The sequence below is a fragment of the Melopsittacus undulatus genome, chromosome 10 (genome assembly GCF_012275295.1).
Source record: "Melopsittacus undulatus isolate bMelUnd1 chromosome 10, bMelUnd1.mat.Z, whole genome shotgun sequence".
Lineage (NCBI taxonomy): Eukaryota > Metazoa > Chordata > Aves > Psittaciformes > Psittaculidae > Melopsittacus > Melopsittacus undulatus.
Window position 1 is genome coordinate 31,386,178 of NC_047536.1, and position 481,692 is coordinate 31,867,869.

General features: G+C 45.4%; 16 protein-coding genes and 1 non-coding gene across 45 annotated transcripts; 10 read left to right on the forward strand and 7 right to left on the reverse strand.

The window, feature by feature from the left end:
- Positions 1 to 9,662: 9,662 nt before the first annotated feature.
- RALGAPB (Ral GTPase activating protein non-catalytic subunit beta) lies at positions 9,663 to 65,510 on the reverse strand. The gene is made up of 30 exons (XM_034066760.1): positions 65,399 to 65,510; positions 59,468 to 59,677; positions 58,589 to 58,791; positions 54,790 to 54,953; positions 53,968 to 54,154; positions 51,584 to 51,715; positions 50,267 to 50,445; positions 48,420 to 48,568; positions 48,090 to 48,306; positions 42,577 to 42,778; positions 41,027 to 41,194; positions 39,842 to 39,956; positions 39,453 to 39,600; positions 37,859 to 37,923; positions 37,543 to 37,675; positions 35,491 to 35,624; positions 34,843 to 35,025; positions 32,686 to 32,837; positions 31,253 to 31,440; positions 28,762 to 28,868; positions 27,207 to 27,359; positions 26,387 to 26,596; positions 25,458 to 25,616; positions 22,628 to 22,793; positions 19,496 to 19,618; positions 18,689 to 18,825; positions 17,836 to 17,944; positions 16,107 to 16,185; positions 15,456 to 15,604; positions 9,663 to 13,726 (listed from the first exon to the last, which is right to left on the reverse strand). Exons 2-30 carry the CDS (start codon positions 59,648 to 59,650, stop codon positions 13,533 to 13,535), a joined length of 4,488 nt encoding a protein of 1,495 aa, XP_033922651.1. The 5' UTR covers positions 59,651 to 59,677; positions 65,399 to 65,510; the 3' UTR covers positions 9,663 to 13,532.
- A 5,150-nt stretch (positions 65,511 to 70,660) lies between these two features.
- NDRG3 (NDRG family member 3) lies at positions 70,661 to 117,561 on the forward strand. Of its 2 annotated transcripts, none has more exons than XM_031046997.2 (17): positions 70,661 to 70,912; positions 72,285 to 72,372; positions 92,526 to 92,631; positions 95,288 to 95,323; positions 106,792 to 106,897; positions 107,541 to 107,661; positions 108,182 to 108,244; positions 108,572 to 108,632; positions 110,116 to 110,202; positions 110,735 to 110,791; positions 111,783 to 111,886; positions 112,270 to 112,335; positions 112,864 to 112,915; positions 113,818 to 113,865; positions 114,533 to 114,568; positions 114,660 to 114,711; positions 117,045 to 117,561. In XM_031046997.2, the coding sequence occupies exons 3-17, from the start codon at positions 92,575 to 92,577 to the stop codon at positions 117,221 to 117,223; spliced, it is 1,125 nt and encodes a 374-aa protein (XP_030902857.1). In that variant the 5' UTR covers positions 70,661 to 70,912; positions 72,285 to 72,372; positions 92,526 to 92,574; the 3' UTR covers positions 117,224 to 117,561. The 2 variants fall into 2 exon arrangements, with proteins under 2 accessions (XP_030902857.1, XP_005146821.1); XM_005146764.3 differs by lacking the exon at positions 70,661 to 70,912 and adding an exon at positions 71,179 to 71,252.
- A 3,871-nt stretch (positions 117,562 to 121,432) lies between these two features.
- On the forward strand, positions 121,433 to 123,887 carry SLA2 (Src like adaptor 2). The gene is made up of 6 exons (XM_034067005.1): positions 121,433 to 121,710; positions 121,795 to 121,881; positions 122,003 to 122,106; positions 123,278 to 123,427; positions 123,546 to 123,672; positions 123,752 to 123,887. The coding sequence occupies exons 1-6, from the start codon at positions 121,433 to 121,435 to the stop codon at positions 123,885 to 123,887; spliced, it is 882 nt and encodes a 293-aa protein (XP_033922896.1).
- A 2,332-nt stretch (positions 123,888 to 126,219) lies between these two features.
- On the reverse strand, positions 126,220 to 176,999 carry PHF20 (PHD finger protein 20). 5 transcript variants are annotated; one of them, XM_034066722.1, is made up of 22 exons: positions 176,872 to 176,999; positions 174,734 to 174,772; positions 173,668 to 173,713; positions 170,785 to 170,839; positions 169,046 to 169,174; positions 165,719 to 165,833; positions 161,214 to 161,385; positions 160,921 to 161,005; positions 160,108 to 160,187; positions 158,646 to 159,033; positions 158,135 to 158,242; positions 157,093 to 157,269; positions 156,153 to 156,323; positions 150,759 to 151,037; positions 141,581 to 141,679; positions 139,726 to 139,887; positions 137,349 to 137,518; positions 134,228 to 134,327; positions 132,521 to 132,716; positions 130,827 to 131,226; positions 129,770 to 129,953; positions 126,220 to 128,973 (listed from the first exon to the last, which is right to left on the reverse strand). In XM_034066722.1, exons 6-22 carry the CDS (start codon positions 165,799 to 165,801, stop codon positions 128,831 to 128,833), a joined length of 2,997 nt encoding a protein of 998 aa, XP_033922613.1. In that variant the 5' UTR covers positions 165,802 to 165,833; positions 169,046 to 169,174; positions 170,785 to 170,839; positions 173,668 to 173,713; positions 174,734 to 174,772; positions 176,872 to 176,999; the 3' UTR covers positions 126,220 to 128,830. The 5 variants fall into 5 exon arrangements, with proteins under 5 accessions (XP_033922613.1, XP_033922615.1, XP_033922614.1 ...); XM_034066724.1 differs by lacking the exon at positions 173,668 to 173,713; XM_034066723.1 differs by lacking the exon at positions 169,046 to 169,174.
- A 3,541-nt stretch (positions 177,000 to 180,540) lies between these two features.
- On the reverse strand, positions 180,541 to 224,910 carry LOC101877998 (rho GTPase-activating protein 39-like). Of its 4 annotated transcripts, none has more exons than XM_034066710.1 (10): positions 224,797 to 224,910; positions 202,401 to 202,799; positions 194,812 to 196,138; positions 191,298 to 191,844; positions 190,703 to 190,792; positions 186,299 to 186,372; positions 184,748 to 184,947; positions 184,144 to 184,235; positions 183,443 to 183,612; positions 180,541 to 183,042 (listed from the first exon to the last, which is right to left on the reverse strand). In XM_034066710.1, exons 1-10 carry the CDS (start codon positions 224,805 to 224,807, stop codon positions 182,848 to 182,850), a joined length of 3,105 nt encoding a protein of 1,034 aa, XP_033922601.1. In that variant the 5' UTR covers positions 224,808 to 224,910; the 3' UTR covers positions 180,541 to 182,847. The 4 variants fall into 4 exon arrangements, with proteins under 4 accessions (XP_033922601.1, XP_030902820.2, XP_030902819.2 ...); XM_031046960.2 differs by lacking the exon at positions 224,797 to 224,910 and adding an exon at positions 223,931 to 224,057; XM_031046959.2 differs by lacking the exon at positions 224,797 to 224,910 and adding an exon at positions 203,068 to 203,102 and having other exon boundaries at positions 194,833 to 196,138.
- A 6,843-nt stretch (positions 224,911 to 231,753) lies between these two features.
- On the forward strand, positions 231,754 to 231,825 carry TRNAE-UUC (transfer RNA glutamic acid (anticodon UUC)). The gene has a single exon. It is a non-coding gene; the product is annotated as a tRNA-Glu (tRNA).
- Positions 231,826 to 233,424: 1,599 nt separating this feature from the next.
- RBM39 (RNA binding motif protein 39) lies at positions 233,425 to 260,094 on the forward strand. 9 transcript variants are annotated; one of them, XM_034067211.1, is made up of 19 exons: positions 233,435 to 233,741; positions 236,950 to 237,012; positions 237,235 to 237,307; positions 238,259 to 238,504; positions 238,883 to 238,936; positions 241,431 to 241,622; positions 245,025 to 245,090; positions 245,186 to 245,239; positions 246,277 to 246,394; positions 247,004 to 247,156; positions 247,666 to 247,803; positions 249,295 to 249,360; positions 250,191 to 250,395; positions 250,588 to 250,665; positions 256,140 to 256,172; positions 256,945 to 257,020; positions 257,187 to 257,292; positions 258,930 to 259,008; positions 259,091 to 260,094. In XM_034067211.1, the coding sequence occupies exons 5-19, from the start codon at positions 238,908 to 238,910 to the stop codon at positions 259,189 to 259,191; spliced, it is 1,494 nt and encodes a 497-aa protein (XP_033923102.1). In that variant the 5' UTR covers positions 233,435 to 233,741; positions 236,950 to 237,012; positions 237,235 to 237,307; positions 238,259 to 238,504; positions 238,883 to 238,907; the 3' UTR covers positions 259,192 to 260,094. The 9 variants fall into 9 exon arrangements, 7 of the variants coding, with proteins under 7 accessions (XP_033923099.1, XP_033923101.1, XP_033923102.1 ...); XM_034067214.1 differs by having other exon boundaries at positions 238,358 to 238,504; XM_034067213.1 differs by lacking the exon at positions 238,259 to 238,504.
- Positions 260,095 to 261,601: 1,507 nt separating this feature from the next.
- ROMO1 (reactive oxygen species modulator 1) lies at positions 261,602 to 263,508 on the reverse strand. Of its 2 annotated transcripts, none has more exons than XM_034066812.1 (3): positions 263,466 to 263,508; positions 263,021 to 263,151; positions 261,602 to 261,963 (listed from the first exon to the last, which is right to left on the reverse strand). In XM_034066812.1, the coding sequence occupies exons 2-3, from the start codon at positions 263,149 to 263,151 to the stop codon at positions 261,855 to 261,857; spliced, it is 240 nt and encodes a 79-aa protein (XP_033922703.1). In that variant the 5' UTR covers positions 263,466 to 263,508; the 3' UTR covers positions 261,602 to 261,854. The 2 variants fall into 2 exon arrangements, with proteins under 2 accessions (XP_033922703.1, XP_033922702.1); XM_034066811.1 differs by having other exon boundaries at positions 263,450 to 263,508.
- A 28-nt stretch (positions 263,509 to 263,536) lies between these two features.
- Positions 263,537 to 275,436, forward strand: NFS1 (NFS1 cysteine desulfurase). Its single transcript, XM_034066813.1, has 13 exons — positions 263,537 to 263,642; positions 263,774 to 263,841; positions 264,391 to 264,507; positions 265,079 to 265,162; positions 265,829 to 265,981; positions 266,983 to 267,076; positions 268,175 to 268,309; positions 269,688 to 269,845; positions 271,179 to 271,284; positions 271,448 to 271,529; positions 272,862 to 272,945; positions 273,071 to 273,160; positions 273,759 to 275,436. Exons 1-13 carry the CDS (start codon positions 263,558 to 263,560, stop codon positions 273,820 to 273,822), a joined length of 1,320 nt encoding a protein of 439 aa, XP_033922704.1. The 5' UTR covers positions 263,537 to 263,557; the 3' UTR covers positions 273,823 to 275,436.
- A 2,137-nt stretch (positions 275,437 to 277,573) lies between these two features.
- On the forward strand, positions 277,574 to 315,995 carry LOC101880811 (RNA-binding protein 12). 6 transcript variants are annotated; one of them, XM_034066594.1, is made up of 18 exons: positions 277,574 to 277,701; positions 280,296 to 280,378; positions 285,095 to 287,747; positions 304,101 to 304,229; positions 304,764 to 304,943; positions 305,687 to 305,761; positions 305,962 to 306,033; positions 306,364 to 306,447; positions 306,912 to 307,001; positions 310,509 to 310,604; positions 311,597 to 311,683; positions 311,782 to 311,841; positions 312,228 to 312,361; positions 312,980 to 313,034; positions 313,113 to 313,164; positions 313,678 to 313,811; positions 313,986 to 314,222; positions 314,889 to 315,995. In XM_034066594.1, exons 3-18 carry the CDS (start codon positions 285,117 to 285,119, stop codon positions 315,003 to 315,005), a joined length of 4,233 nt encoding a protein of 1,410 aa, XP_033922485.1. In that variant the 5' UTR covers positions 277,574 to 277,701; positions 280,296 to 280,378; positions 285,095 to 285,116; the 3' UTR covers positions 315,006 to 315,995. The 6 variants fall into 6 exon arrangements, with proteins under 6 accessions (XP_033922485.1, XP_033922481.1, XP_033922484.1 ...); XM_034066590.1 differs by lacking the exon at positions 285,095 to 287,747; XM_034066593.1 differs by lacking the exon at positions 285,095 to 287,747 and having other exon boundaries at positions 280,328 to 280,378.
- A 1,996-nt stretch (positions 315,996 to 317,991) lies between these two features.
- Positions 317,992 to 346,407, forward strand: LOC101878338 (fer-1-like protein 4). The gene is made up of 45 exons (XM_034066595.1): positions 317,992 to 318,070; positions 318,153 to 318,208; positions 319,211 to 319,299; positions 321,072 to 321,171; positions 321,518 to 321,609; positions 322,171 to 322,212; positions 322,315 to 322,482; positions 322,736 to 322,796; positions 323,524 to 323,655; positions 323,779 to 323,841; positions 323,971 to 324,055; positions 324,286 to 324,445; positions 324,608 to 324,791; positions 325,420 to 325,606; positions 326,349 to 326,713; positions 327,229 to 327,337; positions 328,015 to 328,213; positions 328,852 to 328,972; positions 329,592 to 329,692; positions 329,957 to 330,044; positions 331,052 to 331,168; positions 331,957 to 332,109; positions 332,339 to 332,522; positions 333,027 to 333,151; positions 333,529 to 333,663; positions 334,318 to 334,491; positions 334,685 to 334,801; positions 334,972 to 335,133; positions 335,447 to 335,606; positions 336,647 to 336,735; positions 337,072 to 337,203; positions 337,503 to 337,551; positions 338,057 to 338,163; positions 338,313 to 338,444; positions 338,929 to 339,039; positions 339,430 to 339,557; positions 340,038 to 340,208; positions 340,544 to 340,698; positions 341,303 to 341,481; positions 342,376 to 342,461; positions 343,263 to 343,361; positions 343,575 to 343,816; positions 344,458 to 344,738; positions 345,359 to 345,459; positions 345,921 to 346,407. The coding sequence occupies exons 1-45, from the start codon at positions 317,992 to 317,994 to the stop codon at positions 346,099 to 346,101; spliced, it is 6,051 nt and encodes a 2,016-aa protein (XP_033922486.1). The 3' UTR covers positions 346,102 to 346,407.
- Positions 346,408 to 348,878: 2,471 nt separating this feature from the next.
- TAF4 (TATA-box binding protein associated factor 4) lies at positions 348,879 to 385,699 on the reverse strand. Its single transcript, XM_005146772.3, has 16 exons — positions 385,380 to 385,699; positions 382,393 to 383,481; positions 364,816 to 364,982; positions 364,164 to 364,283; positions 362,545 to 362,664; positions 362,086 to 362,208; positions 361,104 to 361,193; positions 360,143 to 360,394; positions 358,663 to 358,807; positions 358,180 to 358,294; positions 357,385 to 357,554; positions 356,832 to 356,962; positions 356,078 to 356,203; positions 354,447 to 354,503; positions 354,246 to 354,365; positions 348,879 to 350,419 (listed from the first exon to the last, which is right to left on the reverse strand). Exons 1-16 carry the CDS (start codon positions 385,693 to 385,695, stop codon positions 350,252 to 350,254), a joined length of 3,309 nt encoding a protein of 1,102 aa, XP_005146829.1. The 5' UTR covers positions 385,696 to 385,699; the 3' UTR covers positions 348,879 to 350,251.
- Positions 385,700 to 402,224: 16,525 nt separating this feature from the next.
- LSM14B (LSM family member 14B) lies at positions 402,225 to 413,951 on the forward strand. 7 transcript variants are annotated; one of them, XM_034066847.1, is made up of 10 exons: positions 402,225 to 402,425; positions 406,387 to 406,550; positions 406,901 to 407,036; positions 407,491 to 407,607; positions 409,376 to 409,546; positions 409,666 to 409,746; positions 410,747 to 410,908; positions 411,078 to 411,231; positions 412,106 to 412,316; positions 412,636 to 413,951. In XM_034066847.1, exons 1-9 carry the CDS (start codon positions 402,305 to 402,307, stop codon positions 412,275 to 412,277), a joined length of 1,278 nt encoding a protein of 425 aa, XP_033922738.1. In that variant the 5' UTR covers positions 402,225 to 402,304; the 3' UTR covers positions 412,278 to 412,316; positions 412,636 to 413,951. The 7 variants fall into 7 exon arrangements, with proteins under 7 accessions (XP_033922738.1, XP_033922740.1, XP_033922739.1 ...); XM_034066849.1 differs by having other exon boundaries at positions 412,927 to 413,951; XM_034066848.1 differs by having other exon boundaries at positions 412,106 to 412,283.
- A 1,293-nt stretch (positions 413,952 to 415,244) lies between these two features.
- Positions 415,245 to 420,334, reverse strand: PSMA7 (proteasome 20S subunit alpha 7). Its single transcript, XM_005146773.4, has 7 exons — positions 420,166 to 420,334; positions 418,575 to 418,701; positions 417,917 to 418,041; positions 416,830 to 416,952; positions 416,316 to 416,435; positions 415,740 to 415,802; positions 415,245 to 415,480 (listed from the first exon to the last, which is right to left on the reverse strand). Exons 1-7 carry the CDS (start codon positions 420,259 to 420,261, stop codon positions 415,388 to 415,390), a joined length of 747 nt encoding a protein of 248 aa, XP_005146830.1. The 5' UTR covers positions 420,262 to 420,334; the 3' UTR covers positions 415,245 to 415,387.
- A 480-nt stretch (positions 420,335 to 420,814) lies between these two features.
- Positions 420,815 to 438,100, forward strand: SS18L1 (SS18L1 subunit of BAF chromatin remodeling complex). Its single transcript, XM_005146775.3, has 11 exons — positions 420,815 to 420,939; positions 424,457 to 424,533; positions 425,845 to 425,929; positions 426,791 to 426,935; positions 430,538 to 430,735; positions 431,673 to 431,837; positions 432,758 to 432,859; positions 433,230 to 433,322; positions 434,573 to 434,692; positions 435,616 to 435,743; positions 435,946 to 438,100. The coding sequence occupies exons 1-11, from the start codon at positions 420,871 to 420,873 to the stop codon at positions 435,970 to 435,972; spliced, it is 1,209 nt and encodes a 402-aa protein (XP_005146832.1). The 5' UTR covers positions 420,815 to 420,870; the 3' UTR covers positions 435,973 to 438,100.
- A 935-nt stretch (positions 438,101 to 439,035) lies between these two features.
- On the forward strand, positions 439,036 to 445,246 carry MTG2 (mitochondrial ribosome associated GTPase 2). Its single transcript, XM_013128460.3, has 6 exons — positions 439,036 to 439,268; positions 440,643 to 440,790; positions 441,367 to 441,482; positions 442,125 to 442,343; positions 443,574 to 443,712; positions 444,108 to 445,246. The coding sequence occupies exons 1-6, from the start codon at positions 439,092 to 439,094 to the stop codon at positions 444,500 to 444,502; spliced, it is 1,194 nt and encodes a 397-aa protein (XP_012983914.2). The 5' UTR covers positions 439,036 to 439,091; the 3' UTR covers positions 444,503 to 445,246.
- A 14,623-nt stretch (positions 445,247 to 459,869) lies between these two features.
- Positions 459,870 to 462,198, reverse strand: HRH3 (histamine receptor H3). Its single transcript, XM_034066574.1, has 3 exons — positions 461,985 to 462,198; positions 461,592 to 461,758; positions 459,870 to 460,715 (listed from the first exon to the last, which is right to left on the reverse strand). Exons 1-3 carry the CDS (start codon positions 462,196 to 462,198, stop codon positions 459,870 to 459,872), a joined length of 1,227 nt encoding a protein of 408 aa, XP_033922465.1.
- Between the last annotated feature and the right edge of the window lie 19,494 nt (positions 462,199 to 481,692).

Below are 481,692 nucleotides of genomic sequence, written 5' to 3' on the forward strand. Positions count from 1 at the left end.
GACAGCTGTTAGATCAGCTTCTAGGGAACTCTTTACCAGAAGGAACTGGCCCAGCTTTCCTGTATTCAAAGGCCTTATGTCCATCTTGGTCATCTGTCACTGATGCTTTAGACTGAGATACACAGCCCCCTGTGAGAGCACATCTTTGAGAGCAAAACTTACTGTGTCTGTCTCTGCCCTAGAACAACCCCCCATAAATTGATTCAGGAATGTCACTGAAGTGATTCTGATTGTCTCTGCCTGAAGCAAAGTTCAATTGCTTTGGGAAATGCTTTGGCTAAACCCATCCCTGCCTGCAGCAGCTATCTCATGCCTGAGAAGGGGATATTCTCTAACACTGAGCATCTGAAGGCTGTAGAATCACACCAGCAGTAAAAGCATCTCTTATGCTTCCAAAGGTCTTTTGGAAGGATGTAATGGTGGGCAGTGGCACCCAATCAACCCAGGCAAGGGGGACATGGATGTCCAGCCAGCAGGTCCCACAGGGACAGAGGTGTCAGCCCAGCCCTGCCATGCTGCAAAGCAGGTGAGAAGCAGAGCTCAGCTGCTGAGTGTCTCTGGTGGCAGGAAACCAGAAAGGAGCTGGAGCTGCTGGTGATGAGCAGGGAACCCCTTTGGAACCCCGATTTCTGCTGGCTCCCATCCGGATCCATTGCAGCAGGAAGGAGAGGGAGTTACCCTGATGCAGCAGCACACGTCCTTCCCTTCTTGGCTGTTGAAGCACACCTATGCCCCTGTGAAATACAGAGCCTGCAGGCAGCTGGAGGGGAAGGAACAGACTTGTGAAGGCCTTGCTCAGGCTGGGAGCGTGCATGGGTAATTAAGCAGGGCTAGCATCTAGGCAGAATTCAGTGCCTTCAAGACCAGTTTGGCAGGTCAGGTTAAAGCTGACTTCCCAGTGCAAGCTGTGAAGAGCGGCTCTGAACCCAGGTGAGTGCTTGGACACCTCTGCTCAGGCCCATGGGCTCTGCAGGTCCCCCAGCTCCAGGAGTCTTCACACTCCCATTATCAGGTGCTCTTTGTTGGAGCAAACAGCAGGGAGGTGCTGGGGTCCTCTGTGGGCAGCTGAAGCAGTGTCTGAACCCTGCACTGGATCAGAGATGCCCCAGCCCGGATGCTTCTCAGCCCTGGCTCTACTTGCTCCCTGCAGAGCTCTCCTGCCCACATTCCTGCTGCCGGGCTGTGGCAGGAGCAGCCAGCCTCCAGCCTGCTCAGGGGATGCCATGGATCTGCATTTCCTCAGCCTTGGTCTAGGGAGTCTGTAAGGCGTCAGCTGGAAACTCCCTGCTCAGGGTTTCCTTGGATGTGGCTATTTGAGGAAACTCCCCTGCCCTCAGGAGCTTCTATCGGATAAATTACAATTGCTGTTGTAAATCTTCCTGTGGGACTATTTGGGATTATTAAGGGGTTTCCTGGGCTTTGCTGCCACAGATGATTGATGGCAGAGGAGACGGGGGGCTCCCAGGAATTGGTGATTTCCTGGACAGTCCCCCCTGCCATCATGCTTCCCTGGTGCTGCGCTGCTCTGCACGCCCATCACTCACTGGCCCTGCAGTGAGCCCTCTGCTTTGTGCTGCTGTAAACCTGGGCACTGTCCCACACTGCATCCTGCTCATGGTGCGAGCGTGAGTCTGTGATGGATGATGGAGCAAGGACCTGGGAGCCTGAGGGAGGCTGGGGGCAGCCCACCTGCTCCCATAGACTTGTACAGGGCACAAATCACACACAAAACTTCATGTCTATGGAGCCTTAATCTTCCTTTACTGCTGCTCTTCAGGGCTGGGAAGAAAAGGAGTGAAGAGGCAGCTGTGATGTGCTGCATCCTTGTGCCCTACTCCTGCATCAGCACCCATGACCCTCACCATGCAGACCCCATGTGTCACTGCCGTAACAAGCCATGCTGGCAGGAGCTGTTAATCTCCATCCAGTCAGACCTAACCCAGGGGCACCCTGAGGGGAGCAGCTTTAGCTGCGAAGAGAAGCCTTTGCCAGCAGCAGTTTCCCATTGCTCCCAGTGAAACCCCCAGGATTCACTTTCTGCTCCAGTTTTGTGGCTCCTGTTCTTCAGGGCTGCAGCTCCCAAGGGCTTCTAATCACTCCTGCAGTTAATGACAGGGAATGGTGCTTAACGTGCTGCTGCTCCTTAGCCAGGTCCCTGAACCTGCCTCCCCTGTGAGCCCTGCTCATCCTGTGCACGCAGCTAAAGCAGAGCCAGCAGCCGTGTTGGAGGCAACAGAAATCACTTCCCTAATTCAGGTTACACAGCCCCCAGCTCTTCACACGCCTGACTCCAGGTGATTTTGCTTCCAGCCAGGTGCCCTCGCTAGGCTCCTCTTTCCCCAGGCTGAGCACCCAGCAGGATGTGGTGTCTGCTGCCCACAGGAGCTTCACTGGCTTCTCCTTACCCCAGAGTTCATTCCTGTGACTTCTCCAGCCCTGACTTCACTGTCACTTCCCAAGGGAAGCTGGTTTGGTCTCCAGCCCCCAGCACCTCCCTGTGTGGCTCTGTGGGATGATGCCTTTGTGGTCCCTACAGACCCCTTCATCCCTTTGGGTCTGTAGGGGTTATTCTTGCCCAGTTGTTCTGCCTTTCCCTCCTCACATGAAGCCAGCCTGGCCCATGCTTTAAGGGTTTTCCATGTGCGTGCACCCAGAAATGGTGCTCCTGTTTGCAGGAACCTTTGGGAACAGCTCATGCCAATGCCACACTGCCAGCAATCCCAGAAACCCCACCATGGAGACACCCCCACGGCCGGGAAGAGTTTTCCTGGTGCCTACCTTGAATTTCCCTGTGATAACTTAACCCTGCTTCTCCTTGTGTTATCCAGCACAGGCAGATGAATCCTTTCCCGGTTACAGGAATCATTTACATTCCTGCCGCAGCCCCTCCGCTCTTTCCTACCAACTGAGCAGTCTCCTATTGTGCTGGTTTTTCTTGCTGGTCATGTTTTCCAGGTCTCTGACATCCTTCCCTGGATCCACTCCAACCAGCCCAAAGGGCAATGTCCACAAGTAGCTGCCTTCTGCAGCCGCTGCTTCCTGGTGCTGTGGAGTCAGGCAGAGCCAGCTCCAGCATCTCCGAAGCCCTCCTGGTTGCTCATCCTGGTGTCATGTTTGCTCCTTTAGTGCTCTGCTGGGATTTATTAGAATATCAGGTCTTTCCCCCCCAAAATCACTTCTTGTTCCCTGTTTCTTGTGCCTACGATGTCCTGGTGGTGCTGGGATGCTGCTGCCTTGGGCTGTGCTGTTCCCCAAGGCTGTTTATCTATTCTGTCACTGAGGGTGGCATGGGGGGAGAGCTCAGGGTTAGGAATCTGCCTTCCAACAATCCCACTCTTCCTATCTTCCTATTTTGGCTGCAAGTCCCGTATCCCATTATGTTACCTGCTGGCAGCTGCAGTGTGGAGGCGGAACCGAGTTGGGACCAGCACTCATTTTACAGCAGGGCTCGGGTGAATATGAGCTGCAGCGTGCTTCTGGGCTGCCTTTGGGAACCTGTGCCAAAGGCCCTACAAACAAACACCCTGTGTGTGTATGGAGGCAGTGAATGCCCCCAGCACTTCAGCGTCCCCATCAAGGGCTTCCCCTTCCCACCCCCAAGCATCAGCCCCAGCTTTGCCTCTCCCCTTCCTTTGCATGTGCTCTCATTGCCTTGCTCGTCCAATCCTATTTATTTTCCCTTTGGCCTCCTTGATTTTGCATTCCAGGCTCATGCATTTACATGGAAACCTGCCTGCCTGCTTCCCACTGCTCCCCAGCCTCCTGGTCCAAGGCTCGTAGTTTGGAGGGAGCATGCGATGCTCTCTGCCTTGCTATGGCTGTTGTGGTGTCCTGGTTTCAGCTGGGATAGAGCAGACCCATTGCTGGTGAGATGTGGGTGGCAGAAACAGGCAATAACAGGGGGTGGGAAAGGGCTGGAGCATGGGACATGATGGGCACAGCACCAGGACAAGACCCAACACCTGGGGAATGTGATCTAAGGACAAGACCATCCCCATGGGGGTGGTCAGCCCCTGACCACCTGAATGAAGTCTCAAGCACCGTGCTCTAACTGGCCCTGCTTGGAGCACTGTGTTGGACCAGGCATCCCTGGATGTCCCATTTCTCAGCCTCAAGCTCAGGGTCTTTCCCTCTGCAAGACAAGGAGCTCCTTCATGTCTCATGCACATTCATCCCTCTTATTTCCCACTTTCCTCTGCATCCATGCCCTGGAGGGTGGAAGCAAAGCCAGAGCCTCCTCTTCTACTAATCTCTTCCCACAGAGCAATCACTTTGATGCCTTGGGAGTGTTTGCTGGGCAGTCTGGCTGTCCCTGCTGTCCTGGTTCCACACCAACCACTCCCGTAGGGGTATCCTCCATCACCACAATGTCCTGGGCTTTGGATGAGCTCATGGAAAGCCCCTCTCTGTGCAGCCACCAGAGCAGGTTCCCCCCTGGACTGCAAACCCAATGTATCCAACCCTCCCAGACAAAGCAACACATTCCTCCTTAATCCCCTGCCTGTCTTTCCAGAACAAGCTGCATCCTCCCATATTAATATTCCAGTCATGTGGCTGAGCCCACCAAGCCTTTGTTATGCCAATTAAATCATAATCTTGATCACGCACGGAGACTTCCAGCTCCTTTTGTTTGTCCTTCCTGAGTGCCCCGGCAGGGCAGGATGGAGCTGGGCTGACCCCTGGGCTGCTCCGGGCCCTGGGGCTGGGAATGCCACTTCCAGGGCTGCTTCGGGCTGCAGCCGTGGGGCTGGACACGGGTCCGTGTGTGGATGGGAGCTGGGGACCCTCTGAGCATCGTGTGGATGCTGCCGGCCACTGCCTGTCCCTGCACAGGCATCACAGCAAGGGGACAGCAAGGGAATAGGAACCCCCAGGCCCTTTGTGCTGGCTGCAGAGTCAGTAATGGTGTATATAATAATATATACATGTGTAGATATGTGTGTGTGCATGTATATATGTGTGCATACATATGTATGTGTCTATATGTGTGTGTACATGTGTATATATGCTTGTGTGCATGTGTATATATGTATGTGTATATGTGTGTGTACATATGTATATGCATGTGTATATGTGTGTACATGTGTATATGTGTGTGTGTTCATGTGTATATGAGGGTGTACATGTGTATGTGTGTGTGTACATGTGTATATGAGGGTGTACATGTGTGTGTGTGTGTGTATATGTGTATATATGTGTGTACATATGTATATATGTGTGTATATGTGCGTGTGTACATGTGTATATGTGTGTATATGTGTATATATATGTGTATGTGTGTATATGTGTATATGTGTGTGTACATGTGTATATATATGTGTGTCTATGTGTGTGTATACCTATGTGTGTGATAGGAGCACCCATGTCAGTCTGCAGCAGACCCCATCACAGCACCAGAGCAGGGAGAAGCCGGTTCAGGTTATTCCAGCCTCAAGGCAACACTTGGGCCCTTGAAGTGTCCGGTGTAAACCCAAGCTCTGGACACGGTCCCCTGGGGTGTGAGCCCTCATCCCGGGGGTCTGTGCTTCACTGTCAGCACTGGCCTGGACACACAACCTCCTATCCCTGCCCGGAGCTGCCCCAGGCAGTGGGATGCTCTCTGCACCATGCGGTGTGTGCTGTGGATGGAAGGAGCAGTGAGTCTGCATGACCAGAGGCAAACCACGGCAGCAGAGCCCAGGGAAATCAATAGTGTGAAGGAAAATTAGCTCATTAAACAGCCATCAATGCAAATGCGAGGAGCACTCCTCCTCCCTCCATCCCTACCACTGCTGCTGGATGCAGGCAGGGACAAGCCCAGCGGATGGGACCTCCAGAGGCCTGTGTGTCACCCCAGGGACCTGTGAGACAGGGTCTCTGCTGAAAGTGGAGATAATAAGGAATATAATAAGGGAAATGATAAGGGAATTTCAGGTCTCCCATTGTAGGGCAGCAACGCTGTTGCTGGAGCCAAATGATGGGGAAGCTTCCACCCAAGGCAAGAGCTCATTTTCATTTTCCTTGATGCAATGTCTGTTGGAGATGCCATAGCAATTGTTAAGGAATTAAAGCAATTTGAGTCCTTATCGCTCCGTGACAAACCAGCACAGTCCTTTAGCAGAAATTAACAGCACTGGGTACTCCCAGTTCTCCACATGGGCAGAGGTTGAGCTCTAAACCCCCCACCACGCATCCCTCTCCTGCCTGAACGCTGCCTGTCCTCATGCTGGGCAAGGTTTGGTGTCTGCAGTCACTGGTGCCTGATGTGGGACCATCAACTGATGGGGAAACTGAGGCAGGAGGAGTCAGGGCTGTCACCTCCTGCCCAATGCTCCCGTGGAGGGGCCGAGGTGCTGGCAGCATCTCCCTGCCGTGCCTGATAGAGCCCTCCCGAGCCCATCCTGATGCTCTGGGCTGGGAGAACACGGACACAGCCACGAGGAGGATTCATTGAGCATCAGCCACTGATGAAGAGAACGAACCCCAGAGCCATGAGGGTGTCCGTGGGCACCAGTTCATTCCTGAGCCTGGTGCTGGTGCGAAGGAAGGGCCTCACTCACCCTGGCTGGGAGACCTCTGATGTGGGGATGCTGATGCGGTGCCGGGGGGACAGGGTTTGTTCAGACCCAAAGCAGATCGGTTGTGCGGGAGGAGGAGAGCAGGGATGGGCACGGCAAAAGCAAACAAGAACAACTTCACACACACATGGTTTGGGGGCAAAAGTGCAGGTTTCCGGCAGGACCGGTCAGGCAGGTGGGAGGAACCAGGGGATGAGGAGCCACCACCAGCACCTTCCCAGCAAGGGGAATGAGAAGGGGGATGTGGGGTGCGAGTGTGCTTTGGGGAGCCCCTGGTGTTTGGGACCCAAACATCAGCCTGGTGCTGCAGCACACAGGATGCTCGGTGACACCGTGAGGTGGCCAAAGCCGAGCTCGGGATCATAGGGAATATCCTGAGCAATGGAGGGCCCTGGGGAAGGGGACAATGGGGGCAGCTCCACTGCCCTGTCCCATCATACAGGAGCCTTCAGCAGGGTCCATGGATGCTCCCAGCTTCTCTGCATCCCATCCTTCCCCCCCAGCTGCCATTCGAACAAAGAGACAAAACAAACCTAATTTGGCCCATAACCGTGTTTCCTTCATGGGGAAGGAAGAGTCCTGCAGTCAATGAGCAGCCGAATCCCCACGGGCTCTTGCTGCCGAGGACGAGCGGAGCCATCGCTCTGCTAACAAGTGTATTAGCTAATGAAAACAGTATTTAAAATAATCACAATATTTCTTTATTTGTATGTAAAGATGACATAATAAAAGATAATGAGCAGCGTGTGAAGCTGCTTCTACTACTCAATTTTCTCAGTTTAGCTAATTAATTATCTTAGTAAAATGCATCATTATGGCTAATTTTAGCAAATCGAGCAGCTGCAAGGTCAGAGTGGGAACAATTTCAATTTGTAATTGGAAGAAACAGGAAAGTGAGTCAGATAATCTTTCATTAGATAATACTAATAATGAATCACACGAGCGTCTATATGAAGTACTTTAAGAGGCTGAAAATACACCAAATCATTGACTAATGGCAGCAAATGTGCTTCCATTGGGGGCTGGTGGGGGGACACGGGGGCATCCCAGGGGCTGGGCTGCGGGGGAGCCGCCTCCCATGGGTCAGCCTCTGGGGGGCTGCTGGCAGCAGAGCACCCCAGGGCTCACCATAGGGGGTGGGAGCTGTGGGATACCCCAGTGGGTAACTGGTGATGGATGCTGATGGGGATGCTGGAGGTGGGCACAGTGGGATGGGTGCTGGTTCTGGGGGAGTCAGAGCCCAGTATGGGCAGGGAGCACAGGGCCCACATGCCAGCCCTGTACCCCCAACCCCTCTGGGTCACCCTGGCTGCTGCGGGAGCAGTTTTACCACCCAAAGCAGCCCATTCCCCTCCCTGAGCAAGCAGAGGTGATGGTGCTGATGCACCGCAGCTCCGGGCAGCCCCGGGAGCCTTCCCCTCTGCCATGGGATGAACCAGCCCATCCCTGCCTTTCCCATAGCCCTCTGTAAGAACACCCGGTGCGAGCCCCAGAGCTGTGGTGCTTCACCTCCTCCCATCACCCCCTGCCTGGGTTAACGCAGAGCTGAGCCTGTGTGAGGGGCAGGTTGGTTTAACCCAGCACATGTAACAACACAGATGGTGCTACCGCTCTGCAGGAAGCAGGTTTAGACCTCACGTGTGTCCGGGTGAGTCTCCATGGAGCTCTTCTTGGCCACTGCTGTGCCCATGGCTTCCGGAGCAGCGCTGGGAATGAGGGGTCCCCCCCAATGCAAAGCCACAGTCACCCCAGCTGAAAGCCAGGGCTGAGCCCTCGGGATGCTGCTGGTTGCTGCAGCAGCACACTGCCCTCCTCTATGGTGCTGTGATGGGAGCCGTCGTCACAGCCATTGAATGCCCTGGCAGTGGTCCCAGTGTCACTGGTGCAGCTCCGGGACAGTCCAGCAGCATTTACATGGCCCAGGGATGTCCCATCAGCATCTGCCAGGCCTGGGGACACTCCATTGACACCCACAGCTCAGTGCACAGCAAATGCACAGCCTGAGGGACCCCCCTTCAGCACCCACCACCCAAAGGGGTGCACTGGAGTGCACCAGCAGCCACAGCTCAGCCCAGCTCCACCTTCAGCCTCTTCCCCCCCTCCCGACAGACACAAATTCACTGCCAGCAGCCAAACAACATTTCCTTATTTTCAAGCAGTGACTAAATCACATTTCACCCTGGAAAATTGTTTGTAATGCAATTTGGTTCCATTTGTGGTCAGAATGAGCCCTGCTGCATGGAGAATGGGGGTGCTGGGCATCAGCGCCTGGGGTTGCTCCTGCTTCCACTCAGCAAGTTTATAGGTATGGAGCTGATGAAGAGGATGGTGACGGGCATGGGGACAGCTCCTGCACGCCCCATGGCAGAGCTCCACACACCCAGGATGGGCAGGACACAGTGCGGGATGGCTCTGGGGTGCTGCTCCTCCTACCTCCATCCCTGCATTGGTTACTCCTGTTTTTACAGCCTCCCAAACGATGCCCTGGTGCACAGCAGCAGCTTGGGACTGTTCAGTGCCTCAGCATCAAACACCTTCAGTGCACGGGAGGAGCTCTCACTGGAAACAGAGCCAAAGAGGTGCTTGGAGCTGCCCCAAGGGAGCCCAAGGAGGCACCTGAGCTGCCTTTGAGCTCCTGGGCTTGCAGCTGCAGGTTGGTCCCCACCGTGCACAAACCAGCTCCCGGTGCCATGCACCCCATTGATGGAAAGGCGCTTTCAACCCATGGCCTCATCACTGAGAAGTCAAACTCTTTATCCACAGCCTCCAACACTCAGCACTGCATGGAACCACCCGGCTTTATCCCAGCCAATTCCCGGTGCTGCTGCAGGACATCAGCAGGGCCTCACCGCACTTCAGAACCAACACATTGAGCACTTCACACCGCAGGAGCATCCGGTCTCCCTTTAAAGCTGCATTTCCACGTTTTCCTTCCCCACACCATTGAGATGCAATGAAACCCAAGCTGGAGCCTGTTACCATAGCTCCTGGGTAGCAGAGGATGCACGATTCCACTCCATCCCTCTATTTCCAGGGGAAACATCTCTATTGGGCAACCATTTCAACCAAAGGCATTGGAAATACTAACAATTGACAACTGCAGCATTACTAGATAAGAACCTTTAAAATTTATTGGACTAATTGTGTTACATTCAGTATTTGATGTGTTTCTCCTGGACAAAGAATTGGCATAAATACAAACAAGCCTTTGTGTGCCTTCCCTAAACAAAGAAGAGATAAAGTACTAGAGACAAGGGAACATAGTTCACATCTTCCTATTTACACTTTGCCTTTACTTTACAACTTAGCGCCAGGAATATTTACAGAAAAATACAAGAAGAACAAAAAGATCCCATCTTGGCAACATACAGAAATCCATACAAATTGTACGTGGTTTGAAGCACGCAGTATCGGGTGTTCTCGTCTCCAATTGCTCCTGCTAAAATCCATGTGGAAAAGGTGTGTGTTTGCCTTCAAAGACACTTCTCAGTTACACAGCCATTAAATCACAACAGGGTTGGGTCTGCTTGAGTGAAGTTTGGTTCTTGTGTCTTTCCGGGCATGAGAACCTCACAGGAAAGAAATGGAGTCACCTATGGAGCCCTCAGCACATGCAGTGAGGGGCTGCTCCTTCCTGAAGCCCCATGCACACGCTGCTGTCCACATGGGCACCATCCCTTCCCACCTCCCATCTGCTCTAAGATTTAATGCCTTGGTTAGAAGTACCTTTAAGAAAAAGGCTTTTCTTTACAGAAGAGGCTCTAACAAGGTACTAAAATGTCTGAATTTCCACACTACCAAGTGACAGTGGTGTCCCCCCCCTTCCTGCACCATTAAAAGGATGCTGTCAGTTAAAGCAGGATTATGAACCCAACCAGGAAGCCCTTATGCAAAGAAAAAGACTCCGTTTAGTTCTTATGCAACGTTTGAACTCAGCTGTTGCAGCAAATGCAGGCTAACATCAAACTATGCAAGAAGCAAGTGGTCAATACCTGTCACCTCCAGCAAAGAGGAACACAAACCCAAGCCCTGCGAGCTGTCAAGGTGAAAACTCAGTACAACACCTTGTGATAAATGACCCCAAATCTGGATTCCTGACTAGCATGTTCTTGGAATCACAACTGAAATACATCTCATTTGCTCTAATCCTATTGAGGAAAGTACTCAAGGCTGTACCCTGGATTAGCTGAAGCCATGGGAGTTTGGCCACAGGCTTCAACAGGACAAGGACTTCATTCCCAGATGGGTGTTTGTTATGGAGTCTCCATGCACAGGGGAGGGAGGGAGGCTCCTTGCGGACACCCTCCACCAGCACAAGTCTGCCCAGGGTGCTCCTGCTATAACCAGCATCCAAACCAAGTGGGATGGCAGCACACATCTGTGATCACAACATCCTTACACTAAACTGCAGCCTTCTTGAAGGTTCCACTTTCCAGACAGCAAATCCCAAGGCTCAGGGCCAGGTCACACCACTGGTGTGTAACGTGTTCACCAGCTGGTTTACAAATCAGACCAATGGTTCCTAGTACCTGCTCCACCATGGAGGGACCACACAAGCTGAAGTTACCTTCCTCCAACGCTGCTCTCAGGGTTGTTACAGCACAAGTGGGTGCCACATCCATGCTTTAAATGAACACAGGAACAAACCCAAGACTATCCTTGGCCTTTATAAAGGTAAATTTCCAGGCAGCCCATGTGGCTATCTCAGACTTTGTGGAAAACAGCCAGGGAATCCTCACACGCACACATCTTTACAGCACTGACTGCACCCAAGTGCCTGAAAGAAGCATCTTTTGTGGCCCACTACATAGACCAATGACCTTGAATATAACATACACTTACCTATGGTAGGTGGGATTTGTGTTACATTATTGAAGATGTGCAGATGTTTGATTGCTCAGTATGTTTGTTACACATGCACTGGTCATGCCTTTTAAATCAGTGGACTAAAGTGTGTTTGGCCATTCATTAGATCCAATAGGTACATAGAAAATGTGGATAAATTTGGTGTCCATGCATTAAACGGACACTGGCAAGAGTCTGGCAGAGGAAAGAAGCTGTCAGTTTCCCTTCACAGCTTTGCCACTACACCCAAGCACTGCCTTGCAGCCCCTCCTGCCATCTGGGCATCACACAAGTGAGAGCATCCCTCACACTTACTGCTGCTGTGGGTTTCTTTATGTGGTTTCCTCCTTCCACTCGTGATGCATCTGGATCGAAATCCAGACCTCCTGAGTTGAGAAGCCAATGGGCTTGGGCCATGCAACAAACACACATCTGCTAAACCTAATCCCCCCTTGGTTAACATCCTTAAAGTCCTTTCATGTGTATTTTTAGGGGCCTGTATTAACTCTCTGTGAAAAACCACACGGAGAGAGAGGAGCAGGGGATGTCCCTGGCAGGTAAGCTGTAACCAAACAATTGAGCCTATTTCAGGTCTGAATTGCTGCAAAATAACTCTGAAATATGAAAACTGACTGACAGGTATTACTGCAACACATTAAAAAGCTACTAAACCACTTCTGATGTGAGGAGTTCCCCAAGTTCCTGCTCACATTCCTACTCTTCCATTACCTGCTTACTGGAAGGGAAAGGACACGTGCTGCTGCCAGTGATCACAACCTGCATCTACCCGGTGTGCCAGTGATGATTCATCACTGCAACACAAGTCAGGATGTGTGCCGGGAGCCTGGAAGCGCTCCCGAGGCTGCCAGCACCTACTGCAGCTTTTAGGTTCCCAATATTAAATCCTGCAGTTGCAAACACCTTTTCCCAGCACATCCTTCAAGTCCTGAGCTCATGAAATCCATGGTCTGACAGTGAGAGCTTCTGAGAGGTGAAAGGGAAGCACCGCTGTGGAGCATGAGAAAGCACAGTCGATCCAAACCAGTTTCACATTCTGACTCCAAAGGGGCTTTCATGGAATTGCAAAATTAATGGGGAAAAAGAATACTTGGATTTTTTTTGGACTTGTTTTAGTCTGTTTAACAAGAGCTTCTGAAAAGTGTTGTAGAAGCTGCGAAAACTGCTTATGCTATAAATAAAGCAGGCAGGAGGCAGCCCCAGAATCTCAGATTTCAATCCAATGGAAGGAAAGCAAGGGATGTTTATGCTTTTTATGGACATGGTGAGTAGGTGATACAGACACTTGGAAATAAATTAAGTAATTGCATAAAACAATTGAAATAATCAAGCTAATAAAATTAAATATGACATTTTGCAACAGACTTGAAAGCCACAAACCCCTTGTTTCTGTAACCAAGAGCTGTTATCTAGTAACAGCTTACAGGTAATACCAGGTGTTGTTTGTTGTCAGCATGACAAACCTCGTGGGTAGATGGACTCTCTCCCAGCCATGGAGGGAACTGCATCTTGGCTATTTATCCATGACCTGGTGTTTCCAAGCAATTTTCCTCCTCTTGTTTTTGGTACACAAAGTGGTTACAAGCAGTGACGGATCTTCTGTTGAGCTCTGAAGGGGGGCTGAAAATGTCTTTTAAGTTCTTGCAGGAAAATAGAATGCTCTGAAACTGCCTCTCTCCCCTCAGAGGAGAGATCCTGCTCCCTTCTCCTGTAAGATGTGGGTGTAACGAGATGTCTGAAGGCAGGTTTGTTTGTATTTTGTTTTCTATCCTTATATGCAGAGATGGCTTTGTTCTGATTGTTTTCCTCTCACAGAATGAGACACAGTTCCTAATTAGTCTGGAATAGATGACTGGGTGAAGGGATTATGCTGCTATAGCATCCAGGAAGACTGGAATTAAGTAATCTTCTGAGGGTAGGTGAATTAAGTCAATATCCCAACTGCAATGTTCTGGATTCATTTCTCATTCCTCCCACATGGTATCTGCTGACTTGTGCTAGAATCTCGTTTCCTGAATTCCGGAGGGCTGAGGAAATTTGTTGTTGTTATTTAACCGTTTTCATTACTGTAGCCACCAAGCTCTGATCTAATTGTCCTGGAAGGATAATGACCTAGGGGTTGCAGTTCTTGAGCCCAACCTCCTGGAAAAGCGAGGTATAAAACTCCGGCTCCAGCTGCCTGTTGCGGTATTTATTGACAATGTCTGCTATTTTCTGTTTTCGGCGGACGTGGGGGGGGTTGTAGGAGTCACTTTCCAGCCTCTTCCTCCGACAAATGTTTATTACTGTTTGCCTCACTAAAAAACCTGGAAAAGAAACAACGTTTGAATCAAGTTTAAACAAATTCAAGTCTATTCCCCTTTGCTGGCTTCGCTGCTAAGGACAGCTTTGGGTTCTATCCCATCTCGAAACCCAGGGGAGATGCTCAGCGTTACCAAGTCAAGAACTTTCTCAATGAGTTGTTGGGAACAGACAACCAATGGTCCCCAGGCCTTTAAGGACATTTTACTGTGGAAAAAATGAGTAAGAAAGGGACTAAGTCAGTGATACCCTGAACTGCCTGGAGGAAGAGGAGGAGGAAGAGGAGGAGGATGATTTCTCTGCTTTGCCAGAGCCAAGCAACTCTGTATTAGCACACTCAAGACCAAGAGGGGAGAGAATCCTGAGCAGCTAACACAAGAATCACAGTGCTACCACCCCAGCCATGCTACATGAGAACATGCAGAGCTCAGGTAACGGCAGGGGAACTTTCAGGATGGCCAAAGCACCCACCAGTGCTTTCTCCACTAGGAACTGGAAAGCCTTCCCCTTGGAACAGGGGATGAGGGAGGCCTTGATACATCGTGGTTGGAAACAGGTTTCCCCTCGCTGCTTTGCCACTGTTGTTACCCCTCTAACTTATGCTGCTGTATATGGTAGGGAGAAGATGGTTGGGAACCAAAGCAGTAACCCTTGGTCAAAGACAACAGTGGACTTTGTCCTATTTTATTCTGAAATGGATATGCCTCCAGTGAAGTAAATGTCCATTAACCCCTTTGCTGTTTGACAAGCACATTCCTACAAGCAGAGATAGTGTCTTCCTTATCTGGGGGACTTGATCCTAACTGCACACCAGCCACATCTGCTGAACTTGGAGACAAGATAAACTTCATTATATTGACAGTCCTCAAGCAGATGAAAAATCAGCCCAGCTCTAGGAAAACACACCTGATTCTTTTTCAGTACAGGCCATTGTCATCAGCTGAACTCACAAATGGTATTTAAAGGCCGAGTTTGGCTTCAGTTTCCTCAACACTGCCCTAAGCATGCAAAACCCAGAACCTGAAAGTCACCACCAACAGATCCCTACGATGTTAATTTCACAGTGATGTACCAGCATCCTAATGTTTGCTTATTCATTTTGCTGCCTTGTGAATTGCTCCCACTGGAGTAAGACTTCCAGTTACAGAAGCTGTAGTAGCACAGATACCAAGATAGTCCATTAATCCATCCAGGAGCACAGGAAAAGGCAGACAGCACACACAGACCCCTGTTCACATATGCCTGCACAGGAGGTTAAGTATTTTATTGAACACATTAGAAAATGCTAACTGCTGTGGCTTTTAATCACGTCTAACACAGCATGTCAGCACAGCACAAATTCAGCAGTGCCCTCTGGCAGGCACTAGCACCAGCACCAGCACCTCAGCTCTTACTGCTAAACATTAGGGTCACATTTCTGCTCTCTCTTATCTAGATAACAGGTATTTACCTTTTCCTTCCACTATTACTAGTTCCAGCCCCTCACTTCTCTCCAACAATTAACTGGAGCCCTGCTATGGTGCCAGCAAAGTGCTGACCACCTGCTCCCTCTGCTGTTCCTGCTACCAAAACATACTTTTGCTGCTGTAAAAAGCAGGTTTTTATCTTGTTTTCCTATGCCCACTGCTTCTCCAAGGAAAGATTCCAGACCAGGTGCTTAGCAGATACATTATTATTATTATTAAAAAGAAAAATATATCAAAACACAAGTGTTCCTAAAAATCTTTAGCTTACCAAGAGCTCTCCTACTGACGATCATTCCATCCACCAACGGGATAACCATATTGAATTTCCCAGTTGCTCCTTGTAGTTTTATCCTGAATAAGCCAGTGTTTAAAGGATGGATGAAGATCACAGGAACTTCCTTCTCAGGAATGGTAGACCTTAAGGAAAAAGCCACAACTGTCACATCAGTTTTATAGCACTGTTTCAATTAATCTAGAGATGAAAAACAAGCACTTTAAGTGTTAAAAATAATGTTAAAAAGAGTGTTAATGAATCAGCTGTTCTGTTTCTATGGTCTTCTGTCACCATAGAATGAGCGTCTTTGCAGACAGGGCTTTAAGCCTCATGCACACATAGCATTAACTGCCTCACAAGGGAGCAGATCAGGAGGAAGGCTCATCATAGACTAAGATATGAACTACACATCTTCTGTTCCTTAATTTAGGTTTAAATTGCAGTGATATGAAAAGCTCCTTATTTTTTCAGGAAAAAGAGAAATCCACTGAGGAAACTCATCTGTCTTTAACACAGAGTTAAAGCCTAGGGTTTTCAGGACAGCTGAAGAAAGCAAATGATCTCAGCCATGACTTCTTCTAAAGTGCAGCCTAAACTGTTGTCCACAAGAACCAAGGAAAACCATCAGAACAAGAGCACTCTTACCTTAGGGAAGTGCTACTGTTGGCTGTAGTTTCCACACCAGTGCTCGTCTCAGACACCAGATCAGGGAGGGGGAAGTTTTCTGTAAGAAGAGGATGCACTGAATAAAGTTTATCTACTCCTGGTTTTGGGGTGTCTTGCTTTGGTTTTTTATAAAGATCATTTATTATCAGTCAAAACCATGCAGTCCTGAAGCATTTACAGCATGGATGCTCTTGCACTGCTAGCAATGCAAAGCCTGGTTTTAAGATTAAGAATTCATGGAGTGTATAGATACACCTCAGTCACTCTGCACCCAACAGAGAGGTAACACATGGCCCAGACCCTCAATTCTCTCAATCCCAAAGGTCAGGTCTCTAGAGGAACAGTGAAAGCAGGAAGGAGATGAAGTACTTCAATCACAGAAAGGGCTTTCAAGTTATTATGCACAGCATCTTCACCTATGCACAAGCAATCAGCCTCAGGAAGAGTGCTGGGAATTCCCAATGATACTGCTGCTCACACCTCAGCTCCAACAAATGTGGTATTTTTCCTCAAATCCAAGCTCTTAGATCCTCATAACCTATAACTCTGCTGCCATGCATTTCGTAACAAGTGACTGGATAATGAATGTGCAGGAGGAGGAAGTAAGAACCCAGATCCCTGGAAATGGACATCAAAATTCCCATGACCTTGTTTAGGGGCAGGAAATGAGAGATGCTGACAGTCATTCATAAAAGTACAGTTCAAACAGAAGGACAATGCTGACACCTCTTCCAGCAGAAAGAGTATATGGCCTGAAAACACCTTGTGCTATCGGAGCTGGACTCTATGAGTAGACAAAAGCTGGAACTAGCATGGAGGGCCACAGAAGTACTTTGAGACAGAGGAACAAGGAGGGCAGGCAGCTGGCATAGGGGTGACAGCCTAGACTACAGAGTGACAGCTTTTCCATGTCCAGATTCAAAGATGTACCAGAAAGCGCAAAGCAAAAGCCAAGAACACAAGAAGCATAAGGCAAAGCCTGTGGGGTAGGAGCCACTTTCAAGAACTCCCCCTACAAATCCAACTGCCATTCTTACTGAGGCTCACGAACTCATTTCTTCACCTTCAGGCTCAGAGCTTTGGGAGATTCCTACAGCTGCTGAAGGAAGCATCCAAGCAGAAACATGCATGTGTAGCACAGCTGCTGCCTCTGCAGTGAGCTGGCTTTAGCTGACACCCAAGAAAGAAGTGGGTCAGGGACACCAGTTTGGCAACTGAAATGGCTGAGGGACTCCTGAAGCTAAGGGTACACACTCTGAGCCAATGTCTGGATAAGAAAATGATGCTGCAGGACTTGATGTCTGCCTCCTCATCCAGGTAAAGCTCTGAGGGAAGTGCTGTGGTCATCTTGATAATTTACACTGACACTTCATAGGAAGCTCCTCTCCTCCTGGTTGTTTTCCTCTGGAAGAAGATGGCAGCTGAGAGGAACTCAAATCCAGGGGTGCACACTTTCTTTGTGCATTCAGCTTAAAGTGCATGACAGCATTTCACATGAGCTAAAACAATCTCCAGACCTGCATGCCACTGATTCATGTACTCCCAAGGACCACCGCTCAAATATCAAAGAACTCTTTTAGAAGACACTCTTTGTGTCAGCTACAGACATCAGTAAGGATTTAGCACTTCACAGAGGAACAGAACAGAGTTTTTTCCTCTGGTTCTTGTTCTGTCATTACTTTAGCAAACAATAAGAACTTCTACGCACCTATATCATCGTAACGTTCCACCCAGACCACATACACTTTGGTTTCAGGTCCCATTGGTGGAATGGTCCGGCCCTGAGGCACCCTCTTGGATCTGGAAGTAGGACTGAGCTGTTTTGAACACAAGGGAAGAGCAGCATTTGCAAATATGAATCCAGTTGTGCACCCAACAAGCATTTCCACTGATGCTCTGCAGTCTTCCAGGTCTCACACAAATATAACCTCAACCAACTGCTGAGATGGGGCAGCTCCTGTAGAACTACCCACAGCAATCTGGGTCTCCACAACATAAATTAATATACTGTATCTTAAAAAAACTGCCTGAAGTTTTTGTTACTGTTCTCAAAAGATCTTAAACCAGTTCCTGAAGATACATTCAATATGAGAAATAAGTACCTGAAATCCTTTGCTAACACCAAGAGCAGTTCATGGTTTTCTGCTTTGCTACCATACAAAAGCAATTTCACATCTGATACTTCAGGCGGAATTGGCACATACCATTTTAAACTGGGTAGGTACAAAAAGCATCCATGTCTATTCATTCTAAATTTCCAAGCATGGATGAATTACTCTGTAAATACTGCACAGATTTTTTCCTGCATGGATTTCAGCATTTCAGTATGTAGAATATTACTATTTAGCATACATAAGTTTCATAATTAATGCAATCTTGCAACCCCCTACTGCAGGTGCAAATTCTGGCAGGATCAAAGCAGATGTCAAAGATTAATAGCTAGGAATGAGTAGCTCCAAATGGTAGGAAACCAAATCATTTACTACCAGAAAATGCTGCAGCACTGCCAGTGGGAGAAAGAAAAAAGCCACTTTTCTTTTTCAGTGCAAGTTTTTGCTTACCCGCTGGGAGGGATTAAGATTGTCTGTATGATTGGGGAAGAGTTCAAGTGTCAGAGACTGCTGCTTCAATATTCCTGGCAGTAGATCCATGTTGGAGTCACTTTCTTGGTCAGAAACACTGCTTTCCAGTGAATCAGCTGTAAGCCAGAAGAAAAAAGGGGGGTTTGTCTTTTCTTCTGCCAAAAAACTTAAGCTGTCATCATATGTAAGGTTTTGAACCTAAAAGTCTTATAAGGTTTTTGAAAGTAAACATACATAGATTTACAGTCAAGTCAATATAGCACTCAAAAGCAGGAAGAAGAGTCAGCAATGGACAACTGCCAGGTATTCCAGAAACAGACTGCAATTAAAGCACTCCCTATGGATTTAGAACTGTTCCATCCATTTCCTAGGGAACAGAGTCTCCTCCTTCCATGGCTATCATTTCCTCACAGCCCTTTTATTCCAGGGAGTGGGCAAAAGACGTGAAAGCTCTTGCTCACTGTCATGGGTTCATGTGCTGCAGGAGCACATCATCAGCATGGGAGAGGAAAAAGGAAATAAGCATCACCAGCTGATGGTAACCCCTGTGTCCAAACTAATGCACCCAGGAGCACAGCAATACTGAGGCTTAGACTGAGAAAAAGGGCACAGAAGAGATGCCACTTTAGGAAGGAGTATGAGGATTAGAATGCTGTAATTTAAACATCAGTAGCTTTCTGACAAGCCGCCAGGCACAGCATCAGTTAATTTAGGTTCTCCTTCTGAAAAAGCTCTCTAACAAAAAACGTTTTAGTTTTGCAAGCAGCATGTACAAAGTGGTCTTACTTAGGGACTCCACTGGGGATGGGACAACAAAAGCTATTTCTGTCAGGGCATCCGCATAATACAGCACCTTCTTCTGCCCGTTGAAGATACTTGCCCCAACATCTTCTGAAATAATGAGATCATCTGAAATGGACATAAAAGGAAAGTTTAATCAAAAGGAAGCTCCACCTCTTTATACACTGCCTCAGAAAGAGCCTTCAAAGATAAGGTGCAAACAATGAGAAGAAATCAGGCAAATCTCATTTTAAAATGAGAAGATTTTGCAGCCCAATCTCATAGGTTTTAACCTTTCTCAGATAAGTTTCTATTATCTCAAAGGAAATGGCATTTTGGGTTGGGAGAGGATTTAATCTCAAATCATTTCCATTGTACTACATACCCTATTTCCCTTGGATTGAGTAGTCTAGTAAACATGTCTGCCACAAGAATTTATCTAGTAGCTATTTCTAACCATTCCCTCCAGCAGACATTCAGTTAGTCATTACATTTCCAAAGGGTTCTAACATTTCTAACTTCACTCTGATGCTATTCAAGCCAGTTTCTACAGTGTCTCCTCTGCGCCTGTTCTTCTGCCAAGGAGAGTTAGCAAGAGGCTCTCTTGAATCAAACCCAATATAAGAAAGTTCCCTGTTCTCAGCTCCCATTTATTCCCTCACTGCAGTTAGTCAGTACATCAGGCTTCCACAGCAGAGGAAGACATCCCAGCGCCCTTTTCCTTTCCCAAACCACCTCCAGAAAGACTAGCAAGGACTTTGAATTATTTCCTTGTTCAGTTTACAGAAGGTTCCTGGGATAGCTGCCTCAGCAAAACCAATGGAGCAATGAATTCAGCACACTGACAGAGAGGTGGTCAGAGGCACACAGGAGCCTCCAAGCCATGCTTCACTGTCAGGGAAGTGCTCCTGCATCTCTAGCCCATAGCCCTCAGGGAGCAGCACCACAACCTGAACCCAACTGTTGAAGAGCTGCTTTGCTTTTGGGAGTGTGCAGGGAAAAAACCCCAAAGCATTTTCCTGTGAATTGATTTTAATGATGTCTCATGCTTCATGGGAAGCTATTCTAGAATCACAGAATCATTTAGGCTGGAAAAGACTTTTAAGTTCACAGAGTCCAACTGTAAACCCAGTACTGCCAAGTCCACCACTAAAACGGGTCCTTATGTGCCACATCTACACATCTTTAAAACACCTCCAGAGATGGTGACTCCACCACCTCCCTGGGCAGCCTGTTCCAGTGATTGACAGCCCTTTCAGGGCTAAATCTCCTCTGGCACAATTTGAGGCCATTTCCTCTTGTCCTATTGCTTGTTACTTGGAAAAAGAGACTTAATATCGCACTACAACCTCTTTTCACGTAGTTGAGAGCGACACGGTCTCCCCTGAGCCCCCGCTTCTCCAGACTGAACCCCCTGAGTCTCTCAGCTATTCCTCATCAGACTTGTGCTCCAGACCCTTCACCACCTTTGTTGCCCTTCTCTGGACCCACTTTAGCACCTCTATGTCTTTCTTGTGGTGAAGAACACAGAATTGAACACAGGATTCAAGCCACAGCCTCACCAGCTCCAAGTACAAAAGATAATCACTGCCCTGGTGCTGCCCAGACTATTGCTGATACCAGCCAGGCTGTAAACTCATGAATGGGTTTTTAATCAGAGCCACTCACAAACAGAAAATCCATTTAACAAAATAAGTATCTTCAATCACAGCAAAGACTGGAGGAAAACCAAAGCAATCTTTACAAGCTTGTCCAAGTCTACGTCAAATCTACCATTTGAGTTTTTAAGCCATTGCTTGCTAAAGCTACGACTCCACTCATGGATTTTTCCAGCAGCAGAACCAGGCTAGAAGTGTTTCTCCCTCCCACCCCTGAGTGCTTTTTCTGTTCCTTCTGTTGATTTAATTCAACTTATTTGGTGGTCTGAGACCTAAGCCAAAAGGCTGAAAAAACATCCAAATTATGAAGCCCACATCAAACCAAGTTACCTCACCTGGACACTGCCTTCCACACAGCTTCACTGACAGAGCCAACTGCTAAGGGAAGGGAGAGGGTTTTGCCTTCAAGTAAAGCACAGTCTGATCCTGTCTTCAAATGAAAATCAAACCAAGACCTGGCCATTTTGTAATCTCCCTTGAATTGTTCAAGGAAAGCCATGACTCTCAACATCTCCCTGACATTTTAAGCCTTCAACCATTTGTAGTTTTATTTTACAAATGAATAAAGAAGCCTTTAGTTGCTCAGTTACAGATGAAGAGCATTTCTAAGGCACAAAGAAGGGAAAGCAAAGTTGCTTAAGCAAATGCAGTAGTAACGGTGTTGTATCTGAAGGAAATGCCAGATCAAAGACACTGGACAAGCTGGACCATCCTGCTCAAAGCCCACAGCAGAAGGCTGAGGCTGTGAAGATCACCAAGGAAAGGGTCCAGCCCTTTGGAGTAGTGACCATGAAGCACACTGAAACCAACCCAGACACTGCCAATCTCAGGTGATCCAATTCAGTTGTTCAAGGCAGAAACTAACTCAACCTCCAGCCTGGGATAGCAATTCACCACCCTGAGGATCATTTTGGTTGACAGAATGGGGAGAGGGAGTATATGACAAGGCCAGAAGAGAAGCTGCTCTAGTGGAAAAAAGCAGAGCAAATTAAGCAGGACAGCAGAGCTGTGTGTGGGCTCCAACTACTGTGACCTACAAACAGCAGCTTGCTTTTATTACTCCCTAGCAAGCATGATTATAAGGCTAACTTATTACTTATTACTACATCTTATTTTAATCTACTTATAGAACACTAAAAACCACACAATATTTCAAGTCTACTTGTCAATATGCAGCACAATCTGTAACTGATTTCACATGAATACTGGGTAACATATTAAAGACTCACCAAGTCTGCTAAAAACATAGCTCAGAGATACTTCTTGCTGAAGCTACTTCCTCCCAGTAACAGACACACATTAGTTTTGCTCACTTTGACTTGAAGTTTAAATATTTACAAATTCCTTTCTAGTAAGCACTGGCATTTCTCTAATAAAAACATGCAAGTGCTTAGATAGAATTTCTTGCTCCTGAACACCTAAATTAGCTGTCTACTAAAGAAGCCTGAACTTCTTAATTTAACCATTTATTATGTCTTACCTTGTTCAGGTCCCTCTTCATCACTGCAGCTATTGATTGACCAGCTTGTTGAGACATGGCCAGTCCATCCAGGGTGCTTCCCCACATCAACAGACCAGCCAAGAGACAGCAAGAACTCCAGGAAATGTGGCTGAACAATTCTGGAAGACTCCATGTTCTTCAGGATCTGAAACAACCACCAGCACCGTGGTAAATACAGGAGACTTCAGGAAGCAGCTCTCTTCTCCCCCCATGTTTTAAATCAAGATTTAATGTCACCAACATGGTTTTGCTGAAAAACAGCTCTTCAGCAAGCCTGGAACCACAGGACACTACTCCTGCTGCCCAGCATCCTCCCATCCTGCTTGGCAATGTCCTATTCTATCGGCCTGTCTCTCTGCCATCACTGTCAAAGCCTGTAAAATGGTTACTCAAACTGCTAGAAATGGCAATTTGGAGATTTATCCACTCATTAGGGATAAGCCACAAAACTGTTCAGCACAGAATGTAACATGAGAATTTTCTGGTCGATTTTCTCTACAAAACTGAGGGAAAATTTGAGGAGAAAGGTGTTTTATCACTACTCACCTGTACATGACATCCAGCAATTCAGACTGTGGCCCTTAAGTTACAAAACGGATTTCAGCAGGATCAAGCAAGTACTTTAATCAAATGTCACTGTTCTGTGCTGTTCGCTTTAAACCTTAATCCTAATTCTTAAAAAGATCTGGGATGTTTCCACATCCAAAGGTAATTTTTATCCACTAAGTTGAGACCTTCACCGACTGGCACACGGGGAGACATGGATGGTTTGTGATTTGGTCTACCAGAACCACTGTGGAACAGACAATGCCATGCAGTGCATCCACCCTCTCCAGCTATGTGAGAATCTATTCTGTGGCAGGAGCATCTTTGGTTTTGGTTTGTCCATCCACACAGTCCTGGCACCCCACCCTAGTGCCTTGTACAGCATTCAGCAGTGGCTATACATACTGCAATACTGCGTTGCAATGTTACGATTATTCTCATCACTAAGCTCATTGGAGCTGTATCTCAATTCATTCTGAAGCACAGCTAAATGCAGTTTAGAAGACAACTTCAGAAAACAGGCAAGCTCAGGCTTTATACAACTGTATGGTTTTATATCTAAGCCCATTCAACAAAAGAATTTACAGCAAAGCAAGGACAAGGGGGGATTTGCAAAGGACATTTAATGATGTGAAGTAAAATGATGTAAAAAGTGTGCAGGCAGCTTCATTGCCCTGTATAAATAAATGCCATGAAAACCTTCTCAAGCGTAAAAACCTACCACTACAGAAAAATATTTGGAGCTAATGCAATAAATGGGAGGCTAGATGCCACTATTCCAGGCTTTGCAGCATCAGATAAAACACAGCTGACACCGCTCCTTGTGAAAGGACAGCAGGTCACCTCAGAACAGAATGAAGTCCTGAGCTGAAGTGGCATGAACTCACAGAGAGAGACAGATGAGTAGGACCAGGGAGCCAGCCCTGCTAGAAGCACAAACCATGTCACAACTTGGCTTCGATCTCCTCCTCCCTTGATTGTTAGTATCAAAAGCAATGCAGGACAGAAATAAACCACAGGTCTTTTCAAGGACTGGAGCAGTATCAGTATTTCACTTAGCCCTGATCCATAGAGACAAGTACTTTGACTGCCACTGCGACCTTGCACAACCTGAAAGGCTTACAAATCACAGCAAGATGTCCAGGGATCTTGAAGCAGGAGGGACACCTTCATACTTTGTCTAAATACATCCAGAATCTCCCAGACACAACATTTCATTAAATCTACATGGCAAACCCCATGCTAATTGGGTTTCCAAAGGCTGGCAAGTTCTGCAGGACTAAGTAACCACATATGTCTAAATCCATAATAGCATATAAGCATCAGATGGGAAAAAAGCATTCTGCTAGCTCAGCAAGAGCACATTTCAGCTGGAAGGCAAAACTTCTATACCTTGTTTGGTAGCTGACTTTGGAGATGGAAAGACTGGATACTGGCTACTCTGAACTTCAACTTGAAAACTCACAAAGAGCACGATCCTGGTTTCAAGAACTAGTGTATTCCACACAAAAGTAGAAGATGCTGCAATGTTCTGTCAACTCTGCATTCACAGAGACACGAGGAGATGGCACAATAATTTATTATGGAAGCTATGCTTCTACTCTTTGCTATGAGAATTATGAATGGAATGAGAAGGTACTACAGAAACAGCCTTTTCTGATGAGCCCATAAGCTGTTTCAAGGAGTTTCTAGGTCATAGTCTAAAGAAGAGACTATTTAGGTTTGCACAAATCAACCTGATTAACCTGATTGCATTGGAATACAAATAGTGTAATGTAAAGACTTGCAAAGCAGCTGCACTTTCTTCCTTGGAGAAGCTTTTCATTCCTTTAACGAGTGTTTAACATTAGAATCAAACTGGACAAAACCAGGACACTGCACATTGCTGAGAACAAACTGCAACCTGCCCTGCAAGCTGAGCCAATTTGAAATGCATTTCTGATATGAATCTTTGAACTCTACAAATACTGGCAACAAGGACAGAACAGATAAAAACACGATGAATATTTTAATATATGAAATATGTATTTTATATATATTTTTAATTATATAAAAGAGTTGTTACCACAACCCTAAGATGTTGGTAACATACCTCAACCTATAGATGAAAGGAGTATACAGTGATTTGTTATAGTTCACACTGTAACTAAACACAGTGCTCATAACCCCTCGGTCTGATACTCTACTCTAGTCATTAGCAGAACTTGAGAAATACTAGAAACAAGACAATAAGGGCTATTTGGAACTCTATGCCTTCGCTTACCTCCTGGCTTGTTTTCTGGCCTGCCTTCATGTAGAAAATGAAAACAGTATCAAAAGGACGACATGGCAGCAAATCCAAGTAGCCAAGGTCATCAAAAAAACCAGGAAGAGCTGAGTCAAGTGCAATCAGGTGAGGAGGTAGACGACTGTTAGCAGGTTCCTATCCAACAGACAGAGTTCAACAGCTTAAAAAACCCATCTTTCCTAACTGGAAAAGTTCTTTATGATTTCTGTATGAATTCAGTAAAACATAAAAAAACAACTTCCATTTCTAAGAGCAAAATCATACACAAAGCTCTGACGTATTATAATCCTGTTACCTTGAGTAACACCATAGTTTGACAACTTGTTGCATTCTACTCTTCTCATTAAATGAAAATGGTATTTTGCCAGTGAAACAGACATAACATTTTGCTCAAAAGGAGTGCTAGATACCACAACAGAAGCAGCAGATACTTTCAAACTATCACAACTACACAAAATCACATATGTAGCTACATATTTATTAACTTATACACCAAAAATCTGCAAAATATTAAACACTTTTAGACATAATTTTTGCAAAAGCTCCATTGTCTGCTTTTGTTGATGGTATTCTGGAAGAAAATGCAACAACTAAAAGGGAGAATCCACATATGAGAGGCAGAATTTCAAATTGAAAATATGGATCTTCTCTACAAACTGTTATTTTAACTTTAAAAAGAAAGCTCTACAACCTCCATGCACTCCCAAGTGTTTATGTATGATTAAACCATTTCAAGCATAACCATCTCTGGAGCAGAACTTTTAAGGCAGTCGTATTTCAGAAAGTCTTAAAGTACCAACCCAAAACCTAATTCAATCTTACGGAATGATTTAAAGCACGAGCATAGGAATGGGATAGCTTTTGTACTGAGGGTGTTTGCACAACGCTAAGAAGTATCAGGTCACCTTCAATGCCTCTAGCGAGAGAAACCCAAAGTGAGAGAGGAAGAGGCGTGCTGTCTGGAACTCCTGTGCCGGTGGCGGGGGCTTACACTCCGTGATGGGATCAGGAAAGCTCTTCTTCCGCCACTCCTCTTCACTCTTCTGATCTATGGAAGTCTCAAAAACAATCTGCTGGGCCATGCCGTTCCTTAGCTTCTCGTGGCGCTCTTCGAGCTGGAAAACATTGTGTGACATACTGATTCCACCAAGATCCACTAAAACAATAGCTCCATCACTCAGGAACTGGCAAGCAGCAGCTGCAACTCCACTACCAGGATGTTTACTACAGCTCTATCAACAAGACCTCGCCATGTTACAAAGTGAACATCTAAACACCCTCTTTGCATGGGGCCACTGTTGTAAGTTTCCATGCCCAGTATCAGCTACAGCTTCTCCCTTTTAAGTGAACAGAAACTAAAACACATTTGTCACAGTGAAGATTTATTTTTCAGACACACACACTCCCTTTCCTCCCAGGATCTCAAAAAAGGCCTTTTCATTTCCCCAGAAGAGGCAACAATAACCAAGTCATTGCTTCCCAGCAAAAGCAGGATATTAAGATCAGTAGTAAGACATGTTGAGCAGTGCCTCCCAAAACCACATCCAAGGCACTGTCATCCGCCTGGAAAAGTGCACATATTAGTCTGCAGAGATTATTATTCCATTAATATTAAATTAGTCAAGCTAAAGAGTAAAACTATTTACAGTAAGACATTAGTGCATGATTCATGGACAAAAAAAAACCCCAACCCAAGTACAAAATTAGAGACTAACAATGACTTACTTCCTCATTCACAATTTCATGTAAATCAGGGATGCTCAAGTCAGCTTTCACAAATGGAATCTTGTCCACTTCTTCAGGAAAAGGGCGGTGCTTCACACTGTACTTCAACCCAACATCATTTTTAGGAGCTGGTCGAGGCTCTGGTACAAAAGTCTGACAAAAAAGGGGAGAGTTTTTACACTGAAGGCATCGTAACACTAGACAATACTTCATTGCAATAGATGGAAAACACTCCATCCCACCTCACCACCAGAAGGTACACAAATGCATTAGTGAGAGGTATCATTAAAAAACATTGAGTACTTTAAACTAATAGACTTGTATTAAAGACATGGCTGTAAATTTTCAAAGAGACACAGCTCTACCCATTTTGGTGGCTGCACTCCTGGAATCTATGAACCCTGCTTACCATCTAACCCCTAAGCAGCTGCAAATCCCAATGAAAATGGCAAGTTTACATGGCAACATCTTATTTTCAGCCCATTATAACTGTATTGAGTGAAATCTACCAACTGTTTGAGAAGCCTCCATTTAAACCCTGCTGACTATGATGATCACAGCAAGTCAAACTGAGAAGTCCTGGAAGAGAACAGCAGCAGTGCTGTGAGTCAGGAGGGAGACGCACTGCCAGAATATCAAAAGGGCTTGCATAACATATCATAATGGAATTCTGACACTGCTGCTGTGTTTTCTAAACTGTTAGTGCGCAATTCAAAACTTGGAGCTGCCAACAAAAGATCTAGGTGCACAAGGTGCAGGCAAATAAGACCTTTAATTACATCTTGTGTGCTGTTCTATGAGTTTTTTTACTACCAGTTACACTTCTAAAGGGCAAAACTGTTAACATTAAGAGTTAGAGAATCACTTCAGGGTGGAAAAGTTCCCTCAGAACTGGTAAGGAGGCCAGGACACGGCTTCTCCTGTGGTGGGGGAGGCCACACACTTGGACTGACACTATCTGGTGAAATGGCTCAGCTCCAGTGACAGCACAGCTCCAAAGGCATCATGCGGAGAGTCTTCCTGAAGGCTGCTCTCAAGAGACCAGATTCAGCTACATGACAGCTGAGACGGATGGGTCCCAATGTCAGCTACATTATTATTTCCTTCATTTTACTGAGAGGCATGTGAAGAATTTGAAGATTTGGAGCAGTTCACAAACAGACAGAAATGCAGCATCTCATTCTATACTTCCTGGCTTCACTTCTCTGCTGCAAGGGCTTGACCTGACATCCTAAAATCAGCATCAGCACTCATGCTTACACATTAAATACACTGTCCATTGCCCCATCACCTCAGAAGATGCTCTCAGAAGAAACAAGGAGAATGCCCCCTCCCCTTAAACAAGTCTAAGAGGCAACAGCACTTTCACAGCCTGTATTTAGTATTAATCACAAGTGGTAAAGAGTCACCAGAGATGTGTCACATTACCTACAGCTAAAGGCCCCGTGGCTCAGCCTTAATGTATAATCACCAGCTCTGTGGGGCTGTCTCACATTAGTGGAATTTCTGCTGAACATCTCTAAGTTAAAGATTTCTTTACGGCTTTGATAGAGACCTTTTGATTTGCTTTAGCTCCTCTTGGTAAGAGACAGAGTTGCTGGGCCCATGCAAATCTTCCAGATGTCCCACGGATCAAAACCGTGACAGAAGGGAAAGAGTCATCTGCAAATCACATGGGTTAAGAGAATAATACATCATCATAAATTGCAAACAGTTCACTATGCAGTAATTTAACCAGAAAGAAAACGAAAGCATGACAATAGAGGTTTTGTTTTCAAGGTAACTCCTCCATGACCCTGATGACAATTCCTGGTGAGGAGCAAGCGATCTTTCTCTCTGGAGCAGGGAAGTCCTAGTCTACTCTGTGGTCTGTTCAGTAGTTGCCGGCTCAGGTTCACCATTAACTTTCATCCAAATTCATGAAGATCACTTTTCTGCCCAAATTATCCCCAGGAATGAAAACAGATTGCCCAGCCACTGCATGTTTAGATAAGAAAAATGACCATATGGAGACATGGTTTCCATGATACTTCCATGGCTTTCTGTAAAGATCCCACAAAAATACAATCATTTTCACAAGGGCCTGTAGGCTCTAAACTGAAAGAGGGCAGATTTAGATTGAATCTTAGGCAGAAGCACTTCCCTGTGAGGGTGCTGAGGCACTGGCACAGGGTGCCCAGAGAAGCTGCGGCTGCCCCATCCCTGGCAGTGTTCAAGGCCACACTGGACTGGGCTTGGAGCAACCTGCTCTAGTGGAAGGTGTTTCTGCCCATGGCAGGGGGTTGGAAACTGCAAATCAGTCTCTGATTCTACAAAATAGCAGCAATAAGCACAGTATAAGGACAAGAGAATGGTCAAACTAAGACCCAGGAAGACTTTTGACTTCACATTATGGAAAATTTTTCACAAGGAATAGGGAGAATACAAAGAAGTTGTCCTCATGGGTTTTCAAGACCTACTTGGACAATGTCAAGTCACTCTGTCCTGGTCTGAATTCAGTATTAACTTTGTTTAGAGCAGGAAGCTGGACTGCAGAGCCCCGAGGTACTGCCTTTCAACTTGCACAGTGATGGTTTTAACATTGCAGGGATTTCAGTCTTCCTTCAAGACTTAAAGGCCACTGATATTTACCACTTTAGAAGAGGGATCATTATACCTCTAGAGCTCCTCTCTTTAAAATTACGTATCTTTTGTGCACATAAACCACCAAATGACACCATCAGATATATATTCCTTCCCCAGTATTTCATGGGAAGTCCAGGGTGCAGCACAGCAACATAAACATACATAGAAACAAACTAAGCCAGCTTCCCACAGTCATTCACTTCTGTGGACTTCCCTAAAAGTGGCGTGTCCCTCTTGTGCAATACTGCATTTAATCTTGTCATTCAAAGGGGATTTATAAGCAAGTTATGCACAGCAAGAAAACATAATTTAATCAGAGATTCTAATAGCTTTACAGGATTCTCAGTAATGAATTTAGCAGGGGCAGAGTGAGAATTGCTCAGATGTTCAAGTACGCTCTAATCCATTCTAGTCAGGAACATGCTTGCTCAAACCCAGACTGTGGGTGGATGTGCAGCACCAGCTCCCAGCATCAGCATTTTCTGCAAGATCTATTTAGTGATTTGCAGTGAGGCTGGAGCACTCTGGACCACAACTCGAAGTAACTTGGCCAGTTCATGAAGTTCTGTGCAATCCATTTTCAAGACTAGTATCTAGACTCCAACCTGTCCACAGATAAGGAAAAGGTATCTGTGGCAGAGCAGCAGATCTAGCCTACCCTGGTCTTCAACTGAGGTCGCATATGAGAGTTTTCATCTATTCTGTTAGAAACTGCCATGATATGTGAAGACTTACATGGCAGATCAGTTATTCAGCTCAAAGCATCATGTAATTTAATACCAGATTCTTATATAAATTCTTGTTGGTCAAAGCACATAAAGCTGACATGAATTAGGTTCATATGTGAAAGCCAATACGCTGTGACAGATCTCCTTTACAGTAGGTGTCATTGATGGAACAGAATGGTACACGTGAAAGTTGTAACAGCTCTGAAGCAACTAAAACCATTTGAGCTGAAAGCACCCACAAATATTTATTAACAGAAGACCTAAAGCAAGCAAAAGCACCTATGCAACATAAAGATGTCACATCAATCATTTGTTGAGCACTTCTCCCTGTCAAGCCTCCTATATTCTTTCTATTTTCATTCTTTTGTGAACAAGGATGTTTTCAAACTGTAATGCTATTACTTTAGACCATCAGCAATAATTTAGATGTCAGTCAGCTGCAAGTATCTGACCTAACTGGATGAAAGGCACACACAACTGCATGAATAATTTGGATGGGTTTGTGCATGTTTGACTATTGGTGACATTAAAGTTATTCCCACCGCTTCATCCCAGAACAACACTCTGCTCAATCATGCACCCACAGAGCACATTAAGTCCCTGAAATGCAAGAACAACACTCGAACTGCCTTTGTTTCGCAGCTCTGTACAATTTTAACCAGAGGAAGGAGGAAATGGGAAGTACTAACTTACTCTGTTCATTCCCTAGAGGCTGCTCCAACATCGCCAGGATGACACTGTTATCCAGAACAAAGTATCGGAAGCTATGCTTGTTTATGGTAGGTAGACGAGAGTATTTAATTAGTGTGGTTTCATTTACCAAGCTGCAAGGAGAAGCAGGGCCACTGGGAGAAGGAAATGCTCCAAGTAACTGCATAATACTGCAAGTGAGAAAAAAGTTATGACAGATTAAGAAGATGAACAGTTCCACCAAGGCACAGGCCTTCACTCATGCTCTGTATTTATGTCTTGACACAGCAGTTATGCTACCAGGGTAAACCTGCCCTCTCCCATCAGCTTGTTTTGAAACAGACCTAGTCACTTCAGAAAAACATACATGAAAGCCTAGAAGAAATACTATTAGAAGCCAAAAATCTCTGTGGCAGGAACCAATAATGAGAGTTGTTCAGTGTCAGGCTGGAGATCCTAGGATTTATTTCAGGTCTACTCTTAACACTACCACCCAGACCAGAAGTAAGTTTACTGAAGTCCTCCCCTCCCACTTTTCCACTTGGCCCTGAGAAGATAGTTTTATCTCTCCAAATGAAGAGAGGCACTTTCAGGCAACAACACAGGTTTGTCCACAAGTTCTGATGAATGCTTGATATTTACTTTAGTAAAAGAACTGCAATTTTAATGAGTAAAGTTTATCATCATTTTATTGCAAAGCAGAGCAAGAAAGAAAGCAGCTATTGCCTTTTGCAAAACATATTCATCCTACCCATCCTCAATCTGTCCTGTCCACAGTCATGCTATTCATCCAGTAAAACAGTGCTTTTCAACTTCTCCAGAGCAAATCCCAACTTTCCTCTCTGTGCTTCCCCTTCCCAGCCCACACATTATCTATTACTGCATTTCCTACAGAACCTCTCAAATATATTAAGCAAGCCCAGTGGTGTGGGCAGACTGATAGCCCTTCCTGCACCAGCTTACATCTACTGCATGTGCTATTCTCTGCTGCATTACACACGGGACAGTGTCTAACACTTTCACAATGAGTGTGGGCATGGCACTTCTCAGGCAGAGAAGGGGAAGGAGAGATTGAAAGACAGGATTGTTAGGTCAAATGGGATAGCGAGGAAACTGCTGTCTGAAGAGAGGACTGGCTGAGAACAAAACACTATGGCTGCAGGAAGGAGGGGTTTTGCTCTCCAAGAAAGAGAACAGGCAGAAGAGGAAGACAGCAATCACAGGGATATTTTTCCTGTTGGACACCTGTAACAGGAGGAGGAAGCCAGCTAAGGCTGAGCACAGAACCCTGCCCAAAGGGCAATACAGACAGAGCTTTTGGCTCACTGTTCAAATGCTCTTGCTCCATCAGAGATCTCACCAGCTGGGAACTCCTGATTAAAACACTTGGGACAAGACAACACTAAACAGTAAACATGCTCTGACAAATTACATACCACGTTAGTGTAGCTTCAGCAGCATCCTTCACTCTCATGGATGCGGGATTTGGCTCCTTATCTCCTTTGTATTTGACTTCTTGTTCACTGTTTTTGGATTTACTTCCCGAAATGCCCAGCTCCACAATCTCCAGTACCTCTTTTAAACAATCCTAAAACACAAGAGGAACCACCTTAAAGAATAAGCACTCTCACAGATGTCTCCAAGACCTCAGTGAAACAGTGATACATCATCTATTAAAATAAAGCACTGCTGGGAATATGAACAAATAAACGCAGAAGATTATACTAACAGACAGTGTTGGAATAAGATCACATTTGCTCTAAGAGTACTTTCTCTATGTACAGATGTCTACTTATGTTTGTATTCTAATGGTATAAAGTGCTCTGAATGAATATATACACAAATATATTCCATTACAAATGTACAAAATTGCCAAGAGGACTATTAAGAGTGCAATTGAAAAATGGAAGCATATTGAAGAGATAATAAATACATTTCTAAGACTCTGCAGAACTTCTAATTAAGTTCTAAGCACATCAAGAATGAACTCATCAGGAAAATTCCACTAAATCCTTTTCCAAATCTCTCAATTGTCAACAGCTTTCATAAGATATATCATGGGATCTAATTCAGCAGAAGAACAGTAACAATATTCTTAATGGACATAGCAAAGCTTCAACAGATCTATTGCAGGAGATGCCAGCACTCAGCAGAACTGAAGGTATGACTCAAATGTTGCTCATCACACAAAGCCATTTGCTGAAACTATCTGGACTGCTACAGCAAAGGTTCAAATCCCATGGCTTGAGCTGCAGAACAAGGAAACTGCTCTCATGAATCAGTAACCAGCTGAAATCTGAGCACAAGGAAGCGGCCAGGTTTTACAACCAGAGACCAGGCAGGGTTCTGTGCCTTGTCCTTGCATTCAGAGCTGATGTATAAAAAGAGGTGAAGACGAAGTTTTCTGACATAGCAAAATTAACCAGTGTTGAGATGCAAAGACTGGCCATGAAGAATTACAGAAGGAGTTTAGAGTGTTGGCTAGTAAAATAGCAGGTGAAATTCAAAGCAAATATAAAGTGAGGCACTGGGAAAATTGCAATTCTAATACTTGCAAATGCAACGAAATCTGACTATCATGATTCAGGAATGAGCATCTAAGTGTCTGGAATATATCACACACCGTATGTAACATTATGTCAATATGCCATGACAATTAGAATAAATAACCTAATGAAAGAAAATAAAGCTTTATGCAACTGAATAACCTCATGCTGTGCTACATCCTGTCCTAGTCACCTACTGCAATTCCAGCATCCCAAAATGCCTACAGAAAGCATATCTGTTGTCCTGCTCATGGATTTTCAATTCTCATTTATAAAAATATATATATTTTATACATACTATAGAATATATAAACAAAATAAGGATATACAAAGTATATATTCTATATAAAACTGTATTGATAATACATACAGATATAAATGATATGTAAAAGTCTAGCAAGATCACTGAGCTGTCTCCGCAAGGAGACCAGCAATGAGATTTCTTTCAAATTACATTATTTTTTTTCCACAGCAGGACAGAAGGCTGTTGGAAGCATGCAACTTTCTCTGCCTGCTCTTTTCAAGCTTCCCAAGGAAATTCCATCTTGGATTGAGCTGTGCCTTGCTCAGTTTCTACAGAACTGTTTTTTGGTGAAACACACTATGATTATCAGAATAGAAGTATCAAAGGAATTCCAGTAAGTGTAGAAGCTGCTTTAGTTGGCTAAAAGCTCAGAAATGAGAGGAGACATGGCTTTTAGTGAAGGTTATCTGCAGCAGGTAGCTACTCTATATGTACATCACTAGTTCTCATATTTCTCTCTTCAGTTTCTGGTTTTTTTTTCAGGTTTCTTCTGCTCTTTTTTCAGCTTCAAAAAGCAAGAAGAAAGACCAAGACCTTCTTAGAAACAGAAAAGGTCATTTTAAAGCCAAAAACATTCCTGATGACTAAAGAACAGAGATCAAAATTGAAAACTATTTTGCACAGAAACTAGTTTTGAAACTCCTACTATACTTAGGAAAACTAAGAAATTCACATGGAAGTATCAAGACCAGACAGGCATTACAATCTGGAGTGTTGGAGATATGCACACCAGAGGTTTGTACCTTCTCATCCAGCATGTCCGGGTGCTCAGTGAGCCAGACGCAGAGGCACTGGAAAGCTGCGACTATCATGGAATGAAGGTCGCGGGAGTGGAGCGGGGCTGGGCGGCTGCACTGGTACACAATGTAGCTGCACACTGAACTGATGGCTCTCTTCCGATCAGAGGAATCCACTGCCACTTTCACCTGCATAAAGCAAGGAGAGGATGAGGATTCCTGCACAAAACAATATTGGAACAGAAGTAGTTTTTAAAAGCACGTGTGCAGATAAAGCTCTTGAAGGTGACACCTTCCTATTAGAAACACACTATTATTTTCTAAGCTTAGAAAACTATTTCCAAGACGAGATGAAAGGGGAAACACTTACCAAAAGGGCAATTAAGGTGCTTAATATCCTGACACATGTATTGAACAGACCACCCTGAGCTTCCTTTCAAGGCAGCAGTCATTTACAGGACACACATCATTTGAGCCACAGGCATTCACATTAGGAAGATATGAAGTACAAAAGGAATACTGCTTTTCTTGTGTCCAAATAGAACATCTGCTGACTAACTCAGACACAGACAACTGGTGGCATAACTTTCACCTGAACAGGACTATGATCACCCTTGGAGAAGGGGCCAGAGTACACAAGGCTTCACCTCTCACCTTTGCCAGCCCAGACAGAAGCTCCAGTGCAGCCAGTGAGATACTCATGTCCTGCCTCCACTGGGAGTTGAGTCTTTGAGTTACCAGGTGAATACTGCGTATCAGTAGTCCAGCAGCTGTATCTGTATTAAGAGCTAGGATATAACCCCAGTACCACGTACCACAGGGAGGGAAAATAACTAAGCATTAGTGACAGTAAGCAAAGCACAGGCACAAGCTAAAGCAGCCACAATACACACAAAATTATACACAGCCCAGAATCTAGAATTGGGTCGATTGCTTTTGCATGGGATAACTCCCTTGTATGTGCCACCAGACATTATACAAATACATCCAGACTAGCTTAGCCCAATTTTTACTTTAAAAATACATTTTTGATAATCCCAGCACTCTGCTGCCCTTCAGGTTTTGCTGTTGTATTTAAATTGCTGTGATGTCTTGCAGTCTCAGAAAAATTTAGGCAGTGGTAATGTACATTAAATATTAATACTTGTATATTTAGGCCACAATAATGAACTAAGAGTGCATGTAACTTCAGCTATCTACGCCAGAAGTTACCCACTCTTTCTATACCTAGTGTTTATCAAAAGTCGTATTAGTTTGATAAACACAGATAATGAAAGAATCAGTCCTGGAGAAAAAAGAAGAAGATCTAATTATTTCTAGACTTTAATTTTGGTTTTGGTTATCAGTTGTTCCCATTTCTATTAGGAATATAAATACTACACATAAAGCAATACACTGAAGTAGGCAAATTAATTTCATAAACAAAAACTGCTAAATGACTAGTTAAAGAGACATGAGAACTGTGACAGCTGAGGTACATCCTTCCCCAAACTTAAATCATCAGATACAACACCGAAGAGCTAAGTACAGTGTTACACTAGTAACAAGTGTCTGCTACAGTTAAACAGTAAAAATAGACCATCTCATTTTCAATTTTCTCTTGTTTGAAGCATCCAGCAGAAGCAATTTAATTCTTTTTATACATTTCTTATATCCTTACCTTTGCACATGGGAAATTTAAGAAAATCCAATAAGATAAATGTATTACAGGCACATCTTTCAAGTTATGTCATGGTTTAAAGACTTCATAAGTCAGATATATTTTTAACCTTACAAATAGGTATTTTTATAAGCGCTTGTCAATGAAAGCCCATATGAACTAAACACAATTTAAATGGTGTGCTGAAAACTAGTACTTTAATCATTTCAAACAAATCCTGTCGGAAAAGCACCAACATGTTTATATGAATCCCTAGAATACCCTGAAGTCTTCCCTGCCAATCTCCTTCCTCTCAGTTATACAGCTAAAGAAAACAACAAAACCATTTTTGGTTGGCAAGAACAGAGCTGGCAGCCTAGGTTCCAACAGAATAAAGGTGATCTGTTCTCCCATTTACTTGGTCAACATCAGTTAAACTGCTGAAGACCAAAGGAGCACATGAAATTCCAGGATCTCAACATTTGGCCAGCTTACCACACAGATTTATAACATGGATGTTATTACAAAGATTCAAAAATGCACAGTACAAGACATAGCAAACTGAAGTTAATAATTGAATTCTCTTGTTATAACAAATGACGTAACACAAGCATTTTGCTTACTTGCTCTAGAAAAACTGGAGCCCCTCAAATGCTCTTTAAATATAGTTTATGAAAAGGTGTTGCAAAAGTCAGGTCAGCATTTAGAATGCTACCAAAATGACTGAAACATGTTATTTATACTTGGTGTACATTCATCCCATTGCTGTTCATGAAAACTAAATGTCTTGAAAACATAAGCTTAAGTAAAGCAGTTTGCCAACACCTTTTTCATAAGCTTTTACATTCTTATTTTAAAAGTGTTAACCAAGTCCTTTAGTAGGATTAAAAACCAATCACTTAAAGGGCACATACGAGCACAAACTGGCAATAAACAAAGGGTTTCTTCACCATGGGTTCATACCACCCATGCATGTTAATGTATTAGCCAGAACTAAGAACAAGAAAAACCCCCAAACATCACCCTGGCATGTAAGGACAGGGTGTTTTCAGAAGAACTCTTCTTACCATAATCCCTCAGAAGGGCTTGTGCTGGTCTCTCACTATCTGGTGTTGTGGGCTCCGTACTGCCTCCACTTGCAGTGCTAATGCCACTGTTAGTACGACTGTGGCTTTTGAAGACGTTATTTTCACCACCATTCTGCAAATTGAAAGCCAGTTTTGAGCTATGAGCAGATTTTTCTGAGGAGATTTCCTACACCAGAGGATGTTCTCAGGTACAATGGAAAAAAATGGTGATCAAAGCTCAAGATGCTGAGAACATCACAACAACAGATAAAGAAACACATTCTTTTGGTTACTTCAATAAACAGAAAATACTTACTGTTTCCATCTGACAGCCAATGGCTTCTAACAGTGCTGAATCTTGAACAATATTCAACATTGCACCTAAAGAATCAGATATAAGATCACTAAAAACTGCAGTAGAATATTAGCTTCTAAAATGTACAAAGTGCTGCAGAACTAACACACAGGACTGCTATTCTGGTTCATAAAAACTCTGTGTAAGGGCTTTATAAAACACGGGATTTGCTTCAGGCTTAGGCATTTGAAGCAGATGAGAGCTGAGACAGAATGCTTTCAGCTACTTTACAAATGCTTTGAACATAGGTTTTTCAAGTTCCTCAGTTCAGAAGGATTTTAGTTCCACAGAAGGGTTGATATCATTCCTTCACTGATATTATTCCTTGTCTCCTATCAGACTGTGCTCATGTAAAAACTCAGGTTACATTTAAGGATATTTACTGATTCTGTGAATGAAACAACTGCATTTGATAGAGAACCAAGTGCTGAAGTGAGCTGTGTAGTGCAAAGCCACCTCCAGGGTTATACAGTACTGGCCTTGGCTAAGTTCTTGCCTGGCACCAAGGGACCACCCCAGTTTGGCCACTAGGATCACTCTGAAACTACAGATACCCTCATCCCTTCACCAGCACTGGTCCCAAAGCATTCTTCCAGCTATTCCCCTCTAGCCTTCTGCTAGTAAAAGAACTACTTCAGCCACTGCAAGGAAACTTCCCAAAAGTCTTTGCAGGCTGGATTTGTTTCCCTTCACTTCTTTGACCATGCCATTTTCTTGCCCTCCCCTATTAATCGGCAGGCTCTTCATGTCCCAGAACAAGGCAGACATCTCCCACTGCAGTGCAAATCTGGTTCTTTTTTAACCAGACAAAAGGAAAGTGGTATTGTAACTATCAAAGGACAAGAACAGCACTACACGGAAAAATACACTTCTAAAGAGAGAAAAATAAGGGGAGAAGAATAAAAGGCAAGGATATTTTTACTTGTCTGAAAATATATTTAGTTTGACAGATTCTGCACTATTCAAGTTTTCAGCTTCTACTTTCTGAGTATTCAGAATAATGATAATACACTCATGACCTCAGTGAAAAGTTTGTTGCCAAACCACAATGCCTCTCCAGATTCTGTGCCAAAGCTGCTCTCTGAGGATTTACACAGTGCTAAACAAATGTCATCTCTATTTTGCCAGTGCTGGACCGCTGGTCACACAGTAGTACAGCTCGTTTCCAGCACAAGCATGCCAAAACTTAAAACATTCCCTGTAACTCATTAGTCAAGAATATTTCTCAGTATTAAAACTTTTCCTGTTTCTATTCTTAGTTATAACTGACTTTTCCTGCTAGAACGTCCTTCACTTCCATCTCTATTTTTCAAGGACTATTCCACACCTGTAAAGAAAGATTGAACAATCTCTTTTGTTAAATCTTAAAGATTTAACAAAATTCTGAGGCTTTCCAAGATGATTTCCTAGTTTGAGGGAGATTACACAGATGACAACCTGCCAGGAATTTCACTTTTCTTGCAAAGCAACACATTACTAATAACCCATATTATTCCAGGACAGATTAAGACAGACACTTCTCTAACACAGTTAATAAATAAGGAATTGTAATAACCTAGAATCATTTGAGTGTTGTTGGAATCTGTTTCTGTTTGCAAAGCTCCTATAAGTATATTCACAAGCCTCAGCTTCAAGGAAAGGAAGGTTACTGGCTTATCATATGTCGAGCTGTCATCATTGCTGAATTTCCCTTCCAGGACAACCTGAGGGTAAAAACACACTTATTTCAGTATCTATTAGAGATCACACACACCAGCATGCTGTCGGTTTCAAAACCCAGCGTTGGCAGCACACTTGTAATAGTCTTACTGCTACAGACTTGCTGGAGAGAGTTTTAACTGCTAAAGAGAACACTAAATACAAGCCACAGGTCATCCAAATCCCACCCCAAAACAACCAGGAAAACAAAAATGGAAATGCAACACAAAGTGGTAAGTTTCCTACCTCGGACTTTATGGTTCCAAAATGATGAGGGAGAGGCAACAGAGACAGCAAGATGTTAATGGAAGCTCTTCTTAGCTCTGTGGGGTTTACATAGATTTTAAACTTTGAGAGTTCTCTGCAAATCAAAGCATTGCACAGTTAATCAACTTTTCACAGGAACCTGCAGCCAAAACTAATTAAGTTAAAATTAAACACACAGCCACCTTGTGGTCTTAAATAATTTGCAGTAAATAATGTAGCTGTTTCTTTCTAGGCTCAGGGTTCTTATTTCTTTTTCAAGCAGCAGCAGTAACACAATGAATTCATGAAGGAACATTCACTTGCTAAGGATTTTGTACACCAGCAGTGAGCTGATGAAAATACCATTTGTATACTGCATCTTCAAAGCAGGAAGTCTTAGTCATGACCCTCCACTGGCTTTTTACAACTCCAATCCACCAGAGATCCTCAGAATATGCTCACATGCATTCTGCATAGAACACAAACTGCTTAGCAAATAGCTTTTTTCGGTAGCCACCAGCAAATTCTACTTATAAGACCTATCCAAAAGAAGCAGTGGCTCAGATTTAAACCCAGAAGATAAATATTTTAAGCATGAGTTCAAAATTAAATGCAGTACTAAGACACAAAACATATGCTGAAGAAGGCATGCACAGAGTAGTATTAAACTACTTAGCAAAACATCCAGAAATCTATACAGCTCTGCAAATGATGTTATATCTTCTCATTTAAAAACCTACTCCAATTTCGTCAGCCAGTCTAAATCATCAATTTTTCTATTTAATGATGTGTAAGATTACCCTCTTAAATGAATTCACTGCAGCAACAGGCACTAATGAATGTCCTATGAAATTTTACTTAAAAATCAGTAGCTTTTCAATATTATTTGAGCTAAATCATTCCTTTTCCCTATTCTTACAGCTACTGCTTTCCAGAACGGAATATCTAGCTAACACAACTCACATATTTCATTTAAAATAAGCACTACTATTGTTTTACAGAAAATTGCATTACACAAAATAGCAAATTAGAGCTTATGAAGTGTGTTATTATCATCATCAAATACAAACACACTATGGGGCCCACACTGCAGAGCTCCTTCAATGAGAGCTACTGACAGAAACCCCTGGAGATAAAGCACTTCCCCACATTTCTGATGGTATTTATATGGAAATAGCAATTTACCTGTCAGGTAAAATAGTTTCAAGAGCCGAAATGAAATAAGGAACCACGACATCAATCCCTTTCAGGTCACAGCAGAACAAAGGAGGGGAGTTTAGAATAACACTGGCAAGAACGGGGTGGCAAACGAAATCTGCTATCTGCAAACCCTGAATTAAAAGCATGTAAAATCTGACAAAGAAAGATAAGATTAAATTATTTGCACATAAAAAGCATCAGCATCCCACACGAACAAGAATGTGCAGCCACTATTTGATCTTTTCTATATAGAATGGTTCGAAATCAGATCTAGGAAATGTTTCTGGGAGCATTCCCCCAAGATACTTCAGCAAAGGCAAACATATTAACCAGCTAAACAAAAAACCCTCACAAATCACATGTATTACATGTGAAAAGCCAGAGCAGCACAGTTTTACTGAAAGCTTTGACATGTTGCAACACAGACTGGGAGCTGTGCAAATACAGCCCAGACAGTCACTAACAGCACTTGGACCACATGCTCTCCCACTGCTCCCATCCCCATGTAAAATCAAGGTCTCATGCCCATCCTTAATTCCCCAGCACATGAAAAATAGGGGAAATCTTTGGTAGGGGGAACAGGAAAGGACACACTGATCAACAGCTTGGGAAATGAGACCAACATAACCATCATAACCAGGTCAAATGAAAACACTGGGGGCAGGAACCTAGTTGGACATCACCCTGGAGCAGTTAGTTTCTTTTATGGTTTCTTACTAGAGAATCCTTATATCCCCTTTAATCTGTTCTTTTTAAAAGGCTTGCAAACACAGAGGAATCTGACTGAATGGGTAAGAGAAACACAGACTATCTAGACACAAAACACTACAACATGCAAGAAATAACACAGTTCAGTCTTCCAGGAAGTCTTGATGCCACCTGGGACACTGTGTACCTGGACAGCTGGAAAGTCAAGATTTGAAGCTGAGTCTATGCCTTTCTATTACACTTTTTAATGTAAATTTGAAAAAAAAAGTACACTATGATGGGCAAGATTACCTTATTTTATGAGAAATAAGACTGAAAACAGAGGTAGTTCAGAGCCCAACTGTTTGAAATAGTGGAATATTAGTGCATTTCTATATTTGAAGAAAAAAACCCACTACAACAAACAAATTTCATCCCAGTGTTGTGTTGACAAGGTAGGAGCCTTCATGGTCTAATAAAGTGTACATCTTGTGTCTGCACACTGATTTTATCCATCTGAACAGAATCCAGTGACAAATTACAGAAAAACAAGAATACAAAAAGCATAAAAGGATCAAAAAGACAACACATTCCTTACAGTTGGGAGGCACTTTAAAGGACTTCCCTTCAACTGGAACTGGAAGAAAACCCAATGAAGACCAGCACCATGAGAAGACAAAAAAATCACTACTTGGTCTAGCTAGGGATCCCCACCTACAGCACCTCAAGGCTAACCAGGTTTATGAATTGGCAACCCAGAATTTAGTCAGTAACTGAACACTAGTCACTGTGAATTAATTTGCACCATAATGTTATACCAACAAAGCAACTGGAAGACAGGTTAGTACCGGGATAAGTAAGCTGGTAATATTTCCTCCCCAGTCTTCTTGCTACAAAATATCCTACACAGTGTCCCGCATGCCTCTGCCCTTCCTGCTTCATAGTTGTCTGGGAATTCACTTGCATCAAACATGGGGTTGGAAGCCATTGTGTCTGTGGACATTTGCGATCCCTTCCGGCGGAACTCCACGCTAGCTTGGGTTGCTATAGCTGGGAAGAGAAAAAACAGCGTTTCACTGTGTGTGTTAATGTAGAGACAAGGCTCATGGGATCCTGGACACAAAGATCAAGTCAAATTTAGTGGTTATCATGAAGCTGTTAGTTCACTGCATTTGAGTCAGTGCCTCTGTTTAGAAAGTATTTGTGAGCATAATTAACTTTTTTCTTTGTGAGGATGACAACTGATCCTTGTATTCTAGAGCCTGTTCCAACTTCCTGCTGGGAAGAGCATGCTTCTATGCAAGATTAGCTTCCTACCCTCTCTGGAGGACAAGGATCTTCCCTCACCTAGTTCTCATCTCCAGAAAACTGAAGTACCACCTTGCCCTGCTGTTTTAACACATCAAAAAACTTTCAGATGGTGACACTGTAACTTCCAAGTAAGTGCTTAATTTTCAGCTAGCAAAGTTACCTCTCATGCTGCTCTGAATATCAAACTGCTTTGATCCAGTTTTGTTTTACAAACGTTTGTTACAAATAAATTATAGGGACCCATATCAATGGGTGTCAGCAAACTGTTCTCTCTCCTGATTTGGTCCCTTTCCTTGCATAACTACTGAACCAGCCAAATGAATCTGAGGTTAGGCAGTCTCCAAATGGCACATTAAAACTTCGACCTGTTAGTTTATGGATAGGGGTTTTGTTTGTTTGCTTTTAAAGGAAACATCCTAATGACAGGTGTATACTCTTTATTTTTTTTGCCTTTAAATTCATAGTTTAACCTACTGTAACTTTACAAATTTTCATGACATAAGTAGCAAATAAGCACAAATCTTTATGTATCTTCCCATGAGCCATTTTTTGTCCTGAATAAGCTACGCAGCAATATATTGTAGTTGGAAAAAAACACTACATGCACAATGCATACAAATCAAACACTAGGTCTGTAAAATAAGCTTTAAGTAAAAAAAACATGGTTAGTGCAAAGTCCTGAAACTCATGACATGATCACAGACTAAAGTACAGAAAAGATGGGACTGATTCAGGCAGATTAATTTGCTTTTGCCAACAATCCTCCCCATTCAAAAACACACACAAAAAAAAATTACTTGTCTTTTTCCAAGTAAAAGTGCAAAAGCTACAAGAGACAATGGGAATGAATTTACAAATAAAACATGGGATAATGGGAAAAGAAAAGCATGACCGCAATTAAGGAAAAGCTACTGGTTCCTACTTACAAGATTTATAAGAAAGAAGAATTTGGATAAAAGATGCTGCAAGATAATAGAAATAAAATGGAAACAAATCAAAGGACAGCAGTAGTTATAAAATACTTTTAAGATGGTGAAATCGTAATATAAGTTAAGAAGCTTTTAGCTTTTTTAAAAAATAGATTAAAAGCTTTATGATACAGCAAGCTCGTTAAACACACAGGAAATTGGCATTCAGGTCCAAAATTATGGTTTTGAAAGTACCATGCAAAACAATGAACAAAAAGTTACAAAATACTAATAAGATTCAGAGCTGTTCACACCAATGTACATCAATTCCTCAAACAGATGCATTAAACCCTTCCCAGCTCAAGCACACTTCCCTATGCTGCACTGTACCTGGTGTTCACACCAAGCTACCCTAAGAGTCTGTGACTTGGGGTACAATGTCTTGCAGGGGGAAGGTTACTTACCTGCAGTCTCCTCACAGCAATACTCCTACTTCCAAACCATGAGTTCCTGAAGGTATTCCAGCTCTGGCTTCCCTAAACCACGCTGCTATCAGCCAGTATACCTGAGCATGCCTCCCCTGACCACCAGCTAAATTAACACCTTCCAAAGCAGAAATAAAAGGCAAAGCACTACCAGAAATACCAACACTTCAAAAACAGTCTCCGGAGAAAGAGGCAAGACTCCAGTAGCCAGGGACCAGGAGAGAATGTCACCACCTCGTAAGAGTGGCAGCTGTGAATGTGCAGGGTCAGATCAAGACCTATGACCAAGCCCCTCAGCGATGCTCAAAGATGCTCCTAATCAGGGCTTCTTGTAGTTTGCTCCTAGAGCTCCAGAAACATTCTTTGGGATGTTTAGTATGAATGAGAGTAGGGACAGAAAACATGAGGATAAAACTATACCCACTGCCAACAGCACCAGCAACCAGCCTAGGCCAGGCTCCCTCAGCTGCTATAAACCACACAGCTGGCAGGCTCATGACCAACTGCTTTTGGTACAAGGATTAAGAGTGAGGCCACCTGATTGGAAGCCTCAGTTCCTGAAACGCAAAGCAGGGTCAAGTAGAGCCCCAGTCTGGTTACTCTTCCAGCCATCCAGGTATTTTTCATCTCAGAGCTACAAAAAGCTGCACATTTTTTTCCACCAGTTGTTTTTCTTAACTTCCTTCCTGGAAGTTAAAGAGTCCAAGAAGTGAGATACGTGAGGCTCCAACACAAGGAGAAAAGCAAGAGCAGAGAGGTAATAATTCACATCTGCCTTGATTAGCTGCTCCTTACTTCCTAAAGCTCATCAAAAAGACTTGTGTCTTAAGATGGGAGAAGGATGATGCACCAGTCCCTGTGAATCAGCAGGGTTTATTTCAAAGAATTGAACTAAATTCTGAACTAGAACGTGAGATTGCAGCTTGTCTGCAGCATTACTTGTTAAGCAATCACATGTGGCTCATGAATGCTTCTTTATAAATCATGTCATATGAGACATAACAGAAGAGGAATAAGAAACACACATTAGAAAAAGCAGCATTCTGGAAAGACATCCCAGGGCAGGAGATGACCAAGGAGCAATCTATATCAAGATATTTCACCTCTTTTTCAAAGTGGTCCTCAGTCCTCCAGCCACAGAACAGAGAAATCATACCAGAGAGCTCTGAGAGAAGATATTCTGAACTGCATGGCATTGAAACAAACTGAACATTAGAAGGGTTTAAAGCTGTTGAGATCTTACACAGCTGCAGTCCTACAACAGAAAAATTGTGTGTGGGCCAGTATAAGACAATACTACAGAGCAAAGCTGATTTTAAGTGCAGACACTTCCCAGTCATAAAATATTAAAAGCAGCCATAAAAAAAAGTAGTGCTTCCTGAAGCTAATGCAAAAATTATCAACAGCAGTATTAAACATGGTGAAGACTATTCAAGCTATTGGCAAGAAGTGTTACTGTACCAGGCTACAAAGGGTAGCAGATGGCCCGTGATATATGCAGGTACAGCCAACCTGCTGCCAAAAAGAAGCAGCTTTATTTTTGGCCTCTTTCCTAAAGGTTAGGGACTGTGGCAGCTAACTGTCCTTCTCTGCTGCCCTCTTTCTGCAAGCCACATCTACACTGGGCACAAATGCAGATCTGGTTATTACTGATGGGCCCCACTTGCGTGACGCAGGGGGACCAGAGCAGATAACCCTCATCATTCAGCCTTATTCAGGTTTCATGAATTAAACTCAAAGAAGCTTTTCAGTTTGGACTTAAACCTGATTTAAAAGACACATACTTCAAGTCAACAGAAACTGCAGGAGCCCTTTACAAATCTTACTTCATTTTCCTAGAGCAGAGACTGTGCAAAAGGATTTATCCAAAAGGATAAATCAGACAATCAGATTTTGGTGCCTCTGGAAACTCTGCAGAGAGTTTCAGCAATATGGGTTTATCTTCAATTTGCTCTCCTGACAGCCTGCCATAGCATTCTGTCACCAGTACTTTACACAGTGGGAAGAACACTTTTGCCCTTCTGGGATGCCACACAAGACTCTACTAAATTCCCTAAATTAAATCTATCTTCCAAACAGCTAGAAAAGCAGGACATAAGAGTTTTCTGGATCTCCAACAACATCATTCCCTCAGATCCGCTGCAGCTAACAAATGGCAGAACTTGTGACAAAGACCGGTCTCATCAGGGACAAATCTGAAGAGGATGGAGGAGGATGATAATCAAGTCATTCCTCAATAGGTGTTTCTAGCTTTCAGGAAGCTAGTAAGTTCTTCTCTAGCAACATGACCATTTTCTGACCACTGTTAGGCATACATGACTAAAGGCCCTGGAACCCCTTCAAGGAAGTCAATCATTTTGATTTAGAATAACTGTACTTCTGCTAGAATCACACCATCTCTGTTTACAGCTGACACCATCACGTAAGCAGCATCTCAGCTGAGACCCTTTTCAGGTTAAACACTTCAATAAAATAGCTCAAGATAGAGGTTATGTCAAAATTAAAATGATCCAGTCAAATCTGAAAGGCATTAATCCAGAAACACATTAGGACCACGTGCAACTGAACATAGCATCAAATGATGCCTGACTCCTTCCCAAGTGCAGCTATTGCTCTAATAACGTGTCGGAGGCCTTTTACAGAGGGACTTGAAACTTCTACCAAAGAAATCTACAACTGAACACTTCCAAAAACCACATGCTCCATATCTAAAAATACCTTTAACAGATTTCAAATCTTAAATCCATCACCTCCACACAGGGATTTGTGACACAGCAGACAAGAAAGATCATCAGTTTAACTGCTGCGGTCATGTCCCACTGTGAACTCAACTTGCTACAACAAACATCTTCCCCCTATTTCTCTAAGGCCAGCAAGCTCCTGATAGATACATCTCTTGGAACTGCTTAGCAGACATTCAAAACACTACATGAAGAACAGGAAAAATGCAAGGAGTGAAAAAGTTTATCCTTTTCTGATTATCGTCACCAAAAGGAAGAATGCTAAACCCTTCTTTGACCAGACCACTACTTCTGCTATCATGTTTCAAAACATCTAACCTCTAAAGCTGACTTTGGTCACAAATAAATGTGACCAAATGGAGACACAAATAAATGTAGCAGTCATGGACTGAAGAAAACCAAGGTACCAAGTCATATATGGGAACACGGAGCAGTTGCCACTGAAAAGCAGCAGCTTCACCTGCTACTTTAAGGATTTCTGTTTTCCTAACACTCCCCAACACCCAGAAACACCACTTTGTGCAGTATCTGGAGTGATGTTTGACAGTTTTTCAAGTATTAAAGACTCACTATAAAAGCTGCTATTACTCAGACATACTCAAGCAGATTTCAAATTAGGCAGTGGGCTCTTACCACATCATTTCCTTTACTTAATAAAATTTCCCCACTAGCATGCTCAGAAATGCATTGTTAGAGTAAGAGTGTTTAATAGCAAAACGTGGTTTGTTTATAGATTTTAAAGCCCCCAAACACCTGTTTCAGCTAATAACAGGTACTGGCTCAGCTGGGGCAGGTTAACCACAATACAGCACTTCAGATGGTTTTGGCTTGGATTATGCATATGTTAATCTTGCAGGTAGGAAATGTCAGTAAAACAAGGGAAATAAGTGTATGTCTATTTTTCAGTGATATTTACCAGTCATGCTGCTGTCTCTGTTTATTCCATTATGAAGTTTACAGTGAACAAATGCTGCATCAAATAACCACGATCCAAAGAGGTTCAAGATGCTGTTAACCTTTGGCCTGCGAGGAGCTGGTAGGGGCCGTGGCTCAGAACTTGTCTGGTTTGGGCTAGACAGTGGAGAAGTAGAGGAGGGTTGATGCTGCACTTTTGAAGTATGTGCAGTAGTTACCTATTTGAAAAGAAGAACACACAGATCAGCTCCTAGAAGCAAGGAAACCACTTCCTCTAACAGAAAAACTATCAGAAGGGGCAGCTACTTAAATACAGAAAAGGGAGTCTTACAGTGCTGGTTTTCATCGTTGCTTTATTCACAGTCACTGCCCGATGCCTTCGGTTGTGGGGTGGAGTGGTGTTGATAGCAGTGTTCTGGGGCATGCTCAGCCTATTCACTGGCGTGGGTGGTGCACTATCAGACCGGGGTCGTGAAATGCCTGTGGATCAAGAAATAAAGCAGGTTTTAAGCAAGGATTCTGTAGGCTTATAGGCAGCAGCCCAGTTAGTAAGCATCTGAGCCTTCTGTAAATCAACAAGCTTTCCTCCCTGCCCCCCAAACCAGCAGCAATACAAAAAACATTTTTCCCCTTTTACTATTAGCAGAAATAAATGCACACAGAAAAGAAAACTCTGCTTACATGTGATAAGGAAATGACTAAAAAGCCACCAAAGAAGGTGGTTACTACACCTTAAGAAGGTCAGAAGTGGGACATGGTAGGACCAAGTCTAAAAGCAGACAAGAGGGGAAGGTGCAAGGTTTATTTGCCAAAGCCAACTTAAGAACTTGCTCCTGCCAAAATCCAGGTGCCTCTCACCTTCGATCTTTCCCAATGAAAGATCCCATGTTCTGTTCCAATTCCCCTCTAAGACTTCTGACCCTTTAAAGCCATCCTAGCTCACTAAATTAAGCTGAAACCCATCCATCACATAAGTGTTCGACTGTTCAGCAAGCAGCTCAGCTTGCCAAATCAGCAGAAAACTAAGTCAGTACAAGACATGGGGTAAGAAAGCAAAGCAAGTTGTCATTTTGCTGTCAGGACATTAGATCAGTCTTTACCCAGCCTCAGGCAAACACTCATGGTGTATAAAGCTGCTCTTCCCAGTCAGAATCAGAAGCAAAATCTTAAGTGACAAATACCACTTCTTCCCATTGTAATGAATACCATCACCCTCACACCCCATTTGAAAAATGACATGTGGAATTGCAGTGTGCTTGAAGATTTGACACAGATTCTTTTGACCATGTTACTTAAGGCAGCCAAGTACTTTTCATAACATGATAGAATAACTCCTGCTAAACCAGTAGTGTTGCACAGCCAGTTTTCCTTCTGAACACAGTTAACATGTCTGCTCAAGTCTTCTGAAGTCTCACATCAGCTCACACTTATGGCAGATGACTATATTTGTTTGCATTCATTTAAAGAAGCAGTAGAAGACAGGGAGCTCTTCAGAGTTTACAATAGCACATTTTTCTCTGAAGAACTTTAGTGAGCCTGAAGCATACTAAGAACAATGCTTTAGATTTCAGATGCTATATCATGTTACTTAAAACTTATCAGCCAATGCTTAGATCTACTTCACCTTTCAGTCAAATTTGAGCTACTCACTTAACCAGCAGACAAAGAAACACAGCTTTTCCTCTCAGCATTACTAGTCACTCACTAATCACAAACTAAGTGAAACTGGCACTTGTAGTATAAAGATCTGAAGATGACAGTCAAAATTCAGTACCTTAAAAAAACAGGCACTGCACTCTGCTATTGCTACAAAGTTCATAAACAAAGTGATCAGTACTCACAAGAAGCTAAAAGCCTAACACTTGCATTGGTGATTAGACAAAGAGAAAGAAGCTTTTCTCGGGGAAGAGATGGTTGGCTTTACTTTAGACTTCAGATTTATTTATTTGTTTTGCATTTGAAACTATGGCCATCTAAAACTGTGGATTCAAATGTTATTACTCTGTATACAGATGGCCATTTGAAAGTGAACTGAGGTCTCTTCCCTACATATTCCAGGATATACTTGCAAATAATAAATTGTTATGGCTGTATTTATAGAGAAGACATTTAGAAGAGATATAACATCATGATTAAGTTACTATTCCTAGCTATCCACAGGTAGGACAAAAGCATTACCTAGGAATGCATCCACTAAACAGCTGATCCCACGCATGGCACGGAAGAATATTTGAGGCAGATGTTTAAGGCAGGGGTACTGATTCAGTTCTTGAGTCATCCCACTCACATTCAGAAACTGCTCCTGAAATTTGGGGGTAGAGCTAATAATGGCTGGGTTACTCAAATCCACAGGATTACTGTACACAAAAAGAATAAAATATGTTTTAGTCAGTTTAAGATCAGCTGTTAGGGTTTTAAAAACACTTAAAGACACAACAGTTTAAGGCATTTAAACAAGAACAACACGAAACAGCATCAAATATCAACATACTTTTAGCTGCGACTCCATCACAGGAAGTCAATTTTCACTTTCTGGGTTAGCAGTACTTTATTGTCTTCATTTCAAATGTTACAAAATACATGTAAGAATGTTATTAAGATCCAATGAACCAGAGCATACACTTAGAATAGTACAGTCTTACAACAGTATAATCCCACTGTTGCAGTAATATTATTTATGTTTTTTGAACCCAGTTTAAGAGGCTCTTGCACTGTTAAAATTCTCCTCAAATTATTATTAGCAATGAATTTGCTATTGACCAGTGACAAGAAAGGGAATGGGACGTAAAGTCTGAGCCATTTTTCCTGACTGATGCAAATCCTGTAACAGCAATTCCAGATTTGAAGTGTACAGCACTTGTGACCTTACTATCACAAATGAAGAAAAAGAACAAATTTGATAAGAATTAGATTTTAAATTCTAATGTTTCTCCAGCTTTAATTAGTAGAAGTTTTATGTACATAGTTTAATATTCCAGCTATTCAGAACATGAATCCCAAGAATTATAAAACCAAGCATGCCACTTGGTTCTGCTGTGTATTTAAGGGAGAGTAACATGCATGTTGAAATTAACTGCATAGCTTTCTTCATAAACCAGATACACCCTTTGTAAAAATAATCTTTTGTAGGTTATATTTAACACTCTAGAGAATAAATTGGAGCAGTTTATATATCTAGGAGCTATTGTTCTGCTTTTCCTGTTTGCTGTCTCAGAGAAACAAAATTGTATTGAAGCCTTGTTTTTCAGATCCTTCAAAATGCCAATAGCTAAAAGCTTTCTAGCTAAATGAACCAGTTTACATTCTAAAAGAGTCGAAGAGTTCAAAGTTGAACAGCATAACCTTGCCCTGAACTGCTACAGGGCACTGGTATAACAAGGTTCTCACACTTTGTGTGCTCAATCTCAGCAATCTCCAAAGAAATCTTTCATTTGTCATGCAAACATACAGAGATGATGCAAGAACATGAACAATGGACGGCTGTAATTACAATACCTCAGCATATGTAAAAAGCGAAACCAAGTTTGTGCAACGCACTCATTATCCATTTCAGGAGGAATCAGACCAGCATCTTCATCGGGAATTTTAAACGGAGGAAATGAAGGTCCATATGTAAAACGCAGCAATCTAGAAAGCAAGTCAGGCAGATCTGTCATTCAGTTAATACTCCTCAAATCAGCAGTGCATTTGAGCCTCAAAGGAATCAGAGATCCCCAGGTGCGCCCAAAAGCAACAATGCAACATCCCAAGTTTTCCTAGAGCTCCTCACTCTATACAATCATTTAGTCCTCTTACAGCTTTGCAGGGTACATGCCTTGAAGCCTGCCCAAAGGTCCAACAAAATCGAAGAGTTGTGGAAACCTAACACCTCAGCTCTCCCATCTGATTAGCCAGGGGGTTACTGGTTAACACAGGCACACACATAACTGACAAGATGCTGCCTAAGAAGGGAGCAGGGAATAAGAAAATGAAGAAGAAATTTAACCCTTTATCATTAAGGATTTTTAGTTAAAGTGTCCTATAACACGAAGTCACATTAGGTAAGAGGTTTAAATTCCAGGTTACTGATGAGTTACAATTTACACCATGAGAAACACTCAGTGCTGTTCTACAAACAGCATAGGATTTGCAATCCAGAGAGTAGCAAGCTCTTCAAGAAAGACATACTGTGTTTTGCAGAAGCTGACAGTAGTCTCTAAAAGGATGGAAGAGATCCGAGACACTTTTCCAATATCCTAGCATTCCCAGAAATTAGTTTTTACCTTTCCCTAAGCAAAACTCATTTGTAGGCTGCCCAAAGGTCCAAACAAATCAAAAAGCTACGAGTATAAAACATCACTGAACTTAAAGTTAACCTCAGAGGAGTTCAGTTTTCTTTGTATTAGGTGTAAACCAGTATTACTGAACAGCAGACTACAGTATCACAGAAAACCTGCAGGTTACTATGCATCAACAGAACGAAGCCTGTTAGTCAACAGTGGAGGCTAACGTGTGGGCACAGTGCATGGAGCAGAACACCAACGCACGTTTTGAGACTGAGCTGTTCTTTTCAGACCAGTGAATCATAAGGTATTTTCTGTTATGCAACGTTGCATCTAGTGAGCTAAAAATAGCGACAGAAATAGCGTGGGAAATACACAGGACTTGCATTGCAGCTTCATTTCCCACAGGTTTAACCAGGCAGCCCCATAACCTAGAAAAATCTCTCCACACTTGGAATTTTGACTGGTAATTCAAAAGCAAAAGTTTCCAAGAGTTAAAATAAACCCTTGCAGAAAAGCACAGGATTGTGTTTTTCACAGTGCAGCGATTTTCATACACCTTTGAATTTTTATAGAACTGGTTACTGATGTCTCAGGATTGCTGGAAAGAAGAGACCCAGACCCCTGCTCCTCACCAACTAATTTAGGTCTTTCCTCTGAGAGGCTGAGATTTGTCCCACAAAGACTTCATACAAGGGGAAATGGCCTCAAGTTGCACCAGGGGAGGTTTAGATTGGGCATCAGGAAAAAATCCTCAAGCATTGGAACAGGCTGCCCAAGGAATGGTGGAGTCACCATCAACATTTAAAAGTGCAGATATGGCACTTAGGACATGGTGCACTTGGCAGTGCTGGGTTTATGGTTGGACTTGGTGCTCTTAAAGGTCTTTTCCAAGCTAAACGATTCCATGATCCTCACTGTTCCCATGCCCAGCGAGGTCTGGTCCAGCTCTCCTCCAATACTCTCTGGAGAAGAATGCCACTGCTCAAAGGAGAACCTGCATCACATTCCTACTGCCAGGACACAAGCGCCAGGCAGCTATAGCACAGCATCAGCTCCACAGGGGAGGAGAGGCAGAGTCCAAGAGCAAAACACAGCAACATGCAGTAGTAACAAGCACCCAACAGTTTTGGTGGTGACTGTCATTAAATATACAGGCTATAACGTGACACTAATATTCCTGACTCATTCTTCATGGGACATAATGAAGAGTCACAGTGATGGAGATTAGTAAACATAATGTAAAGTGCTAAATATCTGAGAGATGAGGAGATTACACAGTGACAGAGAAGATCTCACTGAGATCTTCACTTGCAGAATGAAGATACACATACAAGTCAAAACAGGGCTTTGAGCAACCTTGTCTAATGGAGGATGTCCCTGTCCATGGCAGCAGGGTTGGAACTAGATGAGCTTTACGGTCCCTTCCAATCCAAACCATTCTATGGTTCTAAGAACAGTAAAAGCCAGGGATACTAGACACAAGATCTCTCACTATGTTTTGCTCATTCACTTCTGGATTGCTGGTGTTCCACAAATAAGCAACTCCAGAGAAAAAAACATGTATAAACATTATAATCCGAGTACATGTGTGTATGTCCTTGGGATTTCTCCTACCTGGAAGTAAGGGCACAGATGACCTTGCTCCATTGCTCCACTACTGCAGGGTGATGTCGCCAGTTGGCCACCATCTCTTTGGCAGTTTTCCAGTAAGGTGGTGTTGGAAAGCACCGTGTACAAGCCAGTAACCACACCTCAAACAATACGCCGATTAATTTTTCAGCCAGATTCTCAGCAATGCCACCTTATAACAGACACAAAGCACACCTTCAATGAGTATGCAATCTAAATAACCTCAAATATCTTTCCAGGAAGGTTTCTGTTTGAGTGTGTAAAGATGCTTAAGCTTTGACTTTTCACTTAAGAATGATTCCCAATTGCTTCCTATAGCCAATTCACCTTTTTACAAGACCAAACATTATATACAATGTGCAGGCAAATACATGTGTCACTAAGGGACACTGGCAATTCCCTGATCTTAGTCTGTCTTCCACTGCATTCTATCTATACTTATGTCTTTAATTAACAGATATAAACTGACAATATGATTTTCCAAGTAGGCAGGCTAAACAGCAAGACACATGAGAATTTCAGTGAAACAAGGAGGGAACAACCATCTGAAACCATTCACCAAGAACTGCTCTTGTACAAAGTCGCTGTTCTGCAACAATACATTTAGGAAAACTTAGCTCCAAACCATTCAGTCTTTTCCGATAAAGCTTTACTTCAGAGTAGTGTAGCCAAAGCAGGAATGAGCATGGTGCTTTGCTGGCTACTAAGAGCTTTTAGCAGGTTTCACCCCATCCCCCTGGCAGCTCAATATCAAGCACAGACAAATGTTTTTCCAGCAACTGAACCAAATGGAAGTTGAACATGAACCTTGCACAGTTGGAGCTGCTAGAAGGGTGTCATTGATCTGAAGAAGAAATAATAACAAAACCTCCCAGGTTTCTCTTGCCATAATTGTCGATTCATGAGCCAGTTTCTGGACAGCTTTCAAAACCTGCAAGCACAATCTGATCTGACTAGATCCTGGGTCTGGCCTGCAAGAGAAGAAAACAACACTTGAGTCTCTAAACAAGAACTATAAAGTGATATGTACAATAATGTGAACTTTGAGCAATTACAAGAGGAAACATCAATATTATTGAACAAGAGCCAAGAACATGAGCTAATATGCTTCTATGCACCTTAACTCTGTCTCTAAGCATCTTAACTCTGCCTTAATGAGTACAAGATGTACCATAACATTCTTCTCTAAATGGCACAGAACTTGCCACCATTACCACCATTAAGATGAACACACCCCATTATCTCAAGGGAATTTATCTTAGGCCAAACAATGAGAATGTAAGACATCACTGTTACATACATAATTCAGAAGGAAAGTGGCAAAATTAGGAGAAACGTTATTAGCAGATTAATTTAAATTCTTCCTAGTTTTCCTTTTGCTTCTACATGTAGATGCAACTCTTACCCCCAGTTCCTTGGATTTAGGGGGAAAAAAAGAGTACCTAGAAGAGGGTCATTAAATAGGAAAGTCAGACTAAAGGAAGAGGCGGTAAGTAAGGAAGAAAAGGAACAAGCTGATATTATCGAGGTCTTCCTTATAGTAACAACCAGCTCCACACTGCCATTGCTGAGTCACTCAACAAGGAGTGCTGCAGAAGCAGCCCAAAGCAGCACATTCTTTTCCCATCAGTTAGGACAAGGCAGAAGGGGTACAAAACAGTAACTTTAAACATTCCGGACAGGATCTGAGGACAGCAATGAACAAAGCTGAGGAAGCCTAAAGGCTGAAAGGGTGAAAGAAGAGATTTCAAATTACAGCGTGCAATATACACAAGCTGCATTTCAACTGGTGCACCGTTTCATCCCTCCTACCACTTACAGAAGGGATGACAAAAGAAACCATAAAAATATTACCTTCCACTGGACTACTAAGTAGTATTTCCAGATTATTCCAAACACTTTCAGTGTGATATAACCCACAAGTCACGTTGCATGGCAAGTATCTCAAGAACATGCTGATCCGCTAGAGATCTGCTTTTCATACCCAGTAAGATTATTGTCAGATGCCTTTTAAAAATACTATAAACTATTATCTGGATAGACTAAATGTTGCATTACAGTACTGGAAACAAGATTACGAAGACTCTAGATAATATCTAATGCCAAACTGCAGACTAGTCACAGTTCAGGACTTAAGTGAGTTGCCTGATGCTGGTGCTAGATCCTAACAGTTTCTGTAGAACAAAGCTTGAGACCAGTAAGCCCTGCTTTGGTCATAGCACTATTTTTATCCTGAGCAACAACAAAACAGATACTCTAATTGAAAGGTATCTTTAGTATTGACAGACTTGAAGGTTCAAAGCCTGTTTCAAGGCTTGTTTCCCTAATAATATAGGGAATCTATAAAAAGCGGGTTTACACATAGGAGCTCTATATGCAAGATGACCAGTGGGATACCTTGAGCTGATCAGGCAACTCTAAAGTCCCTCTACATCTACCAGCTCCTGCTGTCCATAAAGCCAACTGAATGGCAAACTCTGCTTGCAGCATTTTTCAGATTCATGTCTAGATTTCTCAGAGCTTGGCCTTTAGGTTTCCACACTCCTTTGTGACAAGAATTGTTCTCACAAGAATTGTTCTCACCATTTCATAAGAGATGCAGAAGTTACTACAAGAAAAGCATCTATTACACTTGGACAGTCACACATTGCATGGTCTCTCAATCAATTCCAGACATTTTAGTTGCACGGAAGACCCTTGTATCTACATCTCAGTCTCCTGGGGAGGGGAAGAGGGAGAGAGTTCCCATGTTTTCTTTCTGTGCTTCCAATAGTTTGTGGCACCAAAACCTTAGCTCACGGCAGTAACTACTACTGCTTCAGTAATCTGCAAGGCTTACAGAGTATCATAGGGTTGTTAGAGACAGAAAGCCTAAGGTTTGCCTGGGGACTGCTCAAATATATCAAGAGAAAAGTGTTCATTCCATTGGGTTGGGCAGGTCAGTGCAGGAAGGAAGGATGCAAGTCTCTAGTCTCTCGAGGAGATAGAGAAAAGGCAGCTTGACTCTTCCATCTTTCACTGTTCTTATTTCTTGGCACCACACCATTTCAAGGACTGTGCATATAAACATATGCTACAGCCAAGCACTCAAACTGGAATGTTTTATACACACCTGCTTTGTATTTAGTGTATACATCTTCCTGAGATGCTATTTAAGTCGAACTGCCCACTTGAGGCTGCTGCATTTCACACCTCAACTCTACATCTGAAACCCTCACCTCAACTCTGGGACACCACTTTTAGGCAGCCAAACCAGCAGCTACACCGTTTCCTGGAAACCAGGATGAGGAAGGAAGCTATTTTAATCACAACCCTCCATAGGACATAGGCTTATAATAAAGGCTTAGTATTTTCAACACAAGAACAAAAGAGTCTTCCAAGACATAGCTCAACGCGTGTTGCTACAAGAGCTCCTGCGTAGGTGTTCTACAGGAGCCCATCAGCACCAACAACCTGTATCAGCTAGGTAAAACCAGAAATTATTCTTCTCTTCCCCTCCCCAGGCACATAAGAATTTGCTTTCACTCAACCAAGGTGCGCACAACCCAGTTCTGCATTTAATTTCCATTACAGAATGTATTCCTGTTGCTGGAGTGAATTCTGAGCACAGCTCCCTGAAGGACAAAAAGTTCAAGTTTTCAGCAATGAAGAAAGTGTTTCAGATACATCTTTTGACAGAAAAACAACAGAACAGTTATACTGGGGGAGGGAGGAAGAGGAGTGGAGTGTTTAAAATAATCATTTTCCAGCCCTCCCTGTTTCTGGATGCTAATTATTTTACTCAAGAGCCATCCTGTGCAGTCTACCACCCTTCACTGAGCTCCATTAATGAAGCCGAGAGATAGAGGTGAAATGGCAGCTTGTCCCAACAGAAATGTGACCACTGAACTGCCTGCTACCAGGGCCCCTGATGAGAAGGCAGTCAGGGGATCATAGCAACAACTATTTCATGGACTAGTGAAGAATTCATTCTTTACTGTGCCAAGTGAATAAAGGTTCCCAGACAGTAGACTCTATTCTGCATGTATTAAAGTTTAGAAACAACTTCCTGCAGAAGTCTAACCCAGAAGCATGCTTTACTCAGGTTTGTGCTGTAGTCCTGACCATCCTTTAATAGGAATTAAAATGCCCTTTTCTCTACAAATCAAGAGCAGTGACAACTAAGGTTAGGTGGTACACTCTGAAGCAAGTAATACAGAGCAATGAAATCCTTGCCTGAATTTGTATCAGTTATTAACAAAGCCTTCAAGTGATCTAAGCGCAGCTGAGCACTTTGAAGTCCACCTGCAGTGATACATTACTGATAGTGACAAAAGCAGGTGATCTGGTACTTACAGACATACAATAAACATTGATCTGAAGTAGTTTCAGATAGCTAATACTTAAGTACTGTTTCAAAGGGCACCAATAAATAATTTCCTCTTACTTATCCAATATGTGTGTTCAACAGCAGCAAGTACACTTATCAAACGATATACGAAGTATGATGTTTGAGCACCTTGACAATGTAACTTTGTCCAAGACCTAAAAGCATGTGAATCTCAACATTACCATCCAAGGATGTCGAATTCCTGAGCTTCCCAAGTGTCCCAGCCCTAACACTCACCTTGGTACAAAGAGATTTTGGAGATGCTTGAGAATGCTTTGAACATAAAGGTTTGGTTCCTTAATAACTGGTAAAGGAATGGAGTCCTTAGGTAATACAAGAGCCATAATCCAATCTGTATATACATCGACGCAGTATTTCACAGTATCGCCATCCAGAGGGAGGGTCAGGCCATAACAAACCACCTCCATAGTCCATTTTACCTAAAGAAACAAAGCAGAAGTAATTATTAAAGATAAATAATAGCAGGTAAACAATGGTCAAGAGCACACTGGTTCTACCTCAACAATGCAACAGTAGCTATGTGGTATAGGCAATTCTATTTAACATATATTGCAAGAAAACACCAAGTCATTAATTTGTGTATCATGACATCAAAAAGATTAAGAATACACAGCAAATCACTCTAAACCTTGAATCTCAGTCTAACCTGTAGGGAGAACTCTTCAGAACACACAAGAGCTGATGCAATGAAAGATTTACAAATTCCAGTACACACTTGTGCTATTCAAAGACCTTTTAAGAAGTCACATACTGTTGCTTCAAAAATGAAAGTAAGTAGAAAGGCTTCATGTATGTTAACTGCTAAATCCCTTGTTCATTTTTTTTTCCTAGTTTGGTGGGGTTTGGGTTGGTTTTTATTGTTTTAGCCTGAACTTCCTGGTTCACTAGTGTTTATCTGAGCTACTAGGTCATGAAGGACACTGTTGCTATGATCTAGCCGTTAATAGAAGCCTTATTTAGATTATTAACCTAAAAATACAGCATACTTCATACAACTTGAGACTACTACAGAGAAAAATAAGGGAGGGTACAGAAAATCATTATGCTGCCACTCTAGCATGAAGGAAACTCTACTCTGTAAGGAAATGCACTTACTTCTTTGTCTGTTTTTAGTAAACTCTCACTTCCAACAGATGATGTAATTAAAGCTTGCCCAAGAGGACGCACCACTGCGTTTGCCACTTCTCTCCCCACGTTTTCAGGATAGCTGTGAAGTACACTGGTATTCCCCTGATCATTTTGAATGACAAGATGCAAGGATCTCCACTCTGAGTACATAGTGCCTCTATGCTACAACCCAAACACCTGAGGGGCAAGGAAAGAAAAGAACACATAATTAGTACAAATGTCTATAACATGAGTTACCAAAACTGAGGCTGTTTGCCATGATATCAGAGCCTTGGGTGACATGGTTTAGTATGAGTTGTCCCTGCCCATGGCAAGGGGGTTGGAACTAGATGGTCTTAAGGTCCTTTCCAACCCTAACTATTCTATGATCCTATGATATGGACCCTTATAAATTCAAGATGCATGTGTCCGTGTCACACATTTGAAGACCTGGAAGAGACTCCAATAGCTGGCTTTCAACCTCAGTATGTTGTGGTGGGTTTTGTTTTGTTTTTAAATACAGTTGTGAGCTTGGGTTTTGGGTATTTGAAGAAAAAGATAACAGTAAGTTTCAGTTGGGGAATCTAAGTGAAACTGCCTGCAGCAGCAGCAGGCTTTTGTAGCCATTCACAGCAACATTAAAACTGCCACTTGAACAGCCTAAGCCATGGAACTGGGACCAAACTCTCTCTCTTTTCCTCCTCTTCCACCAGCACCAGCAGTGTTTCACCAGCTATCTGAGCCAGTTGACCACGTGAATAATAACACAAGGAAAACAGGGTTGGCACAGGGGAAAAGCAAGGAGTGTTCAACAGTCACAGCTTGGATCAGCTCAAGCTGTCACAAATGGCACCCCGTGGACCGTTTGCCAACTGCACTTTGGCGGCACATTTTGGAAGCCAGTTACTTATACAGGAAATATTTTCAATGCCTCCCTTAGACATTCCTTGGCCCAAAACCAAACAAGAACCCAGGCCTGGAAATACACCTTCCTAGAGAAAAGCCACCATTTAAGCAAGCCTGTGTATTTTGCCAATTCCATGAGTGTTTATTTGCACCCAAAATCCACGTAAAAAGCCTGGCGATTCCCTTCGAAGCAGGAGGGAAAGCGAGGCAGCAAGATCTTGGCTTTCCAAACTACGTCCTTCCTGGTTTGAGGCCGCAATCACGTGTGCTTATCTGACAGCAGATTAATCAGAGCAGCCACAGCCTGCAGGAAGCATATCCTCTCCATCCTTGAGGCACTTTCCCTCTTCTGGGGGCCATGGCAGGGGGAATGCGTGTGCCACTGTGGTCAAAACCCTTAGCTTAGAGGAAAACAATTCCAGGACACTATCTCTTGGGACACAGAGAAGTCACAACAACAACAAAACAAACCACCACCAAACAAAAACCCCAAAATAAGCATGACCCACAATCATTAGTGATGTAGGTCACTAATTCAATGAGTCAGTCACTGCTTAACTTCATGATACAGGCTTCCTTAGAGGTATCTTTTCCTTTTATAGCCTATACTCATGGGGCCTCCGTATCTTCCCTTTCTGTCCCATCAGAACACTGCCTTAGTCTCCAGCTTGTGTTTGGAGTGGAGAAAGGAGAGACAGAAGTGAAGTATCATCCACTTTGTAAGCCTCCCCTTTCCCTCACAAACCCGCAGCACTGCCTGTACCCCCAGAGCAGCATGCCCCTTCCCCTGCCCTGGCATCACTGCTCACCGCACAGGAAGGGCACAGGCATTCTCCATCCTCCCATTTGACACTCAGGTTCCTTGCAGAAGCACATAACACCATTCGAGGAGTGCTGGTTTAAATAAACCGATTTCAGCTGATAAAGTAGCATGTACTTTCCATCACCACGCTCCAGCTGAAGGACTCGCAGCTCACAGGAACTTTATCAGTGTGCTGATAACTGCAAGCACACGTAGTGTGCCTGCCCTTACACCAGAATAGGGTTCCCAGAAGCATGGAACTGTTGCACAGCACAAACTGTAGGCAGCTCCTGTGTGGGAGCTTTCTTGCCCAGAAGATAGAAGTCACCAGAGAGGATAAAGATTGACAAATACTACTGTATTTTGGAAAACTCAAATTACACTGGGGCAAGGGAAAGGGAACTTGTCTTCATGCAGTTCCCTGCCATGCTGAAGCAAAGATGAGAGATCTTTAGGGTAATCCTTTAGTGTAACCTTCCACACTTCTGAGCAGAGCAGCATTTGTAACATACAGGATAGATATAATATGCCATGTTTAAGAGAGGTTTAGCAGCAGGACAGGGTAACCAAATCCTCTGGTGCCTCATACATCCAGCCTGCTGCCTGACCTTCATACATAAATTTAATGATCAAATCTGTATCTTATTCAAGACTTCCTTTGGTCTTGCCAGAAATCTTCTGTTAGTTTTATCAATATGCAAGGAATATTGAAACAAGTAATAGTTCCAGATATAAAATCCTTTTGTGGCACGATTTCCTGGGGTATTGATTTATTTGCCCTATACATTTAGCAGTAAGAAGCTTTTATTTGCAAGGACTAGAAGTCACTTTTCATTTAATACTCTACTTCAACTGCCATTTGAATTGGAAATTGCTGCCATCTGTTCAGACTGGGGATAGCTAAACCCGTCTACTATTCAGCATCTTAAAATTGGACGTAAGTTGCAAAAGGCTGGTAAGTCCCCCCACACCACAGTATCTGTTACGATGTGTTTCAACAGATACAACACACTGACAGTTCTGTAACTTGCTTTAGACAAAAGGCACCTAATGCTCTGTAGAAGCAGGGCTCAATCCCTCAGAAGAGGCTGTTGCTGATCACAAACTACTTACACAGCAATAGCAAATTGAAGAAGAAAATGCAGCTGTCACATCAGGCAAACAGCATTCCCTGATTTTTACTTCTGTCTTTGCAATGCTCCTGCATTCATGCAGCTGAATGTTCCCATTTCACTTAAGCGTAAGTCTTACTGAGGTTCATATCACTAAGGACCCCAGAATGATAAGCAATCTAATCAAGAGGAGGGGTGGGAAGAAGAATAAATGCAACCCTGAAGTTTACCAAGCAGCAGTTTTACACACGCTCAGCTTTGGACAGGGGTCCTGTGCCTGTTCCTGGAGGTTGCACTATATAAAACATCCCAAGGTTCTCACAGACAGACCTGGAAGGAAATTGTTAGCATTTAAATTGGCAGGACAGCTGAGAGATGTGAAGTTTAAATATTTACCACCTACTATGAGCAGAATTCCAACATTCCTCAGTGTGGCAAATAATTTGGATTTCAACATACTCCCTCCCAGATCCATTTCAGCTTAAGAATTGCAGCAGCTATAACCATGTAAGCCACTGAAAACGGGTGTTTCAGCATTTAAGACCAAAGATCCTCAGTTCATAAACACTGTAGAAGTCGGTGAGCACAAAAGAACTAGCTAATGAGCCCATAAAACTCAAAAAAAGGATATTTAAGTTCTGTTTCAAGTCCCCAAAGACTTCATATGAACAACTGCAGACAAAATATTTAAACTCTTGGATCAGTAAAGATAGACAGTGAGAATTCCCTAACTACATAATAGACCCACATTCTGCAGTTACTCTCACAGAACAAGCAGAAGCTCAGAGCCTAAAGCAGAGATGGGGGGTTGGAGTATGGGCAGGAGAGAGGTCAGGGAACCAGCACTGGTGTCCAAAGCAGCTCCTCAGAAAGCTGTGCTCAGTGAGGGCAGTGCTGGGGGCAAATGTGAACATTGAGCCCTTCGTGCTCAGCAGCTTCACACATTAAATGAAATGTTTGCCTACAGTGCAAAGGGATTTCAGGACCAGAGACAAGCTGTCCTGAAAGTGAATGCTTCTTGGAGAAGCTGAAACAGTTACAAAGAAAGTAGATGCAAAAACCACCAGCAGAGAGGTGCACAAGGAAGGTGGAAGACTTAACAGAGCCTAACCAGAGAAACCTCAATGAAGGATTGACACCATAAACCTCAGAGATACTAATATACTTCAAGTATTTCACATGTATCTGTCTTTAACACAATCCCTGCTACACCAGTAGTACTGACATCTGCTCTCTACAGGCAACAGCCACGGTCAGAAAGCACCTTCCACAATGCACCTTCCCTGGATCACATACCAAAGACATTCAAGAGCTATTTTTTCAGACACCCTGAGTATGGACAATTGCTACATACCCACCTGGACACTGCTGTCCCTCTGCCCTCCAAGTTTATGCTGGAGAGAACAACTCCAGTCCTGCCAAGACTAACTCAGCACCTCTCATATTAAGCCCAGCAGGACTGAAGCAGCACAGACCCCTCCAGGCAGCTCACCTCTGGAGCCCATCCAACGGGTAGGCGCAGCCCTAGGCACACATTGTGTGTAAAGGACAGCAGCAGAGCAGAGAGCAGGTAAACAGTAAAAAAGGCAAAGGCCAAACAGAAAATCCAGCTTTCTGCTGATGTTTCTAAGTCAGGATTTGGTTAAAGAATAAACGGAGATGAATGTCAGGACTGCTATTAAATGAAAAAAAAGTCTAGATTCAAGGCAGAAAGAAATCAGGAACAGAAAAAACAGGAGCTCATGTCATCCTTTCCCAGGCCATGCAGCCCCAGTGTTACTGAGAACTGAATCACAGCTCCCCTTGCCCAGGGAAGGTGAACTTGTCTGATGTTGCCACCTAACTAGAGAAGTTAATATGTGATTACAGGGAAGTCTGGATAGCAAATGTAAGGTGCCATAGAAGTCTTGGGGCTTGGGTCCCACCTTCCCCAGCACTCCTACTCACTGACTTCAGAGTCATGCTGGTTCTGAGGGCACCACTGGACACCAGCATTCCCAAAGCAGGAAGCTGGGCACCTGCCACAGACAGAGCAGCTGCTGAACACTTACACACTGCAGTATCTGAAGACTCACAGAGCCACCAGAAAGCAAAAAGCACCGGTTAATTTTGTATGTTTTGGGTATTACTCTGCTTTCAAGCTTCATTACTCTGCCATCAGCACTACTTTGCTTCTCTCCATCACTCTCATCTCTGAAAGCAGGTTTGAGAAAATTGCCTTCCAGGCAGGGGACCTGAGAATTTACTGAGTTTTCTCATCCCTCACTTGTGCCAAAACCCACACAATGAACTCCCCGGCAGAACAGTGCATTTCCTTGACCCAAAGTGGGAATAGCTTTTATTCTACGGTTTATTTACACTGGCACTTCTTCCTCAGTCTAGGTCCTTGTGCAACTCCACAAACTGCACAACCAGGAAGGGACCTCTTGAAGCTACAGTCCCTTACACCTGGGGTGCAGAACCTTGCTCTGCTTTTGCTGATCTTCCCCAGTTTCCAAAGGAAATCTGATCTATTGCCCGCGGACCCTGAAGATCAAACGGACGAGCAATCAGCAAGGGAAAGCAAAGGCAGGCCTACAGCCAGGAACGCAAGGCACCACCGGATGAGTCCTAAGAAAGTCTGCAAGGGAACAGTGACACAAACTTTTACCTCCCTCCGGCCCGCACTCCCGCAGGCGAGGGCCAGCCTGCGGGGGAAGGAAGGAGCCCACCGGCCCCCGGTGACACCGCACGCTTGTGTCGGGGACCCGAAACGCAGCTCGAAACCCGTCCCCGCAGCCGGGACCCGAACCGAGAAGGACCCCAAGACTGCGGGTGGGCGCCAGGGGTCCCCCGGCTCACTCCCCCCCGCCCTGCGGCGGCTCCGCCACACCGGCCGGGACCCCCCGCAGGAGCCGCTCCGCGGCGACCCCCAGGACTGAGCGCGGCCCCAGCCCGCTCTGTCCCGTCCCGTCCCGCAGGCCCGGCCCCGCGGCGGGCAGCGCAGAGGCCGGCGCGGTGGAGACTCCCGGGCGGCGCCCCACAGCCACAGGCCCCGCCGCCGGCAGGAGCGGGCCGGGCGCGGGCAGCGCCGCGGCGGCAGGGCCCGGGCAGCCGTACCTGCGCCGAAGGGCCCGGCGGGCATGTCGGGGCAGGGCCGGCCGCTCCGCCCTCAGGCCGCCGGCTCCATGGTGCCCGCGGCGGCCGAGGCGACACAGGGGGGACGCCGCTCCGCGCTGCCCCGGCTCCTCTTGGCCCCGCTCCCCGCGGCCGCTTCCGGCAGCGCCACAAAGCGCACGGCGGGCGGCGGGGCCCCGCGGCGCTCTGCGCATGCGTGCAGCTAGCGGCAACACTGCTTCAGCATGGGCACGCAACCCCGCGCCGGGAGCGCCGAATAAGTCGCGGAGGAAGACTCTGCGCATGCGCGGGAGGGGCGCGCCTGCCCCGCTCTCCCTCTTAAAGGGACCGTGTCCGCCCTGCCCGCGGTTCTTCATTGTGCCACCCTTTACCTCTGCGCTTACTACTGTGGTTTTCAGAACCACTGAGAACGGCCTCGGAGCTGCTGCCTCCCCAGCTCTGTGCCGTTTGCCCTGCTTGGGTTCTCAATGTCTTCTCACAGGGTTCACACCCGTCTCCATTGTCATGTTATCTGTATTTCTCTATAACGAAAGTTAAGATCGCTGTCTTTTCCTTCCCTACACACGCTGGGTTCCCTCTCCAAAGCCAAGCCACAGCACGACTGCCCCCGGAATGTGCTGGAAGATCCCTGTTCCCATTGATCCTGACAGAGGATCAAGGTGACCCATGCAAGCTCTGCCCCAGTGGCATAGCTGTGTGTGCCACAAGGGAAGCTTGGTCTGGACCCCTGCCACAGGATGAGCTGCACCAGCAAATTGTACTGGAGGAGCCTGTAGGCAGCTTCTACTTGGCATCTGGCAATGACGCCACCGGCCTGTCCTTGTCCTTATCTTGAAGTGAAGCAGCATGTTTCCATTAAACAGCCTCTGCCCAACTGCAGAAATGATGAATGGAGTTGTTTACCCTACAAGACCCTGAAGACCACAAGAGCAGGTGCTTAAGCCTATTTCTGCTATCCTCTTTTCCATCTTGTGTTCCAGCAAGGGCTATTATAATTGATTCCTCACAGAGCCGGAGCATGTTTCTTTCACAGGGGCTGTACCCAGCACCTGCACCAGGGCAATGAGCACAAGCCTGAGTCAGGACAAAGATCATGCAGGCTACACGGTGGCTGCCATATAAAAAGCTATGTATATATACCAACCTATTTCTACACATGCAAAACTGTAAAAATAAGTTAAAACATATTACACAGATACACATTCACTTTTATATATATATTTTTTTATTTGCAGAACATAAATATATATAAAAGTGTATCCAGGAAAAGATTGTTTAATAAGAAGTGAACTTAGTAATTAAAGTTTAATTGCAAATAGAAAGTAATAAGAAGCGAAGGCAAGCTCAGGGACCATGGTTTGCACAGTCCTAACCCCCTGGAGTGCAAAAAACCCACACACTGCTGGGGCTTGGGGCTGCCCAAGAGGTGCCCACCCAACCCCAACCATGCAAAGGAGAGGCCAAGCCTGTGTCTGGCACAGAGGCTCCCATGCATGGCTCCAGGCCAGCCAGTGGCCAGCCTCTATTACTGGGGTAGCCTTTGGCATTTGTGCTATGTAAAACACAGGAAGGCCACCCATAGAAATGGAAAGTCAGGTCTAAATGCCAGAAGGATGTATGTGGGTACAATAACTCCCAAGGGACACTGGGCAAAGATCACATGCACTTGGAGAAAAGAGGGCTGGGCCAGGCGATTAGAGACAGAAAACTGTGGTTGCTATCAGATGGGGGTTCCCTTTGCCTGCAGCTGCCAGTTGAGCTTAAAACCACTTGTACTCACCACTTAGCAATATCAGCTTGTGCTAGCCGTGTTTTCTTATCCTTTGGCCAATGATTTTATGACATGCTTTCAAAACACAAGCCTGGCTGACCTGGTAGAAGACAGCAGTACTCAGTAAAGAGTCCTCATCCATGTTTGGAACCACAGCTCTCAAAGAAAGGACAATGTCAGAGAAAGGCCACTGGCATTCAAAGAACAAAAAGAAAAGGCTTGTTTTAAATTTTAAATTTAAGGCTTTTTTGCATTCTAGAGAATGACACATGTCCACTAATTGGGCTCTTAACTCTGGTCTACTAGTTACATTCTTGATGGGGATCTCCAGCCTCTCTGCTTTGCTAGCAAAGCACTTTTCCCTCCATAAAACCATCATGACTCATCACTATTTTACCGTACTTTTCCCACATTTCCATCAATTACATTCTTTGATGTAGCTTCTATGCATTTGCCTGATAGAGACATTAAACTCTGTGGTCTGTAGTTCCCCAAATCACTTTAAAAAAGTGGAATCACATTGTGGTGTCCCACTCTTCTCATGTCAAGGGCATTTTGCTTTCTGGTTACATAAGCAGGTAGATGACTAATTTCTTGTTTAGTCTACAACACGGGGGGAGGAGGGGTATGATGTAGAGCTAGCAATTTTTTCTTACGTGCAATTTGTCTTAAGATTTCTTCTACTTCAGTTTGAAACAGATTTTCTGGCTGACTCATTCTCCATCAAGAAAAATTGCAGCCAGGGAATAGCCTGAAGCTGCTCTGTAGTAAACAGCAATGCAAAGGCTTCAGCTGGCTTCTTGAACACACCTCAGATTTTCTCTTAGTGTCAACCTCCACGCATTTGAATGGCGAACAGAGAGAGATGGGGGTCATCCTGACCTTGGGACTCATGGAGAAGTGTCCAGCCTCCCAGGGTCTGCCTCTCCCCCTGCCTGCTTCCCAGTCAGCTCCCAGTCCTGGGAGTAACAGGACCGCTTCTGCCCTGCTTGATGAGGCAATACATTTGTCACATAGGTGTTCTGTAGACAAGCCAGCATTGTGCTGGGGCTGAGCAGCACAAAACTGTCTGAGCTTCAGTAGCTCTGTTTTATATATAAGCCAGAGCTCTGTTTTATAAGCATCAGAGGATGTTTATAAAAGGATGAGCCTTACTACATGGCACCATGCTTACAGGCTCTCTTCTATAAATCATATTTTAATTTGCTAATTATTTCACACACATTGAGCATACTTAAGTCCAAAGCTCAAGCCCAAACTACTTAGTCTCCAGGACCATACATTCCGTTAATTTTATATCCATATTACATCAGTTCACTATTTATATGTATGTCTATAAGTAACACATAATGAGATATCCTATATAACATACCTGTGATCATAACCATTTATGGACATATACACGTATAGCTTTTCTTTGCATATTTTGACTACTTCCTTACCCTGCTCTTCTGCATTGAGATAATACCCCAGGTGTCTTGTGAAGATTTTCTTCCATCCTTTATTGTAACCCTTGTGGTGTTGTCCCACTTAGAGCTTGTTCAGAAAAAAACTGTGAAAAAATGCTGTCCATCCATTATATTATCCCCTTTCCCATTATTTCCTCTGCACACCTCTGATACATAGCTATGCTTTCAGACATGCTAAGCATTCATTGCTTTAGTTACCATTAATACTTACTAGGAAGTGAATGCAGAGAAAGTAAATGCTAAACAAGTAAATATTTAATGAAGAAAAGACATGGGTTCATCAAAGAAAAAGGCATTTGATGTGATCTGTTTTCTAGCCTTGAAGATACGGAGCCACCCCTATTTGCACACAAAGAGCCAGCACTCCCAGCTTGGGCAGAAACAGGGTTTGTGCTGAAAATCAGAAGTCTTCCCCATTCAGTGGAGCTGCTGAAGAGGTGTATGGCCCTTTCATGTCTGTGCTCCTTGACCATAAATCACCCAGATGCAGCAAAGCAGCTTTCTGCCTTGAGAAAACAGAGCAACCACCCTCTGCTTTGCACAGTAAGCAGTGCTGCCCCACTTAATGTTGTCAGTAAATGCTCAATACAATGGACGTGCAGTGATGATGTGGAAAGTGTTTTTCTACATACCACTGAAATAAGAGCGTTCCTTTCAATTCTTCCACTGTCGTGAAAGCCACAGAGAGCATGAGTGAATAACTGACTGTGATACAAAGAAATGAGGTTTGCAGAAAACAACTTTACAACCCTGACCTCAAAGCATTATTACAGTGTTCTGTCTTGCAGAGAAGCAGCAGCCTTTTGCAGGAACTCTTCAAGGGCTCCTTTTGATGCTGGCACACCATGCAGTGAGGTTATCGGATGTGAGCCCCAATACACATCGGAAACATATGCTCTTACATCATGTTGTTTTGCACAACTTACCTCATAAGCTTGCCATTCTCCATGATCACTGGCCTTGCAGTGCAGCATGCTTCTTCATTTCCCATCTGTGACTGAAGATAAGCAATCATGACTTCTGTAGCCTAGGAAAATGCTTGGCAATTGCAGTCAGGAGGAGAGCCCATCCTGCTGAGGCATTGCTGCTGGCAGTTTCTATGGGAGATCAGGATCTGATGCTGTAACAGCTCTGCCCTCTGGATCCAGACAGCTTTGCTCTCTGCATTAAAAGGCATGAGAAGTCATGCTGGCCCAATGGATTTGAATGAACCTGGTGAGGGCAGTGTATGCAGAGATGTAGTTATGTTTGTGCCCTGCTGAGCTCTTGAATACTGTAATGGAAGAGAGAGGTGCCTGCTAAGGGCCAGCCCCAGGCTCTTTACCTGATTCCTGCTGTCCCTTCCACTGTGTTCAGTGGAAACAAACCATCCATCACCTGGGACAGCCCTCAACGATTCAGATGGGTCTCCTGTGGTAAAAACAATGAATTAGGCTCCCTTTATCTTGCACTGCAGCTGTATATGCTGTATGCTCCTTACTATGCAGTCACAAGAGCTGACAGAGGGAGAAATGTTACATTCTGAACTGCTTGCAGTATCAGCCCATGCACAGCAAACCCTCTAGCTCAATCAGATGCCTCGATGCATCCATCTGCGGGGCTGGGATGACCCCAGCAGCAGTATACTCTGGTGCCACCCTTTCCTGCTGGGAACACGCTCGGTTGCGGATGACCTGCACACTGCCTCAGCTTTACCTCCTCTCCTCCGCTGCTATTCAGTAACAGCCTTGTATTAGTTAAGAAACGAGTCGGACCAGCGGGTGGCGCCAGAAACCAGAATATGGATTATGGGTGGGAAACACCTGGGTGCCATCGTGTTTGGGGCAGGGCCTTACCTTAGGTAAGGTGAGAGGCGCTGGGGGTGCCACACTATCCTAGCAACAGTCTTTCTATTTGGCGACTCCCCGGGGAGGGGGGAACTGCAGCAGGAGGTAGAGAACAGCGCACACCCCGCTTACGGGGGAGAAACGCCAGGCGATGACCGGAGCGTGCTGGCTGCTTGGGATGCCTTCCCTCACAGAGCACGGCCCCGGAGCCACACAAGGACACAGGGGTAACAGTGACCTTGGGGAGGGCTCACCCAACAGCCACACTGCCAGAGCTGCCAGTGGGGGAATAAGCAAACGTGGTCTAGCAAGAATTTAGTCTTACCTCTGGAAGGGCAGGAGAGAGGACACTAACAAAACCAACACAGAAGTGGTGGAGGCTTTGCAGCTGCTTCGAGCATCGCCACAGCACACCCGTCCCCTAACCGTGGTAAGCCCCCCTCATATTCCTGACCCGTAAACTGGGGCATGCGGTTGGGGTTTAGGGGTCACTATGACAACAAGGGGACCGAGGTAGAGAGCCCACCACAATTAAATCCAGGCGACCGGTTCCACCTCCTGCCTGGGCGGGCAGCGTAGGCCCAGAGCTTAACACTGAGGGCGGTGCAAACAACCAACCCCCAAGATGGCGCCCGCCCCGCCCGCCATCTTGTTTGTAGTCCCGACCCCCCCCTCAGCGCCCCGCGCAGGCGTGGTCCCGCGGCGCAGCGCGCAGGCGCGGAGTGCCCGCATGCCGCGGGGCCGGAGCTGCGGTCGCACCTGCCGCTCAGGTGAGTCCCTTCGCGTGCGTGGCCCGCACCGCCCTCGCGCCGTTGTTACCGGCCGCTGCGGCACTGAGGCAGTTGGGACCCGCTGGGAGGGCCGGGCTCAGCGGTTTGTACCGTCTGCCCCTCAGAGCCCTCAGCCCCGCGGCCGTTACTGCTGCTGCTCCGTGAGCCTGGGGCCGCCGGTAAACGGTTACCTCAGAGGGACGGGGGGTGTGTGTTCAACCGGGGGGGTCCTGCTGAGGCTGCCGCAGCCCGCGGGGGCCCCGCCGAGAGGCCGCCGCTGAGGAGCCGCCGTTCTGAGGCGCCGGAGGAGAGCACCGCTCCCTCCCGGAGCCGGGTTTAGCAGATAATCCCTCGTCATAGCGGGCTGCGTTGGGGAAAAGGAGAAACGCCTCAAACTGCCCTTGGCTTTATTGCGGATATGGTGTTTTTTTCCATGTAAATAATAGACGGGAGCGCTTCAGGCTTTCTGCTTGCTCTCACCTGCAGCTTTTCATTTTAGGATGCAGATCTTGGGATTCTCAGTTATATTATTACCTTTGGGCAATGAAAACAAGGGATTTTTTCTGTCATTCGGTGCAGTGTTGTCAATGTGTGAATGGGAGTGAAATAGCTTACAAAAATGGTTTTTATTGACTTGCATCATTGCTTTAGGTCAATGTCCCCATCTTTTTTTGCTGTTTAATGTAAGTCTTGGGGGGTAATTAAAGCATTGTAATAAAGTCAGATGACTCTTACCTTAAACCCCATTGCTATAAAGTCTGGTGTGAACAACACGGTGTTAGAAGCAGAGCGATGTGGCGCAGCACTCTGCTGGCTTCCTGTGTGTTTCCAGAGAATAGGGAAGGTCAGGAGATTACATCTGGGAAACACACGGGAGCTTTTGTGTTGAATACTGTGATGAGAAGGTGGGGGTTACAGGTGGGGAAGGATCCACTTCTGCTTCCTGGGTCAGGCACACTCATGAGTCTCCCATGTTCAGATGAGAGGATTTGGGTGTTCCTTACTTCAACTTCTGCCTTTCCTTTTCTGCAGAAACAAGAGGACAGCAGTCTTCCAAATAGTGGAGCCTGTAACTGCATCTGGCACCAGTGTTATCAGTCTATGGTGAAAAGTAAAAAAGGTAAAGTCTTAAGAAGTTGATTTGATGTCAGTGTAAAGCTTTCCTAGCACATTGAATTGGGGATAGACTCCCAAAGAAGCAAGGTGATCACTAGGATTCATTTGGATTGTTGGACTGGGATTGTGGAGAGGGCTCAGGATTGTGAACAACTCTTCTAATTTTACTTTGTTTGGGATTTTGAAATTTAGCTTGTGTGTGGCACGCGAGGCACTGAAACTTGTCTTGAGGGCAGAAACTTGGTGTGGGCTGTGCTTGGCTGGTATTGAAATGTTTTCAAGTGGAGGAGCTGGAAATGTTACAAAATTAAACAATTGCTGGAAGCAGTGTTTTTGGAGGCTGTAATTATATTCCTAGCTACTCATTTTGTATCTAAGGGTAAAAACTAATTGAAATGGACAGACCTACTTAACTTGTGTTTTCCTAATCTCATCAGCTTCAGAAATGCCCTAGTGTTTGTTTGCAGCTCATGTTTCACACTGGTCATACATGACATGATCTTTAGTGCTTTTCATTGGAAAGCATAAGTGTAGTGGAACACTTAGACTTCAGAGGCTTTGTTACATACAACATATAGTTTGGCTCCTTAAAGGTATACTAGGAAATTTTCTGAAAGATACTTCTAGAATAGTTTTCTTCAACATTCCTGATAGAGAAATCAAGGTAAACATTATAACAAAGTAGTAATATATAGGTATTTCAGTAGGAAGCTCAAAAGGTTATGGTCATAATATATTCTAAGCACAAAAATAATAAGTAGCAGAAAGCAAATCAACTTTAAAACTTCTGGGAGGTTTTCATGTGTAACAGAGTAGGGATTCTGATTTTTAACTACTTAATTGTCACCCTCACAAATAACAGCTCAGCTGGATTGCTACCACTGTTGCTTCCTGGAAGAAAAGGTGCAGCCAACCCAACCTCTCAGTGAGTTCTATTTCTGTAGGCAGTGCTGACACCATACCCCTCCATTATCAGGGTTTATCTTGTGTTCATCGTCTGCCAGCTGGGTCTTGGGTATAAATAAATATGCCTCTGCTGCTTATGGCTCTTAATCCTCGGGTTGGGCAGTTGTGTGGTACTGGTTAAGATTATTTGTGTCTGTAATTATTACAGCCTGGTTCAATTTGCAGTAGTTAAAGGAGACAGAAGAATGTTTTGCTACTGTTCTTTGTGTAATGTTGAAGACAATGTTCCTGATGTGTGTTTTGATGCATCCCAATGGTCTCGTTTTCATATGAATGTGGTTTGGGAGGAATAATAAAATTTAGTACTACTTTTCCCTGGGAATTTTCAGTGTTCTGGCCACCTCAGGTCACTTATTAAGCAAAGTAGTTGTAATTTCACCCTGATACGGGTAGGGCTGCGTGACTGCGCCTTCTGCTGTGCAAATCAGAGCTGATGAGAGATTTTAATAATCTCATTTGGTTTTAGTTCTGCTCTTGTAAATTCTGAATTGTAAATGGGATTTGCTGGAGTTTTAATAATATGTTCTTATGGATCAGTCACCTTTTTCTATCTGGTCATATCCCTTAGCTTCTGATGGGACTGACGTAGCACCATTTAATGGAGTAATCAAATCGATGCTGAGGGAAGCACGGGAAGGAATAGCTTTGTTTTCATTTGGCTATTGGCCTTACCAGACTTGGATGCATTTCCTTGTTTACAATGGGTTTTAGTTCGCCAAGGGGTGTTCCTTACTTTACATAGTGTAAATACCATAGAGGTTATAAATGTGACGCTTTATTTTAAGGTAACCTTTACTATTCAGTTGTGTATAAACCAGACTCTCTTTGTAATTACCATATGGATTAAAAACGTGAAACTGGGCCATTTTAGTTTTTTTGCTCCCCCATAAGATCTGGAATTGTGGCTTTTCTCTGTGTGTTTGAGCAGAGGATACAGGCAATCTGCTGTTTCCTTTTCATCTGCATTTTGGTGATGAAGCTGTGTGTAACATCTTAAGCTGACCTAATGTCTGGTTGGCATGCAAAAGGGCTGGTTCTCTTCCTGCTGTCTTGTGCCACCCTCAGCATTTGCTGGATGTTTTCCTGAACCAGTTTGCTAAATAAGCAGGGCATTTGTCCAGCCCCTCTGTGTTCCCATCTCTCCAAAAGATCAGCTTTTGCCAGGTAAGTAAGTTCAGTGAGTTCAAAGAGGGCTGAGAATACCAGAGATGTCATTGATTTTTCCCGTATAAGAGTAGCTATAGAATCAGGTGGAACCATCAAGTCCACTGTTATTCCCTGACACTGACCAAAAAGAGAAAAGCATAAGGTCAGGGCAGATTACATAAACCCTTGTCTGGGATCTCTGTTGTCTCTCATCAGCTGTAGGACGTCAAAAGATTAAATGTTGGTTGCATTTATTTTAATAGTTAATGTGTTTTTCTTCTGTGAACTTGCCTGTGTCTCCAGTCCACATCCCAGGGTAGACCTTCCAGAGCACAAAATAATGTTGTAGGTGTTTAACAACCTCTGCTTGCTTGCTTTTTCAACTTGACAGCTGCCAGCTTCATTTCAGCTCTTTTTGTATGGCTTGGAAAAGGTGAACAACTGATCTCTATTTACCTTTTCCATGCAACTGATGATTGTATAGCCTTCTGTCATAGGTCACTGCAGTAATCTCTGTTTCCAGGCAAAACAACCTCAGTCTAAATCAACTATTCCTCATTATTTATCTTTCCAAACCTTGTTTCCTTTTTAAATATATTTCCCCCTTCCATTGTGTGCTGTGGACATGAAGGAACAGAAGCTTCATCTAGGATTTAAGCTGCAGACATTCTATAGCTTTATGTGGTAGTTAAATCACTGATCATTTCCTTACATTAGGTTTATTTTTTATGTGAATAGCTGTGAGCTGATGCTTTTATCAGTGTCATGACTCCAGCAAGACTTTCTGAATGTTAATGATCAGCTTGGAGCACATCATTCTCTATGTGAAATGAGGATTGTTTTTCTTCAGGCTGCTGCTTTATTTGCACTGAATTTCATCTATTATTCTCCGATTATTCAGCCTCAGGTATTCAGTCAGTCCTTCTGTTTACTATCGAATAGCTCATATTCTCAGGAGACTTTTGCTCCATTCCTTGCCCCTTGTTCCAGGTTATTTATGAATACAGTGTATAGCAGAGCACTGCAAAAGGCTTCCAGCAGTCTCCCTCCCTGGGAAACTTGACTATTTATGCCTACCGTCTGCTGTGCTTGCAGGTAGCTTAGTCCAGATGAGGGTTTCTCCATTCATCCCTTGGCTGCAGTGTTGCCCATGTTCAGCAGCTTTAGTGCTGCCCTGTATTGCGGTTCAGTCCCTGCTGTGAAGGTGGTCTGTGGACTCCCTGTTCACAGAGAGCTTCTTCCCATCCCCACAGCACTGGCTGCTGCTCCCCTTAGCGCTCCTGCTGCTGTGCAGTGAATCCTGCCTGGAGACAGATCTGGCTGGAAATGAACTGGCAAAGCATAAAGTAATGCTGATTTGGTGTTGCTGTACTGATAGTACATACATACAAATGTGTGGATTTAATTAGAATCTGTTCAGTTAGGTAAGTGCATATTTCTGCTTGCTGCTGATTGAAATTGTGACCTTACAGGCTCAACTGCAGTCTAGACTGAAGGCAGTGTGTCTGTGCACAGCACTTTTTATTTCAAATTGGCATGGATTTGATGCTGTAGATAGATCAGTATGACCTGGTGTAGGAATTGCGCTTGGGTACTGATTCCATTGATTTTTGTGACAGCTTCTTGGACGCTTTCCCTGTACTGAGGCAGAAAAACAATCTGCCTGTGGATTAATATCTGGAATTCGTTAAACAAAGACAGTGAATAAGAAGGTGTTGGTTTTCTTTAGTGCGTTTATGTAAGTTATTAGGGATCCAGTATTTTTATCCTATATATGGACTTCATTCTAATAGGAACAGTGGCATCATAAATACTTCAGAACTATGTAACTGGAAATTCACAGATTTTGCTGCTGATGCCCTTGCAGTGCTTTGTAAAAGCAGAATTATTTATATACATTTAAGTTTCCGAAATACAGTGGAAGTCTTTAATGAAATACCTGTTTACTAAATAGGCTTTTCAGGTCTGTTCTTGGAAATACATGTTCAAATTCAGCAGTTGTATTGTCATCCATAGTAAGTTTTCTGCTGAGGGTTTTTTTGGATTGTCTTTGTGTGGAGAACTGAAGTTAGATGCTTCTGTTTTTAGCAGCTTCTTTTGGCTGTGGTAGACTCAAAATGTATTGTTTAGCCAGTAAGATGTGTTCTTTTTCAGTTTGTGTGGGTGTTTCTACCTTTGCAGAGACGAAAACAAAAGCTTGATTTGTGTAAATATATGGTTATATGACTTAGATTGGTGCATGTTCTCCAGAAAAGGAGGTTTCTGTGCTTTACTTTCCAGAGAGTAGAAGATGGGGCCTTGAGGGGTGGTTTGTCTGCTTTTCTCTGCTGCCAGTTTGAGTGCTGCCTGGTTTGTCTCTGCCATGGCTGGAGAATTAATACAACAGCAAGCACACACTCATCAGCTGATAAAGAGGCATTTTGAATGGTTGTATAGTAATCTGCCTTTGCTATTTTGCTTTTGTATTTCATTCTGATGTGGCTTTCATCAAGGAAATGGTCCTTGTTACAAATTTTTTCCTTCAACTTGGATGAAAAGGTTACCAAATTTATTTTGTATGGTTATCAGGAAAGCCAAGGAAAATGGTTTCTCATTTTGCAGTGCAGTTGAGCTTTATCCGTGGCAGACAGGGAGAAAGGCACAGGGCTTGGTGAAAACCTGCATATGGATTAGCTCAACCACAGAACAAAATTATACTTTCCTGACATTAAAATGTTGGGAAATGTTTAAAGATTGGAAGCACTCTTTAAAAAAGGAAAAAAAATCAGTAATAAAGCTCATGTGCCTAAATAGTTTTGGTTACTTCTAACAGTAAATGGTGGAACACCCAGCAGGTTCCATCCGGTTCATGTTTGACACATAAATCACATAATTTACCTCCCAGTTTCCTTCTCACAAAGGTGAGCCCAGTCGTGTTGCTGTGAGATGTCAGTGCATGGGGAGTCTGGCAATACCTTTGAGTTGGGAGCTCAAGTGTGGGACCGCAGGTCTATGGGACCACAGGTTTGCTGGTGTGCAGCAAGGACACTGCTTTGAAAGGAACATTTTACCAGTAGAACACCTATAGAAAGTAAATTGCTGTGGCTGCTGTTGGAAGAAACAGAAGAGGGTTGTTTAGAAGATACTCTGTAAAGATGTCTCCTTGGTGAACCCATGTGGTTCCCTGTGTCATGCTATGCTGGGTTGTGACATCTGCTGGTCTACAGCTGCTGCTTTGTCACTTGGTGGTGTTGGGTACCATACTTGTTCCTACTGCTGTATCATCCAACTGAGGAGTCAGCACAGAGCAATGTAGGACTGTCAAGTGTCGTTTCTCTTTCCTTATATTAAGCCCAGCCTGGGAACTTTGCAGTACGTGGGGTCGTGTTATGAGAGAGTGAAGGTTTAAAAAGTTCTCTTAAAGATTCTTAAAGTTCTTTTGACCACACTGAGTAGAACCACTGCAGCAGCAGGGTGGTACCCAGATGTTTGTTACCCTTTGGTAGCTTAATTTGTGCATCTGTAACTGGTTTTAAATGGTGTTGGAGCTCAGGGCAGTTCCTCCCCTGGACTTGGTTATGGGGCTGACTACATGAGGTGAAAGATGAGGCAAGTTGACTGGCATTTGTGATTCCAGGGGATCACAAGGGGTTTTTTTAACTTCTACTAAAATGCCATGAGCAACACGAAGTTGATGTCCTGCTGCTAATCAAGCTGCAGGAAACACCTAGTGCTTGTGTGATTTCTTTTGCTCACTAAGACAATTTATCTCATCTCTTCAGCAGCATTCCAAATCTTAAAAAATATAAACCATTGGCATTTCTCCTAGTTTCTGCACCCAAAAGGGTTATTTATGTGCCTTTGCTGAGCATGATGCTTGCAGTTGGATTTGCCGAGCATGATTCTTGCTGTTGGAGTGAATGGGCTTAAAGCCAGGTTGATTTTGTTGTCCTTTAGCTCAGGTTATTAATTGTACTTGAATATGTGTTTGTCTGGGTGTGTTGCTCGTGGCAAGAGGATATGATCCCAGACTGCTTTGTGCAAGTAATTGCTGACTAATTTTCCTGTGGACGAGCTCTAACGGAGGGAGCAGCCTCAGATGTGTCATTCTTGCTCAGAGGTGTTCCTTGCCTTCGGAATGATTGACTTTACTGCAGCACTCCCTGCACTCAGCCAGAGCTCCAGGCTTCCACCCCAAACCTGCGAGGAAGTCAGATACCTTTGCTGATATGATTTCCTTGGGGAGTAGCCTGGTTATGAATTTAAGTGGTGGCATGCTGCAGAGCAATAGGTGGTGGAGGTGCCAGGATAACAAACATCCTTTTCCCACTCTCCTTCCACCCCCTAGTAAATTCTTCCTCTGAAATAACCATATTTCGGGTAGTGAATAGAAGACCTTTGTTTCTAATAAGATTGCTCTTACTGGGTGGGGATGCTGCAGCCTTTCTGCCCCCTCTCCAGCCTGAGACATTTATACCAACACAGTGATAGAGGCTTCTGGCACGTTCTTACCTAATGCTTTTTCCTGGTTGGTTTGTTTTTCCTGTTCACGCATGTTGAATATGGATTGACAACCATATTCATTGATGTGTATGCCCATGTTGTCTTCGTCAATTCTTTGCAAATGCATAGGAATGTTGGCAATGATTCCCAAATTTGGGGTAGCCTGCCAGCTGCTGTTACGGAGGATTATTGGCTTCATAACTCCCTTATCCGGGTATTTCAGCAGTCCTTTGAAATCTGGGAGGCAATGGCATCAGTGCCAGGGCTGACTGGGCACTGTGTATAGAAGCTTCACTACTATAATGAGACCATCAAGCCCTTCTGATAGTGATTCAGCTTACACTGTGAGAAATAGCTTTTATTGTTATGCCTGGCAGTAATTGCCTAAATGAAGTGTTTTCAAGGGTAATTCTAGGCCACTGTAATTATATGTATGCTGCCACTCTCACCAGTGTGAAAATGTCTTTAAAACAATTTGCAGATCTCACCAGTTGGTTACTCAGGAGGGGGGTCCTCTGCCTGTTCCACATGAATACATTCCACGTTTGGTGGTGTTTTTAGGTGTTAGAAAATGGTATTTACTCACACATCACAGTTTCTTGGCAGCAAAGTGACCCCTAAAGAGTCCTAAGAAGTCTGTCATCTTGTTGGGTTTTTTTCTTAATAAACTGTGGTATCCCAATGGCAGCAGAATTCCTGGAGGACAGTTAAACCCTGAGAGTGAAGACAGGTACCTGTAGGAGTGTGAGGTGGAGCAGAAGATGCCTTTGGAAGGGACAGTGAGCTGCGTGCTCACAGCCAAGCTGCAAACAGAATCCTCAGCTCCAGTGCCAGCAGTGTTGTGCTGCCATACTTCCCACAGGAGCAGTGTGTGCAGCGATGCTGCAGCGCAGAGCCCGAGCTGCCCTTCTCATCTACCTTCAGAAACTGCTTTTGCTTGGAAACAAAGCTTCACTTTCTTTTCCTCATTTAAATGGTTTGTTGCAAACCAAACACCTTCAAACGCCAGATTTCAAACAATGTTGCACAGGGTTTCTCAGACAGATGAAGGAGGCATTTACCAAGCATTAGATTGTTTTAACTTGTTAGTAGTAGAAGGATAGTGGAGGGTTTTCCTTTGGCTTTTCACAAGATAACTGCTTTTTCCCCCCTTGACTATAATTGCTTCATTCTTCTTTATTAAAGACAGCAGTTTCTTAACAATGAAAGCAATAAAACAGATAAGCTTTTGCTCTCTTAAAAAGGAGAAAATAAGAAATACAGTTCATTGTGTGGTATAGTAACCTTTGAAGAAATTTGTAGTAGAAGAGGAATGTGAATTTAAGACTTTACATAAAGGCAGGAGAAATACTGTCAATAACTCATTTTCCTAGAACAAGAACTGTTTAGGCAGAAATACTATTCAGCCTTCTAGGGAGGTTTCCAGAATATAAATCTCTGTATTTTCTCTGACTGGTGGCTAGGAGTTGTTGCGGGGGAAAGATTGAAGTGGCTTGAAATATATGCACCAGAAAGCTCAATTTGTTACCTAAGCATTAATTGCTTGATCTGAGAAGTGTTGTGATGCAGGGATCTTGCCTTTCTGTAGCTTGATTTCTTTGATGTGATGTGTTCATGTTTTCTCAGATCTCCGGGCTTCAAATGTCATTCCTGACTGTGGATTGATTGTAAACTTGGCATTTATGCTGCTATTTTTATCATGTCTCCACATTAAAAATTAACTGCTTCTGTAGAAACCATCATCAGTCACCTTGTTGGCCTAAAAATGGTTTAAGCAGGTACAGTCTTGGTATTGTCAAAGCTTTCAGTAAGGAAAGGCTCATGGAGTTTAAATCCTGATCTTGAAACATTGCCTTTAGTGAAATCTGAAGTATTTTTATCCTCTCATAAATCACTAGACTTACATTTCTTTTCAAGAGAACCCCAGGTCTTCCTAGCAGTAGTGACTCCAAATTGCTTTCATAGTCTGGGGCCTTAGCTTTCCAGACTGGCACTCGCCTTTCCATAAATCAAGGGACTTGTTCTGCACTGTTGGCTTCTGCATCCCTGCAGCACAATTCAAGCATCCATGTGAATAAAAGATCCAGGGAAAGCTGAGGTGCAGCACTCCCAGGGGCTGGTCCATAGCTCCCAAGGGCAGTTGCAGCAGGAGATCACTTTCTTTTCCTGGCCAAACAGACAAGGGCTGCAGTGATTTCTGTGCAGCTATTAGAAAGTTCCATCCTTTTTTGTCTGGCATATGTGTAGACATATCATTTTAAGGGATGAACGGTCACATCTCACAAATGACAGCAGCTTCCTCTTTTAGAGGTATCTACAAGGCCATCACAGTCTTGTAAGGAGCTTGGTTGAGCAATACTGTATTGTTTTTCTCTCTCATGCACTGGTTAAAGAGAAATGAGTTTTATTACTGGTGATTGGGTAATAAAAAGTAGAAAACAGCTTTCATGATTCAGTCTGTCTGCAGGGCAGCAGTGGTGAGGGGGGGTCTCTGTTTCACTCCATACTGGCTGCAGAGTCATTACACAGGGGGGTTGGCCTTGGATCTCTTACCTCTTCCCCTCCTTCTCACCAGACTACAGCTTCATTTGAAGGAAAACCAAAACATTTCAGCTCTACCCGAGGTGAATATTTAACAGGAGGAGTGTATCAGGTGCCAGTGTACTGGGCTGCAGTGGAAAGTTTCGGTCCCTTCATTAAATGGAAAGTTACTCAGTGCTGACTCAGTAGATGCCAAGGGAAATGGCACCGCTCAGTCCCAGCATGTGTGGCTTGATGAAGGTATTATACAGAGGAATTTATTATCCTGTGCTAGGCAAGAGGGTCAGAGAAGACCAAAACTGATCTCTACTGACTTTAGTGAAGAAGCGTTACCTGAGGAGTCCAGGAAAATCAGCAGTACAGCCTAAAAATAGACTAGGATGAACTACCGAAACTAAATCAGATCAACACGCTGTGTTGGAAAGCAGCAAACACCTGAGCCTGCAGTGATTTCCCCCTGCATCTTCATTTTGATTGAAGATCTTAAACAAGTAAGAGGAGTAGAGGACTTCTCCACTGCTGCAGTGGATGGACCCTCTTTCTTTGCAGCTCCCAAGCACTAACCTAGAGTAGCTCATACACAAATGATGAATATGTATGTAAAAAGCCTAATTTAAAAAAAAATAAAAATTTAGGTCAATATGAAGTCAAGGGGAAGCACCTGAGCAGCTTAGATTTAAAATGATGTAATACAAAATTGGTTTTAAACAAAATTCCCAATTCTGGGAGTGGTGTGGGAAGCAGGGCATTATGTAGACGGTTGCCTGCACGTTTATGAAGGTATGTGGCAGTTTTAAGGAACATTTCTAAAGAGAAGCTCTGATATATCTGCCTGAGGAAGAGTGAAAAATGATCCTATAGAGCAGCAAAATCTGAAGACATAATCTATACTGGAGCTCATTATCAGCATAGTTATACTGACAAATCCTTTGCCTATCAGAGAACTAGACAAGAGAAAGGTGATGTGAGAGAGCAAAGGTGTGGGGTAAGGAGACATCAGTTTCGGACTTTGCACCTTGGAAAGGAGGCACTTGGAGGACAAAAGGAAGTAATAAAGCTTTATGAAAACATGACAGGAGGTGAGTGAAGAATAACCAGCATTTCTGAAAGCATGAGGACTGTTGAAACATCCCATAAAAACTCAACTGTAAATTGGACAGGAGGAGGATTTATTTTATACCGTGTTTTCACATTAGCCGTTTCCAGGGAGTGATGTAGAGGCCAAATGCAAAGAGAAATCAAAGGCAGAAAAATAAATTGAAGTGACAATGGGTTTTTTATTGATGAAAAAAAACATAATTATGATAGTAAATAGAGTACTTAACTTTGAGGAAACGTGGAAAAATCCTTCAGCACTGAGTGATAAAACAGCATTTTGAATTCAGTGCAGTGGAGTCATGCACATGGAGAAGAGCCCCCACTTGCAAGCTCTGAATTGGCTTCCCAGTCATAGATGAACCTTGGGGTTATAATAGGCAGTTTTATCAAAATACTCAGTATTTGGAAAAGCAAATTGAAGGTTAGATGCTTGTGGAAAAATAGTAATCAAACAAGGAAAGATACTGCTGTGCAAAGCCACAGCGTTGTGAATGCTGCGTCAGTGCTGGTCTCATCACTTTTAAGGATCCAGTGAAACCAGGATTGATCCTGAAATGGTTGAGAAGAATGATCAAAGGTGTAAAATGAGTTCCTTGTAAAGAATGAGAAATAGATCAAAACTCTTCAGTTTCAAAAAGATTTTTGAAGAGGATATGATGGAAGCAGATGAAGTGTTAGCAGTATGGCGTGTGTATGAACATTATTTACCGTGTCTTCTGATAAAAGGACTAAGACCATGAAATGAATGTAGTGGGTAGCAGGCTCAAGACAAAGTGAGATGTTTATAAAGTGGGAGCAGGACCTTTTCCTTTCTCTTCGGTATTGAGGTTTTAGTCTGTTGGCACAATTCCCTGGATTTAAGCTGATTTATTCTGCAGTTAACACTAAATCAGAATGCTGTTCACAGGGCTTTGCAAGCTTAGCTCTAGAGCTCTGCTCATAAGAGAAATCCTTTTGAATGTTGGAGTAGGGATATGGAGCCTGGCAGGCTGAAACAGCCCCTCTGATCGTTCTTCATTGAGCAAAATCAGTGCAGCTTCTCATAGCTGGATGGAAACACCCAGTGAAGTCAAATACAGTTTGTACATACCACAACATACAGCCCAGCCTTGTAGCTGGTATTTTGGGCTTGTTATTGGAGTATTAGAACTTCTGTGACAGCAAGAGTTTATGTTTTCTCTTTGTCTGACAGTGAGTTGGGACGGTGACATATTAGTTGTGATGGGTAGTTCCAGCTTCTGCTACTACAGAAATAATACGACAATAAAACATCAGCCAGTGGCAGCAATGTTATTTTGGAATTGCTCCACAGGATTTAGAAAAGGACAGACTGAAGGAGAAGCTTTTGGATCCATGAAAACTAGGTATGGTTCTAATGTACAAGTGTTATTTACCTGTGCTTTGTCATGTTCACATGTTTGTGTTGACAAAATTAATTTCTTGCCATTTTAAGCCAGTTTGGAGCATCTTGCTGGATGTTGCTTAATTGCAAAGAGAAATTATCACGTAAACCCATTGACTGTTCAGGTGAATTGTGCTTTGGGTTGTGTTTCGGTTTAGCATCTGCTCCTGACGTGGAGAAGGGCTTCTGATCACAAAAGCTTGTCATTGTTTCCAGCTAGTTAAATAAAAGGTGCTACCTCAATCTGCAAATCTGTGAGATATCTGGAGGTTGGAAGAGTAGGGAGAGGAGTGATGGGCTCTGCTGATGGTGCCTAAATGAGCTGTCTGGTGTAAGGTGTGCTGAGTCTCTGGCTCCCAGGAGATGCTGTGGTCTGCCTGGGGATGCCACCTCTGAGCAGCCTGAGGCTGACTCAGGCTCTTCAGATAGTGGTGAGGGAATGCTCTGCGTAAGGTGGGTTATTATCATTTTACTCCTAAGGTATTATGTATGACGCACAGTAATTGGATTACTGGTGCTTGGCAGATAACTCTGTTACGCTCTGTGCGTGCTCTTGGGCCTCTCCACCAGCCAGCTGAAACTCATTAGTTTTGCTGTGGAGGAGGCTCAAAAGAGAAGCTATACTTGGCTTCCGTGACAGTGGCTTAAACTATTATGATCTTCTTTATAATTGGGTTTGGCACCTGTTAGTACCATAATTCACCTGACTAATACTGTCTTAATTATGTCTTACAGTACCATTACCCTTCTTCAGAACATTTTAAATCTCCTCTGAGGGTTTTTGTAGAATTCATGGCTACAAAACTAATACTGGGCATGGGGTAGATAGATATATCTGTTTTCCCAAAGGATAGGACAATGAAGCTTGGGGAGGGAGGGGCAAAAAAAGTGATACTGGAATGAATAGAATCAACCCAGAACTAGGGCTCTCATTCGATTGCTGAAATGACTGCATGAGCAGTGTCTTTAAACTAAATTCTGCTTAAAGGTTAATGTGGGAGAAATACGCATGTAATGTTGCAGGAAGGAAATAACCAGGTAAAGAGATGTGACCATTTCTCTCCAGGTGGGTGTTAGCAAGCTAAGCTTTATCATTAGAAAAGGTATTGTTAGCAGGCTTTTGTAGGGTTGGGGCTGGTGTGCTAACGGTGGTTTGCATTGGGAATGTCCTTCCCTGGACAACACACACTGACTTCTGTAAGGTTGTGTCTGCTCAGAGCTGTTAAGATGGGTTGTCAGAAGGAGTTTGTCTTTGATTCAGCCTCCGCTTTGTCTTACTTTATATTTTTACCTTTTTGCCACATTGGGATGAGAGAGCATCCTGTGTATTGTAGGTAAAGTTGTTAATAACTTTTGTGGCTGTCAAGGAAGGAGAGAGGCACCAAACTAAATGTCATGGGTACGGCTTCCTTCACAGTTACTCTGCAGAATAAATAACCTCTGTGTTTGGAAAGAACATCAGCATTTCAAAGCACTGGGGAGAGGCTCTGACAGGACCTGAGACACTGATGATCATCTGAAGCCTGGGAGCAAAGGGGAATACCAGTAGGTGCTAGGGAGCAGCAGCAGAATAGGCATTTGCTCTTGAACTGTATCAAACCAGATCTTGCACCATACAGTTCTCCATGTGTTCTTATTCTGGAAAGCATTGAGTATTTTTTAGGTGTGGGGATCAATTTTAATATTAAACCTGTTATTTTGACATGTTAATGTCTGCCCAAAAAATCTATTGGGAGATGATCCATCCACTTCTTTAATGTGAAGTGTCTTGACTTGATTCCTGATTAATTATTAAACAGTTTTAGAAAGGGAATTTTTAAATAGTGTTGATGTGTGGCTGTAAGTCACTGCTTCTGGATTTTAATTTTTCTTTTCATGCTGGTCTGTGATATTTTCAGGTCAAAAATCTCTTTGTTTATATGTCTGTTTTCTATTTACAATCTCTCTTCTGTGCCACCTTCACCTGCAGAAGAGGCTGGGAACAGACTTCTCAGAAATGCCCCCTTTTACTTACTCGAGGAATTAGGCTTAGACTTTGGTGTAGTCAGTTCATCCTCCACTGCCGCCTTGGTGTGGTGTGTTCCTTCATCTCACACTGGTTTCTAGAGGATGAAGTCAGGAATGAATCTAATGTTAATTAATTAGGTTAATCTGTTGTAACCAAGTCTTTCTAAATGTGGAGGGGTTAAACATGAAACTCATGATGGTTCAACTTCATTCAGAACTGGAGTACTGAAAGTAAATCACTTGCATTGAAAGCTTCAGCTACCCAATAATTAGGTCATAGATTCCACCTTAGTCATCTGACAAATGTAAAATTTGGGAAGGTGTATTTGGTAGAGTGCCATCCTTCTCTGGCCTCCAGCTACCCTTCAGGAAGGCATTCCTAATTTGATGGAAAATGCCACTTTCCTTCCAAAGATATTTTAGATATCTGCTTTATATGGAGTTTTATAATTGACTTCAAGCAGAAATTGTTCTCGTGAACAGTGATTTGAAATCAGTTACTTGTTGCCAGAAATCAGACCTAGAGAGTTCCATGAGGCTGTGCTGCGATTTAACCACTGCTCCACTGGCCTGTCAAGGGTAACAAATGAGTAGCTGTAAGTGGCGATGATCAACAGAGCTCAGCATCAGAAAGAGCTCCTTTATTTTGGGTAGAATGCCACTTGGTCATCAGCGCTGATGAAACAGCTGTGGTTCTGTGCCCCCTCCTGCACTCTTCTGTGACCACAGCTGCTCAGAGCTGTGCTGCTGTGCCAAGCATGGGCGTCTCAGGTGGCCTCTGAGCCCCTTCTGCTGATCTGACTTGCATGATGCTCATCAACCTGGTGCAAGGGTAGGAGAGGAAGGAATTTCTGTCTGGCGTAGGGAAGATGGATGGGGCATCCCTCTGGCAGCAACCCATGATGATACTAAATGAATAATGAAATTACATCCTGAATTGATTCTGAGTTGCCCTATATCCGTTACTGGTTTTAGCTGCATTAATTTGAGCTGCCTCCTTCACTGGCCAGCTGCCTGAGAAAGGGCATAAAATTCATCCTGACACATACAAGGATGATTTCTTGCTCGGGAGTTACTTCACAGACTGGAAATGATGGAAAGGACAGCACTACAGCAGTCGTGATGGTTTTGAAATAATGACACTGATACTTAAGAAGGGATTGTCAGATGATGCAGATGGGCAATGAGCCAAACTGAAAGAGCTTGTTCTGGGAAGCTCCAAGGAGCAGTGCTGCTTGGGGCAGGGAAAGGTGTATTTAATTAATGAGGAAGAAGAAAGGGGGGGAAAGCATAAAATAAATAATTTATCAGCTTGTTTTTCACACAGTGTATGTGTTCTTCAAATTTACATCAACCCTGTGATTGCCTCTTTAGCAAGAGATCTGCAGTTAGCAGATTAATGAAACAGCATTTCGAGGCTTAAATCTGTCTTGTGTACATCTATTCTTATACTCAGTAGACATAATTATTTAATATTAAACTATGTATTTGCCATAATAAAACTTAAAATATCTCTTGCATGTTTGGTGGTTAACTCAAAATTGGAGATGTTGAAATATTTGATCAGCTTTTCCCTGCAAATATACAATTTTCTGATGACCAAAATCTATTTATTCAAGCTTGAACGAAAAAGAAAAATTTGGTTTTTCTCTGCAAAGTCATTAGTAGAAGTGATTTAGCTGTATATATATATATATATATATACAGCACAATAAAAGTTACCCGAATGAGCTGACACCAGAAGCATTTGTGTTGTCTTAGGTGCTGAGGAGCAGGATGCATTAATTCTTCCTGAGCTTTGCATGTGTCTGTGAGTGATTTCTGTATCCCCCAGTAAGGGGGTTTATCAGGGCTGCCCTCCATTGCACTGCACATGCCAAGCGAGGTAACCAAAACCACATGGGGTAATTCCTTCACTGCTGAATGTATGTTGCTACGTCAGGTCTAGGCTGTATGATTTATACTGAACGTTGTATATTGTATTTTTATATATTAATTTATATTAATATAGATTATATTAATATATTATTGCTTTATATAATATATTGCATTTATGTTTACTTATATGAGTAAACATAAAGCATTTAAGGCAGTTTTATCTTTAAAATGAGTGACTCTGCAAATCTTTAAGTATTTGATCTGAATATTTTTCTCCCATCCCAATAGCACTTGACACAAATGAGTTAAAGAAGATCAATCACAACTGCATTACAAGATAGGAAGACTGAGGGCTGACTAAATGTTTGTTTAGCTACACCATAACTTAAATGGTGGTTCCTCCCACACAGCAGAAGGCTCAGCTGGGTGTAAAGGTTATATTTATCAATGCAATTTATTATTTGGTAGCCAGTGAAAAAGCAGCTTTTTCAGTAAGATAAATAAAATGCAAAATCAGCATTGAATTTCAGTAAATTGAAATGTACTGCTTGATGATAAAAATCAGTGCTAAAATCACATTTAAACAGATTTCCAATCCATCTTGCTCTGGAACGCTTTATTTCACTCAGTGGGATACATATTACATTTGATTATTATTTTTCACTTAAAATGTAGAAACACAGAGTCAATTAGTAGGAAGTGTGGTTGAAACAAAGCAGAAACAAGCTTGAAAATTAAACTGCAGAGGGAACTGCTTTTCCTGGTGGAAAGCAGTCGGATTGAATCACAAGCTGCCTAAGAGTAAGTTGCTGTTGAAGAGACTGATTTCCCAACTTGTGTTGGATCAGAGGAATTGAGCTCAACTACACCCATGCCTGGGTGGGACATCCTGAACTATGGGTGTTGTGGAACAGGCAGCTCAATAGAGCATCTTTGAACAGCTCTATTTGAACGTGTCCTTCACCATAAAACTGGTGAAAATGGTTCTGTGGCTTCATTTGAATAGCTGATGCTGGATAATGCCAGTATTGCCTCAGAGTGGTGCCACCCTGAGAAAGGGACATGGAAAAATGATGTGAATAACATGATTGATGATAATAGCCACTGCTTATTTCATTGGCAGTGGGGAGAGCAGCTTATCAAGGGAAGTGTTACAAAGCTAGTTGAAAGAGATACGATGACCAGAAAAAGCTCTGTTGGAGACAATAATTGGCATAATTTCCAGAGGAGAAATTTCTCATTCCAGTATCCCCATTCTAAAACATCCTGACTGTACTGTACAGGGGAGTTCAGCAGGCTTCAGTGTTTTCATGATTCCAGGTAATTCAAAACTTATATTTCTCTTGCATTCTTGTTTAATCAGCCTTATAGTTGATTCCTGTTAATTCAAATGGTGACCAAGGATGATGTCATGCTGGCTGAGCTCAGTTATGCATGGGGCAGCATGACCCTTGCTGTAATGAGAATTGGACTCCTCCAAAATTAATGGAAAGCTGGGCACAGGCCTTTTCCTCACAAAACCATTGTTAAATGTAAGTCTTGTTTAAATGCCTTAGAAAGTATGTTCAGCAGCTGGCATTTCTGTCCTGGGGGTAACCCAGATTTAAAGGAGGTAGAAGCGTGCTGTGTAACAATGCTGTTGTCACTTGTGTGCGGTCGTTGGCACTGTGCTGGTTAAGCAGAACGTAATTTCTCTCTGCAGGCTCATAGTTTGTCTTGGAGGTGGAGAACCATGTGGTGCATTCCCAAAAATACATGAGCTGGAACAGAGAGGGAGTAACCTAGGAAAATATTTTGAAAGTGAATTTGGACTCTGCCTATTTTGCTGAAAGTTTACCTTGTCAGCCAGTGTTTCAGAGCCTGTGCAAGTGGTTGGGAAGCACACTCCTGTCACAAAGGAAGCACACTCCTGGCTTACAAAGGACTGAGGAGCAACATAACAGGAGTGCCCAAGTGTCTCAAAGTCTATACATGAAACTTGATTTAGTTCAGATCTACATGCTGAGATTGTGGTCTCAGACTGAGGAGCCCCAACAGGCAGCTTGTCTTCAGGTGTGTCTGTGCCAGAGAAGCGGAGGAAGCACAGGAAGCAGGAATCCCCTTCTGTAGAAAGCAAAAAGCTGCAGTGAAGAGCTCCACACCACACACAGCTCCATACATTCAGCTGCAAACCTGAGGACCGTGGGTAGTATGCTTTGGTTCTCGCACTGCCTGCAAATTCTGAGTTTATTCTCTTCTTCCTTTGCACATCCAAGAGCAGTGTTTCTTCTTTCCATCCCCTGAGAAGGGGGTGGCTGTGTCAGGGAGCAGCTGTGGAAACCTAACCCACATTGTCGTGACTGTAAGTCCCTAGAGAGGAGGCTGCTTCAGCCAGCTCTGCTAGGCTGCCAGAGGGATGTACATTTAGGTAGATTTAATGCCGTGTTTTGCATCATAGCTACTGTCTTGTGTAATTTCCTCTCAATGCAGTTACCATACAAAGCAGGAGTATAACGGGCTATAGAGTTAACAGATTAGAAGCTGTTATCTAATTGAGATGAATGAACAAGAATTGTCAGCCTCTGAATACAACATTTTGCTGCTATGTTCCTTAACAACATGAAGATATTGCAATTCCATAATAAACCAGAATGTTTCAAAGAGGTACCCAGAGAGCTGGATTCAAGATCCAGCTCTTGCAGCTTGTAACCCTGGGGGGAGCAGCACTGCTAGAGCTCTGCTAACTACAAACCAGGACCCGAGCACCCACCGAACGTGCAGTTCTCGCTGCTGGCTTGGTGCTGTACTACTCGTGCTCTTGGCTTGCTGAACTTACTTTCACACACATTCTTTTTTTTATATCTTGAAATAATGTAAATTGAGAGCATCCTTATCTTGGAGTAAGCATGTGAGCTTATATATTCCAGATCTTATTTATAGGTAGGTGGTTTCTTTCTGAGGCTGACCTGCCTTGGGGTTTTTCTGCAGCTTTCTGTGTCCTACCCTGATTTCTAGTCTGTTAATGATTCACCAAATGTCATTCCTAGTATTACTGGTTTTCAAAGAGCATAGAGCCTACTCCAGCCTTCAGGAAGCTTTTGGAAAGGGATAGATGGTTTAAATTGGGTATTTGAGTATATTTATAGCCATCTATAAATGGAGGCAGGAGGAATACTTGCAAAGCATGTGGTCTTGGGACATTTAAAGTAAAATGCATGATTTATACACAGATCATTCCAGGCAAGCCTTTTGCTTTCCTGTAGCCTGTCTTCTATGGAGCTCTTCTGTGTGCTATGAATATTTATGTTGCTTTGTTGTGGTATTTTAAACTTGATTTCAGTCTCTGAAGTGACAGGTTTGGTTCTCTAAAGCACCAGAGGAGTGGAGGGAGAGAACTGATTGTTTCCTGGGCAGCCATGTCTGCAGATCTTTAACATTGTTGGAGCAGAGGGTAGCTCAGCTCACCAATACATCCCTTCCCTTTGCCTCTGCATTTAAAGAGGTGATTTACTTGGTGTCTCTGCTACAAATCATTCTCTTTGGAGAAATTCTTGTGGCCTTTTTGACAAGTCCCCTTTGCCATGTTTCAGACTGAAAGCCACATTGCTGTTTGCATTGCAGTGTGCTTAGGTGAAGTTGTGCTCAATAATCGTACAGAGTAAGTCAGACCTAGTGCTGTAATAACAAGTTACCCAGATGTGGCTCAGGGCAGTCACATTCAGCTTGCTAAGATAAGCAAGAAGGGAAGAGAATAGTGCATGCATCTGCCTGCAGAATATCCTCTGAATGGATTGAAATGAAATCCTGAGTCTGTGACAGTAATTTTCTGGAGAGTTCATAAGTGGATTGGGAAGAGCTGGTTCAGCAATCTAAAAAAAGCTGCTTGTGAGCACTGATGGGGACCCCCTGTACCTTCTCCTTCAAAAACCTTCAAAAGGCTTTGAGATTCTAGGAAAGCGGAAAAGCCTCAGATTTGCTGGATGAGCAGGTTGGAATCAGTACGTTTAGAGAAGCAATCCACCATCTGGCCATCTGTGGCTGTGCACGTTTATTCTCAGCCTGATTTTGCTCTCAGTGCAGCAGTTTTCAGTGATTTCCTGGCTCCTCTAAGTACTAGGTCACCTGTGACCCCTCAGAGCTCTTGCTCCAGCAGCCTGGGTGAGGATCTGCTCCATGACAGTCTCCCAGGTTGGTTGTGCTGCAGGCTCACTGCAGAGCACATCTCATGCTCTTCCTGCATGCTCCTCTGCCTGCAGTTTCCCCAGCTCCATGGGCTCAGTTGGTGTAAAGGAAGCTGTTCTGTTCTCGCTCAAGGAAGTTTCACCTGATTCTGAGCCCGGCATCCAAACCAGCAGCTTTCCTTGTTGCTGCCCAGCTTTAACAAAGGAACAATACACAGTACAGGTGTAATACAGACATTTGTTGTCTTACTCCCTAGAGACCTCACTTCCCCTGAAACAGTATTTGCAATAGAAATGGACCAGGAAGATCAGCCATGGCTTTTTGTCTTCTACAGTTACACAGGCTTTGTGGTGCACTGAGAACCAGATTCTTTCAGACTTTCCGGCTTCAGCTTGAGCATATACAAGTCTCATGAAAGATCTTTAAGTTTGGTTTGGCCAGCAAATCTTGTTTCTAACAATATGCCTTTGTTTCAGAATCACCCGTTTGCTGCTCTGAGGATTAGTTGGCTCCACTTACACCACCATGGATGAACTGCAGGATGTTCAGTTGACAGAGATCAAACCACTCCTGAATGATAAGGTAATGCTTTGGCTGTAGTCTGGCTGACTTTGTGTCCGTCAAAGAGCCTTGATTGCCAGAATCTCTTTACATCTTGAAGTAGCCTAGGTACTGACTTAAGTGCTTCCCCACTCTGGTAATCCACCACCACATACTCTTCCAAAGTCTCAGGGCAAGACAGACCACCACAATTCATGTGAGTCTGGAGTCCTGGCTGAACAGTATGTCATTGTCATGCCTGTACTGAAGGTTTACAAAGACAGGGTGGAAACTGGAAAGGTGATACCATTGCTGACCTCTGCTAAGTTCCTGCTTGTTAGAGAAACCTTGGACTGTATCCCTTTTTTTTTTTGTTTTTTCTTTCTCTTTTTTTTGTTTAAAATAATTTGTCTGAAATTATCCTCTTGTGTTTTGACCTCCAAAACAACCTTGTCTCTGTGGATTTAGTAATGGGAGAGCCATTTCCTTTTAATACCTGTAGAGCCTAGCTAGGGCAGGCCAGATTCATGCAATACTGAGACTTGGGAAAATCGCTCTATTGTGGCAGCTGTTTAAGGCTGTCACTCTTGTCTTCTGTGGGCTGGAGAACAAGCATCTGGGCTTTAGGACAGCCTTAGCTTCACTGGATTCTGCCACAGACTGTTGCTCTGAGTGCCAAAGTTGTTATGGGCCATCCCAACAAGACCTAGAATCTTGCATCTGCAAGTTGTGCTTGTAAGCAATGTGGTTTGGTGACTTTCCATAGCTCACAGCCAAGTTTGGCATGTGAAGCGGTTCTCAGTGCTTTGCTGTTTAATGACTGACATGAAGGACTAGCTTGTGCTGCCAAAGGGTCACAGCACTTTGTCCATTCGCTTGGGAAAGACTGTGCTGTCTAATGCAGTTAGTGTTTGTTCATTTCTTTAGTGTGCCACCATATCTGTTTAGTGTCTGTGAAGTGTAGAAATCCAGCAGAGATCTGCAGTCCAGCTGCCTGTTCTTACAGCATAGTGCTGACTGCCAGGCTTCCACTGTAGCTTAAACATCATCTTTGAAATGTTTCCAGGGAGAATGAGTTTTGATGAACAGAATCAGTGTAGACCAGCAGAAAGTGCCTTGGAAACTGTGTGTGATTTCAAAATGAGAAATCAGGGTTTACAGAAGACAAGCTTTCTAAAAGCAATGCTCATGATTCTTCGAGGACCTTTCATGTTTGAGTTCAAGAGGGTAGATTTCCCTCGCTCCGGTGAGCTGACCTAAGCAGGAGGTATTAAAGTATGCTAAAACAAAGTGGGTTTCACTTTGTAAGTTTTCAGTCTCTCTGTGAAGTATTGCCTGGTCAGCCCCATCAGGTCCTTGCCATGATGCCATCTGCATGGCCACTTCTGTTATCTAACAGCTGGGACAGTTCTGGTTTAAGTGCAGAGTGCTCACCTGACCAGACCAGTGGTGTTAACCAGACACAGAAGGGCACATGCCAAGTGATATCTGGTTTCCTTGACTCAGTTTTGGAATTACAGGAAGGATCTCAGTAGGGAAAAAAGTAAGTAGGGTGGCTCCAGAACCATCCTCTGCACTGCATGGGAAGAGAAGTGTGCAGTGGCTCTCCTTTTAGGTTTGTTTTAGTAAAAGGAATGCCTCAGGGAGTTACCATCTCTGGGATTTGGTCTTTGTTAATTCTTTCAAGCTTGAAATAATACACGTGTACTTTTTATACCTAGTTTATGGACCATGTGGATGTGGTGCTATAACACTGTTCTCTGCAGTGTCCAGAAAGTACCAAGCTGACAGTTCACCAAGATTTTCACTGACCACTGGAGATGTAGTAGTTTGAGCCAGTGTGGATTAATGGCCAGAAATAGTACAGTAAAACTCTTAAGATACTAAGGGCTTAGGTGCTCGGCCAGAAGAAATGTTTGGGGTGTGTTTTTCTTGTATGTATCTGGTCCTAGGTGTAATTTCAGCACTAAGGTGCTGTACCTAAAACACAAAAGTTAGGATGCTGTTCCAGGTTATTTGCTCAGCCTTTTGCAGCATTTGACAGCACTCAGCAGTGTTACCTACACTGTGGTCAGAGAAAGTGCTAACAAAGCATATGAGCATACAGACAAGTTAGAAGTAACTACTTCGAACTTGCAGTATGCCAAGTGTGGGATGCATCTGCTGTGCTTACCTGTGTGTGTGGTGTCACCCTCTGGAAAAGTCAGTTTTGGATTGCTGAGCTAAGTTCCCATGTGCTCTGGTCTCAGTAACTCATGGGTCACTGTTTGCCCTGCATCAACACCGTGCAATTACTGCTGGGGAGCTGACTGCATAGCCTGTTTCCTTGAGCTCATGACATGAGATCCTAGTGGTAGTCCTTTCAAGGGTACCAGGACCAGACAAAATCCAGCCTTGTAACCAGCTTGACTTTGGTCAGGGTCCTTCCTGTATGTTCCTGTCCCTTCTCTAATACAGTCAACTTACCTGTGTCCACAGGTACTCTCCTTACCTGCAGCCTTGGGAGAGCCCCCAGCAACCTTGCTGCGTAGTAATGGGCAGAACTTGCCTGGAGTTCCTCTGTGTGGGTCTCACATTGAGCTGCTGTGGTGACTGCAGTTGGGCTGGACTGTACTAAAGAAGGGGTCTCTGAGGGGAGCTTTGATGGTGTTGGGGGTGTTCTGGGGTCCTGTGCTGAACTCTTGTTTTTTGTTAACAGAATGCGGCTCGCAACTTCCAAGACTTCGACTGTCAGGTAAGACACATGGGTAGACTCCCCATAGTCCATCAGTAATGCTGAGAGAGAGATGAAAAAGCTCTGTATATTAATTTTAGCTCCTGTTAAGGTTTAATCAATAAAAACATTAATATATCCAGTTGGCAGAAGTTTGCCTTCACCCTTTCATGCAGCACACATTGTTCTGAGCTCAGAGAGATGTAGACCTGTCCTGCTCTGCCAAGGTTCCGTGACATCTTGCAGGATGGCTGGTCTCCTGAAAAGCAGTTTCTTGGAAAAATGCAATATGCTGAAGAGCTGCAGCTCTGTCACATCCCATCTGCTTCACAGGCTAGGAAAGGAGGAGCTTGTGTGCTCTATTTGTGTTGAGAGGGGATGGAAGTCAGCAAGCTGCCCCAGATACAGCACCCTGCTTTGTGGGGCACCACCATTCATGGTCACTGTCTGGGAGGTAATTCACCTGAGAGAGCAGTGTGGAGATGAGCCTGATCACTCCGATTGTATAGGAATAATCCTTTTAGAGAAGCACTGCACCACCAGCATCTGAGACAGAGGACACATTCTTTGTTAGGCAGAGCACAGCACTGGGATTACGTGGTGTTTCGTGGGACGCAAGCTCATTTACCATGCTGGATTACCTTGCTGACCGCCCTCAGCATGTTGATATGCAGCCAGCAGCTCTTCTTTCTCTTTACCCAATCACAGTCAGGTTGAAGATTCTTTTTTTTCAGCTGTAAGAGTCTGCTGTGTCTGGAGTGTTCTGCTTAGCACCGGACAGGCTCCCACTGCTGTATTACACCAGTGGTATGGCCAGGGGTAGAACTGCCAACATCACATGATAGCTTTTAATAAAGGTCTGTTGATGTATGGGATTCCAGAAGGCTTTCCACAGGCTTGTGTGGAACAGAAGTGTAATAAATACAGTCCTTAGAAGATAGTTTGTGCTTTTTCCATCTCTTGATAATCAGACACTGGAAGTACAGCGCATCTGGGCAGCACGTGTCATTGTACTGCTTTAGCTTGATTCATTGCGAGTTTTAGTATTATTTTAAAGCCTCTAAATGTAAAAATTACTAATCTTAGCATGTTATAACTTTAGTCTTAGAAGTGGCAACAGTGTTAGGCAGTGATTTTTTTGTTTTAATTAAGGTAGATGGTGGGTTTAAAACACTTCCCTGTATTGTCTTGTCTCCAGCTGTCATTCTGCATCTTCTCCATCTCTTCTAGAGGTGCAGTGTGCTCCCGTGTCAGATGGGTGGTGGGTAAAGATAGGTGAAATGCTTCTGAGCAGGAGCATTACATAGCACAGGCACCGCCTGCTGAGGCCTGTTATGATTGGAAAGGATATGGATGCAGTGCCTGACACATCAGCCTTCACTGCAGATTGTCTAAAGACCCACCAAAGCTCTTGGCTTGCCATGCCCTGCCTGTCTGTGAGCAGTATGGTATGTGAAGCCAGAGCAGGAGGATAGGAAGGAATCTCTCTAACAGAGGTGTGCATCGCTGCTGCCCTTTCACCCTACCCTTTCCCTCAACAAGCAAAGCCCCTCTGTGCCCTTCTTTAAAAATTGCCCCAAATCTGAAGCTGTGTGAGCCCCACAGAAATGTGGTGTTGCCACCACCGACTCAGCTGTGCTTGGCATGTCCTCATGCTGTTGTCTGCCTGCGCTGAGCTGCGGGAAGAGCTGGGGAGCCCTGCAGCCAGGGAGAGGGGCTCTGGGGAGCACTGGGCCAGGGAAGGACGTGCTTGTTGCTTCTCTGTGCTTCGATTTAGATCAGCGATGAGCTGGTGGCCATGGCAACAGTTGGGCAGGAGACAAGATGTTCCTTCTGGGAGCCCTCTTGGTAATTCGTTTGGAAGAATTTTTTTTAGCAAGAAGTTAACACTGTCTCTTGTGACTGTAAATATTGTCCTGGCCTCAGCTCACTCCAGCATCTCCCCTACAAGGTGTGGTTTCAGGGCACGTGTGGCTCAGCCCCCTCCTCCTCCCTGTAAAACACCCCCCAAGGGCTGCATGAAGTCTTTGAAATCTGTGAGAGAGGAATAGGTGGTGTGTCAGGTCCTTGGATTTTCTGCTGCAGGAACAATACCGGGAGCAGTGCTTAAACTTGGAGGGTGAGCTCTTGTAGTGTCCTGTGAAGAGTTACTGCTGCCTTTTAATCCAGCAAAGCACATCTGGCTGCCGCATTCAGGCCTGGGGGAAACTGGTGTGATTTTATTTACCAGCCTTGGAGAAGGGAGAATTAAAAGTGAAGAAGTTTGCTAGGGCTCTTAGAAGAACAGAGAAACTTAAAAGCTCTTAGCACTTAGGAGGGGGATGAATTTGTCTGGAGGCCCAAACTGGCCCCACATTCATGAAGGCTGGTAACTGGAAGCTGGTTTAGCTTCCAGTGGCAGAACCATCTGCAAGGGACCTGGTGGGTTAGGGGCTTTATGGGATGGATTATCTTACACAATGTAGTATTTCTATGGCAGCATGGCATCAGCGATGTGAAACCTGCATTTCAGACCTTTTTATTTTTGTAATAGTCCAAAAAAAACCTGTTTTAAATGAAGATAAAGCTGTGGCTTTGCACGGGCTGACCACATCCTGGGCTGTGCTTGCAAGGCTGCAAGGTGAGGGAAGCAGGTGCCCTCTGTCAGCACCAGTGGCAGCCCTGTTGACAGTGCAGGTCTGGTTGGAGCTGCTCAGTACAGACACTGATGTACTGCAGTGAGTCTTGTGTTATCTCAGCCTGTGTTATCCTGTGCCCTTGCCCACGAGGTGATGTGCTATAGGTCCGTCCTGACTCCTTCCAGGACTGACCGGTGCTCCTGCAGAGCTCTGTCTTGCATGAACCAGAGCAGTAATGCAGCCAGCCTCAGTGTTTGTCCATCCTGCACTGTCTCTAGACTTCCTTCTGGCTGTATGCTGGAGTTTCAACATACTTTTCTGCAGGTGATCCATGCTTAGGGCTGAGAGAAGTGTTTAGTTCAATCCCAGCTCACAAGCATGTCATTAGCACTGTCACTGACTGTGTGTAGTGCCAGGCACATGGGTTAGGCACACTGTTTCCTGTCAAACTTTGGCATGTGTTACTTTCAAGGTAATATGTATCTAAGGTCTGTAAGATCTTTCCTTGGGGGGAAATGGGTGATGCTGTTGTGAATTTCTGTTGATTTCCTGGTGTTTGGTTTTAGTTTGTAATAACTTGCCAGGATCAGATGTCAGCTAAGTCAATAGAGCAAGTGTCCTTTTCCTTCTGAAATTGGTTACTCTGGGTGAATGTGGTGTGGAGATGCTTTCAGCTCTTCTGATACAGCTGACTTTGAGATACAGGTGCCCTGGCTTTCTTGAACTGCTCATCTACAAGCAACCACAATTAACCCTGGCAAATAACAGCTTGCCTGGGCATCAGTAAACAACCCCCACATAATCTGATAACCATTTGCAGTGGAGATAAAAGGAAGCACTAGCATGCTGGCTTAGGGGTCTTTATCAATATGAATCTAGGTTATTCTCAGAAATAACATGTATTAACCTAAATCTGAGATCTACATTTCACTTGAAAGCTCTAGGAACCCTAATGAAAGCTAAGCTTAGCTTCTTTTCATGTTCGTGGGCAGATGGTGAATTAAAAGCTCTGTATTGCTGATGGACAGATGGTGTGGTGACCAGTGCAGTTAATAGAGCTGTGCTTGTGCTTTTGTTACTGTCTGCTGAGCCTTCTTCAGCTGCTTTGAGAAGTAGGTGTTCTGTGTTAGCCTGAATCTCTCTCCTTTTCCAGGTGATTTGCCTTAAATACCAATGAAGGAATGTACTGATGTATTTGTAAAGCTATTAAAATGAATCTGCATTGCTTCAGTCTGACATAAGCTAGCATTTGAACGGGGACTGTAGCTAGTTCTTTTCCTCTGCTGCCTCCCATCCACATGAATAAAGTGTTCTGCTCTCCAGCACACACTGTGCAGAAAAGGACCTGGACCTGGCGTGTGGAGATGGGACTGGGATTTGGCAGAGTATTTGCAGAAAGCTCACAGGGAATGGAATATGTAGGGATAAGTGAGTCCAGGACATGTGGAGTTTAGCTGAATCAAGAAAGACAAGCCGTAAGTAAACTCATGGGGAAGAGAAATTAAAGCTTCTCTGTAAAACAACGTGCTGTGTGTTGCTGGAGTTCAATGAAAATGTTGAGTTTGGTGTTGCCCAGAATGAAACACAGCAAAATGTTAACAACAGACTCCAGCGAGGCTTTAGTAAAGTTTGTTCATCCTTGCCCTATCTCTGCTTTATTTTGCTTGCTGGGCACTAGGAGATGCCATTCTGCTAGTGAGGGGTTGCTGCAATACCCCATCATGTACGTTTTCTGATGTCATAGACATTGAATCAAAACTGTTCATTTTTGAATGGCATCATTAAAGCCAGCTTGTGATTGCTACACAGTGGTGCTGAATGCAAGATGTTGGTGCCTTGAAAAAGGGTTCGCTTTCCCTGTATGAATAACAGGGAGTTATTCTTGCCAGCACTGAAGCATTCTGTCTAGGATATTGAGGACGATTGTTCTTCTGATTTATACAATGACTTCTTTTGTTCTCTTGTTCAAAGTGCTGGAGTGAATTTTGTTACAACACAGAAGATGTTTTGATCTAGAAAGCAAGCTTTTTCAATGCCTTCTAAATTAGGAGCTGCCCCCAGTCTTACTAAAACTAGTGTCACCACTAAAGTGCTGGCTTTGGCTTCTGCTGAAATCACAGCAACAAATACTGTAAAGCTAAAAATCAGTAAGATTCTATTTTACCTAGGATTTTTTTTTTTCATTACTCTTATTTCTTGGGAGGTTTTTCCTGTGATTTATCTCAGCACTGTCTTTCCATCTCAAACCAGTTTCTGTACAGCTGCAGTGCTGAGTTCTATACAGCAAGCAGGGCTTGCACCGAAACCTGATTCTTATTTTTAAACACGAGCACAATCCTGCCATGGGGTTTACTGAAACATTACTGTTGCTTTCTGGATGCTCGTGACAACAGTGTGCTAAAGAGGCTGATTATGCAGATGTGGTATTTGAAGTTCCTGTGCTTTTTTTGTTCTTGTCAGGGAGTTGTTACAGCAAAGCAAATGCATGTGCTTTAGGTTGAGAAAGGGATTTGCCTCTTTCCTGCCTTGAGAAAAATGAATGGTGCCTCTCCACTACCAGTGACTGATCTGTTTCCATCAGTTACACAACACCATTAATGGTATTTCAGAGCAGGTACTGGGTAATTGCAATGCTAGTTGCATTGCAGCCAGACTCTGTTATGGTTTTTAGGGACACTGAAGGTTTGGAGACACAGGACATGGCCCTGCTTTCTCTTCTTCAGGAGGTTTGAAGATGTTCGTGGTCTTCAGTAAGATACTGAAATGCAGTTTGACACAGCATGTCATAGGTGGACTGTCCTAGGCTGGAAACACGGCCCCTGGCTTAGCTTCCAGGTTGCCTTTAGGGGTTAAGGTGATCTGAGGTCCAGCAGTCACACCAGATGTTTTTAGACTTGCCTGTGTATTAGCACATTCAAATGTTCCTTGAGTAGGATTCAGGTTTACAGAAGCTGTGTGCCTGCAGGTTGTGGCACCTCGAGCCCGCTGTGCAGGGGGTGGAGGAGTGCTAGAGGCATCAGCCTGTTCTGTTTGCAGCCCAGGAGGAAGGCAGCAGCTTGATTCTCTGCTGATTCAAAATAGTGGTGCAGAGTGCTGGGAGAAAACCAGCTCACTGCCAGACTTGGGCAGATGAAAGCTGATGTCATCTTGGGCAGATGAGAGCTCATCTCATCAGGAGTTTAATTCATCCTGCACTATTTATAGATCTAGGCAGGCCCAATTTCCTGCATTACCTCAGAGAGAGGGGATTTACCCTCAGAGCAGGAGTAAGAAGCACCACATTTTCCTAAATCTATGCTGTGTGCCTTGCTCATGATATTGGACGCTTTACTGGGTGCAAGAAAGTTGTGGCTTTCACTGCTGCTTGGAATACAGGCAGGGCAGCAGCTGGAGGAATACATCTTACTCCATCTCTGGCATGTTGGTGTTGTCATTGATTGCTTGTTGGGCTCATTATAGTGTCATTGCAGAAGTTTGTGATGTGGGAGCAGAAGCCCGAGCTCTCAGCTGTACTGCTGTTGTAGGTCACTTGACTTGAGTACAGTTGACTGCAGAGGCAGGATCTGTTCTCCAGCAGAACGTGTGTTTTGGCAGTGATTGACACAGGGTTGCAGGTACTATACCAGGTCTGTCCTTCAGCATCACGTGCCTTTGGAGGAGAAACACATAAATGGGGGTAGCCCTGCATCACCTTTGTCTCCTGGTGCTTTTGCTGTTTGTGTAACCAGATGACATACATCATTCTTCTGCTCCTCTTGATTCTCACCCAGCATTTCTCTAATTTAAGCCTTAATCCCATTACACAAAGTACTAGAAACCATTGCCTGCTTGCATAGAACATATTTGGTTTTCTATTAATAAATTTCTGCTCTGTATGGAAATGAATAATTTAGTTCAAGATGTTGCTTTAAATCTGATTTAGGCTTGCTGCCCACGCAGCCGTCTCCTTCAGCTCTACTATATCCAGAATAGCTTTGCACAGAGAGGAGGTGGTTAAGCACTTACCTACCAACTGCCTTAAGGTCGGTGGTACTGCCATGGTAAGAGTTACCAGATGGAGATGTTGATGTTTTACACTCTTACAATATTTTTCCTTAGCTTATAGGCATAGTTTGTGGTGTTGTTTTAGTTATATGTAGAAATTTGAGGGAAAAGAGCAAGACAATGGAATCTCTACTTTAATCTCTCTGTGGTTAACAGCTGTAACAGGTTGCCTAAGGAGCATGCTGCAGTTGTTTTCTACCTTTGCAACGACTGGCAAAGATGACATGAAGTAAATAATCCTGTAGCTACACTATCACTGAAAAAGAGGAAAACCTGATCTGGGTAATCTGTCTCTGCTCCACTTCACAGCAAAGCAGCAGTTGGCAGTTTTCTTTGCCTTAGGTGAACCTGAGTGTCCTTAAGCTGAAAGGCTTTTGGGCTTGTTTCTGGCCCTCTGCTAGTTACAGACATTCAACAAGCTTGAGCAGGGCGCAAGGAGTAAGCACCTTGCTGCTCAGTGTTCTGCCAGATTTGAATGTGAAAGCTGAATAATTGCAGGGATTTCACAGATGTGTTCTTTATTTACAGTCTCCAAATTAAATCAACTCTCAGTTCTTCTCCAGGGAATTAATCTTGAACGTTGAGCAGCTTCACATTGGGACTAAAACTCATCTGGTAATACCAGAAAAGAAGCTTAGTAAATTAGTTGTGAAAAGCACTGTTAGTATGAATTCTCATCATTAATCATTCCCACTGTGAAACAAATGGCTTACTACAGACTTTAATAACTTTTGAAACCTAAGCTCTCAATCACACTCTGATGTAGAGCAGAGGGAGCATGGCTGGAATTGGCAGTCCAGCACCCTGGTACCTCTGTTTGCTGCCTGGGTGTCTCTGGAGCTCAGGGGACCCCTGCATCTGCTCTTGGATGCCTCATTCCTTCACTCAGACCTGTTAATATGGAACACTTTTGGTGATACCTGTCAGTGGCACTGTCATTGCTTCCCTTCCTGGCCACAGCATGGCAGTCAGAGATGATTCTCCCTGCTTTGAACCCTTTGCCATCAAGGTGTGCATCTACTTCTTTCCATAATCAGTCCCCCCATACAATTAGACTCTGGCAGCCACAGCTGGGGGTGTATTTTCCTCCTCAGTTTAAGAATCAAAGATGTTAAGGCTGGGAGACAGGACAGGGGTAGGAAGCTTCAGCTGCTCTCTGACCATTGCACAGGGACATGAGACCAATACTCCATTTTAGCTGCAAACTTCCATGGAGCAACACATTAGGGAGCCCAAAGGAGGAGAAGCCACTGATGTGATTCTGAGATGGGCAGAGAAACATGTTCAAAAAGAGCTGTTCTGTGACGGGAATCATAATGTGCTCCTTCAGAAAAGAAAAATATATGGAAAACTTCACTGGTTTTGCGTTCAAAATTCAAAACAAGAACTGCACAGAAATGGAGAAGCTTATTGAAAATCAGCTAAGCAGAGAGGAAATGCCCACCATCTATCACTGGAGACAAGAGGAATGGTGCGGGGAAGCCAGCATGACTAAACAGAAGGGCATGGAGGCTGTGGAGAACAAAAACGTGTTTTTCAAAGAGCTGCAGAAGATGGGGAAGGTTATAAACTGCACATGGAATAGATGAACAGAGCAGGCAAAGGGAGGTTTGAGAGGTGACTTGCAAAGGGGTTTAAAAAAACAACAGTCGTGTTTCAGAGCTATCAGAACCACATGAGGCAGTTTGGAGAGCTCCTGACTGCTCAGGCTCTGAAGGGAGGGTCAGGGAGGATGCAGCCAGAGCAGAGGAACTGAATTGGCTTTTTCTGCACCCAGGCTTGTCACAGAGCTGCTCACAGAGGTCACAGTGGTGAATGCTCCTTGTGAGGAGTCGGCAGAGACCCTGCCTTAAACTGCAGTGCCTGTTGAGAGGCCATAAAGTAGATAAAATATATGCCTTTAAAGCAAGTGCCAGGACTGGATGCATCAACACAGGAGTTTTAAATGAGTTTAAGGATGAAATAGTTGAGTTATGAAGTGAGAGGTTACGCTCCTCGGCTGAAGCTGCCATGGTGCCCTGAGGGCTGCAGTGCTTCACATGATTTCCAAAATAGATCCCAGAGGAGTTCTGGGAATTCACTGGCCACCTGGACCAGACAGACTGATAAAACCAGCAAGAAATATCGTGGATGAATCACACTGATAAATATTGGGAAAGGGTCAGCATGGTTTTTGGAGCGGGAAGGAGTCTTCTGCAGAGCTGCTGGAATTCTTTGGAGGAGTCACTAACCATATAAATAAGGGCAATTCAGTTGATGCAGCCTGCTTGGATTTCCAAAAGGCAAAACCCCTTACCAAAAGGAGATCCTAAGATATATGTCTTAAGGGATTCAGATGGCCATGCAGTCAGAGGAGAGGTCCTTTCGTGCATGAAATACTGGTTAAAAGGAAAAAACCTCAGACAAACAGCAGCTACTTTCACAGCTGTTTGAGATCAGTAGAGGAGCACCTCAGGGATCTGTGTTAGGCCCTGTTCTGCTTAAATCTGCTCTTAAATGATCTGGACTAAGAGATGGAAGGTTCAATGGAAAACTTTATCTGCCTTTGGTTAAACATAGAGTGTGATGTACATTGAGCAAAACCATCCTACAGTGGAATATTAAAGTGCAGGCTCAGGGTTGATGGTCACCCAGAGGCATAAGACCTTAATGTGAGAGATGAGTGAAAATGTCAGCATGGGGCTCATAGCTTTCAACAAAGCAAATCAATTCTTGTTTATCAGGAGCAGAGAACAAAGTGACCTCATTGTGCTACTGTGAAAACACACAGTGCACCCATGTGTGATTGATGTGCCACCAGCCCCTTGTCTGAGAGAGGACAGAGCATGGTGGGGCACTTCTGGAGACCAGTAGCATGGTCAGAACACAGCTGCTGTGCCAGGGCCAGCTGGATGGTCCAGAGCACATCTGCCCAGAAAGGGGCATGTGAAGAGGAACTGCAGCAAGCTGTTAGGTCACCACATCTGGAGGGTATGGAAGTGGGGTCAGTTGTTCTCCATCTTCCCAAACCAAGGACTGGGAGATCTCCTGCAAAACCAGCAGATATCAGATGGGAAAAGAAGTGATTCTTCACCCTGCAGGTTGTTAAGCTTTGGCTTTCCTGGTCACGGGGTGAGGCAGGTGCCAGAGGCACAGGAAGCAGGAGGTGACTGCCGAGTTCTCAGATGAGAAGGTCAAAGTGCAGACCATACCTCCAGTTCAGGAAGTCCCTTTTGACCTATGGATTGTTGGAGGTTGAGAAGATGAAGGTTACAAAATGCAAGTGTTGGAGAAAGTATCACTGCATGCTTGCTCTCTTTGATTTTCCCTATGCCTTAAAGTGAGTCCAGGGGGGCTGGCTGGACCATACCAGCTCCATACCTCCTGATCCTCCTCCATCAGCAAGCTCCTCACCCATGCCCTGAGGGAGCTGCTAGTGTGAAGCAATGCTTCCCAGCTTGAGTTGATCAGTAGCTGCTGCCTGCACAGGACTCAGGTCTCTGTTCCATCTCCGCAGCAGCACACTGCTGTTGGCATGCGTGTCACAAGCTTTGTGCCTGCGGGCTGCAGAGCAGAGGTTGCCTCTGCTGTCGAGTTCTGATTTACAGCAGGGTGTCTGCAGCTGCTGGTTATTTTTTTGCCTACTGTACGAATAAGGGCAGAAGATAAAATCTCGTCAGAGAAACCTCTGATAAAGTTTCCACTCCCTAGGTGAAAAAAATTTTACCCAGCTTTACAAAACAACTGTAGGTCACCATCTTCTCTCATGTTCATCTCCTTTAGTTTGCAGACTACACATTTGTTATGATCCGGCTGTCTCCTGGCCACATCTTTTTTGCCTGCCTTCTGCTGTCACTGCTCATTATGGACCAGATCAGTGTTCAGGCCCTAGCTGGAGTTAGGCAGCTGCAAGGTACCAAAATCCTTGAATCACCATTCAGGCTACACTGCTGCAGTGTGCCAAAGCTGGCCTGAACAGAGACCAGCACCAAAGCATGCCAGCGTCTGAGCAATGAAGATGACAAACATACTGTCCAACACTGCATTTCTACAGGAGCAGTGGACAAATGGGTGAGAATACGCAGAATTGTGGTTAGGTGACTGGGTGGCACAGGCAGGATGCCTCACTGGGTGGCTGGAGGGGAGGAATGTCTGCAGGAAGGACGTGAGGAATGAATGTTTAGCAAGGGCAGAGGGTGTTCTGTCACTGAGCACTCTGGCACCTGTTGTAAGAGGGTTATTCCACTCCATGCTAATGATGCAATTAAATAATAACTGGGTTTTGGCCAGTTCAAGTAGTAGTTGTATCTTACAAGTGTGGAGACTGTTGTTGCCATCCTAAACGTGATATCAAGCTCTATATTAAGCATCTGCCTCATGCTGTCCTTTGGCTTTGGTATGTAGAAGAGAACTGCTTCGGAGAAAAGCGTGTGACAGGGAAGTCATGTGTGCAGTAACTGTGTACTCTGAAAAGGGTTTTGTCCTTTGCAGTCATAGGTCAGGATAGAAGCCCTGAAGCTACAGGGCAAGGTTGCAGGGAAAATAAAGTTCACTAGGAAAATGGACATAGTGTTTATTACCTGTAGGGAAGCTGGGTGTAAAACTCAATCTTACCATCTCTAGGTAGTCTTGAAAAGGAGATCATTGCAGCATTGCAATGTCTAGCTAAAGAAGTGGGTGAAAGAGAGATCTGACAGGGCTGCAGACTGCAAGAGCTTTGCTGAGCTACCAGCTGCGGGTAGGAGAACACTGTTAGAGTGTGGATGTGACCCATACTGCTGGCCCTCAGGGTTCCCTGTAGCACAGGCTGCACATGTAACACAGAGATTCCTTCTTCTCTCTCTGCAGGAACATGACATTGAGACAGCTTTTGGAGTGGTCCATGTCACCATGCGGGGCATGCCCAAGGGGAACAGACCTGTCATCCTCACATACCATGACATTGGCCTCAACCGTAAGCCCTTGTGTTCCCAGGACCCTGAAAAAGTGGTTGGTTGTGGTGGTTGCTTTTGAGTGTGGGGATCAGCAGGACTGGCTTGGAGCTGAGATGAGACAGGTCATTCCAGGATAAAAAGATAAAGGTCCTCAGGAGAGGAAACATGTGGCACTCCCCTGTCCTTTCCAACAGCCCTTGAAAGGTAGGGCCAAGGTGGAAATAGGTCCACCCACCCCACTATAGTGCTCTGGCTGACTTGTTGCACTGTGTGACACAAGGCGTCTGTTCCCTGGATGCTGGGCAGATAAACAAGTCCCTTCGACAAGGCTGCAGAAGTTGCTCTTTCCACCCAGCATGTACTGTTACGTTCACCCCAGAGCTCCTCACTATGTATTGTGAGTACCCAAGTGCTGCTAGGCCCTGTTTTCCAGGGCATGCATGCTGGGGTGTCATTTATCTGCTTGTCCTCCAGTGGTGGCATTACTTTGCTAGGACTGGGTGCTGTGTTGTGGTCAGGGGCACAGCAGTGTGTGTCACCTAGCACCCATTGCCCCACAGACTCAGCAGCAGGGTTGGGCTCATGCAGGTGTGTGGTGCTGTGGTGTTTGGAGGGTGGACTGCAATAAAACTTCAGGAAATGTCTCATTTCCTTTTGTTGTAGACAAATCCTGTTTTAACGCATTCTTTAACTTTGAAGACATGCAAGAGATCACTCAGCATTTTGCTGTGTGCCACGTGGATGCACCAGGCCAGCAGGAAGGAGCCCCACCATTCCCTTCTGGGTAAGAGCTCTGCAGGGACTCTTGTTGTTCCAGACATGGTCTGGATTGCAGTCTGGACTGAGGTAGCACCCAGTTTAAGCCAACCAGACTGCCAGGATGAGGGCAGTGGGAGGCAGCTTCCAGGAGCAGAGGAAATGAGGAGATGAGGAGGCTTCTCAAGGGACATTCAGAGAGCCTTGCTAATACTGGTGCACAGGTAAAGCCCTCACTAGTGGTGAGTGCTGGTACCAGCTTTTTGACTTGAGCACCAGCCCAGCACACTGCAGTCTGGCTGCCATTCCATGCTCCATCTGTCCATCCTCCCACAGAAGTCTGACTGGCCAAAAAACCACAGTTCTATGTTGGTCTTGCTAAGAGGGATGGGATCCATGCAGTTGGCTGGAATACACGGTATCATTGCAAAATAATCACTTAGCCTGTCAGATGTTGCTTGTTTTTTCTACCTTGGCTAGAAATGGATGGTGACCTCTCTCAAGCTGTATTTGGAGTTCCTTTGACTTTAGTCTCTCTTGGTTTTCAGGTACCAGTATCCCAGCATGGATGAACTGGCTGAAATGCTGCCTGCTGTTATGACACACCTAAAGTAAGTCTCTGAAAGGAAACAGGGTGAGCCAGCTGGATGCAGCCATTCCAGCACTTATTTCTATCCCTGCTTGCAACATCTGATATGCTCACCGAGTTGTCCCAAGAGGTCTGAGCAACTCCTAACCTGTGTAACCCTGTCTGGTTCTTATGCTGGGAACACTGTCTGCCACATGACACAATTTATGGCTGCTACATCATTGCTGGATCGCTTTGAAAATGAACCATAAGTGAACAGTTGGATGCAGAGAGGGGAGAGGCTTTGCCTCTAGGGATGCTTTGCTGTGAGCTTGTTAGCCTTGCTGATTGGGAAATGCCTGTATTTCAGCCTGAAAAGCTTCATTGGGATTGGACTGGGAGCTGGTGCTTACATCCTCAGCAGGTGTGCAGTAAGTATCTCTTCATTTCCTTGTGATTTCTATGAGCTGTGGTCTTCCTCTGCTCAAACAGACCATTTGTGGGGCAGGGGCAAGGTAGCAGGCAGTAATTACAGTAGGCCTGCAGGGAGCCATGTGAGAGCTGCTTTGCATCCAGATGGTTAAATTGGAGCAGCCAAGATTACTCTGAACCTATGCCAGACATGGGGAGATTGTAATGTGATGTCCTTGAGTCAGCAGAGCCCATCCTAGCTGCTAGGAATATCCAGTCTCATGTCTCCACAAAGATTGCTGCATTGCTGTCTGCTGTCTCTAGTGTTTGTGACACCAAACAATTGATTTGGTGATGTGCTGTGAGCACTGAGGAGGAATGTACTTTTTCACTGTAAGTAGATTTTACACTCCCCTTTTGACAAGAGAGTGCTAGCTTTATCTGGGTACTTACTTGTACATTCCTCTCTAGGGGAGTGTTTATAACCACTTGAAATCATTGGAGGTAGTTCAGCAGCCCAGGAATTTGTCTGAGTCTTTCAGAGACAGTGTTAAAAAAGACAAATACAGAAATTTGATGTTCTCAGTGAGAACACTCAGTGTTGCTGAGTGCAGAGTTGCCCGTTATTTAGGCCATTATTGTTTCTTAAAGCCACTTCACCATGCAGCTGCTCTTCTACCAAAAGTTCTCTGCTTCCCATTTCCCCCAGTCAGGGTTCAGCCTGAGGTGGTGTGAGGCACTGGTGGTTGCTGTTCCTTGCTTTTGATATCTTGTATAGTTTTCAGTCTTGCTGAAGAGAAGATAACACAGATAAGCCTTTGTCCTCAGCTCAGTTAAGTGCAAGAAAGCCTTTATCATGCAACCTGGATTGCAGGCCATTTCCTGCAAGGACAGTGTTTCCTTCTGTTCAACCTGTGCTAATCTGTACCATGGAGCAGAAGAGCTGGTGCAACATTTCAGCCTTGGAGTGAGCCTAGAGCTCAAAGTTCCCTGGCTGTGTTAGAGTGCTGGGTTTGTGTTTGCAGATCTCAAGGTATTTTGTACCCGTGCTCCCTATACACCCCCAACATAAACTGCAGGGTGCTGGGGAGCAGCAGAAGGATGTGCCCTCCAGGCACAGGTGTGTGCCCAGGTCCTTCCTGGAGGTCCTGGTCCTTTCCTGGAGGAAGAGTCACTACTGACAGCCCTGTAATGCACAGGAGCCTGAGCAGGACCTACAGCTGCACCAGATGCATGGGTCACCAGATGCCTTAGGCTGCAGGTCAGGTATGTGTGAGCAAACAGCCCCTCAGTGCCAGCAACTGAATGAGTGAGGTCTAGTTGGGAGCTAGCTTTGGACCAGGCTCTGAAAAGACCACTGGCTGCCCAGCACAGGAAGAACTCCCCATTCAGCTTTCATTTAACTGTCTTTCTTTTGCAAGAAGCTTTCTAGCTGCTGTGCCTGCCATTGCCCCATGTGTGAGCTGAATGACCTGAGTGTGCCTGTGCTCTCTCTCCCCTCAGCTCAGCCACCCAGACCTGGTGGAGGGACTTATTCTTATTAATGTTGATCCATGTGCAAAGGGCTGGATTGACTGGGCAGCATCCAAGGTGAGATTCTCCTTCCCCTGCACGTATCCCCTCCACAATGCTTAATGAAGAGTGTGTAGAGTAAGCAGAAAAAGGACAGAGTACAGGAATGTGTTTGTTTCCAGCAAAAACTGTACAATCCCATTTCTGTCCCTGCTGCATTCCCAGTCTGGGTGTAGTACAGCCTCAACTGTAGGAGTAGGGGTGGGTGCAAATGAGAAATCCTGGTAAACTGCTTAGAGATGAGTGGCTGTTGGGCACTTGGCTCTTGTCTGGGTTAGTACTCATGCTTGTAGGCTTTGGCTGAGGTTGAATGGATCTCTTAATTATTCTGTTATTCTGGCCACTTGCAGTTATTTAGGGTTCCAAGTTTCTGTAGGGCTTGTGTGGGCACAGGCTCCTTTAGAGTCTTGCACACCCATCCCATTTACTTCTTATATTGCTTGAATTATTTCTTTGTCATTTTCCTTCCTCTGAGAAGCTGCTTTGAAGTTTGTAATGAAACTGCATTTTCCAGTTACTGTTCCTCCTTCTCATTCATGGTCACTTCCAGTTTTCAGGCTGGACAACCAACATAGTGGATATTGTCTTGGCGCATCATTTTGGCCATGTAAGTACCCAGCAGGTGTTAATGTTGCCTGTACAACTGTATATGGGACTATAACTTCTCTATGTACCTGCTCTGAAATAGCTATTTGGTCTCTGAGATAAGGGTCACCACAGATAGTACTGTCCTCTCTGTATGTTAAGCTTGCATCAGGGCTTTGCCCATTGCAGGTGAATGCATATCCCCATGCTTGGCCTGTGTGTTCCCAGACATGTTAAGGCAGTAGTATCCCACACACACTAGTGCTAGAACTGCAGAAACAAGTAGGAGCCAGTTCTCTGAAGCCAGCACAGAAGTGTTTGGGCTGTGGGTAGAGCACAGATCAGCTGGGAGTTGACAGAGGGGTATTGTATGTGTTCAGATGTTGAACTGCTGCATTCCACTCTTCAGTTTCAGCAGGGGCAAACCAGCCCCTCCTAAAAACTTTGGATACAGAAATGCCTTCTGTTTGGGATTTGCTGGCTTCCAACCAGCAGGCTTACTGGACAGCTGAAAGGGTCTGTGCATCACGCACACTATATACGACACGCAGCAGATCAGTCCCTGACCTGAAGCCCTGCTGCATCAACACACATCAGTGCTGGTGGGAGTCACGTAGCTTCCTCCTGCTTAAAGCACATCCTCTCTTCCTGCTTTCAGGCCCTTCATTATATGTAATGCTTCCTTGCATTCCGTATTCTCTCTGTCTCTCTCTGGCTCTCATTGGAACGCAGTTTCTTCATAGAACTGTGTGTTGGGATTAAATTTTCCTTCAGTCCCAGTCTTGTGGCCTACCTGTAGTCACCTGCCAAAGTATGGCACATAACAGTCGTGTCACAGAAACTCTTCGTGTCTCCTACTAATGCAGTCTGGAGTCGCTGCCCTTATGTTATTGTCCACAGGGAAATTATGTGCATGGAGGCAGTTTAATGCTTCAGAATTTTTATGAGTATCATTTCTTTACTTGTGAAAAAGGTGATGTTCCCTGACTTCAAATTCTTCTGCCTTTGTACAGGAGGAGCTGCAGGCAAATCTAGATTTGATCCAGACATACAGGCTTCATATCGCACAGGACATTAACCAAGATAACCTTCAGCTGTTCCTCACCTCATACAACAGGTACAGTTACTTTTTTGCTTTCTAGATCACTCCCACAGCTTTCCTGCTTCTGTATGTTTTATTCTGTTGGATACTATGTCATATGAACCTTTGTCCTAAGCTTAGCATTCAGCCATTATCCTGCACCAAGCTCAGCCCTCATGCCTGAATGACCTTTTCATATACCTCAGTAGATCATCTCTCTAGGCATACAGCAAGCTTGCCATGAGAGTATGGATCCTGTTTTCTGGCAGTGCTTGCTGGGGCCCCTGCTCTTAGTCAGACACAGGGAGTGATAACCTGCTGCCTGGGCGCTGGGGCCAGCACTCCTGCTTGGATTTTGTGTGCTCCCACAACAACCAGGTTCCTCTGCTGCGTTGATGGTGAATTATTTTGTCTTTCAGTCGCAGAGACCTGGAAATTGAGAGACCAGTTCTTGGCATGAATGAAAACACTGCAAAAACACTCAAGTAAGTTGCTCTGAGTCAGCCTGTTTCAGGTACTTACTGTGCAGTCCTCTCAGCAGAAAAGGTGTTACTGCTTCTCAGCAAGAACCCCTCAAGCCCAGACACAGCAAAGACTGTCCAAGCCCTTTCATTAAGAATACACTTTGTTTCTGCAGAAGGCAGAGTCAGGGAAGTAAGTGTATCCACCAGCAGTCGCTGTGTTTCCCAAGCTGTTAGTTTGGCTGTTTTGCATGGAAACTTAGGGAGGCAGGTTGTTCTTTGGCACCACTGACTGCTTTCCCCCACCTTGCTGAAGAAATCACATGTGTGCAACAGAACTGGCAGTTGGTGTGCATGGAGAGGGCAGTGGGGGTGTACGTGCAAGCCCTGGAGGATGTTTTGGTGCAATAAAATGTCATGTTGTGGTGGCAGACAGGGACTTTGCCTGAGCATTGTTGAACTTTCATGAGGCTGTTGGTTCACAGAGTTCAAACTTCTCAGCAATCCCTTTGGAGCACTGGGAGTAACATCTTTGTTTTGGTTTTTGACCAGGTGCCCTGCCTTGCTGGTGGTTGGTGACAGCTCACCTGCTGTGGACGCAGTGGTATGTACACACGAACTCTTTCCTGTCATGTCATGAGCCCTAAAAATCACTTGGAAAACTTGCCTCACCCAGCAGTGCTTTCACCATGCCCAGAACTAGGCACAGAAAGTGGCTTCTTGTCTCAGGTGCTTTTCTAGTCCTCCAGCTATTGAGATGTATCAGTTATTAGTGGGAGTCCTTGTACCCTATCATCTTGCTCAACAAGTGATGGAGAGAATACCTTTCAGCAGTCCCTGAGCTCTGCCAGGCTGCTGCCTAGAGTCACGAATTACTGTTCTATTGCTGTTGTACTGAGGCTACCTGGGGTTTAAAAATAAGCAGTGTGACTGCAATTCCTGTGGTGGGAGTCTGCAAAAGTATGTCTTCATAGGGAAGGCAGCACTTAGAGGCATCTCCTTCCTGTTGTTCTCTGTAGGCATCTATAACCCACTTCCCTCCCAGCACAGTTATAAGTGAGGCATGGAACATTGCAGTGTGGTTGTGGTGGATGTTGCTCCTCCCCTTCAGATGGTGATCATGGGGAGACCAGGGGGTTGTGACCAAAAGCAGTTGTCTTAAGGAACTGTGAAAGAATGCAATCTCCTGAAGCAGTAGCTTGGACCCAGGAGTTGTGCATGGAGAACTGCTGCAGGGCTTTTCTGGTCATGGCCTGTTCCCTTTTCATCAGTCTGCTCTGGAAGTCTGAGACTTTCTGCAAGTTTTGAATTTGCTACTGTACTACCCCTGAGGATTCTCACCACTTCCCAGCCACAGCAGGTGAAGTTCTCAGTCCTTCCTGGCTCTAGAGAAGCTCTCACTGCTGAAGACAGCCACTGCTTCTTGTTCAGCTGCCCCACATGTTATATCTCACTCCTCGAGTTTTCTGTGTGATGTCATGTCCCTACTTCCTCCTTTTATTTTAGGTTGAATGCAATTCACGTCTTGACCCAACCAAAACTACCTTTCTGAAGGTAAGTGCTGCTCCAGAATCCATTCCAGCTCCATAAAGACAGTACTTTTGCTGAGGCCACTTCCACTTAGGTGCCTTCCATACATTTGGCTTTAAGAAGTTTGTGGACAGTCATTCAGGGCTGTGTTTCTCCTGTGTGGAGCCAGACTTGGGAGAGGAGAGTTTATCAGGGTGTCCCTGAATCCCTGTTTTATGACCACTTCTCTGTTATATCCAACCAGCAGGGAAGACCTGCTGAGAGATAGCAGAAGTGCCCTGCCTGCTCTCTGCCAGCAGCAGCATCACTTCTAGCTTTATTCCAATCCTTCCCATCCTCACCTGTGTCTGTGTAGTGTGCCCGACAACTGCTGCATAGAAGTGCAAAGTGACAGGTTTGGGAAGAGTGGCAGGAGCTGGAATGGTCAAGGGTTACTCCTGGACCTAGAGTATGGCTTGAGATCACTTGGTAATGCGGCTTCCAAGGCGCTGGGTTCCTTCAGCAACAGGCTCTCAGGAGGTGCATCATTGGTCCCTGTTATAGCTTTAGAGAGCAAATGACACAAGTGTGGCTCATGTGGCAATGCAGCCTCATGCCATTGCCCTGGTGGGGTGGGCAGTGCTGTCTGGGTCTGGGGTTGTGCTCCTGGGGTAGGAAGGACAGTTCAACCTCCCTTTGTTTCCTGTTGCAGATGGCTGACTGCGGGGGCCTGCCCCAGGTGGTTCAGGTGAGAAACACCTCTCAGCTCTCCCTCAGCATCTGGGCTGACAGAGCCCCTTGCTCTGCTCACACTAAAGCTGCACTTTCTGTTTTCACAGCCTGGCAAGCTGACTGAAGCCTTCAAGTACTTTGTGCAGGGAATGGGCTACAGTAAGTGGCAAACACAATTTTCTGGTTTGGAGCAGGGCTGTTGTGAAGGGAACTCAGCCTTCCTGGTCCATCTGAGCCCATTGGCATCTGTGTTTCCACCCATCAGTTAGTGTGGTTGCCAGGAGATCCATCCACAGTGGAAAATCAACTAGGGTGCTAACAAGCCTTTGCAAACTAATGTTGTCCCTGATGTGTTTAATCCACACTGCAGCTGGAATAGTGACTCCTTTTTAGTTTCTGCTGTTGGTAAAACCTTGTGTTTGTCTTTGTGCCAGTCCAGAAAAACGTGATCCCAAGAACAGTAAATCTCCTGAAATCTGTGTGTACCTTCCCCAGAGGCAGCACAGCCTCACAGTTGTGATGGGTACATGAGAGTCCTTCCCTTTCTTCTCAAACATGCCTATTTCTTTCAGACTCCCACAAGGGGTAAATGATATCTCTGAGTGAAACCCTCCAGTGGCAGAACAGAGCTGAGTGACTTCTGAGACACCTGGAAGCCCAGAGGGAGCTGTGCTTTGGTCCAGTGCATGCCCTGCTCTATGGCTTCCTCCTAGTGCTTGGAGGCAAAAGGCATCTCCTGAGTGTGTCAGGCTGACAGCAGCTCAGCTCCACTGCTCTTGGTACTCCAGAAACTGGAGACTTCAGGAGAAGGGTTTCTCAGTGCACCAAAGCACCTGTGTCTCCATTGTGGGCACCTTGGCATAGCTCTGCCTTGCCTGCCAGGGTCGGGTCTAGGAGTTCCCTTCTGCAGATGCTGAACCTTCAAAAGCTGGAAGTATGGGAGGCATCAGTTAATGTGCCTCATTTCCACTAAGGATGGCCACTGTGGCAGCTGTGACACTCTGCATGGTCTCCACATGGCAAGGAGTTCTTTGCCACGTCATGGGTATCAGGGCTCAGCAGAAGCTGTCCTTTTCCTTAGAGCTACATGTAGCTGACATGAATGTAGTGGGACAATCATATTCTCCAAGGCTGGCCAGAAGGGCCTGGTCCTGCAGAGGAGGGTACCATGTGGGGAGGCTCTCTCAGCCTCACTGAGAGAGCATTTCAGTGCTCATACCTCCTGTGTTCCTGGCGTTAGTAAAGTCAGTAAGTGCTGTCTTTAGAGCAAGGACTTCAGCAGCACTTCGGGGGTGAGATCTCTTGCAATAGGACTGGGTAATTTTATGCTTCCAGAATTAGTAGCTAGTCCCAAGATGGTTTTTCCCAGCTTTGGTGGGCAAGACTGTGTTGGCACTGCTGAGCTTAGCCTCCCCTCTCAAGAGAGTGAAGCAAATCAGAAACTTGCTGTTTCTAGAAATGCACAAGTCAGTTCCTCAACAGCTACTCTTGTGCCTTCTGCACACTGGCTAAAACCATTGCCTGGGTTGACACTGAGGGTGGAAGGTGATGCTTTGCAGGAGGCTTTTAGCAGAAACCTGATGCTGTCAGGAAAGACATGAATTTCTGTTCCGTATCTGGAGTTACAGAGTACACCCCAGCTTCCCCACCATAGGAAAATGATGTCTCTGTTGAGCAGTTGTGGTGTGTGCAGCAGGGAGGTCACCAGGTGCATGGCAGTTTCCAGCTTAAGACATTGAAGAGATCTGGCCCTGATGGATTTGGAGTCACTTGGCACCTCCCCGAGATGCTCATTAGCTGCTGTTTCCACAGATCCTGGGAGCTTTCAGTGCAGTGTGTTAGCTGGGAATGGAAGGGAAGGTAGCTGGGGGTCCCAGGAGCATTGCAGCTGCTAGTCACACACCACAACTAATTGGCTCTTTCCTGTATTCATCCCTTCCCTTGTCTCATGTTGTTTCCAGTCCCTTATGTGCAGCTCAGCCACCTAAGCACTGAGTCAGGTACCTTCAACTGCGCATCGCCTCGGCCCAAGTCTGTGTACTGAGTTGAATGATTCTTCGGGTGCATTGCTGTGTCTCGGCATGTCCTGCTGCGGGCTGGGCTGGTCATTGTACAGTGTGTGTGCTGGTTTTTCACCTTTCATTTGTATTTTGTTGATTGTTGCATGACTTCAGCTCTGTGGTTTTCTGGAGTGACGAGACTGACTTTCAAAAGGTCATCTGTACAACAGCTGCCTTGGTCTGCACAGACACTCGCCATGACTGCACTTGCAAATGATCAGCTACACTTTAGGCATTTGCTCACCTTGGACCTTTTGAAATTGGGCCTTAAATATGTTGCTTTAGACATTAATTTATGGCAGTGAAGAGTGAGTTTTCTTCCTGAGGGTATAGTTCTTTTTGTGCTTACCCAGTGGCACATATCTGAGTGACTGTTACACTGCTCTACAAACTTCCTCCTTTTCTGAGTCCCACACTTGTTGTCTCTTGCAGTGCCAGCAGCCAGCATGACCAGGCTGATACGCTCCCGTACCCACTCCTCCTCTAGCCTGGGCTCTGCCGATAGCATCCGCAGCCGGTCTCACGCTAGCAACCATGGTGAAGACAGTGCTGGAACTCCAGAAGGAATTGACCTCCAGGAGGCACCTCAAACCATGGAAGTATCCTGTTAGGCAGGAGCCCCTCTTCTGGATTCAGACAACTCCACTCTCCCCCACTGAACCCACTCAGAATCTAGCATTTCACCAACATGGCATTAACTGTTCTAACTTGTGCATGCCCATCTGAGCTGCCACCTCCTTGGTAGTCTGTACTTGGCATTACTTTGGTCCTTTCTGTATGCCCTTGGCATCAGAGCCTCTTTAAAACTCATTCACATTCCTCAGTCTTAGTAAGTCCCGTTACTGTACATGCTGGTCCCATCTCCTGTCTGTGCTGTGTATCAATCCAGATGACAGCCATTGTCTCCCCTGTTCATTTAAATATAATTTCTGTGGCTTTGTGAGGTTTAGAATTGCTTTCTAGTTGTGCTTCTGCTAAAGGACCCTTGTGGTGCAGCTGATATGGCATCTGTGGGACATGGGAAAGCAAGACCATGATGATGTGGAACTCCAGGCACAGGAGCAGGTGAACCTCTTTGGCAGAGCTGTGCCTGGAGTGTAAAACCCATCAGAGGTCTTTGTGTTCCCAGGACTCTCGGCATGCCAGGCAGCCATGGGGAAAACAAAGGTCAGAAATACTGTCTTGGTCTCATCTCTGTGTGTGTGTTAGGAAGGAGCAGAGTTGATTTCTCACCTGAGCCTCCTGAAAGGGCAAAGCAATTAACAAGTAAACTTACACTAACCGAGGTGCACTATTAACCGAGTACAAGGGATTACACTGCAGCAGCCCTGGCTCCAGACCACCTCTGCTGACCCCCCAGGGTCAGATGCAGTCAACACCTATTCTGCTATTCTGCCCTGGCATCTTCAACATCAAGTAGGTTGTGAAGGGGCCAGCAGTGCCCCATGCCAGATCCAGGAATCTCCTGCACTGCCAGCTCTGCTTCCCACTGCTGCCAGCCCAAGCAGGGTGTCTGCACAGGGTGTTAGCTGAGATTCAGGAAATACTTGTGGATGTCAATGACCAGCAGGCACACATCTGTGTGAGTCAGGTCAGAAGGATGAGCAGGGAACACCTCTGTGCAGGTGCTGTTCACTGTCCTGCTGGAGTTCACAATTCTGCTGCCTTTTTACGTCTGGCTGGGTCATAAGGAGTGAGAGGCAAATGCCTGCTGCGTTCCAGGGTCTTGCTGTTAATGGGAGATAAGGGAAGAGTGGTCAGGCTACTACCAGGGCTCAATAGATGAGCAAAACACCCTTTCTTAACTGTTGAGCAGGCCTGACTCACTGGGAGCCAGCTCCTCCGAGGGTCACGCTCACGTTCTGCTCCATTTCAGGTAGGGAATGGGACTGGGAGGCTCTGCCTGAGGGGGACTTTGTACCAGTTATTAAATAAAGCTATAACTGAGTTTCATTGTTACCTGGTGTGCTCGTGGTGTTTCTCCTGGCACAGCCTGAGGCCGCTGGTGTGAGAGGCAAACTCTTGCCCATGGAAGGGGCAGCGCTTGGAGAGGTGGCCATGCAGGAGTGTGCCCTGGAGAGCTGCCTTCTGCAGAAATGCAAGAAGAAGCTTCCAGCTTTGACAGAGTGGAGGCAAAACAGTCCAAGAATGGCCTCCAAACAAAGGGGAACACAAGCACCTGCCTTCCCTGATGAAGAGAGCTCTGCAGCGGCGTGTGTCATAGGTAGGACACAAAGTGAAGCTGTCAGCCCTGTGCCAGGGCAGTTGTGACACGAGGAGGCTGAGGGCCATGAGGTCTGTTTGCACATCCTCCCCCTGCACCCCAGCCAGCTGCGGGTGTTAACCGGTTCTTCTGCTCTGGAGAGCCAGGTTTTGCTTTGGGGCTTCAGGTTTGTCGTGGCAGCTGTCACAGAAAGCCAGCAGGGACTGGCAGGGACCAGCTGCTGCTCACGGGTTAGTCGAAGTCTTGGTGTCGTGCCCACAGGGTGCACTGCTGCAGCCTTGTGCTTTGCTTTGGGAAGACCTTCAGGAAGGTCATTGCAGGGAGTGAGACAAAGGGGTTTGTGAATAGCAAACTGAATGGGGAGAAATGAGACGGTTGTGTTACTGAGCGAGTAGGGAAGTGATAAAGTGATTACATGAACAGAAACACAACAAGAGACTACCAGAGCGACCAGACCACCAGATACCACATGAAGTTCATTGCTGCTGGATGCAAAGCAACGTGCACAAGAGGGAAGCTGCTGGTTGTGCAGCGCTGTGATCTAATGCCAGCAGACTCCACCAAGAAACGATTCTTCCTTGAGTCCCCTTATGACAATACAGCAAGAGACCACATGGAAGGGAAATGCAATATTAAAATGGCAATGAAGTGAGTTAGAGGAAATTAAATGACTGCAGGGGTTGGTGCAAGCTCGACGAGTGTTGTTTGTGATGTGGAGCAGGAGAGCTCGAAGCTGCAGGCAGCCCATGGATGAGGAAGCCAGGAGAGTAAATAGAGGAGATTTTGGGCAGTTTGGAAGGGAGGTGATAAAGAAGAGAGTTTTGTTGCCATGGTGGTTCACAGGCATAAGCGAGGCAAGGTTTGTCATGGGGTTTGTTGTATGTTTTATTACCCCAAGGGTAAGTGGAAAAGTAAATTTGTTTTCACAGAAGTAACTGCTTTTCCCGTTAAAAACACAAAAATCAAAGCTAAATACAAGCTGAGAAATGAGTTTAGTAAAGGACAAAATGTTTCTTTGGGTGGCATGAGCAATGCCAGCCAAATCCAGGAGCAGAGCTTGAGCTCAGGACGCTTCCGTGGAGTGGGATCCTGACCCACATTGGTGCTGGTGCTTCCACAGTTCAGGGCAGTACTGAGAGCCCTGTAAGACCACAGAGGGCTTCCTTGACCTCTTCTGACTGGACTTTGGAGGCCCGGGGAGGGGCTCAGCACTTTCCAGCTCTCCCATACACTTAAGACCACATTCGCAACAGCTCAGATCCTTGGGATGAGCTCATCCAGCAGCCCAAGTGCATCCCTCTCTCCAGCAGCACAGGGCACATCACACTGAGCTCGGCTCTGCTGCAGGTTTCTCTGGGGTCACTGATGGAAAATCACCTCTCGCACCCACGGGCTGAGGTTTCTGCCTCAGGCTGCAGCACCTCTTGTGCTGGAGGGAGCTGTTTGTTACCAGTGAAGCCACAGGCCTTGCAAGGAGCCAGCTTCACCCCAGCTCCTGCCCTGGACCACGCTGCACACCCGTACCTGGATGTACTCCTTGGTGCAAGGTGATGGAGTCAAACTCTTCTTGGTGCCAGATGATGCTGTGAGGAGCAACTTGGTTGTGGCAGTAACCACTGCTGTGTCCAGGAGGCACCTTCAGACCCTTGTCCAGCCTAACCTCTGAGTCCTGGAGTCTGCTCCTGCCCTCATGTGCCACCCATCCCTCCCTTCTACCCAGCCCAGAGCCCATGTGGTGACCACGGTGCCTTGAGTGCCCTCAGGGAGCTTTCCTTGTGCCGCAGTCCCCAAGGGGCACCAGCAGCTGAGCAGTGTGAGTGAAGAAGAGAAAACCCCACTCTGTGTGTGTGTGTGCACGTCACAGGAAGCAGCAGCAGCCACAGCCCCTGCTCCAGCTCCTCGCACCCCTTGCACCGCAGCACTGCTGGGAGCACCCAGCCCTACAACAGAGGGACCAGGGCAGAACAAGGGGATCCCACAGAGGCTGCCCTGCACAAGGGGGATCCACTGTGCAAGAGGGACCCTGTAACTGTAACCAAGGAGCCTGAGGACCCACAGTGCAGGGAGAGCAGAGCCCAGTCGATGGCTGCCCAGCCCTGACAGCTCCTGCAAGGATGGTGACAGTGAGAGGCAGGTAAGTGGGGTTCACCCCAACTGAGGGCAGCAGCAGGTCTGGGGCCTCAGCAGTGGAGAGCTTGGGTCACACAGAGCTTCAGCTGCGCCTCTCCATGGCCAAGGAACCAAGATAGGCAGAGCTGTGTCCCCATAGCCCCTGAGATCCCATGGGAGCTGGTACAGGGAGCCCCACACCCTGCAGACATAGGACTGACAGCACATAGAGGGTGGGTATGGTAAGGGATGAGGATGTGGGTGCCCCATCCTGGGCAGGGTCCTGCTGTCCCCACCAGTCCTCATAGCACTTGTGGGGGCTCCCTAGCAGCTGCCCACCAGGCTCAGCCCAGCCCAGAGCCCTGCCTGGGGCACAGGGTTGGTGCCTGCAGCCCATGAGCATCCCTACACGGCCCCTCCGCGGTCCAACCTGGGCCTCTTTCCCCCCGCAGCCGGCAGCAGCCGAGGGCCGGGGGCTGAGCCCAGGATGGGGAGCGGGCCCAGCCGGGAGCGGCCGCTCAGCATCAGTGCAGAGACCCCGGGCACGGCGCAGCCCCCGTTGCCCGCACAGGCAGGTGAGTGCCTGCAGCCTCGGTACCCCCATGTGTCCCTTCCTCCGGCCCCTCCTGGTGCCGTCGGGGGAGCTCTGAGCCCCGTCACCATCCCCACAGCCCCCGGTGCCCTCCAGGCCCTGGCTCTCTGCGACTTCCCCTCTGGCTCGGGGGCCATCCTGAGGATGGGGGAGCAGCTCCGCGTCCTCTCCGAGTAAGTCCCTGGTCCCTGTGAGTGCTCCCACACGGTGGCACCGTCCTGGGGTCCCCTCCCTGCAGCCTCAGCCCTTCCCCGCAGGGATGGGGACTGGTGGCTGGTGGCATCGGAGGTGTCCGGTAAGGAATGCCACATCCCCAGCAGCTGCGTGGCCAGGATCCGGCACAGGTAAGGGTCTGTCCCACGGTGGGCTCTAAAGGTCGTGTCCCCATTGCAGACAGCCCGTTCGCTGCCCCGTTTCTGTGCTGGGACACGGAGCAGCGCTGGGGCTCGGGGGCTGTGCTTGCAGGTGGCTGTACGAGGGCATCAGCCGGCAGAAGGCGGAGGAGCTGCTGCTCCGGCCGGGCAACGGCAGCGGGTCCTTCCTGATCCGGGAGAGCCAGACCAGGCGAGGTGAGACCCCCGGGCCTGTCCCCGTTCCCTGCCCCCCCACTGGGGCCGAGCCCCCTCCATCCCACCGCTCACAGCGCCCGGCTGCAGGTTCCTGGTGCTGCCGCTCCCTGCCTTGTGCTGAGCCTCTGCCGAGGGGCCTCAGAGGCCAAAACCACCGGAGGCTCCTGCGGTTCGGCTGAGCCGGGGGTGGAAAGGCTCAGCCCCCGGAGTGAACGGGGCCCCATCACAGCGGGGGGCTGAGGGAACCCCACGGGGATCCCGCTGGGTGGCAGGAGGCCGAGGCACCAGGTGCTGTGTGGCCTCACGGCTGCTGGGCACAGAGGGGGCCATGGGGCTGGGGACAGGCAGCAGTAAGGGCTTGGGCATGGAGCTGATGTGTGGACAGACTCCACAACTCGTTACAGTTGTAAAGCAGGTATGCGCTGAGGTGCATGGGGATAGCTCCTGCAAAGCATGCACACCTCAGGGGTGTTCTCCCTTTACATTTAGTCCCTTAAGGTATACATATGCATTAGGTTACTCGATACGCCTATACATATTTATTATCTATCCCCGCTTCGCATTATAATGAGCTAGAAGGTCCTTTGCGCCTGCGCAGTGCCCCCTCTGGTCATGGGCAGGGGTCTCAGGATGAAGTAAATGAGTCTTCCTCTTCTTAAACTTTTCACCTTTTAATCTTCACTCATGGCCTTAGGGTTTGGTCGGTGCCCAGTCTGCTTCTCCCCTGCTTATCAGCAGAACCAAACATCTGCTTTTGTCCCTTACCAGTCGAGCTAAGCATCTGCTTCTCTCCCTCATCAGTAGTTGATGCCTTGGCATGTTAGGTATTTAGGTGCATTTAGGTATTGACAGACAATGCTTTTGGTTAAGCAAAGGAATTCCTTTAACCCCCTTGTACCATTTCTCTGTGTTACCCCCTGTACACTGGCTACCCCTGTATCAGAGCTACAGCACCTGATGCTGAGGGGGTGTGGAACATGGCGGGCAGCTGCCTGAGCTCACCCATGTCCTGGCACTCCCACAGCCCCCTGTGGAGGTGCTCATGGCATGGGGCAGGCACAGGGATGCTCACACCCATACAGCCCCCCCTGCAGGGCAATGATGTCCCCGATGCGGGGGGGGCTGTGCAGGGGCTGCCTGCCTCATCCCAGCCTCCTGCCCCGGCCCACAGGCTGCTTCTCGCTGTCGGTGCGGCGCTGCGAGCAGGGCTGCTGGGCCGCGGTCAGCCATTACCGCATCCACCGCCTGGACAACGGCTGGCTCTACATCGTGCCTCGCCTCACCTTCCCCAGCCTGCACAGCCTCGTGGAGCACTACTCGGGTAAGGCCCCGGCACCGGCTCCGTGCGCGCCCTGCAGGGAGGGAGATGGCGGCCGGTGCCCCACTTGCACTGGGGTGCAGATGGGGGGTCCCCCTGTGTCAGCACCGGCTCCCTGCAGAGCTCGGAGAGGGGCTGTGCTGCGCCCTGGGCGAGCCCTGCTCCATTGACGGGGTGAGGGTGGCTCCTGCTCCCGCCATGCCCACTGTCGTGAGGAAGCCATCGCTCAACTGGGACAAGATGGACAGGTATGGACAGGGCGGCTGCCCCCCCACCCCTGACAGCACCCGGGGTCTGGGGGCTGCCCAGTGACCGCCCCCCCCACAGCTCCCTCCTGTTGGACACCGCGTCCCCCCCCGAGGACTCCCCCATCAGCCTGGGCCTGCGTGAAGCCGTCAGCTCCTACCTGCTGCTGACGGGGGCGGCCATCACCGAGGAGGGCGCTGAGGGGAAGAACTGCTGAGGGCACGGCCCCATGGCAGGGACATGGCCTGGGTTCAGCCATGACTGCTCCTTGATGCTGTGGGAGATGGGAGCCGGGACAGAGGAGAGCTGAGGCCAAGGTGGGGACTGACGGGCACTGATGCTGGAGGAAGGGGCTGCCCAAAGACCTGCGCTCCCCAGAGCTGGGCACTCTGGGATGTGAGGGCTGAGCAGCCCCAGAGTCTCCCCCCATGGTGCTGGGTGAAGCAGAGGCTGAACACAGGAGGAGTCACTTCAAAGAGGCCACATCCGAGCTCCTGCAGCAGCAGGGAAATAGGATGCAAATGGCCCAAAGCCTGACCTGGGGGTAGGAATGGACAAACTGACATGGGGTGAGGTGGCTGCAGGGCCTGTGAGAGAACCCTGCTGCTGCACCCCAGCCCTAAGCTCACCCCTGTGCCTATGGGACCAGCCAGGAGGAGACCGACCCGCTATCCCTGAACCTGGAACCGCATGGATTGCACTGGGCTCAAGGGCCATAAACCAGGATCCTGCTGGAAACGCAGCACCCACCATTTATCACATCTTAATTAAAGGGCATCGCGTTCACACTGAGGGGGTGTGAGTAAATCGTGAACTGCAGCTGCAGCCACGGGGCTGGTTTCACCCTCCATGGCCTGGGGGGGGGTTTGCTTCTGCTGCCAGCTCCCCACACGGGGGGAGCCACCGCTCGGGTCACTGAGGACGAATGAGCCCTCGAGCCTGGAAATGTTTAATGGCACAAGTGCTGTTCTAGGAGCAACAGGAAACAGATCCGTGCAGGACGAGGTGACCCAACCAGGCAGAATGCACATCCTTGTGTGCAACCCCCATTGAGCTGCATCACTGGGCTAGAGGGGACCTAAACAGCAGGCTCAGAGCACCACCATGCCTCAGCCTTTCCACCCCTCACAGCATGGCCTGGGGAAGCACCCAGTGCTGCTGCTCGGTGCCATCCCCTCCTTCCTTTCCCCGCGCTGGTGCCTCAGGACCCCCCTTCTCTGCAGGTTTCCTGCCCTGACATGCTCGGCTCTCCTCATTTTCATGTCTGACACACGGGCTCCTCCAGGCCCACCCTCGCTGTCTCGTTTCTCTGCATGCAGCAGCCGGGAGCCCCATGCACCTGCACAGCCGCCGGGCTCAGCACCAGTGTCTTGGCTGCACAGGGCACAGGTTGGGTTTGTCCCTCAGCCCTGGCCTGGCTCCACAGCCCATTGAGCTGCTGGTGTGACCCCCGGGCCCCCACACCTCTGCAGGGGTTTTCCTTCCTTCATTTTTGCCCTTATCCAGCACATTGTGTAAGATATCAGCTCTTGGGCCTCCTCCCTCCTCCTCCAGCCTGGATCCATCCACAGTGGTGTAGAAGCATCATTGGTGCTTCTGGATCAATGGTTCTGCCTTGGACTGTAGAGTGCTGCTAGGGGTGCCCAGTCCTTTGTGGCACCATCCCCACTCCGGCCTCCCACCATTAAACACTTCTAATGGCGAAGTAGGATTTCAGGCTGTGGCCAGCACTGACCTTAGAGAGCTTTATCACCAGCTTGCTCTGAAACGACAAGTAGTGACATGCAGGTGTGCTCTGCCACCTCACACCAAGCTGTTTGAGCATCCCTTCCCCAGGATCGGCTACCAAGCATTTGCTGGGATCAAAGGGACTGCTGTTCACATCTCCCTATGGAAACGCCTTTCCACCTGAAAGGTGAACAGAAATGACATTTTTCTGTCATTTCAGAAACAAATGAAGTGCTTAATGGCTCAGTTTGCAATGTTCACCTGACAGCACTCATGCTGATTCACTGGGTCCTAGGAACTGTCCACAGATGCTACACCTTCAGGCATCCACACTCATGGAATGAGTGTCCTGGCTTCACGCCTGGACCCTGGTACCAGACTCTCACACACAGTTCCAGGTGCTGAGAGCTGCACTGTTCTGGTTCAAGCAGCCTCCTACCTACAACACGTGGTTGTTGTGAAGTGAATCCCCTCTGACTGATCTCAGCTCTGAGAGCTGCTGCTCTCACTGACACTGAGTGCTCAGTGCAGCCTCAGGCTGCTCCCTGGAAAGGGCACACAAATCAGGTCAGGTTTTATACACTCAGTGTAACATATCACATGTGTTAGAATTCAGGAATAAAACGTACAAGCTCTTCACTAAAACACTACCCAACACAAGCCAATACAGTTTACCTACTGAGAATGAGATGTGGAAAACAATAGTTTAGATAGCAGTTAGCATCTCCCGTCCTGTCAAACTATTTACATTTCAATGCTATGTGAAAAACAATCCAAAAATGATCAAAATGACCCATCATTAATTGAAACAAAGACTTCACTAAGACTTAACCAACAAAAACCTATTTATTTATTCCAAACACCAAGATACAGAAGTTTTCAAGTTTTGCAAATATTGCTCCAAAGCAAAGTTCTATGTACAGCGCCCTCGGTTCTAATAGTGCATAAACAAAGACAAATATATTCATGTATCCACAGTGCAATGTTTGCTCATTTCATCAAGGCTCCACGTTGCATTCACTTACCAGTGATCTAAATAAAAAGTGACCTGCCAGACCAAACCGTGGGTCCAGACTAAGAAACACCAATGTGGAAACTTGCAAAAATAGGGACAAAAAATGAATCCAGGCAGAGCACAATAAAGCATCTTTCCTGAACAGGAGGAAAGCTAGTCTAGTTTAAATAAATAGTTTCAGTCTTTAGCTGCAAGGGCTGCCCCAGCTCTACCCACCAAGTCTCCAGTATTTGCCAGCTGATAACCCCCATCAGAACCACCTCTTCTGCCAAATCTTAAGTCCTGCCCTGAGCAAAAAGAAACTGGCAAAGTAAAAACCTACAATGGATGCACAACAAGCAATGGCTTGGGAAGGAGAAGTTCTGCTCTGGAGTGAAGTCTGCTCAGGGACTGAACTGCTTTCATGCCCTCTAAGCACAGCTGACACGTTAACAACACAGCTATGCTCTTTGGGATGTCTGGTGGGAGTGCTTGCTTTCATTTCAACCAGGGAACACCCTCCTGGCCCATCTCACCTGAAAACACCCCAAAACCTTCACTGTGTCTGGGGTGCTCCTTCTGGTGCTGTCCTGGTTGTCCTGTTACTGCCGCCTGTTCTAGAGCTACACAGTACCCACAAATCCAGGTATCATTCACAGGAAGGAGACAAGGTGTAAGCACGGGGCTCATCTTCGGGGAGCAAAGTGATTCTTAAATATCAGGTAAGCTTTATTCCAATTGTGTTACAGAAAAACAACAATTTTTCTGCTGTACATGTGTTGTATTCACTACAGACCAACTAGGACTACAAAACCGTGACACAAATTATCCCCTGAAATGAGTCTTGGCACAAAAGCCTCAGTTACTATCTAGAGTAGCCTAATTATTTTGTTTTCTAAAGGAAATAAAATATTCACTGGGTAAATACCCTTAACTCCTACAGTAACAGTGGGTATTTCAAGTTTACATTATTTGCTGTATACAAACATTACAGATTCATATCCAAAATTAGTAATTCCTACAGTTATGGGCCTTTCAATTACAACTGTGCTTAAACTTTCCCCTTTGGTGGTACCATCACACACAAAGATCAAGGTAACAAACCCAGCTTCTTAAGGACACCCTCTCTCTGCAGAAACAGCTTTCCCACATTACACAGTGAACTTCTCAGCAATGTCTGGGAAGGGAAACTAAAGTCACAGCCATGATTTATGGAGCTATGATCTGCAGCTGAAAGACTTAACATTTCCAATACTTACACCACACCACCGTTCCATCGGTATAATGTGACTGGACCAGAAGCAGCATTTTCACCTTGCTCTCACAAAGGAACACAAACCAGAAAATTCAAACTGAAGGTATAAAAAGGGACTTTGTGAACATACACCGTGTCAGGTAATAACCCACTCACTGCCTGCGAGGACAGCACCTCATGCATAGATCTCGAGGCTTTATTTACACAATATAAAATAAACTGATTCCCAAAACCACACATTCAGAGTAGAGTCTTTACAATGAACACGTTCAGAGGATTGAAAAAAGTCTACGTTTCAAAATAGAACCGGAATGGCAATTATTAACACATGGGTAGAAAACGACACAACATCCACCACAGACCTTGCATGTCTGGAACGCCGAGCACGTCTTTCCAGGGCGGCATTTCCCACTGCCACAACCAGGGTGTCCCACTGCACTGCTCCAGGAGGCACAGCGTGGCCATGTTTAAGAGCTCAAGAATGTACATCAACACAACGTTAATGGGTTTCTCCCCAGTACCAAGTCATGTGCTAGTGACAGGATAAATATGGAAAACAATCATTTCTTCTGAAAGTGAGTGCAATCCACCTGTGACCTTCTGCTACATTATTTAACATAAGAGAAGTGGGGGTTAGGCCACTGTTACTTGCAAACCTCCATGTAACACTTGACAGTTAAGAGCTGGACATTCATACCTACTAAGTCTGAAAACTGTTATAACATTTCCTAATGATTAAATACTGTGTGCTATTATGCATAAACCAGAAGGAATAAAACATGACACAAGTCACTTAAACTATGCAAAGTTATTTACAACCTCTGTCAACTAAACATTTTTGGCTCTTAGAACTCTGTTCTTCAGTGGCACAATTTTTAGTCAATTTAAGGATGAAAAAGTCTACCGTTTAATTGAGCAACTTGTAAAGGAGTGAGAATTTAAGTGTAATTTACCAACACCCAACCTCTGAAGACAACAGCATGACCTCTTCTGTATCGTTACAATGGCCAAATACACCCAAAATAACCTTTTAGCTGTTCTTTGAACAGTGCTTCTTCACAAATCCCTGAAGTCAATCTGCATCTCATGCAACCAGCATGCTCATTTCATTTAAATATACAGAGCTGTTCACATCAGATGCTCCAACTTCGCACTCAGTAACAGTCTCCAACATCTTCTAGTCTCATGTTGAGCAGCAGAGTGCAATCTGTTGCACTTTGCCTAGGTCCGTTATAAGCTGCTTTATGCAACGTTTGAGCTGAGGGAGTCGAGCCAGTGGTTCTGGTGGTTCCAGCTCTCCTGTGTAATCCAGCCAGCTCTCCAGAACTGCAAAGAAAACCAGAAGTGTCACTACTGCAGCGCACCTGAAGTCACATGCAGGAATTCATTACCTCTTCTGTGAAGAGCAGCAGGCAACAGTTTTAACATGTGGTATTTCAGAAACCCCAGCTCCTCACACCAACCTTTGCAAACAGCTTTTGATACATGACAAACAATTCAGTGGGGGGTTTGTGATGTTCCTGGGAAAAAGCAGGGAAGGAAAACTCAAGACTACATAGTGTGAAATCTAGTGCTAAACTTCCTCTGATGTATCATCAGTTCCACTGCGAGGACACTGCGGTACAGGAAGCTTATACCATGAGATTACCTTTGAGATCAGCATTAGATGCAACTGAAGATCCTAAAAGGATAGGACTATCCTAGTGAAAGAGCTTTGCTATCAATAGACTGTAACGGGCAAAGACAGAAAGAACTGGGTAACAGAAAACCAGAATGAAATCCAAAGGCACAAAAAGAACTGACTACCACACAAAGAAAATGAATTCCTGATCTAAAGCTTCTCAATGGGAAACAAGAACCAACAATACAACTGACCAGAAGTCAACTCAGGCCACACTGTAGCAGAACCCATTTCTGCTCAGTTTTAATTTGATCTTTCGTTTGAAATCCACACTACAACCCCCCCCCCACATCAGCCTGGCTGTTTTCTCTCAGTACATGCAATAATCGGACAAAGCAATGCCCACCTTTTTGTAGGTCTGCAGAAGTAAAACTCAGGTTAACATGTTCTGAACGAGTCATTAATCACAGTTCATTTTGGAAACGGGAAAGTGTCACCTACCATCTAGCTCCTTCTCAATGAAATCCATCCTGTGGATGACTTCATCTTGCAGAGATTCCACGTGAGCTAAAAGATTCAGCTGCCACTGCAGCTGCGAGTTCACAACTCCTTCTTTGTCTTTTTCCAGCAATTTCATTTCAATTGCTTCCTCTGGAGAGACTTTCTTAGAGACAGACTCTCTTACCTAGCAGGGACACACACATTAATGTTAATGTGAAACACAAGTGGAAAACCAGCATGTCTGGGGTCCCTATAGTTCCTCAAGCTAATTGCTCAACTGACCTTAGGCTAATGGAGGCCAGAGACACAGAGAAGAGCTCATACACAAACATGAAGGCAGTTTGGGCAAATGGGTCTAAATACAGACAGATTTTTACATGTATTTTGCTAAGATCTATTCTTTGCACTTCACAAGCATCTGATTTTCAAGAGAAAACATAAATCCATGTACCCAGCTCCCTGCCAAAGTCCAGCCTTCATCTGTGCATCCTTGGGAACACTAAAGCCATTTGTAACATGACAGTAATCAAGTAAAGAGCAAATGATTTTGCAGTCAGAAGGGATATATCCTGAAGGAATATAATCTCAATTCTACTACAGCTTTCAGTGAAGCATCTAGAAAAGAACACATCACCACCCCTTATAAAACTTTACTACACTGTCAGCAGTGTTGATTCTACCCCCCTATTTTGTCATCATTCTGCTGAAATACAACAGGATTTAGAAGAATGCTCCTAGAAGACTGAAGAACTGAAACACACATCTTTCTGGGAAACATAATGTAATCTCAACTGATTTGATAGAGAAGTGAAAAACCCCATACGTTTCACCTTCCATATGCATGAAATAAAACCTAAACAACCTTTTCATCTGAAAAAGGGAGGCTGGTGTTTCCCAGAGGCTTTCATTTTAATTTGTATTGGCAGCTTACATTTAACAGCATAGAAAAAAGTTAAGCACAAATAAAGAAACTAAATACTGCTAAGAAGCATTGAGGTTTTCACTCTGACAGGCAAACACATCTTTAATGCAGAGAGGGTTACTTTAATACAAATACCTTAGAGTAATTGTGTTTGGATTCATTCTCCATCTTGCATATTTCTCGGTCCAGATTCCAGCCAAACCTCTCTGACAGGGCATCATCCCCGTTTTCCCGTATTCTATTTACTCCATCATCCATGGCTGAACCTCTTGTTTCCACAACCAGCCTCTGCTCTATCGCAGGGTAATAGGCCCGAGGCTTCTGGTAACAGTGTTCACTTGTAATGTACGATTCCTCCACAGAAGGAATGGTTGAGGGTTTCTCAACTGTCCCATTCCAAGTTCTATAGCTTGCCGTCTCCTCCTTGCAGCAGTTTTCCTCAATGTGAATGATGTGTTTTGTATGAATCTTCTCATCCACCGTGATGTGCTTCCACGGATGGCACCAAAGCTTCAGGTCAGGATGCTCTTTATTTCTGTTCAAACATAAAGAAAGTAAACCACCCGAATTTAAACGTCAAAGTGATGACACAAACTATCCTTTCCAAAGAGGAAAGTGTTTCAAGTACTGCCAGTGATGCTACTGCATCACTGCAGGTTAAATGTAAGGGGAAATGTAAGGGGAAAAGTACTTAAGTACACTGGAAGCACTAAAAGCTTTGCTTTCCAAACAACTCCTGCTGTGTAATTTATCAACTAACATATTATAAAGCTGGTATTCAATCAATTTAAAACTGCTGGATTTGTGTTCGAAAAAAGAATGTTAGAGCCACAAAGATGATGAAGGGAGTGGAACACCTCCCTTAGAAGGAGAGGCTGAGGGAGCTGCGTCTTTAGATTGGAGAAGAGGAGACTGAGGGGTGACCTCATCAGTGTTTACAAACATGTAAAGGGTGGGTGTCAGGATGATGGAGCTAGGCTTTTTTCAGTGATATCCAGTGATAGGACAAGGGGCAATGGGTGTAAACTGGAGCATAGGAGGTTCCATGTTAACATCAGGAAGAACTTCTTTACTGTAAGAGTGACAGAGCACTGGAACAGGTTGCCCAGGGAGGTTGTGGAGTCTCCTGCATTGGAGATATTCAAGGCCCGCCTGGACAAGTTCCTGTGTGATGTACTCTAGGTTACCCTGCTCTTGCAGGGGACTAGCTGATCTTTTGAGGTCCCTTCCAACCCTTGGGATTCTGTGATTCTGTTTACAGTTGTCAGAACCTCAGAGTGAGTTTAAACAGGAAAAGATGCAGAAAACTCAATTTCTACAACCCTTGAAGAATGTTATTTTTTTTTGCATACGTATTTGCAATAATCTTTGCATAGGAATGAACTGCACGTGACTGAAGGTGCGACTGCTCTTCCATTAAAACATTACACTGAACAAAGATTTGCTTTCTGCTGGAAAAGCTCTGATTTAGAATTACTGGAATGGAGAAGGCAAGCATTACAATAATGCTATCATAGGTTATACAGCTACCATTCTTGTTACTTACATCTTTTTAGCGCTTTAGGAGAAGCTGTTGCTACTAGTTTTCTCCCTCTTCCCTTCATACTTTCCCAACCCTTCTATATACAAGTCAATTTACACCCTTCAACACACTTACATAGTATTTAAGCAGCCAAGTTCTTTTCCCAGATCATGTTAACAATTCAAACTATGTTATTATATATCCACAAAGAAGCACACAAGTAAGTCTGAATTTCCAGTTATTTCCCTACTATTTGAAATCTAATTCACATTGAGAACATGCCAACTGATACTTAAACATTGCTTACTGTAATATGCTCATCTTCAGCTGCAGTCCATGCAGTACTTCTATCACTCTCTGTACATCGCCAAGAAGCTGGTGAGTGGCCACAATCTTCTTGGCATTCTGGTGGGAATAGTTTTCTTCCAAAAATGCTAAGCCATGCATGTGACCATTACTTAACCACTCCTTCTCATACCAGTACTTTAAGCTGGACCTCTGACCTAAAGCAACAGTAACGAGTGTGTTAAAATGAAGCATTAACTATGATAGGTTAACATTAATAGTAGCAATTCTGATTATCTCCAGGTCTTACAACAGCTTATTTGTTCTTATCAATAGTACCAATAAAGACCCTGTGATAGCAGACAAAACCCCGCAGACATGAAAAACCTGTAAAGTGGGAAGTGAGACAACCTCAGTCAAAAATCTCTAACTATAAGAGCATTCAGAGCCCAAATTCCATCAGGACAACCACAACAGGTAATTGCAGCTGATGCACAGGAAAAAAAGTGTATTTTTAGCGGGTTATCAGTGCCTAGTAACCATGGTTATAACTAAGGCTACAGATTAAATAGAGCTCTCTGCAGACAGAAAACGCAGCAAAAGGCAGTGAACATCCCTTCCCCAGTGCTCTTGTTTTTAAGCATCATACATGCATTAGCACCGTCATTTACAAGTAAATTTTAAAGGAATCAGTGATGAGGTTCTGATGGAGAACTTGCCTAAACTGAGCTATTAGTATTGCAAATTCTAGCTTAAGAGTTTGGAATATCAACAACAGCTGCAATTATATTAAATGTGGTAAGTGCATCAGTAAAAGTAACTTAAAAAGCCAAACAAAATGGTACTATTAAGAAACAGTGGAGTTGAGATGCGTGCTAAGCTGCAAACACACAAACATGTAAGCATAGCATTAAGGAAGACCTTGTATTCTAATGAATACAAGCTGTACAAATCAATAAGGTAAGCTAGAGAAGAGTTAGTAGTTTTAAACACACCCCCTAAAAAAAGCAGAGATGACAATGCAAATATGTACTTAAACTGAAATTGTCTTAAAATGCCTTGTGATTAGGCACAGAGAGCCCATTTTCTCATCATTAATGAACATGGACTCAAGCCCGGACCTCATCTGTTTCCATATTCAGCAAAGCTTTATAATTCATTGAGTAGGAAGTCAGAAAAGATGCCCACAACTGTAATTATACCTTGTGTTAGATGGACTAAGGCATTTTAAAATCCATAATTAAGAGTAGAGAATGTACTGCTTAATCAACTCTGACTGCATTACCTAAGATAAGCACAAGTAATGCAGTCAGACAGGTAGGAGCCATGGCTGCTGAGAGCCTGGGAGCCTCTTGCCAACATAAAGACCTCCTGAGCCTGGTCTTGTTGGAGGAAAGCTGCATTCACATCCCATAAGATGTGCCCATGGGGAGTTTTTGCTTAAGTTTCCTGAGTGCTTCTAAATACATTTTCCGTAGCCAGACAGTACAATCCTTATTAGTGGCATATATATGACAGATGGTCACTGCAGTTAAAACATTCACTTCTATTCCTGTCCAGCTGCAATTCCACAATACTGACTCATGCACAGTCACATAAATTAACTCAACTCTGTTACCTAGAATGACAGGCACAGCTAGGGGAGCAAAGTTTAATCTTTGCAATATGTATATAAACTAATAAAGTTACTGCACATAAAAGAAAGCTCTGTAACCTTAAATTTCTGTACCTGGAGGATCTTGGCAAATATAGCAGGTATATTTCTCAGGTATATTATCTTCCAGTAGACCCATACAGACTCCATGCTGCCAGCAGAGACATTCTTCACACTGTTTGAAGTCAAGAAGTGTGCATCAACAGAAATGAAGCCTACAGGAGCTCAGCAAGATTACCTCAAGTGAAAGACACATCACCCCCACATTTAAGACAAAAAGGTATATTAATACCCACCCCCTTTTCCAGCCACAAGCAAATACATTAAAGAATGAGATTACAATAAAATTCAAACCCTTCCCACAAATTTTCACATGGATTTCTGGAGAATGACAACAATTACTAAGTACAAGGAGAGATCCTAAAAAAAAATGTTCCCTTTGGAGATGAAAATCTTTCACACATAATCAGGACAGAAACCAGTATGCAGTCAAGCTTGCTTTAGCAAAACGTATCAAGTATTCTGAATGAAAAAGCTTCCCCTTCAAACAGTAAATCACATTCCATTGTAAAACTGAAGGGGTATTTGTGTCACACCAGACTAGCCAATATTACCCTTTACTGACACTTGTATCTCTAACACCGTACCTATTTCAAAGGTAGGTCTAACATCAAACCAAAATGGAGAAGCACTTGCACTAGCCTTAAAACTTCTGACATCCTTCCAAGTGTGGGCTATCATACTCGCCAGGACTGAACATAATTTGGCTCTACTTTTTTAGCACAGTTATGCTATTTAAAAATGCAACCATTGTACTTAAAGCCATACTGGTTTTAAGCAGGAAAAACTCTATCCACATGTTCGGTTTCAGTCACTTTCCCCCCCTTTCACAAGGAGGCAAAACTTCAGCTGTAGCCTAAAGCCTGTTGAAACATGGGATGAATCTCCACTGAAGAACATCCAAGCCAATTCTGATTTGAAACTGTGGTGTCGTTCAGAATGACTATTTTCATAAGCAGTTGAGACAACAGAGCCCAACCTTTGCTTCTTGGAGCATAAGCCAAAAGCTTACTGCAGAAATCTTGTCAATATTGGCAAAGTTTTCAAAATGAGCTAAACCAAAGAGCAACTGCAGCAATCTCAGATGCTGCTCTTCACTGACCTATAACAATGCCAACTTAATCAACATCTGTGTTGAACACTACTTATGCTGCTTTCAGTAATGCTGCTTTTATATGCAATCTTTCCTCAAGCTAGGAGGGACAGAAAGGGACCAGTTTTTTAACACATCACTATTAGATTAGTGGTCTAGGTGTGGAGGAAATAGAAGTGCTGGGAACACAGAACGTGTAAGATTTCTGTAAGATGGGACTACCAATGTTTTGCCTTACAAAATGGGTAAACAGGCCTAAAGCAGCTGAGCTGCTTTAAAAACAGGCTGAGAGACCATCCACCTTTCACAAAGTGGTCAGTAGGAGCCAGAAAAAGGTGTCCTGAAACAAAGGAAAGGGTAAGAAAAATATGCTAAAAATAAGAAGGGAGCTCCTGGACACCTGATACACACTTGCATCCTATATTCCTGCCATATGGCAGAGCTACACTTTGTGATTTTCCAGCCAAATCTGCCCAGAACTCTAATGAAGCATCCCAACTGTTTTTATTTTACTCAACTGCTATTTAAATATCCATCCCATCAGGGCACGGGTCCTTCCTTTTATCTGCATGTCCCACTTCACAGCCTGGCTAGCCAGGCAACTGCTCTGGACAAACGCTACATAGGTGCTACCCCCTGCCCAAGCAGTAATAGGGAGATTCAAAGCAAATCCAATATAAAATCTGAAGAGAGGAAAAACATGCAGAGTTGTGCAGTAACATCTAAATCAAAGTGCAAAAGAAATAACCAAACCAAATGGGCATTTATCTGAACACCTTTTCATCCTCCAGAACAAAAATATCCCAAGTTCATTCACATCCATCACCTCCGAGGCTGCCAAATCCAGCCCCAGAATTCTCTACAAGCCCATACATTGCGCAAAATCACATATCTTCAGGAAGAGAGGATGAGTTTAAAGCAAGTTCTTTACTGAAGACACTTCCAATTCGAGTTTCTGAGTTTCAAATTAAAGTCTGAGTAGGAAATAGGGGAGAAATCTTACAACGTTATGACAACTACGCCGGATTCTCACGCTATAAAGTCAAAAGGGAAACGTCAATCTCAGCACTACACCTTTGGAAAGCTGAAAATAGGTTCCCCTCATCATAATTCCATAGTATCCTTGCTTTGTATTAAAGCTCTATATTCAACTAGCTAACTCAGGCACTTCAGAAGAACAAACGGTTCAACACATTTCCCCCCAAAACCACAGCCTGACAGGAAGGTGTGGGGGGAGCACAGCATTTGGCACCTTAACTAAACTATGTGCCCATCCTACACCCCCCTCTGCCCCTAGATCTTGTTACCAGCTCCTTGCTCCACACTTCCTATTGCTTCAGTCCCCATAATGAATGCAGGTACTTACCATGCTGCTGATCTGCATCTCTTTGCCAGAGAGAATAACCTGCTCTCCTAGGCAATTCCTTTATAACACAGCCAAAGTGTTTAAAACTTTGCAATACACTCAAAAAACCCCCAATCCCCAAACTAGATCAACTCAGAACACCCATCTCAGAAGCAGCCCATGAAAGCTATCCATAGACTATGTCCCCAGCTAGCTGACAGCTCTCTGCATTCTGCAGTCATAAACTAGTGCTTTTACACTGATCCATCTCCTCTGAGGGTAGCCACCTCCTTTATCCCCAATTGTTGGGCTCCTTTTCCCTCCTCTACACTCAGCTGTTATTTAGCTTTGACCACTGCCCATCACTGCACCCTTTTCTACTAATGCACAAGGTATCTTTTGCCCTGCATGTGTAGAAAAATGTAAATCCACAAGCGAGAAACCAACTGTGAATGACTTGGACAGAATTGGCCCTTTTCCCCCACTTTCCTTCAATTAAAAACCCCACACTGTATTAAAACACAAAGTTCTCTACTTATCATAGCAGCTGCTCAACCTGACAGGTTACCTTAGAAAAAACTTACTATTTCAGAGGACAAAGCCAGCTTATTTCATGTACAGACTGTACCTATGCATATTGTTCCCCTGACACCTTCTGCTGTAGTCACCAAAATGGGAATTCACCCTCCACATCATACCTGAATCATGAAGTCATTTTCTTCTTTTACTTCACAAACACAGCGAACAATCTCAGAATCACTTTCTTCAACTTCTTCATCAGGATTCGTGGTGACATCCACATCCTGACTGCAGTCATCATCGCTCCACAGCAAGCTCTCCAGAGATGACTCACTCAGGGTGTCATCCTCTGTACCGAAAAAGAAGTTAGATAAAATCCCAAGTAGTGAGAAAAACCCCCAAGCAAGTCTCACCATTTCACCCTGAGTATGCAGCGGACATACCTTTCTAAAAGCACGAGCTCACCATCTGATTTGAGGGACATTGCAATGTTACTACATTATATAATGAATTTTAATGCCAAAGTCACTACTATATATAATAAAGTTTTATATTCTTAATAGTTCCTTCAAAATAGTCCAGCTTAACAGCTTCAGTCATTAACATTGTACTCTTGACACACAGTGCCTCAAACCAAAGACAAAAAGTCTCTTAAGACAAGTACGTCTAATAAAACCCTGCTTATAAATTAGAACAGAATTCAGACTAGTTCCTGCAATCTGTGTTGAACCGTGGCTTGGTATTCTAAGTGTAGAGCTCCCACAAAGAGATAAGAGGGTTCTGTGTTACAAACCATTCCATCTCACAAAGTAATGACTCCATTACAGAAACATTCAGAGTCCAACATAGAATTCAATCCTGCTTCAGAAATGATTATGTTCATTTAGCCTCCTGTTGAGGACACATTTATCAGTTCAGGGGCAGTGCAGGTATTCTTTCAGAATGCTCCCACAGCACTTAAATGCTTTAAGTGGATTGAATAAAACTGCCAAGAAAATCTTGTACTGAACAGCGTGCTAAATTGAGATGCTCCCCTCAATAATACTAATGCAATGTATTCCTTGGGGGTAGGATGGGAGGGTCAGAGGGAGAAGGCAAGGATTTTAATTATGTGCAAAATACTCTAATGAGGTGGAAGAGAGTAAAATTAGTTGCTCTGACATAGTCTGTGGTCTCTCACCTATGTTGGGTAGAACTATTTTGATTGCTTAGGCCCTAGAACAGGACCACAGAAACAGAAGAACCAGTCTGTGGTACAAATTAAGCCATATGTGAAAACATCTCTTCTCAAATTTAAGGGGCTGAGAACCCACTGTATTAGTTCCTTTCCAGGTTTTAAAGCTTTATTCCACCTCTGAGATAGGACACTCCTCAAGTATTCTGGAAGCAACAGGTTAAGCACACTGCACTTCCGTTCTACACAGGTTGTACTATTGCTCACACCAGATCTTGTTTATCTGGGCACTGCTGTTATTATTAGTACAAGTTCTGCAGATGCCAAAAGCAGTAAGAGAATTGCAAACAGGATGAAATAAAACCATTTCCAATACTTCTCACCTCTTCCAATGTCTATGAACTGATCAAAAGAATTCTGAGCAACTGATGGCCAAGTTACAAAACTGCAATAGACACTATGGTCAATATACTCCATAACCACAACTCATCAGACTTGCAGAGCATGTTTTAAGACATTATCACCATCTGTGCTTCAGTAGTTTTTAATGTTTCCTCTGTTCCCTGGGCAATGGAATTAACTGAAGTTAAATTTTTACATTTTGCCTAATTCCAAACAATAAAACAATTGTGTCAAAGCATAATCAAATGGTCACCAACAGCGCACGTCTACAAGGAATCAGTGAGGAACTTAAGGTTCCTGTACATAGTCAAGCTGTCATACATTTCCCATTTCCTTCAAATTTGTGAGCTTTAATAACAGAAACAACAAAATGTTTGTTTGCCTTTTTTATCCTACCAGCTTGTGACAGTAAATACTGAAAACTCTGAAAGCTGGAACACAGCAGCCACGTTTTTTATAAGTTCTGTTTATGAAGTACTATGAAGATAATAAAGAGCTTATCATCATCATGAAGCTCAGGAAGTCATTATAGCCATATATCATCGTGTATCTACACAACTACATGTAACCACATCCACTGGTGTCTCAAACACAGCACACACACTGCATAAAACTTGTATAACCTCTGTTTTTAAGTCCGAATTATTACCTTTGAAATACTAAATGTTTAATTACTAAACACTGACCATGGTTATGATAGAGTAAATAAGGAGCTGCAAAAAGGTGCAAAATGAGTTTGAGTCTGAAATAAGGGCAACAGTTTCTGTGAAGGTAAAGTCAAAGCAAAAAGCAGCAACATCAAGCTCTGGCAAAGGAACTGGGTTCAACTTCTTTAGGCAGGGGAAAGGAAACACACAGTCCTGCGTAAGAACAGCCAGATGTACATCACGGGTATTGACTTTGGTGGATGTTACTGCAGCTCATACATTTACTGGCAATAACAGACAGAACCAGCAAACCAGAGGGGAGAGTCAGCTTACCGTTTCTTTTTGATCTTCCTCTGTGCTGCCCGGACCCAGAGCAGTGCAGCACTGTGCTTGTATGAGCAGATGATTTATTTGAAGGAACAGATTTTGTGACACCTGATTTTTCAGGAGAAAGCTCCTGTGACACATCTGTGTTTTCCTCACTGCCAGAGTAGTCTGAAAAATCACAACAAGTTGTATTCTTAGAAATCTGGGGTCAAGGGAAACTGAGAAAAGAGAAAACTATCACCATGCATGGAGCAGGGATGTGTAATTCCTTGTGACAGCTTCCACTTCACTATGCCAGGACTGCAGGACTTTGTTATGCTGCTGGAAGCTTTCTAGAGGCAATAAAGTTATCGTCTGATGCAGGAAAACCTTACACAGCTCTGTCATCCTTCACTGCTGATGTATGTGAGCGAGGCTGAAAAGGCTGGCTAAACCTAACTATTCTTCAGGGTGAACATGCTTACAGTGCTTTTGCATTACAGGCATCTCCACATAAACACTGTTAGGTGGATACCTTTCCTTTGTATCCCACTATCATTCACATGGGCTACTACACACATCCCCTCATCCCTCAGATGACAAAGTGGGCAAAAAGCATCTTATTTTCCTAGTGTATGTATGGAACAGGATGCATGAGTGGAAAGAAGCCCAGTTAAGAACATGTGGAGAAAACACCTAGAACAGTTCCTCTGTGAAGCATCCATTCAGCACATCCTGGATGCTGACACATCAAGGCTGTGTGCAGTTATAAGCAGCACCCTCCAATCAGTTATGTGGAGAAAACATTCAAAGCTCCTGAAGAACCACAAGACGGCATCAAAAGAAGGGGCAAGCAGCATCTCAAAATCCAAGAGTAGGGGGACAAGTAATAGTAGGTACTACTTGCAAATTATTTGTGCATCTACAAAGGATACTGTGCATATTATTGTTATATTTGAGGGCACCATATAATCAGAACCTCACTACAATATTTGTTTCAGTACAATTCTGAGGCAGGCTGCCTATGGTTCCTTCTCCTGCTCTACTCTCTCATGACAGCTTGCCCTGTTTCTTCACTGCAGCAAACAAAAATGTAATCTATCTTCTCTCCCATCTCGGGAACTCCTCCATAAGGAGCTCTAGTTTAACAAATTATGCATGCTAGTTTGAAATGTGCTACATTAATGATCCTAGACATCCATCAATGGCAGAGAAAGCTGCCACGCTTGATCTCTAAGCATTCACTAGAGACATCTTCCAGAATCAACTGCCATCTCCACAGGTGAAGAATCGAATCACCGGTAACACCTAGGCCTAGATATCAACTTCAAAGTGTAAAGTACCCCAAGGAAAGCATTCCCAAGCTTCTGTAGATAAAATCAACAGTGAAGACATGTTCCTACTACAACCCTATTGCCATAGGTGGAACAGCATGTTAGGAGACATGACAGAGAGACACAGCATGAGACTATAGATGAGGCTTTCACAGGAGCCCCAAAACTAACTTATATAACTGAGAACATCCGGTACACAGGGTGTTTGGCAGCAAATCCAGGGAACCTGCACCCTCTGTACTTACGTACAACTCACATACAGGTGCATTTGCCACCCTTAACGTTATTAATGCTTAATATCTATTTTAGAGTTAATTTATTCCGTGCCATTCCATGCACCACTGCAAGCTGTCATCCAGCACTAATGGTGCAGCTCAACCAAGAAACAGATTATCTTGCAAATCACAGTATTAACCACTTAATAACATTAGAGCAGATTAATGAAGCAAGTAGTCTTCTCTGCAATGCACACTCAAGAGCATGAAACTGAAACAGGCAAACCAAAACAATGAAGTTGTATTTCTCTATAGAAGAAAAAAGAGATTTACCAGGCTTAGTTCTCTTTCTCTTTTTTTTCTTTTTCTTTGACTTGGACCTTCCATAGTCTTTGGATTTCCTTTCTTTGTTCTTCTCATGTTCTTTGACAGCTGAAATTAGACAACATTCCAACTTAAGTTGGGAGACACATACACACTTATTCTACTTAATTATTTTCTTAAAGACCTCCACGGTTTCTCTGGACAATCAGGGCCAGTTCACTGCAAAAAAACAAGCAGTAAGAAAACTTATCTGTAAGAATCCCCAGCTCTCAGAACTGCAGTGTGCTGGGTTAAGTCCTAATTTGACCATCCCATAAGAAAATATAATAGCATGTGTGAGAAATCAGTTGTACACTAATGCCCATTTACTACTTACGTGTTTCAGAGACTATTAATAAAGAAATAAGGGAGACTTGTTATAGCTGTTTTCTAAGTTATTATGACTGAACATTTCAGCTGCATTGCGACTGAAGTCTGAAAGAACAAAACCCCAACCCCCCCAAACTCTCGTATGGCTCCTCAGTCAAGTATTTAGTTTTCACTGAAGATGGAGGAACAAGTGGTTCAGTGGGCTTGAACTGCAATCCTCTCATCCATCACCTGTTCTTCATCCTACTTTTATGGGAATAAAACATCCCATAATTTTTAAATGATTGGGCAATACGTTTCAATCAAGTCCATCCCCAAAGCGTGCTTCCAGAGCCCTCGCCATCAAGTATATCCCTGCTGGGCGGTGACATGCACACAAACCCTTGCTTTCTATATCCTAGTGTCTGTTCACAACTCCCATCTTTCAGATTTAAGTCTCTGCAGCAGAATTTGTAGATACTTACGTGCTTCCTTAAATTATCCTGACTCAGCAGAGACTACAGATGCAATCATCAAATCTATTATGGAAAGATGCCTTGCATCTCAAAAGAGCTGCGCTCACAGAGTGCTTGGCTGACTAAGCCACTCACCATCCCATTCAGAGACCTATTTCAATTTCTGATTATTGGTACCAGAATAAGCACCTAACAACACTGTACTGCAGGAAAGCTTCTCCTACAGACCACATTTAAGAACCCTAGGTGGTCACTCAGGAAGCAAACCAGCAATACCAGTGTCTTATGTTAACCTCTTTCATACACACCAATATTTAACTCCCCAGTTCACCATCTCAGGCTACCTAGTTCTAGTACAAACAGTTCATTCTGAGAAACTGGCAATCTCAGTCACATTTCCCCAGCTGGGATGAGCATGCATGAGATGTGCAATGAGCTCCTCCTCATGAGAGTCTTCAGCTCTGTACCTCCCCACCCTCTTAGTCCTTGAACATCTCCTGCTACTTTGCCACTTGCACTTCTCTTTGCTGTCATTAGTGGTGGCTGCTAAAGCTGCGTTGCCAGCAGCCACAGCAACTGCTGGCAACCTGCCCTACCAATTACACGTCCTTCAAAGGCAATATGACAGGCAGCACAAAAGACAAGCTTCATCCCCCCTCCATTACCATTTGGAGGGGAAAGAGGTTCATATTTAAGTCTCAGCACAGAACCTCCAACTTCTTTCTTTCCTTTGTCCTCATCCTCTAGTCCTCCAGCGATCAGGATCCTCTGGGCACCATTTCCTGCTCCCTGCACACAGGGATGCAAGTAAATTCTGCCATTTTATTCTTCCAGAAGGGCACAGAGAAAATAAGTGAAGTCAACAAAAGCATGAAAATTTTCCATCTTTTCATTTGGAAACTAAGATTTGCATGGTCAGAACATTTGTTTTAAGATATCTGAGAGCAGAATGTGCTATTTCAGTCACAATCAACATATCTGTGATAAATATGACAAAAAACTGTCACTTTGTTCCACACTTTTCTCCCTTGAGCTTGCTGGTATATCTAAAAATCTGGAAAAATCCCATTATTTGCAAATTTCTGTGTACAGCTTTATCTTAACTGCACAAAACAGCTAATGCAGGTTTCCTTAATAAATCTGCGAAGAATATTCTAAAAGGGACCTTCCAAAACCCCCTGCACTGAAGAAGCTTTCTGACTCCAGTTGCTTCTTGCAAGCATTCTGAAGTCTAATGAATCCTCACTGAAAGTACACCAGGTAAGGAGGCTGGTGAGGTTAGGAGCATCTTCACAGTTCCGTGTGATCAAAGAGAAAGGTGAACGGCCTTTTATCACCCTAAAAAGTCATCACAAAACTACGTTTTTAAAAAGGGGTTTTTGGCAAAAACAGGAAGAGACCTAAGTCCTCTTGACCTCCTTGAATGGCAGAGTAACAAAGACCAGGATGAGTACTCGGTCATATCCTCCAACAGCACTAGAAAAGTGTGTTCTCATCTCTGTATATCATCCTCTCAAGAACGTGCGAGTTGAGAGGTGTGAGGTGTCCTGCCCATGGCAGGGGGGTTGGAACTACATGATCTTAAGGCCTTTTCCAACCCTAACTAGTCTGTGATTCTATGATTCCATAAACATCCCACTGCATCAGCCCAGTGAGGAGACACTAATGGATCTCACTCAGACCTTCCTACAATGCAAGGCAGCAAAGGATGCCCAAGAATAAAGAGAGGTGATAAGTACTGACTGACCACTATGACCACCAGAACAACAGAGCAACAAGTAAGAGGTGATCATCTCTAGACTATCTTCAGAACAACAATCACCTGTTACAGACAGAATAAGCCTAAGCACAGGTATTTTTGTGTTTTCCTCATCACTGTGACTCCATTCTCACCACATATCTGAAGGAAGGTGGTGATGCAATAAATCTGGAAGTATATGGGAAGTTTTCTATGTATTATTTATAAATAGATATTTAAATATATACTACTTGTGTATATGTGTATGTACACCTACACACACCCTGCCCCATTATGGCTGTTACCCAACTATGCTATAGTAGATTCCAGTATAAACAGGGTTTACAACATACCACTGAATAAAGTCATGAAGCAAAGATTCAGAGATATTCAGTAAGTTTTGACTATCAGAAGTAGTCAAATATTATAAAAAGCCCAAAAGTACAGAAGAAAAAAACTGGATCATCCTGCTCCTGCTCCCCCCTCTTTTTTATTACATTTAAGTATCTCAACAAGTTCAGGATCACTTCCAACACTTAATGCTTTGGACAACCAAGAGTCTAACAGAATTAAGACTTGTCAAATAAGCAAGGATCTTTCATGCCCTTAAATACTTCAGTGCTTTTACATCTTAAAAATATGACCCACTGCCTGGGAAGAATAAATCCCAATGCATATAGCAAGAAAACTTCAGAGAATTCCCTACATGGATTCTTCATTTGAAACTACAGCAAAGGAAGTGGCAAAACCCTGCTTACATTTTACACTGTACACTCACTGAAAATTAGACCCTCTGGAAGAAAGCACACAGAATCTTTGCTATCAGCATTATAAGATCCTTACAGTGTTTAAAACCTTTCCAAGACTTTTCCAAGTTTAACTCTCTCAGGTCAGCCTAAAAGGCATACCAGTTCCAACTCTCTTTTCTTGAGGCTTCCTCAGTGATCTCACTACATGGTTCTTGTTCTCTAAGAGAATGTTCTCTAAGACTAATGCACTTACAGGAGTTGAAGTTTTTCTCCTTTCTACTTTGTCACCTCTATATTGGGTAATCCTTAGGGCTATGTGTAGAGAAGCACCTACAAAGGCAATAAAGACCAAGTCCAAGCTTTAAACACTTTCAAGATGCCGGTCTACTTCACCAGCAGTAGCTCTCATAGTCCATGTGGAGCATTTCTGAGCAGATGCACTGCTCAACTCACAATCCTAAGCTGATGTAAAGGCTGAAACTTGTACTGGTTTTGTTGGTTTAGGATTTTTTTCCACAAAAAAAAAGAAACAGAGGATGCAAATGCATTCCTCAAAGCTCTTCTCTTCCAGGAATACTGGAGCTCTGAAGAAAGATGGAAAGAGAAGCAGCTCAGTTCAGCAGAGATACGGGTCAGGCAGTTTTGTTACCAGTTTCTTTAGGAGAAAAGAAGCCCTGTTGATTTAATCAGAAGAATCAAAGCCTGTTCTCAAAGGCATGCTTTGTAATGAGACATGCAGAAATGGTATAAAGCTCTGCACATCTAAGGAAGGGCAGCTTTAAAATCCATCCCACTGAAACAAGCAAGAATTCAGAATCAGTACCTAAAATTCATAAAAATCACAAGATACAAACACTGCTTTACCTGACATTCCACTTAATTTAAGTCAAGTCAAACAGCTCCTAATGCCTAACTACAGCTAGCAACTCCTACTGAAAGACTCCTGGACATGGAAAAGGAAAGGTGAAGCTGACAAAAGCTAAGGCTGTATGGCATTTAGGACAGCCCAGCTAAACGAGACAAACACACTGCCACCCTGGAGTATGACATAAAGCATTTTGGTCAATGAGAGCCAGCAGCCACAGTGAGAACTTGCTGACTTGCATCAAGAACATCCAATTGTATCACCATAAGCATCTCAAAGGGTCAGTGGATGTAAAAGACAACTTCCTTCTTGTCTGAAGACTTACGTGCCAGGTGGATTTTAACTTGCACACTTCTAAATAATTCTGAGCAGTACCTGAAAATGACTGAAAACAAAAGGAAGAATCCAAGAGAGAATACTTAGAAGAAATGGTATCAAGTGCTCTGCCCTGGCCAACATTCCAAGTTGAAGGCACATTAACACATGTCATTACAGAGCTTTCAGACTCACGTGGATCTCTTCAGGGAAAAGAGATTCCAAGATCCATAAATCTGGAGGCCATCAGATGACTTTTCCCATGGTCCTTTCACTCTGATGCTGCATTAAAACTATTAAAAAACCCCACAAAAACCAAAGGAGCTGTTGGTAACTATTTTGGTAACTGAACTGTTACCTTCTGGTCACCTGCCATAGTGCTTAACAGCAGCCACAAGACAGAAACTAGACCAAACTCCAAATTTCCACACAAGACTGTCTTAAAGGCACCTTTTACCCAGTCAGGCAACAAACAGTTGCCCTTCCCTGGGTTCTTATCTGCCTCAAGAGCTGCAAGACTGTAGGAATTGGTGTGTTTTGTCCACAAAGAAGTATCAAAACCAGCATATACTCCTTGATAAGATGCAGTGTGCATGTGGCCTTCTATTTTCAACAGGACTAACTTCTCTTGCAGGGATAAGTATAAAAAGGGGTTCTTTTTGTTGGTTTTATTTAAAATATGGGTCTATTTTTGTAGGACTTCTTGCTAACAGGATCTGCTCCAAGAACTTCCACGATTCATGGGTTGAACAAGACCACATCAGTTCAAACAGACAAAACTTCCTGTGGTACACGGTAGCTGAAAATGAAGATACTGCATAGGCTGTTTGGGAACCCCAGTGTCCTAACAAACCTTCTGAAATGCAAACTGCAGTAATACAGGGTGAGAAGTCAGGTAAAGAAGCCTTTCTTAGGCTTTCCTGATTATCTACCATTGAGCATGGTTCCAAAACTGTTTACAGAATGCTACCTTAGGGAGCCCAAAAATTACAGTACAAAAATGTGTACAAACCAGACAAGCTTCATTTATGCCTCCTGACTTCCCCTTCTCCCAGTTTCATGAATTAGCACCTGAGGAACCCAAAACCACTTTGAGCTCACCAGTCCTTCAAAGAGCACACACATCTGGGCTTCCTGTAGGCTGACATACAGACTCTTGGTAGAACAAAACCACATTTTATGTCCATTAGGGTTTTTTAGCTTTGCAAGACTGGATTTTAAGGAGGTTTTTCACCAAGAATATGTTGTATCTTTTAAGACCCTGCACTTCAGAAGATAATGCAGCATTCACAGGAAGCTGGGACTGAATTCCCCAGTGCTGTGAATTAGGCAATATTCCCCATCCACAGCTGTGAGATCATTTGCTGAGAATATCCACTGGTATTTTTAAGACTGAAAGACCACATATCATCCTGACTTCCAGCTGAAGCACTTCACACAGCCATCCTCCACAAACTAAATGCAGTCTTCTCAAGATAAGCTACAAAGACCATCAGTAATCCTGCAGAACACAGCGGGGGTTAATACAGAGCTTCATCTACTCCAGTGAGACCCCCTGTGTTTGGAGGTCACCCACGCACATTCCAAGCCCAGCAGAGGCTCCCTCAGCCAGTATTAAGAGGAAACAGGGAACCCCTCAAAGGATCACCCTGCAAACCACTAACACAAGTCAGAGGTTCACAAGTTAACAGCTATCAGGTGACAACTGGACATCTTAGATGTTTAACCTGCAAGTTTGCCAGCCTGCTTCCCATACAAGTGCAGGTACGATCTCATCAGTAACACAAGACAAAGATCCCTTTATTCTTTATGAGTATTCCTGGCATTGAGACACTTAGACATTAACATGACATACTGTGACCAACTTAGAGTAGGCAGAACTTTTATCAACAAGGTCATATACAGAAATTTAAGCCCACTGACAAAATCAACTTTGTTTTTAGTTCTCTTTTAAGGACTCCTCAGTAAAACAGTTTTTACAGTCTCTGAACCACACATCCCAGGTCTGCTGCTTTCTTTTCTTCCTCATGGAAAGAACAGCAGAGCCAAGTCTGGCAGCAACTTGCCAGGCTGAGGCTGTCATTCTATACCTACCTACCACAACTGCAGCCTGATACCACAGCACTTTTAAAGTCTCAAAACTAGCACTACTACATGGTTATAAGGTCTCCCCAGAGCCTTCTCTTCTCCAGGCTGAAACCTGAAAGTTGCCTTTCAGATTTCAGAAGAACTGTACATCCATCTTCATTCCTTTGTGCTGAAATTCTGATTTTAAGCACTACAAAGGTTTTGCTACTGCTCTGAATATTATCACATCATCTCCTAATTACAGTAATTACATCCATTACTTCAGGAACAGTAAGTATTTTCACTTTAAATCTAGCCAACAGTCCACCTCCACCATTTATTTATTTCATGTGTAGCAGAAACAGTAAGGAGCTGCAGAACACCAAAATGAAACTTTTGAGAGAACGACTTCAGCAGGACAAAGCTTCTAAATCAAGGCTATCTCCAGGCTTATGGAATAAAAAGATTCATTTCTAAAGTTTGAACTGGTAGAAACTGCCACCTTTTCTCAAGCACTACATCACTTATCTAATATAATGAAATATAAGAAAGGGAAATTTGTACCAAACCATTTAACAAATGACTTAAATACATTCACTTTGAGCAGAAGAATCTTTGCTCACAAAGACTGTAAAGATGTACCATGCTTAATGATATATTCAAAAGCCTCCATTCTCACTAGGCAATACATCCGAAAAGCCTTTTTAACAAGTGACATGTAGAAAGCCTTGCTCAGCAGGCTGCCTTCCTATACATAGATGCCATTAAGAACAGAAGAGATGGCTGCAAAAGGACAGGAGAACAGAACATAAAATACAACAGCCTGACCTTATAAACCCCATTAGCTCTACTTTAGAAGGTGCAGTACCTCCACACCACCATTTAGAGGAATTGGGAGCATACTGAGTTAAACCCTAAATAGCATTCAGTATCAGACATATGACTGATATATAATGACATCACTCTTTCTTGATGAAGAAAACCTTACTGCAGTTCCAGTAGCAGGCTTTGACAGTAAAGGAGACTTGAGAACTTTATGGTCCACCTTCCACCTTGACACACTGTTCAATAGCCAGCACAACCCAAGGGCTATTTACAGGGATATGCTTTACATTATCAAAACAATCCAGGTTAAATGTATCTATCCACAAGTAGGGAATGAAAGTGGTGGGTGCTTAGAATAAGGTTACAACTCAACATCATCAAGAATTACCTGCCAGTGCAGCCAAAATGATTACATCAAACCAGTTTGCACTTGAGGGAATGGATAAATGAAAGGCTCAGGACCTTGAGTGACTCATCAGTTCATTCAAGACAACCACAGAACTTCTCAAACCAAAATACCTATGCAGTTACGCAGAGCAGAACAGAAGTCTATGGAAAAGCACAACAAGCAAGAAGCCCATTCTGATCACTGTGCAGTTGTTTGCAGTCATTCCTCAAAGCAGTTATCTCACATGTGTTTGACAGAGCAGTGCTTCACTTTCATCTCAGCTGCATGCAAAGCATAATACACACAAGCTGTCACATCCTAACACGTGAAAAACAATCTTCCTCTACCTAGTCAAATCTTATGCCTTTGCCTTACTGAAGTTACAGATGTAGTTGGGGTCTAGAAGTTTACATGCTGTAGTAGTGTGTTAAGTTATACTAATCTTGATAGGAACAGGCAGTAGCATTTCAAATGAGAAAACATTTGCTGGACACATTAGGAAAAGCAGACATGACGCAAAGCAAAGCCAGATACATTCTGCTGTAGTGACCTGTAGCGCAGTGAACTTGCAAGACTTTGAAATTCTCAAACAGAGTATTAAAGAAACATCAAAAGCAAAGACAAAACACACCAGGGAACTGAGCAAAGAGACAGCTGGATTGTCAGAAGACAAGAGATGACAATTTTTATGGACCTGCAGTACAAAGACAAGTCAGTCCACAAGAACTAAGTCTAGACAGGTTATCAACACCACCCTGCAGCTCAAAACTAGACCTGCACTGCCAATCTGATGTTACACAGGACACCAGGAAGAAAAGCACTTTGCAGAATGAGATGTTGAAACAGAAGTTAGCATGATTCCTGAACACTGCAAAGCAGTTAGATCTTAAGCACTTTTTCCCTAACCATTAAGTTTTTATCCATTTCCACCACCCATGAGTTGTGTGAGGATCTTTTTCAAGTACAGCTGTAGCAATTACATCTGTTTAACACTAGGACCTTCTTCCCCCACAGCTCTAGCAATGAAAATGGTAAATACTGCAGGAACTGGTCATGGGTTTCTAGTCAAGTATACTCTTCAAGTCAGACCATGAAATGTGAAAACTAAGTGAGAAATAGGAGAGAACTGGAGTTACTCAGATCATTTCCTTAATAATAGAAAGGTGAGTTGTTACAAGGGAATAAGAGAAGCTGCATAGCTGGGTCAATACAGAACATGAACTATATTTCTAAATGAGGGAACTTCTTCAGCTTTATCTATTCTAAAACACACTTACAGGTATCATGCTGCTTCTCCACAAAGATGCTAAGATGCAGCCCTAAAGTGATTCCTTCAGCCCCAAATTTCTGCTCTTCCCTGCTTGTCCTGCCTACTGCTGCTGTTTGAGAAAAGGAAGAGATCAGCAACATACTTACACAATGAACCAGCCGTGCTCCGTCCTCTTTTTGACCTTTCTTGGTTAGCTTTTTCAGAAGCCAAAGAAGCTCTGGTTTGAATATTTCTTTTTACAGGGTTCTGCTGTGATTCTGCAGCCTTCTCCACTCCATGAAAGTATTTCATGTGATAATGCAATAGCTTGGCTTTGCGGAACGATTTTGAACAGTCCAAGAACTTGCATCTAAACTTGTGATCTTGATCAAGAGTTGCAGGTTTTTTTGATGCAAGAAAATCTGTTCTCCTACAAGGTTTTGTTACTGTAAGAACAAAACAGATAAATTCCCCCATGCATTTGCTATATTTATCAAATGGTTTCCTAAACTTAAAACAACAAAAAAAAAAGGTTAAGAAATGGGCATGCATTAAAACGTGTTAGCCACAAAATGCTAAAAATGAAGTTTTAATGTAGCTGCCTTTAAGCTCAATAGCTTTGAAGGGAAAACTCTGCCCTACTGTGCCCTTAAAAACTGTTCTGACAGCAGTGCTTTTATCAATGAATTACTGTTAGAAAATGGTACTGTGCTTCCATGAGTCCTTTGCCCAACTGCTAATGTCACTGTAATACAGCACTAATACAGCTATGAAACTGAATTACACAGAGATTGTGCCTTTAGTCAGAATGCTGAAGGTTATGTCCTATCAAGCATTTATTTAATTGTTTAAAACTGTTCACATCTTTGGTGAAAGTGCTTTCCAAGGAAAACACTTCTGTCTCTTTGTTCACACGTATTCTGCTATTTGCTTTCTGGATGCCTTCTACCACCAAAGGCTGGTTACTTCCAAGAACAACGGAAGCAGTACATCACCACTGCGTTTCTCAAGTAAAACTGAAGTTTATTTCAATTTTCAAGCAGCAACTGAAGAGTGAAACTAAGGAATAGGGAAATTGCCTGCATCTGTTCCAAAATGTCCCCTAGGAGCTACAGCTGGTTTCTCAAAAGAAAGCAAACTGAAGAACACTGTCAGGTGCCTGGTGGAGCAAGTGCTGCTGCACAAGCCAGGCCCATACCTAAACGTGACCTGGTGAAATCTTGTTTCTTTTCCAGCATTTCATAAACTTTTCATTCATGCTTCTGCCAAGAAATACATAAAAACCCCCACTTTGAACTACATCAGATTACTGTCACCGGTATCTGGACCTAACACAACAGAGAGGCAGCCATTCGGAAACACACAACTATACAGAGATCCAGGCAATCATCCATCACTAATACACACAGCATCAAAAAATCCCTCACCAACTACAGACAATGGAAAGGAGGTGTCATTTCTTACAAAACAGCTTTCAAGTTTTCCATTTGTTTTGCCAGTACTCAAATATTTCCATATTGACAAGTATCTTCAAACTTTGAGGACTGCTTAAAGCTAAAACCCAAACTGAGCAACAGTGATGCATAACTGAAGGTATGCGGCATTTGAATTAAGACATTCTATCAGAAACATGTGCAAAGAAGGCACACAAAAGGACCCAGAAACATCACAAACAGGAGTAAGTGAAGAGTAGACTTTCCACAAGTGCACATATGCAGGAATGCATTGAATGGGAATGCTAAAGGTAATGTCAACACGATCTCGGTGTTAAGAACAGCACAGTGTGGTCAGAAGTTTTCAGCATGCAGCAACAAAAATGGTGTTACTGAGCTGCACACTTAAAGGTTACATCATGGGGAAGAAAAGCATCCTAGACAGTGGTATCTGAAGCACACTCAGCTTTTAAGTACTGTGTTATGACAATGAAACAACACTTGAAGTCATTTGTAGAGAAAAAACAAGCAATGGTACTGTGGAGGCTGATGTACAGGGAAGGATTAACACATCATACGCACAGACTGGTTAAAAAAGAACATTCAGTTAATTTTGAGAAGAAAACAGTAAAAATGAAGACACTGCTCTTGGGTGCTTCACAAAGGTAACAACAAGGTGAAAGACATTTTGGCATAGCCATATTAAGAACATGCTGACAGGGATGCTGCCTCAAGCAATTATGGTCAAAAGACTGCAACAAAGCCAGGCAACAGGATCACATTTGCTCAATGACAAAGTTTGCCAATACCAACACTGAAATGTCGTATGCCATCAAAAGTTGCATTTATGAAGAGTGAGAAAGTGTTTCAGGAATGGTCAAGGGAAGTGGCCTGGGGGTTTAGGGAAGGCAATTGCAGAAGGTTCTCCTGCCCATAAAGCTAAAACCCAGGGTACAGGACAGTGAGAGAGAACTCGTTTCTATTTAATAACTAACATGAAGACTGGAAAAGGTTGGAAAACTTCACTGCAACAGAACTGGGTAATGGGGTCCAAAGACCATTTAGCCAAAAAAATCTGACAAAGATGACAAAGAAGCCCATTACAGCATCACACAGTATTGTGAGATCCTGTATCCAAGCTCAGAACAAGTCCCCTCCATTGAGATGGACAAATTCCAGAGAAGATACAGGGAATGGCTTCTAACTGATGAGCTATAAGCTGGAAGAAGAGCACAAGATCACCTTAGGTGTTTAGAAACAGGTAACAATATATGGGGTAGAGGGAAGCAAGGCAGACAAAAGCTTAATGCAACATACAAAGGCATCTATTCAGAGTAACAAAACCACAATCCCACAGTCTGAAGCAAAGCTTTAGTTATTACCATCACCACACACCTGGGGGCATCTTCCTCCTTTACAAGCAGCACAACAGCTTCCTGATGCCAGGGCACAGCGGGAAGCTCCAAGGAGAGGCTCTGAAGAGCCTGTGCTCCCAGCCAATGCTCTGAGGCCACCTCACTACAACATCCAAAGGGGAGAACTTCCAGCCCTGTACATGTACACAATTTTTGCTCTCAACACATGGTGCTAAAACTGGTGTCTATGGGGAGAAAATTTTGCTGTATTAGCTTCAGATTTCCAGTCACCTGCCTTTCCAGGTGGGTGTTTTCCCCGAGTATAAAGTTAATGACAGACCTACTGCCTCTTCTTTCTTCCATGTTTGTAACCCAAATGAAAACTCCTCACTTGGCATTCAATTAGGCATTACAATATTAAGTACAGAGACTCAAGGTCAAACAAGCATCAAAGGAGAAAAAAAGCCCATCTCTTCTGTGTTCAAAGAAGCCTCTTGCTTCTCATTGTGCTGTACTAGCAAGGTTTGAGCTATAACCACATCAAACAGTAAGTTTACAGTAAAATGTCACCATGTGAAGCTTTCGAATCCACAAGAGACCTCCACACACAGGCAAGCTCAACTTAAGGTAGAAAACAGATGTCCTTACAGGAGGCATTTTTTCATGGTATTTGATCACTAACCCCAAAGCTTTGTGATTACACACAAGTAAAATCACCCTTATTTTTGAGAATATTCCATGATGACTTTGGATTATTTTACAAAGGCAATGGCAACAGATGCTTTCTTAACACAGCATTAACTGCTTAGAAGAACATCTGTGATCATTAACACAGGTTTTTTATGCTGTTAATACAGTGTGTTCATTCAGAAAACCCAAGATTTACCATTCCCCAAATTCTCAGACCTTATCAAAGCTGTGCTTTGTCAATCTGCAGCTCAGTGAGTACCTTCAAAAGCTTACACAAAGATAAGCGTTGTCCTAAAAACGTTACACTTCAAGCTGAAAATCTGCTGGAATCTACAAAACAAAAGGCTAAATACCTGTCAACTCAAACTTCACTTTAAGAAATGCAGCGAGTTTATCATGAAAGGTCACTGAAGTTTTATATCATGTTGGTTTTCTACACAAAGCATACCCAAAGGGTGGCTCTTGACTGCAGTGGAGAGCTTTGCCATATCTTCTATTAAACAGCTTGTCTGAAAAGGGAGTATTTTCAGACACACTCAATATTCCTTCAATTTTCAGAACTTCTACAATCTCCTGCATCTCTTTGTAAGAGCTGTGTCTAAGGTGCAAGTCCTGCACACTTCACCTCAAAACAGTTCAGTTCACTGTACGTGTCTGGAGTCACACCTGTACCTGCACACCTCACTTGCTGACGGCTTGAGTCACAGCAGCCACCACTCTTTCTGCTTGCCTGAAGCACAAGATTCCAGAGTCAAGAATCAGGTACTGGGAGCTAACACAGAGAGTAACGGCATTTCCTTGCTATTGGGAGAGATTAACATTCTGTTCAGGAATAACCACCCAACAGTGGTTTTGCCTTCATGAGCCAAAACAAGCTACAGCCCATCAGTTAAAAAAGGTAAACCCAGAAGTACTTTACAGACTGACAAGGACAGGGCAGCCTGACTGGCAAAAAGCTACCACAGCCACTCTGTATCTTCTGACTCAGTGCCAGAACACAGGGAAGGAAAGGCATGGCCCCAGCACACACCAACTGAAAAGGCTCTGAACATACCATAGTTAAAATACAGGAGGATATTTCACCAGCCTGCTTAGGAAGGACAGCAAGATCAAAATAGCTCCAAGCTGTAAATATGAGAAGACCATTCCATCCAACCTAAGCAAAGGAGAAGAGGCAAATTCCCTCCTGCACAGAAGGTACACATCAATGGCAAAGAGAGAGGGTGTTTTATTTGTACAACTACACGAGTGGGTGAAAGCACGTGCAAGCAGGAGGGCAAATTTGGAATAACCAAACAACATGATGACAGCCAGCACACACAGATTAGCAATGCTGAGCAACTGTAAACCCCTCTAAATGTGCTACTCCACTTAAAACTAAGCTTCTTTGATAAAGCATAAACCAGGGAGTTTGTAGTTCAGGTTTCCACAGTTAGCTGCGGATACAAGGGTTGAAGTTACAAGAAATAATCACAGGACAGCACTATGTTTTGGCATCGTTACTATCTGTATAGGAAATTTTAATTTGAAAAAGCAAGGTAAGTACACACCCCAGCTAAGGGAAGATAGAATTAGATACATTACTAAGTCAGATACTGCAGTGATTGAACCATTTTGTAACTTTGCACTAAAACCTCTGAATAGTCTAAGGCTTCAGTAAAACAGAAGCCAAAACATAAGGATATAGAAATACACAGTCAGGATTACCAAACATTCATGCTTCCACATATGTGCAGCACAGAAATGACAGAAGAACCTGCTCTTTTAAGATGTTAGTCCAACTTAATCCAGGATGACAAACATTGAATTATAACCTGAAAACAAGCATTTGTTAATTTCATCATTCACATGCTAAAAACAGTCCACCCAGTCATTTAAAAACTATGATTTCTACTTTTTGCAAGATCACTGCCGAACTCCAGAGCATAAGATCAAAACTGAGTCCATAGTGAAGAAAAATAAGCATTTTCCCCCATGGTTACCATTGCAGCAACGCACATTTTTGTTAGTGACACTTGTACAAGCACAAAACACCTGGCAGCAAGAAATGCATCAATATTAAATAGGAAATCAAAATTTGAACCTGGAGCAGCAGAAGGTTCTTGAGTTACAGTTACAGAGGAAGACTCGGTGTCTTCCACCTTCTCTTCCTGTAAACTGGCATCTGTGCTGGGTGCTGTGGTATGTGATGTGTTTCCAGGAGATCCTTGTTCACTGAAACTTTGGTCAGATTCAACAGGAATTTCTAACTGGACTAGAATGGAAGAGAAACATTTCACTGAGCAAAATACAAACAAAGGCATATTATGGAACACTGATGTATGCGTTCATCACATTACAGTGGAGACAAACAGCCATCCACGCTCAGATGCCTGCTGTTGTATTAACACAAAATAAGTTTTTAACAGCACAACTACGTGTAGCAACCCTCTAAATTTAGAGCTCCCTAGAAACACACAGGCTAAGTCTTTACGGCCCAAAATGGGACAGGTTTCCTCAAACCATTAGCAGAGCTCTCCCTGAAAGGGAAAGGCAGTGAAGCACTGGACATCTCCACCCAGTCTAAGAATAAAAGCATCCCGTTTGAGGTTGAACAAGAGGATTAAACTGTAAGCTTAGCATTTGGGTTACTGCTTCTGTCTCAAAGCGTGAAAACTTTGTAATTACCTCACTTTCACAAGCATAACCTGCATCCTTAAAAAACTCCCCAAAACCACCACCACAAAACCAACTACCACATTTCCTTTAAGTTATTTTACAGCCTATGGAGCTCTCCTTTTGCAAGGCCAGTCATCCCTCTACTGGAAGAGCTCCCACCATGCAAGGGGAATACTAGGGTTACTGATGGGAGAGGGAATCAAAAGCAAAAGGCAATCACGGCTGCACAGAAAGATATACACTGAGTATTCTCTGCACTGCTGATGTAACCGGGTTTCAGTTGCAGCTAAACAGCCTGCAGGATACACAAGTATCATGCTTGCAACTAAATGACTGCCACCAGAGTGTACCAGGAAGCTGCTTACCCTTCTCAGGCTCCTTTTGGTCAGATACTGCATCTTTCCAAGGCTGAATTTCTGTTGCAGTTGTGACATGATCTGTATTTAAAATCTCTTGGCTAATACCAGATGAGAGTCTTGAAGATCGTCTCCTGATCTGGTCTTTTTCAGGGTTATCTGAAGAGCTCTTCAATTTATCCTGAGCTGAAACAGACAAATGTAATGGTACCATGCAGTTACAGGATTACTAAATAGCTCACAAGCCAACTTTAAAGATCTTGCAGTGGCAGTCTGAAAATGTGTTTAAGGACTGACGATAACAGCAAAAGCTACACAGCCCTGGAGATTAGACCTCTCTGGAAAAGCTACAATCACATTAACAGTTCTGTTAAAGGCCCCTCAATTTACTTTTAGAAACAGATCTGACGTAAGAATACAGATCAATACCTTGCAGGTAAAACATTGCTTTAAACAGCAGCTGTCCCACTGACAGAAGGAAAACCAGAAGTTAGATGGGACAATTCAGACACAAACCAACTTTGACTCTATGCACACTGAAGTTTTAAACATTTGGACCTAAGGAAGGGAAAGAGCTTTCCTCAGATCCTCACCACTAATATAATTGTCTTTCCTCAGCAACACACTGAAGTTCAACATCACTACACAGTATACCAAGATAAAGTAAAAGCTATTAGACTACTGATGTGGAAATTTACCTAGCATTAAAGTTTCTTTGCTAAGCAATATGGTAAACCCTCCATCTAGTAATTAAAGTTTCTATAACTAGACAAAGGATTTTATAATCTTCTATGTATTGCAATATAATCACTGGTTCTCCTTCTGCATCAAGATTCACAGCTTGTGGCTCCTTTATACAAGCCCAGCTTCGAAAACTTAGGAGGAAATTCCAGCACAATGATGCTGCACACAAATGACCAATGGAAGAACAGGCGATGCATTTCAGCCATTGCATGTATCATAGCTCAAGGTTAGTACTACAGAGTTTTTCCCACTCCACTTAAGCTTCAAGAACTAATACTGTGAGAGCTGAACACCAAAAAATACTCACATAAATTCTTCTCAATCCTGGGGCGCTTTGATGGAATTTCACCTCCTTTAGGTATTTTCCGACGTCTTAACTCCAAAGTTATGGGCTGCAGCGTCTGAGAACTTTGCTCTACATATTTAGATGGAGAACAGAAATTGATTGGATGTGAAGCTGTGAATCTGTAAAACAAACTCCCAAGCCTCACAGCTTACAGTACTCGACTTGCATGAGAGTTCCACCTGGCTTTCCAAAGTCTACATATTAGCATTTAATCCTACTGTAGACATGGTTTATAACATATGAAGATTATTTGTCTACATGTAATAATCTCTGACCAAACCACTGAAGCTCCAGACCTGCCTGACAAGGATGCTCTCAGCTGTCCTAACCAAGCCTGAACAAAGATGGGTTTAAACATTTCCATGAGTTTCTAGAGGCTAAGGCTGTGAAAGAGCAAGATACTTCTTGTTTCTTTAGGTAAGTTTACAAGGGTTCTGATATATGGCCTAAACATTTACATTCAGATACATACCCGTTGGAGGAGTTACCGGCGGTCTTCCACGTTTTCGTTTAGTTTCTTTCACGTTTTCTTGTGGACTCTTTACGTTGTCATTCTCAGGCTTCTTCTCAATTTGAGTATCTATTGAATATTCCATATCATTCTCTGATATATTCTCCTTATCTTCTTTTCCATTCTTAGATATATTCTTTTCCGAGACCTTGCCTTTTTCTGAAATGCCTATCAATTTTCCTTCTTTATCAGGTTGCTTAACTCTTTTCTCAGTCTTTAATGTCTTTTCATCCTTGTCTTTCTTTGCATTACCTGTTGCTTTCCTCTGTTCTTTAAATTTCTCCTGCTTTTCAGGAGATGATGGAATTTCATTACCTCTTTCCTTAGGCTTAGCATTACCCACAATATTCTAGAATAAAGAAAACAACATATGAAAATTAACTTACTGCAATCTCAGAGTCCTCCCTCACCTTTGTATTTAGCAGACCTGCATCCTTGCCCAATTTTTCACAAGACAAGATTTATTGTAAACCACAGATTAAAATTCGGAGGCATGTGAACTGTTCAAGGACTCATGCAGCTTTCACAGGACACTGCAAGAGATTCAGATTCAATCTTTTCACAACTCAATAGCAAAGAGATTTGCTGTTTCTTTGTTGTCATGTGCCTCAGGTTTCACCAGTTGTGCTGTTCTTGAACCATCCAATTTGAAGCAGGTAGGTGGTATCAGAACACTCATGAACTGTCAAATTATTCTCAAGAAACTAAACTACAAATACAGTATGTCTGAATTGTCTCTTGATATTCTTGAACTCTTAAAGGCTGTGGGTCCTTGCATAAATACATTCACAATGCAAGTCATTGGCATTTACCATGACTGTTCAATAGAGCATGCTACACCCTCCACACAGGAACAGAAACACTGACATTAAAGAACAACCAGCTTACACTGTTGCCTTTGGAAATCAGGTGGTCTGCGGCTCTCTCATGCTGATGAACAGGAACAAGACACTTTCCACTCCCTGCCAGCATGATGCTGTATCTGTACTGTACCTGAATCCACACCTTAAATCACTTACACTCACCACTGAATCTTGAGCTCTGCAGTGGCTCAAGTATTTTTAAGCTTTATTTCTGATCGTGTAACCAGAGCTCACTAGGAAATTCTCCCTTTATGTGTTTTATGCTGAAGGAGAAAACAAAATGTTTTAACATAAAACTTATCTCTTGGATTAAGAGAAATCTTCCCAGTCATTAAATGAAGAAAACAAAGTCCTTTCACAACCTACCCAAAGCTACGCAGAAACATGAGACTCCCTAAAGGAGAGAGGAAAGACAAAAATATTTTGCCTTTCTTATGCACAATATTTCTTAAGATTCTTCAACTTCATATAGTTAAGGTTAAACATGGTAGTTACTTCTCAACCATGCACAATATTCAATTCAACTCAGAATATTCCAGTAGCAAACACACAATACTTACCTGATCTTTGGAAATAGCTTTGACATGAATGTTTTTGACAGTCTGAACTACACCATCATAGAACTTCACAGTGTATGTACCTAAAGTTTGAAAACAAGAGCTTGAAGATCAGAAGTTAACAGAGCATTTGCTACCAGCTCCAATACTCTAGCTGTACCTTTAGTTATAGGTAAAAGCTGCTTTATCTGTGCTGTTAGAAAATTCAATGTAGAGGACTTATCACAGGCCAGGTAAGAGCAAAACTGACATTACCAAAACCCCAATTCTGGTAAGCATAAAGATGCATGTCTAAACTTCGCGTTGCTCCTTTGATATACCTGCCTCACAAATAGCTTTGGGGAATGCTCCAACAGATAACTACACAGGCTTTTTCTTCTTAATCTCAGAATATACAGTCTAAAGAAAGCACAGCACAAGAACAAGTCCTTCATGATTCCTTACTGATATTAAAAAAGAAGGATGAGGAGAAGCATGACTGTGCTGGTTTTTCCATTCGTAAAGGGGTTTTGCAGCTCTGACACCAGTTTTACTGCAATTGCATGTGTCTCTTGACAATAAACTCCAGAAGAAACAGCTTTTCCAAATATATACTTAAAGCAATTACTGACCCAGCAGAAAGTTCATTAATGTCATAAAATGAATGAGAGGTTAGGTTAAAAAACCTTGATGGTAGGCTAAAAACTACAATTGAAAATAAAGCTTCTCACAGCAGTTTTCTGTCTGCTGTACTATCTCTCCACCTTCACAAAAGGTTAGAATACAATCAGGAATGCATTGCTAACAAGCATGACAAAACAAGAAGTGACTCCTTACCATCTTTGTTAACAGAAGTAACTTTGGCTGGATAGAAGCGACAATCAGACCAGCATGCCAACACCTGATCATTTATATGAAATCCCTACAAGACAAAAGTGTTTTCATCTGAGAATTACTGAAATCTATAACTTCATTAAAACATCTAAATTACTTGTTTTCTGATACTTAGAATAGATTGTAAAACTCACAGAGCAAGCAACACAGCAACAGTGACGCATTTTAATGGTCATAATTCATATAACTACATATTAAATTGTTATGCACTCAAATGTCCTCTATTTTCTACTTACTGCACAACCTTCTTCCTCCTGTAATCCTTCTTTTCTTAACTGTATTTTCTCTAAGGGACGCAAATAAGGACTGTCCCAACAAAACCATTCATCATATCTATGGTTCCAGCGTTTGAAATGGATAAGCACTTTTCCTTCTTCATAATCAATTTCTTCAATGTGAGCTGGATACCTGGTCAAAAGGTAGATTAAAATATTCCAATTAAGAATAAGATAAGTGGCCTCAGGCACTTAACTACAGCACAAAACATTATACAGATGGAGCCTTCTGTATGATCAAAAGCAAAATGTCTGAAGATCTGCTTCATCAGGTGCTATGGGGAGCCGAGTAACTACACTTAACCTTTAGTTTCTACTATCTTAGTATTATTTGATTTATAACTTGTATAAGCAATAAAGATACTACAAAATGATTAAGCTCAGCACACAACAAATACCCAAGTGAACAGCCAAAGCAAATACTGGCTGCAGGAAGAGGAGACAACCAAGTTCTTAGTCTGGGATGGAAAAAGTATAACTAGAAATCAGGAAAACCTTCCCTACACCTAGAAATTCCACGTATTAGAAAAAAAACAATAGCTCCAGCTCCCTCTTACCAAGGATAACACCTGGAATACACTCACTTCTCTGAGACATCCATCAACAGGCACCATGAATCATCTTCCCAGCGTGACTGCAAAAGCCCAGCAGGCACACTAAAGCTCATTTAAGTTTTATATTCTCAAAGTTAAACTTCATCTGCAAAGTCCTGGGAATTTTAAATGAAAATGCCTCAGCATTTTACAAATACAGGAATTTGAGATGCTTTAGATCAAGATGTTTCTAATCAGGAAGACCTTAAAAACTCTGCATTTCTTTAATTGCATTGGTAATTTCTTGACTTCAGTGAGTATTTCAGAATCATAGCATATTTCACTATCCCAACTGAAGGTAACATCCCAAGTGTTGATGTTTCCCCCTCTGCAATAGTAGTGGCAGGAGAAAACCTTCTTGTCAGTGTTTTCAGTTATTTGTGGAGGAAAGGCAATGCCCCATTGAGTTCCTGAACAAAGGGCTGCAGAAAAAACCAAAACCAAACAACAAACAGATCCACAAGTATTCTTTACTTGATAAAGCACATTTAAAAGGATAGCACAAGTGGTAGTAGAAAGAAATGGCATCTCAACAGGATCAAGCCTGATGCTAAAAATAAAACCCAGACATGCAGGAATTAAGATTTAAGGCAACACAGACTACCTTTCTACAATCCTCCAAGGATGAAAAGCCACCTAAAACTGCAATTCTTCAGCCAATCTGGTATGCCCAGTCAGGATGTGTCCAAAAAGACTACAAACAGGCCCCACCACAGACTAATGCCTGGCTTAACACTCGCTGCCACGTGCCCCAAGGTATGCCATTAGTTCATCCCAATATATTACCAAAACACATGCAGCAAAGGCTGTGGAAGAGAGGAAGACAAATGGCAGATATTTAGGGCAGGGACATCTCTAACTGGTTACCAGCTTCCTAGGAGTGAAATAACTCCTTCTGTGTGACAGTCAATGTATTTCATATTTAGGTAATCCCAGGGACTACCCTGCACAGGTTCACAAGGGGGGAACAGTCACAGTCTTTCTACATATAACAACATAGTTCTATTATAGTATATTCTTAGATATCTCAGTAACTGTCTTTCACTAAGTAGAGGTAACGAACAAAAGTCAGTATCCAGGGCAGCACAAAATCCTGCATGGACAATTAAACCCATGGGACTGACAAGGCAAACCTTAACAGGGTAGCACAGTACTCCAACATACTGATCTTCTTCTCAATATCCAAGATCATCAACCAGAAGTCTCTTAAAATCCATTTTAGTCACACAGAGTGAACTCGAAGAGGTATTATTACAATAGGTAACACAAGTGACATTATCTACTGCAGGCATCCAGTGCAGCCACTCTCTTTTCAGTAAGAGGATGCCTGCAGTTAGTCAGCACTGAGGAGTTCAAATGATTCAATGCAATATCCAACTCAATTCAAGCAGACAGCATGTGCATGTACATCATCACGGCTAGATCTCTGGGATCTCTCCATTTAGGACTGCACCACAAGAGCAGTCCCACAGCTCCATCCTCTGAGCTCCACCACTATGTACCAAACAGACCCTCCAGCACGCACAGAGGCACTGCCTGATGGCCAGAGATCTCCTCCTTCAGCACCCCAAGGTCAACAGACATCACCACAAGGCTTTCATGACAGCTTTGCTGCATCAACCGAGTCCTGAGAACTAAGCCAAGCACCAAAAGTAACCAGTGTACTCACTGGAACTTGAGTCTAAGAGGTGACAAACAACTGCACCAGGAACTGAAGCACACTTCCAGAACATTAGGATTCCAGAGTAAACACAAATCAGTAAGAGCTCTAAAGATACAAAATTCACTTAGCCCTTTGGCAAGGAGAAGACTGCACTGACTACTCTGCTGGCATACACATTTCTTCTTCCTCTTCAACAGGGTTGGCATCACAACCAAACACCCTGAAAGTCCTGAACTAGCATTTCAGGGTGCAAGCCACTGCTATGAAAGGCAGTTAAGTGGGGCTTAGAGATTAAACACTTCCCAAAGCAATACTGCCATCTGAGAAGCAGTACTGAGCACAGAAATTAAAGCCAGCCCTTTGAGTAAACAAGAAACTTCTGCCTGTGTTTAAGAGCCAACATCACAAGTACACACAAGGAAAGCCTGGACCTCTCAAGCTCTAGCACCAGAAAAAGCGAGTTCCAGCAAAGAAAGGTTTGTATCCATGTAAAAGGAGTACACTGGTGCCAGAGGGGTCCTGTTCATACAGTGGCAGGTGAAAGGAGCAGGAGAAATAAATAAGTCCCCTGTCCTCTACACCTGGGGAGGTGCCAGCCCATCACACTGATATTGCTAAGAGAAAACAGACTCCCCCAGCTCTTAACAATTTTGGTTCACAAACCCTGAAAGCACACACACACACAAAGATAACCAGCCAAGCAAACACAGACTTTCTGAACCAGGTTTCAAAAGCTTGGCATGCAAAAGAAAGCTTTTAGAATGGGAGAGTTCATAACTAAGATCCGAGATCAAGGTGTTACAATACACTGAGACAGGTGTATTTAAGACAGGTAATTTAAGTTCAAGTGTTTTCAAACACCAAACAACACAGCTTGGTTTTGGACAGGCAGCATATCCAAAATTCAAGTTTAAGCCAAGGAATACACAGAAAGTACAGCAGGTGCTGAATCTACCAAAGTTTTCCCATCTAAGAGCTGTATGCCCATACTTTGAGATACTGTTGTTACCCAAACATGTCAGAAGGATGATCGTCATGGACACAAGTTATTAGGCTTACTCAAACACAATCTATACTGAACTGCACCTTAATAAGCCTGCACCACAGACAGGCCAAGAAAACTCATTTTTGTAGGTATGACAATTTATTTGCTGTACAAACAAAGCTCAAGAATACAAAGATACATGCAGATTCAGACTGAAGCCCTACCTAAGGCTGGTTACGCAGGAAGGCCAACATAACATGCAAGCATGAGTTAATGCTGTACTTCAGATTCTTTCCAAAAGAGCTGCTTACTTATTTTCACAATTTCAATCCCCTTGTACCTGGAAAGGGGATAAATACTCTGCATGCAATTAAGATGCTTTGGAACAAACACACTATGTCTAAGGCAGTGCTCCATCCCTCTGGAATGTCCACATGGTTTTCAACACCAATTTCTGCATACTTTAACCCAGCAGCAGGTTCCAGAGCCTGAAGGACAATCAAGCCTAACCCATGTAGGCTCTCTAAAACCAAATTCCTGTATTTAAGAAGTCTTTGAATCTAGCAATTTTCACGGTATGCTTCATTCTCTGTGCATTATTCAATGCTAACTTTTGAGCTAGCTTCCTACAACAATCATTTAGAAGGCTCAAAGCTAGCTCAAGTAGCTTTTAGGCCCTTTTTCCCTTCCTACTCTTTCTCACAACTGGAGTCTGCAAGACAGGCTCCAGAAGAGATATCTCCGTGTATGTTTCCCTACCCAATTATTTATTCTAACTCTAACCATCCTCAAATGAGCAAAGGCCGTAACAATTTCAAGCTGACTTCAAAGCCTCTGAGTTCACAACAGCAGTAGGGAAGGAAGCAGCAAGGAACTACCTTGGGTATTCTGTACTGAAAGGATTTCTCTCTCCGTAATCTCTGCTCTGCAATCTGCATATAGCACAAAACTTAGTGTGAATTCACAAGTACCGAAGTCAAGTCCCACTGGATTTATGAGTAGCCCTATTTCCCAAACAGACACAGCACCAGTACACTTCTTTTTAAGGACTAGCACAACACATCACCATCTAGCGCCCATTACAACCACTGGTATATTAACGTTTATCAATTAACTACTTTCCTACAAACCAATGACCAGGACTCTAAATACTGTACCAATACAAAATGTTTAAGATATTAAAGACTTAGAGTTAATATAATATGAATGGTTTTAAAAAAAATACCAGTTTTTTAATCTGTCACGGGCTTCCAACTGGGCTCCCACCTCAAAGTTGATCCCTCTTCTATTCGGAGGATGTTTTGTCATTTTGTAATATCAACACTGCTGATTTTATTCCCCTGAAAAATGCAATTAAATATCAATCACTAATCAAGACATTCACAAAATAAGCTTAAGCACCATAATCCCCCAAAAGCTAGATGTTACGGGACCTCTGTATTTGCGATTTGCAGGAAGTAATGGGGATAATTATCTCCAACCAGGGTTCCCAAGTGACAGTGTGCAGAACCATTCCAAAAATGCGTTCCAAATGGGAGCTACTGGACCATGAAAGATTGAAGCTCAACCTTTGTCCATCGGTCCAAGTTCCAGGTCAATTAGGAGCTCTGTTTATGCACAGCTGAGATGGAAGTTTCACAATATCCTCTCCCCCCTCCCGGTTTTGATGAAAACCAAGGAATCCCGTAAACAGGAAGTGGGCAAAAGCAAACACAATAACAAGCTTTCACAGCTACCATGATAGTGAAACACTCCAGAACACTATGTTGCCTCATCACTACAAATGCAATAGAGTTCAAAGATGCCAGAAATACGTGGTTTGACCAGATTTAAAAGGCTGTCTATGCTGCCTGCATATTTGCATTGCTTTCTGTCCCCTTTTCCATTTTAACCAGAAAATACTCTTCATTGAGACACGTTTTCAACAGATGATACATAAGGTTTAACAACGCTTGCCAAAGTAGTTTCTCTCTAGGTACATTTACTGGAAAGCTTGATGAGGAGCTATTTTCCCCAAATATTTGTCAGTCATTTCCCACAGCTGTAAGATACAAAACCCATTCCTGCAGTCTTCAAGCTCACAAGATCCAAGAAGATGAACAGCTTTACTCTATTCTGTCCTCCTTACAATAAGACTGTCTTGATGATTCAGTTAAAAACATACAAAATGGACACAAGTCAAATTAAAAACCCTCCCGGTCTTACAATAGAAGGATAGAGACATGCACTGGCAACAGAAATAAGCAGCAGCAATTTGCTTTACACAATGCATGAACAGCAACAATATCAACTGAGCTGCATCTCCAAAAGGACTGACATTATTTTATGAAGAACTACTCTCAAGTTCAAATGGGGTTCAGTAATGAAAAGATCTTTAAGAAAGTCATAAAGCTTCTATCACAGGATAAACCTACTCCATCAACACATTTCTTAAACCAGCCCATTTGCCAAGTCTGGCCATAGAGGCACCCTTGACACTGCAGTACTCAGCAAGCCCTGCATAGCAGGCTTTTTCTTTTGCAGCTAAATTCAGGAACAGCTTCCTCAGGCAGATACATCGTTTGTAGAATATTACATGAGAAATTACTCAACAGAGTACCTCAACAATTTAACCCTAAACACACACCTGTAGACTGAAATTATTTATGGCATGAGCTTCCCGGGGAGCCATCCCATAGCTCTTCACAAACAAGGCTAAGAGGCAATGCTAAAGCCCATCTGCATTTCACCAGCATGACCTTGACCATGCAGAGAACTTTGTTTCTCAGAAAGCCAGCACTAACCCAGGGACTTGCCTCCGCTTCAGGAGTTTCAGCCTCTGTCCTCCCCTGCAAGGCCTACTTAAAAACCTCAAACTACATCAAAATACATTATTATCAACCAACCCCAGACTGAAGACACAGTCATAACCGCACCTTGGAAATAAGAACACTTCACCAAAACATCTCTTCTAAGATCTACTTCAGCAGCAAATGAATTTGCACTAACTCGGTAACCAAACTGAGACAGAAGCAGACTTTTCACTTCAGTAACTCCAGGAATCCATTATTCTCAAGTGTTCAATACCACAATTAAAACAAGGGATAGATACCAGGCCTATCCCCAAAGCTGCATGGCTTTTCTCCAAAGCTTCTTACTCCACTATGAGGATTAGACCTGTTTCAGGAACAGGCAGTCCACAATTTAAACAAGTTACTACTTCCAACAGAAAATACTTCTACATCACTGAATACACACCTGTCATTTAAAAGGGAGAGCCTTTTCTTCCCCATTCCAAGTCACCAGGTAATTTAGCTTTTAAAGATTAGTCAACTATTCAGATACTTAAAAGGTACCAATTAGGAAGGTACATTTCTATCAGGGCAACACAAATGGAAATACAGTTACATTAGTATTGATCCCTTTAGAGATCAGTATTTTCATCCTAAAATACACTTTCTGCTCTGCTAACAGTGCAGGTTCTGTATACCTGCAGCCATTCTTATTCTCTTGTTTTAAGCTCTGTCAGTGCTGAGCCCCAAATCTGGCACATCAATAGTGCTCAGTAGGAGAGGGTTCCTTTGGAAACTGGAGAAGCCTTTCACCTTATCATACAGAGCAAAAACCCAAGCAGTTATGGCAAACCTTCACTAAGAGCAGCCTCTACTGTTTTCTCTCTGGAAACAGTAGAACCATTGCAGCCTTCTTCAAACATTACCTACCTTTGCAAGCACCATTTTCCAAGTCACTTGTAGGTATGGTTAAACACCTATGGGTATGTACTATCAAACCAAAACTTCATACTGTCTCAGTTCAATACTGCATAAGCAGCTCAGAAGAATGACAAATACACTCCCACAATTTAGACTCTTCATTCTTCAGTGTATTTGTGCAAAGCTCACAGATTTCCCCTCATCAGAGCACAACAGAGAAAGAGGAACTCCATTAAAAACACAGTTATTTGACTTGAGAAAGGAGCATGGTAAATTTTGACATAAATATAAGCTTTCAGTGTAAAGCAGTATGAAGTTTTATTCTGTATGGTGCGCTTGAGTTCCAGTGCCCCTTAGGGATCCTACATCTACTGGTCATTCAGCAGGACTGCACGGTAGGACAGGTAGTGGGTTAATAACAAGCACTGGCAAAACCAGGGTACAGAAGCAACTAGCAAGACATTGCCCTGTGCTCACTGGAAATGCAGCACAGGTTTAACTGCACTTCAATACTGAAGGCAGCGCCAAGATTTTATTTGCAGCTCCTATACAAGCAACAAGGCACAAGCCTGTTTTGTTTCCTTCATGTACAGCACTATAAGCAGCTTTGATGCCATAACAGGTTTACAGTCAATTCCACAACACCTAAGCTGACTCTACTGTTCACTCCAGCACCAGACAGCGTTTCAACTGCCAGCATATCTATATGTGCACTTTGAAACTGCCAACAACCAAATCCAGTCACATTTTACACATCAGGTTTTATTGTTCTGCAATAATTAGTTCTGATCTTTTACCACCTGCATATGTGACACCAAGCCTGGCATCTTCATCAGTGGCAAAAACGATGGAAGCCTCACCCAGTTCACCCCCTACAACATGCATGCCCCCATCAGGGATGGTCAATCCAGAGAAGTCCGTGGTCCCCACCACAATCAGAAGACCTTGCAAGTGGATGACCACAGCCATGCTGTGCTGAAGCCACACACCTGCAGATAAGAAAAGGTAATGGCTGTATCAGACTTACAAAACAGCATTTACAGACACCATTTACATTATACAGTCCTAATGGCACCTTATGAAGACTAATGACAAGTCTCACAAACATTTTAAGACCACTTTTAAACTTGTCATCAGCTTCCCAAGTCAGTGCCAAAACCAACAGACTTCTATTGCCTGCAGGCAAAATCTGCCCACCAGGTTTTCCCTATAGCAGCACTGTAACCATGAAGTATGCTTCACTGTATTCTACCCTCATATAAAGCCAGAAATAAACCCTCACCCTGTTAAAGTGCTAATTCAGAACAGTTCTGCACTAGCTGTTCATCTAAGGATCCCTATGCTCCTGCCTCACATTTTGTTTATGCATACTATTTCATAGTAAGATGAGCAAGTTTTAGGACACAACCCTAAGTTTCAGATGTCCTTAGCACGGGTACTTCACAACATAATGCCTCAGATTTTCAGTCAAGTTGGATTTTTTTTTAATGCAACAGGAGCAGAAATGGGAAACATCTGAACTGGATGTGAAGACACTGCAACAAATTCCAAGGAATACTGCATCACCTCCCTTTTTCTATCCAAAAGGCATTTCAAACAGGACACCGGACTCCACGCAGTTCTTATCTGCACCATGTATGAACTTCAATTAGATCTTAACCAGCACTCACCTCTTGCTTAAAGTTTCCCAGATTCAACCAACAACTACACAGGCAAATTCTTTGACTGAGCAACACAACACTGAAACTGGATCCTGAACTGATACTGAAAACTTCCACGGGAATAACATTGCACAGATAATTCCTCAACACTAAAACATTCCCTCAAAGCACAAGATATAGTATTTCATCTCAGACTCCTATTTTTCCTTTATAGTACACTAACAAAACCACACCAACAAAAAGATATCTACATTTACTCTCTTCTTCAGGCAAGACAAAGTACTCTGTGATAAAGTAAAAAGGGGTCAGCACATATAAGTTACCCTCCCCAAACCAAGATCCTTGTACCCTGCCTAAGATCACAAGACAGTGAGAATGTCATTTCTATCCTCCCAACAGTAACTGTGCTGTCAGTTCAAACTGGTGGTGAGACTGGCACAGACCAACGTGGCAGCCGAAATTATGACTGTGGGCAAGTGAACAGAAAAACTATTTTTCTATATTAAAACCTATTTGAATTACCAAGTGCAATTAAAGAAATACTCATTGCTAAAAAGAACTCTTTTCAATCATGTGATCATCTCTCATTTAGCTGTGCTGCTTTCTCCTCTTTCCTCCTGTCACACACTAAAAGACAAACACTCCTGAGCACTGAAGGAGCAAAAAGATTTGGGAAACGTGTTTATGTCACAGGAAATAAAGCAGGTTTTTCCTAAATAAAACCACATTCAAAAAAGTCTATTTGAACAAAACTGCTGTTTTTTCCACCAAATGAAAATGTGCAGTCTTTGTTTCAAGAATGTAAGGATTTAATTTAGAGAAATACTATCCACAGTGGCTCTGCAAGAATTAAGAAAAACCTGAACTTTAAAGCAAAACTTAAAAAGCTTAAAGAAAAGCTATAATTAACAAGAACAAGGATTCATGCTTATACTCACCGAGAAGAAACTCCTTGCTTATCTGGCTGCAAGCATTCCAGATGCTGTTGTACGACTATAGGGAAGGAAAAACATGAGTCATGTGAATTCCAAAACTAAAAGCAGTTTAGAGTTCAAAAAAAGTATCTTCTCTACAGCAAACGATACCCCAATCATACAATAAGACCTCTGGAACACCCATTTAATCTGAAGATATTCCAGTACGCAGGATCAGTAGGCTGCTGTGAGCCAAATTAGAAACGTCAAGAGACCCTTGAAGACACTCCATCCACATACCCATAACAAATTTCTCCAACACTTATGCTTTGCCAAACAGAAGCCACTAGTACCTTTATCATCACTCCTACTTGGATGCAGCAGGTATTTCAGAATCACCCCATTAACTAAGCTAATGGGCAGTGTAACTACCAAACCTCGCATATGCAAGTAACTCAAAATTCAAGGTACTGCCTGCAAATATCTAAAGAACAGCTCACTGACATATTAAATGCACCTTATGCTGCACTTCAAGGAAATAACAGTTTTATTTGGTGATTCTAGTCGCAATGCCAGGCTAAAGATGCAGCACAGATGACAGTCATGAGCTCATCGTCTCCACCCCTTTATTTCTTTTGCCTTTTTTCTTCCTTTCTTTTCCTCTGCTACAATTGCAGAAATTCTTAATCTGCTCTCCCCACTCCTCTATTTAACCACTATAAGATAATACTTTTAAGTAAATTTTCCGAATCCTTCAAAGATAGCTAAATGCAATCAATCTGCCCCAAATCTAACACCTTCTTTTCCTTTCAGTTTTATGAGAACTATTACTGAGAAACCCAGACAAACACCACTGCAATTATACTCCCATCTTCTAAGCAATCTTTAACTCTGAGGACAGCAGCTAAAATAAGAGAAAGCCTCAATTCTGAAATACCAAGTATGAGAAGCAGCCTACAAACAAAACTGAAACTGCCAAATCCGAGTGGAAGGGTCAGAACACCCGAGTGTTCTAGATTTGGAAGTACATCAAAATGCTTTTGCCAAACAGCTACAGCAGGCTGGGATTCATACCACTGATTCACTCCTGATGTAACACACCATTCCTGCTCATACCAGTGGATTTCTGATGCAATACCATGATGGTTAATGAACTTTAACAAGTCATCTTTCTAGTACTTACTGGTTATTTATAAAATACAAAACAACAAACCGATACCTGAGGTGGGATACAAGCCTTCAACAAGATTAAATCACAGGGATACTCTGATTCCACAAGCCTGGGTTTTCAAGACATATTGCAGCAAGATTGATGCTTTCTGAATATTTAGAAATAGCTTTTAAACTAGTCAGAGACATTAAAAAAACCCTTCTTGCATTCAGAAATAATTCTAACACCACAAAAAAGCAGCCTAACAAATCAGGGGGAAAAAAAGACAAATCACATTAAACACTTCTGTCACTGAAAAAGCTTCTAGCAACACTATGCATCCCTGGTTTTAGATCTTAGTTAAGAAAGAATATATTTAGTGTGAAGGGTATTTTAAGGTGCAAATTCATATATCTGACGGCAAGAACTCTCTCAAAAACAAATTAAGAGCTCACCCGTTTTAACAACTAAAAAGACCTGCAGAGAGCTCAAGCAAGCTGCATTGTTTCTTGTGGAAGCACAGTCTCCAGATCATGAGAGTTCAACTCGTCAATCCATGCGTGTTTAGCCACGCGAGCAAACACGAGCCAAGATGACCAAACACAGCTCTCCCCTGTCAGTGAGGACATCCTCAGCTGGATAAACCCCATTCATCACGTGGCAGAGGGATCTGCGTTCTGGTCATACGAGAAATAACAGTTTCTTCATCCACATTCATGTTAAGACATGCAGGGTTTCTCCAGGCTGCAGGAGTGGCAGAAGCAAGCTACAGCCATTTGTATTACCCCAAGAAGTCTGATTCAACCCACAGATCAGGCACACCAATACAATTTCTCCTGTTTTTCTACTGAAGTGAAGCTGTATACAGCTACTTCATGGCTCTGAATGCACCCAGTGTAACTGTCCTCAGAGGGCACTTTTGCCCTGCTAAATGAGTAGCCAAGGGCTCAGAATACTTTTATCAAATCAAAATGGAATCAGGAAAAGAGTGGACTGATTCTCCTTGCCATTCTACACTTGCCCAGAAGCAAAACCAGCAAAAAGACCCCCACAGAACTCCTTGGACAAACTCACTTAGAGTGAGACTGTATTTAAACATTTGGCTTAGGCTGGTGATGCAGCAGCCTAAGGCTGAACCTACTGCACACCCCGGTCCAGGTGCTAACTGTCAGAGAGTGGTCTTGCATGACAGATGAGGAAAGGAACCACACGAGCTCAAAACCTCACATGTCAATCTCAGTATTTTGCAAGGACAACCGGTTTCTTCTTTAAAAGAACACACCCTTAAGAAATGGGTAGGAACCAAGAACTTATTTGCCTGCTCATTGTCTGCTTGGCTACAACATTTAGATGACTGAGTCTAATGCTGTTCTGCACTCAAAGCCAATGTTTCAAAGTCAGTACAAACATCTGAGTATTAAGTAGGTCTCAAGTACTGCCACCTACATCCCTACTGCAAGTAACACCTTGGTATTCTAGAGAAATCCACATTTCAGATAGGAATTTAATACTTCAGGCTACATGCTGGTCAGTAAGCTGACCAATTCATTCCTCAGTTTTGACCAGATGTCCCGCCCCTGGCTTTGAGGTTGCTCCAGTTGTTCCAGCAGCACCCTATATACTTACAGCAGACTGCTGAACCTAAGGTTTCTCATATCAGCTACACAACAACATGTATTTTAGCTATGAGACGAAAAGATTCTGACCGAAAACAGAAGGAGCCAATAGGAAAGACAAAAATAATCTGATAACGGTACCTGCAGCAGCAACTGGATTTGGGCTTCTGACTCTGAAGAAATTTACCTGTAAAATCCATAAAAATAAAGTTTGAGATATATTTTCCACGGATGATTTATATCACCTGCAATACCAACCACTGAACTCCCCCCAGGGCATCATTTCCAGTCAGTATATAGTGTTCTGACACACGTGGCATTCTCAGTTTCATCACTCAGTTCCTTCTTGACTGCACAGGATCAGGTCTACCTTACTTGCTGATAAAGAAGGGGACGCTTTAATGTCAAATCAAGGGAAATGTTGTAAGTTACATTGCCATAAGCTTTGATTTGGTCTTCATTTCAGATAGCTCATTAAGCAGACAAATCATTTGTGTCTGTGCCACATTGAGAAGGATGAAACTCCCCTGTTTTATTACAAGAAGAAATAGGTGCACTTCAAGACTGCTTGCTAAGGATGCTCAGCTCTACAACCAGAGCACTAAAGGTGTTCAAGACAGCTTCCTGAGAGGAGCACTCTGTGGAACAAGAGGATGCTCTCCATTTCCTTGGGAAGCAAGTGCCGAGTATAAGCAGAAAGATAAGTCCATTTTAAAACTAGGATTTTAACATCAGCAACAACATCAGGAAAGCCCTTTGGTACTAACTTCACACTGAATAAACAAACCCCATGCTAACAGATGTTAAAATCCAGGTAGCTGTGTTATAAGAACTAAAGACACATACAGAGACGGTTGTACCTCTTTTTAACCAGTTTCATAAACCCACCTGAAAAGGAGTCCTTAAAACAAGGCAGACTGCAGCTGGTTATTCTGAAACAAGGCTGGCTGAAAGTGCTCAAGCCCAGTAAAACCACACAAATGCACAAAAAAACACCAAGCCTCAAAGAGAAGCACTGATATTCCAACATGCATTATTTTCTGCCACACATATCTGCAGTCAGCACAGATACAATATCCACCCACAGGTGCATGATCTTGCATCCACAAAACGAAGAGCCACCAGTTCCAAAAGGATTTTTGGAATAGATAGGTGATGTAGCTATTGGCATTTTGACAGCGAGGACAAACCAAGAGCTATTTCTTACCTGAAACAAGTCTTTTCCTCCAGGAAACACGAGTCAAACCTGTAGGCAAGCAAAGAACAGGAGTACAAAGATGATAAGGAATAAATTGAAGCAAAAAAGAAGTAGACTTGTTCAGCTGCTGAATGAACTATTACAAGCCCTGCATAAGACTTGTCAATATAATGCACCATTATGCCCAAAGTATACACAACTTTTTTGTTTAACTTAAACTACTGCACCCACACAATCAGGCAACCATCAAGAACACAGTTTAAATACTCATGACAACCACTTGTGGGGCTGAACAATAAATCCTCCCCCCAGCCTCATGTACACTCTAGCTCAGCTCACAATGCTTGCACAAGCGCTCACATCCACGCAGGGCAGTGCCATATGGGCAGAAATGAGGAGACAAGCGACAGGACAGCTTTCCTATTGCAACAGCTCCTGTCAAGGTCTGACAAATCACAGCTACACACAATACACAGCTTCTGAGATGCAGTCCTAAATAAAATATGTGGTCACAGAGACAATTTAATCAGGGATCACACCCTCCTTTCCTGACCAAGGGGGAGAATTTAGGTCAATATCACGGCATAGGTTATCCAGGAATTACAGGAGCAAAAGAAAGTGCTTCAAAGACCCTATCCAATTAACGGCAAGAATTAATTACACGCTTCTTACATTTCAGTCAAGGCAGCACTGTTAGGAGCAATTACTATTCCAGCCTCATTGCAAGCTTGACCTTAATGAATTACTCTGGATTACAAGCAAGCAGATTTCAAACTCTCAGGCTGCTAAGTCAAATTTTACTTCCATTCAGGAGACATCAGCAAACTTATCAGCAAGAGTAAAACAGCTTGTGGAAGAGCTCAGTTTGGGTCAGTAACAAGTGAATCACCTTCAATTCCAGAAATATGGAAAAAGTTACACCAAGATTAAGTGACACTACCAGTGATTCTTGCTGCAAATCTTCTCATGTGGCTTTCTTTGGAAACTGGTCCTGTGAAAGGATCCTCGCTCAATTATAAGCATAAATGAACCCAAGCCCAACGCATTTCTGTTAGCAGTGCTCAAGTTTCTGTACAGACAGCTAACAAAATGTTACTTTAAGCCCTTAGCACTGGTTTTAACAGTTGAGTTTATTATTCTACAGCATAAACCACCAAATTCTGTACACAGAAAGGAGATACTGATGTTATCCAGCCTGGACTCATCAACATTCAAATACCCTTTCTGATCAATTTTCAAGCGTTTCAGCTAGAAGCAACAGCTTGGCATCACATTAACATCTCTGATACCAGAAGGATTTTCAATAAGTAAAGCAGATACAACCATTTCCCAAACCTGACAACCTGCTTTGACTAACCAAGCCCTGCTATGAGCACAGTCTGCACATCCATACAATAATGCACACCGACTGCAGTGAGCCATAGCTGAACCTAGGCCTATCAGGAGAAAGAACATGGTGCCTCCCCATCCGATGCTTTAACAGGTCTGACATGAAGCAGCGCCTGGGTTAGAGCAGGGATCCACCGTTATGTCTGCTCCATAAAGACGCCTTGAAGGGATGGAGACATTAGGGCTTCACGGGACACCAGAGCTCCCAAGCGGCGGTACCGCCTGCAGAGACGCACCCGGCCGCGGTGTCAGCCTGCGCTGTACCTGCCCCACGCAGGGTCCTCCCGCTCCATCCCCGGGGCCAGGCCGAACACCCCCGGGCCGAGGCGCCGACAACGGGACCGCGCCGCTGGGCGCGCAGCCCCCGCCGCTCCCGGCCCTACCACAGCCCTCGCCGCAAGGTCACTTGACCGCCTCCGCCGGCCGGGCCCTCGGCGCCTGCGCTCGGCCCGCACATACTCACCTGCCCGCGCAGCCCCGCGGGGCGCGGCCGCAGCAAGGGAGGGAAGGAGCGGACGGGGCCGGCCCGGAGCCCTCGGCCTCAGCGCGCCGGGCCCGCGGCGAGGCGGGAGCGGCCCCGCTCGGCGCCCCAGGCCCGCAGCGCGGGAGGCGCCGCCCGGCCCGGCCCGGCCCTTTGTGCGCGGGGACGCGCGCCAGCCGCGCCGCGCCCGGCCTCCCTCCCCTCGCCTCGCCTCGCCGCGGGCCCGCAGCGCTGGGCAGGGCAGGCCCGGCCCGCCCGGGCACCGCCGCGCTCTTACCGAGGGATCCCTACGGGAAAAAGGGTTAGAACGGAGCCGACCCGGCCCGGGCCCCGCTGCGCGCCGAGCCCAGCGCCACCGACCGCGCAGACACACAAAATGGCCGCCCCGATGCGGCGCCGCCAGCGGAGGGGCGGGGCGCGGGTTCCGCCTCCTCTCGCGGCCCGGGGGGTGCTCGGCCGAGCTGTGGGGCCGGGCGCTGAGGCGGCGGAGCTCGGTCCGGTCCCGGGGGCTGCAGTGGCCGCGGGGGGCAGGACCCGGCCCCGCCGTTACCCCTGGGAGCGGCACCGCCCGCCGGGCATGAGAGGCCCCGCGCCCCTCCCGCCGGGACAACGGGAGCGGTGCTCGTTGTGGCGAGCGGAGCTGTGCGGATCCAGACCGAGCTCTGGGGCTCTGCTTTCAGTGCCGGGTTGGGTTAAAGCCGAAGGAAAGCGACAGAAGAGCACAAATGTTTGCAGGCTGCAGTTCAGAGAGTCACAGAATCAGACGGGTTGGGAGAGACCTGTCAGGTCATGGAGTACAACCCAGCACTGCCGAGGCCACCACTGAGCACTGAGGGCCTCGTGTGTTAGCACCTGCAGGGACGGTGACTGCAGCACTGCCCTGAGCCGCCTGTTCCGATGGCTCTGAGCGGCCCCAGCTCAGTGTGAGCAGTGCCAGGAGCTCACCCTGCTCTGCTGGGGCAGGATGCGGCGCTGGGCAGGGGAGCTGGAGCCGAGCCGGCAGTGGGGCCGGCAGGGCACTGTGCTATGGGAGCAGAGCGGGGCCGCTGACAGTGACCGATGAGCATGCATGGCCCCACAGCGGGCTGCAGTCAAGGCACATGGGGCTGGTGTCAGGGTGCGGATCAGGGCAGCATCCCTTAGGAAGGCAGAGGAAGCTCCCTGTGAGGCATCCTCAATTCTCTCCCTTTAAGGCCAGTTCTACAGCTGTGCTATCAGAGCTTGGGCACAGGCAGCGGTGCTAACGGCACTGCCGTTGCGGGCCAGGGAGCTGAGGTTGTTGTCCCCCTCCCTGTATCTCAACAGGGAACACGGGACACGTGTCAAGGCCAACCGTCTGCTTGCACTCGTGCACTGGAGGAACTGTGCTCAGGAAGCACCTCTGGCACTGCCCAGAAGAGGAAGCCAAGCAGCTCCAGCCTGACCAGCCACCCAGGGGCCAGCACGGCCATGGGGAAGGGCTGTCCCTGTGCCGTTGGAATTCACCTTCCCCTGCACAGGGCCCTGTGCGGGAGCCCTCGGCTGCCTGCGCGCAGCCCACGCGGGGTCACTGCTGCTCTGCTGCCGAGAGGCGGCGAGATGCGCACATCATCGGCCCGGTGGGATCAGGGGCTGCAGGCTCAGTCCCATCCCAGTGTGTGCAGGAGCCTCATCCTGCTCCTACCTGCTCCTGCTGGAGGTCCCCACAGGCCTGGGCCCAAGGTGCACACAGAGGTGGGAGATGAGGGACTCACTATGATACCATACATCACACCAGGGCTCCACACCAGGGCAGTTCCTGCCTCAGGATAGCTTCTGCCTTCTTCTTCGTTGGCCAAAGCATCCAGAGAGGCTGGGAGCTGCCTGGAGATCTCCAGGGCAGGGTGTCCTTGAAGCAGCGTGGGGGAGATGTGCAAACAAGCAGCACCTCTGCACCAGTGCACCCCCAGCCGATTCGACTGGGAATGCTGCAGCCCTTCAACCTCCTCCTTCTCTTTGGGGCTGCCTGCAGGCAGCAGGGACCCACTCCGTAAGGCCCCTCTTGTCCCTGCGGTGATGGGGTCTGCCTGTCTTATCCTGCCCCGAGAGCAGGGGCAGCACTCGTCACAGGGACACCCCAGCACAGTATTTGGGTACTGTTTGCAGTTGCAGCACCAGCAGGTACCAAGGCCAGGTGATGTCAGGAAGCTGGTATATTGTGGCTGAAACAATCCCCCAGCTCCTCCTGTACTCTCCACATCCCCCCCATGAACCACCCCGTCTCCCCGTTGCCTGTGGTCTGAATGAAGCACCAGACCTGGGAAATGGGATGGAGGAAATGGGGCTGCAGTGGAGATGAGCTGATAGAAGTCATTCGGTCTCCTCTGGGAGAAGCAGGAGCTTGTCAGACAGCCTTGGGCTTCTAAATACCTTCATGCCTTTGGGTCCTGCATCCTGCCAGCACCCAGCCCCGACAGCTGAGGTCGCACTGCCCTCAGTCCTGACACAAGCTCCCTTTACAGTACCAGCAAACACTGAGCACTTCAGGGAATGTGGGATGGCTTTGATGGTGGAGGCTGCATCTCCCGTGGGAAACACAGGTTCAAACCTTCATGGCCTGGGCAGAATCTTCAGCTGATGCCTCCTGCTTTGAAGGAAAAATCCAGCTCATGAACGACTCAGTTCATCCCAAGTACTCAACTGCAGCAGGCTCCACTCGTGCTTCATTCAACTCACCCTGAACGCCTGGGCTTCCCTCCGTCCCCTCTTCATGCCCGAGCCGGCTCCCAGCTGCCTGCACCCACACCCAGTTCTCCCCACCATTAACTGGGTTGACAAACACAGCAGGACAACAGGAGCTCCGAAAGCAGCAGCGCTCAGCAGCTACATCAGCTCTCTCCATCTTATCAGGGTGGCTGCCCCGCAGACAGTCTGTGGGTGTGCTGGAGCCCCAGCTCAGTGCCACCTCCACCAGCCGGTTCTGCCGATTCCACCAGTGCTTTGCTGTGCCCACATCAAACCCGCCGTGGGGCAGCGTCAGGACAGGGGCCCTCCCGTCCCTGCCTGCCTCGGGTGCTGCAGGGCTCCTGATGCAGTCCTGCCTGTTCCTCTGCTGTCTTCCCACAGGGCTGATTGAGCACAAAGCTCAATGCTTTAGGATTAGGCTAAAAACCTGCATGAAGATTAAAGTAAAAACTGGCCTCCTACTCTCTGGATCTTTGGGGAGGTGGCACAAGCTCCGGGCACCTCTGGTTTGGAGGAGAAATGAAGCATCTGCTGGGCCAGAAGGGAGACACCTCACATTTGCAAGGGGAGGAGATAGTGCAAGCATCTCTACTGGGATGGGTGGCCTCATGGTCACCGCATCCTGAAAAGCACGAGGCAATTGCCAAAGCTGAGCATTACCTCCCTCCATCACAAGCTGAACCCACAAAAAGGTCCCACAAATCCATCCCTGACTCCTCAACAGCTACCCAGCCTCTGCAAGCGGAGCATGGACAGCAGGCCTGAGGGCACGGTGTCTACCAGCCGCATTCAGCATCTGGAAAAATTGCTTCTACCAGTTTTGCCTGCAGATTCCCAGGACACAATCACAGACACATTCACAGCCAGGCTCTGTGAAAAGGAGACTTAAACCAGGTCAGAAATTCAACATCACCAACCAGAACACCCAGCACCACAAGGGTGCTGGCCCCACTAGGACACATCACCCTTCTGTGACCCCTGCAAGGCTGGGGCAAGCTGCTTTGCCTCAAGTGCACCATCTCCAAGTGCTGTCCTTTATCAGTCTCAACCTGTTCTCTTCCAGGTTCCACTGAGTGTCCCCTAGCAGCTGCCTGAGGATTAAGAGCAAACCAGCCAGCAGCTTGGTTTCCAAGCACTTACATCATGCTGATTCCCAAACGTTATTCACAAACACTGACAGGCAGGCTGAAATCAGCAGCTCTGGGTGGACATGATCATGCTTCAGAAAGTCACAAAGACAAGAGACAACCACGGAGATTGTATTTATTATTATAACAGAGGAGAGGCTGCTTTACTGACTCGTATTTACAAACCTGTTGGCAAAGAAAATAATATCCAGTGTCATTTATTAGCCTATTTTACAGCCCTGGCAAAAAGCATTCATTTGTAATAGCAGCAAATGCCTATGGTTTGATTGACTGCTACAGCTAAGTGCAAGGAATAACATGGATCACTTACATGGTGGCTGGCTGCAGGCAAAGCCCGACACAGGCACATGCGTCTGCAGCCCAAAGAGGGCTGGCACCACAGGTCTGAGCCTGGTCAGAGATCTCAATGTCAGGACTGTGGCAGTGCCAGTAACCCCCTCCTTGTCCCTACCCCTCTGGTAAAATAGCCCCACATCAGAAGTACAAGTCGTTGAGTGCTTCAGGACTCCAAACCAAGCTGGATGGCTTGGATGGGATGGGATAGGTGTGTGAAACAGATCTGCGCATATATTTGGGGGCATGTTTGTCAGAGCTAATCCAGACATGGAAGCAAAATTCCCTGACCCACAGAAGCATCTGGTACAAGGAGAGGAACCACAACCCTTGTTCAGCTGGGTACAAACTGAACTCCCACTGTGGAGTTCATCCGAGCAAACACATGCCCTGGAAACCCTGTTCACACCCAGCAGGAGATCCAAGCTGCCAGCAGGACTGGGGCACTCTGCATGTGGTACTGTGTGCCCAAACTCTGGGTAGAGATCCAGACATCAGCCTTAAACCTCACTGCTGGCAGGGCTCAGCTCCCTGCTGCAACCAGATGACCCCACTTGAAAGGGAGGGGGATGCAGAAATGCAAACCTTGGCTGAGACTGGCAGACCTGGCACTGCATGAGAAATCCCAACAGAGCAGCAGACCTGCCTCCAGCAGGGAAAACACTTCAAAGGAAGAGAAGAGTAACACAAGGATGCCACAGAATTGGAAACGGCTGCTTGCTAAGGAACATGCAACAGTAGCCAAAGGCTGCAGGGAAATCCAAGCACTGCCTCTGGAAGACACTGTCTTTGCTGTGCCTCACTTGTGGTGGCACACAGAAAGCCACAGGGGTTCAGCAGCAGCAGGGAGAACGCCTGACACCACCACAGTTCAAACACTCAGATCTGCCTCTTCCTTTCCTTCCCCTTCACAACCTTCCGTAACTCCCATGGGAATTTGGTGGGAAGAGCATAGGTGCCACAGTTGACTCCAGCCTGGATCAGCATTTTATGGGCGCACAGCAATGCTGCTGCTCTGCCTGGAAGGGCACATCTGAGCACAGGAGCACTTCTTACTGCTGCAGGCTTTCTTTAGACCTGGGCTGAACCAGAAGGATGAGCACAATCGGTATTTAGTCTTGGCAGAGCAGTCTGGGAAGGACGTGGTACCAGGAAGGTGATGCCAGAGCCGTGGAAGCCACTGTTGAGCGTGGGTTTAGGTGCTCTTCAGGAAAGCTGGTGTTAGCTCACGTTGCCCATAGCAGAAAGGAGCTGCAAGGCTGCTGGGGTTACCCCTCCAGAGGATATGGCCCTTGTTAGGAGGTTGTTTATCTGTTTGTTGTCAGGAGCATGGCCTTCCTCTTGTCCCCAGCCCTCATGGCATGGGTGGGTGCTGGTTCAGCTCAGCACAGGGCTGTCCCACATGCTGCTGTGCAGCTCTGCAGTGGCCTAAAGGAGTAGGTTAGGTGGATGCTGTGTGGATCTGGCCTGCCAGGGCTTCCAGCTGTGAGATGCCTGCTCAAACGCCTCCTCTCCTCTGGGCTGCAATGCACTTCCACTGACCAGGGCAGTCTAAGGAACCCCTCTGCCTCAGCGAACCCTCTGCACCTTCACATCCCTCTACCAACATCATCATGGGGTGAACCAGGCTCCGTAGTAGTGGGATTATCCCCAATGAGGCAGCATCTCCCCCAGGACCAGCCCCTGCCACAACACAGGAGTGATGTCTTCCTACCTGAAGCCAACTCTTCCTCCAGAAGGGAGATGGAGTCTCAGTGCCCCAGGCAGCAGTTTCTCATGGATCTCTCAGCATTTTCAATGAACAACCAAGTCCTATGGCTCCAAGAAGGCAGGCTGTGCTCCTCTGACACACACTGGAAGGCCAGGAACCACTGAATCTAGCCTGGCATGTCCAACGACTTCCTGGTGCTGAACAGTCCTTGTCCTCAAGGTCATATGCTGGGAGATGCTCAGGGGCTAACCCAGGGTTCCACAACAGCAAAGACAATGAAGAAACCTAAGTGGAGGGGAGAAGACTTCAGGCACCCAGCGACTCCCCAGAGCAATGTTTGGGACCCCAGGGCAGCAGCTCAAACCAGCCCTTTGATGAAGCTCGTGTCCAAGTGCACTATGAGCATGCGAAGAAAGGACATTTCCTTGCGTGTGTTCTCAAAGATGACACGAGGGTCGTCAGACTGGCAGCGCAGGCAGTTGGGAGCCATCACCATGGCCAGGTTATTCACATCCATCTTTGTCCTGCCCACATTTGATGGCTGAGCAAAGATCTGCAGGGAATAAGACAACAGTCACCTGGAGCAGTGGAAAATGGCAAGGAACTCCAAACGCGTGGGCTAAGAGGAGGTGCAAGGAGGAGTAGACATGTGGCCTGCCTGAAGGACAGTGCCCCACAGCCACACATTCACAGGGGAAGACTATGCTCCAACACAGCCAACAGCATGGGAGCCTTAACAGACAGGGAACATCTTGCAGATCTCAACCTCTGGGACCAAACCCATGCTCTACAAGATCAGGAACACGGTTTATCGCTCCCATAAAACACAAGGCCAGCAGACCACCCCCCCCCCATCAATCCCGCCTTAAATACAGGTGAGAGGTTGGTCCTAAAACCCTGCACCAGTGGCCCACCATAGCCATCCCACTAACCATGCCCCATGTGCTGCCTACCTGCAGGAAGTGTATGAGGTAACACAGCACCAGTCTGTTGAGCTCCGGCAAAAGCTGCACCACGGCCACAGCAGCATCAGGGTTCTCGTAGTTGCTGATGCACTCTTTGTAGAACTGCTGGGGGATGACAGGCTCCTCCAGCTCCCGATACCAGAGCTTGAGAAGAGAGGCTGGGCAGAAAGAAGGTGCATGAGAACAGCTCTGGTCACCTCCCCATCACCTTCAGGGGGAAACTTGGCAGTGAGATTCAGTGCCTCAGGAAACAGAGGGCAGAGAAGGGATTCTGCACTTGTGCTGTTTCACCTTATTTCAGTCATGGCTCTGAAATGCCCAGGCAGCCAAACTGGACAGATAGAGGGAAATACTGGTTCTTGTCTACCTGCTCCTCCAGGAAGTGGCTCTGGGGCCACCTAAAGGAGGGGAGAATGGGAGCTTGGAGTTAAAGTGCTGCTTCTGAAGGGCTCCCAGCTGCTCTACACAATGCGTGGCTTGCACAGCCTCACTGCACCCAAGCCAGAGGCTCCCTCAGTGTTTTTACTATGGACAGTATTCGGAAAGGCACAGATGAAAACCCAGCTGGTGAAGACAGCCTGTGTACACGTCCAAGCAGCAGCACATCTCCTGGGCTGCTCCTGCACCTTCCCTGCCACACTGTACCCCAGCTTAGGCTGCAGCAACCCATGCCTGCTGTGCTCCCATACCTGGGATGTTGGGGTCACTGAGACTGCTTGGGATTCTCCACTGATCCACCTGCAACTTCAATGCATTGACTTCATCTATGTCACCAGGTATCCTGCAAGCAGAGACATAGCAAAGGTGCTTGAGAGTTTGGCTACTGAAAAGCTAACACAAACATTAAATAAAACAAAACAAAAACCCAACCCAAACCCCAAACCCAGACCAGCATCCCCTATGTTCACCATACAGATTCTTTGACTCCTCCTCTGTCTTGACTCATGTTTCATGCGTTATCAAGGCTGATGTGCTGCATCTGATGAACTGCTCTGCTGCTGTTCATCTTGATCAATCTGCTGTTGATGAAAGTTCAATGCCTTGCCTGGGTATATGCTGTCCTGAGTAATGCGAGTCGGATCTATGCCACCCCCTCTGTGCTAATGCATACCACTGGGCTAAAGCTACTTTATGAGATCATTCTTGAGCCTGGGAAAGGCTGGGTTTTGTCTGATCCATTTCAGAGCACTATTCTCAGGGAAAAGGAAGCGCATGGAGGTCAATTTTGACTTCCCAGCATTGAGAACTTACACGTGGGTGGCTCAAAAGTGACACCATGTCCCAAAAACTCACCTGAAGATCCCCTCGGTCTGTTCTCCTCCCAGCGCCAGGACCTGCTGCGATAGCTGTGTCTGCACCCAGGGCAACTTGTTGCCTGGGTACATGTCCTGCTGCCGCAGCATGATTTCCTCCAGAGAGCTGCCGAAGAGCGATGGCGTCACGATGGCATTCCTGGCATGTGTTATCTCTTCCACGGTCGGCTTACGGAGGCCCTGAGGACACAGAATTGTTCAGTGCAGCACACAGAGAAACAGTGACCTGGGGACAGGGGTGGTGAGCAGTCAGGATGGAGGATGCCCATGCATGGGGACACAACACTGGCCTCCTGGTAGCACAGTTCTCTTAGGCCTCCACCTCCTAAAATCAGGAGGGGTTTCAACTCATGAGGCCCAAAAGGAGCAGAGAGAGGCCCCTTTGGAGCTGGTTTTGCCCAAACCTGTAATGTTTTGCACACTGGGGGTGCTGCTCCAGCTGCAGCTCTACCTGCTGGTGCAGGATGGAGCCCAGCCTGTCCCCTGCCGTAGTGAGGTCAGCACAGGGCATGTGTACACCAGCCTGGTGCTGGGCAAGTGCTCAGCCACAGGGCAGCTGAAAAACAGCCCTTTGGAGAAGGGAATTCCAGGTATGAACAACTCTAGGGGAAGCTTTGCTCTCACAGATGCTAAAGCTCTCTGAAAAGTGGGCATGGGGACTTGCTGCTTCGGAAAGACACCACCAACACTTGACAGACGCTTTGAATCCATCTTGGCAGGGATGGGGAGAAACCCAGAGCACTGTCATAGGGGTGATGAACTACCCAATGACCCCATGGCCAAGCAGGAGGTGCAGCGGTGGGGAGCAAGCTCCCACTGACCCCTTGCAGGGCTGCAGTTGTGTGCAGTGCGTGTCCGGACGTTTCCTGTCCTGCCCCTGCAGGGATGCCGGGAGCCTTCACCCCTCCTGCGGTATTCCAGCTATTTGCTCGCTGTACACGGAGTCCAGATGGCAGCAGGGCCCCACAGGGATGTGCAGAAATAAAAGACAACCGGATCTGGCTTGGAGACCTCGGGCGGATGGGCTGAGGCTGCCTGCCAGCTTCCACAGCCCTGGGCAGGACCTCGCAGGGCAAAGGGAGGCCGGGGACTTCCAGCTAAGGCAGAGCTCAGAGGTTCCCTTCCAGCCATCTCCACTGCATCAGTTTCTGAACTGGGAATGAACAACTCTGCACTAAATCAGCTGCCAGACCTGGCCCATGCAAGCTCTCAGTGGCAAAGGGAGACATCCTTCGCTAGAAGCAACCAGATGATGGGCAGCCCCTGCACAGACAGCTCCTCTTACCCTGCAGACAGGTTTGTCCTCCCCATCCCTAAGGCCAGCACAGAGGCACTGCTGTCTGCCAGGAGGATGGTGGGACCCGGGCAGCACCTTCTCCCACATGTTCATGGGGAGCTGAGCTCTGAGCAAGCCTCTCCTGCCCTCTCTATCTCCATTTCCCATCACTGAATCAGCAGTGACCTCCCAGTCACAGGAGCTCCGGCAGTGCTCATGCACCCCATGGGCCCCGGGGCTGGGGCAGCCGCTCACCTTTTTGCCTCCGGTGACAGCTACTTTCTGCAGTTTCCTGTAGCAGTATTTGGCATAGGTGCTGATGGGCAGACCTGGTAGGAAAGAGAAACAGCACCATGTACCTACCACTGGAGCCTTTCAGAGCGCAGCAGCACAACAGTTCACACCGGCACAAACAGCACATCCTGTTGTAGGGTCAGGGCACTGAGACTGTAAAAACCCCACACTTAGCACCCCAAAGCCTCCCAGCCCTGCAGCCCCATGGCAGGAAGTGTCAGTGCAAGTCAGTGCTTGGGCTTGGAGGTATTCATTTTCTGAGCTCATAGCTCTGCACCTCCTACCCGCACTCCTGCAGATCAACACCTCTCACACAGGCAGCCTGACCCTGTCCTGACTCAATGCAAGATGCCCGTTCGGCATTCACAGCCTGAGCACATGTATGAGAGTGAGTCCTCACTCCTGGCAGTGTGGCTGCAGTTACCCGGCTCACAGACACAGGTCTGGGTATTTCTGTATTGCCACATCTCAGCCAAGGAGCAGGCAGTGCCAGCCCCTGCCAGGAGAGATGTCAAAGTGCTTTAAACCAAGTGGTTTACGATTCAAGAACTGCAGTCCTGGGCTAGTGAGAGAGGCGGCAGCAGCACCATGAGCAAGATCAGGACACAAGGAGAGGCATGTGAAGGTGACACGTTCTCTCTCACCTTCCCAAAGCCCTTCCTCACTCTCCTGCCTGCAACCTCCTCAACCCAACCGTGTGCCGTGAGGCTGTGCAGTACAAGGAAAATCAGACACCTCAGCGCTTGGGACCTTCCCCACCAAAGCTGCAGCCCTCCGCAGGAACAGGCGCTCTCTGGTTGTTGTGCTTGCTTCAGCCAACTCTGAGGGAGAGCAGAGCCAGGATTCACAGAGCTAATCCCCCCGTGACACCAAATGTTTGCACTGACAGAGCACTGATTGCTGGGAGAGTTTTTTCCAAACCCGTTGGCCTTTTGTTCTTGTTCAAGTCAAACCCAAATTGCTTGCTGAAAGCACTGAATGGATCTGCCCTATTTGATTCCCTGCCAGGCTCAAAGCTTGCAGCGGAGTTCAAAATACTTGTGGCTTTTAAAATCTACATTCTGGTCATACGCTGCCTGTTTCAGCTGAGCCCTGCACGCACCCTAGGGCTCAGGTAAGCTGGTCAGGAGCCTGGAGTTCCTCAAATCCTCTCAATGCCGTGGGAGGAGAAGCACTTCCCAGAGCAGAACAATTCATAAAGGTGAGAGATGCACTTTTCCCCTTCTCCTCTCAGCCAGCAGACAAACCACAACCCTTGGCTCCCCACAATGAAACAAGCACCCCCTGCCTCAATCAATCTGCTTGGCAAATGGATGGAGCCTCTCCGTAAGGCTGGAGCAATGCTGGAGGAGGTACAACAACATCCCCCCCTCCCGCAGGCAATGGGATGCAAAGTCAGTTTAAAGAATTCCTTTCTCTTGGGAATATCTAAAGCAAATGTTCTCTGTATGCAAAAATCCTGCAAATCCCAGGCATGGTTTATACTGGAAATATCTAAGGATTAAAGAAAACAAAACCAATGAGAGCAGCTTTGTGATGCTTCCCTGTGCCAGGTTATGGCTCCTGTTGTTTAAACACACAGACACCCGGAGGCAACGTGTCACCTGCTTCACAAAGGAGGGACTGGGAAAAGCCTGGGCTGTGTCTCTGCATCACAACAATTGCACAGGAGGCAGCACATTCAGAACTTACAATAGGAAATGCTCTTTTCACACTGTAATTAGACCATGAAACCCGTAATCACATGAGGAGTTTAACCAGGTTTGCGAAGGAACTGGTTGCCTGCACGGCTGATGTGTGGGCAGCAGCCAGACACGTTTGCTTGAAGCCTGTTTTGTGCTTTCCCAGGAAGCACCCTGACCCTGGGAAAAGCCTAAATCCTGCATCCTGCACTTTCTGCAGTGAGACATCCTGCTCCCAGTGACAACTGAACTCCCGCAATGGATCCAGAGGGAAGCTGACTGCCTTCCACGCAAATAAACTGAAAACTCAATTTGCCCCATGAGCAAGGCACTGGCCACAGTGGGCACACAACAAACAGCTCCTGCAAAGGCTCACACCTTAAACATGCAGCGTGCAGCCTCCCTGCTACAGAGCAGAGTGCTCCTGGCTCCCAGGGCATGGTGGAGAGTGAGGTGGGTGAAGGAGACATGGAGAGGCCAGGAGGGAAGTGTTGAGCTGCAGAGAAACATGAGGGAAATGAGCAGAATTTAACTTTAGCCTCTGCTTTTCCAGACCAGCGACTTCCCTCGACCATCTGATTTGCTTTCACAATGCTCAGTGAGACCTGCTCCTGGCATCCAGCTCATCCCACACGGTCAGTTCTCCTAACAAGGGGCCAGGTACTGCCTCAGCTCCCCAGCTCACGGGCTGGAAAGGGCTAATACTGAAGGCAATTGCACTGCTCAGAGCAGATGAATCTGTGAAATCCAAGTTGAGCTGTTATTTCCTGTGGTACCACAGTAGCCCCAGGAGCTCGGGAACAGCCCACACAGTGAAAAAGAGTTTGCAAAGGAAAATACTTTTTCCATGTGCTGGCCTAGAAACACATGCAAAGAGCTTCTTAAAGAACCTCTGCTTTCATAACAAGCTAAAATCCAGGCAGGGCACATGCAGGAACACACCTTCTGGAAGAGCCTCAGATGCTCTCCTGCCAAAAATGCCTTAAAAATGCAGCAAACAATGTGGATTCAGGAGCTGGCCATGGGACACCTACTTTAGCACAGCAGAAGCTGTTGACTCAGTATATCTCTGATCTACCATGACCTCTCACAGACCTCAGCCTGGCACAGTCACAGCAGTCTTCAGCCTAGGACCTGTCTTGTTGTGCTCTTCAGCACAGGGGTAGGTGCGTCCAGAACAGCTCAGCTGCGTGTCACTCTCCTGGCTTAGATTTGCCCAGGCACCCCCATTTTACTGCAGTGTTTTTACCCCCTCTTCCTCACACCATCAGCGAGTCCTTCTGCATCCCAGCAATGCTGCTCCATCACTGTTCTCTTACGTGGGAAAAGCTATCCGTTATCAGCCCAAATGGCTGTACAAGTCAACAGCCTGCATCTGCCACCAGGAGGATAAGAAACAGATACAGGATGTCTGTAAAGTGAGTATTCCCCTTGGAATATCTGCTAACAGCAGGTGGGAGATACCCTGAGGCAGGGCTGCACCTGGACCATTAACCATCAACTGAGAGACCTCCTTTCTTTCATTTGTCCCATCTCTTCCTGAACATGTTTATGCTTCCAACCTGCACAACACCCTGCTTTGCCAACCCCTAATGATTGCTTTTTGTGCTTCAGGACAGAGCAGTCTCAAGCCTGCTGCCCAACAATAAAACCAGGTGCTTTACAATTCTTCTGCTACAACGAGATGTTTTCTTCCTCTTGCTTTCCCCAAGTGACCTGCAGTTTCTTGCAGCTGACTGTGCAATTTCAGGTCTCTGTTCTGAATCCCACCAGAGACTGAGAAGTGATGGACACACTTAGTGCAGGTGCTGCATCTAAGGGGCTTCCTCAGCCACTTCCTAGCCTGCAGTGGCCTCAAGGGAGCAGTGACACAAGGAAGCCACCACAGGACAGCGTGGCTCTGGTGCCCACTGCTGGCTTCAGGTAGGGCTCAGCAATGTGGGAAGCTGGACTCTCCCAGACTAAAACCCCAAGGCCACATGATATAAACTCTGCTGCCTGATAGGAATTCCCAGGGTTGGCTCAAGTTTCCTGAAAGCAATACAGTAAAAGAACATGGAATGGACGTTGTCTAGCACAACTTTAGCCAGACAAATGCTTATCCTGCAGGCAGCAGTTAGAATCTGAGGCTGGAGGAGTAAGTGAACTCTTGTTCATTCAGCAGAGGTGCTATTGCAAACCCTGGACTACAGAGTACAGGGAGGTTGGACAAAGGGAAGCCAATACTGAGGAGAGAAAAAGACAGTGCTCATTGCCAGATGTCAGGGTCCTCCCTGAGGGCCCTCAGGGTTGGTAGTGGTTTACAACATCCATTAATACAATTGAGACAGATTCTTTTCACCATGCTGGCTCATATGGCTTTTAGCACTGGAATGTGCTATAGTAAACCCCGTGGCATACACACACCAGTTGAATCACAACCCTAGGTCTGCAACCAAATTAAAACCCCTCTGTCATACAGCTGTGAGTGAAAGTGGTCACACTGTACCCATCCCATGTGCTGCCACCCACACAGCTGATCCATGCTCAAAGCTCTCACACCAGCCACCTGCAGCAGAGTTTACTGAACCTAAGTCTATGCACTTAAAGAAAAGGTTGATTCTCAGTGGAGCTCAGCATCCCCACCTGTCAGAGCTCAGTGCAGTCTCCCCCTCAGCTCCCTGCATGCTGTGCCTCCCTTTACCTTCGTCCTCGGTGTTTTGTTTCCTCTTTTTCCTGGATTTTGAGTTCTTCTTGTTTTTCAGATCTGCAAGCTCCTTGATGCGTTGGGCAACTGAAAAATTGAAAGGTTCTGGATTAATAATGTGGAATAATAAAATAGCAAAGCCTGAACTGCCCCAGACACTGTAGCCAGCTTAACTCAGCATGAGGAGGTCTGCTCAGGGAAGGATCCTGTACCACAGCCAGCTCCAAACACATCCAAGGGGCCCAGAACACCACTCAGCTTCTCTGAATGGCCAAGTAGTTGAGAAGGGGCTCCAAACAGCAACGTTATACCTAACCTAACTAATTGCCTGAATACCTGTTCATAATGTTTGCAATGGCTCCCTTAAAGCTTCCTGTATTAACATTCACAGACACCAGTAAGAACCACAGAGAAAAGAGCTGGTGGCAGCTTCAACCCACCCAGGAAGGGTGAACTCACCCAAAACATGGTGCTCTCACTGATGGACACCACAGCACTGGCTGGTGTGTTTAACCACCAGACAAGCCTGAGTAAGTGGCACAACCCACCAGAATGCTGCTGGGGAGAGAGTGTGTTGGCACAAGGCACTTACTGTTTTCATCACTATCAAGGTGGCGATAAATGTAACCCTCTAGATAAGACTGAAATTTGGGTGATGGGGAGAAAAAGGCCAGGCTGATGGCCATCAGTTCCCAGCCCCACGCCAGACTTCGGTAGCACGTGTTATCTGTTGTCTGCCGGATGAGTTGGATGTAGAGCTCATCCCGTAACCCCTGCATGCTCCAGCACTTGGTGACCGTGACCAAGGCCACGTGATTCCGGTCCATGCGAGTCTGACGGTCTCCCATGTAGCTCTGCACCAGTTTGAACATCTCACACGCCTCTTTTTTGATGGTGCGGTTGCTGGTGATGAGCATTGGCTTTTTGATAGAGCCACCGTTCCAGGACAGCATGTTGGAGATGGAGATCCTTCGGCGGAAGATGCCCTGCGTGTGCATGTTGAGGTTCTTAGAAGCCCAGTCTGCCATGCTGCTCTGAGAGATGGGCTTCCGTAGAGTGTTGTAAGGGAAGTGGTACCCTCCACAGCCACCAGGCTGGCCACTGCTCTCCTGCTTGGGGTCCAACTCTATTGTGCCGGCCTGCAATGGGGAACAGGGATGTTAAAAGCAGCTTAAATGACTCCTTACCCTGCTAGGAAAATTATCCCATGGCTGGTTCCTGCCTTTAGTATCTTTCCAAGTTCTAGCAAAAATAAGATGAAAGACAAAACCATGGCTAGCAACCATCAGGAGCTGCTGAGCTTTGGGCAGCCTGTGCCTGCACAGCCTCTGCTTTAAGGCACTGTAAAGATGCATCTCAATTCCACCATGACCTTCCTAATGGAAATACTGGCCAGACACACAAACAGGACAGACGAAGCTTAGAGAGGCACAACAGTGTATGGCCACAGCCAGGCTTTCACCCAGGTAGGATAAATCATGTTTGAGTTGGTGAAGCAAAGGAGATCAGGCATCTGCATCAGTCAACTCTACCACCAGTGGATCCCACTGTAGTGGCTCTCACTGAACCCTACAGACACACCACAACCTCCTCCCAAACTGGCCCTGGGCTCCCTACCATGTTTTCTATCCAGAACAGGCATAAACTATACCAGATTAAGTTAGAATCATTTCCAAGCACTGGATTGTGTTTTCTTCCCTAGAACAGCTGCTGCCCATGCACAGCCTGCAGTGGTCAAACTCATCTGCTCCAGGGGTAAGTCCACTCATCACAAGCTGACAGAGACAAGCAGCAGAGATAACAACCTTCCTTCCTCCCAGACTCTGTATGCAGCTCTTCCATGCAACCCTTGTCCAGCCTTCTCCCCCAGTGCTGGCTATGGATAACTACAGAATTAGAGCTTTACTAGTACTGATCCCCAAAAATGATGTCTACTCATTACTTGTGAGAATAAGACACTGATTTTGCCCATGAAGAATTCTCTGTTTCAGATGGAAGTGGCAGCCTGGGACACATTGAATTCAAACACTCAACAAGTTGTTTTAGGAAACAGACTTTTTGGTTAGACTTGAAATTACCACATAGAGCAACTAAGGGCTTAACAGCCCACACTTTGCTCTGTGAACTCCGAGATGATCTCCAGCAAGTAAGAAAAAGCCAAACAAGATAATCTTGAGGTTTTGGGGTTGTAAAGGAAGACAAAGAAACATAAACCCTGTAAAGTTTGGTTTTGCAGTGGAAAAAGTGAGATAAAATATGCATTTTCCTTCCTTGCAGATCCCCTTTAACTCGTGTGCCACACTCTATTCAGGTCCTGGCCTATAGTCACCCCCAAAATACACATCAGTTCTTAAATGTTTAGAGCAAGTCACTGTTTTCTCAGTCAGGAGGAATTGCTGAACTCAGGACAGAGGCTTTTGCAGTGCAACGCTTCCCTATCTTACCCCAACATGTACCTACATGTGGATGATGGGATTAGCACACATCACACTCCACCTCCTATTGCCAGCCTGAGGCACAATCATTTCTTCTGCTTTTCCACTTTGTTTTGGTTTTCCATCCCTCGAGTTACCCCTCTACCTCCTTACCCCTCTGAATTCACCTAACACAACTGACTGAAGATCCCTACCTGCAATTCACTGCCATTTCCATACTCAGTCTCCTTCAATACACCCTCCAGGCCCAGGAACGGTTTCCCTCCTGCTACCCTAATTGCCCATTCAGCATGTTAGACACTTCTGAGGATCCACCTCCTCATACTCTCTAGAGGTTCAAAAGCCTCTTGGTTCTCTCCTCTTCTCTCTCTTGAGTTTATCTCTCAGATCTCATTCACACAACTACCCAGCTATTACCTTTGTGCTGACAGTACACATCCACCTCTGCTCAGCCTGTCCTAGAACTTATGCCTACTCTCCTCAGTAACAAATTTCCTTGTCTCCCAGTTCCCCTCTCCATCACACAAGCCCAGCAAAGGCCATTGCTGGTGACTCAAGCCACACACTGCCATTTTCAGGTGAAACAGCGATTCCCTGCAACCTCCTCTCCTCCTTGGACTCCTATGTCTCAAGAGTATTGCTGTAAATAGAGAGTTATTGACATGTTGCCTTTACCACAAGATCCATCTCCTTACATCTTCCACTGTGTTCTCTCCTTCTCCAACCTACCACACATGAATTATCCTTCATTTTCAAGGCTGTTCCCAGCCTATCCCCAATCCCCCATCTCTTGTGCATAATCAAGACATCCACTCCATGTCAATGCAGTGAAGTGTAACATACCCTGAACACTGGACAGCAGTCTTCCACCAAGTCTAAAGGGGCTGTGAAATGAAACTGCTGAACTATGAACTGTCACACGTGAGTGGTGTAAACTCAGAGTGACCCTGTGCCTCAAAAATGGGAAATGTGGGAACAGGGCATCAGCTTTCAAAAGGGTTTCAGGTGAAAGGAAGGTGCTATCGATCAGGAACCACAATAAAGAGGAGAATGCACACACATAAATCTGGTGCAGCAGGGAGGTGGCAGCCTGGCTTTTAAAGCTACACCTCACAGGTCTACTGGAGCAATCTGAAATGCTCAAGGAGCTTTGCCAAGTTTCTTCATGAAAGGTCATGTAGTGGCAAACAGGAGAAAAAAGAGAACAAAGGGATAAAATAAAAAGCCACTTTTCATGCTGGAGGTTCATTATCAAAGAGATGCAGTGACTCAGGCTGCAGGGTGAATATAGTTCAGCAGGAGTGAAATAATTGGAAGAGGGAGCAAAAAGAAAAAAGGGCAAAACCTTCACAGGATATAAAATCCCCCACACAGAACCTAAATCTGAGTTAAGAAAGCAGGAGGTTCCTTCAAATCCAAAGAGGAGAAAAGATGGCAAACTAAGTTTTGCAGAAGTGCTGTGTTACAAACAAATCCACTTGTGCAGGCAGGCTAAGGGGCCTTAAAATGGCTATTCCCAACAACAAGATGCTGAACTCACTGCCACTGGTTTTCTGATTCCACTCCATGCTTGGGAACAATCATAAGGGAGAAGAGAATACAAGGAATTATTAGGAGAGAGCCAGGTTCTCAGCTCTGCATCACAACAGCGCAACAAAGCATGACACGAACCCGGTGTGGATGGGGAGGTACCTGGGAGGAGTGACGTGTAGCATCTGATGAAGCCAGACTCGCCTGGCTGGTCACATTCTTTTCTAAGGAATCTATTTTCTCAAAAGTCCTCTTCTGCCTCACTGTGTCCTGTGGAGACACATCGCTGGGAAAGCTGCCCCTGCTCTCCAGGCCCTGTCTGTACAGAGACCTGTTACTGGCCGAGATGTCATCTCTTGAGCTCCGGCTGATGCACTTCTTCAAGTGGTCAGACTGGAACCTGACTTTGCTGCTCTCTGCTGGGATGCCACTCTCCAGGCTTTCAGCATCGAGACTGGCCTTGCTGCCCCTGCAAGCTGCTGACCTGCCCACCACAGCACGCATCTCAGCAATCAGCTTATCATTCAAAGCTGTGAGCTCGCTGCTGCTGCCCACAGAGCCAGGTCTTCCCTGACATGTCCCTTGCCTCCTTCCTTTCCTTTTCCTCAAGCTTGGGGAAGGGCCAGTTGAATACCCAGAGTCCTGATGGCTTATCCCGGTTGGGTACTCTTGAGTTTGCAGGCTGCTCTGCCGACTGTGGTGGGCTTCCATGTTCTTGAGGACGTTGGCTTCCAAGATCCTCCAAGACTGCTTGAAGCTGTCTTTTGAAGTAAGCTGACCTGGCAATTTAGTAGAGGCATCAGTTGTTGCAGCAGAAGAATGGGAGAGTTTGGAGGACTGGTCAACATTGACCATGTGTTTTATATATTCTCTGCCAGCTGGGCTGTATTCAGTGGCAGAGGTATTCCTTGCATGCTTCTTTGCAGCTTGCTGCTGTTGCACACTTGGATGCTGTAATAATTTGGTTGGCTGCAGCTGCTTTTTTAAGCTATTGCTTGGTGACCTTGGTGGAGACATCCCACTCATACTGACGCTTTCAGTGTCCATATCTACTGGTGGCTCATCATAAATTGGAGACTCTAAAGATGGCTCATCATATATGGGTGCAGGGGAGGCATACTTGGGGGACACAGGCTGAGGGGTTCCTGTCTGGCTCCTTGGAGGCGTTTGAGAAGCTGGACCATTCATCAGCACAAGGCAAAACCCACCATTCTCTGTCTTTTTGATCTGCATAGACTGCTTCGTTTCTCCTGTAGGCATTTGCTTTGTGGGTCCAGGGCTCGGGGATGTGGATTGAGGCTGAGCATATATGGCTGGTTTCGGCAGAGATTTTTGACTGCTGGCCTCTGCAGCACCCTGCAGCTGAAGGGAACTGTTTGAAGAGCTCTGTATCTGCCTCAGACTGTTCACTTTGACCAACATGGCTGCTTTTGTGCCAGGCAGAGGCTGCCAGTGGGTAGGAGTCTCCCTAAAGAAAGAAGGATACAAATACAGGGAATTACTTAAAAATGATATTAACTGAGGTATTCTCTAATCTACCCAAATCCCACATTGTTAAGTCTCAAGTGCCTGGAGATTCCCCAAGCAGTTATATTGACTCCTCATTGTTTTTTCCTGGAGATCCCCCTTCCCGAAACAGAAACATCCTTGTTACACACATGATAAACTTCTGAGTCATGAACAGAACAACGAGATGAAACAAGTTCATTGTACTATAACCTGTCTGCTATCAGCAGCACTGAGATAGGAAACAACCTACGCCTTCCAAGGCTCATTAGCTAGCACAGCACCCAGAACAACCAGCTGAAGACCAGCAAAGCTGTTCTAAACAACTCAAGCGGTGAGCTGGAAAATAATCCCAAGTGTCAGCCTTCAGACTGTCAACCTATGGTGACAATCCTACACCACGCTACTGTTCTAAGTTTCCCTTTATTTGGCAGAAAACCCCATGATGTCTATGGAGATGTACAGGGTATGTGCTACACTCCCACACAACCCAGCAAGCTTCTGCGTAGAGCATCCTCCCAGCCCAGCCCAGGTGCCCTCAGATCCGGTTCCTTTGGCCAAACCTGTCCCTGCTCAGCTCTCATGGCTGTGAAATCTGCTGTCAGGGTATACCCAGCCTGTGTTTGTGAGCTCTGAGGAAAAGGGAACGGAAAGGCTGTTATACCAGCCTGAACTTCCAGGTCTTCAAAAGAAGGTCCCCTTGAGCCTTGCCCCATTTTGTGCCATCTGTCCGTGCATTCGCTACCAGCCATCCCTGAGTACAACCTGAGAATATGCTGTGTATGCCCAGAGATGCTCCTCTAACACCTTCACAGCCATTTTGCTCTATTTAAACCTTAACACTTGTTCCCTATCCCACACCACTGCCCTGTCCCACATGGCCTATGTGCTGGCAGGCAGACCTACCTCCACTGGATGCCCAGAGCTGCCTCTCGGTGATCCTACCCCTTCCGTGTGCCTTCCCTGCTAAGCCCTAAGACATCCGGACATCCCAACCCTCTTGCACTCTGCTCCTGCTCTCCAGAGACCTTTCACCTGCAGGATCCCAGTCCCTCCCTTCAGCTCAGCTTCCTTAGGGTGCTCTGCCTGTCCTCTGTGCCTCTCCCACTGGCAGGGTGCTCTCCCCACACCCCAACCCAAAGGGACATATCCGCTCCAGAGCGGCAGTCGAACATCACTGCCAATGCCCTATTTTACCTGTTCCCCCCTGCACCCATAACCTGCCCCACATCCTCTGCTCTACATCCAATATTCCATGTCCACTCCCAACCACTCCAATCCCAAGGGGGTGATGTGTTCCTCCCCCATCCACCACTTACCACATCTTTGGGAAACCATGCTCTCCAGTGGCAGTGTGTCACAGTGAATCCCACCTTGGCACAGTGGCACTGGGAGAGGCACGGGTGAGGCTGGTGCTGGCTCCCAGCCATGGTCCAAAGGCCACCACCACCCTTTGGCCTCACATTGCTCCACCACTGCCTCTGCAGGGCCTGGCTCCTTCCCCAGAACAGATACTTAAGTCTGCCTCGTGCAACTACCCAGGTGACCAGAGAGGGTCTGAGGAAGGGTCACCATCCTGTGCTCCCCATCCTGGGGTCCCCCTTGCCCTAGGGACCTTCCCCAACATCTCCTGCTAAGGCACAAAAGCTTTTATTCCTCTATTAACCCTCCCTAGGGGTCTTCCTCACACTGGTACATCCCTCCCTGCGTGCAGCCAAGCCCCAAGTGCAAGTGCCACTGAAGACTTGGTTGTTCCTTGGAGAGCTCCTGGACTAACAGGAAGAACCAGAGCAGCAACATCGGGTAGGCTTTTAAATGAGCATCTCTGACACCCCTCCACCTACCCCTCTGCTTGGCTGAGCCAGCAGCTCGTTTTGTGGCAGGGAAGTGAGACTGGCAAAGAGCCACATCAATGACGAGCAGGACAGAGCCACTCAAGGGCTCCCTATTTGGGCAGACCAAGGGTGATTGTATGGGAGTGATCTTAACTCAGTGATACAGCCAGAGCAGCACTGAATCTGGACCAACATGATCCAGCTATTGTTGGTTCCTCCCCAGGGCACCCCAATGCCCACTGTGTGCCCATGGGTACTCTTACTTCAAGGAGAGGGTATTACACCTGTGTGTTTTCCATTCATGGCTTTACGCAGGCATGTTCCTCATGCCATAGTCATAATCCTTGCATGGCTCTGCCAAAATATCCAGGAGGGTCTCACAGGGCAGGAGGAGAAAGGGGAGCTCCAGCTGACCACAGCCACCCCACTCCCCCTGATCAGTAAGTGAATAGGATGGAGAAATGAACCCTCTAAATGTGTGCCTATCAGTCTCATCTTGGACACAACATGCCATCTCCAGCCTCCTTGGCTGCTGGAGATGAGAGGAAAGAGGCACCACTGCAGAGAAGACAAAGCCTTTTTGACAGGACCCTTCCCACAGCCACATCTGGATACATCTTCTCTCAACACCATCCCCAGGCTCCCCAGAAGACCAAGCAGAGGAGAGCAGGGACTTTCAGAGTTTGCAGCATGAAAAAGGGCTCAGCCTCATCCTTCTGAGCAGTGAAAACCTGAATGAAAAGTAAAGTCGATGGTGGAGAAATGTCCCAACACAGCCTCTTCTTGGTCATGTTCTTCAGCCATCAGCAGCAGAGACTCCACAGAGTCCCCTGAGATGTTCCTTCGAGGAATGCTTTCAAGTAGCTCCAATATAAACACGGCAACCCGGCGCTGGCTTTCCCAGCCCGCACCCAGCTCCAGCAGGCCCAGTGTATCCGGCAGCTCTTCCCAGGCTTCAGAGCCCTATTGTTCACCCTTCCCTCCCAGAAGAGCTGGAGAAAAGGACCTGCACCTCAGCTCTGCCCTTTCCAGCAGTGGTTTTCCTGGTGCTTTGACAGATGTGAATGAACAGGGGCGTTTATCCCAGCAGCACTGCTGCTTCCTCCAGTGCCCATGCTGGAGGCGGGGATGGAGAGCCCATGGAGGCGACCCACTCAAACCCAGGTCTGCACAGTGCCAAGGAGAGCTCTGTGGACACTTGCAAAGCCCCTTGTGTGTTTGTGCACCCTGCCCCAGGGTCAGGGGCACAACCAGGAAACAGACTGCAGTGGGAATCCTGACTGTGTTTCTTGCCTATTAAGAACTTAATGTTAGGATTATTTACACTGGGTCTCAAGAGACATGAGCCTGTTACAAGGCAAACCAGACCTGGAAGAAGCAAGAGGTATCCTCATTGCCAACTTCATGGGCTTCACTTCCTAGGAACGTTGGATTTCTATCTGGAGGACTTTGAGATGTGTTGTTATAGCAAGGGGAACCCTGGCAACACCACTCTAAAACAAGTCCTGGGACACTCATGGGAAGAGGAGGAACAGGGTTGGACTGCATGGACAGGAGGGCTGGGTACAGCAGAGCCCACTCACAGCCGGTGGCATGCCCAACTGCTGCAGCCCAGCACTGAGCTCCGTTCCCATCAAGACTGTCTTCTTCAGGCCTTGATCCTCCATGGAAAGCACAGTACCCAGCCCCTTCTCACCCATGAGGCCTGAGGAGCTCCAGCAAACCCCAGCAGCTCACAGGACACTTCCAAAAGTGCTTTCAGCCCCAGACCGGTCTCCTGATCCCCAAGGGAACACATCCACCCTTTGCAGAGCTTTCCAGCATGTGAAAGGATCATTTGGCCCCCACCTTCCGTAGAGAGAGTCCATCTTCCTTCACACTTGGATCGCAAGCATCTGGGATGGATTTGGAGCTGTAAGGCAAGTGCTGACCACTGTCCTTGCTCTGGCAAGGGAGGAGCAGAGCCAGCACTGGGCTGGGTAGCCCTGGGAAGCACAGCCAAAACCCCACACAGGACCAAGAGGCTCCAGGATCACAGCAGCATCTCTCACTTCCCTGGATGGGGTTGACCTCCCTGTGCCATATGGGGAAGCCAAAGGCCAATGTCCAGGGAAGGCAGAAAAGCAGCAGTGAACAGTGGGGCAGCGAGGGAGAGGATGGGATCAGCACACAGACAGAGGTAATGGGCAGCAAGGAGCAGTGCTTCAGTGCTCAGAGTCCAGGGAGTGCCTCTGCTCTGCTTGAGGCCATTGAGAGCAGCACACAGTTTGGGAGCAGGGAGATAGGCCAGCGGGTGCAGCAGACTGAGCAGTGCTGATAGAAGGCATGAGGGAGGGGGGGAGAAGTCTTCTAAAAGTAAAAAAAACCCAACTCAACCACAAAGTATTACTGAAAGAAGGACTAAATCCCTCCCCCAGCTCTCTGTGGCATGTGCTTGCAGGAGGCCCCTCTTGGGGACCACACTGTCTCTTCTGGCCTCTCCATCTATCACGGGATGACAAACATGGAGGGAAGAAAAACAAACCTTTTGTGCTGCCCTTAGATACAAAAGCGAAACCGTCTTGGGCTCAGGTACCTATAGAGATGTCAAGTGCTACCAACAGCATTCAACGTATTTGCCTGGTGTTTATACAGCTGCATCCCTGACAAGGGAAGGAAGAGGATACACTTATGTTTGTCTTTAGGGAACAACGCAGACAGAGCTGACAGGCTGGATGTGCTTTTACTGTTCCAAGATTAGACATCCCAGCAAGGGCATTAAACCCCACCTGGGAACACTTGCTTTGGGCTTAGCTCTTTGCTCACCATTTTATGAGCTAGCAAAAGGCAAGAAATCTCTCCTAGGTGTCAGACTTGGGTAGGGAAATTGCTCTCCATGCCAGAAGTGGACATGCGACCCCTGCTCACAAACAGCAGTGACAACACATGATGGATGTACAAGGAAACAGTGCTCAGTCTCCTGCTTCCAAGAAAGCAGCTTCCACAGGCAAATAATGTCAGCTTAGCAGTGTGAGGATGTGGAAGAGCCTCACATATCCAAGCAGTCTATGAGCTCCCATGTGATCTGCCACCCATATCTTTACCCAAGAGCCTTAGTCAGGAGTATGCTGGACCCCATGAACCTCAGGGTACTTTATGCCCTGTGCAAGGCTCTTGCACTCACTCCTCTGGAAACACAGTTTGTTGGTGTCTGTTAGGACTGGAGGGAACTGGAGCTTACTGGGGTTCAACTTAAGGCATTTCTCACTGTTTGCATTCCTCCTGGCAGGGACCATTCTCTGGATGGGTCTGAAGCTCAGAGGAGCTGCTTTTGGGGCAGGGACACTGAAAGACACCAGTATAGCTCTGGCTCTTTCTGGTGCACTTGATGTGCATCACCAGTGCCTCCCAGTCATACAGATCTGAAGTGAATGCAGGAGCATCTCACAGGGGCCAGCAGACAGGTAATACATCTCAGTTTAGGGTGCATATATTTTCCAGAATTACCATTATAATGGTTTTCATCATCTTGGCTTTTTATTTCTCTCCTCACACAGAGAGGCAGCTTTGATTCAGAAACCAAGCTGCCAGAGCAGCCTGGCTCACTGCATTGCCCAGAAGAGGGGACAAGGAGCAGTACCATGGATGACAGGAGTGCCAGGCTCCACTCTAGCCTTTGCATGAGTCACTTCTCAGTGTGACACAACTCTGCTTGCTGCTGTTGGTACCACATTCTCCAAGGCAGGATGATGCCCAGACAGGAGGAAGGCAGGGCAGCCCTGTGTGCTGCTCCATATGGAGGGGCCATACCCACAGACTGGGGAGAAGATGCTTTTGTGAAGCTGGCAAAGTTTCAACACAAAACAATTTGTCAGAGTGGTTCGAGTGAAAATCTCTTTGCCAAACAAAACATCACCCTGTTATAATATTTCATTTCAGGCTTGATAGGACCAAAGAAGTGTGCCCAGGAGCTCTGCCCCTGCAGCCCCATCTCCTGCCCTGGCTGAAGCTGCAGGCACATACAAGCAGCAGAATGAGTGGGGAGGCAAAGAGCTGGAGCAGCCGGGCTCACCCACACCCTGCAGCAGCCTAACCCCTTGCATGGCAGCTCAGCCACCCCAGCAAACCCTGTCACTCCTGTTTAGCACAGAGGGCTCTGGAGCAATGACTGGTGTGTGTTTTCATGGTGCCTCACACACACAAGGCCTGCCTCAGGTGGGCACATTCAAGCTGTGTGAGTGAGGATGGCTGTACCCCTGGAAGAGGAGGGCACATGGTGGTGATCACTGGCAGTACTTTGCCCCAGCTCTGCACCCTCTTGGGGCAGCACAGCTTCCCAGCCCAGCCACCAGGCAGCAGAGACAGCCTGATGCCTGAAGCCACCCAGCAGACAGAGAAGGTTCTCCCTACCTGCCAGGGTCTTTCCTCTTCTCTGCGGCACAGTCCCCCTTGCTCTTCTCCATCTCCTGCAGCAGAGCCATTTGGACAGGGGTGCTTCTGCCATCGCTGCCGGTGCTGCTGCGGTGCTGCCGGCCCCGGCACTCGGGCTGGGAGCTGCGCTTCATGGCCTGCAGCTGCGCCAAGGGCACGATGTCGCAGCCCTGGGGCCGGTGCCACACCGTCTGCCGTGTGATGGCATTGTAGTAGTAGAAGCGGTTGTTGTTCTGGTCAAAGAGCTCCCACCACTGCTTCTGGTCTGACTGGCGCACCTTGAGGTTGGGAGGGGGCTCCCAGCCGCACTCCCCGGTGGTCAGGTTCACGTACATCCGCTCCTGCGAGCGGGGCTCGATGATCTCCACCCAGTCCGAGCTGCAGGGACACGAGAGCCACGTTAGTCTGTGCCTAAGGCTCGAGGCACACTGCTCCTCTGGGAGCTTTACAGAGCCGCTGCCTCTGGGCCAGGCAGCTGTGCTGCAGATCAAAGCACTGCTCAGGGCCATTCAGCAGTCTGAGGAGCTCAGGACAAGGGGAAGGGTTTGAGAAGGGGCCGAACTGAGGAGCCAGATCAGCAGCTCCCTGGCACAGAGAAGTCACCCCCCCGGCCCAGCCTGCCCCAGCGTCAGCTCACACCACTCACCAGCCCGGGACAAGTGGCATGGGGCGGGAGAGCATCGTCTGCTGATGCTCTGATAACTCACATCAAGGGCTGGCGAGATCGCAGGAGCGCCGGCGCCTGGCATGATGCGCAGGGGAACTCACCCTCGAGAGCAGGGAGGATCTGCAAAGCAGGATCTGCTCCTCTGGGGAGCTGCACCCTGTTGTTAATGTCACCCCAAACCTCTGCCTACCCGACTGATGCACACATGTGGGTGCCTGCCTGCAGGGCTCATGTGCTGTGGGGCTGGAGGGAACCTTCAGGTCACCTGGTGCCTGCTCAAAGATGGCACTTGCTGGACCAAAACATAAATGCAGGGACTGACTGATGGATGACACCACTGCCAGTAAAAGCTCTTCCCATCCTCCCTTAGCTGATGGGACAGAGCCCCCAGCGGGTCCACATGAATAGGATGGGCTCAGGGCTACCCTTGAAACCCACTACTGCCTGGTGCCTTACCCTGGCACAACCTCCAACTGCTCCCTGGAGAGGGCTGGAGCCATTCCCATAGGAGCAGCAGCAGAAGGGAGCTCCCATTGCATCCCTCACACCCTCCACTGCCAGCCTGTGGTTCCTCAGAGGCGTCCGGGGTGATGATGGCAGCACTGCAGTGTCCAAGACAGCAGCCTGGGCTCTGGGCACTCAGCCCTGCTGGCACAGTGGTGGGAGAGGAGGTGTTTGCTGGCAGGGCAGCACAGCCTCGGCTCTGCCCCAGCTTTGTGGGCAAGGTCAGGGTGTCCTCTCCAGCCAAGCAAGCCTGGGAAGGGGTTTAATTGCACATCACACCTCCCCACTAGGAAAACCACGGCTGAACTTGATCCTGAGCAGTCTGGCATGCACCCCTAAGAGTAGGCTGCTCCTTGAGTCTTTGAAGATGCAAAATTGATAGGTACAATGTCAGTTCAACCCAAAATAAACCTGAACTGCCTGAAAAGGTGCAATTATCCCCACCACCACGTCTACCACACGACGCTGACCTCCACGCAGGCTCACAGAGGGCTGATGTTCAGGATATTCAGGCTGGGGAAGCTGATCCAGGTGAAAGCCACTGTTTTTGTGGCACAGGTCTGTTTTCAGCCAGCTCGACCCACCAGGCCCAGGCTATCACCACCATGACCAAGCAGTTGAGAGCAGGGCACCCACGGCATCCACTCCTGCTGTATCCCACCACTGCCAGAGCAGCATCCTAAGTGGATCCCGCTTGGAAAACCCCATGTCCAGAACACATCTGGTCCATTGTTTTGGTATTTTTCCATCAAAACAACATCAGTTCCCCTGTTTAAGGTGTAACAGAACAGCTGTACCAGCACCAAATGTCACAGCTGGGGGTGGGAATCACAGAGCCAGCCTGATTATTTCCATTGCAGTTGCAATGTGAAACCACGGGCACAGGAACACATCAGCAAATCACTGCTGTTACCAAGGGCACTGCCAACTGCAAAGAGGTGTCATCCATAAACAGGGCATAAAAGGGGGAAACAAGGGCCCAGCAGTGCTGGGAGTGAGATGAACATGGCCATGGAGACAGCAGCAAAGAAGTGCAGGTAGGACGAGGAAGAGAGGAGGTAGATAAGAAGTGTTTGCTTGGCAAGGAAAAAAGGAAACAAAAATCCCTTTAAGACCCATCTGAGCAATCCAGACACAGTTGAGTCACCAACCTTTTGAATGCTCAAGAGCACACTGGGTTTTGAACTGTTTTGCCAGCAATGGGATTAGCACAGCTCTGAAACACCACTGCTCCACCAGTGCTGCTGCTCCTCAGGAGGGCTCAGCTATTTTCTGTTAAGTGCAAGCTATTGAAAATAACACATTCTTCTCATGGCACTTGGCCACAGCCGAGCACGTGTTGCTAACTATAGCCTTCCGTTTTAACGGGCTTACATTCGTCTTTGCGTGCAAAGAGATGTAAGTGGATGACTTGAGCTGGTGACCTCTTTGCTCCCCTTGAAAGTGAGGGGCTGAGGATGACTGAGATGGAGTTTTAACCAGAGAAAAATCTGCACAGAACACACTGCAATACCAAAGAGTTTGCTACAATCACATTCATATGTAAAGAAAGAAAAGGAAAAGAAAGAGCACATTCCTGGAGCAGGGCCAGCCCTGAGCTGCCACACAAGCCTTGAACATAACATCAGGAACTCTGGAAAGACGTGATAAACGCAGGATTGCAGAGAGAGATAAGGCCATAACTTGGACATTAAGGAAGAATTAATTCCAACTCCCCCCTATGGGGATAAAGAAGACGTTTCTTGGGAATACTTTGAATAATGCTTTTCCCCATCCTCTCAGCTCCAAGCACTGAACAACTGCGGAGCATGCATCTGCTCCCGCTCGCACAGTGGTGCCCAGTCACGGTCCCACCAGCAGGATCACTGCGGTGGGATGGTTTCAGCCCATCTCATCCCTTCGGACCCAACATCCCCAGACACGGGACCCCCCTGCAGGCCCAGTGTACAAACACAGAGCAAACCCCACTGCAGCCCAAGCTGGGGACACGCAGGCCATGGGCAACGCCAAGCTCAGCCCTTGGACACTACAAGCTCTTTGCTAGGCTATCCAAAGATAAGAATAGTAGAGAGATGTTTTCCCAGCTGGAGCTGTCTGCTCCAGGCCAGCAGGATATGACCTCCCAGCCCTCTCCATGAGGCATTCTCTCCACTCATTACCTATGCACACTGCTCAGCACCAGCCTAAGGAGGCACTCACTTGCCAAGGGCAAGAGAGCCCCAAGGGAAACCATGGGAAATCCCTGCCTTGGACAGCTTCACACCAGGCTGCAAGCAAATTCCTCTGCATGGCTACAAGGAGAGATCTTCCAGCTTGCTCATCCCCCATTTCACTTCCCTGTTCTGCAATTCTTAGACTTCTGTGCTCTGAGCCAAGATCCCACCTCCTTTGCCCACTTCCCTTCTTCAGGATGAGCCATGCAGAGAGCCTGGGCAGTACCAAGTCCTTCTTAGCCAAACATGACTCCATACTAAGTGGGATTTCTGAAGGCTAATGCCCTCAAAGGCACTCTGCCCATGCTCAAAGGTGGCCTGGCACAAAGAAAAGCAGATGGGAAATTCAGCTCTTCCTCCAGGAAATGGGAGCCTGAATGCAGCCAGTGTATGATCTTGTGTTTAGTATCACAGGAGCGTGGCTGCACTCAGAGGATAGGGACCCTCCTGGACAGCAGGAGACTGAAGAACTTGAGGGGCCACAGGCCAGCATGACCTTTATGACTGCTGATGCTTCCCTCTATATACACTGCATGGACAAGGTCCTGACACTAGGTCCCATGCAGAGCAGCCACCTTGCTGTGTCCTTGCACACAGTTCTTTGTGGCTCCAAGCCAGGGCTGCTGAAGCCTCTGTGCAGCTCCAAAAGGTGGTAGGGCTCCAGGACCAGAAGGATCCCATCATCAGTGGTAATCTGTGATGATGGGCATTACAGAATAGCTTCTCTTTAGCTAAAGCCACCCCAGTGCTCTGGGTGGGCTGTCATACAGACTCCCCTTAGACAAACCTCACTCTGTGCACACAGTGAGCAATCAAGTGCAAGCCCTGGGTGCTCCAAGTCACTCAGATCTGCACATCAAAGCCAGGACAAGGCTGTAAAACTCATCTGTAACCTGGAGCTGCAGAGGGCCTCCAAGAAGGTCTCTAGCACCAGCTCCTTGTAGCGATGCTCCAGCAGCTGACTCAGTGGGGTTTATTCATTGCCTTCTCCCAGGCAGAAGTGTCTCAAGTCCAGAAAAGCTGTAATTTAGATACTGGGGGAAAGGGAAGTACCCAAAACAACCCTCTCCCTTCCCCATGTATATATATATATATATATATATATAAACTTCTCTTGAATACACACGCATCCTTCTATCAAAAATTATAGGGGAACTAAAATAAACACAATGTCAGCCTGTTCCTAAAACTCTCCTGCTTCCCAAAATAAGCATTATGCAAACAAACCAACCTCTGCTTCACAGGAGACAGACCAGACGGTGAAAATATAGAACAAACGTCTGCAATTGCTTAGAGCCTGAGCACAGATGCTCAACTCCAGCAAGAGCTGAATGGGCACTGAAAGCAGATACCAGATCAACCACACATCCCAGAGAGAACAGGGCACAGCATCATGACTTGGGTGGGTCAGAGGTAGGAGAGGGCCTGGAACAGGTCCTATCATGGAAAGCATCTCATTACTTCAGTGGTTTTAATTACAAAACCGAACACCAATCAAAGCCCCAAGCCTTCTGCTAAGTGCTATTTTCAAAGGAGGAGACATCAGATGAGAAACTTGGTGGGTTCTCAGTTGCTAAACTCTGCCAGCTCTTGGTTCTTCCCCAGCCATTCGCAGACTATGCCCCAGCCCTCCCATCTTGCCACTCTCAATTCAGCCCAGCTCCAGAGCAGAACTGATGGCAATGGGGCAGCTCATCCCACAGGAAGAGGTCAGAGCAGCACCAAAATTAACAACAGATTCCTTCAAGATCCTGAAATCACTCCCAGGCAAGCTCCAGAGTCACACAGAGAGCATCCCACAGAGAGGGGAAGACAGAAGGACTTCAAGTGCTGCTCACCCCCACCCCATCCTCCATCCCTCCTCCAGAGATGGGAGTTGTGTGACAGAGGGAAAAGCAAGGGGCAGGGAACATCCTCACTTCCATGGCTTCACAACAGAGCATAAAGCACCTGCAGGACAGGCACTAACAGAGCAGGAGGGGGTCAAGTACCAGAAGTGTGTGACAGACACTTCCCTCTGCTCTTTGTGAGGCTCCCCAGGCTGCTCAGACTGTCCCGTGGGTCTGTCCCAGCCCAGGGGACAGAGGTTTTCCATGACTGGGAAACAAAACCCTTTGTAGAGCGCGAGCCCCAGGTCACAACAGGGCAGAGAGCCAGTTTCCCTGCCTGGACAAGCGGTCCAGCCCTGGAGCTGCTGCCATGGCATCCCTGGATCTCTCCTGCCTCTGTCGCTGGAGTTTTTGTTTCACACAGCAGAGTATGGCCCAAACCCCCAATCCTTAAGCAGCCTCCCTAAAGCTCTGCTTTGCCCCAGACGCAGCGGCACCTCCTAAAGCTCAGTGAAGGCTTCAGCTGAGTTGTTTTCCCTTTTAAGGGCTGAGCTTTTGAGAACGGGTTTCAGAAGAAGGAAAAAAACCCGATGTACTGGCAGATTTCATCCCCTTCCCTCCTTCCAAAACGTGCTGCATGCATCCACAGCCCCTTCCAAATCCCAGCTGCTGCAGGGGAGGCAGCTGCGGGACAGGCTCAGTGCCAGCCGGGTGATCCCTGCCCAGGGGCACGGAGTTGTGCTGGAGGGGAGCTGAGGCCTGGGCAGCTCGATGCTGTCCTGTCACCTGCACAGCCACAGCCTGCAGCAATCCCAGGACTCATGGTCAGGTCCATTGCCATGGGGACTGGGAGCGATACCAGTGGTGCTGCACTCTGATGGTGACTGCATCCCTCCCCAGCACACTCATAACCAGGCTCTGTCCCCAACTTGGGACTTACAGGGGAAACCCTCAATTTTAGCAGTATTCTAGACAGGAAATACTTCATGGATGCTTAGGTGAAGGTGCTATGGAACAAACTGTGAGGTCAGCAGCAACTGACACTCCAGACGTGGTGGTATCCTGCCCTCCCCTGATCCCCTGGTGCTGCCGCACCGAGGCACCCTGCTCTCGGGCAGCAGCCTGATGCCTTCCTATGGTCCCCAGAGGCGATGGCCCTGGTTCAGGAGGATTTGTACAGGCAGATACACGGTAAGCACAGCTCTATGAGCTCACTGCAGTCATCCCACCTCTACATGGCCCCATCAAGGGGAGCAGTGGGCACTCACGTGAGTCTGCACCAGCTGGACCCTTTCAGGCATGCAAATCTCTGCCATGAGGTATCCAGGTCACACATCTGCTTTGTCCTTATGTCTTCTTGGAACACACCAAGCTAAGGCAGATGCTTCCAGCCAGAACAGAGCTGGGCTTTATCAACCTCTGAGAGCGTGTGCTGGCACTGAGTCATACAGAATCTGCCCAAGATGGGACCCAAAGCACCTAAGAGCCTCCCATAGTTAATGTAACCCTAAAATTAGGCATGGGCTGTTCCCATTTTTATCAGGGGACACGTGGCAAGAGGACGGGATGGGGTCAAAACCTACGCATGAGTCTCCTGCCTTCCTGATGAACCCCAGCACCACAGGGGTACCTGCTGATGGAAACCCTGCTCAGTGACCAGAAAGCTGAAGATGGCTTGTTCCTGGTTTCATAGAATCATAGAATAGTTAGGGCTGGAAAAAACCTTAACATCATCTAGTTCCAACCCCCTGCCACAGACCTTCAAAGCCCCTGTGCCTCTCGCCAGCCACCAAAGAGAAGTAAATCAGACCTAAACAGGGCAATATATCCCAATGCTGACAAGGCAGCAGCAGAGCCAAGAGCACCATGTAGAGGTGAAGATGCACCTGCTGAAAGGAGGAAGGGCAAAAGCCCAGAGCCCTGTAGAAGCAGCACACGTCAAGCACCCTCCCTGTGCCAAAGCCAGTAATGTCACACAGATATCATCCCTGCCATCTGAAGGACACAGCAGCACCCGCTGCCTTCTCTGTCATTCCAGGAATTACTGACACCGTTCCTGAGTTATCTGGCTTGCTGCTCAGCTGCTTCAGGACGGAGGTTCACTCTTCACAGCCTCCTGTATCACCATTGCTGATTTCAGGGATTCCTCCCAGCACTGCCACTGAGCCCTTGCAGCCCAGGACCCTGCAGCTGCTGCCTTGGCTGCTCAGTGCCAAGGGGAGCAGCCCTGAAACAGGAGGCTCCACAATCAGAAGCTGTTCTGGAGAAGCTGCCCCACCACATAAAGCCAGCAACTGCTCCACCAGCCTGGCAGGAGCCCCCATCACTCACCCTGGGAGAGGAACACGACCCCGCAGTGTTGGTTAACTCTGCACCAGCTCATCTGCACTGTACATGGAGAGATCACCCTGGGCTTAGTGAAACCACGCGAGGCATCGCTCAGCCACAAACACCCTGCAGTGTTCCAGCACGTAGAGTTTCCACCATACAGGAGGGAAAATAGAAGAACAGCTTTCGTACAGCCCATAGCAGCCACAACAGAGCAAAGCAAACAGCCAAGTGCCGGAGGCTCCTTTACACCCGGCATAGAGACATTTGTGTGCTACGCAAGGGAACACTGAGCAACACGGAGAAAACATTTACAGACGTTCCTGAGCAAAGACTGAGAAGACAGGAACAGAAACCTGTAAAAGCACAAAAAGCAAACCCCATCCACTGCCACCTCAAGACCAAGCAGCCACCTTAGCAAGAGCGGACAGGGACTGAAAGGGCCTCTTGAGACACCCACCTCGTGTCTAAAATAACTCGAGGAGGCCATGAAAACCCCACCACAAGCTCAGCCTGTCCAAAGGAGGCAGGAGCAGCCCAGGGCTCTAATTGCAGGGTGGAGCACCTGCAAGGCAAGGCCACAAGCACCTGGTGTCAGCCAGGATGCCAGCCGCTGGCTCCATACAACCCACCAGACCCCAGAGCATAAGGCTTCAAGCAGCAGCCTCCAAAGCTCCATATCTGAAGCAGGGACATTCCTAAATGCGTGGCATTAGCAAAATAATGGCCCTCTGTCTCTCTTCATTTAAAGGGCTGCCAGTCATTTATCAGCCCAAACACTGAGCCCCTTGAAAACTGGTGCGCAACACAGCCGCGGTTTGCAAGGGACCAGGTTATTTCTCAGCTCAGCAGAGCCCACAAGACACTGGTGGCTAAAAGCATCAAACAAAGATAACAGTGTTCCATCACCGCTTTTTTAGGCTGCTTCATTCTTCTGCAAATCTCTCCAGCTGCAGCTGTCTCTGCTGAAAAAACTAAGCAGGAACAAATGCAGAGCAGCTCTTGAAAGTATTAACTGTCCAAGCTTGTTAAGCGTGACTCCAGTTAACCGCTGCAGTGCCGGGATGGCAGAGGAATTTGGCAGGGAGTCAAAGGCAATAGGAAACACAAGAGTCTGTAACTCTCCCCTGCGCCCCAAGCTGCCATCAGGAAACTCATCCCAACATGACTCCGTGCAAAGGAGCTGCTTCACAGTCGTCATTTCTCCCAGCCCGAAGCACACTAATTTCCTCTGGCAAGGGAAAAGAGGCAGTAAATAAATAGCCGAAAACCTCAGCCACGGAGTTCATAAACCTTTCATAAGACAACAAGTAAAAAAATCCCCTCTTTTCCATGAGAAATTAATTTCTTACATTTGTTTTGCCTACAGTTTGAATTGCTGAATGAGAAGCGCATCGGACACAACAGAGGAAGGATGCTGCAAAGCCGAGGAACTGGATCACACAGCATCAGTTCCCTCCCGCACGCCTGTCCCACCGAGTGGGGTATGGCTCCCTGTTCCATGCACACCTTGATCCCTGCCACACTCACCTATCGATGAGTGAATCAGCAGTTTCAGATGAGACATACAGCCCATGTTTGATTTTTTCCATTGTTTTTAATTCTGATGGAATAAACCATGAAAAAAGCTTCCCCTGGAAGGAAAGGCGTGTTTAAGAGTTGCCCCGAACTGACATTCTTTTCCTGATTGTCTCCAGAACGTTACGGTGTGGGTAGGAGTCACATCCCATGAGCTGTATTTCAGCCTCTGCTGCGTGTGCTACACACTGGTGTCTGTAAGAGCAGCAGTGACTATAGTAACACCTTCAAACTCCAAATAAACAAAAACACGAGTTATGTGCAATGCTGGTGCTTTGTCATTAACAAGATCTGGCTTGATTTAATGAGACAAAGACCCAGTCGGTCAACCTTACCTTAAAACGCAGTCACAGCCTTTTTAAACTGAACATCTCTGCAGTCTCGCATGTCAGAACAAAGCACGAGTGGTTAAAGCCCAAAATCTGCCTTTGCTTTCACCATGTCATAGAAACAAAGGTGGGATTAACCTTCCCGAGAGTCAGCAAGAAGCCAGTTATTGGTAAATGACTGTGCCAGTCACCAAACGTTCTCAGAAAGAGTCTCAGTTGTTTCTTGGAGATGTGCAGGAGCAAAGCTGGGCTGTGTGAGCTGGTACCATCCCAGCCAGGCTCACTGGGCTGAGCTCCCGCATCCCATGTGCTGCATCCCCAGGGAGCTGCAGCCCTCAGCAACAGCTCCACTGGTACCACATTCAACAGATCCTCCCGAGGAACAGAGCGGCAATAAAAGAAGGATGCAGTCACTTTCTGCAGACACAAGTGAATTATTCCTTGCCTTGGACCAACCTTTTGCAGGGCATATGCTCATTTCTGCAGCTTCTCCAGGGAGGTCTGTGTTTGCACTAAATCTTTTCCTTTCAGTGATGACGGCAGGCTGTCAATGCAGCGGGGTGGGGAGATCTGGGGAAGGGTGATGCCAAAGACAGCGACAACAGAAGGTGCTGCGAGACTTGAGAGCAACAGAAAACAAGGAAAGCAAGAGTGCTCATAGAGGGTCTTCTTTTTAACCCTCAAGTTGGTGAGGAAAGGGGGCAGGATGGCTTTTACAATTAATAGCTATACTTCAGAAGAAAAGCAGACTCCCTGAGGAAGAAGGGATTGCCCTGGCAGTCCAAGCAAAAGCCCAAGTTCCACGTTCTCCACAGCTCCTCAGCCCATGCCAAAAGACACACTTCTCTCTCTCAAAGGAGATTCACAGGGGCACGCTAATGCAGCTGGGTGAAGGTGGATAGGCACTAAGGGGTTTTAAACATCGCTAAATGCAACTACTGCCAAGGAGTTGAGCCACAAATCTGAATACACAGGGTTTATCTTGCTTAAATGACCAGGAGTTGAGTAAAGAAATCGTGCAGACCAGAGCCTGGCCAAGATCATGTTTAATTGGCAGCAGGTTCTCCCCTTAACCAAGTTAGCCTGAAATAAACACTTCGGCTTCTGTGCATCGCTGGATGAGTAAATACATGTCATCTGTTTGTCCTGGTGAAGGGAAACAAGGGAAAACAAAAAGAAGGAATAAAAGAAACGCAGACTGGGCTTTCTTATAAATAGCACAAGAGACAGCTCAGGAGGTGGCTGCAGAGCTGGCAGCACCAGACAGGATCTCCAGAACAAAAAACATCCAGGAAATCCCCAGTGTCACTTCTCCCCACCATTGATTTAAAATGAGCCTATCCCTCACACTTGGTACATGAGGAAGAAGAAACTTCCTGGCTACAAGAGGGGGGAAACACAGTTATTAATAGCACCACAATGAGCAAGGATCAGAAGTTATGTTGCAGCCCTGGAAGATCTTGGCTGGATCTTGACAAACCCTGTTGCCATGGCAGTCATTGCTATACATGGTAACAGCACACAGTGGTGTGAGAACAATTTACTTTTTGATTTGGTGCCCAAAACAAGTTCCTTTTGTTTTCTCTCACCAAAACCCCAAGCATTTATTAGCCTGTGCTCGGTCCAAAACTGAGCTTTTCACTTTCAGCAGTGGCAAGGAAGGCAGCAAAACAAGGGGTAAATTCAGACGGGCGTCCAAGTGGGCAGTGCTCTGTCCTTTTAGAACAAAGCCAATGGAGCAGGGCAACGAGCAGGGCCACATTCAACTTCCCTTTATATCCGATGTCCATCTAGACAGCCCTCACCTACCTCCAGTACACAGTATTGGCCAGTGATATGAAAATATAAGAGGAAAAACCCACAGAAGCACTTACTTTACTTTCATCAAGGACTCGTATGAGATGGGAGGAACTGACACACATTTATTAGTCAATATGGCAGCAGACCACAGTGGTATCATGATGTTTTCATTGTCCTTTGCTTCTCTTTTTGCTGTTCTCTTTCTCTTCCCCTCTTCGCTTCCCACAGCACTGCCAAACACCAGCCAATACTTTGGCAGGAACACGCATTACCCCCAACCTCATTTATTCCTCAGGAACTACAGCATTTCTTCCCCCCTTTGCCCAGAGCCCATCACTGCTCACACAGACAACGGGATGCTCCTCCCCAGCCATCACTTTCATCCCTGTTTCTAGGTCATGCACAAACACTGTGAACAGAGATCCAGCCTGGTTCCCGGAGGAACTTCCCTCCGCTGTGAGGTTTGACAGCCTATTCCATGTCTTTGTAGACGCACTTTTAACTGTTTACTCACCCATCCATCCACAATGGACTTTTCTTGGATAGCCCATCCTGAAACCTTTCAGGGATGTCCACTAGACCACTCCATTGGATCACCCCTGCCATGGGCTCGCAAACACTCCCCATGCACCAACGGAGTCACACGGCTTAACTTCCATTTACAAAACCCATGCCAGCTCTTCCAGAGGGTCAAACTGATGCCTTCTCCTTTGTTGTTATCTCCCTTGCTGATGGCAACCAAAATTTAATGGCCTTTTTGGCTAACACTGCAGGTTGAGCTTACAATATCAGGGAACTGCCAATGATGACTATGAGTTCTTTCCTGAGATGTAACCACCAGCTCCAGGTTCAGCATTACACAGGCCCAGTATAGATAATTTTCCCTATGGGTATCTCCCACATTCCCCTTCAGTGAAGTTCAACTGCCACTTATTTGTCCACTTGCTCCTGTGTGAGGATTTCCACTTCTGGTTTTCCTCGCCCTCAGAGAGGTGTCAAACTACCTGAAAGAACTGAGAATCCTCTGCAAACCCGGGCATTTCACTGCTCCCCTCCATGCCCGAGGTCACCAACAGCATGAAAACCGGTCCCAACACCAGCCTCTGGGGCCTCACCGCTCACTCCTACCCATGCTGACAGATTACTATAAAGCCTTACCTTTTCACCCTATGCTTTCACCAGCTCTCAGTCCTTAACAAGACCTTTCCTCCATTCCCATAGCAATCTAATTTAAAGGTGGAGAAGCTTGTCAAAGGAAAAACCCAGATATATGAAGTCTCTTGGTCCTTCTACCCATGTGCTCACCAACCTGCATGCAGCACAGCTGTGGTCCTCAGGATCCTCCCCATAGCCCTTCCCAAGCAGTGTGCCTGGCACAGACATCCCACTTTTAGGAAATGCCATCACATTTACCACCATCAGTTTCTGCGATACCAAGGGCACTCCAGCAACAGGATACACACAGAGGTATCCCAGCAATTTCAGATTTCAGATCCTATGGCACTCTTGAGTAAACGCTATCTGTTCTTCACAGTCTCTTATCAGTTCCTCTGTTTGCTCTAAAGCTATTTCTACTGACATTCAATGTGAGACAACTTCTCAGACAGCTCTTTTGCAGCGAGCTTGCAGCCTGCAAAGCTACAACGCTCCTCCACAGGAGTCAAGATGGCCAAAAAATGGTTTAGATTTTTCTGTGATGGCTTTACCCTCCATGCCTCTCATACCGCCATCCCTTCCGCTGCCTGGCTCCAAAAGGTTTCCAATGCATCTGAAAATTAAACATGTTTGGCAAATTCACTCTTTCAAAGTCTGACAGTGGCCTGCCTTGTTCTGATTTTACACACTATCTGCCAAAATAAATACTTCTTTTGGTCTTCTTATAGGGATACAGTTTCCCCTTTTTGACCAACATCCTTCCCACCGCAGCAGCTTCTTTCCCTGTGCATTTCCTTTTGGTTGCTGCCTTTCTTTAAAAGAGGGGGGAAAGAAAGGAAGAAAAAGCCCACAATGTTATAGTCTTTGATCTTTTCTTGGTGGAGGTATCCATTCCTTCCGAGCTGACAATGTCATCACCAAATAACTTCCATACCACCCCTGGTCCTATCAGCTACTCTTCAGCAGAGGGACAGAGCCGTACAAGGCAGACAAATAGCAGGGTTCTTACATGACTGCAACAACAGCCAGCCAGGCTCAGGAGTAAATGCCAGCTCTATGGCAGGGCAGACATAAGTCATTCATTTTATTAACACTGCCACTCATAAAGAGTCTGTCATAGCCACAGGCTCAGTTATCATCACTGCTCCTGGGCACCTATGTATCGAGTTTTCACAAGCAACTGCATATTCCTGTTTTCCAAACACCCAAGCCAAGATGTGTTTCCAGTTGGAAACATGTTAAGTGACTAAAGCACCTCTTAAGGCACCCACAGATGAGAGGCAGAGCAGTCAAAGCTTCTCCTTCCTGGGGGGATATGGGATCACATCAAAGGGCAGCCACAACCCCAGGAGAGCAGCACCCTGTATCAGCATCTCCCTCCTAGGGAGCAGCTCCAGCCTGGATCTTCTCCCTTATTTTCAGTTTCTGAACACACAGAGCTGTGGTCAAGGCTTGCACAGCTCCTGCCAAGGTCCCGCTGGAGACAAAAGGCAGGGTCCAATCGCTTACAAACTGCAAAACAGGTTTAGTCAGGAACAGGTTTTAATTCAAAAAATACTAAATTCCCCAATCTACTTTTGCCTGAAGCGCAAGAAAAACGAGGGTTTCATCTCCCAGCTGTTCATTACTCTTCTTGACGTCTCCTGTCAGATCTTGGCAGGTGTGAAGTTGAAAGAGATGAAGCCTGATACTCTTCTGCATCCTGAGCAGCACGGAACGCTCCGTCACGACAGGGCTGCACCCCGGCAAGGGGCTGGCTGGATGGCACCCAGTTTTCACAGCCAGCTGCACTGACATTGCTCTGCCCACAGACCACATACTGCCTGTCCTAATGGAAGCCTGCACTTCACGAGGACCAGCAGAGCGGCCCGAGCTCTTGCAGAGATGCATCTCACCATTAAAGCTGTTTATGCTTGCGGATGTCATTTGTCTTTCCCAGGGAAAGTGCTGCATCATTAGGAAGGTTTACAGCTCACAGCCCTATGGGCAAAGCAGCACTAGCTCCTGTCACAGGTAACAGCCCCAAAATGGGAGTTTCAGGGGAATACTGTTAATCCATCTAAATCTCATAGGAACTCGGGTTTACCCCAGGTGTGGAGCGCAAGAAAGCAGCACTGCAGGCAGCCCCATGAGGAATCTGTCTATTCTCCCCTTCTCCCCACACATTCACTTGAAGAAATGGCTACTGCTGCAAATAGCAGAAGTTAGAGCAAGGTTAGAGGAGTTAAACATGTGTCCTCCCCTGCCTATACCCATAGCCCATAATGTGCTCCTTCTAGGGCCGAGCTCTGCTCCAGGCAGTGACCCAGTGAGCTGCCAGGACCGCAGTAATGGAGCTGCATGGTCAGCTGCAGGGGCTCTTATTTCAGTGCCCGGAGTACACAATGTACATGGTTATCAGGAGACACTCAAATAGGAAAGTGTGCTCTTCCCCAGCAAGCCTCCAGTGCAGCATACAGCCCAAAATGCACATGCTCTGAGCACAGTTCACTGCCGCAGCCACCAGGCCAGGTAGGAACAAGAACATCAACCTTTGGAAGTCATTTTGAGCTGCAATGCTTCACTGAGCCATTTGGTCATCACCATGCTATCCATCTCTTTCCACCTGCAGTCCGTGTTTCATGCTCCAGAGCAGCAAGGCAGAGAAAGGAGCCCAAGATGAAGCTCTCCTCCAGCCCCACAGCAAACATGCCTTGCACCAAGCACATTGTACTGAAAAACTTTGCCACCATGCCCAGTTCTTGCAGCTCAGCAGCAGCTTTCTTTATCCAAATGGAAACAACAGCAAGTGACTTCACCCTCCATGACCAAATGAAGCATAGGCACTCAAGTGCTGGTGTCCTATGGCCAGAAGAAACGAGTGGCAGCGCACAGCTTCACCCCCAGATCATCAGGGTCTTTCTCATGGATCTATTGCCACCCCAGAACAGACTCCTGCTTTGGAAGAGCCTTCAGCCTCCAGAACCTCAAACCTGTAGTTTAGACCAATTTCAAATTACAGCTTTAGTGAGCTTAGGCTGAGCTGTCAGACCACCACCTACTCACCAGTCATTTCCTCTGCAGCTTCTAAACCACAGTAGGGAAAGGACCACAACACTTGCTTTTCTCCTTCATTTTCACTGATATAAAACCTGATTTCATTAAAAGCTTCTTCCAGTGGCAAGCTTTCCAAGGAGTTTCTCAGCCAAAACTGCAACTCTTCTGCCATTTATCTTCTATTGCAGGACCTGCAGGCACAAGCCCCAGGGCAGCAGCACCCCAAGCACAAATCTGCCCTCCAAGCCCCAGCTACTTGCTTCACACTCATTTTACTGTCCCGATTAAATGCAGCTCAGCTGTATCCCAGACAGACTATCCATGTCATTACGATGGTATAAACTGCTAAGAATATGTACCTCCATATTACAGTGTGCTTAGCATTTGTCCTTAGGCACGCACTAAGTGCTTCTCATGCCAGCAGCACTCCAGGCTCTCCACCTCAGCTTACGGCCCTTTCGCCATCTCTCTTAGCTTCACTTGATGTTGATTCATCACCAAGAATTCATAAAACACTTGGAGCTTCTCTTCTCTTCTCACCATAGCTCAGAGCAATGCTTGGAAGGTCTAATAAAACAAAATCCTAAACCTAATTACTGTAGCTAGGGAGCAATGAAGAGCTAGACAGTGTGGCTGATACACAGGTAGCTATCAAAGGACTAGCAAAGAACTACAATATACATGAGGAGGAAACAGTTGCTGGACCAGAAGAGGACCAAATACAGCATTTACAGTTTTACAACCCGAATGCATTGAAACTAACATCTGGACCTTAAGGGGTCACTATAGTAAAACTGATCCAGCCACCCCAAGGTGGATCAGCCAGAGCAGAGACAATGAAAACTGCAGCCAACATCCACTGCCTGGTCTGGCCACCACCTCTGGAGGAGCATCTTCTGAGGCAACACCACACAGCACTGCTCACCCGCTGCATCTCCTGGGTCTGTATTTAATTATGCAGCTATAAAGTCTCCTATGATAACTTTTTCACTGACTTCACTACGTTACCGAAAATACTCCAATTCATCCTTCTAAACTGAGCCTTGGCTGCTGCTACACGTGCAAATCCACACAGCAGACATTGATCTGCCTCAGTCAAAAACCCCAAGACAGCTGAACTCCATGTGGTTGAAAGGGACTTGCTGAGCTCAGCCGAGCTCGTCAGGCAGCATTGTGCAGTGCTCTTCTTGGTATCACTGGTGATGGAGACAGTAAGCCTCTTTGTCATTCTTCTGGGAAAGAAACCAAACACAAGCAAAGCCGAACAGAAAAAGCAGATCTATAGAACAAAGAAGTTATCCCTGTTACAGCACACCTGGCCCTGAGCCACTGGTTCATAACGTCCAAGACGACACTAAATCCCACTACACTGAGGCTTTTCTGCCTCCGTAACAGGTTTCCAGCCAAAAAGCAGCAACCTTGTTTGCCCAGGTAGGAAGCAGCCCCATCTGCCAAAGCAAAGTGCCTTCTGGCAGTGTCCCACATCTGCCAAGTTACACACACAAAGGAGCCCAGCACAGGTTCAGTTTTCTCTCCCCCGCACCCCACTTGGTTTGTTTGGTTTTGGTAGATCATAAACCCTGTGGCTAAGAAAAAGGTTGGTTTAGAGGGGCCCAGGACTGCTCTGCTCCAGGCTGAAACAGGAATACACAGCAAGTCTGGGGAGCACAGGGTGTTTGCTGCCGTCTTCACTCCATCCCACATCACAGCAGTTTCCACCAAGGAAGGCAAAGTGCAGCGAGAGCTTGGCTCAGGGAGCTGAGCACAAGCAGAATACAAGAGGGGTGACAAAATACATCCTCTATGCAGAACCAGCCTTCTATTTTCCTCCAGTGGCTGATGAAGATGCCAATGAGTGATTCTATTCAGACACCTCTATTTCAGATGTTCCCCAGCACTCTGCAGCATAAAGCCCTCAGTAGAATTTCATGCAAGACCTTAAGTCCAAGAAGACAAGAGGCTGAAAAACCTCACATCAGCACCTCCACTGCTCTGGTCTTTAATCTTGCTTGATTCAGGAGGAATTTCTAAAGGGACCCAAGCCCCTTCTCTTCACCTGAAGCACGTAACTGTGAGAGGCCAAACACATCCCAACTCCTTGCGCTGCTACGTAAGACATAGTGATGCACATAAGACATACTGATGCATCCCCTGGGATCATGGAGACCTTTCCATCTCCCAGGCTTTGCTGCAAGCAACAATCTGGACCTTCAGCATCCTCATTATAAGCTTCTCAAACCTCTTCTGGCTCTGTGCACTGCATAACCAACAAAAAACAGCAGCTGACAACACAAGGAAAAAAGCTTAGGAGAGAACCCAGAGGATGGTTGACACCAGCTACACTGGAATTCGCTAGTCAATATTCAACTGGAAATATAAAACACTTATTGCTCACATCAGTAACCTCAAACACTTGGAATGGGAGTTAGGATGAGAAAATACATCCCAAAAAATGGTATTTTTTCCATTCTCCCACGAGACAAAGACCAAGTGCAAAAACATTCTCTTGACCTGCAGTGTCTTGTTCCAGATGTACGGGCCAGATGGACCTCATGCCTGCTGCTTCACTTCGTGCTTTCCTGACACGCCAAAAACTGGCTGCTCTAAGAAACTGCCCATAGCAGAGACTGCTCTTCCCCATGAAAAGTACAAAACCAATCAGACAGTTTGCTTCAGAGGACACTCCTGACTGAGCTATAAAAAGTGCAATGCTCTTTCCCACTGCCTGCTTGTGCACCTTGACAAAGGCAGGAATTAACATCAAATGTGTAAGTAATGCCAGCAGAGCTCAGAAACCCTCTATGAATCCATCTGGAAATCAAATCCCGGTGTCTGCACTGAAATTTATTTTTACTACAAATAAGAGGCACTTCACAGAGTATTCAAACCTGCCCAGAGGGCTTTTTAAACAAACAGGAGTGTGTACATGTCACAACAAGGCACAAATAATTGTGCTTCACCTGGGAAGGACTGATGGAGCCTAAACGGAGCATTTCAAATCCTGATGTATTTACTTGCTGAAAGCTTGCAAGCATCTCCTGCTAATTGCATCAGCCACTGAGAAAGCCATTTGAGCAGTACGACAGGAATGGAGACACTGGGAAAGGAGACCACAGGGAAGGAGGAAACATTGCTTCTCTCCTTTGAACTTCTGATTAGTACCCATCAGAAGACTCTGGTGTGTCTGAAGGTGTTTCTCAAGGACCAGGCTTTATCTGCATAGTCAAACACTGTAACTCAAGGCACGACTCCACCTAAGGAGCTAACTCCAGGCTGTGCTGGGTCTGCTGACAGAGCAGCTTCAAAAGGATATGGCAGAGATGATTGGCCAGATGACTACCTTGCTCTCCACAGCTTATCACCCCTCTTCTGCCTCTACCAGCAGAGCTACTGGAGCAAAACCACACTCCTGGTTTCACTTAAAGCCAGTCCGTCTTTCACCCCTAAATCATTTCATCCCAACGAAAACTGCCCTGGCAAGCTCACCAACAGCTCCAGCAGCACGTTCAGAGGAGCAGGGATGACAGCAGGAGCACGTGGCAGAGGTCAGGCTGCTGATAACCTCTCCCACCTGCACTTATCTCCACTGATGTCAGAGAGCAAACAGAGACCTTCACTGCCCCAGCTCATTTACTGTGAATGAGCTACTACAGTGCTCAGCCAGGAATAGGCTCACCCAGAGGACAACCTGCTGGGAGCAGAGGCTTGTTCCTGCAGTCACAGCTAGCTACAGAGAGGACATTTATTCATGGCCTTATTTAAGCCAATTAAGAGCGTAAACCAGAACAGGACACGTGGACCCAGTTCAGAGAACATGGGGAGCTCTGCACTGAGTAACAACAGGAGGTTGGGCCAAAACCAAGACCCCTTTGCTGGAAAGCCACGGCTGAGCTCAGACACAAGGAGGCTGTCATCAGCCTGCCCTGCAGCTGCTGAAGCATGGAAGTTTTCACTCACTCCTAAATTAAAGCTTCTGAAAAAACAGAGAGACCAGTATTTGGGCACAGACAAATTAAAGCCTGAATTCATCCGAATTAACTACATGCAACAAACTCATACTCAGGATACCAACATTAAATAACAAAACTAAAGTCTTCATCGCAATCAGAACATAAAGCACACAAATCCTTTATATTTTTGGATTAATCAACTTAAAATGGCCAGCAGACCAGCAGGACTCCCACTGAACAAGTGCACTCATCACCATCCCCAGCTCTTCTACCCACCCAGCGAACAGGACTTCAGCAATCCCCAGTGCTCCTGGTGCTGGGGAAGATCTCCCTCTGCTCACATCCCAAGGTTGTTTAATTCAAACAGCCAAAGCCATGCTGCTAAAACAGCAAGTCCCAGCCGAAAAGCTTTCTTCTCCATAGGTAAAATGGCAACCAAGTAGTATGCTTACTAATACATTTACCTATCAAGGAATATACATGTGACACATCCTTTTGCAACTTCAAAGAAAGGGTTCATGAATATATTTATTAAACTGCACTGCTGGGGAAAAACAAACAAAACACAAACACCCTCATGGGCCTAAAAGCCAGAATCCTACAGCAGTTTGCACTTTGTTATCTTTAATTACAGAAGCGATTCCATTAAAGCTGATCCAGATCTTACAGTCCTTCCCACAGTCCCACAATGATGCTAATAGTTCTTTCTTCATGGCTCCATGGAAAAAACCCTCCCTGTTTCCTATTTACAGACTTGCCCCAGTTGCCAGCAGGCAATTGCTCCAATCCCACTAAATCAACCCCAAAAGAACAGCAGGATCGATCCAAAAAATGCCTCAAAGCTCAAAGACAAATACACTGAAATGTGCAGGTTTCTCTTACCCATTTGGCACTTCACTACAGGAGTCTCAGTCTCTCCTCCTTTCATCTTTGCATCACAGCACATTACATTTTTCTAGAGATCAAGTAAATCACTTGAATGGGAGGCGTTTGCCTTTGGAGCCCCTAATGCAGGGCAGCGTTCAATGAACCAGATCCTTCACATCTTGGCACATTGAATGTGCAAGTCTATCAGGAGGTTTTCAGCTTCAGATCCAGTAAGGGTCAGGCTGAAAAAAACCTTCTGCACCACAAGGATGACCATAAAATTCTCTTGGTTACAAAATGCACCAAGCCAGTATACTTAGATCTCCCTGCAGCTTATGTGCTCCCAGCTAAGGCCAAGACATCTGTTTCAGCTAAGCAAACCTGTTGTGAATACAGAAGGCATGTGAACTATCCGACCAAAAACTGGCTTCAAAACCTGCATTCCTATAATCCACTGTGATCTCAGCATCACTCCAAACAGCCTCCATCCTCCTGATAGGAAAAGCTGTCTCATCAACCCAGCAAACACCGAACTCAGAAAGCATCAAAGAGATAATCAGTTGGGGATACACTGGAAAAATTGTGCCAAAACCCAGTGTAAGAAACCCTGTACTCCTCTGCGCCGGCTACTGGAGCAAGAGCCCCACATCGACATGGGGTTTGTCACATTTTCCAGTTTATGCCCTGAAATAAGCAACCTGCAACCTTGATCCCGGAGCACCCAATGCCCTTGGCTGTCGCAGCAGGGGGGCAGAAGCAGCCGCAACGAGTTGCTATTGCTGGCAGAGCGCTAGCGTGCTGCCTCCCTCATCGTTTTGCCCTGAATTCCGGCATACTACATCCACCCTCAAGAGGATTTGCTATCTCTTCCCTCAGTCTGTGAGAAAGCGCTCCATGGTTCTTTTAACCATGTTCTGCTGGAGAAAATGTAGAAGAAACAGAAAAAAAAGGGGAAAAAAAAGAAAATAACAACTTCAAACTCAAGAGAAGTAAAAAATCATTCCAAACACCTTGCACCATCACCGAGGTAAGGGCAAAACGCCAGCACAGCCCTCCCTCCTCTCCCCCAGACAAAGAGAATGTGAGAAGCCAGCTGAAATGTGGTGCCCCTGGGGAGAGCCGCGCTCAAGGAATGTTAAATGGTCCCGAGCTTTTCATTTAGGGTGGGAAAAAACAAAAACCCGCTGGCAAAACAGCACAACAGCAACGGGCATCGGCCGCGGGGATGGCAGCGCTTGTGCCAGGCTCGGTACCTTCCTCCCAGCGGAGCCAAACTTAATTCAATCACTTCTGGCCGACGAGCCGAGGCGCAGGAGGAATTCTCCTTCAATGGGGGTATTCAGAGGAGCCATAAAATCCGCCCGTGTTCGTCGGAAGCAGAAGGCAGCCTGGGAAACTGGCCTGGCCACCTGGCCCTCCATTTTCACTGCCAACAGGTGATCCTGGCTCCCTACCCGCTTCCAGGCAGGAAGCAAACCCTCTCCTGGTCACCCTCCTCCCGCAAACCCAATGCAACTGCGCTTGACCAGAACACTGTCATTTCGGAACTGTGCGCGGTTTTTAAGGCACCAGGAACAACCCAATCGAGCCTCTCACCCCCGAGCGTGCGAGCCCAGTCCCAAACAGCTCCAAAACCAGAGGCTTTTCCCTATTAACGCTCTTCCGAGGTGCGAGGCCGCCCTGCAGAGCCGCTCGCAGCCTCCGGGGAAGGCGATGCTGCCGCTCCGCCGGAACCGCGGCCAGGACGGGGGGCTCCGGGCCGGGGTCAGAGCAACTCAGCTCAGACAACCCGGAGCCGCCCGCCCCGCTGGAGGCTGCGCGACCTGGAGGGGACCGAGCGGCCGCAGGACCCCCCCACAGACGGACGGGGAGCGACCGGAGGGGACCCGGGGAGCGGCTCCCTCACAACTTGGCCCCCCGGCTCGGCCCGGCACCGCCACAGGGCCCGGCCCGGCCGCCCCTCACCTGCCCGCCCGGCCCCGCTCCGCTCCCCCGCCCCGGGGGTGCCTCCGGGTGCCGGTCCGCTCCCTGCCCCGAGGGGACGACGGCGGCGGCGCCGCTCCCCCCCCCCCCCTCCGCCGCCTCAACAGGTGCGCGGCGGCCGCGTTCCCGCACTCACCTCTCCGCCATGTCCCGCTCGGCCGCCGCTGTGCCCGGGAGCAGGGCAGGATGTGAAACCCGAGCCCGGCCCCGCCCGGGAGGCGGCGCGGCCCAGCCCGGCCCGGCCCGGCCCTGCCGCCGGGACCCCCGGCCGCTCCCCGGGTCCCTCTGCTGGGGGCCGCCGAGCGGGGCCGGGCCGGCAGGGGCGGGGCGGGCAGCGGAGCCCGGGGCCGGCGGCAGCGCCGGGGCCCGTGGGCCGAGGGCAGCCCCTGGCGGCGGCGGCGGCTCCGGAGCCCTCCTGAGCCCCTGGCGCAGCGGAGCCCGGCCCGAGGGTCACGGCAGCCTCGGGCAGTGCAGCGGTAAATGATGTTCTATGATGGGTGTCCCCGACACGGCGCCGGGAGCGGGCAGGGGGTGTCCGGACGAGCCGCTGCACCGGGGTTGGACAGCTCTGCTCGCCCTCTGTTATTGCTGACACCTCCAGGAGCAGGGGTGGAAAGAGGGACATGAACCAGCCTGGAGAACCGACAGAGGAAAATGTCCTAGTGTAGACGGGGTGCCGGGCTGTCCCTGTGAGGTGACACCGCCTGATGACGAGCCTCGGGTCAGCCCATGGTGTACGGCCGCTACATGTCTGGATTTGCCCAGGCTTGCCCTCTGTTGTGCCCCAGCAGCTCTGTCTAGAAAGATTTGGGGGACTTTTCTGTGTTCATCTGTGTGCTGAGCACATAGCAGTCTGGTCAAGGAGACCGGGAATGTCCCCCATGCAGGCACAATCAACCATCACAGTACAGTGTCAGAGGCCTCTGGAGAAGGCAGAGCCCTGCTCCTCCACCAGCATGAGCAGTCTGAACAAGCACGCTGTGCCTTAAAGGTCAGTCCCGCTAGCTCAGCTTCTGTCAGCCACCAGTTTGGAGTGTGTCACTTGGCACGGTGGCTCCGCAGAGCCCCGCTTATCGCAGTGACTGCTGCAGTGTGGCACTGCTCCCAGCAAACCTCATGTGGGGTCCTGGTACTGCAGAACAGGAACAACCCCCTGGGGGTTGCGCTGCCTGGGTGCCTCAGACCCCTCTAACTGCGGGCGCAAGGCTTGGCAGACTCACAGTGGATTTTGCCACTAACAGGGATTTGGGGCACATACAACACCACGCAGCAAAGGTCTGCTACAGACACAAATGAGTCTGTTCAGCTTATTCACTGCCCTGGACGAGCCAGCGGATGGGGTCCTGCACGGAGTGATACCGCGCTTGCCGTGTGCTCTGTTGCAGACAGTGTTTTGGCTCTGCTGGAGAACTTCAGAGTAACTTAATCTGAAGACATTTGCATGGAAGTCCCACTGCACTTTTAAATAACAAATAGAGAGACAGTGAGATCATGGCCGCACAGCTGCCTTGTGCTGACCAGGGGGTCCATGCAGCGGGGCCCCCACGGGGGCTGCAGAGCTGCTGGAGATGCCCATGGTGCTGCAGCAGAAATGGGTTTTGCAGGGGTGCAGAGCCCAAGGACTAGTGGGGAAGGAAAGGAAGAGTTAAACCAGGTCTGCACTGGAAACCAAAGTTTGCTGGTGTAGCTCTAATGTGGTTAAATTGGCAGCTTTCCTTGTGGGGATGCAGATCTCACTAGCCTTTGCCAATAATGGCTCTACCTGTCCTCTGAGGGAAACAGCGATGCTTGGAAAATGCTTACAGCAGCCTGACAGTGTTCGCAGGCTCTCATAGATATAGACTTGGTGTATAAAAGTTTTAACAGCCTGATTGGCATCCCTGTGCCAGCAAGAGTCATGGGACAGGCTGAAAATAGAAGCTGGGCAGATGGGAGGTTGCAAGAGCCCTACCTTCAGGGGACCCCAAAATGAGTGACTGACATGGTACATGGGAAGTTGGCTACAGGAGGGACCAGATAATCATTCATTTTTTTTCTGCAATGTTCTCATTTTATTTTGCACATTTTGGGTTTTGATGATAATATGCAGACTGTTTTCAACCTACACCTCCATCAGGCTTGCTGAAGTAACTTCATTGCTTAGTGGCTGCAGCTAAAACTTGGGATGTGATTGTGCACGCAGCGTGCCAAGAGATCCCTTCTCTCTTCGGGCCACAGTAGGTGAACTGGAAGCACTTAAGGACACGCTGAGATAACATCTCAGATCAGCCCTACTCAGCAGCCCTGGGCTGTGTTGCACAGTCATGCAGCACGAGGGCATCAAAATGAAGAACAAGGAAAACACTGTGAAAGCAGAACCTCCCCACCAGAGGATGGTCACGTACCCACTAGCACCAAGGACACTCCTGGGAGCAGAGATCCCCACTGCCAGAAGAAGAAAGCTGGGTGAAAGGGAGTTCAGCTACCCCGGCACCATAGGTGGTTGTGAGATTGTGACTTGCACACAGGTACAAAGCTGCAAGACCAGGGTTCACCTTGCTGGGAGGGCCAGAGAGTGCTGGTGGACATGAGCTGTGTGGACATCAGTGATCCAAGGAGGGGGAAAGAAGTCCTTGAAGGGAAAAAGTCAAGCAGCTAAGGGAAAAGCTTCTTTTGTGGGACTCTGCAGTGACTTTTTCAGGGGCTTTCACAGCCTGGGCAGTCATGGGCTGAGGAAACTTTCATTTAGTGGTGACTGGTACATTAACACAAGGAGGTCCTCCTCCAGAGAAACAGATGGGTCCCTCTGTGACACATACATGGGAGATGAAGCCCATCAGTCACGATGCCCACCATCAATACACCAAAGATAGCAGCAGGAGGTGAATAGGAAGTGTCTGAAAAGTCTTTGAGAGCATGGCAAAGACACCACAGTGCCTTTGAGAACAGGGGGTCGCAAACCCTGGCTCTTTTGCTAATAACAAAACCACACTGCCTACAAAAAGAAACAGCCTTCATTAATTGTGAGGCTGTGAATGCTACATCCCCGTAAGATTAATTAAGAGATGTATGTTCAGTGTTTCCAGGCCAAAGTATCCCCTTGCTGCCTGTTCTTGGCTGAAGGATATTTCCTACAACTGTCACTGAAGAACTGCAGAAGGAGCCAGCTCCCTGAGATCATGCTCAAATCGTTTCTTCAGATGCTGCTCCCAAGTGGAAGAAACTGTATCAGGAGTCATACATGCACCCTGCTTTCCTCAAGCTGCTCAGCTGGTGGATATCCATACTTGCACATGCACTCCAGGAAATGGGGTCTTCCTCATCTGTGTGTGTGGAAGAACTGGTGATGCTAAAGGTAAAGAAAGCTCAGTATTGAACTGCTGCTGCCTGGCATATACCAGGTAGGGACATGGGGCAATGCCCAGGTACATGTGCTGCAGCTCTGAGCACAGCCTCACAGTGTCTCCATATACAGCAAGCAGGGAGTAGTAACAGCTCCAGGCAGGTGTGCCCAAACCCTGTGCTGAGAGACTGGTGATACTGGGAGTAGACACCTAAAATGCTTGGCAAGGTTTGGATGACTGAGCTTACAGCCAGCAGTGACCCGGTGCAGCTACAACCCTGGATTTGCCTTCCAGTGATGGTGGGAGGATGAAGGAGCCAATAATATCAAAGTTCTGCATTGTGAAAGCCATATGTTAAATAGGTCAAAACACTACTAAGCTACTACTGTGAGTGCCTACATGTAGGTGAGATGTCTCACCATTGGCAGCTCTTTGTTGCAACAGGAACAAAATAAAGTGCTAGGTTGACCAGGAGGTACAGTTCACCCACATAGAATCATAGAATAGTTAGGATTGGAAAGGCCCTTAAGATCATCTAGTTTCATGAGTAATATGTCCTCATGTGGATCTCTGTCCTTGGAGATTTTCAAGGTTTGGCTATGCAAATCTATGACTGACCTGATCTAGTGCTGGTGATGGTCTCACTTCAAGCAAGAGTTTGGGCTAACATATTCCAAAGTTCCTTTCCCATTAACACATCTGTAATTCGGTGTCATGTAATTCTATGTCAAGGGGCTTGAGGTTTGAGCCGGGCAGGCTGATGTGGTGAATTCTCCATTGTTTCAGTGCACAGACATCTGGTATCAAATATCTCAAATACATTATTGAACAGGACTAGGCTGACCTGGATGCTGGCTGAGGTTCTCTGGACTGTGCACTGTGAAAGTGCTCTCTGACAAATGGTCTTAGCATGCAAGAGGCAAGGAAAAACCATCCCTGTTCTTAATTAACCCTGTCTGTGTTTTGAAGCTGACTGAAGATATCAAATAGCTCAGGATGGTTGTTTGGAAATATTTGGCCATTTGTAACAATACTTGTTTGTAAGCAACAATCAGCAGGGGTTTTTATAATGGGCATGATGTAAATGTATATAACAAGCCAGGTGTTCTGCAGAGGGGCTTTTTAATATCATCCTGTCCCAGTTTTTCTCTTACCTTCCTTAGCTCCCTTGCAAAGGAAGCAGTTGCGCTATCACATTACCAATTGGCAAAGGCAGCAGCTGGCTGTAACCCAACCTTAGCAGCATGGGACACGGAAACAGATGGAGCAGCAAATGCTCTTTGTTTCCTCTCCTGGTTTCTAAAACAGATTGTGACTAAAAACATACAGGAGAGGTTTCTGCCATCTTCCCTGCTACCGTGACTCCCTACTGCTGGCAAAGCTATGGGATGAGCGCTAGCAGAGCTCCCCACAGCAAAGGAAAGCTCTGCCTTTTTAGAGAGGAGCTGAGAACAGGAAAAGAGCATCAGATACAACAATTACAAGCCCTGAGAAGGGTGAAGTGGTGAGATGGCTGAACCGAGCTGAGGGCTGCCCATGCATCAAGTCTTGCTCCTCCTGCTGCTCTCATTCTTGGTTCTGGTGTTCATCTGAGCCTGAGTGAATCACGTCAGCTCACTAAACTGGCACGAACCAGAAGTGAGTGGTGTTTTGCCAAGCTGGTAACCTGAACTAGCCCAACAAATGATCAGGTGAACACTGGGATGAGGAAGAGGAACAGTGCCACAAACCAGAACAGGCCAGGAAGAGAGGGAAAGGGGGAGGAAGGTGGAGGTTGCAATGTCCCTTGTGAACCAGGAGGTCAGCTCAGCTCTGTTGTCCTGGGTAGTCCTTGTCCCAAAGCTAGGCAGAGATGGGAAGGGAAGTGATGCTCCCAGGTCACTTTCTGTGATCCAAACTCTGAGGCTGCGGGCAGCAAAGGTCAGGAAAATGTCCACAGCAGAGCTTTGCCTGCCTTACTTCAAAATTCCCACAAACTCCCCAAAATAAGCTGTGTATATCCCTGCCACCGCATCAGTTACAGGTTCTCAAGGAACTTTTACACCTATTTGTGTCTGGTAAGAGCTCTGCTGCTTTCAGCTTAGTCCTCTAAGGATTTACTGATGGGTGCAAACACATGAGCTGGGCAGTGTCGCTCGCCCTCCCCTGCAGAAGACATTATCCACTGGAAAACATGACACTGTGTGTGGGTTGGCTGCACAAGTCCCACCAGCAGCTGCCTCGGTGGGGAACAGCTGCCCAGCACAGAGGTGGGAGGACAATGCCAATGACAGTGAGCTGACACCACAGTGTGCACCCAGACAGCAACGTGAGCAGTGGTGACAGAGCAGTCCCACCTCACTGTCACTCCCTGCTCCTCTCCCTCTGGCTTTGTGAGCTGCCTGACCCGTCTGGCTTTGCTGTGGCTGGTGTTTGTGCCAGACAATGTAATACTGTTGTAGGTACTTGCCAAGAACTGAGTTTATTTCTTAACCACAGATGGAATCTGTAAATCCTCAAGCTAATCCTGCAGTCTGATGGGTTCTTTTTCTTACAAGCCTTTACAAATTAATTGAATCCCCATTTCTGTGAGAAACCTGGAAGGAAAGTCCCACAGACAGAAGTACAGAGTTAAAAGAAGATGGGGATTTGCAAGATCACCTTTGCCATTTCTCACCAGTGCAGAGGCTCTACTGGGGTATTTCTTGCTGGCCTTGTTGTCTCCTGGGGCAACCATTCAGACATCTACCTCTGATCCTGTCAGGGTAGTTTGCATTATAATCTGCCTGAGTTTTCTCAGCTTCATCCCATTATTCCTGTTCTTCTTAACTATCATAAAAAATAGGTCCATTTTGTTGTTTATAGATGTCCCCAACTGAAATACCTGCCGGTTGTTATTCCTGTATCCTTCCAGGGAAATAATACAGATTTGTTTTCTTTAAATTTAAACTTAATCCCTTTTGCCCTCAGGTAGTGTCTTGCACTCTGCCTGCACACTGCCTGCTTACTGATACATACTGATAACAGAAAGTCCTATAATGAGCACAAGAAGTGGTTTATTAGTCTTTATCTTTTATCCTTTCTTATACAGTAAAGGGTTTGAGGCCCAGCCATGCTCCTGCTGAAGTCAGTGGGAACAGCAGCAAGTTCTTTGCTCTACTGTGTAACCACAAGGAGAAATGAAGTTTCTGAACCTGTGGTTGCTGACATTGCAATGCCAAATATCCTTGTTTGCATTTGCTGCACCAGCTTTGTCAGGCAAGCCTGGTTCCTCTCAGCAGTCAGGTATTCAGCTTTAGGCAAACCACTTTGAAAGCAGTTCTTTGCTAGGTCTTTAAACGTCTTAGAGACCTACTAAGCAAACCAACTCAACGAACAGGTTCTTGTGTTTTGAGTGCTGACAGCCAGAATGCATGCATCTCCATCCAAGTACCTCCATGGCCACCCTTTGTACAAGTACAGAAACGAGGTAATGGCTGCAAACATGCTGGACTTTTAGGCTGGACTTCATTTGTTCGTCCTCCCATTTGTCATTTCCTTCTTCAGTGCCGCCAGCCTCCAGCCCCACCTTTTACCTGAGAGAATTTTAATGGCTGATCGAAGAGTGACTCTGAAGTTGGTGCGGGCAGTGCAGGCAGGAGGGGCAGTGCAGGCAGGCAGGGCAGTGCAGGCAGGAGGGGCAATGCAGGCAGGAGGGGCAATGCAGGCAGAAGGCAGGCAGGGCCAGCAGGCGGCGCAGGCAGGAGGCGACGCAGGCAGGAGGCGGCGCGGCAGAGAGCACAAACGTGCAGTCCCACATGGTCTAGCGGTTAGGATTCCTGGTTTTCACCCAGGCGGCCCGGGTTCGACTCCCGGTGTGGGAAAGCCCCATATCTTTTTTCCCCACCTTTACATCTTTATTGTGAAGGGGGACTATATTATAGTTATTGCTTATAACTTCTCTTTATATTGTTTCAGTTTTGTAGGACAAAAGGGAAAGAATCTAAACCCCCAGCCATCGTTGCTTACCTGGTACTGACTTGAGCAGGAAACCCACTCAATGTTATCTGAACATCTGGCTAAAACTTACTGCCTGCTATTAAATTTAAATACAAATGAGCCACTTTGTGGGCTCCCAGGGGAAACAAAGCACTGTTAATGAGACAAGCAGGGTTTGTTTCACAAAACACTACTTACTTTCTGAGTTAAACTGTTCAGCATCAAGGCTCCAGCAATCCTCAGGGGCTTGGCCAAGAGCTGCACCTGAATGCTGGGTCAGTGAAAAGTGAAGTTATACTTGGGGCGATGTGGTGAGAAAGCTGTTAGATAGCAGCCTTCTGCGGGGGTGAGGTACAGAAGGGTACAGCCATAATGCTGTTACTCCTGAGCTTAATGAATCCTGTCGAGCCCTCAGCCAAGGGGTCAGACCATAGATGCTGTTGAATTGCTGCATCAGAACTGATCACAAAGGAACATAAACAATTTCACCCACCCACTCCCCCCAGTCCATGACCTAACTTGCTCTCCAATCTAAATGAGTCTATAAGTACGATTCTATGATTCCAAAGTTTGCTCCTATCCTTCTCTCCTACAGTAAATACCAAGCTTGAAACAGCAACCCCTGACTGTTTGGCCAAAGAGGAAAGTATTTCACCAGGGTGAGCACACACAACACTTCCTCCTATGCTCAGGCTCCGGCCTCAGCAGCTCAGGGAGTTCTGGACCCAGGCATGACTCACACAGTGTGTGTTTGTCACAACCAGCCAGTTCTTTTTGCCTGCCCAGCTCCAAAACTCAAATGCCATCCCCAGTGTGATTCTGTCCGAGAGGATGTTCTCATACTGGAGATGTTAGTGTGAGGGTCAAGCAGGACCTCAAGGGATTAGTTTTCCTGTACAGCAAGTATTTGATACAACAATATGGGTAGAGATCTGGACACAGATGTTAACCGACTTGCCTACCCTGTACAGAATCTGTGTACAGTGCAATAAGCTTGGAAAGAGCCAACCTGGCTTTTGAAGCTGACTATAAACCACTCATGGTGACACGGTGCTCAGGAAAGGAATGAAGTGACACTTAACAGAGCAAATACAGCCAGCCTGAACGAGACCCCTGGGCACACCACAGCCAAGCCCAGGGCCCTGCAGACCGCCAGAGACGGAAGGCTGGGCGGGGACTGGGGATCCGGGCAGAAGCACTGGCGTTGGAACGGGCACGGGCGTTGGAACGGGCGGCCCCATACCGGTATGAAACCGATGTCAAGAGTCACCCCCCCGGTGACCGACCTTTCCGCTTGAAGCGGGCTCGCCGAGCTCTCGCGAGAACGTTGAGGCTCGTGATAGCCCCCCCATCCCAAGTATCGCGACCATTCACTCCTCCGCTTCCGGGCGCGATATCTCGCGAGAGTCGGCGGGTGCGGGCGTGCGCGTGGACGTTGTCTGGCCTTGCGTCTCGCGAGAGCCCCTGCGCCCGGCGCTGGGCGGCCCCGTGCCGATTGCCGAGCTGCGAGCAGCGAGTGGCGGCGGGCGCCATTTCGGGGAGCAGCCGCCGGTGCCACAGCCGGGGCCCAGCCCGGGTCCGGTTACCGTTCGTCACGGTCGCGCTTCCCCTCGCTGCCTGCCGCTCTCGGGCTGACCGAGCGGCGCCGTTCATCTCACGTTCAGACCCCTGTGGAGGGCTCCTGAGCCCTCGGGCCCATCCCCCACCTCTAGCGCAGCCGGCGCCGCAACCAGGAGCCGCCGCCGCTGCTGCCGCCGAGCCTCGGGCATCCGAACCAGGACAGCACCCGCCCACGGCGCAGGTAGCTACCGGGTGGGGAGCGCTCATCCCGCCGCTTGGGCGAACCGCGGCCTGCTCCGCGGAGCGTTGAGGCCTCAGCCTGCGGGCGGCCCGGGAGGCCTTTGCCCCTCCCGCCGCCATGGCCGCCTTCCTCCGGCCTGGCCGCCCGTGTCCCGTCCCCCCAGGGACCGCCTCTGGCCTCCTCGCTGGTGTTAGTTCTGCGCTTTCTTGCGCGCAGAGCACTCGGCGGCTTGCCTGAGATCGCGGCCTGGCCGTGCGGGGTTCTGTGGTTCCTATGGCCACGTAGCGGGCGGGCCCGGTCGTCCCCGCCGCGCCGTTGTTCCTCCCCGAGCTCCCCCACGATGGCGCTGTGCAGAGTGACCAGCCCTGGCCGGTGCGGGGCTCTGGCCCTGTGTGTTCAGAGCTGGCAGGGCCCTGGCGGGGAGCGGCCCCGGGGTCTGCGCTGGGAGATGGGGCGGGCCACGCGTTGGCTCTTGGTGATCTGCGGTCGCGCAGGGGCGAGGCGCGGCGCTCGGAGCAGGCCCGAGCCCCGGTGGAACGGGGCGGGTTTGGTCACCCCGGCGGTGTGCTCGGGAATCCGACGTTCGTTGCGATCGCACGGAGGGAGTATGCGGGGGGAGCCATCCGGGCGTAGGTGCCTCTCCGAAGCGTCGGCCTTCCCCTAAACTCTCCTGATGCTTTTCCAGGAGGCTCCTTACAAAGGGAGAATGGAATTGTCATCTCCTGGAATTCCTAAAGCAAATAATGGCGAGGAGGGGAACTCCTTTTATGTAATAGAACACAGCAAAAACATGGAAACTGCCGTCAAAATACTGGCTAGGCCAGTAGCAGTGAATTTCGTGCCCCTTTACGTTTTCTGTAGACTCAAAATCTCGAGTGTAGTTCATCCTTTGTTTGTTTGGGGGTTTTCCTTGTGTTTTTGTGTTTTTTTTGTGGGGGTGTTTTTTGTTGGTTTTTGTTTTCTTGTGACAGATGTCAGGCATATGCAGAATTTTTTGAGTAAGTTAAAAGGTTTTTATAATTTGTGCTTCTTCAGTGCTTAATGACAGATATTTGAGAATCTGTTATGATTTTCTACTAATTTGAAATGAATAAGGACTCTTGATTATTTTTTAAAGAATAACAACTGTATATGTAGTCTCATTATGTGCGTTACATGAATTAATGTTGATGATAGAGCTGTGTTATATGAACAGAAGGTTTTCTGATAAAAACATAGTATCACACCAATGAATGTGTTTTGTACAGAGTACAAAGGGCATGGATTGCACGGGGTGAGACCAAAGGTCTGTGTAACTCAGGATCTGGTCTGAGATGGTGGCCATCAGCAAATGCCTAAGAAAGAATAGAAGTAGCAGGCAGTGGGACAGCGACACTTCTCTCTGTGTGCTCTCAGTCACATAGTTGTGGTTCAGGGTCACAAGGCATGTCTTTGTTTAATGAAAAGCTTTTTCTGTCAACTTTGGTGGATTTTGTTTTTGTTTTCCCTTTGTTAGCATCCCTGGTGCTCTGTTACAGTAGATTCCATGGCTAAATGCTGTGTGAATAAGAACCTTTGTTTTGAAGCCACCGAATGACAGTTATTTACTCTCAGTAGTTGGGTGACTGCAGTAATATCTGCTCCCTGTTCACTTTTCTGTACCACTTCTGACTTGGTGGTCCCTATTCTGGCCCCCGTCATCCCTCAGTGGAATGAAGGATCCTACCACAGGTTGGCTGATATGTTGGCTAAATGACACATACAGATGTGTCATTGCAGGTGGGAGTTTTGTTGTAGAGTCCTGGGGTAGGCTTGGGGCTTTTGATATCCTTAAACATACTGAGGTACCAAATACTGACAGAGCAGCGGTGAATTAAGTCATGTGCATAAATCATGTGTATGCAGATGAATTGAAAAGCCAAAAAAGTAAAATTGAGCCACTAAAGATGATAATGTTTGTGAGTACTATAGCCCCAGAGGTAATACCTTGAAACTGAGGTTACCATGCCTCAGTGGAGTAACTGAGTGAACTTAGAGTACTCTGATACTGCTAAAGGATTATGTTTTACTCTTCATTTTATTAATGAGCAGTGGTCAGATGTGAGTGGGAGAGTAATTTAATTCTTAACACATGATACAGCTCTGGTATGATAATCTCCATTATGAGTGAACATTTTAAAGGCTCTTGAAGTGTTGGAGTGATTTCATTCTGCTGGTCAAGTCTCCAGATGTGGCAACATTTCATCACAGTTCCTACAGCAATACCTGTAACAAAGGTGTAAGAACTAACTTGTATGTTTAAAAATCTATTTTATAGCATACATGCAGGAAAATCTTCCCTCTTGGGCTGTCTGACTTGAATCTGGAGGGCTGGCTGTTTCTTAAACTAAGAAAGCATGAAAGAAAGACACCTGTATTAAAGAGATTTGAGGAAGTTGAGTCTCTGTACTTCAGTGTAGAGAGTCTTGAGAGGTTCTTAATAGCAAACCTGCAACAGGAAAGAAAATAGCATGTCAAAGGGATTCAGAGCGCAATAAATGCATAATTACATTGGGGAGTCAAAGTTGAAAAATAAGGAGAACCATTTAAAATAATCAACTCAAACACGTGTGGTGATCAGTGTTACATGGCTTGGTGGGTTTCTTTCTGTCTGGCATCTGAGGTTTGAGGCTGGATGGATCTTGTGTATGCTTCAGCAGCTCTTAATGCTTGAACCGTAACTGTGTCTCTTGTGGCCCTCATTATGCAGGAGGCCAAATTTCTTAAAGGACATTAGTGTTGACAAGTTTTCAGCTCAGTAAATGTGGTGGTAACAAATGCTGGGAAGCTGTGAACAGGTTTGCCTGAATGTTTTACTGTGTTCTTTACATGTCGCTCGACTCCTTTGGTCAAGCTCTGGTAATTCTCAAGATGGCCACCAGACCTGTTTTTCTGTATCATAAATCATCTGTGCTCTTTGTTTTGAAGGAAATAGGTGGAACACCTCTGGGGTTTCCACTGGCTAATTGTGTTCAGTAGCATTTTGTTGTCTGCAGCTGTAATTGCTTTGTGTCATGTTCTTTCTCATCTCAGTGGGCAAAGTTTCATTCCAGTTCTTGTTGGAAATGTCTTCTGAGACACCGCTTTGTGAATTTGAGCCAATGCATTGATGGCCTCTTAAGGAAAAGCCTTTGGTATATGAAGCACGAGGATGTTTTTGTTCTCAGGTGGATTTTGCTTCTTCTTTCAGGTATCCTGAACAATGGCTGATGATATTGATATTGAAGCAATGCTTGAAGCTCCTTACAAGAAGGTGAGAAAAATCTGCCAGTGAGGTCCTGTTTACCTTAATTTAGCATTATTCATGAAACTACTGCTGAACTGTAAACTAACATCCCTGGAGCCCTCATGATTTATCTTATTGGAGATGCATTACATGTAACTTACAAGTAAATATATACTGTTAATGTAATTATATTGTGCAGTAGTTTCACTTCAGCGTGATGAATAAATGCCCATCTATCTCTCTTTGTAGACTTGCCTAACGATATCTCACCTCTACTCCCATGAATTCACCTTTGATTCCAGTGTGAACTGTCAATCATAAGGTAGTAATTGAGTGACGTATCGCTGTACCGTGGTCCCCTAGGTTTAAACAAACAAACAAAAAAGAACCAAAAGCAACAACCAAACAAAAAAAAAACCCAAAACAAAACTACCCACAAACAAACCAAACAAAACCCCCACAACCAAAACCAAGAAAACAAAAACCTTTCCTAAAATTGCCAGGTCCAGTTTGGTATAGCAACAAGGTGAATGCAGTGGTTTGGGAAAACAGCAGGGTTCCAAGAATAACCTTTTCACCAGTCCCATGGCAAGTAAATATTTGAACAGTCTGCTCGGTGCAAGAAGAGTGAGACTTGCTTTTAATGCAGAAGACTGGTGGTGGTTAATCTTTTAACAGGGCAGATGAAAATCCATTGCTGAGTGAACGAATTGATGGAAATTCTTGGATCCCTGAATAGAATGTTCTTAGCAAGTAAAAGACAGTATCACAGTCTGCGGTGTCATTCTAAAATCAGCTCTTGTATTTCTCTGTCCGAGTTGTTGAATTAGGAAATGTCTATTTTTTTAATGCAAAATTTTTCTCAATGAGCGTAGTGATGTCTTTCCCATAGACCAGCAGCAAATGAATACTGTCTTTTGTTGTTTTCCACCAAATGGTGGTAAAGTGTTAACATTGTGCATGCTTTAGTACTGGTGTCACAAAACATGTATATTCAGTTTTAAGTCGCTTAGGAATTGTTCTTTTGATGTAAGTGATGTGATTAAATTGTAAAGCAAGTATATAAATTCTATAGCAGTTCTTGTTAGTCTATTCTGCAGTGTTTATTACAACCATGTGATGAATTTTGGATGAGCATTTGTAAGTTTTAAGTGGTATAATTATTTTATGTAATACTTAGCAGTTACGTTAAAATCTTGAAGAGAAATTTGTAAATTGTTATGTTTAAAATTCTTGTGTCCTGGTTTAACATGGATATTTTCCATGTAAACAGGTATGGAAATAGGGAATGTTTAGGCTGGACTGGTGGATTATTGATGACTTTCTTGGGAGTCGACGTTACTAAAGCAGTGTGAATCCCTGTTTGCTTCAGGGCGAGATGTGTGACAGAGGTGACATCAAGCTCTTACAACCCTTCAACGAAAATGAGCGAAGATCTCGGGAATGGCATCGGTCACAGGAAATCCATAGTGGCTGCTGCTAGCGTAGCCACCTGGGCTTAGGCAGACATATAGCCTTGGTACTTATCAGAGGGGCACACAAACACAAACCTGAAACTTCCTCTTACATGTTATAGAAATAACAGTTAACCACTTGAGTGCTGAATTCTACAGGATAACTTGCTCTCTAAACCATGTAAGGAAGTACCTACAATTTAATACACACTTTTAAATGATGTAAGTCTTGTATTTTGTAATTGTATGACTTAAATATAAGCAGCAAAGTGGTTAAACATGCTTATCTAAATTTTCTAAATCTTTCCACATTAAACTGCAAACAAGTAATTTAGTATTATAATTTTTGTTTTGTATTTTCTTATTCCTATTCCCATTACCCTTTGACCACTTGAAATGTTTCCGCTTCGTCCTCATGATGTTCTTCTATCAACCCTGCTTAGGATGAGAACAAATTGAGCAGTGCCAATGGCCATGAAGAACGCAGCAAGAAGTGAGTGTTTTCTCAGTTCTCTGCATTTCGGGGGAGGCTGCTGGTTTTTGTAACCTTGCAAATGCATGTTAATATTGTGTAGAGGTATAAAATGGAAAAGCTTGATATTTGCAAGTGCTGCAGCTACAGCAATTAGGAAATGTTCTTTTTGTTTACAAATGTAGTTACTCCCTTGTCACAGGTGTCATCAACATTGTGGAAACATTTAAGTTTGGCATCGTTTAAAAATACAGACTTGGTACATTCAGCATACTTAATTTCTTATTTGTTGCATTAGCAATTCAGTGGATTTTGCATTCTAAAAATGGATTTGGTGTAGAATTTTATGTGCTTTGGAACAGTTCAAAGCCTTTAAAGATAACTGGCACCTTAAGAAGTTTTGGGGTGTTGGATCCCTTCCCTCTCTTCTCGCCCCATACAAAAATTTGCAAGTTTTTTGTTTGTAATCTGAACTCTATTAAATTATACTATAACATTTTCAAAGAAGCAGAGTCCAAGCCCAGCTTCTTCAGGAAGCATAATTCCAGGGTCAGAACACTGCAGCTGACCCAGCCTATATGGAATAAAATCTTTGAAGAAAAATCCTTTGTATAAGAGTCAAATACTCCAAATAAATAGAAGGGGGTTAAGTCTGTGAAATAAATTCTCTACCTTACAAGCATCATTTGATGATGAGATAGTTGATGTAGGATGAATAATTGTCAATTTGGTCATTCACTAAACAGTAGCCAGTGTGTGTCTGTAATACACATCTCACTTGAGATGTCAACATGTGTCCTGTTGTCATCTTCTGAAATCAGAGAGATTCATGATGGGGATCCAAAGAACATTTCTTTCCAGAGAAATGAGCAGTCCAATTCCAACAGATTTAGGTTGGAATCTAATAATCTAAAATTGATTATATTTTACATGTGTGTTTGAACAATGCTGTGAATGTCATTCTCATGCTGACTATTAAAGCCCCATCAAAAGCAGCTGCTCCCAATATTTTTAAGTTCTGCATTTTTGTTAGTTTAAAATACATACATGGCATGTAATACCCTGCTTTTGTTTGGCTGCCGTGTCTCAAAATAGAAACTGGGATTTGAAAAAAGAAAAGGAGTGGGGTTTAAATCTTATAAATGGTTCTGACCTTGATTTTTGGTAGAATTAGGAGAATACTGGAACATAGTTCATTTCCTTAGTTGCAACCTCTCTGAGACCTAAGCATTGGCATTTGCTATCTTTCTGCACATGATTCCGTTTTTATGGTGGACCTGTATGTTCAGAGTTTGTATTTGCAGTTCAGAGAAAACCAGTAAACTTAAGTTTAGAAAAGAAAGTTATTGTGGAAGACAAGAAAGTCAAGTGTTTTGCTGCTGTCTTGCAGTGTCATTGTGTGGAGTTTCACTTCCTTTCCTGGTTTTCTGCTTGTATCCTCGTGTCTGTTCAGAAATGTTGCTCCTGTGGCATCTTCCCCATTTCAGTTTTTGAGTTAACTTGACTGGAAGTCTGCCCATGGCCATAGAGAGTACCAGGGATGAACTTTTTGAATGGGAGTATGGCCTAAGAAGTATATGAGTGACCACTTTGACAGAAGATGCTGTGTGCAATCTGGAGCCCCAAAAGGAGGAGAGGAAAAATTCAGTAGCAAAGGATGTTACGAATTTCAAAAGTTTAGCAGCAAAATTGGTTATTCCCCAAATGTAGTTTGAGTTAAATTACTTCAAGTAATTGGCCTGAGCATCTGTTTAACATATGTTTTATGTATGCATACACAGATATGTGTTTTAAAAACTAAGAGACTTAAGTCTTTATGGTCTGAGACTGAGATGGAAAGGAAAAAAACCTGCAAATAACCCAAAAGTAGTGAGGCAGTGGCTCAGTGGTCTTCAGGTATGAGGTATAATTGACATAGAGGTATAAACAGCTTAAATTTTCCATCTGAATAGTTACAATGATGAAGATCTGCTGTTTCCTCCAACCTGTAAGAGCTGCAGACTTGGAAGAGGAAGTGGCTTATGAGTGGGAGTAGCAAGTAGGAAGCAAAATTCTTAGGCAGTATGTGAAGACTGATGGCAGGGAGTACCAAGAGAAAACCTTTCCTTCAGACTTGTCTCTTCCTTTCTACTTTTATTGTGTCTTGGTTTATTTTGCTCTAAAAATACAATTTATTCTTAGCATCTTGATGGTGTCTTTAAAGTATGTTTGAAAGGCACATGAAATATTGCATTTATTATGTACAAGAAGCCTTTTTTAAGTCTGTTTACTCTTCCTGGAAACATTCTTCAGTGATTACATAATTTAAATAAGAAAGTGCTTTGGAGCACTTTGTTATTGATCACAGTAAATTTGAGAGCTTGAGACATGCTTATTCACCAAAAGAAACTTGTATAAATACCACAAGCACAAGAGTTTCCCTGTCAGTGTGACATCAGGTTAGAGGAACTGTGGAATGTGAGATGAGTGACAGCACTGAGCCTGTGTGTAACCAAAGGTGTGTTTTTCTTTTTCAGGAGAAAAAAGAGCAAGAGCCGAAGTCGAAGCCATGACAGGAAGAGGAGCAGAAGCAAGGAACGGAAACGGAGCCGAGATCGGGAAAGGAAAAAGAGCAGAAGCCGGGAAAGAAAACGGAGCAGAAGCAAAGAACGCAGGCGCAGCCGTTCCAGGAGTAGAGATCGCAGATTCAGAGGCCGCTATAGAAGTCCCTAGTAGGTTACTGATGTGGGGTTGCATGTGTGCTGCTTCAGTGTATGATGTGGAAGCTTAAAATTTCACTCTCTGCTTTCTATGTTGGTCGCTAATCATCATGGAAAAGGTGAGAAGTTAGGGCTGGAGAGTGTCAATAAATATGGAGTCAAGAGGAGGAAGGCAGTAATGTATCCAGTTCCTCCTGTTAGTTTGCATTCCTACCTGAACTCAGAGATGCAAAAGCAAGTGAAGGTATGTGTACAGCTCTCTGGAAAACAAGGTTCATCACAGAACTAAAATAACAAGTTTTCTGCGTGTACTCCCTATCTTCAGTGTATGGACCTGATAGTTGAACTGTCAGAAATGAGTAACAGCCTGGCTTCAGTTACAGGCTCATAAAACCTTTTGCTTGTATTACAGAGGTTTTACTGGGTTGCTGCTCTTAACAATTTACTGCATAAACAGTTCCATGTTTACGCATCCAGACTGGAAGCATCTTCTTTTACCAATGCCCACACATTGCATACTTGCCCTGCTTTCTCTCAGACTTGTTTAGAAGAATTCTTCAGTTCCTTTCAGATACTTGGCTTGCTAGCGCTTCTGCTATACGTAGTTCCTGATAGTTGCAAGTCATTTCTCCAAATCCATCTTTTCATTGGTATTTATTCTGTGCTTCTGCTGTTCTGTATTCCTGCCCTCCCCTTTGCATTCCCTTCACCGGTGAGAACTGGGCTGTGTTTGGCTTTCACCCGAGGCTGCTCTTTGTGTCTGCTTTTGTCTCTGTCTCATCCCAGCTGTTGTCATATCTCAGAATCATGTCAGAAGCAGCATTTGAAAAGGATGTATATTTTTAATCATGGCATGTAGTGTCATCCACGATGGGAAAAACTCTCAGGATGATAGAGAAGACATTGTTTACCTTCTGAGAAACTGCAGGCTTGTACAGGTTTCTGTACATGAATGTTTTTCTAGATGGCTGGATTCCGACCCAGGGAAACACATTACTTTTTGAAATGCAAATAAAAAATGAGGTCTCATTTTGCAGTAAGTCAGCTGGATGTTGGTGTTTTCATAATCACAGAATGGTTTTGGTTGGAAAGGACCTTAAAGTTCCTGTAGTTCCAACCTGCCTGCCGTGGGCCAGGACACCTCCTGTTAGACCAGATTGCTCAAAATACTAAAAACCTAGTGCAGCTCCTGGCTCTGAGGTGCAGTGGCATCCTGTGCTTCCATCCATCCTGTGTACTTAGGATCGTTGATCATGTCAGCCCAGCTTTGCTTTGTCCTGAGGAACAGGCCCATCAGCCTCTGTAAAACTGCTCCAGGTTTCAGCTCTGAAGATTTCAGATGTGCACAGTTGGCTTTTTGGCATCCATAAGATTGCAGTAGCTGTTGTGTTCTGCCAGTGGTACTGTCGTGGCTCAACTGCCTTGTTGCACTTGATCAAGATCTTCAGCCTTCCAGATGTGGAGCCTGCCAGTCTTGTCACCTCCAGTGTGGGGTTGTGTGGAGAAGATGTCCTTCATCTTATTGTTTGGTTGGGAGTTGCTGCATTCTCCTGGCTGTCAGAGGGCTTTCTTTATCTGGAGAAACTTGGAGGTTTCAGTGTTCCAGTCTTCCAAACCAGTTTCCTCAAGAAAAAGTTGAAAGTATGGCCATGACTACAAAACCTCATGCCTGTTTCAATGACTCAAGATACGTTATGCCAGGAAGACAAATGGTTGTGAGGGATCTTTTTCACTGTTATTACCCTTGTCTGTAGCTGTTCTTGGCAATTCCTCTGGTATTGGGGAATAGTGAACAAAATACAGATAGTCATTGGTTTGTCTTGCTACATTTGAATTGAAACGGAGAACACCATGTTTTACATCAGGAGGTGTGAAGATGCACAGTCATCCTCTCTCTGCTAAGAAGCCAACTTGTAGAATTAGCACCAGTGTTTCCAGCTGCAGCCTTAGCAGGATGTGTGGTGGACATTGGAGAACCTGACTGGACACACTTAACTTTCGTTTGTCTGGAGTAGGAAATGGAGTAATTTATGCTTGGCAAACAGTCTGGTTTTGATGAGTAGTGATCTCATCTTAACATGTGTCTGGTTTTGTGTTGTCTTTTCTCTTAATAACTAATTATTTTTTCTTAATAAGTAATTTTTAAATGGTGTCTTTTTTTCTTTATTCCTTTTTCAGTGTTACACAGGGCCATAGTTCCCCTGCTTTAACCTGGCCAGGATGGTTTTAGATTTTGGCCCACTACTTCTACCTATCATCCTCTTCCTTGTTGTGGATGCTGAGTTTAAACATTCCTGCTCTACTGAGTAGTGAGATCATGTTTATCAGACAAATTGATTGGCTTAAATGGATTTAGTGAAAGACTAGTTAATGTTTTCAGCCTGCTGTGTCTTTCAGAGTGCTTTCATATCAATTTATAGCCACAGTAGAAAGAATCAAGCCTGCAGATGGAAAGACTTAAGCCCCTAGCATTCAGTCTGTGAGCAGTGCCTCTGCTGTTCAGTGGATATACAAGAGGAACGTTAACAGGTGGTGTTCTTTTGCTTGTATCTACACGGAGATCAAGTTCAGGGAGAACAAGATAGGCCAAATCTTTCTGTTCATGTCACAGACTGTTACCCTGTGCCACAGTAACTAGCAAGAGGACTGTCCTTATCATGGAAGCGGTGGGCGGATTGCCTTGTGTTCAGACACCTTCTGTGATGCCTGGACATCTAAAATTAGCTTCAGCCAGGAGATTGGATTCCTTCTGGGCGACTTGCCTATATAAAGTTAACTGCTGGCTTAGCTAGTTCTTTGTTTTGATGTCCTAGTAAGAACTTTACTTGACGGAAGCTGTATTTACATACTCATACCATGTGGGTCAAGCTGAGACAACATTAGTGAATGTGTCCCTTGCGGATGTCTGCAGGGAGTGACTTTGCTTTCCCCTTGCACCTTAAATTTAATGAAACTTTCTGTTTTAAAATGTTACATCTGAGCGAATACTCCTGTCATCACCACAAACTCATCTCAAAACTCTGAGGCCGAGTTCCAGGCCATTGAGGTACTGCTTTGCATTCACAGTAGGTAGAAAATGCCTGTCGACAAAAAACTATGTCAGAAAGATGACAGCAGTGACTGTAGCTCAGCATATTTTGCATGTGCAAATGTGCCGTGTGTGGTTGACCTATGATTTAGTTATTCCTTGGCATCCTGCCTATGCTGGGGTTTTGTGACAGTTGAAACTGAGCAGGGAGGATAGTCTGTGCCTTACAGTTTGGAATGCTGCACGTAGTTTATGCATACAATGACTGAATGTTAAAAAGTTCAGGTGTGAGGGTGGGTGAGCACGTCCAGTGGAATGGGGGCACAGACAGGAGATGGTAAATGAAGTACTCTAGTGAGTAACATCTGTCTTTCCTTTTACCATAGTTCTGGTCCAAAATTCAACAGTGCCATCAGAGGGAAGATTGGTCTGCCTCACAGCATCAAATTAAGGTTGTTAAGTTTTCTCTGCTCTTTATTGCATCTGCTTAAAATCAGACTGATGTATTTGAAGGTTTTCTAATAATCTTGTTGATTTCTCTTCATAGCAGAAGGCGCTCCAGAAGCAAAAGTCCCTTCAGGAAAGACAAGAGCCCTGTTAGGTAGGAATTTTTACACTTTTGTGATGGGGTTTGGTTTGGTTTTTTAATTGAAGTTGGGAAAGTGATGGTGAAATAATGCATGTGTAGTTGCTCTCCAGCTTATACTCACACGTAGTGCTGGAATTCGTTCAGATAACCCCTGAGAGGAGAGCATAGAAAATATGTTGTTTTCTCCCCATGTCAAGCTCTTCCCCCCCCCCCCCCGTAACAATGTACACTTACATAAATAATACCATTTTGCAAAACGTATCTAGGTTTCCTTTTTGTGTTTCTTTATTATCAAGCTTTTTTGTGTTGTGATTTAAAGGAACTTTTCTGCTAAATCATACTTCATAATTTTAAGTACAGAATGGAAAAGTACTGCACAAATGCTTCTCTTCCCTATCCAGTATGTAGTGATGTTATTTGTAGAGCAGCCAAGTATCTTTGAAATCCAGGAGGTGCTTATCTATTCTTAGGCTTCTCATTTAAGGGAATTGGATTTAGATTGCTGGTAATGAGATTATTCTCTTAAACTAATGCAGTTAAAATTAACCAATTTTGCTTTGTTTCTTTTTAACTATTAACAAACTTTTTCTGAGATAATTAATTTAAACTTTCTTGTGTATTGTCAGCTTTTTAACATTTACAAAAATATAAGTACCTACTACATGACTAGAAACTCAATGCAGGCTCCAACATTTCCTTTGTTTTCTCATCCTTTCACCTCATCTTTTTGACTGCAAGCTCCTTAGTGCTGCTACCTCTTCTGGGTAGTAGCAGAATAGCACTTCTGTTTAGCTGGGGCTTCTGTACTTAATACATAATTCTTCAGTCATATTTAATGGTAACAGTTGAAACATGCTTAGTTGTGTTAATGAAGTAAATATTACAGTAATACTAGGCATTCCCTTCAGTTGACTCTGCCCTTTTATAAAATGGCAGGAACTTCCTCCCCACCAGACTCTAAAGTCTTGCTTATTTAAAGTTTCATACATAGTTCAGAGATGAGTTATCTTAATTCATATTACTTCTTAACTGAACCTTTGTCTTTTCAGAGAACCTATTGATAATCTTACCCCTGAGGAGAGGGATGCTCGAACAGTATTCTGCATGCAGCTGGCTGCAAGAATTCGACCAAGAGACCTGGAAGAATTTTTCTCTACAGTAGGGAAGGTAATTCTGGAGGTTATAATGATTCTGAATACCTCCAAAAGGTGTCCTAGTACAGGATTAATATCCTACAGAATTTTAAGCAAGTGGCTTTCTGGAGCTTCCTGTTTAGATTAAAGGGGGAATCAGTGATGACCAGAATGGCTCTGAACATGAAAATGTAATTTAACTGGGGTTCATTGCTCAGCAAGTGATGTAAAGCATGGCAATGCAATTCTGATTCTAACAGCTTCATTTTCCAGATGCTTCATTCTTTGGCAAATAGTTCTGCCACTTGTACTGTCATTTAAAAATTTAACTTTTAATTTTGAAAATTTCATTTGTTCCATCAGCTGTAAGGTTCTGGCTTTGTGTTACAGTGCTGCAAGTATTCTACTGTCCTTCTGCCTGTAGCATACTACATTTGCCTTGGAATAGCAGCTTTTAATGCTAGCTTGCCTCTGTGTTAAGAGAGCTTTATGCTACCCTGCATTTGCAACATAATTACAAAACCATGGACTTGGCAAATAATGGGGTTTTAATTTGTTACTGGAAAAAATGGACTGCATTTGGGGTTTTTTAATGCATTAGGTTCTTTCCTTTATCTCTAACAGGATTTCTGTTGCCTTTCAGGTTCGTGATGTGCGAATGATTTCCGATAGGAATTCCAGGCGTTCAAAGGGAATTGCTTATGTTGAGTTTGTTGATGTTAGTTCAGTGCCGCTGGCAATAGGACTAACTGGACAGAGAGTCTTGGGTGTACCAATCATAGTACAAGCATCACAGGTAAGGAGTTGTAAACCTCATCTTTATTCTTGTTGAGCAGTGCTGCTTTTATCTTGTAGGAAGACTTTACTGTTGGAAAACTTGGTTACTGTTGAATGCTTGGAAAAGTACCAGAAAATATCATTTGAGCTAATGATAATTGAACCTTTATTTCCCATAGTTGACAGGCAAATTACAGCAATTCAAAGTGATATAAATGAATTTTGAAAATACAAAAGAAAACAGTAATAACGAAACTGTAATAGTGTTACAGAAATGTAGTGTATATTTGTATGCTTTCTAGTATATGTGAAAACCAAAACTTCTGCATGAAGTTGTTCAGTTTGAAGGCTTTTGGAAGTTGTGTCTCTATGCTTGGTCATGGGCTTGGATTTTGTAGGTTTTCAAGTCTAATTGAGAGTGTGCAGATTATAAACCAGCTTGTATGTTTTAGTGTATCTGCTAGGTGTGTACTGCTTATGTTAAGGGATGTTTTAAAGTCTTACAGAAGGTTTTTCTTTTTTCCTTAGGCGGAGAAAAACAGAGCAGCAGCAATGGCAAATAATCTGCAGAAGGGCAGTGCTGGTCCTATGAGGCTCTATGTGGGATCATTACACTTCAACATAACCGAAGATATGCTGCGAGGAATTTTTGAGCCTTTTGGCAGGGTATATTTTCACGTTTTTGGTAGTTCATTATAAAATGCTACATTAGTTGTAGAGTACTTGTAGCTTCTGGAAATAATTCAGCTTCACACCAGCAAAACACAGCTCTTCTGTTCTGTACATCCACAGAGCTTTAATAGTATTGGGGAAGAGAACCTTGATGTGTCTTGTGCTCCACTGATTTTTAAATGGCAGGTTCCATGAGGGAGAGCTGAGAATTCAATGAGTACCTAAAACTACAGAACAAAAACCCTTACAAAACCCAATTCCTACATCATATCTGGCTTCTGCAGCTTGTAAATATCTTCCTCTTGACATGATTGTGAATGGGGGCACCATGTCACAGCTTAAAGCACAGGATGCGGTCTGAGATGTGTCCACTGTGAATGTAGTAGTTTCACCTGTTTCTGAGGATTTTTGCTCATGTTACTAATACACACTGGCAGTGTGTCTCATAGAGCTTGACACTGGCCCCTTTTCACTCCAGCTCATTAGGCACCACTTTGCAGCATGGTAATATCTTTTTGTATAAAGAGTAGATTGAATAGGAAATTTCCAGTGGAGTCATAATAAATATAACTCTGTAGTGTTAACTAAGGTATCATAAGTATGTCATTGTTAGGGAAAAAGTAACATGCTTAACATGCTGCTTGATGGAAGGAAGAAATAAGGATACATCAAGTCCGTTGATGTTCCTTTCATACTGTCTTTGGATCTTAACCTTGCCTCATACATTCTGTGACAGCACTTTTCAGATGTTTTATTCAGATTCAGTTGTGTATGTCTTGAATTCTGTTGTGCAGAAGCCTGGAAAATTGCAGTACTTTATTAAATATGAACCCACCTGTCCTTGTTTTGTTTCCTCTCAAGGTCTGGCAGTGGGATTAGCATAGTTTAGGAAGCTGACATACAGAGCTGTGAAGGTTTTTCCTTCTACTGATTCCATGTACTCCAGTCTAAGTCTCACTTCCTAATTCTGTGTTGCTGTCTCTTCCCAGCACTTGGGAAGTGGCTCTTGGAAGACTTAGTAATATGTTTTAAATGAGAACTGTAATGTGAAAGTTCCCATATGCCAATAATTATTTAAAATATGCAGCTTTTTCTGAAAGCTCCTGGTCAAACTCGTTCAAACTGCTTTTCTTACCTTGTGAAATGGAGTTCCTCAGCCTGTGAGATGCCATGACTATAACGTTCTGAATAGGATTTGATAATGTCTGCTTGCTCATTGTCTGGTGGAATGTTGCATAAGGACCAAGCCTCTGCCTGTAAAGGATCTTAAAGGACAAACTGTGTATCACCTTGCTGGTTTAGTATCAAAGTCCATAGCCAGCTGCCTGTGCACTCATTTGACTTGAAGAAGGAATGAGAAACCGGTTAGAAGTGGTTTCACTTCCATATACGTGTATTTGGCAGGGCTATACTCAGATTTTGGTTTGCTATTTTGTAGTTTATTCCAAAATACACGATAATGAATAGCTTTTTTTTTTCTTCTAGATTGAAAGCATTCAGCTGATGATGGACAGTGAAACTGGACGCTCAAAAGGATATGGATTTATTACGGTATGACTGAAATTACCAGACTACTTAGACAATTTCTTAATGTAACCTTCTCATATAGTATAGCTTACTCAGTAATCTCTTAAGTTGCTACTTAGAAGTGTCATGTTGCAGGAGATGCACCAGTGGCCTTTTTCTTTGTTTCTGGCAGTTTTTGTGGGTGTTGTGGTTCAGCAATGCATATGTTTAGGATGGATTAGTGTACTTTGTGTCAGTGCCTGGTAAAGCAGTGCTGTCATCTGCAGGTAAAGATACTAGTAAATAAAGACTGGCAATTTCAACTTTTCAGTTGAAAACAACTTTCCTCAGATACATTATTCTGTGAACTTGGGTTTATGGTCTGACATGGCAGTTTGTCATGGGACGTCTGGCACTTGGAAGCAAATGAAACCAAAGGCACTATATAGCCCATATTTGATGGGTTTAATACTGACAAAATATTTGTATATTTAATAAGATGTTACACAGCATCAAGGAGAACACCTCTTAGGAGCAGTCAGTAAATGCATAGCAGCTAGAGGTTACAAAGGAGGTGACTCATTCTAGGAACGTGTTGAAAGAGAACTGCAGCCATGACTTGTATTGATTGCAGTATCTGAATGCTCCAGCTTCAACAATAATACATTCTTAATTGGTGAAAGTAAATACCCCAACCTGTATGCATTTGGTATAAATAGAAAACATGAAGCACATGAAACGTGAAGTTAGTTTGTAGCTGTTGTTGTCTTAAACTTGGTGTTTCTCATGTTTACATAGCTGGATATTACATACGGTGGAATTGTTGCTGAATCCTGTAGGCAGTATTATTGAATTCTTATTTTTCCAATCTACAGTTCTCAGACTCCGAGTGTGCCAAAAAGGCCTTGGAACAACTCAATGGATTTGAGCTAGCTGGTAGGCCAATGAAAGTTGGACACGTAACTGAGCGCACTGATGCTTCCAGTGCCAGTTCATTTTTGGACAGTGATGAGTTGGAACGGACTGGAATTGACCTGGGAACAACTGGTCGCCTTCAGTTGATGGCAAGACTTGCAGAAGGTGTGTGTGATGATTAACAGGAAATAGGGGGGAAATACAGAAGTTTGCAGGGTTGGAATTGGCACACCCCACAGTATATTATACTAAATATATGAAATGGTATTTTTAAGCTTTTAACAACAGTGGGATTTGTGATATTGCATCCCTGAGTGAAAACTGCTTGCTATAAAGTACGTTTGTTTTCTGCTGTAGGTACTGGTTTGCAGATTCCCCCAGCTGCACAGCAGGCACTGCAGATGAGTGGGTCTCTGGCATTTGGAGCTGTGGCAGGTAAGAAATCACCTATTTATTCTTCAGAAATACTTTATGCTTTATAGTTTTGAGACAAGAGGCACTTATCTACATTTGGTGATCTTTTAAAATGGGAACATAGGTATTACTGCATGTTTTACAAGCTGTAAAACAGTGCAACTCCATGAACTCATAAACAGTGACAGTCTATGACAGCTTTGGGTATGATTCACTTTGCATTATTTTTTACAAATCTGTTGTAGTTCATTTAATCCATCCCCAGCCTTCATCTCTTTATCTTTACTATTCCCCTACTAATTCTACTGCAGTGCAGATGTTGACTGTTAAAAATGGCAGGCTCATGGAAAGACATTGACCCCTCTGAAAAAACAGAGCTTGTAGTGTTAGGTTTACACAGTGTATGTCCTGGTGAGGAAGGACACTGTATATAAAGGAATTTGTGTGTTGCTTGGAATTGGCTATAGTTTGTGTGTTCTGCAAATGGGTATGTTCAAAGTGCTACTGAGACTTTATTTTGTTGTGAGAGGGGATGAGGTTGAAGATAAAGGATTGCTGGTGCTAGGTCATAGCTGGCCTAAACAGCAAACTGTTCAAGGCGGCTTCAGAACTAGAGCGATGAGTAACCCAGGAGTTGAGGAATTACAGAGTGGAATTTCTTCTTATTTTTTACTAATACAAGAAAAAAAGGGCATGAAACTGTCACAGCAGTAAAAAAGATGTGAATGTCACAAATAACTAGATGCTGGAAGGTGAGAGAGGTGTTAGGAAATCAACAAAGAGCAGGGGCATTGTTCTGTTTGTCTTCCAGCAAAGTGTGACAAGTGATTCAGGACTAAAATACACCTGAATCATGTTACCAAAGTTATTCAAGTGCAGTTTGGAGAAGAGCATAACACATGAAACTGTAGACAGTTGCTGAAAGAATATAATAGGGTCTCTCTATAGGTATCCCCATGGAAGAAATAGGAACTGGCAAGTAAAAAAGAAGTGTGGGTTGAGGAATAGGTTTTTTTTTTTTTCTTTTGAGAAGAAAAAGGTGAAAAAGACACAGGGGCAAGGAAAAAGTGTATCCAGTGCAGGAGAAGGAAAGGTAAACAACACTAGAGATAAATCGCCTGTAACGTAGGTGGCAGAGTGGTGTAACAGGCTTGCTTAGAAACAGGTATAGTCAATGAGAAATCAAAACACTGACGCTTTTCCCACCCCCATATTAGAAACAAGTCCAAACCCCCAAATCAGTAACGTGGTTGAAAATGTGTGACACGGCTGAACTGTTAGTATAGCATGGAATCAGTGAGAGATAAAATGGCTCTGGAAGAATAAGTGGTAAGGCCAAATACAGAGTTTTGAGGAATGTGCATGTTCAGAAACTAGAAATGAAAGTGGTAGGAATAGTGGTGTTTGTTCAACTTGTATTGTACAAAAGGAGTAATACAGACATGTGCAACTTAAGTAACTTTGGAAAAAAAAGCTTTTTACTACCATAGAGTCATGAGCTATCCCCAAAGTGAGATTTGGTTATGGATTAAAGATCTCTTTACTCTTATTAGAGAAAATTACTACCAGGAATTATGTCATTGTGGGAGACTTTAACTTCCCTGATACAGATTGGAGAAGAATTGCTAGTAATAATGGTGGGGCCCAGATATTCCTGGATGTGATATCCGACAAATTTCTTCATCAAACACTCACTGACTCATGAAGAGGGGATGCTATTTTAAACTCAATTTGGTAAGTAATGAAGATGTTATGGATGAGAATAGAAATGACCGTTGACTTGAGGGATCATGAGTTGCTCAAGTTTAAATGGAAGGATAAGCAGGTCTGTAAGGCTTCTGATTTCTAAAGTGGTGGTTGAAGAAATGAGGCCATAGAGTCATCTGGTCTGAGCAACTTGGGTGTTTGAACAGTGAGGATGTAAAAGGTTTCTTCAGTTCCAAATTGCTAATGCTATATTGGATCTGTATTCCACAGAAAGAAGAAACAGTCCTGTTAGAAATGGGCTCCACACCGCACTGGGTGATTAACTACCTCCAAAGATATAAGGAATAAACTCAGAGCCTATGAAGAAGAGGAAAAAGGACTGATAATAAACCTGTATTTTTAGTCTGGGAAGTAGTAAAATTGAGAATTACCTCATTAGATTTAGGCCTTGTAAAAGGCATGAAAGCATAGATGAAGATTTACCAACTCCTGAAGAGAAAAAGGAAGCAGAGCTGAGGTTGAATGAAAACCAGTTCCAGGGTGTTCCAGAAGAGTCTCACTGCCTCAGTTTGTAGCGAGGACACTGGTCATTAAAGTTTGGAAATTGTGGATGGTTAGCTAGGAACATGGAGAAAAACCCATTCACAGGGTTAGGAGTAAAGCTGAAAGTAAGATCTCAATGTAGTAAGAAACCTCTCATCAAGTTAGTGACGGAATAGGTACATGAAATACGAGGTTTGATATCTGGTATTGTGATACAGTATATAGCTGTAACATCTAAATTACCTATGGTTAAAAGGAAGAACACCACAGCCTGGCCAGTTTCCAGTCCTGTTAGTCTGGCTTCACTTCTCTCCTTAGAAATCTGTACTAAAGATGGGTGAACTGGAGACTATTACTAAATACAGCATACTTTCAGAGGAACTGCATTTAAAGGTTTAGTCTTCGATAAAACTGAGTTTCTTACATGAGGAGCAGTAGTAGAGCTCTTCTCTCTGAACTTTTGACTTGTGCCATTCAGAAGTTACCAAACTATACAAGTGAGTAGTACAGGAAGTACAAGATGTGTGTAAAAAAAAAACCAAAACCCAAAAAAAAGCTGACTCAAAGAAAGAGAAACTGTCATTTTTGGAAGGTTCGAGGCTGTTGTTGAAGCCAAAATTCAGGTTTTGGGCTGATGTTAATATTTACATAAATAATAGTCAACAAGAGTATGAGTGAGGTGAGTAAATACAGATGGGCTGTTGAGAAGGCTTTCTTGGGGTGTTGTACATTGTTCACCTTTCAGGATTGAAACACATTCCAGTTGTATAGCCTGGGACTCAGGTGTGAAAGACAGCCAAGGAGGAGGAAAATAGATCTAAATATTCCAGGTCATCAGTGAGTGAATATGAACTGTCAGCATGCCCTTTCTGGAAGGGCAGCTGTGTTCCTAGAGGTAGCATACTTGAGCAGCTGAGGTGTAAAGTCCACACTGATGAACAGTTCTGGTCACCCATGTTCAAGAGGGGTTGAACCAAACTAAAGAACTAGTTTTACAGGAGACCTGAGAACTTGGATGTTATTCCAATGGAGAAAATTCCAGCAGGGAAAGGAATTGAAGCTGCAGCTTCTGCTTCCTGCTCTTTAGTGAACTGTCTGAAAATCTGGAACTTAAAATAACTATGAGGCTATAGGACATGCTTCTCATGCTTTGTGGCACAAAACATCCCTTACTTTTGGTAAGGAGCTGTCAGTTCATGCAAAAGATAAGGTAGTGCCTGCTTTAGAGGGACAGATAGGTGTTATCATCCACAACCTCTCTCTGCTCTGCTGTTCTGTTGTAAGTAATCACTTTGAGTAATGCTTGGCAGGCTACAGTTTATTAAAAGCCAGTTGTGTTTTGAATAAAGATGCAACTTCATTTTGGTTTAAGACACAAAATGCTTTCATAGATATTTCTGCTTTCTCTGGGCTAAGCATGTACTTCTCAGTCATGCTGAACAGATTATATGTACAGAACATACTGAAGAAGGTACTTTGACCTTAACTTGACAGGTGTATTAATTTGAGTTTCTACATACTATTGAAAGCTGCATGTGGGGAAGATTAAGAGGTGACAATGAAGAGTGACAGTGAGTCTAAATTCCAGATGAATTTAGAAGTGAGAGGAGAGGACCATCCTTCAGTCTTGAACAACAAGAAAGTTCAGTTATTTGAAGAGTAGGATTTATGTTACAGAGGTGGTAGATAATGAACCTATCAGACCTGTTCCTACAACGTGCTGGTAGCAGATGTGTTTAGAACAGATGTGACTCTAGGCTGTAAACAGAGCTTGCACTGGTGATCTGTGTAGATTTGCCCCATTTGGGGCTTACTGACACTGGTGAGTTCAGTTGTACAGGGTGTACCTGTGCAGTTGTGTCAGATTTTAGAGGGTGATGTCTCTGTCCTCCTCTAAGCTAAGGGATGTGGGAGATTTGGGGGTTTATTAATGTCTTTTAAACACATTTATTTACAGATGAGTTTGGGTAGTGATTAACTAGGTGAAATAAGTTACAAACTGGGCCAAACCCACACTGTTTGTGCAGAGAATACAGGCAAAGGCAGTCTTCCCCAGTATTTATCGCTCCATGGAGCTGAGGATTTCTTTATGTTCAGATCCCTGTGGAAAACATGCTAAACATAGCCAATTCCTATTACAGTCCAGCCTTCCGAGCTTACTCCTTCCCTCTCTTGTTTTCAGTGTAGTTCCCAGTACATGGAGTTCTGTGGAAGTCACTTGGGAAGGAATATGAGGAAGACTTCCTCAGTGAGGCAGAGCTCTTGCTGCCTAATACTTAGAGAAAAAAATACTCATTCCGGTTGGCTCCCCAGTGTTGTGGAGAAGGGTTTATTAGGGAAAAAGTATCCCAAAGGGTACCTGACACCTTTGGGTCTTTCCAGGTAAGCTGGGAAGCTTACTTGGGTCTGTCACTTCACTGCTTTCTAAGCAAGTGAATAAAAGCTGATGGTTAACTTTAGTCTTCTATGTTAGAGTTTGTGTGAATTGAATTGGAAGTGCAAAAGCTTATGCTGATGCTTCCTGCATTGTGGAGTTTTCTGTTGGCTTAAAGATAACAGGCATTACAGCCATAACGTGGAAACGGTCAGGAAGTCAGCATTTGTCTGTTCCCATTACTTCAAACTGGGACAGCTCCATGATAAGTAATTAAACAAGAAATTAGTGGGGAGAGGTTTGGGGTAAATTAAATGTTCTGAACACTTGAAAATGTTTTGAATATCAAAACCCCCAAAGTAACTTGTGTCATTACAACATTTACATGGACAGGTAACAGCTTCAATAGCTTCTTGTTCTACTTGAAATTGCTGACTGCTTTCGGAGTGTCGTGTTGGGACAGTTCTGTGCTTAAATGCTTTCTGTTAGTAAAGATTCCAAACTCCCAATGCCTGTAAGAATTGCTGTAATTATTTTCTCATGGAACAAAATACATCTTACAGAGGGATCAAACACAGCAAAGACAAGGTGGAAATTACATGTTGAATTAAGGGACATGGTCATGTCTTTTAAGTTATTCACTCTCTTTGAAATATGCTTGCTTCTGGTTATGGAATTTCTGTTGGGTACAGAATATTCCAGTTGAGTAGCTGAAATTAGTGAAACCCCTCACAACTAGAGAGGAGCAGTGAGAGTGGGTTGTGGTACCTGAACAAGCTCTTAACCGCAAGAATACAGCTAAAAGCCTGGCTGGCAGGTGATGACACAGTGATGCACACACACTAACAAACTCTGTGTATGCTTTCTTTAGATTTGCAGACGAGACTATCTCAGCAGAATGAAGGTAAGCAGCCTTTGAATGACTTGTCCCCAGTGAGTTTTGTTGTAGATGTCTAGAAGTGAAATACTTCTGGTACAGTGTTTGGCAACAGCCTGAGAAATTGTATTGTATCAGTGTCTGCAGGAATTCAGTCTGATTATGGACTGTAAAAACCAGAATGCATGTTAAGGTCTTTGCTCTTTCTTCATAGCATGTCCCAAGTGTTGGTAATGCTCTCCAGCCATACCTTAGTCCTTAAAAACATGTGGGTTTGGGTGTGGGATTGTTTCCAAGGGGACAAAAATAGGGATATACTTCTTTTTGAAGGATAATTCAACATGCTTAAAATACATTTGGAGGATGTACAGAAATGTCTGTTCCTTCCTGTGAAGCCATGTGGGGTGGTGCTACTCCATCCGGAGCTGCTGCTTGCCTTCCAAGAGGAGGTGCTGCTGGCACACAACTTGGGCAGAAGTTTCAGATGCATTGAAGATGCATTTACATTGAACATCTGCCAGGATCCATGTACAGGGTTAGCTCTTCACTTCTTGGCTTCAGCTGTAGTTCATCTGTGCTGTTTTCTGTATTGATCAGTTTAAAATTGCCTATCATAGCTAAGGGTCTAGCTACAAGGTTGGTTTTTCTGCCTTCAGTTTTCTGTTATAACTTACTGTTGAATGTTGTGATTTTTAAAGCATAAATAGAAGATACTCATTTACATTGGAGACACTCATTTAAATTGGAGCCATGCAGAGCAGGTTCTTAGATCTCTTACTGTTTTTTTCCATTACAACAGTTCTGGCTGCAGCTGCTTCAGTACAACCACTTGCAACACAGTGCTTCCAGCTTTCCAACATGTTTAATCCTCAAACGTAAGTGATTTATCGTGGTGTGTTTCTGTTTGCCATTTGTTGATGGCTTTAACATCTGAGTAAGGAATTGGAATATGGCAGAGGGTTTTTTGATGAGGTTTGGGTTGAGTTTTTTCTGAGTGATAACAATTCCATCTCTGTCCTGTTTTTCCTTCACCCCCTACAGTGAAGAAGAAGCTGGCTGGGATACAGAAATTAAAGATGATGTGATTGAGGAATGTAACAAACATGGAGGAGTTATCCACATCTATGTAGACAAGAACTCAGCTCAGGTATGCCTGGTTCCTGACTTACTAGACTGGAGATGAGCTGCTGTGTGGTACATAAAACCACATCCAGTCTTTCCTTGCATTTCCTGATGGTTAGGATCACTGCTGTGTGGCACTGCTGAGCTGGTGGGAGGCAGATGTGTATTGTATCAGAAAACAGAGTGCTCTTTGATAGGTAGGGGTGAGCCCAACAGCAAAAAAAAACCCCAACACAACCCCCCAAAAACACTATCCCCCCAAGCCCAGAAAAGCAACAGCCCTCAATGTAACCTCACATAGGTTCTGAGCACATAGAGCTGCAAATCTGGTTCACATTAGCAAGTGGATTTAAAAGGGAGAACTACAGCTACTGTATCATGAGTTAGCTGTTGGTTAATGCACTCCACTTTGTCACGGTAGTATGGTGGTGACCCCAGTATAAAATACCCACTGATAACTTAAAACGCCTGTATTTGAACATGAGTTTCCACTGTGCTGTTCTGTTTTCCAGGCTTAGATTCTGGTCCTGTTCTCTTTTAAGTGCTCCCATTTCCCATCTCTTTGGGGCTCTTTCCCAGACTTGCCAGGCTAAGGGCTGTCAGCATCCAGCTGTGAAGATGGGGTTTGCTGTGGGTGAAAAGACTGTGGTATGTTAGGGAAAGCTAAAGCTTTATGTTGCAGTATCTCGTGTCAAGGTTTCAGCAGCTCCAATGCCTTCATATGGGGAAGCTGAGAAAACAACTCTGTTAATTGCTTAATGCCTCAACCATCAGCCCCTGATCTCAAGTTTCCCCCTGGGAAGGAATGAGTTAGATCACAGTGGGAAGAGTTAGTCCTGACTGGCAGAGGCTGCTAGAGGAAAAGCTGGATTCTGTTTCTTAATACATTCATTTCCTGTAAAATCTGGTTCAGTTAGAATCTGATCTGTTCAAGAATTACTGGTAGTAGTCTCTCTAAAGAGAGCAGGCAGCCAGAATAATGCATACACATTACTGTGGGTGGCTGTGTCTTGAAGGTATTGAATGGGAATGTTGCAGTGCACTGGATTAGGCTGGTTTGGTGCCTTAGGTGCAGATGGAAAACCTCTGTCACTCATGTTAGATACTGTCCTACCCTGCTCTTGCCCTGCAGCGAGGGGATTTTCCACCTTTGTCCCAGTCCTTGCTTATGTTCACATAGCAGTAGTACAGCACCAGTCTTCCTGGAAGCAGCAGACATCCAGCCTGGGGAGTGCTTAAGCCCTTTAAAAACCAGGCTGTGAACTTGCCTATCCAGTTAAGTGTGGGTCAGGCCAGAGGCTTGCCACTTGGGGGCCTGGCCTGCAGCACAGGTAGCCAAACTCTTCCTGCCTGTGTTTTGCACCAGCCATTAGCTGCTCTTTGTGGAGGGTTGTCTGAGCAAGTGAGTAATCACTGCTCATTGGTTGTGGATCGAGCATGCCTTTGTTCTGCTTTGCAAGCTGCTACTCAGAGAAGTTTCATGCCAAGGTAGCAGTGTGGTAGCACATACCAGTAAAAAACGGTGTTCTCACATCATTCTGAGTTATGGGGTGGTCACCATAGGAGTAGAGCAACAGTTTTGCCTTTGCCACAGCCTCTTCAGCACAAGCAGTGCTGGACCCTCCTCAGGCTTCTCACAGCTCTGACCCTTCTGTATTACAGGGCAACGTGTATGTCAAATGTCCTTCCATCGCTGCTGCCATTGCAGCTGTAAATGCGTTGCACGGGAGGTGGTTTGCAGGTGAGTGGCTTCCACACAGAAACCTTTAGTTAATTACAGAAATGACCAGATACTGATGTCTGTTGTTTCATCTTCCGATCAGGTAAAATGATCACAGCAGCGTATGTACCTCTTCCAACGTACCATAGCCTTTTCCCGGACTCTATGACTGCAACCCAACTACTGGTTCCTGTTCGACGATGAAGATGGATTTAGTCAGTTTTGTACATAGTTATTTTTTGGAGGAAGATTGAGTTATCTTTTATTTAGATAAAACTAAAGGAAAGGATTTAATGTCATTTTGTGTACACTTCCTGCTACCTTTAAAAATAAAATGAAGTAAGCAGAAATGCAGTGTGTTCATTCTCCCTAACTAGCATTTCCACTGTATACAAAGCTGTTGACTTCTTGTTCTGCCTTGTAATTCTTGTACATTGACTAAGGTGATCTGTAGGAACTGAGAAGTAGCTCATAGAAAACAAGTTCTCTGTAAAAGGCAGATGGGACATAATGACATTTTTAATGTTTCACAAAGCCTTTCTTTTAATGCAGCAATTACATTTACACTTCACTAAATGTAGGTGATCTGCTAAGGGTTAATATCAGAGGTAGACGTTCTGAAGGGACATATTTAGTGTTTTGTATAAATGGAAGATTGGACAGGCTACTGAAAGCTGACTCTAGGCAGCCACTCAGCTTGCTTTGTGCTGAATAATTGGTAAGAATAGAAGGATTCAAGGGGGTTTATTTCTTGATGGTAACTTTTGATTAATGTATCTGTAAAAGTTTCTTTGTAAATACTGTGTGAGGTGTGTCTAAGTTTCCAAACAAAACGATCTCTGCATTTCCACATTAAGTTTCTATGTCTGCGGGGGGGCACAGCTGAAGGATTTCAGCCAGGTTTGAAAATGGGTAGGAAATACAGAAAGATGTTTTGTTCTGGTTGCATATAATCTTTGCTCTTTTTAAGCTCTGTGAGCTCTGAAATATATTTTTGGGTTACTTCAGTGTGTTTGACAAGACAGCTTGATATTTCTATCAAACAAAGACTTTCATATTGCAACAATCTTTGTAAGAACCACTCAAATAAAACTCTCTTAAAAAGGCCTTCATGAAGCTTTATTTCTCCAGTGGACTGGAAGGGCTTGATGGGTGTTATGAAACGGAGGTGGGTGGAATGTCACCCTTCCTGGTGTGACCCCCCCCCCCATGTGCTGTTCAGGAACCTCTTGTGCCCTTTCTCAAGCTTGGGCCTGCTGCAGGGCCCTCCTCTGCCCCATCTTTTCACACATGGTCATGGATTGTGAGGATGGAGCAGTCATTTATGTTGGTTGTCCTCTCACTACTCCTTTCCTGCCTCCCTGTCACTCTTAGCTGTGCTAGTACAAGGGGTGGTTGACAGTGGTGTGGAGTCCCATGGGTGGCAGAGGTGCTGCTGGTGCTCAGGGCAGGAGGTGGTGGTGACCTGGGCTCCATCTCAGTGCAGCCACTCCAGGTGTGTGTGGCTGTGGCTGAACTGCAGAATGGTCCTGGGGAGCAGACGGGGTTGGCAGTGTGTGACCCAGCTCAAGAACACCACACAAAGCTGCTTTTTAGCTTTCTTTGACTGGAGGGGTTTTAGTTGCCAGTTCAGAGTAAAACTGGAGCTTTTCGGAGCATCCGTGCTGCTCAGCTTGGTTGGCAGCACTGTTCCACTCACGTTATTGAGCCACGTGACAGCAGAGCAGGCTTTTAGTAGCAAATTGGTGTTTTCTCCCTTAAAAACTGGGGAAATGGCACTTGTGCTAAATACAGGTTCTGCTGCTGCTACCCTGGCCTGAACAGACATGGAGGAGCAGCAAAGATAAACCTGGTTTCAACAGGCAAATACCAGGAGATGCAACACTGAATGAACCAGGTGCTAGTTCAGCTGTAGGCAGGGCTGCAGGGAGTGACCCCTCTCCCTGGTACCTTGCAGGCCTGCTGAGGTAGGAAGGGTGATGTCCTGGCAGCACCGCTCCTATGGGTGACCCCTTCCTATGCCACCACCAGTACCTGGTGCTGAATGGAAGTGGCCACAACCACAGCTTCTGTCTTCCCCTCAGCAGACTGCCCTGTAAGTTGGTGCCCTGCAGAGCAGGGACACACATTATCTGTCATGAGGGCAGAGCTGCAGGAAGGGCATTGCTCAAGGCCTGAGGAGGTTACATCACCCACATCTGCTGCCCAGGTCACCCTTGTGACTCATTGCAAGGATGAGTGCTCCTGGCACGAGAGGGGTTTTCCATTTCCCAGCAGTTGAAGGATTTCCAGCTCCTGCAGCATGGCTGTACGTGTAACTGCTCTTCCCTGACTGCTGCCGGGCTGGTTGGAGCCTTGAGCCAATGCAGTTCACTCTTGGTTGCAAGGACTTGCCCGAGTCCTTCTGGGATCCTTGTTTTTCCCTGCATTACCTGGAACTTGGAAATGGGGCCGACTTCAACCCACCCCTGTGTGCACGGGAGAAAGCTGACAGCTGAGTTGAAGTAGCCACAGGTAACCCCTAGACTCAGGAACACGAGTGCAACAGAGCAGCTCCACATCAATGCGTGGGGCATGAGAGCTGCCCAAGTACCAAAGGGAGAAACAGGAGGGCTGAGCTTACACCTGTGAACCAGGAACTTTAATGTAGTACAAAGGATCATTAATTCTCATCATCATGGGAGTAGGAGATGGGAGGAAAGTAGAAATTTGGTAAAAAGCACGTTTACAACCAGCAGAGCAAGGAGATGGTGCTTCATTCACCATGTCACGAAGAGCTCTTGCTTCCAGGTATCCAAACATTTTATTATGGTACAGAGGAGGAATGGCTGGACGGGGGCACTCCGGGCTGGGACCCACGCTCCACGTTAGCAGCGGATTCCCATGCCAATAGCCATGAATGTCCCAAACGTCCCACCACTCTGCATCATCGTTTTGCCAACTCCTCCCACCAGCTCTCGTCCTCTCATGCCAATCCTGAGATGAGAAAAACACAGAAGCTGAAGCTGTAACAGACACACAGCAGAAAACATCCGGTACAACCAGATAATAGTTGTTGAGCACCCAAATCAAACACCTCCTCTTCAGTCTAAATCCAGGTGATATCTCCTGCTTGTGCAGGGAGATGCTGTGGTGCCCTGTGCTTGAGCTACAAAAGCAAGGAGCTGCTCTCTTTGTATAGCCGCGTCATCCAAAAAGGACAGGACTGTCACTGCTCCCTCTAAATACCCATGATCCGTGTTTTCTGCTGGCACTGAACCATTTACAGACACTCCCCAGGATCTGTGAGAGAGCCATAAACATGAAACGCTGTCAAGTTAGACTTTGGGCCTTTGCCTCCTCTCAGGCTCTCTTCTAAATCCTAGGATCACTGAAAGGGTTTGGGTTGGGCCATCTCCGTGTTTATTCACACATTAAAAAAGCATGAGTTCTGCAACATAGGTAGGAGCTTATTTCAGTAATGCCTGTCCCTGGCTGATGTGTGCCAGCACCAGGCAGTGAGGAGCCAGCCTGGAGCACTGAGTGCTGTTTATCCCTGTGCTGGCGCACCAGGAAGGTGCGATATTGCCTCTGTCTGCTTCACGATGGGATTGCGGCAGCTCCAGCCACGGCTCTGCCTCCTCTCTTGCCATTAACACTTGGGATCAGTATGGGAATTGCCTCCATGCAGGGAACAGGGCACCCAGGCCCCTGAGAGCCCACGGAGCTCCTCAGGAAGCTCCTGAGGGAGGAGAGGGCTGCGTGTGTGCCTGCACAGAGAGCTCAGCTGGAGCCACCTGCACAGCCTCAGCCTCCAGCACAGCCTCAACCTCCAGCACAGCCTCATGAGCACAGGCAAAACCGGGCCCCCCTCATGCAGGTAACACCCCATGTCTGAGGCCGGGGCTGACACCAGGCTCTCAAGGCAGAGCCCTGGCAAAGCTTCCCCTGTGTGACGGCAGGCGCAGACCGCACCTCGCCTCCCAGCCCCAGAGCACAGCAGTTTCTCCCTCCCCGTCCCAGCCTGCCCGTGGAAACCGTTCCCTCGGCATACCTGAGGCAGGAAAACGTTCCGAACAGCGCTCCCGCTGCCATGCCCACTGCAAAGCCCATCATGAAACCCATCTTTACCCTGTCGAAGCAGCTGGGCTGCGATTGCCCGTACGGGCCCACGGTTACAGGCATCTGCAAACACAACCACAGACACACGGATTCACTGCTTGCTCTAAAACACTTCAACAACGCGGCCTGAAGGGGCCCCGTGACCGCGGTCCCAAGGCTCTGCCGGCTCTCGGAGGCAGCGGATCCGCCGCTACCGGAGCCCCGAGCCCAGGCGGGGCTCAGCCCCCGAGCGGCTCCCGGGGCAGCGGCGGCCTCCGCCCGGCACCGAGCCCTGCACCGGGCCCTCGTCGCCCGCTTCACCTCACGGGCTCCTGCCCCCCCCCCCCCCGGGAGCCCCGCACCCGACCGGGCCCCCCCACACCTCGCTCGCCCCGCACCCTCCGCCGCTGCCCTCTCCGGCCTCCACTTCCGGCGCGTTCCGTGACGCTTCCGGAAGGGGCGGGCAGCGGCTCAGCGCAGTGACGCCGCCATGATGCTGTGGCGGCTGCGGGCGGCCCCGCGGGCAGCTCTCGGTGTCCGAAGGCTCTCGGCGGCCGCGGCGGAGCCGGCACCGGGTAAGGCCGGGGGGGAGGCGAAGCCGCTGCCCGGGCGGAGGCGGCAGCGGCGGGGCCTGGGGCCTGGCCGGCAGAGCCGCGTGCTGCCGGTGCCGGGGGTACCTCACGGCTCCTGCCCTCCTTTCCCTCAGGGCGAAGCGGCGATGGAGGCAGTGCCCTGCGGCCGCTCTACATGGACGTTCAGGCCACCACCCCGCTGGTAAGGACCGGGTCTCCTCCCGACCCCAGAAGGGCTTTTACCTTGGTCAGGGTCCCGCATCTCCGCTCCTGCTCTGTGGGAGCCGCAATTGATACCCGCGGGGATGGGCGTTGCTTTGAGGGGCAGCGAGAACGGAACGTAACCAAAATACCTGAGCTTCTTAAGACTTTGTATTTCTCCTGCTCAGAGGAAAGGCCGGGTTGGACGGGGCTTGGAGCAAGCTGCTCCAGGGGAAGGGGTTGGAGCTGGATGAGCTTTAAGGTCTCTTCCAGCACAAACCAGTCCATGATTCCGTATGCTCAGAAAACTCCGTTCTTCTGTGATTGCCTTGATGCAAATGGAGGGTAAAGAATGTAATTGCCAGACACTTGGCTTTGCTGGAGGCTGTGTTACATCCAGCATGTAATAACCTCACGTGTTCAAGGTCTGGCCTGAGCTACACCCAGACACTGCAGGAGCATCAGTGCTGGTCCTGGGGCAGGGTGTGTGGAGGGGACAGAGATGCTTTCCCTTCTCCGTGTCCAAGGCTGAGTAGTGTGTGTCCCACAGGATCCCAGGGTCCTGGACAGGATGCTCCCATACCTGACAGCGTACTACGGCAACCCGCACTCCAGGACACATGCCTATGGCTGGGAGAGCGAGGCTGCCATGGAGAAGGCAAGGAAGGTGAGTTTCTGGCTCTCTGCAGTGGTTTTCCTGCTGGTGAGGAAATTCAGTGTTGAAGGAAGATCAAGAGCAATGATGAACTGTTGCAGGTAGCTCTCTGTGGGTTGCTTTAGCAGCCTCCTCATGTAGCTCTGTGGTAGCAGAGTTATTGCAAGAAAAATAGTGAGATTAGAGGAATTGAAATGGTAGAAAAAATACTTCAGGCAAAAGTGCTGTGGGATTTTTGCTCCCTGAGGTCACAAAGCGCTGCAGTCATTGGGATAACTCCATTTTGTATCCTTCTCCTAATCTTAGATACGGGGGTTTGTAAGTTGCTTTGAAAGTAACACATCCTGGGGTTTTGTCTACTTAACTTTTATGTTCTTTTATGGCAGCCTCATGCTTAAAACCACTACTGCTGGTGACTCTTATGTGTTTTGTATTAATGCAGCTATTTAGACCATTGTACGTGTAGCACAGCTGTGATCCTTTTGAGGCTTAAGGGGGTATTCTTGAGAACATTTTGCATGGGTTTTGTTACAGTGAATTGACTGTGTTTTGTCTTAACAAATCAAATTTGTCTTTCAAACAGCAAGTTGCGGATTTAATAGGAGCTGATTCAAGGGAAATTATATTTACCAGTGGTGCAACAGAAGCAAATAACATGGCAATTAAGGTAAAAGGTTTACACTGTTAGTTAGTCATTATGTTAAAATTACACTCTTAAGAACTGTACACAGCTTTCAGCAGCTGAAATGTTAATATCTTGGGTTAGTTAGCAAATATTTGCATTCCTGGACTTACTGCTTGTGTTATTCTTACTGCTTGTGTTATTCTGCTGCATATGTGGAGGGAATACTGGGATGTTTTGGTTCCCAGGAGGTGGTTTTGAGTCCAAAGTGTAATAATGTCTATCTTGCATGTACCAAATATAACCCTTCTGCTTAAGTAGTTAGAATCTTTATCATGAAATACCGTGGAGATGCTGATTACAAACTTGTTTCTGACTAAGACTGGGCAGTGTTTTAACTGTTAGCATGTGCATCATTGCATGTGACTCCATTGCAGATGTTTTTATAAAGTATTGCTGTTAATAGTGTCTTCTCTCAGTGAACACCTTCACAGGCTATTTGAAAAGAGATGCTTTGGAAGACAAGTGCTGATGGAAATACAGTGTGAATTACACATCAGTACCTTTTAGATTCATGACTTCAGGGCAAAGAGGGAAGATCCAAATTAGTTGTGTCTAAATAGTAATGTCTTGTTTCTGATCCTGGTGTGTAAACCTTGTTTCTTCAGTGGTGAATGACAAATCTCTTGTTTGTGGGTTGTACCTGAACAGGGTGTTGCAAGGTTCTATAAATCCAGAAAAAAGCACATCATCACTACCCAAACAGAGCACAAGTGTGTGCTGGATTCCTGCCGCTCCCTGGAGACAGAAGGTTTTCAGGTCACATACCTGCCTGTTAAAAAAAATGGGCTTGTAGATTTGAAGGTGAGTTGATTAGTGATGGAAAGTGGAAATAGTGGAGGGTTTGCTTCATATTGATGCTCAAGAGGACCTTGTATCCTCTTAACGTTTAAGAGGAAAGGATGATAAATTTCACCAGGTAGAATGAGAGTCACAGTCAAATCATGATAGCTGGAGAAGGATCTGTTTTGTCTGGTGCTCTAGACTTTTCCTCAGCTAAAAACATCCATCTCTCATCCCACCGTTCACCTGCTGTCATTCATATCCATGCAAGTGGAGCTGCTGCATACCCTATGGAGAGCCCAGTACATGATTAGGATAGAGCTGGCTTTGGTACAGGGGTTTAGTGGTGAAATTTCATGACCTGAGCTCCTCAAGGCATTAGAGACAGCAATTACAATACTCCCTTCAGATTGCAGTCTCTGCATTGACCCCTCAGGGTGTACATGCCTCAGCCCTGGGATTTAGAAGTTGTATATGCTTATTTTGTCAGTTGTGTCCTAAAATACAAGACAGCATCAGTTTTATTTCTGGCCTTGTCACCTGGCTTGGAGAGATGGTGTGTGTATGTGGTGGGCAGAGGGATCAGGCCTGCAGGTGCAGAAGTGTTAGTCATGTTCGCTGGGAACTTTGGCAGACTTTCTTTGCATGATGCTTTCTTGTATATGTAGTGCAGCTCCCTTATAGCCAACCTCACTTTGTTTATATGTGGCTTAAGCTGTTTTGTGGGTGGTTAATTCATTAAAGAAGTTCAGAGGAATGTATGAGACACAGCAAAAGCCTGTTCTGACTTGATTTAATCAAGTCCAGTGGCATGGTGTATACCAGGGTTAGGATATGCAGTTGATCACACTCTTCCTACAGGAATTTGACATTCACATGAGCAAGTGCTCTTGCCAGGACTGTATGTCAGAACCCAGGGGATTGGTAGGGGGCTGGTGGGTAGGGTTTGCTGGCAAGTTGAGGGTGCACACAGAAATCTTGCTTTGCTCTTAGTCACAGCTTCTGTTTGAATATTCCCCCAGGATTTGGAGGCTGCGTTCCAGCCAGATACAAGTTTGGTTTCTGTGATGACTGTGAATAATGAAATAGGAGTGAAGCAGCCAGTTCAAGACATTGGTAAGTACACCTTGGCTTCCAGAGGCCAAGGAATGTCGCTTCTGCTTCATTTTACTTGATATTTTCATAGCCAAGTGCTGCTGATGCAAAAGGTGTAGTATAGGTAAGAAATAAATAATAATACTGTCCCAAATAAAAACTTACTTTAAAAAGGAAAGTAAGATGAAACTTGGTACTTTTACAGGGAGCATTACAGCAATTGCAGCTTTGTAGCACAGATGAGCTGCAGTGTTTTGTGTTTCATTCTGACTTGTACGAGGGATGAATGTATTACCCAGGATAAATGGCCAAATGGAGTTGACATACAAGTTATTGAACACCTGTAGAGTTTAAGAGGAGAAACATGCAGTATTTGGGGTGGGAAGGGATGGTGACACCCTTTCTCCCCCCATTATTGCCATATACAGTCATGAACAATTGGTTTGGAGGCTAAAAGGCAGCTGAAGAGCCAGGTTTCTGGAACAAGGAGAGGGAGAGCCAGGCTCTGAGCGGGCACGTGGAGAAACTGGACCTCAAAGAAGTCTGGCAAAGCAGGTCACAGAGGTTCCTTGATAACACTTACCATGACAGTGACAAAACACATCCCATCCTACCTCTTTGTATTCAAGATACCTTTTCTTAAGATGTTTGAGGTTTTTAGGATGTTTTCCTGCATTGTCTCTGCCCTGCCATTTATACTGTATCATTCTGGAGGGTGCTGCTTTTCCTGCCTGTGGCAGGCATCTGATCTTGTTGTGCAGCTGATTTTCCTCTTGTGCTGACATTGTTAAGGCCATTAGTGTTGTCCTGCTCTTCAATGCCAGAGATACTTGGTGCCAAGCTCTGATTCCCACAGTAACCACAACACCTTGATCACAGGTCTAATAGGCCAAGACTGGGGCCTCTTACCTGCTGACCTGCTTAAACCAGCTAGACATCAGCTAGAGTAGCTCCTACACAGCTTTAGATGCTTCTCTAGAAGAAACACAGCAGTACCCTTTCTTCCCTTGTCACCTCAGAACTGGTCCCTGCTGTAAACTGATTCATTGTTGGAATTGTTGGAATCACAACAATTGGATGAGATAATGTGGGTTTTTTGCATTCGTGTCTGTGTTACAGGTGAGATCTGCCGTGAGCGTAAGGTGTTCTTCCACACAGATGCTGCACAAGCAATTGGTAAAATTCCTATGGATGTCAACAGCATGAAAATTGATCTGATGAGCATCAGTGGCCATAAAATTTATGGGCCCAAAGGTACTTACTAAAGTGCTTTTCTAGAGACTTGTTTCATGCCTACCTTAAGGTAACCACACAAGGTATGAAGTCAAACCTGTCTGTCATAGTGACTGTTACTTAAACTGTAGAAAACTGTTGGACTGACTTTGGAGTAGTTCAAGCACTGCTGCCAGACACAGAGCTGCAGTAAGTGGATCTTCAGTGCTGATGGGTTGTGAGGTGGCTTCACCAAAGGGAGAGACGCTGTTTTATAAGGGTGTGAGCATTAGGAGTTGTGTCTCTTCAGGAGTTGTTTGCCTGATGCAAAGCAGCATTAATGCTGAAGCAGTTGAAATTAAATAGCTAGGTTTTAGGGCAAAGCTTAGGCCCAGCTGCAGCTTGCAATGAGGAGGTCAAAAGGTAACTGGGAAGTTTAAATTTGTAGTGATTTTTGGTTGCCTTCTACTTCCAGTGGCTTCTCCCCAACTCCATTTGTGCATCTTTGCAGAATGGAGTTTAAAATCCGGCGATGGATTTTCCAGCTGACTCCCAAATAGTAGAAGTTCAGCAGTTGTCACAGTTCATTCAGTTTGGAAAGCTGCATGTAGAAAGGCAGAAATCAGGTTTGCAGTATTCTATGTGCTATTCAGAAACAAAAGGCAAAATGACTATTTTTTCGATATGTTGTGGTTTTCTCTGTGAGCTCTGAGAGCTAAAGAGGTGTCTCTGGGCAAGGACTAAGGTTTCAACTGGTAATTTTGGGAGGGTAACAGACATTTCATAACTTCTAATGACCAGAAGTTGCAACCATTCTTCTTGTGATGAGTCACTCGTTAGGATAAGCCAAGGCACGTGAAGGCATGAAAATCAAGTTTTTAGGTGAGGAGATGAAAGCAAACTGCCTGGCTGTCAGATCTGGTTCATCTGATCTGCCTATTGGAAACTGGTGCTACTGGTGAGTCTCGCTAATGAGAAGAAAGGGAGAGGACTCCTGGGACTGGTGCTGGCTTGGTAATCCAAGGAAATCCAAGGAATCTAGAGCTTTCAGCTGGAAGTCAGTAAATGAACATCAGTGAATGAGATATCTGCACTTAAAAACTGCAGTGGAGAGAGTTGAATTTCATTTCTGCACAGGAATTGTGAGAGGGAAGTATTTAGTCCATAGGTGGCTGAAGCAGACTGGGAGAAACTGAGCTTCTCCCATGGTTGGGAGCCTGAGTGAGGAGGAACGTGAACAGCTGGAACAGACATAACTTCCTAGAGAATACTGTGCTTCTCTGTTCATTACATTTCTCTCTAGTGAGGTGTCCAAATCTGTGTTTTCTGTGGAAATAAGGAATGTTTCCAAGCCTTGGTATCACTTTTCATCGTTTCAGAACTGGATATATATCCTAAGCCAGCTTTCCTCATTTTCCAGGGGTTGGTGCTATCTATGTTCGTCGCCGACCACGCGTCAGGCTGGAGCCCCTGCAGAGTGGGGGTGGCCAGGAGAGAGGATTGAGGTCTGGGACAGTGCCCACCCCTTTAGCAGTGGGCCTGGGTGCAGCATGTGAGGTGGCACAGCAGGAGATGGAGGTATGTGGGAGATTGTCCTGGATTCCAGAAAATACCATAAAGTGGACAGAGTAGTCTTAGATTCCTTCAGTCTTTTTGTGTGCATGTGCTCAAGTTAAATTGAATTCTTGTGTTGCAACATTGAGTAAATGTTTTGAGATCTTCAAGGATGTTCTGGGCAGCTGGAAGGTGATTTTCAGCTTTCATCAGTTTCTCTTTTGAAGTGGTTTGAATCTTGATTTTCTGCAACAGATTTACTGTTGACAGTTTTAGTGAAATACAGGTTTGAGTGCTTGTATTCAGCTCTCCATTCTGCACACGTTTATTAGCAGCATCTCTGAAATGGAATAAATCATGTTTATGTAATGTATATTGGAAGAAAATAAGACTTCCTACCTCATTATTGTACCTAATCCAGTGTACATAAGTTCAAGTTTTCTGCAGCTTTTCAACTAAGAATTGGTTTTTCCTAGCTTGGACAGTTCATTTGCTCAGTCTGGTGTCTAATCCTCTGTGTGCTGTTATATCTGTTTGTGGGCACTAGTGCATTCCTTACAACTGGAATGTAAGAATCCTTTAATATAGTGCCAGTGGGATGTATAAACCAAATGTCTATGTACAGGATCAAGCTTCTTCCTTGGAGACAGGCAGGAATCTGCTGTTTGAGCTGGGCAGTTATGGAAGCTGTTAGAGGCTGCAAAAGCCTCACATCTGGATTCTCTTCATTGCCTGGCAGAAATTCGGCATTTCTAAATCAAGTAATATTTGAGACTAAAGCTTTTTCAAGCATGTAAACAATCATGAATTGCATATGTGTGTCTGCATCAGAGCTGATGTACTCCAGAAGCAGTAACGTATGGTGAGGAACGTCATGTTCCAGTCTAGAACAAGACACTGTGTGTGGGCAGTTCTCACAGTGTAGATGGTGTCATAAAAGCAGAGTTCAGAGTCATTTGCAAGACCATGTCTTTATGTGGTAGTTTGAGAGCTCTGAAGGAAATAAGGGGCACTTACCATAATAGATACCCTTTTGTGTTGCAAAATGCGTCATCTCACGCATTACCTGACTCGGTTCTTTTATGGAAGCCAATTTGACAGCTTGTACATACAGATCTTTCTGAATGGTTTGGGATATTTTTGGAGGCTGAGCTAGCAAGGACCAAAGTGGTAATTCTCTGTTAGAACAGTCATTAGAGCAGGCAAAGCTTGACGGTTTCTTTTGCAGATGTGTTCTTTCCCTGCTTTAACCAAACCCAGCTGCTTCACCTGCACACAGCTGGTGACGGAAAGCAGTTTCAGCGAGGTCAAACTGTGCTCTGTATTTATTCTGGTCTCTTTTCTGATTTCTTTATAGTATGACCATAAGCGAATCTCACAACTGGCAGAACGACTGGTTACAAAAATAATGAGTGAAATTCCTGATGTGGTTATGAATGGAGACAAAGAGCATCGCTACCCCGGTAATGGGAGCAGAGTCCTGAGCCCATTAGAACTGTCTGTGTTAGTGGCAGTGACTCAGTAGTGCACTTTAGCTGCACACTGTGCAAGTGTTGCCTTGACGTGTAGGATTTACCCTCAGTTTCAGCTGATGGAAGCTTTATTTTCTGTTTCATTTATTTGTAGGATGCATCAATTTATCTTTTGCTTATGTGGAAGGGGAGAGCCTGCTGATGGCTCTGAAAGACGTGGCTCTCTCTTCAGGAAGGTAGGTGGAATACGTGGGCAGCATAGCAGTGAATTTTGGAGAGAAAATGACATCTGCTGATGGAGGTACAAACTAAGGAGCAGTCTCTGTGCCCTGTATCTGTGTATTGGGTTACTGAGTCAGCCTGGCATGGATTTCATTCTGAGATGTTTAAATGCCACATTTCAAATGAAAGTCAAATTTACCCTGAAATTAAAAACTGAACAGAAAAGATCCCAAACCCAGGAAAACCAATCTAGAAATTTCTACCTGACAGCCTTGTAGACTGATTACCTGTGATAGCCTTGACATATAACTGCCAGTGACTCACTCATTCTAAAGGCTGCCAGCATTTGAGCAGTTTCTGTCCTTCAGTGGGATTTCACACCAGTGGCAGATCATAACTGCCCAGACAAATACTGGAACTAAATTAGCTCATATGGCCTGTGTTTAATGCAAAAGCAGAAAGAAAACTGAATACACTTTATGGAGCTCTGTTGACTCTGCAGAAGCAATGAGTAACATTTCTAAGACAAGCTTGATGCCTCTGGCGCAGTTAATGGAGTGTAAAGATGCCCTCCTTCCCTCACCTATGAGAACAAAGTGGTCAGCAGATCTTGATTCACAGTACGTTGGCACTGTGAACAGGAAGAACAAGTCTGCACATGACTTTCTCTGAAGCTGAGCACTTCTGTAATTTGAAAGTCTCTCTGAGACTCTGCTTTGTGCTGCGTGTTGCAGCCTGTGAAAACTGAGTAACAACATGGAACCAGTTTTGCCTCCTGCTCAAGATGGAAGTTGTCTCTGCTGCTGACAATAACTGAATCATCTTGCTCTGGATTCCTCTGTGTGCTGTTTTTCCTTTATTTGTTCTGCTGCCAAACAGCAATGTGTAAAGGTGGTTTTTTAACCTTTTTAATGTTCTGGCTGTTTGTTTCCTTCTCTGGTTAGTTCTGTCTTGGCTCCTTTGTCTTTTTTATATGGCCTTCGCTTCAGCCACCTCTTAGTCTGCATTCACACTGATTCTGCTTGGCGTTATGTTTATTCTTACTGTTTTATCTGTGTTCTTTCTTCTTACCTGTTACTTCATGCTCCTAATCTATAAACCTCATTCTGCTCTAATACCCTCCCATTCCTTCTTTCTCTTCAGCAGGAGAAACACCACACTTCTTGCTTGTGTTCAGGGTTGTTTCCAAGAGGCTGGGGAAGCCAATACAGGTTGTTGTAAAAAGTCCTAGTAGCATGAGATGTCTGTAAGTGACCTGTTCTTTCTTGGAGGAGGTTAGGGAAGTGTTACTTCAGTGTGATGTCTGCATGTGAACAAATGCTTGACAGTGCCTTCCCTTTCCCTAGTGCTTGTACATCAGCTTCTCTGGAGCCTTCCTATGTTTTGCGGGCAATCGGAGCAGATGAGGACTTGGCTCACTCATCTATAAGGTCTGTGGAATGGTCTTTCCTAATGCTTCCAAATGTTTTTCTTTTCTGCCTAAAAGTAGGTGGTGGATTTATTCCACCCCTCCTCATGCACATAGTGCGTCCTTGACGGTTTTCTTTTGGTTTAGGTTTGGCATTGGTCGCTTCACTACAGAGGAGGAGGTGGATTACACAGTGCAGAAGTGCATACAGCATGTGAAGAGGCTGAGGGAAATGAGGTGAGCTGCCATCTTACTCAATGTGAAGACTTCTTCAGTGCGGTAGTCATTTAAGAGTTGGATTTAGTTGAAAGTAATTGTTTACCTCAAAAATCTAGTGGTGTCTCTGTATAAGCAAGCAGAGTAGGAAGAGGACTGATATTAACAGTAGTGACAAGGAAACAAACCATCTCCCAGATCCCGCCTTTGTCAGGGAAAGAATGCAAGTGGGGCAGGCACTTAGGGCAGTACCTGGAAGTCTCTAAGCCACAGATGGTTTTATTGAATTTATGTATCCATAAGTTGTTTTATTTTGGTGAAAGTGGAAGACTCCTGACTCATCTGGACAGTGTCAAATGTGAGGGCTCAGCCTCTGAGACACCGGTACTCAATGCCTAAAGTGGGAGCAGGGCATGAGGTGGAGAACCTCCTCTTTCACCTCTTGTATTTTGGGCGGAGGACACAGTTGAGGACCTGAAGCTCACTGACCTGCAGAAGGGGAAGGCAGGTAGATGGGTACCTCCTGGCTTCTTGTGTAGCTGATAAGATTGTCTGTTTGATTCTTGTTGTTGATGTTGTCCTGTGTGTTTTAACCCTAATTTTTATCCTTTCTTTACAGCCCTCTCTGGGAAATGGTGCAGGATGGAATTGACCTCAAAAGTATTAAATGGACTCAGCACTGAGAAAACATCACTATCCGTGGACTAGATGTGGATTAAAATGTGTTTTCTGTACATTCTTGAGCAAATTATGCAGCACTTCTGATTTTTGACACTTGCAATTTGTCTGGAAAATGACCCTTTCTGATCACAGAGTCTAAGAAGCCAAAACCAGAAATCAGTCTTTATCCCAGAGACAGGCAGGATGATTTAACACCCACTGCATTTATACTGACACACAGAAATTTATGCTAAAGCAGAATTAATTTGTCAATGTATTTTCTGATAAGAAAATGAAATCAGTGTGTTATCTGTGGGCAAGTGGAGTCCTGGTGAGAGGAACACCCGTGTAGCTGTTCCCCTGCAGCCAGGCTGCCTTCTGCTTGAGGCAGGCATCCTGCAGCAGCCACTGCCTTTGTGCTGCTCAGATGTGTTGTATGGTGAGAGATCCTCAGGTAGGAATCAGCTCAGCATTCCTAGAGGAAGAGGATGCCTCAGTGTGGCTATGTGCCTTCTCAGTTAAGTTGTATGTGCAGATAAGAACATTTTTTTTCTTACACAGAGTATTTGTAGTGCTTATTCAGACCAGTGTGCATTAATCCTAAACATCCTCTGTGTTACAGGGTTTATGGTGCAATTATGATGCACTTTGCTGTCCCCTCCATTGTGTTTTTCCATGCAGTTTTCTTAGTAAGCAAAGAAAACTGGGATGACTGCAGGAGGGGGATAGGCAGAATATGTCAGCTTCAGTTGCAGCACTAGTTCAGTTGGAACATGAGCAGTAGTGGTGGTGGGCAGAGCAGATGAAGTGCAATGTCTTCATGCAGTCTGGGTTTTTCTGTTGTGTGTTTTCCCCTCCCCTCATGATCCTTTGCTGTCACTCACAGTTTGCCTATGGGCTGTTGGCTTCTGTCACTTCAGGGAGTCCTGCCTGTTGGAGGCTGTTTGTTTTGTCTGGAATTTATTCTGTGTAACAGACTGTACTTCTGTCTGACTGGAGACTTCCTCGGGAATCCGTTCACTGCAGATAGTGGGGAAAGTGTCTGTTAAACAGGGTTTGATGAGATTAATTCCTGTCAGTGTCTCTCCTTTCTTACTTTTGTTGATCTTTCCAGTAGGAAACTTAACCCTGTATTGCAAAGTGCCTTTGTTACAGTTGCATAAGCAGACAGCTTTCAATTGGTTTTGTTGACTGATGGATGCTGTATGAGCTGCTGAATGTAATACAGACAGTACGTCTTCAGTTCTGGATGGCATCTACCTCGAGGATGAACCATGTGATGTAAAAGCTGAAGTCTCACAAGGTGGATTGTGTTACAGAAGCTTGTGCTTTCTTTGTTACCAAGGACAGACTGGCTGGTTGTAATGCACAGCTAATCCTCAGTTGTTCTGCTTGAAATTAAAGCTTTAGCAGTTTCAGTATTGTAGGGCTGGCACCTTATATTTCATCACATTTTTTAAACTGCCATATATGTATATAGGCTTTAGAGGTGGTGTCTGGGTGATGGTTTATTCCTGGGCTTTACATGTTTCCTGGATTAAGCATGTGGTAATGTTTTCCCACTATGTTTTAGAACTATATGAAATTGTTCTTTGTGTTTCCTGGATGATAAAAAAAATATATAAGACTTAAACGTGGCTACTTTTAGTCTTTTTGAATCCACCTTCTGGCTGAACTGTTCTGAGATTTAAAATACAAATTCTGTGTGTAAAGACTGCGGAAACTCATTCACACTGTTCATAATGATGAGGAAGAATTTATAGTGGAGATACTTTTCCTCGGAACAGACAGAAGTAATGCCAGAGTTGAACATCAAGCTGCACACCACTGAATGCTGCTAAGGGGTTTTGTATGGGAAAGGGAAGGGAACATGAGTCTAACCCACTCCTACCAGTTTGATGCTGGTGCCAGCAGGAGATGCCTAAAGCTTTTAGAGGGGTTGCATGTCAGCAGGAGAGGAACATAAGGAAATTCCAGCCACTGGTTGGCTTCTTTGGGACCTCACTTAGTTGTATGGGGAGTGAAGAAGAGAAGTTAGACATGCACAAGCCTGCAGGGCTACAACATTACTGAGTCACAAAGACTTGGTAGGATGGCTCCATGACTGCAGTTCTGGAAGGACTCAGGCTTTCCAGGAAGAACAGGTTGGGGAGACAAGAAGGGGGTGTCACCCTCTTCCACCTGGATATGGATGAGGAGTCAACCAAGAGCTTATGGGTCAAGATTAAAGGGCAGGACAAAGACATTACAGTGGGGGTCTGTGATAGGCCAGAAAGACTGAGTGGCTGAGGCCCTTTATGGACAGAAACTTTAAAAATACAGACGAAACTTTACAATGTTCTCTGTATTTTTTTCCTGTAGTTGGATACTCTGACAGCCTTCAGTTTTGTTTTGGGTGAAGGAGATGGATAAATGAGCTTTCAGTAGTTTCCTAGTACCTAAGAAAGACAAATCCCATTCCTTTCTTAACACTATTCTTTTACCTTCCACCAAATCCACATTGTAGGGGAGCATATTGGATATGGTTACCAATGATTCCTGTCCCGTAGCCTCCTGCCTGCCAGTGTTTTCAGAGCCACTTTTCTTCCTGTTACTGGTAGCTGGGTCCATCATGCTGCCACCTCCTCTTCAGTAGCCTGTCACTTAACATGCTCCTAAATACTAGTCCAGGATTCTGTCCCCTTGCACCCACTCTACAACAGATCTGCTTCTGTCCATCTTCTCCCCATGAAAACTTGGGTATGGCTCTGACAGCAGTTGGAGACCTGTGGGATAATCTGTGTCACAGGCATCTCTTCCAGCTGTGTTCCTAACCCGAACATTTGAGGTGTGAGGACATGAGCTGGTCTGCAGGGCAGTTGTGCAGGGCACTGGGACTTGCTCTCCAGTGCATGGAATCAGTACAGGCATGGTCTAGAGCACTACTGAAGATTATGGAGTTTGGTCTTACATATTTGTGGCTGGCCCTCACAATCAGTGTCTCAAGTGTCTCCACCAGACCTTGTTTCAGCAACAAAAAGCGATTTTTCACATTGCACAAAAGCTGAAAAGCCTCAGGTTTCTTATGGCCTAGCATACTGCAGCGCTGCCCTTTTGTTATCCTGCTGCAGGGTAGCTGGATAAGGGAGAAAATCAACAAGTGTGGGCAGTTTATTGGAAGGGGATGATAGGGGTAAAGGAGGAGTTGGGAGTAGAAAGAGGGGATAGAAAAGGAAACAAACTGTGGAGTGGGGGTTATTGTGGTGCACAGAACCCCTGGGCCTGATCCTCTTGCCTCAGGACAGCACTCTCCTAACAGTTTGGCCGAGAGCCCTGTTAAGTGGTGAAGAACAACTAGACTGAATTGCTGAACTCCCAAATCCACTGAAGCATTCACAGTGTGAGGGGTTGATTAATTTTGTTTCTTGCAGCAGATTGTGCAGCAGTTTTTTTCCTTTGAAAACGGGCACTGGTGCAGAACCCGTGTCCACTGAAGCACAGCGACAGCATCCCCTGAGGGGCGTCTGTCCTTCAGCTGTTCCTCAGCAATCTCCCCTCAGCTGCACCATCATTGACTTCACGATACAACGTGTCCTGTCTCCGAGTGCCAGCTGCACCAGTCGGAGCTCCGCGGTCCCTGCCATGGACCCGGCTCCGCTCACCCCAGCCTCGGGCTGTGGTGTCCCCGGGCTCCCCCACAGCGACCCCCGCCTCCTCCCGCACCGCCCCTCAGGGGAGGAGGGGACACGGCTGCGCCTGCGCGGCCCGCCCCGCCCAGCGCCGGCCCCGCCCCTCCGCTGGCGGCGCCGCATCGGGGCGGCCATTTTGTGTGTCTGCGCGGTCGGTGGCGCTGGGCTCGGCGCGCAGCGGGGCCCGGGCCGGGTCGGCTCCGTTCTAACCCTTTTTCCCGTAGGGATCCCTCGGTAAGAGCGCGGCGGTGCCCGGGCGGGCCGGGCCTGCCCTGCCCAGCGCTGCGGGCCCGCGGCGAGGCGAGGCGAGGGGAGGGAGGCCGGGCGCGGCGCGGCTGGCGCGCGTCCCCGCGCACAAAGGGCCGGGCCGGGCCGGGCGGCGCCTCCCGCGCTGCGGGCCTGGGGCGCCGAGCGGGGCCGCTCCCGCCTCGCCGCGGGCCCGGCGCGCTGAGGCCGAGGGCTCCGGGCCGGCCCCGTCCGCTCCTTCCCTCCCTTGCTGCGGCCGCGCCCCGCGGGGCTGCGCGGGCAGGTGAGTATGTGCGGGCCGAGCGCAGGCACCGAGGGCCCGGCCGGCGGAGGCGGTCAAGTGACCTTGCGGCGGGGGCTGTGGTAGGGCCGGGAGCGGCGGGGGCTGCGCGCCCAGCGGCGCGGTCCCGGTGTCGGCGCCTCGGCCCTTGGGCGTGGGGCAGGTCCCGGTGGGGCTTGTCCCGTGCGGGCTCGGCTGGGCGCCGGTGGCTGCGCCTGGCCCAGGCCGGGGGGACGAAGCGAGTTGAACTCTCCGCAGTTTGCGGGGGTAAGGTTCTTGGTGCCTGCGGCGTTGCCACCGCGCGTCGGGGTTGCCCCGTAAATATCAGCGGAGTTGTGTAGTAACGTAATGCTCTTACTAAGAAAAGTCAGCTCTGAAAGAGCCCAGGTGTCCAAACCCTCACCAGACTAGTGTTGAAATGGGTCAGAGAAGTACACCAGGAGCCTGTGTGAGCTTGCTTTCAAAACACTCTTGGCTCTAGTTTTAGTTGTTTTTAAACTTACCCATTCTTAGTGATTTTCTTACCCACCTCAGTCTGCTGGGGTTAGGTAGAAAAATCGGCAGGTTTTTCCTTAGTGGACTCTTAAGGTGGTTCCATTCACTCCTTGTGCCCAGGGGATGGTGGTGCTTTCTGTGTAGCTGGTAGGGTGCTGTGGAGAGTCTCCTATGAAGCCCCAGAGCTGTGGTGTCAGCGTTGTGTGGGTGCACCTGTGCTGTAGTCCATGTTCTTAGTTAATACGTTCTTGCGCACCGGGTTGATGGAAAGGATGGCTTTATCTTAGGCGTGGTGGATGGTTTTCTTTAACGTTGAGAGAACTGAGAGTTACAAACAAAAGTAGATGGTGTTTGGTGGAAAGATTAACACAGCAGAGTGGAGGTTTGTACCTTGCCTGCAGAACGCTGCTTGGTTTTGTTTGTGTTTCACTTTATAGCGTGTTGTCGTAGTCCACTGCGAATCTTCAGCTTGTTCTCAGTGTTGTGAAGAGGAACGTATGCAATGCTGTGGTTGCTATAACTGGAAATACACCAAATGATTTGGGGTTTTGGTCCAAATGGAAAGCTCCTTGTGCATGAAAGACTTATCTTGAAGCAGGTGTGGTTTTGCATTAAACTGTTTTCAGGTGGTTATATTCTTTTCTCCTTTGTAAACTACTGCTTGACACTGCTAGATATGCAAGTATGTAGGTGAATCCTTATAATACAGGATTACTTGTTTCTCCTGAAGGTCTAATAATAAACCCCTCGTCTTTTCCTAAATACATTTGCTTTTGTAACATAAGTGGAGAGTGTAGTTGTATCTTTCTCACTTGTAAGTCTGCTCTTTGTGTCCTGGAAGATGTGTATATCTGTGTTTGTTTTAATTCTCTCTGTTAGGGAGTTTGTGGATGGTTTGGTAGTACTTGTACTTCTAAATTCACTTTGGTAATGATGCTTATAACTGAAAAAGGCTTTTTTCTTGGGTTGTTTGAGGAGGAGGCAGTTATCTGTTCTTGGTGTGATTCATTCCTGGATAGTTTTCCGAAGAATCACAGTTTTAATATGAAGTGGCCTACTAAGTAACGAAAGAGCAAGAGTTTCCCATCCCTTCTTTAGATATAAAATACATTTTTTGCCATTAAAAATGCTTGGTTCTTCTGTTGAGTTGTAAACCCAAAAAGACACCTTTTCTTCAGCGATGGAGAAATTGGGCATTTGATCTACATTTGGGTAATAAAATCATAGATTACAACCAAAAAATACAGTATCTCTGTGGGGATTTCATACTGTGTGCTCTTCAGAGGTGACTGCCTAGAAGTGGCTGTGAAATGTCACTTAGTTTCACCACTTTGTGACTCTTGAAGGATTCCTTTTGTGCAGCTATAGGGAGGTTTTCAGAGGTGGCTTCTATGTTGCTTTGTTCGAGTAAGAAGATAGGCAGGTGGAGGAAGGAATGTCTTTATGGAGTAAGGGCTTGTTAAGCTTCAGGGGTTTCAAGTATTCTTATTCTTTGCCTTTGAAAGAGTGGTTTGTTCAACTCTTGGTGATGGGAATATTTGAAAGATTCTTTGAATGCTTTCTGGTTCTTTTTATATCCTTTGTGGGAGGCACATTCATGTTGTGAAGCCATACAAAAACTGCAGTACAGTTGCCAACAAGTCACACAGGGATAAGGTATTAGAAAATGCAGTCTCGTGGTTGCTCAATGGTCAGTGCCTTGTGGTGGTCGCAGGTTTGAACTTTCTGTATATACAGTTCTTTGTGGACTGTTCCTGCTGTTGTGTTGCCTGCATTGATTTTTGCCTCCATTTATTCTTTATTGCAGTCTAAAAGTTGGTTTTAATTGGTTGCCCACAGGATTGGCTTGGCTTCTGCTACTTGTTAAGAAAAAAACATCTGTCTTTGCAGGTAAGAGCCTTTGAATTGAAGACTTCTTTATATGCATATTAAGTATATCTTAAGATATATTTGAAGCTTTTGGAATCTGTGAATTGGTTTCAAAACATTTGGGTCAAATGATCTATAGCTTAGTCTCTTTGAGTCCCACTGGTGATGGTGGTTCTGGCAATGTTGTTCTTGTAAACAGAATTTTCTGCCAAACTAATGTTTTGTTGTTTCATCAGCATGTGGTAGTCTGGAACATTCTCCCAGTGATTTTGCACTGTTGGAAAATAGAGCTACTTTGCTGCAGGCCACAAGTCTGCATGTTTCTAACTATTGGAGTTTAGCGTGTACAGTGGGTTCTAATTAGGTTTTGCAGCATTTAAACAGCTTGGATAGTTTCAAATTAGCTCTGTGATGACTATCTTAACATAACAGGTTGATTTTTAGCCTTTAACAAAACCCAGAAAGGCAGAACTGTAGTCTGCAGTTCTAGCTTTTGCTAGATAGTCTCATCAGGCTGGATGCTTAAAATTCCTTGTACAATACCAGTCTTGCTCTAGTTCTTAATCTTCATCCACGAATTGCCAAACATACTGTGTATGTGCATGTGTGTACTGTGTGGGTATTGTGCTTGAATGCTCCCCAGGAGCTAGGTTGAATCTTCTAAACTTAAACTTGAGCAATGCATACGTCTTACACAGCTAGTCTGGTTTGTTTAGCAGTTTATGCTTATAGCCAAATTAGTCTTATTTGAATGACTAGCAGGTAAATGGAAGAAGTAGCATTGTCAACTTATATACCTTTTTCTAGTGTAACACAGTGGTTTTAGGATCATACAATCAACCAGGTTGGAAAAGATCTTGAAAACTGCCAAGTCCAACCTTCAGCCCAGGACTGCCAAGTCCACCACTAAACCGTGTCACCAAGGGCCTCATCTGCATGGTTTTGAACACTTCCAGGGATTGTGATTCCACCACTTCCCTGGGAAGATGGTTTTGTAGATGTTGCTGTCAAGACATAATGATGTGATTAAGGTTCATCAGGTGAATTGAATCAGGTTGATAGTTGGCAGCCCTTTACTCTCCAGTTTTGTTCTCAGCTTGCTAATGGGGGTGGGTTATCTGTAGTACAACTCTAGGATTTTGTGCTTCTGGTCTCCCTAAAGATGTACCAAACACACAAAATGACAACAAACCCTGCTTCTGCCTTAAAGTATCTCTTTTTTACAGGGGAAAAAGCAGAGAACACCTCTAACAGTTCTCCAAAAAGCCTTCAGTGCACACTTAACAGATGTGTAGGCTATTCTGTGGCTGAAGTTGATGTTGCCTCTGCATGTGTGTTGATCTTTAAAAATGAGTGGTGAAATATTTGAGCAGGCTTTGCTTTTCCTTAGTTGGAAAGTTTGAGTGAGTGGGTTATTGTCTCCTAAGTGCGTTTTGGAAAGAAGCAGACTTGTAAGTGTTTAGGAATGTGAAATTTGGCCCTTTTGGTCCTTGTGAGTTTTCTTTAAATCATAGGAGTGGTACTAATACTTCATTAAAGCATTAGTATCCTGAAAAACTTGAAGCAGTTATGATTTGAATTGACAAAATATTCTTTGTCCAAAATACATGATGAGTGAAGTCCTTAAAATTCTTTTCTTTCATACCATGCTACTGTTAGCTTTTGCTTAATAGCAAGCATTTGCTTAATATCATGCATGGAGTTAGCTGTGCTGAAGTCATTGCAGCTAGCTTTTCTAGCAGCTATATGTGTAAGCAGCTGGTTAGGTTTGTTTTTTTTTTGTCAATAGTGATTTAGTAGGTCTGAATAGGACACTTGGTAAGAAAAGTTCAAGATAATCTCTTAGCATTTATAGTGAAGGTTTGAATTTAGTGCAAGATTGAAACACTTGTATTATCCTACAAGTTATAAAAATGTTAAGATGCTTGAACTGTTTAAGAATTCTTTTGTGACCTTATCTGTTCTGGGCTAGATTCATGGAATCATTAGTAAATCCAGTTATCCAGTAGGTATCAGCTCTGCTACAGAATGTATGGTGTTCTAAACCAGCATATCTGAGCTGAAAAACCTTCTTGAGTTGCCTTTGTTCAACAAAATCAGATCATCAACACTTTCGCATCAGTAAGGAAATAACCACAAGTATATCTTCCATTTCACATAAGAAACCTAATGTCTTAACTCCTGATGCATAAACATTTCTGAAACTCATTTCTTTGTATAACAAGCAATAGAGAAAATACAACCCTCCTACCAGGATTTGCTATTAGTAGTCTTATTTCTCAAAGCGTAGGTGCAAAACCAGGGATGCTTTTATACCATTTGTTTGCATCAGGATCATCTTGATTCAAAAGCAGTCCTCTAGCATCATGTAGTAAACTTCAGTTTTACAATACCCTTTAGGATGGCTCTTTTAAAGTAGGCAGAATTTCCATTGGAATTTGGTTTCAGAGATTGCTGTCAGTGTCAGGCAAATTTAAACTACAGAATCGTTTGAAACTCCCCTTTCAAAACAGTGCAATAAGTCTTGCATGCTTTCTTAAATGTGTACATAATGTGATAGTTCCTACTCTGACCTGTTTCTTTTCAGATGGGCCACTTACTTTGCTGTTGGAAAATGGCTGGGCAGTGAACTGGAGAATAAAGTTAAATGTGTCACTGGAAGAGCTCAATGCCAGGATGTTGCTTTGTTACCTCACCATGGAGATGGGAAAGTTGCTTTAAAAAAAAAAGTAACCTCTGAGGCTTAGTTTATATTCTTTCTGTTGCTGCCTTCCCTTGGTGGGAATTAGGGGGTTTCTTAGTGGTATGTACAGATAGATTTTGATTAGACCATTTCATGTTTGTCATGCAAGTTCCAGTCTCTCTTTCAAGATGGTATAGTAACAAATCAGGTTGTTGTATGCAGCTGCTGGAGCAGCAGAGCTGACTTTGTGCCAATGGGCTTGTCTGCTGTTTCCTTGAGGGAGAAAGGTCCTCTGGCTTTCCTGGAGTCAGCTGGGTGTGGGCCAATGCCCTGTAATACCCTGGTATGCTGCTTGAGTTCATTAGTGTATGAAAGGGGTTAGCTCTGGTTTATTGGGCAAGAGAACAAAATACTTAAGTACCCATTTAAGTAATCTGAAGTTCAAAAGAAAAAAATGCTTCTTTTTTTTTCCTGTAGAATTGTTGCTCTGTTTTTGTCAGGTACTGAATTCAGCCTTATGGGCATGGTTAAATTGTTGGATAGTGGCTTTCTTTACCGAGTACTTAAGGATGTATTCAAGATGTTACCTAAAGTGATTGGAAGATCTGGACAGGCAAATGTCAGGCAGAAGACTTTTCTCCAGGCTGAGATTTGACTGTGTGTTGGGATATAGTACTTAGCTGAATGTAAAATGTTGGGAGGCAGTTGCTTGTTGTATTTGGTCATAGCTGGTATATGGCCAGAAGTCTTTGGTGCACTGCCTCCTGGTGTTGCATTGTATAATCTGGTTGGCCTCTGTGATCTTAAAGGTCTTTTCCAACCTAAATTATTCCATGAACTGGTTAATCCTTTATTTCAAGTGCTTAATTAAGAGCTTTTGTATGTGACCAGTGGGAGCCATGGAGGTTTCCACACAGATACTGAACTTGCTTGTACTTGGGAAGTCAAGAAGTTTCAGAGATGAAGTGGCTCAGGTGAAACAATGTGCTACTGCTGATGGTTTAGGATGAGAGGCTGGCTTCTGAACTTGTCAATTGTGATAGTATTAATATGACACTTTCAATCTTTACTGGAAGTTTGTCAAGAATTGAAAATTGCCTGCTTTCCTGTTTATATTGAACTTGTGATATGACCTCAGGCTCTTCCGTAAAATGTGCACAAGGTAATTGTAATCTAATGTTCAATATTGATTTTATGCTTCCACTAACCTCAGCTGCAGAGGTAAAGCCGTTTACTTGTGCCTGAGACAAGGTGTAATGCTAAGGAGAACATCTGCAACTATTACAAAGTGCCTTGTTCTAAAGTTGTGAAGGCCAAATACCAAGCTAGGAAATGCATAGATACTAATTTAGGTGAGGTCTGTATACTCAAAATGTCTGGGACTAGTTTATAACTGTTAATAGCTTCATGCTTACCTGGACCTCTTACCATCAAAGGAGAAATAAGGAAGATCAGTATCATCTAGATGGTTCCTGTCAGATGGTGTGAGAGTCTTACTGTTGCTGGTTGTCCATAGCAGGTGTTTGTTTGTAAATAACACACTGTTGTGTTCTGGGTTGTCTTCACCTGCCAGGAGCTCAAATCCCTCTCCTAGTGAGAGTGAACTCCATTTCCCATAGGCGTACTTAATTTTCTGCAGTCACTTTGCCAGGTACAGCGGATACCATATATCAGTGTATGGTAAATTCATTTTATTTGCTTTGCTAAAATATTCATTTTGGTTATGTTCCATTAACTATTCATCTGTTGATTTTTTGATGTTACTTAGGTGTTTTGTGGGTTTTTTTTTTCTTGTCTTTATTTTTTACTGACACTTGTGAGTCTCAGTTTAACTTTGGAATTCCTAGTGAAAAAGTATATACTGATGATGTTGGTAAATGTTTTAATACTTCAATCTATATGAAGTAAACGTGAATAAGGAACTTGGAATATTGAACATGCTTAATCTTTGCAAGATGTTGTTAGGTGTATGTAAAGAAATGTGGTGTCTGTAGGTAATTGCATGGTGTCATAAACAGTAGTCTGACATGGCCGTTGCCTTTTCTCATCTGCAGGTGTGTGTTGTTTCAGCGCAGCATGGCTGTGGTCATCCGCTTGCAAGGTCTCCCGATTGTGGCGGGGACCATGGACATTCGCCACTTCTTCTCTGGATTGACCATCCCTGATGGGGGCGTGCATATTGTAGGGGGTGAACTGGGTGAGGCTTTCATCGTTTTTGCCACTGATGAAGATGCCAGGCTTGGTATGATGCGCACAGGTGGTACAATTAAAGGGTCGAAAGTAACGCTGTTGCTGAGCAGTAAAACTGAAATGCAGAACATGATAGAACTCAGTCGTAGGCGTTTTGAAACTGCCAATCTAGATATGCCACCAGCAAATGCTAGCAGGTCAGGACCCCCGCCTAGTTCTGGAATGAGTGGAAGGGTTAACTTACCTACTACTGTACCTAACTTTAATAATCCTTCTCCTAGTGTAGTAACTGCTGCTACTACTGTGCACGAAAGCAATAAAAACATACCCACATTTTCTACTGCCAGTATGGGGAGTGCACCTCCAAATCTTGGGAGTACCTTTGGTAGCCCAACCTTTAGCTCAACTATACCTAGCACAGCATCCCCAATGAACACAGTACCTCCTCCACCAATCCCTCCTATACCAGCTATGCCATCTTTGCCACCAATGCCTTCTATTCCCCCTATACCTGTTCCACCTCCTGTACCCACTTTGCCTCCTGTTCCTCCGGTTCCTCCAATACCCCCTGTGCCCCCTGTACCTCCAATGACACCTATGCCTCCCATGTCAGGAATGCCTCCTATGAATCCTCCACCCGTAGCACCTTTACCTGCTGGAATGAATGGGTCTGGAGCAGCAGTGAATATGAACAGCGGCTTGAATCCATTGTTTATTGGTCCCATGAATCCTGTAAATCCTATCCAGATGAATTCTCAAAGTAGTGTCAAGCCAATTCCAATCAATCCAGATGATTTATATGTCAGCGTTCATGGAATGCCCTTTTCTGCAACAGAATCTGATGTGAAAGACTTTTTCCTTGGGCTCCGTGTGGATGCGGTCCATATGCTGAAGGATCATGTAGGTCGGAATAATGGAAATGGACTAGTTAAGTTTTTTTCTCCTCAAGACACGTTTGAAGCACTGAAGCGAAACAGAATGCTGATGATTCAGCGCTATGTTGAAGTTAGTCCTGCAACAGAGAGACAGTGGGTGGCTGCTGGAGGCCACATAACTTTCAAGCAAACCCTTGGTCCCTCTGGGCAGTCTCACCCACCTCCTCCCCAGGCTCATTCTAGGTCCAAATCTCCTAGCGGACAGAAAAGGTCACGGTCGAGATCGCCCCATGAGCAGGGTTTCTGTGTCTATTTGAAAGGTCTTCCCTTTGAATCGGAGAATAGACATGTGATAGATTTTTTTAAAAAGCTGGATATAGTTGAAGACAGCATTTATATAGCTTATGGACCTAATGGGAAGGCGATCGGAGAGGGGTTTGTTGAATTCAGGAATGAAGCCGATTATAAAGCAGCTTTGTGTCATCATAAGCAGTACATAGGGAATCGCTTTATTCAAGTTCATCCAATTACTAAAAAGGCAATGTTAGAAAAGATAGATTTGATTCGTAAAAGGTTACAGAGCTACAGCTATGACCAGAGAGAAATCCTCCTGAATGCTGAGGGAGATGCAGGCTCACCAAAATTGTGTGCACATATATCTAATATTCCATACAACATAACAAAAATGGAAATCCTTCAGTTTTTAGAGGGACTGGCAGTAGAAGAAAATGCTGTACAGATTCTTGTTGATAATAATGGGCAAGGTTTAGGACAAGCTCTGGTTCAGTTTAAAGCTGAAGATGATGCTCGTAAGGCAGAACGTTTGCACCGTAAAAAACTGAATGGAAGAGATGTTGTTTTGCGTTTGATAACTCTAGAAGAAATGAGAGACATTGAGAGAAACCCACCATCTCAAGGGAAAAAGCTACTGAAAATCCCGATCCAAGGAAACGCGGCTGTGCCGGGAGCACAGGGTTCTGGTGGGGATGAGCATGCTTTCTTGGGGGGAAATTCGAAAGATGCAAACAATGGTCCTCCGTTTAATTTCCCTGGTAACTTCAGCGGGTCTGGCTCATTTGGTCCCCCTCTGCCTCCGCCTGGAGTAGGTGGCTTTCCCGATTCTAGACCAGGGATACCTACAGTTGCAGCTAGCGGTTTACCTGGTGCAGGTGTTGAGGTCCCAGGTTTTGCGGGTGGCCCTGGCAATTTGAGTGGACCAGCAGGTTTTGCAGGGGGTCCTCAGACTTTCGGTAATGGTCCTGGCAATGTAAGTGGACCTCCTGCCTTTGGTGCTGGTCCTCCGGGGATTGCTGGTGGTCATGGACATATGAGTGGACCTCCAGGGTTTGGACCTGGACCAGGAAATATACATGTTGGTGGACCCCCTGGTTTTGCAACAGCCTCTGGGAAGCCAGGACCAACTGTTATTAAAGTGCAAAATATGCCCTTTACTGTTTCGGTGGATGAAATTTTGGATTTCTTTTATGGTTACCAAGTGATTCCTGGTTCAGTGTGTTTAAAATACAATGAAAAAGGCATGCCCACTGGAGAAGCAATGGTTGCATTCGAGTCTCGTGATGAAGCTATGGCAGCAGTTGTTGATTTAAATGACAGGCCTATAGGCTCCAGAAAAGTAAAACTTGTTCTAGGGTAACTGTTAATATGAAGTAGTTGTAGAATAGATATTCATAGTGCTGTGATAAATGCATCCGGATTGGTTTTTATAGTATTTCCAGGCTAGAACCTGTGGATTGTTTAAATTGTAAAACAGATTGGTTTTGATAAGACAGAGCACTGGGTTAACCATTGCATAAGAGCCACTGCGAGGAGAGAGATGCGCAGTGGATTTTCCTGTACAAGTCTGGAGAAGCCAGACAGATTCTTATTCACCATAGAAGTTTGGTAACCTTTACTGGTCACAGTGCTTATCAAGGAGTTTAGATTGGTTTTACTAGTTTTGGATAAGGGAAATAGATGAAGTCAGCGAAGCTCTTCAGTGGGTGCTCTTGCAAGCCATTGTAAAATAGATAGCTATTTCTAGATTTGGTTAAAAGCTGGCTGAATTTGCTTTGTTTACAGGTCAAAGCTTTGTTTAAAGGTCCTGATTTTACTCTGCAACTGAACGAAATCTCAGTGTACACAGATTAATTGTTTTGTGTATGTATCTTTACTTTTTTTCCAAGATTCTCACTGTATGAACAGTTGAATTATGCCCATTGCTGATGTGTCTACCAAACTAATTCCTATAAGTATGAGCAGAATCGTTCTGTAAAATTCAAGCTGTTCTTTGTGGAATAACCTTTAGTTATTTATATATTGCAATTATAACTGTGCAGAATAAGACTTTTGCCACAAGTATAGCTAACCTCAAACATTATCATACGAGTTTTGTAGTACACTTAAAACATTTGCAGTAGAAGTAACAACTTGAAAAATACTCATTATTGTTTAAGTAGCTTGATTTGTTAGGATTACATGAATCAGTTGGGATAGGATCTTTGACACTAGTTGGATATTGATGTTGTATTTCTCATGTCTCTTGAACTCCTTACATAGAGTCTCTGCTAAGAGAACCAAAGTGGTGAATATTAGTAGAAGATTGGAGTCCAGCTAAAGTGTTAAATTAGTTTATATATGAAAGATACTCTATCTTCAGCAACTCTGTCATGAATTACTGCTATGGGTGAATTCAGAGATAAAATTTATTTTTCTCCAAAACTTGAAAATACTGAGTTTACTATATATTTTTGCAATAAAGTTGTGCTGTTGTATTCAAAGTCTGTATAAGAGTTGCCATTTTCTTTGCTGTGCAGTAAAATCTTCTGTGGAAAACCAGCGAATTGAAAAGGAAGTAATTGCACAAGTGAAAAGTAGACTTTTTTGGTTCATCCTTGCTTGGCTTATGATAAATTCTAAAACCTTGGACATTGCCTGAAAAAATCCTGCTATTCCCTGCAAATCATTGTACTTAAACATAGTAAACTTTAAACTGTTTTGTTTCCTGGACAAAGAAAAACAGTGCCTTTTGGTGTTGCATATCATGGAACACTGAAGTGTATGGTCAGGCAAAATTGAGAGGTGCAAGTGGCAACAGTTTTATTCATGTGGTGTGTAGGAGAGATTTGCAATCCTGTGCAGCGCTGCATCCTGAGAGGATTTCCCAGTACAGGAATGCGTGGAAGGATTGTATAAAGGTGTACTTCAATAAAGAGGCGGTCGCATTACACAGATGCTTCTGTAATTCATTAGCGTGCTTTTGTTTTGACAGATTATAGGTGGTCCCACCTTTTGGAAAAGTCATGTGATTTGTATATACTGTTCAAAATTAAGCCTCTGTTAATAAAACTGTCTGTCTCTGAAGCTTCATGTTATGCGTTTCAACAGTCTTTGGGAGTAATGTTTCAACAGCAGATCTTTGTTTCCTTTATTTTGTTTTCCTTTTGGAAGTCTGAAAGTCCCCTTGCTGATGGCAGAAGGATGTGATTAGGAGTCAAGCCTTTCAGTTTACCTTTCCAATTTTGCTTTTTGTTTCTTTTTCTTTTTTTTAACAACTTTAATTAAAGTTTCACACTATATTGGAGTTACTTGGGTGCTTGTTTCTTCATGTTCCACATTAGAATAAAATTACTGAAAAGGAAAACTTGGCTTCATTGTTCACAGCCTTGATTTAAGATCTTGGTGTGTGTTGACTGGCGGAAACTGGTGATAACTGTGTTCAAGTTCCAGTGGATCACAACAGTGCTTGCCTTGTTGTGAAACGTAATTAAATTCCAGGTGTCTGGAGTTAAATGCACAGTTTTGTGTTAACTGTCTTTTGATTTCATGTCTAGATCCTCTTGGTAATGGGTACAGGGTTATTAGGATTTGCGTTAGTCACAGCTTATGCTGCGAACCGTGCTTGTGTGCCTGTCCCTGAGGACTTTCAGAAAGTGCAGGTTTGTTTTGGAAATCTTTCATTTTCTGATTCTTGATTTTATTTTGTTATTTTTTTTTCTGAATTAAGATGTTTAAATGCTTATCTAAAAAAATATGCAAACCGGTACAAAAAGCCATTGGTGTTTGGGACATTGACATGGATGGAAGAGTTATGTGGAGGATTTGGGGTGGGGAAGGGGCTCCTGATCTTGCCAAGCAGTTGATGCTCCAGGTTTTTCAGCATAAATTCTTAGTAAATTAATAAGTAAATATCCCCTCTTCCTTGAGAATAGGCTCTTGGAAAATAGGAAATTGTAGTCACTACCAAGTGTTACTTGCAGATACGGGAAGTTTTCAGTAACAACTGGCTTTCATGTTAGAAGCAGCCTTAAGCTGCATGTTGTTCTAAATGATGAGGGATATTCTTATAGTAACAGACCACACTGCTAGATTTGGTAAAATTACTTACTTCACATATATGTGCATTTGTGGACAGCCTTAAAAGTAAGGGGTAGGACCTCTTGAGGTCCCTTCTCCAGTGTGGAAGGTACGAACTGCCCTTGAATATTCCCTTTGAGGCTGGTTGCTGCTAAGAGAGGTAGCAACAGAAAGAACTGGTTAAAGGACACTGCTCAAATTCGCAGTTGTTTTTGCCTTGATGCTCTGAATGTCAGGAGCTGACATCCTGCTTAGTCTCCTTGGAACAATGCACTGGATGCCACTGATGTCCCAGTTTCTTCCAAGCTATGTTAAGAAGGTACTTGTGTTTATACAACTGGCTAAGTTGATATTTATAGCAGCTCCTTAAGTGTTAGTGCCTAAAGTACTGCTTCTGAAACAAGTGGTGAAGTGTTATATTCACAAGGTGATTCATGTTAAACGTACATATTTTTGGTGTCCCATTCACAAGAGAAAGTATGAATATAATAAACTATATAGTGATAAACTTGTGATGTATATGGAAGAACTGCACTGGTTAGATGAGGGTGACTTTAAAGTTACCAAGTTTTCAAGCAGTTACATGTAAATGTCACAGTTGGATTTTGTTTTTAACACAAGTCAATTCTGTAACATCACAGACGGCATTAAAGCCAGTTCCTTATTGATGAATTAGTGTGCCGCGTTCTAAATGTGGGTTTATGAGAGCTTTGAGGCTTTGTATGCTCAAAGAAAAATGACGGATACCACTTTTTATTCTAAGTAGCGTTCCTTGCATAGCATTGAATATTTTCCTTGAATGTCTATGCTCTGAATTTGTTGTGAGTGGAGAGGAAGATCGATGCAGAAATGAAGACTGTAGTCGTGTGCCACTTGACACCGAAGGTCTGCTTCCTAAAGAGTGTATGTGCTGGTCAGTTCTGAATAGCTTAGGCTGTCCTTTGAGAAGTTGTCTGTGTGAAATGAGCAGCTTGTTTCACTGGCAGTATTTTGGTGTGCTAAAAACTGCAGACTAGGAAAACAATACTTTTGCAGTTACCTGTGCACACCAGTGGTGTCTTAACTGTAAATAACAATTGCAGTATCTTGTTTGTTCTCAGTCTTCTGCTGTGGTGGTTCCAAAGCTGTTTCCCACAGCAAATCCTGTTGGTCCTCGGTATGGTCAGGAGTGTGCACCTCTGAACCACGTTGGCCTTCTGACCTGCAAACCCCAAACCACCTCCTGTTATGGACCACTTAAATAAAGCCTCTGGCTGGACAATGGACCACTCTTCGTTTTTGAATGATTATCCAGATATGTGGATTAGACCCTGAATTCAAAGCATTGCAGTTCCTGTTTAGTACAGGCTCTATTGCAAGGAAAAGATGAGATTCTCTCTTTGATAACTGGTTGGAAGGAAGCAGTTTTGAAACTGGACTGGTATATAAGGAGACAGTTTGAGTCTAGGGCACAAATGAGTTTTATGGCAGTTTGCTGCTTTAGAGATTGTGCAGGTCTTTAAAAAGAAACAAAAGATGCTGAATTCAGATGGTGTGAGAGGATTTTGAGGAACGGTGCCTTGGGCCTGGAAGCAGTATTGCCAAATATGGTTGCTCCTCTTTGTCCTGCAGGTTTGCTAATGATTCCTTCTGTTCTGTGGCTGTATGTTCTTTCATGGTCTGGGGAGAACTGAGCTAGAGTCTGTGTACAGAAAGAATGACTTCTGGTACAAGAAGAGAAACTTAAATGCTTCTGCAGGAAGAGAAACCTCCTGGGGTTCTCTTTCTATTTGGTTCTGTGAGTGAGAACATGATTGTAGTTGAAAGACTTGGCTTTCTCACGGAATGACAATCTGTTGGTAGCATGTATTCGCCTTAAGGTTCGTGGCTGTGCACTCAACTCCGCTGCTCTGTCCTTGTGTTACGATCAGGTAGGTATAACGTAGCTTACTTTCTATACAGAGGACTTTGTCAGTGATTTTCTCAGAGCTGTCACTTTGTGCAGTGTTTGGGTGTTGTTTGTGCGGGGAGTGCTTCCCACCTTCCTGACTTGGATCCTTTTCATTCATGAGTATAAATACCATATTCCTTTTCCATAGCTCTAGGCTGAACACGGTTGTCAGATGGTTTAGCCAGGACTCTCTCACTCATGGCTCCTCACTTCCTTTGTGACTGTTCTGGTTTTATGTATGTATTCACAGCATGGCAGCTTAGGAGAGGAGCAGCCAGAGGAATTCTGACCTGAGTAAGCTTACTCCTGCATGGCTGTTTTTTCTCTTGTATGCTCTCACATCTGCAGCCCTAAGTTCAAATGGTCTTGCCAGTTACTTCCCACATATGAAAATAAGCTTTAAGAAATACTGAATATGTTTCCTTTCAAGGAGTTCCATTTCCACAAAGCCAAATTTGTGGCTCTGTGTTTACTACTCTCACACCAGCATTACTGGTTTTTCCCCCAGTTTTGGGAGGTGTTTTGTTATGAGTTACCAGTGATTAGACTGTAGTTCCTCATTCAGATGACAGTAGGTCACAGGCAGGATAACTTTAAGGGGTAGAGTGAGGATTGCCTTTACAGTACATGGTTGAGTACATTTTCTCTGTAAAGTTTAAAACTGCAAATGAAGGACTTGGAAGGTTTGCACAGGGAAAACAAGACCTAATCCTGCCTAAAGCTTTCGTGGTTGGCATAGCCTGGCTTTCTGGTCTGGTTGCTGCTTCTGGAAGGCTGGTGACTTTGAAATCTTCATATTGTGGTTACAGTGTTGTTAACCAAAGAAATCAGTAGGATGTCGCTCTGATTGTGACCATCTGAAGGTAGGTGGAACTTCCAGGTAGCTATTTCATAGTTTCATTTCAACCATTTCCCATTAAATGTGTCTCTGTGTGGCATTGCTCTGTGTGACAGCAGGAAGCTTGGAAAATGTTTTCTAGCCACTTAAGCAGATTTGGGGAGGAAAATAGTCAGAACCTAAACTCCTTCAAGAATTCCTTTTAGATGGTTTTGATTGAGTGCCTTTTATGATGAAATTCATAGGATTGCTGTCACTGAGGTTTCAGGTCCCTGTGTAGCACCTATTTGCTCAGGGACCTTGCTGTGGTGGTGTTTGCCAGAATGTGCTCCATGATGTGAGCTTACTACAAAACATTACTTTTTTCAGCAGTGTCACCAAAGCAGTGATGCTTTTTTGACCAGAGGATGGATGTGGAATGTGGAAGTCCTTGCTTGTTTGAACAGAAAACTCAGCTCAAAAGTGGAAATGATGGTTTGGATTATTAGCCAAATGCTTCTAATAAAAGGGCAGTAATTATAAATCTCCTGTTCTTGAGGAACACTAATGCAGCCAGCTACAAAAGCAAAGATACTACTTTAAAATTAGGCTTTGGCAATTCATTGATGGAATGGAGGGGAAGCCCCCTTCTTTAAGGAGGGCAGGCAGAGTTGTTAAACATTACTAATTTGCTTGCCTGATACACCTGCTACGTTGCAGTGTGGCTGCAGAGCCAGCCTTTGTGTTACAGGTCCAATCTCATACGAGTCAATTGAGTGTTTCCTATAGCACTTAGAGCTCTTTTCATCTATGGACTTAGAGTGCTCTTAGGAGGTAAGTGTGTATGCAGGGTGGTGATGTGGAGCTGATTTGTCTTGGAGTAAGCCAGTGGCAGAATGTTTTCATGCCTTTAACTCATGTTAAAGGCACATCAGCATTAACATCAGTGAAGTGGCTTTAGTTTTGAAAGGTTGAGGCCAAACTTTCACTCTTCTGCCTTAATAAGAATAATCAAATGATGCCCTAATCTAATGAAGAGTGTTTGTGGTTCAGAAACTTCACTGAGCTTGTGTGAAAAAGAGGAGAATAAACTAGCTAGTAGATAAACTAATCTGAAATCCAAATTCAGTTGCTAACAGTAGAATGTATGAGATCTGTAGTTGAGCTAAGTGGTTTGCTGTTAATCTGTTAAACCCGAGCCCTGCACTGTCTTGTGTGTTCTTAGATTGTAAATCAGAATTTGTTTCGATGGTCAAGTCTGTTTTAGGGTTTATAAAGACAACTGTAGTTGTTGTCACTTAAGTCAGTGATAACCCCTGTATGTATAGAAGAGTGTTTGGAGTAAACTGGATGCACCTAGAAAAGACCTTTCAGGTGTATCTGAAAAGTCCCATACACAACATCATGCCATGCTGCACCAGTGTCCTGAAGGTTTGGAAGGCTCTGGACACTCATCCCTCCCTTTGGGTAATTTTTGTTAAGACAGTAATCCAAACGGCAGTTCTTCCTTTCAGTACAAGTAATGTTATGCCATGCTAGCTCTTTGAATGAGGAAGTAGTATTTGGCTACCCTGATCACTGCAGGAGCAGAAAGGAGGGTTTTCAAACAGTGCTTTTCTTTCTGCTGGGTGGCTTGTGCTACTGCTTGCTTGTGTTAAAGCCTGTCCTTAGTTGTGCTGGTAAAATAACTTCAAGCAGAAGTAACAGTAAGTTTTCTGAAGCTAAAAATGCTTTGATTTAAACAAATGTAATAATCAGTGTAATGTAAATCCTAATAGAAGTCTGCATATGATGCATCTGTGTGAAATATTAGCTGTTTTGACTGAACACAACCATAGTATTCTGTGAAAGATGAGTCCCTGTAAGCCAGTTCTACACCAGCTGCACTGTGGTATGTAGTATGTAACCTTCCTCTCTGTCTTGTTTAGTCTTGAAAAGATAGTAAGGACCTGTTGCGTTGGATGCTTTGGAGCAGCCCACATTCCAAGGTCACTTATGTGTGTAACATGAAAACAAATATAGTTTTAATCGTTTTGTGTCTTTAAGTCCTTTTTCTACTGCAGCTAGGTACAGATAGAAGCTGACTGGTGAAGAACCTGCAGTGAACAAACTGCTAAGGTGCTGAGCCTGTCTGAGTTGTCCTGTGCTGCCTGTTGTAGTTATTCAGTTTGTCTCTTATTGTGCAGATAGTGCTCTTCCAGGTTCCACCTAATGGTGGTTGCTCCAAGTCTCAGTACTCAGAGTCAATGGAATTCAGTCCATGCTTGTACAGCTGTTGCATTTACTCTGGGTTTTCATCAGGCAGGTTTTTGCTCCAAGAATTCCGCCTTAATTTGGTTGTATTTGTTAAAAATATCTTGGAACTATTAATTTAACTTTGAGAAAATAAAGATTCTCTCCTGTGGGAGAATCTGAGGCTTGCCACTGTTGGGTTGTAGGGGTTTAGGTTCTGAACTTGCAGAGGCGTGTTTTCTAAAAGGTGTGAAACACCTTTATAGCAGCTTCAACCTTGCAGTGACAACAGACTTTTGTAGGATATAGGTAGGGAAGGATTACAGTTTGGATACTGTGGCAGCAGGCATGGAAGAATCACTTGAGGAAATACTTGTCTGCAGTTATAGAATCTCTTCTCCCATACTGCAGGCAGATTGTATGGTCATTTTGCTTGATGCTGAGACAAGTGGAATAGCTTGACTGTTGTCCTAATGCAGTTGTGCTTTTGGGAAGGTACATAGACAGGAGAAGGTGGATCTGAAGAACAGAAAAGGGACACAAGGTCAGTGTGGTGGTTTGTGGCTTTTAAATACTTGTATTGTTGCTCTGGATGGGGGAGAGAAAAAACAATGTTGAAAATCCCTTGCTATAGCCTTAACTTTGTTCCAGTTCTTGGTGTCAGGTTTTTGTGGCGGTGGCTTTGTTTGGAGGTTTTTCTGTTTCGGAGCATCATGAATCTGCAATAAATTAGGATGGAGAAGTGAAGATGTTTGTAGTACAGATGGTAATAATTAAGTGGCAGAAAAGTATTATGGGGATGTGAGTCTCTTAAAAAGAATCATGCACAAAAGGAGAAAGAAGAACTGAAAGAGAGGATTGGCATAAGAAAGGCTGAACTTGCAGTGAGTAAATCAAATAAATTAAGTTCTTATGAATACTGTAGAAGCAATATTATGGGATTTTTTCCAGATCATGTTTCCGTAGAAGTTACATTCAAGATTAAAGACCGTAAAGAAGAAAGCTGGAATTCTGTTGTATGGGAGTAGGATTCTGTGATGCACAAGAACTTGAAAGGTCGCTTCTGCTTTATGTCCTTACTCGTTATTAGGCAAGAGGTGTCACTGTGCAGTAATAACTCCAGGACAGCTACAGATAGTGTGAACCATTCATCTGGGGTATCTCAGCCTTTTTTAAAAGCCATATTTTGAGCTTGTGCTAGTCTAGACAGATGGACCTAATGAGTTTCTGCCTTGAAGTCACCTGTGTAATATATCTACATTTAAGGGAATGGCTGAAATGTGGGATCTGGAGTAAGTATAGGATTGCTGAGATTTCCAGCCTTTGGAAAGGGTAGAGGCTGTGAAAGGGACCAGCAAAAGGAACACCAAGATGTTGCATCAAAAGTCATGGATGCATGTAAGTGGTATATTGTGGTCCTTGTAGGTTAAGCTGCAGTGAACATGGAGGAGTATAATGTCCTGTCTCAGTTTAAGGAGTCTGGACTGAGGAATGGAGGATTGAGCTGTAGCCAGACTGATTTATTGGGCATAGGACACAGTGTGCCGGAGATGGGAATAGCAGGAGTTTCAAAGGGAAAGAATGAGTCCTTACTTGAAAAAGGCAAAGATGATTTGCAGTGTTTGGGGTTGTTTCGAAGGTCAGTGTGCGTGAGCTTTGAAGTCTGGTTTTTGGTTAAGTTGTTCTTTACATTTCAGTAATAAATACTTGAGAATCACAAGGTTTGGGGGAGGGGAAAGCAGCTGAATAAAAGAAAATGAAAGGAATGAAAAAAGTCTTCCTTGGTGGGAGAAGTCAGTGAGCACTTCAAGGACTGCAGTTACTGTTCCAGCTTCAGCCAAATGAATGACTGCAAAGCCCCAGCCTGCTTTACATTAGCTTTGCAAGGAAGTGGGTTTTGATATTCTGCTGTTAAATGCTCTGAAGAACTTTGAAGCTTGTTTCCTTTTGCATGAAGAGCATGGGAAAAGAACAGGTTTTGCTTAAGTTCAGGTGTTAATTTGAACCCTGGTGTAATTTAGTACAAACTAATACCTGAAATAGAATCAGTGTTCACCTATCAGTTTGATTATATATGTCTCTGAAAAGGGGAGAAATGGATATCTGTCTAAAGGCATGCAGAGGCCTTTCTTTGAGCTTGTTGGTTAGGATGAAGGTGGATGTTGGTGGTACCTAAGTTCGAGGTGAACACTGGACAGTGTAATGTTGAAACTGAAGAAGGTAGCGGTGTTTCCTTAGAGCTGGGGCTTGGCTCTTGCTTGTTTGCAGGGGGGAAAGCTGCACTGAAGATAATGAAATGGCTGAAGTTCTTGTTGGCATTTTCTGCTGGAAATTAGTTCTTCGTGATTTTAGTGCTTTATTTCAGCTTTTTGTCTTAAAACTGTCCTGAACTTGTTATTTCTATGATCATAAATGGGAGCTTTGCCTTCTCAGTCAGTTCTGCAAATGTCTCAGAGGTTGGATTGTCAACTGTGTGCCCTCAGCACTTGTTCCCGTGGGCTGACTTATGAAAGCCCCCGAATTCTCATCGTGACACTTCTTCAGCTCCAGGGTTCATGTGGAGACAGCTCAGTGAGTAGAACTAGGTCGTAACTTCCATGTGTGTTCAGTGCCTTCAGTGTGCAATAGTCAGTGACCTCTTTGTATGAGGCTGTAGTCAGGACAGGGGGAAGTGGGACACCCTCAGCACTTCACCCTGTTGGAAACAGGTCTGCTGTGTGTCTGTCCTCCCTGGGAGCTTGCATCCCTGAAATGAAGACTATGTGATGGGCTTTGGATGCTCCTCACCAGGACTGCATCAAGCTGTCAGAGCAGTTTGGTTAGACAGATGTTTGTAACTGTTCAATGCTCTTACTTCTTTTTTACAATTGGGAGATGCCTTTTTGTTTCAGGTTTTATGTCAAATTTGTAGTAACAATTAATTAACCCCCTTCGCACAAAGCTTTGATTGATCAGTTGACACATGATGACAGATAACTCAGAACACAGTACAGAGAATACTGATTATTATCTGCCTGCAGGAATGCTGGTCTTACTCATCCCTGCTCCAAACCCCCAGGAATAATGAAACTGTAGGAAGAAACTGTAGCTGTTTCTATTATGTGCAAAGCTTCTGGGCTGTGGGATGAGGCTCTGTGGCCTGTGGAAGAGCCAATGTGCTGGAAAGAAGCCTTATTGACTGATCATTGTTGTGGACTGTGGTCTTTCTCATGAGACTCCTTAATTTCAGTTTAAATTAAAGATGCTTTTTAATGCATCTAATGGTACAAACCTGAATGATTTCTTCTAGAGCCTGGAAAGCAGGATCACACTAGGATTCAAATTTTAATCATACATTTAGAAAGTGATGTAGATGCCACCTCAGCATCAGTTTTGTAATACCAAACCCTGGAATGTTAGAGGCTGCCCCTGAAAATTGAACTGGTAATCTGAGAAAGCTTTGCTTCTGCTGGTCTGCACATCCAGGGATCACAGCAGGAGAAGAGAGAAGCTGTTTGGAAGAGTTTAGCATGATAACTGCAAGATGTGGGATTAAATGAAGCAATGAAAAGGGGAGAAAACTATGTTATGTTGTTGGGAAGTGCAAGATTTATTAACTGGTATGGTGTCTTACATGTGTTGGGTTTATTTCTGGAGTTGTTGGGTAGCTTAAGGCTGAGAGGGTGAAAATTGCAGTTGGTTTGTGCTGCTGGCAGAATTGCTTGTGCTTGTGTTCTGTTTGTAAGCAGGGTGTAAGGCAGAAGCTGTAGTGAGTCTGGTACAAAATAAGCTCACTGGAATTCAGCTGTCCTTAAGGCTTTAATACCTGTGCTCAAGCTTTAGTTAACCAAGTTCTTCAATGTGTAATACTTGGTGTACACTGAAATAGTGTATTGAGTATCCTGTCCAGTGTGATAGAGTTGATGAGGATTTATTCATGTGATTAACTAGGAACAAAACACAGGTTTTCTTACGCTGAACCGTTGCTTATATTCCATCTTACGTGGAGCTGTGGAACCAAGCTGGCCACAAGACTGGCTTCTGCAGTAAAGCTAATATTCTCTCCTTAAGACACCACTAAAAACCCTGCTGGTGGTGTGTGCTGCCATGAAGTTGTTCAGTTTTTGTTGTCCTTGGGGTGACTGTGGGTTCTGTGAGCTGCCAGCTGGGGTGATCAGAGTCACAACCCCCTTTTGCCCTGTGTTCCCCTTTTTCACCCCATCCTCCCCAGTCTTAGGGGGAATAGGAGCCTCTGGCTTTCAGGTTAGTGTGGTATGGAAGCACGTAAGAACAAATGGTGTAATTCAGCAACTCTCACCTTATGTGGTCCAACGCTTGATCCTTTGTTGATTAAATGGTGGCCCTCCTGTTGCAGAGGGATAAGTACAGAAGTGTTTGTTTGTGCTTCAAACACCCATATCTGGCATTTTGGAGAAATGGGAGACCCTCCAGAGCTTGAACTGGGACACTGAAACCTTCCAGCATGCTTGTTCTGGAGGGTTCTGCAAGCCAAGGTGAACTGTGCCCTCCTTTGCTTATATTTGATTTGCTTTTAAGTTTTGGTTAAGCTGAATTAGGAGAAGAAGGATTAGAAATTAATACTTGGCTTGTCTATGGAGTTGATTTTGGTTACATTGGAGAATGTGCTTTTCTGTATAAAATGAAGTTGATTTTCATGTAGAAATGTGAAAAGGGTGGAAGTTGTTCAATGCTTGTATAAAGCTACAGAAAGCAGCAGTAGTCTCTTATGAATGCTGTTACATGCATCTCCTATGTGATATTTCTAGAATAGCTTTCCTTTGGTCTCTTATTTAGGACTAACTTCTTTACTGGTGCGTTTCAATTTGGTGTAGAACAGCTGCTTTGAAGTACGGGATTGCTCTTTCCGTTCATGTTGCACAACTGTTGGAGTTTGTGGTCTTACTGGGAAGAAGTGGTATGTGTAGTAAACCTAATGTTGCCTTTTTTAACTGGACCTCAGTTTGGCTCTCTGAGCACTTAAAGCGTATGTAGTGTGGAGCTACTCTGTGTTGTACTTGGATTACTTGGAATGATGTCTGGTTGAGCAGGGAAAGGTTTCTCTGGAGTATGTGCTTGGGATTTTAGACTTCTGTGGATAGTATTTTGCCCTAGAGTTCATAGGGATAACATGGGTGATGTATTATCAGGTACCCACTCCCAGCTTTCTTGGGGGTGCATGAACATAGTAACACCTAGAACCTTTTTCTCTTGTTGTGTGTCTGTACAAAGCACTGGTAAATGATGAAGCATCACTGCTTGCTCAGTTCAAAACCATACCGCTGGCGCAATGCTTGCTCCTTGGGATTAAGCTGGCATGTGGCAGCCGGGCAGCCTTCAGAGTGATGAAATCCCAAGAAGATGTTGCAGGGTTGTTCAGAATGTGGAAACTTAAGAGAAAAAAGAAAGCATCACAGCGTTCTGCTTAATGGAAAATGGGATGGAAGGATGGATTAGATGTGAGGTTGTTCTAAGTGGTATTGTCAAAGCCTTCAGGATGGTCGCTCCTCGGAGGAAATGAGCAGAGCCTTTGTGGAGAGAGGTGGAGATGAAAGTCAAATGATAGATACCACAAACAGTTCATTTTGTTTTATAGATGAGATGCAGCTACTGCAGTAAAACAGAGTTTTCTATGAGGAGTGAAAGTAAATACCAGAACTTTTGCTTTAGGGAGGAAAAGAGAATATTTGAGACAATGCTGAACATCATTAAATCCTGTTCAGAAACATCTGATAAGTGAGGTTGGGGATAGTCTTCCTCATTGCTGAGGAGTTCCACTATTCCCCCCCCCCCCCAGTATTTTTGTATGTGTGTTTGGGAATGAAAACAACCTAAGCTTTTGATCTTTCTAAGCTTTTCAGATACAGGCAGGTTTCAAGAGATTTGAGCTGCTTCTGGTAATTGCATGAGCAGGATAACTGGTAAAGGTGCTTCCCTGGGGGCCAAGCAGATCTTCAGGCTTGACTGAAATAGATGTTTTGTCTTTAACAGACCTCCTACTCCCTGCTCTTGCCGCTGAGATGTGTCGACTGGTGTGTGTGTGAGCAGGGTTTTCTGCTGCTATTATTCCAAGGGATGGATTGAAACTGGAGAACACCACGCAGTGTATTTAGAAAGCTGTGAAGTGAAAAAAACAACTTTGTGTGGGCTCCTCAGGGATGTCTGTAGGCAGCAACATATAAACAATTTCTGGCTGAGGTTCAGACTGATGTTTTCAGATTAAACATGAATTTGATCTGAATCTGTTAAGGATAACGGTTGTCTGGGATTGCTAAACCAGCTTTCTTGTTATCCCCTGTGTTGGGCAAGGAGGGAGTCCAGCCTGTTAAAACAGTTCCTGCTCTGCTGCTACCAACAGCCGGACACGCTGTACTCTGTGTGGTCCTGGTTGTCATCTGCATCAGCCCGTGCCTTGTGATCTCCGGGTGGAGGAGGATGTAGGAAAGGATCCCTTGTGGCTTGTAGCTTCCCAGGGGTTCAGCAGAACATCTGGGATGTGTTTCAAGGGAAATCCTATGCCATTCCTGAATCCAAAACAGGATGAGACAGCCTTCTGGGTGTTACTGTATTGAAAGATAAATCCTTGAAACCATGGAGTATTTTCTTAATGTAATTGGTACTGATCTGTGTCACTTCATCTTCGGGCTTCATTATGTGGTTTAAGTTCCCGTCTCACACTTTTAACTTGTGTCTTTGTAACACGGTATAAATGTGTATGGACTTGTTCTATGTGCAGTTTGAGATGTGTAGTAATGGTTTCCTCCCACAAAGGGACTGCTGCTGTTAGGGGATGTTAAAGCTTGCAGGGAGCTGTTTCTTTAAGATTAACTTTATCCTGATCCTTTGTGCTCTGGTGGGAAGGAAAAGTAGCCCTGGCTCTGTTCTCCTGTTGGTACAGGAATCTCTGCAATAGATGAAAATAGAGGAGAAATGTTGTCATGGGAGCTGAGGCTGGCTGTCCTCATCTTCCTTGTTGTCAAACAGCTGGTGCCATACAGACATGTCTTGATTGTCTGTAGAACTGCACTGTGCGTGCAGACATGTGACTGTGAGATGCAAGCTGGTCTGGAGCAATGGCATGTGTAGGTAAGGGAAAACCCAATACTTTGACTTGTGGCTTTAGGAGAAATGTATTTATTAAAGGCAGTAAGTTTCTTTGTGAATCTCGCTTGGGGTTTATGGCAATTGAAGTGGAAGATGGAGGGCTCTGACTGGTAGATTTGATGTAGTCTGGTCAACTGTTCAACTTGTTTGAAGATGCTGGTGTTAAAGCTGCTGCTGCTGATGATCTTAGAAAGATGAACAAGAATCCTCCTTGCCTAAAGCTTGCTGACATTCTTACTGAGCACTGGTTCTGCCCTGCCACCATCACTGGAGCATCCGAGTGCCATGCAATAGCAAGTTAAGTGACACTGACATCTGTCCAGGGCAGACTGGGCAGTCAAAGGAGTTAAATGTTGTCTAATAAAAGTTAATCTCTTCATTGAGATATTTACATCCTGCAAGTATCAGCCCTGTGTGTACTCTGATATGAGAAAGAGCAGAGAATGATTTCCTTATTTTCTGAACTCTGAAGGACCTTTCCTATGAAATGTTCACATTTCAGATGCTTGTTAGAGCTCTCAAGCTGTCGAATCTCTCGAATGGTTGGTTGGTGTTTTTTTATTTGATACTTGAAGCTTTCATCTTCTAAATTTAGTTTAATTTAATCTTCTAAATTCAGATTGTTCACTCTGGAGAAGGCTCCTTGAGGGGAGACCTAAGAGCAGCTTCCAGTGTCAAAAGGGGACAACAGGAAAGCTGGAGAGGGGCTGTTGGCAGGGGCCTTGTAGGGGCAGAACAAGGGGGAATGGCTTGAACCTGACAGAGAGGAGACTGAGATGAGCTCTTAGGCAGAAGCTGTTCCCTGTGAGAGTGCTGAGGCGCTGGCACAGGGTGCCCAGAGAAGCTGTGGGTGCCCCATCCCTGGCAGTGTTCAAGGCCAGGTTGGACACGGGCTTGGACCAGCCCGGTTCTATCATTGATGTGTAATAAAATTCAGTTCCCCCCGTTACGAGCTCACGCAGCAGTTTGTGTGGAGGCAGCACCGGAACGAAGCGGGGCCTGGAGCGGGGCCGTGCAGCGGCGGGGGGCGGCAGGGGGGGTCACAGCTCTGCACCGGGATGAGCCGGTTGCGCCCCGTTCAGCTCAGCGCGGCGGCTGCGGCCGCGGTTTCATTTCCACAGGAGGTGACCGGCTCCGAGCGCATCTGCACGGGCAGAGCTTGCGCTCCGGGACCGGTGTAACCAACCCCCCCCCCCCCATAGCACACCGTGCGGGAGAGACTTCGCCGTGTCCTTCCCCCGAGCTACGGGGGGACGGGCCCTTCGCTCCGCCGCATGCAGGGAGCCGGGGCCGCCGGGAGCCGCGGGCACAGCCCGATGGGAACACGGGGATAACGGGGCCGGGCCGCGGCGGCCGCTGCTGCTGCGGGCGGTGCGTGGGGAGCCGCGACCCCGCAGCTGCTCACGTTGAGGAGCCCCGCGTCGGGCCGGCAGCCAGCGGGGGGCTCGGGGCTGTCGGTCGGTCTGTCTGTTATCGGTCTGTCTGTTATCCGTCGGTCTGTTATCGGTCGGTCGGTCTGCTGTCAGTCTGTCCGTGGGTCTGACCCTGTGCTCTGCCCGCAGATGGCTGGGTGCGTGTCCAGGGTAGAGCTGTCGGTGTCCTGCCAGAGCCTCCTCGACAAGGACCTGGGCTCCAAGTCGGATCCGCTCTGTGTCCTGCTCCAGGACCTGGGTGGGGGCCAATGGGCTGAGGTAAGGGTTAGGGTTAGGTGAGCCCCATATTGCCCTCGGAAAACATGTCGGGTTTTCCCTGTTTGCATCCCATTGCTTTTCCTAGTGGGTGCCTGATGTGTTTAATTTACATTTGCATTCAGCAAGCAGCCCCCGATGCCCATGCTCGATCTCTGATCAGGGTTTTACCTTCATTGTTTTGTTAACTGCTCATATATTTGCTTAGAATTGCACTGGATCATTTATTTGCCTGTTAAAGTATGGGCTGCCCTCTTTACCCCAGAGCACATCTCCAGAATACAGTGCTCCTCCAGCCTTTTCCCCTCCTCATTTCAGAATTCTCCCATATAGTAACATTTATTATCCAATGCAGTCTCCCTTCCTGGTAAGCCATCAGTCAGCCCAGCATGGCCTGGTTCATCACCGAGCACAAAGCAAGGGCTGGGGTCCGTAGCCTGGCTGGTGCCTGTGTTCAACCAGTGCAGATGGAAAGCTGTGAAGGAGAAAGCATGCTTCTTACTCATCATCAGCATCTTTGTTTCTGTGTTTGTGCAGCTGGATCGTACAGAGAGGATCAAGAACTGCCAGAACCCTGAATTCTGCAAGAAACTGGTTGTGGATTACTACTTTGAGAAGGTGCAGAAGCTGAAGTTCGGTGTGTATGATATCGATAACAAGTCCTTTGATCTGAATGATGATGACTACCTTGGAGGGATCGAGTGCACGCTGGGGCAGGTATGTGTTAGAGGCATGTTAAATGATGTACAGAATAGCAGCAAGCATTGTTTTGTAATGAAAAATGGGGTGAAAGATTGCTTTATCAAAGACTTTGTCACATTCAGATTTGAAACCATCTCGTTGAACAGGTTCATTTCTGTTACTGTGGAATGCAGTTAGAAAAATCTCTATCACAGTGACAAAGCAGAGGTTGGAAATACACATGGTTTGCAATTAATTGCTTAGGAGGTGCTTGCAGCACTAAAGGCAGTCTGGAAGGAAGGAAGACATTGTGCTTGGAGAGCTCTAACAAGTTTCCTTCATATAAAATGATCGTCAGGCAGTAAATTGGGGGAAATCAGGCTGTTTGAGATTCTGTATTCATTTCCTGATGAGGGGTTTGTATAGCGAGGTAGGTGAAGAAAGGAAGGCTAATGTTAAAGAAACACTTGATAAATAGTCATCATCTTAATGGCTTTTGGCTGCTTGTGATGAAAATGCCTCTTATGTCTCAGCAGAAATAGGAGGCTGAAGTTAAGTTTGGAGACTTGTTAGAGGGTGTTGTTCTGTGGATAGCAAGAGAAGGCAATTTTCAGGTTGTTCAGCCATTCAGGAGCACAACCTCTGATGGCTGTCGCTGTTGGAAATGCATCTAAATCCTTTCAGATCTTTTAGAAGGGCTTGAAAATTTTGCCTTTGAAGAGTGATTCTTTGCTCTTTGTCTAACTTGGTATTCATATTTACCTGTCTTTTAACCCTAGGTTGTGTCCAGCTCTGTGTTCACCCGACCGCTGGAATTGAAGCAGGGAAAGCCAGCAGGAAAGGGCACCATTACAGTAAGTAAGTTTTTGTGTGGGGAAAAAGGGTTTCTCATTCTTCCATAGTTCTGGTTTTCTGTCAGCATGTCCTCCAATGCTGCAGGTGTACAGGCAAGATGGGTACTTAAAACTACAGTTTCTTTCATGGACCAAGTACAAGCAAAACTCTGTGGGGTTACTTCTCTTAATAGTTTTTTCCCTACGTTTCTGTGGCACAGATTTCAGCAGAGGAGATTAAAGACACCAGGGTTGTGTACTTGGAAATTGAAGCCCAAAACCTGGACAAAAAGGTATTGTTTTAAACTGTATTGCATGCTTGTGTGGTATTTGCAGTTAGTGGCTTTTGGCCAGGACTCTCTTTGTATTTGCAGACATTCAACTGGGCTGGGTAATTCTTGCAGGAATGCATGTGCTCCTTTCCTTACAATGAAGCAAACTGGAGACGTAATTTCTTATGGAAGTCCACAATGTCAGACTAGAAACTCAACTGCCAGGTTTAGGTGGTATAGTTTGTTTGACTTTGTGCTTTTAGTATTGTGTATTGTGAAGTATTAGCCAGCTCTCCTCTACGTGAGTAAAATGTAGGAGGCTGATTGCTTACGTTGGGTTTTTGTTTGCAGGATTTCTTGGGTAAATCAGATCCGTTTTTGGAGTTCTACAAGCAGAGTGATGCTGGAACATGGCAGCTGGTGTACAGATCAGAGGTAGTATTTCTACACCGATGCTTTTCTTGAGTTGAAGCCTTACTCCTACTGAAAGGGGAAGTCCCACTCCTGGTCAAGCTTTGCATTAGTTCTGCAATCCAGACCTGTCTCATATCCCCAAAAAGGGGTTTTCCTCACTGACCTGCCAGCAGATTGTTCATTTGCTGCCTGGTGAGTGCAGGAAACTGGCTCAGTGAAGAGTCCGACCGTGCATCAAGTGAGCAGCGTGGCAGGACTTGCCCTGTTCAGTGGTGATGAGGTTTTAGTGTGGCTCAGCCCTAAAATCTAACTTCACCCTGAGCGTCAAGCTTTTACTTCTTAAAGAGCTTTTGCTTGGCCATCCATGCACGTCAGGTTGAATGGACTGAGGCTGTTATTAGAGACCCACACAGAACGCTGATGATACGTTTCTCACTGACTTGCACACCACATCCCTCACTTGACATGATGCTGTCTTTCTTAAGGTGATTAAGAACAACTTAAATCCATGCTGGAAGAAGTTCAGTGTTCCTTTGCAGACGTTCTGTGGTGGAGATTTTAATAAACCCATCAAGGTACAGCCTTCAGATTCTTTCTTTGTTGTTCCAATCTGTTGATGTTAACTGTGAGTTATCAGCTTGTTTGGGCCTATTGAAATTTTCACATTGCCTTTCTAGAATAGGAATGTGGCAGAGAAGTGATTATATGACAAAGTATGAAGTCCATTGTTGTCAGTGGACAATGTTAGTTGTCAAACTGAGAGTTTAGGAAATGCAGAAGTGATGTACTTCCTAATGGTTCATTAGAAGAAGAATTAGAACTTACTTTTCTGCTATTCTGGCCAGAGTTTCAGGTTACATTTTGGTTTGGGTTTGTTTTGTTCTGTGGCTTTCTGGGTTTGTTTTGGTTTGAGTTTTGGTTTGGTTGGTTTTATTGTTGGTTTGTTTATTTTAAAATTGTGGCTTCTAGCACTGTTTCTAAGTTAACTGAGAAGCTGTTTCTAAGTTAACTGAGAAGCTCGTGTGTGTTGGACAAGCTTGAGTGCCTTGAGATACTGACATAGAGAGGACTTCAATGCTTCTCTTGTTGGTCCATTCATGAGACTGGCAGGCTTGTCTGAACCCCCTTTCAATCTGTTCCAGCTACTCAGAGCTGCAGTAGCTTGTGGTCTTGTGTATGATGACTGATTCTCTCTGGTCCTGGCTTATGGAGGTGTTAGCAGAACAATTGTATCTTCTCATAAGTTTCTGCAGAAGAAAATCTGATAGCAAATTTGTTAATTTCTCTTCTAAGCAAAGCATTGATAATGTAAAGGCATTTAAATCCATAGATAGTGCCATGTGCATATGGTCTCTCTTTGCTTACGCAACTCCTAAACACTTTCCATTTGCAGAACTTTCCTGCCTCATCCTGTGAAGAAATCTCATGCTGGGAGTTTGATCCAAAAGGTTTAGCCAAAAGCAAGCATTACTTTGCATGGCAGGTCCAAAGAATTACTGAGATGACTGACTTCAGATGTGCTGTGCTTGTTGGTCCGTGGCAATGTTCTATGTGGTGTTCAGGAGCTTTTACTGTTGGTGAATTAACAGTCTTATGTCAGAAAGAAGTTCGCTTGGTCCAGAAGTGAGCAGTGAAGGTGGAAGGGAGATGGCAAAGATGCATGTAGTCACTTGTCAGAACTGACATGAAATGGCATGGTTTACACATTCTGTTATGTGAGGCTGTGTTTGTTATAGCCCTAGAAGGTTTGTGTGCTAGGTGGTTGGGTTTGGTTGGTTGGTTTGGTTTGAATTTGGGTTTGGGTAGTTGTTGGTTTTCCATATGCTCTCTTTGGAATGTGCTTTGGAATTCATTTTGGAATGACCTGCTTCTTTAAAAGGATAGATTTTTTTTTTTTGCTGTTAGTTTGTTTCAGCCAAACTTCTTGATGCATGTGCACATTATCTATCATTTCACAACATAGCTGTGGAAAAGGATTATCCTGTTCTTGCACTGAACCGGTTAGGGAAGCCAGTCAGGAAGGGGAAGCCAGGCTGAGAGGTTCACTTGCAGCAGTAAGGGATGTAATAACCCATTGGTGATTCATTTTTCATCTGGTATTTGCTGCTCTGAACCTCTTATTTGAAGCTTCAAAATGTTTACGTAGGGACAATTGCGTGTGAAGAAAGTGTCAGTGAAGGGAGAACTCCTCGTCCTTCCTTGGAAAGGGGAAGTGTTCTGATGCATCCCCTAGACATCAGCTTTGCCAGCTATGTGCGAGGATTATGTACAGAATATGTGGGTGAACATAAATCCTTTGATCAGATTAATGATGCTGCCCAATATTCTGGTAGTTCTTTTTTCATTGCTATGCAGAGCGATGTTCTCCTGTGTGCAGAACAGCTCAGGTTTGTGACACAGCCTAACCTCGACAGTTCTGCTAAAATATAGGGGCAAATGAAAGTAGCATCTCTTCCCTGGAGTTATTTAAATGGAAAGAACAAAGGTGACATTTGGGGGGGGTTGGTATTGGGGCCAAAGCTGCCAGTCCATATGTCTGATGGCATATACATCAAGGCAAACCCATTTCCTGTCAATTTTGAAAGCTTCTCCTTTAGGTGAAAAGGGCCTTTTTACCCACTGACTGTATTCCAAGGCTTATAATGAATATTGGATAGTTCATTTGTGAAGGAGTAATTCACCAGTGAATAACTACATACTGTGTCCTGCAGTATTGCTAGCAGGGTTTTGTTTGCAGCAGCACCACATTCAGGCTGCATGCAGTGAATCTTGGCCAGTTTTAGAAAGCCCTCACGAAAAGGAGTTTGTTTTAAGCTCTATCACTCTATGAACTAATAACAAAAGTGGGTTTAAATGCAGTTTCCTTGGCATGGCTGAGAGGGGGAGTGGGAGAAAGCAGGAGGGGAGAAGGAGGTGTGGGAATTCTCTGCAGGTGTATTGGCATGAAGAAGACAGCCTCTTAAGGTGATCTTGTTTTCCCATTCAGAGACTGAAGGATGATACAGTGCTTCCCATGTAGGTGGCTAGATCAGGTCATAATTCATGTGGCTTATTGTAGGGGTTTCCCCACAGTGGAAGATCCCTAATGGATCAAAGTAATCCATCGCAAAAGAGCCCTGTTTTAAATCTGGATGTCTAGCCATTGAATTTGACATCCTTGAGGTGTTACCCGTGGGTTCATCTTGTCCCTTTGGCCTGAGGAGAAAGCTGCCACTGTGGTTTGTACTGGAGTAGCACCAGTTTCTTGATCACTAAAGGCAGATCTTGGAGAGCTTTTAAACCTGTGTGGCACATGGATTTCAGCAGGGGAGGAAGCTGCTCACAACTGTTCCTTGTTCACAACTGTTTCTTAACTGACTGCTTCTAAAGCTACTTGTGTTCTGCAGTCGTGTGTATTGTGCATGTTATAAATGCTCCTTAGAGCTGATTTTGTAGGGAGCTGCTGACAACGTGGGTCTTGCTGTGTTTGCTCTAAGCCAGAGTTATTAGCATATTTTAATACTTAAATGCATTGCTCTGATGCATGATCTGGTTTGGAAGCTGTCTGTGCTGCTTTAAACATGACTGGCTCTTAATTAGGTATTATAATTCAGTTGGTGAAAGGTGCAGAAAAAGCAAGTGCTCTGTGGAAATGGCAGTTTCATTGCAAATTGGTGCTGTTGCTGGCCAGAAGAGTATATTCAGGAGATGCTTAGATAAGAAACTTTTGCTTCTTCCCGTTATCCCAGTTGCATATTGTGTCCTGAATGATCTTGTGTTTATACAATGGGGCTGTGAAATGTTGGGGTATTTTGGTGGTTGTTTTTCTTTCTCTCCTGTTTAAACTAGGGAAAGCTTTTAATTAAAACTTCCACTGTGCTTACTGAAGTGGGTGAGCAACTGAAACATCTTCCTTTGTCTGAGACACACTCTTGGTGTCTCTCTTCCTGTCAGGTCTCAGTTAGTGATGGAGATGCTACTCACAGTTCAGGTGTGAGGGGGTCTGCACTGTCATTGCTGCAAAGCTGTCAGAGCCAATCCAGCGGTGAACAGCTGTATTCTCCCTGATGCAACACACTTGCCCACTGCTGCTCTCTCTTCAGGTCCAGTGTGCAGATCACGACAGCGATGGCTCGCATGACTTGATAGGCACTTTTGAAACCACCCTGACTCAGCTGCAGAAAGGTGACGGCTCTCCGGTGAGTTTCCTCAATCCCCCCCTAACCTGCTCCAGAATTCAGTCTTTCACAAACCTTTTCATGTTGACCTCAGAGATATTTTCATTTGCTGTTTCCAAGAGTCCTTTTCTTTTCCTGTCTATATCATTTATTACTAAGCCAGTTATTTATATACTTTTGCTGTCTATATCACTTATACACTAAGCCAGACACTTATTACTAAGCCATCTGGGAAGAATAAACCTGGTATAGGAATTACATTGCTCTTTTTTCCGCTGGATACTGTTACCATTCCTATTTCTAATGACATCCTTGAGCCCGTTGATCTGCTGACAGCCAGCTCCCTTTCCCAGCAGTTCAACTTGCTTTTGCCTCTGCTGAATCAAGTGAAAACAAAAGGGTTTGTTCATGCTTTAACAGATAGGGGCGGAGGTAGGGCTTGTCTCATGCTTGAGCTGGTCACCCTCCTGAGCGCTCTGGTTGCCTTTTCAGGTAACAGAGAGCAGCAGTGCTTCCAAGGGCCACTCTTCTTACCTTGTCTCGGGCATCCAGTGTAGAATAAGCTGAATCAGTTGCTGATGATGCCAGTTTCCCTCTGTTTGCAGTGAAAACCTGAACTCTCATTCTTGTGGAGATGTCTCATCTGAATTCAGGCAGATGAATTCACACACAGGATGTAGCCTAGTACTGCTTCCAGTTCCAGACAGCTCCATCTCTACAGTTGTAATCCAAAAACCCAATGACACTGTTCCATGCTTGCATATGGCATAACAGGTTAAGGAGAAACACTTTTCTGAGGTCTTTCCTTGTGTTTTGACAGTGCTGGGAGCAAAAGGATCCTGTTTATCTTGTTAGAGAGCAACCAAAGTAGTTGCAAATGGTTTCAAAATGAAGTTTCAAGCTTCTGCCAGGTTTTTGGGTAACTGTGTGATGTGTTGACACATTATTCAGTGTCAGTAACTTGTCCTGCTATAAATGCTGGTATTTTAGGACTTCCTTCTTGCTCTCTGTAGGTGGAATTTGAATGCATTCATCCTGAGAAGAAACAAAAGAAAAAGAGCTACAAAAACTCTGGCATTATTAGGATAAAATCCTGCAAGGTAGGAAGTTTTTACTGGGGTATTTTTGCTTTGTTATTTACTGATTGCAGTGAGTTGTAGTGGGAAGGAGGTATAACACTGCCTGTCTGTTCCTCCAGATTGAGACAGAATATTCGTTCCTGGACTACGTCATGGGAGGCTGCCAGATTAACTTCACAGTGAGTTGTTTCCCCATTGCACATCTTGGTAGATAAGGGGACAGGAGCAGTGAAGTTGTAATTAGTACTTTAACTTGTGATGTAAATAACAAACACAATGTGAATTGGCAGTGATGAAGACTGCAAAAACCAGATTTTTACTTTCTTTGATCAAGTAACAGCTTTAATGGAATGGGGGTTTCTTGACTTTTGAGATCGGTTCAGGCCATCTGTGGAGAGGATTGCTACTCCTTAAACATGCATGTACCCCAGTGGGAAAAGGTATGCAGGCTTGTGTGCCTGTTGCTGGGAGGAAGGGAGCCATGTGGGCCTGCTATGGGTATGGTTGTTCTCATTTGCTTCTGGTGGTGCACCAGTGACTTGCTCTCATCATCTTGCCTGCCTAGGTGGGTGTAGACTTTACTGGCTCCAATGGAGATCCCAGGTCACCAGATTCTCTCCACTACATCAGCCCAGACGGGATAAATGAGTACCTGATTGCCATCTGGAGCGTGGGAAGTGTGGTCCAGGATTATGACACGTATGTGGTGATCTTAACTGATCCAGCCACTGCATCAAAAATGCACTGCAGCATGTGTCAGTGATCAAGGCTGATAGCTTGTCCAAACGTGTAGTGTTTGAATGACTGAGGTGCTGCCTTTCCTTGGTTCATCCCTTTAGGAACTGCTACTGCTTGCCCCTGCTTCTGTCACTGCCAGGGAGGGCACTGGCAGCCCTTTGTAGTCTGGCATATATCCCTGCTTTGTCCCTCCAGGTCTGCCCTTGTCTGGCCCGGGGTTACTCTGTAATGCTGCTTTAGCTGCTCGCTAATCCCTTGTTGCTGATGGTGCATTTCAGACATGACTGTTTGATTCAATGGGAACGTGTTTGTCTGCTCTGTCCTTCAGCCAGGCTGTGCCTGTGGTGGCTTTTCTCTTGTTACTTCCAAATCTCTAGATCTAGAGTCCTGCGGGTGCTGCACTGAAAGAAATACTAAAATCAGGCCTGAAACCCTTGGGTGACTGGCTGTGGGAAGCTAGATGGGGTACCCATTCCTCATGACAGGAATTGAACCTCCAGCAGCTTTCAGGGAATGAAATAGAATAGTGAGTTATTAAGGAATTGCTCTTTCTCAGTTCTTGTTTCCCTTCTCTCCCAGGGACAAGCTGTTTCCTGCATTTGGGTTTGGAGCTCAGGTTCCACCTGATTGGCAGGTAGGGCCTTCACAGCACTGAACAGTTGCTCTGTCCATGTCTGCATTCCGTAAGTGCTTGTAATGTCACCGTTCCTAGGTATCCCATGAGTTTGCTTTGAACTTCAACCCCAGCAACCCTTACTGTCAAGGTGAGGATACCTCCTTATTAGTAGTATTTCAGTGAGAGGGATGGATGTTTGAAGTGTTGTATTCCTTTCATAACTGGTGAAAGATGGATGCAGCACAGGGTGTGCAGCAAGCATCCTCTCACCTGGATGCTGACAAGAGTGGATGTGTGTTGTTGCAGAGTTCTGTGTGGTCTCCATAAGCTCCAATGAAGGGGTGTGGACTTAATTTGGTTGTTAATCCATACTGAAAGTTTTGTTGTTTCACTGGGTTATTTTCCCACAACTTGCATAAAAAGCTCATGGTGATGTTAGAGGCACAACGAGAGAACAGCAAATCTGATCTCTGCAGATGTCCTCTAGTTTCAGCCCTGTGCTTTGTATATTTACTGTTACCCTGCTGCTTATTTGCCCTTTAGGAGTTCACAGTTGTGTGAGAGTTATTACCCTTTTGCCATACTATTTACTAATGCCTATAAAATGCTTCCTGGAGGAGTTGTGAGGCTCCTGTGGCAGTCTGCTTTCCTTGTGTTACAGGGATCCAAGGAATAGTGGATGCCTACCGCCACATCCTGCCTCAGATCCGACTCTATGGGCCAACCAATTTCTCTCCTATTATAAACCACGTGGCAAGGTTTGCAGCACACTCAGCACAACAAGGAACTGCTTCAGTGAGTGCATGTTCTTTCTTCTCCATCTGCCTTTGGGTTGATATTTCTGTTTCCCATGTTCATAATGGGATAGAATGGACTGGTAAAGTGAGGAAAGAAATTGCTCCGTTTCCCTTCTGTTGTGTGAGCTGTGGTATTGTGGAGCCCTAACTGGCTCTTTCTGATGTTTTTCAGCAATATTTCATCTTGCTGATCATCACAGATGGAGAGATCACTGACCTTGACCAAACCAGGCAAGCGATTGTTAATGCCTCTAAGCTGCCGATGTCCATCATCATTGTGGGAGTTGGGGAAGCTGATTTCAAAGCAATGGAGTTCCTTGATGGAGATAATGGTGTCCTGAAGTCTCTGACAGGAGAACCAGCTGCACGAGACATTGTCCAGTTCGTGCCTTTCCGACAGTTCAGAAATGTACGTTGCCTCTGACTTCAGCAGCCCTGGTGCCAATGTATATGCAATTACTGCATCTAAAAACTGAGTTTTGCCTTGTTGCAGCTCTCTTGCAGCTTTCTTCGATAGCTGCTGTATCACTGATTTGGTATGCGAGCTCTTGGCTATGGCAGAGTTAAAGGATCTCTCCTGGTCTGCAAACATTTAGGCAAGGACCAGAGATCATATTGTCGGTCTCCAGTGTTGAGTCCCTTGAGTGATAGAAGCTGATAGAAGTCTTCCTTGCTGCTGGGAGCAGTCCTGGCATTGTCCAGCTCCTCCCTCCTTCCCCTGCTGGCACTAGTATTCATGCCCATTGCACAATGAATGGGGTTGAAGAGTGGAGTCAAAATGAAAACCCAAAATAAGAGACAATATTGGTGCCTGGGGCAGGTTCCCACCCAGATCAGGAGCATATAAAGGCTGTGTGAGCTTGGGCTTTGGTGGGAGCTGTGTAGGGATGGGAACAAGGGATTTTCATCAGCAGTGCTCACTGGGAATGATGGGAAGTGCTCTTAAAACTGCAGCAAGGAACTGTTGAAGCAGGCATGTGGTGGGCTGTGCTCTGAACTTGGTAAGAGTTTGTCACTGAGCTCATCAATCCTTTCTCTGCAGCATTCCTGGTTTCCTCTCCCTGTTCTCTTGCAGGCTCCTCGGGAAGCGCTTTCCCAGATGGTTCTGGCTGAAGTACCGAAGCAGCTGGTGTCCTACTACAAGTGGCAGGGATGGCCACCCGTGAAAGCACCTGAAGTAAAGATCATGTAGATTGCAGCCTCACCTGGCTGCCTGTGGCACCACCGGGATGAAGAGAGCTGTCAGCACCCACACTCTGTCCCTTGCACATTGTGGGATTGTACCTTTCACACTAATCTTTTACCTGCTTGTGCTCCGTGTCTTTGATCTTTCCTGTTCCTCATCAGAGGGAATGTAACCATGGAAGAAACCCACAACTGCTGGCAGTTTTTGTCACAGAAAACACCATCTTGTTAGTTGTTTACCTAGAAACAGTGGCACATCATTGCTTGACACAACCCAGCTGCTGCTTGGTGTCAGAGCAGGCAAGTGCACTGCTTCAGTGCAGAGTTAGGCAGGAGAAGTATTGCTGTCATGATACTTGTCATACATTCCATGATATCTTTTTTCCCTCTATCAGGCTGCCTTGGGAATGGGGACCCTTCTGTCCTGCTTGGTACCAAAGTCTGTTGGTTGGATTCCTGAGGTAGTTCCTGTCGTGCCTTTCTAAAGTGCCAGTATATTTTTATATGTCGAGGTTTATTTTTACATGTCAGTGGCCATATTTTGCCATCTTATTTTTAATCATGTTCTTCTCTTAGCAAGAACAGCTTTTGTGATGGCCTCTTGCTGGGAGCCATTGTTGAGCACTGCACTTTGCTTATTGGGGGGGGGGAATTAGTGAAGATGAATCATTCATTAGTCAGGGGCACAATGAGTCACATTCATGTGACTTTCAAAATGCAACAACTGGAAACATTGATATAAAGATGCTTTGAGTGATTTGCTGGGTGGCAGAGGTTACAAAATTAAGGCATAAGTGTCTATAGAACTCCAGAGAGGTGCTTCCTTGTCCCCAGGAGGGTGAAGGGTGTGTTGTGGTCTGGGGACTGTAGAACAGCACGATTGCATTGAGAGACAGGAATTTCAAAGGAGGGATACAGAAGCCTGGATTTGTCAATGCACTGGGAGTGGTCATCACTTTCCATTTCATAAATAAACAACCTGCTTTGATTTACGTAACATGTCTGGACTCTTTATTTCCTTTCTCTGCTTTTCCTTCCCCCTGATGGGGTGTTTTGGATTATGAAAGCTCTTTGCTATAGTTGTAGCCTGGTGATGATTCAGCATCTCGGTTAGCCTGGGTCGAGTGCGATCAGCTGCAAAAGCAGAGCAGGTTGCCTGTCATCACTGGTTTTGTTCAGTCACTGAGGCTGTGGAATGTGTAACCTGCAGCCCTGTCCTGCAGTAATGTGGGCTGTTTCTTTACTGTGAAATTATGAAGGAACTTGTCTGTTGTACCAGGTAAACCAGGAAATAGAGTAACTGGAAGACTGCCCTGGTGATTCAGGCTGTGGAACTGGTCTGTTACAAACCTGGGTGAAAGCAAAACCTGGGTTTGAATCCACATCTTGAATTAGACTGGTTGTTCTGGATGGTATCTGCCACCAAATGAGTAGGTAGCTTGTGCTTGAAGGGCTGTGGGTCTGGGAGCACCAGATTAAGGTGAAGTTGTGCTATTTCCTTCCTCAAAGCCAATTTTGACCATGATGTGTTCTCCCAGCTTCCTCTAGAGAAACACCGCATCGTCTAACCTGCAGCACCAGTTTTCTTGCACTTAGATTCTTGAAGGAAACCAAGCAGCCTCTCTTAAGTGGCTGCCTGAAGAAAAACGTGTCACAAGTGGGGAAGAGAGGGAGGAAAACTGCCCTCATGGCAGCTTTGGTGATGCGATTGTCTCATTATGCAGCCTGAACTGCAGCCCTTGCTCTGCTGCAGCCATCACTGGGGGTGGACTCAGAGCACTGAGCTTTATGTGCTGCCCTAAACTGATGGGCTCCTTTGGGTTCACAAAGGAGGTGGTTAATGCTGCCAGCCTGCTGTGGTTTTGTTGCTGCTCTGTGAAGTGGCATCCTTTCCACTGCAGCTTGTTTCCATTGCCAGCTTCCCTGGCACTCCGGAAGCTCTTGTGCAAGAGGGAAGTAAAGGGAGTAACCACAGGGCTTGCTTTGAAGGGGCCTGGCATTGCACAGCCATGATTCACTCCTCAGTGTTTGCAGAGCTGGATTAGCCACTGCTGCAAGGTGTGTGGGTGCAGGTGTTTGGTGTTGGGCACTGAGTAGGAGAGCCAGACCCCCAGGTGAAAGAAATGCTTTCCAAACCCTGCTGAGCTCATGATTGCCCAATTGCTTTCATCTGGCCTGGACCTGGGCTATAGAAGGGCTCCAACAGCTCTCATTAACCAGCTTTTGTGCAGGTGAGGTGAGCATCAGGCCCAGCAGGTGAGCGCAGCTTGAGCCCATGAGGTGCTGCTGGCCTCCCTCCTGCTGCCAGAGGCTGGTGCAGGGCCAAGCTCCTACCCCATGGTCCGTGGATTTCTGCTTGTCTCTATCCTGCGGAGAGCTGGGACCTGAGCTGCAGCCCCTGCCCACAGACAGTGCTCTGGTGCCCAGCTCCACCAGTTCAGTTCCTCTTGGCTCACTCCGGTGCAGGTAGGCAGGAGGTGAGCAGGGGCTGCTGAGCACATGCTGGTCTGGGTGCAGTTTCCTCGTGTCAGGGCAGCCCAACCCTCCTAATGAGAGGGCTGCCAGGCCCTTCCCCAGCCTCTCTATTTGCTTTGGGTGGTTTTAACCCCAGAAGCCGAGATTTTGTGCTGGAGAAGCCGCGGGGTGGCCGAGAGCAGCACTGGGGGCTCCCGTCCTCACCCCAGTGCTCAGGCTTGAGTCCTCCAGCCCCGGCTTTGGAATCCCGTGTCCCCTCCAGGAGCGTGGTCTCCACCGGGGGCTATTTCCCCTTCTCCCTCCATTCCCTACCCTGGGAAGCGCCAGCCCCTGCGCTCCCCGTCCATCAGCGCTGCCCCGCGGTGAGAGAGGGGCCGGTGCCGTCTCCCCCGAGCGCTCCCGTTAACCCCGGGGGCTGCGGGGCGGGGAGCGGCGGCCGAACCGGCCGGGCGAGTCGGGGCTGAGTCACTGCGGGCGGAGCGGGGCCGAGGGGGCCCGAGCTGCCCCACACCGGCCCCATGGCGCTGAGCGTCGGCGTGCGGCGGCTGAGCCGGCTGCCGGGGAGCGGCGAGCGGCAGGTCCAGCTCCGCTTCCGAGGTGCGCCCGGGGGCAGCGGGGAGGGATGCGGGGATGGGGTCTGCGGTACCCGGCCCCTCACGGCTCCCCTCTCCTTCCCAAGGCTTCACCCAGAAGACGAGGAAGATCCACTGCGGCTCGGAGGCTGTCTTTGAGGAGGTGAGGGCAGAGCACCGGGGCTCCTCTGCGGGTGTTGTCCGTGGGATGTGACAGTATCTCGGTTAGCACCTTGTCATCCAGGGGAGCGCAGGGATGGATGGGGGGCTGTGGAGTTTTCCTCCTAGCATCATCCATGGGTCCTGAGCACAAGAGGGACTTGGAGCTGTTGGAGTGAGCCCAGAGGAGGCCATGGAGCTGCTGCGAGGGCTGGAGCAGCTCTGCTCTGGAGCCAGGCTGAGAGAGCTGGGCTGGGGCAGCCTGGACAAGAGAAGGCTCCTGAAGGGGAGACCTCAGAGCAGCTCCAGTGCCTGAAGGGGCTGCAGGAAAGCTGGAGAGAGGCTTGGGACAAGGGCCTCTAGGGACAGGCCAAGGGGAATGGCTTTAACCTGTCAGAACAGGGGAGACTGAGATGAGCTCTTAGGCAGAAGCTGTTCCCTGTGAGGGTGCTGAGGCGCTGGCACAGGGTGCCCAGAGAAGCTGTGGCTGCCCCATCCCTGGCAGTTTTCAAGGCCAGGCTGGCCTGGAGAAAGGAAGAGAAAACCTTTGGGGCAGGATGGACCTTTCCCTCCTGGCAGCCACAAGGCATCCGGCCCGTTCGGGTGTCAGGTGAATGGCAGCCTCGGGGCACAACTTTCCAGCCTGATCGCTCCCTGCCCTGGGTGATCCCTGCACCTTCCCATGCCCCATCTCACCCCACAACCTGTCAGCTCCGCGTCCTCCACAGGCACAAGCACCCTCCTCTTCCCAGGGTGATGATGCTCTGGCTGCCTTAGCAGCTGACCTGCGGCTCTGTGCTGCTGGAGGCACCCTCACTTCCCTCCCCACCATTCCTCCATCCCATCTGCAGCATCTGCCCTGGCCAGCAGGAAGGTGTCTCCCCACCACAGCAGCTTTCTGTGGTGCTCTTTGGCTCGGTCACCTCGCAGAGGAACCCAATCGCTCACAGAACAGTGGGAAGTGTGCCTGGGAATGAGCTGTCCCCTCTTCATGCTCTGTTTGTAGCTCTTCCGCTGGCCTCACTATGGGAAGCTCGTCATGGGAGAAACGCTGTCCATTAAGGTTTACAACTGCAGCAAGGTGTTCAGTAACAGGTAGGTCCTTTGGTTGGTGGGGTGACCAGCAGAGGTGGGACAAGAGACGTGCTGGGCTTTGAATCATTTACTGGGAATAGAATTATCTATTGGAAATCTGATGGAAGGAAGATGAACAGGATACAACGTCTGGAAGAGGGATGGAGCTGGTTGTTCTGGTGTGCAGCACTGCTGTATATATTCAGTTAAATAAAGGGAGTGAATGAGAATGATTTGGTTGTGTCAGCAGTAACAGAGTCTACCCAAGGATCCGGATCAGGCACAGGTAAAAGGGGGCCCTAAAAGAGCTACAAGGGCAGGACTTGCAGCAGAGTGGTGGAGCAAGCAGAACAGAGGCTCATCCTCCCAGGGCATGTGAAACATGAGTCCACAGGGAAAGGTGTCAGCTCTGATAAGCAAAGTACAAGAACTGAAGACAAACCAACAGGAACAGCTTTTCTGAGGCTGCTGCTATTACAAACCTTTGCAAAGCCATCCCAAACCTGCTGGAGAGGGTGTGGAGGAAGCAAATGAATGCAGCACACACAAGATGCTTAAAGATAAAACCAGAGCAGAAAGTGTGGCTGAACTCTGTGTCACTGTTTACTGGATGCTTTCCTTATGGGAGGGGGATCAGGGGAATTATCTCTGACTGAAATGTCAATAGAAACTGCTAAAGGACAAACAGATAAAGCAAACAGTAACAAAACACAGGGACCTGACTGCACTGACCAAGGAAATCCAATGGGAAGTGAGTGGTCTGGCACTGACAGCATCTATCCACACAGGATAGATGTTCTAGAAGAGGGATGGAGCTGGTGGTTCTGATGCCAGCGGTGCTGGATGTAATCAGTTAAATAAGGGGGATAACTAAGAATGATTTAGTTGTGCTGCTGGGGAGCAGAGTAATGGCAGGTGACAGAGATTAGAGTTTCAAAGCAGTTGATCAGCCCACTGGGATGATGATTATACAACAGGACCTGCCACTTGCAGGGAGCAACACGACCCTTCCCAGGGGTAAAGCCCCCTTTGGAGCAGGTTCATTCTGACCTGACTTGCTGCAGGCATCCCTATGGCCATGGCTTTATGTCCTATTTCTGCATCTCCTCCTGTGGAGCTTCTGCTTCCCTGCTTTGTCTGGGAAGCCTCAGCAGCTCTGCTGGGTGCCCGGACACAGGCTGGCTCCTGGGAGAGCAGCTCTGGGGAAGGGGAGAGCTCCTCACACTCGGTGGGGCTGGATCTGCACAAGCCTTTAACCACTGCTGGCAGCTCGGTTGCAAGCAGCTGCCTGGGCATGGCTGGGGTTGAGCACAAACTCTTCATGGTCATCGTTAGGGACTGTAGTGACAGGACAAGGGTTAAAATTGGGTTCAAACTTAAACAGTGGAAGTTTAGATTGGATATAAGGAAGAAATTCTTTACTGTGAGGGTGCTGAGGCACTGGAATGGGTTGCCCAGGGAAGCTGTGAATGCTCCATCCCTGGCAGTGTTCAAGGCCAGGCTGAATGAAGCCTTGGGTGCCATGGTTTAGTGTGAGGTGTCCCTGCCCATGGCAGGGGGGTTGGAACTGGATGATCTTCAGGTCCTTCCCAACCCCAACTATTCCATGATTCTATGGTCAGTGGGACTTGGGTGTTTCATCTCCCTGTGGAAACCTCTGTAGTGTTTTCCTGTCTTTGCTGCAGCTCAGAGGGGCTGGGAGCAGGAGAGGAAAGATCCTGGTCCTCTCTTCCCCCAGGATGTGGGCACTGATGCTATGAATGCTATTACTGCAGCCTCTGGTTTTGTTGCAGGCTGCTGGGTACCCTTGTCCTCAGCCTTCAGCACCTGATGACATCTGGGAGGCTGATCCTTCGGGAAGCCCTTGTTGACAGGAACCAGAGGGTCACTGGTGTAAGTCCTCTGTGGGCCACAGGCTTTGAGGGAAACCTGATGTGATGCTTCCCACGTAGATTTGGGGCTCAGGGGGAGTCCATGGTGCTGCTTTGAGCCTGGGAGTGTTGTGCATTTGTGCCTCTCTGTGCAGAGATGCAGCTGCTTGACACCCATCAAGTGGTTCAAGGAGCATCGAGACGTGCATGGGGTGGGCTGGGGGCCTTGGAGACCTGCCGAGGGCATGAATGAACACAGGGAGGTTCAGTAACCCCCCCCATTCTGGGTGATGGATGCAGGAGGGGGCATTTCATCTGCTGAGGTGGCTGGGTCGGTGGGTTTGTGTCAGTTTTGTTTCCTGCTGCAGATCTACATCGAGTTGGATTTGCGCTACCAACCTCCAGATGGCTCAGCTGGGACCTGGGTCGAAGAGGATTTTGTCTGTCAGGTGAAAGACAGGTACAGGAATCCTAGAAGGAACAAATATCCAGGCAGCTTGTACAGCTGCCTTTGTCCATGCAGCCTTTGGGATGCAATCCAGCCTCATTTACTCCACGTTGGCCAGGCTGGTGCATCTCTGCTCTGCAGTAAGTGAGTAGAGGTCTTTGAGAGCATGTACCTTGTCTTCACAAGTGACTGCAGCAACCCACAGCACCCTGGAGTCCTTTTGGACTCGAGAGCATTTCTGCAGCCTTCCTGGTTGATGGGAGCTAGACTTTGTGGTTGCCAAGGTGCAGAGAGCGTGGCTTGGGGCTGTATCCATCCTGGTGGTACCCAAAGCCAAGGGAGATGTGGGTGTCTGGGGACAGCAGCAAGGAAGGCCTGAGCAGTGTCACTGCGGGCATGCCAGAGGCGAAGCAGTGGGCACATTGGATAGACAGTGGAAAAGCATCACTTGGGAGGATGCTGTTGTCCTTGCCAGGAGCCAAGCAGGGGCATGGCTGTGGCACTGGTACTAAACACATCCACAAACAGCCACAACAAACTCGTTTTTCAGCAAACCTTATCTTTTTCTTACAGTTCAGAGTTAATGATCCGCAATCCTGCGTTTGAGGAGCTGGAGTAAGTAGCCCTCGTGTACCAACTCCCTCCGGGGTGCAGGGAAGTGCACTAACCCCTTGTCAGGGCTCACAATGTGCTGAGTGATGTGATGGGGGTTTGCAGGGCAGCAGAGGGACCGAGAGGCAATGAACTGGACAGGAGAGCTGCTGCACTGGGCAGGAAGCTGGCAAAGGGCCTGGAGACGGATGAGGAAGAGGAAGAGGAGGAAGAAGATTTCTATGATACATCTGAGATGGAGGTTACTGGCATTGTCTTCAGCCCTGTGAGGAGGTATCCGTGGTGTGCTCTGCTCTCCTGCCCCTGGGATGGGAAGTACCAGCTCCTGCAGGAATCCTGCATCTCTTGGCATTCTGCCTCTGCAAAATGGGGATCTTCATTCACCAATGGTGCCAAACAGGGGCTCTTGGGGTTTGCTTGTTCCCAGGGTGAGGGGCTATTATTTGCCAGGTTGTTTCCCTTGGTGAGACCTTGCTCAGGTCCCTGTAGATGAAGACCTGCTCACATGGGTTGTTCTTCTGTGCAGCCGCTCCAGACTTTGCTCCGCACGGGACCTCTTTGCCACCCCAACCCCACAGAGCTTCCAGGTACCGCAGCACTGGGTGCACATCCCTGCACCTATGGATGTACAGGAGAAGGGAATCGGTCTGATGGCCACATGTGCCACTGCTAAACACTGCACAGGGAGAGCCTCAGAGAGCACCCAGGCAGGGCTGGTTCCCCCCAGCTTCCCCAGGGATATGTGGGCCATGGCTGGGGTGTTGGGATGCTGCAGGGCCTTCCTTGGAGATGCTGGAGGCTGGCATGAAGCTGTGGTTCTGGCCGATGCTCTGACATCAGCTTGATTTGAACCCACTGTGAAGTCTGGGAAGGGAGGTCAGTACCATGATTTGCCCTTGCAGATCTCAGGGGAGGTGGATTTAAATCCTTCCTTGGTTCTAAGTAAACATGGACTCACATTTGCATCTCCTGCTTTCCAGAGCTGGGTCCTATCGACCAGGCAGGAGCTTTTGTGAGGGTGGAATTTCCAACCATCCTTTCATTGAAGCTATTATTCTTCAGCTTAACAGCTGTCTATTTGCTTGCACTGAGAGCAAATGTGAGAACACTTCTCCCATGTCTTGACTCATAATCAGTTGCAGCAAAGGGGACAGCCCCATTCCAGTCTTTCCAATGGTGTCCATCTCAGTAGGATTCAAAGAGAAGTATTGCACTGCCCTGCACCTTTGTGTACTGGTATTGCTGAAACAGCTCAAAATGGAGCTGGAAATAAGGACAGTGTTGATCTGAAGGTTTTCTCCTGTGTTTTCTCAGGTTGGGGTCAATATCATTGAAGCCCAGAAACTGGTGGGGGTGAACATTAACCCCTTTGTGGTAGTCAAGGTTGGAGAGGAGAAGAGGCACACAGCAACGCAGAAGTCAACAAACTGCCCCTTCTACAATGAAGTATGTGACAGGGGCTCTGTCCTTGCCCTGCTGGTGTCCCAAGTCCTTGCAGGGGATGCTCTCAGGCAGTGGCACCTGTGGGTCCATGCTGGGAGCCCAGACTGAGATGTTCTTCTCTTCCAGTATTTTTTGTTTGAATTCCATGAGCCGAAAGACATTTTATTCCACAGACTCATAGAGATCTCGGTAAGGATGCGCTCCTCTTCATCCTTCACCTGTAACTGGTACAGCCCAACTGGTACAGCACCAGCGCTATTGCATGTTGGTGCAGGGGGTGATGGGCAAGGTGCTCAGGAGGGTCTGTGCTGTCTGCAGGTTTTTCATTCCAAGGCAATTCCATTCCTGGGAACGTGCATCGGAACGTTCAAGATGGATGTTGTGACGGTGTACAGCCAGCCAGGTGTGATGGACTGCACTGCCTACCCCTGAAACTGATGGTTCTTCATGCTCTGCTGGGCCTGCTGAGGGCTCCCTTTGTAAAGCACCCAGCTCACATGAGGAGCAGCCCTTACTGCCTGTGGGCTGGTGATGCCTCCAGCACCTTCAGAGGCAGGATCAGGGCAACCTTTGTGCCTCTGTATTTGGGATGTGAAATGGAAACCACAGTGATCTCCTTCCCTCCCCTCACAGACCACAGGTTCTTCCAGAAGTGGGCAGTTATCAGTGACCCCACAGACACCCGGGCAGGCGTGAAAGGCTTTGTGAAGTGCAACATCTCCGTCACCGCACGTGGGGATGCTGTGAGCTCCCTTCCCACCTCCTCCAGCAGCCGGGATGAGGACATTGAGCGGTAGGTACAGTATGGTCTTGCATGGTCAAGTTTTGCCTCATTATTCCCAGGGAAAGAAACGTGTTCTGGAGCAGGATCCAAACCTCCCTCCAGTCAGGGCCTTTCCCAGCCTTGTGTTTCCTGGGCTCCAGGAGAGATCCAGAACATGAACTTGTCTTTCAGGAACCTGCTGCTGCCCAAGAGAGTCCCTGCAGAGAGACCCTGGGCCAGGGTCTGCATCAAGCTCTACCGTGCCGAGGGCCTGCCCAGCATGAGTGCAGGCATCATGGGTGGTTTCTCCAAGATCATAGGGGACAAAAAGGTCTTTATTGACCCATATGTGCAGGTCTTGTTCTGTGGGCAGCAGGTGAGTCTGACAGGGGGGTGCATGGGGCTGATCCTCCCTTGGCTGGGCAGCACCATGCATTAGGCTCATTCTGCAGGGAGTCTCCATGGGACACAGCAATCCCATTGGAGATGGCTGGGAGAGAGCTCAAGTCCTGCTGCCTTTGGCAGTGGCCTGAGTTGTGTGGTCACGGATGTGTGGTTCTTATGGGACTTATGTCCCTGCAGAGGGGACAGCCCCAGCACTGAGCACAGCCCCTGGGTGAGAAAGCGGAGATTTCATATCCCTAAACACAGGGGCAAATAAACCCCAGAGCATACAATAAATCCTCTGTGGCAAATTGGACTCAGTCTGACTCCCTTGGAGAGGGTTTACTGAGCTAATGGCCCTTTCCTTGCACCCAGGGCCAGGGTTTCTGGTCCTGTGATATCTGTTAAGATGGGAGTCAGTGCAGGGCTTCGGGACAGCCCTCCTAGGTGAAACACAGAGAGCAATTGCTGGGATAGGGGCAGGAACAGTGATACTGCCACATCCAGGTCCTTCCTGGCACTGTCTGCAGGACTGATAGGAAATGCCATTCCCAGAGAGGCTCCAAGGCATCCCTTGCTCTGGCTGAGGCTGTGTGGTTTTCACACGTTCTCCTTCTCAGGGGGAAACATCAGTGGAGACCAGCACCACTGAGCCCGAGTGGAATGAGCAGATCAGCTTCATTGAGATGTTCCCACCTCTGGCCAGGAAGATCAAAGTCCAGGTGCTGGATGATGCCAACGTTGGTGACGTGGCCATTGCTACGCACTACATCGACCTGCAACAGATCTCGGACCCTGGCAGGAATGGTGAGGCTTTGGGGACATGCTGAGCAGCCCCATGCCATCAACCCCTGCTCAGCCCCATGCCATCACCCTCTGCTCAGCCCCATGCCATCAACCCCTGCTCAGCCCCATGCCATCAACCCCTGCTCAGCCCCATGCCATCAACCCCTGCTCAGCCCCATGCCATCAACCCCTGCTCAGCCATGGTGGTCTCCTGGAGGGTGGGATGCAGGAGAGGCTGAAGCACATTCACACCCTCATGCCCTGGGATGTATTCTTGGAGGGAGTGCTCTGTGCATCAGCCCCTGAGCTGTAATTATAGAATCATAGAATTATAGAATAGTTAGGATTGGAAAGGACCTCAAGATCATCCAGTTCCAACCCCCTGCCATGGGCAGGGACACCTCACACTAAAACATATCACCCAAGGCTTCATCCAACCTGGTCTTGAACACTGCCAGGGATGGAGCATTCACAACCTCCCTGGGCAACCCATTCCAGTGCCTCAACACCCTCACAGAAAAGAATTTCTTCCTTATATCAAGTCTAAACCTCTGCTGTTTAAGTTTCAACCCGTTACCCCTTGTCCCATCACTACAGTCCCTAATGAATAGTCCCTCCCCACATCCCTGCAGGCCCCCTTCAGATACTGGAAGGCTGCTATGAGGTCTCCATGCAGCCTTCTCTTCTCCAGGCTGAACAGCCCCAACTTGCTCAGCCTGTCTTCATATGGGAGGTGCTCCAGTCCCTGTCCCTGTCATTGCAGGCTTTAACCCCACATTCGGCCCAGCCTGGGTGAACCTGTATGGCTCCCCCCAGAACTCGGCTCTGGGGGACATCCACAAGGACCTCAACGAGGGCAGGGGTGAGGGGATCTTCTACCGGGGCCGCCTTCTCATGGCCATCACAGTGGAGATCTTCAGCAGCCCCAGCGTGGCAGAGAGGAAGCTTGGGGACAAGGTGAAAGGTGCCCTGAGCAAGCTGAAGCTGAAGAAGAAAAGCAAGAAATCCAAGGAGAAAGCCAAAGAACTGCTGCAGCTGCGGGCAGAGGAGGAGCCTGGGGGCTCTCCTGGGGTTGAGCAGCCCGAGGAGGTCACTGTGGAGGTGGAAGAGCTTCACCCGCTCCCCGGGGTGAGTCCTGCAGTGCTGGCACTGGGATCTCTTGCTGGTGCAGCAGTGCTGGAGCAAACCCAGCATGCCGAGGGCTGGGCCATCCAGGGCACTCCCAGCCCCTGTAAGGGCTCAGGCCAGACCCACAGCCTCAAAACTGCCTCCCACAGTGAGGCTTGGAGTGTCCCCATGGAAGGGCTCTCACATGTGGGTTATTCCCAGGGCACAGCTGCCTTTGGGCATGTGCTTGTTCTCTCTTGGAGCCAGGGAGCTGTTAACTGGTCCTGGGTCTTCCCTTGGCCTGGGTAAAGCAGGTGGGATATAACTGTGTTGATAGAGCAGCCATCCTTTAGCCTACAGATCTGCTCACAAGCATCAGTCTGAGCCATGGCTCTGCACCAGCCCCCAGGGATACCCAAGGAAACTTCCTGCTGGTGGCAGTGACCTCAGCAGCATCCCACTGACATCCCTGGTGCTCTCCCAGTTTCTGGTTTGGCACACGAGGCTCTCAGGCTGATTTCTGTCTCCTTGCTCAGAATGCACTGGGGAGGAAGGAGGAATTCCTTCTCTTTGCTGCCTTCTTTGAAGCCACTATGATGGACTCCTCTCTCGGCTCGAAGCCTGTCAGCTTTGAGGTCTCTATAGGTGGGTATTCCTCAGGGGCCTCTGTCCAGAAACTATGGGAACAGCCCCAGGTCAGCGCTGCAGTCTTGAGGTGCCAGCCTCCGAAACAGGAGCTTGGGAAGGATGGAGGATGAGGTCAGGGAATGCCTTAATCACCTTGGAAGTCTGGATGCTCTCCTATGGGATTGGAGATTTGCAGTGTTTGTGTGAACTGCCTGTGTGGGGAGAAGAGCTGAAGCTCTCCTGGGAAGTGGGGGGGTTTGGGAGCAAGGAAGGGAAGCAGAGGAGGGGTAAGCTGGAGTGCTGGGGTTGGCTGTGTGGTGGTGAGGGGCTGTGACAGTGGGTGATGGGGAATCAACAGTAGGAGAGCAGGTCCAAGCCCTCATTACTAAGCTGGATGGGTGGAGATGCTTGATGCTGAGGGATTGGTGCTGACCCCAGTGTAGGGATGCAGGCGGCAGCATCTGGAGGAGCTGGTGGAACTTGAAGGTATGCACAAGGACTCCTTTGCAATTGCCCAGCTCAGACCTCCTGGTTATCCATGGATGCTCTGGTGCTTGGGTGCTGCTGAATTGCTAGTTCCAATAGCAGTGCATGGCCATGTGTTTCTCTTGGCAGGACGATTGCACTGTGATTCTGTGAGCTAGCAAACTTGTTTAACAGTGATCCCGCTTACCTGTTCAATGCTTGACTTCAAGGGAACTATGGCAAAGCTGAAGAGGTCGTGACCAAAGCACAGAGAAAAGTGGAAAAGGGAGAAGGGAGAGAAGAAAAGCAGCCTCTGTTGGACTCTGGTTCAGAGGGTGAGCTGGATGTCGAAGTCCTGGCCCCAGCTTCAGCAGCACTGAACAAGTCTGTGACAAAGAGCCAGAGACCAGAGCCCATGGAATATGACAGGTGAGTGTCTCCTTTTCCACCTTCCCTGGTCCTGCCCCAGGTTGGTTATTGCAGACATTGAGAGGTCTGCTCAGCAATGCCAGTGCTGTGCAGTGTTTTCCCTCTTTGCAAACCCTCAGCTTGCTATTGTCCATTATTCCTGCAGGCCTTTTGGTGTCTGCTTGATGCGTGCAGGTGGCCAAGGACAGGGTCCCAGGGAAACTGTGACCCATCAATAGCAGCAGCCCCTTTTCTGGTTAACAGGCAGCATCTTAAGGGCTTGCTTTGAGTGAGGAGGAAGGAGAGGAGTGCTCTGGCACACGCTGTCCTATGCTGGGCAGGCAAGACCCATGCACAGCTCTGGGAGTGCTGCCTGGTTTGTCCCACAGGCCTGGCAATGTCTTGGTGTTTGCATTGTGAGCCCTGTGCCTGCTACTACTCAGTGCCATGGCAGCAAGAAGCCCCTGCAGCATCCCGTGCTCCCATCAGCTTCATTCCACTGGGCACACTCTGCTCTCTGCGAGCAACCCCATGCACTAGCTTGAGATGACAAAGGGCAGAGCCAGTTCTCTATGGGGCAGACAGAGCCCAGACCCTGCTCCCTCTGCTGTGCCATGGTGTGTGACAGCAGCATAACCCCCTGTGCCTGCTGCCCTCAGGTCATACAGCTGCCTGCCCATGACGCATGAGAAACCCTGCGTGTACGTGTGGAGCTACTGGGAGGATCACACTTGGAGGCTCTGCATTTCCAACTGGATTGTCAAGCTGGCCGAGCGCCTGGTAGCGTGTGCAGGGTGTCTGTGGCACCCTCTTTCCTGGTCTGCTTTCCTTGCAGCACACGGAGCTGCTCTGTGAGATGTTTGCCATCAGCATCCTCACTCCCCGTTCCATGCGAGTCTGTGTCTCTCGCAGGGCTCAGTCCCACCTTCCCCTCTGTGTGTGCAGAGCAGCTGCCTGTGCTGTGCTGGCTCCCGGAGGTGTGAATGACACAGCCTGTGACAAAAAGCTCTTCTGATGCCAGTGCTGAGCTGCATGTGCTGGGGAGATGCTGCTGCAAGCAGACTCAGCCTTGCGCTGTCATCAGAGAGTGCAGTCTCTTCCCAAGGCCTCATCTTTCCCTTTTGGGCTTAGAAATCTTCCCCTGTGCTTCAGTGGCAGCTCAGGGACTGAGACACAAGGTTCTTTAACAGCCAGTGTTAAGGTTATCCCCAGGCATCAAAGAGAAGTGGTGACCTGCAGCACTCTCACAATCCCCAGCCCTGTGGAAGGACACGAGGCGTTTATGCCAAGTGCGTCCTTGCTATGTCTTGCTCTGACCCTGCAGCAGGGCTCAGGCTCCATCCATGTTGTGCCTTTCCCACAGGAGCAGGGCTCCATCAATATTGTACCTTCCCTACAGGAGCAGGGGCTGGAAGATGTGGAGAAGCTCATGAGAAGGCCAAAGGCTAGAGCAGAAGAGCGGCTCCGAGAGGTGCTGGAGGAGTTCGTAGCAGGATGCAGGTTAGAATGTCCCTGATTTCCTAAGGTTTCTTGGTTCAGGTTAGGAGCTCGCATCCCATTCTGCCTGAGCAGAGGAGCCTCAGGTCCTGAGCAATCCCTTTTCTGCATGAAAAGCTTGCAGAAGTGAGTGCATTGTGGAGAGGGTGGCTTCTGATGCGCTTGGATCAGTACCAGGGACTTGGAGCTTGTGGCCCTGCTGTGTGAGCTGTGCTCTGCCTCCTGGGTGCAGGGCACACAGAGCCTGTGCTGCTGTTCTTATTGCAGGCAGTATTCCCTCAGTGCAGAGAGAAAAACAATGGCACATCCAAACAACCTGGACAGATGTCGGATGAAGTACCTGATGCATAACATCGTAAGTGGTTGGACCTGGGTGGTGGGAAGCTGTGATCCCTGCTCTTGGGGGTGCTTCTGAAGGACTGGCAAAAACCAAGGCTAAGAAGGAAACTTGGGACTAAAATTGATGGTATCAGTCACAGGCATCTCCCACTTCTGCTCAGAGCAACGCAGCTTCCAGCACAGGGAGCAGAGGTCATGGCTGCCTCCAGTTTCATATAGGTGCTGTTCCTTGATGCCATCCTTCCTGCCCTGTGGGACACATGTGGCTGAGCACATGCATGATGCTGCCCAGTAAGCTGCTGGAGGCCTTTTGCTGCAGGCTATTCCTGCAGGCACTTTAGGAGGAGCTCACCAAGACCCACTACCCCCGTAAACTCATCCCGTATAGGCTGGGTACCCATCCAGGCAGCCTACAACAGCCATCCATCCGCCTGTCCCCAAGAAGGCATCATCTAGGGGCTCATAATCCTGCAGACAAGGCCAACTATCTGAATGGGAACAGTTACGTATCCTCCATCACTACACAGCTGTAGTCATAGTCCCCATCAGACCACATAGCTTTGAAAGGCTGACCAAAAGGTAATGACAGCAGCAGGAAACAAAACATAGGCACATCCGCATCCCAGCTCCTTTGTCTCCCCACATGTCATCAGCTGAGGTATGGTGAAGGTACTCTGCTAAGACTGAAGGGAAGAACCAGCCCAAGAGATGAGTTTTCTCAGTGCATACAGAATTCCTTCTGGATTTCACTGTTGGTTTTGGTTCATGACAAAGCCTTTTCTCAGACGAGTACACCACCAACTAATGGACATGAAAGCCCAGGCCCATCTTCCAGTTTTGTGCATCCCATGCCCCTGTGGCCCCAAATTGCTTCTTGTGCCTCCCCCAGGTACCCTCTGGAGCTTTAAAACCACCAGCTTCTGAAATGTTCGTGCCTTGTACACATGAGCTGTGGTGGAGGTCAGGGTGCGATGGAGCGGGACGGATGTGATCATGGCACCTGATGCTGTGCTCTCTGTGCAGATCCTGTGCGCAAAGCAGGGGCTCCGGGTCAAGCGGCGGCTGACTCGAGCCAACATGAAGGAGAAGGTGAAGGAGACAAGGAGGATCCTGGCAAAGCTGCGCTTCATGGCTAAAGAGGTACAGCTGCCCCAGGGGCACCCCGTTTCCGAGCAGAAGAGGGCACTTCTTGCCATCCAGTGGGAATGTTGCTGGCTCCGTAAGAGCCAGCCCTGCACATATACTGGACACTTGTAGTCCCTGCCTGGAGGCTGGCGGGCTTGGTGTGGGTCAGTTATCAGTACAGGTGAGGAGAACATGGGTTAGAGTTTAAAAGAAGTCATTGCTTCCATCTGTGTTTGCTTCAGTCCTGCTCTCAGCCTGAACTGCAGCTTTATGCTGGGCACTCATGTTGCTGGATGCCAGCTAATGTGGTTTCTTCCCATGGATGAGCACTTGGGCTTCTGTCGAGGTGTGGGATAAGATGTCACTTGTCCAGCCTCTCCCCAGCATGGCATCGGTTGAGTGGATCACAGATGGCTCCAGGAAACCTGCTGTGCTGGTTTTGGCTGGGATGGAGCTCATTTCCTTCACAGTAGCTGGTATGGGAGTGATGTTTCTGGATTCAGGCTGGAAGCAGTGCTGATAACACAGGAATGGTTTCCTTATTGCTGTGCAGTGCTTGCATAGATCAAGGCCTTTTCTGCTTTTACCCCACCTGCAAGTGGGCTGGGGGTGCACAGGAGACTGGAAGGGAACACAGCCAGGACAGTGACCCCAATTGATCCAAGGGATATCCCAGATCACATAGCATTGTGCTTGACATATAAAGCTGGGGAAGAAGAAAGAAGTGTGGGGGGGGACATTCCCTTTCACTGTGTCAGTGGACAGAGAACAAGGTGTGTGACATTCCTCTTTCCTCCCTCCAGCCCCAGTGCACCCTTCCCGATGTACTCATCTGGATGCTCAGCAACAGCAAGCGTGTGGCATATGCAAGAATTCCTGCACAGAACATCCTGTACTCCGTAGTCGAAGAGGAGAAAGGCAAGGACTGTGCAAAGATCCAGACTGTCTTCATGAAGGTAGGGTTTATACCTTGTGTGCTCTTGCTTGCTTCGTGCCGCTTCTCCACCCTTGCTTCCAGCCCTCCTTTGTGGAATCCTGGAGTTCACAAGGAAACACAGCTCTTGCTCCATGACTGCCTCTTGCCTCTGTCCATGTGGTGCTGTGTCTGCTGGCTGATGGTGATCATCTTGGTCCAAAGGGGGTATGGCTGAGGTGGGAACGCTGCTAAACCTCCTGTGCTTCCAGGTCCCTGGCTTACACACTGGGGAGATCTTTGCCAAGCTGGAAATCTACATGTGGCTTGGGGTAACCAAATATGCCAAGAACTGTTTGTTGGAGCTGCCTGAGGAGTTCAGGTCCCTCTCGGAGAGCGGACAGGAGATTGCCCAGCTCTCGGCATGCAGCCCTCCCAGCCGGCTCAGCAGGGATGGTGAGTGCACATGCCCCTTTCCCATGGTTTAACCATGAGCAGATAGGTGAGAGATCCTGCCTCAGGCTCAGTGTCCCAGGGGCAGGACCACATCACCTCCAAGCCATGACTGGGACAGGCAGGTCTGGTTTGCTCCCATGAGGACACATTCACCCAGCAGCAGGATGGGTGTTTCATAGGTGCTGATTATGCTTCCAAAGTAGTAACGGGCACAAGGTCTACCCCTTTTTCTGAGGCCTGGTGGTGTCCCCATCCCCAGAAGATGCTCACAGCAAATCACTGCACATTTCACATCGTGTGCTTCCCAGAGGAGCCTCAGGAGCCTCCTGAGCTTGTCTCTCTTGGCCAAACCTTTTGAGATGTGTTGGCTTTCTGAGAACCACAGTGGGTGTCCCTAAGAACTGGTACCCATTCCTTGCAGGATGTGTGCACTCCCACCTGCCTGGCCTTGTCCTTCACACAGGACAGGACTGGGGCACAGGGACCTTCTCTTTTTCTTACCAGATTTCAGCTATTTCCAGCTGCGAGCACATCTGTACCAGGCTCGAGGGATCCTCCCTGCGGATGACAATGGCCTTTCAGATCCATTTGCAAGAGTGGTGTTTTCGACCTATTGCCAGACCACCAGGGTGAGAGCACTGAACCCTTGCCTCTGCCTTGTTGGGGACAGAAGAATCTGCATGTCCTCACTGACATGCCGAAGGCCAGTGCTGCGGCAGGGATCCTGGAAATCCCATAATTCCAGGCATGAGATATCGATGTGCTCTGGTGGGTGTGATTCTGTTCAGGGAGCACTGAGAAAGCACACACGTTGTGGTTGCAAAGGCTCATTGGGATGTGCTACTTGTCCCAAGGTGCTGATCATGCTTTTACCATCTATGTCCCTTCCTGCAAGGCACCATCTGTGTGTGGCTGTGTGGTGCAGGGTCTCAGTCCACTCTCTTTAGGAAGTGTATGTAGCTTGTTTCCACTGGCTGTGGTACATTCAGCCCTCCTGTCTCTGCAGATGCTGGAGGAGACACTGAGCCCCATGTGGAACGAGCTCCTTCTGTTTGACCAGCTCATTATAGATGGGAAAAAGGAAGAGTTGAAAACAGAGACCCCCATTGTTATCATCAACCTTTTCAGCCACAGTAACTTTGTGAGTATGGGCACGCTGCCCTCCTGCTGTAGTTTGCAGGCCAGGGAAGGTGGATTGGGGTTGGAGCACAGGGCAGGATGAGAAGTGGAAACCTGGGTGCATTCAGCCTGGAGAAGATGAAGCAAAAGCAGTGCCTTACTGCTGCCTACAGCTGCCTACAGCTGCCTACAGCTGCCTACGGCTGCCTGATGGGAGAGGGTAAGAAGGGGAGACTCTTTTAGAGGTACCCAGGGCCAGGAGGACAGGCAAGGAACACTGGTTGGAACCAGAGGGAAATGCAACTGGATGCAAGGAAGCAACCTTCACCCAGAGGGAGTTCAAACACTGGGTCTGGAGCTCAGAGGGGTTGTGGGATCCTTGGAGACATTAACACTCTGGTTGGAGGACACTGAGCAACCGGATCTAGCTTTGATGTCCTCTGGTGCATGGCAAAGCCTTTTGGCCAGTTCTGCATGGAGATGGACTGGGAGCTGAGAGGATCTGCTGCAGGCTCATCTGGTCTGCTCCTAGCTCTGGATGGAGCAGAGGAAATCAAAGCAGAGGATGGCAAGGGTGGAAGAGTGTTCTTGTGCTGTCCCAGACTGCCTGGAATCAGTGGTGCTCTGAGGTGAGGTGATGCAGGGATGCTCTGACCCATTCCCCCTTTTCCTGCAGGGGTCTCCCGAGTTCCTCGGCCAGGCCTTTGCAGTCCCGCAGGTGAAGCTGGTGGATGAGCCCTACACCAAACCTGCCCTGCAGTTCTTTGACTTCTACAAGGGCACCAAAGCAGCAGGAGAGCTCATTGCCACCTTTGAGCTCATTGAGCTGGATTACAGCGGCTATTTGGAGGTAACAGGCTTGTACGTGGCTGCTCTCAGGTTGTGGAACCCACCAGAGGATCTATGGGAAAGCTACATTTGGTTTTGCAGGAACAGAGCCTATGAGCACAGACCAAGAGGGGAGGGAGAAGGGGCACGGCATGGAGTAGAGATGGCTTTAATTACTTGGAAGTGATGGCAATCCCCTGTATCCATCTGTTCAGCCATCAGTGCCCGAGGACGTGGAGCCCAAGGAGCCCGACTACCTGGGAGACCCCCACGATGGACGGTTCATCATCCCTGAGGGCATCCGCCCGGTGCTGAAGGAGTTCCGCATAGAGGTGTGCTGCCTTCCAGCGGGCTGGAATCCCGCTTGGAGCTCAGATGTGCCTGTGAAGCCTGAGTAGATGAGGAACGGAGGTGTTTGACATGAGGAAGAAACAGCCCCGGAGCCCTCGTGTGGTTGGGTTGGAGGGAGGCCTCATGTGCCTCTCTTTGTGTTGTGCTTCAGATCCTGTTCTGGGGCCTGCGGGACCTGAAGCGGGTGAACTTGTTTGAGGTGGATCAGCCCCAGGTGATCATTGAATGTGCTGGCAAGAAGGTGGAGTCAGAGGTGATCGTGGCCTACAAAGAGAACCCCAACTTCACTGAGCTGGTCAAGTACATGGACGTGGTGAGTGGCAGGGCACACCATGGCTGCTTTGCACCCATGCACTGCCTGTCTGCATGGGGCAAGGTCACAGCAAGGGAGCTGCCCCCTGGGGCTTTGCTCTCCTGTGGCCACAGGGTCCAGCTGCAGATAAAACCTTTATGGAACTGCCACCAAAAGCAGTCTCAGCATCACTTGTTCCTGCAAAGCTTTGGTTCTGGGGCAGAGCTGCGAGGCTCCATCACACCTTCATCATCCATCCATCAGGGCTGCCATGGGTACTGCCCTTGCTCCTTCAAACCCCAGTGTGCAGGCTCTTCTTGTGGTCCTTCTGCAGGAGCTCCCAGAGCAGGTTTACCTGCACCCTCCCCTCAGCATCTTTGTGGTGGAGAAGCGGGCGTTTGGGCGCATGGTGATGGTGGGTACCCACGTTGTGTCCAATGTGATGAAATTCTCTCCCAGAGAGCTGGAGGAGGAACCAGAAGATGTGCCCAAAGGTGAGCTGCTTGGTGAGGCTTCCATTGAGGGAGCAGACAGGGCCCTTCCATTCCCTGCTAGCCAGGCAGCAAAGCCCTCTCTAGAGCCATAGGATGCCTAGCAAACACACAGCATGGAACAGGTTGGGGTTGGAGACAGGCTGTGGTCCTGGTCTGTAGTACTTGGTTCCAGACTGGTGTTTGGGAAACAGCAGCAGCCAGGTGATGGACTGCTGTGTAAGGACTGGCATCCCAATCTGGGGATGGCAAAGGGCAATTTGCAGACTGTTTTCTCCAAGGTTAGCTTAACACTTGCTTCCCCACCACATCAACAGGGCTTTGTCTGTGGATGCGGCATCTTCTCAGGGTCTTTTTCCTAGGCACTGTTTGCATTACATTCGTAGCAAGTAGGAGAGGGTGAATGGCTCATAAAGATGTCTTAGTCCAGCAGGGCATTCAGATGGGGTAGGTACCAGGCAGTGACTTGTTCCTTTGGAAACTTTGTGTCTGGAATCAGAGATGTTTGGCCTGGGAAGGGTTATTGCATTGACCTGTTTCAACCTTCAGTAGCCAGGCTACAGAGCTGTCTCCAGTGAGGCCTCCATCAGGCTTTAGGGAGCTGGTCCATTAGGACCAAGGATTGGAAGGTTTATGCTTCTCTCACATCATCAGTTCGAGGTTTGTTCATTGGGCAATGGATTCACTAAGGAGCTGTGTGATAGCAACAGCCAGAGCTCCTGGTCTGGAAGTGTATGAGTAAATACAGCACAAAGGGGAAGAGGCAGAGGGTTGAGGGATGTGTGGTTATTCCTGAGTGGGGAAGGAGGATCTCATGTTTGTGGGAGTCAGCAATAAGCATGTCGATGACGGTGGCCACTCTCAGCACTGCACTTGGGTTTCCAGTGTTTATGCAGGGTCTGCAATCAAGAGCTTTAAAAGCAATCCCACAATAGTGGGGTAAAAGGGAGGGGATCCCTGTGGAATAAGAACTGACCAGAAGGCAGGGAGCAGCGGGCAGAGATAAACCCATGGAAAGGTGAGACTCTCTCTCTTCATTTCAGCTCGGAAAGTCTCATCCCAGCGTCTTCTCTCTCAGACTGTGGTGACCATTGACCCAGGCCCCAGCACTCACCCACTCAGTCTTATGAAGGTGAGTGCTGTGTTGGGCCCAGCTAAACCTGAAGTCTGGGAACGAAGCGGTTTGGAAAGCCAGACCGAAGGCTACAAACAGAGCTCAGAGCTGGGTTTCAAGCACTGTGTTTTGCTCTGGTCCCAAACACTCCTGTTCATCAGCACTGCTGTGGGTCTGGAGTCAGGCACAGGGAGCAGGGATGTGGTTCCTTGTGCCTTTGTTGCTATAGCAAAGCACAGACCTGGAGCTGCAGGTAGCTTTGCATCTCATGTGCTCTGCCTGAAAGCTGAGGCAGAGGCTCCCAGGGCACATGGGGGTTTCCTCCCTCTGAACCCTTTTCTCTGTTCTTTTAAGGCTCCTTTGAAGAAAATTCCTATCAATAAGCTTGTAAAGAAGGAGGAGGAATACGAAGAGGAAAAACCAGAGCTGGAAGAGCTGGATTGGTGGTCCAAGTACTACGAGTCCCTGAAGGAGCTCTATAACCAGGTAAGGTTTCATGAGAGCTACTTTGCCAAGGATGTGCTATGGGTCTGCCCAGTTTTCTTTCCTTGCCCTTTGTCCCTTAAATAGCAAACAGAAAAACCAACAGGAAGATCTGGGGGGGGGAAAGAAAATGTCCTTAAGGCACTCACTGGATACCCTCCTGCAGTGATGTTGATGTTAAATGATCTCAGGTTAGGTGTTACTGACCCTGCTGCCAGGAAAGCATTGACAGTGTCCTGTGCTTGGGTGGGGAAGCCTTTGCTGGCAGGGATGTGGGGTGACTCTGTGTGTGTGTGTTTCAGACACGCAGTGATGAGGAAGATGCTGACAATGATGACCTGAATGATGCAGGTGAGCTCCCAGTGCTTCTGTGGGGAGTGACAGGACTGAAACCATCCCAGAGGGTGCTGGCCTTGTGGGAATGGGGTCTGAGCAGGCAACAGCTTTGCAGCATTCAGCAGAAACAACACAAAAGGCAGCACAGAGACTGGAAACATTGGCAGGGGTTGGGAAATGCTGTTTCAAGCTGAAAACACCAAAATTCCCTCGGAAAATGATGGGAAATGGTGTTGAAACAACAGCCTTCAGAGTGAGCAAACACCTGCAGCAAAACCAGCTGCAAGAACGTGGGATTGTGAGGGTAGAGCAGAAGCTGTGCCACCCATCCAGCCATGCCCTGTGGGAATCCGAGATGCCATAGGGATGCTCATTACACACAGCGATAGCTCCAGTTACCCTGACACAGGCCAAAGCCTTGGGTGAAAGCAAAAGCTGTTGCTGGGGTGGTTTCATGGATGGATATTTGAGATGATGGGAAAGATCAGAGCATTTCCTCATCTTTTATTGCTGTTTCTAGCTGGAGGAAATCTAAATGCATCCTCCATTGACATGGAAGGGGAAGATGAGGCAGTGATTGAAGCCGAACCTGCTCGACCCAAGAGGAAGCTCATTGCCACCCTTCAGGTGACCATTGGGGTGACAGATCCAGCCCTTTCCCTGTGTCCCTGTCACCTCCTGGTGAGGAGGTTGAAGCAGGGAAGGGATGGTCTTTCTGACTCCCTCCCCTTTAAGATGGCAGGAAAAGCCCCCAGATTACTTTCTGTGTATTTCAGATCTACAGCTCTGAGCTGGAAAACGAGTTTGATCATTTTGAAGACTGGCTGTGTATTTTCCCCCTCCATCGTGGCAAGGCAAATGAGGATGAAGATGGAAACGAGGACGAACATTTTGTAGGGAAGTACAAGGTCCTGTATCCTTTGAAAGCCATTTGTGGTGCTCATGGAAGCAAATCCTTAGGACACCCTGCATTTCAGAGCCTGCCAACACCAGCTGAGCCTTGGAGAGTGCATGTGTGTGTGCAAGGTGCCCTGTGGCCATGGTGTGGCAGGGCCATTTACTGTTGGTGCCTGCGGGTATTGTGGTCCTTTGTTAATCAATAAATGCACCTTAGAAAGGTTCTTAGAAAACCTCTGGTGCCTTGTGCAGTCCAAACTGCCTGGAGATGTTCAGGTCTAACATTGGTGGTGCTCCGACAGCCTGCAGCTTAACTTGTAACAGGGACTGTGCCTTTGGAAAGGGCTGTCCCCATAGGCACTGGGTGTTTATGATCTGCATGGGGCAATGGCTCTGGTTTTCCAGTTGGTGCTTGAAGCTGGTCTTGGTGGCTCCAGTCCCATCTGAGATGCTCTCTTCTGTATCTAGCTGTTACTGACAGTGTCTTTCCTGCAGGGCTCCTTCTACGTCTACCCCACTGCAGAAGCCGGCACTGAGCCCAAGGTCTCCCAGGGTGTTCCAAGGAACAGACCCATCAAGGTTCTTGTAAGGGTTTACATTGTGAAGGTAAGAACCTGGGGGTGGTGGCAGTGATGCTTGGGGCTCTGTCCCTCCATGGGTCATTCTCTGCTCACTGAATATGAACAGTGGCACTCGTGACAAGCTTGACACTGGCCTGAAGGCCAGCGGGAGTCAGCTGCGTCTTGTCCATGGGGATCCTTCCATGCTTTGTAGCTTCAGCAGGTACTAACATTCCCATTGGCATTTCTTGGCTCCTCTGCTTTGCCTCAAGCCTATGAGCAAGAAGATGGAGACATGAGTGGCTTGTTGAGTGGGATTTGTGTTGGAACAAGTGCTGGTTTCACTGCGGGAGGGCCCTGACAGTGGGTTCAGATGGTTCCATGTGCAAGTCGCTCTCTGCAGTTGGTGCATGGCAGTTCCTCTTGTGTATTCCAGGCTACTAACCTGTCTCCAGCCGACCCCAATGGCAAGGCAGATCCCTATGTGGTGGTGACTGTGGGGCAGGAGCAGAAGGACACAAAGGACCGATACATCCCAAAGCAGCTCAACCCCGTGTTTGGAGAGTACGCATGAAGTTTTCATCCAGCAGGTTTAATGGGAATAGTGGAGATCTGGGGCTCAGACTGTGGTCCAGCATGTGCCACTTTTCCTTTCTGCTGGGAATCTCGTGCTCTATCACAAAGGTCCCAGGCATGTCTCTTGCCACTGGCTAACACAGGAGGCATCAGTGTGTTGGGTTAAGATGGGAGCATTCCTAAGCGCTTGATTTAACAAACAGCAGCAAGCCGAGGAGCAACAGAGCATTGGAGAGCTTTCCCCAAGCTCTATCCAAGGGCATTCTGGAAAAGCAGCTCCTTTGAGCGTGCACACTGAAAACTGCTGCGCTGTGGAGTTCACACATTGAAATATGGAGAAGCAGGCTCTATCAGGGGCCTTGGAGTTGTCAAATACAGCTCTTAGATGAGTAGGGCAATCAAAGCAGAGCATGGGTTTCATTTCCATCCTCTTTGCTAACTCCACTCTACCTGCCTGCTTCTATCCAGAGTGGTGGAGCTGACGGTGTCATTTCCCGTGGAATCGGAGCTCACTGTGGCAATATTTGACCATGACTTGGTTGGATCTGATGATCTGATTGGGGAGACCAAGATTGACCTGGAGAATCGATTCTACAGCAAGCACAGGGCCAACTGCGGAGTGGCTTCTCAGTATGACACGTAGGTACCAGTGATGCACTGGGACGTGAGATGTGTTCTCACCACCCACCTGGGTGGGCAGCAGAGCAGCTCCGGTTCTGCAGGGCAGAGCTTGCACCCACTTTCCTTTGAGCCGGTGCCCCTCAGATGCACTACAGGTTACCTGGGTAACTCCATCTCCTTTCGATCCCTACCAGCTTCCTGTGGTAGCTCTGATCCCCACTGCAGACCTGGGGTTTTCCCAGTGGGAGTCTGAGCCGGGATCTGGTGGTACAGGCTGTGCTGTAGGGCAGGCAGGGATGAGAACCTGTTGTGTCCAAGCTGAAGACGTTGTCAGTGTCCTTCCTTCCATGCAGGACTGGCTACAATGCCTGGCGCGATGCCTTCAAACCCACACAGATCTTGGATAGCTTATGCAAGAAAAACTCGCTCCCTGCAGCAGAGTACAGGAGAGAGGAGGTCAAAGTGGACAATAAGATATTCAAGGTCCCTCCAGAGGCTTTTCCTGAAGGTACAGAGGGATGGGAGGACAAAGGCTGCTCCCTTATCCTGCTGCCTGTGCCGGGTGGGGAGAGGTCTGGGAACCCACCAGCCCCTCTTCCCAGGAAGCATCCTCAGTGCCCTGGTTGCAGTAGGTGATGGTGTTGCACTGGGGGAAGATCCAGGCTGTTAGATCACAAAGTAAACTCACTTGCATGGCAGTGATACACACATGGCTTTGATGGTGGCCTCCAAAAGCCCTTTTCCCCCTTTGTCAGGTCAGTGGGTAGCTGGGAGGTGCTGTCCTGGTGTTCCCGAGAGCTGGCTTTGGTTCAGCCATGGCTGCAACCAGTGCCCCATGGACCTCTGCTGTGCTCAGGGCCAGCTTGGCATGGTTTCAGTCTCAGTCTGATCTCAAGGGGTGGATGCTCTTCATAAACCCAGGGCTGGGTTGGTCCTCTTGTCCTCGCATGGTGGTTCCTGCAGGATTGGGTCTTGAACTTCACCCTCACCTCCTGCTTCTCCCCACGTTGTTTTCCTGGGGAGGTGCTTGTTTGCCTGGTCCATTCCAACTCCTGACATGGCTTTTGCTGGCCAGAGGTCTTCATCTCCTACCTGGCTGTGTCCTGCTGCAGAGGCCTCTGTGAGGAGCAAGAGAGGAGCAGCGGATGAGAACTCTGCCGTGGACGATGAACACAAGGCTCTGTACGTCCTGCAGCACTGGGAAGAGATGCCAGGATATGGATACAAGCTGGTACCAGAGCACGTGGAGATCCGCTCCCTCTACAACCCTGAGAACCCTGGGCTTGTGCAGGTGAGGGGTTTCCTTGCCCAGCACAGACATTGCTCTGGGAAGGACCTTTGGGGCAGCTGGTTCCCAGCCCAGGCCCCTGTTTTCCTCCTCACCGTGGCATGAATCCCATGTGTTGTCCCTGGATGGGCAGCTGGAGCCGTGTCTATGGAGGCTGTCCCTCCTTATGAAGTGGGCACTGTTGGCCTTGGGTGTCCTTTGCTCTGACCTCTCATTGTGCTTCTGAACACCCTTTCCTCAAGGGCTCTCCATCCATCAATGTTGTGGTACCAGTGCTGGTGCCCAGAATCCTTCCTGTTTCCTCATGAGGTGTGTGGGGGTCAAGGGACCTGCTCTGCCTTCCGCTCCCTGCCACCATAGAATCATAGAACAGTTCGGGTTGGAAAGGACCTTAAGATCATCCAGTTCCAACCCCCTGCCATGGGCAGGGACAACTCACACTAAACCATGGCACCCAAGGCTTCATCCAACCTGGCCTTGAACACTGCCAGGGATGGAGCATTCACAACCTCCCTGGGCAACCCATTCCAGTGCCTCAGCACCCTCACAGTAAAGAATTTCTTCTTTATATCCAATTTAAACCTCTGCTATTTAAGTTTCAACCCATTACCCCTTGTCCTATCACTACAGTCCCCAATGAAGAGTCCCTCACCATGCACCGTGGTGGGTGGTGGTGTCCTTGCCAGTTCCTGCCTCTCCCTCTGCTTTGTCTCTATTGCTGCTGCTTTGCTTCCCTGTAATTTTTGGTAGTGTGAACCATTTTCCTCTCTAGAATCCAGTCACAGGTCCCTGAAGGGCTGGGGATGGACAGAGCCAAGCAATGGCTTTCTGGCCAGAGCTGCCCTTGCTCCTTGAAGGGCTGTGGTTTGAAGTCTCTGTGCTGCCTTCCCTCCTTAGGGCTCCTTGCACATGTGGATTGACATGTTCCCAAATGATGTCCCTGCACCACCACCAGTCAACATCCAGCCACGGCTGCCTGTCAGGTAACACACACGGGATGGGGCTGGGGGTCTGCGGGAGGGATGTGCCACAGGCTCTGCTTCAGCACTGCCATAGGGTGGTCTCTAGTGTGCATCAGCTTGGGGCATCAGAGCTTCAGCTCCTAAGTGTTTGTGAAGGGCAGGGTTAATACCCCTAAGGCTGAAAACGAAGGTGGTAGAAGCCCAGCTCGGAGCTCCTCATCTGGCTCTGTGTTGGCTTCAGTTTGGACCAGAGTGCTTTGGGTTGATGGAGAAGTGAGGCTGAAGGAGGACATCTGCTGTTCACAGTGATGTTAATGGGGCTGTTGGGACGGAAGGGCAGATTCTTCTCAGGGGTGCACAGGAAAGGATGAGAGATGATGGACACAAATTGCAGCAAGAAGCATTCCAAGTGGATAGAGGGAAAACATTTCCCCAAGGAGAGTGAAGCTACCCTAGGATAGGGATGTAGTGACCCAGGAGGTGCTGGATACCCATCCTTGTGGGTGCTCGGAGCTCATGCAGACACAGCCCTGAGCACTCTGATTTACCCTGAAATCAGAGCAGAGCCTCCAGAGGTCCCTTCCTGCCTGAGCCTCTCTGTGCTCCTGTGGGGCTGGTTGGGTTTCCCCAGGGATTTACTTAGCAAGAGCTGCCTGTTGTGACTGTGGCTGTGCCGTGGGTTGTAGCCCTTAGGAGGGGCTTGGTGCATGGCAGCAGCCTGCTGGGCTGTGCTTGGCCAGAGGAGCCCTGGCAGGGACCACTACACGTGGCCTTGCCCTGCCCTCCCAGCACACGTCTCACCCTCCTCTGTCCTCCCCACAGCTACGAGCTGCGTGTGATCATCTGGAACACAGACGATGTGATCCTGGATGATGTCAACCCCATAACGGGAGAGCCTTCCAGTGACATCTACGTGAAAAGGTCTGATGGGAGATGGGGAGGCCAGACCCCGGCTCCTGCCCTCGCTGCTTCCTTTGATCCTCACCATGAGGTGCCCTGTTCCATCCCCCTGCTGTACCCCCACAAGTGTTGGTCTGGTTTGGCCCCTTGACTCCTTCCTGCAGCCCCTCCATCCTCTGCTCAGCCTTTGGGTCTGGCTGACAGGGGTAAGGGATAACCAGGTTCCTCCTGCAGCTGGATAAAGGGTCTCGACCACGACAAGCAGGAGACAGATGTTCACTTTAACTCCTTGACTGGGGAGGGCAATTTCAACTGGAGGTTCATCTTCCGCTTCAACTACCTCCCGACCGAGAAGGAGATCACCTACAAGAAGAAGGATTCTGTCTTCTCGCTGGAGGAATCAGAGTTTCGGGAACCGGCTGTTCTGGTCCTCCAGGTCTGGGATTATGACAGGATTTCAGCCAATGACTTCCTAGGTATGGTGGGACCTGTCCCTCACCTTGCTGGGGTATTACTGTGTTACCCTGGGAATCAGATCTCTGAGACAGGGACATCAGGAGCATCAGATCAAGCACACAGGTCACCTGGGTTGGGTTTTCACGTGTGAGATGCAGGCAGAGCCTGGAGATGGCCCCTGAGCTTGCATGCTTGTCCCAAGACCTTGGTGCCCCTCTTCAGGGCTGTGGGAGCTCCTTCCAATGAGGATAGGGATGCAGGAACTGAACTGGGGCTGCTTCAGGTGTGAGACAAACTTGAAACCTTTAAGAAGTTTCCCAGATTTAAAGTTTTGATTGGCATTTGCAGGAACAAGTGGGGAAAAAGAGCTTGGACACGTGAGGAGAGCAGGGTAGATGTGGTAAAGGAGGGAAAATAACCCATTGTACCCCATGCAAACCAAACTGGCCAGAGATGAGACAAGACCTGTGGCTTCCACTTCTTAGTCTCTAACTTTTGGGCTGGTCCTTTCTTAAGCTGAGCTTCATGTTCTCCACCTGTCGATGTGCAGGATGCTGCTCGATCACTGACCTGCTCCTGCTGGTGGGAGCGTGGCTGAGGCAGAAACCCACATCATGGGTGGGGATTTCATCATGAGCTCTTCTCTTCACTGTGCCTGCAGGGTCCATGGAGCTGAAGCTGCATGACATGGTGCGGGCAGCCAAGAGCTCGGAGCACTGCACCATCAAGATGGCCAAGGAGAACGCAACCCCGCGCTTCTCCATCTTCCGGAACAAGCGCATGAGGGGCTGGTGGCCCTTCATCAAGCTCAAAGGAGAAGAGGATGAGGAGAGAGAGGAGAGGGAGAAGAAGCAGAAGAAGAAGAAAAAGAAGCGGAGCAGCTCAGTCAAACCGGAGGACTTGGAGTTCACAGACCCCAGTGGGAACAAGTACCTCCTGACGGTAAGGGGGGATGCTGGCACAGGTCAGTAGGGAGGTGGTTTTGACACAGCAACTTTGGTCCTGCAACCTCCATTGCATGCACAGCACCTACAGAGTAAGGTACTGAGAGGACTTTGTACAGCAGTAGAGACTTGTTCCATCTGCTGCAAATCCAGCCCCTCATCTGCCCACAGGTGTGTGCAGCAGCCCACAGGGATTATCTGTGTCTTACTCAGAGCTCCCCACACACCAGTGCTCAGTGCAGGGAGCAAACCAAGAGGAACGTGGCTCCACATCCACCAGACAGGACAGCAGCAAAAGCTTGTCCAGGTGCCAGCTGTCCCAGGACAGATTCACTGCTGATGGTGCTGCTCATGGACCACTGTTTGTCCCAAGGGGTGAATTCAGCTCAGTGCTGGTGTTGGAGGCTGCAGACACCCCTGGGATCAGGCAGTGCATTACAGTGCAGTGCCTTGGCTGCAAACCAGTTCATTTCTGGCCAGGCCCCAGTTTCTGCTGGCTGTGAAGTCAGAGGTGCTGTAGCTGATGCCTGGAGAAGAGGGTGATGGAACTGGGAGGGAACAAACCCAGTCCTGGCAGGGACCTGCAATATCTGTGGCTCAGGTTTGTTTTCCCTGCAGGGTAAGGTGGAAGCCGAATTCCAGCTGCTGACTGTGGAGGAAGCTGAGAAGAATCCTGTTGGTTTGGGCCGAAAAGAGCCTGAACCCCTGGAAAAGCCCAAGTGAGTCCCTCTGTTATCCCCACGAACAGGGATGGACAGTGCTGGGGTTTCAGCAGCTGGTTGCATGGGGACAGGGAGCAGCTGCTTGTCAGGAAGATGAGGGCAATCAGTGGGGACCTGGGCAATGGGGGCTGCAGAACTGGGGCTGCAGCATCTGGGGCAGGGTTAGGCTCAGTGAGGTTCTCAAGGCAGTGATGACATAGCACTGCTTGTGCAGAAAAGGCAGCTCTGGTTTAGCCATGTGAATGTCCCTGTTGGCCACAAGGATGCAGAGCAGCACTTGTAGGGTTTGCCTGAGCCTGGTATCCTGTTGTATCCAGCACTTTCACAGGCACTGTAGTTAATGCAGCCCTTAAGGTGATCCTGCCTGGAAGCAGCAGGAAGAGCTGGTGCCCCATGAGGGCAATGTATTGTCCTGGAAGTTGAGCCTGTGCTTACCTATTCTTCCCTTTCCATTCCAGCCGACCAAAAACCTCTTTCAACTGGTTTGTGAATCCTATGAAGACCTTCGTGTTCTTTATCTGGAAGCGGTACAAGAAGTACATCATTGTGCTGCTGATTGTTGCTCTTCTGACCATCTTCCTGGTTCTTTTGATCTACACTATGCCTGGATACATTAGCGAGAAGATCATCAATGGATAGTTGCTCTTCAGCCCATGACTACTCAAATATAGGGTGATTATTGTAGGAATTGGGACTGGACCAGCAAGTTTAAGGAATCCTGCAGGTGCAGAGGCAACCTTCAGAGTGACAGACCTGCACAAGTGGCCTCTCTTTGGGGAGCACTGTTCCATGATAAGTACCAGTGAGATGCTGCAGGCACTCCTTGCTGATCCCCCTTCACCTTTCCTACCAGACAGCACAGCACTGGGGCATTGGCATGGGGTCATTTGCATGAATCTGGATTGTGGTGTTGGGCTGATGCAAATTAAATGAGATTTATTTTCAGCATGGTCTCTGGTGCCCCAGTGTTCCTGTCTTCTGCACAGACAAGCCCTGATGGGATCTGTTCGCAACAGGAGGTAGGTGCTTCACCCTGAGTTTTGGCAGGACACAGATGATGCTCAGAGGGACCGTGGCATTTCCAGTTAGATTAACTGACTAATGGGTTTTACAGTGAAGGTGGCCGCACGAGTGGATGGTAAATAGGGCAGGAACAGAGTATGTTTTGGGGAGAAAATGAGCTTGGCCTTTTCCTCTTTTCCCTTTATACCACATTTTAATACATTCAGTCAACCTGTGCTTGCCTAAAGCCCTGATATGTAAAATCCCCTGCACAAGCACTGGAAGTGTTTAAAGAAGGGATCCCTCCCCACTTGAACACACAGTGTAAGGGTTTGTAGCTCACCTGGACACATGGGTCTGCATTCACCCTCCAGAGCAACATTAATGCTAACATTGCATTACAGCTGTGCCCATCTGAGCTGCCTTCCCACCCCACTTCCCAAAGGGTCAGAGTCTTCTTTGCAGGTGGACAAATAACTGCAAACATAAGAAAATGGTTAGAATTATCCTTGCATTACACTTCTTATAGCATTGTGTGTCATTTAGACAACCTCAAAAAGATGGGGAAACTTCTTGGATCACATGAATCTTAATTACTGTGAATTTGATGGCATTGATCAGAGCGTTCGTGCATCTCAGTATGTATTTCAATAGCTTCCCTAAAAACTTACCTATTTAATTACACACCTGTGAAACTTGAAAACCAGGCTGAAATCAGAGCATCTCACTGTATCCTATTTGTTCTGTTGAATTTTTGTGCTAGCAAAAGAATTATAGTTGAGGAACATTACAGCATTATCCACCAAAGGTGTTAAAAATATAGTCATGAGTTCTGTAAAACAGGGTTGAGAGCCTTTAGGTCACACACACAAATGCTGGTAAACTTCCAAGTGAGAGAAGTGACCTGTGCCTGACACAGAGCTGAAAGTGCTGTAAGGAGAGGGATAATGAACAATCATAGCCACACACATGGAGCGAGCCTCCCTCTTGTGGCAATCTTCAGTGCACTCACCTCCAGTTGTGAGGGTGCTACAACGAATTTGCCTCACTCTTTGGACAAAGAGGATGAAGGGCAGCAACAGATGGGCCATGAAAATATCTCCCCAATACATGCACATGAGGTAATGCTCACTCCAGTACCAACTATGAAGTTATTAAGGGCCAAGATCCCAGTCAAAAATTACATGGATTTGAATTACTGGAGGGAGATGGAGGCTATCAGCTTTTCAGTCTAAAAGCTTTTAGAAGCTGAGAAAAATTACATGAAGGGCTGACTATGCACCTAAAAATGTGTAATTTAAAGCCAGGTGCTATGGTCTTACAGATCTCTCCCACCTCTTATAGCCTCTCCAGCCCATTTCTAAGCTACAACCTCCACTGAAGAGGGAGCACAAGGTACAGCACCCCATGAAATAACGTTGATTGTTCAAACATATCTTACCCCCTGCTTGCTCCTGGAATTAGCACCTGAAGGTCAGTTTGTTGCCAGCTTACCTGCCACATCTTTGTAGGCTCTGTGCTTGGTCCTTGGATAGCCAGTGGGGAGTCACAGTTAAACCAACACTTCTAACCGTTAAGGGAAGGCTGTGACGATGCTTTGGCCAAAAGTCAAAGTTGTTTCTTTTCCCTTAATACCATTACACAGTTTGGAAGACCTTTGAGGTTTACAAACAAATCTTCAAGTAAGTGTCATGTATGGTGTTGAGTCCATCATGTTATGGGCTAATCCATGGTCTCATGTGGCCCAAGTCAATGCCAATCTAAGCACCACTTCAATAGCAGTGATTGGTGCCTGTAGATAGATTTGTTTGTTGTAAGCAATGATCAAATTAATATGATTTTATATTTGAGAGCAGGATTAGGCCCTCACCCATGTGAATTATTCTTTAAGTAAGTTGCCTGTGAGAGAAGGGATTAAAAAAACCCAAACCAAAAGGTAAACATTCTGCACAGAGCATCGTGAAAACACCTTCCTACATGCTCATATTAGCAACCAAAACCAAGTCCCTGATTATATCCTTTCATAGCTGTGCTCCAAAGTCTGTGGTTTATATCACACCTTCTTCTGAAGTCCTTGTAGTTAACTGTGGCTGGGGGAGCAGACTGCCCTCAAGGAGAAGGTGTTTTATTAAACCTTCGCTAAACAAACCCAAAATACTTTCAAGATCTCTTCAGAAACACAAAAACCAGATAAACCAAACCCATTGATCTTAGTCCAAGATCCCTCAGACAACAACAAAATGTCAAGATTCATAAAGTTACATACCCCCAAACTGACAAAACAATATAACCCCCCTCCCACCAAAGTGCATCTTCAGGAAACAGCATCCCCTCAGACAGACTAATCTTTTACTATACCAAGACAAATAAATCCAAGAGGAGAAAAGATTTAGCGAGAAAAATACATTAGCAAATACAGATAAATTTGTTTTTAATAAAGGAGTTAATTTTCTTTCAATCCTATATAAAACAATAGCAATTAAAAACTTCATTTTTGAAAGTAAAATATTTACATATGAACAAGTAACTGTGCAAAATTTACATGAAAAAAAAATGGAAAGACAGGATTTCCTAAAAGACAAAATAAAAGGGGTGTAACAGTTGTCAGGTGTTGATAAAAATACTGATCAGCATTCAGTTTACACGCAAGAGAGTTAAATTCTACCATGAGAGTTCACACAAAGAAAGCCAAAGTATTTACAGTCATAAAAGTACTATCAATAGACAATTTAATACAATAACCTCTGAAAATATAAAGAACCAATTAGTATATTTGTAATAAAAAAATAGGTACAAAGAAGGGACTTTGCTCTGGACATCTTTAAAGTAGGCCCACAGCTTGCATACAGTCTTTTAGCAAAATAATTATAGTTTACATAGCCATTTTTATGTTATGTGCCAAAAATTATGTACAATTACTGACAAAATACACCAACCATTTTTCGACACTTGATTCACACTGAGAAACAGTCTTTTTGATGATTCCTCCCGACTTTGATTTTATTTAATCTAAGCTTTCACTTTAGCTAAAAAACACAGTGCAAGTAAAATATATTTATGCTGAAAAGGTTTCTCTTTTTTTCCTTTTTTTTTTTCCTTTTTTAACTTTACAGCTTTACAAACTATAGCAAATAAAAATGCATTTTTACAGATGCTGCTAAAACATTCAGAAGTAAACCCTCCTTTATGGGATTTCAGGGCCTCTAATAAGCAATAATGTGATTAAAATTGAGGTTATGTTTAAAATTAACTGTATATCCCTCTAGATTTTGAACATTTGGGGGAAAAAGATAAATATTCTTTAAAAAAAATCAGTTTGCTTTGCTAACTGACTTTAAAAAAACAAGCTAAATGAAATGAGGTCATCTGCTGTAGACATATGCCTATATAGTTGATTTAGTTGAATAAAACTGAACTAAAATGCACAATTAATGTCGAAACTGCTACAGGGTTGACAAAGGGTAGCTAGTTATTTGCTAAACGATTCCATCAGTCTTTATATATGGCTTGTTTGGCAAGAAGGCCACTCAATCAAAGAGATGAGTTAAAATTTAATTGTCCTTTTATAGTCTCCACAGGCCTTGTAAGTATCCTCACTGTTACAGAAATGTATTTCTCTGATACTGAAGAGTTTATTTATAAACAGGAATATAAAACTGTTCCATGTAAAGAGGTGGTTGTTTTTTAAACAATATCCCGTTTGCTTGTTACAAAAAGGCGTAATTTGTAAATATATTAAAAAATGTCCTCAGGCGTCTCTCCGTCAAAAATACCTTGATCTTTTCCATTACTTAAGGAATGCTTTATATAGCAATAGTGAATGGCTTGTCTCTCGCTCATTTTCTAAACAAAATATGAGGTCCCTGAGGTTCACCCGCGTTATCCTTTGTCGCGTAAACTGTCTGGTTGTTCCGACTCCAGAGCCGCCTGGGACTGCTGCATTTGAACCAGATCCCTGCAAAGGAGAAGAACAGGTAAATCAGAACAGCAGTGACAGGACAAGGTAATGGCTTCAAACTTAAAGAGGGAAAGTTCAGGTTAGGTATAAAGAAATTCTTTACTGTGATAGTGCTGAGGCACTGGAATGGGTTGCCCAGAGAAGCAGCAAATTCTCCATCCCTGGCAGTGTTCAAGGCCAGGTTGGCCAGAGCCTTGGACGACATGGTCTAATGTGAGGTGCCCCTGCCCATGGCAGGGGTTTGGAACTGGATGATCTTAAGATCCTTTCTAACCCAAACCATTCTATGGTTCTACGTCCGTACCCCCAAGTATTCTGCAACTTTGCAGAGAAAACACACAAGGTAAGATCTAACAGACTATGTATGTGAAGGTACCAAGCAGTAGCTGTATGCTACGAGAGCAGAGATTTCTTTTTACTAGTTATAAACAATGGCTGAACAATCAGAAGCTTTCAGTAACATTAAATATAGACTCAAGCAAAGCCAAACACAAAGCACTGCTCTTATCTTTAGGAAGGCACTAAAGATAAGCAATCCAAACAACCAAAACAAACAACCAAAAAAGAGATAGCATTCTTCCCAGTGCTGGCAGACAGATCCCAAGGATAGCCCTGGTGCTCTGAAGTGGGAAGCAGCCCTATTGCCTGGATCCTGTCTTGAATAACATACTAGATTCCACCCTGCTTTTCACGGTAGGGTGCCATGAGCTCTCCTTTCAGTGACAACAGTAGCCAAACTCAGGGTTATATTAAGCAGCAGCTATCCTAGACACAGTCAGACATTCTCTAATGATCTCTGAATTCATTGTCTTGTCATTCAGGCATCTCTGGTACACACTAGTAGTTTTCTACACAAAGTGGCAAGATAAGTAGTATATTATGATACTTGTCACTTAAAAAAATAATCTGATATCTTTACAGATACCCATATGCTTTAGCTGTTTAGATGTGCACTGCTTGGTAATGGAGTTGGGCTCTGTTGGGCTAACTCAAATACATTTTCACTTGCAGAACACACAGTCCCAACAGGATACACACAATTACCACAACTCTGCTTGCTATGCTTTCCTTTATACAAGCAAGGGATTCCTGGAGTGCTTTAAAGTCATCAACCATTGGAACTGGCAGAACACTCTCCCGTGACACAGTGCATCTTCCATTGAAGACCTGGGTTTGATCACATCCTGTGCACTTGCACAGAAACACTTTCTGGTAGGAAGAGGGGCACAGTCCAGCAAGGACAGTCAAAGAGCAGCCTGGCTCAGAACAGCAGCACCCAAACCCATCGGGAAGCAGCATCCCTGCAGCAGTAGAGCGCAGGCACCAGCAGATGGCATGCAGAGACCGGGAAGCCGGCTTCCACTGCCAATTTTAAAGTCGGGAATCTTTTGGGCAGTTGTCTGTTGCTGGTATCTTGCTCTGTCTGTATTTATGTAAATAATGGTGTTCTGAGTTGTCTGGAACAGGTTATACTTCTGTGGATTAGCTAGGGATTCTTTTTTTCCTCCAGTATCATTTACTAGAATAATGTCTTCTTTTCTAAGGGAACTTCTATGACACCAGAAGGTTCAAACACACTCCACTAGCATATAAAGATCTAAACTTGTGCTGGAAATTATGTTCTTGTTCCATCATGCTGCTAACACTGAAGTAAGACTTCTGTTTCTCTAGTAAGTTACCTGTTGAACCACCAGCATCAAGTCACTGAAATCCTGTATAATTGGAATGGTTTAAAGGCTGGATTTTCAAAGAGGTATTTTAAGGCACTTGTACAAGTTACATGTCCGATTTCCATCAATTTCACTAGAAGTTAGTTAGAAGATGCAGGATGCTAACTAGATTTTCTCAAATACATACATATGGCTACTAACAAGAAAGTATGGTTGGAAGGGGTTTTAAATTCTGGGGATTTAAATATTCTTTAGTAGAAGCTCAAGTCTGATTTTATTATGTAGATTATAATACTTCAGATGCAAAGATAAATATCAGGAGTCTTTCAAAACACAGAACTATGCTGCTCCTGTAGGCATGGAATAAGTTAAGAACCTTTTTTGTAACCTTCAATAAGTCACATGGACATAAAACTCAAACTGAGAGCAACCTGTTCTGTTGGATTTTGAAACAAAACAGTACAATTACTACTTAGAAGTGATTTTACGTGCAATTAAGATTCAGCATTCCTAGACATCAAAAGCTTCCATTTACAAATCTGTGCTTAAGTAATGACAAACCTTATTTTCCACACTTCTTGTAATATGCCTTAACAAACTGCATACAACAAATGGTGATAACTGGAGCTCAGTTTATAAATGTCAGATGACACAGCAGCAGAGGCACAGCTGTGAGCATCAGATCAAAAGCAGCTGGTTCTTAATTAAACAGACAAAGAGATGAGATTTCCAGGGAACCTGAAGTTATTTGGTTAACCAGTGAGTGATTAATCTGGGATAACTGAATTAGCCAGATTTAGATGAAATACAACCAAGCATTCACAGAGGATGTAAAAATACATTCCATAACTTAAGTGACATTAACAGACTATTAACTTTGCACATGCAGAAGGAAGCAATGCCAACGTTAATGCTGCATGAGATACTTCTGCATGTTCCTTGGAGATGACTTCATTTATATCCACATCTATCTTTGTAAAGTGCCACATACAGCAATTTTAATAATTTTAAGCCATAATTATAAACCTTTAACACAGCAATTCATCAACTTATTTTTTCAGAAGTCTTATTATTAGTAACAAGCATTTTAATAAATTTCAAAACTCAAAATTACTTCAGAAGATGCTCCAGAGAGGCCTGATTGTTCTTTTTGTATTTGTTAATACAAATAACAGTTACTAGTATTGTTCTCTAACGTTTCATATATCAAGCACATGTAAATAATCTCTTCTAGAAATTCAGTATAAACTGAGGTGGATTCTTTTGAAACAAAAGGCCTTTCTACCCTATAAATGCTCTAGCACTAAAAATTGGGAATTCTCAGGGAGTAATAATCAGAATTATTAAACTATTATTATCCTGGTACTTGCTATCTGAAACAGTGAAAAAATCCTCAAATTCCGAAGAGAGCTTTTGTCCCCATAAATGACAAATTTTGAGAAGATTTTGTTCTTTTCAAACACTAGAGAAATCCCGTATTTCTTCCATGCAGAAAGCAACTCTACAGCATTTCATGTTTAGTATCTTGGTTAGAAATACAGCAGGTAGTTTACCAATGTACCCGAACTAACATTAAACTAATCACATATTGAGCACAATGACACTTAGTCTACAGAGACATTTTAGAAGGCCAGATTGAACAGTAGAATATACAAAGGATTCAAAAACATCATTATCAGATGGAATTGGTGAAACTGATCTGCTGTAGAGATACTAAAACTAAGGCAAATGAACAGCTAAAGAAAGGAATTAGGAAAGTTCCTATGACATGAAGCTCCTGCTGTCAAATTAAGCAGCGACTCAATTCTATCACTGCACCCACCTCAGCATTAATTACTCTGCACTCCTATTTAAGGAGGCTGACTACAACAACAACAATCTCTTTCCAAAACTTATGGAAGTCCAAAACCAGCAGAGACTGAGAGAACAGAGTTGGCTTTTCTAACATTCCTCCAATGCAGGAGGAAACAGAGAATGACAACTCGAATTCTATTCCCCATACCACACACAGATGCCTGATCTTGGAGCAAGCAAATCTGAACACAAAATACACTTCTGCTGCTCAAAGCATCCATAACTAGGGAAAAAACACGGAACAGAAAGGTTTTATAGACGCTGACACAGCAAACCAAAAGAACACAATTGCACTGTACCTCTGCCCCTGATCCAGATCCCGGCGAATCTACTTTCCTTTTCTTCCTGGGACCAATGGCAGCTAATGCAGTCAAGTTGGCATCCCTCTGTCTCATCTGTGCTAGCTCTTGTTGCTGCATCTGTGTGTGCCAGAGAAAGTACAGTTAATTATTTTTCTCTCAATTCCCAAGATAAAAGTTCGTGTTAAGGTGCACACTCACCTCCTTGGCCTTCTGTTTCAACCTAAGCTGTTCTGGATCTTCTTGTCGAGATCGAGACTATGTTGATAAAGGATAGACATGGCATGGTTGGAGAAAAAGAAAGAAAAATTAACTGGGTTACAAAAGCAGTTACAGTTTTACAAAGCATACAAAAATTTTACTTAAATTAAAGCAGGAAGTGGAGAACACCTGCCCCTGCCAGAGAGGGCAACAGGGGAAAACGACTTTTAGGAATTCAAAGCAGTTTTGCTTTCCTTAGTTTCAGGTATCTATGTTTGAAAAAGCATCTCTTTTTCCAGCTTTGTTAAAAATAGTAAAGTAATAGCTAAGCATTTACACCTCAAAACCATGACAAGACATGAATTACAGAGATCTGTGAATTGAAACTGCATATGAAAGAAGGAATCAGACCTGTACTTTTTGGGAAAATTCCTCCCCTTGCTGTGTAATTATGCACTAAGAACATATCTTTTTTGCTACACCTACACATCAGACTCCTGTTTGAACAAGCTGCAGCTAACTGACCAACAGACCATTTACATTAGCTACTTCCCATTTCACTTTATTGTCTAACACTATTAACACCTATTTGCCAATTACTATCTTTTTGCTAAGTTGACACTGAATGTAAATTCTCTTAGTTTCTTGCCTTTTCCAAGAAGTTAAACAGGAAACAGGAAGACCTTCAAGACAGTCATCCATCCGTACTCTCACATAAGACTAACTATATTCAAACAAATGCTGACTGTTAAATCCATACATTCTTTAGACCAACTACAAATTAAATTATTTTAATTCAGCACTCAAGTTCCCTCAGAATATTAAGCTTTTCCTCATGATTAACCTATGCCTACCCTCCTCCACTTTATATGCAGCAAACAGGATGATATGAATATGCAAAACAAATTCATGAGGAATTATGTCTCACCCCAGTCTTTTCTCTTCTGAAGTAAATGGATTTACTCTTTAATCTGACTTCACAGGTCACATTTCCTAGACCGCTGAATTGCTTTCCTTCTGAAGTCTACTTAGCACAGGGCTCAAAATCTGGATAGAGCTTTCCAGCTCAGGTCTAACAGGAACCAACTAAAATGAAGATGTTGGGATCACAAACCCAGCAGAACCCTTAGGCTATTTTGTGAATTATTTCTAGAGTGCATCTGTCCAGCTAAGTCACATTCATCCTATATTCATGTCACTGAGTAAAACCTCAAAGTCTAAAGCTTACATTTGTTCTTACATTAACTGCTTCCTATTTATTGTATTTCTGTGAATTTTAAAGAAAAAAAATCTGGATTCCATTTCTGGTCTCCAAAATACCTGTAATGTTTCTATTCTATTTATGAGTACCATCAAGCTATAAAATTCATATTTTCCACAAAGTAAAGTGCAAAAACTAAGGTTTAAGACCTACTTGAATTGGGAACATGTAATAAGACTGGCAAAGAAGCTGTCTCACATGCCTTACCATGAAAAACAGAATAGAGATCTAGCTAAAGAATATACTCATCAAGCTCCATCTTCGAAGATTAGTGTTCCCCTTCACTGCAAGCACTTCAGAATGAAAAGAAACTGCAGCTCTGATGTCAAAACTGACACATTGCAAACACGTGTGAAACGCAAGCACTTGCCTTTGCTGCACGCATTAAAATTTCCCTTTCTTGTTCATCTTTACGCTGCTTTTCTATTTGATCAAGTTGTTCAAAGAACTTGAGCTGTGCCCGAACGTCACTTGCTTGTTCGTATCTTTCATCATCCTGAAAACATGGAAAAGATGTTTCTCGTTACATTTCTTAAAGCTGTTAGCTTGTACTGTGCTGTAGAACTTACTTACACATTTAAAGCTCAAATGCTCACTTTGTCCTCTTAAAGCAAATTGCAAGTGTGTATTTACACCAGTCAAACCAGCTAGGATTCTTAAAAGCATTTTGTTCTAGTCATGAATCATCAGATTTTGACTTCAAAACTAATATCATCACAGCTTTAACTTCCTGACCGTATTTCACAGAGCTGTGTGGTTTCTTTAAACACTGTTCAGGCATTTGAATCTATTAAGAACACCCATCTGTCAGCAGTCTCTTGAGAAATCGAAGCAGCGCTGTTATCTGCCTGATTGTACAATCACTCAGACTCTAAATTTTTGACATAATAAAGGGGGAGGGTACAATTTCTCTGCATTTGCTTTTAAAATATTTTGTACATGCAAGCTGAAGAGTTCTAGTAATCCATGTGTATTAATATCTTAATGTAAGATGAATCAGTCAAGAGAATAAACAACCTAAATTCAGAGAACAAAATACCAGAGCTTGGGCATTACAGCCAACATAATACTCTGCTGAATTTGTGCAATCTTGCTATTTGCTTTGTGCAATCAAATACACTTACCTTATAAGAAATATTCTTTTGTTGAGCAGTCTCTGATAATTTTTCCACGAGGTTTTGTAGTCTTTGCTGAGTAGCATGCGATACGTAGCTAACTACATCAGGATGGATTTCTGTTATGCCATGTTTTTTACCTGTGATCAGGACAGAAGTCAGTTGTAAAAACTTATTTTACAATACAGCTAAACATGTGGCTAACCTCAGTCATGTTCCACTATACTTCTAAACTAGTTCATAAATGTGATTGAAGTGTTTCTGGATTTTATAAACACAAACATTTCTGTTATGCCTTCTCAGTTAAAACAGTGAGAATTTTTAACCAGGTCCAGGAATTCTGATGTCACAGTACCATCATTTTAGAAGGCAATGGTTTCCATTGGCTTGCTATCCCTTAACAATGTTCTAACTTCCATAAGCTGAATGATTGTCCACAAGCATCAGAATACACAAAAGGTAATGACTCCAATCTGCTCAAATCAGTCTCTATAGAAAATGACTTCAGTCAAACCCAAGACTAACGAAAGCTGTTTAATAAAGTTCAAGAGAAATAACATACCTATTTCTAATATCCTTCTTTGTAAAGGTGCTGGGAAAAGGAAGGTTTCATCTTTACAGGACCTTGTTAATGTGCCCACTAGTTCAGAGTTTGTTGCCAGTATCCGAGCACTTTCTTCTGACAGGTTGACTCCAGCCATTGATGCAACATCATTAATGTCATCGTCATCCCTTAAGAAAGAAAAACTCATTATAATCATAACAGTGCTTATCTACACCCACTTCTGCAATACCACAGCTGCATATGATGAATTCCAATAAACCTGAATACTTTATCTCATTTTTGCATTTTATTTGCTTTTATTATATAATAAATAAAGCTAACAAATTTATTCCAGAGAGTGCTAGAAGTATTTTTCTACTTCCTAACTCTTCTCTCAATGTTTCTTATGTAATGTTTGAGCAACTTGAGAATCATGAGACCAGATATATAACTACCACAAAACAGCAATAAACTGCACTCATCACTAAGATAGGCTGTGCATCTGAACAACCGAAGCAGAGCAGGGAGGCTTGAAGGAATGAATTCTACTTGCTTGTCCAGGCAGGAATTGTTTGTGAGGTTTGATATTTATCCTTACTGACAGCTAAATACTATAACCAGCCTGGCACAAGTATGTCCACAGCTGTTGTTAAAGTCTTTATTAAAGTGGCAAACCTGCCTACTGAAAATCCAGATAGTTCTTGAGTGTTCACCCAGCCAAGTCCAGCACCGCTGCACCACAGAGAAAGGTTCCCACTGAGTTCAGTAGGATGCCCAGGAAGCACAAGCACAAATAGGCACAGGGTTCCTCACCTAAAAGAGCCTCCCCCAGGTTCTTTCAGTTTATTCTTCTGAGCAGCAGCTAGTTGTGTTGAAACAGTGGCAATAGCTTTGTTTCCAGGTAATACTGCTGGTTTTACCACAGGTACTGCAAGAAGAAAGACAAGATTTGTACTCCATCAAATTTGTATCAGAATTCAGATTTACAAGCCGGTCACAGTTAGAAATGGCAATAAATCTGATGCAAAGGCTTTATGTCAATAGTTTCTGTCAGCGTTTTTACTCATCTAAAACAGGACCCTCCCACACAACTCTGGTTCCAAAACAATTTGTCTGTAAATGCTGCCTTCACAGATGTGTATCCCCAGCCACTACGGCACTAAGCTCTGAAGATTTCAGCAGCAGTACAACAGTCATCACACAGCTACAGGGCACTTAGGCACTGACATTCATAAACCAGCCTTCAGTGAACAGTATCAAATCTAGCATATACTACTGACTATCTTAACCTCCTACCTGTCTGAAGTTGATTCAGTTGAATTTGAGGAGTAGTGAGCATAATACGACTATGTGGTTGCCGCAGTGCTACCATTGGTGTCTGTGTCAGTGTTACCTGTGGAGGCCTTATCAATGCCCCTGCTTTTTGAGACTGTTGGATAACCTGCAAATAATTAATAAAGAAAAAGAATGGTAAGCAATCTGGGTCATAACTAAGGCTAATAATCAGGTGGTAAGAACAAACCTTAACGATCAGACTTGTGAGTTGTGAGCTTAATGCATCTGTTCATTGATCTAGAAACAGCACGTTTTAAGGTATGGAAAAGTTTATGTAAATTATACCTTACAGGAAAACTAATATTCCACTTTTTGTGATACAAAAAAGAAATAAGTAACCTATAAAAAAGAAAAACTTATAATCACAAAGGTCCAGTTAAAACTTCCTACATGTGGTTTCAGAGGCAAACTGGATCTGCCTGAACAAACCCTAGAACTAAGAGAGATAATAAAGATAATACAGCTGGCTCTACATATGCTGTTTAATACAGAATCAGCATAAGTTGTAGCCCTGTAACCTTGTACTACTGGATCATTAGGTTACTCTCAGGCAGCTGTAACCATACCACTTCTGAATCTGAACTCAGTTACATCACAGTGCTAGTCAGAGCAATTTATGCAAACTTGTCTTCTGACCTCAACTAGTTTTCAGAAACTTACTTTCAAACTACTGTAAAATAATCTACCAACACTGCCTATTTTGCAAGCTCCACCTCTATAAATACGAAATAGTAGCAAAAGAAATACTTGCAGAGTTAAAGGCCAAGCTATTTTGTAAATCTAGCACCACTGAACATTCAGTCGTTATTCCCCCCCTCTGTTCCTAACCTCTTTCTATAATACCTACGTTATAAAGGCAGAAAGAGCAATATAATTACTACGTTTTCTCTCAAGGTAAGCAAAAAAATATGTGTGGATTGAAAAGATTTCTCCTTTTTTGTACAAAATTTCTGGACAGAGCAGCTCAGATGAATGCTGAACGTTCTACATGGAACACGGAGCTACTAAGTAGCAAAAAACACCTAGTAATTTAATAATGTATATTAATTGATACACATTCTAGACACTGCTTTGCTATGAGAAAGGTAAAAAGGTGTTGTACATTATACTGTTCTTATTTGGCTTATATCCAGGCCTGAGAAATTAATTTCTCCTCCTTTGGGCTAATCTGTTGTTAGACTTATGGAATAGGAAATGAAGTGTCCTCCAGAACACTGCTCTCTCATGGATAGGAAGTGATCGAGAGAATCTGCCAATATTTCATGCTAAAATAGGAAATAATATAGTATTTTAATTAAGAATGGATTAGAAATGAATCTTTCTTTTTCCTTGGTTTCTCTGATGAAGTTGAAGATCTCTGATTGATTTAAACCACCCGTTTAAGGCAAAGAAGGCACAAAACCCATGTGCAATAACAAATGATACACGTCAGTTCACATACCAGTGGTGCAGACTGCCCCTGTTTACTGACACCAACTTGTGTAGGCTGAGTTAGGCTGATGACAGGTTGTTGGAGAGTACTTGTTACAGTTGCAGTTGCCTTCCCTGCTGTGCGCTGAACTGAGGAGCTGAGCAGCACCGCTGCGGATGGAATCGTTGCTATCGTTGCCTGCGTTGTTGGCTGCTGCTGTTGGCTTTGTTGGATGAAAGCTGCGGAGTCTGGTGTTAACTGTCTCAAGGCAGGTAAACTCCTCTGAAAAGAGGAAAGGAAAGAATTTGCTTGAGTTTTTAGTCCTAAATTTTTGTCCTCAAGAAGAGTTCAAGGTTGAACTAGCATTCAAGAACTCACAAATATCAACACACATCTAAAGCTATATACCTTAATCATACATTAGTCCAGCAGAGTTATACTCCTACCATACAGTGCTGTTGTACTTCCTCTCATTTTCAGATTGTAAATGTCAAAGTAATGTTTATTCCAAAATGGGTCAAATTACCATAAAATTTATAACAAATGGGATTTATTATTGAGAGGTGACATATTTCCTGTTTATCTTTCAAGCAGATATACAGCACAGGCAAAACAGAATTTGCCCAGAAGGTAGTTTTCTGTATCATTCAATCCCTTGTTTTCTTTCCAGAACTAAAAAGATGATAATAAATCAATTCGCAGGTTTGGTGCTATGGGAAGAAACTGCTTATAAAAGTCATCTCTCAAAAGAGCTATGATGTGACACTATGGTAGAAATTACATTATTGACTGTGCCCATGAGCCATACTAACAAACTCTTGGAACCAAGAGACAAATATTTTTAAGGGAGCAAAAGTCTAACCAGGCACTGTTTAAAACTTCCATTTACACCACTGTGGAATTCCACCTATACTGATAAAAGATGTGTTTGTGTTCACTGCTGCTGATACATAAGCACAAAACTACATAAAGACTAGTAAAGACAAATTACCTTCAGGAAAGGCACAAGGTAAGGTTGAGGTGAAGAATTAAGTTCTCTGTAGAGCCTACTGGTGAAGTCTTCTGCTTCAATTTTTCCATCCTTCAAAGCAGAAAATCCAAATGAATGAACTGTAGAAATAACTTTTACAATATTCAACACACACAAAAAAATAGACTTAATTTATTGTAAATAAGTGGCTTTATTGGTAACTAAAACCAGTGAGGGACAATAGCTTTATGGCAGTAACTAATTTTACTACAAATTTCAACCAGTAAGACCTACAGTCCCATCTTTCCTTTTCTCCTTCCTGTCTTCCAGTCAATTTTAAGAAACATCTTTAGTTGTCACCATTATAGGAATGTCCTATCCATAGATGAAAAGCCAAGTGGAACCTGCAGGAATACTTCAAGTGACCTGCAGTCAGCCAGCAACTGCTGTCTGCACCCCCATCTTTGATGTTCTCCCTTCCAGAGGTACTATAGCTCCTCTATTTCAAGTGGCTAAAGTGTGCCCACCAGGCACAAACTGGCCTTGTCTCCCACAAAAGGGAGATGTTTCTCACAAAACCAAATGTATACCCCTGATGAGAAGACAGACTTCGAATGTTGGTCTTGTTTCACATGATAACCAGAGGTTGTCACATCTGGAACACACAGATCTACCTTGATATAAAGGTTGCTAACAACTAGGCTGATCTATACTAGTACTCATTCTATAAATATTAATTATGTCAAGCTTTTACATTAGCTTCAGATAATACTACTTTTTTTGTACAAGTTTGTGATTTCCTACACTCAGCTACTGCATTATACCATTTACATTACCCACACTACAATTTAAATCACATTCTCACGCACTAATATAAGCAGTAACGTGTCATTTACAAGCTTAAAGGAAAACCCATGCATATATTTTAATTCAGAAGCAGCAAAGTTTCAATTTGATTTCTCTCAGATACTGTTTCTTTCAGCTTTTAAAGAACTTTCCTTACCAGCAGGTTCTGTACCAATTCTTTCACGTTAGCTGCAGTCTCTGAAGACTGTTTTCCAGATGAGGCCAGTTTTATTAACGTGGACAGAAAATTTTTACATTTCTTCACATTTTCCATAGTTTCCTATTACAGGAGGAAAAGGAAACAGTCAGAGAAGGGAAGAGAAACATTTTATAACCCCTGATCTGACTATGTACCCTGAGAAATAAAGTCCTCCTCTAGTTCATAACTGCAGAGTATTATTTATAGGTTTGTGTCCCCCACCACTTCAGACAAAATCAGACTGAAATTATCATTTTGCTTCATATATACATGCATTGTATATTTTTTTAAATCAAAATTTAAGAAAATTAGGATACTTAATCAAGCCAGGAAACACCATGTATTTTATAAATGGCACATGCACATATATATATGTGAATGAACCATGGAAGATCCCAAATGCACTCAGTATCTTACTGTGGCTGCAGTGGAGGTCGCCGTCGTTCCTTGCACAGTTCTCTGAGGAGTTGCAGTTTGTACAGCTGTTGCTGTCCCCAACGTAGTTGTTTGTGCAGTACCACCCAGAACAATCTGAGGCTGCAGAGAATATAGACATAACAATCTTTTACTTGGAACACACCAAACGCTCTTTTCCTGAACCATCAAACAGAAAACTGAGCCACAGGACAGTAGAACACCTTTCACAGCTGCTATAAAAAGAAGTTACTCATCTTGCAGTGGAAAGAAAGAGCCACCAGATGGCACAAAACACTACACAGTGAAACTGAAATCCTGAAAGTTGATTAAGAGCTCCACGATTTTTGGTTACTGAATAAAATAGCAAAGTAATACCATGAACATACCCTCACACTGGTTTCAAACAATTAAAATGGGCACTAAGTTTCTGTAAATGCAATAGCTTTGTTTTAACCTGTTCCCTCACATGCCAAAGGGAGGAATTTGTATAAAGAGCCCAAGAGTCGCAGCAGCTCAGGTCTTACACCAAGATCTTTTCATGAATAATGGGACAAAATGTTTTTCTGCTTTTGTACACAGATCAGTAATTCAAAGCAGAAATAACACTTTAAAGAATCAACACTCCAACCAAGAGCTTTTCCATGCACACAGCTCACTCATGGTTATCACCACAATCTAATCACTAATGACAACCCTACCAGAGGGCCAGTGATACTCAGCAAGCTAAAGCTAAGTCAGAATTTTAACAACTCATTTGTAAACCTGCTCTTTCTATAAAGGTGCACAACAAAAGAGGCTGCAGCGCTGCCAAAGCAAACTTGTGCTGGTATTTTGGGAGGCAGAAAAGGAAGCAAGGATTTGATTTGTCTCATTTATTGAAATCAGGATAAATGAAGTCCATAGTATGCTCATTACAGCACAAAATATGCAGATGGAATGATTTCCTTTTGTCCAGTATAACAGCAGTGCAAATTAAGACAACTCAGGTAAATGAGCTCTTCAATCTAGAAAGATCACTGGCACAGGCAAAGGCTCTCTGAGGGGAAAAGGATTAACTGGATGCACAGCAAAACCTGCATGTTTTAAATTAAAACTCTCTAATCCTGTCTACGCAAAGGATGAAGAAAGCACAATGAAAACACTTAGGTGACAGCAATCATATTGTATCACTGTTGCCTGGAAGCCATGAGGAGAATTTCACCCTTCTACACTGTTTTAAACTTGCACCACTTGTGACTTGTGGCTACCAGTGCACTCTAGTTTGTAACTGTACATTTTGCTGCACAGTTCAGAGGACTACAGAGAATCAGTGTCACTTTCTTGAGGCAGAAAGCATAAAGGTATTTTATTTTAGTAATTTTTGTGATTATAAGAAATAACAGGACACCTTTAAATATGTATGCATAATGGTATAGCATGAAATAAATGGTAGCAATAAAAATGATCGTATATCTAAAAGATACAGTAAATTGAGATCTGGAAGTGTTTTAGAAAGGGTAAGCCTTGTTCCATGCACTTAGCAATTGTATTTCCTGTATTTCTGGCAGTCTCAAGCAGGTTTTCAGCTAATCTTAACAACTGAGGTCTCTCACAGATGCATTACTTCTCTACAAACTCACTTGCACAACTGGAGGACGCTGTAGCGTTGTTGTGGGTTGCACTGTTGTTTGAGCCTGAGACACTTGCTTGATAATGGTAGTTGGTGTCACTTGTCGTGCAATAATCGGCGTTCCTGGAGCCTGGAGAACAGATAAAAAAGCCACACACATTAGTTCCTATATTTAAGTCTAATCTACCTTACCTAGCATTTTGTTTCTGGCTAGTTGCCATTATTACAGATACAAAAGAACACATCTGGACCACTATAAAACTGAGAGAAGGATTTTTAGTCCTGAACTTCATGCAACTGTGATGATCTCAGTGTACATTTACTCATATCCACTATTTTCTTTTATAGTCTTATAAAGAATAATGATTCTTTGGGGAAAAGGGTTGTACACATTAACCATATATGGTCTTGAACAGTCTTTCTATCAAGTGGTTTTAAACTTAATGCAATTCAGCTAGGTAGAAACAGTTTTGATGAATAACAGACAAACTGTAACAGAATTCGGAACAAAATGCAATGCTTACGCCACATTGAAGAGCCTGGATAGCACCAGTTTGACCAATGGTTTCTTCAAATCACTAACATCTTGCCTTCCTTTCTGGTGTATTCTTCACAGGAACAAAAACCTTACCATTCTTAACACTACAAATGACTGCACTGACCTGCACTGTGGATATCTGCACTGGAGGAGCACTGGTAGGTGTAGCAGGACGAGGAGTCATAGTATTTTGAGGCTGAGACTGGGCATGTGCCTGTGCTTGCATCTGTGCCAAGGCTTGTTGAGGGATCATCAGCAACTGCCCGTTCTCGCTACGCACAAGGACCATGCCTGTCAATAAAAGAAACTGGTCAAGAAACACATATCCTTCTCAAATATGAAAACCATCATTTTGCAGCTCTTTTTATACAAGTTGGATATGTATGGAACTGATATAGCATTAAAGGACTACACAGCTAATAACAAGGATTTAGAATAAAAGCAAAATACCCAGCTGCATCATCATATTTTGTACAGAATAGCTTAATTACAGAAATACTCTATCTCACTATGGTGCACACCAGAGCACACAATGAGTCGTATTCACCCCAACCAAAAAATTCCATGTGACTGGAAGTTAAACTTAGCAACCATGTAAAAATCCTACCTGCTCTTTACTAAGTAATTTGGTTTATGAAACACTGCAAATAGAGGAAAGTCTTGCTATTAGGCAAGATGCCCATTAGTCTGTCTTTAAAGGGAGGATATAACCAAACACAGGCTTCACCATAAACAGGAACACAATTGTCTTAAGTTCTAAATTAATTCCCCATAACAAATTTAGTAATGAAAGTGGTTATAAAATCATAATCTCTCTCATGTGCATCTGCAGCAGACTGCATCATGCCATGTTACACCCCAAAAGAAAAATAAAATGGAGAGGGAAACGAGGCAGTCATTCCCTGCTCAGTCACTCAGATCAATACATTTAACCCCACTGGGAAGCTAGAGAGAAGCAGATTTTAACAAGCAGATTTTCAGATGATAGCCTCTCTTTCTTGAAGGCACATGAAGTGTTTTCATCCAGCATGCCTCAGTGAGTCCATGAGAGACTCAGGATCTCATCAGCTCTGAAAAAGCCACTAAGGAAACTAACTGAGCACTCAAAATTAGCCTTTCTGAGCAACAAACTACAGGAGGAAACTTCACCATGGAAAATCAAGAGGCACTACTGGAATCAGAAAGATTTTCTTAAGTGTTATTCAGTGCATAAAAAGCCTCAACAATACCTGGAGATCTGTTCTACGCTGTCTCAGAGCATGACTACAAAAGAATCAAGATTTTGTTTGCTTTCCTTTTCAGATGAAGAGCTGAAACATTTACAGATGATGCCTTCAACAGTCTTCTTGGACTGTTTGAACATTAGCATTAAACTGCAAGAATTCACATACTCCTTTCTACACAAATGAGTTCAAAAGAAAATGAGATTACACTAGTTGATTCATCCCTAATTTATTCCTTACAATCTCTACATTATCTCTCTTTTAATGAGGCAGAGTCACCCAGAGACATTGAAGTAGTTTATGTCACACCCATGACTTTCCATTGGGATTTATTTAGAAGTGTTAAGGTGGGATCATGATGTGCTATGGGCAACAGTTATATCTAGAAACAAATATTCCCAAACTGGTTTTCTGTAGGATAGGAGGAGTGGGGAAAGCTTATTTATAATCCTGCAGACTGGAGAAATAAGTACCCTTAGTTTAGCTGTCAAGTCCAGAAAAAGCCCTTTCCCAAACCATTCCACAAAGGTTTTTTCTCCTGTAACTTATGTAGGGAGAAGCGTTTTCATTAAAACAGCAGAGACATACACCATACATCAACAGTGAATACAGAGCTTGATTCTGTCAGCTGCTCATCAGAACCATCACTACTTTATCAGCCTCACACTATGGAGAGAGGGCTACTGACCAAAAGCAGATAAATTCAATAGTTCAAGGACTAGAAAGTGACCTGCTACTACATCCAGCTCATTCCTGCACAAACAAAACTTGGCATCTTCTTCCAATGTGCAAACATAAAATCTTGGGAAATGAACTCATGTTACCCATCTTTGTCATCCCTCAGAATAATCAGCTGAAGAAGTTAAACACTGAATCAGAAGAAATCTTCAATATCATTATAACTGAAAATATCAGTACAGTGAAAGTCTGACTAGAGAAGCTGGTTTCAAGCCTGTGCCAAATATTAAGGCTTGCTGATTACCATATAGTTCCTAGCAACTGAAAAGGCCCAATGCCACTGTACGTGCCTGTGCTTTCAGAAACCCTTAAACATCACAGAATTATATTGACATCCCATAAGAAACTTTTCCTTAAAGTTCACCATTTTGGGGGTTACTGAGGATATTATAGGGCTAATGTACCATCCCAGTTCTTCAATGAGCTAGAAACAACAGAAGTGATGCTAACTCTAGTTTGGGGTTTGGGGGGGGGGGGTTTGGTTTGGAACTTCTGTCTCAGTGCAAAAGTAACCAAAGTTACCTGAAAGAGCCAACCCAAAGCAGCTTACTTGTGTATGAGAACCTTTATAGCATCAGGCACTGGCACACAGCTCTACACTACTTGTTCAGTATCCAGCTCAATACAAGCATCAGGCTTAAGAACAGGTCCACACTTCATGTCAGAGTCCTGCAACAGCACAAACACCCCTTGGGACACCACTACCATCAGCATGTTGTTTTGCTTGCCAAAACATGAACGGGAACAGGGAAAAAAGAATGGCTATAACCAGAGTGCAGGTTGACTACCCCTGGAGTGCAAGTACAATGCCTGAACAATGAAACATTCTCCCCGAGCTACATGCAAAATTAGAACATGCCTACACATTAACATAGCACAACTGCTGAAACAGACAGTTGAAAAGCATATTAATGTGAGCTTTACAAAACATACCAAGAAAGTTCAATTTTTGGCAGCAGCCAGACAAAACAATCATTTGTAATTCAAACCCTGACTCCCAGCACTAACCTGTGAGATTTGTAACTCTGGGAAGTCTGATCCTTCCCTCAAGTATTAAAGTCATAATAAAGAAGTAATTCTTCCAAAGCTACATTCATATGTGTCCCTATTTAAGTAGCTCTTTTATACTGCCTTCGTATTTGATACAGTGTTATTATCACTGTATACAATTTCAAGTATGCCTTGAAGTTAGGGGCTACCACTGATACAAATTGCTGGGCACATTTAACAGGCTACATACAAACATAAAGAAACAGCACACTAGCCTTGCATAAATCTTAGCCCTGGTATGATGATAGATGTTTTACCTGCTTGAAATTCTACCTTGTTAATATATGGGGGATTTCAGAAAAGGTGTAAAAAAGATCATGAAGTTTGTTGCTGAAATTTCAGTGCAGAAGTTCACCAGCAGACAGTAGTTTTGACTCCACACTTCACACTTCTCCAGCCTTGCTGAGAGGTCTTTAATAAGGGAGATGGAGCTGCTCTCTCAGCTTCTCTCTCCCCAGCCCAACTACAGACTCTTTTCCAACCCAATTAGCTAAAAAAGAAACTCCCTAACCCAAAACTACACCCAAGCTAGCTTTAAGTGGATTTTTAGTGAAGTTCAGAGAGCTCAGTGGAGCTCACTTGATTAAGAATTAAAAAGAAAGTCCCATTTATTTCCCACTTCTAAACAAAGTCAGTGTAGGACTGTAACAGCCCCCTCTCTCCATACATATATTATCCATCCCTCAGTTAATTCATTCACTGCAATGGAAAAAAAGGAGGGACTGACAGCCTTCTGTGTAAAGAAAACCCAAACAATTCTCTTATGATCAAAAACTTGTATTTAAATATTTAAATAGAACATCATAACCTCAAACTCCAATGCAGAAGAGTGCAAATACTATATGAACCAGATCAGACGCGACTACAAGGTACCAGAAAGCAGCTAGAATTGTACCAAGGTATTTCACTTCCCTAATTAAATATGCTGCTGCATTTAAAGGATGAGAAATACCTTTCTGTTTCAAGTTTACCATCCAGTTCTTTGTTCCAGACACTGAAGAATTGCTATTTGAGAACAAACAGCTATTAAGGATCATTGAAAACGTTCAATTAACAAAAGGTGACACTAAAACTTGGCCATTTTAAATCTCTCCCTGCCTTCATTTTCCTAGAAGGTCTGATCTTGTGTACTCTAAAATCAAATTCACTATTAAAAATGTAAATATTCAAACATTCTTTCGAAGTCTCTCATTAAAAAACCTATTAAAATTAAAATTAATTATCATTTTTGTTAGAAGTTAGAGGCTTAAGAGAATCCGGAAAGATTCATATTGTAATTTGAATTAAACTATTCATCACAGCTCCAAATGAAGGATTAACAAAATTGAGTTGGACTGCTCCTCATCCCAAAAAGACTTGTGCAGTCATCTCATGTGTTCATGTTGTGGAGACCTTCCCGGATCTCTCCTGGTTTAGAGTGCTTGGATGGAAAAGTTCATTATTACAAGATGGAGCTGCCTGATGCTACATTGTGTCATCTTTGTCTCTTGATGTTGATATTTCCATTTGCTAAGGGCATTTCCATTTACAAAGTGTTGTGCTTTGGGTGGGGGTTTTTGTTTGTTGGCTGATTGGGGTTTTTTGGTTAATAAAACTTGTAAAATCATGCTCTGGAATAAAAAGTGAAGCGCTCTGGCCATATGACATGTCAGAAAAACAAAAACCAGGCTTTTTCCTAGTGTTTTCCTCTTCCCTTTTTCTTGGCTTAGCAAAGACTAGAGAAAAATAAAATTATCAGAATAATAAAGGAAGAAGAGTAAAATAGTATTTTGTAACCTCTGCAGAGCATTCTGATTATCTTTGTAACTCCTGAGACATACAGCTTTCTTGCTATGGAAACCCAAAGTGCCCTGTTTTGTTACCTGGTTTTGATGGTAAACCAAGATTAATAATATTTCACGGGCTGGACACCCTGATGACAGAGTTAAAGCTTTCCACAGATACAGCAGACTTCTTCAGATTACTGTTCTGAGGAACTACAGAGGCCAGCCACTTGTCACCCCTGACAAGTACGCATAGTAGGAAGCCACTCAAACCAGCAACATATCAACATGTCACCCTCTCTCATAATAATTGCTCCATTTCTCAGGGACTTGATTCATACAATAGGTGATACACACACTGGAAGGCTTCATCTACAGTTAGCAAGGACCAAGGTTTTATGGTACTTCCATCTGAGGACCATAAAAAAGAAACATAGAACCATAGAATAGTTAAGAAGCATAGAATAGTTAAGATCATCCAGTTCCAACCCCCCTGCCATGGGCAGGGACACTTCCCACTAAACCATGGCACCCAAGCCTCTGTCCACCCAGCCTTGAACACCACTAGGGATGGAGCATTCGTAACTTGCCCATGCTTGTCACTGGGCATAGCAGCAAGAATGGAACTCTTGCATCTGTGGAGTACAAAACAGACAGTATCCCACCCAGTCACAAGTGACAACATCTCTCTGATACCTCTGAAGACCAGAAGGCTCAAGCTTACACATTCTGTTCATTACCCACCATGTAACTCAAGGTCTAACCCACAGAAATGAAAAGCTATTACTACAGAACCTAGATTTTTAATAAGTCCTCTTTTTTAGCAGCTGAGACATGACAGAAGACTTAATGAATGTATGACCCTGAAAGCACATGGAGAATCCCTTTTCCAGTCTCCATGGGAAATTTTCTTCTTAAAGTAAAGAAGTAACTGCACTTTATTTCCAGAGAAAAAAGCAGTCAGGGTCAGAAAGAACTGTTTGGCAGCAAAGAATCACCTTCAATACACACTCATGTTCAGAAAGAATGTCCAAACCTGAAAGAATAACTAAAGGATTGATGCTTCAGGTGTAAGAAATCAAAGTCCTTACAAATATCTCTGGAAAAGAGAGTTATTGATCAGAGAATCCACTGACAGCTGATAAATGTTCAAACCCTAACTGGCTTTTCCAGGGAAGTTCACTAAGAGGTTATCTTAATGTCAAAGCTCTTTCTGCCTCAAGCTCTCAAGCATATATTCATTTGGGGCAAGATGCTGCAAATATCTGACATGACAAAAACCCTGACAGCAATCATGGGCTGCTGTGCCATATTAGCAGAAGAAAGCTTTACAATAATATCCCTTCTGTATCATCAGAAGAGATTCTCTTGCCACAAAAAGGAAAGCAAGTGTGTGTAAGGTTATGCAAGTTGATATCATATACACCACAAAAGCCAGATAAAGCAAAAAGGATGAGTCAATGCTCTGTAGATGGGTGGATCAGGCTATAAAGAAATGATGGAATGACAAAACCCTTATAAAAGGACAAAGTTTCTAAGATTTTGCCAATACAAAAAAAAGCTATAGAGACAGCTAGAGAAAAGGATAACTATCTATACAAACCACAGGAAGAAGTCACAGCAGAAATGATGGATATGATAGTGTCCCTTACTGCAGAAAAGGAAATGATAATCTGGTCCAACAATTGCCATTCCTCCTCATCTGATAACTGACCTGCCTGGAAAAGTTCTCACTCTATTGGAAGGAAAGAGAAGAACCTGTCAAAGTACCAGTCCACTGCAGCTCCATGAAAATCTGGGCAATTAAGGGAATCTTGCTTTTAGCAGATTTAGGATCACTTAGGTCAAAGAGCAGCACCTGTAACAAACCAGCAGACATGTAGCAGCTCATGTACATCATGTACATAACTCACATGTTGTACATCATGTACATCAACATGTACCTGTACATCAACTCAGAAACAGTTACAAGTCAACAGGAACAACACAGAACTTTAAATTGTAACAAGGCTGTGGATTATATGTTACTGAAGACATTACTTTGTACCTGATGAAAGATTTGCACCACCAGGTCAGATGCACTAAGTTTGGATGCTTAGAACCTTTGGTGATCTGTGCTGCACAGCAAATCCAGACAAAAAACCCCAAAACATGTTTACTTGAACTTTCTTGTCAAAGTCTTTGACACTGTCAGCGATCCTGGCTCTTGAGCTTCATGAACAAATGTGCTTTGTTTGTGACTTCTATAAAGGTGTCATAGCTCAACAAGGATAACCTTAGCACTTACAGAGAAGCCTACACAGTGTAGGCATCAGCTCCTACACACCAACTAGCTGAAAATGAGCCCATGACTATGCACAACTTCACCTGCTCCAGAAGTGCCTGTCCTGCTGGTGAGGTCAGCCTGTGCAAACATGAGTAGCACATCCGTTCCATGCCAAGTTGCAGGTCTACAGGCCCTAAACCTGGCAGCAGCTGTAGAGCTGTCCAACACCCTGGAGCGACCTGAGGCACTGTGCCAGATTCCCTCACATCTTGTTGCAGACCAATGGACACCCTAAAGCAAGGAACAGAAGTATTTGCAAACAGTGGTACTCAGAGCACACAGTGCACACTATGCCCAACACATCTTACAGGTGCCTGCTGAAAATCCAGCACCTGCTGAGCTTAGGGTGAGCTAAACTTGGCATGAAAAAACATGACTGTCAGGTGTTGCTTCAGAGCATCTCCAGTAAAAACCACTTGGAGACTCTCCAGATAGGCACTACATATTACACCATAGTGAAGACTGGTACAGCACAGAGTTTTAAACAAGAACTTTACAGAGCTGCAAAAGCACATCAGTCCTTGCACTTTCCAACACACATCACTCTGGAATAAAAACAAGTATTACCCAGATACAATGCCTAAAAGCTTTGATACAGCATTAGTTTACTACAGCACTCCCTTTGCCTGTCCTCACTCTCTCCACATGCCTGATCTGCACACACAGATCACAACTAACAGTTATGGAATGTGAAACACTAATTCTTGAACAGCTGGTTTATGATTATTGTGAGCACAGATGAAAGATAAGTCCCCAAAATCATCAAGAATCCTGCCTGCAGTGCACAGCAAATGTATTTTGTACAGACCAAACACCCAACTTCACATTATGAAAACTGCCTTTGTTTTTTTCCTCCTAAGGAGTCCAAGAAACTGAAAGCTTCATTAAGCTTTTGCTTACTCTTACTATGCAATAATTCCATTTCAAACTACAGAACTCAACTATACTGTATAAAAAGTGAAGAAGTGAATCACTGGTAAAGTATTCCTTCACAAGTTTGTTAAGAATATAGTTAAAGGAACAATGTTGTGCTGGAGTGCCAAAAAGCCGCTGTTTTTAACTGATCCCATATGGAAAAAAATCTTACCTGCTCATTGAAAAGGTATGTAAGAAGTGCTCTGGGGAATATGTCATTTTATATGGCAACAATTGATAAACACTTCAACAACAATGTGATCTGAAACCATTCTGGCTTTTCTGGAAAGCTAGATTCCTTGAAAGTGTGTGTTAACATTCCTTGCTAGTCAAGCATACAAAGCCAAAACACTAGCATGCTCCGTCAAACTGGAACCCAGTCACCACACAAAGCTCTCTTTGGTCTGCTGCAGAAAGAACTGAGGAAAACGCTAGCAAGAGCTAAACCTTAGTTATTGATCTCAAAGTGACTCAGATTCAGCTCTACCATTAACGTCAATATACTTACATCAAACAACATAGTTACATCAAGATCAGTTTTGGTTTTGAGAATGGAAGACATAAAATGTCACCGATTCTTTTGATTTATTATTCTAAATAAGAGATTTTAAAACTCAACTAGCCTTCATTTCTGGCAAACAGTTTGTCTGTACTAAGGTGTATCAACATTAGTGCTATTCAAGCACCTGAAGAAACAGGAATGGGAAAGCTATTCTGCATTTACAACAGTCTGTACACAATACCTAATGAGGAGCAATGCATTAAATCCACGTTACCTTCCTTCAAAAAACAACACCCCAAAATAAGAAAGTACATGAAAACCCCCTTAAAAATGCATTTCTTTAACTAGTCCCCACCTTGAATGCCCTACTCTAGGTATATACCCTTTGTAATTTTGGCAGGGACAAAACCTTTTGCTGATGCCATCTTTTCACCTGGAGCTGCAGAGACCAAATGTCACAGTCCCAGTGAGTGACAGGTACCCAAAGCAGCATTAGTGGAAATGTTCCTTTCACATCCTCCTCTGCAGAAACAGACGGTGATTTTAGCACTCTCACTGCTGATTTAGAAGTTTCTCTGCTTTAAGGATACATTGAACACCATAGCTTTGAGTTCAAACACGAACTATCAACATGGACATGATATTGCATGTATTTTGGCTGATAGCAACACTGATTAAATAGCACTGCTTTGCTAGTGAGTCTGAACACAGAAATAAAAGTATTTTCACACCTGTAAGCTTGAATTCAGCAATTCAAGTCTTGTTTTGATTTTTACTAACCATCAAATGCACAATCCTGAGTAATGACTAAGCTTAATGACTGGCTATGACTAACACTTATAAATAATTAGTGCCTTCTCTCCCCTTCCCCCATGAGGCGAGGGAAGGAAAAAAAACCAAATGATACACTGGAAAAAAAGGAAGAATGAAAGGAAATAAGAGGTTGAAGTTCAAGGGATGATCATTTGTCTCTTATTCCACTCCACCCTTAATACTACTGCAAACATGTTCATTAAAAACAGAAAGCTTCTCATGCTTTTTTACAGACTTCTGCACAGTTCAGCCTTCCTACTCCGTATCTCTTCTTCTGACCTCCTCCACTGATCCCGCAGCAAACTCTTTGGTCACTGCCATTGACTTGTTTGCCAGAGGTGCTGCAATTCCAAAGCACTGCTCCTCGGAGTTTGTACTTCTGACTCATGTGAGTACAACTGGTCCCACTCGCCACACCACCACTTATGCTGAACGCACCTGATGCTATTATATCCTGAGAGAGGCACTAAATCCAACCCTCCCTTACAGAAATACTTGATTAATAAACTGAGGAAAGGTGTAAAGACAGCCCAGTGCAGCCTCGCTGCCCCTCAAAGCATTTAAGACAGACCAGAGCACTCACCACACCTCATTGCTTAGGTTTTGTTTATACTCCGATAGCTGGAGCATGCTTTTTCCGACTGAATCTGCACTAGTTGTTGCACAGTTTATCCAGCATGTGGTTTATTCCGCACTAAAGTACTCTGATGGCTTTTAGTAGTTCAGCTGCTCTTAGAAGTATATATTAATCAAGTTACAATGGTAAATTAGATCATTTTTGCTAGAGACTTGCTTGATTCAATACAAACCTGAGAACACGCTAGCCATGTAAAATAACACTGCATATCAAGGCAAGATATATGTTACTAGTGATCTAGGTACTGGTTAGAACATATAAATATTTTAGTAATGCATTTTAAGGAAAAAAGCATCAAAATTAAAAGATACAAAGTGTTCATATTTACAGTTCAAACTTAGTGTTCTTCACTGACAAAAAGTTATTCAATTTTTATCAATATTCTCTTCAAAACCCCACAGAAAAAGCTTGGCAACAGAGTCAAACCTTGCACTAAATCCTGTATAAATACCCAGTAAAAGCACTGTCCCTGGGTGAAAGGATTTACAGCTTATTTATGCACTTTGCTGAGAATCAGCCTTTTATGTTCAAAGTGTAACTTTCCGACCACTGGTAATAAAAGTGCAGAAACTCATCTTTTTAACATGTTATTTCCAGCCTAACAACAGTTAGAGGCAAAGATTATCCACATTTGTGCAATGCCTTTCGATAGCTCTGAGGTGCTGAACAGTTCTTTCTGCACGAACAGGACACAGTTGTACCAGCTCCTTATAACTATCACCTCTTTCTCGCTTATTGTTAATTCATACCATTATATAGTGATGATAATCAAGGTTTTGTCCTTCACCAAAAAATGCTCCATATTTAAAACCCCCTTAATCACAACCTGGTCTGTGTACAGTTTTTATGCTTCTCTCAATATTCAAGCTGGAAACGAGACCATTTTGCCACAATAATTTAGTGGTAAAATCACCAGTGCTGACAAAACTATATAGTTGTAAGAGATGCTTACTGTATAAGTTGTTTTCCTTCTCTCATGAGGAAGCAGCATGCAGCAAGAGGGCTGATCCAGCAAAAACTACCCAGACAAGAAAGGTTTTGCAACTTTCAAGAAACCTGTATGATTATAAACATACAGCTTCCTGCATTTAGGCAAGACCTTCATTAGTTTAAAAACAAATTCAAGTTAATGCATTAACAAATTATAACAGCACAAAACCAAAGCTCACGTATGCCCAGTTTAACAACTGTGTGCAACCCGCCAAAGGGATCGAGACCTACTGAGGCTTCAGTCCCAGAATGGCACCAGGAAACTTATCAGTGTTCATGGATCACACATCTTTTCATACACAGAAACATCCACATGGTCCTGCACATTGAAAAACCCTATGTGACCTGCAAGCACCACATACTTGCTCTGGAGTTTGACCTTCCTTCACATACAGCTTTACACAACAGATAACTGCTTCCTAAGTACCATCAAAAATCCTTATCATTGCCTTCAGTTGTGAGAAACATAATTTTCAGAACTTTTTTTTAATGCTTCTACCTCTTCAAATCTTTCACAAGACATCACATGCCTGAGATAAAAAAGTTAATCTTGCTAACACTTACTGTTTTCCAACTGGCAAAAGCCTTCTTTTTACCATCAAATTCAAAGAGCAGATTCAGAAAGATAAGTGGAGTAATAAGGATTCATACTCAGTGAACAATCCTGACAAGATAACTCATTTTCAGGTTAAAAAGGTGATTTCAGGTATTTCTGAGAAAAAATTAATATAGTCACAAAAAACCCAAAACCATTTAACATGTTGTGCTCTTACCAAGCAGACTCTTAGTATTTGATTACCCTGTTTTGTTGGGAACAGAGAGCCAGAAATCAACCTTTCCTCAAGCCAGCATCTTCGCTTTGCTAAACCGCAGTTAGATTAGTATCAGCATTTTCAACTACGCTCCTGAACACCTTCATACATTCCCTCTTTTTAGGATTCTATTTACATATCATTTCCCAAACCAGAGAAGACAAATAATAGTAAGAGTTTTCCTACACCAAGACATCTCATTTGAGGAGAGTTTGTGATACCTACTAAATTGTGTCTTATCAGTGTCCCAAACTGTTGTGTTTTCACCTCAGACTTCTAACTTTGCTGCAGCATCCTGTCTTAGTAAGTGATTTCAAGTCCACCAAAGCATGATGCTGCATTTTAGAAGTAACCTACATAGATTTCCAGACCTGGAAAACTCATTTAGCTCACTGACCATCAAAACACCATGTAATTTCTAGAGCAGCAGAGTGCAGAATGGCTCAAAAGAAAGCACTCACAGTGGTCATTGACGAACAACCTTGATCATAAGCCTAGTGATACCAAAAAACCCAGGAAGACCATACGTAGACAGGCATATGAAACGAATCCATATATGCTCTTCCAAAGGTACTTTCCATAGCAGAACTGAATAATATGTAGCCAAAGTTAATAGCTTTCATAGCTTAACAGAATCACTATTATGTTTCCATCACTTAAAAGAGACATTCTTCTCAGATGTGCAAAACATCTCATGACACTCATTTTAAGAGCAACAAAATCTTATTGCACATCTCCAAGTCTGAAGTCCTTTGGGGTACAAAGCCAAGCATGCAGGATTCCTGTCACGAAAGCTACAGTGAGAACAAACACAACTTTCACTCTGGTGACATATGGCAGATATGAGGTAGCAGATTTCAAATAAAGCAGAATGTTCCTTTTGCTGATGCACGATTTGAACACGAAATCCACCCCTCACCCAGAAGAGTTGTGCAGGAGATCCACAGTTATCTTTCAGAAAGAGAGATACCACTTTATGCATCAAGTATAGGGCTCCCAAGCTCTAATCTTGGCAAAATATCCATTCCCTCATGGCCTTGGGCAAGTCAGAACTTCTCTAACTTGCTCTTTCCCCCAGCTCTAGTGCAGAGTTCATACTACTTTATTTACCAACCACACAGGCATGTTACAAGGATTAAGTTTTGTAAAATCCTTTGAAAGTAAAACATCCTGTAAGTCCTGTAAGAAGTTTCTGTTATCACTGTGCAATACAGACGTTATTTTTAACCAAATAAAGCCATGCCAACACAGTTAACAGACATAATATTGGCAGCACATACAGGATACATACAGGAAAACTATAATCAGGATACATTTGAACTCGCTTACTAGTCAGTGAGAAATAGAAATAACTACATTCCACTACTTCATAGTATTTCTTCTGTCCCTTTCTGTATCTCTTACATTATAGAACTCTGTAGATTTCCTCTTCTATTTATATTCCCAGTTACTTTAGGCATTTCTGGATACATATTTCAAGTATAAAGTAACCCAAAAAACACTGCACCCCAGCTCCTCACTGAAGGAAACTGAACTGCTCCTGCAGATGTTATCTTTCAGTGGCTCCATCTTCAAGAAGTATGACTGCTCATGCAAAAAGGACCAGAATCCATGCTGTAAAGGTAGGATGTGCTTAGGTAGTTTCCCCATCTTAAAGCCACCATAATCAGAGCTTAAGTTAAGAATCCTTCTTGGATAGGTAGCACCAACTAAAAATCAACAGCTTCTACAGAAGTTAAGCTTCCATTTAACACCAAGTGAAATTTACAGCATCTAAGCCCATGAACAAAACCTTGACCATGAAAACAGATACAAGTCTGCACCAGTGGATTACAGCACCAGTGTTCTTCCAGGTACCCTTTGCTTCTAGAAAGCACCAACAGTAAGTTTAAACTGACTGTAGAGGTCACTTGCATTAGGCCTGTTCAGAACTCTGGAATATCTTTAGAGGATCCCCATGGGTTTCACAGCCAATAGTGGAACATCCTGTAGTCACCACAGAAATGGCACATACGATGCCCTCCAAAAAAAAAGGAATAATGCAGTCTAGTCTCATCCTCTAGCATTAGCTACTGGCAGACCCAACTGAGTTTTGTGAAAGTAATAAAGAAGTTGCATTATTAGATAAAAAGCAAAATGAATCTGCAATAGGAGTTCTACTACAGCTGCACAACCACGTTACTGCTAATGAGAACACTGGTCATGATCACAGAAGTAAAAGAAATACATAAACTCCACAGACAACCTGTCCTATCTGCTATCTCCAAACAGACTGAGAGTCACAGAATCTTGTTTTTTCAGAAAAAAAAAAGAGAAAAAATAGAAAAAAAGTCTTTAGCATCAAGCTGGCAAATCTTGGTAAGTACTAGAAAGTTCTAGTGAAGGTAAAAGAAAAGAGGGGGACAGTGAAGTGAAGGTTTCTAGATTTCAGTTTCACTGCCCAGACATACCCACTCTGCATTGCTCTCACTGCACACCTACAGCACTCCCTCCAATCTGCTCCTTTCCTTAAGCAGGCACCTGCTTATGACAAGATGCTTGTACATAAAAATAAAGCAGAAGAGAGTAACAACAGAAAGCATCAGCAAGAAGAGAAAGCAAAGATTTGAACCTTTACATTGCCAATACTGATAAAGTAAGTACAAGCTCACAGACACTGGTTTTGAAACTATATTATAGCATTGCTGGGGAAGATAAGATGTTGATGAGTGATTCTGAAGTACACAAGTTTGTCCTTTTACAAGATGATTTTACCATGTGTCAGTGACTGCCTGTAAACACTTCATGAACTCTCACACTGCAGAAGATTAATCTCAGGGCATGTTATGCTTTTCTGCAGACTTTCCCGAGTGCCTGTAACAGCAGAACACTAACTTCATGCTTTAACAAACGCACCAATTTTCCTACCTCTTACCATGTTACTGTACACATTTCACCTTACTGACTGAAGTAGCTGGAACTTCATACAATTTATGTTCAGTCCCAGTTTCAGATGATGTTGCATCTTTAAAGCAGTGTTGTCTAAAGGGAAACTTGTGCTCCCGCCCCCTAGGAAATCATCTGACAACATTTTCGTGTCTTTGTGAAGAAGCTATAAATAAGGTTATTTTTGGAGCTTCATTACACAGATCTATCCAACTGGACCACAAAGTCCCAAACACAGGCTCCTGAAGAGTAAGCACAACAGTGTCTTCCAGAGACATCAGTAGCGGAAAACCATTTTTAATGCACAGATACTCTGAATATTCTGGTTTATCTGGGAAGCATTATGCCAGAATCCAATAAGGGCACAACAACTACAGCTCATTAGCTCTTCAAACAGCTCTGATTTGGTCATTTTGTGTTGCACAATTGCTTTGATGCAATACAAAGCACTATTCTAAAAGTAATATATTTTAAAGAGCGTTGATCAAGTCTGTTTTCCACAGATGCATTTTAAGAGACCATCTGAAACCTTTCAAGGTTTCTAATTTTCAAGCCCCTGGTTAATAACACTTACTGACATTTTATATTCTGCTCTCCATGTATGTGAAACTGTAACTGTGTTGCGGAGTTAGAAACAGTAATCCAGGGTAAGAAAATAACTATAAAACATGGGCTGCTTATTGGTCAAACCTTCCATAAGGTTTTCTTTCTACGTGTTTGTAAATCTTTGTGTGGAAAGCAACATGTGCAGTGCAGGATCTAAAGTTATTTCAAGCCCTGAGTCTCACAAACCCTCATTAGCACACAGCAACTTTTATACACGTAAACTTGTGATATAAATTTGATGCATGCTGCAGACGCACAGCACACAAGTGCTGCACTTGCAACCTCATACTAGCAAACATCCTTTAAAAATCCAGCCTATGACACTGTAATTTGAAATACAGTTTCAAAAGCAGAGCCATCCATTCTCCTTTCACTCTGAATGTATACGGGCCCTATTAAAGATTAAAGCAGTTGCAAGGGCTAAGCACCTCTGACAGTAGCACACGCACCTGTGAGATGTTTGTAAGAGCTCAACATCCATCAGTTCTTAAGTGTTCTGAAAGAAATGCTTTATGCAAAGCACTTTCAAAGTGGGCTACTTTGGCAAAGTACAAAAATGAAAACCAACGCAATTACAAATATGATCTGTTCCACTAAAAAATCCTTACATCTGCCTTAGCATGCAAGAACACAGTTCCCAATTCCTATGCATTCAGTTATGTGTATTTCCTTCAGTCATGCTATTCTTCTGAAGTTATAAATATTTTTTAAAGTGTGGGACAGACAAGAAAAGTGCTAAATAAAAACCCTCCAGTGTTTAGAACCTGTACTGGTTTACTTTGATCTACTGAGACCTCCAAAGGTGCAATTTATGGTCCAATTATGCTTAAGAACTGGCAACGCTGCTTCTAAGAGTAACACATTTCAGTGTGCTCTGGCACTCAGAAAACATCAGCTACCTGGAAAAAAGGTCCCACTGGACTCCACGGTGGTATTTTTCCCATAATCAGGTTTATAATGCAGTATTAGTGAAAACGTAGGTGTACATGGCAATAGACTGGAACGTGAAAAAACCTTTGATACACTGTGGCAGTAAATAAATAAATAAGGCTTTTCCAGCTTGTCAATTCACAAGCTTCAAATCAAGCTCTGGGATTTTAAGGTCTGAGTTTTACTGATGGGTTATTGTTAAATTAGCAACATGTGTCATTCAAATTACGCATAGAGAGAACAATCTTCTCTAGAAAAAGTGAGGAATATTTATGCCAGTTAGAGACACAGAATGTTTGACAGACTTCATCAAACTTGGTGGCATCACATACCATAAATAGTATATTACACACAAAGATGGTGTAGTGTAACACTGTATGGTTTGTGATGTACCTCATGTGACAGGTGCATTGCTTTGAGGTTGCTCAGGAGTTTCAATAGGTGCATTTTTACTAAGTTCAATTGAAACAAGTGGTATCCAACCACCACTAATTTCACTTGGTACCAACAGTGAAATTTAACCAGTTGTTCTTTGTACGCTGTCCTGAAAACACTCAATAATAAGAACACAGCTGTTACTATATATATAAAAAAAAGACAGGAAACTATGTGCAGGTTCACACAAGTATTTTCAGTTAAAAATAGATCTGGATATAATGACAAGCCTGGTTCAAAATAATAGCAAATATATGATCTTAAATCTCCAAATCTAGGATATTTAAGGAGGGACACAACAGTTCTCAGAACAGAAAGGCTTCTCATCCTGCTTTTTACTCACCCACTGAGTTCAGGACTAGATTCCTTGTCCAGAGATGCTCAGCACTAAGCATGAGACTAGCTACTACAAAAGCTGCAACCCTAGACACAACAGGGTGAGGTAAGGACAGAGAAAGACTGCCTTTTGTATCAGAACTCCAGTGACTAAAAGGATGATCATAAGCTTCAACTCTGTGAGTTTTAAAGTCAGACTTTGAAGGTATTTCAAGCAAAAGAAGGTAGTTTTCTCCTGTTGTATCTACTGCTTCTCTATTCATGAATGCTCTGTGGTGCTGGGGGCATGCAGGGACAGAGAGGGAATCGAAAAGCACGTGAAGGTTACATGAACTACTGACAAAACCACCTTAAAAGTCAAAATGCCTTAATGTGAAAATGAAATAGCAACTTTTCCTTTGATAACATCCCATGATCAGGCTTTGGCCGTTTACAGCTTCATCTACACTCACACCCTGACAAAGATACCAGGCACAATTATTCTTGTATTGCTACCACTGGAAAGACTTTTTGGTCACCCAAATTCATATACTAGGTAGTGGAATGCTACTACGCTACTACTCAAAATCAGACAATTCTCATTGTTAAATGTAATGCTGTTTCCACACCTCACAATTGAACAGCAAGAAATCTTATTTGGACCCCTTCCTCCCTGCAAGAAATACACTTCGAAGTAAAATCCCTCAATCCTCTTGCTTACCTGGTGGTAACTGAAAATTCTGAATGTTAGTTGGGTTCTGAGGTGGCTGAGGCAAACGAGGTGCTAAAACTGTAGGAGTCAAGGTTGCTCTTATTCCACTCGTAGTTGCTGTTGGAGTCCTTGGCAGACTTTGTGCCACTGTATTGGCAGTGCCTTTAGCCATTCCCGTGGGGGTGCCAGGAGCTGCAGGAGGTATCCCACCAGGATTGGGAGCAACATTGGAGAGCCCAGCTTGCATAGTTTGCCCAATAATCATGTTACCCCCTGTAGTACTGGGCTGGCCAACAGTAGCCAGTGTCTGCTGTTGGGATACTGCCTGGACTATAGCTTTAGGAGACTCAGATTTGATGACCTGTGTGGTAGGAGCTGCTGGCACAGTGGAACCAGACTGGCTGTTCACAAGTGATGTCTGGAGGGAAGCTCCAGATCCCACAGTGGCTGTAGCAACAGCAGGAAAACTCCCCACACTGATGGTTGAATTGATCACAGTATTGCTCCCATTCTGAGTGGCTGCCCCAGCTGCAGCTACTGTGGGTCCTGCTGTGTGGATCGGCGGCCGCACAAGCGTTACCGTCGGTGTCCCAGTCCCAATGCTCGGTGGTGGCTGCGAGGAGATAACTGTGGGCGAGGAGGAAGATGCAGAGGACACAGCAGTGTTAAGGAAAGACGTCTGGATGACAGTGTTGGAAGCCGATGGCAAAACAGCATTAACAGTATTTCCCTTCCCCACAGATCCAGGTCCATTGTTAACAAGAGGGGCAACAGCAGGGGCAGGAGCAGGGTTAGCGGTCACCGGAGTCCCAGGGAAAGCAGCACTTCCTGTATGGTGAGAGTTCATCACCACATTACTCCCGTTCAAAGTTTGCACTGTTGTGGTCCCAATCTTGCCATTCCTGGTGGACAAGGCAGTTGCCATGGTGCTGATAACCACCGATTTGCCCTGACTGAGGGTCCCTGGAGCAGCAGTGACTTCAGATGCTCCTGCTGCTGCAGTGGTGGTGCTGGTGCTCGTTGTGGTGGCTCCATCCAGAGCTGAAGTCTGGGACCTGGTGTTATGGTTAATAACGCCCCCTTGCACTCCTCCTGCTCCTGCAAAACAACAACAAGGTTAAACAGAGAATGAGCATGAGGAGAAGTCCAGAAGACAGAATGCTCTTCCTCATCACCAAGTCTTCTCCATCTCTCATGCTGCCTGCCAGGAGCCAAGAGAACAGGACAGAGCAAAAACTGAAAATGGCTTTGAAGCCTCCAATTTCCTACCAAAGCCTGGCAGATTCAGTATTAATTTGAACATAACTGCTTTCGACACTACAGTAAGACAAAACAGGGAAAGCAGATTTGATATGAACAAGGGAAGGGAGAAGAACGATCACCTCAGAGCTCTTCCCCAGTCTAGAGCCTGACATGGCATTTAGCAACAGGACTGCAACTGAAAGGACGGAAGACACATGAGTAAGACAAATCCCCTCTGCCCAGCACACGTTACCTACAGATCAAGTCAGTTAGATCAGGAGGCTCAACCACAGCAAAACATGAAAAAGTGAAAGGAAAACATGAGGCTGGCAAGATAAGAAACGCTGCACGGCCTGGAGCAGGTTACTATAAAACCCCTCCACTTTATCACTGAATTTGTTCTTCTAGACCTGAAGTTCCCACAGCCTGAGATCACTGAAAAATAAATAAATAAAAAGCAAAGCTGGTTTGAGAAGGAACAAGATGATGAAGCTTCTTGTCCTGAATAATCCTAATGCCTCTTGATGAGGCCCGGTGTTATCACAAGTACAATCACATAGTCCAGGTCCTGGCCCTACAGAAACAGAAAGGGGAACAGGCAGACACTGAGCAGCATGTTACAAGGGTTAAGGAGATCCTCCTAGAAGAACCTGATTAATCTTAACAGAGGGTCTGGAACATCTTCTGATACCTCAGCAACAAGAAAGCAAGCAAGAAAAAAATAAATAAATGGGGGGAGGGGAGGAATTGCAGATATTCTGGGGAGACATTTATTTTAATTCCCTGAAAACCAGCTTCCCTCCATTCCCATGTAGTGAGCCCTTATCCCAACCATCACACTATCTCCCTACAGCTTTCCCAGCACGAAGAAGGGGAATATTCCCAGGTAGCTACGGGGGGTGTGTGAGTGGGTGGGAGAAGACATTGTACAAGGTGGGGTGTTGTGGCCTCAATTCCCCCCCTTCCTGGGACCTAGTGTTGTGACAACCCCCCCTTGAGGGCAGAGGAGGAATGAGAGGTGTTGAATGCCCCCTCCAAGCCCCTGGAACAAGGGAGGGGGCCGGGGGGATGGAATATCCAGGCAGGCAGATATGGGGGGGAAGCATTTTGAGGGACTTCCTCCCCTTGAAATCCCCCCTCGCTTCCTCCTCTACAGGAAATAGGTGTCATGATTAATAACACCCCCTTCCACTTCAGCAACAGAGAAGGGGGAGGGGAAGAAGCATTTACACAGACAGCTACGGCGGCATTATCGAGAGGGAATCCCCCCCATAACCTTCCACCCCTGGAAAGGGAACGGGAGCAGTCACAGGCGGCATAGGAGGCACAGCCATTACCAAGGGGGGTGGGTTCTGCCTCCCTCAGCCCCCGAGACGAAGAGAACCCTCTTGCACTCCAGCAAGAAGGGCAGGAAAAGCCGAGGGGACCGGCAGAGTCACGGACGGGCACTGCCGGCTTGTTCTGCGGGGAGGCTGCCCCCACACATGATAAAACACCCTCTAGTAAGCAGAGGCGAGGAGGGAAAATAAAGGGGAGGGAGCAGAGGCGCGGATACACACCGAGGGGCATGATGAGGGGAGGCTCTCCCCCATATGATCGATACCACCCTTTGCACTCCCGCTCCTGCCACAGCGAGAAGGAGGAGAGAGGGAAAAGGGGGGAAAGCAGTGAGGGAAGGAGGCAGCCGGAGCTGGGGAGTGGGGGGAGGGGAGGGCCCCTCTCCCCTTAGAGCCCCCCACCCCTGCCCATGTTACCTGCTTTTGTGATCTCTGGGGCACTCAGTCCCATCTTGCTGCTGCTGCTGCTCTCTGTTTGGGCATTAGCATTGCCTCCTACTACTACTCCTCCAGGGCTAGGGCTAGGGCTGCTGCTGCTACTGCTGCTGCTCACAACATGGTTCCCCAGCAGCCCCCCAGCGGCCCTCAGGGGCTCCTGCGCCTTGTGGTGCTGGTGGTGGTGGCCGGAGGCCGCCAGCTGAGACTCCAGGGAGCCCACCAGGTCGCTCACCACCTTCTCATCCACCTCCGTGTTCAGGAAAACCTCATCCAGCAGATCCGAGCCCGCCGCCATCTTTTTTTTGGAGGGTTCCTGTGAGCGGCTCCCTCCTCCCCCCCCTCCCCTTCCACTCCTCCCTCCCTCCCCCCACCCCACACACACACTTCAACCCGCCCAACTGCGCAGGCGCAAGCGCCCAGCCTCACATCACCGGCCGGAGAGGGATTCCGCTCGCCGCCGATTGGCCGGCGCCCGCCTATAAAAGGCCGTGCAAATGGCTGCGACCGCCGAGTTAGGAGTCGGGCGGCAGCGGCTCGGTGGCGGCGCGGCCGCGGCTGAGGGGGGCTGGCGGCTCGGGGCGGCGAGCACCGGCCGCGGGTGAGGCCGAGCCCCGGCCCGTGGCTCGGCGGAGCGGCGGGGGAGGCCCCGGTGGCTGCGGCTCTTTGTCTGCCTCGGCCCAAAATGGCTGCATGTTTCCCCGCTGCTCCCTGCGGCCGGGTCTCCCCCGCCGCCGCGAGTCTGAAGGGCGCCCCGCACCTGTGCCAGCTGCGTGTAACTGATCCCCGGCAGGCACGGGGGGGAACCGGGGGGCGGGCGGGCGGACGGGACCCACGCCCAGCCCCGGGCGGGGGCAGCGGGCGAGGAGGAGCGCGCCGGCCCCCGCGCCTCCCTCCCTCCCTCCCTCCGCCGCTGGCAGCCGCGGGCTGTCCCGGTGCGGCCGGGCCGTGGTTGGGCGCTGCGGCCGCCGTGTGCCAGGCGCGGTGCCGGCAGGCTCCGCTCCGCGGCCTGGACAGCCTGACTCAGCACGGGGGGGCTGGGGAGCCCCGGAGAAGGAGGGCGGCGAGGATTTGGGCCCTGGGAAAGGAAACAAGGGAGGGGAGGAGAGCGAGGAGAGGGAGATCCCCGCTTTAAACCGTCCACTCGCAGCTCCGAGCCCGGCGCTGTGAGGCGGGGGCCCTGTCGCGCCGGGGACGATCCCCGCGCGGTGTCAGCCCCCGTTACACCCCCACTGCCGCTTAACCCTTGTGGGGAGAGCCGTGTCTGCCGAGCCGTGCTGCGGCCCGACACATGCGGCTGCGCTGGCAGCCCCGGCGGGGTGCGGCGGGGCCGGGCCGGGCGCTGGCTGCAGGTGGACGCGTCTCGCTGAGCGCCAGCCTTACAGCAGAGCTGCACTTTGACCCCGTTGTGCAACCGTCGTGAAGGAAGTAAAGAGAGTTAACGTAAAAATACAACCTGCATTTGGATAAATGCTCTCTTGTGCACTGTTTTCAGGGGAAACTGAGCTATTGGAACAGTATTAACTGGATGTGGAGCAGTGGGAGCCGGCCTGGAGAAGGCCACAAAGATGCTCCAAGGGCTTGAGCATCTCTGTTATGAAGACATGGTGAGAGCTGGGGTGGTTCTGCATGGAGAAGAGAAGGCTCCAGAGAGACCTTAGAGCAGCTTCAGTGCCTGAAGAGGCCAACAGGAAATCTGGAGAGGGGCTTTGGACAAGGGCCTGGAGGGACAGGCCAAGGGGAATGGCTTGAACCTGCCAGAGGGTTGATTGAGATGAGCTCTTAGGCAGAAGCTGTTCCCTGTGAGGGTGCTGAGGCGCTGGCACAGGGTGCCCAGAGAAGCTGTGGCTGCCCTATCCCTGGCAGTGCTCAAGGCCAGGTTGGACACAGGGGCTTGAAGCAGCTGCTCCAGTGGAAGGGGTCCCTGCCCGTGGCAGGGGTTGGAACTGGGTGAGCTTTAAGGTCCCTTCCAACCTAAACGATTTTAGGAGTCTATGAACTGAAAGATAAAGTGCAGTATGTGGTAAGTTATTAAGGGGCATCAAGCTTAAAATATCTCACTATTATAAAATAAGCTTTGCTTTACATATTGGGAAAGGGTGGAATTGGAGGCTGGACACATGTTGCAGTGTGATTGACTCAGCACCTGCTCATAGCCTGGCTGACAATGCCCAGATCTAGCTGGTCTGAGAGCTGCCAGAAGGCTGCAAAGGTGAAGTATAAGAGCTCTGAGTTATCTAAGAGAAGGATGGCTTTAAATAGGTTAAAGTATCCCCCACTTAGAGTTGCCCAAACATGGGTGTCAACGCTTCCCGTGTTACATATTTGTGGTGATCACTTCACTTGTAGTACTGTGACATGAGCTGAATTGCTCTGCTCAATACTTGGCCCTGTGAATATTGTGCTGTGTCTTGCCTTGCCCCCAGATACGCAAATGTGTCTACAAGGGAGACGTTCTTTGCCAAAAGTTTGCAAACATAAAAACTGGCAGGTATCTGTTCTTAACACACAGGCCTCGAATAAGAGGGTGAGTAAATACCTTTAAATCAAAAATGTTAGAAATTCAGCTTATGGTAAGGGCTATTACTGTTCTAATTTCTGATTTCCTCCCTTCACCTGCAGCAGACTTTGGCTGCTGAGTAAGAATGACAGCACTGGACCTTCCCCAAGGTACTGATCACTTCACGAGGTGGCGTCACTCAGAGGGAACACCTAAGTCCTCTGAGAAGTTTTATATTCATCTTTTGTTCCCCAACATTTGGTACTCTGGAGCTTTCCTCAGTCATCATTTGAAACTCAAGGGACAGAAAGAAAACTCCCTTTCCTTCTCTTTGAACTTCCATTTCCCCAAGTTTTGCCCAGTTACGGGGCTGTACAGTAGGTGCCATGTTACGGACATCCCTGTAGGTCATGCTGCCCATTTCCTATGAGGCAGGAATGCTGCTGCAGTCAGGGGAGTCCCAGCCACACTCGAGCACATAGCTAGTTTTAGCAGGGGGAAATTCTATAAGCAACATACCAAAGAACTATCTAGAATAGAAGTCTGGTCCCACTCCCTAGCCAACTACATATTTCCTAATTTGAGTACCTGAAGAATTAATCTACATCTTCTGCTCAAGTTATATATGAAGGGTAAAAAAGCTTGACTTAAGCTGAACCTGCCTGAAGCTGTGGAGTGGCTGCAAGTCTGTCTCTTGTGGCATCAGAGTACAGCCTAATGCTGGGCTGCAGCACCAGAGGGATGAGGGATGGAGAAGGATGACATGCATCAAGCTGCAGCAGCAGGAGGGGTCAGAGCAGCCTCTGTTCCTTTATTGCTTGCATTCTAGGACAGCTTGAGTGTAGTTTTCAGTTGCATACAAAACTAGAAATAAAAGCATAGAAATCTTTGTGTCCTTGTTCTAACGCTCTCTTTAGTGCACCATATGGTGTATCTACCATATTAGGTAAACAACTTTACAAAATTACAAGAGCAACTGAGATTCATTACAACTTGTGCATTGTAAGTGTGTAGGATCCATTACTGAATAATTTATCTTTTCATACTCTCTGCCTCTTGTTTGACATTGGAAGTCACTTTCTAGGCTGGATTCTTCAGGACTAGGATCCAGCTCCTCTCTGTTCACTGCTCACCTTCCATTTTAAATAGTATCAAAGAGCAACTTGGGTAAGAGTTCTGATAATGGGTTACTGGTAGTTATTGGTGCTGGTGTAGAAATAGTCAGGCTCAACATACAGTGAATGCTATTTCACCCATCAGCAATTACATCAAAAGTTCTTGAATACTACAGGCATGTACAGATTCTTTCTAGTGCCAAAGAGTAAAAGCTAGGAGGAGCTATACAGGAAAAACATAGTACTGACAGTTGTGTTAACCCGCTTCTTTAGGATATTGTTATTTAATATTTATTTTCCCCACTGAGAACTAACCTACATAGACCATGGCACAGAGACTGTCTCAAGGCACAAGTGGTAATGCAATTCTCTTTCTGTTTGTTTGCTATGGTTAGCCTAAAATTCAGTACAAGAACATCTGACAGAGGTGGCAGGAGGATGGATTAGTGATAAGGGATGTATCAGAGAAGCCTACAGATGGTTTTTGAGAAGGAGAGTCACTTTTGGTTGTCTCTGCATAGCTCCTTTGAGTCTTAACTGACCAGTGAGTTACTGAGTGTCAGGAGGAGACAAAGGAATGGAGCCCTGGTTGAAGATGTAGTCCTATGTAGAAGCTCCTGGTTGGTAGATGTGAAAGTCTGTGCACTGATTCTTCTGCAAATAGGTGTCAGTCTGCACTAACAAGTGTTCAGCAAAACCAGCAAGACTTCCTATGCATCTGCAATACAAGTGTTTGACGACCACAGGAAAAATATCCCTGGTTTAAATGTTTTACTTTGAATTTAGGGGCAAATGCAGTCTTACTGCAGATGTGTGCTTGGAGATAATAAACTTCAGTGGCTCTTTGCAGTCTGTGGACTTTGCTGTCTTCTCCTTGGAACCTCAAAATACTGCTTATTGGTCTTAAAATCATCCTGGTTACTTCAGCTATCCTTAGGTGAATCCCTGAAGAAATGTAATGCCTCCAGTAGTCAGGGATTAATATTGGAAATTAAGTGTGTTGTGCTCCAGGAAAGTGGCTTAATCCTGGCATTGTAAGATAAAGAGAGATGAGCAGTAGATTTGGAAAGCAACTGTGCAGATGATAATCACACCTACCTACTCTCCTGTTTTCACTTAAGGACAGTGTCTACCCTGATGTGTACTAGACTATCTCTGACAGCTACAGAAGCACCAACGCTTTGACTGCAATTCAGTGCTGCAGACAGAACACCTAACACAGTGCTGCTATGGAACTGTGGCAAAACCACCCACCTATTTAAGTGTTTGTAGCTGCCTAACGTTACTGGAGCTCCAGCAGTGGAGCAGAAAACCAAGCAACTCTTTGTCAAATATATTTAATTATAGTGAGGTATAATAGAATAAATATGTGTCAGCTTATGGGATGTCCTCATTATAAAAGCAAGGTATTTAACAATACCTGGTTACTGATTGGGAAATACATAGAAAATATCTGTTGGAGACTACTTAAGAGCTTGGTTTTCAGAAAGCAAAGTTACCTGAGCACAGAACTGCCTTTGCAATGTCTCAGCTTTATGAGCCAGTTACAAGACTGTCACTAACACATGCTACATGCAGTTCTCGTTGGAGTTATTTAAGTATGGTTGTACTGAAGCATACCAAAGGCCATGCAACTCAACATCCTGCACCCAAAAGAAGATGCCCAAAGAATACACTGTGGGATAAAGGATTATTGTTTAAAGGCCTTCAAGGCTTTACAGTCTGAAAGTGCTGTAGAATGCTCTTTTTCCTTCCCAACTGCTCTTAATTTAACTCTCATGCTTGGTACTGCTGGCCAAGATAGGAACTATCAATATCCAGAGTAATCTGTGAGGGAAGAGCTAGAGAACTGCATTAAGAAAAAGGAGCACTTGTGTAAGAAGATTGAAGTTTCCAACTATGCATCCCAGCAGCTAGCAGTTCTTTAAGCATATCTTCTGAATGGAGATGACAGCAAATATGCAGAATGATGGCTGTGAAGGTGACCAGAAGCTCTGTGCTGAGAGATTTCTTGTGCAAGTCCATATGATTCATGGGGGAAACAATATATTCTTGGAAGATTAGTGTCCTGGTCACTACAAGGAGCTTCAGTAATTTCACATTAATTTGAATTTAGCAAGTTATGAGAACTGACTGGGCAAACTGAACATGTTTTCCCTTCTCAGCAAATGAGAGTAACCTTTGCAATATTGAATCACTATTTCCAAGTGATACTCAGACAGAATATGTCAAGACAATGTGCCTACTGATGGGGCTCATTACTGGAAATTCAATTTGCACATTTTTATAGTCAGGATTTGTTAGAATGTGTTTGAAATCCTTCTTCTTAACGAGAGGTGAATTTGGCAGGTTTTGCTTCAGTTGCTCTGTGATTCTCTGTGAGCAAAGCATTCCCTTGCCAGGGATGTTTTATCGACAATATACCTTCAATGAACAACCTAAAAGGTAATACACTGGTATTCCAGTTCTGGACTCTTTGATTCAGAGCTGTTCTAGTTCTTCCTGGAGCTTTCCAGCATCACTCAATACCTAACACTCTCTTCACCAGTTCTCACTATTTACTCTCTGAGCAGTGCAGATCACTGGTCCTCTTCTTCCTTTGATTCTCTTCTAGATTCCAATCCTCCACTTCCCAGGAATTTAAAAACAGTGGAGAAAGTGGTCTGTTGCTTCCAGACACATGCTTGGTAGCCTGCTGTGATCAGAGGTGGCTTCTTCACTCTTAAAACTGGAACTCCTCAAAGAACTGAAGCTTGCTTGATATTTTTCCAGTCAATACCATGAGATGGCATTCTCAGATCATCAACGTTTTGCCCCAGCAAAAGGAGTTTTAGAATCACAGAGTCATAGAATAGTTAGGGTTGGAAAGGACCTTAAGACCATCCCATGGGCAGGAATGCTTTGCGCTAGATCATGTCGGCCAAGGCTCTGTGCAACCTCATCTTGAACACTGCCAGGAATGGAGCATTTACCACTTCTTTGGGCAACCCATTCCAGTGCCTCACCACCCTCACAGTAAAGAATTTCTTCCTTATATCCAACTTGAACTTCCCTTGTTTGAGTTTAAACTCATTACCCCTTGTCCTATCGCTACAGTCCCTGATGAAGAGCCCCTCCCCAGCATCCCTGTAGACCCCCTTCAGATACTGGAAGCTGCTATGAGGTCTCCACACAGCCTTCTCTTCTGCAGGCTGAATAGCCCAACTTTCTCAGCCTGTCTTCATCTGGGAGATGCTCCAGGCCCCTGATCATCTTTGTGGCCCTCCTCTGGACTTGCCCCAACATCTCAATGTCTTTTCTATGCTGAGGACACCAGAACTGTCTCATGAGAGCAGAGTAGAGGGACAGGATCACCTCTTTTGACCTCTTGGTCATGGTCTTTTTGAAGCAGCCCAGGATATGGTTGGCTTTCTGGGCTGAAGCACACACTCAAGTGGCTCATATTCAGTTTCTCATTGACCTACACCGCCAAATCCTTCTCCACAGGGCTGCTCTATATCACTTCTCTGCCCAACCTGTAGCTGTGCCTGGGATTGCCCTATCTAAATCATTGAATAGTCCCACAGCACCCTCTGTTAAAATAGAGGAGTTATTTGATAAGAGAGTTCTGTGTGCTCCTGAGCATACACTTTTTAACTCAACAATAAGAATTACCCACTGAAACAGACAGAAAAGTTGGTCAAACTTCCAGTGTAGGTACAAAAAGGGTCAAAATCCAGATTCTTGTAGATTTGAACTGAAAGAATGTGCAAGTATTTCTGCAAGTTGTCTTCAGATGACAAACACACTAAATAATTTTCCCCGCTCCATCTCGAGTTCACAGTCTGCCAAATGCTCTCACAAAACCCCATGAGATGACAGGATTCCTCAGAGCAACCTTACTAATCTTAGTGGGATTATAAAGAACCCAGACACAAATACACTGAACTGGAAAGCCAGTGTAGACAGAAGATGTATGGAGAGATCATCATTTAAAGAAAAAAAATGGAAGACATCTAGTAAAGAATGTTTGTTTTGGTTGTAATGAAATGAGATTGTATCTACACATTGTGTGGATTTGGAATGCAGGAAGTATGTAAGCAGGATTTTGCCAAGTTTTATTTTTTTAATGACTTCTCTGTAGAAACTGATTAAAATAAATCATGTTGGAGCTTCTTTATTGAGCTGCCCCAGACTTTATGAAAACACAGCATGAAAGACTATTATACAAGGGTGGTTTTTCCTGAAATCTCCAGCAGTCTAAGATAATTAGAGATGTGATTTCAGACTATAGGATACTTTCTTACACTACCTAATTCTCCTCCATTCACCTTCATTCTTCCTAATTCACCTTCAATTCTCACTATTGAAGACAGAGTTCAAGGACTTGCCCCTATTCATTTAATGAGCTTTTGCTTAGTTTTGAAACTCCAGACAAATCCACTAATTCAGTTAAAAATGGGTTGTGCTCCCACAGCTAACAGGAGTTTCTAAGCAAGTCAGACAAATATTTTATCTCTTAAATACAAGATGGGGAAAACTTCCAGCCCAAAGGAAATGACACAGCCGGACGGAAGGCCAAGTTTTTTATGTTAAGCTGTTCCTTATTGTCAGTTTTGTCTTTCTGGGGTTACTTGCAATACTCTTCCATTACCACAGAAGTATATGAAGTATAACACCACTATTACTTAATTTTCTAGCAAGGACAGTAAACCCATCCATCTGCACACACACAAACCATTTATTAGTGACCAGACAAAATGGCAGGTAACAAACGCAACTTGCTTAGCAAAGGTGATTACTTAGGGAAGCAATAGGCAATTTGTTCTTGGGTAAGAAAGGCAAATTGTTCTTGTGCAACTATAGAACTTGTTTCTCTTCATTATTTCCAGCAGACCAAAAGAGGGAGCTAGTTTTGCTGCTCTGTACACTTTAGTGGGCTTTTCTGTACAAGTAGGTTTACTCATTCATTACTATTTCTTGATCTGAAGCCATCTAAGTAGACTCGTACAACTTGTCAGCCTGAAGCCACCCCTGCTACACCCTCATCCCCAACAAGAACCCATCAAATATAACATCATTGTGACTTTAAAAGCTGTGTGAAGTTGCGTTCTGGTCCATGTGTTGGTATGATCATACAACAGGCTAGCTCTTACCCTGCGCTATTACCAGCATTTCCACCAAAATTTCCACAGTTGCCCCCTTTCAAAAGCTTTCCTGTCTTTAAAAGGGATTCACAGAAAACAGAACCTTAAACCTCTTGCAATTTGACTGCTTTCAGTTGTTCTAAATTCAAACTTCTCAATTGAGAAGGCTCATCTGTCCTACAGGAGCCACACCATCCTCTTTTATATGTGGGTGGAGTAGGAGCCACCTGCATCACACAGAGACTGAATCACTAACTCTTGCCCTGTAAAGACCTGCTGCCTTATTATCTCATTGCAGCTCAGATAGTTATTGGAAAAGTTATTCAGCACTAAGTCCCTTTGGGCTGCCAGTTCATTCTGCAGAGGCAAATACCAGATTTCTTTCTGTTCAGAAAAAAAAGATATATTTTTCTAGCTCACAACCTCACCCTCAACTCTACTTCTGCTTCATCAACAATTCAGACTCTTCAGACCAGTTTACACTCTGAGTTATACTTGCACAAACCTTCTGTCATCAGAACATCTTACTAGCGAGTGTATGTCCCACAGAGCCTTTAGCAGTTTCTCACAGGTGATGTCACAGGCACAGTAAGTGCTGAGGATGCCGCTGAGTAAAGTGAAGAATACAAATGAAGCTGTGATGCTCTCTGGAAAGAAAAGGAGAGTGTTAGGATGAATTAAGTGAGAAAACTGAAATGCCAAATCTCAACTGTTATTATTAGGGCTACTTTACAGAACAAAACTGTGGTTTAAAAGTGCACTTGTCATACATCAATAGTGAAACGGGATTTGAAGTACAGATGACACAAAGGCTTTTGAATACTAAATGTCAGCATTTTCAGGTGGATGTGGAAAGTGTGTACACAAATACTACAACAGTGAGGAGAAGCATGAGTTAGAACTGACCAGGCAGAGGGACACTGCTGTCTTTTGTGAAGACTGATTGGCAGTTTAGCTTCTAAAATGTGATGGAGATTAAATGCCAGTTAATGGTCATGCAAAAAGAAATCACTTTCTGAAAGTGCACTAACATCCTGTTGCTATGAATTACCTTTCTTGGTACCCATACCCAAAACCTGAATTAGAACCTATAAACTTTAAACCCCAAAGCCTGTTTACTTTTAATCTAAAAAGCAAAATAACAAACATAAATGAAGAATACCCTAAATCAGTGACTAATAATTCCATGCTCAAAGGCATTTCTGAAACATACTTTTTAAAACAAGTCCAAGAGCAACTGGAGCTATGATACTGCAGCAGATGTTATGCAGGGAAGGAACAACATAGTGCTGGGTCCAGATAAAATGATATGTTCCCCACCTGAACAAGATGGAGAATCTACTGCTCATTTGTAAAATAGGTAAAGTGAGGGAGATTAATTTCTTTGGCTCAAGAACAGAGTCCACTGTAGAGAATTAATTCAAATAAGGTCTCTGAATTAAAAAACATAATAAAGGATCTCTTTCCTCCGTGTTCTCAGCCTGGTGATGTACGCAGAATTATGGTTCAACCCCGTTACAGCCCCAGTGTCAATGAAATAGAGCTCAATACTGACAGCCTGAATGAGTTCAATAATTTGTAGAGAGACAAAGAAGTACAGAGAGAGAAGGAGGAGCTCTTAAAGAAACACTGCTATTGAGCTGTCTGGAATTTTAGCCAAACCCAATTAGTAAAGATAGATTTCTATACAGGGAATGGTGAAATTTGCTAGTCTGCAACATCCAGACATCTGAAGTATGCAGTGAATATAACTTGTACTCTCCAAAACATATGATTTCATTCTGAAAAGACTATCCACAGAGCAATGTGTCATCCACTCCTTAGTCCCTCCACTGACACCCCTGTGAAGTGTACCAGAGGTTCAGTTGTGATAGTCTAGTTGTAACTTGGCCTCTTCTTAGCCTACAAGTGGATTTAGACCATTGGCTATCTCTGCAGCTCTTGAACCTCTTGAAAAGTTGGGCATGAAGCTAAATACACAGATTCTTACTCTCCTAGTTAATGCATGAACCTGAAACCCTACTGTCCTGGTTTGAGCAGTAGCAGTCATGTCTTCTCCTTCTTGGTAGCTGGTGCAGTGCTGTGTTTTGACTTTCGGGCTGAGAACGGTTGCTGATAGCAAGTATGTTTTGAGTTACTGCTCAAATGTTTGGTTTGTCCAAGGCCTTTTCTGAGCTCATGCTCTGCCAGGGAGGAGGGGAAGCTGGGAGGAAGGAGAGGCAGGACACCTGACCCAGGCTAGCCAAAGAGGTATTCCATACCATAGCACATCATACCCAGGATGTAACTGGGAGAGATCTGGAAGGGCTGGAGCTCTGGGGGGATGGAGGAGGTATCAGTCAGTGCTCGGTTGGGCAGGGTGGGGTGAGTTATGGGTCGGTGGCTGGTGAGGTGTTGTATTCACTTCTTATTGGCTTTATCATTATTATTTGTAGTAGTAGTGGCAGTAGCGATTTGCGTTATACCTTAGCCATTAAACTGTGCTTATCTCAGCCTGTGGGGGCTGCATTCTTTGCATTCTCCTTCCTAACTCTCCAGGAGTTGGGGGAGCAAGGGGGGGAGTGAGTGAATGAGCTGTGCGGACTTGGTTTTAAACCACGACACCTACAAAATCTTTGTTTGCAGACTAATCCTCTGCAGCATTTGATCCCTCAAAGACAACTTTTTGCCTCCCTTCTCCATTTAGGAGAATTCTCTCCTACTTGCCCTTCAGCACACTCTTCACTCCACCCTTTGCTCACTTCATACCTGAAAAAGCTTGATGAAACCCTACTTTGAAACTATCCCCTCAGAGCAGTGCATCTGTGAGGAGGATGCACAATTGCAATTCACTTCAGTGCAATGTTACCCAAGAACAAGCAAAACAAAGAGACTTTTCGTAATGGAACATGGTATTTTAGGCTATGTTCAATGCTCCCCGCTGTCCTACATAGACAACTATCTCTCTTTATGCCCTAATTATTTCTAAACTTAGGTCTGAATCCTCTTACTCATTTGAATGGGAGATAGATGCCTAAACACCTTTTTTTAGAATCTAGGTCTGGTTTGTAAGACTTCACCCTTCAATTTTTTGTTACCAAAGTGCAAACTCCAGCTTTGCCAACCTTTGTTTTGCATCACATACATTGTCCATTTAGCTGTCTTCATAAAAGGATCTTTTAAATTTATCTCCAGCTTCCACATTCGTGAATAAATGACCCCCTCGTTAGCCAGGATCACTTCACCTTGCCCTTTGTGATTCAGAAAGCCTCAGTATAAAAGGTATTTGCACTTCTCTAACTGCTCCACCCCCCCACGCTTCAAAGATTAAATGAATCACAAGAGCAGACAGGATTTTGGCTTGTGTTCTTGGTCTTATGTCTAATACTGAGTGTGGTTTTTTAGTCTCATATTCATAGCTTTTAGAGCAGTGCCTGTAGTGTGGTGATGCGAGCAGGAAAAGTCTGGAATAGCAGTTTGTGTTCATTCTAATAAAAGATGTTATACATGTCCAAGATATTTCAGTTTTATAAAATAAGTGACTGTATGCTCCCTGCTTACTCTGTTGCATCAGAAGTGTCCTAGTGATATCTAACCTCTGTATGTTCAGGTAACCAAACACAACTTTCATAAGCAGACCCTGTAGATTCCTAGGGCACAAACAACAAAGATTGGGCAGGTCGGGATGGCACTGTTGGCTTAGCCCACATATTTAAGCTGATATATTGAACCTGACTTAAACAACTGAAGAGTTTAGATGCCAGACTTGTAATCTGAATCCCCACCTGGGAATTTGAATCTTCCACATGGAAGTGCTACACAAATAGAAAAAATTCTCCAGATTTCCTTTGTAATTTTAGCACTGGATTTCACAAATACAAGAAGAAATGATCATTTTGCATCACAGCAAAGAACTGACTTTCCCCATAGAAAGTAACTGATTTAGCATGGAAGAGAGTAAACTGACTACAGTCTGAAAAGTGGTATTGAATGCACACATCAGCAAGAAAACAAAGATATACTATTTTAATGTGAGTGTATTTATAGTAAAGCTGGTTAAAAAGCATAGATGAAGAGCCTGTTAAATCTAGTGGGTAATTCAGAATGTTACTTTTTTAACCCCTATAGGTAAAGCTTAATGTCAGATACTGACATCTTGTAAAGACTGTGTATCTATTTGTATTCCATACAGTTACAGCATGGAAATAATCAGCAATGCCCAAATTGTGGTCTTGCTTTGACACTGACAAACTTTGTGGGTCTGGAAAAGAAGTTTAAGCTCTCTGCCATTGTATCCATATTGGTAAAAGATGTTCTATCTTGACTGTGCAACACACTTGGACTACAGAGAAATGCAATGGAATAATGGAGAGTTAAGCCAGTTCCATGAAGTAGACAGTGGAGGAACTGATTAAGACAGTGAATCCCACACAGGCCTAAAACTATGACACTTTATAAAATATTTCATTTAAATCCAGGAGTTAAAAACTGACTTCAAATTTGATGTATGGGGGTGGAATGAAAGATGTCAAAATTGAAATGTCTGAGGCAGACTCAAAACTGAAAAGAAGAGAAAGAGAGGGGAGAGGGAACAGAGCAGTATTACAGGTATTACAAACTCTGCATTTATTTCTGGAATAAAAAAGAAAGCAACACCTATTGATTTGGGGTTTATTTGGCAGAAGAGAACCCATTTTCCTGAGCTGCCAGACAAACCAGTGTACCGAAGCACTATTTCCTACATATGCCATTGTAGCTCTTTTTCTTAGAATGTGGGAAATGGAGAAACTAATTGCATGAAGCACACATCTAAACAAAAGTTAACCAAGTTTTCTTATTCCCCCCTACTTATGTTTCTATTTGTTCCTTTTCCTATTCTATTCTCCTTCCCTCTTTTTCCCTCTATTTGAGTTTCCTTCAGTTGACTTTACATGTTGGTTTTTTTTTCCTTTATTCTGCTTCCTCTGCTTTTCTTTATTTAGCATAAAAATACTTACATAGATGGTTCATTTTTTCCCCTTCTTGTCTGAAAAATCTTTCCAGTTTCTCCAACCTTTTCTAATCCCTCCTTCATTCCTGGGCTCTTTTCTACTGCCCATTCCCCACACCACTACAGAATCACGTTCTGCGCTTGGTGACCTTCCCCTCCTTCCCTGCAGCTACATTTTTCTTTGGAACTACTGGTTTGTTTCTGTCTTTTCTTCCTTTAGGGCTTAAATGTTTCTCCCTTCCTTTGTATCATCTGTTTTTGTTTGCCACACCCAAATTCAAATCTCTCTTCCACTTTCACCTCTCCATGCTAGTTTCTTTTGTCTTCTCTTCTTTGCCACCAACCGCAAACATATCCCACTCTACTCGAGCAATGCTTCAGCAGCCAGTGCCTGTCTCACTTCTTCCAGCAGTTAGAGCTTGTTACAGATGTTTCCAGCAGCTGCCCCCTGTCATTAACTCTGCCAGTTGTGTCAGTTCAGCTCACATTGCCATGGATATAGCCATCAGCCACCACGTAAGTGCTGTCTCAGCCATCACACACCCCACAGATTTTCATCACTGCTGTAAGTCACAGGTTCCTTTAACTGATATGAAACACCATGAGATGTGACCATCCCAAATGCCACTAGTTGCATTGCTGCTGCCATGGGTGTCTCCTTAGTTCTGGCAACACAGGTTTTCTGCAAATGAAGTAGCTATGTAGTTACATACTCTGACTGTACCCAAAGACCAGAGTGGTTTAAAATGCTGTTCTGTGAAAGCTGCTGCTATCATGAGGTATCACTGCTACATTTCTTCCTAGTACCATGATGAACTGCAATCGGCTTCTTAATATGAAGCCAAATATTCCCTCTTCATATGAGGGATGCCTGGGCCTGCATGCTTGTCATGAATTCACCCAGTGAAAGATGCTCTTTCATTCCCCTTTTTCAGCACTTAATGGATGAAGAACTATTTTTTAGCAGAATAAATAACAGAAAGAGGGCATTTAAAATGTCAGGTGTCATATTTCTTCTTGCTGATCACCTGTTATCTCTGACTGTTGTCAAACAAAAGATACCGAGGAAATTCATTACAAGAATCTCTTCCAGATGCAGCCGATTTATGGCCATGATGATTACTACAAAAATTCCATATGTTTGCATATCTTACCAGTATATAGTTCATGCCACTGTGGAGTATTCTTTTTCCACATTGCTTTACTGAGTTTCCCTGCAGAATCCATGTTGCTGTATTGGTGTGTGAGGCTGTCCCTTTGTCTTCCCTGATGTTAAAGAAAAAAAGAAAGGATAAAACAATCATAATACCTTTTGTTGAACACAGAACAAAGCACTGGAACTAGAGGTGCTTACGAATCAGTGACATTTTGGTGTGCAAAAAGAAACAAACGAATTGAACTGAAAAAACCCATTTACCATTTCCAGGATATATTTCAAGGGTGGGAATACAGAGTTAAATCTATTGTGGAATTGGAGAATATAAACTAAAAGAGGGAGTGCTGCCTCTCTACCTTTGTTGGCATTGCCTATATGGATACTGCTTTTCCCGTTTCAGTTTGTTTGGTTCCCTCCCCTATTTTCTCTCCATTTGAACACTCCCACATGTTTAAACTAGAGATTCTTCATACAGGGGAGCTACATGAGTTTTTCCATCAGGGAAGTTTCTAACCATTAATTTGCCCGCTAAAGGGCACTGTTCACTGCAGTAGAAAAGGAATTCTTTCTTGCTCTGGATAGGTTATGCTTAGGGCTGAGCTAAATACCTAAAAAGATGCACTTTAAGGGCTTACCTTCTTATTCAAAAATACTGTTTGCCCAATTAATATACATGAAATAATTTACCCTGGGTTTTTTTGGCAACTCTCTCCATGTTAGAACAATGAAAAATTAACAAAAGGCTGCACACGTGTGTCTGTAAGAGCGAGAAGGAAGGAGTCTTCCCTGCTCAGACAGGGAGATCTGCTCCCCGAGCTGTGTAAACAGCATTAAGAGTAGCACCATAAAATGCTTAAGGTCACAGGGGTGACAGCTTGGGGCATGCGGAGAACAGCTCTCTGGGCACCGGTGTGCAAGGAAGCAGGTTGTTAGGACATGAAGATAAACCTGCGGACTGCACACTGCCAGGTCACTGCTGTATCACTGCTGAACACGTCACCAGGGCGCATGCAGCTCAGTGAACCTCTATGCACTCAGACAATGGCTCCCGCTGCATTGTCTGCAGCTGCTGGGTTTGAACGTTACTCGCTTGTGTCACATGAATTAGTGAGCTCCGCACGCCCTGCCCTGCCTGCTCCCCGTCCACCCTCACGGTGGTCACTGACTTCATCTCCCACCACCCTGTCTGCCAGGCACTACCGCTTGTTTCTCATTGACCCGCAGATGGCTTCGGAGCCGGCGAGATCCCAGGAGACGCGGCACTGAGCGCCTCACACTGCAGCTGCGGCCTCGCATTGTGAATGTCACCTGCCGCCATCCCACCTCGCCCGCTGAACAAAGGCACGGTGCGTGCCCTGCCGTGCACCGAGGGCTCTTCCAGCCCCAAACCGGCCTCCTCCACCGCCACGGAGGGAGCACAAGGGGCTCGGGGGCAGCCATTGCTTCCCTCAGAGCGGGGCTGCTGGGCAGCGGGGGGGGATGAGGCGGCGGGCGGCTCTCAGGGAGGGCACAGCTCCCGTCAGAGGGGGGGTTGGGGGGAAGGCAATCCCCTCCTGCTCGCTTCCTTTCCACCCGGGTGACAGCGGCAGCCACACACGGGGGGGCTACGGCAGGAACCGAGCAAGGCCCAACCCGGCCATGGCCGGTACCGGCACCGACCGCTCCCGCTCCCCTCAGCCGCGGCAGCGCGGGAAGCGCAGCAGCCCCCGCCCCGCCCCTCCTGGCCCCGCCCCCTCCCGCAGAGCACGTGGCACCCTCGCCTGTGACGGTCACGTGATACGGGTTTCCCCCCCTCCCCTCCCGCGCCTGACCCGGTCTCCCGTCTGGTCAATAGCAGGCGGCGGAGGCGCATGCGCGGGAGGGCCGCAGCACACCCCCGCTCTGGGTGCCCCCCCGCTGCCCGTCTCCCTCCGCCCTACATAAGGCGGCGCGGCGGGGGCCCGGCTGCGCACGGTGCGCGGGCGGGCGCGGCGGCTCCGCGCGGCCTCCTCCTGCCTCAGGCACAGCCTCGCCGTCACCGCGGCCCGGCCGCGCCGCCGCCATGAGCTCGGGCACGCCGTACATCGGCAGTAAGATCAGCCTGATCTCCAAGGCGCAGATCCGCTATGAGGGCATCCTCTACACCATCGACACCGAGAACTCCACCGTGGCGCTGGCCAAGGGTGAGGCGGCTGCGGGGGGTGCTGAGAGGGGTGCGGGCAGGCCTAGGCTGGCTCCGCGCCGTGGCCCGCCGCTCGCTGAGGGGAAGCGGGCAGTCGTCCCCCCCCCCCCCCCCGCGCCTCGTCTGCCGTCTCCGTGCCCTGAACAATGAGCCCGGGCCGGGCGAGCGGCGGCCGGAGCCCGCCCGCCTTGAGAGGCTGCGGCGGGGCCCGGGGCTCATCCGCGCTTGCGGCCCGAGCTGGGGGGTGCTGGGGCCGGAGCCCGGCGCTTTCGGCGCTGCTGCCTTTCCGTGAGTCAGCATCTGCGGGGCCGAGCCCGGGCCGTGGCGGGGGCTTGCGGGGCCTCGCAGGGCCCGGGGTGCTGCGGGGTCCTTGGTTGTCACAGGCAGTTACCAACCCCCTGATGCAGAAGGGCTGCCAGCAATGCCGGCTTCTCCTGCTATTGTCAGCGCCAGGAAGGCGATGGTCTGTGCGGCTGCTCGCGGTTTAGTTCCCCTTCTCTCTCTGTACATGGATGCCCGGTGATGTGTCGGTGCTCGGCTCCAGCAGGGCCCCAGGCCAGCGCTGGGGAAGACAGAGTTGCTGTCGATGTGCCTTTGTTCCTTTCGGGATCGATAACTGGACTTTGCTCCGGTGGAGAGGCTGAGAGCTGGTGTGCAGAACGCTGTGGGCATCCGCACGTGGGTCTGGCTCTTCCTGCCCTGCAGGCTGCTCATCAAAGCTTTGCATCTTGTTTCCCTATGGAAATGGTGATCCTTATCTTCTGCTTAAATGGTATCATTTGGATTCAGTTGTCACCTGTGTTGAAAGCTGCTGTATTTACTCTTAGAAAAGCCTGCCCTATCTTGTTCAGTCTCTCAGATAAGATCTTATTTCTGCACAGCTTTTAAAGTCCAGCTTGGCCATTCCAGTTGATGCTCATCAGCTTTCTCCCTGTGTTTTACTTTTCCCTGCTCCGGGAAGTTCACACCTTCTTTGTTCTGTGTTGCCTTCAACAACCCATCAGGATTGTCCACAAACAAAACATCTTTTGTTTTGAAACATTATCTGTTGGCTGCTGACACTGACTTGCTTGATTCTCAGCTATCCTTAAGGCAGTCTGTGCCACAGTATTTCTGCAGTAGGATGGCATTTATGTGATGCAGGGCATTATTTGACACCTGTTAGTGTGTATTCTGCAGTTAAAAATGTGCGGTTTAACAAATTCCCTTATTTTTCCCCTTAAGGGCATAGCTGTACAAGCAGAGCTATTTTCTGTTAGTGTTCCACTCAAAGCAAGTGAGAGGTTGCCATTCCTCTGCTCTGTGTGCAAGGAGGTCTTCACCTTTACCCAGCAGCAAGTAGAAATGGTTTCTCATAGTTTCAGCTCTTGCTACTTCAGAGCTTCAGTGATGTATTTCAAAGGCAAATGTGCTTGAAGTGCTTTATGGTGTGAGAAAGTACATGCTCTGTGTAAGATTTCTGCTAGTTTTTGTATTGCTCTTAGTGTTCAGTTTTGAATAACTGGAATGCCAAAGCAGTAATAGTTACAAATGGTAGAGAATACAACGTTTTCCTCACTTAAAGTGCTGCTCTGAACTTCACAGGACAAACCCTGCTTTTCACTTTAGCTCAGAGGGGGTTTTAATTTTGATAAAAGTCTCCAAATTTAATGTCAGAATTAGGAACACAACAACAATGTTAACATTGGTGAAAGCAAAATTAACTCTGTGCTCTGTGGGGAGCAGTGGTTTAGTATGCTTGATCTCCGAAGCATTGGAAGAACCATGTGTTGCTAACATGCAGGTGAAGTTGTCCAGATAGCTAGTAAATCATTATTAAGCCTTAGTTGCAAGTGTTTAAGGCTCAGACAACTTCATTGTGTAATGTTAGTTCTGTTCACTTCCATCACCCAAGTCATATGAAGAAAAAATTAGGTTGAAAGAGACCTCAGGAACGAGTCTGGTTCAGCCTCTTACTAGAAGCAGGGATAACTTCAATTGAACTTGTATTTGGTTCCTGTTAAATCTCAACACATGCACAATGTCTTAAATACTGGCTAAGGAGATCCCATGTGCTTAATTAAGCACTGCAAGAAATGTGTGTCTTGTTAGATGCTGAACTTAAATTGCAAACAAAGGAGGTTTAAGCCCATTACTGTCCTGTTAGCAGAGAGCACCAGAAACTTCCTCCCCCTCCTGTAGAAGTCTGAAGAATCTAGGGCTTTTAAGGAATAACCACAAGCTCTGCTTTCTAGATAGCCAGTTGCCTTTGTTATGCTTCCTGAACCTTCAGAGGGGTCTCCTCAATAGAGCCCTACAGATGAATACAAACTGTATGATAAAACACGAGCTGCAGCTTGGTGTGGGATTGATTTCCTGCTCATCTGTAAACAATAGTTGCTGTAACCCTTCATGGGATGCAGCCCTTCAGACCCCCACGGGAACTTAAAGCTGTGCTTTGTGATGTACCAGAAACCATCAAACCCTTCAAATGCAGGGGCACGCATGCTCAATTCCTCCAGCCATCTGAAATGCCCTCGCTGTTGTTTTGACTACATGGACACAAGTTATCTACCTTTTTAGTTAGAAACCTTGGGATCAGTCAATTGAGAGGCTGCCTGGACAGCTTTTGGCTCTGCCAGTCATGTGTTTCTGTGTGGAAGCTGACAGGATGATCCTGGTGCTCAGAAGATGTGGTGCTTTCCAAACTAGCCATGGGATTGTGCAGTAGTCCCTGCATAGCTTTAGTAGTCTTGCCATGATCTATGTGCTGTAAGAATCTAATCTTCAGCAGTGGTATCAGTGGTATGGTTCATGTTTAAAAGGCCACAAGCATTGCTGTCAGTTTATAATCTGCTTTTGGTTGACTAGGTTACAGCTGTAATATGATCAAACAACAGCTGGAGATCTAAAATAACTTGGGGAGGTTCTGTACCCTAGGAACCAAAGGAAGACAGTCATTCAGAGGAAGTGACTGACAGCTTGTCCTTGTACCAGTTACAATTCTCTTCCAGTTGGGTATAAGCTGAGGTGCTAAACAGCATCAGCATGATAGGGCCAAATACATCTCCAATACAGAATTCCTCTGTTGGCAGAAAACATACATCAAACCAGAATGTGCTGGTGCTAATCTGAACTGGCAAAGCCTCATGAAGACAAAAAAAAACTAGATTGGTAACCTTGAGCTTCTGTAACTTGTGGTTGAAATTTCAAGCTTCCATACGTCTGTGTCTCATGTAACTGCTACCTGTTCTCCTGCACTGCCAATCCAGTGAGTCTGACCTCTCTTTAATGGTTCAGGTTAATTTGTGCCTCTGCCTGGTAGCTGCCACACAATTGCAGGTTTTCTCCCATTCTAATGTATAACATCACTGGTTAGTACCTGGTCAGGTGTTGTGATACCTGGGACTCAATGAAGCCCCTGTAGGCACTGAGGGTTTAGAGTTATCACGGAGCGTGCTTTGTGGCATGGGGAAGAGAGAATTTGAATATGAAATTCTTGTCATTGATCAGATTTACCTCTATCTGTATAATAAATATGTGAAACCAAAGATACAAACTTGAGCTTTAAAGCCCTCTTAAGATTTCCCCCTTCTGTTTCAGGGGCATCTCCCATTGTCTGTTGTAGTGGCAGTTGTCTTGGGCTGAATGCCTGCACGAGGCAGGTGCTGGGGAGGGAAGGGGAATGTGGCAGTGCAGCACTGTGGAGAAGCCCTTGGTTCTGGAGTAGGATACTTCACTCCAGTGGTCTCTGGTCTTTACCTTCAGAGCTTGGTGTAAACAGAAGTGTTTATACAGGCTGCTGAAGGAGTTGGTGTTTGAGGAAACTGATGGGTGTGAATGAGATTCAGGGTTCTGGAGGTAACCTTTTTGTTGTTGAAACTGGTAGATATTGCAAGATTACTTTTTAATTGCATAAATTTTTGCTTAAGCAATGCTGTGGTGGTGATAGTGGACTAATAGTGATCTTCTTACTGCTCAAGTGCGATCCTTCGGTACTGAAGACCGGCCCACAGACAGACCTGCTCCTCCCAGAGAAGAAATCTATGAATACATCATTTTTCGAGGCAGTGACATCAAAGACATCACTGTCTGTGAACCTCCAAAGGCTCAGCATACTCTGCCACAAGATCCTGCCATTGTGCAAGTAAGTTAGCCTGAAGTGGTGATAGAAAGCTGTGATAAAATATTGGTGCTGAAGGACTGGATTTTGGTGTAAACCGATAGAAAATGAAGGCCAGTAAGTGTCTCCAGGAATCTTCAGATTGTTTGAAGCCTCCTGAATTTCATTGTAATGTTTAAGATAGCAGCATTAAAGACTTCAGTCAACAAAAGCCAGAGCTAGCTGAGAATGCAGAAAAAATCTTAAAGAGGTAAACTAATGCTTCTCAATATTTACTTAAGCTTTAGCAATGCTGTGTATGAACTAGAAAATCGCTGCCAAAGCAAGTTGACTTCTGGACACTGTAAATGGAAATGTACTTTGTCTTGTTACAGTCTTCACTGGGCTCTGCCTCTACATCATCCTTTCAGCCACATGTGCCTTACAGCCCGTTTAGAGGTATGCCACCTTACAGCCAGCTTGCAGCCAGCTCTTTACTTAGCCAGCAGTATGCAGCTTCGTTAGGTTTAGGTAAGTAAAAACTTTACTTGCTACAATAAAGGTCTGATCCTTGTATGCAGCTACTGTGAAATGAAATAAAACTAACCCAGACTTCCTGCCAAGTGTTAGGCTGTAACCATCAGTGAATAAGTAGTTAACTTTGTGCAGTGCTCTTCCTGCATGGAGGCCTGTGTTTCACTTATACATGCATGTACACACACACAAGAAACAAACTAGATAGCTGAACTTTCCTTCTGGGAGTAATGTGGACACCTAACAGTTGAGGCCAGCTCATTCCTAACCTGCCATACATTGTGTATCCATCCCATGTAAAAAGAACTTGAATTTCCTAGAGAGGACTAAATAAGCCACTCTAATGCTGTTCTAGAGATTCTTGTATCTCTTTCCAAGTCCTTCGGGTGTTTCACTACCTGGTGTCTTATCCATGTATCTTTGCTTTCTCTTCTTCCCTCTATCTCTTTAGAGAAATTGGTAAGCCCTCCAGCATCAGCAGCTGCTTCCAGTCCTAGTTCTTCTCCGTCTCCACAACCTGTCTCAGAGCCTGACATGTCTTCAGAGCCCCATCAGCTCTCTTCCAAGGGTAACAGCAGTTTGAGGACTCCAAATATTTGGAAGAACTGCATGGCACTTGCAAACACTTTGTTCTCGTTAACCCCTCCTAAAATGATAGTACTTGTATGGGTAATGCTAGTGAAAGTAGTTTGTTCTCAGCTTTTTTTTGCCTTGCCTTATATGAAGTGTTCCTCCTGTCCCAGAAGTATCAATTAGACAGGAGAAAGCACAGGACAGTGGATTCTCTTGTGTAAGTGTGAGGAGGGGGCTGAGGTTCAGGGATGTTAACATGCTGCATCCTATTCAGGGACATATGTCACCTTAGGGATTGAGCGAAGAATTGGCCTTTGCTTGGAAGACAAACACTGTTGAAGTTGTGGATGGCCTTTCTGTTGGAGACCTAGGTTAATAGAAGGTTCAGGAGTATTGCTGTAGTTGAAATGTCAGGATCAGTTTCATGCATGATGGAGCATTGTACCTTATCAAGACTCCTGATTAGCAAAGCATGACTAACAGTAAGTGGTTTGAGTTGTGGTAAGGCTGAGATGACAGACCTGGGGCCTTGCTTCTATGTGTTAAAACCTAAAGGAGGCTGATTAGAGATACTAAACTGACCATCTTCTCAAAGCAGTGAGCCCAGGTGCAGCCCGCATTTAAACATGGTAATAATGAGTTTCTTCTGTTTTTTAACTCGAGCATGTATGCTTGTGTTGGCATGGATCAGTTTTTGCTTACTCACTGGTTTTGCCCATCTCTCTGTATCTACTCTCTAAGTATTCTGGCAAAGCTTTGACACTTTATGTTAAACTTGCACAGCAGCTTTGTCCTATTGAATAATCCTTAGGATATGTCTGTCTTCCTTGCAAGTTTTCCAGATGTACAGTGTCTGGGAACCTGCCCGATGTTAACTCCTGGGTATATCCCATGTGGACTTGAGTAACCCAGCAGTGTCAGTGGCTTGGTTTGTGTGTACCCTTCAGCTTTTCACTTTCCTTGCTCTAAGTATAATTCAGAGTTTGCTTCCAAACAGCTCTTATGCATAACTACATAACTCTGTAGTACTCCAGAACTTCTGATTAAACCTAGACTGCAGTGTTTCTTCTGAGTCCTGAAGACTGTCACTTTCTAATGTAACTGGTATAAGGTATCCCAAACCATGAAAAGTATTGGCATGTTTTGTAGTGTGAATAAATAAGCCTGGATGGAAGAGCAACAGAAGTCTTGGTAACACTTTGGCCTTGACCAAGAAGGAATTTAAAAGGGTAACTTTGAGATCCTGGTCTGGTTTCAGGTTTTCTTTGTCTGAAAGTTAACAATAAGCAATGAAGTTGAAAGACTTCTAAAACCAGCTTCCAAAATGAGATACAGTTGAGGTGGTTGTGCTTTTGCTGCCAAACTTTCCTGACAAAGCAGGGCAGTTCCAAAATGATGCATTTTTTTGCTTCAGATTTAAAGTATTGTGTAAAGTAAAATCCTACATAACCAAAGGTACACCTAGAAATGAGGTTTTGGTATAAATTGTCAAAGAGACTGACCTGGCTTGCTTATCTAATGTGTGTTTATCTTTTCTGAAGAAATAAATGGGTAGATTTCCTAATTTTAAAGCTCTGGATTGGAGAGCTATGATGACTTGTAGTGCCTTCCCTAGTGTATATGCCACTTAAACATAGCATGTAACGATGAACACTTGAGGCTTTGAGTAAGTCGTAACAAAACAGCTTCCCCATAGCAGTGGGTAGGGTTTGAGTAATGTTGGCACATGCTGAGAGGCACTGGGTCACTGGGATCTTTTCCAGGTGCTGGCTTTCCTTCTGTTCACCCTGTCCGCAAGAGCCCCATGGTGGAACAGGCTGTTCAGACCGGGCCGGTGGACAACATGAATTCACAAAAGCCACCCCCAGTGAAAGTCGCTCCTGGGGTTCAGCGCAATGGGCGGCAGGTTCCCCAGGGCAACAGTAAGGCAAATGGTACGTACACATCACTGCTTCCTTGATGTCCTGTTCTGAAACAGCCTCCAAAGCTGCAGGACTGAACAGGTTGGGGTTTCATTGTTTGCTCCTTCATTGAGTTTGTCCTTCTTGTTCAGTAGATACAGTTCAGGCAGCACCTGTGCAAACTCAAGGACAGGTGAATGATGAGAACAGAAGACCTCAAAGGAGAAGATCGGGTAGGTTAACCTGGCACTGAACAGGTGTGTTGGTCTGTAAAGGCAAGTATTGTGAGCTTCAGTCAAGGGTTATTGGACAGAAGATGGAGAGCAAAGCTTAATGGGACTTTGGGCATCCAGAGATGCTTCCCTACCAAAATTGGTTCTGGAGCCACAGTGGTTCAGAACATTCCAGGGACAGAATTCCTTAGGAATTTGAAAGTATGTTATAAAAGCTGGTACCATGAGTTGGCAGCAGCAGTTGGATTCCTGCTGGATCCTGAAGGATTGTTACTGGGAAGGGGCAGCTTGCTGAGAATTCATAGAGCTGTTGGAAGTGAGAGGAACTGTATAGCCCTTGATTCCATCAGGGCTGTGGGTCAAAAGACAGTGGAGTTGAGTTCAAACAGCTATTTCTGCCCAAGCAATTTGAGGAGGGGGAAAAAGGGGTGGGGATGAGGAGGAAATATGAGGAGGAAAGGCGGAAAACAAAGCTTCAGGCTGAGGTCTTTAAATTACTTTGCCTGAGGGCAGCCCTGTAGAAAGGAGTTGATGGGCCCAGCTGGAAACCAGCAACAAGAGAGAGTCCAGGCTCCCTTTGTGGGTGGATTTTCCAAAACCAGTGACCTGCATCTCTTGCCATTATGACAGGTTTGTAGAGTACTTACAGTGCCCTGCTTGCAGATGAGTAGCAGGCAGGAAGGGCAGTTTTCCCTGCTTCCCTCATTGCTCCATGGTAATAGTACCTGTTCTTATTTCCCCTCCTCACACTGGAAGGAGAGTTGGGTATATTCTGTTTTACCATTAAGATGAACATCCAGGAATGCTTTTCAGCCAGTTAAAGTGTTGCTGTAATGTGTCTCCTACAGCCAAGTTGAGAAGTTACTTTCAAAGAGGTGTGGCCTAACCACAGGACTGGAAGCCAGAACCTCCTGAGTTCTAACCCAGGTTTCCTCTGGTCTTGAGCAAGTCATTTAACCTCCCTGTGCGTTACCCAGTGTTTAAACTCTCCTGCTTTCAGGAAACAGGAGAACCAGAAACCGTTCTAGAGGCCAAAACAGACCAACTACTGTGAAGGAAAATACAATTAAGTTTGAAGGTGACTTTGACTTTGAAAGTGCAAATGCACAATTCAACCGAGAGGAACTTGATAAAGAATTCAAGAAGAAACTGAACTTTAAAGGTTTGTGACTTCATTAAATATGAATTGCTGAGCTAGTAGTAAGCACTACCTAGAGAAACTCGTGCTGAGAAACTGCATGATTACATCTGAAATCTTGTTTGAGGGAGCAAGAGAACAGATGGCTCTTCAGTATGCACCAAGGAAGTGTAATACACTTTATTATCTTCAGATGACAAAGCAGAGACGGGGGAAGAAAAAGGGGACCCTGGAGTGGCAACTCAAAACAATGATGGCAGTGCAGAGGAGGACCTTCTGGGGCCCAACTGCTACTATGATAAATCCAAGTCTTTCTTTGACAACATTTCCTCAGAGCTGAAGTCTAGGTGAGTGTTCTCTAAAAGGCTGCTGGGTTTTAAAGCAATTTCAGGCATAAAATTCTAGGCAGAATGTGTGTCACTTGGTTTAACTCTTTGAAAAGTGTAGAATGCAAGGAAATGAGCAAAAAGGTTTTCAGAAGGGAGTACTGCTGTACAGTTGGTGGCTCACAAGTGGTGGTAACCAAGCTTCATGCAGTGGGATCAGGCAAAAAAGCAAGGGTTTGCACTGATACCCTTGCCTTAACTGTGATACAGGAATTTCCAGTTCTGTTTCCCAGTACTGGCTTTGAACCTGTTGACTTTTAAATGAATTTCTTATCTCAGTTGTGGGAGGAGGCATCAGGGTCAGGCTGTGCTAGAGGTGGAGCAGCCTGCAGACTGGAGCTGAGCCCAGAGCTGGGACAGAGCGGAGGCCAGCTCTGTCTGTGGAGGTGCATTAAGTTAAATGTTGGGGATATTAAATGAAAGCTTCATCTTTGGCTGCTGATGTTATCACCTGCCTAGAGAAGTCAGGCATCCCCAGGGTGTCAGGATGTGGAATTCCCTTGGTAAGGCTTGTGCTTCCCTTTAGCAAAGCTTTCTTCTAAAGTGCTGAGGAAGAAACACAGCAGTGCTGTGGGGCTGCCTTGGTAGCAGTCACCAAACTGCTTGTAGGATCATGTTCAACCCTTTCTCAGGCCCAGATTTAGTTTTCCAGTATGAAAGTGGCTTACAAAACCAATAGCTGCCGGTTTCAAATCCACGCTTTGCAGAGGAATTGTATTGGTGATTTTGGGTCTTGTTGCCATTCAGTTGAACAAACCCGGGGTGGGAGAGGCTTCGGGCTGAGCGAGCTGTGGCTGATGCTGTCAGTGTCAGACCTGAGCGTGGTGTGGTTCAGTTCCAGGCGCACCACGTGGGCTGAGGAGAGGAAGCTCAACACGGAGACGTTCGGAGTGTCCGGCCGGTTCCTCCGTGGCCGCAGCTTTCGCGGTGGCTTTCGAGGTGGAAGGGGCAGCGGCGCAGCGAGGCGGAACCAACCCACCCACAGAGCTGGTACCGGCCGAGTGTAACTCGAGGCAAGTTCTTTACTGCGATTAAAACTGAGCCAGGTTTGTCTCTTGTTCCTTGTTTGAGCTCTCTGTGCAACCTCTTTTGCTCTCCAGCCTCACAGATATACCAAGCGTTGTTCCTTATTGTATCTGATTGATTCTTCTAAGTGGTAGAAGGCAGTAGGAGTGGTTTCAGTGTGGTGTTTAACATGCTGAATGTGCTGTTTGTTCCTTTTGGTCTGGGGAAGCAAGAGCTGCTTTGTTGGCACAGAGGCTTTGTAGCCAAGCATTTCAGTTGAAACACAGGAGTGAACTTTGCTGTCTCCTGGGAGCAGATCCCCATGGCATCAAATCTAATCCTACTCTTCTTCCTGAATAGGTTCTAACATCTCCCCTGAGAGGATGAAAGTGTATATAGAAATAAACCACCCAACTGCTGCACTAATGTGGGAAAATGGTTCATATTGTTTGCTGTCTCAGCTCAAGTGACAGAACTTCATGTACTACTGCTTATATTCTGGACTTATTTTGGACCAGCAACTGTCAGCTGGAATATTCTTTGGAAGAGGGAATGTGTTCAGGGGTACCTTCTTCAGGGTGTCTTTTTTTGTGTATTATTTTTTTAAGTGCAGATTAATTTTCATGGTTCTTCTTTCTGGGTCTCTCAAAGGCTGCTGTAGTCGAAGCTGAAAGTCAGACTCCTTTTCTGAACCCTGAAGAAGAGAAATCATGCTATTTTAACATGGAACCAAAGCTCACTTGAAATAAACCAGCTCTAATTTTTTTGTTCTGAGTAACCAAATGGATTTTGGTGCTGCTGGTCTCGCTGGTTTCAGCAGTAGGTGTGAAGCAGCACTTGTATCTGGCAGGATGGATTCGTGGTGCTGAGGAGTTGTGTATATTGTCACTTGGGAATACTGGATTGTTGATCATGTAGTAGTGTAAAAGACTGTACAACTGTTTGGCTGGTACTAGTGTGGAGGTACTGCAGGTTTACACAGAGCCGTGGCTCTCCCTTGAGCTCAAGGGCACTGTGTGTTCCTCAAACTTGGAGCTCCTTGCAGGGTCGGGGCAGTGCAGGGAGCAATGTGTTGTGTCCTGGTGGGACTCATCTCTCCTGCGCTCAGCACAAGGAGGTTTTGGCAGTGTCTGACTGTCTGGGATGGAATCTGCAGCTCTGACTTCCTTGCCTCAGTTTGTACCTTGCTCCTGGGTAGTACCAAATGCAAACAGTTCTCTGTACACTCGTAGGCTGTGGTGGAACACTATGGAATGTCTTCATTAAACTGGGGATGGGAGTTCATCTCCTGAAGCTTAACCGATGGGCATGTTTAAGTTGTTTCCTCTGTACCCCCCATACTGTAAATAGTTTAGTTGGGTTTTTTTCTCTTTTGTTTTTAACATGCTGTATGTGGGGAGGGGGCTGGGAGGGGGGAGCCTTTGTTTGCATGAATTAGTGGGTTAAATTGCTGTAGGCATGCGTCCTTTTTCAGTTGGTAGGGAATTCTGTTGGAAAAGCACCTTGACGACTGAACCCCTTACAGAGCTAGAGTTTTAGTTATGCGCTGACCTAGGTTACTGTCAAAGCTTGGATTTATTTTTGTAGGACTTTATTGCTAAGACTTAGACCATAGCAGTGGGGCTGCTCTTTGGAGTAATGTAAATTGTAATTATAATAAACATGTAAATGTTTCATGTTTCCCTCCCACTTTGTTCTGTATGGAGCTGGGTAACACTGATCTGTACAGCTCCTTGGGGTGCTGTCCTTGCAGGGCTTAACCCAAGCTGGAGATCGTGGTGCTGCAGAGCACTGTGCACCCTTACACAGTACTTGAAAAGGGCTTAAAACCCCAAATCAGGCACTGACCCCTGGTCTGTGTTACCCTCTGTTCTACCCTCCTATTGAGTACCCACCAGCAGGGTTGTGTTGTCCACACATTGCCCTGGTCCTAGTGGGGCTTGGCTGGGGCTTGGTTTGGGTGGCAGTGCTACTGGTCAGTGGCCACAGATGGGTTCAGTGTCTGGGCTTGCACCAGCCCAACAGGGCTATACCAGGCAGCTGACCCGGAAGCCTCCCATTTCTCAGCTGGTGCAACAGCCAATGTGATGAGAAGCATAAGGATGGGATGTCCTGTCACTAAGTGACTTGTCCAAGGTGGCTTTGGCAAAATGAGAAGTTGCTGTTAGCTTCTCTGTACTAAGGCCTCTTGTTTGTTTTCAAGGCAGTTGTTCACCTTGTTTCTACAGCAAATCCTCAGCTCCAATACAGGAACCAGAGTTGCTGTTTCTGATGCTGTGGAAGCTGCTGCACTGTGGCTGTGTCCAAGCTGAGCTTTACCTAGGTCACTGGTGCATGGGAACAGTGAGGGGACTTGTGGCTGTAGCTCAGCTCACTGACTGGGAGCCCTTCACAAGGAATGAGCCTTTTTCTGCTAGGCCTGTTCCTGCTGGCCCCAGGGCTCTGCTGCATTTACAGCTTAACAGCATTGTCATGTTTAGCTGTGGGATGCCACCAGTCTGTTACTCCCCAGTAGTCAATCCCATCAGCAACTCCTCATTGGGAACCAGAGAAGTCACACAGCCACTACAAGCCAATACCAGATCCTGTACCACACTGTGCAAAGGGGCCTGTGCAGCCAGTTCATACTGCACCCCCTCTACCCACCTGTGCTGCCCTCCAGAGGGAAACCACCACCCCCTGGCATGGGGCTTGGGGCCAGAGCCTCGCTCTCTACATCTGAAGATGCATTAGGGGAAAAAAAGGCACAATTCCACACAGCTTCTGTTCTGCTGCTGCTTTAACCCAGCCCTTGAGCCAGCCACTGATAACTGAGAGGGTGCAGGGAACAACCATTAACAGAATTAAGTGACCCAGGAAAACTGCAGCCAAAGCCTTTTTCCTTTAATGGGTCACTGGTGCTGGTCTGCAGCCACCAACCACTCCCAGGGAAGGAAAACCCGAGGAATGGACAATTCCAAACTAAGAGCTTTAAAAAAAACACCCGGTAGGTTTATTGTAGGTCTCCCAAGGGGCAGAGTATGGACAAGTGGAATGCCTACACCAATGGTCTATACAGAATAACCCATTGCTTCAGTGAAAAAGCAGCAGCTGAGCCATTGACCTTCATCCATCATGTTGTTTTCTTCTGCTTTTTCTTCTCATTTTCTTCCTTTTCTTTTTCAATTTCAGCAACATACTTCTCTATCTCCTCAGGGTTCAGGATCTAGGACAGGAACACAGGAGACCCTCAGGATCCTAGCACAGCTCAGGGCTCTTTGTTTCAGCAACTCTAGCTCTCACACAGAACAAGTTAGCTGGGATTCATCCAGATACAGGTACCTTGTGCAGACACAACATTCCTTAGCCACCAAGGACAGACACAAGCTCTGCCCAGGACAGGATGCGAGGTGAGGGGGTGGAGGTTAACGCAGCTCAACAAGAACAGTGGGGAGGGAGAAGAGCAAAACAAGGGCCTCACTCACCTTCAGTGGCTGCTCCCGCCTCATGACTGCCAGCTCGATGTTCTTTCCTCCCGACTGCACCACCTTAGAGAGTGGGTCAGTGTTAGAGTTAGTGAATGGACACGCTCCCAACAACCCCCTTCCGGGTCAGAATAGCTACAGAGGGGGAGTATTCCCCTCACTGGCTCTATATTCTCTGCTCCAGCAGCAGTGCAGCTCTACAAAAGTAAGGGTCTTCCTTCTGGGAGCAGGCAGGAGCCCCCACTGCCACCATCAACCTCCTGCTACTTGCTGTTGTTTCAATCCACAAGTAAAATGCTCTGCCTGTGGTGCAGCACCTGCGTGGTGCATTTGGTTGAATGCCCAGAACTGAAGCCTGGTTTCCTCCCCAGAAAACTGCCAGTAAATTCCATGTAAACTACGGAAACTGTTACTCAAATACTCTGAACCTGGAATTTAATTCCACAAGGAACAGCTTCACAGATCCTGCTATGGTTCTCTGCTGTGACATGCACAGAGATTTTCCTGTATTCCCACTGAAGAAGTCAGTGCAGCCATACAGGGAGAAGTCAGTGAAGGGATGTGAAAGGGACACACCTCAAGAAGCGCCTTGATGACAAGCTTGATGGTGAGATCATCTGTTTCAATGGCTTCATCAGTGTAGTTTTTCTCCAGGAATTCACGCACGGATTTGGCTCCTCTGCCAATGGCATTGGCCTGGAAACATTGAGGGAGGGAAAGACAATGGAAGTTCATGGAAAGCCTCACTGACAGAGTAGAGCAAGCAGTAAGAGTTGTACAGTTACATAGTCTCAAGCCATTCTGTGATCCCCATCTATTCTTCAGGAGACTGAATGTGTAAGTTCCCACGTCACACACAAACACACTTGTGGTGGGTTTGGGGTTTTTCTGTTGCAAACAGGACAAGAGGTCCCCATAAAGCTCACCTGCAGCTGCCATTCAAAGCCAATCTGATCATTAAGGATCACTCCAGCTGTGAGCCACCCCCATCTGATCAGTGATATCTCCTTCCTACATCAGTCCCTCTTTAAAGGGGACATTAGCTCACAAATACTCCACCCCATCTCCCCAAGAAGCAGAACCAACTCACCTTCCAAGCATGGTATGTGCCAGAGGGATCGGTCTGGTACAGCCGTGGGGTCCCATCAAAGTCAAAGCCCACGATAAGAGCAGAGATGCCAAAGGGTCTGCGCCCGTTGCTCTGTGTGTATCTCTGAGCAAAGAGAAGAGACTTACTTCAGAAGCAGTTCTAAAACCATTGTGAGAGTGGAAGCAGACACTGGAGATGAACCAGAAAAAACACTAGAAGTATTTTTAGCAGGCTCTTACCAATCTACCTGCTAAAATTAAAATCCCAGACTGGTTTGGGTTGAAGGGACCTTAATGTTCATCCAGTTCTGGCCCCCTGCCACAGGTAGGGACTTCTATTGGAGCAGGTTGCTCCAAGCCCCTGTGTCCAACCTGGCCTTGAACACTGCCAGGGATGGGGCAGCCACAGCTTCTCTGGGCACCCTGTGCCAGCGCCTCAGCACCCTCATAGGGAACAGCTTCTGCCTAAGAGCTCAGCTCAGTCTCCCCTCGGGCAGGTTAAAGCCATTCCCCTGGGCCTGTCCCTACAGGCCCTTGTAAAATCCCTCTCCAGATTTCTTGAGAAGCTCCCCTGGCTGCTGGGTGTTGCTGAGGGGCAGACAGAGCAGTTTAATACACACTAAACACACAATTTATCACAGAGCACAGTTGGGCAGGTTTTGATGCTGTAATGAATTTGAATTAACATTAACCATAAACCATACTCAGTACTGCACTGATTTGCTCCCCTCATCCCTCCCTGCAGTGGCTTAGTAGGAGGAAAAATGAACAGGAGCCATGAAAACATTCTGACAATAACACAGCTCCGTTGTTATGAGGGCGAGATAGAGCTGTGGATCAGCAGAGCCCTCTTGATGATATCACAAGTCATTGTAAGAACTCACAAGTGCTAATTAGCTTCTTCATCTTGGAAGAGAACCCAGTCAGTCATCACTCCTCCTGTTCTATTACTACACCCCTACTTCCAATAAACATGTTTTGTTGTGCTGATTTTGACCAGCTGAGTACAACAAGGCAGGGACATACTTAAGTTTGGAGCTCTGTTCATCAGGATGTATCTTGAAGCATCCCAGTGGGGTCCAACGTACCTGTTTCAGACTGGCAATGTAGCGTGTGATGTACTCCACGGTGACGGGATCCTCCACTGTCAGCCTGTGGCTCTGACACTCCACCCGAGCTCTATTTATAACTATTCTGGCATCAGCTGTCAGCCCTGAAACGACAGAGCATTCTCAGACTCATCCTGCACAAACACAACTCGTGTTGCCTCAAAAGGCTCTCGAGGTCAGTGTGACAGCAATGGAAAAAGCAAATGAGATCACACTTCCTCAGGTTTGCTGCAGTTGTAAGGCAACAGACAGAGCCCAATGCACCAAAACAAGCAGAGGGGTGGGTTCACAGCTTTCGTATTTGTGAGTTTTATGGAACACACACAATTCTGAGCCAGGTGATGGCAATGCTACTGACAGAGCAACAGCACTAGGCAAAGCAAGCTCAGTTCTCACACACACACTGGCTTTATTTCTTATGCAGCACCCCAGCTAAAAGCAGTGTGCACAGCAAAGCATGCCTGGTTGAACTTTAACATGTATTTCCCCTCATTAGATCACTATCTCTCTATATATTCATCCATACAGTAGACTACTCTTATTTTACAAAGAATAAGCAACAGTGGAACCGTATTCCCTCCCACAGTTCTCAGCCACTTATGGTAAGTGTTCCAAACCCCCTGAGGGGAGCATGTACCTGCAAAAGCCATGCAGACATTGTCATCAAGAGCACAGATCTTCCGCACAGTCCTTTCATCCTGCAGTTTTGCCACAGACTTCTTTTCCACACCAAGAACAACAATATCCTTCCCTCTTACTCCAACCTTCAATGAATTAAAAGGAGTTAAGCTATTAAGGCCCCAAAACTCGGTGAGCATTGACATTAGTAGGAAAACCCAGAACACACAAAACTCACTCTGTAAATGTTATTTCAGCTTGAAACCAGTATTTTATTTCCTATTGCCACAACCTGGGGAAAGGGCTGATGTTACAAAACCTGCAGTGGATTCCAGGGTGCAGTTTTACAATCAGTTACTACCATTTAAATGAGTGTGGCTCTCAGAAATACAATCCCACTCCTGTCACCAACCCCACCTTCCCAAGAGCAGCCTGGGTGTTTGTGCAGCCACAGAAGTAGGATCAACAAAACTACTGCTACAACTGTTCCATTGGTACTGCTCAAGGCAGACCCCACAACACTGAAGGTCAGAGCAAGTAAAACCTGATGAGCAGCCTGCCAGAAGTTTGCTGCCTTCATGGCAGCATGTGGATGCTCCATCCCTGGCAGTGTTCAAGGCCAGGTTGAACACAGTCTTGCGTGCCATGGTTTAGTGTGAGGTGTCCCTGCCCATGGCAGAGGGGTTGGAACTGGATGATCTTAAGGTCCTTTCCAACCCTGACTGTTCCTTGATTCTATGTCCTATTCCATACTTTGAATATACCTTTTCCAGCATCTGGGACAAAAGAAACCCTTGGTCTTTCTCACTCATTCCCACTGGTTCTCTAAGGGGTGATGGGAATTTTTCCTTATGGGATGGCTGTCAGTGTGTTACAGACATTTCCAACCAGCTACTCAACAAGAGAGACAGAGGTTGATTATAGCTGAAGTCTGCTCCACTTTTACAGTGTTTTTCATTTCTGTGAGATAAAGAAGGCCGCCTCTTTAGCACTAAATGTCATTAGATTTATTCCACCCCATAGACAGTATATTTTCTTCTGGGTATTTTGTTATTTGGAAATGAATACTTCTTTTTTTCTCCCCAAATGATTAAAAAAAACCCTAATTGAGCAAAACCTCGGGACAGGTGAAAGCTGGGAGCCATAAAGTTACTTGTGTGTGCTTTTACTGACACGTTTCCCAGTCCACTGGTGACCCGCATGTGCGCAAGCACAGAGCAACAGACCAGGACCAGCGCCGTCCTGGGCTCCGCAGCAGCTTCCTCCCCTCGGAGGCCGCTGGCCCACCGCGGCCTTGCCGGGGGGACAGGGCAGGGCTGTCAGGATGCGGTGCCTGCCTCAGGCCTCACGTTTCGTGCTTAGTGCACAAAACTTCCGACTTTTCCCCCCAAAACCCACAGCCTGAGCCGGACCCTGACAGAATCACGGCCCCCACTGAGGAAACCGGCGCTGTTTAAAGCAGCTCCAACCCCAGGATTCAGCCCGAACGCCTCAGGGCATCTCCTGTGCGGCCTCACCCCCAGCAGCCCGCTCGGTGACGGGCGAGGCGCAGGCCCCGCTGCGGCCCTTCCCTCAGCGATCGGCCCGGGGCAGCCGCCGCTCTCACTCACCGCCGTGGAGCCCTTCTTGACCGCCTCCTGCGCGTACTCCACCTGGAAGAGGTGCCCGTCCGGGGAGAAGACGGTGATAGCTCGATCATAGCTCATGGCTGCGGCCCGTGCGTCCCGCGGGGCCGGAACCTGCCGCTCCCTCAAAACCGCACACTCATCCCCCGCCCCGCCCGCCGCTTCCTGCGCACGCTGCGAGAGGCGGGGCCTCGCCTGCGCTCCTGGCGTACGCAGCGCAGCGCTACGCATCCAGCGTAGGCGGCCGCCTCGCTTCGCTCCATCGCCGCGCTGGCGCACTTGGCGTACAGGGCGGCCGTCCTACGCAGTTGGCGCAGGCGGCGGCTGCCGGCGGAGGCAGGGAGCCGCCGCTCGCCTGCGACAGGAAGCCCGGCAGCAGGGACGCACCATGTGCGGCCGGCGGGGAGGCGGCGGCGCGGCGGCGGCGGCCTCTTCCCGTCCCTTCCCCAAATCCCCACCGGTGCTCCCCCGGCCCGAGCCGCCGGCACGGGCAGCGAGGCGAGGGCGGTGCGGGCCGGTGGCGGTGCGGTGCCGGTGGCTCTTTGCGGGGCGCAGATCGTACCATCTGCGGCGGCCCCCCCCCCTCCCCGTGCACTGCGGAGAATCCCTGCACGGCAATAGCAGCCAGATAATAACAATATTATTAGAGGCTGGAACAGATATATTATAGCCACATAAAAAAACCCCACCATGTCGGTTGCCTTTGCTTCTGCTCGCCCAAGAGGCAAAGGGGAGGTCACCCAGCAAACTATCCAGAAGGTAAAAAAAAGCATGCTTTTATACAGCGGATTTTAGCCGTTTATTCCGCCCGTGCCCCCGGAGCTAAGGAAGGAGGCGGATTGCTGGGGCGATCAGGAGAACCAGGGAATTTGCGAGGGCTGCAGAGATGGACAGCTGGAGAGAGAGGTGGGGGAAGGAGGAGGAGGAGGAGGTGGAACAAAGCAAAGGTGTTCAGATCGCTGCAAAGAGAGAGCCGGAGGAGGACTTGGGAATAAAACCGGGATGGCACGTTATCTCTGCTGCTCGTAAGGGGGAAAAGCTGCCAATAATACATTGGGAGATGGCAATGCAGTTAATGTGATTAATTTAGGACGGTGTGTCAGCTTCTGCACCCCCCGACCCCCAAATCCAACCTGAAAAATTGACTTAAAATAAAATAGTGAATTTGCAAAGGTTTTCTTTTGTATTTGGATGCGGAATGTTAATCTCTCTGAAGATAGAGGGAGCACCGCTCGCTGACACCCTTCACATACCGGTATCTGCGAGGTGTTCATGGGCATTTCGTGACAGACAAAGGTTTAGGAAAGGTTTTCTCTGGAGAGCAGCTCTCCGCATGGGTGTCATGGGGAGGCCGGAGCCGAGGGCTCCCGGCTGGGAACTTATTGTCTCCTGCTCGGCAGGGCTGCGGCAGGGACTGCGCGCACATGCCCGGCGCCCCTTCCTCCCGCAGCCGCTCACGGGCAGTGCCGAACGGGCTGGAGATGTCAGTGAGGAACGAGCGTGTTTCCACCGTGACCGCTGCTCGTCGCCCGTACTCGTGCCCTGCACGGACGGGATGCGGGTGAGAGCAGCGGTCGGAGCGAGGGGTGTGCGTGCTCGGAGTGGTCCAGCGTGAGCGGGGACCGGGGGGAAGCGCCATTGCTACCCCAGCGGTGACCGGGGTTCGGTGCCAAGTTGTGACTGATAGGGAAGACCCCAAACCCTCAGCAAAGCCTGTGACAGAGCAGAGAGGAAGGCAGAGAAACTGCCGCAAGAGAGGCTGAAGAGGGGACTTGAATCCCTGGAGGCTGTTTGGAAACTGATGCCGTTTGTGCCGCTCTCACAGCACGTGTGGGATTGCGAAGTGATTGATTTTCAACACTAAAATGTTTCTGAGTCGGTGGATGAATTTCTCTCTAACCTCCACGTTGGGTTCGTAATTCAGATACTTTGTGCTTAAACTCACGCCTGGGGCCACAGACAAAGGGCAGCCAAAGTATCTTCAGTTGGATTTTCAAACTCTTCCCTTTTGCATATTCAACTTTACGGAAGGTTCAAAATGTTCTTTCTTTACAAATAATGTGTAAAACCGTCTCATGTCTCGGGTACAGCTGCTGGGATGTGACTGCAGGACTGCTGGTCGATGTTGGGCTGTTGGCAGGGATTTCTGGAAGTGATGGTGCTGAGACTTGAAGGCACAGAAGTGGGATGGGCTTTATAGTCATGTATAGAACATGGAGCAATGAGAGAAGAGTACAGAAAAGGAGCAGATGCTGGGCTAGAAGCTTTAAAAGTATATTAAAGTGAGCTTTGTAGAACACGTACCAATGTAATTGAAAGATTCTTATTTGCATTTGTGGTATATAAGGATCTTACTTTTATTTATTAGCTCAATTTCAACAGCCTTTCAAAGCTGTTACTATTCCAGTACCAATCCTAAAATCAATTTCATATGGAGGAAATCAGAGCCTTTGGCAATAGAGCAGTGGCAGCGATGCTTTAAAACAGTTCCTCAAACAGCATTTGCAGGACAGTAAACTTAAGTTTCTTCTGTGCAGTGGAAATCAGAACTTGGTTACTGAGTTTACTCAGTTTACTGACTTAGGAAGTCAGGAAAGAGCTATTCCTGATTCCTTTATTGGTAAGGAAAATGTTTCTTAAGCTAATTGTAGAAGCATAGTCCTTTTGTGATGAAGATATCTCTAATATTGCTTGGACTCTTGCTGTTGAATACGTATCTTAACTGAATGTGAGAACGTTGTCAGTGATACCGGTTGTGGAAACTGCAAAGGACACATTTGTATTCTTTGCTGATTCAATATGCAGAGTTTCCACTGAGATGGGTGAATATTCTGCACGACAGTGAGTGCAGAGCACGAAACAAAGAGCTGCACTGGGAACCAGGCAGGAGTATTTTCCCTTCCAATTCCAGGCCCACCTTGGGTTGCCATGTGAGCATGAGCACAGGTGCAGGAGGAACACAGGTCCTCAACTCACAGGGTTCCCATGTTCCCTGTCAGTGTGTGAGGTGCAGCCTGTGGACCACAGCAGTGCCTCTGCTCCTCACCCCTCGCTGGTGAGCTCCAGGGCATCGCTGCAGTCAGTGATGGACAGAGGGGTCCAGGTTCAGCCCAACTTGCAAAGTACAGGCGAGCACCAGGAGCAGCTGGGCTCTCTTAATGCAGTGATTGAGAGTGCATCGGAAAGACTCATTTTCCTATAATCTAACTCTTTGCATGCAAATGGGTCAAGAACTGGTTCTGATCAGAACATGTACCTACACGGATTAATTCACATTGTCAAAACCATCTTATTCTTTCCTCGGGAGTTCTTCTGTCCTGATGACACTGTGGGTCAAAAGCTCAATCTTGCAAGCACTTAACAGCACTGGTACCTACAATCTGTATTACATAGTTTTTGCCAGAGGCAAGTCTAAATTTGTGAATACTGTTGCTATTTTCCCATTCACTCACCCTCAGAAAGCTCCCACATCCACAGGAAAGCTGTGGGAAAGAGGAAAACGGTTGGAGTTGAAATCTGAAAGCAAATGAAAGGGTATTTTAAGCTTATAACTGTATTATAAGTTCATTAAATAAAGGTCAGTGGTCATTCTGTCCAGAGGCTCCAATCCTCTTGGAACAAGTCAGTCACTAGAATTTATTGCATGAAGCTAAGCTAGCAGCCACTGATAAACATAAATTAAGTGATATATAACTACTTTGTGTTTTCATTGTAAGTCCTCCCTGCATTAGGACCGAATTGAACCCCACAGGACATGTTGGGATGTAGTTGTCTTAAATGTGGTTTCGGTGGATCCAGTAATGCATATTTGACACTTCCTCAGTCTGCACATGGTAGTCCCATGCAGGAAAAGTAGTGGGTTCAAACTGCTTGAAAGTGTTTCTCACTTGAAAGTAGACATGTCAGCAAAATCTGCAGGTTTGGAAAGGGTGAGTGATGGTTTAGAATGAGGCAGAGGTGTTTCATAGCGAAAGCGTTTTCCTTCTTCAGCATGGAAATCCATCTGCCAGGGAAGGAGCAATAAAGGTAAGCCCCTTAACTCTTCTGTGTTGGGTATTTCAACCTTTGAGGGGAAGTGTTCATAAATGAATGATTTGGAAAGCACAACCTTGTGCCTCAATAAAATCATGGGCAGGAACTTTATAACATCCCAAGGCAACCGAACTGACAAACCACCACCCACTGCCATGAAAGGTGACTGCGGGGCAGCACAAACCCACAGGACATCAGTATGGTTCTCATAGTAATGTGTTTTGATCATATTTCTTTTATGCAGATGCTAGATGAAAATCACCACCTAATACAATGTATTATGGATTATCAGAGCAAGGGGAAAACTGCAGAGTGTACTCAGTGAGTATTACGAGTTTTGGAGCATGTTAGAACTTTGGGTGTATTTTTTTGTCAGGAACAGTCCTATGAACAGTTCTGATCACTGAGAATACTTGGGCTCTTTGTTTAGATTCACTTGTATTTATGAATGGATATTGTTCTTGGAAGGGAGGGCTTTTTCTGAAGGATTTGATTATTTAGTATTTACAGGATTTTTAGCTGGTCATTTATTATAATAATTATAAAAATGATGGTTAATGGACCACTTGCTCTATGCAGATTTGTTAAGTAAATTTATATATGCAACATATTATTTCATTAAATAAAGTAGAATCATGTATAAAGTTAATACATTTTTGTCAGAAAGTAATTCAGTGTTAAAGATCAGCCATGTGGTTACCTGTGGTTAAAACTATGTGCATGTAGAAATCCCAGTTTGTATCACTGCTTACTATTCCTAATCTTGAAAGCAAAATACCTGTAGTATTTCTGTTTAGTAGATATAGCCTTTAGGTGCTAAATCTCAGCCAGAAGAGCAGCCAATCTGCCCACAGAAGGTTAAGTCATGGGGCTGTACTTTCAAGCTACTTGTCTAAGAAAGACCCTTTCACTAAGAAGTCGTGTCTCTGTTCTAGCTTCACCTTTCCATTCTTCCCCACTTCCCAGCCATTTTCCTCATATCAGAAGAAAACTCATGCTAAAAAAGGCATTTTCATTCTTGGAACCCTCCTCCCTGTTTCCCAAGGTTTGACTCCTCACTTTGCTCAGTGGCACAGCTCTTAGTTTGCTTTCGGGTGCCCTTCTGTTCTTTACTCTGAGCTTTTCCAGTTCATGGAGAACTGTGAAGAAGCAGCAATGGTTGAGGTGGTGCTTACTTGAGTAAACACTCCAGTTGGAGCACTCTTGAAAAAAACCCTTGTTCTTCCCAGCAGAGCACAGAGGTTTTGGGTTTTGGAGTTCTGGGATTTCATTGCTCCTAATTGCCTTGTTAAATGGAGGAAGTGGCCAATTGTTAGAGCAGCTGCCCCAGTGTCAGTACTCAGAGACTGAGGTCCCAGCTTCACAATTCACTCAAAGTGCTTTCAATGGAGAGTGTTTTACCTCTCCCCTCCTCCAGGTTTACCCATTTGTAGAAGAGGTGATGAAGACACTGATGCTTGATGAAAAGCAGGACAGCACAGATCTAGCTCATTACTGTAGCTATTTATTAGGACTGATAAAAAGTGGGATAATGTAATTTAACATCAGTTGTAAATGGCACCAAAAAAAAGAAGTTTGGAATTTTCTGTAATGTTAACCCTTTCCAAATGAGCTTTACTCCTTATTCTGTAGATACCAACAAATCTTGCACAGAAACCTGGTTTACTTGGCAACAATAGCAGATTCTAACCAGAATATGCAGTCCTTACTTCCTGCAGTAAGTACCAGTCTACCATCAGATACGGTTACTATGACAGAGGGAAATGTTCTTTGATTCTGTTACTGATCCATGTCAATAAGCCTTTTATTTAGTGTTTCTCCAGCTACAAGTTTTGCAGTGGTCGAGTAGACCCCGAAACAAATCCAAAGTTACTTTTAGTGTGTTTAAAACACATTCTTTGGGATATTTGTATTAATCTCTGTCTCCATAACTGAAGTTCTGCATACTATAAATGGTGCAGTGGTGTAGGTCTGAACAGCCTCTATGTGTTCCAGGTTCATTATTCTTATTCTTATTGTATTCTTTACTCACGAAAAAAAAAGCCACTGTTTTATGTGAAAAAATCTAATTCAGCATTTGGGCATCAGTTTGTCTTTAAACATTGTGTTATTCTGGCTAACTGGATTGATTCTGGAGGTGTAACTCCAAATACAGCACAGCTTTATGCTTGACAAAGGTCAGCTTGTCAGCACGCTTCTGTATCGTTATTGCTAATGCATCTCACCTCTGCAGTGATGTTCTGACCAGCACAAAATGAAATCCATGTCCCTACCAATCCAAACCAGTCTATGATTCTATGATAAGTACAGGAGAATGGGCACAGAAGCCAGACTCTGTTATAAGCACGGTTTTAGGATTGTCCCTGGGCTGCCTGCTGGCTTCTCTGTGTCATGCTGAATGTCATTCACACATAGTAGTCAGATGAAGAAAGGTTTATGCAAGGAAGCCCAGAAAGTGAAAGAAACACATATTTAATTAAGGCAGTTTTTAGTCATAGTCAGGCTAATTTGGGGCTATTATTTTTTCTCTAATTAAAAACCTAACCAAACATTTGCTTCTCCTCCCTGTTATTTGCAGCCACCAACGCAAAACATAAACTTGGGCCCAGGAGGAATGACTCAGAGTGCATCCAACCAATCTCTCCATTCACAGAGCAATCTCAGTGATGCAATCGGGACGGGCCTTCCTCCTTCCTCCCTCATGCAGAGTCAGATTAGCAATGGTGAGCTTTGGTCCCCTTTGTGCTGCTTTGCTGTTGCTTGGCAACAAAATCATTAATGCAGAATATACTTACAGAGCTGTAAAAGATCTCTCCTAACTCACCTTTCAGGCATATGGGGGTTTCAGGCACATGCTGAAAGCATCACAAAATGGCTACAGTCAATAATGATGCTGGCTTCTGCAAGGATTCCAGTCTGCTTTGTGTTTCTATAGGGGAAATTAAAACCATCTTTTTAATGAAATGCCTAATGAAAATCACCAAGTAAAGATGCATCCAAGTTTTTAGTCAGAAAAATGATATCTTGTGGTATTTTTCTCTTGAAAGTGGGGGGTTGGCCAGGGTGAGATGGAATTGCTTGCATGACTAACCACACAACCAAGCCTTTAGATTGCAAAGACCTTCCAGGATACGTGCCCTCCTAACAATAACTTGCTATTGCTTTGTCCTCTATAGAAGCTTGCAGAGATTGTACTACATAGCCAAAGAGTTTGCACAGGCATTTCACATGAATAATATACTCTGGTCTATTGTGTTTGTTTGTGGAACTGAAACTAATCAAAAGACAAACCCATTGTTTTTACTCTGCATTTTATAGTATGAATATATGTATTTTGCAGTTCCTAGTGTTTTATGCAGTTCTTGTTTCTGTGGGTCTTTCCCAGAGTGGCAGAGAGAAAAACCAGTTTCTATGAACAGAAATATCTGATTGTAAAATCACCTTGGAAGGGGGACTCGAGAGCAGATGCAAGCCATGAAATGACTTCTGAGTTCTTAAAAACCCATTTGTGGTCAAGCTGATAGTACCTGTTAAACTAATGGATGAGGTGCCTACTTTAAACAGTTCCAGCTTGTCAAGTGAACTTAGGGAATTTATCTGGGCCTTCTTTTTTTGAGAGATTTATTACCTAGTATAAGTACCATAATAAGCCAGTCAAACATTGGTTTATGTTACGAAGAATCTACATTTTCAGTGTTATTGCTGCTGGTTTTTCTTATGTGCTCCCCAGTTCTTTATAGTCATTTAGGGCTGGTTGAAAGAACCAGCCTCAGAACAGAAGCAGCCAGGGCAGTTTACCTCTTGTTGCAGGTTTACATCACATTGCCCCAGCCTGATACTAAAACCCAGGCTGAGTTGTGGGGGGGTCTCAGGGTAGTTCATTCTCTGCCTGGTCACGGAGACTCCGTCACTTGTGTAGTGGCAGCTGTTCTATCACAGACATACCAGCCCTGGGAAGCAGATGAGGACACAGCTACAGTTCAGAAGGGAGGTGTAAGTGAGGATGTAGGAGCTTGCCCCTTCTGAGTAGCCTGGGTAACAGCAGCAGTGCTGGCATGTGCTCTGCTGTGAGAACAGGGCCCTCACACCCTTGGGCTCGGGGCCACTCCCTTGGGTTGCCAGTCTCTAATGCTACTGCCTCTGTGCCAGCTAGAGTGGAGTCAGCACAGTGCTGATGCATGACACAGCATTCCTGAGGTTGACTTTGGGACTGAGCGATTCTTTCACATTGGTCAACAACTGTTGGACAGCATTTGGGGGAAAATAGGAATAAATATGCAGAAATAATTCCAATATAGGGCTCTAGCACTTGTGGCAATTTCTCATCTAATAGCAGTAGAGATGAAAGTCTGCCATGAACACGTACAGCGCTGTAAGAGGGGGAAGAGAAGGGAGGAAGCCACAGAAGCTGCTTTATTGCCCTCAGTCAGGCCTGGACAGGAACCACCTCTGCACACACGGTAGCTAGGTCGATTGTAATGATCATTCTGTCAATGGGGACAAGCTAAAAAGCAACTCACCAGGATTTCAAGTACACCCCAAGTCAGTGATTCTTCCTGCCACAGCCCTGCAGGCAAAGCCATTCGATTCAATGAACCAGCAGTGAAATGCAGCTGCCTCCAGACAGAGTTGGGCTCAATTGAGAACTTCAGCTGTTCAGAAATCAGGAATGAAGCCTTCCAAAATAAACCCCAATTGCCCTAGATCCATGATAGTACGAAAGAGGTTCAGTGCTTTGTATCTATCCTACTGTTGTGGTGTTTTTACTTGCACACTTTTGGTCATGCTTTCCTATTTTCCCTCACAATCACAAATTAGCCAAAACCTTTTGGGTTTTATTGCTCTAAAGGCCAAGATTCCCTAAGTTTTCCCATGCACATAGGTCAAGGTTTACCAATGCTTGCTTCACTCCATCTCTCACACAAAGCAACTCTAGCTCAGGTCAAACACCATGTGGCTTTGTGTTGCACAAGCAGAAGTAGAAGCTCTACAAGACATACAAAATCTGGAGCAAAACAGAAGCTAGAGCTTGACCTGGTTCCACTGGTCTCAGTAGAGCTGTCTGTCTTATGTTGAAAATGCTGCTTGTGTCTCTCCACAAGAGGAAAATACAATAACCTACAGCAAATTTGCCCGTTTTGATGTCCATACAAACCATTCAGAGTAATTAATGAGGTCTGTACTGAGAGAATGAAACACATTTTTCAGAGGCTGTAGATACACTAGATAACTGTGAATTAAGATATCAGAATCTAACACTAGAACATGACTGTCTCTTCTTGGGATTCTGCATGTCTTCCATTCTACCTGCACTAACTTAGACTGACAACAATATAGTTGAATTTAGATAGACAACAATACACACTATCACATTTTAGAGAGTAACAGTGCACCATGAAAACAACTCCCCAGAACTCATTCACAAAAGCATTTACAGCAACAAACAACACAAAATAAGAACCAGATTTCCCCGTTTTAGTTACCCAACAACAGGACTTTTAAAAATAAGCATACTTCCAAGTAAAGAGAATGATAAACTGAGGACATAACTGGAGCAGTCTGATGGTTCCATACAATGAATAACTGGAGCAGTCTGATGGTTCCATACAATGAATAACTGGAGCAGTCTGATGGTTCCATACAATGAATAACTGGAGCAGTCTGATGGTTCCATACAATGAATAACTGGAGCAGTCTGATGGTTCCATACAATGATGCTGGAAAGGGAATACTGTAACGACAGGGATTATTCTGGTGACTTGGGAAATTAATCTTCTGAAAGTCTGTGGTACTTCCAGTCAAACTTCAGGGCAGGGAGAGACAGGTTTGTACTCAGAGGACAGGGTCCCTCATCACTTCCTGCTCCCCAGCTAAGAGGGTTGGCTGGTGATGGAGCAACTGGACAGAAGCAACAACATGCAAAGTGTTTCTCAGCCACTCCTGTGCCTTCCCATTGTCACTATCTGTGTGAAGGAGGAGTCAACAGCAGGACAGGAGGAAGGAAAGGATAGATTTCAGAGGGCTGGGATGTATCCAGAGTCCAGGTGTTTTCTAAGTATCTGCAATTACTGGTTTAGGGCATTGCTGCTGGGTTTGGTCCTCCTATCTGCAGTTCTGCACTGGATTTGGCTGCCAGGAGAAGGAGGATCACTAACTGTGCAGTTTTATTGTCTGTAGATAACAGGGAATTTTAATAACAAGGAGTTTTTTCTTTGGTTTTGCCTTATCAGAAGGTATTTCAGAAAGGGCCTGAGGGCTTTAATGCTCACTGTACATTGCCAATAATAGCACAGATTATTCTTGTTGCTCTCTCTAATTTTTCTAGGTCCTAATCACGTGTCTATGCAGCAGTCAGGCCAGAACACCATGCCCACGACCTCTCTGAGTATGACTGTCAGCAGTCATGGAACTGGGCCTGGTTATAGCCATACAGTGCCTGCATCTCAGAATGTGCCAATGCAAGGCCAGGGGTCAATAGGCAATTATGTCTCTCGAACAAACATCAACATGCAGTCTAATCCAGGTAAACTCCCTCTTCCTCCTTCTGGGCCAACTTGACTTTTCAGTGACCTCAGAGCTTCACCACACTGGAATTTGTTCTGTATATGTTTTCTGTACAGGGTGACAAACATCCAAGAGGAAAAGACAGCTTTAATGTCTCTGAATTGCTGGGTGTCAGGCACCAGCACATGTCAGAGCTTTAACTCACACTGACCTGCTATGGTTAGCAGGGAACTGGGGGAAAGAGGGTGCCCTGGAAGTGCAGCAGCACTATCCCATAGCCCCTGGCAGCGAATCCCACAACTGTGGATCTGAGAAGCCCCTTAATCCTATCTGAAAAGCCTGCCAAAGAGTGTATCACATTTACCGTTTGTACATTATGACCCCTTTTTTGTTACTTTCTCACTGCTTTCAGGGCATAGGGAGACCAGCAGACAACTCAGAATGAACCTCTTAATCTGTAATAAGTGTTTGCTGCTCAGGATTGAGTGGCATGTCCAATGCTTAAGAATTCTTTCTGACAATAAGAAATGTAGAGATCAAATAAGTCCTGGAATGTCAGTTTATTTAAACTGTATGATCATCACCTATATAGTAAGATGGAAGTAGAAGAAAGAGTTGATCAGAAAAGAAATGCAGCAAGGAATTAGTTAGGAGGTAGCATCAGTTCTTATTTCTTTCTTTAATCCTACAGTAATAATGAGTATATTCTTTTAAATAAACTAATAATAACCAAAGCTAGATGTATTTTTAAATACCTGACTGGAGCAAATGGCAAGAACTGACCATGTAATGACATCCTTTCTGGATTACAGTGCAGAAGAGTTAAATACATCCAGTAGGAAAACATCTGCCCCTGTGGATGCATGTTAGTGGAAGGTTTTTAACTTGCTTCTGAAGAGACTAGGGAGACAACTGTCACATCCCTTTAGAAACGGTATTCTCCATGTGCATTGTAGTGTCCATGATGCACCAGCAAGCAGCAACGTCGCATTACAACTCGGCACAAGGAGGGAGCCAGCACTACCAGGGGCAATCCTCCATTGCCATGATGAGTCAGAGCAACCAAGGCAACAGCATGATGGGTCAGCGGCCGATGGGCCCCTACCGAGCTTCCCAGCAAGGTAAACTCTATTACTGGGTTATTGATAGAGTTATTACTACACTGATGATATTCAGTGTATCCTGTGGGGTAGGAAAGGCACCAGGATTTCCAAGTCACATTTCCGAATAGGGAATCCCATCCAGGAACACAGGAAATCTCAGATGGTGGAAGTATGATGCCAATCAGATGAACTGGAATCTATTTTCAAGATGTATCTATTTAATTATTTCAGGTCTTTAGAAAACATAATTCTGTCTAAAAGGGATCATATATCGCTAAAGAAAAGATGAACAATTTGATGTACAGCTCCCTCCAGCCACTGGGAATCTTGTCAGTTCTTTCAAATGGTATTGGATCAGCCATAACGTGGCACATTAACAAGGACACATTTCTGCAAAGAAGACATAGTTTGCCAGCAATTAGTACAAAAAATTAGGCCAAGGAAAGGAAAACCCCAGAGGATAACTGCCATGCTCTAAGGCCTCTCTGGAAAAAGTTCTAAGAGGTAATAAAGCTGCTAGACTGATTCTAACATAAAGTGAATTTTGCTAAGAAACAAATTACTACGTTAATTCAAATCTATTTAATCCTGTTTTTCTCGAGCATGGAATACATTCCTGTGCTTTCTAATAACAACAATTAGTAGATGAAATGAAGCCATTCCTATTGCCGCAGAAGTGAGCGGGTTTAGGATGTGGTACTGACCATTGCGTGACTTCCATTTCAAGCAGCTTTTTTGGCAAATACAAATTCATTTCCTTTTTCTAATGAGCGTTAACATCTTTACAACTGCTCTGAACATACTCTGCTTGTTCACTTCTCCAGTTGTAAACACTGTTTTCTGTATTAAGAATAGAAAAGAAGAGATAAGATAGATAAGAACATCTCTTAGGAGTCCCCGGACTCACTCAGTTTGCTCTCTGTGTCTTTGCCTTGCAGGTTCCTCACAGCAGTACATGGGTCAGGAAGAATATTACAGTGAACAGTACAGCCATGGACAAGGCTCATCAGAACCTATGAATCAGCAATACTACCCAGATGGTAACTCCTCTGAGCTGTAGTACCATGACTGCCACATCCTAGGACGTGGCAAGCCCATTATGATTCATTCCCAAGTGAAATGCTAGAAAATTCTAGTCCCAGAGCATGGCAGCCTGGTGCACAGACAGACACATCAGTGCACCCTGCTATCCAAGCTGCTTCAGAAGCAGCATGAAGCCAAGTTTGGATTAGTAAATGTAAGAGATTTACCCATAGATGGGACTTTTCTTCCCACACATTTGACCTCCTACCTATGGAGTCTCTATTTCTTCTCAGCCTCATCTTTGCACAGCTTTATGATACATCATTCAACAATATATGTGTAGTTCTATTAACAGCGTGTCTGATAAATCTTTGCAATTCTTTGTAGGACATGGTGACTATGCCTATCAGCAGTCATCCTATACTGAGCAGAGCTATGACAGGTCATTTGACGATTCTACACAACACTATTACGAAGGAGGTAGGAAAATATATTGCCAATCTTTGTAAAGCAAGCTCTAATCCCCTAAAATACTAGTGAAATGCTTATGAAAATGTAAAATAGGACCTGCAATTTCTGCATCACTAACTGCTGTTCCTTAAGGAGTCTCCAGGAAATGGAGTTTAGGTATATATAGCATTTTTTATACCAGGAGTACATCAGACTGTTCACATGTTGGTGCCTGTGTTGTGGGGCAGTCACGCTGTGCAGTTGTGTGGGATCACCAACAACTTGTGTGTAGCCTCATATTCATTACCAAAATGATCCTTGTTTGTAGCTGAGCAAGGTGGAATTAGAGCTACGGATACTGACCTTTCCTTGCAGTAAAAGACTTCCAGGATATTGGTATCCTTCTTCCTTACATTAACAAACATTTTATATAATGTGAATAAAAATGGTTGTATTAAAGTAAATGGTTATGCTGACAAAGATAAAATGCAGCTAGAAATGGGGTCAGAACTGGAAAAAACTGGCAGTCATAAATCGAAATTTCCCTGCAGTAAGAAAGCCCAGTGGTTAATTCCAGCCATCTGGTTTTAATCTTACTTAATTCACCTTACAAATGGTGAAGAACAATGGGTTAAATGAAACTAGTCTTTGAAAATCTATCCTATGAGTTTACAATTGTACCACTAAAACCTCTCAACAGTAGTACATCATCAATTCAGTGATACTGTTAAGATATCTGAACTCTAAGTTAGCTGCAAAATGTTATCTTAATTATGATACAGTGAGCAGGCATTTAGGAAAAGCAGTGCTGTCTGGGTAGTCTCTGTGCATTTGGTTGTTTCACGATACGGCAAATGGAGTTTTTATCAGAGGTATTTTAAAACATACCAGTAACAATGTGATAAGTGGTCTTTTGGGGTATGGGAATAAGCATCAGTATCTATGAGAAAATGCAGTGGGAGGGTGGCTTCTTGAGAAACCAGCTCTTTACCTTGGCTCCCTTATCTTTGGGACTCTGTGGGTTACTTCTGGGGTAAACAAAATCCTTTGAGAAACAGGTTCTTTGTCTGTATAGTGATGGATACAAACAAACAGCTCTCTCCTGTTCAAATGAACTAAAACTCACTAAAGAAATAAACAGGAAAAATGCAATCAGCTCTTTCATTTTGTCTGAGTTCCAGGCCAAGGCTACTTCTGCCTTTGTCTTCCTCATGACTCGCATGTACAACAAAACACCCGTCTCACCTATAACCTGACTCTTTCAATGTTTCCCTCTTTAGGAAATTCCCAGTACAGCCAGCAGCAGGCAGGATACCAGCAAGGAGCTGCACAACAGCAAACATACTCCCAGCAGCAATACCCAAACCAACAAAGTTACCCAGGACAGCAGCAAGGATACGGTAAGCAGTCACTGACTGCCCAGCTGTTTGCAGTACTTCATCCTGACACATCCTAAACTAACATATGCTGAAAACTGTTTCCTTGATTAACCTTGGGTATTGCATGTGAAGGGATTCTGGGCAGTATCATACATTAGTATAGCACCACATTCCATGAATCCATCCTGAATCCCTCTCTTTTGAAAGAAAGCTAGAAAATACCAGTTTGCCTCATGTTGTCTTCTTGTTAAGTGTGGGCAGGAGGACACTGCCTGGATTCTCAGGCCTCCTGCACATCTCAGTTATGCAGCTGAGAGGATGAAATAACAGCAACAGTCTGGAAAGTCACTGCTCCCTCACTTAGAATCATTCTTGCAGCATGAAGGGGGTTTTATTCCTTAGTGAGGGACTGATGTGAAAGGAGAAGAGAGCCTTGAGCATGCAGTGGACACTGGTGTGGGGCTTTCAAACCCTTCATGTCACCAGTGGCAGAGCTCACCACTGTCATCAAAAGGATCTGAGTTTGATGTCTTTGAGCTTTCTGATCAGTTAGAGGCATCTTGTATGTATCCTCAGTCTTCATCAGAAAGAAACCATTAGCTTATTTAGTACAATATAACCAAATGTAAACATCAGGCTATTCAGTACAAAACCAAGGTCCAGAGAGATCAGAATAATCTAAATCCCATCTTTGAGGCAGGGGATTTCTGGTGGCTCTCCCAGATGTGATGGGACTTGACTCTGAATATTCAATGTTAACCAAACTGGGACTAGATCATTATTATTACTAACACTTTCTAGTGTAAAGCCAGAGGGGAGGTCCAGGCAAAATCTACTCATAGTTCATACTCACAGAGCTTACTTTGTTACCATGATATGTTACATTCTGTTAAGCACAAGCACTCCCCCTCAAGCCTTAGTAGCAGCTTTCGCTGTCTTCTCAGGTCCTGCACAAGGAGCCTCTTCACAGTATTCCAGCTACCAACAGGGACAGGGGCAGCAATACGGGAGTTACAGAGCTTCCCAGACCGGCCCATCTGCTCAGCAACAGAGGCCTTATGGCTATGAGCAGGTAAATCTTCTAAATCTCTGCTATGAAAAAGCAGATGTAGCTGCTAGCTCCACTGTAAACCTATGTGATCATTTGGTACAGGCATATTGGTGATACTTCAGTGGGTCTTTCAAAATTCATAGACCAAAAGAAATTGCCTAACTCACTATTTGTAAATCTCTGATATTTTATTCTCCAACGCTTTTATTTCTCTTTTTTATAGGGACAATATGGAAATTACCAGCAATAAAAGAGCATGTTCCTGTGTCAGATTCATTTCAATAGTATCTCCATCTTTTGAACTGGATGTACAGGCAGTTTTGATTAATTGTAATATGTTGGTTACCCCTTAGCACAAAGCAGCGTCTGTATGTGAACAGTGTTCATTTCATGCTGGATATGAAGCAGTGCACTACTGGTAACACGACAGTGCTTTAATGGTTTGATATTTGGTGCTGTGTATAGTACTGTATGTTGATACAATGCAGAAGTTTTTCATTTACCCCCCTCCCTAGCCCCATTCTTGATGTTTCCAAATAGCTTTAGGATCATTTGATCACAGTTGTGCCCCATTCTGGAGAACAGACAGGTTATTCTGCAGTCTGGCTCAATACGGAGCCATTCAGTCATGTCTCAGTACAGGGAGTATCCTGTGGCAGGTTATTGATCTTTTTCTAACTGAATGCATTGAAGATTACCTGCTGGCCTCTGAAATCCAAGGCTCTTTACTTCCTAAAAATAAAGGTATGGCTACATTCCTTATGTGAAGACAGTTCTATACTATATGATAAAATTAACTGCAACTTCTGTAACACCTGCCCAAGTCTTACAATTAGGTAATCTGCTAAGTCCACATTTCTGTTGTAAAAGGTACAGAAAGAGGATCCAAGCCTATATTCAAGGAAACCTTAATCACTAGAGGCACCTCTTCTATATCTATGTAAACTAAGGTATTTCTACTGTGGAAAGGAAAACAGAAGGGAGCTCCAAGATCTGCAGCGTCAGCCTCCTAGACGTCAGTATTGCTTCATATTGTGCTTAGCTAAGAAAAACATCTGGCAAAACTCCAGTCTTAAGTATACCACTCCAAATTCTGTAACTCCCGTATCCATTTTCATGCCAAATTTTGCAAGCAGGTGGCTGGCATCCTTCTTCAGTTCCGATTCTTCCATTGCCCTTGCGCAGATTTTCCAGCAAGTATGACCATAAATATTGTCCCATGATTTGGTCTGTTGTTCTTACAGTTCACCATCAGTTTTTATTTTCCTCTGATATTTTGACAGAAATAGTTCAAAAGTAAAAGAAAAAAAAATCCATCTTTGTAGCAAATAAGCAGCTGAATGCAGCTTTAATTGTGAATCAGTATTATGCATGTAGAGAGGGGAACTATTAATGGGGTCAACCAGCGAGAGAATATCTATAGAGGGAGAATTTAGGAATAAAGACTAGTGGTATGTAAAAGCCAGTATGGACAATGTGAGTCACTTCTAGGCAGTTTTATACGTTCTTATGAAGTGTTGATAAAAAGCACTTATAAAGTGCTAATACAAGTGCTGAAGGAAATACCATGGCCAAACTTCTCTGCTGCAGAAGGCCAGGATGACCACACTATGTGAGCAACTTTAATATGAGATTAACTGCAAATTTACAATATAAATACACCCTCTGTAGGTTGTTCTCCTTTTCTTTACCTGAACTGGTGTATTTATAGGATTTCAGTTTGGGGTTAGAAAAACCAAGACCACAAGGAAAAGAAGAGATCTCCCAATTCACTGCTTTTTATTTTTCTCTGTAAAGTCTTTAACTGGACAACTAAAGAGTTTACTATTAAATGCTGTCCAAGCACGGCCCATGCTACATTAATAGTTTTAATTACTGATTAAATAGTGGGTCCTCATTTCTCTCATCTTTCCTGCTGGTGTTTTCATACAAACAGCAAGGAACAGCAAGGAAGATTGCTTTCTTTACCATGTTGATATTACAGGTAGCCAGAAGAATGCAATATTGCTCTTTGCCAGCTTGGAAATATGCCTTTTATGTGGGTTTTTGAAAGTGCTGAAATACTGTTGAGAGAATATGAACACCACTTCAAATGAAACAGCAACATTACATCAATCTGAAATGTCTTACATTAAGAACTCCGTGAATGTTGTGTATATAATGTACTTGAAAGAGCACTTTGGAAATAGTTTGTACATTTATTTCCTAATTTATACATGATTTTTGGTGTTAATATTTTTATTGTTAATAACAAAATGTTTATTTAATGTGTTGTCCATTTTTATGTATTAATGTGGAAACAAAGTGATGCCAGCATTTGGACTTCTTCCATTAACTGTATCATTTTCTGGTTTGTAATACAGAATGCTTGAAAACTGTTTAGGTTAAATATTATCTGAGAATGAAGTTGGTGGTACTTTTCTTAACGGCACAGAGTTTTGAATGGAAACAACAGATACAGGGAAGTTCTTTTGAGCTGCACCTTCTCCCCTACTCCTCTGATATAACTTCATGGATGATTATAGATGACAAATTCACATTATTTGATATGTGAAGATCAGATGTTCTGTGTGTGCCGAGTGGATGTGAGCAATTCATAGAATGGTTTGTGTTGAAGGGACCTTAAAGCTCCTCCAGCTCCAACTCCTGCCACGGGCAGGGACCCCTTCCACTGGAGCAGCTGCTCCAAGCCCCTGTGTCCAACCTGGCCTTGAGCACTGCCAGGGATGGGGCAGCCACAGCTTCTCTGGGCACCCTGTGCCAGCGCCTCAGCACCCTCACAGGGAACAGCTTCTGCCTAAGAGCTCATCTCAGACTCCCCTCGGGCAGGTTCAAGCCATTCCCCTTGCCCCGTCACTCCACAGCTCACCTCACAGGCAGGCCGGAGCAGGGGCACTGTGCCTCGGTGACCGATGGTGCCGGAGGACTCCTCAAGCCCCACGGGCGGCCCCTGCACACGCGTTACTGCCGCTGCCCGCTCCGGGCTCGCCGAGGCAACAGCGACTTCTAGCGCCGTAAGACGGCGGCGAGCAGGGCACCCATGGAGGGAAGGGATCCCAACCCCGGGCCTCGCAGCGCTGTGGCCGGTGGGAGCACGGCGGGAGGAGGCTTTCACCTCACGGGTGCCTGAAGGGAAGCCGAGGGCTGTGGGGGGGAAGCGGCGGAGGAGCGGTCAGCGGCCATGGCTGCGCCTTCCCGTTCTCTCCCCACAGCAGCTCTACTGCGCCTGCGTGCGGCCGTGGGGCGGGCCGGGCCCTCAGCGGCGGGCGGGCCCTCAGGGCTGTCCCTGCGGCTGCCGGAGCTGTTCCGCCCCGTTCTCTTCCGTTCCGTCCGGTCCGGTCCCGTTCCGTCCCGTCCCGGATCCCAGCCATGCTGGCGCGGTGCTGGGCCGTGCTGGGCAGCCGGCCGCTGTGGAAGCCAGTCCTCCTCCTCAGCCCGGTGCCGCTCCCGGCGGGAGGCCGGCCGGTGTCTTTCTCCACAACGTGCGTGAGGTGCTCGAAGAACAGGCGGCTGAGGCAAAAACGAATCATTTCGGAGAGGAAACTGGTAAGTCCTGAGGGGAGCCGGTTGTTTAGTTTGCAGTGTGTGCACAGGTCGGGGAAGCAGAAAGCCTGACACAGCTTTAAAGCTAAAAGACTCTTCTGTGCCTCACGCATAGCAGTCAGTGCCAAACACGCAGCGCTTTATGTCAGAGACACGGCAGGCCCCGGAATGTTTCTCTTCGTGTTCGTTTTCTAATTAAGCATCTATGGAAAATCTTGTTTTGTAAAGCTTTTCCTCTGCACTTCCCATTTCAAGCACGAGTTTCCTGTCTCGCCGTGTGGTGGTGCCAAATGCTTTTATAAAAGGCTTTTTAAGACATCACCCGTCCCAGTATAACTGATTATCCATAGTTAAGGGGTTTTATTCAGGTACTTACCTGGTCTCATAACATGAAGACGATTTTTCCTCCCTCAAATACTCTTTGGCCTATTTAAAACGACCCTTATTGCACATTCTCATTATGAAGCCCCTTAGTAATGGGCAGAATTTGGATGTTACCGCAGTCAAGGTCATAGTATCTCTTTTCATCCCCATCGTAAGCAATTTCACCTGCCCATATGCATGTAGTTGTCTAATGTTTTCCATTGAGGATATCAGCCTGATTCCTGGGGATAGGTCAGTATCATCAAACCTATTTTGCTGACAGAAAAGCTGAAACATAGTGCAGTGTAATTAGTCAAATCTTCAGTTAATGTTGGAAATAGCGCTAAGATATAGAATTCTCTTTATATATTCTTAGCAACTAGTTGGGCATAAATTAAGATTTCCTCTGCTTGTGTTTACAGTTGCTCTTTATTATTTGTCTTTAATACTTTTCTTGGTTGTTACAAGATTTAAGCTTGCTTTAATTTCATAACCTGGTGTAGAAAGCAGTGAATCAGTCAGAATATCCCTCCCACACATGCACTATGTCCCTTACACAAATTTCACTTCAATTTAAAGAAGTAAAAAGTTCATGTATACATTTTTGCTTGTTTTCATGAGTTACTGAGTGATTTTTATTTATAGTGTGGTCCCTTCCTTGAGCTACTTGTCAGCATTATATGACTGTATTAACAGGATGCTTTCCCTGTTGTTAGTTCCCTTAATGTGAATTTTATACCTCTGATATCTGAGCTGCTGCATTGGTTATATCAGCATAGCCTCAGGCATGTACTTTTAAAGGGGTTCTTAAAAATACTTTAAAATTTAAATCCTTTTTTCTTAGTATGCTCTATTGATCTGTGAATAGCAGCAGAGTTCCAGTTTCTCTTGGGCTTTTTTTTACTGTTGAATGGCCCCCATCATGACTCAGAACAGCAGGTCTGAATGTTACTGAGTTATGCAGAACATTAACTTCTTAGGAGATGACTCTGATAAACTGTACTTCTCTTCCAGACACGCTACTTTGTGGATCACCGGAAAGTGCGTGTGGTTGGAGGACAAGGAGGAGGAGGACGACATTCTTTTTATAGTGAACCCAGAAAAATATTTGGAGGTCCTGATGGTGGAAACGGAGGTGATGGAGGTCACGTCATTTTGAAAGGTAAAACTTAGTAAATGTGTTTTGTTTCGTGTTGTCTTATCCCTTAACACACCCCCACTGCTCCAGCAAAAACAACCCTGCAGGTATGGTAAATGTCAACAAAGTGAAAATGGGTGTTTCTGTATAAGATGTTTTTGGTTTTTAAGCGTTGTCCTGAGCTGTGGTAACAGGGACATAAATGCCTTAGAAAGCATTTTGAAATAGTCAAATTATTTTGCAGACATTTTGGTGGTTGGTGCCTGATTATGCTATAATAAAGCTGGGATCTGATCAAATTTTAAGATGGATAAAGCTGCTTCTGCCACTGCCTTGCTGCAAAATCTCTAACATGAATTTTAGAGCATTTTGCAATGGTTGATTTTTTGAATGACCACTTAATAAAGTGCCTGGTTAATAAACAAATAATAAAGCCAGTTAAACTTCATCATAACTTTCATTAATATTAGTAGTTCACTCATATGTTGAGACAGTAAATAGGATATTCATTCATGCAATATTCTAAAGGGAAAGAACATTCAAGAGGTTGCTCTTCTGTGCCTGTTCTGCTGTTTAAAATATGTGTATTTTGCTTTGCAGCTGACCAGCAAATGAAATCGCTTTCTTCAGTCCTCCCCTTCTATCAGGGTTTCCATGGAGAGAGAGGAGGAATTAAAAACTGTTATGGAGCTAACGGTGCATATTTGTATGTTAAAGTAAGTAAATGAAGTTTAAACACGTGCTGTTGTGTTAACTTTGTGTTAACATTGCTGGTTTTCAAGGTTATTGTGAGAGAATCTCATGTGTTTTTGCAGGGAGCTGTGTGTGCTGTGTCTGCTAAGACAGGGCTGGTTGGCACACAGGCAGATCAAGCTGCTTGTAAAGGTGTTTGTAAAAATAAGACTCCTTTGAAAGATACATCTGGCCAAAACAGATACTGTCCTGATTTGCTCTACTTCTGTAGGTCATATGCCGAAAGGAGTCATAACACAGAACTTCTTCAACAGGAGCAGAATTTTTCTTTCATACTTTTTTTCTCCAGCATGCCTGTTTTGATTATGAGAAGCAGTATGTTTCTCAGCTCACTACTGTGCTTAGGCTCCTTTTCTCTCCTTTCTTGAAAGAAAGAGGGTTATGGTTCAGTTAACACTTGAATGGACTGCAGATGTCTCGCCAGTGCTGTTTGGGTTCAGAAGGTGTCCTGTGAAATCCGCTTCTCTTTCTGTATTTCTCATCTTGAGAATATGAAGGGATGGTTTTCAACAAATCTGAAGTCAGCTGATAAGGGATCTGCTGAAGACAGTTCTGCTGCAGACTTCAAGTTCAGTTTAACACTTGGCAACTCTCTTCTCTTTAAGGTACCTGTAGGTACACTGGTTAAGGAGGATGGGAAAGTTGTGGCTGACCTCACTGAACATGGAGAAGAGTATGTTGCAGCTTATGGAGGAGCTGGAGGGAAAGGTAATCGCTTTTTTCTTTCCAATGAAAACCGAGCTCCAACAACATTTACTCCAGGAGAACCAGGGCAGGAAAGGGTCCTCCATCTGGAACTAAAGACAACAGCTCATGCAGGACTGGTGAGTGTCGCTGTTGGTTCTTCAACTTTCTTACCGTTGTAGGATGACACTTGACTGACTGAAGAGAGAATGTTTGATAAGGTTTTTGTAAGTCACTTGGTTTGCTTGTTTAGAGATGCAACTTGGTGCTTTCTTGCTGTTGCTTGGTAGAAGGGTGTCCAGAGTGATTTGCAGAGCTGTCACTCTCTTGATCCTTGATGACATCCTACTTCTACTCAAATCAAAACTATATATAGGAAAGCAGTGTGTGAGATTGATCAATGATTAACAGACTTGATGCTGGTGTGCAGGAGGCTTTGCCTGATGATTCTGTAGGTAACAGCACAGTATAGAGAGTTCTTCTAAATTAGTTTCTGCTTTCTTGTTTGGTTTTTTTTTAAACCAAAAGTGATAAATTTCAAATCCTCTTCTGTTTCATCCTGATGTTTTCTCTTTACAGATATTTCATGTTTTACTTTGTTAGTTCCAGGGTTAGCATACTCTGAAATAAAATACACTATTTAGACATGAATACAAAGTCAATTTAGGGTTTATGCAGTTTTCCTATCTAAGCATGTAAATGTTTTAAGGCCAGCTGGTAAAGCTGTTAAAATGATGCTTTGCTGCATAACAGCAGTTCAACAACTGCAGAATAACTCTCTGGTCTAGCAGAATTTTGTGAATTTATTTAGAGACTAAGAAAAGAGTTGGCATTGGTGGATCAATATGTGTAATTCTCTGACTGGTTGGACACATGGAAATTCTTGCCTCCTACCTGGAAGGCCAGGTTTCAATTTAATTCTTTGATGTTGAGTCTGAAGAGCTGTGAAATCCCAAACTTGTATCTTACTTATAGGCCAAACTGAGTCAAGGAGAAAGCCAGTTCTGAATTCTTGTGGAAAATAATAAATAGGAATTAGAAAACACAGATAAGATGGGAAGAGCTGGATGAAGTGTCATAACATTGTTTTGGGGTGAAAGAGCCCTCTTGGTTCTGGACAAAGTAAATACTTAAGATGGCATAGAGAGAGTTAAGGGGATCTTTCACATGTTCATGAGAAAGTGTATTTATTCATAAATCAGGATTTAGGAACAACAAAACATGAAAACCAGGACACTTTTGAGAGCTAAGTGTGCAAAATTAATGTTATGTTCATCCTGGAAAAACCTTGCCACATCTGTAGAAGCTTTCAGTTGGTTTTTATCAGGATTAGCCCAGAACTGTGGCTTTAATAAGTGTTTGTGTTCCAGGTGGGCTTTCCCAATGCTGGTAAATCTTCACTCTTGAGAGCAATTTCCCGTGCCAGGCCAGCAGTGGCTGCCTATCCCTTCACAACCCTCAACCCTCACGTTGGCATCGTCCACTATCACGACTATGAGCAAGTAGCAGGTCAGAACTGTAGTAGACTGTGTGTACCTTAATAGCAATTTGTGTCACTGGGGTTGTTCTTTGCAGTACTGCAGAAGTAAGTTTAGTAGTTCTGTAGAATTCTTGTTGGTTCTAAGGAACTTAAAACAATACTGAAAAGCCATTTCACATTCACTTATATGTGCCCTTAATAGCAAACTAGCAATGTGTGTTCTTTCTTCTCTGGAATGAACTGAATTTAGGTGTTTTAAAAGATAAGAGCAGCTAAAGTTATTGTGAGGTGTTGTGCATTGAGATGTAATTCTAGGAGTCCTTGTACTGGCCAGTAAAGAACTGGCTTGGGATTTCTTTTTGTTTGATCTTTTGTTCTTGTTGTTGGATATGTTGGATTCACTGTGGAATTTCTCTCATTGTAGTTGCTGACATCCCTGGCCTAATAAGAGGTGCTCATCAAAACAGGGGTCTCGGGATGGCCTTCCTAAGGCATATTGAACGCTGCCGCTTTCTCTTATATGTGGTGGATCTCTCTGTGTCTCAGCCATGGATTCAGCTGGAAGACTTAAAATATGAACTGGAACAATATCAAAAAGGATTGTCTGAGAGGCCTTGTGTTGTTATTGGGAATAAGATTGACCTTGCAGAGTCCAGGATCAATCTGCCACTCCTTAAAGAACACATAGATGACCGGGTCATTGCGTTGTCTGCATTGACAGGAGACAACCTAGAGGAACTGTTGTTCTGTTTGAGAGAACTGTATGATGCTTATGTGAAGACAGAACAATCACAAGGGGAAACCCCAGTCAAGTGGTAGGAACCAGAACTGAGAACTGTACTGGAAGGAGGAAAAAACCACTATAATTTGATTAGTGTGCATCTGTGGAGTTTGGGTTTCTTAAGTGCAAGGACACAGCATCTGGAGTTGTTCTGGGCTGTTGCATTGGGAAAATGTTTGTTTGTTCCCCTTTGAGATGTCTCTGGTGTTTTACAACATTTGATAACTGTGATCATGTTGGGTGTTGAATTGGAAACGTGGATCCCATTTGGCATTGGATGGTTAAGTATGGCATGAAGAGAGTGCTGTCTAGTAGAAGCAACTGAAGCTCAGGATCTGCAGGAGCTGCTGCCTTGCTTTCTGGATCAGAGTGAAGTGGCTTCTCCTTTTCACTAACCAAAAAGTCTGAAATAAAAATCAGGTGGTCCCATTACCACTTTCAGTCATTTTCTCTTAAACTCTTCTCCTGTTCTGTTCTGTGTTCTCAGAGGAGGTGCAGCTGCTCTGTGTCTTAGGGAGGAGAAGTGTGAAATGGTTCCAATTAATCATTAAAATTATTTCCTCCTTAGTATGAATAATTAACTGTCTTTAAATGCTGGTAGCAGCTTCTTGGCTCTGTAAACTAACCAGGGACAGTCACTTGAGACTCACTTCTGAGTTCTCCAGTTTCTTTTTCTTCCAGATTCCTCAAGGAATCTCAAGCAGTGTTCTAAGAAATAGGCTTAAATATCCCAAATTGATATTGACAAATATCCCAAAGTTCTCTGCTTCCCCTTTCTCTCCTTCCCCCCCCCCCCCCCCCCCCCCCCGTTTTTTACTATGTTGTTTTGTGGGCAGTGTTCTTAAATGTTGGGTTTTAGGAATTTAGAAATCTCTGTTTAGTACAGTGAGTCTTTGCCCTCTCCTCATGCAAAAAAAAGAGCTGCTTCTATATACTCTCATTATGTTTTGTGTAAAATATCATCTTTATAGTGAAAAGCCAATATTTATCAAAGCTTTTTCATAAGGGGCCCTGACAGACTTGTGAACTGCTGAGACACAAATACTGAAGTAGTCAAGAGAAACAATTGTTCTTGAGCTTTTATATGTTTCTTGATTTTTAAAGCAGTTTAACTTTGCCTTCCACACCAGGAGTCTGGAATTACAGACCTTGCAGGTGTTTTGTCACATTAATGAAGTATAAAGTAAACTCATCAACACCATCATAAAATAGAAAGAGGTTTGTGAGCTTGGCTTTGGGATTTGTTTTTCAGGAAATACAATAGTTTTAAGGATAGTCTGGTACATAATAAAACATGCACCTGTCCCTTATCTTTGATAGAGTTTTGTTGGCTTGCAAATAAGGATTTCATTATGTTTAAACTACAATTGTCTATTTTCTACTGTATCAGGAGTAGTGGGAATTACCGGGTGGGTTTAAAGACGAAATCTACTGTAGTCTGTAGCTTCTTTCTGCACACTGCAGTGAAGGGGCGAATTCTCTCTGCTTCTACCACTTTGCACACTTTGATTTCTTCTGGTACCCTAATGCTTCTGAATGGTGCATCCTTCACAGACTGTCTTTCTGGATTCCATGAACAATGGGCTTTTCCCCTGCCTGCCTCTGGCTGGGAAGGGGCAGTGTTGTTCCATCTCCGAATTAAAGCTCAGCCCGCACTCTCCTGCTGTATGAGCGTTGGGATCAGCTCTGTGATTATGATTATGAATTAGAGCTCACTTTGCCTGTGTAAGAAAGAAGGTGCATAACCCTTCTTTTTCTTAAGAGCAGCAGAGTTTTATTCTGAAAAAGCACAAGGTTGATTGAAATACCTGAATTATTAAACAAAAACATGGACAAGAAAGGCCATTGCCTCTCCTAAATTCACATTCTGAGTATTTCTGTCTGTGATCAGGTATGGAAAGTAATCTATGCATTATAAGCAGTGATGTTGATATAAGCACAATCAGAAAAAAATGGAAACTAATATTAAATCCCAAAGTCATTCTTATGTTTTGTTTCATACTTGCTGCATTCTTGGGATTTACCAAACAGAATTATGTAGAAGCTAAAATTCGGTTCTGTCCTGTTTGGTTTTGTGCAGCATTTTTAGGCTTTACTGTTGTTTTTTCCTTCTATAGCTACATGTTTGTCAGTCACAGTTAATAAAACTAAGAGAAGATGGCCTGAACACAAAAGCTGGTGCAGGTTTTGCAGAACATTTGACACCTACAAACCCTTTGTGTTCTCTCTGTCTGTGTTTTAGTATTTGGCAGTCTGAAAATGATAGGGGCTCTTGTAAACACCTCTGTACTCACAGAAGCTTTCACCTTCTAGGTGCTCATGCAGCCTCAGTTTGTAGAGTGGAGAGTGTTTTGTGTACTGATGTGCAAAAAGCACAGCAGGTTATTAGACAGCTCCAGTTGATCATGTAATTGGTTTCTTTGTGAACATTTCAGCCATCTATTCTGAGATGACAGCACCAAGTTCCTAACCACATACTTACAGGGTTCAGAGAAGCTTTACAGTAGGACACATTCCTTCATCTGTTAATGAAAAGCACCAAACAGCTTGAGCTTTAGTGTTGGAACAACTGCTGTAGAAGTTTGAACTTACTGTAGTTGATATACAGCTATACCAAATGAACTGACCTCATGCTGGAGGTCCCTGTGGTTATGTCAAATGGGACTGTGCTGCTCAGCACAACCCTGAGTTAATAGCTTGGATCACATTTCTCCACAGTGCTCCTTTGGTCTTAGCATGATGATCTCTTGGATCCAATTCTAATGATGAGGTAGTGAGGATTAACCTCTGGTTGTGATGAAGATGAGGTATTTATGAAGGAAACTGATGTCTAGGAACAGAGAATAAAAAATAACCAGTTTAAGGGAGAGAATGATGAATCATTTCAGAGAAGAACCATGTTCTGTAGGATTTCTTCCCACTATTTTCCTGGTTGAGGTGTGTGAACTTGTTTTGTTTCAGGCTTTGGGGAAGTTTTGGTGGCTTTCTTCTGGATGACTTTCTTTAAGGAGCTTTTGCTTTCCTCTGAAACCTTTGCTGCTGTCTTTGCTTTTCAAGTTGACAAGAGGCAAGAGATGGGGTATTTTCTTTCTCACGCTGACAATAAGCCTTATTTTAATGTGAATTGAAGTCCAGTCTGTTTTGTATTTCCTAGTGAAGCTTGAGCCATTATTTTGTTTAGTGCTTTACAGTTCCAGTACTCACCTTTTCAATCCATCTTTTAATACATGATCATAACAGTATTTTAGTGCTAACTGTAGGGTTTTTTACATTTATTTGCAATCCTCTCCCTCTTTGTAAGTTCATGGAAAGTGTGGGTGGTATCAATTGAGCAGTAAAAGAAAATATTAATGTGAAAAAGAAAAAGCATTATAGAGGGCCACACTTTCTAAACATACAGATATTGAGGACTCACCCCAGTACACTAACTAAAACACTGAGTCAGTTTGTTTAAGCATGATATATTTTGCAATCTGCTTTATTTACAGTTTTGTAAAGCCCTTTTATTTTGGATTACAGAATATATTTAAAAGTGAATCAGAATATGTTTGCAGTGAATGGAACTGACAGCAATAAAAATGAGACCCTTCCTGAGCTTGCACTTGGTGGTTCAAGCTCCAAGTGCAGCAAGATGATGGGAGGAGAGCATGGCCTGACACCACCACCCTGCTTCCAGGGCAGGTAGTTTCTTTTTCCATTGCAAGTGAAATCTCTTTCACTGTTGTATGTGTATTTATTAAGCCCCTTCATAGTGATTTTTAGTATTAAGTCAATTGGTGGTAACAGAATAGGGACTCTGACCTGAGCACAGTTAAAAACTCATAACCTGTTTTAAAACATTGATTCAAATTACAGGCATGGCTCTGAACCAGAGATGCTGGTGCTAATAGATGGGACCTTGCCATAGTCTGCACATGTTTGTGCAGGCTGCTGGATACAGAACACCAACTTAATGCCTTTGCTGTCTTGTCTTCCACTGGATACTGCTAACTGGGCTCACTGGGTAGTATTTGTACTGTAAGGTTAATGTTGGGATGAGAGGTTAGGTGTGTTGCAGCTGTACAGCTTCATGAGTTGTTAATTGAATGGCTGCTGGCATGCGCATGTGTTACCTGTGAGCTCTGCAGTGGAAGTTAAAAGACAATGATTGTTGGTTCTTTACAACTGTCATTACTGTGTAAAATGCACTTTCACTGGTAGCAAGATTGCCACTGTGAAAATGGCTTTGGTATAGATTAAAACTACATCCTGATACTGCCAGAGTTCATCCTAATGTTGGTAAGTGCCTGGCCTTTAAAGAACAGCTTAGTTTTCTTCTTGTCTTTCACACTGCAGTTTCCAGTGCTGTTCTCCATTAGAAAGTTCTCCCTCATTGTGCCTGGACTGCAGAGGTCTGCAAAGACTGGAGTTTTTAGTATTGGGAGGGGAGGTTACAAATGTGTGCCAGTAACGATAAGGGATGATTCTGCAGCTCTTGGTAATGAACAAATCTACTTTCAGGCTGCACTCTTGATATTTCTCTGTGCAGTTCTGAAGTTTATGATATTGTATGTATGTGCCCACTTTTCTGAGGCATAAACCAGAGCTGGCAGGACAAAGGCACAGAGATTTTTGCCAGCCTTGTTTTCATATTGAGATTGTGTTTGTCCTTGATTTTTTTCCCCTGAGAATAATTTTTCATCTCCTCTTTCCTGATGAAAATAGAATGGTCCAAGGAGGCCTTAACAACATCTGATTCCTTAACCACAGGGTTGTAGGGGTTTTTTTTCTCTGCCCTTGTTTATATGAAACCTCACTTTGACTCCTTGAAGTGTGCATTCCTTTGTTAGGCTCTGTTCTTTGCTCGTTGCTATACTGTCATATCACCAGGGTATAAGTATTTTGTATTACAGATGTATCTCCAGAATGATGTTTAGTCTTTTTGAAAAGACCATCCATATTACTACACCATATAATCATGGTTTAATAACAAACTCATGCCTGCATGCTGAATTTCAGTAAGAGATAATGGCTGTGGCTGGTTACTTTGTTACAATCCCTTTTATTCTGGTAGCATTCCATTAATTTTAATTGAAGTGACTTTGGCATAATGCAGTGATGACCAAGGCCCAGGTTGTTGGGGTTTTTTAACCTGAAGGCAGCATTGCAGTGTGTTCAAATGCTGTTATTTGATGTTGTGATTATTGGGCAAAAGAAGGCATAAACCATGAAGAACCCTGTGCTTATTCATGTATGCTGAAAATGTTTTATACAGACAATCACCTTTTAAAATGCACACTTTAGAAATGCACTTAGATCCAGGCTTAGTAGCACAGAGTGAAAATCAGGACTAGAACTAACTGCAGAACAGATTATCTTTTGTTTTTGAAATCCTTGGTGCCTTTTTTGTCTCTGTAACTGGAGAAATTGGTAATTCACGTGGAGGTAAGAGTCAATGTTCTACAAACCATCTATGGCTTGGGATCAGTTTCAGCATATGGAAAAGCTTGGGCTAAGCTTTAAATATTCCTCATTTGAACCTTGACATTCAGTTCTTTGGTGCTTAGTTACCATTGAGATTGGAGCATCACTGTTTTCCCAAGGCATGTGAATCCCCACCCTGCACATCCTTTGTGCACACACTAATCAGCCATTGATGGAAGCTGGACATTCACTGTCTAAATGTAGAGAAATTAATCTTCCACTAAAAGTGGAAAATGCTTATGAAGAAAAGCATTTGCATGAGGCAATGTAATTGCTAAAACACTGCTTGTCAGGAAGACATCTGTGATATTACAGATGAAGTATCCATATTTTGATTATCTTATTCATGAAATCATACTGGTTTGTGGCTATTCGTTTCCTGTTGTTTTCCTCTGTTACAAATCAGGCAGATATGTTTGGGCAGCTACTTTGCTTTGTCCAGACAGGACACGCATTTATCACATTTAAAAAAGAGCCTGGTGAAGGTCACTGTATTAAATCAATAATTTTTTACTGCATTATTTTAGAAAATGGTTGTTTTATTCACTTACCCACCCCCACAGCAGACATGGAATGGAAGTTTAAATGCATTGTACAGCAATTACTGGAACAGAAAACAAAAACTGGTAATGTCCAGTAACTTCAGGGCCTGGCAGTGTTCAAAGCCAGGTTGGACACAGGGGCTTGGAGCAAGCTGCTCTAGTGGAAGGTGTCCCTGCCCATGCAGGGCATTGGAATGGGTTGAGCTTTAAGGTCAGTCTGTGCTTCTGTGAAGCTATGGGTTTGGAGTGTGATGGGTTAAGTCCCATTCCAGCCATGTGAGGTCCTTATGGCCCCTGGAACTGTAGGTGTAAAAACATGCATTTTATTTTGCTAAGCAAACTCATTGCTGTTTCTATCTCAACAGGCATTTTCGAGCTTCATTAACTAATTTACCACCATTAGGAAAATGGCTTTGAGGGGTGCAAATGTGTTTTACATCCTACCTTCTTTTTAATTTGTTTTTTTTAACACACTGCACCTTCTGTTACATTTATTCACCTTCTTTCAACGGTAGAGACTGAATCACAAAATGAGGTCCAGATCTCGCCAGGCTGGAAAAGCCCCATCCCACTGGATTTCAGGAATTTTGAATTTAGTGTTTTTCTGGAAGGTGTTTAGGATTTATTTCACAGTAAATAAAACTGGATTTGTAGACAGATACCAAATTGTCCTATGAAACTTGTGCAGTTTATTAACTGGCGTTACTAATCCATGTAAATGATGATAACTCATTAAATGCTGTGAAGACAGGGATTTTTAAATACTTCCTAACTGTGCTGAAGTGGCTGATGATAGTGATCAACACAGAGCAGTTCTGGAATTGAATATTAAGACTAAATTAAGTTAGTGCTGCAGAAGTTAATTTCCTGGTGTATTTAATCCAGAACAAACCCAATCCTACATTTAACTAACCAGGTTGATGAATGAATGCACAGTTGGAAATCTGCTTTTAGGGAATAGTCAAGCTCAAAAATAGCTGTATTCCCACTTTCATGCTGATAAAGGCTGAGTGCTTATCTATCAATGGAGAAAATAATCGCAGAGGGTCATAAATGTGACTGAATAAAGAAGGGAACTTGTTTGGGTTTTCTCAGGAAGCATTTAATGCTTGTTCTTGTCTTTGCTAGCTGATGTGTCTGCTTTTCTCAGGCAGTTTGGTAGATCCTGCCAGCACAAAGCTACCTCATCAGAGATTGTTGTGCAAGTAGCATTTAGGCTAACTGGGGTTTGTGTTGCTTTGGTGTGGAGGAGGCAATTCTGCTGTTGTTCTACCTGCTGATTTGAGGGTTTGTCACGCCACAGTTGTGATTAATATTGATTAGCAACTGCTCCTATTTCCAAATGGTGATGGAAAGGCACTCTGCTAAAGTGATGCATAGTGATGGTACTCAGTTGAGTGAAGACATGGTTATTGAGTTGATCATAATAACTATAAATAGTTGATTTCCCCGTTCTTGGTCTTCTGTTCAGTGCTTCAGCTGGGGCAGCATCTCGAGAGAGGAAGGAAGGAAGGCTGGATTTCTAGTTTTTTCAAAGGAAATTATTATAAGACCCTTGTTCCTGGAAACCCTTCCTGAAGTGGTCACTTTATAGCAGAGGTCAAGGGCACATGGGATTTCTGAGAGAGGTTCTGAGGGATTTCAGCTCCTTACCTGTGTGAAACAGATGAACAGTTCTGCTTACTTCAGTCTGTTGAGTTATTCTCAGTGAGAACTTCATAAAGGATTTGTTCAGCATTTCTGTCCTCTGCTGAGGTTTTAGAATCCCAGACTGGTTTGAGTTGGAAGGGACCTTAAAGCTCCTCCAGTTCCAACCCCTGCCACAGGCAGGGACCCCTTCCACTGGAGCAGCTGCTCCAAGCCCCTGTGTCCAACCTGGCCTTGAGCACTGCCAGGGATGGGGCAGCCACAGCTTCTCTGGGCACCCTGTGCCAGCGCCTCAGCACCCTCACAGGGAAGAGCTTCTGCCTAAGAGCTCATCTGTGTCTCCCTTCAGGCAGGTTCAAGCCATTCCCCTTGGCCTGTCCCTACAGGCCCTTGTCCCAAGCCCCTCTCCAGGTTTCCTGCAGCCCCTTTAGGCACTGGAGCTGCTCTCAGGTCTCCCCTTCAGGAGCCTTCTCTTGTCCAGGCTGCCCCAGCCCAGCTCTCTCAGCCTGGCTCTAGAGCAGAGCTGCTCCAGCCCTCGCAGCATCTCCATGGCCTCCTCTGGGCTCGCACCAACAGCTCCAAATCCCTCTTGTGCTGTTGCCCCAGAGCTGGATCAGGACTGCAAGGGGGGTCCCCCCAGAGTCCAGCAGAGGGGGAGAATCCCCTCCTTTGACCTGTTCATGCTCTTGGGTTGCAGCACAGGACATGGTTGGTTTCTGGGCAGCAAGTGCACCCTGAAGCCAGGTCAGGTTAAGCTTCAGTATTAACTATTTTAATTGAAATTATTTGTATTTACCTTGTTGCTATATTCTTGCAATGACAGATATCCATGCTTGTTTGGCTTCAGTGTTTCCCTTACTCTAGATTTACTATTTATCTGCATTCTTTTGTCTACATAGTTCTGTAAAGTACTTTGCAGCCTTAATTTGACTAAAAGTAGTAACAGCAGCAAGAAAGGATTGTCTTCCTTATAACCTTCATGAAAGCTCTTGAATAACAGCTTAATTCCTGGTTCTCAGAGCACTTCACATGGGCTTCATGCAGGTATTATCCATATTATTTTATCCCAGTATATTTTGAATACAAACTGTATTGGAGTGCTTTAGCTGTAATGGTCTATTAAATTTGTGCTTCTCAGAGTGTAAATTATATTCATAATGGAGGGTAATTGCTCTGCCTTGTCAATGCACCATCAATTGATGAACACTGCATGGTGTACGTGCAACCTCGTGTTCAAGGAATTATGTATGTAACTCCCATTGTTGTTTAATAAACAGCTTCTAATGACTGAAGCTGTGTGTAAGCTGTCACCAGCTAAAACACTTGCTGGAACTGTCACTTCCCTTCTAGAAGTGAGCTGTTGTTTGTGAGTGCTCAGAGATACCTTGAGTGAGATCATGAACTACTTCACAGTCAGGTTTTCTTCAGTGTTAATTGTGTTGCTAAATCCTAGGATATTGGATTAAAATCATTCAAAGGTCAGGTGCTTTTTTGTGCTTGAAAGAATGGATTCCTCAGTTGTGGGCACAGTCTGCCTATAAACACTGTTTTTATCATGAATTGTGCATTTACATGCACAGGAGGGTTACTTGTGCTATTTGTACACACATTCCACCCTACCTACCTTCATACCCTTTCCCTGCCATCCTTAAGATATAATCATTGCATGCTATGGCAGGAGGTCCTGCCATAGGAGTTATTGACAAGTGTTTGATGCATAAGAAAAGCCTTTACAACACAACAGAAAGTCCAGCTTGGTGCATCTGACTCATTTTAAAAGCCATTTGAGGTTGTAGAAGTGTACAAATGGGAAAATAACAGTGTTCTTCCCCCACAAAGGTGCATGTGTAGCTCTACCTCTAATGTTTGCTAATTAGATTAAATAATAGTTCCCTTTTGTACCCCAGACTGTGAAGGAAGCTTGTAAATTATGGAGAAAAATGGGGGGCTTGTAAATACTTAGCAATAAGTAACATTTATGCATCCTAGACTATAGCAGTAAAAATGGTGGTGATACAATGAGCCATCAGCATTCCTGAGCTCACAGCAAGAGGTTTAGGGACGGATCTTGGCTTTCTTACCTTTGAGGTGTGCGTGCAAGTCTTCCTCTTCCAGGTAGCAGTGGGTTTGCTGAAGTGAATGCCAATGATAGTTTCATAGCACCAGGTTATAGACAATACCTCTTGCCCTGCAGAATTCCTAGTTACTTTACAAAACCCCTTAATTCTGCAAATACAGCTGTATTGGCAGAAAAGTGCATTGTGTGAGGAGGAAAGGAGGAGATTTGAGTCAAGGTTAAGGGAATACGGAAGTGCTGTGAGTTCCCTGCTACCCACAAGCGCATCAGTGACATCTTGCATGAGACTATCTCTGTGACATTAGAAATCAAGAGAGCTTTTCCCTTTTGTGGCACTCTGCCACAGTTAGCAAAGTGGTTTTGTTCTTGTCTGCAATTCCCCTATCAGAAGTAAGGATAATAATGCTCTTTATTGTGTCTCATCTACTTGCAGAGTGAGTTCTTCTCTTTCAAGACCAGGTCTGTACTGCAAAGTTGTGCTGGTGTCACTGCATGGGAGCTGGGGTTATGAAAAATTAATCCTCCCTCATCAAAATCCTGTTGTTAAACTTCCTTCTAGCAAGGATGTTGTTGTCTTTCCATCCTAATTCTGCTATGAAAATGAATGTTGGTAACGTTGATTTGCAAATGGGGAATAAAAAAGATCATCGTTCTTTCAAATCAAAATATAATCAATTCTTCCTGATTTCTAAGCCCACCCCTCTTGGCAAATCCATTAATTATCCCAGACAGGTGTTTTTCAACAAAAGCTCCTTCTTGTGTTCTCTCTTCATCTCTAGCTTCCTACTTGAGCTAATGAAGCTTCAGTGATGACACTGGAACAATGGAGCAATTTAAATAACTGCAGGTTGGAGAGAAAACTAAGGCATGGTAATTGAGGAAGGGCACTGAAAGAGGCTGTGGGAGCAAAGTCCCTCTATGTGTGCAAAGAGATCTCTCATTACTGGTGATTAGGGAGGAAGCATTACTGTAGCTATGCTGAAAAATGTTCTTTGATAGCTTATTGATATGCAGATGGTGCTCAGTAAAGGGACCACAGACCTCAGTTTTGGTGGCCTTTACGTCCTCTGAGTTAATGGAGCATGGGTCTGTATGAAGAGGAGGGAACTGGCATCACCTCTGCATTGGTCTTGTGGGGAATCACAAGCCTCTTTCTTTAAAAAGCTCCTGGGTACAATTTACAGCTGCATGAACATTGTTCACCTGCACTCCTGCATCAATTGCATACTTCTCCCTGGCAATAGCTTGGTTCTTCTCTGTGTCAGAGCCTATGTGTTTCCACAAATATTGGATGCATATTCATAATTACAGCAAGTCTTCTTCCATGGGTTTTGAGAACAGGTCCTGCCTGCTTGGTGTAGGTCTGGGCAATAGGAATGAGGCATTTTATAGCAGGTATGGTAGGAAAACAAAATAGGCTAGTTGCCAAGAATGCCTACCTTGTCTAACAGTAATGCATTTTCACAGCTCATAACTTGATTATGCCTAGAAGCTCCCCAGTCCCTGTCTCTTCCAAATGTATATAGACATTTATATTCTGAACACTAAAAATCAGTGCCATTCAAATAGTCTTCTAAGCATATTTGAGTTAGTTATCAGCTGCTCTGAAACTTCAAACCAGCTCATAACATTTTCAGTATGAAACCCAGGCTCTGGCCTGACCTCATGTCCAGGCATAAGTAGTTATTTTTCTTCTTTATTTGGCAAGGCAAAAGCTCTTATTTCAGGAAGGAACAGAAGTATGTTCCCTGCAAAAGCTCCAATGAATAAAATTACTTTCAGGCAAGTTGAGGTAATTGCCCATATGGAGGTCAGAGACCATAAAAATACTGTGTAAAAAGCTCACGTATCCATTTCTTCAGTCTTTGGGAAAAGACTTTAAGACCAAAAGCACATTCTGAAAGCTCAGAGGCAAGTACCATTAGGACTTTAAATTATACAGAAATATATTGCTGTCACTAGTGGGACTCTGAGGAAGCATGGTGCTTGTATGGATGGCATGTGAACATCAGTACAGGTACATCCTGGTCTTATGCATCACAGAAAGCAAAACCAGTCTCCAGCATCTCTCTGTGAATATTATGAATGTTATGAGGCTCTTAAAACTGGGTATTTTGCTTCCAACTTCAGCTTATTGACTGTGTGACCATGTAAAAGAAAGGAATTCCTACTCCGTGTACTTGCAATGTCAGCCTGACACTCAAAGCTGGTCTCATCATTTTTGAACAAAGTTACTGCTAATGGATGTAGGGGAAAACCTGTTTGCCTTTGGTACATAAATGCTTCATCATAAGCTAAGAATTTGAGATGGGAGGCTCAGACTATTGGAAAAAAGGCATGTTCAGAATTCAGACAGTTGGAACTCCTGTTTTAAGCAGCTGCTTGCTCAGCCCATCATGTGCAGGACAAACCAGTTCTGGAGGCAGGAATGTTAATGTGTTTTGCAAAGGTTGGACTTGATGGTCTTAAGGATCTTTTCCAACCTAAATGATTTGATGATTCTATAAGAATCTTTCAATAGAGAGAGGGGGTGAAAGCCTCTTAAAATAACTTGATACATGGTCCTTTGTGCTTGGCTCTGTTCTTCTTGTGCAATAATGTCACTGTGTTCTTGACAGATAATGGAATGTGGAGGAAATAAGAGAACCCAAACAACCCCTTCTGCATCTTCCTGCTTTATTCTACTGTTAAGCCAAATAACCAGTCCCTGCTCAGGCAAATGTCCTCTATAGGAAAGATGGATAAATTCTTTGTTCATTCATTTGTTTAGTCATACTAACAAACCTGGGGTCTGGAAGGTATTCCCAGGTCTGGTCTGTCAGAGATTCAGCTGATAACCCCAGCAAGTAGCGAGAGTTTGCTTGGATGAACATTTATCTTTCCTGTTTAGTTTTCTTTCTCTCAGAGTAGCAGAAGTGTCTGTACTGAGATTCCTGGGCTTTTGGTTATGTTTTGGGGTATTTATGTGAGAAAACAATCTCCCCAGAAGGGGAGAAGGGAGGGAACCCAGCAAGGGGCATTATCCTGCAATCCCAAACAACTGGTACGTGTTCTGCCTTTTCAGTAGTTACCTGTAGCATCATAATACTGGTGGCAGTGGGTGGCAACCAACATTTCTTTGTAAGCATGCTGAAGTCTGGTGAGCAGAAATGTCAAAGGGATATGTGCTCTAAAGGCACAAGAAACAGTTTTTTGTGTCATTAGGGGCAGAAGATGTGGTACAGGAGCAGATGTCATGGGTATGGCTTCAGAAGCTGATAAAATCTCCAGCTGGAGAAAGCTGGCTCTTTGAATGATGGAAGAACACATGAAATGGAGCCTATTTTGCAACCACTTCACTATCATTTTTACACTTATTTGGCCTCTGCTGTATTTCACAGACCTTCCATTGATCCAGTGAAGGTCATGCAGGGGAGTCGTTAAAAGAAGAAAACAAAATCATTTTTCTAGAACATGAAGTAGGGAACCATTGTTTAATACCAGGTTAAAAAGAAATAAAATAGAAAGACAACAATTTCTCTACCCTTTAGTTAAGGTGGAACACAGTCAGTAGCTTTTCTTTGCATCAGACTGAACGATCTGGTCCTACTTCTCTTTATGAACAAGCAAAGAGAACCACAGCTGGAAACCGGGACCTTGTTCACATTGTGACTTTGTAGGCAGGTCAGTGGATTTCATGAGTCACAGGAAGAGTCGGTGTCAATGTAATCATTCCAGAACTAAGTTGCATGGAACATGCTCTGGTAAAGAACGAAAGGTGGAAAGGATTAAGTGATATGCACTCATCACTCCTTTAGTGCTGTCAGGAATCTGCTCATCAGAGGTGTGAGAACTCAGCTGTTTCAGGAGCTATTTGTCAGCAAAAAGTATAGGCTTTAACTGATTCCTCAGGCAAATCCATGGCTGTTTTGCCTTCAGTGGGACTGTATCATTTCCACTCTGTTTACCATAAAATATTTGACATGCTTTGTGTAAAAATACTTTATTGGGGTTTTCAGAAGGCAGAAGACACAAGGAAAGGTACAAGCAAGCTCAACAGTACAGACTGCCAAGTCTTGGTACACTTACTGTTCAAAGGATATATTTTAACCATATATAATGGTCTGACTTAACGTGTCACAAAACTGAAATGTCACATACACAGCACATCTTTTAAACCTGACTTCAGGTGACAATACTGATCAATACTCAACACATATCACTGGGAGAAAGCTGGATAGCATTTTCTTTTATTCCTAGCAGCAGCCAAAAAGCAGTTTGCTTACAACAGCGAGGTGTAAATGGCGGTCACGACACCAGAAGCTTTTGAGTGCTACTTTACAGCATTTGGCTTTCCATTTGTAAATGTGGTTTTCAGGCTTAAGATCTTGAGCTTCCCTGTATGGTACTGTTAAATATGAGGCTTTTTCTATGGCAACTAATTACATATTTGTATCACTATATCACTGAGCAGTGCCAACAGGGATGGGCAGTTGAAGTCTTTTGCTTTATGGTCATACAACCTCTATTCCCAAAGAGGTTACAGGATAAATGGGCAAATGCGATTAAGCATGAGGAAGGAAGCAGAGATAAAGCACACAAGACTTTCTATTAAGACTGAGGCTAAAGCACTGGTATCTGGAATGGGTGCTCTGCCTGTGCAATTAGTTGACTGCTTTTAAAGTGTTAAAAATAAAGAAATTGATGCCTATGTTGCCTGGCTCAGCTCACCCAGGTCTCTGTTCTAATGATGTGTTTTAAAAGGAAGTGTGCAGGAGTTCTGGAACTTGCTAAAATGATGAGGTCTGAAGCTAACTGAAAAGGAGCACAAGATTCACTTCCCTCGGTATCGCATTGCCAAGTGAGGATTTTTAGGATCCTGCAGAAGGGATTTTGAAATGTCCTTGGGATATCATGGAGCAGACTCCGGAGAAGCTGATACCCTCATGGCACCTTTCATGTAGGCATAGCAGCCCTCTTCCTTGGGGCTCCTGCAGGGCCAGAGGCTGGGCTTGCTCCTGCTGCACAGCTCCCCATGTGCTGGGGAGCACTGTCGATGTGTGGCTGGATGCAAAGAAATCAGATCAGCTTGGGAGGAGGGAATGCCAGCAGGATGCTTCGGGATGCTTGGTGCCTCTGAGTGGCTGTAAACTCCTTAGGGCAGAGATTGGGCCCTTCTTGGGGAGTGGAAGGGACATCCATTGCACCCCAGGCACAGGGATCTAGACGGCTGCTGTAGCAATAATGATAAATTAGTGTTTTCTTTCTGAGGTTCATTCTTCTCTTTCTGTATCATCCCATATGTGTGATAGCAAAAGTGCAAGGAAAAAACCTCCCATTTACAAGAAGGAAGTCAGGTCTGCAAGCAGGTGAGCTGTAGTTCAGCCCGAGAGGTTTAGGTTCCGTACTTGTGTTTGACAGCTCTTGTGTTCCGGTTGTGCCTTCAGGTTCTGATTGTGCCTTCAGGTTCTGATTGTGCCTTCAGGTTCTGACTGTGCCTTCAGGTGCTGGTGCGGCTCCGGCTGCCGGGGTGGCAGCAGAGCTCTGCTGGGGCATCCACAAGTGGAGGACACACATTTCAGTGCCTGTGGCTAATGTCAAAGTTCAGGGGTCAAAAGGTCATAGGTAAAAGGTAAATGCCCAACGGTCAATATGCAGAGGTTGAAGACCATAGGTCAAAGTTTAGGAGGTGAAAGGTCAACGCCTGGTGTGGTCAAGGAGTTTACCAAAAGCTCTTCGGAAGCTGGAGTGGCAGAGCGGGTACAGGACGGGGTTGACGGCGGAGTTGAGCCACAGCAGCCAGAAGGAGGCCTCGTACCAGAAGGCAGAGATGCAGTGTCCGTGGCAGCCGGCACGGATGATCATCAGGAGCGTGTACGGCGCCCAGCACATCCCAAAAATGCCCACGATGATCGCCAGTGATTTAGCCACTTTCTTGTCTCTGGAGAGCCTGAAGCGTTGGGTCATGCTCTGGGACACGACCTTCATCCCTTTCTCTAAGGACAGAGTGGACGCTGAGCTCTTACAGCTCTTCTTGTTGCAACACTTGGGTTTCCCAGCGCTCTCGGAGCTCGTCGACAGCAGGGCTTTGGCACCCAGACTGGTAGGGGAGGCTGCTGCTTGAGCTTTGCTCTTGGAGGGGTCAAGGGTTTCAGCTGCCTCCTTCTGCTCCCACTTACAGCATTTCAAAGACAGCTTTGCTTCTGGGCTCGTTTCCATTTCCTCGGTGAAGGGCTGGTTTTGCACCTCGTGGAAGATATCCAGGCGTAGTCTGGTGCGTTTCTGTATGTTCAGGTAGATGCTCAGGTTGAAAAACATCACACTGATGAAGGGGGTGAAGAACTCCAGTGTGGAGGCTGTCATGAGAAAATACCAGTTGTAGAAAAACTCAGCGTAGCACTCGCCGGTGGGTATGGTGCTCCGGCCTGAGATGTACTCCCAGCTGATAATGGCAGGTCCGTAAAGCAGGAATGCCAATACCCACACCATCACCATCTTCAGCACTGCCTGCTTGGTGTTGCCTTGCTGGGCTCTGTAGGCGACCTGCAATAGGGGAAACCTCATCTTAGCTATGGTCACAAATGAACTGTTAGCATTCCTGGTAAAGTTGCTAGGCAATATCCCGGCAGTCTAACAAATTCATGTGCCATAAGCAACAGGAGCAATTGCTGGATAAACCACACTCCTGCAGGGAAGACTCGGAACCCTCATATTGCAGCTCCAAAACGTGGTGTCTGCTCAGTGGAAATGTACTGCCTTAGCTGGAGCCCAGCACTCTGCTGCACCCCACTGCTTGCATCCCCTGCTATGCCTTGTACCTCCCAGGAGAGGCATGCCCTGAGCTCCTGGGCAGGCAGGCATCTCCCTATGGATCTCGCTGAGAGTTGGAGCTAATCCGTGTTGTAGCCGGAGTCAAGAGCAAGCAAACAGCATTGGGTCTGCTCTGCCTGTGAACTGCTCGCTACCTCCTGTGAAAGGCTGAGCTTTTTAATCTCACCACGTACTCAAAGAGCTGAGGGCTGTGCCCTGCTGAAGCTGGTACTGCAATCTACTGCCTGGGTAGCCAGGGAGAAGCTGGGAGCCCAGCTGCAATCCACTCATTTGTGCTGGAGATAATAAGTCCCTGCAAGTTAGCGGCAGGTCTGCTTACCTTGCTGGCTGGCTGCTATCCTGTCATCAGGGAAGGGATCAAACACCTGCACAATGGGGTCTGAACAGAAAATGATTTAATTATGCCACAAATACTTATCTGAAACCACAGCTGAATTATATATTTGTGGATAATTATTGCTTTCCATCACCAGGCTGAAACATTCCTAATTTCTGGAGGATTCAAAGAGCTTTTAATTATTGCAGAGAGTCTGGAGAATAAAGCAGGGTGAGAGTTATTCCCCCCGTAGCTGCCATGACAGGACTCACCGCTCTTGTCACCGAGAGGAATCTGTCATAGCTAATCAGCACGATGTTGAAGACCGAGGAGGTGCAGAGCAGGTAATCAACGACCAGCCAGAGTTTGCAGAGCCTCCTCCCGAAGATCCATCTCCCCGTCAGCACATAGGGCACGTACAGGGGAATGCAGAACGCACCTGCAACCGGAGCGGTCCTTTCCCATCGGGATGCGAGAATCCGTCTCCTTCCCCCGCCCCGCACGAACCCCGCACACCGCCCCCCGCGGGACCGGCCGGGACGTCGGGAAGGACCCTTGCGGAAGGTACCGGGGAGGGGACAGGAGCTGGGAACCCCGAGGGCAGGAGACGGCCCCACCAAGTTTCCTCCGGTGCGGTCCGGTCCGGTCCGGGGACGGCACTTTACCTACTAGGAAATCCGAGATAGCCAGGTTGAGGAGGAAGAAGTTGTTCTGGGTGCGCAGGCTGGAGTCCGCCACGAACGCCAGCATCACCAGCGCGTTACCGGCCACGATGACCGCGATCAGCAGAGCCATCAGCGCGCCCAGCGCGGCCGTGCCCGCGGCCGTGAAGCGCCCGGCGGCCGCGGCGGAGCCGTTCAGAGCCCCGCCGCTCTCCATGGCCCGCTCCGCGCCGCTCCGCCCAGCCCCGGCCCACCCCACCCTACCCCACATCCCCGCCCCGCCGGGGGCTGCAGCCCCGCGCTGCCTTGCGGCCGGTGGGACCGGCACTCTGGCTCTCAGCATCCCTGCATCCCCCAGAGCATCCCTGCATCCCTCAGAGCACCCCTGCATTCCTCAGAGCACCCCTGCATCCCTCAGAGCACCCCTGCATTCCTCAGAGCACCCCTGCATCCCTCAGAGCATCCCTGCATCCCCCAGAGCATCCCTGCATCCCTCAGAGCACCCCTGAATTTTCCCTGAGCATTCCTGCATCTTCCTAGAGCAACCCCAAGTCCCTCAGAGCATTCCTGCATCTCCACCAAGCATCCCTGCATTTCCCCTTCCCCTCTCAACCCAAGAACATCCCTGCACCCCCCCCCCAGAACACCTCTACATTCCTCATCCCCCCTCAACTTGGGAACACCCTTGAATCCTCCCTTGCATTCCTCACAAGAACATTCCTGCATCTCCCCAAAGCATTCCCCCAAGACAGAGGCCATGGGGAACACTCATGGCTCCTGCCTCAGTGGAGAGGAGCGGAGGTCAAGGCTCAACTTGTCTGTTCATCAGAGATCAACCAGGAGAGCTCTCGGGCAGGCAGAGCACAGAGGATGATGCTTTTGCCCAAGGAAACACTGCTGGGAGCCCACAACTCTACCAAGTGTCCCTGCCACTCGGTCTGCAGACTCCTTGCCCACAGTCCCCAGCTCCAAGGAGATCATTACTGCTCCTTCCTCCTTCCTCTCCTTTGGCTTTTCACAGCTGAAGAGAGTATCTGTTGTTTGAAGACTTTCTGCAGCTGGTGATAGGCCAGGACAAAGTTACCTACCACTGCAGCCCCCAGTGTGCAGTGTCTGCTCCGCACCACAGCACTGGGAACGTCTTCATGTCCAGGGATAGGGTCATCTCACCCCAGTCACCCCCTTTGGAGAGGGACACACAGACATGCAGAGCAGCAGCACTGGGAAGCAGAGAAGGACACTGGCTGGAGATGCTGGCCAAGCAGTGTTCTTCCTGGGAAAGCCTGATGAGTTGTGAATGCCTTTGAAGAACAGAGATCAAAAAAGCAAAGCAGGGAAATTGTGCAAACCCAGAAACATGCATGAAGATAGAGCCCAGGGGGTTTGTCACCTTCTGATTACTCCAGAAGCTATTTTCACATCAGGAACTGTTACAGCCTCACAGAACTCTTCAAACCCACCACCACGGCCACTGTCCTGATAGCGGATGCTGATCCTGCTGAGAGGAACCTGGAAGGGTCCTTTGAAATCCTGGTGAACCACTTGCAGCCTGCAGAGCCTGGAGGTGAGAGCATCTCTCAGCCAGCACAGGCAGGGGCAGTGCCAAGCCCTCCCACTGCAGTGGCCTGGTGTGACATGGTGTGTCCCTTCCTCAGGGAGCCAAGTGTCCCCAAGCCCCTCCACTCCACAGAGGGCTTGGTACCCGCTGCTGCTGCATCCCGACGGAGGATGTCACTGTGGGCTTGTGGGAGCTATGGGTGGGAGAGGTGTTGCAGAGGATGCTGCCTGTGCCAGAAACCCCTGCTCAGTGGGATAAACGGCTGGAGGCTTCAAGGAACTTCATTCATGGCTTCAGTGCTGCTTTGAGGAAGATCAGATTCAACAACACACGCGAGTGAATTCCCAGCAGGGCAGTGAGCAGCCTGGCTCTGTGGCTGCAGCATGGCCAGAGCAAACAGGACCTTATTTTGTGCCATCATCTCAGATGCCATAGATAAAAAGGGCTTTTTCCCCCTCCCTCATGATATTTAATGAACCCACAGACCACTTCCATTCTGACTGCTTGTGCCCTGCTGGTGTTGGTAATTTCTATTCAGGCAATCATCAGGATTCATTGACGTGCTTACAAATTCCAAGCGATTGTGTGCATGTTGCAGCGTTATCTCTAGGAGCTGGTTGCTGTTTGTTTGCTGTCATTCTGATTCAGAGTTTTCATCAGCCAGACAGAAAGCAGAAACCACACGTTGTGCCTAAGGTAATCTATAAGGTAATCTATAAATGTAATGTGGATAAATCATTGCTTATTGCCTGGAGTATTAGATAATAAGAGAGGACAGAACTTCACAGACTATGGTTTTCCTTGTTCTGAGGTTTCTCTCTTGCTTCAGCAGAAAGATAAATGTATTTCTAAGATAGGTCAGGAAACATGCAGCTTGGTAATTGTCAGAAATAAAGGAAAACCAAAGGAAATCAGCCAGCCTAGAAGGAGTAGTTAAAGCAGATTACACACAGACTCGCAAGCAGATGGTACCATAGCTAATGTTTTGACCTGGCTTACGCAGTACATATGCCAGATGTAAATATCCTTTGTGCTCATAAGTGCTTAGAGATGTTCATCTAGTGCCATGGGGTCCTCTTCTGGGCTAGGAAGGCTACAGAGGCTCAGCACCTGAATGCTGCTCAGTCCTTGTGTAGATACAGGAGCAAAAATGGTACCTTCTGGAGGATCAGAGCTATAGCTCAGCTGTAAGCTCCCCTGAGCATGGTTTGGTCTGAGGTTGTGACTGGGAACAGCAGATGCAGAGGTCCCAGCCCAGAGCTCTCTCCCAAACCCATCTTCAAGGCCTTCTGCCCCAGCTTGAGCCCCAGCTCACAGCCCAGGTGCTGAGGTGATGCAGTGTTTCCTGAACACACACTCAGAGCTCAGCTACACAAGCAGACAAGCCCTAGAACCCCCAGGAAGGGTGAAGCCCCGCTGCCACTGCCTGGGAGGCAGTTGCTCTCCTGAGGAGCTCCTGGGTAAGGAGCTGGTTGCTCTCTTCCCCTCTCTGCCTCCTTCCTTACTTTATTTTTGGGAAGCATTTAGCCTGAACACGAAGCCTGCAGAGCTTCCATATCTTTAAAGAGAACCAAGGGAAATAAGTGGCCTTTTTAAGGCTGTTTTGTACTTGGAAGAGAAGTCTGCACTTGAAAGTTGTTTCGCATTCAAGCAGAGAGTGAGAAGTGAATCAGCATCTTGTAAGATAGCTGTTCTGGGGAGTTTCTCTATGAAGTAAAGCTTCAGACTAAGAGACAAAGAGCTTCTGCAGCCTCCTGGTGTTTAGGGAGCTCAAGTTGTGGATGTAATTTAGCAGTGGGCTCTATCCTGGATTTTGGGCATTGCAAAGTGTATGCATTGCCATGTCAGAGAGCAGTGCCTAAGAACCATCAACTACTTTGGCTTTGCTAAAGCCATGCTGGGACCATCACCACTCTGTTTGATGCTGGTTATTGTGGAGAAATAGGCCATTGGTCTGACCTATGGGGTGTTTTGTACGAGCTTTGTATGCGTGTGGCTTAGTGCCACTTGCTTGTGTGTTGTTCATTTTAATTTGGAGGTCCTAAAGGGACTAATTTGGAGTTTCCTTTGCATAGCTGTATTTCCTCTGTTTAGCATCTCATTTATATTTTCTCCTGTGACTTGCAGAATTGCACATACATTCACAGAGGAGGTGGGCAGAAGTTGTGTCTTCTCCCAGAACTCACATCCCAATAAATATGAGTTCCATGTGGACTGATTATGCTGTGAAGACACAGTGCTGGAATCTGCTCTTCTTGGTGGGACACCTTTGAATCATAGAATAGGTAGGGTTGGAAAGGACTTTAAGATGATCCAGTTCCAACCCCCTTGCCATGGGCAGGGACACTTCCCACTAAACCATGGCACCCAAGGCTCTGACCTTCTACAGGCCAGGTTTAATTCTCCTTCTGTCTAAAATTAAGCACCCTGTAGTTTTATTATGTCTCCATAACTCCCACCTGCTCTAATGTAAGGTGCAGGGGTTGGAACTGGATGAGCCTTAAGGTCCCTTCTAACCCAAACCAGTCTGGGATTCTATGATTGATGAGTTTCTTAAAGGTTGCACCATCTTGGCCAAGGTAACTGTTCTACACAGTAAACCTGGAGCTAGGAGGATCTTCAGTTTAGCTGTTTGGGTAAATATTGCTATATAATTGACAGCATCTCTCATCTTGAGAGACTGTGATCTTTGACAAATGACAAAGTGATAATCATGCCTGAGTCATTAAAACAAAATCAAATTGAGCCTTAATACACACTGTGTCTGTGTGGTTTGTCATGGAGAATACATTCACACACATTCCAGTCCAAACTAGCTGGGATGATCACAGCCAAATTCTATGTCAAATACCCTCAACTCCACGAGGCAGCAGATGGCTCCTGAGTTGTCAAGTTCAGATGTTTCCTGCCCCTCTTCTCCAGGCACATCTATAATTCAGTGTTTGTGCTGTCGTGCTTGGCTCCAGCTCTGGAATCATACAGTGCTTCGACAGTAGTAGAAGGGCCTCTGTCACAGGGCACAGATGTGTGGGCAAAGCATCCACCCATGGGAGAGCTCAGCTGTACCAGGACACACATGTTCCCACTTGCTTCTTCACAAAGGGGAAAGATGGAAGCTCCCATTCCTCCTGGAATAAATCAAATAAACCCAGTAAATTAGGTGCTAACGACAAAGGGGGGTATTTGTAATCCATAGGGACAGAAGTAATGTTGCCTGGATGTTGATCAGGCTCCTTTTGTCCTCCCACGGAGCAATTTGCACTTTGGTGCTGGTTTAGATACACATCATTGCAATTACACAGTGAAGACAGCTGTGTCCTGAAATCAGGAGCTATGGAAATCGGAAGGCACATTAGCATCAGTAACATTTAACAGGGAAATGAGAGCTTTCTGGACACCTTCCCTTTGATGTCTGTTTGACTTTGCCTTTCCACAGAGGCAGAACTTCCACATGGAGGAGTTTGCTCTTCTGTCTGTGAAACAAACTGCAGAGAAAGAAGATTAAAAGCCCCTCTTTGTGTTCATGTCTTTACTGGTGAGGGTAAAGGTAATTGCCTGTGGCATTTGCACAAGTACCTGTCATTAGAAACCCATCCCTATGTTTTATTTCCTTTTCTTCTGCCTTTATCATGGGAAATGTTTATTCAGCTTGGAAAATTCCCTTTTTTGAGATGCCCGTGCAGGTTAACAGCACACAGGTGTGAGAGTAAGGGCAAAGAGGCAGAGAAAAGAGGTTCCAGAGCAGCTGAGGATGAAATCTCCAGAGGAGCCCTTGAGCTCCTGCTCAACATCCATTTTTAACGTGTAGCATCAGGGGAGAGGGCACAGAAAATGCCGAGGGAGCATTTGACATTCCAGAGATGCATAACCTAAGAGTGGATTTCTCTTTTAAAAACAAACCTAACAACTTACCTGTCAGACTTGGAGAGCCGTTGGGATTGAAAAGTAGCATAGAAATCCAAACCTGGGTGGCACAGCATGATATCCCTTGTTGGGTGTGCTTCATCCTGCTGCTCAAGGAGATGTCAGAATGGCTTCTGCTGGTGGCAGAAGGTCTTTTCCTTACTGTACCACAAGGGGCTTAATTAAGCAAGCTTGATGTTGGATAAAGATGATGATGATGACAGGAATAGTCCTCAGAAATGCTGAGAAATACTCTGTGAACCAGCTTTCAGAAAGGGAAGAAGAGCACTAACATCTCTACTCTCAAAGCAGCATGTGCTGAGAGCCACACTGCACCAATGGCACTGAAGCCACCGTGTCTCTGAGAAGGACCAAACACTGGAGGGTTCCTGGCCTGGGCACGGCATGTGTCCATCTATGTTCAGAACAAGTCCTACACTTTTTCACTGCTTTCTTTTCCTTCCTTCTTTCCTCTCCTTCCTTCACTATTTTTCCCTATGTTGTAGCTGTAACCTGCAAATCCAAACTTACAGCATCCAAAAACTTACCCTTTAACGCAGGGAGACTGTTCATAGTTGGACCAGTCCCAAACAAGCTTCTTGGTTTTGGCTTCTTGGGAACTAACTCCTTAGAATTACAAATCACCTTGTCATCAAAGAAAGTCACATTTCTGGTGGTGTGGAACCAACCATGCCCATGCTTTTGTGAGCATGGAAGTGCTGAGTTTAGCTGCTCTGGCGGAGTTTAGCACAGCAGAGCGGGATGTGTAACTGCCTGATCAGAATTAACACCTGGTCCTTGTCGAGGCCAATTCAATACTGTGTTTTGAAATGGAAAAGGGAATAAACACAAAACTCATTCTGCACCTGTCAGCTTGGACCGAATTGATGGCTGCTTTTAAGACCAATAGATGTTTTCAGAGAGAGACAGCAGAGTCTGAATACCAAGACATGATATCCACATGCAGCTGCCTTCAGTGATGCTGGGAGCATTTTGCTGTGTGCAGGAGTAAATGTTAAAGCTCTGTTGAGGTATCCATTGAATTTCGTTTTCCATCAGGGTGGTTTAAGAAGCAGGGTTGGGCTTTGTTCTTAATACTTTCTAATGACAGTAAGTGGGTTGGGAGTGACATGAGAACACTTGGGAAGGACTAAACAGTCTCCAATTGAAGCCAGAGCTGTTCCAAGGCACTTGGAAAACCAACCATAGAGAAATGAGCTGGGTTTCCCTGGGCTTTGGTGCAAGCTGCAGCACAGTGGGCTCATTAACGTGCCATCAAACTTCATAAAACTTCCTGACACGAAGCAATTAGAGGGGTAGAGTTTCAGCCCCTTCTGGAGTGCCCGGTGTTCTTCAGAGCTACCACCAGCTTCTCATGGGAGGAGACCTACAAATGTCAGCTCCTTCGCTTCCTGCCGGAGCCTGGAGACAGGGAACTCATGGGTAACCTCATGTAATATTTAACAAACTTCCTGGGCTAATTAAGTTTATTACTTTATATAGTAACTAACATAACTCTAATATCTACCAACATTTAATTCGTAACTGCCACTCAACGTGGGCCCAGTTCTCTGCTCCCTTACAAAGGTGCAGCCGCAGGAATTCATGGTGTGCACCAGGGAGCTGCACCAGGACATAGCCATGTTCTGCCAGATCCAGTTTCCAAGCAGAAATATGATGACAACTTTGCTCTTGACTGCACAACTTGATTAAACCAAGAGAGTTCCTTCAGAGTCTTGCCAATGTAATTGAGGGCAGAAGCTGTTCCCAGACACTGTCCCATCAGGTCCTCAGTGTCTTACAAGCTGGAGGGTTCTGCAGACACAATATTTGAGGGGCTTTTCTGTAAATCAAAGCTTGGATTCACTGTCTGGTACTTCTTTCCCAAGCACAGGCAGTTGTAAAAGCAACACAGCATCAAAGGGAAGGTATTTCTCTGAAGAGCAGAAGGCAAACAAGATCTGTGCTGCTGAGATTAGGAAAATCAGCTCTCTAGCTACCTGGAACTTGTTTATTTGACCATTTGACTTCTGCAAAGCCCCTGACAGTGAAGCCTGATGTCTCCAGGCTGCTGGACAATGTTAAGCCAAGAGGGACTGAAGCTTGTTACTTTCTCCTTCTCCGGTGGCTCCTGTGAAATGATGCAGCGGCATCTGTCTCGGTCCTATGGACAGCACTCTCATTCACCAGGATACCCTCAGGAGAAGTCCCTCTCCCCATGCAAACAGGGCAATCTCTGCTTGTTCCAGGCTGGGCTGCACCTCTTTAAGGTAAAGGATGCTTCAACTGAGCCAGCCATGAGACACAGAAGAGGCTCCTGTCTGCACGCAGCCCCTGAGAGGGGAGGACAGGACAACTCTGCTGCCCACGAGGGCTGGGGATGCAGAGGCAGAGATGCAGGCAGAACTGGCTTAGCTAGATTGAAGCTGCCTGTCCGAGCAGTTGCTGTATAGTTAACAGGCTGTGAGCAGCATCTCTGTCAGACAGGCAGCCGGGTCTGACCGACAGATCTGTGTCTCAAGGGGTACCAGGGGTGAAGGTCTGGCAAACGTTAACAGAGATGCTGCTAGTGCCACTTTCAGCAGGAAATTCAAGTGCCCGTGTCTCTAAAAGCACTCTCACAGGCGCTCTGTGTAAGGTCCAGCAGCTTCATAGTCAGTTAACAAGCACATTTTCTCTGGAGGAAAGCAGCCTTCCTGGGGAGAGGGGACACATCCCTCCATCCTTCCAGCCTTCATCAGCTCTGGCCATTCCCTGTCCCAGCCCTGTGAGCCACTGTGGCCCTTCTTTTCCATGTCTGAAGAGGCCAGATCCTGCTCAGCTTCCAGATCACAGGTTTGCTAGTGGAGGGATGCTGCTTCCACTGCCTGTTGCCTTCCAAAGCCTCACCCATGGTTACCCACAATCTCCAGATGAGTCTCATTTAGACAGACCTTCATCTGTACAAGGGAGCCATCAGCTTCTGCATGGCAGCGGGGTAGAGCTGATGGAGATCAAGAGGCAGAATACAAATCGCACCAGTCTGCAGTCACACAAGTGCTGCCTTGAGCAGGCTTTTCTCTCCTCTTCTTTCTGCTGATCACTGGGTGGTGGCAGAGTCCCACATCCCAGTCAAGATCCCAAAGCATTTTGCAATGTGAGGCTGATTTTCCAAAGGATCCGCTTCAGCTTTTGCACTCTCTGCAGGACACAGCTCACAGTGGGGCAGGGAATTGCCCTGCAGTGGCTGTCAGAAACCTGCGTCTAATGTGGGCACACACCATTACTGTTGTGCCTTGTCACCGTGTCCTGTGTGTGGTCATTGCACACTGGCATGAAAATGGAGAAGTGAAGTTGAAGAGTGCACCAAAATACAGTTGTATCTTACAATAGAGGCTCCATAACAGTGAAATGCACCTGGTCACTGACTCTGAATTGATGTGCATGTGAAAGTGCATCGATCTGGGCTGCTGCACATGGAGCAACCAAAGTGAAGGCACAGCTCCACAGACTCGACCTGCAGCCTGGTTTCCAGCACAGTGAGAGATGCTAAAGCTGCTTCCTTTCACCCTGTGTTAGAAGCTTTCAGCCCCACATGGACGATTGGTTACCCATATGCACAGGGCACAGGTAAGTGTGACTTAGAGCAGCTGAGGTTCAAAGGGCTTCAGAGAGGGCTCTGGCAGCACTTTTCCCCATGGCTTATGTCATAAACGAGGAGCTGGATTTCAAACCAATGCTCTCTGCTCCAGCCAGCCTCTCCCTGCAGACAAAGGAGTTTTCCTATGGCCTGGCCAGATCTGTGCTCATCTGATCAGTGAGGGTGTTAATATTGACACTGTTATATCTGGCATATTAGCCTGAGCATCTAAATCATCCCACAGCTCCGCAGCCACCTGATCTCCTGCGCTGATTCCCACAGCCTCCTCCCTACCACCAGTGTTAGACACACCAGCAGCCTTCATTACAGGGTGGCAGCCTGCCAGCACCCACGAGGCAGAGCTGAGCTGCCTGTGCTGCTTGCAAAGGGGGAGTGAAAACCCAACACTGGGAAGCAGTAGGGCAAGCCCTGCAGTGCTGATCCCAGGGTGGGTCAAGCATCTGCTTTGCCTCTGCTTCATCCCCTGGGATGAAGCATAGTGGGTGAGCTGGGCCGGTCCCCAGTCCTATAGGTGACCCGTCTGGCAGGATGCTCACAGGGAACCTTCCCAGTGGGGTGCACAGCACTTTAGACTGGAGGTTAGGAACGGTTTCTTTGCCAAAAGGGTGGTCAGGAGTTGGAACAGGCTGCAGGGATGTGGTTGAATCGCCATCCTTGGAAGGGTTCACAAACTGTGTAGATGAGGTCTGTAGTGACGTGGTTTAGTGGTGGCCTTGGCAGCCCTGGGGGAATGGTTGGAGTTGATGATCTTAAAGGTCTTTTCCAACCCAGCTGATTCTGTGATTTTATGGTGTTGAGTCCCATCTCCATCCCGCCCCACTGGAGAGGGTGATAGAAAAGCAGCATTCCCCTATTTCTGCTCTGGAGAGTTCTGGGCTTTTCCAGTGTTGCTCAATGAGTGAAAAGGGGTTGCAGACAGTGGGCTATGCCCTTGTACTCCATATAAGTGCTGTCAGAGAGCAGAACACGCAGGCCTACTTCCCTGCTTGGTTCCTGCATCAGTCCCAAGGCAGTCTTGCTAATTCCTTACATTTTGGAGCCTTAAGTTTATTCAGTTCTGTGAAAAAAACGAGATGAAACGACATAGTTCCATGGCTATCGGGGATCTAAATGTCTCCTCCCCACAGACCCCAGCAGGAGTGAGGGATGGGGACATCCTGACTTAGTTCCCAGCCCTGCTATTGGGTCATCATGGCATCTGCCCCTTCGGGCCCTTCCCAAGGCCGTGTACCATCTGATAGTGTCAGTGCAGTCTTGATGCTGGAGCATCCCCATGGATGAACGCTCACTGCCTCTCTTCAGAGGACAAAAGTGTTTTACATCTGGAACTGAGCTCAAGCAGCTGCTCAAAAGCAGGACAAGGATAAACCAAGGCAAAATCCTCGGGGACCACTCTGAAGCAAACAGATCCCTGTGGCACCTGCGCTGCTCAGCTCTCAGCAGATAACAGACAATACCCTGATTATGGGAATGCATTTAGCATTGTGCACCAAATTGGGTGAATGCCTGGTTAAAGAATAGCTATTCCAGCCCAAAAAGATGGCCAGGGAAAAAGAAATCAACCTTTGGGTTCTGAGTCATCGCTTTGCTTCGTGCTCAGGATTTGGTCGTGCCCAGAATAATTATTAAGCAAGTTCTGATGGAAGAATTTTACTTACCCATCCTCAAAAAGGACAAAAAGAATCCTTAATAGTTGATTAGATCAAAAAAGGCATAGTTTATTTTTCAAGAAGTGCTTCAGATGTAAGATCAATGGCTTGTAGTTGATTGATAGGAGCTGTTTGCAACAACCTCAAATCTAATTGTACCCAGGCAATCACACGGACATTTGCTTTGACAAATACCAGACACCATCCCTCCTGTACAGATGTGGGGGGGTACCAGAAAAGAGCAATACTGTGCACTGGAGAGTTGCTCAGCAACTGCCCCATGTTATTTTTGAGTGCAGCCTCCTTCTCTTTGATCTTTGCATAATTTTGGTTGCTCCTACTTCTCAAAAAAGAAAACATTTTAAGAGAATTGCATCTCCATTTGCCACAATCTCTTTTCTCTCTTTCTCCCCCCCCAAGCACAGCTGAAGCCTGATGGCACCAGGGAGAGCAGTGCATTTCTTTGCAGAGGGGCAGAAATTAAGGTCCATTTATTCTGCTGTAGCCTTTCATGGGGTGTTGGGGAACCTGGACTCCTACAGGGATTTAGTATCTCTATGTATACATGATATTCAGAGGCAGAATAATAATGGTGCTTAGCCCTTGCCATGAAGCAGCCACACAGATAAGCTGATACTAGCACTCCTATTTTGGCAGTGTTTTATTAAGCAATAGCAATGGGGTGATTTGTCTGGAGAAGAGAGTGCCAGGGCTGGGATTTCTCACCCTGCTGTAATCCCAGAATGAGCTTGGTAGGAAGGCATTACTCTGATTTGGAAGGAGCATCACATCTCACCAACCAGTTATTACCAGCCCTGCTTGATAAATGCATTTATGAGCTGCTCATCCTGAACCAGTGCTTCTTCTGTGCTCTGGATGAAACGGACCCCTTATGAGCCCAGCAGAAAGGAGCTTCTGGTTGTTGCAGTCTGTCAGATCCTGTTTTTCTCTCTCATTTATTCTCTGCTACTATTGCACACAAGGGGATAAGAAAAGGTTTGCATTGTGCTTTGGCCTCTCCTGGGTACCATACACAAAAGAAGAGCAACAAGTAAAACACCAAGTCCCTGCAACATGGAAAAAAAACCCCAAAAAAATGAAAAAGAAAAAAACTAGAGAAGAAAATAACCCATAAATTTGGAAATTTGAGTCAGAAATATGAGTCAGGAGCATCTTTCATGAAATCCATAGACAGCAGCATCGTGCAACTACATGGACTAAAAGGGGGATGATTTGGCAAGGGTTAGCACAGCCCCTGCTCGAGGAGGACACACAGCTCCTGAGCCACGTTACAGCCCAGCTGGAGGATGTCACCGAGGGAAACAACCAATTTCATCACTTCTCTGTGGTCTCATGAGGCAATCAACCACCCTGGCAGAGCTGCAGAGCAGGGGTTCCTTGTGCTCCTTCCCCAGTGCTGGGTGGCAGAAAGCAGCCGGTTTGTTTTGCTGCTGTTTGACCAGGCACCCCCCAAACCCTGAAACTTCCAATGCAAATGAAGAGCCAGGCAGCTGAAGGATGCAGATTTCTCCATCTAGGAAAAATTTCAGCTGGAAAGGTCTAAAAATAGACTTTTCCTTGCCTTGGGAATTCTGGCCTTGCCGTGCAACTTGTGGTGCTGCAGCTGATTGCGTTCATCATTTAAATGTTGGATGGGTATAAAATTACTCGTGTGGGAGGTATTCAATTTCTGGTAAGGACATTTACATTAAATAGCAGCTACACACACAAAAGAGAGGAAAAAGCCCTTCCACTTCTGCTTGCCTGGAGCGGTGAGGACATGTGCAGCCTCGCAAGGCTGCTCTTGTCAGCAGATTGCCTCTTTGTCCTGCTGAAAACCTGATAGAGTTCACCATGGCTGAAAGGGCACTTGTGTCTCCTCTCTGGCCCTTGGCATAGGGCACTTAATGCTCATCCTAGTGCTGCCAGGGGTGGCTGTTTGTTTCCAACCCTTCCATTTTGCCACCTGTGAATCTGAAAGCTCAGTTTCAGTGTCCCTTTCCTGGGAGTGTATCTGTTCCCCTCTGTCTATTCCCAGATAGAGGGCTGAGCATGGTGGGCATCATCAGTTTGTAATGGATAGGTGGGAAGAGGAACAGACTGGGGAGGTGATCCAGCAGCAGGCCCTGCATGAGTGGAGGGTTTGGACAAGGCTCAGCCCAGCCTTTAATGCTGAGGCAGGAGCTGGGGTTCCCTTTGAGGTCCATCCTTCCCACTGCCTGGAATCCCCCCAGGTCTCTGCTCTGTGCTTCTGGAAAGGATGCTCTGTGTTAATAGCAAGTGAGAGCCTGGAGAAGAGAGTGCTCCAGAGAGCCCTTGTTCTGGCCTTTCAGTACTTTAAGGAGGCTTTATAAGAGAAAGATGGGGACAGTATTTTTAGTACCTGTAGCAATGGGACAAGGGGTGATGTTTTTATACTAAAAGAGGGTTGATTCAGACTAGTTATAAGGAATGAATTGTTTTTACAACAAGGGTGGTGAAACACTGGCAGAGGTTGGTAAATACCCCATCCCTGGCAGTACTCAAGGTCAGGTTGGATGATGCTTGGAGCAACCTGCTCTAGTGGAAGGTGTCCCTGCTCACTGCAGAGGGTTGGAACTGGATGGCTTTTAAAGGTCCCTTCCAACCCAAACCATTCCATGATCAATTTGAGTAAACTGGAGGCTCATTGGTCATTGTTCCTTCCTCACCCCACTCCTTCCTGCCCCAGTCTTCATTCCCTCCACCTCCACGCTCTCAGAGAAGGGCTGTTTCTGATCTGTGCAAAGCCACTGCCAAAACCCAAGTGACTGCATCTGGAAAGCCACCGAGGGAGGATGGTTCAGCTGAACCCAGCTGGAGCTGCACCATCAGCAAACCCCAGCTCTGCATCTGAGGGGCTGCAGCACCACAGCAGCCTCCAAGAAGCCCTGTCTTTCTCCCACCAGCACGTCAGGGTTACTGGGACACTGACTTTCCAGACAGCTCGGGGCTTTCAGTGATTGATTTTTACTGGATGCTGTTCTAATCCAGACAGTGCAGCCTCCTAATGAATCACATCTTGGTCAATTAGAAGTTTCCTGTGAGTCGTGCCTTTTTGGACATCGTTCACAACAGGGTAAATGCCACGCTTGGAGCCAAGCTTGAGCTCTGTCAGGCAGGGAGAAACCGGCCCTATGTGTAAAAGAGGAGAGATCACCCCCAAAGTCCACTTGTGAATGACAGGGCTTGACAAATACAAGTGTGCTTTGCATCAGGAGCGGTGGAGCACAGGTAAAGCGGCTTCTGCTCCTCTCCTCCCAGCCAAGGTTCCCATCCCGGGGATGAGGAATCAGTCAAAGGAGCCCTGGGCAGGGATGCGGGCAGAGTTTTCTCACTGCTGGAAGCCCTTGGAGGCAGCCAGCTGGCAGGGCTCCTTCCTGCCTGCATGCGGGCCGGATGGCTGGGAATGCCGGTGTTCGTGCTCCGAGCTTGGGAAACGCTGGCATTGCCAACCCAGCCAGGCAGACACCCAGGGGTGAGCTCTGTCTTCACAAAGCTGTGTGAATACCTACCCCCAGCACAGCGCCCTTGGATGGAGCAGGGCTGTGCTTTGGGTTCAGGACATCGTTTATTTTGTGTGGAAATAGGGAAAAGGGGGGATTTTAACCTTCTTTCACCAACAGGGTGAGGGAGCTGTTATTTGCCAGCTGCAATTTTACCCAATCTGCCTTCATCATTAGAGATGTCTAATTTGGCATTTAGCTTAGTTAAGGTAAAAAGCTGTTCTTTGGCTGTGCCCAGGCTGAATCCACCTTACTTTTCTGTTAGGAAACATACACACAGTAATCAAATGATCCATGGTACTTTAATACACGGAATAATACAGCTCCTTCCTTCCCGACAGGGTTCTTTCTGCACTTCTGGAGACCATTCTTCCACCTAACCACTTGTTTTCTCTCATTTTCTGAAAGAGTTCCCTTGGACAGAAATAATGCTGGACATGTAAGACATCATTGTGAATATCAATGAAGGGGGTTTTTCTTTTCCTTCTGCTCCCAGTTCCTCCTCTGGGCTAAAAGTAAATAGAGTCAGCTGTAGCTGACACAGAAGCTGATGAGGGAGGCACATTAGTTTGTCTGCCTGTCCGGGATTGCTTCTATAGCAGGCTTCAGATCCCTAGCCAAACTTCCCAACTCCATCTGAGACAGGATCTGGGACAGGATCTGATCTTTTTTCTCTCTATTCATGCTCAAATATCCTATCTGTTTTATGACTTCTTGTGTGTCTCTGTGTGATTTCATGATGAAACTCTTTTTATACTTGCTTTTAAAACCAATCTGTAAATGAGTATAATTCGGGGAATGTTCAGGTGCTAATTTTCAAGCATGGAAGACAAATAAAATTAACCTGGATCTCATTTTGATGGCTATATGTGAATTTGTAGTTACTAATTGCTTTGTCCTAGTGGTTGCCTAGGGACCAGTGAACAGGACTTTGTTACATTCAATAGAGGAGACTGTCCCAGCAAGTGATATGTGCATATAAATATTTGCTGGATCAAAGGTGCTAATTTTACAAAGCTGAATTGGTTTGGAACAGTCTATAGTGCATCAGTAAAAAAAGCTTAAAGTCTGCTGTACCCATTGGGGTTTGGTTTGGGGGGTTTGGGGTTTCTTTTTGCTGGCAACCACAAGTGATAGGGTTAAAATCCATGGATTTTATACCAACTTGCAGGGCTGAACTGACCTGGGCCTGTTCCCAGAGGCAGTAGATGCTTCAGCTCCATGCTGCATCGTGATGAGGTGGTACCCTGGGTGTGAGGGCAGTTCTCGTGCTGTGATCTCTGCCAGCCCTGGTGGCTCCTCTTTGTGCTATGGAGCACATTGAAGATATGTCATCAGGAACACTTGGAAAATACCTGTGCACGCCATAGGAAACACTCCTCTGCTGTCTGTTCATCCACAAAGCCAGCAAAACGGGGAGGGAATGGGGAAACACCACACGACTGAGCTAATAGCACCTAGCTCAGTAAATAACTTAATGAAATTAATTTACCTAACATCAGTAATGCTTTTATATTACCTGGGCAGTAGAAACCTGACTTTCTGACTTGGTACAGGGAATACCCAAAGGAAAATATCCCTTGTACTGTGGGCTGTGAGGAGCATCCTCTCACCCTGCCTCGTGCACACCCATCCCACCCAGGCGCTTCTGACTGGTGTGATCCTGGAGACAGAGCTAAGTTACCAAGGAAGCACTCAGGTTAAATTCTACTCACACGTCAATTCTGATCTTGCATCAAGAAGTATAATTAGCTTCTATTGACTTGAATTTCCAGAAAGCAAGCATGCAAGCCATTGAGTTAACCTTTGATGTAAGTACTGCCATCCAGAGAGAGAAATTTGGTCTGAAGAGTGCAAGGGTAACTTGAATGCTGCCTTCCACGTAGCTAAACCCAGACATCGTGATTAATTCTAACGAAGACACTCTTATGGCCAAGTTTGACAAATAAACCTGTATTAGGATATAAAGCATCATTGATTGTTGGCAGATCAACTGGAGCAGCGTGATAGTTCATGGGCACTGGGAAAAGGGAGAGCCTTCAGATCTGCTCCTAAACAGAGGCAGATGAAGCTCCTGGGTACCCAGCCCTCAGCAGTATCCCACTGTGGTGCTTCCCTATACAAGTGTGTGGGGGATCGAAGCTGTGCGTCAGAGCTGATCTATCCCCATCTTCCCTGCTATGGAGATGCAAGAAACCCATGGATTTTCATCCCAGGGAGGGTGAGACAGGATATGGAAGTGACCTAGTTTTGCCCAACTATTTTTATCCTGCACACAAGCTCCTGCTCAGCTCAGCTCAGCTCCAGAAGTGGGATTTTCAAGTGCCAGAAGTTGAATCTGGAATTCGAAGAATTCAGGATTCAGCTGAGGGTAACATTGACACTTGAGGAGAAAGCTTGTCTCATAGGCAGCTTTCTGCTCACTGTGGAAAGCCCCCTGGACACTCAGGATTTGGCTTTGGAGCTTTCCCAACTTGACCATGAATATAACTTCATGTTATAGTGAAGAGAAGAGTCTCAGACCCTGAGCTACCCCTGCCTGAATGGGTGCAGCTCCCAGGGAAATTATCACTGAAGCAGAGCATACAAGCTGTTGTGTCTTTTCCTTTCCATGCTGTTACAAAGAACATGCTTATTCAGCCTTTCAACAGACTGGCTATTTCTACTTATTCAGCTTTTGCCATGTTCCTCATTATTTATGGATTCCTTTTTCCCTTGAATTTCTTTTCTTCAAGATTCTGGTTAAAATTCATGTGGTTTCAGCATTACCATGTTTTTTCACTAAAGCTTTATCAGTCTTAGCAATGTCTGATTTTTAAATGTCTTTTTTATATTGAAATACTTTATGGGACACAAGTTCTTTCACAATGTATTCCCTTTCTTAGAGCTGGCAGCTCAAAATACATCTTGAATTGATTTCAGGATGTCTCACTTTTGAGATGAGATGGGATAGAGGAGGAAATGTTTATTATTCTAATTGTGGAAGATCTCATAGAATCACAGAATCAAATCACAGAATCCCAGCCTGGTTTGTGCCGGAAGGGACCTTAAAGCTCCTCCAGCTCCAACTGCTGCCATGGTAAGGACTCCTTCCACTGGAGCAGCTGCTCCAACCCCTGTGTCCAACCTGGCCTTGAGCACTGCCAGGGATGGGGCAGCCACAGCTTCTCTGGGCACCCTGTGCCAGCGCCTCAGCACCCTCACAGGGAACAGCTACTGCCTAAGAGCTCATCTCAGTCTCCCCTCGGGCAGGTTCAAGCCATTCCCCTTGGCCTGTCCCTACAGGCCCTTGTCCCAAGCCCTTCTCCAGGTTTCTTGTAGGTCCCCTTTAGGTACTGGAAGAGAAGATATTGGAAGACAAGGTCTGTTTGGATGTTTCCCATTTTGCAAAGTGCTTCCTGGCTCCCTCGTACCGGGAGGCAGCCCATACATGTTAGGACTGAAGTAGCTGCCTTTGGCCAGTGGCTCCTATGGAGAAGGAGAGAAGCAGCGTTTGTCTCTGCCCACATACAACTGATGAAAGACAGTCAGTGTTTGTGCTGTAACGTGTCACGTTTCCCTGCATTATCTCTGTCTCTCAGGATCACTGTGGTTCAGTTTTCCATTCTTCCTTACCCTGCTGCAATTTGGGTTTTGTGAATCTGCCGCAGTGACAGGGTTTCCTTGGATCAGTTTTCTAAGCTGGGTTGTGTTGCTCCACAGGAGAGAAGCATTTGGGTTTATTACAGGTGGAGCTGACGGCCACACCTCTGCCTAAGACAGTTGCTCAATACTTTCCACTGTAAAGCCCCGTTTTAATTACCTTTAATGTTGCAAAACTCCTGCCAGCAAGGCAGATTTTTCCAAGCAAGTTCCTTTAGCAAGTAACTGTTTTATCCCCTCATTGCCAACACAGGAGGGAGAAAACCAGAGAACTCGATTCTTCTGCCAGTCCAGTCTGGGGGGTTTGTGAGCTTATAGTGTTAGGGAGCAGTCCCATAATATTTCACAAGGGAATGAGTTGCCCACGAGCCTTGTTATTGCTATGCTTGAGCATTTAGCTCGAATGCCTATGAAATGCCTTTTGTGGCAGGCTCAGAATGAACCTATCTTCAATTCAGACCTGGAAAAGCAGCACAAATTCACTCTTCCCTGCTCAGGTAATCAGTGGATTTCTCTTTCCTTAATGCTTTTGGAGAGCTCTTCCAGAGCAGCTCCATAGTGATGATAAAGACCTGTTCAGTCAGAGAATACTTTATATTCATGCTTACTTGTTGGTTGTTCCTTTGCTTCTAAGCTGTAATAATAAGCTCCGTGCTTAATGTTGAGTCTGTGACATTGAGCAATCCAGAAGTGGGCTGCTGAATCAGGGCTTACTGGAAAAGAAAGAATCACTTATCTGGGCAAACTGGGAAACCTAAAACCAGATTTGGAATGGTACAGATTATCCTCTAATCTCAAAGATTTGTATTCCCTAAAGACGAGTGTAATGTCACCTGCCTTGCAACTTGGGAATGAGTGAATGCAGGGGTGAAACATAGTGGGGTAGAAAGCCTGGATCCAGAGGGACCAACAGACACCCTCAGCCAGTCAGAGGCATAGGTTGACACGCATAGAACCTGTGGCTGCCCCATCCCTGGCAGTGCTCAAGGCCAGGATGGACACAGGGGCTTGGAGCAGCTGCTCCAGTGGAAGGGATCCCTGCCTGTGGCAGGGGTTGGAGCTGGAGGAGCTTTAAGGTCCCTTCCAGCACAAACCAGTCTGACTTTGTGATTTAATTCTATGATTCTAAGCTTTCAGGTGTGAAAAGGGAAGGATGGAGACGTTTCAATGGACAAAGAGTTTCAATTCTCTGGTCATGGAGGAGGCTGCAGTGTCTGGCTCAGAAAGGAGATGGTAAATAGAACGAGCAGAACGGGTGTTATCCGGGAGAAATGGGTCAGATCGATTTTAAACTCCTGACTCACAGTCCTGATACTTGCATCAGCATCGACAAATCCTCTCAGCTGTTTTAGCGTGCCAGTAATCACTGTCAAGGGGATTATTACAAACCTGCCTCCAGTTACCTGTTGTGTATGAACAAGTGCAAGTTCAGGGTGAGCAAATCCCAGCACCTGCCAGGTTCTGGTCGGGAACAGCTCCAACAGCTCCAACCAGCCCACGGCTTTGGTGACCTTGTGGGACTTCCAGATGTCCATTAAGCTGCTCACATCCATCAATGTGCTCAGAGCAGCAGCTGGACAGGGAAGATGTCACTGGGGTGAAGGCATGGCCTGAAAACCCAACTGTGACATTCTGTGACCTGCGGGTGACCACAGATGTACCTCAAAGCACTAGAATGTGATGGGAAAACCCACATCAGGGGAATAAACCCACAAAACTGGTTAATATCCTACTGGAGCACAGCAAAACACTGCACACACCAGCATGGGCATAGCATGGCATTGAGAGATGGGAA

Bases quoted from the DNA above. Each gene is read 5' to 3' on its own strand.
- RALGAPB (XM_034066760.1), bottom strand. From the start codon at position 59,650: ATGTACTCAGAGTGGAGATCCTTGCATCTTGTCATTCAAAATGATCAG. The intron at 37,924-39,452 runs GTTATTACAATT...CTGATTCTTTAG, and splicing joins CAACACTCAAATGATTCTAG to GTGCAATGTTGAATATTGTT. The intron at 25,617-26,386 runs GTGACCTGATAC...TCTGTTGGATAG, and splicing joins TCTCGCTAGAGGCATTGAAG to GAACCTGCTAACAGTCGTCT.
- NDRG3 (XM_031046997.2), top strand. From the start codon at position 92,575: ATGGATGAACTGCAGGATGTTCAGTTGACAGAGATCAAACCACTCCTG. The intron at 92,632-95,287 runs GTAATGCTTTGG...TTTTGTTAACAG, and splicing joins AACCACTCCTGAATGATAAG to AATGCGGCTCGCAACTTCCA. The intron at 95,324-106,791 runs GTAAGACACATG...CTCTCTCTGCAG, and splicing joins TCCAAGACTTCGACTGTCAG to GAACATGACATTGAGACAGC.
- SLA2 (XM_034067005.1), top strand. From the start codon at position 121,433: ATGGGGAGCGGGCCCAGCCGGGAGCGGCCGCTCAGCATCAGTGCAGAG. The intron at 121,882-122,002 runs GTAAGGGTCTGT...CTGTGCTTGCAG, and splicing joins GTGGCCAGGATCCGGCACAG to GTGGCTGTACGAGGGCATCA. The intron at 123,428-123,545 runs GTAAGGCCCCGG...GGCTCCCTGCAG, and splicing joins CCTCGTGGAGCACTACTCGG to AGCTCGGAGAGGGGCTGTGC.
- PHF20 (XM_034066725.1), bottom strand. From the start codon at position 165,801: ATGACAAAACATCCTCCGAATAGAAGAGGGATCAACTTTGAGGTGGGA. The intron at 160,188-160,920 runs GTAAGGAGTCAC...TTCAAACTTTAG, and splicing joins TACTTCTGTTAACAAAGATG to GTACATACACTGTGAAGTTC. The intron at 151,038-156,152 runs GTTCAAATTTTG...TTGTTCTTACAG, and splicing joins AGAACCTTCTGCTGCTCCAG to TAACAAAACCTTGTAGGAGA.
- LOC101877998 (XM_034066709.1), bottom strand. From the start codon at position 203,102: ATGCTCTCCCGCCCCATGCCACTTGTCCCGGGCTG. The intron at 196,139-202,400 runs GTAGGGAGAACC...TTCTTTCTTTAG, and splicing joins AAGAGGAAAGACCCTGGCAG to GGAGACTCCTACCCACTGGC. The intron at 186,373-190,702 runs GTAAAGGGAGGC...CTTTCCTACCAG, and splicing joins ACAAAACACCGAGGACGAAG to GTCTGCCCATCAGCACCTAT.
- RBM39 (XM_034067208.1), top strand. From the start codon at position 236,962: ATGGCTGATGATATTGATATTGAAGCAATGCTTGAAGCTCCTTACAAG. The intron at 246,395-247,003 runs GTAATTCTGGAG...GTTGCCTTTCAG, and splicing joins TTTTCTCTACAGTAGGGAAG to GTTCGTGATGTGCGAATGAT. The intron at 257,293-258,929 runs GTATGCCTGGTT...TCTGTATTACAG, and splicing joins TAGACAAGAACTCAGCTCAG to GGCAACGTGTATGTCAAATG.
- ROMO1 (XM_034066812.1), bottom strand. From the start codon at position 263,151: ATGCCTGTAACCGTGGGCCCGTACGGGCAATCGCAGCCCAGCTGCTTC. The intron at 261,964-263,020 runs GTATGCCGAGGG...TTCTCATCTCAG, and splicing joins GGAACGTTTTCCTGCCTCAG to GATTGGCATGAGAGGACGAG.
- NFS1 (XM_034066813.1), top strand. From the start codon at position 263,558: ATGATGCTGTGGCGGCTGCGGGCGGCCCCGCGGGCAGCTCTCGGTGTC. The intron at 267,077-268,174 runs GTAAGTACACCT...TCTGTGTTACAG, and splicing joins GCAGCCAGTTCAAGACATTG to GTGAGATCTGCCGTGAGCGT. The intron at 273,161-273,758 runs GTGAGCTGCCAT...CTTTCTTTACAG, and splicing joins AAGAGGCTGAGGGAAATGAG to CCCTCTCTGGGAAATGGTGC.
- LOC101880811 (XM_034066594.1), top strand. From the start codon at position 285,117: ATGGCTGTGGTCATCCGCTTGCAAGGTCTCCCGATTGTGGCGGGGACC. The intron at 304,230-304,763 runs GTAAGGGTTAGG...GTGTTTGTGCAG, and splicing joins GTGGGGGCCAATGGGCTGAG to CTGGATCGTACAGAGAGGAT. The intron at 310,605-311,596 runs GTGAGTTTCCTC...TGCTCTCTGTAG, and splicing joins AGAAAGGTGACGGCTCTCCG to GTGGAATTTGAATGCATTCA.
- LOC101878338 (XM_034066595.1), top strand. From the start codon at position 317,992: ATGGCGCTGAGCGTCGGCGTGCGGCGGCTGAGCCGGCTGCCGGGGAGC. The intron at 329,693-329,956 runs GTTAGAATGTCC...TTCTTATTGCAG, and splicing joins GAGTTCGTAGCAGGATGCAG to GCAGTATTCCCTCAGTGCAG. The intron at 333,664-334,317 runs GTGAGTATGGGC...CTTTTCCTGCAG, and splicing joins TTTTCAGCCACAGTAACTTT to GGGTCTCCCGAGTTCCTCGG.
- TAF4 (XM_005146772.3), bottom strand. From the start codon at position 385,695: ATGGCGGCGGGCTCGGATCTGCTGGATGAGGTTTTCCTGAACACGGAG. The intron at 357,555-358,179 runs GTGAGGAACCCT...TTCTTTCTTAAG, and splicing joins CCTGGGGGAGGCTCTTTTAG to GGATGACGATGACATTAATG. The intron at 356,204-356,831 runs GTAAGTGTATTT...CCATGTTTTCAG, and splicing joins AAAAGAATATTTCTTATAAG to GATGATGAAAGATACGAACA.
- LSM14B (XM_034066847.1), top strand. From the start codon at position 402,305: ATGAGCTCGGGCACGCCGTACATCGGCAGTAAGATCAGCCTGATCTCC. The intron at 402,426-406,386 runs GTGAGGCGGCTG...TTACTGCTCAAG, and splicing joins CACCGTGGCGCTGGCCAAGG to TGCGATCCTTCGGTACTGAA. The intron at 407,037-407,490 runs GTAAGTAAAAAC...CTATCTCTTTAG, and splicing joins TGCAGCTTCGTTAGGTTTAG to AGAAATTGGTAAGCCCTCCA.
- PSMA7 (XM_005146773.4), bottom strand. From the start codon at position 420,261: ATGAGCTATGATCGAGCTATCACCGTCTTCTCCCCGGACGGGCACCTC. The intron at 415,803-416,315 runs GTGTGTCCCTTT...CCACTCTCTAAG, and splicing joins TCATCAAGGCGCTTCTTGAG to GTGGTGCAGTCGGGAGGAAA. The intron at 415,481-415,739 runs GTGAGTGAGGCC...TTCCTGTCCTAG, and splicing joins GGCGGGAGCAGCCACTGAAG to ATCCTGAACCCTGAGGAGAT.
- SS18L1 (XM_005146775.3), top strand. From the start codon at position 420,871: ATGTCGGTTGCCTTTGCTTCTGCTCGCCCAAGAGGCAAAGGGGAGGTC. The intron at 432,860-433,229 runs GTAACTCCTCTG...AATTCTTTGTAG, and splicing joins TCAGCAATACTACCCAGATG to GACATGGTGACTATGCCTAT. The intron at 435,744-435,945 runs GTAAATCTTCTA...TCTTTTTTATAG, and splicing joins GGCCTTATGGCTATGAGCAG to GGACAATATGGAAATTACCA.
- MTG2 (XM_013128460.3), top strand. From the start codon at position 439,092: ATGCTGGCGCGGTGCTGGGCCGTGCTGGGCAGCCGGCCGCTGTGGAAG. The intron at 439,269-440,642 runs GTAAGTCCTGAG...CTTCTCTTCCAG, and splicing joins TCATTTCGGAGAGGAAACTG to ACACGCTACTTTGTGGATCA. The intron at 441,483-442,124 runs GTAAGTAAATGA...CTTCTCTTTAAG, and splicing joins GTGCATATTTGTATGTTAAA to GTACCTGTAGGTACACTGGT.
- HRH3 (XM_034066574.1), bottom strand. From the start codon at position 462,198: ATGGAGAGCGGCGGGGCTCTGAACGGCTCCGCCGCGGCCGCCGGGCGC. The intron at 461,759-461,984 runs GTAAAGTGCCGT...CTCCGGTTGCAG, and splicing joins TATCTCGGATTTCCTAGTAG to GTGCGTTCTGCATTCCCCTG. The intron at 460,716-461,591 runs GTGAGTCCTGTC...CCCCTATTGCAG, and splicing joins TCCTCTCGGTGACAAGAGCG to GTCGCCTACAGAGCCCAGCA.